Source organism: Carettochelys insculpta, chromosome 21 (assembly GCF_033958435.1).
Source record: "Carettochelys insculpta isolate YL-2023 chromosome 21, ASM3395843v1, whole genome shotgun sequence".
NCBI lineage: Eukaryota > Metazoa > Chordata > Testudines > Carettochelyidae > Carettochelys > Carettochelys insculpta.
Genome location: NC_134157.1, coordinates 14,882,554 through 15,354,002, shown reverse-complemented (window position 1 = coordinate 15,354,002; position 471,449 = coordinate 14,882,554). Strand labels below are relative to the sequence as shown.

At 45.3% G+C, this 471,449-nt stretch overlaps 7 protein-coding genes across 20 annotated transcripts; 3 read left to right on the top strand and 4 right to left on the bottom strand.

The window, feature by feature from the left end:
* Positions 1 to 13,259: 13,259 nt before the first annotated feature.
* GTF3C4 (general transcription factor IIIC subunit 4) lies at positions 13,260 to 36,916 on the bottom strand. 7 transcript variants are annotated; one of them, XM_075015313.1, is made up of 6 exons: positions 36,573 to 36,916; positions 28,472 to 29,000; positions 27,177 to 28,132; positions 24,518 to 24,648; positions 23,121 to 23,209; positions 13,260 to 22,135 (listed from the first exon to the last, which is right to left on the bottom strand). In XM_075015313.1, the coding sequence occupies exons 1-6, from the start codon at positions 36,909 to 36,911 to the stop codon at positions 22,071 to 22,073; spliced, it is 2,109 nt and encodes a 702-aa protein (XP_074871414.1). In that variant the 5' UTR covers positions 36,912 to 36,916; the 3' UTR covers positions 13,260 to 22,070. The 7 variants fall into 7 exon arrangements, 5 of the variants coding, with proteins under 5 accessions (XP_074871414.1, XP_074871415.1, XP_074871416.1 ...); XM_075015314.1 differs by having other exon boundaries at positions 27,177 to 28,129; XM_075015315.1 differs by adding an exon at positions 30,137 to 30,197 and having other exon boundaries at positions 27,177 to 29,000; positions 36,573 to 36,713.
* A 1,335-nt stretch (positions 36,917 to 38,251) lies between these two features.
* DDX31 (DEAD-box helicase 31) lies at positions 38,252 to 115,477 on the top strand. 2 transcript variants are annotated; one of them, XM_075015242.1, is made up of 20 exons: positions 38,252 to 38,508; positions 42,515 to 42,768; positions 44,442 to 44,517; positions 45,383 to 45,426; positions 46,092 to 46,162; positions 47,260 to 47,324; positions 48,766 to 48,810; positions 51,105 to 51,146; positions 53,086 to 53,150; positions 58,754 to 58,873; positions 59,231 to 59,337; positions 59,599 to 59,822; positions 60,637 to 60,813; positions 64,309 to 64,368; positions 72,070 to 72,120; positions 74,300 to 74,439; positions 83,925 to 84,006; positions 89,795 to 89,906; positions 94,791 to 94,971; positions 114,532 to 115,477. In XM_075015242.1, exons 1-20 carry the CDS (start codon positions 38,395 to 38,397, stop codon positions 114,677 to 114,679), a joined length of 2,178 nt encoding a protein of 725 aa, XP_074871343.1. In that variant the 5' UTR covers positions 38,252 to 38,394; the 3' UTR covers positions 114,680 to 115,477. The 2 variants fall into 2 exon arrangements, with proteins under 2 accessions (XP_074871343.1, XP_074871345.1); XM_075015244.1 differs by lacking the exon at positions 48,766 to 48,810.
* Positions 115,478 to 123,537: 8,060 nt separating this feature from the next.
* Positions 123,538 to 135,177, bottom strand: BARHL1 (BarH like homeobox 1). Its single transcript, XM_075015544.1, has 3 exons — positions 134,721 to 135,177; positions 127,420 to 127,642; positions 123,538 to 123,832 (listed from the first exon to the last, which is right to left on the bottom strand). The coding sequence occupies exons 1-3, from the start codon at positions 135,175 to 135,177 to the stop codon at positions 123,538 to 123,540; spliced, it is 975 nt and encodes a 324-aa protein (XP_074871645.1).
* An 11,183-nt stretch (positions 135,178 to 146,360) lies between these two features.
* Positions 146,361 to 258,469, bottom strand: CFAP77 (cilia and flagella associated protein 77). The gene is made up of 6 exons (XM_075015536.1): positions 258,263 to 258,469; positions 190,472 to 190,571; positions 188,775 to 189,003; positions 167,794 to 167,896; positions 164,383 to 164,484; positions 146,361 to 146,741 (listed from the first exon to the last, which is right to left on the bottom strand). The coding sequence occupies exons 1-6, from the start codon at positions 258,431 to 258,433 to the stop codon at positions 146,619 to 146,621; spliced, it is 828 nt and encodes a 275-aa protein (XP_074871637.1). The 5' UTR covers positions 258,434 to 258,469; the 3' UTR covers positions 146,361 to 146,618.
* A 2,835-nt stretch (positions 258,470 to 261,304) lies between these two features.
* Positions 261,305 to 285,281, top strand: TTF1 (transcription termination factor 1). 2 transcript variants are annotated; one of them, XM_075015575.1, is made up of 11 exons: positions 261,305 to 261,408; positions 264,196 to 265,124; positions 266,581 to 266,825; positions 268,217 to 268,402; positions 269,598 to 269,676; positions 270,855 to 270,985; positions 275,198 to 275,426; positions 276,267 to 276,356; positions 278,131 to 278,196; positions 279,264 to 279,349; positions 280,874 to 285,281. In XM_075015575.1, exons 2-11 carry the CDS (start codon positions 264,259 to 264,261, stop codon positions 281,044 to 281,046), a joined length of 2,151 nt encoding a protein of 716 aa, XP_074871676.1. In that variant the 5' UTR covers positions 261,305 to 261,408; positions 264,196 to 264,258; the 3' UTR covers positions 281,047 to 285,281. The 2 variants fall into 2 exon arrangements, with proteins under 2 accessions (XP_074871676.1, XP_074871677.1); XM_075015576.1 differs by lacking the exon at positions 261,305 to 261,408 and adding an exon at positions 263,861 to 263,905.
* Positions 285,282 to 320,255: 34,974 nt separating this feature from the next.
* SETX (senataxin) lies at positions 320,256 to 377,967 on the top strand. 4 transcript variants are annotated; one of them, XM_075015038.1, is made up of 26 exons: positions 320,256 to 320,375; positions 323,762 to 323,855; positions 330,251 to 330,434; positions 330,787 to 330,997; positions 331,177 to 331,286; positions 335,127 to 335,346; positions 336,796 to 336,915; positions 340,507 to 340,678; positions 343,143 to 343,233; positions 344,254 to 348,861; positions 350,247 to 350,349; positions 351,509 to 351,685; positions 354,864 to 355,093; positions 355,663 to 355,830; positions 356,448 to 356,604; positions 358,060 to 358,161; positions 358,701 to 358,816; positions 361,465 to 361,536; positions 362,866 to 363,015; positions 364,626 to 364,733; positions 365,524 to 365,711; positions 367,232 to 367,324; positions 369,147 to 369,311; positions 369,841 to 369,939; positions 371,887 to 371,974; positions 374,191 to 377,967. In XM_075015038.1, exons 3-26 carry the CDS (start codon positions 330,252 to 330,254, stop codon positions 374,992 to 374,994), a joined length of 8,535 nt encoding a protein of 2,844 aa, XP_074871139.1. In that variant the 5' UTR covers positions 320,256 to 320,375; positions 323,762 to 323,855; position 330,251; the 3' UTR covers positions 374,995 to 377,967. The 4 variants fall into 4 exon arrangements, with proteins under 4 accessions (XP_074871139.1, XP_074871138.1, XP_074871141.1 ...); XM_075015037.1 differs by lacking the exon at positions 323,762 to 323,855 and having other exon boundaries at positions 320,257 to 320,375; XM_075015040.1 differs by lacking the exons at positions 323,762 to 323,855; positions 367,232 to 367,324 and having other exon boundaries at positions 320,257 to 320,375.
* A 7,506-nt stretch (positions 377,968 to 385,473) lies between these two features.
* NTNG2 (netrin G2) lies at positions 385,474 to 471,245 on the bottom strand. Of its 3 annotated transcripts, none has more exons than XM_075015618.1 (8): positions 470,720 to 471,245; positions 466,416 to 467,482; positions 432,351 to 432,994; positions 412,549 to 412,721; positions 409,039 to 409,065; positions 390,416 to 390,583; positions 387,308 to 387,442; positions 385,474 to 386,637 (listed from the first exon to the last, which is right to left on the bottom strand). In XM_075015618.1, the coding sequence occupies exons 2-8, from the start codon at positions 466,626 to 466,628 to the stop codon at positions 386,417 to 386,419; spliced, it is 1,581 nt and encodes a 526-aa protein (XP_074871719.1). In that variant the 5' UTR covers positions 466,629 to 467,482; positions 470,720 to 471,245; the 3' UTR covers positions 385,474 to 386,416. The 3 variants fall into 3 exon arrangements, with proteins under 3 accessions (XP_074871719.1, XP_074871722.1, XP_074871721.1); XM_075015621.1 differs by having other exon boundaries at positions 467,423 to 467,482; XM_075015620.1 differs by having other exon boundaries at positions 466,416 to 467,442; positions 471,108 to 471,245.
* Between the last annotated feature and the right edge of the window lie 204 nt (positions 471,246 to 471,449).

The window sequence follows — 471,449 nt, the reverse complement described above, 5'->3', positions numbered from 1 at the left end:
CTGCAGCTGTGGAGAGATGTCCTAGAGCCCTTTTTCCTCATGGAGTGAAAAGCCAGGCTTCTGCAGAGCAGACTCTTACCCTGCCTCCTTCCTTGCACCTGTGACTGCTTAAATTAGCCACAGCTGAATTGCCAGACCCTAATAGTAGCCGTTTATCAGGAAGCAGCTGATAATGCTTCACACACACACACTTGCACACACACTTACTTTCTGGAGAGAACTAGAGCCAAGGAGCAGCCATCTCAAGTAAGTTTGTCTTTAGTGGATGACCCTAGACTTTAGCCAATAGTTACCATACTGCACTTCTGTTAATTAGATCACTCCATAGTTAGGGCAACAGTGATTCCCTCCTGTTCCTGGGAAAGGGATGGAGAAACAGCAGGCTGCAGGGATTGTGGGAAAGACAGGAGGTGAGTTAGGACCTTTACCTGCCATCCCTGCGTGCTTTTCTTTGCACGTAAACATGGGCTGTCAGTAACAGAGAGGTAGCCATGTTAGTCTGTACTCTAACAAAACAAACCAGCAGTCATGTAGCACTGTAAAGACTAACAAAATAAATTGTAAGATGATGAGTTTTTGTGGGGCAGCCCCACTTTTTATATCTCCAGATCTGAAGAAGTGGGTCTATCCCACAAAAGCTCATCACCTAACAAATTATTTTATTAGTCTTTAAAGTGCTGCATGACTGCTGGTTTGTTTTAGGAGTTCTCAGGACAGAGAAGGTATTAACAATGGCATGGGAACTTCCCCAGGGCCCTGAGGAGGGCAAGAAAGGGAGATTCCTTTCTTCTCCTTCAGGAGCACTGTGTTCCCTGCCATGCAGTCACCCAGATACACTCAGTTTCCAAACCTCTTCTGCCTGGTCCCGCTCCCCTGTTTAATTTTTGCAATGAAGTGCTAGGGCTCAAGCAATGTTCTTACATTCATAACCGATTCAGGAACCCCAGCAGTGCCGGGGCTAGGACCTGCCAGACCCAGAGGTGTCAGGGCTCACCCTGAAAGCCCTGGCACAAATTAAGCACTATCTGGTTTACAGTAAATAAGTCTGTCTGGATGTGGCTGCGTGTGAGTGATTGTTTGTCCAAGGTTATGCACAACCCAGCAGGAAAGTGCCTGTAAAATCCTCTCTGCACATTTAGACTACATAGGCAAGCCTCTGTATTAGCCAAATGGCCCAAGGGATACCGCAAGGCTTGGGATATTTGGGGTCTGATAATCAGCATTTAATGCTGAGAGAGTTTGTTTTCCAAAGCTTCCTAAAAGGTTAAAACAACGGGAACCTGGTGTGCAAATGCCCGAGGCAACTTAGAAAACCGCAGCTTACGGGTCCGTGTCAAAATCTAAAGGAGCTACAGCCAATAGCACTGGCAGCATGAATCACTAATTAATTTCATGCCAAGAAATTCCAGCCCACAGCACCAGGGAGCTAATGACAGAAAGCGTTTACGCAGGGCTGGGGCCTGACTGCAATGCACACTCATCAGGCTGGGCCAGTGTATTTGTAACAGTTCCCAAGGTGCAGCTCAATAACCACACTGGACAGCTGTTTTTCCTCAATGGACATAAGGACACAGTGTAGCCTCTAGGCGTAATTGGGAAACCTTCTATTATTAATACATAGAAAGCTCATCTTGCTAAAGTTGCCTCTGTTTGGTGTGTTCCTGCTAAATATTTTGATAGATAAACTGGCTCAAGAATGCATTTAAATACTGTTTGCGCTGCAACTAGGGCACAAAAGGGACAGTGCATCGTTAATTAGACAGGTACAGCTGCTTAATTAATTTAGCTGTAAAGCCCTTTTTCCTCTCCATGCTTTCATCTACATGTGAATGCTACATTAGTTCCACTCTGCTGGTTCCATAGAAACTGAGAGAAAGAGCTCATCTCATTGAGATGCACTTGGCATGTCTATGCATGGAGTCTCAGGTCAATGGTCAACCCCCAAGGGTTTGCAGCAGGCCTGAAGTACAGCACATAAGGGTTAGCAGAACATGCTAATACTCTTGTAGAACTCTCCCTCAGCAACAGCTAAAACAATTGACATTCATTTAATTACTGTAAATGAAACAGCCCCTTGCATCACTTTGCATAGTAAAGCCTGTTAATACCAAAAAGGTTCAGTGGATGGAAGAAGGAATTAGGCTTTTATAATTGGAACACAGTGTTTTAAAACCAATTTGGAAGCCACACTTGATTTTATTAGCATCTTATTCTGGCAAAACAACCATGAAGCAACAAGAAAAACAAGGTGAAGAGGAGAAGGTAGCAGCCCAGCAGGGAGGGAACTTCTTACTTATTTTGCACCACTTGTATGGCTCTGAAACATACATCTTGTATCTTCCTACTGTGCTGCAAAGATGCTTTTTGGAAAGGAGGTTGTAGTGCATGCTCCACATTACACTGTTAATTGTGAAGCTTGGCAGAGAATGACAAACTTCCCCCTGCACCTGCTGGAAAAAAAAATATTTCTTCACACAACACTTAAGTCAGCCTTTGGTGTGTTTTGCCGGAGGATGCTTTGAACTCTGTTATAGTCTTGGCTTCCCACAAAAATTAGGTAAGTTCTTTGGGGTGCACTGACTAGCCCAGGTGGGCACGATAGTGTCCCTGGCTTCTGTTTGTTAGAAGCTAGACTGGACAACAGGAGATGGCTCAAGTGATGGACTCAAGTCTCAGCTGCCATTGGCCATGAATGGAAGATGGGATGCTGGACTAGATGGACCATTGGTCTGACCCAGTGTGACTGGTCTTATAAAATGACCAGCTCTGGAGCAAATCACCCCATAGGCTGAAGCTGAATGGCTACGGGCAGGAATCTTGTCCACTTGATCCTGTGTCAGCAATGGGCCCCCACCCATCTTGTAAATGGGAAATAAAACTGGGAGGAGGGAAGGGTGTTTGTCCCTGCTTAGGGGAATGCAAACACACGCTCCACCGTGATGGGTGCCAGTGCAAACCTGCAAAACAGGGAGCTATGTCCTGTCCGAGACTGTAGAAACCACCAGAATGTCAATGGGTGGAGGGAGAGAGACAAATAGAGCTGGAGAGCAAACAGAAACCAAGAATTCCCCTGTGCGCTGAAAGCTTATTAGGCAAAACTTACATGCAGTTGAAAGGGTTGAGACTATACATTGGTTTGATCCCATTTCTACCTTCCCTAGATGCAACTGGAAAAGGAAACACCAGGCTCGTGACCATGAATTGCCTCCGATGCAGCTATAGAAACAGGTTATTTTCACTCCTTTGTTCATCTGAGGTGCTAAAATTTGTTTCCCATCTGGAACAGGACTTCAGTTACTCTCCTCCCTCTGTAGCAGAAGCAGTTTGATTTTTGCGAGGGGGGTGGGTAAGCAGGAGAGGGAGACATACATCTGGTTATTTTGTTCGCGTACAGAAAGGTGGTGCCTTGATGTAACGCAGTGGTTCTCAGCAGTGTTCCCTGTAAGCTGGGTGCTTGGGCAGCTGCCCAGGAGAGATTCAGGTTCTGCCCACCTGATTAGCAGAGCACCCACAGTGGGCAATTTGTATTCCTATGGGTGGTGCACACCCACATATGCCTTGATGCACATAAAATTTATTCCACTCATGGATGGAAAAAAATTGGCAGGAACGCTGGTTTTGAACTTTTTATACTAGTGACGACCCCCCTCCTGTAGCAAGCCTGTGAGCGTGACACACACACACCCTTTATAAATTAAACACTTCTAAAATATATTTAACACCTAACATTGCTAGAGGGGAAGTAGGGCCTGTGCGGGGGGGGAAGTAAGCTACTTTCAGCCCCCACAGGTGCCAACCCCCAGTTTGAGAATGGCTGGGGTAATGGCTAGCATTCCCATAGCAACTTCAGGGACATAAATGTACAGTGAAGGGGAAGGATGATCTTCTGGCTAAAGCCTTATCTAGCAGGACTCAGGCGGTCTGGATTCCAGTCCCAGCTCTGTTACTGACTCTGTTTTGCCTTGGGCGTAATCACTTCATCTCCCTCTGCTTTAGTTTACCCCAGCAGGGATAATGTTTAATTTAACCCTCATAACCCCAATAAGGCAGTTACCATTTGCAAAGCACTTTATGTATGTAGATGGAAGAGGTTACACGACTGTTTACAAAATAAGTGCTCCTCTAAAAATTTGACTATAAATAGTTTTGGCACATTCTTTGCAGCTAGAAGGCAGGATTTGTACTAGCTATTTGGAAGAACTGTTGTTTCCTACATTGTTAGAACAGAAGAGAGAACGCTGGCCTTCATTATGTTGCATCCTTGCTACGTCGTCCTCTTTTGAGAAAGCAACACCATTGAAAGTATTTGCTGCAGAGCAACTAGATGTGCTGTACAGCAACTACATAGAAGCCCATAACCAAGATCATGGATCTAACCTTCCAAAGCAGCATTTACCAGTACCATGTGAAGATCGCTCACATAGCTCCTGGTACCTGAATTTAGGATGAGAGATTCTGATTGGATCAATCTAACCAACTAGCACAGACCCCTCTGGCTAAGCAGGATCCACACACCTTTAGTGATGAAACCAACACAGCAACCTTCTATTCTCATTTTACTTCAGTGGGGCAATGCACCCTAATGGATCTGATTGCAGAACCAGAACTAGAGCATGTACTCTAAGGAGGGTGACCATCCATCCTGTTTTTGGCAGGATGGTCCCATATTTGGGACATCAAAAAGGCATCTTGACTTATTTTAGAAAAGGGACCAATTGTCCCGTATTTTCCACTGGCAGCTGCCGCTTCCCCGTCCCTGCGGCTGAGGCTCAGAGAATGCGGGGGTGGAGGAGTGCCATGGCTGCCCTGTCCTTGTTGCTTCCTTGGGGCTCCTGGAGCACTGGGGGGCTGCTGCGGGCCAGGGCTTGGGGAGGGTGGGCAGCTGCTGCCACCTCCTTCCTGACTCCCTGGGGCTTGGAGGAGCCACCCTTCCCCCCATATTTCCCTGTCCCATATTTGGGACAGGGAGATATGGTCACCTTAGCTCTGAGTGGTGATAGTGAATAAGATTCGACTTCACTCGTTATAGAGCAAATTCTATGCATAATAAAACCTAAATCCCTGCTTTAACTTCAAAAAAAATATTCCCTCCATGCAATCTATAAAACTGTTAACACAGCCTACATAACCAGCACATCTCTATATTCGAGCATCGATCAAGCTGATGTCAGAACTTAAGATCTGGAGTACGTTTCATTTACTAGATCCAGAGTTGCTAGTTCTTCATCAGTTAACTCAGAAACTTGCTACAGATTGAACCCTTCTAATCTGGTTCTCTTCCATCCAGCAACATTTATGGTCTGGCATGATTTTAGTTAACTGGAGGATGAATTATCATGGGTGTGGCCAAGCTTCACACACTCCCATAAAGTTTGTTTCCAACCACCAGTCCTGCCGCTCAGTGTTCTGTGCAGTTATTTAGCTGTAATTTACCCTAAATGCCTTCTAAGAGCCCAGTAAGCAGTGGAAGTGTTGGTAAGGCTGTTAGACAACATTGACCTTCCCCGGTCTGGCAAATTCTCTGGACCAGCACCAGGTGCCAGATTAAAGAGGTTCATCTTGTACCTGCTTCTGTTCTGCTGTTGTTCCCTGGTCACACTGGAGTAAGTCCATATTTGTACCATTCAGTGATGTCTTAACAGAAGAATATAAATCAAAGAGCACATGAGTATGCTTCACACACAAGATTTGTCAGCCTCAAATCCATCTTCAGAATTAGGAACAGTAAGAGGCCCACGACTGGAGACCTGTTTGCTGACATTCAAACTGTCTGTATCTTTTCAATAATTGTCAAGATAAAAGAACATAAAAATCAAGTCATTGTTAACAAATGGGAAAGCATCCAGCTTTGAAGTTTATTCATTTCCCCCAGCTTCCCTGATTCTACTGTGCTGCCTCCAGACTGTTTAAGCCCTTATTACTCGGTAAACAGACCATTTGGTCAGTCCTGGAAATAGTGGAGACGCCTCCTTCTCTAGAAAGGCAGAAAGAGCTGGTGGGGCACATTTCAAAGACAGCAACGCCCTGGCCCTGTTCAAAACACAGCATCAAAGCCATTCCTGCTAGTATTAGATTTATTTACCAGGATGCCCAATACAATTCAATCAGCTCATCAGATTTTCACCCAACCTTCAGTGGGAGCTAGATCAGCTCTGAATCCCAACCTTGGAATGTACTCCAGATCTTAAGTTCTGACGTCAGCAGGAATGAAGCATATTCAATACCTCCCAATATCAAGCTGTAGAGAACTTCATAGTGAGCTGATAGTCCTGGATGTTTTAGGCTGCAAAGGATAACTGCCTCCTGAAGAAAGTACTATAGGTGGTACCTTTTTGGTGTGTTCTTAACGTTATCTTCCATTTCTTATCATCCTCACATACTTCAACAGTTTGAGTTAGCCAGAAAGTTCAACCTTAACTCTTAATGTCCAAGGGGAGTTAAGTACAGTGGAAAAACATTACACAGTTTTTAGAACAGGCTGGGTTGGGGGGGGGGGGGGGGGAGGACGACAGCCATTTAAGAATCTCTCCAGTTTCTAAACTGAGCTACTAGCCTAAAGGATTACACACTGGTAGGCTTAGTCAAATCCTTATTGTTTGTATCCTCACCTCTGGTCAATGGGTTGGGACGAAGGAGTTGAACTACTAATGCAAGGATTATGCAAAGTCTACCTACAGACGTGACCTCAGGCTGCCATATTTAAATGTTTTAGGAAATCATCAACAAAGCTGAGGAGGGGCAGGGGTGTTTTGATCAGTGGTTCCCAGCCTTCACTAGTGCAGAGCCCCAATCACCCCACAAACCACTGTTGGACTGCCCCCCCCACAAAGCCAATTCCAGACACTATGTACACTTCATTAGATGAAAAAGGAAACCCTAACAGATTTATGGATAGCAATTAACATCAATGGAAGATACTGAATTTAAAAATAATTGATTGCAACTTTGCAATTTATTTAAAACTTATTTTCTATTTTATTTATTGCGGAGCCCTGGCCCACCTTCGGAACCACTTGCTTAGATGGAATAACTGCACAAATTCCTTCCAAAAAAACTAGGGATGTCCAACCAGACCCATTGACCAACACTCCACCCTTCACAGATCCAACAGAATGTGAAGTCTTTCAAGTTTAATTATTGAGCTTTCAAATGTGTTTTGGTTTTACAAAGCATGGGGTCTATTTCCCATCCACCACAGCTCCAATTTATGCAGGCAGAAAGAAAAGTTACTCACCGTAGTAACGGTGGTTCTTCGAGATGTGTCCCCGTGGGTGCTCCACAATAGGTGTCGGGCTTGTCCGGCGCCGCAGATCGGATCTTCCAAGCAGTTTCTGCCGGACCGCGCATGCGCCGGCGCGCGCCGCTCCCTTGCGCGCTCCTGGCCATGTGCGCGATCCGGTCCCCGCCAGTTCCTCGACCAACCGCCTCGGGTGCCCCTGCAAAACACTAACAGAGATCCGAAGCGGGGAGGATGGGCGGGTAGTGGAGCACCCACGGGGACACATCTCGAAGAACCACCGTTACTACGGTGAGTAACTTTTCTTTCTTCTTCGAGTGTCCCCGTGGGTGCTCCACAATAGGTGACTACCCAGCAGTAACCCAAGATAGGAGGTGGGTAATCGGATTATGTGCAGCTTGTCCCCAAGAGGACCGCTGCAGAGAGACGGGTATCCTCTTGGAATACCCTGTGAAGGGCGTAATGTTTGGCGAAGGTGTCATAGGATGACCAGGTCGCCGCTCTGCAAATGTCCTTTAACGCAACGCCCTTGAAAAAGGTTGTTGATGCCGCCACCGCCCTAGTGGAATGAGCCCTGGGAGTGGCCGATAAAGGAGTCTTTTTGAGCTCGTAGCACATTTTTATGCAGGATACAATGTGCTGTGAGATTCTCTGCGAGGAGACCCCTTCTCCTTTCGATTTGGGAGCGAGGGAGACTAGGAGTCTATCCATTTTCCGGAAGGACTTGGTCCTGTCTACGTAGAAGGCTAGCGCCCTCCTCACGTCCAGGAGGTGTAGGCGCGCCTCTTCGTTGGAGTTATGAGGCTTTGGATAAAACGAGGGTAGAACAATAGGTTCGTTAATGTGAAACTCAGAAGAAACTTTGGGAACAAAGGCTGAATGCAGCCGTATGGTTACCGCCTCCTTGGAAAAAACAGTGCAGGGTGGCGTTGCCATGACTGCCGCGAGCTCGCTCACCCTACGAGCTGACGTAATTGCAAGAAGAAAGGTCGTCTGTACTGTAAGGAGGCGGAGGGGAACCGTGGCCAAGGGCTCGAATGGTGGTCCCATTAGCGTGGTAAGCACCAGGTCCAAGTTCCACGAAGGTGGAATCGGTTTCCGAGGGGGGTATAGGTTTACCAACCCTTTGAGGAACCTGGTAACCATAGGGTGGGCTAACACCGTGTGCCCTTCCCCCTCATGTCTGAACGCCGAGATGGCGGCAAGGTGGACCTTCAACGAGGATAGCGAGAGTCCTCCTCTCTTGAGGTCCAGTAAATACTCTAGTATTGTAGGTATAGGCACCAAAAGGGGGGCCAGCTGTTTGGTAGAACACCAAGCCATGAAGCGAGTCCATTTTGCTTGTAGGTCTTCCTGGTGCAAGTCCTCCTGCTACTTTCTAGGACTTGCTGTACTTCCACTGTGCATGTGCTCTCTAGGGAGCTGAGCCATGGATTAACCACGCTTGCAGTCGCAGGCTTTGGGGGTGCGGGTGCACTATGGACCCCTGGCCTTGCGTGAGCAGATCCGGCGCCACCGGAAGAGGCATCGGTGGACGGTCCGACATGCGCAGGAGTAGGGGGAACCATTGTTGTCGATCCCACGTTGGGACTATCAGGATCATCCGGGCCCTTTCCCTCCTGGCTTTCTGCAAGACTTTGTGGATCAGCACTGTGGGAGGAAACGCATAAAGCAGGGGGCCCCTCCACGGGATCGCGAACGCGTCCCCCAGGGACCCCCATCCCAGTCCTGCCCTGGAGCAGAATCGTGGGCACTTCTTGTTGTGCTGAGTGGCAAACAGGTCTATTTGGGGAAAACCCCATGCGTGGAAAATCGGCCGTAGCAGATCGGGACGGATCTGCCACTCGTGTGTGAGTGCAAAACGCCTGCTCAGCTGGTCTGCCTTCACATTGTGCGCACCTGGCAAGTATGAGGCTTTCAAGATTATATTGTTGGCGATGCACCAGTTCCATAAGCGGATTGCTTCCGCGCATAAGGCACGGGATCGAGCTCCTCCTTGCCTGTTTATATAAAACATGGTGGAGGTATTGTCTGTACTGATCCCGACGACTTTGCCTTGTATGTGGTCTCGAAAGTGTCTGCAGGCGTTGAACACTGCTCTGAGCTCCAGTATATTTATGTGTAGTGACTGTTCCGTGGGTGACCACAGTCCTTGAGTCACCTCTTCGCCCATGTGCGCTCCCCACCCTATGAGGGAGGCATCTGTAGTGAGAAAAACCGATATTTGCGGCTGGTGGAAGGGTACCCCTGTTAGCAGGTTCCTGGGGTTTACCCACCATTGTAGGGATTTGCGCACCCCGGCTGTGGGCGACACCACCCTGTGAACGGTGTGTACTGCCGGTTTGTATACACTCGCCAGCCAGTGCTGCATGCTGCGCATGTGTAACCTGGCGTTCTGTACTACGAACGTCGCCGCTGCCATGTGGCCCAGCAGCTGCAAGCACGTCAAGACCGGCACCGTAGGGCTGAAGGTGATGACCTGCACGAGGGAACCGATGGCCCGAAAGCAAGCCTCTGGTAGATATACTCTCGCTGTAACCGAGTTTATGCGAGCTCCTATGAACTCTATGTCCTGTGTGGGGTCTATTTTCGATTTTGCCAGATTGATAACCAGGCCGAGTGAAGAGAACGTGTTTGCTGTGACGCGTATCATGCGCAGAACCTCCCCCTTCGAGGCCCCTTTGAGCAGGCAGTCGTCCAGATACGGGAAAATAAATACCCCCTGTCTGTGCAGGTAGGCTGACACCACTGCCAAGGTCTTGGTGAAGACTCTGGGGGCCGAGGAGAGGCCAAACAGTAGGACCTTGTATTGGAAGTGTTCGTTGCCTACCATGAACCGGAGGAATCGCCGGTGAGCCGGATGGATAGTTATGTGGAAGTACGCGTCTTGTAAATCGAGGGCTGCGAACCAGTCTCCATCGTCCAGTGCTGTAAGGATGGAGGCGATTGTGGTCATCCGAAAACGTTGCTTGCGCAGGTACCTGTTGAGGCCGCGAAGGTCTAAGATGGGCCTCCAGCCTCCTGACTTTTTCTCCGTGAGGAAGTACCTGGAGTAGAACCCTTTCCCTTGCAGTTGCTCCGGCACTCTTTCCACCGCCCCTATGAGCATGAGATGGTCCACCTCCTGCCTGAGCCTCGCTACATGGGAGGCCTCCTGGAGGTGGGGCTTGGGTGGAGGTCGTGACGGTGGGAGCGACTGGAAGGGGATGGCGTACCCCGTGGCTATGATCTCCAGCACCCATTTGTCTGTGGTGATCCTTTGCCACTGGTCGTAGAATGGTCGGAGGCGATGGTGGAATAGTCGCTTCGGATGACCTTGTGCAATGGTAGTGATGGCGCAGCCCTGGATCTGTATGTCAAATTTGTGGCCTTTGGCCCCACCCCGAGGACGCACGGCTCTGTTGTGAACGTCGCCTGGGAGTTCTGTACTGCTGGTGCTGTTGAAGTCGCCCTTGCTCGTAACCCCTGTGGTACTGGGGGCGCTGTTGCTGGTACTGCTACCGTCTTTGTTGAGGTTAGTACCTTTTCTTTGTGTATGGAGGGGCGTTGCTGTGGAACGTGCTGCTGTGTCCGCAACGTCCAGGGCGATCTGAACTCCCGTCCTCGAGGCCGCGTAGCCTTCTTGCACTATGGCCTTGAGCACCGGCTTTTTGTCCTCTGGAAGCGAGTCCATGAGGGAGGTTAACCTGGAATAGTTGTCGAAATTATGGTTCACTAAGTGTGCTGCGTAATTTGCCATTCGCAACGTTAAAGTGGGGGAGGAGTAGACCTTTCTGCCGAACAGCTCTAGCTTCTTGGCATCTTTGTCTGTCCCCCTGTCCTGAATTGAGATGTCTTTGATCTTTGTTGCGACGACTCCACCACCAAGGAATTTGGCTGTGGGTGGCTGAACAGGAACTCCATGCCCTTCGCCGGCACGAAGTATTTCTTATCCGCTCTCTTTTGGACAGGCGGAATAGTCGCAGGGGTCTGCCATATCGTAGTGGCGGACTCTAAGATCGCTTCATCAAGCGGTATTGCTACTCTGGAGGAGGCCGGAGGTCTCAAATTTTTGAGGAGTTTATGGTGTTTCTCTTGCACCTCTGCTGTCTGGATGCCTTGCGTGAAGGCCACCCTCTTAAACAGCTCTCGAAACTGTTTGAGATCGTCCGGAGGATGGACGTCCCCCGGGGCCGTAGCCTCGTCCGGGGAGGAGAGCGAGGAACCGCTGGGGTACGTCTCTCTGGACCCTTCCGGTTCCTGCTGGTGATGGTACACCCTCTCGCTAGAGGTTTGCGAGGGAAAATCTCGGGGTTCCATAACCAGTCCCCCCTGAGATGCTTGAGTCTCTGACCCCGGTCGCAATTGCCCTCGGGGGTTCGAGATCGTCTGTGGGGATCTTTCCCTTGTAGATTGCCGATGGTGTCTATGCCCCGCGTGGTAGGGGCGACCATGGCAGTATAGGCACTGTTCTTGGGAAGGTGACCTAGACCACTCCCTTGGTGCATACCCTCTGCGTCTGGGGGAGGGAGATCGTCAAGACACTGGAGAGAGCGATTTTGCATAATAGTCCAGCGGTTCAAACCCCAGGAAGGGTGAAGGTGGTCCCAGCCAGGGTGAGGCTGGTTGCAAAAATGGAGAAGGGGGCTCCGGGTAGGCTAGGGGGGACCCCTGCCTTCTGGTTGGAGTCTGCAACATAAGCGGAGGGCTGTGAGAAAGCAGCTCCACAGCCCTGTCCGGAGAGGGGCTGCAATGCCTCCTCTTGTGTGCAGCCTTCCCCCTCCCTGGAGGAGGTAACTCCGCCCCCTGACGCACAGGGGATCCCGGCCCCGTCCGCACCGTGCTCGGCATGCTCGAAGGCAGTGCTGCACGTGCGGTGTCCTTCGGTGCCTGCAGGCTGCGTGCCTGCGCGCTCTGCACCGCCGGTTCCCCGGGGGTCGGTGCCGCTGCCTGCGGTGCTGCCGGCACCGGCGCTTGTTTAGCCGCCGCCCTGCCTGCAGTGCGGGGCGGCTGGCTGATTATCGGAGGCTGAGCCGCTTCCACGCGGCTCTCCGTGCCGCCGCCGATCAGCTGTTGCTGCGGCTGGGGGCTGCTCGCTCCTCCCGTCCCGCTCGCTGTTGCTGCCGGCAGGGATCAGGCTGGGGAGGCTTTCCTCCGTTTCTGCGCTGATGGGGTGAGGGAGGCAGCTTTCCTTTTATGGGCCCCGGAGGGTCCCTCCTGCTGCGGCCGCTCCGGCACGTCTGGCTGGAGGGCCTTATCAAAAAGCAGCATTTTAAGCCGCATCTCCCTGTCTCTCCTTGCTCTGGCTGTTAATTTAGCACAGAAGGAGCTTTTCTGTGCAACATGGGACTCCCCAAGGCACCTTATGCATAGACTGTGCCCATCGGACGCTGGCATCACCTCTCGGCAGGACTCACATTTTTTAAATCCTGAAGAGGACATTGTTGGTGAGTCTTTCAGTTGTTAAACGGGTACTTAGCACCTTCTCTGTGCTGTTTTCCCCTTCCGATGGCCTGCCGCAGCAGGAGGGCTGATGGCCCTATGCTCCTGGCCTCCGGCGCTTGTTACTGGGACTGGATTGAAGCTGTCCCGCTTGTAGTTTGTTTGTTGCTTTTGTTTTTGGTTTGTTTTTTTTTGCAAAAATAACAACCGGCTAACTTGCAGTAGCCTAAGTACTTGAAAAACTTTAAAGAAAAACAGTTAAAGTCATTGAATACGCTACTTGGCCTTAGCCTAGTTCGGATTCCGTCTGCAGCCGACGGCGGTTAAGAGGAACTAGCGGGGACCGGATCGCGCACATGGCCAGGAGCGCGCAAGGGAGCGGCGCGCGCCGGCACATGCGCGGTCCGGCAGAAACTGCTTGGAAGATCCGATCTGCGGCGCCGGGCAAGCCCGACACCTATTGTGGAGCACCCACGGGGACACTCGAAGAAGAAGCAGTGGTTGTATCAAGAGATGTCAACCCCCATGCTTCTACAACACAAAGCAGCCATTCCAAAGAACCAACATCTTTAACCCACAAGCCACCTACCTCCCCCTCAGATCTTGGGAACCCATATCTCTCTTCTCCTCCCCTTCTCTTATAACGCACATGATATGAGAACTAGGTTTGTTTATTTGGAATTTAAAAAAAGGGGGAGGGGACAGGATAACAGTGCTACTGTCCCAGTATACAAAACACATTATTCAAGTTTGCTTCACATTTACAAAGTGCCATATATACAGCATCAATATTCACAGCAACTTTGTCAGACCCGCTCATAAGCTGAATTTGAAATACAAGGGAAATCCAGGAACTGAAGAGTTTAAATTAAAAAACACCCTTTCAACTGGTAACTGAGTAGCCTGCCAACTAATGTGTTCCCATCCCAGAGTGCACTTGAGTGGCCTTTAAGCCTAGGAAAAAGAGAAAAAAAAATCACTGAACAAATTTAACAACACATTTTTGACCTAACAACGTTAGAAAACTTGCAAACTCCTCTTTCAGCCCCCTCTGTGGCCCTCAAGGCCAATTAACTGCAATAGTATAACAAGCAAAATACCACAGAAAGGAACAGGGCACCATCTGTAAGAGATGCAGCACTGTGTTCCAAAACAAAGGGGAAATGGCAGTGCAATAATCTACCTTCTGGTTTACAGCATTACAATCTAGAAGAGGAATAGCAGCTCACAGTGGTTTGAGCATTGGCCCCCTAAACCATGGGTTGTGAGTTTAATCCTGGAGGAGGCCGTCTGGGGCAAATAGATTAAACAAAAATCTGTTAGGGATGGTGCTCTGTCCTGGCCAAGAGGGTAGGTGACTGGACTCAATGGCCTCCCAATATCCCTTCCAGCTCTATGACATCAAAAACAACAAGAAGTCCTGTGGCATCTTTTAGACTAACACACATTTTGGAGCATAAGCTTTCTTGGGCAAAGATCCACTTCATCAGATGAATGAGTGAGGGGGTTTCAGAGGAGGATTTAAAGAGCGTCTCAGTCAAGGAGAGGGCCAACGTTGACAAGGTCTGTTCAGTCACAGGGGATGTGGCCCATTATCAGCAGCTAATGTGGAGTTGTGAACATCAAGAGAGGAGAAATCAAGTCAGTTCAGTCAGGGAGGATGTTCTATGAGATGTGTATCTCCATATTATAAAGGGAGAACTGTCACTTCTAGCCCTGTAAGCAACCCAGGTACCACCCCATGAGTGGCTAAATTCATCAGTGAAAGCAATACCCACTGTTTGTAGCATTAGATGCTATATCAAGAGCAGTGAGATCACACATGCAAAATTTAAAGCAGCAGGGACTCTGGATCTTTTGAATTAAGAGGGTAAAAGTCTTAGCTTTTAACTCAAGAATAAAAATGGTGAAAAGCCCCATGTCCCACTCTTTATAATGACAGACTGATATTCAAACTATGGGTCTGGGAACATTTCCTGGGTAAAAATATTCACATACACGTTGTACTATTTAAAGCCGAAAACAAGTTTAGGATTAGTACAGATGTTAATTTTAATTAAACACTTACACAGAGCCCTGCTTCACTACAGTTTAATGCAGACACCAGGTCACTGTACAGAGTTCCAGGTATACATTATTTTTTATGAAAAATGGAAGGAAGCAGCCAGGCTTGAGATTTACACAGCCCAAATTCCAGAAGCACTCTGTCAGAGCAAGGAACGTGGCTGAAACTTTTGCTGGAAAATGCTGATTCACCAAACTGGAATTTTGGGGAGGCAAAATCTGTTTTGATCAGAGTTTCATTCCCTATCTACCCATAGAAGCTCTGTTTGTTTATGTACAATCAGAGCAATTTTACCAGTTAGAAATGTCCCAGTGTAAATCTACCAATGCAAGCTAAACCTTTGGCTTGCAACAGTTTTTAAACTGATTCAATTAATCTGGTGCAGTTTGTATGATTAGATCAGGCCCAAAACAGAGGCCTCCAGGGATGCTTTAGAATGGGAATTTTAAAGGGTAGAATGAATATGGAAAAGAAATCCAGCAGCAGCAGCTACTCATGTGCCCACAACTTTAAATTTAATTTGGCTTCTAATATTGTTCAGGTCTTGCCTCTGAATCTGGCACTGGGAGTTAAAAAGAGCATTATTCCCATTCCCAGCAGCAAAAAGACACAATCCCTTTAGGGCTTGATTCTGGCTACCTTCCAGAAAGCTTCTGCCCTTTTAAAGCAAAAGGTGGCTACCAGAATGGACAATTGAAACTCATAATGAAGACAGTGAAGGCTAGCAGGTGAAACAAACTAGCAGCTGTTGCATTACAGTGAGCACAGCTATAAGGCATTGCCCCACCTGAAATGCCTGGCTCCTTCATTCACAGGACAGTGTGGCTAGGAGTGCTGTGTTCTGGAAGAAGCTGACCCAGGCACAATCACGAGACCTTGGGTTTACTTTAGCAGACTTGCTTATAGCTGTTCTTTCTATACGTCTGAAAGATACAAGATTGAAGTAGTGGACCCTAAAAACCTAAATATTGATGCAAGAGCAGTAGTTCAGGTACCACCAGCCTCCCCACACAAAAGGCTAAGAAACCTCTTTATGGAGAGAAAAAGTAGTTCACCTTCTCTGCCCTTCTGCAGAGGCTACACACAAGGTTGTCCAGCTGAGGATACTTGGAACTGTGCCTATAAGGAATTTGACTGTTTCATAAACTCCTGACCAGACAAAAGGAGATGTGTTGAGGAGGTTACTAATTTCTTATACTAACCAGTCCTCCATTTTATTTTGGGATATAAGAACAGCACAAAACAGCTGAAATTTGCAAAAGTATATAAAATAGAGGACCATCAATTAGAACTATTAAAATTCACATTTAACTCTTCTCTCAAGGAATCCTTAGCAGTAATGACAAAATTAATGGATTATCAACACACTGAGCATAAGGTCACAATATGATATGTAATACACTATGAACATTCATGTTACATTCAGAGAAATGCAAGGAAATGTTTGTTAGAAACCCATGAACAAGTGCAGCCCCCCAGATGTGCACAGGCTCCAGCTTGGAAGCCACTGCCACAAGTGGGAAAATAGGCATGTAAAGCAGAACTAGCAGCCTGGAAGGTGGCATTTTAAAACAGGCTCTTTCTAGAATAATTTTAACATTAAATTCAAAAACAATTTAAGGAGATAATGGAAAGAAGAATTAAACTAGTGGATGGGACAGGAATAAAAAGTGTTTTTACTGCTACTGATTGACATCCTCTCCAAACTAGGTGACTGGGCAACAAAATGGCAGATGAATTTTAAAGCTGATAAATGCAAAGTAATGCGCACATTGCAAAACAATCCCAAGTATATGTATAAAATGGACTAATTTAGCTATAACCACTCACGAGGGAGACCTTCGAGTCACTGTGGATAGTTCTCTGAAGAGATCCACTCAGTTTCCAGCAGCAGTCCAAAAAGTAAACATTAGGAATCATTAAAAACAGGATAGAGAATAAGACAGGGTATCTTATTGCCTTTCTATAAATCCATAGTACACCCACCTCTTGAATACTGCCTACAGATGTTGTCAACTCTATACAAAAAAGTTATCTTGGCATTGTAAAAAGTTCAGAAAGGAGCAAGAAAAATGACTTGGGGTTTGGAAGAGGTGCCATATGAAGAAAGATAAGACTGGGACTTTTCAGCTTAGAAAAGAGGAGACTAAGGGGGGGGTGCAATAGAGGTCTATAAAATCATGAAGTGTTTTGAGAAAGTAAATAAGCAACTTATTTGTTTGCTTCCCTAACACAGGAACTAGGGGGCCACCAAATGAAATTAATAGGTAGTAAGTTTAAAACCAACAAAAGGAAGCATTTCTTCACACAACAGTTAACCTGTGCCACTCATTGCCAGAGGACATTGGGAAGACCAGAACTTCAATGGGGTTCACAAAAAAAAAAAGGACCCTGATAAATTCATGGAGGACAGGTCCATCAATGACTATTAGCCAGGATGGGGAAGAATGGTGTCCCTGATCTGTTTGTCAGAGGCTGGGAATGGGCAACAGGATGGCTCTCTTGGTGATTCCCTATTCTGTGGATTCCCTCTGGCACTGGCCTGTCAGAGGACAGAATACTGGGCTGGGTGGACTTTTGGTCTGACCCAGTATGGCCATTCTTATAGTCTTATCCTCTGACGTGAGAGCATTGGTTGGAGCACTGGAGTCAGTCACTGCTACTTCAGATTTCGTCCACCACCACGAGTGATGGTGCTTTGACAGACAATAGGAGAGATGTAAGCAGCAAATCATCACAAATCCAGTTGGTGCCTTTCCAGACCCTCTTTGTTAATCCACTGTGACAGTTTGGATTTCTTAGCTAGCATCAACAGAAGAGGATTAGCCTCTCCATAGACAATGTAGTTTGATATTTAATTAGCCTTTCACACTGTGTTAATCCAATTAACAGAGTGTACTGTTTGGTATTAACTCACAGAACAACATGAATAGTCTCAAACTACAGATAAGGCAAGGTTTAGGGAAAGCAGTTACGCTAGTAACCATTCTTCAGCAGTTCCAGTACTATCCAACAGGGAGAACACCGCTGTATCCTCGTATACACACGGGTAGGTAGGAACTGTTTGAGGTCAGGATGGAAGACTGACATCCATATGAATCTCTGTTCTTAGTGGCATAAGAAGCTATTGTACATCAAGGATCATGACAGATTAACTTCAAGCAGTGCAGCTGATATATCTGTGGCTATTGAACCTCAAACAGCAGCAAACAACTTAAGTCTGTTTGAATTTAACATACAGCACAGAAAGTGATGCACAATGCAGTAAATCCAGCCTATACTACATCAGATGGTCCTGAAATAAGTCAGTTTTAGAAGACAGCAAGTTATATTTGAAATAGAGTTTCTGTGAAGTCAGTAAACTTGGAGCTCCCTAATCAGTCTTTATAACAAAACGCTGGAGAGAATCTTCTCAAACTGTCAAGCATTCACTTTTAGGGCATAGACAGAGGCTAGCTTCAGCATTAGAAGTACAAATTTCAGAAGAACCTAAGTTGGTTACCGTTCAGAGGGGCTTAGGTGCTTTTGAAAATGTCCCCTTAGGGCACCAAGTTTCTCACACAATAAAAATTTGGTCTCAGTGCCAGATCTTGCTTTTAAGGCAGTGGCTTTCAAGCTGCTGTCTGTGCACATCTGGGCGTCTGCAGATGATGTCTAAGATTTTCAAAGGGATCCATACATCTCTTCATAATTGTTAGGACCAGCAAATGAAAACAGGCTTAAATCCACTGCTTTTAAGGAAACAGATTGTTTTTTAAAAACTGGAACCCCAATGATAAAAACAGCACAAGAATCTGCATTTTAGTTAAGTGGAAATATCATCCTCTGACATTTCTGCCACCACAGGACAAATCCTATCTCCCTTGCCCTGCAAGAGATCAACGTAACACCTCCACAAAACATAATTTTTTCTCCTCCTTGCTGCAGCTTGTATAGCATTTTCCCCAGAAAGGGTCAATTTACCTCTTATGAATCTATCAAAAGTCATAACCATGGTATCTGGATGCTAGCCCCATGGCGTATCTACAACATTTCATTCAACTGTTAGTTAACAAGGTAGGTGACTGTGTGCTGCTCACTTCAGGCATGCTTCCTCACAGTCACACTACCATGGTTTTGTATTCCAAACACTCTTGCTCTGCTGCATACACATGCTTCAGTCACAGAATGGTTCCAGAGTAATCCTCTGGGATGACACATGCCACAGCAAAGTTACATAGCAAGGTGTAAGAGCCCCAGACTGTTGCCTGTACTGACATAGCAAACACAACTGTGGTATGGAGCAGAGATAAATGCATGGCCTCTCAAGCTTCTATCACTTGCTCTCCTCTTGCAGACTCCCAGGAAAGGTTCCTCAGACTATAGTTGAGACAATGGATGTTCCATTCTCCTCTGTCTCTTCCTGGAATTGTGTAGTGTTCCTATGAGCTGCTGGGGATAATTCCCAGTATGTCCCTGGAAAAGAGCATGCCTTCTGCAAGACCGTTCCCTATTGTACTGAGAAGTGGGACTAAACCTACAATGGCAAGTGAGGGGTACTAAATGGCTATATAACTCCCTACAGGGAAAAAAAACAAAATCTACTGATTTGAAACCGTCTATTTTACCCAGCTCTCAACTAACTGCCAAAAAATGCAATGACCTTAAAATCCATTGTACCTCCTGACCCATAGCAATAAACCAAAGCTATTTCCATATGGAATCTGAGACTCCCAGTTATCCAGGAGCGTGCAAACTGGCAGGTTGTGGGAAGACTTTAAAAATCCCCTCAACCCAACTGCCATCTCTTATCACCACAAAGTTAAGATAATTTGAGTGTCTTCTATCTTGAAAATGGCTAAAGCTAACCACGAATGCTGAAAGAGTTTGGACTTCTGCCTTCCAAGTGTATAGTGCACTATGCTCTAGCTAGAGCAGTTTGAGGGAAAAGCTGCTAAATTATACCATCATTAAAGTAAGTCAGTAATCAGAAGAATGTGTTTAGATCTAATACCATCTGGCCTGCCAGACCTAAAAGCATTTCAGCCAACCAGTAGATTTTACAACTAAGCCTGAAACCAAGAAGAAAAAACAAGTTTACCAGGAAAGTTAGATTTAATTTATACAGCACTCCTTTTTTGAAAGCCCCTCTCACCTTCCTTGTGATTGGAATTATTTCAGAAAGGCAACAAAATATTTGACGAGGATGAGCTGATTAGGACTGTTTTCACAAAGCCATTATCCACTGCCAATCCTGGACTATTAAAATGATGCTTTTAGTTCCCCCTGGAAAGGGAGAGCTAGGTGGCATCTGAGAATGAAGAGGAATCCTGCCACTGCCATGATAGTTGCCTCCAACTGGGTGTACAGTTGATGTCAGTGCAATCATTCCAGCTGACAATGGTTTTCCACTGCTTGCTTTTCTGGCTGATATGGCAGTTGCCAACTAAATATACTACTGTGTTTTTCTAATTTGTAATGCACAGCAATAAAAACTACACATTTTTTAGTACAATGATGGTATCACTCCTGGGGATAGTTACAGACAAGGCTATGGTTATTTTACAAATGAATATCTGTGCTTATGGTTTTCCAGTCTTCTGAATTATTAGAATAATTGTCTATTTAGGAAAACTATTAAGTTCAATTTGCATGCAACACTGAATTCCATCCTGCTTGTTTGAACATTAATTGAGAAGTGACTCCAAGTAAGGTAAAGGAACATTAAGGAAATGTGCATAGTCATTAAGTCAAGGAAACAAGCACCAATCCACACAAGAATTTGTTGAATACCGGCTGGCGAATTCTTCACTGTTCTCAAATATCTATAGCATTTGTGTTCTGTAGCAGAGTCGACAAACAACATTAATATGCAAACAAAAATATGCAACAAGCTGGTGCACCATAAATTCACACCCTTGCTTCCCAGGAAATAACAAGCCTGCGAAAGTGAATTTTATACATCATGCATCCCACAAAGCAAATAAAAATGCCAGTCCACTGGAGAAAAATTAAGGGTGGAAAGTGGGAACAAAATTTTGGATTGCCTAAGAAAATGCTTTTTAACCAGACACGATGGATTCCAATGATAGAGACTCAGTTTGGAAGCACAGTCCTCTAGTACATTACAGAAATTTGAAAAGCAGATGTCCCCCACATAAAGTTGGGTCCCAGAGGCAGAAAGGACAATTTTCCAGTGGGACAAGTAAAAGAAAATTCCGTTTCAGTAACAATGGGTCCTACCAGGATAATTCAGATACGTTTCCAAATGACTGATATAATAATCTCTTCCATTTTATAATTAAACAGCAAAACTTCACCAAGCTCTGAATATTTTGGCTAGGTATTGCTCATATAATTTAGTACATTATGATCTATTTACTATAAAAAACCCAGTTTAAGAAAACCAACTGACAGCCAGAAATGTCTGAAGAAGGAAAGGTGGTGCGAGCCTGGTTATCGGGTCACACTTGACAGGAATGTGGTTCCCACTGACAGTATGAAATGAACTGAAGAGATTAAGTGTTGGCATGTGTAGTAAATGATTAAAACTTCTCAGAAAGAGACCAGAAGCTTTGAGTTCTAGATAGTATACATTTTAGCTATGGGTCTCTGATGACATGGACTATCTAAATGCCAACATTTTACTATTAGGATTTAAAGCTTCCTCTCATGGATTCATATTTGGCACAAGATTCTGGCTTCAATTTTCTGACTGCAATTTTTTTTTTTAAATCCTGAGAAATACCAGGAATTATTTTTCTGGTTATTGAGTGAAACATCTAATATAGGGGCTGACTTCTCTCAAGTGTCTAGAATTGACATGCAGGTCACTTAAGAAATATATTAGAATCACACATTATTTCGGATAGTTTAATATTCTGTGGTACAATGAGTGCCAGTACTCATTAAGCAAACAAACAGGAGCACTGCAGACAGAAGCCCCCTCTACCCACCAAGACTGTTCAGGACGTGCCTCCTGCATTCTGCCTGACTCTCACCCTTGTGGAAAACATCCAGTTGTCAGAGGCGGAGTTCGGGCTGCATGCTTCTCAGACTTCTGATGTCTTTCAATAAAAGGAAATTTATCCAATCAATTAATGTGGATGCTCTAACAGAGTCTGTGGTTGCCTCAATATTTCTTCATAAACCCCTTGTGCTCAGTAGTCACAGGATGCTCTTATTTCTGGAGTATGAAATGGGTCACTACACTATGGAGTTTCTTGAACTTCAAGTGTTCCATTTAGAGGGTCAGGGACAGTGGTTTTTTCAGTTCACTACAATGTACATATGCCCGAACCTCCCTTCTTCCAGAGTGAACGGAGTTTTATGCAGTATGGAAAATGCCTTCAAGCTTCCCACAACTCTCTAGAACACAGGAGAATCACAGAAAGTACAAGGTCCTTGCAATAGCCTCTTGATCCATTCAGGATCTGCAAATAAGAAAACAGTGGTTTTAAAGCCTGAGTTACACAGACAGAAGTGATCACAATAATTTGAATGAATAGTTTGCTTCATACCCATTACCTGGGCCAAACCTCTACTATAAGTATTTCAGAAATGATGTTCTGAGACGTACATGTGACAAGACTAACTGAAGATTTAGGATCAATCCAACTCTACTAATACCAGCGAATTTAAAATACTAATTTAATTGCCATTTCAGCTGAAAAAGAAAGGCTGAAGTTGTCCACATCACACTACAGCATATTGAGGTGGTGCATCCTGTTTCTATATACAAACAAATCTGCCACGCATAAACAAAATGGGTAGAGTTTAAGAAAATTTTCTGCTCTAACTTAGTGATCAATTTCAACCCACAAAAACAAGATCTTTCAAAATTACTCCAGCATTCAGTCTCCCATATGGAAAAGTGGGTCCAGCAATCCTTTCTCCAGCAGTTTAGATCCACTTGTGGCTGATCCAGTTTCAATGAGAATTGGACAACACAATTTGTGGGCAGGGAATGCACATGCTGGAAGAATAAAACTTCCTCTGAGGCTACATCAGTTCTGCAGAACAGTGTATTAGAAAGCCAGGTAAGATCATAGCCACCCAAAGAATAGTATTATAAAAATAATGATCTCAGAGTTAATATTTTGCCATCAGAGATGTTTTAAAATGTTGAAAGTTGGCTTATAGTTCTTCAAAGTAGTGTATGTCCATCTGCTGCAACTCAAAACAAGTTACTGCAGAATTTGTGTTTTTTGATATAGGAAAAAGCTGCTCCTTCACTTTGATTACATTGGCTAAACAAGACATATCACATTTCAGTACGTAAGCCCTGCAAGATACCAAGATCCTTCTAAGTTTGTGCTGCCAGAAATACCCGTGAGTCACTGAGCCTTCTTCATGTCATACAAATGTCGAAGCATAGAAAATGCATTCTTGCCCTTTCAAGCCATGGAAGTAGCTCACCTTCTGGGGTTGGATGCCGTGCAATGCTGTCATGAAGCAGACACCTTCTGTATACCAAACTCTGGCAGGACTGGTAGGTTAAAAAGCACCTGCAAATTATATCAAAACAGAAGTTTTTCACTGTATGCTTTATGACAGAGGGACAAATTCTGCTCTCAGCTAAGAGCTGTGCTTTTGTGAGACTGTGGAAATGTAAGAGCAGCATTTAGCCTCATATCAAATGAAGCATTTTTTAAAAATGTGTTAGCATGAAAATCTAAAAATATTGTCTTGTAATAATATACATGTACAAGAGGTCGGAGGCCAATATCTCAAGGATCAGGGAGGGAAGTATTTCCATTATTGGTTTTACAATTTTAACCAGCATACATCCAAGAGATGAAGACTGAGACTATTTCAGTGGACAGACACTGAATAGCAATCACTCTGATTTAAAGATGCATGCAGATTTTATGCGCTCGCTTGTGAACCATCAAAGCACATCTCATTCTACTATCATTGCACTTCAGGGCTGGGGGAGTCAAATCACAAAGTTCAATGAAAGTGACCTTATGCATGCAGAAGTTCTGCACCCACTACCGGTCGTCCCAGACAACCAAAATAATGCGGTCCCACCAGTGTGTACTGGTTTCACATTTCCAGAAATGGCACTCCATTGGAAGCAGTGCATCCATGGCAGCCAGCATTTCTAAATTCCTGGTCTCTGGTTTCATCAACCAATGCATCCTCTTCCTCCAGATCCATCTCATCCTCCCACTGTCTTTGTCTATATAAACACTCCACAGCACTCCAGGAAGTGGCTACAACATACTGTACAATGGCTAGAAACAGCTGAGGATCCATCCTAGCGCTATGCAGCAGTATTAGCTAGGGGCAAACTTTAGAAAATAGCCAGAAACAATGGCGAACTCGTCCCTTTGTTTTTCAGCGGATGTGGATGCTTTGCATTCTGGGATGATATCAGACAGCCACAAGCACTTGTGGTTCATTTTTTCCCATAAGCCACTGGACACAATCCCAGAATGCAACAGGGCAAAAGGCACTGTGGATAGGCACCCACAACCCCCGCAGTAGAATGTAGGTAAGGCAATTGAGACATGATATGTCAACTTTCTGAACATTTGTGGACACTCAAGACTTTGACTTTATAAAATCTAGAAATAAAAAGTCAACTTTATTAAATGCAACTTTATTTTGTAGTGTAGACATAGCCCTAGAAAGAGAAAATACCAGATAGACACCTTGTCTGCTTCTTTCCTAATCCAAGCACAGCCAACATGCTCCACTGCCGTTAACTCATTCACACTATGAGAATTGATTTTACATTAGTTATTGAAATGTCTTCTGCTCATCCAAACAGAGAAGAGAATCAAAGGAATAACTCCTTAACAGCTTACCTGAGCCAAATATGGCCATTGGAGCAGACTGCCTGTTTGCGATCTGTGAAGGGCAGGATCTCTTTACACAGACTGCAGTGCTCTGGGAAAGTCTGTTTGTTCATTTTCTTTAAGATATGTCCAATCAGCACCTGGGAACACATCTCAGTCAGCACTATTTACAGGAAATGACACTGACTGGTAAAAGGTGGAGAATCTCACAGGATGGCGTGACTTAAGGAAAAATACACAAGATGCAAAAATCCAGTCCACTCTGCTGAATTCAAATGAAAGAATATGCAATTCAAATACACAGTGCTGTAATAGAGATGGATTGATTTACTCAAAGGCCTTGTCTCCACTTGCTGGGAGATTGATCACCTGGTGGTCAGTTTAGCAGGTCTAGTAAGGATCTGCTAAATTGACTGCTGACATCCTCCCGTCAACCCCCTGCTTCAGGGATGCCGAGAAAATTCAAACTAAAAGTAAGTTGACTCCAGCTACTCTATTCACATAGCTATATTTGTGCATCTTAGTTTGACTTTGTCCCCTCGTGTAGACCTGGCCTAATCCATGTGTTAATCATCCAGTCTGATAGATTTAACTGCCTAACCCCACACATCAAAAGTAATACAGAATTTGTGTGAAAATTACTAGGATTTTTGGAACTTACACTGATGGTGACTGGAGGGGAAAAAAAAAAACCCACCAACTTGGACTTTATACCACATTATATTATTATAATATTATACCACATTAGAGAACATTAAGGTCACTGCACAACAATTGTTTAAAATGTGCTCATGGCTCCGACAATGGAGAACTTAAAAGTGCTATTATTTATTAATGTGATAAGTTTGTTTTAGCACTGTCATAAATACAGTATATATAGTAGTTGCACTGAAAGCCTAGCTATTGTGTCAAATTTATTACCATACTTGTCATTTATAATTTTCCTTTGAAATTGCAATTGATACAAATCATGTCCCTAAGTTATAATGAAGAAATATTTCAGGCAGTGACAGCAGTCTTGATTGACAGGAGTTTATATATACTTTTAACCCCTGAAAAAGAAACCATATTCTCTCTACAAGGTGTGAAGGGCAACCTGTTTCTCAGGCTTTCAATTCACAGTAATTTGAGGATGCCAGTAGAACATAGCTGTGTTGACAGAATACCTTGCCAATGAAATACCAAAGGCCACTCAGAATCTTTAGAACCCACTCTTCTGGACTGCTTGTTTGCACCTTGAAGACTGCACTGTTTTCTGACTTGTTTCCAGGTGCAATTAAAGGGGTTGATTTTGGTCTTTAAAACCTTAATGATGGAAGGCTTCAGTTACTGGAAAAAGTGCCTCTCTGTGCAGTTATACGGATCATCGGATACCACCTTGCTCATTCCCAAAGGGGCATGTCTATCCTGCAAGAAAACATTATGGGTGACTTGTGCCAGCTGACTCAGGCTTGGGCAGGAAGACTTTCACTGCCATGTAGACTGCTGGGAACCTCCTGCTTTGCAGAGCCCTAGAGCTCAGGTTCTAACCCAAGCCTAGAAACTGCATCAAAACAGCACTGCAGCCCAAGCACCACAAGCCTGAATCAGTTGGCATGGACCAGCTGTGGGTGTCCAATCGCAGTGCAGACATACTGTAACTCTGAACATCTGCTGGCATACCATTCTCAATAGAGAATCTCTTGCCTGCCTCCTTGGTCTGGCACCACACTTGCTTGTTAAACTTCATTACCAAGTATAAGGAACATAGTTCAGGAAAAAGCATGAGTGAATAGAGTTTGCTATGATGGGTATTTTTGTTTTCAGGATTGATGATGGATTGGATGTATTTAAGTTTTATTGTAGGTGGCAGAATTGTAAGTTTGGGACATGTGCTTGTCAGTGCTTAGATGCAACAATGTATTCAGCTATGTTTATTTTAATATTTTTAACAATACAAACGTGCCTAGAGACTCAGGCAATGACTGTTTTACAAAACAAATTTTAAATTACATCTTTGATTCTTCAAGTTGATTTGTTTTCCATATACATATTGTTGTATTTTTTAAAGAATCTCAGACCTGATGCTTTTCTTGACTTCACAACAGTACTAAAGGAAGTGTGTTTAAAATCAGCCAAATTTAACATTTAAAATGAATTACAATATTTTACATAAAACATTTGGATTCAAGGGCTAACATTATAGAAGTCTGATTAAGAATTAAAATTTTGAAGATGTAGTCAACTCATTTTTGGCAGAAAGGCCACCTCCATTTTAGTTCAAATAGATGGAGTAGTAGATAATCCTAGCCACAGGGGAAAAAACCCAAAGATGCCCTTGTACACCACACAATTCTTTCAGCTCACTTACACTCTGTGGAAGTGACTACAGGTTTGTTGTCCTCCCCCATTTACCCACCCCAGCAGAAATTAAATAGAGGTTTGTGTTTTATTATGCCTCACCCAAATTGTAAAGACATACTTAGACTTCACATGCCCAATATCATTCACCATTCTCAGGTGGAAAGGCAGGCTATCACCAAAACAAGTACAAGTCAGCAACCTTACAAGCAACCTTATGTCTTCGCCTCCTGACCCCCAACCACCTAGTCTTAGGCAGTAAAGCTGAGTATTAAGAAAAAACAGGAATTCTGTGGCATGAATCCAAAAAATATACACCTGCACTTACTCGTGCTGTTCTGTCATCATAGCCTTCATCAGACATTAAGAAATCACAGACTCCTCTCGTTGGAATGCTGGTGTTCTCTGTAATCCATGTATGCAAGTAGACTTCTCCCAACACCCGCTTCATGTGTTCCCGTGTCAAGTGCATTTCTACTGCTTCAATTCGTGCCTGTATTTCGAGAAGCTTCTCTTCCATTGGCTCATGTCCTCCTATATCACCAGAGTGGGCAAGAGGGTCATCTGTTGGGTCATCCATGTCTGCTCCTTTATTCACTTCACACAAACTGTGCTTGCTGGCCTGTTTTGAAGTTCCCTCTTCTTGATGATCACCTTCAGTACTGCCCATCCCTGGAGAATCAGATATTAGTACTTTTGTGTCCTCATGCGACGGCCTCCACATGACCTCAGAAGGAGTCTTCTGCATTGACTGGTACAAAATTCTCAAGAGGAACAGTTTAAATCGCCAAAAGTAAGTGGATCCACAGTTCTCAATCTTTTTATCCAAGGCTTCTTGTAAAAATTGAGGGATATGCTTATCCTTTAAAATCTTCCAACGCACGAGGTCTGTCAGGTCCACTTGTCTAAAAAGATTCTGGACAGAAGACTCCAGGAGCTGAGCAGCTGCCTCCTCAAATGTTTTCAGAGTTACAAACTGAACTTGATAGTTTTTGTTTACAGGGTGAAGGCCATTGGTCATTCCCTCTGTTGTAATAACTGCTAGATATGCACCACAGGGGCTTACAGCTATCCCATGAGTCCGCACAGAGCCAAACACTTCCGACAGTTTGATAAGCTGATGCTCAAACTTTAATGCAACATCTGTGAAGATGGGAATGAGCTGCCTTACCTTTCCATCACTTGAGCAGGTGTATACTGTGCCATTCTGTTTGTCTGCAGTCATGGATACAATCGGTAAAGAGTGAAGTCCTGTCACATGGGAATTATGGACATTCAGACCTGCTTTGGATATCAAGAGAAGACACCAAAACACATAAGATCCTCTTGCAGCCACCACTAAGCTACAGCTACATTTCTGATAAGGATGGTAGAGGGGTATACATTTGATACTTTGTACTGGCAACTGATCCATTTCTTGCCATAAGACAACTGGTTGTCTGAGTGTGAAGTAGCCTTTAACTGCTTTTAAGTTAACAGGAAGGATTTTAACGGGTCCAAAAGCACTCCCTACAATGAGTCCACTCATCTTTCGGTTGTTGTGTTCATATTCCCACCAAGACAAGACACTAGGGGAATTTATTCCTGACTCTATGGTATTGCAAGAAGTGATGGACTCCTTACCCACAAAAGGAAGCTGAAATTGCCAAACTGCAATGTTTCCATTTTCAAAAAGTACGGCAAGGAGTACACTGCCAACATCTCGGCATTCATTGTTGTGTTTCACCTGCTGGGTGGTGCAGATGCCTGACCACTCCATACGGACTGGGGTCTGCATGCTATGCCGTCTCTGAAATTCTGCAAAGTCCCCTAGGTCTCCTCTGGGGGGCTCAGTCTTAGAAATTTTGTAACTGTTTTCATACAGACGCTCCCCATAAATCTCTGTCAGATCAACCAACTGCACCCACTGTAGTCTATTGAGGTTAGCATGGATGGTTAATCTATTGTCCATAGTTAAAGCTGCTAGAAGGCATCTTCCATTAGCATCACAGCCCAGTGGAGACCAACTGGAATATTTGAATCCTCGCAAAGGTGGTAGAGACTTTCCTTCAGGGTTGAATACTCTATCTAGCATAAAGGTTTGACTAACAGTTGGATCCTTAGAGCTTGCAAACTTTTCCTTACATTCTGCAACCTCCTTTTTTGAACCAACCTGAAACAGAATAAGTATTATTAAAACATTTCCTGAAACAGTATGTTAGTGGTATTATAACAATAAAAATAATAATTCTACACTCTGTCCAATAAGAGAGAGGGAAAGGAAAGAAAGATTTTTAGCGTCCATTAAAATCAATGGAAGACATGTCTGACAGTCTGGCCCCTCTTTTGAGCAAATCTTACAATGTGAACTTCGGCATTTGTGTCCAGCAGTTGAAAGGTGCATAAACAGAAGTCACACAATCCTTCAACAGTGGTCAAAAGACGAAAATCCAATTGCAAATCTGTTATTTCTGTGACACTAATCATGGCCTTTTATACCTCCATAAACTAAATTTGAAAAGCAACATGTAATAATACACCCAGTACTAGCATAAAAGTTATTAAACATCAGGTCTACATCTACACTACAGCAATCAGTCAACAGAAATTACTGTGAGAAGAGCTCTTCTGGCAAAACTTCTGTCGACACATCACATGCACACACAAATGCAAATCGAAAGAGCAATCCGCTCTGTTGATAGAGAAAGGCCAGATTGCTTGTCCGCTTGCTCGACAGAATGTCCAACAGGAAGCTCAGCAAAAAGGGCTGCCTGGTGAACCAGAAACCCTGTCTATTGACAGAGGGTGCCTCCCCCTGGAGTGCCTACATGGCTTTTTTGTCAACAGGAAACTGTCGACAAAGGCATTATTACTGAATTCAGAGAGGCACAGTGCTGCTCACATAAGTTGAGAGTTTTGTCAGCAGTCTGACAAAGCGCATTTTGCGTGTAGACACTCCATGGGTTTTTCAGACATAAGCTCAATTTTGCTAGAAAAAACCTGCTTGTGTAGATACAGCCCTTGAGTATGGTTGCAACAAATTTACCAATAGCTACTTCCTCAACCAACATTGCTACAATAGCCCCAAATGTTGAGTATTTTTATGAGAGAGTATCTTTACACTCTATAAATTTTAATAAAAAAAGACACTAGAAAATAGAATCAGACCAATCAATTTATGATCAAGAACTGCACACCACTCTGTGTAGGCCAAACAATTGTTACAATATTGCTTCCATAAACTTTCCTCCTATACCCCTCCCCTTGATAGTTTGTCTCTACAAATTAAAATGAAGTCTCCAAACTCACTTAATCCAGTGCATCATCTAACCCTGTTTACGGGAAGGCCACATGCATAATTCTTGATCGCCTGCAAAGGTTTAAAATGACTGTCATTTTTGGGTTTGGAAGGGTTACAGACTTAGCCTACAGGACATGTTAACTTAAGGAGTCGCTGGCTTTCTCCAGTGTACTGAGCAAGGATTACATATAAAGTATAACATGGGTACAATCTCAAATGTTTTGGTATTATGCAGAAGGAGGAAATGGAAGTCCTAATATGACATCAGAACTGTTCCAGACTGAAACAGGCCTGGTGAGGCTATGCTTACAATTTTCTATCAAAATCTGAATTATGAAGCTAAAAGATACAAGTCAAACTCTTACTTCAGTTCTCTCCTCCAATGTGCATGTATTTGGCTTTTAGTAGAGTTAGAACTACACTCTGAGGCCTCTTAAAAATTGGAAATAACTGCATTTTGTGATTGTAAGTTTCTCCTTTTTATTTGATACACAGCAGAGAGCATAAGATATTGCCTTCATATTGTTCTATCAATGTGTCTCAACTATGATCTGGAGAACAAATCCTAGGGACAGATGGAAACTTCAGTCTTATCTTTTTGAACTCCATTTCTGTGGTGAAAGAGACAACAGTGAGTTAAGAGTCAGGAACATCAGCCCATTCATGAACAAAAACCATTTCAAATGAGGTAACTGGTTAAGTCATGTCTTTGCCACTACTATCCCTTCACCACATCTGAACTTGTTGAAATGCTCTATTAGATATTTTGAATCATCCCATTAATATTTCTAAACTTACTCCTACTTGTAGCCATTTTGCTAAATGTGACACTGGCAGTGTGAAAGATCTTTTGACAGAACAGACTTGCTGCAGGCTAATGAGGATCTGTATCTCCATCAGATCTGAGGTCCTTCTGTGCTAGGTCCTATATAAAAAACAGATATGTTCCTGGCTCAGAGATCTTACAGTTTAAGAAATCTACTTTAACAACTGAAGATGCATTGAGTTTACTCCCTGTCAAACTGCAACAACCCTAAGGAGTTTTATAGCCTGTGCCTGTTTCAGTTTATCCCACTTAGTCAAATGAAGATTTAAAAAAAAATTAAAATTAAAGGTTTGTTTACACTACTGGAATTTTGCAGCAGTGAAGATCACTACACTGCTGCAGTTTACCTCAGTGTGAAACTGTCACAAATATCAGGCCACTGCATCTTTACTGGGAAAGGTTTGCACCTGTGTAGCTACACTGATATAAAAATCCATAACGTAGACAGGCCCTAAATAAGATAGATTTCAGGCTTAAATTTTTATATGCTAGCATTTAGCAAAAACAGGTTCAATGAACTCTTCAGTCATGCAGATCAGAAACACTGAGGAACCAGTGTAGTGTACCTTTTTTTTCAGGCAGCCAACAACATACAATATAGGAGACCACTGTTGAACCCAACCCTAGTTTACACATCCACCCCAAACAAGCCTTGAGATAACAGAGAATTTTGGTGAGGTAATATTTTTGGACCAACAGAAGCAAGCCTTTGCATCCAGTCCACGAAGCCGTCAGCAGCACCATTCTATCCAAGCTAGCCAAAGTGATAGCTGACTGTGGGACCAACAACCTGCAGCTCCAGAGCCACATGTGGCTCTTTAAGGAGCCATTTGTGGTTCAGACGCTGCCGCCACTGGCTCCTTCTCTGGCTCCCTGCCCTGCCATGCTGAAATAATGGAACTCAATTTAATTGATTTAGCGGCCAACAGGGCAACAGAAAGGATCCAGCCATTAAACTAATTAAATTGAGTTCCATTATTTTAGTGTGGCAGGGAGCTGCTTCCGCTGCAGGTGTGGGAATGGAATAGGAGAGCCGGGAGAGCTGCACAGCCTGTGTTGAGGCATCGGCGGCCACTGCAAAGGAGCAGCAGGGAGGAGCACCAGCGTGCGCAACAGCTTCTGAGGTAAGTTAATATTGGGTTTGAGACAGAAGGGTTAAGCCTGGGAATGGGGGCAAATTTGTGTTTGGCCCCCCAAGAACATGTAAAAAATTGCCATGTGGCCCACGATGAAAAAAGGTCAGCCACCCTGAATAAGTTCTTCTTAAAGACTCGGAAAGGTACTAAAAATGTCACAAATAGAAAAGTCTCAGAGGAGTAGCCATGTTAGTCTGTAGTTTCACAAAAAGCAAGCAGTTATGTAGCACCATAAAGACTAACACATTTATTTATTAAGACAGAACAGTTTATTTAGCACAAGCAGTTAACATGCACCCTATGTTTAAGAGGTTGTTTAACGTGAACAGGCACATTTACACCTCTGCTGTCAAAGGCCTGGTCTACACTAGGAGATAAAGTCAAATTTAAGGCTCTACAGTAGATTTAATCAACTGTCTACACTCCAGTGGTCAATAAGTTGATTCTAAGTGGTTGTAATGTTGCCTTCTGTACTGCTGACTTCCCAACGAAGTTACTCAAAACAAAATTGAATTTGCGATGTGCAGCTAAAACAGTGTAGATTAACCATGGTTAAAAAATTGATTTTTATTAGCCCTGGAAGCTGTCCCACAATGCCCCTCGAGGTGTCCTTTCATGTCATCACTCTAGGTGAGCAGGAAGTAGCAAACGGGAAGCCTGGCATTTTGAATTAATTTGTTTATCATCAGTGTGTTGATCACATGTAGCCAATTTACAGAGTTCCAGCAGGGAGCCATCAGGAGAGCCAAGAACTCATTTTGTTTTGCAGGCTACCCCCCTCCTCAACACAACACGTGGTGGGTTGGCTGCGGGGGTCATGCTTGTGTGAGAGGCCAAGAAACTTCTGCAGGTCACATTTGTGCGCCCCTCCTGCCCACCCTTTCAGACACCATGCAGTCAGGGGGTCTAACCCCCAACCGACCACACATGGCTAGCTCCCACCCAATAAAAAATCATGCCTGCTGCACATTGCAGTCCATGCTTCCAGACAGCAGCATGTCCTGATTGCATGCAGTGAAGGCTTCAAAGGCGGGAAAGATTTGGGGGGCTAGTGGTCACTGGGGGAAGTGTCCCCCTGTGGCAAAGATTTTCAGGGGTTGGCTGTCACCAGGGCCCCTAGACCCTGGTACCTGCACCATGCTAACGGGAGCCTCCCTCACAACTCCCTTACTCCCCAAGGCTCTGTAGGATTGCAGGGCCGGCCCTGGCCAATGTGGAATTGTAGACTGGCCCACCTTCATTCTGGTGCCTACACCACGCTAATAGGAGCATCGGAAGGGCCCTTGCTTCCCCAGGTTTGTGGAGTTGGGGCTAACCCTGGCCAATAGCTGCACTGTGGCCTGACCCATGCTAAGGGGAGCCTCTGAAGGGCCTCTGGTTCACAAGGTTTGGCGGGGGGCAGCCCTGCAAATAGCCATATTGTGTGCTGGTCCCCCCATGACTTCCCAAAGTGTGTGGCTCAGGGGAGCTGCACAGTCTCTGCAAAGTCCTACTTACTGCATTTTCACAGGGGAGAAAACAGCTCTCTGACCTGCCTCTGTGCCCCATGAAGTTTATTCTTTCCCCAGAGAGAATTGAGGTACCTATTCGCATGGCACAGTCAGAACTGGGAAAGGCTCAGATTATCGTAGCCCGAGCACCTTTACCAATTCGCTTGGGTGCTGACCTGAATTCAAGGCAGCTAATCAACACATCACAACACATTAGTGTTCTTTCCACAAGGGACCAGTGAGGTTCCTGTTACCATGGCACAATCAGAACAGGGAAAGTCACTATTGCTATTCACAGGCAAAAATATTCCCTGACGGGGGGGGAACAGGTGAACAGCCATACCGAACACAGAAAATGTACAGGTGTTCTTTCACCAGGTGGAGTGAGGTTCCTGTTAGCATGACAGACACCTGAATAGGTGGGATTGACAGCTCCCTGATTTGTTTTGAGGGCGATGCAGTGTGGGAAGAGGACACCACACTCCCACAACCAGTTGCAAGGAATTTTTCCCCATAATACTGCAGTAAAAAACCCAGAAAGCAACAGGACTCAGTGAACTGTGGGATAGGTTCCCACAATTTACTGCTACAACAGTCAAACTTTGGTGATTAGTGGAGACACACTAAGTCAACTTTGTGGGCAGGTGCGGACACAACTTCGACTTCAGTCAAATTTGTAACAATGGATTTTATAAATTCAACTTTATTTTGTAGTGCAGGCATACCCAAAGAGCAATAAAGCGCATGTGTGTGTTGGGGGGAGGGTTAGTGAGTTACAAATTGTTGTAATAAGCCAGAAATGCAGTGTGTCTGCTCAGACTACAATTTTTTTAGTATCTTGAAGAGTCTGAATTTATGCATTTTGGACTTGTCTTTTGAAGGTGTTGAGGATGAGGACTGGAAGGTCAGATAAGGAGTGAGCCTTTTATAAAAAGCACATGCACAAAGGTGATGGAGCATGTGTGTGTTATTTTCCTATGTGAATTCATTTGAGAATATACAGGTGGTCTGGTTTCACCCATGTAGTTGTTATGGAGGCATTTGTGGACTGGATGAAGTAAATCTATTACAGGTTAAACCTCTCTCATCCAGCAACAATCTGGATCCAGCACGGTTTTAGTTGGCCAGATGTCCATTTATTATGGGTGTGACCAAGTTTCCCCTGGTCCCATCAAGTTTGTTTACAGCCACCAGTCTTGGCTCCCACTGTTCTGTGCTGTTACTTAGCTCTAATTTGCCCCTAAACTCTAAGAGCCCAGTAAGCACTGGTAGTGTTGGTAGTGCTGCTTGACAATATTGACCTCCCATGGTTTGGCAAATTCTCTCATTCAGCATCAGTCTAGAGAGGTTTAATCTGTAGTTTCACATCTGTTTGGTACACTCTTCTCTACTGCACATCTAAATAGCAATGCACCCTACTTAAATAATCCATACCCTTCTACTTAACTAAGCACTAGAGTAGAATGGAAGGTGAACTTCAATCTCAAATCAGAATCAGTGAAATTTAGCTATGATTAAGCATTTTCAAATACATGATAGCTGCACAATGAAACCAAAACAATTTCACTCAGGCACTCCTGGTGTAGTCACAGGTGTAGTTTTCATTTGTGGTTTAATGTCTCTAATTCTTGAAAAAAATTCTGAAGTCACCTCATTATTTTGCTTACTTTAAAACACTTTAAAATTGAAAAAGCTTTAGGAAATCTGATTTACTTGTAATTATTAGTGCATTTTTTAAACTTTCTGTATTTCACTCACCTTAGGAAAGAAAAACAGATAAGCAATTTTACTTTGTTTTTTATGCAATAGGAATAATACTTTAATAGTGTTATAAACAAACTACAGGTACATTTTGCAATCCAAAATAAAGTTTAACTTCTGAAATTCTCTTTTTAATTTTCTTTTAAAGAAAAGTGGTTCTGAAAATAACTAGGAAGGCTAGGGCTATAATAAAATATTTTTTCTTATTTAAATAAGTATTTACATTTAAAGTACAACCTACAGTACACAGTATGAGAACACACTGAAAAATGCCCTACACAAAAAAAGAAGATTTTGAGAAGCTTTCCCAGGCCTGAAGAAAATGTCAGGATAAATTTGAAAGCTTGTCTATTTCAGTAACAGAATGTAGTCCAATACAATATATTGCCTCACCAATCTTCCCTCTATTCTAGGTAAAGATGCAGTCAGTCTATTCTAAGCTCTGTTCCAAAAAACACTAAAGCATCAATTTTTTTTTAAATAAAAAGTAACTTTTAGAATAAACATTCACCATACTATTTTTGCATAGCACTGATTATACACCCACTATTCACAGATGGATTCAGTGAATATACCAGCAATAATTTGTGGTGTCATATACCACTGGATACTGGTCCACTCTCTTCCTGCTTTTGGGCACAGCTGCAATATATCAGTGTTTTGACAGTGTCACTAATAACGTCAATGATGTGCTCATGCACTATCAAGTTATCTCCTAATGGTTGCCTAAGGATAGATAATTCGTATTCTAGCAATTAATCCTCATCTCGATTAGCCTGAATCTCAGTGGAGGTGGAGTCAGGATTAAAGAAACCCCAGCAGTAAACAAAGCCACATGTACCCCAGCACAGGGCAACCTCAAATAAAAGCAGCAGCCGTGAGACCGGGACTGGACTAGCTTTCCTTCGGGAGATAGGACCACGAACAGGGAATGAGGCAGCCTCAAGAGAGATCCCATCGCCCTGAAGAGTCAGGAACGGTGGCGTGGCTGCGGGCACGCCCCAAGGGGTCTCGCCATCAGCCTGCCTCACCTTTGCGGGGACAGCTGCAGAGGTGAAGAGCAAACCCCCGAGCTGGAGGCGAGTCTCTGCCCGGAGGGGGCCGAAGGAAAACAAGGACGCTCGCGGGGAGGGAGAGGCGCTCAGCCCTGCAGCCCCTACCCGGGAGAGGGGCCGATTCTCTCCCAGCCTAGGGGCCGAGGTCCAGCCCCAGTCTCCCGCCGCCACCTCACCTTAAGCAGACAGGCCACGGCAGGCGTGGGCACGGCCGTGCGATGGATGACGAGCTCCTGCCCGCCGCTGTGGATGTCGCTGAGCTGCTCCAGCACGGCGATGCTGCGGGCCGTGCTCACCGACACCCGGTGGTCCTCGGACCAGGCCAGCGGCTCCAGCCCGCTCACGCCGTGCTGCAGCCGCACCGCCGGCTCCCGCCGCACCGCCGTCAGTCGGAACCCCGCGCTTGGCCCTGCCAACACCACCTCTTCCGCCGGCGACTCGGGCCCCGCCGACGGCTCTTCCCCTCCCGAGGACAACGCCGAACTCCCCCCGCTTCCAGCCGCCGCCGCCGCCATCTTAACACCGCCTCCTCACAGCCGCTGGGAGCGTACTGCGCACGCGCCGCGCCGGCGAGACCGCGGCCATGAAGGACCCCTGCCTGACTGGCTTGGGTGAGGAGTGGCTAACGCAGTGCCTGAGTGAAATCCATTTCTTTTAGCATACATGGACGTGAGGGAATGAAAGTAATAACCAGAGTGACTGGACCTCTGAGTGCATGAGGGAGAGTGATACTATCCATAATAGTGATCAGTGATGGTATTGTATGGGGGTTATAATTATCATAAACCATAACCACACATTAATAATATTGCATGGTGACCTAAAATCACCCTGTAATAACAATAATCCAAAATGATGCATGGAAGAATTTATAATAAAGTCAAAAGGTGTTATGATTGGAGTGATGTAATGACCAGTAGTGCAGTGCAGTGGCGTACTTAAATAATATTACTATGTTATACATATTACCTTAACCATAATTAATATTCTAACATTGAAGATGTGCCATTAAACATCTCAAGGCAGGGTCTTTTTGTTGTGTTTGTACAGTGCTGTTGGTGCACTCAGAACAGTCTGTGAGTGGACCACCTTGGTGCAATCTCAATAAATAATAATAAAGCTAAAATGCTGTGGTTTTGCAGAACCCAAGTGAAAGGCAAATGAACGGACTTTGCTACACAGGAGTTGGGATAGCTGAATCTTCACTGACCGGCAAATTCCCAGCCTTTACTGCAACCAATAGGTCGAGTAGCATATGTGGCCTGCTGCCCATGCCCACCAAAGATTCTAGGTGACTTAATGTATTTATACTATACCCCTGTCACCAACTCTTTGAGTTATTGGAAAGATGTAAATGGGGATATTCACAGTGAAATGTATTTTAATTCCTCTGAAACACATGCGATTGGGACAGATTTTTGGAGGGACAAAGTGGGGAAAATAGCAAATATTTGGATTACGAATTTTATGGTGAATCAGGTCATTTTGAAAGCTCTTTTAAAGCTGCTTTCTTTGGAAAGGATAATTTTGTGCTACAAAATTAAAAGTCAACACTTAAGAATCTCATTAATCATTTTTTTTGACAGAGAGCGCCTCCTTTTTTCATTGTTTTTTCTCCAGTTCGAAAATTTAAATGTCTCTTTGGTTCTGCAAAAAAGCCTTTCTCACAAAACAGAGAGAGACTTTCATATTGCCCTTAATATTAAATCCCTCCTCCTCCAGTAAGAATGTAGGCGCCTGAGCAGGTCTCAGAATATATCCAGAGACAGGAGTGATTTGCTGTTTAGGGGACTTTGCAAGACAGCTATGTTTGGGGTCCTTCACTGAAGCTGGGTAGGTAACAGGGTAGCACATGTGTAGTTTGGAGGTGTAGCTGCAGCTAAGTTTAACTCTGCCTTGGAGCGTCTGCAGTCGTATGAGGGTCTCTGCGGGGTCGTGTTCTTCAGACCTGCTGTTTTATTGCGGATAAAAGCCCCATCAAAAGCTGTGTATTAAGCTATGGAGGCAGATGAGGGACTGATACTCAACGTGAGCTCTCTGCCTTCCTCAGAGTTTCACCATTCTGCAGGACACAAGAGGTTCCTCAAGCCACTGCCTAGCAAGGACAAGTGGGTATGTTTGGTTCTTCATCCGGGTTTGATTCAAACAGAAAACAAGTTGACCAAACTATTTCAGGAAAGAATTCAACTGTGGTATTATAGTTTATAAGCTGCTATGGCTTGTACTTGCTTCTTGTTTTTTTAAGTTTTGAAATAAGTGTTAATTATAATTAACATCTCCATTACTGGGCCTTCTGCAACCCTCCATAAAAAGAGTGATGGGATCTTGGTTCGGGGAAGAGGTGGTTCAGATAAATGAGGTTTGAATCAATTGATCATACATGAATTTTCCCCATGCCTGCTGGGTCAGCAAGATACGGTGGGACTTGAGTACTGTGTCTCAGCAGTATTTCATTGTTTAGTTCTGCTGAGCTGACTAGCTCTGAGGAAGGGTGTCCACTGTCAGGGGGCAAAAGGACATCAGAAGTAGGCTTTGAAGTCTGATCTTCCAGGATCCTGCTTGTTCAGCTTCTACTGATTATGCAGAGTTATGGATTATTGAGGTTGCACTATAGTTTAAGGTTTACATATGAACTTTCACGATACATGTCTTATTTTCAATCACTTATAACTTCCTCAGAAATTTTGCTTTTGGGCTTGAGTCTTTCTGTATTTGGTCTCACTCCAAAGACCAATTTTATATTACACTGGAACCTCTGTAATCTGGGTGTCCCTGGTCTGGGAGCACCTGTGGTTCAGACCCTGGCAGGTGCAGAGGAAGCGACTCTGTGCTCTGCTGCTCCCCCTTCCCTGCAGCTGAGGGAATCACAGGGCACAGGAAAGGCTTGGTCCAGACTGGAGGCTATTCCCTTGGTGCTGCCATAGTGGTGATGGTGGGGGTAGGGGTGCCTGAGGGAAGCCAGTGTGTGGGGCGGGGGTAGTGCAGACCCATGTGTGTCCTCATCACCATTCCCCTCACACCCAGACGCTCACCCTCAGAACCCTCACACATCCTCCTTCCCAGATACCACCCCCCACCCCCAGTGCCCTTCATTATGGGGAACACCCAGGGTCTGGAAAATTCCATCAGCTCGCACAACCTACTTATTTCCTGAGGTTACCAGATTAAAGAGGTTCAAGTGGGTATTTGTTTGATTTTTATGAGACTCACTAACACGACCAGTACAACAATATGCTTCTCTTATGCCTAATTTTTGTTAAAAAAAGAAAAAAAACCCCTCAACTTTATTTTTTAAAAAAGCCTGATCCTGCTGCAGTACTTACTGCTTAGTCAGTTAAACTTTCCCATTGTCTTTAACACAGGTATTAGCGTGAAGAAGGACTATTTACATGAGTAAGGATCACAAGATTGATTCTGTAGGGCCTAGTGCTGCTGCTGAATCTTCCTCGGCACATTGATGTAGGACTCTGTACAGACCCAGAGGTGTGCTCACGCTGGTGTCAGTGAAGAATTGGGTCATGGTGCCTTGATTCTGCGATTGACTTTTGTGGACAGGCACCTGGTCATAGCACCCCTACCTGTGCTCTGTGCATTCTGCAAGGAGCTCATTGCAGAGTCAGAGCTTTAGGCCCATTAAGTTCAATGGGGCTGTACACACAGTTAAAGTTAAGCATGGGCATACGTTTCTTCCAGATTGGAACTGGGATTTTCAACTCTTCTGAGTAGGGGCTTTGTCGCAGTCATAGAGTTTAAGGCCAGGGGGAGAGTAGATCATCTTGTTAGAACTTTGGTGTTTCACAGGTCATTAACTCCACATAACATTTGTCTTCATTTGTGTCTTAAACAATGCAGAGCACAGAATACAAATTATAACATTATCTTCTTTTGTAGATATTAACCATCATGCAGTCAGCAAAGAGATCCCCTTTTGACATGTCTTGATTAGTATGTCTAATGCCAAAAGCACTGTATAAGTATCATACTCCAAGAAAATTAATAACACTGGATTTTGTGCTTTGGAGTCTGCTGGGTCCCCCTCTCCCCTGGGGGCCCCATGCTGAGCCCCATTGAAGTCAGTGAGACTCTGCAGAGGTCCCAGGATCTGCCCATGTACATCAAATTCTGGGATCAGGACCAGTGGGCTGTGACTATCGAAGTGAGCGAGAACATCATCTGATGGGCATGATTTTGAAAATGATGCTTGTGAGCTTCTTTGTAACTTAATCCTTTTAGAACTTTGAAGGCTAGGAAGATTCTCTGCAGTCTACAGGTTGCAGGTTTCTCAGTGTTTGATATTTTTTTTTCTTGAGTAATTTGAAGATTATTGAATTGAGGTAAATTTTCCAAAGCACCAAAGTGATTTAGGCACTTCTTAAAATTTTACCCTATGCAGGCAAAAGTCACACAGGCAGTGGAATTGTAGGATTCATTGTTAGCAAATTAATCCCTAGTAGAGGAGAGAAGCATGAAAGGAATTGTTTGCCATCGTGAGTTTATGACCATATTTTTTTAATTGCTGTGAGAGCATGATTTTTTTAAATGGTCAAAGTCACGTTAAAATTATTATTCTGTGTTTGCTGTAAGTGCTTGAGGTTACTGGGGGTTATTTGGATATTGGAAAGGGTATTTATAGATGGGATTGGTGACCTTTTAACAGCCCAGTCGGAGACTTTTTAAAGAAAAAAGCATGTTGAGAGTCCCTCTTTGAATTTCAACAAAACACGTTTTGGAAGAATATGTATGCTGTTGGACAATATTTAAAAAGATAAGTCCAGGGGAGAAAGAACATGCAGGGGATATCTAAAATGTTCAGAGAAAAATTGATGTACAGTTTGCTCGAGTTCTGTCAGCTGTCTCAGAAGTAGGGGCCAGAACCTCCCTGGCGTGAATTGACAGTTACATTGATTTACACCAGATGAGGTGCATGCCCAAGTAGTTTATATTTTGTAAAGGCTGATTATAATTGAAGAAAAGAAGGGCAAAATGTAATAAAGAATTTGAGACAAGTGCAAAGGATGCTGGAAAGATTGCAGAATGAAATCAGAAATGTGGAGGATAGGGAGGAAACATAAAAATGAGCAGCAAAAAAGAACGGCAGGACGGTAATTTAGAAAGAATTCAGATGTGGAAGGAAGTATCGGAGGGGTAGCCATGTTAGTCTGGATCTGTAACAGCAGTGAAGGGTCCTGTGGCACCTTATAGACTGTGCTCACAAAAGCTCATGCTCAAAACTTTTCTGCTAGTCTATAAGGTACCACAGGACCCTTCGTTGCTGTTACAGATATAGACGGGTGACTCAGTCACAGTCGATCTTCTGGGGTTTGATTTAGCATGCCTAGTTGGGATGCACTAAATTGAACTAGCAGAGCTCTACCATCGATCCTGGCACTCCTCACTGTAACAAGGAGTAAGGGAGGTCTCCTGTGGACTTCCCACTGTGGGGACAACCAGAAAAATCCACCTATGACATGTAAACTCCAACTACGCAACTGTTGTAGCTGGAGTTGCATGTCTTAAGTTGACTTTTTGACATAGTGTACACTTGGCCTGACTAAGATACACATGAGATGGTGAAGGACGGTTAGTAATGGAAACAAAGTTAAATTAATTGTGTGCCTCAAAGGAATCTGGGGTGAACAGAAACATTTCCTGGGGAGGCAGAAGGAATTTCAAAAGAAATTCAGAATAACTATAGAGCCAGGAACGGCAAGATCAGAATTCCTGATGCCGTATGGAACTACAGGTCAGAATCAAGGAGGATTCATCCTGGAAAGAAAGAGAAGGATGGAGGTATGGCTCTAATCTGATCATGAGGTTTGCATGCCAATGATTTTGGCTTGTACATATTTTAACGAGGGTACTGTTCCTTTGCTGTAAAAACTGCTTCTGAGATTGTAGTAACAGGCACCAGAATAAGAATTTAGATTATTATTTGCGTTAATCTGTGCTGTGAGGAAGAAGAACAGGTCCAGATGCAAAAGTGACCTTTGTTCCCTATGTATGAGCGTGAAGGTTCCAGAGTTGCTACTTTCTAGGGTTTTACTCAACAAATGGGGAGGGTATAAACTATGCAATGTTATGTTTACACACTAACTGTGTTTATTTGCTAACACCGAAGCAATCTAAGGCTGTGAAAAGGAAGCTCCCTGAGCCAGACGAAGACACACCTTCAAAGCGGAAACACAAGTTATCGGTATCTCCAAACAAGAAGTTCACTAAGGAGACTGACCTCTGCACAAAGGGAAACTTGTCATCAAAATCTACTCCGAAGAAGCACTTGACTGACAGACCGAATGAGAGCCCAAGCAGCAGGCCTTTCATTAAGACATCTTCCCTTTTTAAAAACAATCCTGAGATTCCAGAAATTCACAGGTATTTTAAACAACTACACACACCCTGTCCCCAGTAAAAGGCTGTTGGTTTCTCACCGATATATGTATGAAGCATGAAGCGTTTTCGTTCTTTTCTCCCTTGCTAGGTACATTCAGTCTCATCATCCATCTATTATGATGGTGTTCAGCCATTTCTAGACCAGATTCGTCCTCCCATTTAACTATCTGTATAGAATAGAATAGGAATGGCAGGTAGTTAGGACCTCCCTTTCCTCCCCCGAGAGCCTCTGGTATAATAAGTCAAAGGTCCTGATTGTGCTTTTCCTGAAGTCAGAAGGAGTTTTGTCATTGAATTAAGAGGCAGATGGAAGAGCTGGACATAGGCTTGGTTGGTATTTTCAGCAGACCCATGGCAGAGAGCAGTCTGTAACCCCCTGAAATAGATCATACCTCTTCCTAGATTTATAGCGCTGTAGCATGGAGGCCATCCTGGTTTAAAAACTTTGCCCTGTGCCTTTAACCTGGCTCTAAATTGTTCCGTTGCTTGGATGTCTTTTATGAATCCCATCCTTTCTAGAGGTGGAGTCCCTCAGGAGCTGGACTATTGTGCAAGTTCTGCTTCCCCTGGCTGGCACCTTCAGGACCTGAGTGGTCCTGAATGAGGGGATTTGTCGGACATGGGGAGGTCAGGCTGGCTATCTGGTGGGGGGACCCACTCCAGCAGGGTTCCCATGCAGGGCTGCCAAGCTCGCTCCCATCAGGGGTCCCTGCTGTTGCAGGACTGCCAGTGGGGCTCAGTGCCCAGTCAGCTCTCTGCTGTGGGGCTGCAGGACTCTCCTAGCCCCAAGGTCCTGCGGCTGCAGGGGTGTTGGAGGCGCTCCATCCCCTAGCCGGATTCCTGCCACAACGCTGCAGGGGTTCCCTGGTTCGGGCCTGCAGGGCTCCCCCAGCTTAGCCAAGGTCCCTGCAGCTGTGGGGTTGGTGGCGGGGCTGGGTGCCACAGCCTGGCTCCTCCTGCCCTGCCAGCGGGGCTCCTGGCAGTGCTCCTGACTGAGGCTGGGCTCCCCACAATGGGGCTTCCCAATCCCAGCCAAGCCCCCAGTAGCAGGGCTCCCCTACCTGGCTCCCTGCCCTGGGGCTGCCCCTGGGGCTCTCTGCCACCAGCAGGATTCCGCTGTGCTAGGCACAGCTAGAGCTCTCTAGTCCAGATGCTCTCTCCTTCAGTGGCACCCATTGTCCTTCTGGGTCAGGCATGTTGCCAAATGAAAGAGTGCCAAACAAGGGAGTGTCCCTAGTTGCTGGTAGCAATGTACTGGCTAAATGGTTTTTCTTTACTGTTGTCATGCTGGGTCATGATGATAGGGAGCCACTGTAGAACAAAAACATTACAGCACTTAATTCACTCTTGCTGCCTCTAGAAGGTGCAAATTACATTTGCGTTCCACCAATACCGGGTGATTCCACTGGTGCATAAGGGACCTACTGAGTCAGCATATTCAATGGCTTGCTTGACAGTGTCCTTTCCCCAAGCAAATGTTTTGTGCCAATGCAACCTTCTCTTCCAGGCAGACTTTCTGCCCCAGGATCGTTGCATTCAGATCAAGACTTGTCTGTCCTATGAATGTGACCTATAGCCTGTGGATGATGGAAAGTGTCTCATGTTGGGTTTTTTTATCCCCCTGTCTCATGTATTTTTATCCTCCTACCCTGCAGAGGTGGCGTGAAACAAGTGCAGGAAAAAATTTTCACTTCAGATTCCTTCAGCCAGCTGGACCTCCACCCCCATCTGGTGAGTGCTAGGCTGCCTACAAGGTCATTGGGTAGTGGTGCAAGGCTGTTTTATTGAGTTGTTTTTAACAAGTCTTTGTTTTGAAAGGTTTGTGTTTCTTACACTTTGAGATGAACTTTTGGAGAATATTCCCCTGTAGATTGAGACATGTTCCTTGTAGAAACAGCATCTGGTAACCAATGTGCCCTCTAATCTTTTCCATCCATCTTTGGATTTTTTTCCATCCATGTGCAGAATAATTTTGTACGTGCACGGAGACATGCAAATGTGTACCACCAGTAGAAACAAAAATCTTAGCTGAGGGTGCTCTTCTAATCAGCAGGGAGTCATTTGGATCTCTTGTGAGTGGCTACCCAAGTGCACAGCTTCGAGGGAACACTGTGGTGGTGATTCAGATGAGCTCACTGGTGAGGCTGCCATCTGAGGGCAGCTTTTGCATCAACATCCCATCACTATTCTTAGCTGTGCTCCATCCAGCACCATCAGCCCGCATCGGCACTCCACGCAGCCACCCATTTCAACGCCAGTAGCCCATGCCCTTACCAGTCTTGGATACAGCCTTCTCAGCTAGGTCCAGCCCCAGCTGCCACCAGATCTCACTTCATCCAGAAATCTCCCATTGTTTTATGTGGATTGAAGACCAAAATATGTCACTCAGAAGCCACAATTTTATAACATGTCATGGCCTGCCGGTTAATAACATTTTGAGGGACTAGCAGGAATGTTTGTTGGACCAGTGAATTTTTCCAAGCACTTACCCTGGAGATCAGAGTGAGTTTGGGGTTTTTCCCTCTCCTGCATCATAAAGTCATGAAAATCAATCGTATGGAATTTAAATATTCTAACACTATATTTATCCCTTTAGGTTTCCACAATAACCACTGTTTTGAAGATGTCCAGTTTGACCAGGTAAGTCACCCTATATAAAATACTTCCCACTAGCACCTTCTCCATTAGATGATCTCCAAGCACTTGACAACATTAATTAATTCATAAGCCTGCACAATTCCAGTTGCAGCTGTGAGTCCTGTGCACCTTGGAAAATCAAGCCATAAGGTAACTTGATGTAGAGAGGCATTGGCAGTGCTGGAAATGGAACCCAGAAGTCCTGGCTATTGGTCTTTATCTACAGAATCACTTTTAACATATATAATTGGAGATACACATCTCCTAGAACTGGAAGGGACCTTGGAAGGTCATCCAGTCCAGTCCCCTGCCCTCTTGAAGAGCCAAGCACCATCCCTGACATCTATTTGCCCCAATCCCTAAATGGCCTCCTCAAGGATTGAGCTCACAACCCTGGGTTTAGTAGGCCAATGCTCAGGCCACTGAGCTATCCCTTCCCCCCTTTCATTCCTATATAGCATAAATAACATTTTTCTGTTGCTCTGTTTTCACGAATCCCCATTTCCGATGTAGAAATTCCAGCCATAACTGGGAGAGCAGGTGGGTTTGTGTAAACCCAGGTACACAGTTTTGAAACAGTTAAAGGGTTTAAAACCTCACATCTTTATTAATACTTTGAGAGTGAGTTTGTGCTTGTGTGTTCTTCATTTGTGTTATTTGTTGCCTAGTGTTCAGAAGCAAACTATTCCTGTGCTGCTGAAAGGCAAGGATGCCCTGGTGAGGTCCCAGACAGGTTCAGGTCAGTATTTAATCACCACTGTTCCTTTTTCAGGCACAATAGGAGTTGGATTCCATACAGTCAGGCTTGGTATTACATTCATCTGTTACGGTCAATGAGACTGACAGACCAGTGACAGTGTACAGAGACAGGCAATATGCAGATATGGAGTGTGCAGATTTCTTCCATGCAACTCCACCACTAGTCCCAAACCACAGGAGTACACCAAAGCCCATAAAGGAAACCAAGCTCAAGAGCCCAGTGAATCCGGGTTGCACACACAGTCATTTTCAATAGGTGCTCAGTCTTTCGTTAGCCGCATCTCATTTACTGATTCACATGGGTGGGGCTGGAAAGAGCATCACCATTTTTTTTTCCCTCATGATCTGACCTCGTGGTCCATCAAGCTTCCCTTTGAGGTTTCTGGCCTCTGTCCTCAGTTTAGGAATAGTGGGATAGCTGTCTTTTCACGATGCGCTGGAGACCACACTGGAGCAGACAAGTGGTCCATCTGTCCCACTATTCTGTCTTCTGATGGTGTCCACTGCTAGATGCTTCATTGGGAATGACTAGAATGGGGCAATTTTGACACATCCATCCCCAGTAATCCCATTCCAGTTTCTGGCAATTGGAGTTTTAGGGACACCTGAAACATGGGATTGCATCGCTGATCAGTGCTCCCTGTAAGCTGTGCACTTGGATGGCCACCCAGAAGTAATTCAGATGTCACCTGGCTGACTAGCAGAGTGCCCTGCAGCCAGCGGCACAGGTTTCTACTGGTGATGCATGTCTGCCCATGCCTTGGTGTACATAACAAAATTTATCCCACCCATGGATGGAAAAAATTAGAGGGAACATTGTTCTTGTTCCTCTTGGCTAATAGTCATGATCCTCCATGAACTAATCTAGTTCTCTGTTGGGCAGAGTTATATTTTTGGCCTTCTCAGCATCCCCTAGCAATGAGTACAGGTCGACAATGCGTGTTGAGAAGTACTGCCTCCTTCTGTTTGTTTTAAACCTTCCTCCTATTAATTGCATTAGATTTCCCATCACTCCTGAAATCTACAGTTTCTACTCTTCTTAGAATGACATAACACCTTGTTGCTTTACTTATGAAGGTAAAACACTTGCTTATGGCATCCCCCTTGTGCAGTCCCTGCAAGGAATGAAGTCCAAAATACAGGTGCGTATCATAGAAATAAATATGCTCTCTTTTAATACTCGAAGCAGTAAAAACAAAATACAACTGGCACGCTTGGGTCAGGAGTATCTCTTCTTGTTATGATAGTTAAGTAGTCTTCTCTCTCTGTTTAGGGATGGCATGTTGGAAGTTAGCCTGCATGACCCTTGCATGCTGTAAATATAAAGGCAATTTAAGAAAAATACTGAGTTCTAGCTGTTCCCCTACAATTAATGCAAAGAGAGAGGATCAAATTCACAAGTAGGGAGCAGGGGAAGAGAAGTGTTTGTGTAGAGGAAAAGGTGGTTGCATGTTGTATTTCCTCCACTACTCCTGCATAGCTACTACTTTATGCAGCAAAAAAGGCTAACTTCATGTTGTTCAAGTCAGGGAATAACTGTTTATCCTACCTGTACCTTTTCCAGTCAATTAAGCTTTAGCATGCTTAAAATATTTGTAGGCTGTCGCTGCTAGAAGCAGCTCCCTTTTTGTGTCTTTTCAGTGCTGTGGTGGCAGTGGTCTGTGCATGGCAAAAAGCTGGCTTCAGTGCATGGCAGTGGCTCAGAGCTAGGCTGGAGGTCTGGAGACTGTTATATGCTTTTTCCTCTTCATATCCTGGCCTCCATATGTGTTGATCCCAAGGATGGTTCTGTAGATCCATCTTCCTGATTTATGCCTTCTTAGGGTGTAGCAAGGGAGATTTGGTCTTAAATTTTTAATGGCTTGAAATAGTTGCAGAACCCTGAGAAGTCAGCACCTGTCCTCTGTGTGTCTGATTGTCTCTAGCTATCAAATATGAGCGTATTTCTGCAGGCAAAGAAATAAGTGAAATTGTACAGCTCATAACAGTCTCATGGGGGTGGCTGTGTTAGTCTGGAGCTTAACAAAAAACAAGCAACCCTGTACCACCTCAAAGACTAACCAATAAATTTATTAGCTCATTAACTAATAAATAAATTTGTTCATCTTTTAAGGTCCTGCTGGACTACTTGTTTTTTGTAATGCTCATAACAGACGAACATAACAAAATCTTGGCTGCCCAATAAGCAGAGTGGATTTTAGAATTCAAAAAGGAGAAGATCATCCTCTATTAGTATTTAAAGGCAATTAGCACCAGGAGGGGAACAAGACTTGTTTATGGCTTTAGGTAGGAGTAATGGAAGGACACTGTGCAAAAGCAAATGTAGGGTGAGTATCAGGGAAAATGCCCTAACAGAGGTCTGCCGGCTAATAGAAATGCACAGGAAGGCTTGCGGGAATTTTTGCATCTCTGTTGCTTTGAGTCCTTTCAGACTGGACTGGGCAATGCAAGGAGGGGGGACAGTCTTGCACTGAACCATAGTAGGATTGATTTAATGAGCTAATAGCAATAGCTCTGTCATCTATGATTCTCTGAGTTTATGGTGCAATCTGCTCAATGTTACTCTGTCGCTTCTGTTTGCAGCGCAGCGATGGGCCTTATGCACTTATATTAGTTCCAACAAGAGAGGTGAGTTAAGTTGCCTTTTTCCTGAGGTCACTGCAAACATTAAGAAGAGGTTAGACAAACACCTGTCAAGGACGGCCTAGGTCAGGGTGGGGAGCCCCGGCCCACGGTCTGGATCCAGCCCGTGGCTTGCCTGGAGCAGTCCTCGTGGGTCAGAGTCAGGCATCCCGGGGCCATTTCGAGCCCACAGGCTGTGCCTGGCAGGGGCTGGAACTGACTCTGGGCTCCACCTCCGCTCCCCCACCCACCACTCTGGTTGGCTGCAATTCTCCAGGGAGTGCTTCTCCATGCTGCTGTTCCCCCAGCTGTGGGGAGGGAGTGGTGATGCGTGGAGGTAAGCACCCCCCGACCCCAGTCCTCTCCTGCACCCCTTCCTCCCACCCAGACCCCCAGTCTGAACCCACTCCTGCACCCTCCCTCCACCCCTTTCCTGAACACCCCCACTACTGTCCCCAGCCCACTCATGCACCCTCCTTCCCACCCTCGGCCTGTTCCTGCACCCTCCCTCCTGCCCAAACCCCACACCTGCATCCCAGCATCCCGCTCCCACACACTGAACCTTCCCCCCACATTTTTGGTCCCACCACAGGCCCCCAGAAGAGTTAATCTGGCCTGGGGGAAGCCCTGAACCTCAGTCCCCCTTCTTCACCCCCCTGCCTGTGGTGCTGGAGTTCACAGCAATGAGGTGTCTCAGTCAGGGGTGACATCAGCGGGTGTTTTGGTGGGGTTTTTTTTTCCCACTTCTCACTTTTATTCTCAGCTGCTTTCTTGACAAAATAGGCACCTGAAAGCACAGCAGAGAGAGCTTCCCATTGTTCTGGATGCCCTGTCTGTTGAGAAAAGGCCCCCGCAGAGCGTCCACACGCCTTTTTGGTTGACAGCCTCATGGCAGAGAGGCAGAACACTGCTGGCAAAAGTGCTGAGTTTTGTTGACAAACTGTCAACAAACTGCATTTCGTGGGTGGACGTTACACTCGATTTGTTGACAAAACCAGGGTTTTGTCAGCAAAACTTGCTAGTGTAACCATCGCCTTTGTGTTTCAGAGTTGGTTGGTAATACTGAAGAAGCTCAATGGTTTAGCACATGGGAGGGGAGAAATTTGTCTCGCACTGGAATGGAGAGTTTATGAGTAAAATCAGTGAGATAAGTGCTGCAGATGCAAGGGTTTATACAGACGCTCCTGTTGATTTTTAAAGCCCTTTTTCAAATCCATCAGAGAATGTCTGGCAAACTAGCAGCTTGTTTGTTCTCTGAACTCTATTTGATTTGTTTGATTTGCCTTACAAAGGCAATTTCAGAGCAGGGTATCAATGTTTTCCATATCAAACACTGATAACTTCCATGTGGAGAATTGATCACAGGTATCTAGTTTTGGGCAACCTATTTTATGCAACCTCCACTGCAGTATCTCAGTTCAATTCTGGGAAGGCAGAAAGCTCTGAAGCTATTTAAATTTTTCCAGCAGCAAACTTTCTGCTTCCCTGGGATACGCCATGAATACTAACATGCGAGAGCTGTTGGTAAGGTGGATTAAAGGATTGCTGTTGAGTGCATTTTTAAAATTAGTCTGTGATTACAATTGGTATTATTTTTACCTTCTGTGGTTTGCAATGACCTCTTTGGAAGTTTGGCAAATAGATAACATTTAGCACTTACCCATTTTTCATTAGAGGAATTCCAATAATTTTACCCACATAAATAAAACTCAGTCATATACACATGCAACATGCATCATCCCTACTTTGCAGGAAGGTCATATGACGTGGCCTTCGTCACACAGTGAATCAATGACTGTGCTGGAAAAGCAACCTACAAGTACTGGCTGTCAGTCCACTGCTTTCACTCATGGTTTATGCTCGCTTTCTCTAACAGTTTTCTCCAGGAAGGCATTCCATGTTATCCCAGAGTGGTTTTAGTGGAACAAAGCCCAGCATGTCTTGGCTAGTTACTTTCTTGTATATCAGCCTCACTGAAGATGTCAACAGAAGTGTGCGCAGCTCTTAGAACAGTGTTTATTAATTTGAACCAGCAGGGGGAGCACAAGACATTGTTTTTGTATAGGTCCAAAGGTCATGGAGGTTTCTTCCTTTGTCTTGACTATTTAATAGGTAGGATACAGGGTGAGGTATATTTGTAATTAATAAAATATGAAGAATTCTAATCATATCTTCACCAGTTTATAAGAGATTGCAGGAAACAAAGTCAAAATTTGATCTAAAATTGCATGGGGTTACCCTAGTAGTACAGACATGTCAGACTTCCATAACACTTTATTTTCATTGGTTGATATCTGCAGCTAGCCCTACAGAGCTTTGATACCGTCCAGAAATTGCTGAAGGTAAGGAGTTCATTCTTTATTTCCTTCTCACTCCTTCCTCACCCTTTGGTATGAGATGCTAAGCACCTTCACTTCCCCTAAGCGCAACAGGGTGGTGAGGGGATTTAGCACCTAGCAGAATAGGTCCTTAAAATAAAGAATAAAACCAGTTCACTTTATATTAGCATTCAAGGGAAAGTCCAGTGCGTTTATCCTTTTTTTTTTTTTTTCGTCCATTGGATGTTTTTGACTATTCAGTGACTGCTGTGGTGATTAATTATAATACCCTGGGGACCTAAATACATATTTATTAAAGAACAGTAATTTGCGTTGCTTTGTTTGTAGAGATGCCTGCCACTAATTCAGAATTTCCGTGGTTCTGAAAGGGAACTCTTATAGGGGCAGATATCCTTGGACTGAGACCAGTGTTTGGGAAAACTCTGATATGGGCTTCACGGAGTCAAATAGCCACTTGAATGCAAGGGGAAATAGGAGGCTTGCAAAATGCTTTGCTCTTGTGTTTTGGTTTTTTTTTAATTGGGTTAAATTAATCCAAAAATACGAGTAAGAGAACCTCCCTCACAACAGCTTTAGGCCATGGTCTTGCAAACACTTATTCATATATTGCACTTCAATAGCGTGAGTAGTTCCGTTGATTTCAGTGGACTACTGCCAGTGGTAAATATAAGCCTATGAATATGCATTTGCAAGATCTAAGTCTTAGTCTTTGACTTCGCATGCATTCAAAGAACGGGTTGGATCCCCAATTCCTAGCCTGTCACCCTACTGGTTTTTTAAAATTATATTAAAGGCATTTAAAAATATTGTAGTCATTTTGCTTTATCATTAGATGTCATAATTAGAAGATATTTAATATTAAATTCAGATCTTTTAACAATGGACAATTGCATAATTGCATTCCATCAAGATCTAGAGCAGTTAAAGTTGGCATTTCATTGTGGCGGAGGAGTGAATTGGGCTTGTCCTCTTTTGTTTTCTACTTTCTTATGTGTAACCGGCAGTAGCCTCAAAAGCCAGACTATAATATGTCATATTACCATGGCCCAGTGTGGTAAATTTATAGTGTTGGGTGAGGCCTATATTTTGTGGTATAGCTATATCTGTTTGATTGGGTTTGGGGAGATTTCTCTTAAGGGGGTGACTGAATTCATGTTGAAAAGATTAATGCTGCTGGGATTTTACTGTATTATCTCAGGTGTGTTAGAGCACTCAGAAGCTTGGATACATTCCTTTTAAATTAGTCTATATTTAATGTGATAATGGAGATGGTATGATGACCCACTCCATTAGGGCAATTCTGATATTGCTTCACGGCATGTAACCAGTTGAGCAGTGTTCTGTACATATTCAGCACCTCATTAGCATGCGGGCGGCCGTGGCACTTCGAAATTGATGCGGCTCGTCCTGACAGGGCTCCTTTTCGAAAGGACCCCACCTACTTCAAAGTCCCCTTGTTCCTGTGAGCAGATGGGAATAAGGGGACTTTGAAGTAGGCGGGGTCCTTTTGAAAAGGAGCCCCGTTGGAGCGAGCCACGTCAATTTCGAAGTGCCGTGGCCGCCCGCATGCTAATGAGGTGCTGAATATGTATTTCAGCGCTTCATTAGTAAACTTTGAAATGGCCGTTTACACGGCCATGTCAAAGTTTGGGGCTAGTGTAGACACAGCCATTATGTTATTGGAAATGATGCAAAAATGTTTGTGTTTTTACATTTTTTCCAAACAGCATCAGAAGTCAGTTCCATAGTGAGAATTAAATTTACCACTGATATTTAGCTGGAGGTGGTACGGTGTGTGTGCACTGGATCTGTTAGATCAAATCAGGAGCACAGCTATAAACCTGAGCTACCTATCTTTTTGTCATGAAAAATCAGTTTTGGATTAGTATCAGGCATCTTCTTAAGATGACATCATGAAGGACTTGATTTTCTCCCACTGTAGCCATTTACCTGGATTGTGCCTGGTGTGCTAATGGGAGGAGAAAAGAGGAAGTCTGAAAAAGCCAGGTAGGCAGCCAAGTTCTTAGAATTATATTTTGGGATATTTGTGTCCTTTCATCTGTCCCTATTGCCTGATGCTTGTGGCTTGATCAAGTGATGAATCTCTGCGTGACTTGGCCCCCGATCTTATGCCGAACAAGTGACTAGGTCGGCGGGGAACATATGCCTCTAGTTTTAAAATGTGGATGGGCTCAGCCTTCTGCTGAGATGATCCCTGTTAATGTCACTGGTTTTTTTTGCACCGACAAACATGTATCTTGGCCTAGTCTAAGGAGCGGTCTGCATCAGAAATGTACTTGTCAAGGTGAGAACAGCTGGATTTTTTTCCTCATAGTGTTAAAATCTTCCCCTTGTTTCTTTAATTGTAATTTAAATAACTCAAAACACTGTACTTGAGTGAGTGGCTCTTAGTTGATGTAAGAGCTGTGTGGGGACCAAAATTTCCATTTTCTGGGAAATTGTGATTTTTTTTTTTTTTAAATTAAATCGGAACAAACACCGTGATTTTCTAAATATTCTGCAAAACTCTTTTCAGATATTTTTTGTTTTAGAGCAAAGATTTGTTTTGATTTTTTTCAGTTTTTTTTTTTTGTTTTATGTTGTAATTTTAAAACAACTTTTTATTTCAAAACAGGTCAAAGTGTTTTGAAAAGGTCAAAATGAAGCTTTTCAATTTTATTAAACCCTTACATTTCAATTTGTTTTCTAAATTAAATTTACTCAAAAATCAACACACTTATACATACAGTTTTGATTTACATGAAAAGGTGCTTTCCAATGGAAATATTTTCCGTTGGAAGCTTTGTTTTATTTTGTTTTTGTTTTGTTTTGTTTTGTTTTACGAGCTCTAATAGATACATAAACATCCTGGCTATGTCTACACTTGCATTTCTCTCTCAAAAGAGGCATGCAAATGAGGGAAACAGAAATGCAAATGAGGTGCAGATGTACATATCTCGTACCTCATTTGCATATTATTCTAAGAAAAGCAGTGTAGGTGTGAGTCGTTCAAAAGTAAACACCATCTTCGAAAGAACCCATCTTCTTTTTTTTTTTTTTAATGGGAAGAAGGGTTCTTTCAGAGATACTTTTGAAAGAGCCACATCTACACTGCTTTTCTTCATCCAAAAGAAGCTGTTTCAAAAGAAGAATATGCAAATGAGGTTCCAGGTATGTAAATCTGCACCTCATTTGTATTTTCACTTTCCCTCATTTGCATGCCTCTTTTGAAAGAGGAATGCCAAGTGTAGACACAGCCCCTGGGTGGTTAAAAATAAAAACTGGCTTTTTAATTGAATTTTTAATTAACCTATTTTGAATAAATTTGCTATAAGCTACTAAAATTATTTAAATTTGAAAATATGTTGCGTCACTGAGCCTTTTTCAACTCTGAGTTGAGGTAATGTTGATTTTAATAAAACTATCCATAAAATCAAGTGGAAAATGCATTTAACTTTTGTGGCCAACTCAAGCTTGTAAATGTCACAGTCATGTTCTACATGAAGTGTCTGTATTATTGTCTGTCTTTCTAATGAAACAAATGCTGGTGATTGCATTGTTTCCAAATGAAAGTGTTTCCAGTTAGTGTTTTGCAGAAAAAACTTTTTCCTTAATTACTTGTGATTTCAGTTTAAGTAGCCTGTGCAGAGGGAGTGTTTTTCTTCATTTGGATTAGGTCGTTCAAAGGTAAGACCCAGATAGAGGCTATGTCTGCACTAGCTCAGAACTTCGAAATGGCCATGCAAATGGCCATTTTGAAGTTTACTAATGAAGCGCTGAAATACATATTCAGCGCCTCATTAGAATGCCGGCAGCCACGGCACTTTGAAATTGATGCAGCTCGCCGCCACACAGCTCATCTAGACGGGTCTCCTTTTCGAAAAGACCCCACAAACTTTGAAATCCCCTTATTCCTAACAGCAGATAGGAATAAGGGGATTTTGAAGTTGCCGGGGTCCTTTTGAAAAGGAGCCCCATCTGGACGAGCCGTGTCAATTTTGAAGTGCCGTGGCTGCCGGCATTTTAACGAGGCGCTGAATATGTATTTCAGAGCTTCATTAGTAAACTTCGAAATGGCTATTTGCATGGCCATTTTGAAGTTCTGGGCTAGTGTAGACACAGCCAGAGCGTTGAAAAGGCTGGAAAGTTGGTTTTCTCCTCCAGTCAGTGAACAAGGACAGGTGGAAGACAAAGAGGTCTACTAATTCTCAATATATGAAGGATATGGTGCCAGAAGTTCAAAGGTATTATAGAAGACTTGCCATCCTGGGTCAGATCCATGGTCCGTCTAGCCCAATATCCTGTCTTCTGATAGTGATCAGTGCCAGATTCTTCAAGGGGAATGACTAGAACGGGGCATTACTGAATGATCCATCCTCTCTCATCCCGTCCCAGCATCTGACATTCAGAGGCTTAGCCATCTTGGTTAATAGTCGTTGACAAACCTATCCTCTAGGACCATATGGAATTGTTTTTTGAACCTGATTGTACTCTTGGCCTCAGTGATGCTGATAATGCTTGATGGGATTTTCAGCAGTGCCGATGCAGGCTGGGTGCTAATTCTTTTTAATTTCGTGACAGTTAAATGCCAGCCTGTGTTGGCATTTTTGAAAATCGCACTATGCACCTCTCAGCTTTCAGTGCTGCCAAAGGCCCTTAAAGATGCAAATTGATGACCAGGCCTGCCAGCCAGGTGGGGGAAAGTAGGACAGGTGCACAGGGGCTTGGCATTTCAAAGGGGCCCAGAGCTCTTGCCACTGCTGCTACTACTACTTCAGCAGCAGGAGTGGCTGGAGCTCCAGGCCCTTTTGAACCACCATGGCCAGGGTGATCTGCCTCTCCATGCAGCTCTCAGTAGGAGGGGCCAGTGCTGCAGTCTGAGAGCTATCAGGGGAACCTAGGGCTTGGTGAGGTCTGGATGAGGTCTGGAGGGTGCAGGAGTGGCCTGGGGGTGGGGTGTCTGGGTGGAAGGGGAGTGCAAGGGCAGGTGGCGAGTCTGACCAGGAGGGGTGCAGGAGAAGGGTGAGGGTCTGGGTGGGAGAGGGAGGCAGGAGTGGGGTAAGGGGTTGTGATCTGGGTGGGAGTGGGGTGCAGAAGTGAAAGGAGCGGGTGATCATTGTGATCCCTCTCCTGCATTCATTTCCAGTCTCTGACAAACAGGTGAGGGACACCATTCCTACCCATCCTGGCTAATATCCATTAATGGATCTGTCCTTCATGAATTTATCTAGCTCTTTTTAACTCTGTTAAAGTCCTGGTCTTCACAACATCCTCTGGCAGGGAGTTCCACAGGCCTACCACATGTTGTGCGAAGAAAAACTTCCCTTTGTTTGTTTTAAACTTGATACCCATTAATTTCATTTGGCGAACCCCTAGTTGTTATGTTATGGGGACTAGTAAATAATTCCCTTAATCACTTTTTCCACTCTAGTCATGATTTTATAGGCATCTATCATATCCCACCCTTTGTCTCCTCTTTTCTAAGCTGAAAAGTCCCTGGTTTTTTTTTAATCTCTCATCATATGGTACCCGTTCCAAACCACTAATCATTTTTGTTGCCCTTTTCTGAACCTTTTCCAATGCCGATGTATCTTTTTTGGAATAAGGCAGTATTCAAGATGTCAGTGTACCATAGATTTGTATAGCGGCAATAAGATATTCTCTGTCTTATTCTCTATTCCTTTTTTAATTATTTGTAACATTCTGTTTGCTTTTTTGACTACTGCTGCACATTGAGTGGATGTTTTTAGAGAATTGTCCACAATGACTCCAAGATCTCTCTGTGGAGCGATTACAGCTAAATTAGTCCCCATCATTTTGTACGTATGGTTGGGATTGTTTTTTCCAATGTGCATTACTTTACATTTATCAACATTGTTTTAGTTCGCCATTTTGTTGCCCAATTGCTTAGTTTTGAGAGATCTTTTTGAAGCTCTTTACAGTCTGTTTTGTTCTTAACTATCATGAGCAGTTTAATATCATCTGCAATTTTTGTCTTCTCACTATCCATTTCTTCAGGTCATTTTTGAATAGGATTGGTCCCAGTATGGGACACTACTAGTTACCACTCGCCATTCAGAAAAAATTACCATTTATTCCTATTCATTGTTTCCTGTCTTTTAACCAGTGAGAGGACCTTCCCTCTTATCCCATAATAACTTATTTTACTCAAGAGCCTCTGGTGAGGGACCTTGTCAAAGGCTTTCTGGAAATCTAAGTATACTATATCCAATGAACACTCCTGGGCCACATGCTTATTGACCTGCTCAGAGAACTCTAGTAGATTAGTAAGGCATGATCTCCCTTTGTAGAAACCATGTGGACTTTTCCCCAACAAATTATGTTCATTTATGTGTCTGACAATTTAATTCTTTACTATAGTTTCAACAGTTTGTCCAGTACTAACATTATACTTACCAGTCTGTAATTGTCAGGATCCACTGCTAGAGCCCTTTGTAAATATTGGTGTCACCTTAAGTATCTTCCAGTCATTAGGTACAGAAGCTGATTTAAAGGATAGGTTACAAACCACAGTTAATGGTTCTGCAGCTCCAGCCTGTGAGGTTCAGGGCTTCACACCCACCACCTTGCCGTGGGCCAGGTGCTGGGGACAGGAGCCTGGAGCTTCAGACATCAGATCCAGGTAACCGGTAGTCCAGATCCAAACCACCCTGATATAATGTATGCTTCTGGTTACCTAAAGAAGTACCAAATTTAGGAGTAAAAACTATAGTTAGTTGCAAATGATGATAGAATGTAAAAGCTATTTCAAGATATTTTAACGGTTACCAACCAGTGAGAATGAATCTTTTTTCCAAAACAAAATAAGTAAAAAGTACAAATGCAAGAGAAAATTTTAACATCAGTTGTTTAAATTTAGGTTTCCTGCTTGCTGATTAAAATCATGATTAACAGTGGTGATTTAAATCATTCCACCCTGCTCTAGGATGTGTGTGGGCATTTGTACTTTCATATTGGTGTTTGTATGTAAGCAGATTGTGTCTGTGCTCTCATATATTTATGCTGACAATAGCCTCAAAACCATGTTATCTAAATTTATCACTGACATAGGAGAACTTTTGCATTTGTGAGCACGAGATTTGAGAGCCAGGAACACCTGCATTTTTATCGTGGATGTTGGCTCACTTTGTGGCCCTGAGAAAGTTAATTAACCTTGCCTGTATAAAATGGAGATATAAATATTGGCCTCCCTTGCCAAGGTTTGCATTATTTAGCTGTATTTGCACAACATTTTGAAGATAGGAAGCTCCATATTAGTGCCAATTATTTGTCTTACTGATTGGAAATGAAAATAACCTGAAGAGCAAAGTGAGTTACGATATGATAAGACACTTGCTGGTATCCAAGGATGGGACCCTCTGCAGAACACTCATATGCATCTCTTGCAAACTAGGGATGAGTTGTCCTTGGTTGCTTTTTAGCAGTGTGAAACAGCTCTTTTAAATAAAACAAGAGTGAAATCCTGGCCTGATGGAAGTCAATGGGAGTTCTGGCATTGATTCCTGCAGTGATGGGATTTGTTCCCTGTACTCTGTGGGCTCCAGATTAGGGATAAATGGTGAACTCTTTGTTTGATTTAATCTAAACAGATTACGCAAAGGAATAAATATCCTCATTTCAACCCCTGGCCGTCTGGTTGATCACATCAAGTCCACAAAGTGTATTCACTTCTCTCGAGTCCAGTGGCTGATTATGGATGAGGCGGACAGGTAAACTTTTAAGCACTTAGACATTTGACATGGATAACAAGAGCCTTTACAGCTACATTAATGAACATATTCAATATTTTAAAAATAAGAGATCTAAACCCTCATGCTCCAGGGCATAAACCAACCACTCAGTGCCCGGGGTTAGGATTCTTTTTCCCCTCTGGGCAAGTTATTCTACTGTTGTCCATTATGCACCTTCTGACACATTTGGCACTGACTACTGTTGGAGATAGGATACAGCACTAGACCATCTACTCCTGTATTCCTAATTGGCTCATGTAGTCTTGAGCCTTCTCTTCTTTCTCTTTTCCTCTGTCTTCTCAGAGTGTATTCTGTGATCTTTTGTCTTATTTGCAGGATCCTGGACATGGGGTTTGAGAAGGATGTGACCGTGATACTCAATGCTTTAAATGCAGAGAGTGAGAGGCGGCAGAATGTGCTGCTCTCAGCCACACTCACAGAGGGTAAGTCGGACAGCATGCCCGGACCATGCCCCTCTCTCTGATCTTGCATGTATCAAACATGGAAGTTCATTAGAAGGTTTTGCCAATTTCTTGAAAATATGACAGCTACATCAACTTCAGGCTGATTTCTGTTGTCCCTGCAGAACAGCACCATTATTCTTTTGTGGAGGTATTTACCCTGCTGCATTAAAACTCAGAGATAAAATGGAACAATTTCCTGCATTTCACTTGCAGAGCAGCTTATGCTTTTGTTTCATGCAGGAGTCACGAGGTTGGCTGATATCAGCTTGCATGATCCAGTGAGCATTGTCATTGTGGATGATGCCTGGGACAGAGCCCCACCTGAGCAGGAGCCCATTTCTTCTTCAGCCCGCATGGAAGAAGATGGCTTTGCCATACCGGAGAAGCTCAGACAGCATGTGGTGGTGGTTCCCAGCAAACTCAGGCTTGTCACACTGGCCGCTTTTATCCTGGGAAAGTGCAAGGTGAGGCTTGGTATGTGTTGTATCCATGCCCGATTAGACTGAAGTGACCTGTGAGGTTTTCTACCTCCTGTTTTTCCTATACAGTCATGCAACAGAAAAGGAAAGTGAGTAGCAGATGGAATTGTCTGCTGGTGCATAAAACCCAATGGCCAAAGCCATGCCACATTAGCCTCCTGTTGTCTTGAGCCAAATCCTGAGCTACTTCCTGGGGCTGATCTTCCATTGAACCCCAAACTTGTGTGTGAGTTTTGAAGGGTTCTCGAGTTGGGGTCCAACTCTAAATATCCAACACACACACAAACCAGTTTCGGGGACACACACAGAGAGAGAGAGAGAGACCAGCCAGTCTGGGAAACACGAATGCCTAAATTGCATTGCGTTCCAATGATGGCCACACTTGGGCTCAATCAAACTTCGTCTAGTCAGGAGTGGTGGAGTGAGGAGGGCTCTCACTAAGAATCCTTTACTTCAGCTCCCAAAGATCCTATCAGCTGTGGTGTTCCAGCTGTGTACAACTGTGTCCAAGGGGGTGCGGGTCCTGGACCATCAAATGCTACGTGGATTATAGCTAAGACTTCAACCTTTATTCACAAGCGGACTAGATACCAGTGGAGAGTGCAGGACATGAACGAGAGGTGTTCTCTCAACAGAGAGGCTCGTGTGTGGGATCTTGAACTTTTGTGTTTAGCAGTCAGTTTACGTGCCAACACTTAGAACTTGTCTGGTTTGGGATGTATTAGAAGTCCACAAGGGACCAGAGAATGGTCAGAGGCTTATAAACATGGCCATGTGCATGTTCTTGTTCCCCTTGCAGTTTGAAAAACGCCACAAGATGATCATTTTTTTCTCCAGCTGTGAGCAAGTGGAGTTCCACTACAAGCTCCTCCTGAACGTCCTATTAAGCGACCAAAAGGCTGAAGAATCTGAGCAGTTGACACACCCTTCTTCACCCTTAAATTTCCTGCGACTGCACGGCAGCATGGACCAGGAGGTGGGTACCACTGAAGATTGGAAAGGGCTGAGAGCTGCCCTCATGTGTCCTTCCATCCTAATCTCCTACCCCAAAGGAAAAGTGTTTTCACCTCCTCTGGTTTTTATTTTTTCCACTTCTATCATTCAATTATTTGACTAGCATAAAAACGGTACATCGTAATACAAGTTGTACCTCTCTCATCCAGCACCCTCGGGACCTGACTGGTGCCAAGTGAGAGAATTTGCTGGACCATGGGAGGTCAATACTATCTAGCAACATTACCAACACTTCCACTGCTTATTAGGCTCCTAGAAGACATCTAGGGGTAAATTACAGCTCAATAATGGCACAGAACACTGAAAGCCAGGACTGGTGGCTTTAAACAAACATTATGGGACCACTGGAAACTTGGCCACACCCATACTAAATCATCATTTGGCTAACTAAAATCACGCCAGATTATGGATGCTGCCGGATGAGAGAGTGCCGGACTAGAGAGGTTCAAACTGAAATACACACAGCCCCTTTGATTAGTCAATCTCAGAGCACTTTGCAAAGGAGGTCAGTGTCATCACCCTCTATGATACACGGTGCTAGGACTAGAAATTGATCACTCACTGTGTTATTGAATGTATGCAGCTAGACTTCTAGACACATTATGGGTTCTTCCTACCCAAGGGGGTCCCAGGGTGTGAACAGAACACTGGTGAAGAGCTCTTCAGCCACTCTTGCAGCAGAAACTTCCTCTCCCTTCTCCTTTTCTGTTTCCAGCCCTGGGCAGCTCTCTCCAAGTGTGGCAACATGGTCCAGCAGGCAGGGCACAGATAGGGGAGCCTGGAGACCTGGCTTCTATTCTGGACTCTGCCAGTGATCCATTGTGTGACTTGGGGTGACTCTTTCACCCTGTGGGGGCATGAATAGGAAAAGCGAGCTACACCTATTGAAAGGCTATTCGGTGGTTTCTGCACACTGATGCAGTCACACCGTGTTCCCCAGTGGGCAAACTGAAACCCTTGCTCCTTCTTGTGCGTACCTTTTCCGCCTCTCTCTAGTAGGCAGGAAAGTGCTTTGACTTGCAAAGGAAATAATCTTATAACTTTTCGGACTCAGTCAGCTAGTGGTATCAACTAACAAGTTGCTGGCCCCATTATTATGGAACAGAGCAGACTGGCTTTGGCCGCAAAGAACAGTCCCATGAGAGGGAATTGTCTGGCAGGGGATTGTGTTACAGCAACCCAACAAAAGATCACCTAACAGAAAGGGCTGGCCTGTTGATGTTGGACATGCAGGGCCTGGCTGACCAGCTGATTAGAGTGGGATTTGATCCAGGAGAAGTGTGTTAGTCTCTGCTGTGAATGTCCTTTTCTCTCTTAGTAGGAAGGTGAAATGCGTAAGCCACTATTTTTGAAAAGTCAGCAACCTTCTCCCTGCACCTCTCCCCAGGAGAGAGGCCCTGCCCTGGGCAGCAAGGCTGTGACAGCAAATGAACAGTGCTCATATGATGAGGCAAAAGGTGAAGAGCCATTGTTTTTCTTACTCATCCCCACCCTGCCAAAACCAGGGACGTGTGCTTCACTGCCCCACGTTTTGGCCTTCTCTCAGCCTGCCTGCCTGCCTGCGAGCAAGCAGGCCTTGTCTGGTCCAGCTCTACCCCGACCAGCTGTTAAAGCAACAGAACGCCACTAAGTAGCTGGCATCAAGGGAAGGGTTTTGCCTTTTTAGTACCCAGTGTGTAATTAGTGCTTGATGTCTTCAAATTAAGAGCATTAATGGAGCTAAATTGAGGATCCCATATGGTACTGCTGAGCATGGCTGCTGTCAGTGTCAACAAGATGCAATGCATTCTTTTCTTTCGTTTTTGTCGGGAGAAGGTTGGGCATGTCGGGGCGGCCCAGGCTGCTGTTGTCCTTCTTCAGCACAGGATGGAGCATTCAGCCAAGGAGGAAATGGGTAAAGATTCTATAGAGAGCTCTTTCATCTAGCCCTCAGCTAGAAATAGGCCTACATTCATGGCGATCAGAGTGGGAGCAAGGCATGGAGTGTGAGGGCCAGGATACCTTGTTGTGGAAAAAAACTTAAGGAAATAGATACCAAAGAACAGTGTGATGTTCTTGAGACTGGAGGCAGACTGAGCTAGAGAAATGGAAGGGTGAGATCTAAGATCAGTCAGAAAAGTAGATTGGGTTGTGCACTAACTTCCGTCAGCTGAGCAGAGAGAAGAGGTGGCAGAGACCAGGTGCTACAGTAAATTGAAGCATTAGCCTTTTTTTGTCTCTGGGGACCTGGGTTCAAGGATTGCCTTGTGTGGGTTTGATGGGGTGGTGTAAGTCAAAGTCCCTTTTTATTTCACAAGAAAATACAGTGTGATGGGAGGCAGTGAACAGCATCATTTCTGGAAAGTTCGAGAGCTGGAATAGCAAGAGTTTCTGCAGGTAGAGGTGGCAGTGCATGAGTGGAGTTGTGTCAGGCCCTGGGACTGAACTGGCGGCAGGTGGAGGAGGTAAATTGGCAGAGCTGTGTGAGGTGATGTCAGATGAGCCCAAGTTCCAACTTCTGTTAAGAGTCAAAGACGTTTCTGGTGAGAATTCAGTTTATATGGCTGAGCACATGGTGACAAAGCTGAACTGCTTCCCTACATCCAAGCACCCATCTGGGGATGCTGACGGGGGAACGGCAGGGAGGTTCTTGCTTTTGAGTCGGTTAGAGAAAATGTTTCCATCAGCTCGTCAATTGATGTTTCTAAGCCCAGGTCTACACTGGACCTTAAAGTTGATTGCAGATATGCAATTCCAGCTACAGTATACGGTATCTGGAATCAAAGTATCTATCTGACGGAAGAAACTCTCCCGTTGACCTCCCTTATTCCTAGCAAAATTGAGGAGTAGAGGGGTCAGTTGTAAAACCCTGATAGTTTGATTTCGGTCCCAAGTGGTGGAGATGTAACCTTTGACTGGAGCACCTCTCCCCACAAAGATATGAGTGCTGCATGGATTGGAGGAGAAAGCAATGATTTTTCACTGTTGCGTTACTTTAACCCACTGTGACCACTAGGGGGAACCTCAGAGACCCTCCCAGGCCAGAGTTATTTCCAAGCTGGCAACTAGATCTGCCTCCCTCTAGTCCAACATTAACTACTGTTTCCTTCTTTAGAGGGTCCTTTTTCCCCAGGTAAAGGTGATTCTTTTTGGCATACTGATATCAGCCCCTTATATCTTCAAAAGCTCTTTGGTATTGGCTGTCTTGAGTTGAGAATATGCCTTGGGGCCAGCACTAGATGCTGCACCTTCGCTGGTGATGTGATAGCCATTATAGAATGGTGTGACTCTGCTATTACTATGGATTTTTCACTTCCAGATCTTCTGAGCTGCAGGGATGGAGCCATAGACTCCCACCCACTTCTCAAAGCTGGACAGAAGTGATGGACAATGAAGAGGGTTCAAATGTAAACTCTTATTTCATTGATTTACTTTACAGCAGAGTCTAAACGTATTGTTTTTTTTTTTAATCCTCTAGGAGAGGACAGCAGTGTTCCAGGAGTTCTCACAATGCAAGACGGGCATCTTACTTTGCACTGTAAGTAACTTAGAATGTAACATGGAAAAAACTCTCTGGGTTTTGATACGAGAGGCAGTAATGTTTACTAGTAAAAGCAGATGGCTTTGCGATAGGAGGCCGTGATCTAACCCTGACTAGCTAGGGGAAAGACATTTATCTGCTGTATGCTGCAGTTTTCCTCACTTGTAGAATAGGAACTCCACTGCTCTTTGTAAATTACTTTATGATCTTTGGATGGAAGGCACCATCTATAATGTCTCTGTATCTGCATTTCTTGGAAAATGTGACCATTTGTGGCCATTTGCCCTGTATGTGCAGCAGATCCTGTCCTGTCTTGATGTTTATCCTGAGATTAAAGACACACACATGCAAGGATTAAAAGGAAGCCCAACCAGTGGACTACGTTATAAATGTTTCTATTTGGTGCTCTCCATGGCTTGCCCTTCAAGCTTCTTTCAAGGGTGGGGAGGGAAATTACTACGCTCTACTGGAGTTTGCTGGCACCCTTGTGTGGATGTAGCACCTTCCACTTCCAGTTTCTGACCTATCGGTGCCACAGCTAGCTTGCTGCAATGGTGCAGAAGGCTGCACGATTTGCTCTCTAATAGTGGCAGCTGTTGATCTGAAAATGTGTGAATCTTGGTGATTTCGACACACAGCAAACTTGTAAATTACAGCGATCGGGAGTAATTAGAGCTGAGAAACCCTCTCCAGCTCTGAAATTACTCTTGTTGCTGTGACACATGGTTCTTAAAGGAAAAAGGTGGCAGAGTTGGAGTTTATTGTATTGTACGTAAAAGCCGTGATTTGAATTGGGATTACCAAGCCTTTGACTTAGTGTTGCTTATTGTGACATCTGCAAAATGTGCCCATCTGATAGTAGTCCGGGCCCTAGGAGCCCACTTCTGTTTGTTGCTTGACCTTGATCAAAGCACGGTGCCTTGGTTTCCCCTGATAACGTGGAGAGAATATTTATCTACCACAACATCAGGAGGGCTGCAAATCTTGTTAATTCACTGATGTCTGTAGAATACTTTGTAAGTAATACTAAGTAGGGATAGATATTATATAACTTATTTACTAGAATACGTGTCTGTGCTATACATTAAAAGCAATTACAGGAAAGTAGCCCATTACTGTGTAATTACAGGCCAATCCCAATTTAGAAAACAGCATGCAAGGCTGTGTTAAGGTTCTCTGGGTCATAAATGTAGGTTTGTTAACAACATATTGCTCTGTTTTTGTGTAAAAGTGCAGATGGAACATAAACACATTGGCTTTTCTGTGTGGCATATGTTCAAAGTTGTCGAGTCTGTAGTGTGGGACCCTCCATCCTCCGTCAGTGCACAAATTCAGATCTGCTCTAAGTGGATGGGTGGAGTGCAAGAGTGGTGAGCAGCAAAGTCAGTCTACAGAAGAGAGGGAGTGTTGTAACGAACGTGGTTCAACTGTGCAGCTGCACCTCAATCATGAGTTTCACTATGGTCCCACCTCTTTTGGGCCAGGCGTATCCGATTGTGGGCAAATGCCCATGTTGCACAAAGTGCTGTGTTGAAAATTCCTTTTCACTTGGAACTTGATCCAAGTCTAAAGCCCAGAATCCACAGGAATGAAAGGCTGGTGGCTTAACACCCTTCTGCCTGCTAAGCTTTGTGCCGTGGTTTTAACTGGATGATTCTCAACAGCCAAGAACTGCACTGCATAGTGGCTGCTGTACTGGACCATGCAGGGTGCAAGTGGGTGGGGAGTGAAGCTTTCTGCTTTCTTAAAAGAGCCTGTTGCTTTCTAGTTACGCTCCATGGCCAGCCAGGCACAGGCGTTTGGGGAACTAGCCTGTTTGTAACCTGGAAGAGTGCCTTGTTTTGGGCCCTGCTTTGTTCCTTGGCCTATGCTTTTTGTCTCGAGCCCTGAGTAAATGGTTGTAGCGAGCATATCTGTGAGCTGGTGATCTCTCTCGTTAAGTACATTTATGCTCCATACGGACCATTTATAAACAGCTGGGAAGTTGTGGTTGGTTCTTTGGGCTCCAGCTGTAAAGGGGCTGGGTAGGAGGGGAGACAACAGGAGGATTCGGTTACTATCTAACCCAGGTAGAAGTAGAGGGTGGAGACTGAGCCTTGCATAAAGAGACAGAGATGAGGCACTTGCTCCTGGCAGAGATGCTTCAACAGCAAGCTGGACTGGGAGAGGAGACGCAGCCTGTGAGAACCCCCGTTACAAGCTACACAGGTCTCACGAGCATGGTGGGGACAGAAAGGAAGATAAATAGGATGAAGGGGAACAGAAAGGAAGATACCGCAGTGGTTTGGTCTCTAGCCTAGGACACTGGAGATTCAGATTCTGTTCCTTCATCTCCTACAGCTGTCCTCTGCAGCCCTGGGGCTATCACAGTGGGCTTGTCTATGACAAAACTGGGTATGCATCTACCCTGTACTCACCTGCTGAGCACTGCCTGTCGCCGTGGATCCTGCTGCAGCATCTCTGGTGCACTTTGACCTACGCTGCTCTGAAATGGGAGTAGATTAAAGGCCACAAAGGAGCAATCTGTGTGCAGCACCAGGGTCCACATGGAGCCTTCGAAAGTGGTGGACGAACACAGAGTCAAGTGGCACCTCAGGTTACCACAAACTCCGTGTTCACATAGACAAGGCCTTCATCTCGCTCTGTGCCTCGCTCATTGGAAAATGGGCATAGCCCAGCACCTACCTCACAGGGGTGTTGTGAAGAGAAGTAAGGTAAAGATGATGGGGGCTCAGATGCTACAGAAAGAGGGGCCACAAAAATCCCTCAGGGCAGGGGTGGACAATAATTTTTGTTGGGGGACACTCCAAGATTTTGGTAAGCGGTGAAGGGCTGCACTTGCCTATGGAGGGCGTGCGGGGTCTGGGATGGAGGTTGGGTGCAGAAGGGAGTTTGAGATAGAGAGAGAGCTCTTGGCAGGATCGAGTGTGGGGCCTGAGAGGGAGTTTGGTTGAAGGAGGGGGTTGTGACGTGGGACAGGGTACTGGGGTGCAGGCGTCTGGGAGGGAGTATGGGTACAGGAGAGGATTCCGATCTTGGGAGGGGTGTAGGAGCAGGTACAGCGTCTAGGAGGGAGTTGGGGTGTGGAGCCAGAGGCAGCTCCTGGCCGGCAGCACTCTAGGGCAGGCCTCCCTGCCTGTCGGCAGCCCCACCCACTGGCTGTTCCATGTGGTTCTCTGCGCTGTGGGAGTGGGAGGGCTTTGGGCACAGTCCCTGCCCCCAGCAAAATCTCTCAGCACCTGTTGGGTGGAAACTGGCCAGTGGGAGCGGAGAAATTGTGCATTGCCCCATCCCCAGCAGAATCTCTCAGCTCCCATTAACCAGATCTCTTCCCCGCTCACAGCCCTAGCGGCCAGCTGCAGACTGCATTAAAAGCCTTGGCGGGCTGTGTCTGGCCTGCAGGCCAGACCTGTCCTACCCCTGCCTTAGGGCAAGCGAGGCACTAGCGCTAGTCCCAAACTGCAGGTGCCACCTGACGCGGATGTCCACGGGGCAGCCAGTAGATGTGTGTGCCTGTTGTTCATCGCTCTGACAGCCAGTCTCTTCTATGCAGTTGTCATTCCCTGACTAGCAGTGAGAATGTTTCACGTGGGAGAGTTCTCAGCCCGTTTACTACAAAGCCATCTGTGTGCTTTGTACCCATAAAGTGCCAACCCTTGCTCACTAAACGCAGGCTTCCGTTACTTAACAGAGAGCCATGGGGGAAAAAAAGAAACCCTCTTCCTTCCTATTTCTCTCTGACTCCAGCATCTCTCTCACTCATCTTTCCACCGTGGCAGCCCTTGTGATGCTTTGTTTCTTTCATTATTTATATAATATAATATAATTTTTTTTTTTTGGCCATGCAGAGTAGGCTGGCAAGCAAAGAATAGAGAGGCTGGGACTCTCCCAGGGATTTCTGCCACTGAAATTCTGCAGAGCTTCCTTGGGGATGTGCCTTTTAAACAAGTTCATCTCTTCCAGGGAGAGAGGAAAGATCATTTGGAGATTGTTTGCTGTTTATTCAGTCGCGCTAACTCATCTTGCCAGTTTTCTGGCGACCACAGCCAAGAGCTTTCGCCTCTGACAGCGTCTGTGCTCTCCCCTTCCTCCTCTGATTACGCAGCCCAATCTGTCACCCTGCCGGTGGGGGTCTCTACCCTGCTGATGGCTTTCCACACTTGGCGGTAATGACTTTTGGCAGGCCGGGTAGGCATGAGAGCTCCTTCCCCAGCTCAGAGAGCTGTTCGGCCCTCTCTCCCTGTTAGCTAGAGCACTTTGTGAGGTTCTCTGGTAAATAAATGAGTCATTTTAATCCAACTGACAGCCTGGCACCTGAGCAAGCTGCCTTCCATCTGTACTTTTAGGCCTCATGGAGGCAACCAATTGTCAAGCCCAGGGTCTTCAAGACCTCGCCATTGAGTGTCTTTCAAAAGCGACTTTAGCGATTTCTTTCACTGTCATTAGGTTGCACAAGAGGAGCCAGGTGAACCGAGGCCCAAGCAAAAGTTTCCTGGCCATCTGTGGTTTCTTTGTGGCAATTCACCTTGTTTAGCTTCAGCAGTCACCTCCCTGGCCTCCCACCCCGCCACAGGCAGTTAATCCAATCTGATGACAATAATCAGTGGGAGCAGAAATTCCAGCAATTTCAGTGGTCTACCAGGCTGGATATGCACTGCTACCATGCCCTTCCGCAGCTTCCAAGCTAGCTGCAGATGGGATCAGATGAAACATGTTCTATGTCTTCTGCATTTTTTTTCCCCTTGCTCTGTTGCTGTTCCTTACACATCACTCCTGTAAGGTAATCTCCGGGTGCCTGGCTCTCCTGGCTCCAGGCCCAGGAGCTGCAGAGGCAGTGCACTCAGGCCCCAGGCAGAAGTAGGCGCTCCTCGTGTGGGCCCACAGGGATCCCTCCAGAGGATGACAGTGTGGTGTTAGCAGGCTGCACAGGGCAGTTTCTCACTTGTGACATGTGCTTTGGAAAAACGAAGGGGAGTGTTAAATGGAAGAAACCCCAGACTTCCTCAGGGACTTGGAATATTATTTTTCTCACATCTGACCCCAGGTCTCCATCATTTCCACTGGAGCTGTGAGGTTAAAGACCACATTTTCAGCCCCAGCCTTCATTTTTTTTCAGGAGCAATTCTTGTGCCCCATATAACTGCCTCTGGGTGTCCCTTCCCACCCCATGGCCTGCAGGCACCAGTCACCTATGTCATCTACATTGCAGTTAGATACCTATGGCTGGCCTGTGCTGGGTGACCTGGGCTGAGAAGCTATTTAATTGCTGTGTGGAAACTGGGAGTCAAGCTGGAATACATAGCCCAGGAGGCAGCAAGGTGGGAGAGTCCCCCAAGCACAACCTGAGCCTGATGACTACATCATAATTAAACAGCCCTGCAGCCTAAGCCCCATGAGCCTGTGTCAGCTACCACCAGCCATCCACACATATCTAAGTGGGCTCAGTGCAGTTGACTCCTGTTTTGACTTGAAGCCACCATGGCTGGTGTTCATGGGAAGGCCTCTGCTGCTGCAGCTTCAGCCTCCTACTCTTTTATGTGTGTAGGAGTTGCATGGAAACGCTTCAGAAGGCAGCTGACACATTTTAGCACAATGACACAAATCTGAATGCACATAAACCTGTCGGTAAGCATTTCACCGGAACAGGCCATAGTGTTAAAGACCTGAAAATCTGCATCATAAAACAAAATGACTTTAACACCAGATTACAAAAGGAGACATCTGAACTGGAGTTTATTCTCAAATTCGACACTTTGCACGTAGGTCTCAACAGAGATAGCAGTTACGTTACACATTACAGGGACAGTTTTCCCATCTTCGGTATTCGTAGTGATCTCAGGCAAGTAAGTCATTTAACTTAACAGACACTTGCAGTAAGTAATTTTATTCCCCCCGAATCTTCACCTCCCCTTCTGTCCTATGTACCTGATTTGTTAGTTTTCATTTCATTTTTTTTTCTATCTTTCTGTTAAAATCTTGTTGTGCCAGTTTACTTTCATCAGAATTTCCAGATCTGAAGAAGTGTGTCTATCCCAGGGAAGCTCATCACCTAATACATTATTTTGTTAGTCTTTAAAGTGCTGTTTGACTGCACTTTTGTTTTGTGAAGATACAGACTAACGCTGCTACCTCTCTGACGTTTTTGCACATAAGGGTCCTGTTTACATTCTTAATGCATTTTGTTTTGCAACGAGCTGAAAGATATATGTAGTCCAAAACGTTGCCCAGCAGAGCCAAGGCTGCAGACCTCCACTGTACTGATTGCAAAATCCAGGGAGTGTATCAGGGTAGTATTAACACTGCAGAAAATTAGGGAAGAAGATTTTGAAGTTATTCTGGAGGCCAGTATTTAAACCTTCAGACTTGATTGACGAGGTATGTTTGTAATCTGCACTGGCTGTGAGTATGGTGAAGAATCTCACTCAAAAGGCCTTCAACAAGTTGGTGGCCCAGTTTGCTTGGCAGCGCTGCTTATAACTCTCCCAGCAGTGGTAGGATTTCAGAGCCTTCTCTGCAGGATTGAATTTCAATTTCCAAAACTGAAACCCATTCAGTGTAAATCAAATGGCCAGATCAGGTCACCTCTTCTGGAGGCTCCCACCTTGCCGTGCAGGTCTGGGTCTGCACTGAAATGCTTATGGGCTTTTTAACTTAAGAAGCAGGAAAGCAAACTAAGGCAAGTCAGTTTTCACTCTTGCCCTAATACAAGCGGCAATGTCCAGATTGGAAACATTGCATTGGAAGGCTTAAAGTCAAACAGTAACACTGTTCTTGCAGGGCTAGCTACTGCCAACTTCAGCTGCATTGGGTCAGTGGCGCCAACAGCTTCTGCTGGCCCTGGAGCAAGGTGGGTGGGGTCCCGGCTCCATGCCTTGGAAGTGGTGTGGCCAAGAGCAGAAGGGGCAGGACCTAAGGCATTCAGCCCTCTGCACCACACAGACGGTGGTGCTGGGTTCCCCACCTGACTCACAGCCATGCACAGCCGGAGCAGTGGTGCCGCAGTAATTCAAAGAGCCCTGGAGCAATAGCTGCTGGTGCTGTGAAATGCCAGGCCTGGGAGCAGTTGTCCCCTGTGCCCTCCCCGCATTGGCAGGCCTGCATTGGATAATGTCTTATTGTCTTAGCAGCTCCAGTTTCTGCAGTGATGCAAATGAGGAGGCAAGCTTTCACCAACATGAGGGTCACAGAATCTCTCCCAGAGACTTTAAAGGGCCAGAGACTCAGCTAGCATAAATCAGGATAGCCGCACTTAAGTAGATCTATTCACATCTGCTGGGGTCTGGCTCACAATAATAATAATAATAATTAATAATTAATGTAATATTGAGTCTGTTCTGGTCTGGCTATGGTCTGAAGAAGTGGGGCTGTCCCATGAAAGCTCACCTAATAAATTATTTTGCTAGTCTTTAAAGTGCTACTTGACTGCTTTTTTGTTTTGATAGTGTATAGACTAGCACGGCTCCCTCTCTGTTACTATTCTCATTTTCTGGTAGGCTTTGTAAAAACCCTTTTTTCAATGTTTTGTTCGTCTCCTAAGCATTAGTTTTCAACTTTTGGTCCATCTCCATTTAAACAAAGTATCTTATCCTTAAACTCTGCATTGCCCAAAATATCAGTCATTCCTAATACATCGTATCAACATTTTCTTTTTCAAGCAGTTTTTTTTTTAATTGTCTTTTTTTAACATTACTTTTAAAGGATGTTGCAGCACGAGGGTTAGACCTGCCTCGGGTCACATGGATTGTTCAGGTAGGTTTCTTGTGTATGCTTGGAAGTAAATGTTGTTATACACATTTGTTCAGACAAGTGAAACCTTGGATTGATACACTTATACCTAGATACAACCTAGACCCCAAACTCATTGCTTCCTGCAGGTCAGTTATGGACATTGCTCTCAGGACAACTGAGCTTTCACCTTCTGGATAAGTAGAAGTCTCCAAGAGCCTTACATAATTTGTACTGGAGTCAAGGATTGGCAACTATATCTCTGGATAAACTATATTATACCTGGAGTCCATGCTAGGGAGAGTCCTGCAGATTCTGCATAAGTGCTGTGGTCCAAAGGTGCAGTAGATCCCACTGGTTCAGGGCCCAGGCTTCTTTCTGGGTCATGGGATTCTCAGATACCCTCTTGTTCCCCAGCAGGATTTGCCCCGTTTTTCCAACAGGAGCTGGATTGAACCCTTAATCAATGGCAGGCTGTAATTGCCAGGCCTGAGGAGGAGAGGAGTGTATGTAAAATATTGTTCTCAACTTTATACAAATTGTAAAATTTACAAGTTGACTGTGAAAAATGGAAGGAGAAATATTGAACCCAAGATATTCAGCTGCTAACTGCCTTTTGGGGAGAGGATGCAGGGTAGTAATTCATGCACGCTCTAGTTTTGACTGAGCTGGCCCATTAAAAGGAGTAGCCTGGCTCCAGTGGTAGCTCAAGCCAGTTGCCCAAGTATAATTCCATCCGACGTCCTACACATGTATCGGGGTGGTTGGCCCAAGGTCCTGCCGCCTTCCAGTGGCAATGTAGATGCACCCCGTGCAAAACTTGGGTAATTTGCCTGGTTTGTTCAACTTCAGCACCAATGGCCTTTTAAATTCTAGCACACCCCTTGATGCAACTAGTCTGATTTTAATGTCGCCTTAAATAAAGGAGATTTTTTAGCAGCGGAGGAGTTTGGGGCCATTTTCTGCAGGCCACATATATTAATATAGTTTATCCAGAGATATAGTTGCCAATCCTTGAATCCAGTACAAATTATCTAAGGCTTTCGGAGACTTCTGCTTATCCAGAAGGTGAAAGCTCAGTTGTCCTGAGAGCAATGTCCATGATAACTGACCTGCAGGGAGCAATTAGATTACTCACAGCATCTTACTCACACCTCAAGCCAGTAGAAATTTTGCCAGGGGGTACAGGTATAAACAGGAGAACGGGTTTGGCTGTTGAGTTTTTTCCAGGTAAACAGTGGAGAGCTTACTTCTAAGCAGCATCTCTGCCGGTGTGTTGATTTTCCAGGAAGGTTGGTGGGAAGGCATGTCCCTTTTCGTAGGCCCTGATCCTGAAAATTGCTAAGCACCTTTAATTCCTATTAAAGTAGAAGAGTGACGCTTGTTTATTAGTGGAGGCTTAATCAAAATGTTAAAGGCATCTGATGGGTAGAGATGGAAAGGTGATTGATCTGTGGCCATCGCCTGCCTTCTAACCAGTGATCCCTGTGAGCTGAACACTTGGGCAGGCACTCAGGAGAGATTCAGGTACCTTCCAACTGATTAGCTGGGTGCCCACAACACCCACCGTGGGCAGCACGTGTTTCTACTGATGGTACACATCTGCACATGCCCTGGTGCGCATAACAAAATTCGTTCTGCCCATGGATGGAACAAATTAGAAGGAACCCTGCTGCCGACAGAAGAACGCTGTACACTTATCCTATGCCTGTGTTTGTTTTCTGCCGAGTACTCCGCACTGATTCACTTTAAACAAACCAGAGCAATTTAACCTGGCTTTTGAACTTGAATCCTTCTGCTTTCTCCTGGCAGCTTTCCTCCCAAATTTACCGCAGGCAGCTTATTGCTCTGTGTGGGCCTTCTGGTTTCAGAAAAAAAAAAAAGGCAAACAGATTACTGACAAGCCTATGTAGAAATAAAATTTAAAAAGCCAAGAGAGACATTGAGATGGGGAAACTGTCCTATTATCTGAAACTTGGCCAATGTGTCACATTCTCATGTCAAAACCCTGCTCTGGCTGATGTGGCTGAGCTTGAGTGATGCTTCCAGAAATGAAGCTGATGGATTCTTACAAACAGCCCCTTTCTCAAGAACGCAGGGCACCTGGTTCCTTTCTAGGCTAATAGGCGAGGTGCCTTGTTTATAATTAACGCCACTGGCTTCTGTAAATTCCTGCTTCTCCCTCTCATGTTTCCTTTTGAAGTATAATGCTCCCGCGTCGCCTGCGGAATATGTCCACCGCATCGGGAGGACGGCTCGGATTGGCTGTCACGGGAACAGCTTGCTTGTCCTGACTCCTTCGGAGGCAGAATATGTCAACTCGCTGGCGTCTCACAAGATTAAGTGAGTCAGAAACCCGAACAAAAGTTTCAGCTCATCTCAGCTAATTAACTTTCCATGGTGCTTGCAGAGGGACTGGGTCTTGTACAGGTTTTAATAAGAGTTATTAATCCTTGTGCTTCGGGACTAGCTCCAGAATGGCAAAAGAGAGAGAATTAAAACCTATAGAATCATCAGCACAGCAAATGTGCGGTAGGGCAAGGAGGGAATCTGTTGCGCACAATTGTTACCTCTACAGCCCTGAGTTCAAACATTGCCTGTTAGAGGTCACAAGTCCAGTGAGCATGTCTAAAGGCAGCAGGACGCTTGGCTATTAAGAGAGGCTGGAAGAACTGTGAAGGGCTCCAGGTCTGACACAGAATCATAGAACACTAGAACTGGAAGGGACCTTGAGAGGTCATTGAGTCCAGCCCCCTGCCCTCACAGCAGGACCAAGCACTGTCTAGACCATCCCAGACAGATGTCTGTCTAACCTGTTCTTAAATATCTTCAGTGATGGAGGTTCCACAACCTCCCTAGGCAATTTATTCCAGTGTTTAACCACCTTGACAGTTAAGAAATTTTTCCTAATGTCCAACCAAAACCTCCCTTGCTTCAGTTTAAGCCCATTGCTTCTTGTCCTATCCTCAGGGACCAAGAAGAACAATTTTTCTCCCTCTTCCCTGTAATAGTCCTTTAAGTACTTGAAAACCACAATCATGTCCCCTCTGTCTTCTCTTTTGTACACTAAACAAGCCCAGTTCTTTCAGTCTTCCCTCATAGCTCATGTTCTCTAGACCTTTAATCATGAGATGATGTGAGGGTGGCAGACGAAGAGTGAGGTGCTTTGACAAAGCCCAGGGAGGAGGCTTCAGTAGTGCTTGCCAGCTGTGGCGAGTCACAAACGTGAGAGGTAGGGCTGAGGAGGGAAAAACAGGCTAATAAAGATGCGAAGAGCCTGCAAACGGATGGCTGCATGGTGGTCTGGTGATGCGAGGTCTTGGCGTTTAGTGGACGAACATCCATGTCACCAAACCCATCACCTTGTTCGTCCCTCTCTCAGCTCCTTCCCAAATTAAGCCAAGGATGAATGTGTCATGAAGACTGAATTGCCTTCTAACCCTTAGCAGTGACCCAACCTGAGGTACATTGAGAGGTGGGGGAAGTTGGTGCTGCCTCTACCTGCTTTGTGTGTGAATACAAGTTTTGCATCTGGCAACCATCAATCCAACAGTCTTTCTCATAATTTAGGAGGGAAAAAGCCTACCTCTAACCTGGGCTATGTCTACATGGCAGGGTTTTCAAAAATAACTTATTTCGGTGCTCTAACGTGTATGCATATTATTTCTGAAAAGAGCATTCACACGGCAAGAGCGTTTCGAAATTGAGCATTCACACGAGAGAGCCTAATTTCGAAATAAGAGCAATGATGGGACACCTGCCCAGAGGCCAATTAAGTCGTAATTACCTGTGCTTAGTACACATTGAACTGATTTCAAAATGGAAAGGGAGGGGCTGGTGAATGTCGTTAGTTTTGGTGGAATTGCTGTTTCGAGTTAAATGCCCTGCTATTCTAGAATAACAAGCTTTGCAGTGTGGATGCAAGGTGTTTTTGTTTTGTTTTGTTTTTCCAGAATAAAGAGGACTTTCCACCCCAAAAAAAAAAAAAAAACCAGCATAGACAAGCCCCTGTAGTGAATCTTCTCCACCTTATCCCTCCTGCTTTGGTGTGCTGTTCACTCTGCCACCATGAGTCCAACCTCTTCACCAGTCATCCAGACATTCAGCCTTTTGTGCTCCTCCCATCAACATCTTTGGTGGTTCACCATAACAGCCGAGTCAACTTATTGCACCGCTGGCCCAGTTTTGGTGGGACCCCATAAACAACAATAGACAAGTGAACTTCTTTTTGTTTTGTGTGTGTATATATGAAGCAGAGCAGCTCAGAATCTAGTCTGGTTTTGTATTCTTGAAATAAGCTAATATTGTCAACCAATACTGTCTTATTTTAGGCTGTGAGGTATTTAGTGGTCTTACAAAGAGCCATCCATCATCCCAGGAAACTATTTATTAAGCACACACTAGCAAGACATGAAAGGCTAAACTAACAAGGTGAGGTTTTTCCCCCCATGTAATAAATAGCACTGACATTTTAAAGATGAAATCCCACATTACTGTGAGGATTTAAACTCCAGGTGACAAGTTTTGTGTTTTCGTTTCATTTAATTGTTCGAGGGGACGGGATAAGAGGTGACATTGCCTGTTTTTATTTTACTTTAATTTTCATTAGCAAAATTGTCAAAAACACAAAGGATGAAAGTTAAGGAGCAGGGTCTCCTGAGCTTGCTAGCCATTCCACCAGCTAAAGAAACCCGTTGTTGAGCTGAACACTGCTCATTGGGTGTCCTTAGATGTCGTGTGCCACGATTTGACGAGACGAGGTGTAAATGAGTGTATTTTAGCCCTTCTGAAATCAGTACAGCCAAATTACCCAGAGTATATTGGCTTATTTTTCAGTTGAATCCTTATAATAAAAGTTGCTGCCTGTAGGATTACAGGCCTCTAGAAGCAAGGAGTTTCATTCACCCCCAGTTACCTGTTTGGAGAAATGCATGTCTAAGTGGGTGGGTGGTTTGGCACAAATGTATTGGCATATCTTGTTCTCTTCCAAATCATAGTGCCAGCGTATGTGAGGGAGCAATAGGCCAGAGAGGAGTGCTGATGAATTACAGAGTAGATTCAGAAAGGCAGCTTGAAACTCATGGCAGCAAGTGCCATCCGTACAAACTGAGCATTAAGGTGATAATCCTGACAATTTAAATTAGGGTAGAGGGCAAAAGACAGCATGCACTGGACTGCCGTGAAAACTTTTGTTCCTGTAACCTGGATCGTCTTTGCATCTTTCCGTGAAGCCTGCTTGCATTGTTTGGGTTTGTATTTTGTTTCTTTAATTGAAAGCGTATTTAAGTTAAGCAAAGTCCCAATGGGTTTAAAAACATGTAAAATACTAGATTAGAAAGGAACACCTAGCGCAAGACAGGTGCTTGGAATTTTGGTTTAAATTAGCAGAGCTGTGCTGATTTATGACAGCTGACAACCTGGGTTTAGGCTCGGAACCGATGATGATCATAAATAATCAGAGTAGGTACAGCTTGTTCCTGGCTGAAAATCTTTTAAAGGCAGTCGTTCCTAACTCTGAAATAGAAAATCACTTGTATTTAATTTTCACCTGTACTTGAAGTCCTTATTTGGCTTCTAAAATCTCAGAGCAGGGTTCACCTTTGCTCAAACCATTCATTTTGTCTGAGAGCTCTAGTACCCAGTGGAGTCAGGAATGCTGTATGGTTTCCTTTGCAACCTGTTTTGATGCTTTGTGCAATGGAATTTTATTTTTTTTTCTCTTCTTAGCCATAAATACATTCTCTCTCTCTCTCTCTCTGTCATTTCATATGAATGCCCCTCTTTATTTCAAGATTAGACTCCAAAATACTCTAACTGCCCAATGTGTAACTAAAAAGATTTTCCTTCAAAGGAAGAAAGCAAGAAGCAGAAGAAAGTCAGCAAGACACGGATATATGTGTATATATATATTTTTGCTTATGTCTCTTTTAGTTCCTTCAAGTGTAATCGAGCAGCGCCTGCTCCGACAGCCATCAAATAATTTCTTTATCTCCTAACGGCTGCCTAACTAATTTATGAAGGAAAGCGCATCCACGTGAAGGCACGAGTCATCCCCCTCCCCCAACCCTCGTTTCCTTCTCCTCCGCATGATGCTCCCCACTGTGAACTGCATTCGTATATCTATAAGGCTGTGCACTGGCACCACTCCAGGAAAGAGGAGAAAAGGGGTGACATATCTCAGGCAAATCAATGTCAAAGGTTTGACATGTTCATTCATAGCTTTGTCAGAGCAACCTTTGGGGGGTGTGGGGAGAAATGCCTTTCTCTTGCTTAAGTGGTTGCCATTTATGCTTTAATTTACTGTTACGCTTTTCAAAAACAAACAGAAAAACCCTCAGTTGTCTCTTTATGCTCCATTTCCCTTCTCTTCTGTCCCACCCCCCACCCCACCCCTTTCTTTCTCCACCTCCACGTTCTCTGTGAAAGAAACTTCTCCTCCGTGTGAGATTTCCTAGCTGTTTCTGGGCTGGGGCACCACATAGGCTGGGATTTTATCTGTGCAGAACCATAACTTACAGCCCTTTGGGCCGAATCATAAGTTCTCTGGGTTGGCTCTGGTCCATCTTTGGTATGTCATGATCATGAGAAGGTCAGCTGCAAAACATGTTCACTGCAGTTCCTTTCACTGGGTAGGATTGAAACAACAGGAATGGTGTGCTGATGCAAGGCAAGATCAAGCTTCATTAGCAGAACTGTAGGGGAAAACTTCCTCATGCACCATGTTTGCATTTAGAAGCGTGATTTAGTGATTTAGATTGTAAAGCTGTCTGTATTTACTCCTGGATTCTTGGTTCTGCCACTGATTCCCTGTATGACCATGGAAAAGTTATTTAACTTTTTTCTGTGTCTTTTTCCATGGCAGCAAAATAGGTCACACTTGTTATCCCTGTCTTGTCCTAGTGCGAGGATTGAAATCAATACCTATTTTGTAAAGTGCTTTGAGGTCTTAAGATGCAGGCACTGAAGTGCAAGGTATTGTTGTTGTTCTCTGAATTCACCAAATTTAAGAAAACAAAAATAATACCTTTCTGAATCTTTTGTATTCCTATGACACATTTGATCCAGAAAGATTTTTCAACACCATTCCAGATGCTGGTCTTGTGTAAACAGGGATAAATCCATAATAACTCTTGACATTGGGGGTACCACTTTGGCATTACATGAGCGTAACGAAGAGAAGAATCCAGTCTTTTGTATAGAAGGATTGATCCCCCACCTCTGAAATGTAGACTCTGGGAAACTCAGGCCTCATTCTTCAGACATTCATGCGTGCGCTTTACTTTGCTTTACAACTGGGGTGTGTATAATGACACATCCAGTTGAAAGTACAGGAGAAATTGAAGTAGACAGTATGAAAATAAACATTGCTTGTGACACTTGGCTATGACACCAGATTGTCTCCTTTATTTTAGAAGACACTATGGGCTCCTTAGTGATCCCAAACAGGCAGGGCATTAGTTTTACACATAATCTGAAAGAGATGTTGAAGTTTCAGTTTTTCAGCTGTGATCCCAGAAAGCAAAGAAAATAAAGTTTAGGACTGGCACCAAAAATGGCTGCAGAGTCTCTTTCAGACATTGGCTGTGGCCACATTTGGGCAAACTTCGAAATGGCCATGCAAATGGCCATTTCAAAGATTACTAATGAGGTTCTGAATTGAATATTCAGTGCCTAATTAGCATTAGGACGCTTCTGGCCATGGCGCTTCAAAAGCGCTGCTTTCAAACGTGCACGGTTACACAGGGATCCTTTTTGAAAGGACCCTGCACTTTTAAAAATCTCCTTATTTTCCTCAGCTGGGGAAGTTTTGGCCAAGTGTGGCCACAGCCTTGGTGAGTGAATTTATCCTACAGGGAGTTTGTGTGATCAGCTCTAACCTGCATACCATTGAAGTCAGTTGGAATGATCACAAGATGTTGTGGAAAAAGGGAATAACTTGGCTGGGAAATGAAGGGTGTAAGCTAAGAAAACAAGGTCCTTTATGGGCTTTTCTTTTGCGGGATGGTGGGTTATGGATAAATACCAGGCATCCTACTCTTTTCCCCTAGCCTCACGGTTCCTTGTTCTTTCTTTGTTGGGAGTAAAGTGATCATAGGAGAACACCTTAATCAATGAAGAGCATCATCGTTGCGTGACAGTGAGGCTTCTTGGTCCCTGCCCCAGGGGCACATAGGCTACCTTTATAGAATAATAGAAATGTAGACCGGGAAGAGACCTTGAGAGGTCATCTGGTCTAGTCCCTTGCAGTCATGGCAGAACTAAGTGTTATTTGTACCATCTCTGACAGACGTTTGACAAACCTGCTCATAAAACCCAATTATAGAGACTTCACAGCCTTCCTAGTCTATTTCTTCCAGTTAGAAAGTTTTTCCTAATGTCCAGCTTAAATTGTCCTTTTTACAGTTTATACCCATTGATTCTTATCCTGTCCTCTGAGGTTAAAGAAAACAAATTTTTCTCCCTCCTCCTTTTATGTATTTGAGAGCAGTTATCATGTTCCCTCTCAGTCTTCTATTTTCCAGACAAAACAAACAGTCTTTTCTACAGGTCCTGCTTCTGAAGACTTTAATCATTTTAGTTGGTCTTCGCTGGGCTTTTCTCCCATTTGTCCACATCTTTCTAAAATGTGGTACCCAGAACTGAGCACAGCACTACGGTTGAAGCCTAATCAGTGTGAAGTAGAGCAGAAGAATTACTTCCTTCCGAAGTGGAATATTTTGCAATCATTTACGAAGATATTGAACAGAACCAGATCCAGAACTGATCTCTGTGGGATCCCATGTCATATGCCCTTCCAGCTTCGCTGTGAACCACCGATAACTACTCTCTGGAAATAGTTTTGCAGTCAGTTATGCACCTACCTCATAGTAGCTCCATAAAGGTTGTGTCTAAGTTGGCTTGCCTGCCTGTAGGTAAGCTTTATGTGTTTCTTTGGAGACTTGGATGTGCTCCATGCCTTGTCAAGTTATGGAATGATATTATGAGTCTGTTAGTTGACCCAGAGTCTTCCACATGGCAGCATGAAACAAAAGCACTTGGCCAAAAAATTCTGTTACATTTATAACACTGTAATTTTTTTTAAAGGGCCCATCTGTGCTTTCACACATCACATGCCCAGAGTTTGTTAAAATAGAAAAGAAGTGGAGGAACAGCTGCATAATATACCAGAAAACACATGTAAACTTCAGCTGGCCCCTGTGAATGCTTAAACTTAAGCTATCAGCATTCGTTTTTTCAACACCCTATTATTTTTGCAGATCTTGTTGTTCATATACAGGCTAAAACCTTTCCTGTGTTAGAGTCAAACACGTTCTGCCTATGAGGGCTGAGTATGCTGTGCGTCAAGTTCCCTAGTCTTCTGAGGAGACAACTAAAAGAAGGATAGGCGAGGCCAAAAGAAAAATGGGCAAAAAAAAATCCACTTTCTTTTGTGGGAGGTGGGAAAAATCTTTGGAGAGCACATGTGGGAGTGTGTGTATGAATGGGAAGTACCCTCAAGCAGGTGCGTCTCCAATAGGGCACTGCAGGGGTTGGTTCTTGGTTCTAGGCTATTTACATTTTTTGTCAATGACTTGGAAGAAAACACTGTTAAAGCTTGCAGGTGACACAAAAATTGGCAGGATGAAGATAATGAAGAGGAGAAACCACTGATGGAGAGCATTATGGATCACTAAATACACTGTGGAAACAGAATATGCCTTTTAATAGAGCTAAAAGTAAATGTGTATGGCTAGGAACAAAGAACATTGGCCATACTTACGGAATCATAAAATCATAGACGGACGTAACAGAGAGAAAGCCGTGCTAGTTTATATACTGTCAAAACAAAAAAGCGGTCTGAATCATAGATGGCCAGGGTTGGAAGAGACTGCAGGAGGTCATCTAGTCCAACTCCCTGCTCAAAGCAGGACCAACCCCGAACTAAGTCATTCCAACCAGGGCTTTGTCAAGCCTGGCCTTAAATGGAAGACACTGTCCCAGGAAGCAATGATTCTGAAAAAGGATTTGGGGAGCTGAGGTGGCAAAGCAGCTGGACATGAGCCTCCAGTCTAACTCTGTGGCCAAAAGAACTAATGCAATTCTGGGATAGATAAACAGAGGAATCAAGCAGGAGAGAAGAGGTTATTTGACGTCTATATTTGGCATACATGCAACTTCTGGAATACTGCATGTGGTTCTAGTGTCTACAATTAGAGAAAGATGTCAATAGATTGGAGAGGTTTCAGAGAAGAGCCATGAGAATCATGAAAAAATTGGACATTAGGAAACATGCCTTACCGTGTGACTCAAAGTGGAGAGGGGAGCAACTTAATTACCACGTATAAGTAGGTACATGGGGAACTCATATTTAATTATGGGCTCGTCAGTCTAGCCAAAAAGATACAACATGATCCAGTGACTGAAAGTTGAAGCTAGTCCATTTCAGACTGGAAATAAAACATAAATTTTTAATGGGAAAAGTAATTAACCATTAGAACAATTGACCAAAGGTAGTTGTGGATTTGCCATTACTGACAGTTTTTAAGTCAGGATTGGATGTTTTTCTAAAAGATATTCTTTCCAAATTTTTTTCAGGGAAGGTCTGTGGCCTGTTATACAGGAGGTCAGACTAGACAATCATAACTGTCTCTTCTGGCCTCAAATCCATGAATTTCACTCTCTCGTAGATATACACACACATGTGCAGAAACTCACTTCTTTCTTTTGCAGGTCTCCTTAATGTTTATATAAGTCCTTCGAGGTTGTCCAGGTGTTTTATTAGAGGTTCATGTTCTTATTAATTATTCATGTAAAATTGACCAGTTCAAATTACTGAGGATAGGAACCACATGAAAACTTTATCTGGTAGTTTTTCCTCATAATAAAGTAATATTTCCCAGTTATGCTGCTGCTTTTCTGTAGATCAAAATTAATGTTCAGTTAAACCTTAAACTTGGAAGTACTAGTTACTGAAGACTTTATGGTAGTTGAGAGCCAGAAATCTTCCAAAGGACTACAGTGTTCTTCCTCGCTTCCTGCACTTGGCTACTGTTCTGTTAGAATCAGATCCTGCAAGATCAAAGCATGTGATAGTTTTGCCCATCAATTTAATGGGAGCAAGATAAGAGTGAAATCATGGCCTTGTTGAAATCAATATAAAAAACTCCCACTGACTTCAATAGGCTAAAGATTTCACTACAGGTCTTCAGACATCTTCCAGATTACGTATCAGTTGTGGCTGTGTTGTAAACTGTTGCTGAAATGAGACTGGTTGGGAGCGAAAAGCAATGTGAAAATCTTTTGGGCATTAGAACTTATATCAGAGGTCAGCAACCCCCGGCACGGGTGCCAAAAGCGGCACATGAGCCAATATTCACCAGCACATGAGGTGGGAGCTCAGCCTCTCCACTCCTTCTCCATTCAGCTGGGAGCTTGCTCAAAGCCATTCTGCCTGTGGATTAGCAAAAGACAAGCTAATGCTACTGACCACCACCTACAGGGTAAAGCTCTGCCTCTTCATTTCTTTATTAATGAAGCTGTTGTAAGTAAGACTTAGTGACTTTTAAAAAAATTCATCAGCACTGGGACTGTACACAGAGGTCAAAAGGTCAAATTTCAGCTCTTTGCCTCAGAAAGGTTGCTAACCCCTGCCCTAGATTCTCTGGGTGAAAGTTTATTCTTTCGTCCCCTGTGTCCTCCTTTGCCATTCTGTGGGTTTGGGGGATCACGTATTGTAGCTGATCCCTTCAGTGAGGAAGAGAGTCCACTTTTATAGAAATGAGCTGGTCATTGTCTTCGGGAAAAGAGGAGAAGTTACCACATTTTTGTTTCTTTTTATGGTGCCTCAGTGTCTGCGAAATGAAGATGGAAGATATTCTGTCAAGCCTTCTGCAGGATGATCGTTTCAAGGGGCGCCGATGGGGAAAGAAGGTGAGCAAAGGTTCTTATTTGGAATGCTTAAACTTTCATTTCCCAACCAGGTATGGTAAATAAGCTGTTCCTTGGCCTGTTTCTTCAAGCAAAGGGGTTAGTAAATCCACATTCTGGGCAATGCAAAAAGACAGTTGAACTTTGCTTTTCTACAATTTGCCTCATCTATGATCCTTGGAAGTTTTGCCCCACAATGTCTCTCTACAATGAGCAGCAGAAATTTCACACCAAGCAGTGCTGTAGTGATGGCTTCTAAGGTAAAGAATCTGCATTGCTTTTTTTTTAAAACAAACCTACTGCAGTCCATTAGCTAGCCAATTGTGAAATATTTTTTATGATTACAAACTACTCAACAATCCTCCAAGTAAATAAACCAAGTATATTTTGTGATGCATTCTTCAGACTTTTTAAATGCTCATCTTTGTTTGCTTAGGGTCTTGTCCAAAGCCCATTGTCTCAGATCGGAGCCTTTGTACTAACTGTGGTGGGCTCTGGATAAGCCCCTTCCTTGCTAATTCACAGATTTTAAATGCTTGCGGTGGATTTCTCAGCCACTGGAGTAAATTGGAGAGTTCCGTTATTTAAGAGCCCAGGACTTAGATAGAATTGTCCAGGTTTATTTTTCAACTTGCTCTTAATTTTGCCAATTCACTCATTCCCTTACCCCAGCCAACGGTCTTCAACTCATCCACTGTCTTCCAGTTTACTCCTGACAGCTCTGTTGGGAACTGTGGGTGCTCCCTGGCCTTTGGAAAACAGTCACCTGTACATCTTCTGATACAAAGATCTGTGAATCATTTGACATGTTTGTTCAAAAACATGTATTTCTGGCCCCTTGTTCAAGCCAATACATAGATAGCTTTTTTTTCCCCCCCTGTTATATGTTAACTGGAACAAATCCTTTTTGTTCAGGCTTAAGGACTATAAAGTAGTCCAACAAATACATCGTTTAAAGTGTGCATGTCAGAATAAAGGATTCATTGGTGTGAGTTACAAATTGCTGCATTCCCTAAGCATGACCTAACTTACCTTTCTCGCCGTAAAAATGTCAACACTTCAAAGTTCAGTATCCTCTGGCCCTGGGCAGTGTTGCTTGTAAGATGAGTGCTTGGCAGCTGCCCAGTAGAGATTCAGCTCATTAGCAGAACGCCCACAGCCACCCACAGTGGCCAGCATGTGTTTCTGTTGGTAGTGCACATCCACGCATGTCTTGGTGCACACAGGAAAATTTATTCTGCCCTGGATGGGAAAAATTAGAAGGAACTTTGATGCTAGGCCCAGAACATGTTCTTCCAAATGTGTTCATATTTTATTTCTGTGTATGCCCGTGCCTGGCAGTAAGTTTTGTGTATGTCATTGGAGACTTGGAATATCTCCTTGCTATGATTATAAAACTCCAGTTTCTAGCTCTAAGGAGATCCCATTTTAAATCTGGCACTGGCTCAGGACAGAATATAGTCCACCGCGGGCCACTGTAATCATGTTGGATGGGAAGAGAGAATATTACTCTGGAGGGTTTTGGTTTGGTTTTTCAGTTGCAAATGTTTAGAAGCTGAACAGAGGCCGTTGAGTGTCCAGTGCTTGTGAAAAATCAGGCCCATGGTACATCAAACTGAGAACTCAGCAACTGAGGATTCTCAAGTCAGTAACCACTTTTGAAAGCTTTGGCCTTAACAAGCTCATTGTGCCTCATTTTACCCATCTGTAGAATAAAGCTAACAGCTAACCAGACAAAATAAACTGATATTGGGAAATTAATTAATATCACCACTTATGGTAACGTCTAGAGACCCCTATTATGCTGTGGATAGCACGTATAACAAGAAGATAATCCCTGTCCTAATCTAAAATTGAAATCCTGGCCCCATTTAGGGCCATGGAAAGTTTTGCTGTTAAATTTAGTGCAGCTGGGATTCACCCTAGCTGTGGGCTGTTTTAGACCTGCTGCTGGGTTTTACACATACAGAAATTGTTGGTGCCGTATGACACAGCTTTAAAAGACTATAACCAAGAAAGAAAATATGATGGGAATGAATAGAGAAGAAACCAATATAGTATTACAGACATTAAATATGGTTCTATAACTATTACTCATTTAAAGCCTATAAAATGTAAGAAAAGATGCAGTCCTTTCTGTGGATTTTTTTTTTTCTTTATGGCCACCTGTACCAAGAATATCATTCTAGAATTCTATAGATGGTTTCTAAAAGGTCAATAGAAAGGATGTTATTCCCTACTAAATGCTGTCGGACTTCTCCACAGAGCCAGTACAATGAACTAGGAACAGAAGCAACAGCAGGTGGAACAGACAAGCGACTGCAACTTTTAAATTCCACTTGTTATGAAAGAGCTAACCTCACCCAGCCATGGCTTTGCAAGTTGCAAGTAACACACTTCTCTTTACCTTATCAGCTCTCTCCTCATGGAGTCATGTATATATGATGCTCATGCCCACAGAAACCTTATTATGATGCTTTTCGTCTCTCACTGCTTTGACTGAAGTCCATTATAAATACCCCTTTGGAACTCACATTTTTGGGCTCCTGTGAGCAACTAGGGAGAGAGCTGAAGTGTCTGTAAAATGTATATTTTATGTTTAGACACATAAAATATGGATGTGGCTACATCGAGGTGTGTGACTGTTCACCCATCTACAAAGAGAATAAATTTGATCTTTCGACTTTTACCAGGGGGAGGGAGAGAAAAACACCTTGATAGGTTCTAGGGACTGTGGGAGAGTGGGAATCAGCCAGGCAAAAAAATGTTATTCACACAAAATCCTTCATTTTGTTTTCAAGTATCACAGAAGCAAGACATATTATGACCTTGCTCTTCTTTTTTTTCACCATAAGAACATCCCACCTGTTTGAATGTCCATTAACCTTCCTCCTTAATGAACTTGGAACTTTCTAATTCCTTCTATTCCCCAAAAACCCCAGTGTTATTAAACATACCTTTCTCTCTTACGAAATAGATTCTCTGTCTTTTGGGGGGGGTCTCCCCCCCCATGATGTTGTGAAATACTCCAGTAAAATTAGGTGCTCCTTTTGGATTGTGTTTATTGTCATTTATTAATAAAGTATGTTCTGGCAATGCCTGTAGATCAGCCAAGAATATGGTTTTGTTGCACAAAGGACAACATAAAAACAGAGTAGTAGAAGCTTTCATGGAAAAGGTGGGATGCATAACATAGTGCAGGCATACACTTATAAACACATTAGCATCCATGAATGACAAGGGTTTGTTCCACTAGTGGAGGCAGTAAATGTATGTAGAAGGGGAAACAGCCAAATAAACCGATACCCCAGCACTTTATCTTTTGGGCCTCATCATGTGGTAGAAGGGCTTCGGGTATATTGTCTCTGACTTGAACAGGGATATGCTTAGGAGTGAGGTTTACTCAGATGCGTAATGGATGCAGACTTGCTTGTAGCGGCCAGGTCACTTGTTTTAGCCGCCCACAGCCGCCCACAGTGTGGTGTATGGTGTTTTTTTTTTTAATACTGCTTGACTCTGAGTCAGTTTTAAATTTAGAATTTTTTTTTAAAGACCAACCTTCCTGGAAGGCAGGAATCAAACTCCATTCTGCTTCATGCCCATTATGGGGCAAATCTAAAATGAATTTTTTCTGGACGGGTGGAGGGAAATCTGAGAGTGGGGGAGAAGCTGATTTCCAAATGTGGTATGTTTTCTTCTATTTGCTTTTTTTTTTATTTATTTTTCTTGGGCTGACCTCACACTTTGGAAATTATGCACTGAGTTTTTATCCCTCGTTTTAGTCTTACTTTTTTTTTCCCCCTTCACCAGCGAGAAGAGATGCCTCATTTTGAAGCCTAAAGGGGGAAATAAGAAAAGTCCTTTGTAATATATTGCCATATTATCACTAAATCCCCTGACAGTTGTGACACAGAAGCAAGTCACCTGTCACTTAAGCTTGAGGTCTCTTTAATTTTCTCCTGGAATTCGCACCAGGCTGTCTTTAATTTGAGGCCTTTATTGGAATTCTGAAACCTTTCTGCCTCCCTAGCGCTCAGATCTATTCTGAGTGCTGTTACAGAATGTATACAATAACCAACAGAGGGATTCGGAGAGGGCTGAAGCACTGTTTATTTAACACTCTGGAGGGATTTTCGTGCTTATTCGGTCCTGGCTACCCGGCTTTCAATATCGCTTTGACAACTGTTATGCCCTTCTCATTAATTTTAAACAGTTAAAACACAGGAAAAAGAGAAAAAGTTTTCATTATTAAAGTGCTTTACTTTTTAATAACAGAGGATTCTGTCCGCTAGGGGAAAGGGCAACCTCGCTAATTTCACATTCATATTAAAAAACGCTGGGAAGGTGACACTCTGTGCCGCCTGCGAGGCTTAACAAAAGAAAAAGTGGAGAGTGTGGGGAGGGGAGAGGGAACAAAAAAGTTTTTTGTTTCACGTCAGTAGAAACTTGATAATGACAACGACAAATGTCCACTTTGGTGAGGTGACTCTGCTTCTAGCATAGGAAATCCGTGCATGGACCCTCAGCTGGGAGATAGCCTGTCAGATTAGTTATTGTTAATAATTGAGTTCTCAGCAAGTGGAAGCAGATGTGTCTGCACCAGGCGCAATGAAGAGGGGGGTATTGCCCTGGGGCTCAGTGATAAAAAAAAAAAAAAAAAGGGAAAGGGGGCAATTGCCCTGGGGCTCAGTGATTAAAAAAAAGGCTCCAAGCTACTGCCTGGGGCCTTTTAAATCACTGCTGGAGCATGCACAGGATTCTCTGGGCAGCACTGAGAGCTTGGGGTGGGATGCGCACTTCGGTCCTGGCAGTGTTGCCCCAGCCCTGCCCCTTCTGCGTGAGGCCCTGCCCTCCTCCCAACCTTATCCATGAGCCTAGCAAGGCTGTCAGTCCCACTGTAACTGCTTTTAAATCAGTGTTGCATCCTGAATCACCAGGAGTGAATTTGATCTGCTGTGCTTTTCAGCTTGGAGATTCTATACAGACCATTTTTCCAAAAAGCCAGTAAAATGACTAGAGCCCCTAGTTTAGCCTCTGCAGGTGCAGTTCATGGGACAACAGCACATGCATAGGAAAGTGCGGAGATGTCATTGCACAAAGACGCATTCAGGGAGGAAGTAGAGAGGGTGTTTAGGGTGTGGGAAGGAAGAGATTGTTCCTAGTTGAGGAGGAAGGCAGTAGGTGGGCCTAGAGTGGGAAGAAAGAAGTAGAGAGCACAGCTTGGGGGGAGGGTCCTGGGAAGTGAATGGGAAGGAAAAAGGAAATATAGGGCGAGGAAGATCAGTGATGTTTGAGAGTGTGGAGCAAGAAATTGATCGGGAATTGGAATGAATGTTGGAGGTTAATTCATTGTCCTAGGACAAGGCGGGTTCTGTGGATTGAGTTATTTCCTCTCAGAAGAACATTATTCTAAGACACAAGAGAAAACTGGACACAATGGTACCAGTCTGGAGTAACTCCTGTAACTGAGCTTGGAAGCTGAATGAGTGAAGCCAAAGTGGCTGCTGGCAGGATGGGAGGGGCAGGGGGGCGAGAAATATATGTAATAGGTGGTAGAAAACACAAAATTAAACCTGATTTGCTCCCCTCACGAAGCAGTGCTCACTGGTTGCTTTGACTTTAACATCTTTATCTATACATATTTTTTTCCCTAGTAATATTGAGAGGATTACCCTCGTTGGCCCTCGGGTGGTTACTGTGTGATTTTACTGTTATTAAATCTATTCTAAACTGCTTCATTATTCCTGACTCAAATTCTGTCTTTCCTCTAATCCTTCCACCGCCCTCCTAGAAATCCCATGGCACGAACCCCCAGGAAGTGCGGGAACGGGCGACGGTTTTGCAGACAGAATTTGAAAATTATGTGCACTCCAGCGAGGGAACAGTCCGGTGGGCAAAGAAAGGTCAGTAGGTTTCTTTAAACTTACTACCGAACAGTTGATACAAAGTGCAAGCACAATGGGCTTTGGGGGAAAGGACTACCTGAAGCATTCAGGGCCAGTGGCTCTGAGGGGATTTGAAATGGACACAGAAGGCTTTATAATGATATTAAATGTTAATTTCTTACTTTCCTATATTACGCATGAATGAAGCTCAGTCTTGGCTTTCATTAGGATTTGAATCTAGGGGGCTCTGAATCCAGTCACGTGAATATCTAGGTTGTGCGATACACTGGTAAGGTCAGAGGCAGCAGGCTAACACCTCCTCTTGGTTACAATTCCACTGAATTCCTTGTTCACACCAGGAATACATGTGACCCAGCGAGACAGAATGTCTTGGAAGAAAGGCCTAGCAGCCCTCAGCCAAGGAGACATTTTCCTTTGATGTGTGTAGGTGTGCATGCAGGAAAGCGCAGCAATATGAAACACAGTTGCTGGAAACTGCAGTTATTCTTGAATTTTTATGAACGTCTGCAGGTGCATATTTGGTCTTCGCCAGGGAGGACGTGTAAAGCGTGGCACAGAGCAGTAGAGCACGCATTTATACCTAGGTTTGAAAATAAGGATGCGGGGCCGGGGAAGGAGATTGCATCTGCTTTGGGAAAATTGCCATGGGAGTGGCCAGAGACATGGTGCTGATGCACTGCCTCCTGGCAGAACCCATAAGGGTGATATAATATGAACTGATACAGCCCTCCCGCTCTGCAAGGCTGGTCTGGGACACAGGGGAATGTGTGTGCAAAAGCAAAAGCACCTGTTGTGAAGACAGCGTCTATGCCAAAATACTGACCGTTGCCCAATATAATATTGGATGCCTGTTTGAGGACCCCAGTCCTGCATCCAAGGAACTAAACCATGTATGTGCTAGGACAGGGGTCAGCAACCTTTCCGAAGCAATGTGCCAAAATTTAATCTTTTGACCTCTATGCACACTCCCAGTGCCAGGGATACTTTTTAAAGTCACTAATAGTCCTACTTACAATAGCGTCATTCATAAATTAGATGGAGAGCTTTACCATTTAGCTGTGGCTGGTGGCAGGAGGGAGAACCCTGGAGTGCAGAAATGGGGCTGGCATGTCTAGAGGGCAAGCAAGCTGAGGGGGAAGAACTGGGCAGCTCTGGGGAATCAGGACCTCCAAGTCCCTCACTGGAATTAACTGCCTGCCCAAAGGGTGGGATAGGGGCAGCAACTGGCATGGTAGCAAGACAGGGCAGAAATGACAAGCAAGAGGGCTCAGCCTCCATCCCAGACAATGGGCAGAAGTGGGGGCAGATGGACTAAAAAATCCCTGCCCTTGGGCAGGTGGCAAGAGGGGAGCAGAGGGACTAAATCCCTGTCCCTGGAGGGGGGCAGATGGAAGGCATGAGGGGGCAGAGGGGCTCAGTCCTGTCCCTGGGGGAGGTAGAGGCAGAGGTTGGGGGCAGAGGAGGGTAGATGCAGGGGGAGGGAGTGTCATGTGCAGCAGGGGGAGTAGCTCTGCATCCGCCCCACCTTTGGCTGGAAAGGCCCAGCCCCATGCTCCCGGCAGCTCTGCGCCCCGCTGCACCTGCAGCCAGGTCCACCTGTCCTGCCTCTCCACCAGCCAGCTCATGGGCAGGGCTCCCACATCCCCACCTTCCCATGGCGGCTCTGCTCACTGCGGTGTGCACCTGTGATAACAGAGCAGCACCTGCGGATCTCTGAGTCCTGGCTACGTGAGGGAGGAGCAGTGGGCCTGAGCTCCTGCCTCGCATGCTGATGAAAATCGGCTTGTGTGCCTCTCTTGGTACCCATACCAGGGGTTGCTGACCCCTGCTCTAGGGTAAATACATAACTAGATTATTTTCTTTTGCACTTCTTTTCCATCTTACTCCACCTACTGGTTACTTTCTTTCCATCCCACTCAGGTACAGGCTAAATGCGGCTGTCCTAACTTCAGTCGAATTTCCCTCAACTTAACTTCTTCAGAACTTGCCACTGACTTGGGCTTCCTGTGAATTCACTCTGTGTGATGAGTTATTAGCAACCTGAATCATACTTACCAAAACAAAACACCCACAATACAAGTTAAATCCTCTCTTTGTGCATGGCAACGTCTGCCAGCAAAGATTTTTTTGAGGTACGACGAAGGAAAGCGACCAGAGACCACCACCCTGTAATGGTACACACTGGGAAGGAGAAGATACTCCCAATAGTACGTAATGTAAATTGGAGATTCAAGGCTGTTGGGTTAAATTTTAAGACAAGTGGCTGGATGTGGTGGTAAGAGAAGAGGGATGCTATTTTCTGAATGCCAACTTCTGGAGTAATGACATGGTGTTTAGTATTTGAGCGTCTTACCCTAATCTAATCTGTACCATTCAAATGGCATGCATCAAGATGGTGATGACCAAGGAGCCAGATGGTGGAATTCTAGGGCAGTGGAACTGGCTTTGGCCTTGGGCATCTCATAGACCCTGTCTCTGATTTGTTTGCTCCTTTACTTTGTGCCGCCCTCCTCTGGAGATCTGTGAGGCTTAATTCATAAATGTTTTAAAGCCTTTGAAGCTCCCTGTCTGGAAGGGACTCAGGACTTGTGAAGTATAATAGCCAAACCTCATTGTCACGGGTGTTGCTGTGTGTTGCGTGGTTGATGCTATCGTGCTTTTATGATTTTTAATCAAGTATCCCAAAGCTCATGACAAATTTAAGAATCAAATCCTCCTCCCTGGTGAAATTCTTAGTCCTGGCCAACTAGGCTTCTTGACGCTCCAGCAAGCGACCTTACTTATCCCCATTTCACAGATGAAGAAACTCTGAGTCTGAGAGTAGTTCCATGCCTTGCAAATGGTCATGCAGAGAAAGCAGAAAGGCTGGGACCAGAAACCAGTAGTCCTGGGCCATCGTGCCCTGCTCATGTCTCCAGACCGTGCTACTGGTTATATGCAGTGACAAAAAGCAACACCTGAATAGGCTTGGAGTCTGTAGGAAACGTAGCCATGTCTGTGCAGGCACCGTGTAACTCTGACCGCGCATGTTCTCATTCCCCAGCTGCATGCTGTTGGCTTTTGATGGCTGCTGTGGGGAAATGCATCCAGAATGTCATGAAATGTTGAAACACAATGCATCTCCTGTTTGTCTCAAGCCAGGGCTGCCCGCCCCGCTTCTCCTGTTCCGCTCTCTGCATATGCAATTTTTTCATCATGGACTGGCTTCCATGGACTCCCTTCCTCCTCTCGTTCCAAGCCAAGAGTTGTGAATAATTAACACTGCAGCTGGCTTTTGCCTTCATGGCAGACAAGCTGTTGGAACCCATGCCAGCGGTGCATTTGTTTTCCCCTTCCTGGGTTTTCTGAGCTAGTCAGTGGTAACATCCAGTGTGTGCTCACAGGCTGCTTCCAAAAGGCCTGGCTACCCACAGCTTTTGAGAGCCAACCATTTTGAGTGCTGTGAAGGAGGATGGCTTTCTAGCTTTGCTGGGTGTGAAACAGCCAATGGCCCAGATTTTGAGCTGGTAGACGTAGTTGCGGCTGCCTTAGAATTTTTTGTGGGAGTTACACATTGCAGCAGGTTTAAACTTGTCCCAGTAGTTTTACAGAGAGAGAGAGAGAGAGAGAGAGAGAGTAGGAGTGTTGGGATTTTGAGAGCATTCAGGCATAGGTCCTCACTGCCTTAGCAAGAGCCCCTCCAGCAGACTGGGTGTTTGAAATGCTAAGCACCCTCTCCAAAAACATAGGTCCCTAGTTATTCAGATATCTCTAAAAGACTCACGGTAGGAAATCAGGTGAAGGGTGCAAAGGACTTACCTGAATTTTTGCTCATCGATTGGGAAAAGGTGTTCGCTTTACTCAGTAAACAGAGCTTTGATGGATTCCCAGGGTCCTTCCAGGAGCTGAGCTGTTAAAATGACATTTTTATTACTGTTCATAAAATCCAAGCTCCTACTGCTGCTGGGAGATTAGATTTAAGCTGAGGGCAAACTTGCTGGTCCAGTGGCTCAACAAGCAAGGGCATGGGAGGTTAGAGTTTAGAGTTGGCGGCTGTCGGGGACGGAGAGGAAGCTGTAGATGCACAGCTGAGTGAGAGCAGCAGGAGACTTAGTGGGCAGAGCAGGGGAGCCGCCGTCGAAGCGTGTCCCAGAGAGAGCAGAGAGGAAAGCTGCAGCTTGGAGTGTGGGTGTGGTTGGCATTCTGGGAGACCCACCGGTGCGGTTTGCAATGGTGCGATTCATGAGGCTTGTCCTTAGAGTGGTAAAACTTGAGGAAGACATAAGAGGGGTGAAGAGGCTAAGGAAATACATTAAAGGGGTAGTGGGGAATCTCTCTTCACAGCCTGGCAGTAAAATGGAAAATCCATGTGTCTTTCAGGTATTTCTAAGGGACTGGTGAAGAGCTCATGGGCTGCTGGAAGTTTGGTACTGAAGGAGTCTGCTCCCTGCCCACTCCTCAACCTTTCTCTGCCTCTCTTCCTCCCACCTCCTTCCTGTCACCTTCCTCCTCCTACCTCCCTTCTCTGTGCACCCCTCAAGATCCTACTTGAAGAGGTCACCAACTCCGTTTTGAGCATGTTGAAGACCAGCCACCCTCTCAGATGAGGGAAGGGGCAGTGTTTAGAGGAGGCAGACCTGTGCAGACCTCATAACTCCATGTCTCTTTTGAGCTCCTGGCCTCTCTCTTCACAGTATTCCTCCTGCTCCTTCGGGATTGCACTAGTCCTTCACATATTTTTAACATCCCAACCATTCCTAGAGTCACCAGCATGTCACAAATGGCAAGGCAACATCGTTTCAGATGGAATAGGCAGGATGGAGTAAATGTATTTAAAGAAAAGAAAAGACAAGAAAGAACTGTTGTGGAAAGAATAACTCTTTTTCTCTGTGTCTTTTGCAGCTCTGCAGTCTTTCCTTTGCTCCTACACCACCTACCCCAAGATCCTGAAGCACATCTTCCACATCAAATCCCTCCACCTGGGCCATGTGGCGAAGAGCTTTGGGCTCAGAGATGCCCCTCAAAATCTCAGCGCCTCCGTGGCTGCCAGTCCAGGAAAGAGAACCAAACTGAAACCAAAAAGGTAGGAAGGTCCACCTCTCTGAAACCACGGACAGGGCAGGAACATGCTGTTGTGAACCCCAGTTTGAATGTTTCCTGCCAAGGGAGCTAGGAGATAATGGGAGAAAACCGGGACAAATGATGAAGCAGGAAAACAGAGATGAGAAGGCTGAAACCGCTCTTTCCATTGTCAATACAATATCCCACCCCCTCAGTCAGTCATAGGCCTCCCCCGAGAGGGAGAAAGGAAAAGGACCAGATATAATCCTAGGGTTGGAAGAGACCTCAGAAGGACATCAAGTCCAGCTCCCTGCCCAAAGCACAACCTGTCCCAACTAAATCATCCCAGCTAGGGCTTTGTTAAGCCACGACTTAAAAACCTCTAGCAATGGAGACTCCACCACCTCCTAGATAACGTATTCCAGTGCTTCACCAGCCTCCAAATGAAATAGTTTTTTCTAATATTCAGCCTAGACCTCTTCCACTGCAATTTGAGCTTCTGCTTGCTGTGGGAAGAGCGACTTCAAGATGGCTGGCGGGTTTTTGTTGTGTGCCCTGTTGACTTCTGCCTTAGTAACAGCCATCCTCTTCACACTCTGTGGTGGAGTCTGGGGTCATGGAGAGGTCTTGAGGTTTTGAATGACTTGCTACCCAGAAGTTCCTTATGAGACGGTGAGATGCAGCGGGTGGCTCTGGGGAAAAGCATTACCTGCTCTGAGAAGAGGGTGACTGGTCTGAGGAGTTAATTTGGCCATCAGGTAATCGGACAATGTTATTGGATCCCCACACTGAGTAGATGATACATGGTGCTTCTGGCCACCTGTTATAAGGCAGAAGTGGTTACACACATGCTTGCCCACCGGCAAGGCTGAACCATGTCATGTCTGCCCAGAGCCAGGCTGTCTTGCGGAGTGGCTGTGTGACATGTTTCCCCATGAATCTGCAGATTAGCCTGTCAGGGTAAGAGGGGAGCACTTTTGTGTGTCCTGTTAGGGTCTGTGCCTCTCTGATCTGTTTTTTTTTTTAAATGAACATGCGCTTCCCTTTCAGATTATAAGCAGAGATAGTCACCTCTGCTGCAGTATCCAAAGGCCACTGGCCAAACCAAAGTTGATCTATGGGTAAGGATCAATGTAGCCTGGCCCACTGTAATGTCACTGCTGCACATGAGATCTGGTCAAAAGAGGGACCTTGAAACTCTACCACTGGTGTGAGCTGCCTGGTACATGGGGAACAAGGCAAAGCAGTGGTTTAATCAAACGAACTTCATAAATACAAGCAATGCTTCTGGCTGATCTAATGATCCTGAATGCAGGACTGAGAGCCAGAAAAACGCAGTTCCATGGGTTAATGTGATCAGGCAAGTTACATGGGTTTTCTGTGCCTTGGTTTCCCCACAGGTTAACTTCAGTATATACTTAGTTAGTTTGCTTATCAGGTTAATTGCATTATATACTTAGTTTATTTTTTCCAAAGCCTTTATGAGTCCCAAATATTGTTTTGATTAGCTTTATTACTAAACGCAGCTGGACTGGGTGTTTGGGAGCTCAGTCTAAAAAAACCATTTCTTTTTTTAAATTACTTTGTAGTTTGGCTTCCAGTAAATGGCTCCTTTTCTGAGTCCAGTTTGGAAGTATGAAAATGTTCCTGTGTGGAGCAACAACTCTGTACCCCATAGCTCTAGATTTGCTGCTGCTGTTCTAGTTCCATTTTCTGGGTGCTCACTACCTCTCCAGGTGGCCTTTTAAACAGAATAGTCATGGTTTGACTGGGGGGAGTGGTTCTCCCCCGCCCCCCCCCACTTTGAAGAACTCAGAATGTGAGGAAGAGCACAAACTGGCAGAAGTGTGTATTAAGACAAGGAGGGGAGAGGCAGGCAGGGAGAGCGGGGTACAGAGGATGCTGTGAACATTCCAGAACACAATGCATAATGTGACAGATCTCACAACATGGTAACTTTCTCTCCCACTGACGGTCTCAGAGGAGTAGCTGTGTTAGCTTCACCAAAAAAAACCACCACCCAAGCAGTCCTGTAGCACCTTAAAAACGAACAGTTTTATTAATTTTGTTAAATTATTTTGTTAGTCTTTAAAGTGCTACTTGACTGCTTTTTTTTTGTTTTGATAGTACATAGACTAGCACGGCTTTCTCTCTGTTACTAGTTTTATTAGGTAATGAGCTTTTGTGGGAAAGACCCACTTCTTCAGTCTCCCACTGTTCCCATACACTAGTATCTCCTAGTGCAGTGGTTCTCTATTTACTATTGTGGGCTGCATTCAATGCTACCTGTAGTGCCCTGAGGATGTCACATGGGCCTCAGCTCTGTGCTGTTTGACTGCACGCACCCAATGGGCCACAGATTGAGAACCCCTTTCCTAGAGAGTCGTTACTCCTTTCTCCCTCCTGGAGGTGTTTGCTCTTGGATTTGGCTCTTCACGCTAAATGTTTGCAAGAGAGACGAGTTTTCTCTGAACTGCTTGCTGAGGAGCATCCCCCAATCAGTGGGATGCTAGAGTGATTGCTTTGTTGTGCATGTTACTTCGTATGCAAAGCAAACCCTACATTCCGCACTTCACCTCTGAGGCTGGGCCTCTGGACATTCAGAAGCTGAGACCCTGGTTTTCCCACATGTTCAGTAATAATTCTACCATGACGTCTCCCCTGGCCTCGTTTAATGTAGTTTGTCCTGTCTGGCATTCTGCGTTGAATGGGGAAGCTCTGGTGTCAAAGGCATGGTAAGGAGGTGAGCTTTGAGCTTTCACTTTTCAGAAGTGATGCTCCTGAGTTCATGTTGCATCTTCGCTACTGCAACTTCCTGCTCTGTGGCCTCAGCAGATGCAGTCTCCTTTCCCACAGCGGCCACTGCAGAAATGGTCTTGTTCACCCTGAGACCGTACCACTGCGGCTCTGCACCGTCCTCTGCTTCCCTTTCTCCAGCACATCAAGCACAAACTTCCGTTCTTCGTTTTTAAGGTCTTTCGTTGCATATTCCTGCCCCCATGTATCACTTCTTCTGGGCTACAGAAAAGTAAACTCCTACTCCACTCTTCCAGGGATGCACATGCTGAGGGCCCGTTTGTCAGATTTTCCAGCAATTGATCTTGGGGCTGTCCCCGGTATGTGTTGTCTGTTACACATGGAAGGAGCTCCCTGCATCTGCAAGGCTTTCTACCCCCTGGCATCTCTCCATAGAACCCTTTGAGACCTACAAAGCACTTGATAGTGTTTAGAGAGGTGGTGTGCTGTGACCATTGATGATCACTGTCTTTGCACTGTTACCCAGCATTCCTCCCATCTGTTTGTCATACCCGCCTCTTATCTTAAACCTAGACTGTAGCCTTTTCTTGGTGATGGCCATCTTTTTGTTACATTTTCACACAGCACCTAGCATTTCTGGCCTCTTGGCACTGCAGCAATATAAACAACACATTGTTAGATCAGAAGCATGGAATTCAGAACTCTGAGGCGTTCTCTTCCATTGTCTGTGTGGCCTTGGACACGTCACCAAAGTCCACATTTCTAGTCGTAGGCCCTTAAATAGCAGATCTGATTGGCCAGTGTTCTGAGTACCCACAATACCCAGTGACTTCAGCTCTGAAGTTCAAGCCACTGAAGTAGTTTCATGCAAAATGAGGTGTCCAACTTAAGGCACCCAGGGCTAGATGCCTAGCTGGTGTAAATAGACCCAGCCTCATTGGAGGCCTTGAGAGTTATGTCTGTTTACACCTACTAAGAATATGCGCGCGCGCGCACACACCCACCCCCCCACCCACCCCGATTGGGAAACGTTGGCCTTTGCTTTTCCATGTCACTGCTGGTAAAATGAGGATGATGCTGGTGAGACTGTGGTGAGGCTTAATTAATATTTGTAAAGTGCTGATGATCACCAAATGGTACGTGCCACTTATAGCTAACAGTGTTCTTGGGCCAGATCCCTACAGGTGCCCTGCATCTGCACTTCCACCAGGCCTGCCAACGTGGAGGCTAAGGGGGCAGTTGCCCCCAGGCCCCTTTGAAATGTCATGAAGCACTGTGGCACTGGTCCTCACACAGTGGGGGCGGGATACACAGGGCTGGCTTCCCTAAGCCCCACCACTTCCAGGGCAGGGAGCTGGGCCCCTCTCCCACCTTGCCTCCAATTCTGTCAGGATTTTCTCCTTTACTGTTGCATTAGCAATCCCACTGTTCCTACCACAGGCAGTGCCTCATTGGAGATGATGCAGCTGCAGGAAATTAAGCAAAATGCCAGTGTAGACAAAGCCGAGGGGTTGAACTAAAACCCAGTCTGTCACACACCCCAAACTTTCAGCAAGTTTGAATCAGTCCGAATGGCTCATGGCTAATAAATAGATGGGTAGTTTGGCCACAAATCCAGAGTTGCACAGACCCGTTATATTGCCTATAGGTGAAGTTGCTTGCTCATTCTGTAACATGAAGGCCGGTGAAGGTTGAATTTGTTTGCCACTTGGAGGACAGAACAGCCACTGCTGTTTTTGAGAGAGCTGGCTCCAAGTTATTTTTGATCGGACCCTGACTGCTCTGGCTCCTTCCATGTCCCATCCCTGGCGTCTGCTGCACATAAAGCCCGCTCTTCCCAAAAAGGTCTGCGAAGGCCTGGTCTATACAGTTTTGTATTGGTTTATTTATGATGATTAGTGGAATGATTTTTTAAAACTAACTTATGGTTCTCCTCAGCCCCTACTGAGCACTTAGTTCTACTGGTGTAAAGAGGCCTTTAAATAGCCTAGGCTTGATCTACACCAGGCAGGTAAGTCAATTGTTCATATGCAGTTCTAGCTAGGGCGATTGCTTAGCTAGATCGACTTATCTGCAATCAACTTACCTGACCATCCTCAATGAGGAAGGTCAACAGGAGAGTTTCTCCCATTGACCTCCCTTACTCTTCGCGATATTGAGGAGTACAGGGGTGGAATGCTGACCCCAGTAGGTCAATTTTGTGCATCTCTGACAGGTGCATGAAATTGAACCCTGGAAGATCAATTCTCACTGGGTCAGTCTTCCAGGTAATGTAGACATGGCCTCAAGCCTGGTCTTTACTAGGGATCAAAGTCAGTCCCATATATGCAATTCTAGTCATGCTATTAGAATTGATTTATCAAGATCAGCTTTGTTCCCTGATGTAGATCGGGGCTTTTTGGGCTCACACCAGCGTCCCCTACTCCACACAGCAGCATGGACTACCAGGGTTGATGGTCAAACCCAGAGAGATCGATTTTTGCCACGTCTTCACTGATGCAGCAAAATCGGTCTCTGGAAGATGAATCACACACAGCATGTTGAGCAGCCCATAAGTATAGACCTACCTTCATTTCCATTCCCTTGCAGATGTAAGCTATAAGCTCCTTTATACTAGTGTTGCTACATCTGCCCTAGGGGTGTTTGTACCAATATAGTTAAAGGGGTACAACTTTTGTTTGTAGACAGAACCTAATTTGAGCTGTCTCGGTTCTTGTATGTCCAGCCTAAGAGGCTGGGAGCCTGATTTTGAGAGGTGCTGAGCAGCGTTCCCTCAAATTTTTTCCATGCATGTGCGGAGTAAATTTTGTTATATGCACCAAGGAAAATGTGGATGTGCACCACCAGTAGACACACAAGCTGCTGGCTGTGGGTGTTCTGTTAATCAGCTGGGCAGCACCTGAATCTCTCCTGGGCAGTTGTCCAAGTGCTCAGCATACAGGAAACATTGCCAAGCACCCACAACACTGCCAAGTCAGTGAGAGCTGTGGGGGCTCAACACCAGTGTTCTGTGTAAGCTGAGCATTTGGGTGTCCATCCAGGAGAGAGTCACATGCCACCCAGCTAATGAGCAGAGCACCCACAGCTGGCAGCAGCCAGGAGCATGTGTTTTCCCCTTGTGGTGCACATCCACAAATGCCTCGGTGCGCACAACAAAATTTATTCTGCAGGTGGATGGAAAAAATTAGAGGGACTCTTGGTGCTCAGCACCTCTGAAAATCAGGCCCACGTTGTTTCCAGCTGGTCCCACAGAAACAAAGGCCAGTCACTGTGAAATGAGGTGCTGTTCCATAATCGCAGCAGCAGATTCTCTCTCGGCAATCGCTTGCCACTCAAACGTAGTTATGTATTTAAAAGAAAGTAAGTCTCTTTTCATTAATAAATGTCTGCGGGACTCTTTCTGTGTAATCATTGCTGCAAACTCCCATTAGCAAGCGTTTGCTGTGCATTTAAAATACTGTGCTGCATAATGGTTGGTGGGCCTGCAACTTCTCCAGCTTATGCACAGACCCTGGAAAAAGCAAGGGGGGAGGGGAAGGGGATGCTTTTAAAAAAAAAAAAAGTTGGAGCCAGCATTGTCCTTGCTTTGAGAAGCCACCAGGGATAGGCCAGGGCTCTGCCTCCTGCTTCAGCTGACCCTCGCCAGCAGATGGGCAACAGGACGGGAATGCCCCTGTGAGCCAGGGATTTAACAGGGCTTTATTTAGGGAAGAATAGCCTGCTTAGCCGATAAAGAGCATGTAAGATGGTATGGGGCAGGCTTTGATGTTTTGCTGGCCCAGCGGGGAGCCAACGGATGACTGACAGCAGTGTGTCACAGGATTACTCAGCCTGTGACAATGCCTCTCTCTGTTCCTGTGATGTTGCTACTCTGTTACAGCTACTTTTTCTCTTGTTATGTGCCTTTTAGGTGGAATTCCTCCTCCCCATGTCTCCCATCCCATTAGAGTACAGACAGGCTCAAGATACAGTAGGTAGCAGGCGGCAGTATGGAGGCATTAGAACAAACAGCGTAAGAATGACTTAAACGCTCATATGCACATGTATTTGTATAATTGCAGGTCAGGGAAAGTGAGCAGGCTTTGCACAGGCCGGTCACGGCTCAGACTCCAGCTTTCAAGTCTTGGGGCAGCTGGAAAATAAAGAGACTTCACAAAATAACCGGTGTTGCCTGGTACAACAATTGTTGTTCTGTGCAGAATCTTTTTTCTAAATTATCTTTTTCTCTGTGTGTATGAGAGAGAGAGCTTATGTTAAAATGTATAGTGAAAAGAATAATGAAGATAGGTTCATATTCTGCTCTCTGATGTAAATCCAGAGTAACATTTTATTTCTTTAGAAATAACAAGCAGTTCTGTAGTTCCTTAAAAACTAACACATTTATTAGGTCATGAGCTTTCGTGCATAAGACCCACTTTTTCAGTTTAATCTGATAATAATAATGATGATAATCTGAAGAAATGGATCTTACCCACAAAAGCTCATGACCTAACAAATTCGATAGTCTTTAAAGTGCTACAGGACTGCTTGTTGTTTGAATTTCTGTAGAGTTATTCTGAATATACACTGGTGTAACTGAGATCAGAATTTGGCCTGTGATTTTGTTTTTAATTATTGTAAAATGCAGGCTTGAAACAACAGCAGCACAGCCATCGAACAGACTTTAATAGTTTTTTATCATGTGATACTGCAAGTATCAGTTGTCATATGGTAATTACACATTGTGTCCAAACATCCGATATCTTTTGAGCAACCTGCAAACCAAAGCCCCATCTCTCACCACCTGTGTGGAGAATAAAGAACAAACAGTCCCAAGAAAAAGAAAGAAATCAAGAAATAAAGTGCAGGGGAGGGACCGTTAAATGCAGAGGAGTTTTGGTGTTTTTCATTTTTCAAACAGCCTTCCTTAAACACCCTTAAAGAGTCCAGATAGAAAAGCCAAAAACTGACGGCAAGGCAGCCAGTTGTTTGTTTTGTTGTAAATGCTGAAATGCTGTTCTCTTTCTATCCTAAATGCATGCATTTGTTTTCTCTGTCTCTTACGCTCTCTAGTCCTCTTCATAAATTGTTTGTTATAAGCTGAGGAAATACTTAATAGTCCCTTTCTGTGCAAACTTTGTTCTGAAGATCACGTTGCATTAAACTAATCACTCAGGATCTTTGTGGAAGGTGAAATGCAGCACTGATTAGCAGTTGTATAGGAGTTAGCAGGTTTCTCTCTTCTGCCAAAGATGGTGGAACTCCTTGCCACGTGACGGCATTGAGGTCACAAACTTACAGAGATTGAAAGAAAGAATGGATGTTCACATGGTTAACAAGAAGCACCTGAGTTGTTATAATTACTGTAGCCAAAAGTTTTGGAAGGGGGAAAACACTTCACACTTCAGGGTGTAAGCCAGTCTGTGCTAGGAATCAGGATGAGACCTTTATGGGGAGGCAGATTACACCCCGTCTCCCTACGGATGAGTTCTTACATCCTCCTCTTAAGCAGCTGTTGATGTCCACTGTTTGAGAGAGTACTCCGAACTAGACGGAATGTGGATCTGATCCAGTCTGGCAGTTCCCTTGTTCCTTGTGCCTGCATGCTGTTCCATACCCATCCAGTTATTTTCTCTGGGTATGTCTACGCAGCAGCCCTATTTTGAAATAAGCTGTTCTGGAATAGATAGTTTGAAAGAACTCTGCTACACGCAAAAATGTATTTTGAAATAGCACTAAGCTATTTTGAAATATGTCATCTACACACAATAGAACAGAGTATTCGAAATTCCAACATTGAACGCCTTATGGCTTATTTCAAAATAGGTGCCATTCCCTGTCTTAACAGCCCCAATTTTGGTATAAGCCAACCACTCCTTCGAAATAATTTTGAAATACAAGTTGCGTTGTGAAGATGCGAGGATAATTGTTTCAAAACAACAGCTGTTATTTAGAAATGTGTAGACATACCCTCTGTGCAAGGAGCTGTACGTGGGATAAGCAGGATGGGAAGTGCTGGTGCTGGCCTGGGAGCTCTGCTTCTCTGAAGCCATTTTTCAGTTACAAAAGCACAAAAATCTTGCGAACCACCAACTTCTATGTCCATTAGAGTATTTGCATTTAATGTGAAAGATTAGTATATGAGTATTGTCTCTTTACAGGGAAAGGATAAGATAAGGAACAGAACATAAAGTAACCAATGAATAGTTATAAAGAACACAGGACTTACCCAATCAGCCCATGAGTTGCCTGCCTCACGGGCATCTTTGTGAGGCTTAATTTAATTGATAGTTCTAAAACATCTTGAGCAAATTGTCATCCCCTGGGCAACTGGCAACGTCCATTAATTGCTTCTTCAAGGAAAGGGAAGATGTCTAGCATTGGCAGCGGGACCCACAGCCACTATGGGCCCTGAGGCAAGGTGGGAGGGGGCCTGGCTCTGTGCCTCTGGAAGAGGCAGGGCCTAGGGCAGTGAGCCCTTAGTGCCACTCAGAACATAGTATGTACCCTCCTCCCTCTCCCCCCCTCCGCCCTCAACCACACAGAGCAGCGAAGTATTGCTACCTGGAGTTTCAACAGGGCCTGGAGCTCACATTGCCACTGCAGCTGAAATAGAAGCATCAGTGGCCAGAATTCTGGGCGCCTTTGAAATGCCAAGCCCTGGGGCAAATTCCCCCCACTTTATCTCCCTGTCAGCAGGCCTGGGCATTGGAGTTGAGGTACTGGGTGGGAGTTCCAAACCGAACTTCAGGTTTCAGCTCTGCGGCAGACTTCGTGTGTGACCTGTGTCCCCTGTTCCCCATCAGTAAAATAAAGCAGATCATTCATCCCTCACAGAAGTGGTGTGTGCGAATAAATGCATTTGTGAATTTAATGCACCCAGGTATTACAGTGGTATTCCGTCTTAACAGCACCTACTGAAGTAGCCAGCTGGGTAGAAAAGTTTAAAAGCTCTTCTTTAGAGAATAAACTTTGTACAGGTTGAACCTCTCTAATCCAGAACACTCTTGTCCGGCAACTTCCGTAATCCAGCATGGTTTTCGTTAGCCACGTGACCACTAATAGGCATGACAAAGTTTCCAGTAGTCCCCAAAACTTTGTTTCCAGCCACCAGTCCTGGCTCTCAGTGTTCTGTGCTGTTATTTAGTTGTAATTTAACCCTAAATGTCTCCTAAGAGTTCAGTAAGCAGTGGAAGTGTTGGTAATGTGCTAGACAGTACTGACCTGTGGGCCGGCAAATTCTCTTGTTCAGCGCTGGTCAGGTCCCGAGAGTGCCAGACTAGAGAGGTTCAACCTGTAGTGTGGCGGTCACACTTGCGGGCCTGTAAGGTGCCTGGTACAATGACCAGCTGGATGGTGAGTTGTTCTGTTACATTTTCCTTCCCCAGTAAGGGCCCAGAATGGGGTAGAGGGGTGTGGCTTCACTTCCCTCCACTTCCATTGTCTTTAAATTGAACTGTGGGTGTTCACCTCAGTGGTTCAGGCCCTATGCAGTGTTCTCTGTAAGATGAGCATGTGGGAAGTCACTCAGGATTCATGAGTTGCCCCCGTGGTGAGCAGTATGTGTTTCTGTTGGTGGTGCACAGCTGCACATGCCTTGGTGCACATAACAAAATTTATTTTGCCAACAGATGCAGAATTTTAAATGAAGCCCTGGCCCTATAGCTTTGTGTGCATTAGAAGAATTAGTACCTGTTTCTCAGCAATGCTGCATCTGCCCCTGTGCTGGCAGTGATGAAAGCATTAGTACAGACTGGGCTTGGGTGTGTTATGCTACAGCTTCGCAAAAGGCCTTCTCGGAATTGGATGAGACAGTGGCAAAAATGCCTGAGCCCATGTGCCTCACCGTTGCTGGGGAACATTGTTCATCTGGTCTCTCCTCTGTGTTCCCTCCTGTAAGTCGTGGTGTTGTCATGCTTGTTGGTCTGGAGAGCACTTTGCCAGGGACTACTTAGCGGTGAGTTCTGCTAACTCTCCTTAGAGCGATACATTATATGCCAAGTCGTATCCTTCTCCTGACTGCTAGGCAGCACTTTCTCATCACCGCCCTGTACCCAGGCAATGCTGGAAGTGCACAGCTGGGGAGTGGAATAGGATGCAAATTGGTACCTTTTCTTGGTACATTTGATGTGATGCCATTGAACTTTTCTTTGGCATTGGCAACCTTAAAAAGACAGACTCCTCTAACAAAAGAGCTCCTCGAGCAAGGCTGCAGCTGTATCTCCCTACAAAGCAATAATCTAATCATTAGAAGCAGCTTGCCTGCCAATTTTTGTGTGGCATTTACAGCTTCCTTAATATCACTTAATTAGACAAAGGCAAGTCTGGAGTTTTGCCCATTGAGGGATTTCACTCAGTTTGGTTCAGCTACTGTCTGCTCTGCAGAAAGGCAAAAAGGGCCAATGTCAGATACAAGTGAAGGGCTGCAACGCGGTTCAGAAATTCAGAGTTGATCCAAAAACACAAGAGGAATGGCTGGTGGGAGAGGAATTACAGTAATTCCATGAGATATTTCACACAAAAGAGGCAAGTCCTTATCAGCACCAGAAGGTTTGTCCTGAGAGCAGAATATATTTAATGATCAAAAACATCATATTACTATATGCAGGTGAGGCAGAGGTGTTCTTGGACTGTGTGTCTTATCCCACCAAACGCACAATACAGAATCTTTTTGGCTTTTCGGTACGCGAAGCAGGGGGAGCTAGAAAATCACAGTGATCGGTGCTGGAATTGAACACCTCTTATCAGATGAGTCTCTTCTGCCAAGTGAGTGAGTAGAGAGAGGCCAGGCACAGCTCTCCAGGGGCATTTTTCATCCTGCCTTCACAGGAAGAAGAATGAGGCTTGGATGCTCTTCTGTGTAGCTGTAGTACAATTGCCCTAGATAATTCTAAGGTTGGGTTCTTTATCGGTTAATGTTTACTGCAGCGGAGCAACAGTCAGTGCTCCTTGTGAGCCAATTATCTACCTCCTTATATTATCAGGCTTGTTTGCATCAGCTGATGACGTCGTATGCGGGCCCATCTGTTGCCCTGAAAGAAGTGCAGCACCGCTGATGAATTCTATGCCCACAAAAACCTGGGTTGAGTTGGCTGCAGATGGCTCATCCAATACGATAGGTAGAAAAAGCAGGTGTTGAAACAGCCTTGGCCCAGAGGTATCCCAGCCCTGTTCCCTGGCACACATTCAGCTGCAGGATGGAATTAGCTGCTGGAGATGCTGTCAAGCAGATTGATGGCGTGATCCACATTGAATGTTCTCTGATAAATTATACAGTCGTGAGGTTCTTGCCCAAAGACAAACCATAAGTTCTATGTCTGTTTGTCAAAACTTGATACTCTTTCTTCGGGTGGAGCAATTTCTGGGAACTCCTTGGGCCAGCTGCAATCTATGTGTGTTTGTTAAAGGTTGTTTGGACTTGTTGCATTGCATTGCGGTGGGATTTTATGCAGCTGAAGACAAAGAGAAGATACTGCTGAACAAGCTAAAATAAATCGGAGGGAGCTTGTTCACAGTTAAGCAGTGGTAAAGACCTTCTCAGAAGGATTTCTTGGAGTTATCAGATTTCTCATTATGGCCCAGAACAAAGAGCATTCTCCTAAATATATGCATTTGAACTAATCCAGTATGCAGTTCTTTTCAGTCAGAGATGAGGCTTCTGCACAGTTCTTCAATGAAACAAAAGTATCTGTGAAACCTCACGTTAAAATTTTGTGTGAAAATTAAGGATACTTCAGATTTTTTTCTCTGTTGCTGTTGTCTTGATCATTTCCAGTGGTGAATGTTTGATAGCCATAAGCAGATTTTGCATGTTCTAGCAAATTGAATCTGACACTGTTGGATATTGAGGATTTTGATGCACAAGTTTTAGACCTGAATAGGAGCCCTAACATTGCTACGGAATTTACAACTCCAGGGCTGTGTCTACACTACAAAAATAACTTTGAAGTTGTTTACTTCAAAGTAAATGACTTCAAAGTAGAGCATCTACACACACCCTACTTGGAAGTTAAACTTCAGAGTAGGACACTGCTCCATTCCTGCAAATGGAGTAAGGACTTTAAAGTTGGGCTCTCTACTTCAAAGTTAACGTCGAAGTAAGGGAAAAATGTGTTTAGACTCTCTGCTGGCTACTTTGATGTAGTGGTTAACGTCAAAGTTAACTTTGAAGTTAGCTGGTTCCTAGTGTAGACACACCCCAGAGTTCAGGGAGGGCAAAGCCAACTGTGGAGTTAATGCTCTGCAGAGTTGATAGTATCCGAAAGGAACTGTGGAAGGCACCAGTGGGATTTTCAGAAATGCCTAGAAGGCTCAGGAGCACATGTTCAATTCAGTCCCATGGGAATTCGTGCTTCATTTTAGCACTTGTGAAAATCTGACCCTGAAATTCTAATCGTAGATTGTTGGTTTACATCTAGTTTAGTGAATATTTCCAGAGCAGGAATTGTGTGTTCCAATGAGTAAGTGGACAGCACCAGTGTTCCCTGTAAGCTGAGCGCTTGGGCAGCTGCTCAGGAGAGATTCAGGTGTCACTCAGCTGATTAGCAGAGTGCCCACAGCTGGCAGCATGTGTTTCTATTGGTGGTGCACAGCCACACATGCCTTAGTGCACATAACAAAATTTATTCTGCCTCTGGATGGAAAAACGTAGGGGGAGCACTGGGCAGCACCTCCTGTTGTACTGCAATGGTGCCTGAGGTTCTCCATCAAGAGTCAAGGCCCAGTTGCGTGAGGTACTCCTGGGCTAGTGGTTCTCCCTGTGTATCATTTGCAGCCCACTCAGCACAAAGGTGGGTCCCAAGTGACATTCTCAGGGTCGTACTTCTATTGTGTCGATGCAGCCCATGTGAGAGAGAGAGAGAGAGCTTCATATGTGGGCCATCGTGGTAAACTGGTTGAGCAGCATGGCTGTTGGCATACAGTAAAGAAGACAATGGAGCATATTATCATGGCTGTCACAATAAAAATAATAAACAATAAAACGGCAGCACTTTGCAAACCTCCGTTCAGAGAGTGCCTCTCCTCAGGTCCTTTTCCCTCTCACTGTGATTTTATCCATCCATTACTGCATTTCCAGTAGCACCCCATTAGCAAAACTCTGAATAACCATAATGTTCTATCTGGCTCGCAGTCACGTACCCCAGGCACCGGTATTGGGACTGCAGCTCCTCTGCCATTGCTGTAAATGCTCCATATCCCCCAAGCACTTCTGGAATAAAGAAGGTTGCAACGTAAGGTTCTAAACCAAAAAGAGGTGTGCAAGTTGCCACAGTGTTCCAAGTGTGTCCGTCATAGGGGATGGCTCTTGGGCAGCACCAGGGCAGCTCTGCTAAGAATTAGTCTCTCTGTTTTCAAAAACAATAATGATTCTTTACACTGGGAACCAGGAGGAAATCTGTGCAAGAGCAGCAGCAGAATCTCTGTTCAATTTGATATTCCCTTTTTAGCTTGTATTCAAAACAGCCCAATCTTAATTGGGAATGAGAAACAACACATGATGGCAAACATTGGGGGGAGGTGAGAGGGACGTTCTTCTTCAGACCTACATCTTCTTAGTTCTCTTATGAAATTCCCAAGACTGCCTGACTCAGTTACGTAATTTTTTTTCTACTTTACCACATCCCCCAGGTAGATCTTATGACTTGAAGACTGAGAATAAATCTCAGGAGCAGATGATCTCTCTAAATGAGCAGATAAAAGCAGAAATTAGAGAGAAGCAGAACAGCATTTGAGCGTTCTCCCCTCGCTCATGTGCCTGTCTCACTTCTGCTCCTTACTTACAGTTGTCCAGAAGATCTCAGCAGCTGCTGAAATATTCCCCAACTCCGTTCGCTGCAATGCGCCAGCAGCTTGTTTTGTATTGCAGTGGTCAGAACTCCTTTCATGTTGGATGTTTCCCTGCTTTTTCTTTCTCTCTGCATTCTGCTGTCAGTGGCCTTCAAGTCCAGGAGACGATAAACGTTTGAGCCCACTGCACTGTTAAAGCCGTCAAGTGCCCAAGGTGGTGTGAAAGACAACTATGCGCTGCTGTTCTTTTAGAAGTATAGGTTATATTTCTTGCACCAAGCAATGGTGCTCCAGGCTTAAGAGCAGTTAGATTGAAGGATGGTGCTAGGAGGATATGACTCTAAGAACAGGCATTGGATTTTACTTGGTGGGGAGGGGAGGTTGTTGGAGAAGGCACCAGGATCCCTTTCATCTCAGCCTGCATTTTGAAGCTGCTTGTCCTGCATGGAGGTAGCCTTCTCGGGTGGCGACTGTCAGATTGTGGGTCAGTCCTAGCTGGGGATGGGAAGAAACAAGAACAGTGAATAGTGGGAAAGAAAAAGAGCATTGCCTCATTTTTCTGCCATTATATCTTCTTTTGTTTTAAATCCCAATGCTTTGCCATTTATCTTCTACTGTGGCAATCCTATGGTGTCTGTCCCTCATTTGGAAAGAGAAACTCCAGCCCTTTGAGGGAGACCCCAGAACTATCAATGGGGGAGGAAGGGGCTGAGTTTGACCTGCTGCCAGCACCTTACGCTGCCAAGCCCTTCTGGGTTTGTGTCCGAGGAACATGGGAATCAGCCTTGTGTTTAGTGTGAGTCAAATGACGCCAGGTTATCATTTCCCCTGGAGCACTGAGATTTTTCATCTTTGGAAAACTGACCACCTCCAGCTGTCTTTGTCTTTGTTCAGGATAAAATAAACCCTTTTAGGCCATTTCCTCTGCTCCCATAGTTGTCTCGCTTCAGAGGCTCCTGGTGCCCTGTTCTCCATGGCTGCAATATAGTTACAGCTTTCAGTGTGGTCTCTTCTCCTTACCAGCCTAGAGGTTTATTCCCCAAATGACACCAATCAGTTACTGTCTCCTTGTCCCCTCACTGCTGCTCCACTGCACAACCACAGCTTTGCCCCCTCCCCACCATGAAGCAATTAGAGGGACTTTGATCTTACTTGTCGCCTGACAACACTAAAAACCTCTTCTAGATAATTGACAAGAGCAAACAAGAACCAGGGCTGTCTCTGAATAGAGAGTGCCCAGGTTCATAACTGTGTAGCCCGGAGCAATGCTTAGACCTTTAACGGGCCCTGGCATTTGAAATCAGGATGTAAATCTGCCCGAAAATATGGACGGAACATGCTTTTGACATCTGTCCCAGCTAATGCCTCTGATCCAGCTTTGTTTGAGGTAATTCTCGGGAGAGTCCAGCCACAGAGATCAGATACAGTAGAAGCAGGAATTTCTAGCCTGGACAAGGGCTGTGGTCCATCTTGAACACTGTCCTGCCTCTGTCAGCAGCCAGTTCCAAGTACTTCATTACAAGGAACTCCACAATGAACAGTTAATGGAATGATTTGCTTATAGGGGAAGTTTCTTGCTAAGCCCAGACATTTAGTATCTCTCTTGTGCCTTGAACTGTGATGACTTCTGACACTTCCACATTTTACCCCATCTAATGGAAGCAAGGAAGGGATTTTTTAAGCCATTTAAATGTTTGTTTCTCTGAACTCTGCTGACATCTTGACATTTCAGAGAGCTGGAATGGATCCAGGTGTTGAGCAACCTTTTTCCTACCTGTGCCCCTAGGTTATATGGGTTTGAGGAACTCTACCTGAAATGGGTATGGCTACTTTTGGAATGGCTCTTTTGGAAGGCGGAATTTAACAGCCTGTGGCGTTCTGTGCCCATCAGTGTTCCTTATAAGCTGAGCACTTGAGCAGCTACCAAGGAGCAGTTCAGGTGCTGACCAGTTGATGGGCAAAGTGCCCACACTGGCAGCATATGTTTCTCTTGGTGGTGCACATGCCTCTTTGCACATAACATTTATTCTGCACATGGATGGGAAAAATCAGAGGGCACACTGATGATCATCGTGACATGTCCTGATTACAGCTCAAAAGCCAATAATATCTAGGTGGTAGATCACAGAAAGAAACCTTGGATGGTCCAAGTCTTTCACCCAGTTATGAGAACACAGCGATGTTTTCTTTATGCTACAGCCATGTTACGCATTTGTAAGCTGTTTGCAGAGGCCATCACTATTGTATCTGGGCCCTCTCACAAACTTTCATGAATGTAGCTGTGCGATTGGGTGTGGAGTGATGGGGGAGTATTATTAGCCCTGTTTGGCAGAGGGGGCAAGCTGTGGCAGTGAAATTAAGTGACTTGCACTGGGCTGCACAGGGGGTCTGTGGCAGAATCAAGGACTGAATCCAGATCTAAGCCAACTGCCCAGTTTCATAACCACAGGGCCATCCTTATGGTGGACATCTGGGTGCTTCAGTTATTTTAGACTAACCCCAAGAGCGCTGCAGTAACCTGGAAGTCAGTGGAGTATCTGGATTTGTTATGGTCTTATTGAGATCAGAATCTGGCCTGGTGATCCTGGCCTTCCAAATTAGAATTGCTATAAATTACTGCTTACAGCCCTTATACCTCTTGTTTGAATAGAGTCCTGACAACAGCAGCACTGTATTTTTCATAATGATTAGAGCCGGTTCTATAGCAGAACTCCATCAATTTGTGCCACTGGTTACAGGAAGCTGCCTTTCCTCTGCGGCTTCCCGCCTCTCCCACTACCGCTGATCCCTGCAGCAGGGGGTATTGATTTACTAATTGGGCAGTGATTTCACCTGATTGATAATAAAGTGTGGTACAGCCTCCCTGCTGAGCTGAAATTCAGCCTGGCAGATTACTTGTCCTCAGCAGCAAACAGTTCTGTGTTGTTAAGTCAACTTATGGGTTGCCTGGTAACCCTCAGATTACTGCAGGAAGTGTTTGGAGATGCAAAGACCATGTCAATCAGAAACTTTGTCATATGTTGAGAAACTCACCTAAATAAGTAAAGGGTGGCTGAAATTGCTACAGAAGGAATAGCAGGTGGCTGAGTGAGAAGACTCCTAAGTTCTATTTCTGGCTCCATTATGAGATTTTGAGTGAGTCATTTCACTTTTGTGCCTCAATTTCCCTGTCTGGTAAAGGACCTATCACTAGTCAGTCTAACACAACACGCAAGACTGAAAGCCTCTGGTTTCTAAGGCTCTAGTCTAATGCATAGTGTAGATAAATAAATATCGCTGCTGAGGCATGCACAGGGTTTCTGTTGCATGCCATCACTTCAGGTACAAGGAGTGGATACCTTCTTACCTGGTTTGTAATGAACTTTGAGGTCTATTATTGCTAGTTATTACTTACTGCCATAGCCCTACAGGCACCAACCACAAAGGGGACCCCACTGTCCTGGGCTCTTTACAGATCCATAGTGAGTGATAGCTCCTGCCCTGAGGAACGGACAGCCTAACCAGACAAGCCAGCGAAAGCTGTGAGGGGAAGCAGAAGCCTTGAGAGGGGAGGTAACTTGCACAAGAGCACAGAGCCAGTGGTACAGGCTGGAGAGGAAAAGCACAGACTATTATTTTATATTTTCCTACAGCTGTTCAGAACCACTAGACGTTCCATTTCAGAAAGCAGCAGTCAATCAGAATACAGTTGCCTTTGCAACGCTCTCTAATGTGGAAACTGTTACAGTTCTGCCCTTCGTGTCTAAGATGCCACACAGGTCTTTCTAAGCAAGCATATATATTCCTAGGGGAAAGCATCACAGAGAAAGCACATTAAAACAATGGAAGAGCCTACGCACACGTGCTAATAAATTTACCTGAGATCAGCTTTAGTAGGAGTCAACCCTTCAGACCCTTATGTTTACAAGTTCATAACAGCATTAGCTCAGAACGAGCTCCCACATGCATAGCTTTCCTTTACGCAGCCAGATCTTCAGATTCCAGGACAAGGTGAGCAGTAATGGGCCCGCCCTTGGGGCATAGTTTCAAAAGGCTGGATTTTTTTCTGGCTGAGGAGGAGAGCAGGGATTTGTATTTACACCCCTCCTTCGTTATTTCCCAGGAAACCTGCTTCATATGTATCGTCCCTATAAAACACATTCTTGTCTGCTGCGTCATTAATGGTCAGTTGATCATCCAGGGCAGGGGTGAGCAAATAGTGGCCCGTAGGCCAGATCTGGTCCACCAGAGTTAGGCCCTGGTGGGCCCCCAGCTCTATATGTACCTGTGCTTCCAAGGTATCGGGAGATCGGCACTCTCATTGGCCATGGATCACTGTTCATGCTGAATGGGAGCTGCAGAAAATGGTGTTCAACTCCGTGCTACTTTCTGCCATTCCCGTTGGCTATGAATAGCAATCCACGCCCAGTGAGAGCTGCAATCACCTGATACCTGCAGAAATGCAGGTAAATATGGCAACCATGGCCCACCAGGGACTATCCCTAGATCACCGCTGCTTTTTTTTATTGCCCACCCCTGACCCAGGGCCACAATAAAACTGCACCTACTACAGACTCCAAAAGGTATTAAACTGAGTTCAGTAAAGCATTTCAAGGCTATGGCAGGAAATTGCCATATTGCCCCAAAAGCCTGCAAGAAGCGTGTGTCATATGCCGGCTACTGGCAGAAAAGATTGTTTCGGCTTGAGGGGCTTTTTTTTTTAAGCTCTGTTATAAAATGTTTTCATTTCTCTGTGTGTTAACGCTGGCTTTTTTATTTGCAAACTGCTGTGTCACACACTTCATCAGCCGTCAGCGCGCACTCCCCCACCGGAGCATTTGTTCAGAACAAAGGCTCCCTTTTAAAAGTGGCATGATATTTTGCCACTTTTATGAAAAACTGTCACAACAAGATCTAATTCTGCATGAGACAGAACTTCAAAACAGGCATCAAGGAGAGGGAGCTGTACTTGTGCTAATGCGCAAATGTCACTTACACAGCTGTAGAATAAGTTACCCACCGAACTAGGTTTCCAGAGAAAAGCAATCTAAACTCCTTCTCTTTGCTGTCTTCTTTCCAGGCCTGAGCTTCACAGGAAAACCCAAAGCAAACGCCGTCTTGCTGAAATCTTGCGATCCGAATACTCCAGTGGGATGGACTCTGGTGTATCCAAGGTCAAGAGAACAAAACGACGTGAAAAACCTGGCAACCAGAAGGTGCCAAGCTAAACTGGGAATTTCCAGCCCTTTGCTGAAGCGAAAACTAGTTCTGGAAGACACATGGGACAGAAAGCGAAGTGACTTGCAATACAAACTGAGGGACATCAGAATTTAAACAGCGAATTTTCAAAAGTCTAAGCCCTCAGACAGCTGAGCCCCAGAAGACCAGAAAGGGACAGAAAGCAAACATGTCTCATTGTCAGTCACAACTGCTCCCGTTGCAAATAAATGCAGCTTTATGAAGATGCACCAAGTTTTGCCATTTTAAACCATTTTATAAAGAGGTCAACTGAGTGGGAGGGATTTGATAGTTTATTTTGGTGGCTGCACATTTCCCTCTACATTTCGTCTCATAGAACTGGAAGGGATCTTGAGGGGTCAGAGTCCAGTCCCCTGCCCTCACAGCAGGACCTATCACCCTCCCTGACAGATTTTTTTTTTAAATCTAAGCTGCCCCAGACCCTTGAAGGGCCCCCTCAAGAATTGAGCTCGAAACCCTGGGTTTACAAGGGCAGTGCTCTAAGCTAACCCTCCTAATGTACTAGTTAGTCATGTGGCCTAATGCACTACTGCAGAGGTTCCCAACCTTTTCACTAGTGCAGACCTCTAGTTACGCCCCCGAACCATTTGCAGACCCCCAGTCACCTCCCCAAACCATTCATGGACCCCCATCAAAGCCAGTTCTCGCCTCTATATGCACTCAATTAAATGTAAAAGGAAACCACAACATAGATTTCTGGACAGCCATGACCAACATTATTGGAAGATACTAAATTTCAAAATAATAATTGTAACTTTGCAATTTATTAAAACTTTTCTATGGTCATTTTTATTTATCTTTTATTTTTTCCCAGACCCCCTGCAATACTCATGTGGAAGTCCACAGGCCCCAAGTTGGGTACCACTGCCCCTACTGAAAGGGTTCTCAGAACAGCCACAAGGAATAAAAACAAGAATGAAACAGAATTCACAGCACTGCAAAGTTAACTTAACATGTGACCACAGCCTCATGATAGGTCAGTGATGACACCTGGTGCAGAGTAACAGTGAGGTGGGTTTGGTGTTGCAGAAGGGAAGATTCAGTCCAAAAGTGACAGTGAGGTGGTTTTGGTGTTGCAGAAGGGAAGATTCAGTCCAAAAGTGTTAATTTTGTTATATGACTGGAACTTTTCACCAATCAGAACAGTTTTTGCATTCTCCCTCCCAGCCAGTCCACTGAACAGCAACTTCTTGGTTTTAAAGCAGTAGTTCTGGAGAGAGAAGGGTGGGATATAAAATAAGTGATGGACAAAGAGTAGAAGGGTAATTAACATTTATTAAGTTAAAATTAAAGGAAACCACCTTTCTGGTTTTGGGGTGGGGGGATGGGAGATGGGTAATCAGCTTTAAAAAATAACCTGAGGATGCAAATGACTGAGTGAGATGCAGACAGTGTAAGCTAGGGGTGAATTGATCCTGTGCATGAAGGAGGGGAAAAAGGACAACCTTCTCCACGATGACTGTCATTTGAGAATTAGTGGAAACTCTTGGTAAGCTTGTAAAACTAAGACCCAGCAGCCTATGTCAGACATTGGAAACTGCATCACTCTCTGGGTTACGGGGGTGGATAATGGGCTTGATGAAATAGTGAGCAGCTGATGCATTTTTACCTGCATAGCTTTCACTGTAAGCCTCGCTGTCTTTTATTTGGGAACTGATTAATGCTGAAGGCTCGTGGGAAGGAGAGGCAGAGATCATCAACAGAAAAAATAACAAAGGAAATTGAGGCGTATATATAAAGAAAAATCAAACTCACTTATCTGATAATAACCTTCTGCAAACCACTGGACTTATGGCTGGATGGGTTTATGTTGCTGTTACACCTGTGCAGCCCAACTGATTTCTTTTTCCCTTCTCGACTCTGTAGCCTCATCTCATTTGTTGCTTTAAAGCCCAGCTAGTAAATGAAGGAAGGTGTAGCAGCTGTAGCAAATAATAGCTAAACTTAAATCATTGAAAATAAATTAGTATCCGAGTGTTAATCATGGAACAGAGATTCAACCTCAGGCATAAAACCTCAGCATAATTGTACTGTATATGTGTCTGGTTTTTAAACTTTAAGAGGGGCCTTTCTTGTCCCACTGGCTTTTAGTTTGAGTTCTGAGCAGTGCTGGGTTTTAAAAGTGATGACACAATGAAGCCTCTTGGTTTTAACTTTCAGTTCCTCCAGCCCATTCTGATACATGGTGCTACTGATTTCCATTCCCATCTACTCTTGAAATCATGGGATCTTATTTCTGTGTGGATGGAGCCTGAAATTTTCACTTTCCTAAGAAACGGTCTTTCCCTGTCTCCTTGGACTCATGTATGTAGCATGTGAGATCCATAGGGTAGTGATCACCTCCTTTGTGTCTGGCATAGGGCCAAGAATAGTGTCCGTGTTTTGTCAGTAATATGGGCCCAGATCCTACTTTCCTTTCAGAGTCAGAAATGGCCCTCCCTTCAGATGGGATCAGAACATTCATGCTGCACAATTGCGGCAGATGTGGCCTGATGCAGAAGGGAGTTTAGTGGATGAGGGGTCAGATGTGTAAGATACGTGGCTTCATCGGACATTGTTCCTTCCATAAGCTGAGAACACCAGAAGCCCAGTTGGGCCCCATGGCACGTTCAGTAGTGTAGGATTGGGCCTCAGACGTGATGACAATACAGCGGTGTCATCACTAACCTACCATGTGGACGTGATCACATGTTAAGGGGCTAATCCTGGGTTGGCCTGTTGCAATTCTTGGTGTCCTGGGGACTGAGTGGAACCATCTCAAGAAAGCTGAAGTTGGTGCATCATCCCATGTTGCTTTTCATCTTCAGAACCCACCTTTGAGTCCCTCCAAGGCGGCTACACTACGCTGCAGGTATTTGAAATGTCTCAGGTTTCACCGTTCAGATGATGGCAAGCGGGGAGGGGCACCCTTCTAGCTGGAGCCTCCTTTCCAGAAGAGATGGGGTGGAGCATGTTTGGATCCAAGTTGAAGACACACCTTTGCCATAAACCATTCCCCCAGAGACAATGACTGTCATTAAAAACAAAACAGCAAAACTTCCCTGCTCATCCAAATTCTCATTCCTCTGTCACCCAGGGGAGCAGAGAGAAAAACACCATTTATTCTGGACTCGTGCTTCAGCATAATTTTGTTCAGGGCTTAGATGCCAAGGCAATAGGTGCTTTATAAATACCTTTGATGGAGAACCGCCAGCATGAATCTGTTGCTGATCTAGGGTCTGGAATGAGGGGGAGAGGGGTTTCCTTCAGCCCCAGTCTGCTGCCTGACTGCTCCGGCTGTGACTTGTCCCATCATTTGGCACAAATGGTCGCAACTGTGTAAACCTGAAAGCAGCTGTCAGAAAGGATCATTGTGATCCCCTGCTTGGAGAAAGGACCAAACTAGAGAGCCACAGGTTTGCATATGTCCTTAACTGAATCACTGCTGATGCTGTATAAACAGGAGGCCAGAATCTGATCTCAGAAAGCCTGGCTGGAATGCAGAGTGATTCTACTGATTTGAGTGGAGTTGCTGCAGATTTGCCCTGAGAGCTGGGATTAGCCCTGTTGTCTTCCCTCCCTACTGCAGACAGCTCTGCATAAAACCGAAAGAGCAAAGAATAACGACAGACCACAAAGTTCAACAACAGATTCTTTCCCTGCTTGGAAACCCAGACTGCATTTGGGCCTGGGCCAGGCAATGATACTAATTTGTTGATGCTTCAGAACCCAACCTGTGAACAGAATGCAAAACATTAATGAAATGTTTGTCAAGGGAAAATCTAGACTCTTGGAAAAAAATAATCCTTGCACTGGAGCAGTTGTAGTCTTCTGGGGGTTTCTTTCACATGACTGATGCATCTCATCCAGCAACCCCTTTTTCTCTGACTTGCTGTAAAGCCATTATACCAGGTTTAATTCTGCTGAACGCTCCCCAGCTTTTTATTCTTTGCTTTAGAGCAGAGCCCAGGATCACTGCTGTAGTTGGCAAGATGCAATATGAAGGGGTAGAAACATGGAGATATACATATCCCACAGAACTGGAAAAGAGACCTTTGAGTCAAGCACTTACAGCAGGACCTATCACCATCCCTGATCGATTTTTTTTTTAAATCCACCCCAGGCCCTTGCAAGGCCCCCTCAGGGACTGAGCTCACAACCCTGCATTTACAAGGCCAGTGATCTAACCACTGAGCTTTAATAAAATGCTTTCCCCTGCTCTGTTGGACCATTGCATGCCGGTTTTCAGTATATTGGGAAAGAGCGGCTCATGCACAGCACAAAGAGTTAAAGCCGTTGAGTTCTGTATCCACCTCTGGCACAAACTTGCTCTATGACTCTGGATAATCGTCCCCTGTCTGCCTCAGTTTCCCCATTTTGAAAAAAGGATAATAACCTACCTCAGAAGGGTATTGCGAGTTAAAATGTTTTAATGCTTTCAAAGCACATTGGGATCCTCCTACCACAGGTGCTAGTGATATGGGAAATATATTTCATTATTACAAATGACATATACTCAATGTGGTGTTTTCATTAAGCTGTGATTTAAAAAAAAAAAAAAGTTTCCCTTACTGTGACTGTTAGCAGCTCTAATCTTCACTACCTGTGCACTTTCTATCTTTTAACAGACCAACTCTTGTTTGGTCACTCCCTGTTTGCTAAGCTTGATATTTCTTTGGCCTGTAATCTTAGTTTCTTCTGCTGCAGTAATTGTAGCACAAACCCAAGCGAGTTAATATTTTAAAATTCAGGTTAAAATCCACTTTACCATGGAGGTTTCCTTCTTCTTCCAGAAGTGAATTAGCCAAATAAATTTAAATACTGCCATTCTAAACTTGTAGGGAAGCCTTGTACTTCATTAATGGAGGAGAGGGAAGCTGGGAGGAGATACAAGGACAATGAAATATTAGAGAATGGCTTTGATTTATATTCCTGCTGTGTAAATGTAAGAAAGGTTGCTGTATTCTCTCTGCTTTCACGCTCACCAAATGAAAAGCACACCCAGTGCAAGTTGTCCTTTGATAGATTTTTAATATGATTTTAAAGAGCATTGTTTGGCCTCATTCTTATTCAATGAGATTAATTTAAAGCACTTATCCCCTGGGTTTAAGTCAATCCATGTAGGATTTTGGACTGGGTTTGTTGCATGGGAGGTTTTGTTTGCAGGCTGCTCTGAGAGACTCCTTTCCCACTTCATTAACCCCGAGCTGGGACAACCCCTCCCAGCCAGAGCTGAGGATTTACCAAACCCGCCATTCACATGCAAAGAAACAGCACCCTCCACAAAGGCCAGGGGGCTGCTTGACTTAATGAGTTGCTGTGCATTTTGCAAAATCATAACAATGTGGAGAAGAATTTAGAAAACAAGCCCAACAGAGGCAGCTCTGGCTCTGGCTTTCCTGAGGCCTAGGAGTTTCCGGCTGTTGTTTCTTCTAAGACTTTTTCCACCACCAGCACCTTCTCAATCCTCCTCTAGATCTATTCAGTGCATTGTTGCAGTGTAAATGTACAGGCCTGGTTCAGGCCCCTTTCCCAGCGTCCCTGGCTGGGCGGGGGCTGGTTGGTTTTGGCAGCTGTTCCTGCCGGAGGTAGGGTCCCACTATGGTTCTCCCTGCAGGGCTGGCAGATGGGACAAGGCAGGTGGGTTTGGTTTGGAGCCCCACAACAGAGTCTGATTTACACACAAGCAAAGTAACCTGCAACGTGGAGCCTTGGTCACAGGTGGCTGTTTGGCTTGTTGAGTGTGGCTACTAAGCTGGAACAATACATGTATTTTCAGAATAAATGGGGCTAGTTCTCCAGAGTGGCTACTGCTTCTGAAGTGGTTGGCTGGGCTGGACCTGGGGCCTCAGAGGGTGTGGGTGGGACTCTCTCTTTTTTTTTTAATTACTAAATTTTGCACAGTAACAGAGAGAGAGAGCCATGCTAGTCTACATACTAGCAAACAAAAAAGCAGTCCAGTAGCACTTTAAAGACTTTAGTCTTTAGTCTTTAAAGTGCTACTGGACTGCTTTTTTGTTTTAAATTTTGAGTGTGCTTCATGGGATTCTGACCTCTCTGGGGCCCTGAAGCTTGACATAGCTGGGGCCTCTGCAGGGCTTAATTCGCTGGCCGCAGCATGCGGGACATGGCAAGGTCAGTGTGGGGGTGCGGGGGGGTGTGTGCTAGACTTTGACCTGGCTTTGGGCTGGGAGGTTCGCAGCTCCGACTGGGGGTGGAGACGAAGGACCCGGAACAAGCCAGGATCTCTCGCCCTGGGCCACGCCTCTGTCCCCCCGGCTCAGCAGGGGAAGGAGCTGGCGAGAGGCGGCCGGGGGGGTGGGGGGGAAGGAGGCGGCGAAGGGCGAAGCCTCGCAGCCCATCTGGCGGATCCGCGGGCCGGGTAGCCGCTCCCAGGCTGTCCCGGTGACCAGCTGCCGGGCTCGCTGGCTGCAGCCTCGCTGAGCGACACTTTGCAGGGGTGGAAACAATCCATTTGCCAAAGCGATCATTTAAAGCACTTAGGCGATTACACGCTTCAGATTAGCGTTAATAATTCACCGGCCCCGCGCCCCGCCCTGCGCCCGTGCGAGAGTGGCCGGGACAATGGGGCTGCCTGGGGTCGGGGGACTGCCTACAATCAGGGGGGTGCGGGGGGGCTGCCTGGGGATCGGGGTGCAGGGGGGCTGCCTGGGGTCGGGGGTGGTGCCGGCTCTGCTCCCCGCCTGCCAGCACTGCGGCGCTGTTTGCCTCCTGTTTACGCGTCCTCCCCCCCCACCGCCCCTCCGGGCCCGATCGTGACGGAGTTGCGATCCGGAGCGACTCTGGAGTCAGAGCACCTGGAGCCTGGGCGGGAACCAGGAGCATTCCCCGCCCCGTGGCGCTCCGGGCGGAGTCTCCTGGCTCTGCTGCGGGGCGGCGGGGGGGTGAACGAGCGGATCGGGCGGCGACACCGCAGAATCGGGTCCCCTCTTGGAGGGGCGGCCACACGCTCCCCCCCCCAACTTTGCTTTTCTTTCCCCTCCCCCTGGGCTTCTTGGCGCCGCCGGTGGGAACAGCAGAAACAGCCCGTGAGTGCCCGGCGCTGCATATCGGTAACGAAATTTATTTCCACATTTAAAAAAGGAGCGAGCGAGCGCCGGCGCGGTTGCTGGGCGCTGTAAAGCAGAAATCTCCGTCGCTCCGTCCCCCAGGCTCACAGGACTCACTTGCACAAACACGTCCTCGGGGGTCACGAATAAATAATGCATATACATTTTGCACACGAGTATTTACAACCCCCCCGGCTTAGCCTGCGCGGGGCAGCCCGCCAGGTGGGGGCCCTCGGGGCGGCTCCGTAGGGGTCTTGTCGGGGTACCGCTGGTGCAGGTTTTATGGGGGCGCATCGGGCCACCCCCCCTCCCCCGCCCCACTCCTGCGCGAGGAGAGGTGCCACCGACCCGGGCCAAGCCGGGAAGCCCTCGCGGGGGGGTGGCAGAATGTGTAAGGCCTGTGGGAACCTACAAGCGAATGGAAGCCGCTCTCCGGTGAGTTGGGTTATTTGCAATTAGCTTTGCTTTCTCCTCCCGGCCTGGCCCAGGTGAAAACCCGGGACTGAGGCGCGTATTTAGCCTTTCTTGGGGCGGGGGGGACACACGGATGGGGCGCGGAGCCTTTCTCAAGCGATGGGCCTTGCAATGGATGCAATCGGAGATGGTTAGCGATCGCTGCTCGGTAGAGAAACCCGCTCCCCTCCCGGGCACTGGGCCCCGGGGGTGGGGAAGTGGAAGGGGTTAACCCCGCGTGAGACCACCGCTGAAAGCTCCGGGCAACTCCCGCAGCAAGGAGCTAGCGCGGGCGGGGCCCTGCAGCTGGAAGGCGGCCCGGTCTTGGCGTGGGCACTGCGCCGGGGGGTAGCTTTCACTGCGTGGCTTCTGCACGCGCGAGCCTCGGGTGTAAACTTCCTTTGGTTGTTAGGGAGCCTTAAAAATGCACCAATTAACACCCCTCTTTTAGCCTCAGATTCAGACAGTCCCTCTCTTCAGCCTGGCTCCCGCCGGCGGAGGAAAGCCGTGGCAAGGTCTCCTTTAGGGACTCGGGCTTTTCTCCAGCTTCAAATTTCCTGTTTGGGTGTGGCAACCCTTAGGGCTAAAAGGGAGCGGGAGAGAAAGGCCTCCGGGGCAAAAAGAGGGAGCAACTGTCGAAAAAAATCGTGGGCTGGGGTGGAGAGGAGAGGGGACCCCTATACGTTGTGGAGTGGTTTGATTTTTGTCCCGTGTTCGGGAGAAGGAAGCGGGTATTCAGCAATATCGGAAGATCTGTCGGAAGTGCGTTAATACAGGTCTGTGCCTGTCGGGTGAGCGATCACCAAGTCTTTTGGTTTGTTTCCTAGTAGCTCTCTTGTGTCCGTCCTTCCCCTCCCCCCCTCACCTCTGCCAGCTTTGAGCGGCGCTGCTTTCCAGGAATTGTTTGTTGGGGTCCCTTTTCCCGGTTGCTAGGAAGGCGAGCTCTCATCCCTGGCCGGCTGAGGTTTCGCGGGTCGCTGACCCGAGCGAGAGAGCGCGCGCAAGATGTTCGCGCAAAGTTCTACCGTGGGCGCGCAAGATGTTCGCGCAAAATTATAGCGAGGGCGCGCAACATTTTAGTTCGTTTTTTTTTCCCTTTTCCTTTTCCAAGTTCCTCTTCCTTCCTACGGGGGAAGGGTGCTTTTGTGTTGCGGCTAAAGGGGGTGTCGAAGGGTCAAGGATCTAGTCCGCCTCTCCCCTTCCGCTCAGCCCTCCCCCTGCTTAGGCTCGGGGGACAGTGTCTGGTGGCAAGGGCCGACTGCGCAAGGGAGCAGCTGGGCCCTCGCGGCTTCCTTGGCAGCGGGCTTTGCTGCCGAGGCTGAGCTTCACCGCGGTTGAGCCGCTCGCGGGAGGACGCCGGCCAGGGGGGGCAAAGGCGGGGGCGGCTCGCTGCCCCCCTGCAGTCCGTGAATGAGGATCCTGGGCACTAAAGGTCTCTGCAAAGCCGGGGGAGGGGCGCTGGGACCCCGGTACAGGTAGAGAGCCGCTCCGGGATCCAGGTTGGAGACCAAACTCTGCGGGTAGAAGTAGGGAGACGGGAACATTCGCTGGAGGGCGGAGTAATTCCCAGCTTCCGCCAGCAGCTCCAGTCCCACGGCTGTTTGCCTCTTCCACTTGGTCCTGGGGAGGGAAGCCGAGAGAGCCGGCTCAGGCCGCAGCCTGCACAGCGGAGGAGGGCTGCACCCCCCCCGCCCCTTCCAGGCTGCGCAGAGCGGGGCCACGCGCCCGGCCTCCCGCTGCACGACCCCTGCCCCCCTCCGGCTGGGTCCCTTTGCGGCGCGCCCCGGCTGTGGGCTGCGGGGCCATCGCTGCGCTCGCTCTCCCGCGGCCCTTTCCTGGGCCGGAGCCGGCGCCTCCTCCCTGCAGCGGGGGGTGTCTTCCCAAGCGCCAGCGGCCGGGGGGCGCCCCGAGCCTCAGCGGGGCGGGGGTGAAGGGGAGAGCGGGGGAAACTGACTCGGGTCTGTTTGGCCGGGGCGTGAGCTAAGGGCCAGGCGGCCGAGCGGGGCGAGGCGCGCGGGTGGAAGTCACCAGCTGGGTCGGCCCGGCAGTCTGCCTGCGCGGGGCAAATGCATTCGGGCCCCGCGTGACCTGCGTGGGTGCGCGCAGCAAGGCGGGGAACACGGAACTGCAGGTGCGCCGGGGTGCGCTGGTGGGAAACCTGCAGCTCCGGTCTTCCAGCCAAAGCAGCTGATTAGCTGGTATCCCTCATACACCCCTCTGCCTGCCTGGGTGTCCTCATACACCGCACCTGTCTCTGCATCCATCCCACACGCTCTGTCTGTCCATCCAGCCGTCTGTCCCTACACACTCTGTCCGCCCGCCCGTCCATCCGTCCCATACACTGTAGCGGTCTGTCCATCCCTCCATGCACCCCCATTCGCTGTCTATCTGCCTAGCTATTCTCATACATCGGGTCTATTTCTCCATCCAGCTCCATATACTCTATCTAATCCATCTGTCTGTCTATCCATCCATCCCCATACTCCGTATCTCCACAAGCATCCATCCATCCCCATACACCCTGTCCGTCTGTCCATCCATCCATCCATCCCCACACACTCTGTCCGTCAGTCTGTCTGTCCGTCCGTCCATCCATCCATCCCCACACACTCTGTCCTTCAGTCCGTCAGTCCGTCCATCCATCCATCCATCCATCCCCATACACCCTGTCCGTCTGTCCATCCATCCATCCATCCCCACACACTCTGTCCTTCAGTCCGTCTGTCCATCCGTCCATCCATCCATCCCCATACACCCTGTCCGTCAGTCCATCCATCCATCCCCATACACCCTGTCCGTCTGTCCATCCATCCCCACACACTCTGTCCGTCAGTCCGTCTGTCCGTCCGTCCATCCATCCATCCCCCCACACCCTGTCCTTCAGTCCGTCCATCCAACCCATACACGCTCGCGCTCTCTCTCTCTCTCTCTCTCGTGCTCACGTGTGCTGGTAACACGCCGCTCCCAGGGGGCTCGCAGACTGGGCTCTGCACTCCCGCACATCTGGCGTCTGATTCACCGCTCTAACCAGCGCTGCGCGCCATGAAAAACTTTCCCACGGGCTCCTGCAAGTCGCGGCCCCCAGGCCCCAGCGATGCAGCGCGGCTCCGCTCCGGGCTGGAGGCCGGAGGGCTGAAGGCCTTTTGGCACCTGGGACGAGGCGCCGCCCGGGCCGTTTCCACAGCGCTCTTGGGCGCCCAGCCGGCCCCAAACCCGCGCGGGGAGGGGGAGCAGATTTAAAGTCCCCGAAACAGATCTGGGCCCCTGGCAGCAGCTCCCAGCATTTCTGCCGCGCCCTTCCCCGCCCCAGAGGAGCGATGCGGGGCTGGCTTGGCCCGGGCCAGCCGAACGCGCTCGTCCCAGCTGGAGAACGGCCGCCCGGGCGTGGGAACTCCTCAGCGGGCGCAGCGTGGCCCCCGGGAACTGAACGCGGCTTGGTTAGGGTGACCGCCACGGCCCGGCCCGAGCGCGGGGTCCCCGCAGCGCCCCCAGCCTTTCACACTTGTGTCGCCGGAGCGCCAGACCCATTTCCAGCCCTCAATTATTCATCGTCAGCATAACTGTGTAATTACTGCGAGGGGCGTGAATTATTGATGCCTCCATGTATTATGCACGGGCCGGAGCGTGGCTGGGGCGGCAGTGGACGGGACACTTCGGGCTTTTGCCTTGGCGGTGGCCGGGGTGACTCTTTGGCTACCGGAATGGGGGAGGGGCGGAGAGGGGCCAGGAGGAGGGGAGGGCAGGGGGCAGGTGCTGACGGGGCCTTGTTTTGCGAGCGATGGAAGAAGGGGCCTGGGCCTGCACGTGTTGCGTCCCTGCAAAGCTGCACCCTTGGGTGCTAAGGGAATTCAGGAGCTGCCCCCTCGCCCTGGCCAGGCCCAGGGGCCGATTACTGGGTTGCTCCTTGTCCTCCAGCGCTTGGCTGGGCAGAGCCAGGTAAAGTCACCCACCTTACCGCCCTCTGGGTCATCCCCCTGCTGGGGCGGGGCTTGGGGTTTTCAGTCTGCCTTGGTCTCTGCTAGCAGGGATCTTTCGCTATAACTGGCTATGTCTACACTACAGTGATCTGTCAACAGAAGTCAGTGTCGGAAGAGATCTTCAGACAAATCTTCTGTCCACAAATCACACCCCCACACAAAAGCGGACGGAAAGAGCAATCCCCTCTGTCGACAGAGAGCAGCCAGACTGGACAGACTAGCCAAGCAGAAGCTCAGCAAACAGGGCTGCAGCTCAAACTGGAAACCCTGTCTGTCGATAAAAGCTCCCCCCGCCCTCCCCCGAGCATCTACATGGCCCTTTTGTTGATACAAAACTGTGGGCAAAGGCGTTATTCCTCCACGTGGAGGGGCACAACGCGGCCAGTGGAAGTGTACAGTTTTGCCAACACTGTCAACAAAACACATTTTGTGTTTCGAAGCTCCTTGTATTTTTCTGGACAAAACCCCCAGTTTTACTGGAGAAATCCCTCTGGTGTAGGCATAGCTGAGAGGAGTAAGCCCAATTTTAAAACACTTACTTCAATCACATCATCACAGCTTATTCCCTGTAGTGTGGCCCCATTATTCCCGACTAGCTGATGTCACACTAATAACTCCAGAACAACTATTCCGGAATAACTCTGTAGTGTAGACAGGTTTCTTCCTGACTCTATTTGTTCCAAGCTGTGTTGGCCGACCTGCTTCCTGTCTTCCTTCTAGGCCTGGTCCCAGTGACTGGGGGTGGGGATCCCCCTTGTTTTGAAGCCCCCGGAGTCAGTGGGGGGTGAATGTAGAGTTAAACTGGTACAGGGGCTGGAACTGGCCCCGGGGGGGGGGTCTGCAGCCCCCCCTGATTTGAAGGGGTTTCCACTAGCCACAGCATTTACCCTTTAGTCCCGGGGTTCTCAGCACCCCCACCCCAGAAACGCTTCCAGCCCCTGTGTTGGGCTGCTCTGGGGAGCAGAGTTTCTGAGAGGCCAAGCGACCCAGGGAGCCTGGCTGGAGCAGGGCCCCCAGCGTCCCTTGGCTGTGTGCGTGTGGGGGGGGGTTGGTGCCAAGCCGGGGCGGGAGGGGCCGGCTGCGTTCGCGCTTCCCCCCGCCCCGCCCCCACCCACCACTCCTGGCTCGGCCTTAGCCCGGGTCCCAGCCCTACCCCGCCCCCCACCCGTCCCGCTGGCGCCGGGGCTGGCTCCAGGCCCTGCCCGGGGGAGGCGCCGGGGGGGTTTTTACCTGCGGTTCTGGTACCACGTTTTCACCTGCGTGTCGGTGAGGTTGAGGGAGGCCGCCAGCTCCATGCGGTCCTGCACGCTCAGGTACTTCTGCCGCTCGAAGCTGCGCTCCAGCTGGGCCAGCTGGTGGTCGGTGAAGGCGGTGCGGGCCTTGCGGGGCTTCTTCAGCCGCACCGGGGGGCTGTCCCGGGAGCTGGAGATCTCTCGGTCCCCTTCTTCTTTCACTGCGGCGGGGGGAGAAGGCGAGCGCGGGTCAGGACCGGGAGAGGGGGGGCGGGGCGGGGGTCCGTGCGGCAACCGCGGGGAAGAAGCAAACGCGACACACACCGCACACAACACCGCACACAACACACGTACAAATACTTCCCTACCCCCCCACACAAACACACACAAACACGCTCCACCCAAACGCCTCCCTATGCCCCCCACAAACACACACCCCACATACAAACACCTGCCTACACTCCCCCCCACGAACACTCCCTACACTCCTCCACAAAGACACACCTCACACACAAACACCTGCCTACACTCCCCCCCACGAACACTCCCTACACTCCCCCACAAAGACACACCTCACACACAAACACCTGCCTACACTCCCCCCCACGAACACTCCCTACACTCCCCCACAAAGACACACCTCACACACAAACACCTGCCTACACTCCCCCCCACGAACACTCCCTACACTCCCCCACAAACACACACCTCACACACAAACACCTGCCTACACTCCCCCCCACGAACACTCCCTACACTCCCCCACAAACACACACCTCACACACAAACACCTGCCTACACTCCCCCCCCACGAACACTCCCTACACTCCCCCACAAACACACACCTCACACACAAACACCTGCCTACACTCCCCCCCACGAACACTCCCTACACTCCCCCACAAACACACACCTCACACACAAACACCTGCCTACACTCCCCCCCACGAACACTCCCTACACTCCCCCACAAACACACACCTCACACACAAACACCTGCCTACACTCCCCCCCACGAACACTCCCTACACTCCCCCACAAACACACACCTCACACACAAACACCTGCCTACACTCCCCCCCCACGAACACTCCCTACACTCCCCCACAAACACACACCTCACACACAAACACCTGCCTACACTCCCCCCCACGAACACTCCCTACACTCCCCCACAAACACACACCTCACACACAAACACCTGCCTACACTCCCCCCCACGAACACTCCCTACACTCCCCCACAAAGACACACCTCACACACAAACACCTGCCTACACTCCCCCCCACGAACACTCCCTACACTCCCCCACAAACACACACCTCACACACAAACACCTGCCTACACTCCCCCCCACGAACACTCCCTACACTCCCCCACAAACACACACCTCACACACAAACACCTGCCTACACTCCCCCCCCACGAACACTCCCTACACTCCCCCACAAACACACACCTCACACACAAACACCTGCCTACACTCCCCCCCACGAACACTCCCTACACTCCCCCACAAACACACACCTCACACACAAACACCTGCCTACACTCCCCCCCACGAACACTCCCTACACTCCCCCACAAACACACACCTCACACACAAACACCTGCCTACACTCCCCCCCACGAACACTCCCTACACTCCCCCACAAACACACACCTCACACACAAACACCTGCCTACACTCCCCCCCCACGAACACTCCCTACACTCCCCCACAAACACACACCTCACACACAAACACCTGCCTACACTCCCCCCCACGAACACTCCCTACACTCCCCCACAAACACACACCTCACACACAAACACCTGCCTACACTCCCCCCCACGAACACTCCCTACACTCCCCCACAAACACACACCTCACACACAAACACCTGCCTACACCCCCCCACGAACACTCCCTACACTCCCCCACAAACACACACCTCACACACAAACACCTGCCTACACTCCCCCCCACGAACACTCCCTACACTCCCCCACAAAGACACACCTCACACACAAACACCTGCCTACACTCCCCCCCACGAACACTCCCTACACTCCCCCACAAACACACACCTCACACACAAACACCTGCCTACACTCCCCCCCCACGAACACTCCCTACACTCCCCCACAAAGACACACCTCACACACAAACACCTGCCTACACTCCCCCCCACGAACACTCCCTACACTCCCCCACAAACACACACCCCACACACAAACACCTGCCTACACTCCCCCCACGAACACTCCCTACACTCCCCCACAAACACACACCCCACACACACTTCCTACACTCCCCCACAAACACCCCCCCACACAAACACTCCCCCACAAATACACACCTACACACAAACACCTCCCACACAAACACCTCCCTACGCCCCCCACCAAAACCCCCTCACAAACACAAACACTCCCCACAACCCCCCCCCACACACGCAGGTCGCCGTGTGAGTCTGAATCTCACAGAATAAGCCAGCAGTCCTGGAGCACTTCAGGGCCTAACCAGAGGATTTATCAGGGGCCGGGTTTGCAGGGCCGATTTTCCGGGCTGCCCCACCAGAACCCGTCCCCGAGAGATCGCTCGCTTGGTCAGTCCATAGAGCGCTGCAGGGCGGCGGGGTTGTCGGGTAACAACTACACACAACCACACAAAGCGCCCCTGCCCCCAGCGCGCTCGGGGTGGGGGAGGGGGTTGCAAACGCGAGCGAGCCGGGCTGGCCCGAGTCCCGCCCGGCCCGGGGTTAGTGCTGTGGCCTTTGCGGTTCTCCGGGGGGCTGGGGCTGGGGCTGGGGCGCCGGTGGCCTCCCGCTGGGCGGGAAGGGGGCGCGGAAGTTGGGAAAGGAGAGCAAAACCTGGGCACGACCGGCCAGTGGCCGTTCAGAGTGTGTGTGTGTGTGTGTGTGTGTGTGGAGGGCGTGGATGTGTGTGAGTGTGGGTGTGAGAGAGTATGTGTGAGTATGTCTGAGTGTGCGTGTGTGTGAGAGAGAGAGAGAGAGTGTGTGTTTGTGGAGGGTGTGAATGTGTGTGACTGTAGGTGTGAGAGTGTGTGTTTGTGGAGGGCGTGGATGTGTGTGAGTGTGGGTGTGAGAGTGTGAGTGAGTGAGAGTATGTTTGTGTGTGTGTGTGACTGTGTGTGTGTGAGCGAGAGAGAGCGAGTGAGTGTTTGTGGAGGGTGTGAATATGTGTGAGAGTGAGTGTGTGAGTGCGCGCAGGAGAGTGTGTGTGACAGCGTGTGTGAGAGAGAGTGTGAGTGTGAGTGTGAGCTTGTGGAGGGCGTGAATGTGTGTGAGTGTGGGTGGGTGGGTGACAGTGTGGGAGTGACTGTGTGTGAGAGAGAGTGTGAGTTTGTATGTGTGTGTGTGAGAGAGAGAGAAAGAGAGAGAGAGAGAGAGAGAGAGAGAGAAGTCCCGGTGAAAAGTCCAGTCACCCCCCCCCCACGCAGGCCCGTCCCGCGGTTGCTCGTTAGTAGAAATTCCCCTGTAAGAACCCCGAATTTCCCCCGCTCCCTTTGAATGACTGAGCCCCTCCGGCCGGGGCCCTCTGCCCCGCACTCAGCCCTGCCAACTCCGCTGCGATTTGCCCGGTTCATTTTTGCCCGGCGTGGGGAGCCCGGGGATTAAGCCGCGGCTGGGCTGGGCTGGCCCTCTGGCTGCACTGCCGGGTTTGCGGAGCGCTGCGCTTTTAATTCCCCATTAGCTTGCAAAGAGCCATTTTTTGCAAGCGAGTGACCGTCCCCACGCTGGGAAGGTCCGCGGCTTTCTCTGAGCCGGCCATATGGCCCACGGGCCCTAAACAAGCGGCGCTGGTAAAGGGGTGCAAGGAAGCGGCGCAGGGCGGCCAGGCTCTTCGGAGGGTTTAACTGTCAACGCGCCCAATGGAGGTTTTATTGCCGGTTCCTTAAGGCAGGAAAGTCCCTGAGTGTCTAAAACACACACACACACACACACACACACACACACGAGTGTGTTACAAACAAGCAGAGGCGCGGGTGGAGACCAGCAAACAGCTGAACTACCCCGGGAAAAATCTCAGCCAGAAAAGCGCCGGGTTCCCCCCCACTTAAAGAGATTAGGTAACAAAAAGCTTCAGTTTATATAAATCGGCGGCATTAGGTTTTTACAGGGGTTTATGGTAAATTTCATTGTGCCAGAGCTCAGCAGTGACGCGGCTGCAGTTGAGGGCGAGGTGATTTCTCTCTGTAGGTAGACAATAATCCGGTTAATTAAGCCACCAGGGAACCAACCCCTTCAACCAGAAATCCCGAATCTAGTCGAGCAGATAGAGCCCAAACTCACTGAATAGCTCCTAACCACGAGATTCTGTTTCATTTAATGGCGAAACAAATCCCCCCCCCAACTCGCCCTGTAAAGGAGCCGGTGGCCTGTGACTTGTGCAAAGGGAAAACACTCCCTTTCCATGGAAACTTCCCCACGTTTATTTCAGGGCGGGGAGAAAAGCAACTTCGGGGACTATGTCCGCACTACAGAGCTAATCTGGCCCCTCTTCGCCTGGCGTTACTGCTCCGGAATAAGCCATTCTGGGAGAACGCGGCTCCGCCCCGGGGAAGCCCCCCGGACAAACACAACCGACGCTGAACAAGTGTGTCCGCTCGCTGCACAGCCGCTGTCAGACTAGTTACTGGAGGTGCGGCGGGGTTTCCCGAGCCCTCCGCTGGCGTGGGGGGAGGATCCGCCCCTTTAACCTTGCTCAGGTTTAGACGGGGGGGAGAAGAGGTGAGCTGGGACGATACACTCCAGCTGCTGCGCTGGCCCCTTCCTGCCTTGCGTTTGCAGAGTGGAGCGCTGCCCGGGCGGGCGGCGGGACTCCCTGAATACAAACCACGGGGTCCAGGCAGGCCCAGGGAAGCCCCCGGTGGGGGTGAGAACCTCCCCGGGGAACGCTGGCTCAGTGGGGGGAGGGAGGCGGGGGGAGCTCACGCCTTGGTACACGGGCTCGCCCGGGGAGCGTTTGTTCCCCCTTCTCTGGGAGCTTTATGCGCCCCTCGCTTGCAAAGCGCATCTCGCCGGGAACTCGGCACACTCTGCCGGCAAAGGCGCGCGGCCCTCCGCCTTTGTTCGGCCCTGTTTAAATCCCGGGGAAAGGCTGGCTTCAAACCGCCGCCCGGGCCCTCCAGGTGGGGCTGGGCCTGAGGTTTTTAAACGGCGACTGGCGGTAGCCTCTGCCGCAGCGAAGGTGGGGCCCCATTCGATTGTAGGCGCGCGACCAGCTTGTTTCTCCCGATAGAGCAGCGGAAAGCGGTCTGCCCCGCCGCCGCCTTGCGCTGCTGAGCGGCTGGTTAGCGCCGAGCGCCTTTGATTATTAGCGTTATTATTAGCCTTATTGTTATCTTCCGGAGATAATCGTTTCCTAGGGAACCCAGTGCCGCCGCTCCCACTTGCAGGTAGCCTCCCTGTACGCCGCTGTGATTAGAAATCTCGATTTACTTGACTCAAACCCTTGTACTGCGAGGGGAGCATAGAAATAGTGCAAGGTAAAAATTGGTTTCAACAAATTCCTATTGGGGGTCGGTGGGGCTGTGTGTCTGTCTGTCGTGTTTATATTTACTGCGTTAGTGGCGTTACAAGCGTGCATTTATTTCCCTCCTTAGCTGCTTTCACCGCGCGGCAGTTGGAAGAACAGAAACGGGCAAAACAGGATTAAAATATAAAGGGGGAAAAAAAAAGCTTGTTATGTTGACTTCTATTTGATCACATTCCTTCAAAAGAGGAAGGAACGAGCTTTCACTTCACCGAAATCTGGGGCAGGTGGTACAGTAGCGCGAATGACAAGATAAAAAGCAGCTTCGTTTTGGGCATATTCGAAAAGTTTCCAACATCTGCCAGGCACATAATTTTCTACCTAAAATATGTCTTGCGACAGGCCCAGTTCCCTTTATTTCCATAGGAATGAATTGGATCTGCAGCTGGGGTTGGGATAGTTTTTAAAATCGGATGTAAAACAGAGGATGGGAATTAATCGGAATTAAAACGGATAAGGCAGAGGGTAAAATAATTTAAAGAAAGATACAAATAAAGCAGCGAAGCAGAGACGGTCAGAACTCCTCCTTTCAGGGAAATCTAGGCTTATTTTTCACCATTTCCTTCATTCTTTCCTTCAGTCACTCAAAATACGATAGGCAGAAATTAGGATCGTCTGCATCAGAAATCATGTTCCGCCTGATAGGTCAGTATCCCTTATTGCAAACCGACTTCAAACGGTCGCTTTACAATTATTTCATCCCTTGTGCCCTCGGTGCAGAGGTTACAACTAGCTTCTTCGCATGTTTCGGCGTTAAAAGTTTTGAGAAAACGCACGAGACAGACTCCCCTTCCGAGGCTCCCCCAATATCGGACCCTCCCGGGGAAAACCACCGCTACCTCAAGGGTTATAGACCACCCCGCTTAATAAGGTGAAGTGAAAATCGTGCCGGTGTATTTCACTCTTTAGGATGAGAAAAATCCCGATCTCTTTTCATTAAGGATCTGACCCACCTGGGTCAGGCTTAGTAATAGACCTGAAACTGACTGGCGGTGAAATGAATTCTGATCAGCCTGAAGTTACTTAAATAATACTGTTATAAAAAAAATTACAGCTCCCCTGGCAGGTCGACAGGTGAACGGATTAATCTAAACTGAGGCTCAATCTAAACTTTCTTTCTTTCTTTCTTTCTTTCTTTCTTTCTTTCTTTCTTTGTCTGTCTGCCTGTCTGCCTGTCTGTCTGCCTGTCTGTCTTTCGAAGGCAAAATTCCAAGACCCCGAAAGTGAATTTTCCCTGCCTGCTATACTAGCCAATAACCCCCTGAAAACACCGAATGCAATCGCTGAAATAAAACGAGGCGGACGGAGTTCTCGGGGCACCCACCACTCGCAGGATTAATCCTTTTTCAGCTCTTCGCCGGGGCGAGGCGGGTGTAAGCTAGGGAGCGGATTCATTTGTGTATTTTTAAATTCCCAGGCCTCTTACTGTACCGCAATCCGCGGCTCCCAAACCCCTCCAGCCCGATGGTTAAAGTTGAATTGGTTGAAAGTCAAGCGGTGAGACGTTTGCCCTAATTAACCTTCATCTCCGCGCCGGCAGGTGTAAAGGATCAGGACCCAGAGAGAACCGAGTGGCAGCAAACCCCGCGTCACCCCCCGAGAAATATCGGGGAACCAAAGCCACCCCCGCGTGAGTCTCTTCCCGGAGCCGGGCCAGCACGTTCTGGGAGGGGAATTTGAAATGCCTTCGCAGCCCAGCGGCTGCAGCGACGTCCTAGGCGGCTGGCTGGGGCTCCCTCCCCTGCCCGCGGCTCTTACCTTTGTACTCCGAGTCGGACGAGGCGTTGCTGCTACTTTTGTCCATTTTCTCTCGAAACTCCTCCCCGGCTTTGGCCGGGAGGCGCCCGGCGGGCTCCGGGCCGCTCTGGCCATTGCTGCTGGAGTAAGGCGCGCAGGCGGCCAGGGGCTTGCAGTCGGCTAGGATGTCCCTGATCAGGAAAGACGAGGTCACCGTTCTGGATTGGGAAGGAGCCGAGCCCGGGCCCGGCTGGAGGGGAGATTCCAAGCCCGCCACGCCTGGCCGGGGAGCCACCGCCTCCAGGCATTCCTTCCCCGGCGAGGGGGGAGACGGGCAGCCGCTGCTGACTTCCGAGCCGGGGCTTAGTTCCAGGGGGGACCTGCACTCCCCCATCAGAGCGTCTCCTTTGGCCGCGGCCGGGCTCCCGGCTCGGTGGGACAGGATGGAGTCGATCCCAAAGGCGTTGGACCCCTCCATGGCCCGGCCCTCGGCGCGCACCCGGCCGCTGTCAGGCTGACATGGGCCGGCAGTCCGGACCGGGCGAGGTGAGGCGGGGGCTGAACCCAGGGAAAGTTCAGCCGGAAGGGTGTGTGTGGGGGGGCAGGTAGCGATTCCCGGGGGCGCGGGGCGCTAGATCCCCGGCTCAGCCCGTCTCTTGCAGCATCCCAGCCGGCTGCGCGCGGGGGAGAGACAGACAGACACACAGACAGACAGACAGACAGACAGACAGACAAGGGATTACAGAGTCAGCCTTTGCTCGCCCCTCCCCCCGCGCCCCTCTCGATTTGCCCCCCCCCCCCAGTCCCCCCTGCCCCTCGCGGCTCCGCGCCCGCCGGGGAGGAGGAAATCCACCCCCCCCCCGGGGTGGTGTAACTAGTTCCTGAGTCAACAACCCAGGGGCTGGGGGAGGGGCGGGCGGCGGGGGGGGGGAGGGAGCCCTGGCAGCACCTCGGCCGGATCCGGATTTGGAGCTCCAGCATCGGGCTGGTCCGACGAGCAAAGGGCAGCGGGGAGGCTTCAGCTCGGAGCGGCTGCGGCGGCCCCCAGGGTGCCCGCGCAGCCCAGCTCGCCCTCCGCCGCGCGGCTGGGTTTCAGCACCTTGGACAGAGGCGCTCCGCTCGCGCCGCCTTCCCCTCTCAACCCCCCGAACTTGTCTCGCTTCACTTGGGGTTCTTCTTCGCCGGCTGCCTTTTTTTTTTTTTTTTTTTTTAAGGTGCCCCGGCCACGTGTCTGAGCCTCCGCCCTCCTCATTGGCTGGGGGGCTTTTGGGGTGATGTCACGCGCTGCCTCAGGAACCCGAGCGCCTTTCGTTTGATTAAACCAGACACTGAATTAATTACAGCCCCGCTCCAACTGTTTACGGGCAATTTCCACCCGGTTGGCTTTCACTGCACCACTGATGAAGCTCTTAATGGGGTTATTACCCAGAAGGGGGAGGGCTGGGGTGATGTCTGCGGGGTTGGTGGTTTTTTGGGTTTTGTTTTGTTTTTTTTTCTTTTCTTTTCTTTTAAGTTTTGCTTTGCCCACAATTAGCTGAATCATTAGTTCCTCTCACGCTGAGAAAGTTTTTCTGCACGTTAAAAAAAAAAAAGGGAATGAAAAATAAAAAAGAACAAAACAAAACAAACCCCAAAACTCACGGAGGAATGATTTCTGCGCGCTCTGAATGCCGCAGCCAAGACAGGAGTAGTAAGACTAGGGGCACGGTTTCATTTTTTAAAAAAAATAGCTGTATCTGCTGAAAACAATAAGAAGTCCTGTGGCACCTTATAGACTGACAGATCATTTGGAGCGTAAGATTTCCTGTGCTGGGGCTCTGAAACTGACACGTGCAATGGAACGGACAAGTCACCTCATAGGTGCTGGTTCTCTGAAACTGACACCTGCAACGAATCCGAAGCGGGTCTTTGCCCACGAAAGCCTATGCTCCAAAATATCTGTTAGTCTATAAGGTGCCACAAGACTTCGTGTTGATTTTGAAGGTACAGACTAACTCGGCTACCTCTCTGACACTTGTATGTGTTGGTTGCTCAGACCTGCTTCTCTGTAAATGAATTTCTATATATATAAAAAAACAACCCATTCTTGTTCCTTTGCAGGGCTCTGCCTAGAGAGATGCTGCTTTGCTTTTGAGGGGTTTTCTTTAAGGATAAATAAAGCCAGAGCAAGGTTGAAAAGTTGGACTAAAGCCACAACAGGAATAGAGCCTGGGAAAGGGAGCGAAGGACAGTGTCCTAGACGCATCGGACCCTAGATCTGGAAGGGACTTTGAGAGGTCAGTGTGTATATAGTTCTAGCGCGGAAAGCAGAAACGTTAATAAATAGGGAGCAGCTCCGGGTCAGGGGGATCTGACTTTTGATGAGATACTTATCCGATCCAGCAGGTAGCAACACACAAAGGCCGGGGGGGGGAGTCGGTCGAAGTGTGTGTGTGTGGGGGGGTGTTCACCCCAGTTCAAGCGAAAGAATTGTGCTGGATTGATTTTTTTTCTCCCCGCTTAACCCCTTCCACCAACCCACGGAGCAGCGGGCCCCCATTGCCCGTTCAACACCCTGGAACGCTCTCCCCAGCCCAGCGCTGGCCGAGGCGCCTTCGCCGACTTCCGAGCTTTCCTTTCCAGGCAGGCGAAGCTGCTTTAGTCCTGGCCTCCAACTCTTTCAGAGCTGCAGATGTAATAAAGGTCTGGGGGGGGGGCGCATTTAGGGAGATCTCGGAAGGGCCCCCCAGCACCGCCTGCCTGGAAGCACCTTCCTTCCGCGGTCCCCAAGAGCAGCAGGTTTTCCTCTCGGCTTCTGGGGCTCTTTTTCCTTTACGGGTGTCCTAAAATCGGCAGCTCGCTAACCCCAACCGGAGCACGATCCCTTCCCCTTACTCCCTGGCGCTGCAGCTGGGAGAGACGAGTCGGTCTGTCCGCGCCGCCGGGTTCTCCCAGGCAGTAGGTGTGAGGCTGAGTTCTCTGCAGCCCGGCCCGGGCCGGGAGCTCGCGGCTCGCTCTGCTCAGCGGGGTTTGCTCTTCTCCCTCTTTCTCATTTTTATGTCCCTCTTCTCCTTTCGTCCCTTCTGTCCAGGCGGCGGCTGGCTCCTGTGCCTCTGCCAAGGAGCCCCCCTCGGCCGGCAGCTTGGAAGCGGGCAAGGCCCAGTGCTTCGGGAATGCAGAGCTTGTCTGATTCCCCCCAGAGGGCCGAACGCGGCTGCCAGCTGTCACCGAGGGGGCAAACTCTGCCAGTACTTCCAGGACTTGCTGCTGGAGTCCTGGGTCGGGCTTTGAGCCTGTTCCCCACCCAGCCAGCACACGCTCCGCTCCTTCCCAGTTCAAGATTTCCTTTCCCTGGTTTCCAGAACAAACCCACAGCAAACAAACATCTCGGGGCGGTTCTCAGCGCGTCCTCCCCCTGCAGGGGACCCTTCCCTTTTTAACTTTGTTTCGTGTCGCTTCTGCCAGGCTCCGTCCTGAACCCCCCTTGACCCTGTTTAGTATGACTCAACACCATCCTAATTCCGCCCATTCCTGACACCTCCTACACTGACACGAACAATGAAACGGACAGGTCAAATAATCGGTCCTGGGCCTCTGAAATTGACACGTGCAATGGAACGGACAAGTTAATTATAGGATCTACAGGGTACAACAGCTATCAGCACCCCTCCATTGTAAAAAATTAGTCCAGCACCCCTGAGTAAAATCTAGGCATCTTCCCCCGCTTCCCGAGAGAGGATAAATATACCTTCCCTCTGCCCACAAGCGCACGGGTTTGAGCTACATATAGTACATGTGCTCTTTCACTATTGTATTTTTTCTTTCCCAGCCCCCCCCCCAGCAGCAGGCTCGCACTCCCACGGAGTTAGCTGAGGCAACCGAGCCGTTAATTTCAATTTATGGCCCCTCCGTTGTAACAGCGAGGTTGGGTCGTTTGAGAACTCCCATCTTAGAGTCAATAGCGAGCCTAGTTGCTGGGGCCTGCAGTTTAGTTACCTCCACACCGCTTTATCCAGAGCCAGGCCACGTCGCAGCCACTCAGGGCTACGTACTTATCAGCCAACGGTGGGGGGTAGGGGTGGGGAGGGCTTTGATCTAACACCTTCCAATTCAAACTGCACATCGGAAGTTGCCTTTGTAAAGGGCCTGCGGATTAATGGCCAAAGCCCGGGGAAGTCAAGGAAAAACTCTAGGGGATTGTAGCCTGGCTCCTGCCCGAGTAAGACCAGAGCCGGGGTGGCTGTTTCACACAGCCTCGGACAACACAGGTTGGATCAGGTCATCCCTTTAACTCCAGCTGTTTGGTTAGAGAAATTCTCCCGCGCTTGGTGGTGTAATTCCGGCCCCTTCCAGGGCTGGGCCATTTTCACCTTCCTCTGCTCTGCCCTTTCCTTAAACCCCGCTTAATATTAAAAACATTTTGAAATAACAGGTGTGCTCATGGCGTCTGTCTACACTACGAAGTTATTCTGGAATAGTTTATCCGAATTATTGTTCCAACATAAGCTATTCCTGAACAACATGTCTCCACTACAGGGAAGCCCCAAAACAAACAAAACTTCCTCTAAAATAGCGTGCGCACACAGTCCAGCCTATTCCAGATTACAGCCCCTGAAAGCACTACTTCCTGGAAATACTATGTCTAGCCAGCGCTTTGTTTTGAAATAAACTGCTCCGGATACCTCCATATCCCAAACTAGCTCTGCAGGGTAGACGCAGCCTTCAGAGACCAGCTCAGGACTCCCTGATCTCCCCTACGGTCCCAACCCAATGGCACTGTGGAGGCTGGTTTGGTTTTGCTTCCGTTTCAGTGTCAGGCCAATGCAAGCAGGTAATTGTCTTTTCAGCTGTCACAGGCCACATGATAAAACCATCCCCCCCAGGGCGCTGAATCTGAGGTTGCTAATGATAATAACAGCAATGTTCCTTTAATTAATACAAACTATTAATGCAGGGCTGGGGGTGGGTAAGGAAAGGAATAGTGAAATTGGGATCTCCAGTTGTCCCCTCCTGTTTACTGGAAAAATACCAACATTAAAATGCTTTGGTAAGGTTCCCAGGTAATGCAGGCAAGAAGGGGTTCAAAGTCCATCAGAAGCTGTCATGTGCATTTCATTTGGGGGGGGGGCGTGGTAGGGAATTACTACATGTGGATGTATTTTCCTCCTTCCCAGAGTTCTGAACTAGGAAAATGGATGAGGAGAGTTGATTTAAAGCTCTTTGGAGCGGGTTGTGTGTAAGGGTTTTAAATGAGGGATTAGATTTCTGTCTGGGCTTGGAATCTTTCACCTTCCACCAAACAATCACTGGATGGGAACTGGTACTCTGTAAATAAGTTCTGCGGGGATGCATGAGGGTTTTTTTTTGTTTGTTTGTTTTTGTTTTTGGTCCTGTGTTGCACGCTGCCAAACACAGCCGGCGCTGGTCCATTGCTTGATCTGCTGGGTGCTAAATCATGGATAAATAAATCATATTCATTAATTAACATACATAATGAATGTGGCATTATGTCAGAGTTAGTCTCCCAAAGATTTAAACACATCCCTAACTTTGCCCATGTGCTTAGTCCTATTGCTTTCAATCAAGTATTAATTAATTAGGATTTTGAGATCAGTGGAAGGAATCACAATGGACACATGCTTAAATTTATGCAGGATCTAGACTTTTCCCTGACTCTCTCTTCTAGCTAAATCTATCATTGCGGGAGCTAACGCAGTGCAATATATTTAGAAGAACAGAACACGAGATGGAAGAATAATATAATAAATACAATAATAACATAATGATATACTTTGCCTTTCTTATTCTTCCAGCTGAGGCCTTCAAAATGCTTTCCAAGCAGAGTGTGGCACTCAACCCTTTGTGAGGTAGGTGGGCTTCCATTAGTTGTGCGATACAGAAGCATAGCTAAGGCTGTAAGTCCATGAGGTTCTGAGCACCTTTTACTGGGTATAGACTCCCTTTATTTCCCTGTAACAGCAGCAGCTGTTGAAATTACTCAGCATTTTGCGGGGCTGGTCTGTACTGACTTGTTCTAGCTCTCATCACTAGTCAGTGGACACTCCAGGACTAGGACCCCAGTTGTTGGCTCCTAGGCCTGTGCTGTGACCACATATTGTCTGTGTTATATTCTACTTCCCTTGGGCTATGTTAGAGCAATTGCAATGTTTATCCATGGCCACAATGACAACCTGTGCAGTAGAAGCAATGCTCTGTTGCTCCACCAATGGAGAATCATAGCCATACAAGGCTGGAAGGGACCTCAAGAAATCATCAAGGTTAAACAAGCCCAGTTTTTCAATCTTTCCTCATAGCTCGATTTCCTAAACTTTGTATTATATTTGTTGCTCTCCACTGGACTGTCTCCGATTTTTCTACATCTTTCCTCATGCAGAGCCCCTTGAATTGGACACAGTTCTCCAACTGGTGGTGCCTAAAGCAGGACAGTTACCTTCCATGTCTTACATGTGACACTCCTGTAAATAGACTCCAGGCTGATGTTAGCTTTTTTTTTGCAGCTGCATCCGTTGGCCGATGTATATTCAATTTTGTATTCTAATCCTGGCCCCTAAAGTGCTTGCAACCCCTCTCAGCTTGGTGTCAGCTGCAGATTTTATCAGCCTACTCACCACTCCATTATCCAAGTCATGAATAAAAATAGCGAATAGTGCCAAAATCAAGACTCGCCTCTCTGGGGATCTCCTCACCCCAACTTGACCTCCCAGTTTGACAGCAGGCCATTGATAACTAAGCTTTTAGTTTGTTCTTTCAACTGATTTTTGCACCCACCTTATTGCATCTTCATCTAGACCACATTTCCCTATTTTGCTTACAAGATTATCAAGTGGGACTTGGTCAAAAATCTTATGAATAGCAAGTAGATCACATCGACAGCTTCCCCATATCTATTAGCTTAGTAACTTTGTCAAAGGAGGAAATTTGGATTGGCATGATTTGTTCTTGGCAAATCCATGTTGGCGCTTCCTTGTAACTCTATTATCGTCCAGGTACTTATAACCTGTATCAAATCTGAACGTAGGGCCAGCCCCTTTTTAAGGCAGAGGAAGTCAAATTTTTCAGTTTCCATGGCCCAGTTGCTCATTGGTCACGCTGCTAATAATATGCAGCGGTCCCTGTAAGCTGAGTGCTTGGGTGGCTGACCAGGAGAGATTCAGGTTTGCCATCCAGCTGGTTAGCAGAGCACCCCCAGCCAGCAGAATGTGTTTCTATTGGTGGTGCACATCCACACATGCCTTGGTGCACGTAACAACATTTATTCCACCCACAGATGGAAAAAATGAGAGGCAATGCTGCTCAGGAGGTGAATATTGCAGTCCTTGCACACACCAGATGTTCACTGGGTTCACTGGGAGCTTTGTCTGCAACAGACAGCATGTGAGGATGGGTCTCCAGTGTCAGCTTTGCAGATTTCTTTTGTGATGTGCACTCTTGTTCAGGAGCTGATGGAGCAAGCCCCACAATGCCTTTCACAGCATGCCCCCATGCAGCTGGCAGCAACTGTGGGATACTACTCGCCTGGGACAATGTTGGAATGCTGATCAACAAATGAAAGTCTGGATGTTCTATTACTAAGCCCAAGGCACGAAGCCTTCAAAGTTACTTTGGTGCCTTGCTCTGATGGCGTTACCATTGAGGATCTGGGCCTAAATCCTTTAGCTAAAGAGTGCCTTACTACAGAATTTAGACCCCAGTCCTGTGAAGTGCCACCTGCTCTTCAAATTCCCTTGGCTGACGCAGGAGTTGGGGACACCCATCACCTTTGCAGGGTCTGGTCCTCATGATAGGATTGTAGTCCAGTGATTTTATACAGCACAAGCACAGCTGTTAAAACCCATATCCCCAAGGCATTTCTGCTCACAAAAACCAGGCGTAAGCACAAAAAAGCTCTTCACTTTGAAAGGTGCCTCCTGCAGTGTCCTCATATTCTTTTGCCACACACCCAGGTACACTACTAGGATTTTGATGTCCTGTGCAACTAACAAACAGCCATTCCTTCCACCAAATCTCATGCTTCCTCTTCTGTTAGGGTCAAATCCTCAGAGGCCCATGGCATCTAAAGCCCCCTGTGATTCCGATGGGAGCTGTAAGAGTCAGTGGGCTTGAGGATTTGCTCTCGTTGCCTTGTAGATGACTGCCTGTCCTGTTCGCATGTAGAACTAGCTGTGCATGACACTCAAGAGCACACAAGGTGGCTGAGAGAGCCGCTATATCAGAGCAGCGGCCGTTATGTGTAAATGAGCTCAGTCGGTTAGGGTAGATGCATGCAGATGCTTTAGGCAAGGAGATTTCAGGTCAGTCTGGGTGCTGTTATGAATGGAAACGATACCTTTATTTAAAAACCAAACAAACCAACCTCTGTTTCGCATGCAATCCTTGCCACAAAAAGTTTTTAAACCACACCTGGGATTACTGAGAGGCTAACCTATAAAAACATCCCAGTAGACTCTATTATGCTAAATTCGTAGTTATACCATGACACATAAACTCTGCCTTTACTGCAAGGGGCACAGAGTTCCGGCAGGTGTGGGAATGCAGTAGAGTTGATATTCTGTTCCTGCTGCACTCAGGAGATTCTACTACCTAAATGAAGATCTTATTCACCTGTAGGAAGGACTGCAGTGCCCAGATGGCAGAGAAGAGATAGCGAGGGAGCAGTTCTGGGAAGAGAATAACATGGGAAAGGACAATCAGAATTAACCTGCAACTTCATGCTTTCAGAAAGCGTTCATATGGAGGAAAGGGCCCAGCTGTGGGCAACTGCAAGAGCATCAACATCTTAGAGTTACCAGTGGGTGTCACTGCAGGACAAGCAGCATCCTGTGAAAAAGGGCTGGGGAAAGTGGTAGGGTAGGGAAGCAAATCTGAAAAATAGGAGGCAGACCTGGCTGCCACATGAATGGGTGAGCTATTTGCATGGGCAATTAACCCCTTCTCCCCCTTTGTGCAATGCCAAGGCTGCCTTTGCAAGGCATTAACAGATAAATAAACGGGCTTCTAGTACCAGCTGAAACTGCACTTTGCATCATGATGTACAAAAGAGAAGGACCTTAAGTGTCTTCTTCTCAGTGAATGAGTGTTAGATGGGCAGCAGCAGGCCAAGTGTCTCCAGCTGCCCTGCCCAGGTGCCACACCTGCAGTACATAGGGAGGTCAGGCTCCAGTCTTGGCCCTTTCTTCATGTGGCCTTTCGGCAGCGAATGACAATCAAGGCACTAAGGTGGGAACTATTTCAAACTGACATGATGTGGCTGCACATCCAGTCGGGCCAAGAGCGAGGGGCACCAACCTCCTTTTGAGCAGGCTACTGAACAGTCGTCTGAGCACACTGACTTTTTGCCCTGGGATTCAATATGGAGGGGAGGAATAGCTCAGTGGTTAGAGCACTGGCCTTGTAAACCCATGGTTGTGAGTGCCATCCCTGAGGCCCTTTCAAAGGTCTGGGGCAGGATAGATTAAACAAATAAAATAAAAAAATCTGTCCAGGATAGTGCTTGGTCTTGCTGTGATTGCAGGGGACTGGACTCAACGACCTTCCAAGGTCCCTTCCAGTTCTGCAAGGTGTGTGTAATCAAGAGGTGAAACGCTCCATGGTCCGTTAGCAATCTCTAGAGCCACCCGGGCCCCTTTAACACTCTCACTAGAGAGAAAAAGAACTAGCTAGTGCACCTGCCTCAGGAACAGGCTGTTTATGCCTCTCACCAGGATCACCTGGGCTCAGGGTGCAGCAATGGGGCAGACACTCCCTGATCTCACTGGGTAGTTAAGCTACAGCAGTGCCTAGAGTTAAATCCACTCAGAAATTCCAGACACAACACATCAGGCCTAGCTTGCTCTAGGGAGCTGCCAGGAGAACAGAGTTGTCCTTCCAAGGTAAGAAAAGTGCCTGTTTGTCTCAGTGTCTGGGTCAGAAATGTTCACTATTCACGCAAGACTGTATCCCATTGCATGTGGGGTCAGGTCAGGCCAGGCTGGCAAGCTGTATTCTTAGGTGGAAGGTCTGTGCTCAGCACCAGTTCTGGAAGCAATTTGGTGTTTTGGCTGGCTGCAGGACTCTCTCCCAACAGCTCTTTGCTAGGTTTAGTACCGAGCCCCATATCCATGAGGATCAAATCCATCAAGGATTGTGAGGGGCTAAAGAATTACAATGGTAAGGGCTGTACAAGTACCTAGATTGATAGGGCAGCTCAGTGAGAAAGGAATGATACAAATAGGTGTTTAAAAGCATATATTTAAATGTAGCTGGTACCACATCAGACACAGAAATAGGACTGAGAATCAGAACACATGGGAGGAATTCATTATTCTGCAAGCAGTTTTTCAGAAAGGCAATTAAAGTGATCAGACCCGTTATTCAGCAACATGGTCTTAAGGTGCTACAGCTGATGTAGAATGGTTTATTTTTCAGCTTGCTAACTTGAATGCTGCTTTTTGGGGACAAGTCTGGGTCTTCATGTGTTTGCACAGTGTCTAGCACAACGGGGCAACTAAGTGCAGTGCTGTAATGTGTCCAGGAACCAGGCCCACCACTGGGAGCAGCTGTCCAGGATCCTAGTGATTTAAAAGGGCTGAGGACTCCCTACTGCTACAGCAATAGTCAAAGCCCTGGGCCTTTCAAATCACTGCTGGAGCCCCAGGTGGCCCTGAAGGGCTGGTTGGTATTGGCCCTGTCCCTTCGTCTTGAGGTCCCCTTTCTTTCCAGGGCCAAGAGATGCCTCCCTTCCCATTCTGCACCCAGGCTGGTGAAGTCTGTCAGCTGCCCTGACAGGAAATAATCATCATCATCATCATCATCATTACTAGTGCTGACATTGGCTGAGCTTATAAATTCATTTGGCAGCCATGTGGGAAATGGACAGGCCTGATTGCTACAAGGAGCCAAGAGTCAATCAAGTACATGTCATCCTCATTTTCTGGTGTCACGTAAAGGGTTAATTTACACTATGGCCCCAATTCATGGTTAGGTGCTTTTTTTTTGTCAGATGACTTATTTATCAGAATGTATTGGAAAATATTACATATGTGATCAAATATAAACTAGGGACTGTTACTCCTGTACTATGAAGGGGAAAAGAGCTGTCTTTGGTGTGGACATTAGGCTGCTAAAGATAACTCCAGAGGTGACTGGTGTGGGGGTTCCAGGGTATGGGGAGGGGCACACTGGCCCCCTGCAACACCCATGCCCCACCCTTTCCCTGCCCCAGCTCTGCCTCTGCATACTGCTTCCTGTGGCAGCACCATGCCATTTCTAGTGAGAGCAGGACAGTCCCTCTCCCTTGGAGCTTTGTGGCTTAGAGTAGTGGGCCAGGCCACTGTGGGGGAAGGGACTGCCTCCCTTGCTCATTGGAAGCACTGTGGGGCTGATGGTGAGTGCAGAGGGAGGACCAATGCTGAGGGGTGACCCCCTATACATCCCCCACATGTCACTTACGAGTAACCTTGTGCTACTATTTTGACTCCAAGGGGGAAGATGCACTTTAGCAGTATTCACCTGAACACAGTAGCAGAGATTTTTGGTTCTTGTTGGCCAGAAGCTGGGAATGGGCAACAGTGGGTAAATCACTTGATGATTACCTGTGGGGCACCTGGCATTGGCTGATGTTAGGAGACCAGATACTGGGCTAGACAGACCTTTGCTCTGACCCAGTATGGCCATTCACCTGTTCTTATTTGGTACAATAAGATTGCTTGTGTATGCTCCTAGTGGGAAGAGGGGTGGGGGTGAAGATGACAAGCCAGAAACTGTGGTAAATTTGCTGATTTTATTCGGTTGCATCAATATGAATGTAGCTTTTCTAACTTTGAAAAAATATTCGTGTACTAGAACAAAAACTTATCTTTTTATTAACCTACTTCTCTAACATATGCGTTTTAACAACATTTAACATGTTACATTGTTCAGTAAATGACTTCTGTGGAGCTTTCAGGCAGTTGTATATATGCCCTGGGCTAGGGGACCACATCTCACAGGTATTTCTGAGCGGTAGACACTGAACGCCTTATTATGAGCGTCACGGTCTGGAAAGGTACTGAGATGAGGACCAACCTATAGTAAAAGAAGCAGATAAGAGATCGGTCAAAGCAAGCAGAAATTCAACTCGAAGAAGCTTGTAATATAACTTGAAAACAGATTACAGTTTAACTCGTTGACTTCAGTCTTTTTTCAGACCATTATTTCACATTCTAAAGAAAATCAATTACTGGCTTTAAAATTAAGGCCAATTTTCTGGTAGGCTGCTGAGTCTTTAATGATAGGCATAATCTTGTTAACATTCCAGAAATGAGTCCTATGCCCTCATTACAAGAAATCATTCACTGAAGCTGACATTTTCAAATGTGCCTGGCTGAAGGAAGGCACTTAGGGCTGTGTCAGAGGTGTAGAATGCACACCTCTCCTTGCTCTGAAGAAAAGGGGAAATACTGTTGTTACTAGGAGCACGATCAGGGCCTCCTTGTGCTAGGTGCTGTACAAATATATTTGAGACAGCTGTTTTCATAAAGATGTTAGTCTAAAAAGGCAAGAAGAGCGGGGGTGGGGAGAAAGTGATGGAACATATAAGAAGAGTGATCATGGTGATAGCTGGCAGACATTAGCTGCCATGACTGAGTGGTGGTGTGTGGGTGTGTGTGTGATATTGCATAGTCTGCCCAGAAGAACGTCTAAGGCAGACAAACAGCAGGTTTAGATTGTGTGAGCTGTCTGAAAATATGGTATTAAATGTTAAATAAGGATTTATGTGTCTAATTGTAGACAGTGCAATTTTGAAATATTTGGCTGCAATATACCTCGGCTTTGCAGTTGTAACACAGTAAATCTCTTGGGGGTTTTCGTGTGTGAGGGAGAGAAAGAGAGAGCGAGACAGCACCAAGAAGCAAGAGTGTTTTCTTACCAAATACTTGATCAATTTTTCCGTCTCTTTCAAGAGTCAGAATCTGAGCTTTTCTAACACATTTATTTTGGGGCTAACACTCCTATTGTAAATTATGGCCGTCTTATCACTGGCATGAATGGAAGAAGACAGAGCTGTGCATTTTTGAAAATTCTACTCATATGCTTTGGGGACAATAACATCACTTTATACACGTTTCACTTAAAATTGTATTAATTTTTCCATTGGACTGTGTGAAACTGGAAGGAAGTGGTATTTTGCAACAATTCTAGTTTATGTATAAATATTTGTAATTCTTTCCCATTCCACTTCAAGTGTAGAAGTTCAGACTCCTGACTTCCTCCACCCCAGCTCATTAATCTCTAGCTGAAATCAAGCTCTCGTTTGTGACGTTGGCCTTGCATTCAGTGAGAGTGATTACCGCTAGCAGAACACAGCAGCAGGGGAAAAGGAAGCCCCTCTTTTTATGCAGTGTCCTTTGTTCATAAATATAAAGATGACAGAATGTTATTTAAGCAGAATTGTTCTTAGGTTTGTAAGAACAAAATAACAGCAGTACTCTGTACTAGAGAGGTAGTCGTGTTATTTTGTATCTGCAAAACCAAAGGTGAATCCTGTGGCACCTTAAAGACTAACAGATCTATTTGGGCACAAGCTTTCGTGGGCAAAATCCACTTTGTGAGATGTATCTGATGAATGGTTTGGTTGTTTTTGTTTTGTCCATGAAAGCTTATACCCAAAAAAATTGGTTAGTCTTTAAGGTGCAGCCATGTTCTGGTGTCTGTGTATAAATTACAGCACAGTGCATGGTGACAGAGAGAGCTGTTAGTCTATATTCTACCAAAAGAGAAAAGCAGTCCAGTAGCACTTTAAAGACTAGCAAAATAACTTATTGGGTGATGAGCTTTCATGGGACACACCCACTTCTTCAAGCTCATCACCTAATAAATTATTTTGGTAGTCTTCAAAATGCTACTGGACTGCTTTTTTCTTTTGATAGTACAATGCATGCATTCCGTTAGTCCTGGTGAATGCTAATTACAGTTGAATGACACTAGTTTATCCTAGATCTAAAATTCTTACATTAACATCCTGGCACAGGCTAACTGCTAAACTTGGAGGGCTATTTTTCAGAGGGGTAATTAATAGTGTTGCCGGTAAACTGAGCACTTGGGAAGCTACTCAGAAGAGATTCAAATACTGCCCCATTGATTAGCAGCGTGCCCACAGCCCGAAACATACGTTTCTCTTAGTGGTGCACAGGCATACCTCGCTCAGTGTGCACAACAAAATTTATTCCACACCTGGATGGAAAAATCTAGAGGGAACATTGGTAATAGATCAAGCTTAGCTGCTTCCAGAGCATCTGACATGTTGCAGTGAGGTGAACATGGGACTAACTCCTCTTAACATCTAACACATCAACTCCTGGTGGTATTGGAGACCGTAATGAGAGAGTTTGTCTGCTCATTTGCCAGCACACCTGGGGCAATGACACCCTAAGACCTAAGTGTAGAAACAATGGGCGATAAGAAAAATTAGAGCCCTCGACAAACTTATGACCAGCTTGAGGTTTCTGACCGTGGTATGACTAAGTGAGGAGCACTGGGTGTAAGTCAGGGGCCAAATTTTGTTTTAAAAAATGAGAAGTCCTCTGTTAACAAGGGTAATTTGAAAAGTATGGATTAGTCCCAGGACAGTAGTTATAGTCAAGACCGTGACTTTATGTCAGAGGTCATGTTATGATCGAGGTTGGTACAAGAAGTCAATGCTAAACTGGTGAATCCTAATCTCTGGTTGTTCTACTTCTAAGTCTCATTTTAAATGATGGACCAAATCACATTTCCTCTAGAGACCTCTGATAATCTAACCCATTATTCTGCAGATGTTTGAACTGTAATGCTGAATTCTCACATGTGATGCACAAATTAAAGCAAATCATAGGAGTGGTTGCTAATGTACAAAGTGCTTTTTTTTTCTTCAAATGTCACATTGTAGAATTGTAGTTATTACTTTCAACTTCACTCATTAAAAGCAGCTTCTTACTAAAATGATATTTTAATGTTGGATCACACCAAGAATCTATGCAAGACTTTTACAGCTGGGCTGCAGTTAACTTCTGTGCTCATCTCCAAGAACTATAGCGGAAAACCCTTATGAAAAATTAGAGATTACTTCCATATGCATTTCATAGTGACACAAAGTCTCTTTTAGTGGAGAAGGCAGAAAAATACGAACAATCGCTTTCCACGCATTGGGACTGTTTGTGCAAAAGTCACTGCAAGTAAAGGCAGATCTAGCTTTTTAATGCAAGATTGATAAATTGTACGAAAGACACACGAAGATGATAAACACTGAGCAAGGTCCTGATCCTCAGCTGGGGAATATTGGCAGAGCTCCTCTGGAGTCAATGGAATGATGCTGAGGATCAGCCCCTGAGACTTTTATCTTGTGCCAAGTATACAGGAAATAAATTGGTTAGAAATGTTGGTTTACTAGAAACCTAGATTTTTTTTTTTTATTATGACTTCAGCCCTTTGAATGTATAACATTATTAGAGACATTCATCCCTTTATTAATGAGCAGGTGAGCTTGGGCCGCATAGGAGAGCGGCAGAATGAGTGATATTAGTTGATACGATTCACTTTTGAGACTACAAGGTGGGGAGTGAATGTTGTCATGGCTTTTCTTGCCTCTGCGACAGGACCTGTAGCCAGCTGCAAAGAAATGTAGCTTTACCTGTTCCTTTTGTAAGCTGTACCCCAAACTACACATGTAAGGGGAGATATAATCCAATCCCCACATGATTTTTCATTTTAATACCAAGGATGTCCCCAAACTCCTCCTCATTTTCCCCCATCACCCACTTGATTTAAACCCTTTAGCAGGGGACAAAGCCCTTTCTTAAAGCATCGCTCCTTTAACACACCCTAACAAATGCAGGACCTCTTAAGTTCTCTTACACACAAAATAACACTGTCATAGTGGTAGATTTCTTTCCAGAGGAAAAGAACACACAATGTGGGAGACAAGAACGCGCGTGCGCGCACACACACACTCTCTCTCTCTCACCTAAATACACAATAACTCCATGCAGACACAAACACGCACACACACACATATATATGGATGCAAATGATTTCCGTGAAGCCATCACTTGTGAAGCTTGACAGAAAATAATGAGAAACACTAAATCTTTTATAAGGTCAACACTCGAGCAGCTGTCAAACAAGAAAAGAATTTAGCGAAAGAGCCGCAAAAACTTCCATCGCCTCATTAAACCCAACAGGGCCTGGGCCTGGTGTGGTGCAGAGACGCTGGGGCGCCTCCGTTTTGTGTCAGTAATTTGCGGCGGAGGAGGAGTGAAGACGAAACAGCCAGCGCCGAAGGGGCCTGGGGGAGGCTGGGGAATCGTTAGCGCGCCAGGAGCGGCTTCGGTTCCTAATTGGAAGCATTGGGCATTATCAACGGAGGATTTGCCTCAGCTCCCTGACAGCTATCTGGGCCTGGAATGATAGCCCACTTGTCAGTGTAAAAGACCATTAAAAACAAACCATTTTGATTTAATTGGAGGCGGTGCGCTGAGGGCCCAGGTGAGGTGCCTCATCAGCTGATGTTGGCTGCTGATGCCTTCTTTCCCCCCCCCTGTATTGATGGCTTCCTCCCCCCTAGGTCCCTTTCAGAAACTGTCTAGGAAGAGAGAAAAGTACTGAAAGATCCTTCACCATCACATTGAGAGCTGCTTTCAATAGGGTTGTCAACAAATGCCATGACAAGTTACAGAGCAGTAGGTATTTTTAAAGCTGATGTTATTCCGTCCACGGCTGAACGAAACTTGGAGGGTGTGTGCCTGGGTTATTAGGGTTATAAATGCTGTGGTATTACTGGAGGTACAGAGGTTAGCAAGTTAAGCAAATGGTGGGTTATTTCCCTCCTCACACTTTATAGCTTCTTTTTCTAATTAAAAGGAAAAATAAAGAGATTAATAGACGTGTGTGTGTGTGGAGGAGGGAAATTATTCTTTTCCTTCAAAAACATGAAGATATTCAAAATTGATTAGAGTCTCAAGACAAATAAAAATAAATAGCTAATGAGGGCTGATTGGCAGAATGCAGGTGCTCGGCACTTTCTGAAAATTAGGGCCCTTAAGGTATCTTAAGTTGAACACCAAAAGCCACGTGTTACTTAACCTTGGGTAGATATAGGGCAGTGGTTTTCAACCTTTTTTCATCTGTGTACCTCAACACACTTTCAAACGGAGGTGTGGATATTGTGGACATAGTCTGGGGACCACTCATTTAAAACCACTGGCCTAGGAGAATTCATTCATTGGGACCTTCATTTGGCTCACCTGGGCAAATGATCCCACTGGATCCAGACAACTTTCTCATGGGCCTTCAGAGCACCCTGGGGAGTTAAGCTTAGGACCTCACATGTGCTAACTGAAAGCCTGTTCCTTAAACCAACAAACCTGCTTGCAAATGTGTCCTGTGTTGAAGGCAGAGAGGGCTCCATGATATGAAACATCAGGTAGTTTTAAAAAGCATGTTCATTTGTTTAGTTCATAGTGAAAGTACTGATGGAGATGCCTTGCAATGCTTGTTAAAAGGGACACAATTTGTATTACCTTTGCAAAAAGATGTTGAAAGCAAACAGGTTAGAGTCCATTTGCTCATGGAGAAGTGCCCTTAGCATGGGAAACGCCAACAGACCAGGCACCAGCTGCCAGCCCTTGTTGGTAGGGAGTGGTGGTGGGGATCTTGAATTTGAAGGCATGTCAATACTGATCTTACCCTCGCAGCCCTGGAGATGCCAGTGTGGAGAAGATTACATGTTGTCCGTGCTCTACCTTATCTCTGGTTGGAGACTAAAGACCTCAAATCTGTGATCTTCCACCCGCATTAAAATCCCTCCAATATTTTTTTTTAAAAATATGACAATAAAGCAATTTTAAATCAGATCTTTTTCCCCCATCAAAAACAAGCTGTTCTGAGCTGCAGAGATCAGTGTGTACATCAGCAGCTCAGATTTTGGTGTGGTTCACTGACCATACAGTGGAACTGCTGCACATCAACTTCCAAATGGTTCAGAAGTGTTTGGGTTTTGGATTTGGGCCTACTTCTGACCAGAAGATAAATCTTTTAAAAACAGAGAACTTAAGGATCTGATCTTGCCTTCCCTTACATCAGTATCAACCAGCAGGTGTGGAAGGAGTTGGAAGGGCTGCGAGGGTTGGAGGGAAAATCTCAGAGGGCCATCGGTGTCCTGGAATGAAGGGCAAACTGAGGCCAGGTCTACACTGACCACAAAAGATCGACCACTCAGATTTGATCTTCCAGGGTGCCATTTTGCACGTGCTCAAAATGGCATGTTCCGGGGTCAACTTTGACCCTGAGACTCCTTGCAAACTGTGGATTAAGGAAAGTTGATGGGAGGAGTGCTCCTGTTGACCTTCTGCCATGAAAACTGGCACACAAGTCAACAGCTGAAAAGCCTTTTTTTTTTTTTTTTTTTTTTTTGAAGGTAAGCAACTGGCATACCTAAACTTGTGTATTGGCCATCAACCTTCTGGGTGAGTATAGAAGTGGCCTGAGGGTTGCTGAAGAGAGCTTAGAGATTTAAGGGGAAAAGTCACTAATTGGATTCTAAACACAGACGGAGATACTGTTGGAAAATAGGATTACAGAGATTAAGTGCATGGGACTGGGAGCACCGGGGCTGTGATCAGAGCTGCTGTGCGGAGTGAGGAATCGGCCGCAATTATGCAAAAGTGTTCCAGAGAACCAGTGACTTTTAGTGTTCGTGCCAAGACCAGGGACAGAGGGCTTATCTGCACTACCACAGAAGATCAGCCCACTCGGGGTTAATCTTCTGGGGTTCAATTTTGCTTCTCTAGTATGAACGTGTGAAATGGACCTCTCGGGGTGGGGGTAGCCGTCAATACCGGTACTCCTCGCAAGACATGAGAAGTAAGGGAGGGTGAAGGGAGAAACTTTCCTGTCGACCTTCCTGCATAGACAGACAAGTTAGCCAAGTTCAGATGCATCGTGGTGTGTTTCTTCTTTAAAGCTATGCAATTGGCATAGCTAGAATTGTGTACCTGTGGTTGCCTTTTTTTTTGGGTCTAGTATAGATAACCCCAGTCCTCCATTTATCCTTGAAATGCAGATTGCACAGGCAGTAGTAGGATTCTCTCTTTGACCCCACCTCCGATCTGGAAGGATTACCTCTGAAGATAAATCAGTAGTTCCATTTTTCCATAGCCCATTTAATCTTTGACTCTGCTCAGATTAGCTTCCCTGGGCTTTTTATACAGTGTCCATCACCATGGCATCCAAACTGCCTCCTGTATAGTGGTATTTGATGCATACCTCTGCTCATGAGGAACTGGACTGAGACCCATTTCACATATACCACAGAGCAACTCGCAGATGATATTGACTCTTGGTCAGTCCGTAGCCTGACCTGGCCTAGATTTCAAGTGGCAGCTTCACATGTCAGCTCTCTTAGCCATTGGTCTATTCTCTAAGCACGATCTAGGACTCCAGGGCTACGTCTACACGTGAAGCCTACATCGAAGTAGCCTATTTCGATGAATAACGTCTACACGTCCTCCAGGGCTGGCAACGTCGATGTTCAACATCGACGTTGCGCAGCACCACATCGAAATAGGCGCTGCGAGGGAACGTCTACACGCCACAGTAGCACACATCAAAATAAGGGTGCCAGGCACAGCTGCAGACAGGGTCACAGGACGGACTCAACAGCAAGCCGCTCCCTTAAAGGGCCCCTCCCAGACACACTTGCACTAAACAGCACAAGATCCACAGAGCCGACAACGAGTTGCAGACCCTGTGCATGCAGCATGAATCCCCCGCTGCAGCAGCAGCAGCAGCCAGAAGCCCTGGGCTAAAGGCTGCTGCACACGGTGACCATAGAGCCCCGCACGGGCTGGAGAGACAGCGTCTCTGAACCCCCCAGCTGATGGCTGCCATGGAGGACCCCACAATTTCGACGTTGCGGGACGCGGATCGTCTACACAGTCCCTACTTCGACGTTGAACGTCGAAGTAGGGCGCTATTCTGATCCCCTCATGAGGTTAGCGACTTCGACGTCTCGCCGCCTAACGTCGAAGTTAACTTCAAAATAGCGCCCGACGCGTGTAGCCGCGACGGGTGCTATTTCGAAGTTAGTGCCGCTACTTCGAAGTAGCGTGCACGTGTAGACACAGCCCAGGAGACCAGTTTTGTAGCACGTGGCACATGTGAAGTGTTTTGCTGTTGTCCTCAACCTTCTGAAGCAAAAGGCTAAATCTGAACAGCTAGCTGACTGTGTATTACACGCATCCAACACTGGTAATTTGAGCACAGTCTAAGGCTTCTCTGACAAGACATCAGTTGCATGATTACATGTCTGCTCACTTCCTTAGATGGAAATAGAGGTACAGCATGAAACACCAAACAAACTCTATTTTTTTTTTTTTATTAAACCTCAACTGTTTAATTCTGGTGAAGGATCAGGCTGTGAACGCTATCGGATCCCCAGCGAGAATCAAATTCTGGAGCCCAGAATTTTGCTGCAAAGTTTATACAGTGGGGACTCCTTAATTACTTTCACTGGAAATTTACCTGACAGTGCTTTCTCAGGTAACACAAGGCATATTCAAGGAGAGCTGCTCATCTGTTGACAGAGTCTTTGATTTTGTGCTAGGCTGCAAATTAAGTCTTTTGGCAAGGTATCCTAACACTTGCTTGTCAATTGCTTATCGCTTATTCATATAGCATATCGAGTGTGGTTTGTTTTATCTGTTTGGGAAAGCAGCACATGTTGACAAATGTTTTGTCCAAAGTTGTTGTGGGATTTTTCTTTTTTCTTTCTCTTTTGTGCCCAAGTAAACAAGAATATTTTCCAGGGAAAGCGGGCCTTGCATTCCTATGCAAGTTTAAATCTCTAATGAGTAAATAGACACTAATGCATGTCAATGACAATGTGTCGGTATATTTATTCTGACAAGGGCCAATTTTTCTCTTTGATATTGATGCAAATCTGGAGTAACTTGAATGGCTGTCAGACTTGAGTCTGGATTTATACCAGTGCAACTGAGAATATAAGCTAGTCCAGGCTGTTCAACTTTTGGCTTACTGACATGCTGCTTGTTAACTTTTTCTTTTATTTATGTTTTTTTTTTTAAAAAGTTCAAGTAGAGTCAAAAGGCCCCAGTCAGTACTGGTGCTCCCTATGTTTGGTGCTGTGCAAATGCTGTATTTCAACAGCAGCTTCCTGACAGAATGAGAACTGACACCGCAGGACCAAATTCTGTTTAAATCAAAACAGGCAAATTAAACATACATCTGTGACTTGAACACAAGAACTGGAAGGGACCTCAAGAGGTCACTGAGTCCAGTCCCCTGCCCTCACAGCAGGACCACACAACGTCTAGATTGTGCCTATCTAACTTGCTCTTCGGTACTTCCAGTGATGGAGATGCCGCAACTGCCCATAGGCAATTTAGTCCACTGTTTAACTATGCTGATGGTTAAGAAGTTTTTCCTAATGTCTGACTTAAGCCTCCTGTGCTGCAGTTTAAGCCTACTGCTTCTTGTCCTATCCTCCATAGGCTGGGAGAACAATTTTTCACCCTCCTCCTTGTAATACTCTTTCAGAGCACTTGAAAACTGTTGTCATGTCCACTCTGTCATCTCTTTTTCTAAACCAAATAAGTCCAGTTCTTTCAGTCTTCCCTTACAGCTTATATTCTTTAGTCCTTTTAGTCATTCTTGTTGCTCTGCTCTGAACCTTCTCCATTTCTTGAAATGTGCTGCTCAGAACTGGACACAATATTCCAGATGAGGCCTAGCCAGCACAGAGTAGAAGAAAGACTTCTTGTGTCTTGCTCAAAGCACTCCTGTTAATGCATCCCAGAATTATGTTTGCTTTTTTTTTCTTTGTGCAACATCATCACCCTGACTCATGTTTAGCTAGTGGTCCACTGTGACTCAGATCCCTTTCTGCAGTACTCCTTCCTAGACAGACAGTCACTTCCCATTCTGTATGTGTGGGAAAAACGGATTGTTCCTTTCTAAGTGGTTTGCATTTGTCGTATTAAACTTCATCCTATTTATCTCAGACCATTTCTCCAGTTTGTCCAGATCATTTTGAATTCTGACCCTATCCTCCAAAGCAGTTGCAAATCCTCCCAGCTTGGTATCATCTGCAAAATTGATAAGCGTACTCTATACCAATATATAAATAGTGGATGAAGATATTGAACAGAACCAGTCCCAGACTTAGATGTGAAATCAGAAACCAGACTGTGCATTGCAGATTGCTAGTCATATTCGCTTTGGGTTAAATTTTACCCCTTTCATAGGGTTTGGTTTTAGTTGTAAGAGAAAATCAACGTGATCAGCTGCATATCAACAAACCCCATTTCTTTCTAGCAGGATCCTTGCCTGTTAGCAAGGGGAGATTTTAGGGAAGCTTTGCCAGGCTGTGACAGCATGCCTGTCAACTTGCACCTTAAGCACTTTTCTATTTGTGAAGGTCGAGATTTTTCATGACCTCTTCCTTTTTAAACCATTCCTTATAGTGCCAATGGGTTTTTTTTTTTTAAAAGCTTTTGTGTGCTGTGCCTAGAGCAGGGGTAAACACACTTTTTGTATCAGGCCCCAATTTTTGTCCTTGCAGTTAGCAGCCCCTCACCTGTCTAATGTCATCAAAACCAATGGAAATTTCAGTTACGTTCATATTAAAAAAGAAAAAAAAACCTTTTGGCACATGTAAAAAAATATTAATCTGTACGTACATGTGAATACGCATACATAAAAACAGCGACATATTTCATAGTTTTTAATAAGAGGCATTTGCCTGACACCCAGTAGCTGATTGGGCTGTTCCCCCTTGCAAAAATTTCATAATCCCTGAGGGGGGCCACGCCCCACTTTGCTCACCCCTGTTCTAGAGGATAAACATGGAGAAATCCATGTGAGCACGAGGTTTGGTTGTATATGTGGGACCCACGAGAACTGTTTTGGCTCTGATTTACGTTTAGGTCTGCCCTGCAAAGTCTGGATTGCGGCCAAACTTCTTTAAAGCTTTGGGCTGTGGCGTTTCAGTTTGGGTCCCAACTTTTCTTCTTACAAAGTGAATGACCTTGCTGCTACTGAGTATTTGCAAAAAGGGCATTGCTGGAATCCTCATCTTCAAGCCTACAAGTCAAAATGACCTCACAAAAACATCAGAATGTGGTCAGTTTTAAAGGCAAAACCCCTATATGGCCAAATTCTGGGTGGTCATGGGCATCTATATGCTAGCCAGTGAAAGAGCTCACCTCATCCTCAGTCCTGGCTCCTGATAAGTGACAGCAGAACTCAATCTGCACATCCTGCATGATCAGTGGAGCATAATGGACACAACCAGTGAGTAAGGCAAGTATTTTGTGTATTTAGGCACATACTCTGTCTGAGTGACTGACCACTCGTTACAATTCCCTATGCATTTAGTCCCATGTCTAGAAAGGACAGAATGCCTAAAGAGGTCAAGGTGCATCTCTTTGGGCTGCACATAACTGAGACCCCTACCCTCCATTCTGCAGCATATATACGTAGCTGTATCTAATCCCACAAGTTTGGTTTTCTTTTGTTTTCTTCCCCCCCCGACCACTATATAGAGCTGTCCATATCCCTGCACTCTCGAGAATGTGGCCCCTTCAAAGCTAAGCTTTAGCAAGGAGAAATAAAATGGGTCACAGATAAATTCTTGGATGCTAGAGCAATGTGTTAGCACAACAGGAGCCCAGGAACTGAACTGAAACTAAACCAAATTGATTGGAAAGTATCCTTCCCTTCATTGGGTGGGTAGGTGACTTGGTGAGCAGGGACTTCTTGCTGGGATAAACAAGGGGTTAAGCCTAGAGCAACTGCCTATTGTGCCTATAGAAAAAAATTACAAATCAGCAACTTTCACTAATGAACTGCACTTCGGTGCGTCACTGCCTCCCCTCCAGCCTGTTATAGCAGCAAGCCAGGCAGTGACTGCCAAGCTGGGGGGCCCAGGAGACAGGAACCAGGGTTAGTCTTCCACAAAGAGCTGTTAAGTAAGAACAAAGTGTACAGTGCATGAAAGCTTGTAAATCAAATGGTTAGCTTAATAGTATGTGCCATTATTCTAAAGCAGTGGGGCTGAAACCTAAATCCAAATGAAAATATAGTCAATTTGTCTATACTTTAGTGACTGACTGGCTACGTAATGTCATGGAACCATGGAGCTGTGCAGAATGGACAGAGGCAATTAGTAGAAAAGAGCAAAGCTCCTTCATATCTACCTTCTCCTCCCCATCCCACCATGCGCTAGTTTGAAGACAGGTGAAAGTCCTAGTTGGAGTCAGGGTTGACGCCCCCCAAGCTAAGAGCTGATGAAGATCTGTGCCCCCAATTTCTGCAGTCCTCTCATTTCCATAGGCTTAAAAGAATGTCACTACCATAGGGCTCATTCTTCTTCCATTAGAAGGACGAGAGCCTGTAAGGCACTCAATCCTCTCCTGTCCCGGGGAAATCGCTGTGAGATCAGGCCTGAGGTTTGTAGGTGATGTGCAAAGACCAAACCTGATCGTGAAGTGTGAGGAAGCTTCATACCGCTTGCTTTGTTACTGCTGCTGTTAAATCTCCTCTTCCCAGGCACCGCTTTGCCACAGGAATAACGGCCACCTCCTAGGACTGCTGAGGCCTGACTAATGCTCATCAAACCCTGTGCAAAGGCTCAGTATTAATACAGTGTCTTGTGTCCATTCAGGGTGCCCTCCAGACGAGAGTGTCAAAACATTTTACAAACATCACTTGAACCATACAACCTTCCCAACCCCCTCACCAAGATGAGTGTTCTTATCCCCGTTTTACAGATGGAAAAACTGAGGCATAGAATTTGCCCAAGAATCCCGGCAAGTCTGTGGCAGATCTGGAGTGGAACCAGGATATCCTACTTTTCTGTCTTGTACTGTAGCAGCCCTTCTCCTGAATCCCAAATTACCCTTCACAGTTAATATACCATCTTGAGTTATTGAAGTGCCTCTTGTGTAATGGGGCACATTAGACCACACATTATGCCCTAAAGTCAAGAATAATCAGCTGCACAGCCATCATCCTCTCTTCTTGCTATTTCTTGTGCCAGTGTGGATGAGAACCTTATCTGGACGCTCTAGATCAGCGGTTTTCCAGCTTCTGAGCCTGCGGTCCACCCTGCTCAACAAACCTTTCCGTGGACCACCAGCCAATCATCCATGACGACAAAGCGCATTTGTTTATCTCTAAATATTTTAAATTATTCATATTAGTTTACTGCAGCATAAAAATATAGATTAAACCGCTGTAATACAAGGTGTGGAGGGGAGTGCTCAGGTGGACTCCTGGCTGTTTGGGGGAGTGCAAGTCTTGAGTCTGCAGCTCACCTGCAAGATGGCTGTGGGCCACACTGCTCTAGACAGCCGCTATAGGTGGGCTTTAAATGCTGCTGCTTTATTGGGGGGCAGGGGGGAACAGAGCAATGACCAGGAGGAGTAGAGCTTTCTTCTGCATTTCCCCTGGATAAAGCAGTGGCCCCCAAGTGGGGCTGGAGAGCCATTACAACTAAAATCCAGTTGTGGGGAGGAGCTTGCAAGAGGAGCTGTCTGATTTCTGAAGCTCTTCATCTCGGCAGGAGCACCTCCCCGCTCTGCTGGACCTTAGGAACCATGTAGGACTGGCTCCTGTTCTGGAGGCAGAATCCTGAAGGTGTACAGGAGTGGGACTCCCTCTCCAAACCTAAGAAGCAAGGCCATGGGGAGACCCGGATGGGCTGGTTCAGGGAATGTTTTTTGGGAGGTTACTTGAGAGAGGTAGTAAACCCTGGGGAAGGCAGCTGGTCCAGGGAAGCCATTAGAGTTTAAACTAGTCTACAAATAGTTCTGATTGCATAGCTTCCTGCACTGCTAGGATCCAGTCCAGATGGTGTTAGAAGCTTCTCCTAACCTCTTATGGGTTAGACACCTAATGGCTACGTCTACACGTGAAGCCAACATCGAAATAGCTTATTTCGATGTAGCAACATCGAAATAGGCTATTTCAATGAATAATGTCTACACGTCCTCCAGGGCTGGCAACGTCGATGTTCAACTTCGACGTTGCGCGGCACCACATCGAAATAGGCGCTGCGAGGGTACGTCTACACGCCACAGTAGCACACATCGAAATAAGGGTGTCAGGCACAGCTGCAGATAGGGTCACAGGGCGGACTCAACAGCAAGCCTCTCCCTTAAAGGGCCCCTCCCAGACACAGTTGCACTAAACAACACAAGATACAGAGAGCTGATAACTGGTTGCAGACCCTGTGCCTGCAGCATGGATCCCCAGCTGCCGCAGAAGCAGCCAGAAGCCCTGGGCTAAGGGCTGCTGCGCACGGTGACCATAGAGCCCCGCAGGGGCTGGAGAGAGAGCATCTCTCAACTCCCCAGCTGATGGCCGTCATGGAGGACCCGGCAATTTCGACGTTGCGGGACGCGGATCGTCTACACGGTCCCTACTTCGACGTTGAACGTCGAAGTAGGGCGCTATTCCGATCCCCTCATGAGGTTAGTGACTTCGACGTCTCGCCGCCTAACGTCGAAGTGAACTTCGAAATAGCGCCCGACGCGTGTAGCCGCGACGGGCGCTATTTCGAAGTTAGTGCCGCTACTTCGAAGTAGCGTGCACGTGTAGACACAGCTAATGAGAACAGACTCTTGAGATTCACTATTATTAAATGATTTATTAGCGGGTTGGCTTTTTTTTTTTTTTTTTTTTTTTTTGTGACCCTATCGCTAATGTGTTGGGGCGATGATATATAGACTAAAGGCAGCATCCTGCTTGCAACAGGCAGTGTTATCTGCTCCCTCCCTTTGCCATCTTATTCCAGTTTCACTAAGCCCACACACAAATGTCTTGCACCATGTACAGAAGGTTGGATTATACCTCCTCGTTCTGCCCTGCTCTGAAATACCCTGAGAACAGGCTTTCTTCTATGATTCTGGTATTGCTCCTTCTTGTTCTGGCTGGAAACAAAATGCAGCTGGCACTACTGAAAACTCATCCAACGTCTTAAAAACTCAACAAATGCCTGGCTTCAGTGTGGGTTCAACTGTTGGACCAGTCCATATTTTAATGGAACTCTTTTCACCACTTCTTAGTTAGGACATCACAAAAGGGAGGTATGTAGTAAGGACAGGATTTGGAAGCTGTTGAATAGAGGTACATGACATGAGAACCCATAGAACTGTTAGCATGGGACCATGCCTCTCCATTATTATTATTATTATTATTATATTAACTAGATCAATACAGGTTGAACCACTCTAATCCAGAACTCTCTTGTCCAGCAACATAGTAATCCAGCATGATTTTAGTTAGCCAGACAAGCACTTACGGATGTGGCCAAGTTTTCCGTAGTCACACAAAGTTTGTTTCCAGCCACCAGTCCTGACTCTCTGTTCTGTGCTGTTTGTTTAGCTGTAATTTTACCCCAAAATGTCTAAGAGCCAAGTATGCAGTGGAAGTGTTGGTAATGTGCTAGACAATAGTGACCCCCTGTGATCTGGCAAATTCTCTCATTCAGCACCAGTCAGGTCCTGAGAGTGCTGGATGACAGAGGATCAATTTGTAACTTTATGGCTGAATACTGGAGAGATTTAATTTCCCTTTTATGGGAATCATGCTCTGAAACCCAGTTGAGCATTGGGAATAGCACTCTAAGTTCTTAGGATTTCCTGTAGGTCCATATATCTGTAGACGGAGAGAAGCAACACTTTCGAGATTAAGGTAGCGAGGAACAGGATTGTGGAATTGATGTGCTGCTCTAGAAAACTGGCTAAGGTTTCTTCTCTTGGATCCCAAGGATGGAGCAGTCCCAGCAGAGCAAGGAAAGAGAAGAGCTGGGAAAAGAATCTGTAAAAGACTGAACTAGAGATGTAGCCATAAAAACCATGCTGTTAACACAGAGAAAACAAAAGGGAGAGTGAAGAAGAAAACGAGGGACAGACTGAAAAATGAAGCATGATGGAAAGGTCCAGGGTGAGGGGAGCTGTAAAGTAAAGGCTTGCCCCAGGATCTCGTGTGACTTACACAATCTGTTTAACAGCGATCGGTCATGTTCTTTTCCTGACATTAGCTGCAGCAGCAGCTCTGTGCTGACAGGCAGCTGGGATAAATGATTACTGACATATGCTAATAGGACAGACTTAGGCAGGACATAAGAGAAATACATCAAGGTGGTGCAAACATATTTCCTGGTCGAAACTCTGCACTTGTTCAAGTAGATTAGCTTCAGAAAGCCACACATCCTCTCCATTGCAAGGTGCAGTTTAAATCAACTTAGTAGCCAAAATTAACCCCTGCACCCAATGTTGGCCCATGCTGAGGGGTTCTTTATAACATCTATCAAAGCCAGATGTGGTAATGGCCATGTAAAGTCCCACAGGTTTTGGCTGCTCCATCTTTCTGTTTGTTTTCCCCCTTCAGCCTAGTTCCCATCTTGCCTTTATTTGTAAAATGCCCCCTGGCTCTGTATTTGTAGCTTCTCTGTAATTTCCACCACAGACAAAGATCCTAGAATGCAAAAAAGCACCAACAGTGCAATAGGGTGCATAGATTAATACAGCGAGGTGTTTCTGTCCCATGTCAGGACAGGAAACCATAACCTTGTCTCTTATCTTGCTTCAATTATGAAAGTGTCATGTGTTTCTATAAACCTCCATAGACCCTTCATTTAATCTCAAGGAGGCTATTGTCAATCATGCAGTTTAGAGAACTATCAAGAGTGCAGACTTTCTGGAAACCAATAATTCTCAGGATAACACTTGAGCCAAATTAACTCAGTGTGGTGTGAATTATTTATAGAGCAAAGCAACAAGATGGTGCACTTTGTACCTGGCTGTTTTCTGTACACTAGGACTTGCTCATTTCAGGACTATGTTTGAAGCTCAGATATTAATGAGCAATAAGCCATGGACCTAGTATTTAGAACGAGGCATGGAAAAAAATGCATTCGTAATTGGGCAAAGCTGTTGAAAGCATTCCCTAGACTTTGGCAAACAAATAGTAGGCCCAATGCTGCAAATGCACCCATTCTTAGTGTTAACCATGGAAGTGGTAAAGCTGAAGTCAGTGGGGCATTTCAAATGCTTAGGACAAGCAGCAATGGGCTTAAATTGCAGCAAAGGAGGTTTCAGTTGGACATTAGGGAAAAACTTAACTGTCAGGGTGATTCAGCACTGGAATAAGTTGCCAAAGGATGTTGTGGAATCTCCATCGTTGGAAGTATTTAAGAATACATTAAACAAACATCTGTCAGGGATGATCTGGCTGGTGCTTGGTTCTGATGTGGCCGCAGGGGACTGGACTAGATGACCTTGTAGAATCATAGAACACTAGAATTGACCTCCCATGGTCTGGCAAATTCTCTCATTTGGCGCCGGTCAGGTCCCGAGGGTGCTGGATGAGAGAAGGTCAACCCCATAGCTTTATGGCTGCATACTGGAAAGATTTAATTTCCCTTTATAGGAATCATGCTCTGAAACCCAGTTGAGCATTGGGAATGGCAGTCTAAGTTCCTATATGGACCTGGTCCAGGGTCTTTCCAGGTCCCTTCCGGTATTCTGTGATTCTGAAATTTAAATGTGTGTTTACGTATTCATCAGGGCAAGGACTGTCTTCATGGCTTGCTTTGCACACCAAGCACACTGCTGTATACTGTTAAATGCGGCATGCACACATCTACTCATGTGCCCAATCATACCTTCTGAAAGTGGGGCATGCGCCAAAAGGAATCCGATTTCACGGGTGGTGGTTGTTTTCTCAGAAGCGTAGTCCGAGTTTCATAGATTTTCCTTCTCTGCAACTTTAAAAAAATAAAAAAGGGGAGAGTATAAAAGCACATCTAGGAACAAACTAGTGAATAGATGACTTCATGGTTGGATAAGGTGATCTCCCATATGTAGTGGCAATTTATTTCACACAATTTATAATTATGTCATGATGAGTTCTAAAGACATTTCTCAATAAACCCTTTTGGCTTGATGGTCTTTAGAGGCAGCTTTTGGGCAAAGGGGATAACCAAGATTAAATATGAGTTTCCTTTCGTGTTAACTTTTAACTACAACCAGCATTTAGGAAGAGAACATTTTGCTCAGGAAAACCTCAGTGTTCAACAAATGTAATAAGCTGATAAAGCTATGCAGCAGCTTCCTTCCTCTCATCACTAGATGTTGCAGTCACCTCTGGAGTGCAACTGGGCAGCTGTTCCAAAGAAGAAGAAAATTTATCCATAGTTATCTGAATTGCAGATGGATTTATATAAGCCAATAATGTAGTTCTGATCTGAGCAGGGCAACAAGGTTAATGGGTCTACTCTTGCAAAACTGGCTATGGGATTCTCAATGTCCAAAAACGGTCAGGAGCTCCATCCCAAAAGGATCAGCCCAGAGCCTTATTCTCTGTACTAGAGCAGTGATTCAATACTGACCCAGGAGAAGAGGTTATCACTGCAAGGTAGGGATGTTTCTTGACTGCTGCTGATTCTATAGCTATGCTAGCATGACTGTACTTAGCTAGTAGACGCATAACACAAGGTGCTACAGATCTTGTGAATGCTTCTGGCTATAGGTGAAACTCTGGATTCTGTATCTCCTAAGTGCAGTCTATTGCTGGTTGAACCTTTCTGGTCCTGCATGATATTAGTTATCCAGATGTTCACTTATCACGGGTATGGCCATGTTTCCCATGGGCCTATAAAGTTTGTTTACAGCCACCAGTGCTGGCTTCAATGTTCTGTGCAGTTATTTAGCTGTAACTGACCCTCTTCTAGGAGCTCAGTAAACTGTGGAAGTGTTGGTAATGCTTTTAGATAATATTGAGGTCCTGTGGTTTGGCAAATTCTCTCATTTGGCACCAGTCAGGTCTCGAGGGTGCCAGGCTAGAGAGGTTCAACCTGTATTTAAATTTGCATCCCTTAATTCAATGGGCGATGCCTGCAGATTTCAGGAACTCTTGATAAAATGGAGCAAAACACAATAGTCTCTGATTTATTATTTATTTTTTTTTAAAACAAAGAAAAAAAAAACCCAGTCATTAATAGATTAGGTGGCAGTGTATTTTCCACCAATCCAGCCAACACAGCTATAAAACAGCTGCTAATTAAAAACACTGTATTCTTGCACTTCAACTATAAAACACACTTGGTAATGGCAATAATACCATTGAAATTGGTCATTACCATATTAACTCAACTCTTCCTTGAGCTATTAACTAATAAACCAGTCATTGGCTGCTTTTAAATGTTATTGCAATATTGCTGCATATAATGGCACTGTGTTTCATGCTCTGACTGCTGCTCTGATGGCTGCAGACAGATGAGCATTGCTGAGGATCAAGGGCTGGTGCTTTTACTAATTTTAATGCATGTTGGAACGTATGGTAGGATGGTGCTGGGTGCCAAGTACAGGTTGGGACTCCCTTGTCCAGCACCCTCTGGACCTGATGGTATGGAACGAGAGAATTTGCTGGACCATGGGAGGTCAGTATTATCTAGCACATTCCCAACACTTCCTCTGCTTACTGGGCTCATGGAAGATATTTAGGGGTAAACTACAGCTAAATAACAGCACAGAACTCTGAGATCCAGGACTGGTGGCTGGAAACAGACTTTATGGGACCTCAAGAAACTTGGCCATATCTATAAGTGGTCATCTGGCTAACTAAAATCATGCTGGATTACTGATGTTGCTGGATGAGAGAGTTCTGGATTAGAGAGGCTCAACCTGTATCATGCAGAGGGTCACATAGTTCTGATATCTTTCACTGGGGCTCCCTGGGTAAAGGAGGCTGTTCCACACTGTGGTGGTGGAAAAGAGGCATGTCAAGGAAGGAGGGCCTGGCATCCCAGGTCTTAAAGAAAGCCCCAGGGCCCAGCTAGCCCTGCCCTGCTTTACCCACGACCAATCCCAGGTCTGGAGGGAGGAGCAAAAGAAGGAACCTGGCTCAGTTTGGGCCTGACTAGCTGGTTCAATGGTCTCAGGCTGTGGCTCGTGTCCCCTCTGCTCAGAAGCCATAAGAACAAGTAAGGCCCCACCTTACCCTTCTGGAAAAGGGGGAACATACCCCAGCTAAGGGGACATGTCCCAAACTTAAGGACTAGCGATAGAGTGGTTCAAAGCTCCTGGACCAGAAGCACATGGTGCCAGTGCTTCACTGTTTCTGTCTGCCTAACGTATGATCTAGCCACTTAGACTAGCCAGCCACCAGAGATCCAGCCACAAGGATATACTGTTAATGACAATCAAGCCCATTCCTTTCAGTTGATATGAAGGTTTCAGTCACAATGGGAACCTTGGGTCAGATGTTTAAACATCTTTAGATACCTAAAGATGTAGATTCATACATAGTAGGATTCTCAGAAGTGCCTAGATAGGTTAGATTTCTACTTCCTAGTCAGTTTTTGAGAGTTAGGTGCCAGAAGGCTTTTGAAAATTCCATTAAGCATCTATCTGCCTCATGAAGTGCCTAAATGCCTCTAAAAATCTGGCCCACTGTCCCTGAGACATACAGTCAATTGTACTATTCCTGAGATTTACACTAGACAACTGGTGGTGAATGCTGACACAGAACAATGCTCTAGATACCTGCTAGCGGAAGCCAAGCTGACTTTAATGGAGAGGAAAAAGAGAAATACAGACATTTCTTCAGAGGGAAAACACTTTGCCACAGAAAATACAGTACTGTAAGATCCTTTTGCTTTGTTTTGATGGCACTATTAGTAGCCAGGGAACCAAAGCTCCCTCTTTAAACTTATCATTGATCTTCTACTAACTGACATTTAGGGCACTGCTTTTTGCCCTGAAGAATCCCACAGGTATTTATAAAAGTAAAAAGGAGACATTGGAAGGCCTTGCTTACTGCTATCTCTTGCTCTCCAAATGCATTGCTTACATGAAACCTCCCTGTAAGAGTCCAGGCCCAGCCATGGAACCTTTCAGAGTAGCTTAGGGAGTCAGGGTATATAAGTTCTGAGCCCTCTAGCCAGTATTATCTCACCCACTGCTCAAATGTTTCCAACACTGGAGAGGAACAAAGCAGCGTTTGAACAGCCATCGGTAATGCTACACAAGTGTCGGATGGGAAGCGAGGGATCCCACGTCCAAAGCGCTGTTACCTTTTTCTTTTCCACCTTCTGGGCCATCACTATTGCTCTCTGTTGCTCCATCCACATCTCTTTGTACCTGTGCTGGAGAAGGTCGAAGAAGGGAGTGGAAGGCCTAAAACAAATTCAGAAGAAAATGTTACAATGTGCCAAAGCACCCTGCCCTGGGCCTGCAGGCTTAGCCATGTTGCACTGCTGGCAGCACTAGTGCAAGAACAGGGGTTAGGGGTCCTTGGGGGGCCTTTTAAATCACTCTCAGGCCCTGGGCAATTGCCTTCTTTGCCCCTTCCCTGCACCATCAGCTGCCCTGATGAGAATTTTGAGCAGCGGTTTTTGGTTCTGACAAGCCTCCAGAAGTTCTGCCTTTGTTAGTACATTCTCCATCAAATTCAAATGGAAGGGTACTTGTCTACATTTACCAGAAGGGTTTAACTTAGTGTGCCTAGTGGGGGAATGTGCTAAATCGAACCATCAGGGCTCTACAGTCAGTCCTGGTACACCTCATTGTCACAAACCGTAAGGGAGATCAATGACAGGGTTTCTTCCGTCAGCGTGGCGGCCAGAGAAATCGATTCATCGAGTCCACAACTTCAGCTGGAATTGTCATGGCTGGAATTGTGTATCTTAGACTTTTCAGCCTAGTTTAGGCCTTGCCTTTGAGTTAACAAGGGAGCGTGGAGAATGAGATGCGGTGACAAGACAACCTAAAGAACATCATGGCTTCCATGTGCCAATGAACTAAGCAATAGAGATGCTGAACTGAAGCATGGCAGACTGAGCCCGAGAGCTGCTTGCAGCTGTAGCTGTACTGATGGCCGATACCAATAAACACTTTGCCCATTTAGGCTATGCCTACACTAGGTGAATAAAATTATCCACAGATATGCAAGTCTAGCTATGGCAACGGTGTAGCTAGAATCGACCTATCCACACTTGGCTTATTTGGCTGTCCCTACTGAACAAGGCTGATAGAGTTTCTCATGTGGAGTACAGAGGTCGACTGCAACCCTTGGGAGGTTGACTTCACACGTCTCTACTAGACAGCAGACCTCAACACACAAGTTGCGCTCAGGTTCAGTGATTCCATGGCCAGAAATGACCACTGTGATCATCTAATCTGACCTGTGTAACAAGCCCTGGGGCTTCTCTGGTTTAATTCCAGTTTGAACTAGCATAGCTCTTTTAGCCAAACCTCCAGTCTTGATTTTAAAATGTCTGTCTAATGACCACAAAGCAGCCCCTCTCCGCACCACGAATCCAATCCAAAGCCTGACTCTGCGGTTGAGTGATCATAAGTAATTTCTGAGGTGGTGGCGGTGTGCTGAGGCCTAGATTTTTAAGACCGACCCAGGCCCAGATGGTACCCAAGTCCACATGGGCTGAGCCCAAAAGAGTCAAGCTGGGTTTTGACTTTCTCCCTAAACTTAACTCGGTGCCATCTCTGGCCCCTGGGTTTGGCACAGTGGTGGATCCATGCTCCTCTACTGTCAGCTGCTGGACCGGGTGTGTGTTATGGAGAGGGGCCAAGACACCTTTGGTGCGCTCTCTGCAGTGCAAACAGTAAGGCAGTCCTGGCTGGCAGGAGCAAGGTATGAAGCTGTTGTGGCACCAACCCCAAGAGCAGGAGAAGAGGCAACTTGACACTGATAGTTGGGCCCTGGTGGGCTTGGGGTGGGGGGCAGGGCTCTGCTCTGAGGAACTTACAGAATTCTGATTTACATAACTAATGACTATAGGGCCCTGCCCTGCTGTGAGGGCAGGGCACTGGACTCAGGCCTGCACACGGGTTGGGAAAGGGGGAAGTTGTACAGGGGCCCAACATTTCAAAGGGTCAGTAACAACAGTGCCAGGCACACTGGACCTCTTTGAAACACTGCTACTGCACTGTTCTACCACACTGCACAGCTCTTGTGGAGAAGGGGTGCAGCGCTGTGGTCTAACTGGTGCTAAGGGCTGGCTGCCATAGGTTGTGCTCCTTTCATCCTTGGGCAAGCCCATTGGGGAGGAGGTGCAAAGTTGAGCCCATCTTCCCCCTTGCCATGGGGCTCACAGTGTCTGTGGGCCCTGCTGACTGGACTAGATTTACCTCTTGAGGTCCCTTCCAGGCCTGTGATTCTATGATGGTTTTTTCCAGCAGCAAATGTTAATCATCATTCAGGATTTTTGGTTTAAGTGAAGGGATCTCAATCTTAATGTGTTTATAAATCCACCCCCCCGCCCCGCCCCACTTCTGATTAGGAATTTCTTCCATTGCAGAAGCTGCCTGTAAAAATATGTAGCCACCAGACACCCTGCTCTGCTTACATCTGTAACATATACCTTAGTTGCTGCTACTACAACAGGAATAAGCTCTCATCCCTGACTAATCATGGGGGAAGGGATAGCTCAGTGATTTGAGGGTTGGCCTGCTGGACCCAGGGGTTGTGAGCTCAAGCCTTGAGGTCTGGGGCAAATAATTTTTTTTTTTTTTTTTTTTTTTTTTAAATCCCTATACAGGGAAAGGTATAGCTCAGTGGCATGAGCATTGGCCAGCTAAACCCAGGGTTGTGAGCTCGATCCTGGAAGAGGCCATTTAGAGATCTAGGGCAAATATTTTTTAAATAAAAAACCAGAGACAGGATGGTGCTTGGTCCTGCCAAGAGGGTGGGGGACTGGACTTAAGGACCTCCTGAGGTCCCTTCCAGCTCTGAGATGTGTAGCTCCATATATAACAATTTATTAATCAGACCAAGTGCTACGTCACATTAACAGCAATAAACTACCACCCCTGTTTAGCAACCAGGGTTGCTTCAGCATCCTCCTGCACCAAGAGACTGTCTTCTGTGGCTAGAGCATGTTCTCTGGTCCCCAAAACCCCTTCCTTCTTGTGCTGCTAAGTTTTCAGCACAACTCGGCCTGAAATCAGCAGCAACCAGCTTCTAAATGCCCCTTCTGCTTGGAGAATCTTGTAAGAGTGCAGAAGGATGCCAGCAGTGCATATGCAAATAATAACTCTTCTGTTTCTGTTTCCTTCACCCCTGTGGTGACTTTTATTACTTAATTATTGCACGCCACATGCTTCAGAACAGCCTAATCTATGGCTGTGTTTTCTAATGATACAGGACGCCCAATCTAGGAATATACACCCCTAGAGGCCATTTGTACGAGAAGAGACATCTTTCTACAAATCTACCATTTCATAGATCACATGCTGCTGGGGGTTGGTCTTTTCAAGCATTTGCTTATAAACCAGCTGCTGACTGTAACCATTCACCAGCTGGCTTGCAAAGGGACACCACGAGACAAAAGATTATGCTGACTTGTCCTTTGGTTTCCTTTGCTACTTCTGCTTTGTGTCTACATTCTGATCAGGGAACTGGGCAAATTAGATCATATTTCACCTCTTAGCCAAAAGGCCGAGGAGCAAAATAAAATAACTTACTAAAAGAAAATACAAAGCTCACTCTGTGTGAAGTGCTCGTACTGTTTATCCACAGGAGAGTGGGGAAATTGGCAATTCTTGAGCAGGAACTTAAGTTTGACAGCCTGGTTTGGTAACTGTTTATCTAGATACATTTGTTTAGTCCTGGCAAGAATACAGTACAGAGCTGCGCACATTAACTTGTTTGCTGCTTGACTGCTCACCCGTGATTTACTGTTCCGAAGGTATCGTGCAAGCCACTGTCCTGGTGGTGTAGTGCCTGCACATTGTGTCATCAGAACACTGCTCGGAGAGTACACCACCATAACCCAAGGATGGGCAGAGCAACAGAAAGCATCACTGGTCATGTTTGCTTGCTGGTGTGCAGAAAAATACATTTGGAACATAGAAATGATCAAACTGGGACAGAGCAATGACCCACCTAATCTACTCCATCTGGCATGTCCCTTCATGGCCACCGTCTTTCTGGCTGACTGCACTTCCTTCTCCGCATTAATTGTTCAGAAGGGTTGCTGCTGTGGGATGCTACTTCTCCAACCCCATGGATGGAGGGTGCTTCCCCACCGAATACTTGGCTTCTCTCAGCTGGGATATGAAATCCTGGTGAGGGTGGGAGGAAGATTATCCTGCCATCACCACTGTTCTAAATTTCTCAAGAAACACTGCTTCAGTCTTCAAGACTTCACCTTTTACCGGCACTAATTTCACTTCCATAGGGTGTGTGAGGGATAATGGTGTCCGTATGGCAGGTATTCAACTGTGGTTATTTTGGTTTGCAATAGAGGCCTGTTCCACAGTTCTGAGGAGGTGCCTGTTGCACTCCCAAGGGTACCATTCCAGGATGGCAGAGGGGGCAGCAGCCATGTGTACCAGGACACTGCTGGCTCTTCCCCTTGCTCCCCAACTATCGGGGAGCAAAAGTTCATGGCTTGCATGTGTAGTGCCCTGAGACCTCATACTAGGGTGAGGTGAAGTCGCTGCTCTACAGCCTTGGCTGAGAGCCAGCTGGCCTTTAGCTCATGCGGTAGAGCACGGGGCTTTAGCACCAGGGACAGAACCTGCGATCATAGGGGCTAAAGCCCTGTGCTGTACTGCATGAGCTAAAGGCCAGCTGGCTCTCAGCCAAGGCTGTAGAGCAGCGACTTCACTCACCCTAGTATGAGGTCTCAGGGCCTCTGGGTACTACACGTGCATGCCCCTCGGTCCTGGCCAATGAAAGGTGAGGGGCAGAGGGGTAATTCACAGAATCTGCGCACTTCCCCTGGCTCCCCAGTAGTCCTCGGACCAAGATGCGTTCCGGTATGTGCAGCTGGTGCCCCTTGCCCTCCCAAAATGGCCCCCTTGTTCATTCACTGTGTTGAATTTAGGGGCTGAGAGATGAAGTTGGGTTCGATCCTCTACTTCAGAGACCCTTCCCTCTTGTGATTAATCACAGTGAGGTCCTGAGCCCACCAGGCACTTTTGCACAAGTTTAAGTCTTCAGAGGGATGACTCACGTGTACAAAGTTACACGTGTATTTTGAGCGTGTGGCGGGAGTAGGGGCTCACTCTGTTTTCATTGTGGATGAGCCATCTTGTTCCTCCAAGATTCTCTGTGAGCTACATGGGCGGGGGAGGGAGGGAGTAGAGGAGGGGGAAAATGAACAGATCTGTGACGATAACCAGAGACATGTCAGAGTGGGAGACCCACTCCTTGTGGGTCAAATCCTGGTGCCACTGAAGTCAATGCGAGTTTTCCCTGTTGATATCAATGGGCCTGGGATTTGACATTGATGCAGTAATTCTGCTCTGCAGCAGATGCAAAGAGAAATTCTCTCTCTCACATTGTTTAAGGAGAGGAGTCAAGATTGTGTTTTAGTTTCTCCTCCTGCAACCCTGCCTCAACGTCTGTAAACAGATGCCATTGTTCTAAATCAATCAGACTTTTTTTGTTTTCCAGACACGTGTGTGGGCGGAGGCGGGGAGCAGCCAATTAAAACATTTTATTATGGCTTAAAACAAAGCTCCTTAACAGCCATCGAGATCTTCTTTGTTTTGGCACAGGGCCCCTGCCACATGAAGGAAAGGAGAGAAAAGTTTTGCTATGTAACAAATTATTTATACCCAACAGGGAGGGGGAAACCCCAACCTCTTCCATTTATAGTTGAATTGTTTTGAGCCTTTACTAATGTTGACATTTCCTAAATAGTTTAAAATTTATTTATGCACACTTTCAAAACTAAGCTTGGAATGTTTTCTGTGTCTTTTTAATAGACTCTGCTGTTAAATTATTTTCAAGAGACAGGATTTAGAACTACAATTCTAACAGAAATGACAGGCTCCTGCTAACTTGGTTATACAATGTGGTAGACGCCTGCCAAAATCTCTTGGAAAAGAAACTTTCAGGCTTTTAAAAGGTTCTTTTTACTGTAAAAAATAATGCTAAGGATAATAAAGTATTAACCACAAATGGTGTAGACCTTAAATGAGCTACAAACTAGTTAAATCTATTCCACTCAGTTCAATCCCTTCAGTGCTTTGCAACTAAAACCATGGAGTCGGGATTTATCTAAAATGAAGGCACTAGGGACATGCAAGAGAAATGGTAATTACAATTTGCAAATATTAGTCTGACACTTTTTGTGTATGTGTGTAGAAATCCTGACAGCTCTGATTTGCGTGTTCTGCCAAATAGTGCTCTACGGAGATTAGAGGGGATCCTTTTACGGCAGGCCATCATCATATCTGCAGCTCATTAAAACTTTGTGGAGAATGAGAACTTGCAGAGAATAGGAAGCCGTCAGAACCTTCAGAGGGACTTTTGGTACACGCTGGTTGAAAGGTGTTTGAGAAGGGAGCCTTGGGTCTGACAAACTGGAATTTTAGTACGCCTCTCCATTCACAGTGGGGCAAAATAATTGGTCATCAGTGACTACTAATTTGGTTTAGTAGCCAGAGGCATTTTTTTTCTTCCTAGAAAATCAATGACAGCGCAGAGGTCTGTTCAATGTGATTCAGCTCAAGACGGGTCCTCATTTAGCTCTTGATGCTCCTTCAGCTGGAGACAGCTATTTTGTTAAGATGAAATTTAAATCTATTCACAATACTTGACTCGGAGTGGCACCAAGAGGAGCCATCACTGTAGTCAAGATTGTGTCCATTTCCCCAAACTTATTTTCGGAGATTTTAAAATACCTTCCATTTTTTAAAAAAAAAACAAAATTGGGCAAGAGTTGGTATTAAGGACTTTGCTCGGGAGGGATGCTTAAGACATAAGCGTTTTAATCACTGTTGTAAAAGGGCACAAGTTATATTTGTGGGTGCTTTTCTGTGCTTTGTGTAAGTCTAAAGCAGATCAGCTAGAAGTGTTTAGGGCAAAACTGAGTTCTTGCATTGTCCAGGCAGATCTGAGCTCCAATATGTTGTTTTCCTGACATTTCAGGTCACTTCCTGATGATAGTCAGGGAAAGCAAAATGGCAGAATTGGCCACTGGATTCACCCCTTTCTAGGAACTATTGTAAAAACTGACCCTGGCAAATGGGGCTTTAATATAAGCAGGACTTAGCCCAACATTGAATTTATGTTATAAACCAGGGGTGGGGAAACTTTACTTCAGTCAGAGGCCGCTAGCTCACAGAAAAATCAATCGGAGACTATAAACCAGTGAGATGCCAAAAAATAAGACCCTTACCTTGCACTCGACTTGGGGATTGCCCCCCAGCAGCAGGAGCCTGTGCTCCAATCCCACAAAGGAGCGCTGAGGCTCAGAGACATACTGTGGGGCTGTAATGGGAGCTCCAGCTCGCCCCCCTGTGGGGAGAGGCCATGAAGCTAACCACAGGCTGGATCAAAAGTAAGCTGAGGTTTGGATCCAGCCTGTGAGCCTTAGATTCCCCAGCCCTGCTAGAAAGCATAACGGTGCCAAAGAATTGATTAGATTTATTACATCACTGCTCTGCCTGAGGGCTTAATCAATTTTTTTAAGTGGGAAGAGTGTACAGGACAGATTTTGTACCATGAACAGCGAGTTAAGCTGAGTTCTTTTGTGGAACGTTGCTGCTGTTCTTCACAGTTTTCCCTGCAGTATAACTGACTTAGGAGGTCAGGGAGTTAAAGGCACAAAAGCCAGGACCATTTAGATCAGAACACGGCTACAAACGCAAATGTGGCAAGTACAAACTCAGGGTGTTTTTTTAAATGCATATAGGGTGCAAAAATGTCTTGCAACGGAGGGTGCATTCACCAATATTTTTTTTTTTTTTTTTTTTTGATTCTGGAAATTCAGCCCCAGAAGGACTGGCTCAGTAAAACTGAAGCCCAAGATAAGAGTTAGGGTTGAACTTTATCCATAAGCTCATGTCCCCAAACATAGGGTGATTTCACTTGTACCAATGGCTCAGTGTCTGGTTGGCTGTCAGATTCAAGTGGAGTGCCCCAAGGATCAGTTCTAGGGCCAGTATTGTTCAACATCTTTATTAATGATTTGGATGAGGGAATGGATTGCTCCTTCAGCAAATTTGTGGGTGACACTAAGATAAGGGGACAGGAAGGTACATTGGAAAGTAGGAATAGGGTCCAGAGTGGCCTAGATAAATTGAAGGATTGGGCGAAAAGTAATCTCATGAGGTTCAACAAGGACAAGTTCAAAATCCTGCACTTGGGACAGAAGAATCAAAAGCATTGTTACATCTGGGGACCAACTGGCTAAGCAGCAGTGCAGCAGAAAAGGACCTGGGGATTACAGTGGATGAGAGGCTGGATATGTGTCAATGGTGTGCCCTTGTAGCCAAGAAGACTAATGGCATATTGGGGTACATTAGAAGGAGCATTTACAAAAGATCTAGAGAAGTTTATTATTCCCCTCTATTCAGCACTAGTGAGGCCACATCTGGAGTATGGCATCCAATTCTGGGGCCCCCAGTACAGAAGGGATGTGTATGCATTGAAGTGGGTCCAGTGGAGGGCAATGAAAATGACCTAGGGGCTGAAGCACATGACCTATGAGAAATCTTGTGGCACCCTATAGACTAACAAATTTATTTGAGCATAAGCTTTCCTGGGCAAAGACCCTCTCGTTAGATGGATTGGAGTGGAAATTCCAGAGGCTTTATTTTTATTGGAGCTTATTCTATAAGCTCTATAAGGCGCCATGTGACTTCTAATTTTTGTGGATACAGCCTAACATGGCTACCTCTGATATTTATGACCTATGAGGAGAGGCTGAGGAATCTGGGCTTATTTAGTTTGCAGAAGAGTGAGGGGTGCTTTGGTAGTAGCCTTCAACTTCCTTAAGGGGTGCTCTAAAGAGGATGGAGAGAGGCTGTTCTCAGTAGTGACAGATGGCAGAACAAGGAGCCATGGTCTAAAGTTACAGAGGGGGAAGTCTAGGTTAGGTGTTAGGAAAAACTGTTTCACCAGGAGGGTGGTGAAGCACTGGAATGGGTTGCCTAGGGAGGTGGTAGAATCTCTATTCCTAGAGTTTTTTAAGCCCAGGCTTGACAAAGTCCTGGCTGGGATGATTTAGTTGGCGGGAGCCCTCGTTTGGATAGAGGGCTGGACTCGATGACCTCCTGCGGTCCCTTCCAGCCCTAGGATTTTATGATTCTATATGTGCCACCCTAGAGTGTCTCAGGGTCAATATACAACTCCTGCCCTTGAGGTTTTTGCACTGTTTTTTTGGTAGTAATAAATGTTTACATTTAGATCTGTCTTCGTATGAGTGCTTTTTCTGTGTTGGTACATGCTGGTACTGTGTACCAGCACCTTGGCAGCCCAGCCATGGGAACCCTGGATAGGGGGTGGGGAGATCCCAACAGCCCCTGGGGCAGGGAGCTAGGTGGGGTGCCAAATCCCAGTTGGCAGCCTCTAGGGTGGGGAGCCAGCTGAGGCACCAGGCCCTGGCCAGCAGCCCCAGCCACAGGAACCCTGGCTAAGGGACGGTGGGTCCTCGCAGCCCCGCGGCAGGGAGCCGGCCGAGTATGGCTCCTCTCCTTCAACAGAAACAGCACTGCCTTGTACTATTAAAACCTGGCATGATTTAAGCCCCTTTTATACCCTCATTGTTCTAGCTACTTATTTTTAACCCCACTCTTTGCAGTTCTCTAATGGAAGGCTGCCGTTAATCCTATTCACAGGAACCCAATGGAGCCAATTTTTGGATGTTGTCTCCACTTTGTGGAATTTGGTTCCTGCTGATATGAGGAACTCTGAATCTCTCACTGCTTTCGTAGAAAGTCTTAAATTGAAGCTTTATTGGACAGGCTTTGATTGTGTTTACTCTCCTGCTTTGTTGTTGCTTTTGCTGTAAAGCACTATGAGACGCCGAGTACGGATAGCACCGAATAAGCTTTCCATTGTACCCTTTCCTGGAATATTCTCCTTGCTGCAGGAAGAGTTTTGTTTACATTGTGGGGAGATGTTACACTGCATCAACGTGGAGGGTGAATATTTGGTTGCAATTTGTTTGTGGGGAAACAATCACTTCTGGCTATGTGGTGGGACTTGTCACATTAAAATCTTGCTGCATCGCATCAGCCAGGAAAACATTATCGTCACAACAATGCAACTAGTACTGCAGGCCCTGGGGATGATGAGATTGGTTTTCAGACCTTTTAGTATGGCTCCCAGGGGGACTAACCTGGACCAGGTGTGTTGGCGTGGCTTAGTGCTCTTGGATGGGGCTTGGCCTGGAGCAGAAGGGGCAGAGCCAGGGGCAGCCAGACTTCAGCACTGCCTGGAATGCACCACCAAGGGCTCTGGCAGCGACTTAAAGGGACCGGGGCACCAGCTGCCTCTGCTGTTGCAGTGATGGTGGCCAGGAATCCTGGGCCTTCTTGAATTGCTGGGCCTTGGGGCAGTTGCCCCCTTTGATTTCCACCCTGCCCCCCACCCCCATCTCTCCCCTTGTTGGTGAGCCTAAAGCCTACCGGGTGCTAATTGCTGGGATGTCACACTGCAGAGAGGTAGCTGTCCCTTCTCATGGGAGAGAATGATACGGATTTACAGAATGAGTTCTTAACAACATGCTTGGATTTACTTCTTTATCCTCGTATATTATCATCATCCTTTTGGATATCCACTGAAAAACTCTCCCTGCTGAACTGGTCAGTGTACGCCCACTGACAGATGACTTGGGAGTGGTAGATGGCTTCACAATGTCAACTGGGGAACGGTGCTACTACACGGATGCCTCATCTGGAAATCAACTTGATTTCCTGAAACTCCCCACAGAAAAAGTTTGTCTCTTGGCAATATGCAAAAGAGACTATCTGAAGCAAGTGGAGTTTTCTGTGTGCCTCCTTTTGGCTTTTTGTTTTCTAAAAACAGATGGGACTTTATTTCTTTGCCATTGAGACGAACCTAGAATAACAATTCTGTAATCAGGCGATGGGGAAGGGACACACAGAGGCTTGCTTACAGTCTGGATAAGGTGCTGTAAAACTGTACTCGGACACTGAGAGTTATCCCAATCAATGACTACCATTCACCACATGATGGGCTCTGGGCAGAGACATACTGTGGGTCTGTACAGCACCTAGCACCATGAGGGTATTGGTCCTAATTCAGGCCTCAGTGCTATCACAATTTAAATAATAAAGAGCTAATGCTTTATACCAGGCTGCCTGGGCAGGTGTACAGCACAGAAAAATGCCAACTGCAGTAGCTGTATTATTCTGCTCTCTCCCCACTCTTCCTTGTTACTGATGAGCTAGAAGTAGCTATCTATCCACCATTAATTTGTCTCTCTGTATAGCCCAACAGGAATCTGGGGCATGATTACAGCTATGGCCCTGGCTTGGGAGGCAGGCATAGCCCAGCCCTCCCCCTGCACACTGACTGCCTTTCGCTTGCTTAATTGTTCCCCTTTGGCCAGCAGACCTGTCTGTTCTAACAAGGACAGTCAAGAGGAGGGGGAAGTAATTGAGGCACTTAACCACACTCACAAGCGTTGACTTCTGCAGCTAATTAGGAAAGAGGGCCACTGGGCTTTTTGTTATTTTTTAATTGTAGTTTATGCATAAAAGCTAATGGCAGAGGAGGGACGGATATTTAACAGCAAATTCTCGACTTCTAAATTTGTATAAAAGGTCATTTACAATTTCACAAGGGTAAATTCAATTAGCCGCTCCAAAAGTCCCTACACACATGCACACATATTAATAACGAGAGAGATGGCAAAACGGGCAAGTCATTGAGATCTTGCTGCTTTACTTTCCTAAGGAGCTTGCAAAATATACAGTAAAGTTACCCACACAGCTTTATAGAACTGTAAATGGGCCAGGCAATAAACCCACAGAGAAGCCTGAAAGAATGATCTCCACCTCTCCTCACATTTTATTAACTGCTGGAAAAAAATGGCAAGGGACAATTTGGTTAAAAATTGGAAAAATGGGGACCAATTTTTTTTGTAATCCTTATGCTGGTAAATCTCCCGGTGAAATTGGTGGGTATTTTGCCTACCCAGGGAGGCTGGATCTGCTGCGCTGCTGCTGCTGCAGATTAATCGGCATTTCCAGTGTTTTTATACTGTTCTGGAGAATGTGAGGAAATAACATATCGCTGTAGGCAGCCAATGAGAGAACTGAATAAGTGCTGGAAGATCAGTTATTTTGCTCAGAGGGCTCATGCGTATAGGACAGTGAAAAAGAATAAAACTGATCATAAACGCACACTTCTAAAAGATTTATCAGGTGCTCACAGCTGCACTTAGCAGTACAAATAATTGCAAAAGCACCAATTTGCTTTACTCTGCTTTCCCAAGCTAAGAATAGGAGAGACACCCTCGTAATGGACAGAGGCACATATCTTATACACAGGGTACTATATCCAGCAATAGCTAGCCATTCTGTAATTAACTTTATATATATGTTGGAAATTTGTACATAGGAACTGTGGCCAATTTAACCTGTTCTTTACAGAGAGTGAAAGTGAAATATCCACATTTCTCTTTCATAGTTGTTTGAAAGCCTCAGTTTCTTGCTCTCTAAAAACTGAGATAGGAAATAGTTATTATAGGAGTTGGTCACTGCAAACCAGCTGGGCTGTTGCTAAAGAGGAGTTGGAGTGTTGTGTTCTGGCTGCATTTTAATCAGCTTCAGCATTCAACGAACAACCATCCAAATCAACACATGAAGGAAGAGTTGGGGAAATCAGTCCATGTCCTTTACTTTCACTCGTCCATTGAAAGAACAGTTACAGCAAAAGTAAGGTGTTTGGATATCTGTATTAGAGCTGTATTAGATTTCTTTTGTGACATTTTTAAAAGAAAACTTCAATTTGTGCCCATCAGTTTTTCCTAAAATATTTACATTTTCATTGTAAAATCATACATATATTTTATAAAAATCAATTTTTTTGTGAAAATTTCCATTTGATCCCAAAAGCCGCTTTCTGTTCAAAAAAGTAAAATCAGTACAAATTTTTCAACCAGATATAATATATATATATATAGTCAAAGCCCACACATCACATAAGAGGGTTACACAGATGTGTGAGGCAAATTCTTTCCCCTTTCTTTGCCTGTTCAGGATAAGCAGTCTAGCTATTAAGCCATATGCTGTTCTCTTTATTCATCATGACCTACATAAGTAGGATAAGCAAGACTTGGTGGAATGTAAACAATTTTATGGCAGCTCATTTCCTCCTAAAAAGAAAAACCTCCAACAGCCTGAAGAAGTTAGTAGAAACCATAACTGCAGTGAATATCCATATTTCACCAGAACCAATGTTTGTAGGAGTACACTCAAAATTATTTAAAAGCAATAATAATACTTAACTTTTTATAGAGCATTTTGCATGTTCAAAGAACTGTGCAGACACTTAGAAGTGTGATATAAAAGAGATTCAACGTCGAGCTACCCTCCCACTAATTAGAAGAAAACATGCCTTGCTCTAGAAGTGTTTTCCAGTATGATAAAAGAATGGTGCTTCAAACAAGTTTCCCTCTTGACAACATGAGGACGGTGGTCAGGACAGTGAAAATACATTTGACTGCACTGGAAAGTTAATTGTCCAGATAGGGTTAGTTCTAATCTTGTCAAGTTAGTTTTACAATAGCAAACCATAGTGATCATATTTCTTACAACAACTCTGGAAATTCCAATTTCCAATGTATTTCCTGTGTCCCAATCTACTTCCTGGCAGGAAAGTGGAGTCTAGCAGAGCCCTGGTGAAACGTGAACATTCACTAAGTGAGAAACTGCTGCCAATCACAGTAAGCGTTCCAAACACTTATCACTAAAACCTGTGGAGATGTGGCTGTATGGTTAGGACATTGGCCAGGATTTGAGGTTTGAACCCAAGCCTTCCTCTTTTCCCCACAAACTTTTTGCTTAATGTCGGGCAAGTCACTTACACTTGGATTTTAAAGGTGTTTAGGCATCTAAAAATGCAGAGGTACCTGCTGGGATTTTCAACAGCAAGGTGCCCCTCCTATAGACTTTAAAAACGGTCACCTCTCGGTCTCGTCTGTGTCTTCGGGGGTTTACATTCCTTTAAAACTCTGCCCTCTGTCCCCTGTAATGTGAGGATAGCAGACATGTCCTACCACAAAGGAGTGCTGAGAATAAATTTATGAAGGATTGTGAAGTGCTCAGATACTGCTGGAATGGGGGCAAGACAAGTACCCTAGTTAGTGACGTCAAACCCATCTTTCAGCGCTGACACCATAGAGCAAGGTCTTCAAGTGAAGGTGCCAGGGAAATAAATGCAAAGGAAATGGTGACTGTAATCTGCAAAGCTTATATAGGTGTGTTACGCTTTGTGCAAGAGATGCTCATCTCACAAGGGTGTATTTAGCAATTGCAGGAGGTAACACTGATGACTGCAGCTTTCCTGGAGAAAGCCTAGAAACCCGTTTATGATACAGAGGGGGTGGAGCACGTGTACAGACAACAGCCCAGCCATTGTTCCAGCGCTTGTACTCAGCGGACACAGTCTCTGTTGCAAATTCTGGTTCACACAAGGTAGCTCTTGTAAAGATCAGAAGCTGGAGCATGAATCCAAGAAATCTGATTGGAGGATGCCCCAAGGGGGAGGCCAGGACCCTACCACATCCTCGTTAGTGCTGACCTTGGCACAAGCACTGCCTGCTGATGGATAGGCTATGGAGCTGGACAAGACCCTCGGGAACCACTGTATTATCTATTATTGTCCCATCAGCGCCTACCCTGACCCCTCCCAGCTCTGAATGCCACAGGCATCAGGGAGAGAATAAATCTATGTCTGATACTAAAAGAGAGAGAAGAAAAAGGAGATGAAAAATGTCCTTTTTATGACTCTTACAACAAAGCTGGCCACATGGTTTGTAGAAAACAATTCTCTGGGAAGGGGAGGGGTGGAATCAGCAAAAAGCACAGTGGCGAATCAACCCAGCTCATAGTAAACTAGTCCGAAGCACACTCATGACCTTCCAAGGTAAACCTCTATTGGAATAAACTGGCCCCATAATTTCAGCTTCACTCTAATGGTTCCAGCTCTGTGCATAGAAAACAAACCATGGAATATGCGTGCTTCAAGACTGCAAAATGCCATTCTCAAAAGCAAAAGATGATCTGCTCTGCTATGGAGAATGTGCAGATAGGGGTAGGATTAACAAGACCTTGATAGCAACCAAAACATGTTAGTTCACTTCTATTCTGGATGAGTCAAAATGATAGGCAGCTCTCAGAGCCCTTGGAGAATGCAGGGCATTAGATTCTGTGGGAGACATGGAGGCTTGTGTTATGATCGTGGGGCTGGTACCTGAAATTTAGGAGACCAGAGAAAATTCTTCCCTATTTTGAAAAGGAGCCCATGCATTATCCATAGGCACTAATATTGCATATGTACCTGGACTAGCAAAACTGCTTCATCCACATGAACTTATCTTTGCAACTCCTGCTGCTGTCCTGAAATAGGAATGAAAGAGCTGGATTCTGGGCATCTCTGGTGGCATATAGGGACCATGGCATGTCATGGGAGAGTACCCCAGTGCAGATGCAGAGCAGAACCAACAGAAGTGGCCCTGGGCTGCCTCTTCTAACAGCCTTCGAGTGATCACAGTGAGCTCTGCATGGGGTTCTGGAGTACTGTGCAGCCTATAGGCAGCTTAAGCAAAGGTCCTGCAGCAGCCCAGGATCCAGAAGAGACAAGGATACCATAAAGTCATCTTGCCTGCTGTTCCTGCTGAGTTGTGCTGTATCTCGGGAGGCAAGGCACAAGCAATGGCCTAAACAGTCTGAGGTAACTTTTGCTTCATTTGATTATGATGTTCACCAAAGACTATATAGTTTTTTTTTTTTTTTTTTTTTTCCCTAAGGACATTTGAAATCACAGCTCCTGGAATCCAGGAAAGGTACCACATGATGTGATTTATGGTCCCTACACCCCCCGCCCCCGGCTCCACACACCCACACTTTCACCTCCAAACTCCACTCCCCTGCTTAACTGAGAGTGCTCTCCCCAGCAGCCCCGGCTGAGACGTGTTGGGGGAGAGCTTTGAATCTGCAAACGGAAGTTAATTAAATGTAAATCAAGTGATTTTTGTGATAAACATTGGTTTGGATGCCTGACTTATCAAGGCCCAGAAATCCCCATCATGCATGAAGTCCATCCTGTGCATCTTGAATACACTTGAAGTCTTTAGTAGGCATTACAAATACCATTTAGTGTGGCTAGTATAATTTTCCAAGTCCTGCTTCATAAAACCAAGAGGCTGCTCGTGCCGAACCTCCCAGCCTAAAATAAACTGATGACAGGCCAAAGTCTACCCTGGTTTACAACTTCTGCAGCCCAGCTAAAACTAGTGTAAATTGAGACAGAATTGGACCCAATAGCTTTTGCCCTTGCTGGTGGTATCTTTTAACTCACCAGTTTTGAGAAGTAAGTTAAATACTCTGCTTTTACCAAAGTGGCCATAACTCCATAATAATCCTAGTAATTGGATTTTTTGTCCATAACATGCTTTTAAAGTAAAGAGATAAATACAGTCAATCTGCATAAAAGGTGGCTATTAAAGAACAGGCAAGATGTGCTACAACAGCTTTAAATTAGAAGACTGGTGTTGCTTTCCCTGATGCTGTGGGGTCTGGGTTTCAGTAAAACTTTTGAACCAGGCCTAGATCTCTTTCAGGCAGCCATTTAACCTCCCATTTGTGAAGAAATAAAGCAAAATTGATGTTGATTTTGGTCTGCGTTGGGGGATACTTTTGCAATATAAAAGCCCTTTTGCCTGCAATTTGCAGAGCAGCCCTGTCACATCAGCAAGGGCTGGTACTGATAAAGATAAAGCTTTATAGCTGGGGCATTTGCTACTAACAGCAAGCTAATGCTGCATTTTCATTTTGGTGCAATTAATGTTAATGTCCGCTCCGAAAATTGTCATTAAATACCATTTTAAAATCCATTCAATTTGCATATGCAAAGCCCATTTACTATCATGTAAAATACACACCACTGTTTATCATGTCTTTTCCCTGGAATTTGTAGCTGCTATTTATTTCTCGTTAATGATTAGGTTTCATTTTAAAACCTAGATTGTAATGTCTAGCTCAGCCCCTTGAGGAGAACAGATACACTACAAACTACAAGAGAAACTGTTCTGTGCAAGGTTCAGAAAGTATTTCAGATGCATTCTGGTGAGCCAAATGTTTGCATCACATAATTTTATTGGTTCTTAAATACTCCCATGTTGGCCAGCCTCCTTCTCCTCTCCATCTGATGGAAACCAGAGGGTAGAGAAACGTGGGGAAGACCAAAGCAGGACAGGACTGAAGGTAAAAGGCACAAGTTGGGATGTTTTCCACTTTTCGTTGTGGTCGACTAACCCCTCCCTGCAAAAGGCAGACTAGGAAATTAGACTGGCCAAGATGCAAATGGAAGAGCCCCATGCAACTATGGTGACTTCTCTAATTCCCAACTGCCACACCTCTCTCCTCACGCAGTTTTAAAAAAAAAAAAAAAAAAAAAGCCAGTGAAGGCGGCATTAATGCCGGCTGTGTGCTCCACAAAGGTGTCGCAGAGTGTAATAGACAACTCTCCCAGCCATGGCAGCACAACTACTGGCCCAGCTGAGGACTGAACAAGGTAATCTGGGCCCTGCGTGGCTCTACCCCACGGCCCATGATATGGCCCTGTGCCACAACTGGAGTGGCAATGGCATGGTAGTCCCCATCCCTCATGTACATGCAAAGGTACAAGCTCTTCCCCAGGAGTGGCAGCAGTGGAGCACCTTATTATTAACCTCAAGAGCCAGCACGTATCTGCTTCAGTGGGTGGGGTTCACTGGACAAAGGCAGGGCCCAGTTTGCATCTGAGGCCATGTCTACACTAGGGAAGGAAAGTCGATTGCATATATGCAATTCTAGCCACCGGTATTGCGTAGCTAGAATCAATGTATCTGCAATAGACTTACCTGGCAATCTGCACTCAAGAAAGTTGATGGGAGAGTTTTGTTGACCTCCCTTGTGCCTTGCCTCTCCATGAGGAGTACAGGGGTTGCTATCCACTCCTGATGGGTAGGGAAGCACAAAATCAACCTGATACTCAAAATCAAAGTCTGGAAGATCAACCCTGAGTAGGCTGATCATCTGAGGAAGTGTAGACTTAGCCTGACAGAACTGTTGTTTCAGGAAGTCTGCAGACTAAGACAGGAATTACAGCATCAGTCACACTTAGGCCATGTTTCAAAGTGTACTTGGCATCCATGAGGGCTAGATCTTTGGGGTCTTGTGAAGTGAAAGATGAGATTCTGATGTAACCACATGAGTCGGGGAGCTGGGTCCTTAGGCATGAGCTTATTGAGCCTAGCTTTAGCCATTCCTGGGCCTGTCCATGCTGATGTGGATGAGCAGAGCCCAGGGAAAATCCATAGGGAAGATCCATGCATGCAGTTGGCCAGAATCCCTGGAGTTTGGTGCACTGATGTCCCTGCAGATTTCTGCCTTTCTGTACATTTGTGAGCCAGCTGCTCCATATAGCCTTACCCTGAAGTGGAGAATATGCTGACTCTGGTGCTCTTTCTGGGCCATGTAGTTCTTGTGTTTTTGCAGAAGAGAGAAATGCATAGATCATAGTCTTATAATTACTGATAAATATGCGGGGATTAAACTCCTGCACAAAGTTCTGGATTTGACCAGAAGGTGCAGGTGCAGGGAAGTGTTTATCCCTCTCCATTCAACTCTGATGCAATTGCTTCAAGATATTGCAGTAAAGACACTAATGAATTGGAGGCTGTGTGGAGAAGAGTCACAAAAGTGATCGGGAACGAAAGGGCTGCATGGGAGAATAAGTAAAACATTTGTTTGGTTTGGCTAAGGAGGGATATGAATACCAAGGAGGAAGAGGAAGTATTTACAGCAATGGAAATATAACAGAGGCCTGGGATGAAAGTTTCATAGAGACAACTTAGGATGAATAAAACAAAAAAAAAATTGAGGTCCGTGAGCTGTGTTGGGCTGGTGAACATTCTCCCAAGGCAGATTCTGATCCCAGACAGATCAGAAAGCAGGAACAATTCTAAATTGAAAGAAAGGAGCTGGCTGACCAACAAGGTTTCTCGCCCCCCCCGCCACCCACATCATACAGTATTGCCAGCCTTGAGCATTGAGAAATCAAGACAGCTTCTTCATCCCCCAAGCATGAGACTGGTTTCAATATGAGAGCTTTTAAACTTTTGGGTTCTTTTTGATTGCACATTTGTGTTTTGAGATTTTTGGGGTCATGGTTTTCAAGCTTTTCTCCAACTACAAGGGCTAGACGCGTCTTCTGAAAATGGAAGCTGAGATTCTCACGTATTCACATGATTCTGGGAGCTGGCACTTTAAGCAAAACACCCCAAATTGCGAGACTTGTAATAAAATCAGCAGTATGAAAGTTGCTTTGGAGACAAAAAGAAATTTAAGTATTAGTAGCACAACAATAGAGAGAGTCAAATGGACAGATTGCAGCCAAAATCATTAGCATCCCTGTCACCTTAGGACCACACACAGTTTAAAACAAACCACCCAATGTACTAAATAGAGAACTATATTAAATGAATAACCTCAGAGGCACATGAAAGGGATGAAAAGCAAACATTCTGTGTGGCTCCTTCCATTATTGTTTGTATGATTTTATTGTTCATTTTAAAAACCCCAATAAATTAAACTCTCTGCAATAGGTTATGATTTGTATGTCAGTAGGGGCTGTCCCAGGCTAGAACTGCTGTTTTTCTGTCCCTGGATGACTTTAAATTGAGCTTTCTAATCTCTCATCTCTCTTAACCAAGACTGAGTTATTTTGCTTTGTTAGAACTCAGTGTATGTTTTATTCCTGATTGCACCTGTATAGGTGTAGAGAAATGGCGATTCAAGTCCTATGTTCTTTATTCTGCATACACAATGACTATTTGATGACCTATGTCTTTGGATGTTTATCTCCAAACATAGAGGTCCGCCCATATGCACGAACAAAGTATGTAGAGCCTGAAACTCTAATGTCCTGAACATGTGTAATCATTTATACCAGTAAAAAATAAGTAGGTAGATATCTGATACTAGACTGCACGCCTGCAATTAACCATGCCTCTAATTAACTCCTGGTTCAAAACTCCATCCACAAAAGGAGTAGGAGGACCAATCCCCCTTTAGAAAATACGTTTTGCTCTAATCCTTTAACTCGTATAACTTGAATCCAAGTAATTGAGATGCTCTGAGATTGTGGGCTAGCTTCTCCATTGCCCAGCACCTCATGTTGTCATTTACATCAGTGTAAAGTGGATGCCAAATCTGAATTGTATACCTATTTTGTACTCATGTAAATGGTTACGCAGGTGTATGATAATAGAGAATCAGACCCTGTGTACTATGCCAGGAGCTGAAGTGCTCCAGCATAGGAGTCTCTTGAAACATGGCTGCATTTCTGCATCTCCAAACAGTGACTTAAGGGAGGTTTGATGGGAGCAGAAACGCTGTAGTGAAGGAGTTTCTTAAAACACACTCAACTCTGCCATCCGCATCTCCAGAATTTGAGCTATTGGCATCCCAAACAGGGCAGTGGTGTGAGCCTAGACAAAGCACAGATCAGCCACAGCAGCATATAGAGGTCTTGCTGTCTGACTGCATGCACATAGTTAAGTAGTATTTTACACCCTCTTTCTACTGGTGTAAATAACATTATGTTCTGGGCTATGGAAAAATTTAGCCCATAATCCCAGCGCTTTGCCTGCCTGCAAGCTATTAGTTAAAGGAAAGGGTCAAATATATTTTAAAGGGGTTTGGCTTCAGTTCTGCAACTCCTTTTATGGATGGCATCTTATACCAGCAGTTTATTGGGGTATAGTTAATTGTGGGCATGTAGGCTACCCTAGACAGCTATCTCAAAACAATCTGATGACAAGACATCTCACAGCTGATGTGACTAATTTTGTGCTTTTGTCCTGAGTCAGCTGCTCCCCTTCTGGTGAGTCAGGAGATGTGTATGTTGGAGCTGAGTGTGTTTTAGGTGACTCCTAGGCTACAGCACTTCTGTCAATAGCAAACCTCCCTTAAGTCCCTCTTTGGAGATGCGTAGAAGAGGACCAGATCTGAGTGGAGAATCTAGCCCTTAGAGTAGCCTGGGGTTTCTCCCGCTTACCGTGCTAGAATTCCATAGGTCCTATCTGGAGGTAGTTTGGGGGGGGCTTTCTTAAAACGACTCTCATCATCTTCACTGCAGCGGATGTCGTGGGACTGGCGGTACAGGTTGTATTCACGTGCTGTGACATAACCAGCCTTAAGAGCTCCACGGTTCATGGCTATGTAATTCCGTGGCATCTCCCTTGGGGAAGGAGGCTTGGGTTTCATTGAGTGCCAGCAGCCTATTGCTAAGGACAGAAAGCAATATAAGAGCCAGAACAAAGACCATTCCTAGAAATCATTTTGAATAACTTGTCCTGGGTAGATCTCATTCTGGTGCAGAGGGACCACTCAAGGCCCCTGTACATCATCAGTGGGGACTGAGTGATGCATAGGCCTTCTGCTAATCCTCTACTCAAAGTGAAATTCTAAAAATTCAAATGGCATTCACATCAGTGCTGTATATGCAGAGACCACCAAGAGCTGGCAAAAATCCATAAATCTGAAGCACAGAGCTTCTCACATAAATTGTTGATGTCTGCCACAATTTCCGCCCCCCCATTTACAAATGCCCACCAATTTTGATAAAGTTGTCCCTTTTTTCTTCACTGAAAGTTTACATGAATTTTCCTAAGTGTCCAATGTAACAGCCCGCTGTGGGATAATTCATGCCTGTCTCTATTTTTGCACATCAGCAAAAGTTTCTGCAAAGTTAGGTCAGCCTTAAAAGTTATAAGGAACTGTAACAAACCTTGAGTTTGTGAGTAGCATTGCATCGTCTTAGAAAAATTTTGGAAACGCTGAGGAAGCCCTCTGCTCTAGGACAAATGGGTCACAATAACTTGACTTTGTCTTGATTGAAATGCAAGGTTATTGTCATATCTTCCACATTATCTATGTGAAAAAGTTTTTCCTGTGTTTGAGTGCCAGGCTCAGCAATTTGATACAAGTCACAGCAAAGGCCTTGTGTATATTTGGAATTAACCCTGTTTTGATCATCAGCGTCCAGCCATTGGTGTAGCTGCACTAATACAACCCCTACATGTAAAGAAGGCAAGCTGTGACTTGCACCAGTTGACGTTACACTGGTTTTAAACAGGAGTAAACTCATGTGGAGCACATTACAACTTTCCTTGTCTACAGTTTCATAGCTTGCACTGCTGCAGCTAAGCCTGCAGTTTGGTATTGATGATTGAATCCCAAATATATACAAGGCCAGGGATACTCGCATGCAACAGTTAACAAAAACCACGGATGGCATTCCCATGAGCAGGTTAAGTGCTGGAGTTCTTACTCAGCCTCTGCAGCTCAATGAGGCATGTTTAGACGGCGGTTGCTATTTTGGGACACCTAATGTACCCCAAAATAGCAACTCTGCAGCTTTTCCCCATGCTCAAAATAGCTCTTTGTGAGGGGGAGACTGAACTTTCAGAATAGGCACATACTTCAAAATTTGGTGCCGAATGGATGGCACCAAGCTCAAAATAAGATATTTTGAGATAATTTGCAAACGGCAAATTACATAAATTATTTAAGATACAAATGCAGTCTAAATTGCAGCCTGTGGCCTGAGTGATTCTCCCCTACTGGTATTAGGACCTTAAGAAGTACAAGGCATGTTGTTACATTCAAACCTGCAGGTTGTTTGGTGATATCCAGGTGAGGGGAACCTTTTAATAGCCTCTAATGGCATATCTGATCTTTGCCTTGTCATACCTTCAGGTACTCCTCCATCAGCCCCATGAATGTATAGCCCATATGCAAAGTCATAGCCTGGAAGAGTGTAGCAGCTTCTCCGAGGTTTTCCTAGTTCTGCCTGCAAAAGGAAGAATGGGAAGATTAAAGTTTTTTCTTAATCAGTTAAGCCCCCTGAAAATATGGATTTGTGATTTAAAAACTAAGCCAGTGAGGCCCTGTTCACAGTTTGGGATCTTTTTGAAAAGTTTCTCATGTTGCTAACACCTATTTGGTTTCTCTAGTGCCGACAGTGCTTGGACTTGTCACATGGATATGTTGCTGGCATTTTAAGTACAATTCAACTTACCCTGAGGAGAGTTAAGCAGCACAGGTCCTTAATTACATTTAGCCTCCCTCCTCTTTAAGACAAATGTCTAGAATAGAGGCATTTGTCAGCAAAATGTCCATTTTGTTGACAAAACCCATGAAGCATCCAGATTCCCAAGGGTGTTCTGTCAACAGTAAGTCGACGGAAGGCAGCATTTTTGTTGACAGGTGTACCCAGCTTACCATGAGGCAGAACGCCTCTGTCAACAGAGATCTGTTGACAAAAAGCCAGTCTGGACATTCCGGGGGCCCTTCTGTTGATAGAAAGGGCTTCTGGGATACAGGGCAACCCTGTCTGCTGTGCTTCCAGTTAGCTGTTTTGCCGACTATAGCAGGTGGGCAGTCCAGCTGTTCTCTGTCAACAGAGCGGATCTCTCTTGCAATCCTCTTGGCAGTCTGACCATGATCTGTTGACAGAAGATATCTTCTGACAAAAACTTCTGCCGACAAATCCCACAAGTCAAGACATAGCCCGAGTGGTAGTGTTTGTAGCTCTAAAGCAGTTTGGATCAGAAGATGGGCATGATGGGATGGGGGGAAGCAAACACCATTCTTACATTTTTGTCAGAGAAAAGCATTACTCAGCAGGTTTGTCCACAGAAGTTTGTGCCAACATTTGCATTAGTGGGTTGTGTGTAGCTTTTTTCAATCCATGTGTATTTGACTCCCCCCTCCCCGCCCCCGATTCAAATGAAAACCAAATATCGAAACAAAACTTAATCAAAACCATCAATATTCACCAGGTTTTGAGTCCAAACCAGGAGAAACTGTAAATTTTGAATGATTTTTATCTCAATCATAAACCAACCTAACTTTACTGGAAAAGGGGAGCAAGACTGGTTTAAGAATATATGGATTTGAAATATTAAAATGATGTGTTCAAATCTGCTTGGTTAATGCTGAATATGTATATCTGCTTGAACAAGGTTATTGGAGGGCTACTTCTGCAAATTATACTTTTTCAGTGTCAGAAAGCCCTTAAATATTTTTTGGCTCAGTTCTGTGCGTCTTTCATTTACAAGTTGTACATGCCTTTTGAAAACTGACATTAACCCCACTATCTTGCTGTCTCATTCATGCCCAGGAATTATCAATAATTTCTGAGAAACCAAATCTAAGCGGTCAACCAGGGAAAGAAAACGAGAAATATTAGTGACAGATATTTGTGGCTCAGAAAAGAAAATGTGAACACTGTAACTTGGCTTTTATTTATTTTTAACATTCACTCCATTTTGCTCCCCTGCAGTTATCAACTATTGCAGCTTTGTGGGATTAAACAACCTCGCTTCACTCCTTTATCTTTGGAATATGATTTCCATGGTGAAGTCACTCTGCGATACGAGTGTCTTGAAACCTTATTGGCTTGGGAAAGGGAGGAGGCAAAGGGGAAAGTGGTGTTGACTGGCTGCCCGAAAGCTGATGTCTAGTTAGGTTGTGCTTTCAGATGGCTGGAGCAAGCTTAGGCAGTGAGTTCTCAAATCCTTGGAAGCAGACCCTGTTTCTTTCAGTGTGGCTTGAGACAGAATATATATTCAGTCTAGAGAGGGTATAAATATGAAGTTTCTGGTTTGTGTATCATAAGATCAGCATGGTGGGATGGGTGTGGCAAATCTTAGCTTGAGCTACAAGCGGATGTTTCAAAATCCTCAGCAGTCAGACAGCGATATTTACATGACTGTTCATGCTCCAGGGTCAAGATCCTTTTGTGATGTGGTAGGCACGTCTTTGGACCAAACAGTTCCCTGTTGGCAAAGCCTAAGCCAAAAAGATGGAAGAGTTTCTTTGGAAGGGCAATATAAAACCATTCCCATGCTAACCTGACACCTGCAGGGCCTGTACAGAGGCTCTAGCACTCCTAGTTCAGTAGACTCTGTGCACTCTTATGGTAAGGATTTAGCCCTAGGATTGAGGAGTGGCAGATACCTTGTGCCATGCCAGCAAACCCATTCTTCTTTGCAATGTTGCTCCTGCTCAGTGGACCAAGAACTGCAATGCACTGAGAGCAGAGGTGTCAAAGGTATAGGTCGCATCTCGCCTGCAGAGCAATTTTAATCTGGCCTGCCGACTTCCAATGAATCTTGGCTACATAGCCCTTCCCACTCAGACTGCGCTATGGGGCTTTGATTTGTAGAGCACACCAGTGTGCCTCATTCCAACTTTCCCAAATAAACCCTGCTTGCACGCACTGATCTAGTCCCTGTTCCAGACCTACGTTGGCTTGCACTAAGGAAGACATGGTGTGCAGCAGCAGGGTCCCCAGGCAGGAGTCAGAGCAAAACATACCCATGGGTTCCCCAGATCACACCTCTGCAATCCAGAGTACAGCACAGCCATTCAGCAAAACCCCAAGTACACATGTCAGACTGCTTGGATGTGTTTTAGAGGTGCTGGAGAGTGTAAAGTCTCAGTGGAAGCTGGTAAGTACCCAGGCAAAGGAAAAGGGCACAGAAGAGGGCTTACCTGCAAGCTGGAGAGGCGACACCCCAACCTGGCAAGTCAAAGAACAGGCAACTTAACATGAGTGAAATGGTGAGTTCTGACTGTGGCCACTAGACCAGCAGAGGTCTCTTTAAATGAAAATAATAAAAATAAACAAAAGAAGGGTCTGAAACACCCTTCCTTGTACTCTTCCCTTCCTTACTACTTTATTCAGCTTGTGATTAGTGGCCACCAGGTCTTCACTGGTCAGTTAAATCTATGTAATTGTCACCCTGGTTTATTTTTAATCTCTATTTAAACAACTCTGGCTGATGGTGGCCCCTACCAAGTGGCAGGGTGTCTGGATCAGGCCTGTCAGGTGGAGGAGGTCAATGCCCATGATTTAAAGTGTCCTGTCCCCATGGAGGGGGCAGTATTTGTCAGGTGAGTGCTTCAGTCTGCAAATGGACTCAGCCCTGCATCCATTCTTCTGCAGAGCAAAACCATTACCAATAAAAGGGCTAAGAAACAGCTCTATAAAATGAAAATTTTGGTTCAGACACATGGGGGGATGGGCAGGAGAGAAATCCTGCTATACTGAACCACTGTAAGCTCTATTCAGCCTCTGAGTAGCATTACCCTGGGGTGAACATAACTTAAATCTCTTACAGCTCTATTGCATTACCCCACCTCCTCCAGGCAGGGGGTTGGATGAGGTGCAATATGACAATACCTGTAAGAAATTGAAGGACAGGGTGGAGTACCAGAGGTTGGGGTGTATGTTGCAGGGTGTGGGGGGAGCTCAGGGCAGGGGGCTGATGCATGGGGAGGAGGTGGGTATCAAGTCATATGGCTAAAGCACTCCCACCTCCCCCATCCTACTAATGCTGCTTGTTGCTTGCTCTTGCCCTTCTGCCACTGAGCAAGAGGAAAGCAGTGCAGGTCACTCCTCCTCTGCCCCCCGTCCTCAGCCACCAAGAGGGATGCAGGTGAGCTGTGTACTTTCCTCTTTCTCCCTGACCATGATGGAAGGGGGACAGCAAGCAAAAAGCAGCATCGGTAGGAATGGGGTGGGGGGTGCGAGGGTAGCTTCAGCCCCACCATCCTCCCTAATGGTACCTGGAGGAGAGGGGACTTGGGCAGTCCTGGAAAGATGTGGCACGTGCCCCCAGCCAGCCCCTTTTTACCTATCTGCCACTTAATGTGGCACCCTGCAGGAAAAGCCTGGGAGCCTGCCTGGAAGTGCACTGCATCTCCTACAGCAGAGTGTCCCAGCAAGCACTTACTGGAGCCAGGCAGCAGCTTACTTTGAACCTCTGGCATTATCCCATTCTACAAATGGGGAAAATAAAGCACCTAGGGGTGAAAAATAATCTGCCCAAGGTCACATGCTGCACCAGTGGCAGATTAGGAATTGAATTTAAGTCTCTTGTTACCCAGCCTTTAACAGCAAGGGAAGCCTCACCTTTATCAATTGTTCTGTACATAGTGATTTTAGATCTATCTCTAGTAAATGACCAGGAACTGTGAGAATTAGTGACTGGAGGGTGGGAAAATTTAGCAATGAATAAGGCTGAACCTAGTACTAAATTTCCTTCCTATTGAAAATGTCTCTGCAAAAACAATGCATCTACCTTTTGATTAAAAACTCCAGATTAGCAGTTTTAGAGAGAGGCTCTACTAGATGTTGTTGATTACTGCAAGGTTTACAAATATGCACCCTGGTTCCAGAGACTGTCTATTCAAAAGGTCTGCAGGGAGTTTGTACGTGATGCCACCTTCATGCAATTACATGTAACACAGAACCAATAAACAGCCTCCTCCTGAGCAGCAGGAAAAATTTGACATAGGTTGTGGTTTTATAGCGTTTTTCAAGTACACAAGAACAAGCTTTTCCCTGGGATCCTATCCTGATATTGCAGAAAAGGAGGATTTGCCATCAGAAATTAGTTATTAGAATGAAGGATGCATGAGTTGTGAAGAAGTAGAAAACCCGGCAGAGGTCTGTGACACGCTTGCAAATCTGTGTGGAAAAATTATGATTCTTTTTTTTTTTTTTTTTTTTTTTTAAAAAAAGCATGGGGCACTTTTGTTTCATAGCCTAGGGGCTTGAAATTGATTCTCTTTTGCATTACCTGTTGTGCCATCAGTTATACAGCTGCTCAGTGAGTGCACAGAAGCATCTGGTCGCATTTCACAGCCCTTGTGTGCAAGTGACTACACAAGATGCAGGGTAAAGGAGAATCTGGCTCCCTAGGTCAAACCGTGAGCGAACGCCACTGAGGTCGATGGAATGAAGAGGTTCTGAACACCACCTAGAATTTGGTCATATGGATCCTTCCATTCACCTGCTCTTTTATACAAGGAAGATACCTTCACCGCCATAGAAGGAAGGCAATATTTGTAACAGTCGGAAATTGAAGTTTGCCTCATTTATGAATTAGCAAAGAGCTGCTATAACTTCATCCTTCAGTTTAAGTTGTCATCGGGTGATCAGATGATCCTACGTTACTGTGTGTGTGAGAGAGGCACCCAAAGTTGATGCAATATCTCCTGTCTCTTCTCCCCACCCCACCAGCATTGCCTTCGTTCAGGTTCAGCCTGTCACAAAGCTGCTTGGCTGGAATACAGATCTGTCTGACAGCTGTCCCCATCAGCAGACAACTTCATTAAACCTCATTAAGATGTCATCTCGCTGCCTTATTTCCCACCTCTCCACTCTAATTAAAACCACCTTGCTCCACATCCCAGGCAGTCCTAATTTTCTCTTGGTACCTTCTGCAAGTTTTTTCCCTTTATAACGTTAACAAAGAAAATCGGGCATCTTAAATATTGTTTATACAGCCCATTCAGAAAAGACAGCTCTTCCCACCCACAGCCCCGAAGTATTCCCAATACATTTAATCACCCTTCAGTGATCACATCCTTCTCAGAAGACAGAGAAAGAGATGTCACCTTGAGATCCATGCCGTAACTAACTCATTCCATATATTTAGTGAGGATGCTTTTGCAAGGGGGCTAAAGGTGCGATTTCCTATAAGAAACAATGAACGTAGTTTAAATCTGAGTACCCTTGTCAATTTTTGTCATTAATAAGACTCTCAAATAGGCTATTGTGCTTGGCAGGGGGTGGCTTATATTGAAAGAAGCTATTGTGTATGTGCCATGCTGGCTTCTGAAGGGTAGATTCAGAACAGCTCAGCTGTATGTCCTAAACCATGTACGTCTCCTAGGGGCAGGCACTGGCCAAATCTCACTCTTTGGCAGAGAAAAGAAATCGCTTTGGGAATGGGACAAGTTTCACATTTTCACCAAAATACAAACATGTCAAACACTTCCTATTTTGTTGCAAATATGTTTTGCACCTCCCATTTCAGATATAATTGCAGTTTACCAACGCCCCCACCCTTACATTCACTCATCTAGGGAGACTGGCTGGAAGGAGTTACAGAGAAAGCGAGGAAGACATGCATTTTTAATCTCCCTATCTAAAACAGCTCTTCAGAGCTCTCCCTCCTAGTGGAAATTCATGAATTCTCTCTGTGCTTTTATTCAGCTGGGTGGATCCAGCTCCTTCCTAGAGGATTCTGGGTTTTTTTTGGAAGCCTGCAAACCCCATGCCTGTGTCTTTTCAATCCATATGACCCTGTTTCTTTCCCTACCTTCTGTTCTACTTTTCATTACACCCCCTTGTACAGTAAAGCCTCCCATCACACTGCCATTACTATTATTACTGCTGATTTACTGCACTTACTGAGTGAAGTGATTGCAGTGACATGGCCCAGCATTTTTCCCCCCTTCCCCCTACGACAGCTTGAAATCAAGCCCCTCATTTGCATTTACATGATCTTGCTGTGCAGCTTATGAGATCGGGAGATTTATTTGCTACTTAGCTTGATGTTTGATTACACTCTAAGAAGGCAGTGAGCTACAAAGTGCAGGGATACATCAGAGCTGAGCTACTGAGAGCCTCTGGGGGACATTAACTCAACATCAGGTTTAGGTAGATGAGAACAGGAATGTTTCATGTTTTTGAAGGAGGCAAATCTGATGAGCTTAAAAAATAACGGACCGGGGGGGGGGGTGTGCAAAATTTGTGCCCCTCCTGCCCAAAAATGATTAGTAAAATGTGGATGCTGATTTCTGCAGACAGCTTTGCATTGGTTTGTTAGCACTGCTGACATGCTACCTGGCAGCTAGTTACCAGGCATTTGTTCTATGTAACTTCCATCCTCAAACACAGGAATAATACTGCTCAGCATTTAAGCATCTTCAAAGCTTTTCATCAAAATAAAAAGGTCAAATTCAAGGGGAGTTTTGCCTGCTGAAAGACCACAAAATTTGACCCTAATTAAATAATCCCCATAACACACCCTTAAGTAATAATCCCAATATCACATCTGGGGAAAGGGAGACGGAAGCTTGTGTAAGACTGCAGAGGCAAACATGGACCCAGCAAAAGCCAGAACGTATTGGCTCTTGAGTCACAGTCTTGTGTTCAGACTACAGATTAGTGACACAGAAGTGAGTCAAAGTATGAAACTGTACAAGACCGCATATCAGTGGGTGGGGTACCTGTGTGAGGAGGACTACTAGGATGTACTACAATATCTATGAACCTGTTGTTCATAAGATGATGCAAATTGGAGAGTAATGTTAATTTGACATTGTGTCTCATTTAATGGAAAACCTATTTACACTCAATATAAGAGAGCACACGTTACTTTATTAACTTATGGAAGTAGTACAGTGAATTCAATTAAATTATTCTGGTGAATAAAGTGACTCACACGTGTAAGTATTGTATATTCAAAATAAAAAAAAAAATGCAACGGCTAATATTCTCATAATAAGCTTAACCTGAACCACCTTGCACATATTATAGATAAACCTAATCACTAATGGAATAGGTGCTAATCCAATCATGTGCAAATCCTAATTTTTGTACTTCCTGATTTCTGAATGCTCAAAACTATAATCTTAATGTCCCACAAGATAAGATTTTTTTTTTCCACCTCTTCTTTTATTTAAAAAAGAAATTACTAAATGCTCCTCTGGCCAGGATACGTCCATCACTCTATAGTATCCCATCAGTAATATTGCCCATCTGTGAGGCTAATTTCACAAATTAGCTTGAAGACCAACTAGTCTTCCATGAACATCTTGCAAAATTCACCTCGGTTCAAGTTCTGCCTTGCACCCAAAAGAGTCTGAGATCTGTGCTGTAAATGGGGGTGAAATTTTGCATATTGGCGTAAGTGGTAGAGTACAGCAATTAGCCCTCGGATGAGTGTGCTGTGTTTAACCACAGGCTTCCTATTTCAGGACACAAATGGATCCTGAAATAGAAACCACAGTGTAACCATAGCTTCAGTGTGTATTCTACACTTCTTTCTCATACACGGAAAAGCTCAAAGTGGTATGTGGGAGTTGGGTACAACAGGCCAAGCTCTCCCCTGAAGTTACATCCATGTTCAACTCATTGCATCAATAGTCTGCTGCTGTGAATTGGCAACAGAACTGTTTACATAAAGCAAGAACTTGAGCTACTGCTTTGTTTGGGATTCCACATAGTTCTCTGAAGGCAGAATATTTCTTCTTGTTGCATCTTAACTTCTATGCCTTATATTCCTCCTTTTGCCATATGTAGGGAAAATGCCTGGTGTTATCTGGAGCCTTTCCCAGATAAGGACTACCGATCAAACCTATGGAGAGGTGGCTGGGGTTGAGGGGAGGGTAAGTACCATCAATGGCTGACAGGATAATGAGGGGGCAACATAGTTTCGGTATTGTGTCCTAGGCTGTAGACCATCATGCCAGAGGAGATTAGAATGTGTCCAAGGTTAGCAGCTTCAGAGCTTGGCTTGAACCTCACCTTTTCACATAGTAGGAGACATAATATAAGAGACAAAAAATCCATCAAAATACCAAAACCCAGAGCTGATACCATATTTGTTTTCATTTTATCTCTCTTCTCTATAATTCAGTGCTTAGATATTATAGTGCCTGGTATTTTATAAATACTAGAGCTGGCTGAAATATACTAGCTTTTTTCATTAAACGATTGGTGACTTTAGTTTTTGCTTTTAAAAGGAAGAGAGAAACCTAAAACATTGTTCTAGGGGTTTGTGCGGTTTTTTTTTCTGCTCCCTGCTCTTGTCTAAGACAAAATGAAAAAGGAATACAAAAAGAGAGGGAAATGGGAGTGGGAAAAGAATTAGAAAGGGGAACAGCTGAAAAATCAAAGTAAACGTTTTCATTCTTTGTTGCAAAAACAGAAAATTTGGAAGGAAATAAAAAATTACACAGAAGGCTATTTCTGTCCATTTTGTTTTACGATAAAAAACTTTCACAAGGGTTAATAAACACTGTAGAGAGAAACTGACTCACTATAGACAGAAATTAGCTTGTATAAGGATTTCAGAAAGAATAGTACTAAAGATACTGGAAAGAAAATGAATGATAAAAATCTATAAAGTGCATTTTAAATGAATAGCTCATAAGATGTTGTAGTCTATGGTGCAGGAACAGATGATGGGGAAACTAGTAAAATTAGGGTATTCATAATAACAAAAATTATTAAAACTTTCCTTAAGTCTTAGGAGCTGTTCACTGATCACTGTGTGGAGTATAACAATAGCATAATAAAATACACAGTGTGGGTAATGAGTTGCAGTGGATGGAAGGGCGATAATTGAGCCTACTTATTTACCATGTCCAAGTGCTACTGTAAAACGCATGTGAAAGTTCACTACATTTCAACATCACCATCATAATCAACAATAACAAATGTTGACAGGAGCAGGTACAAAAGGGAGTCTGAGTGAGTCCAAACAGAAAGGCCTCTGGAAAAGAGTGGTGCCAGAAATCAGTGCAGAACCACAGAAATGGGTATGTTCAAACTAGGCTTAATTGGTGGGGAAAAAATAATGAAGGGATGAGCTCTTCCACCCACCATGTCCTTGGAGCGTCTATAAAGAAAGAGCCTTTGGGGAGAGAAGTTGGCTAGTAGAGCAAGTTTCATCAGCCTGGCTGTCCCCCACCGCACACGCTCCTAAGACTCCAAGCACCACCTGGGATGCAATGGGATGAACATCCCACTTTCCTTATTTTTTAATAAGAGTGTGTGTGTGTGTGTGTGTGTGTGTGTGTGTGTGTACTAGAGTCTTGAGTGGATATAACTGTGTCTGTGCGGAACTGCAAAGCTCTCAAAGGAATTGCAGTGGCAAAAGGAGAGAAACATGGAGCTGCTGTTCCTGGGAGCCACCAGTTGTTCCTCCTGTTTGGTGGAACTTCCTCTAGCCCTAACCCAGCCCTGTTTCCTTCCTTTCGATGCTGCTGTTCCCCCTTTCCAGGAGCATGCTGGTGAGCCTGGTCCAGCCCCAGTAGGTGGGGCTGGAGATGGTACAGCCCTATTAGAGGAGCTGTCAGTGCAGGGTGCTGGCTCATTTTGCTGCTGAGGTTCCCAGGAGAGCCCTGCATTCCTACAGAAACAAATCTGTATCCAGGCTGGGCTCTCCTAAGCAGCCTGAGAGCTCTATATACCAAACCTTGTTTAAAACTACTTGTTGGACAGGAATTAGATTAAGGTATTTAGCCCACATATTCCATCTAGATTAATACAGCAGGGGTTAAGGTCAGGAATGCTTAGATATAGTTATAACAGCATTGAAGAACAATCCACTTATCTCCAGCATTGGGCCAAAGTTGCTCTGGTACAACTCCACTATTTTCACCAAAGGTATTCCTAGGGATGAATTCCAAGATGTAGCACATAAGCACAGGCTGAGCTGGGGAAGAGGTGGCTTTCTGCTCCCTTTCCCCTCCTGGAGTTCTGAGCTACTGTAGAGGCCAACTTGGCACCCAGTGTAACCTGGAGCAGCCCCAGAGTGCTGCCAATGTGCTACTCTCTAGCGTGAAATAGCTATAGAGCAAAGCACTCTGACCATTTCATCACCCATTACAGGTTGAACCTCTCTAATTCAGAACTCTCTCATCCAGCAACTTCCGTAATGTGGATTAATTTTAGTTTGGCAGATGACCACTTATCATGGGCGTAGCCAAATTTCCCATGATCCCATAAAGTCTGTTTACAGACACGTGTTCTGTGCTGTTATTTAGCTGTAATTTACCCCTAAATGCTTTCAGAGCCCAGTAAGCAGTGGAAGTGTTGGAAATGTTCTAGATAATATTGATCACCTGTGGTTTGGCAAATTCTCTCATTCGGCATTGGTCAGGTCCCGAGGGTGCCAGATGAGAGGTTCAACCTGTACTGTGCTTGTCGCCCTTCTTGCAGCCCCTGGCACAGAGTTGGGCTGCCTAGTGACCTTGATCTAGGCATAGTCCTCAAAAGACCCTTTTGGGCTGCCCTGGAGAGGGACAGAATCAGGGCCCTTATTTACAAACTGGGGGGCTGGGGGAAGCAGTATTGCTCATTGGATCTCAGTACGATTTCCATACTGTAACTATTTTGCCCTAACATCAATAGGTTTTGTGCAGAAACTTGCCATTCCATTCACACAATTGACTTTATTGGGTTGCATGGAGGTGGGACAATTATAAGAATTCAGCTGATGCTGTTTCCAACAGGATGGTATGAAGCTTTTGTAGCACTGAAAATGGGTAATAAAATGCCCATCTCCAAATGACTTACAAAGACTGGTGGATTTCAAAGCCCCCATTGCACAGATAGAGGAGTTGTGCTAAAGAAAAATGACTTGTTTAAGGTCACCATGAGAGTCCCTAGCAGAGCAGTGACTAGGTCTCCATTTGGTACCATATCTCTGGCTCCTACTGTATAGGTGATATCTTGGAAATAAAATGGAATAATAAATATCAAGCAGATCTGTGGCACGCTCATTCAGCCAGCTGGTCAAGTTATGAGTGAACAGTCAAATACACTGGGCAGCAGAGTTAGCAAGTTTGGAATGAATCTTGAGTAAATCAAACAAGTGACAGGAGAGCTTCAAAAGTAGAATTCAAAGCATCTCCACTGTTTTAAGTTTTGACAGGGCAGGGGTCATTCTCTGTTTACATTTTCATTTCTTTATAGATTTATTGAAAATCTCTCCATGTACGATAGAAGTGAACATGATTAACGTGCTATTTCTTGTGCATACTCCTGGATCTTCCCTACCAATGACCACATGAAAACATCAATTCCAATGACTTGGACATATTTCATTAGAGTGGTGGCTGGCTTCTTTAATTGTTAGCGTTGTCTTGTCTTGTGTTACAATTGTCAGCCACAGGCAGAGCACTAAGTGGTGAGAGTCCCAGACTGGGAGTGAGTCATTTCTGAGTATTGGCTCTGTCTGTAACTGTCAACGGTGAGACGTGTAACCCCTGTGCCTTAGCTTCCCCATTTGTAAAATAAGGATAATAATCAGCAAATTCACAGATGGAGACTGCAAGGTTTAACTGATGGTTGTAGAACTTGTAAGTGCTAATTACCATTTCATTTGAAATTCATTTACCATTTCATTTGAAAGATTTTTCCCATTTAAGAAGCTGTTTATGTAATAAAAGTAGCAGAGGCTGGAGTGGGTAAACAGGATGGGTATCTTCTGCTCTCTGGCATGGTCTTTACCCCCTGGATTTTGTGCCTCATTTTTGCCTGCACTGTTAGATGTCCCCAGCTTTTGCTGAACAAAGGGTCTCTGCCCTACACTACAGAGTGTCTGTCTGCTCACAGAATGGAGTTATTCAGGTTAATCTTAAAATGTTGACAAATGTATAATCATCAGCGATCCCAGCAGTGTGACCATTCGGTGCTGGAAAAACAAGCGATTCAGTTCAAAACATTTGTATGCCTGGGTTGGATCAACTTTTGAGGCAGATTTTAAAATTAGGGGCCACGTGAGGGGCACAGAAACAAATAACACTTGCTCCAACTCAGGAAGGAATGATCTCCAAACTTGGATTGGGGCTGAGAAATGCAACCCTGGCTCTTTGCATGGTAAAGCCCACATTTAACCAAGCTGGGCAGCAGCATCGTGAGAACTATTTTTCTGAAACAAAAATCCCTCTCCATAGTGACATGCTTCATGCTATAGCTCACCTTGCTGTGCTCTCAGATGACCAAGCTGTAAAATGAATTTAATAACATAATGGCAACTGATCATTTGCTACAGCAGAATTGGGGCCCGGGGCTTTAATATGCACTCAGAGGTCTACAATTAGAAAACAATGCTCTGTCAATACAGTACCTTGCTTGCAAGCTTCCCATTGAATGTAAGCAAGTAAAATTTTTCCACATGGAGTCCTGAGACAGGCTGCAAACTAGTCAACAGATGGCTGACTTTTACCAGGTTTTTCAGCATTGTTGAAAAATCCAGTTGTGTCCAATAATACCAATTATATACTTTATCAGAGGATAAAAAGGTAGAATATTCATTTGATTAAGTCATTGGAGTGGCACTCAGAAGAGCTGAGTTCGATCCTCTGTTCGGCCTCCTACTGCCTTCATGTCCTTAGGCACAGAGGGAGTGATCCCGACTGAGCTGAAGCTAATGAGATTTGCTATCAACTTCACTGGGGCCAGGATTTCACCCAGAGGACTTGCCCGTTTCCCCATCTGTAATAGTAGGGATAATACCTGCCCCCCGCCCCCACACCTTTTGTCTGTCTTGTCTATTTAGGTGTAAATTCATCAGGGCAAGGCTTGTCTCTTACTATGCCTATCTATGGCACCTAGTGCTCTGACCTCCACTGGTGCCTCTGAGCACTACGGTATTGCAAAGATTGAATGTGAGGTTTCTTGGACCGCATGAATCTCCAAGGGAAAGAAATCTACTCTCTGGTACAGTAGCTAGACCTTCTGAGATGTTGGTACATGCAAGAACTGTTTGTACTTAGCTTTTAGTCTTGAAAATTACCATGACATGTGCTATCACAATTAATTATTAACGATTTAAGAAGCAGGCCATCCTATTATATAAAAGACTCCAGTGATGCTCTTTCTCCAACTCATAAAATGGGCAGACTTGATGCGACTGAATCATTTTCTTCTCTTCTGCACAAAATCATGAATGCTAGTCATACTCCGAGGCTGAAGTGAGTACTGTGAGGCCAGCTTATAATTACCAAACTAGAGAAAAAGAACAGCATTTCCTAATGAATGACAAGCCACTAGGTGGAAATCTAATTTGGTCTAATTAAGCAGCCTTTGTGAGGATTTGTCTTTAGATGAAAAGAAGGAGCCAAAGAGATCTAAATGCAAATGAACTCTTTTTGCTTTTAAAGGGCCAGCCAGATACGGAAGTATTTACACACACACACACACACACACACACACACACACACACACACACACACACACACACACACACACACACACACACACACACACGCTGTTTTCATTCTTCTTCATGGGAGCATTTACCAGCCTTATAGTTTTCACTTGACAGCTATGTTTTGCTCCTTACTTCTGGTAATTTGTAAATGTTTATTGCTCTATTTCTTGACTTAGCAAACACTGTGTATTCTGAGTATTCTAGGAGGACAGTTCTGGCACCAGAATACAAACTCAATTGGTTTTCCATATAACAAGGAAACAAGTTTGCCAGGGAGTGAAATTCACAAGTAGGTATACTCTGTGTGCACATAGTATCAGGTAATCTTGGAGCTCTATGGGGGGTAGGGGGGGGTCCTTAATGGATTCTAGACTTGTCATTGGTATTTATACATTATCTTGCTGCCTACAGTGTGAATTAATTTTACAATTGAAATATCAGCAGCATCCTGCTCTGCTTTGCTCTTTCTGCTGATTCTGCTAAGATAGTTTTAAGCCTATCAAGTACACACCTGAAAATTGGAAGTTCTTAAAGTATTTAACTTGGATCAAAAAGGAAATATTGAAAATGAGCTTCTTGTCTCTTACGAAATCTGCTCTTGACTTTAGGCCAAATATGAGTCTTGTGCCAATGTCCAGGGACAAAAAAGCAAATCTATTTTCTGTGGTGGTGCGAGAGTTGGAGACGTGCCCACCAGAACAATTCTGCCCCAGAGCTAGTGCACAAAGGCTATGTCTATACTGAAGAGCTCTCTTGGCAAATGATACACAAATTGTGCAATGCTTTTGTGTATCTCCTGCTGACCATTCTGTCAGGAGAGACTTTCTCAACATTTGGACCATCCACATGGGGCCAAATGTCAGGAAAACCACCTCTGCCAAGCCATGGAACGAGGATGACCAGGATGTCGGAAGAAGGCTCCCAGAGTAGCAAACTTCTGTTGGGAGACCTCCAGGCTCCCGACAGAAGCCTGCAATCTAGACATAGCCAAACAAGAAAAGGTAACGTGATTGCACTATACATATTATGCAAGGCTGCTGGGTAGGAAGAAAAGAGGCATATGGTCCCAGCAAAAGTGGGCATGGATAGAAGGTCAGATCTGAAGTTTTTGGGGTGTTTGTATCCGAAGCTTTGGCTCGAGCCAACCTCTAAACCAGGCTGCCCAAATTCAGGCTAGCCACATGATTGACTCCTAAAGCAGCACAGGTGCTGTGGGTGGGATTTCCAAAAGAGCCGAAAATGTTAGGCATGTAAAGCCCAAGTGGTTTTCAATAGGATATATGTGCTCCTCAGTCACTTACTCTTTAGAAAATCCTTCCATAGTCCTGCTACACCAAGCATCTCATCCCTAAGAGGTGAAGTAAGACTGTCAAAGGTGAGAGGGAAACAGGGAAAAATCTGGAGCAGTTGATGTTGGGTAATAGTCAAGAGGGATATCTTACATGTGTCATGTAGACAGTGGGGCAGAGCACAGCACAGAAATGCCTTTAGGAGAGGATGCGGGGGGAAATGGATTGACCTGCTCTATATTCCTAGCATATCATTAGACCCTAGACTTGACAGGCAAGACAGTGAGCAAAAAAACTGCACATATATTCCTACAGTGGGAGCTACTGGTATCAATATTTGCATTTGGCACCTACAAAAATTTGTCCCCTTAAAGTAGAAAAGAGAGGGTGGGCCATTGTCTCCCCAATCAACTAGAGCTTTGGGGATATTCACCTGATTAAAAACCTTTTTAAGGCACATTCTGCCCTCAGGTACTTGTGCTCTATTCCTGTTGAGTTTTGAGGACTTTTTGGAAGGTAGAAGACAACTCATTATTTTGTGTTCTTGGTGCAGGGCAGGAACACGGGGATGGATTTGGATTGGATTTCAAGTGTTCTGAGTTTTATACTTGCTCTGAGATTGCCCATATGTAAGATGGCGATTAATGCTTACTGATTTTGCTGCTACTCAGGAATCTGACTTGTACTGCTCCATCTAGAATGCTGAGGCCAAATTTTATTGAGATTTATATCCTGTGTGAGTCCAGTGAGTGAGGGTAGGATTAGGTCCTTGGTGTTCGCACCTTGCAGACACTTAAGTAACCTGTTCTCTGCTTTAGTAGTGCTATGCATACTTTTCACTTTCAGCCATTCTTAAATCACCAGGGGATCAGTAGAAGGCAGACCTCTCAGGGAGATCCATGCCATGGCAGTGATATCAAGGCAGCTGAAAGCTGTTACAGAGACCAGAATTTAGCCTTTCTGTGGAGGCAATGTTGCTAGGCTGTGGATACAGTCCTATGTAGACTTTGGTGTAGAACCTGGTGGCCAATAGTTCACCCTCCGATGCATATTGGTTGCCTGTGTTGTGGGTTGCACACATTAATTCAAAGGAACTGGCATTTGTTCCTTTTTTGATATGTTCACAGTAATTTTCAGAGTCAGATAATCAAATATTAGAGATTGGCAGTGTGTCCACTTAGGCCACCCCTACTTGTTTACAATGAATAGACCTTCCACAGGAAGACATGGGGCTGTGCTAATTGCAACAAGTTACCAATGTCTGGTACAACTTGGACTGAATAATCTCATTTTTCATAACACAACAGTTAAAAGTTTTTGCTACTAAAAAGGATGCTGTTTCTTTAATGTAATGAAACCTCAGCAGGACAGAACATCTTTACTAGACTATCCCTCACAATTCCCATAAGAAATCAAATATAATCCTGTTTAAGAAGCTTTAAATAATTTTGAGCTTTCATATTGACTTATTAAAATGCAGCTTAAAAACGCCTTCACTGCAATCCCTTTACAAGGGTCAGGGATATAAAATTTGCAGAAATATGATTAGTAGATCAGTTGGAAAGACATAAGCAGCAGGTTCCAATTTTACTATTTAAAGTGCATTTCTACATCAGAATGTGAATGTAAAAATGGCACCTTCTTACTAAATGGATCTGGTCCCTGTGTCTCTTTAGTCAGATCAGCTCCCTTTACTGCCTTAAGCTTTTACACTTAGACTTGAAGAGCCAACACAGTGGGCGGGGAGGGGGAGGAAAGGGCGGGGGGGAGAGAGAGAGTGCTTCTACACCAGGGGTCAGCAACCCCTGGCACAGGTACCAAGAGTGGCACAGGAGCTGATTTTCATCAGCACACAAGGTGGGAGCTCAGGCCCACCCCTCCTTTCCCATCTAACTGGGAGCTTGCTCAAAGCCATTGCTGCCTGTGGATTAACAAAAGACCAGCTAATGCTACCAACCACCATCTAAAATGGTGAAGCTCCGCACCTTAATTTATTTACTAATGAAGCTGTGGTGAGGTAGGACTATTAGTGACTGTAAAAAGTATCACCAGCACTTGGCCCTTACATGGGGTCAAAAGGTCAAATTTCGGCACACTGCCTCAGAAAGGTTGCTGTCCCCTGTTCTTCTCCTTATGCACCATTAAAATATACGTTCGCTAACTTCCAGTTACATGAGAAATCCATTATACTCTGGCAAACACATTGGATGTCATAGAGGATGTAATCTGAAGACAGAGGGGATGCAACTGTACCATGGAATATAATGGGGTTTCCCAGATGTCGATGAGGATACAGTTTGGCCAGTCAGCTTGATCTCCTGGTGGTAAGTGAAAAGGCAAGAACCCAACCTGACTTTCAGATTCTGAGGCACAAGGAGCGGAACAACAAACACCTTTCTATTTGTAAATGGAGCAAAGTCGCTATGGAAATTGGGAGACAATCACTGGATCCCAGAACACAATTTCTACTGAATTAAATTTCATGGTGAACCTGAACTTTAAAGCATAGGCTGCAATGGATTCCCCAAAGGGTCTAAGAAGAAATTTTATCCCCACTGATGATTTCATTCCTAGAATTTGAAATGTGGATATTAGCAAAGATGTTGCAGCTGCCTGGAAGAAGAAATGCCAAAGGAAGCACTTATGCTATTTGTAAGGTCAGGAATATAAACCTTAAACCCTTCAGGAGCATCACAAATTGAGTGCTACAAAGTCAATCTGAAGATAGTTGTGTCAGAAAACATGCAGTGAAATATCTTCACTAATATCCACCCTGTGCCTGTGCACACGAGCTTCAAGTGTGGGCTTCTCTCCCCTTCCTAATAATGCCCCAAATCAGTAAATATGTCCGTCTTGTCAGTTTCCAAGTTTGGCTGTTTCCAGCAATTGTTTTCATGATCTGAGCAGGGCCGGATTTGCTGTTCTGAAGTGTATCACAAGACTGACTCTACTTTTGTCAGATGAGAAGTCCAATATCACTCTAGGGAGAAATAAATCCTACAATAATTGCAGGCTTCATTATCACCATATGAATGCAGCAGTTTGTATCTGTGGATATACTGGGCCATATTCAATTCTATTATACATATGCAACTCCCGTACACACATTTTGGCATGTGTAACAGAAGGCAGTTTTCAGTCCAGACTAAGAAAAATTAGATAAAAATTACTAACTAAACATCAGGGAAATCAAGTTGGTTAAATGTCTCTCTCTTTGGGCAAAATTTGGACAGAATTTGGCCCCACCTTTTGAGGATACCTGGGCCCAAATCATGCTGCCAGTGATAGGTTGACAGGCCACTAAACTCAGTGGGGCTTGCACAAATGTAACAGGATTTTGGCCCATATTGTTTTCTCTGTCCCACAGCCAAATGTACTCGGCACATTGAAATTTTAATAGCAAAACCAGGCAAGCAAAATCACACCCTCCTTGTTACGTCAGTTACTGTGAAAGCTTAATGTGTCAAACTGTTTCTCCAGGCAATAATATGACTAATAACTTTACTCATGCCTTAGGCTGGACTTTGGTCATGGCTGTCACAGATTCTATGATTTTTGTGGGTTTATTTTTTTTCCAAAATATTCATGATTTTGACATGTTGGAATGTGTAAGTGGGTTGGGAACCTAACAGCTGAACAAACCACATGGAGAGCTGCAGTGTTCAACTGTAGGCTGTATGGGAGACCAACAGAGGGGGATGGATGCCCCAAGGACCAAGTGCCTTCAGCTCCCAATGGAGGTCAGTCAATGGAGGGTAAAGCATGCTTGATACCTTGAGAGTCTCATCCAGGAGCTCATGCGGAAAAACTGCAATGACACCAAGAACACTGGGTGATAGCTCTAATTCTCCCAGAGATCCTCATGAGTTTTCTTCCTGCTCTGCTAATTTTTTACACTTAACCTTGCTTTCCAATTACCACTTTGGGCTTTCAAAGGTAGAGCTGGTGTGAGGTCAAAACTGCAACTGAAGCCCACAGACTATCCTTTATTATAGAATAATAAAATTTCCCCAAATTTTTAGTTTAATGTGGTGTACATATCAGTGCCAGTTGTTTTTGACTGTTACTATGTTTGCTTATGATTTCGTTGTTCCTTTCTTCACCAAATCACTACAGTAAAATACCAGCCTTGCTCATGTCTATCACTTTGTCTTTATTCATGATTTTTGCAGAAAGCCTAAAACACAGTGGGTCATGCTGCTTGTCTAACATACATGAGTAATGCCACTAATTTCCAAAGGGGCTGATTGTGTGAATGAGACCAGCAAGACTTGGCCCTAAAAAGCCAATATTTGCTAAATCAGATGTTTTGTTTGCTTCCAAATGCCGTGTGTTTCCTTATTATTCAACTCTTACAAAAGGATTCTGCTCTGTTGGAGTTCTGACCCATATTTTCAGTGCAGCAGTCCAAATGTGGCTGCTAAAAAGTAAAGAGAAATACATCTCCTCATATTTCCCCCAACCCCTGTTCAGCTGCTGTGGTATTTTCCTTCATTATTCTGGTGCCTCAGACAGTAAACCTCTCTAATTTCCTACATTGCAGCTATTTATTTAAATGCTAACTCAAATTATGAAGTGATAATCCACAAGCGCAGGAGATAATTTATGAAGCATTTAAATTAAGAGGAGCAGCTAATTGGGAGCATGTGTCTTATAAGCCCTGCTAACACCAGAAAACTACAAATTAGAGGAAAATGGAAGATATTTTTATCTTGCCTTTTTCTTTTGATAATGCACTAAGGAAAAATATTATCATGCATCACACAAACACTGCTGCTCACAGAAGTCTACTATTCCTTCTCTGTCTGCTGTATAGGCAGTCAGACGCACAGTGCTTTCATTATTCTAAATACCTCATTATAATACATACAATAATCTTTGTTTCTGAAGAAGGTGGGAAGAGTGTTTCTGCCCATTCTAAATAAGGTGGAATAAATTTTCCCAGAGAGGTTCCCTTCTCATCCATGCACAGTAATTTAAAGAGCAGAGACTCAGTGGTTATATAGGGATGCTGAAATGCATTTAATTTAGGGCTGTATTGTGTTGTATGAATTTTATAGGTTTCTGCTGAAATTAGAACCAATATAAATGGTCATGAAGCAGAGAATAAATTCTCCATGTTCACAGAATGGTGGCTCATCATATTTAGAAGCAGAGTACATTTGGGAAGCTTCACTTGGTTGCTGGTACCAAAGCTGAAAATAGAAATCTCAGCAAGTTGGAGTGGTAACTTTTTTGTTCTTTAGGGCCACACTAACCAGAATTAAAATACTGTTGCACCCCAAAGTACATGCAGTGTCCCATGGGACAGCTGTACAGTAACTGTTTCATGTTACTGTGACACTGAAACAATCAATCACTTCTCATAGTCCATAAAATCCTGCTGGGCTGGAGCTGAATGCGCAGGACAGGTCTCAACACATGGCAGCATGCATAGCTGTTCTGAAAAACTGTGAATAGCAAGAAACCAGCCATCTCCCCATAACAAAAGTCCAAACACAGATTCCCCCCTCCCCAGATCTTCAGAAGTAATTTGTTACTATAAGCAGGCAGCTTACTCAGCCTACTTACAAAGTTAGTTTCTGTTTTCATGGAGTGCAACATACTGAGGGTCGGTAGAAAACTAAATCTGTTATTTGCTGAGATTAGGAATTTCAGCCTTTATTTTTTTTTGATGATGCTTTAATAAAAATGTTACATCATGTTCTGCTGCTATAGAGTGGGAGTGCTTTGCATCACTTGCTTAGTGACCATCTCTGGTGAATAACGGCACCTAGGAGTGACATTGATACATGCACAAAGGACAGTAGTTCCCATTTTGTTTGATCTTGAGTTAAAGATCATCTTTATTAAGAACCAATTCTTGTAGATCCCTAGTGTGATTACATGAGATGGATTTCAATGGTGGTATAAAATATTGCACACATTCCTAGCTGTCTGAGGAATGTTTGTGAAACAGGTTATGGTCCTTTGAAGGAAGATACAATGGAAAAATATGTTAATTAAATGCGTGTGTACAAGCTAGGGCTATAGTTTTAATTGTTGCATTCCTATTTTTGCTCTTGTACATCCCCCTCACCTAAACCTTGTCATCAATGTAGTCACAAAACAGGTGCTGGCATTATTAGTATTGCACTTAAATCCAAAGGAAGCCATAAATCTGAAACTTCAATCACGTCTTTATGAACATTAAGCAAACACAGATGGAGGATTTATTCAACATGGGACAACAAAGAGGAAACTGCAGGGGTTATTGCAGGAGATATTGGTTTAACTCAAGCAGAACTGCTCCCCTGGGCCTGTCTAGGGCCCAGCCGATGAACAACGACAATAACAAGACAATTATGAGGAAGAGGGTGGGGCGGGTCAAGTGCTTTGGTAAAGATAGGCACATTTCCAGTATGGTGGCCAACCCAAGGCTGTTTGTGCTCCTATGTTAGAAGATTGTGTTGCTATGTCGTTTTATTAGTAGTCAAGGTGCTAAGAACATAGCCAGTGTTTACAAAGCTATGTGTGTTTATTTTAGGAGGTTCAGAAAACCCTCCCCCATATTATTAATAGCTAAAAGTCGCATAGCTGCAAAGGCTGTGATATACTGTATCAGTTTTCATGCATTTAGAACTAAATCCTTGTTCCCGGCAGCCAGGCTCAGGGGAACTCAACGTGGGCCAGGGACTTAGAACCCCCTGTCTTTTGCTGCAGAATGGCTACAGGGAAGCACCATGGAGACTACTGCAGCCATGGAGAAGCAGTAACCCTGGTGACAAGAGCATGCCCCCTCGGCAGGGGAGAACAGCTGGTGGATCTATGCACTCAAGACTATGGTGGTCCTGCCCCACAGATCAGAGCTTCTGTGCATGTATGGGAGGAGGAGAGGTCAAAGACCTTCCTCCCTCCCATTCTGAAGGACAATGGTGGGGACAACCATGGACAATAGGTGAGATTTTGCCACCGCTACAGAGGAGGGTGAAGGGTTTTGCCAACAGAGGTTATACCAGTAATAACAGGGGCAGTGAGTGGAGGAGAAAATGAGTAGAAATGCAGGAAGAAGAAGGGAAACTGGAAAATGTTCTTTGTCTCTGTCTTCAATGTGGTATCACCAGAGCTCTGCTGGGAGAAAATCTACAATAGCTTTTGAACTAGTTTAACCCTGAGGATCCTCCTGAGATTGCTCACTGAACTGGGGCCCAGCCATTCCAGTGCTAACTAGCAGCATGTCGTGTAGGGGAGCATGACTTTCCAATGTTACAAACAGGACAAAGAAGAGCCAGTTTCCTGCACTGTATGATCTGTAAACAGAGCCCCAAATCCTCTTAAACTGACTTGTGGTAGCAGGCTCCCTGAAATCGGAGACACTGCACACATGAGTAAGGCCAGCAGGATTTGGCCTGGAATCATGCACCTCAATTCACTCCAAGGCATAAGCTTGTTGCTGATTGATAAATGTTCAGTTGCTCGCTAGGATTCGCAGCCCCTTGGCTGTTAGTCTTTTTCTTCCTTTAAACAGCAATGGCCATTTTTGAAACCCTGAAGGCAAAACCCAGCATTTTTATTTGTAATATACAAAGCTGAAGGGGTGAGAGAGACACAAGTAGGCACCACTTCATTGACACAAACTTTGCACAGGGGGGCTAGTTAGTTAAGGGCTAAACAGGCCCATGGATATGGGGAGAAAAAGGGGGCAGTTGCCCTGGGACCTGGCATTTCAAAGGGGCCTGGAGGTGTGGCTGCCGCCACCAATTCTGCAGCTGCAGCCAGAGTTCCAGGCCCCTTTGGAGTGCTACAGCAGGGCTACTCTGTGTGGCTGTGGGAGGGCCAAGTGCCAGAGTCCAGGTGTTGCTAAGAGTTGACTGCCCTCGGCCCCACCCTTCTGGGGATGCAGAACCGGGCCCCCTTCCCACTTTGCTCCAGGGCCCACAGTGACTGTCAGCCCTGCTGGTGCTAAATCTTCATGTAAGAGACTGCTTTTTTTATGACTCAGTCCTCATGTAGCAGCCAGGACTTAGACCAGCAGCAACCATTTATCTTCCTCACCAGCAAGAGCCTGAGACAGAATATAGAATCATAAGGGGGAACATTGATTACTAATTTATATTACTAGAGTGTCTGGGAGCCCTCCTCTTAGACCAGGACCCCCACTGTGGTAGGTGCTGGGCAAATACAGAACAAAACCAAGACACCCAAGCCTTGTTTGGAAGGGATCAAAGCTGTTAGGCTCCTGGGGAAGATAATCATTACTATCGCCCCTAAAAGAGTAGGTATTTACTTGGAAATCTGCATGTTTAAGAGATGTCCAGGAAATTCTCATTTTAAAAGGAAGCAGTCTCAGAAAAGCAGGAATGAAATCAATTCATCCCCACCTGTCCTACCTTCCCTCCCACTCTACTGCTGGCTTCCACTTCCCTTGCCAGCCCAGGAGCTGTTTGTGTTATCCTGCAGAAGGAGGTTTGAAATATTACAGCGGGGGGCGCAGGCAGCGCTCCCTGCGGCCTTGCCCCCAATGGCACGAATGCAGACATAAAATAACCAAGCAACATCAGTAACCTGTCGCCAAAGCCCCGCTCCGAGGCGAGAGTTTTCCTCCCTGCCGGGGCTGTTAGCTGCAATGTATTTCTCCCTGCACTAAGCACCATCTTTCCCAGGGCTGCATTACAATGATTTATAAACCCCATTTCTGTGGAAAACTAATAGATCAAAGTGAGGAGAAGGCAAAGGAGACACTAGCAGCTGGAGGAAGATATTGAAGCATGAAACAAACACACAAATGAAAAAAGAGTTTGTGGCACAAGCAAACTGTTCTGTATTGCACTTTTATTATAGAAAAATAATGGGGGTATCTGTACTTTAATCTGCTCTTTTAAAGACACAGTTGTGTCAAGCTCATTCTAAGGCCTGCTTATGTCTGTGCTCACGTCTAGATTATTAAATCAAACATTTTATTCCCACATTTTAGCCCCTTTAGACATCTAGCTACGTATTTTTGATTACTTTCCCCATTTTGATCAACATTCACTCTTGTGTGCTCTCTAAATATCAGATACAGGATCAGATTTTCAGTAAATCTTCATTCATTCTCTCTGAATCTGAACTTTAAAAATGTTTGTCCGCAGATAGAAGGTTGGTACTGTATGTTGCAAGGGGCACAGTTCAGTGCAGGCATGGGAGCAGGAATGGCTGAGTGTCAAATCCTAGCACTGACAGTGTGTGCTGTGGATTGCCTTGTCATTTACTGTCTCTACAACAGTTTCCCCATCTGTAAAATGGGGAGAATGGACTAGATTAATAGCACAACTATAAATTTCTGGGAAGATATACTTGGATTGAATTTGAGCCAATAATACATACCAGCACTCGCTCTGTGTTGCAATGATTATTTGGTGCATTAATATTTGTAAGAGGTTTTGGAGATGTAAAACTAATTGGGTTTTTTTTGTGCATTCTGCTTGACTGGTTCAACCATTTGTACTCACCAGACATCCTTTATTTCAAACAGAGGTAACGGTGTAGAGAATTTTTATCAAAATAACCATAATCCTTAGCCCTTTGTGCATTCAAATTGCTGTACAAGTGCTGTGCAAATATTAAATGATAACTGAAGCTTCCCTCTGTGGAACATGCATAAATGCAATTGGTAGGACAATATGGATGTGTGAACACAGCACAGTTATGTCAGAATAACTACTGCTGTTCTGAAATATCTTCGTTAGTGTCTACACCCCAACACCTATTTTGAAATAATATCGAAATAGCAGACAGCTTATTTTGAATGTAGTAGACCTCATTTTATGAGGAATAGCACCTATTTTGAAATAGATACTTCACAATGGCCGTGTCTACACGTGCCCCAAACTTCAAAATGGCCATGCAAATGGCCATTTTGAAGTTTACTAATGAAGCGCTGAAATGCATATTCAGTGCTTCATTAGCATGCGGGCGGCAGCGGCGCTTCGAAATTGATGCACCTTGCCGCCGCGCGGCGTGTCCAGACGGGGCTCCTTTTCGAAAGGGCCCCGCCTACTTCGAAGTCCCCTTATTCCCATGAGCTCATGGGAATAAGGGGACTTGAAAGAAGGTGGCGTTCTTTCGAAAAGGAGCCCTGTCTGGATGCGCCGCGCGGCGACAAGGCATGTCAATTTCAAAGCGCCGCCGCTGCCCGCATGCTAATGAAGCGCTGAATATGCATTTCAGCGCTTCATTAGTAAACTTCGAAATGGCCATTTGCATGGCCATTTCGAAGTTTGGGGCACGTGTAGACGTAGCCAATCAGGGCTGTATAAACAGGGAATAGGTGCTATTTCAAAATAAGCTATAGTGTGTCCAAGGGCTGTATTATGAAATAGCCTCCCTTGTGTCCAGATACTCTATTTCGAAATAGCTGAGGGCTATTTCAAAATGCACTTTTTTTGTGTCTGTAAAGCTACGTCTACACGTGAAGCCTACATCGAAGTAGCTTATTTCGATGTAGCGACATCGAAATAGGCTATTTTGATGAATAACGTCTACACGTCCTCCAGGGCTGGCAATGTCGACGTTCAACATCGACGTTGCGCAGCACCACATCGAAATAGGCGCTGCGAGGGAATGTCTACACGCCAAAGTAGCACACATCGAAATAAGGGTGCCAGGCACAGCTGCAGACAGGATCACAGGGCGGACTCAACAGCAAGCCGCTCCCTTAAAGGGCCCCTCCCAGACACAGTTGCACTAAACAACACAAGATCCACAGAGCCGACAACTGCTTGCAGACCCTGTGCATGCAGCATGGATCCCCAGCTGCCGCAGCAGCAGCCAGAAGCCCTGGGCTAAGGGCTGCTGCACATGGTGACCATAGAGCCCCGCAGGGGCTGGAGAGAGCGTCTCTCAACCCCTCAGCTGATGGCCACCATGGCGGACCCCGCTATTTCGATGTTGCGGGACGCGGATCATCTACATGTGCCCTACTTTGAAGTTCAACTTCGAAGTAGGGCGCTATTCCCATCCCCTCATGGGGTTAGTGGCTTCGACGTCTTGTCGCCTAACGTCGATGTTAACATCGAAATAGTACCCAACACGTGTAGCCGTGACAGGCGCTATTTCGAAGTTAGTGCCGCTACTTCGAAGTAGCGTGCACGTGTAGACACGGCTTAACAGTGTTATTTCAAATGAAACTATTCTGGAATAGGCCTTGGTATCAGTCACACTTCAGTTCAGTTGACTTAAGCTCCTGTGAAAGGTATCAGCTCTGTATGTTCAGTCCCAGGGCAGAAACATACCATAGGCAGCAGATGATAAGCATGTTTCCCTCGTATACTGATTTGCAAAACTTTGGCATGCAGGGCCCACCTCTAGAGATGTGGCGGCATTGACTCTTCATGACACACTTGGCTCACAGCTTCTGTGTTGAGAGGCTGCCAATCAGCAAGGGCTCAACAGTACCATTTGTGATGAGGACATCTGCCCACTAAGAACCAAACCAACTTCATTTCACATAGTCCTCCACAGAGCCATCAGGGCGGATTAATTTGCAGCTATTACTGACCTGGACCTCATCTGAATCAGTATCGGAAGCAGAAGTTCATCCCCACGCTTTCCTATGCCCTGAACAATCCAATCTCTTTTCAACACACTGGAAAGGTCACATTAATGACATAAAACAATCACCCTTTTTCTCTCCTTACCCCATATATAGCACTCCCCAATGTGTTTGTCTACTGAGCACAAGACCAGCAGTAATATAATTAATATCTTAGGCTGTCTGCTGCGTGATAGAAGAATGCAGCAAACCCATTCTTTAATTTCTATAGATACCTATGAGATTGCTATAAATATCCACACTGCTGGACAGTATCTGAACAGCTCAGTTGTGTCATAGAAACTATGCTGAGCACAACAAAAGGATATTGTATTTTTCTTTAGCTGAAGGGGTCCCTGCTTTGAAGCAAGAGGATCCGAATTCGCTCCTTCCCATCATCATGAGGTTTGGAAAGTCCATGGTGTGCAGCCTGGTGAGAGCTGTGAGAGTCCTCTCTGCCCTAGCCACTTGGCCACACTCCCTATTACAGCAAGAGAAGATAGGCCACAATGAACTGTACAGAGATGATGAACAGGTATTTTAAGAGCCCCAGCACCGTGGCCAATATCCTCTCAGATCTATGTGGCCTGGCAGAATCCGCTCCTGTTGTTCTGCTCCCTAAACATGATGAGAGTGGTTGCTTTTGTCTCTGGCTGTAGAATGAATGTCAGGAGAACAGAATCTCAGAGCTGAGATCTGCTAGATTATGTGAGAGGAATATTTTGTCCTATAACTTTAACAAGGTGGTAGGTAAAGAGACAAACTGTTAGGGAAAATATGGGGAACGTTCTCTCTCCAACCAGTGCTCCACTTTGCAAAAGCACCAGGGATTCCCCATGTGGCTTAATTTACTATTTTCCCAGTCGTTAAATGCCAAAACAATAAAACAAAATCTATTGTTAACTTTAAATGAAGGTGATTTGCATATGGCTGTGATAGCCCTACGGCTGCCTTCATTTAAACTCAGTAAGCTCCAATACCTTTACAAATGATGACTTGTTTTACATTTAATATACTGAACTATATTAGCATAATATTATGGGGCTGACTTCACAGATTAATTGCTGATCACGTAGAAGCTGGTTTAGCAAAAGCATTAATCTAGCTGAGGTCTGATGTGACATCTGATCGAGTGACATGCTGTACAAAGGTACTCTGAAAAGCTTGTTTTCTAACACAGTTGGATGTTCCACCCTGACGGAGCTCTTGAAATCCTGGGTAGCTTTTTATTCCACTGTTGATTCACACCCCCTCCCCACCCCCTGCTGGAAGTTACTGCCTATTTGGACCTCTGCCACAGAACTTCACCAAGACAGCATAGCAAATGTAAGATACTAGCTGTACAAAATCTCAGGCAAAATCAATTCTGTTCTTGATTTCAGGAAGACTTTGCATAGTTAAAATAACACGTGAGATATCGCGGTCTGTCTGACAGAGCAATGCTGTAATCATGCAAGCCTTCTCAGCAACAGGACCACCAAAATTGCCTTAGAGTAACCTTATGACATCACGATCACCACTGTACCTCATCTTCCCAGGTCGCTTCCCCACTTTTTTTCCAATTTGATCACCACTTATCAAGTAGATGGTACATACATGTGAGAAAAGACTGTGTCTTTAAATTGTTGCACATAATATTGGTCTGATTCTCAGTTACATCCAAAGACTACATGCTGCAGCTGAAAAGGGGTGTATGCAAATCTCATTTGTATGCACCCTGGATCCTATGCTGGCTGCAGGCTGCCCTAAGTTATGTTTTGACAACAAAACCCATGGAGCATCCACATTCCTAAGGTGTTCTGTCAAAAGTAAATTGAACAGCACACGGTACTTCTGTTAACAGCATTCCGCAGCTCCCCTGTGAGACAGATTCTGCTGACAGAAAGGTGGTCTTGTCATTCCGGGTGGCCCTCTGTTGACAGTCAGCGCTTCCAGGGCATCAGGTAGCCCTGTCTGCTGTGCTTCTGGTTGGCCATTCTGTTGAGAGAGCAGCCAGGTAGTTTCGCCACTCTGTTGACAGAGCAGATCGAAAGAGTGGTCCGCTTTGCAGTTGGGCCGCAATCTGTTGACAGAAGATTTGTGGGAAGATGTCTTCCAAGTGTAACTTCTGTTGACAGATCACTCTAGTGTAGACGTAGCCTAGGGATATGTCTACACAGCGCAATTATTTTGGAATAACAGATGCTATTCTGAAATAACTTTGAAAGCATCTACACAATGCAACTGCTATTTTGAAATAATTTCAAAATAGAGGATATCTTACTTCAAATTTAGTAAACCTAATTACACAAGGAATAGTGCCTTAGGGCTGTGTAAACAGGGAATAGGGGTAATTCTGAAATTATTTCAGAGGGGCTCTGATCTGAAATAGGCTTTATTGTGTGTAGACACTATTTTGGAGTAAGTTTTTTGCTTATTCTGGGGCTTCTGTATAATGTAGACATGTTATTTTGGAATATTAATTCTGGAATAAGCTATTTTGGAATAACCCTTGGTAGGCACGAGGAAGTATTTGCCTCTGCCCTCTGTTACCCTCAGGCTGATAGGCTTGTATAGGAACGGTTGGCAGCTCACGGCATAATCCTACCTTTTAAGGTCCTCAGTAGCTGAACAAGCTTTGCCCCTCAATTCACCAGCTATGTAGTGCAAAGTGGCATACTGCATGGGTTAATCGGTCCTTGCCTAACAACTGTGCAGCATTATATTGCAAAAAGCTTGTATTTTCAGGACCAAGTCATGTCCTCAGTTGCGTTCAAGACAGAAGGCTCTCAGCTGCTGTGTGGTAGCCACAAAGAGAGAACAGCAGGTTGAAGGGCTAGAAGTTCTCTGCAACACTGTCCTACTGGTGTTTGAATGTCAGATAGAGCTCTAAATTCCATGGGCATTTTAGACTATGAAAGGTGTGGGGCTGGAACCAGATTTTAGTTTTCAAAAATGTACCTGAGTTGACAATGTTGTATGTCACTTTCCAGGTCAATGAGATTTAAAAGAGCAGAGTTATAGACCCCTGAAAATTGGGGCTTGTAATGGAAAGGTTGGCAAATGCTTAACTTATGGGTAAGCTACTAGGCATTTCTACAATAATTGGAAAGAGAGAAAGGAAAATCATACTGTTTTTCAGTGCTTAGCTAAGAAATACAACAAGAGAGTTTATTGCTTACAAAACACAGCTGCACCACCTCAAATTGGATGGAAAAATGAACTCTGATAATTTATTACACTCCTAAAGTCACAGGAATATACCCATAAATTACATTTTTGGAGGGGCGGGGGGATTATACCACTGCTACCATTCTGTACAACTTACTTATTAGTATCATAATTTATTATTATTATGCCCTGCTGAAAATACAGAGGCAGATAAAATTCAAATCTATTAAAACAACAGCTCCACTTTCTCTGAGCCACTGAGGGACACCATTCCAAAGGAAATGAGATAAATTACAAAAATGAATGTATGCATCTTGTATTACAGTAAGTTGTTTGCATATATGAAAGCACAGAAAGATAATTTTAACCAAAAAAGCAGAGCTGTGTTAAGTTTTACCATTCAGAATCCAGCACGGAGGGTCTTATTTGCCAAATGGTCAATAAGGCCTTTTTAAAATGTACTGATTTATTTTTTAGAAGAGCATATGTTAATTTTACATAAATGAATGCACAGAATTGTTGAAAATACCTATTTTGTTTCAATTTCAATGGTGCCATGATTTTACATATATTTTAAAACAACTTTTAACCAGGCCCAGCCTTAAAGCAAGGCAAGCAAAGTGGCTGCCTTAGACAAGGATCAGGGCGCCATGCTACAACAGATTTCTGCATCCACAACTCACCGTTGAGGCACCGCTGTCTGTGTTCTGCCTTGGACCCCCACCCACCAGCCAGGCCAGCTCTGCTTTTAGCCAGCTGTTGCAAGGAGGTGGAGATCATACTGATATGAGTAGCTATTATGACTTAGACCTTTTGTACTCTGGGTGGAGCATAGGTCATCTACAAGTCCCCACTTCACTCTGTCCTGGGACAAAACTTCTAGCTGACTCCAGGAGTACTCCAGTGGTCATCCTTCAGTCTCAGTAGATCTTCTCCATGTTGTCTAGGGTCTTCCTCTTTTGTGTTTTTCTTGTGGGTTCCATTTGCGAGCTTGACAGACTATGCTGGATGACGCTCTCTGCCCAAGGTAAAACGGGTTGTCTTAGGATTAACAACCCTATCCATCAAAACCAAAAGTTACAGAAACATCTATAAAGAAAAGCTATTATACTGATGGAATATGTATCCTGGCATGAAAGAAAATTCAGGAGAATAGTAATAAGTCAATATCGCTTCATCAGGACCTCTTTAATGAACTAAAGTGGAAACATGAACAAATTTGTGAGGATGAGTACTAAAGAATGGCACAAATATGCAGGGACAAAATGAGTGACTAAGGCACAAAATAAAATACGCCTAGCAAGGGGCATAAAAGATGTTCTTTAAATGCATTAGGAGCAAGGGACATAGAAAACAAAGTGTAGATCCTGTGCTTAGTGGGGAAGGAGAACTAATAACACCACATCAAGAAGGTTGAAGTATATAATGCCTGTTTTGCTTCAGTCTTCCCTAAAGATGGACTGTGACCAGATACTTAACATAATCAGTGTTAACAACAAGGTGGAAGGAAAACAAGCCAAAGCAGGGAAAGAAGAGTTTAAATGATATTTAGATAAGTTAGACATATTCAGGTCAGCAGGACCTGATTAAATTCTAGAGCTAGCTAAAGCAATCTTGGAACAATTCACGGAGGATGGTTGACTTCCGTCAGAAATAAAGAATGGCAAAGTAGTCCTTATCTTTTAAAAGAGGAACTTTAGAGGATCTGGAGAATTAGAGATTGGTCAACCTAATTTTGATAACTTGTTCCAGTGTATTTCCAGGTATGAAACTACAAATTTGTAAGTATCTAGGGGATAATAGGGTCATAAGCAGATAGAGTCCTATAAAATCATGAAAGGTATGGAAAAAGTGAACAAGAAAAAGTTATTTATTTGTTCCCATAACATAAGAACTAGGGGTTACCAAATGAAATTAATAGGTAGCAAGTTTAAAACTAACAAAAGGAAGTGTTTTGTTTTTGTTTTTGTTTTTCTTCCCCTCTCCACGCAGTGCACAGTAACCCTGTGGAACTCCTTGCTAGCTTCTTGTGAAGACCAGGACATTAACAGGGTTCAAAAAAGAACTAGTTAAATTCCTATTGGTTAGGTCCGTCAATGGCTCTTAGCCAGGACGGGTAGGAATGGTGTCCCTAGGATCTGTTTGTCAGAGACTGGAAATGGATTACAGAGGAGAAATCACTCAATGATTATCTGTTCTGTTCACTCTCTCTGGGAAATCTAGCATCGACCACTGTTGGAAGACAGGATACTGGACTAGATGGTTCTCTGGTCTGACCCCGTATGTCCATTTTAATGTTGTTCTTATAAGGAATGGGGTCAACAACTACTGTGGACCCCAAGGCAAGATGGAGGGGTGCTGCCTCCATGCCCCAGAAGGGGTGGGGCTAAGAGTGGAAGATGGCGATCAGCTGTTTTCCATGTCCGCTGAAGGTGGAAAAAGAAGTAATGGGCTAAATCTGCAGCAACAGAGTATTAGGTTAGCTGTTGGATGAAGTTTTCTAATTATAAGGGTATTTAAGCTCTGAAATAAACTCTCCTTGGAGGTTGTAAAATCCCCATCACTTGAGGTTTTTAAAAAGATAGTGGGCAATCTTTCAGGGATGGTCTAGAGTGACACTGTTTAGTTCTGTTTCAGCGCATTGTGACTTACTGGATGACATTCAAGGTCCCTTCCAGCTCTACATTGGTATAAGTGTATGTGTATGTATAAACCTGTAGTTCTAATTATCATGTGTCACCTTAATGCTGCTGAAAGGTGTTGCATTGGCAGCCTATGGAGTCTGATGCCCAGAACCAAACAGCAGCTATGCAAAATTCTCTCCATTGCCCTGCTAATGTGGCTTGGCCCTGGAGCGTGGGATGTAGAGAACCAGGAGCAGGTGGTGTGAAAGGCACACCTGGGTACCTATAGCATGAGAGTGGATTTTCTAACTCATGGCCACCAGGACATTATCTCAGCCAGTCCATCTCATTTTATGCTGGCAACCAATAGATGGTGACAGTCTATTGGTATTGAGGTGGAATGTCAGTCACCTCAAGATGAAAGGCTCTATATCCTATTCTCAATCCCCTGAGCCTTCCAGCCTTACTTTTGGACCTTGCTTCTGAGTGGCTGGTTAGAGAAACCCATTGACACTCTCTGTAATCACCCAACACTGGCATTTGAATGCTATTGTTTCCCATTCAGAAAACATCTTAATGCCTGGATTAATATTGGTAGTTTTAGACCATTTTGTGGAAAGAAGTATGTCAATATTGCTTGGGAATTCCATTTGTTCTTGCTCCTGCTGAAGACAATAAGAGTTTCCTATTGCCTTCCTTCATCTTACTTGCCTTTTATAGGTAGTTAGCTGAGCTAAAAAAAAACAAAACTGCTCACATTGCTTAGATACAGAAGCAACTGAGGAACCCAAAGGGGACTTGCCTTTCTTAAGATTCTAAATAAAAATCTTTCCTTCCCTGATACACAGTTGGATATGCATAGGTGAAAATTGTACAGAATGGCTTATTGTACAATAAACCGCCCACTTCTGGAGTCAGAGTTTTAAATCCTTCTTGGGACATGAGTCAGTGAGCTTGGTGTTCAGGGCTTAAAAATGGTTAAATGTCTACCTCGCTAGTCTCCTATATAGATGGGCACAGCTGAGCCTCTCTGCTAAGGAAAGGCCTGGAAGCCAGATATAAAAGCATGTGTCAGCTCAGGACTATTACACCTTGAGAGAGCTGTGTATTGCATATGCACCACACCTACCAGATAGTTTTTTATGTTTACCTCCTAGCCTTCTATTCAGCCAGTTGTGATTTTTTTAAATAATGTTGTGTTTGTGATACAAAGTTCATAGTATACCATTCGAAGTAATATAACAGTCCTGTGAGTTTAGACAGCTTCACTTTTATGAATGCTGGGGGTCTTCTCACAGCAGAGTTCATCAAATAGAAATCCAGCTAAATCTCAGTGGTCCAAAATATAAACAAACTTAGTAAGAAGAAAAGAGTCAGCAATCATTTCATCTTGCCTACAAAGCCTGCCACTCTGATCTTGGAAACAACATCCAAGCCATACAGCAGGGCAAGACTCACAATCTTGCTAAAGAAGCAGGGGAAAAAAGAATAGATGATGCCACAAACTAACTACGATCCTGCAGATTCAGATACTTACAAATCCATGACTGGCATGCATCTGTCAAGAGATCAGATTTTTACTCCTGTACTTGCACACTGATACTAACCTGTGAGTGTATACACACATAAGCCGTGTCTACACATGCACGCTACTTCGAAGTAGCGGCACTAACTTCGAAATAGCGCCCGTCATGGCTACACGCGCCGGGCGCTATTTCGAAGTTAACTTCGACGTTAGGCAGCGAGACGTCGAAGTCGCTAACCCCATGAGGGGATAGGAATAGCACCCTACTTCGACGTTCAACGTCGAAGTAGGGACCGTGTAGTCGTTGCGCGTCCTGCAACTTCGAAATAGCGGGGTCCGCCATGGCGGCCATCAGCTGAAGGGTTGAGAGATGCTCTCTCTCCAGCCCCTGCGGGGCTCTATGGTCACCGTGGGCAGCAGCCCTTAGCCCAGGGCTTCTGGCTGCTTCTGCGGCAGCTGGGGATCCATGCTGCAGGCACAGGGTCTGCAACCAGTTGTAGGCTCTGTGGATCTTGTGTTTGTTTAGTGCAACTGTGTCTGGGAGGGCCCTTCAAGGGAGCGGCTTGCTGTTGAGTCCGCCCTGTGACCCTGTCTGCAGCTGTGCCTGGCACCCTTATTTCGATGTGTGCTACTTTGGCGTGTAGACGTTCCCTCGCAGCGCCTATTTCGATGTGGTGCCGTGCAACGTCGAAGTTGAACATCGACGTTGCCAGCCCTGGAGGACGTGTAGACGTTACTCATCGAAATAGCCTATTTCGATGTTGCTACATCGAAATAAGCTATTTCGATGTTGGCTTCACGTGTAGATGTAGCCATACACACACAAAATTTGGCACATGCTTTTGTATTACGTGCATTTCCCTTTTTTGTGGTGGGATTATGTTTCATATGAACTGGTTGTAAATTCTGTTCTTAAAGTAAAAACTGAGAAACAATTAAAAACAAACACTACAGAATAGGGATCTGCTGCCTTGAAATCCGTAAGATGTATGAGATGTTACTGCACATCACACAGGTGTGGAATCTTAAGGCTCCATTTAACATCCTACCAAATCTGGGTTCAGACATTAATTACCACTCCTCCCTTCTTAAAATAAAATGCTTTAAAGGCAACTGTGGGGATCAGAGAGAAAGGGATGGTTGCAATTTGTTTCTCCATTTGAATGTCTGTTGCAAATCCAACAAGTTTAACAGATTTTCTTTTTTAAAACTGTCAAATCTTAATTAGCAAAATACTCAGAAAACGGAATTTGCACTTGCTGAATGATAAGATGTGGATTACATAGATATTCCTTCTGATGTGGCATTTCCCTTCTTGGCAGAGAGTAAAACAGTTATTCAGGTGGCTTTGGACATCTGCCTTTGTCTGGTACATGGTAAAACTCCTCTTGAATTGCCATATCTTCTAACACCCCATTCTGCCATTCAATTCTCTTTGATTTGTAGCATTCAGCTCCCCTTTTCACATGCAAGAGGCATTTAAGCAAGTTCCTTGTAAGATTTTGGCATAGTGAGAATTAACTAGACATAGGAGCTGAGGTTAGAAAAAAAACACCTTTTCCCATATTCAAATTAGCGCTCAGTACACTGGGCTTAGTCTCACTTATACCTTGATATTTGTCTCTTGTATGACAAACAGGTCTCAGCTTGCTGTTTCCCATTTAATGAAATGGGGAAAATTGCAGACAAATTCCTGCTGGTCCTGAAAGGTCATGGATGGACCTACTGTCCAGTTCTGTCCAAGTTACTGTTGTAAATAAGAGACATCTCTTACCAAAAATGTGCATTTTTGTGGTGGTAGGATGTGGAAGACATTATCGCAAAACTTGGGTTCATCAACTATGGCTGACTCACAAAATGATGATGTGTATACAAAAATAATTCATTATGATCCACAGTGTTCAATGAAAACTAGGAGCCCATACCATTCTGTGGCTGTTTGGAATGGAGAATATGACAGACAACCCAAGCAAATGCAGAAGAGAACTCAAAATGACATTCCCCTTCTTACTCATAGGCCACAAATACTCTGTTAAATAATTGTTAAGGATTGGACTTCCATAAGGAGATAGGGTAAAGAGTCATACTGCCAACCAGCAGTGAGCAGCTTAACATCACATTGCCCATAGTCAACCTCACAGAAATTCTGACACATTAGTTCTGGTTACAGCAACTAATTTCCTTCTATGATCTCTGGTGATGTTGGCGACCTAGGATTTTGGCATGACTGTCACGAAGCGGGTCTTTGGCCACAAAAACTTATGCTCCAAAATATCTGTATCTATAGTCTATAGGGTACCACAGGACTACTTGTTGTTCTTGAAGATAGACTTAACACAGCTACCTTTCTGACACTTCTGCAGTCGGTTCTCTTTTGGCTGTATCTTCCTATATAATTCCTCATTGGTGACCTTCTGCATCCACCCGATTCTCAGAATCTTGCTTTAACAACTCCTCTCAAATGCCAATATCCTTCTCTTCGAACCTTCCATTATCACCCATGTCTCACATCCATACAGCATGCTGCTGAATACACGTTTTCAAGACACTCAGCTTCATTCCTAGGCTAATCACTTTGCTTTTCCAGATCTTAGCCATCCCCTTGAAATTTGCTCTTTCAGTCTAGATCATTTGTTATGTTGCTTCCCAGATACGTGAACTTCTCTATGCTCTCTAGCTCGAGCCTGTCTACACTGATCTTCCACCCTATTTCATGGAACCCCTAGAGGCTTCATGGCGGAGTTTTCTTTTGACTCACAGCTAATAAATAGGTCATCTTGTATTTTAAAAATGCCAACATGCAGTATTTCAGTGAAATAGTGATTCTACATTAAAAAGCTGTCAACTTTACTGCAATTTTCCTGCAGCCTGCACTGTGGAAAGATACCTTGTAATTCCTGGTTCAACACTGTTTTCCTGAAATATCTCTGTTTCTGCATAAATCATGAGTGGTGTTGCATGAAAATATCTGGCATGCGGTATGATTTTGATTCCACTCTAAGGAGCTGCTGTACATAATCTGTATTTATTGGCTCATATCCTTACAAATCTTACTGAAATCACAGCTGTGGTCATAACACAGTCCTGGATACCACCTGCATCCAGGTAGGTATTCTTACCTACTGTACCTGTTTGTTTTAAGTAACCATAAATGCTGCCTGAAAACGATCCACTTCCATTTAGTGGTGGAAATGTAAAAACTAGCTAGGGAAAGAATAATTTAGAACACTAGTTCCTTTACATGTTTTATTTTTCGTATATTGTGGAGTTCTCTTTCTCTCTTACACATTGTAGGCAGATCATACTCTCTATAGGAGCTCTTAAAATGGAGTCTACTTTGAAAATTGACTCTTTTTTTTTTTTTTTTTTTTTTGGAAAAAAAAAAAGCATCTTCTCATTTAGCAGTTCTTCTCTGCATGCAGCCAGATCTGCTTACTTGCATAAAGTTCTGGTGCTTTTTATTCCCATTAGGGCTCCAGAAACAACAGAGATTGGGGGATGTGGGTTCTACTCCAAATCTCGTATTACCAAGAGAATCCTTAATTTAGGTCCCAAACTGCAAAATCTTCATTGCTGCTGATGCCCAAACAAGAAAGAACTTAACTCACCCTTCAGATTCCTGAGTTAAGTCATAGATGCATAGCTTGTAAGGCCAGAAAGAGCCGCTGTGATCATCTAATCTGACCTCCTGCACAACACATCCTGTAAGACTCCCATTCAGTAATTCTTGCTTCAAAGCTAATAGCTGAGAGTAAACTACAGCATCCAATCTTGATTTAAATATTTCCAGTAATGGACAATCCACCTCAACTGCTGGTAAACTGTCCCAGTTACCCTCACTGTTGAAAGATTTGCATCTGTTTTTTCTAGTCTGTATTTGTCTAGCCTCAACTTCCTGCCACTGGATCTAGTTATACCATTATCTGCTAGACTGAAGAGCCCTCTGGTAGATTTCTGACATTACAGGTATATTGCACCAATGTTATCTTTATTTTAAAAAACAAAAACCAACAACCATGTAATCTTATAACAAATACCAAAGTTAGACAAGCTCTATTTTCAATAGACCCATGTTGATTAGCATTTAGTCATATTATCCTCAATAAATTCTTCAACAGAGTCCCTTATTGCATTATTTTGCCTGAGATCAATGTTCAGTTGACAGGCCTATTATCAGAGCCCTTTTTGTGCTGGTACTTGCTGGTACTGAGTACAGGTGCCTGGGAGCCAACTGAGTACCAGCTCTTTTTTTTTTTTTTTTTAAAAAAAAAAAAAAAGCGTGGCCTATAATTATCCAGGTCATCCATTTTCATTTTTAAAAATACTGGTACAATATTAGCTTTCTTTCAGCATTCTTTCACAGAGCTGGCTTTAAGAATAAATGTACCAGATCCTCAGCTCTGGTCATTTGGTATAACTACACCGACTTGAGTAAAGTTATCATCAGTTTATACCTGCTGAGGAGCTGATACCCCTTTCACAGAGTCAATTTTCAGGGCAGAAACGCACCTGAAGCTTGAACAGATGATCATGATCCTGTTTTGATATTGGTTTCATTCTATTAAATTTTTGCCCACAATAAAACTGGGGTAACATGATCATGCAGGAAGACAGATATACTATAGGGGGCGCTTTAAAACAGTGACTCCCATTTGGAATATAAAATTGTAAATATAGTAATCCCTCGAGGTACCTTGAGTTTCGCAAAAGTCAGGAAGAGCTTTGGGGATGGGTTGGGTCCCTGGGGTGGGGCAATGAGCGCCCATGGATGCTGCTTCCCTGAGGCTCTGGGTGGGGAATGCGTGTGGCTGCTGCTGCTTACCCAAGACTCTGGGCAGAGGGGAGGGGGTTTTAGCCCACCTGCCTGCCCACACCTGTGGGAAGCTAGACAGGATGACAGCCCTGCAGCTTCACATTGCACAAAACTCACGTTAATGCGAGGTTTCGCACAATGTGAAAACGCGTAAAATGAGGGTTTACTATATGTTTAAAGTTAAACTGCCTGAGTTCCAAATGAAAGATCCGATTCTCTAATTGGTTATGTATGTGACTAAGCTCTATGCACATTAATAATCCCATTGAATCCCCTACTTTTGAGTGAGTTTTAGGTGCCAGAGATGAGAGAGATGGTTTCATGCAGAAATCACTGGCCCACAACTATACCATATTTGGCAGTTTCTGCTGAGTTTTTGGGCGTATCTGGACATGAACCTGATGGGATGTGAGCCCCAAACAAGTTGAAAAATAGTGAGTGGAGCAGGATTTTGTACAGAAATCCCTGTGAATCAAATGGCTGAGTTTTACAAGCGTTGAATGTTGGTAAATTTAAATATTGTGCAAAACTCCATTTGGTTCTATAATTATTTAATTTTTAGTGTCATTGCTAATTTTTCTCAGGCTTGTTATGGCTACAAACATTCATTGGGGTGGATTGACCCTAACAAGGAAGAGGCCTGGGATGTGCTAATAGTATTAAAAGATTGGGGCATGATAAGTTCTACTAAATGAAGTATTAATTGAATTCTTGACATCTTAGCTGACCTGTGACACATTCATGGGATAAACATTGCATATAACAGAGTATCATGACTAAAGCCTCTAAATACCATCAAGCATCAGGACCATTTCTTCAAGATATATTACAGGCTCACCCTTGGAGTGCGGATGTATTGAAAATAGGCCCCTTGGCCCCTTGAAGTCTTGGAAGAAACGTATTAAAATGTTTCAGCTTTCTCTGTTCCTTTTTTTCCAGTTCAAAATCAAAACCTGTCGCACAGTGCTTGCTCACACACACTCACTTGCTGTTGCTAGCACTTTAAAGTGTATGTTTCTGTACATTTCAAGACAAGGCATTAAGATTTTAAACCTATCAGGCACAGTACAAGAAAGGTTTAAAGAAAATTCCTCTCAGGCCCTACCGCAAAAGGAGATTAAAACATTAAAAAGACCAATTAAAGAAAGGAATCTCATGGCAACGTTTTCATTAACCCTCCCTAGTTCTTCTTTCTGTCTCATTAGCCATTAGAGAGAGGAAGGATCATTTTAATTAGCAGCATTGTAAAGCTTTATTTAAGGCACCCGTCCCTCCTGCTGCTCTTTGGATTACCCTGTCGGCTTATAAATACAATACCAAATCATTACAGCCAAAAACATCATCACTGAAGGGTTTGGAAGAAAGGGGATCTACTACAGTCAGTGTTTACAGCTCTTTAACAATGTCCTTTCTCCTTATTCAGGCATAATTCAAGCGTAATATTGGGCTTTATTTTTTAAAAAAAGAAAACCCTCAATATCCTCTTACAGCAAAGCCTTTGGTTTGAGGCTGCCATGTGTTCACTTTCTTGCCTTTTGTTTTCAGTGTAGTGAAAGCACAGAGCCACATCTGATAGGATCGACATGCTAGATAGGATCACAGGTTTTTCCAGAGTCCCAAATTAGAATTACTTGTTAAATTCTCAAATCAAAAGGACGGATGCACACAAACAGCCCTGCAGGGAGAAGAAGAGAAAACAGTGCAGAGTTGTATAGCATGGCACAGTTTCATAAATAAGCTGTTATGAATTTTGGTGGCAAACAAATTAACAATTTATGTAGCTCTTATGAAAAGGTAATTCTCTCTTTCTAGTCATCACTTAATGGATTTAATTTCATTTCAGAAATGACCCCTGGTAACATAAATAACAGGCAGTCCTGTGGCACATTAGAGACTAACAAACTTATTAGGTCCTGAGCTTTCATGGATAAAGCCCACTTCTTCAGATTATGAAATTGTATGTTTAACATTTCATCGGTGTTGAATAGCTAGCCAAATGTGGTCTCAGAGCTAATACAATTTGAACCTCTCTAATCTGGAACTCGCTCATCTGGCAAACTCTGTAATCCGGTATAATTTTAGCTAGCTGGATGACCACTTCTTATGGGTGTGCCCATGCTTCCCATGGTCCATAAAGTTAGTTTCCAGCCATCAGTCCTGGCTCTCAGTGTTCTGTGCCGTTATTTAGCTGTAATTTTACCCCTAAATGGCTTCTCAGAGTCCAGTAAGCAGTGGAAGTGTTGGTAAAGCTGCTAGACAATATTGACCTCCCATGATCTGGCAAATTTTCTTGGCTGGCACCAGTCAGGTCCCAAGGGAGCTGGATAAGAGAGATTCAACCTGTACAAGCATAAAAGGACAAATTCTGCTCTCCATTATACTCCTGTGATCTTCCTTGAAGCCAATAGAGTTCTGTGGCTGTAAATGAGAGCTGTATTTGGCCCACAGACTATTTGTAAACAAGAGATGGGCCCAAATCATGCAGTTCTGACCTGGAATTACATCCAAATCCAAACCTTCTCATTCTCAGGGGAATGTTCTTATTCAGCACATTATGGACTGACTTGAGGAGTGATATCTGGATTCACTTCTAAACTCCCCCAAAAGTGTGTGTGTGTGGGGGGGGAACTCAGTTGCTATGTTCTGGCTCAAGATCATCACTCATTTTTACCAAACCAAGTCCCCCTTTCTTTGGGCCATATTGTTGCAATCTGTTTCGTACATCAATATCCTTGTGCATTGCAAACTATTCATTTCTTGGAATGGAAACTGCACAAAAATCTCACCCATACTAAAGAAATTGTATTAAACTATTAAGATTCATCATTCAGATCTGTGCCCTACTTTTCTTGACCTGAAGAACTAAATATAGATTCTTCAGTACACGTATTTGAATTAACATTATCTCTGCTCCTCGCTAAACAGTAGAGTTGCCCAGCATTTTCCTTTCAATATATTGTTGTTTACTGACACTTGAACAATTCTTCATATTTCACTGTGGCGTTTTAGGCACCAGTTCTGTAGGTTTTGGTGTACGCTCAATTTAGATGCTCAGACATGTAATGTCAAACCGGTGAGCGAAATTGGAAAGTGTTGTAAGTGTTTTTTCCAGACCTTGTAGTGGCTCTCTTTCATGGTAAGATGAACAAAAAATGATTAGATTTCATCTAGTATTCTCAAATAGAAAAGAATGTTTACAAAAGAAAACACACAGCCTAAATCTGCTCCTACTGAAGTCAATAGCCAAACTCCCATTGAATTTGGTCAGCATATGTAGGCCAATAATTTTAACAGGAGTGAGTTTGAAGACAATGATGTGTGAAATACCAAGTCTCTTAAAGTGGTAATTCATTTTTCCTACAACGATGCTAAGGGAGATAAATACTGTTAAACCCGAGGTACCCAAATCATGAAAATCCATTAAAATAATGTTATTTTAACCAAATTAAGTTATTTGTGTATAACATGTTGAAAAACGACTTGCTTATCTGAAAGTCTGTTATCTGAACTATTTCATCTCTTTATCCTATTTGGATATGTGAGGTTTGACTGTACATACAGAATTATACGCAATATAAGAGTCTCAGAAAAACAACCGAAGCAATTACACTGTGATGCAGAAGAAAAGGAAGAACACAGGTGAAAATTAAATACACTGAGACATTAGCTCCTGAACAAATATACACAATGGCCATCTATAATCTGTATCCCAGAACTTTGGCTGGCATTTTGTATGATGCCTTGCCTTTGTCTACAAATATTCTTATTGATATGTCTTTGCCTATTTCATATGGTTTAAAACAGCATCATAGCCCTGGAAAGGGATGCTCTGGAGAAGTGGCAGAGGGAATGCCTTACACTGGGCATATATGATTTTTTTTTCCTCCCCAAGTCTTGTCAAGTTTTTGTCTTATAGTTATGTCAATTAGAATAGATGTTGTTGATTTAATTAGACCTGTCACTGGGAAATATATACTAGATTCCTTCTTGTTTGGTATTCCTTACCGGACAATAAGGGGCCCTTTTCAGATGTTAGAGATACTGACAGCCTGGTTAGATATGAGAGAGCACCTCCCTGTAAGGAGGACAAACCCTAGACAACCTATATATTAGAAACTGCACCTGTACATTAACGACAACTTTTGTCCTGAGCCTACACAAGATACTCTACTTAATCTGCGTGTGATTAATTGGGAAATCAGTTTAACTGGGTCTTTGCCTTAGGGAACCCATTTAAGATAATGATAGTAAATGGCAGTGACCATGGTTTAAATGGAACAGATAACAAAATTCTGTTTAATGGGGACACATTTAGTTAGATTATGTTGCCACTACAAGGCCTGTGCCTACAGAGCCTCCTACGGTATATATAACATAAGCTGACAGGAGTAGTTCTTCCTGCATAGGAATACCATCTCCCTGCACCATCAGCTGTGTTACCTGCAGTGCTCTTACATTGGCATAGCTGTATCTACTCTGGGGTCCTGACAGCAGAGCTACGTTGGACAGGGTGGTTTTTTTTCCTTTTTCATTCCAGCCAACATAGCTATGTCGAGAAGTTTAAAGTGTAGCTCAAGCTTAAGTGGCAATGAAGTGGTACGTAAAAGGTGTGATTTATATTTGTTAATTATAAAGGAAAATGTTCTTTGCCTATTGGCTTTATGATCAGCCAATTGGTCTCTGTGCACTGCCCTGCCTGGGGGTTGCAGGGATATCTACCTGCTCAATTCAGGGAAGTCACTATAGCTGCTGCTGTGTTCCATACATAAAATTCCTGGCCACTGATCTGCCTATGGCATTTCCCTAATATTTTCCTGTTTGCTGACAAAAGTTACAGCTACGCTACAGAGCCTATATTGGCACACCTAATGCAGAAGCAGTGTATGCTGATGGGAAAAGAAATTCTGCCAGCATATCAACTCCTGCATGGCTGACAGACTTGCTGGACCCCTACGCAAGGTGGGGTGTTGGGGGGTGCACTGTCTCCATGCTCCTGGAAGGGGCAGGGCTTCATGGGGATGTGGCAGGGCTGAGGGCAGCCAGTCCTCAGCATCGCACCAGCCCTCCCTCACCCGCAGCCAGCCCTGAGAGCTGCCTGGAGCACGCTGCTCTGGCCGCAATTTAAAGGTCCTGGGACTTCAACTGCCACTGTTCCTGCAAGAACTGGAGCGGCATCATGTTACTCTCTGTTCCAGGAAAAGTGTTCAATAGGATTCTCTTGGAGAGAATGAAGACAGAAATTGATAGACAGCTCAGGGAAGATCAGGTCAGCTTCTGAAGTGAGAGATCTGGTGCTGACCAAACAGCAACTGTCAGAGTGATCACAGAACAGATGCTTTTGTGGAACTGCCCTCATGCACAATCTTCATATATTTTGAAAAGGATTTCAACAGCATTGATAGAGATACTTTGTGGAAACTACTGCAACATTGTGGAATCCCATTAAAAATTATTAACCTGATCCATTCAGTGGTGAACCCTGGACATGCCAAATTGTTCATAATGGAGTCTTGACAGAATCCTTCAGCATACTCTCAGGAATGTGACAAGGGTACCTATTGTCACCTTTCCTGCTCTTGATCACAATGGACTGGATTATAACCAGGACAACAGATGGCCCTCAACAAGGCGTTCAGGAGATACTTTTCAAATTGCTAGAGGACATTGATTTTGCTGATGTCATTGTCCTCCTTTCACACAAACATGAAAGCATGGAAGAAAAGGTTGCAACACTAGACAAAACTGCCTCCGTGATGGCACTGAGCATTAACAAGGGACAGACACAGACAATGAAGATCAACCAGTCCAAAAACACGATTACACTGGGAGGGGATGACCTGGAAGATGTGGTACAGTTTTATCTACTTGGGTAGTAGTCTGCGCAGAGATGGAGGAACAGACAAGGATATCAACGCCAGGACAGGGAAAGCAACAGCTGTATTCAGGACTCTGCCCTATATGGTGCTCACAAATAATATTTGCAAAGATGAAACTGCAGATCTTCAACACAAATGTGCAGTGTGCTCTTGTATGGATGAGAGACCTGTCATACTAAAAGGTCTTCAAATCACAAGCTACAGACATTCATAAACAGATGCCTGCAGTACATCCTTCACATCACATGGCAAAACTGTGTCACAAATTAGGAGTTTTGGAAAAATCCAGGACAAGAACCACTAGATGTTCAACTCAAGGGAAGAAAGGGGATGGCTATGCCACACTCTTGGAAAACTATCATCTGGCATAGTCCGTCAAGCTCTCACAGGGAACCCACGTGGAAAACGCAAAAGAGTAAGACCTCAGACAACGCGGAGAAGATCCACTGAGATTGAAGGACAACAACTGAGGTACTCCTGGAGTCAGAAGTTTTGTCCCAAGACAGAGTGAAGTGGAGGAGACTTGTAGATGACCTATGCTCCATTTGGAGTACAAGGGTTTAAGCAGAAGTAGTACACCTAGCAAAGCTTAACACTAAAGAAAAACAAGATTAGATATTAAGAAACAAAAAATATATGCAGAATACTTTATTTACCAACAGTAGTATTGTACACTGTAAACTTACATTTGCTGTATTTATTTGTATTTACTTTAACTATATTATACTCATGCAAAATGTAACTAAAATTTACTTATGGTTAAAATGCGGGTTATTTGAGAGTTCTGGATGATAAAATGCTGGCTATGAAAGAGTTTACTGTAGCTCAATAGGTTAAGAGCAGGATAACTGAAGCTTTCAGCTCAAATCAAGCCTAGATCAGTAGTGGCTGAAAGATGGTTGACAGGTATGAAAGGGGAAGCCAGGTTCAGGCTATATTCTCAAAAACAAAGAGTCCTGTGGCACCTTTAAAGACTACCAGATTTATTTAGGCATAAGCTTTTGTGCGGTTAAACCCACTTTGTCAGATACATCACTGTTTTTCATCTGATGCTTGTGCAGTAGCCTCTGAAAAATGAGTTTGATCAGTCAAGAAGGGCTTACAAAGAGGAAAATAAGTGTGTGTCTACATAAGCCTCCTCCTTTCGGAAGGGGCATGTTAATGAGGGAGTTTGAAATATGCTAATGAGGTGCTGCTATGAATATGCAGTGCCTCATTAGCATAATGGTGGCCACGGCAATTTGAAAGTGCCACTTTCAAATCACGTAATGCCTGTGTAGCCGGGGGCCTTTTGAAAGGATCGCCCCAAGCTTTCAAAGTCCCTTCTTTCCAAAACAAATGGGAAAAGGGGGTTTCAAAGTCCTGGGGGGGTCGTTTCACAAGGTCTCTGGCTACATGGGCGGTGCACAATTTGAAAGCGGCCATCATTATGCTAATGAGGTGCTGCATATTCATGTATCATTAACATGCCCCTTCCAAAAGGAGGGAGCTCGTATAGACACACCTTAAGGCTATGGTCACACACAGTTATTTCAAGATAGCAGCTGCTATTTCAAAATAATGTTTTGCTATCATCTATGCTATGCACACACTATTTCAAAATATATGGAAAGGGCATTTAAATGACATGGATTGGGGCTGGTTAATGAGGCACTGATATGAATATTCAGCACTTCATTACCATAATGACAGCCAGTCGCTCTTCGAAAATGCTGCTTTCAAAACACAAACTGGCCATGTAGACGTGAGGGCTCCGAAATAAACCCCAGACTTTGGAATTTCCTTACTCCCAATTTGTTTTGCTATTTTGAAATGGGTGCTGTTAAGACACAGAATAGCACTAGTTCAAAATAAGCCTTACTGGAGTCCAATGGCACTATTTTGCAATAGGCACTATGTGCCCAGACATGCTAGTTCAAAATAGTTGAATGCTATTTCGAAACGCTCTCTTGTGTGTAGCTGTGTTATTTCGGAATACCTGTTCCAGAATAGAATGTTTCAAAACGATGCTGTTGTGTAACACAGCCAAACTGAATTACATCTCTTTTTCCCTCTACTTGTCCCATACTTTCTATCTCCCAAGACTCTACCCCAACTCCAGAAAAATGTTTAGCTTCCCAATAAATGTTTTAAAAAGTGAGGAGGTTAAAATACACAAGATCAAGCTATGATTTTGTTAAAATAATTTGAAAAAGGGCAACAAGTAATGATACGGCAATGTGCAGTCAACATAGGGTAGACTGTTAAATACTCATGTGGTAATAAGATAGGTATTTATACATGTCAAGACACTGTAATTGAAATACTTTATTGTAAATGACCTGACATATCAATAAATAAAATATTTTCCTTACAAAAGTGAGCTGGATGTCAGTCTTCTTCTCGTGGTCCATGATCACTCTGCAAACACCCTCACCCCATCTTGCACTAATTGGCAATCTCTGGAGGCAGGCTAAGGACTGAACAGGTCACACAACCTGAACTACTGTCACTAGAGGTTGATTGTCAAAATTAAGGTATATTTGCAAGGGCCATGGGAGAGAAGCTTGCACGGCTGCTGCCCAAGCTGCAGGCCTACAGTTTCAAGGGCTGTCAATTTCCAGTGAGTACAAGTGCTAAATGCACTTAAAATTGGGGAGTGATGATAACTGTGTGTAAAACAAACAAACAAACAAACAAACACCAAACTTTAAAGGTGACATATAGACCCTCAGTAATTTTCCAGGAGTATCTTTTAAAACATTATATAGACTATTTAGTTACTTTAACAGAGTCAAATGCTTTTCCTGTCCCCACAACCTGAATAAATGCACAGAGGAATTACAGAGGAGTCAGATGAGACTTCTTCCCACACTCTTGATAGTAGGATATGAAAGCTGCTTTTGCAGCCACTACTATAGTCCATGAGTGCTCAGATAATTGGGAGACAGGGGTATTAGAGAGAACCACTACTGAATTTCCCCATGTATGGAGTATTTGGGACACTGGATGGGCAAATTATGGAGATCCACTGGCCACATAATTTAGCTCCTTTCCTGAAGTTCTCAGTGAGCGACGCAACAAAATTACTGTTGCACGGCTCTTCTCTGATCTGCCCCCCTCCCTTTGCAACTAAAGATGCTGTGCTTTGGGAATCATTCACACCCAGGGGGAAGTAGTGAGTGGCATTTGACTTTTATCTACTATATATTTCAGAAACTTTGCATCTCTGTGAGTTTGTTCGTTCAAGGACATCTCCTAAACAGCAAGAGCTGGTATTCAGCTTCCTCTTATCATAACTTAAAGCAAGGTAAGGGTTTGGTTGTGCCAGGGCAACGGGATGTGCCTGCAATTTGATTGTTTCTCATAAAATGGAAAGGGAGGGATCTGGTAGGAGAAATGGTTATATTGCAAAATGACCACGGTGGGGGTAGAACAGCAAAGGACTGGAAATGGGGATTGGAACAGCAGAGCGCAGGGGTGGAGAAAAGGACAGCTATATGTTATGTATTTCAGAGAGTTTGTGACAGCTGCAATGGCCTTTGACAGGTGAGTCTTACCTGGCCTCAAATTGCTAAAGTAAGTAACAGAGAGAAAGCCATGCTAGTCTATATACTATCAAAACAAAAAAGCAGTCAAGTAGCACTTTAAAGACTGGCAAAATAATGTATTAGGTGAGCTTTCTTGGGACAGACCCACTTCTTCAGACCATAGTCACACCAGAACAGACTCAATATTCTGTTCTGGTATGGCTATGGTCTGAAGAAGTGGGTCTGTCCCACGAAAGCTCACCTAATAAATTATTTTGCTAGTCTTTAAAGTGCTACTTTACTGCTTTTGTGCTATAATAAGAGAGGGCTAGTGTTGTCCTCTCTCCCCTGAGCAGCCTGTATACTGAGCCTCTTGTCTGTAGCCCCACTCCAGAACAAAGATTTAAATTAAGAAAAACAGAACTTATTTGAGTTAAGCACCTGAGCAGCGCCGAGTAAATCTAGTAGCACATATTAAAGAGGAAAGGTGGGTAATATATGTTATTGGACCAACTTCTGTTGATGAGAGAGACAACCTTGTCTCTCTTGCCAACGGAAGTTGATCCAATAAAAGTTTTTACCACTCCCACCTTGTGTCTTTATATCCTGAGACTGACATGGCTAGCACATTGGCGACGTCTACACTAGGGGAAAACTTTGAAATGCCCATGCTAATGGCCAAATAGGAGAATACTATTCCTATCAGCTGATAGGAATAAGGGGATTTTGATGTTTCCAGGGTCCTTTTGAAAAGGACCCCTATGTAGACAAGCTGCGTGCAAGTGAAACGCAGCACTTTTGAAGTGCTGCGTCCGGCAGCATGCTAATGAGGCGCTCAATATTTATTTCAGCGCCTCATTAGCATTCTCCGAGTTGTCCCTTAGCATGGCCATTTCAAAATTTTGGCCAAGTGTAGACATGGTCTTAGTGTTTCTGTTTCTTTGTTCTAATCCTTTTTACACAAAAAATTAACAAAACCTTAGAAGTCAACAAATCTGCAGATGCCACCTCAAACCCAGGTGCTAGAAAGTTATAGTGCAGCAACACTAACAATAGAACTCAACAAAAGCAAGGGCTGGCTATCCCCTGAAGTGGCAGATTTTCAGATTAATTATATTTTATGTGGTAAGATTTCATCTATTTTTATTTACACAGACTGATTGCTTTCTGATGACTATAACCAGAATGGATACTAACTCTACTATAGTTTTAAATTGTTATACATCTGATATTTTTTCTGACTCTGCTTTATATTGAGATTAATAACCAAATAATCACCTCATTAGTTTATTCGGACTGTGTCATTTTAGGAAATTATTGCTTAGCTGAGTTGTCTTTCCCTTCTATTCCCATCTTCTCTGAATTAAATAATATCTGAGGAAACCAATTAATTCCTACTCAACCACTCTGATGGGGTCTGCCGTACAATGTGGCAGCATCTAATGGAGTTTTAATTCTCCCATGGCGAGTCCACATTTTCTTAAAAAAAAAAGGAAAACGTCATTGCAATCCATTGCCTCACATGAGTTTAGTAACTGAAAGTTTAAGTGGTCTGTAGTGACGGGGATTCATGGGTCACTTCCTTATTTTATTATGAGTGATGTTCATTACAGGCCTTATCCTCAGATGTGTCAGGTGCTCTCAATTCCCACTGAATGCTGTGGGAGGTGTGACACTGGGGTTTTCCCAGAAGCAGTTGGAGACCTTCCAAAATGAAAACCTAAAGGCTTAAAGGTGCAGAGGGCTTGGCTTGGAAGAATCTGCACATGAATGCATGTTGACGTTGGCAACAATTCCAATTTAACAGGAAAGATTGGAATCCTGAAGGGTGACATTTCCCTGGTGTGGAAAGTCCATGTTGGGACTAGGCTGATGGCTCAGCAAGTACAAGGATCCAGCCACCGTGACCTCCCCTTACTAGTGAGTCATTGGAGCTGTGGCTACTTCTGTGTCCCAGTGGCTGTAGGAGCTGAGGGACAGAGGAGGCTCTGTTGCAGTCCTAAACCCTGACTCTGGGTTAGGAAGGAGCGTTTTGCATCCCTGTCTCTCTTCCTCTCCCCACCAACCCAATTACCAGTTAGAAAGAAAGATAAGGCATGAGGTGGTTCTACGCTATTTATCATGGTACTTCAATGGAAGTAGCAACCTGGTGTGGACCCTGTGCCCTAGGACGAATCAAAACTTTAGTGGAGATATTTAAACTGTGATAAATGTTTCTAAAATATATGGTTCTGAATGTTCCTTTTGAAACACCCGTTCATCTTTAATAAATATTTAACTATATAAAGTCTTATATATGATTCCTATCGCAGTAGCAACTAGGAGTCCTAGTCCTGGACCCCACTGATGCTAAGTGCTGTACAAACACAGTCCCTGCCCGAAAAGCTTAAAGTTTAAATTACAACAGGTGGACACAGTCAGCTGGGGGAGCACACAAACAGCCAGACAATAGAACTTATCACTAGACTTCTCTTATGGGATTGTTCACAGTTCTTACTACAGCCAGAAATTATAGTTGGGATTCTCAAAGGACCCTAAAAGAGTCAAACATCCACATTCCATTGCTACTCTGAGAGGTGGCACCTAATTCCCATAGACCCCTTTAAAACTCTCAGCTTTTACTGCTATTGATTAATGGATGTTCTTCTTGGTGAATGTTGATGCATTTCTAAGTCAATCTGCTTTTCTCAACCTTTTGACAATTTAAAAGATTTGAAACAAAGCCACATTATCTATGATGCAACCAATTTCCACAGTATCTGATTAGCATTGAGGGACTGCATTTTCCTGACAATATTTTGGGATTATTTTTTATTTCTTAAACAAATTGATGGTCTCAGGAAACAATGGTACATTTTTTTTTTTTTTTTAGAAAATCTATTATTTCCAGGAGTGTCAGGATCGTGTAGGGAGATAAAGTTTTGCAATCCTTTCCCTCATAATAAGTCTGTCGAAAAATGATGTTGCGCATTCTGTTGAAAGATGGTTTCATTTTCTACTCAAAATTGGTATGAAAAATTTGCCTTGCCAAATGAACATTGTGTACTGAACTTGTCACATCCTCTCTCCTGACACAAATAAAAGATAACATTGGGTGGCAGCATGTAAAACAGTCCTCACAAGACAGCTGGGATGGAAGCAAAGAAATACATGTTTCTCCTTCCCTTTTCTTAAGAAGAGTAGGGGAAAGAGCTGTAAGAGGGAATAGCCACTTGTTAAAACTAAAAATAGATTATCTAATAATTCAATAAGCTTTTTCCATCCCAGTTTTAAAGATGATCAGAAGTGATCCCATTTCCAATTAGCAAAAACATAATGAAGTCCTGGCTTTTTCCAGGTACCAAGAAGCTGCCAAGTACATCTGAATGAAAGGGCTAGCCACTCAAAAGTTTACCGTGACAGTATGTAGCCTGTAATTACTAGTTACAACGCCATGGAAAATTATTCAAAGTATGTTTAAAAATAAATAAGGTAAATGATAGCACTTTCATTAGATCTGCAGTCCTACTATGTGAGTGACTCTTTTTTTCCTATTAAAATTGTTGATTGAAGGCTGTTAGCTGTTTATCAGCTCAAAATTACATTTCTTCTCTCTTAGGGGTTGCCTCTGTTAAAAATCACAACAACTGCCTAGTTAGTAACAAGAAAAGACTCCTAAAACTGCAATTTCGAGGGGTGGAAACACAAGTATGAAACACAGATTGCACCTTCAAATCCCCAAAGGCATCACGCTTCTTTGTTCTGCTAAGAAAAATTAACCTCAATCTTGGCTCAAGGTCCCCCGATTGATTATCATAGTCATTTAAATACTGTAATCTCATTTTCAGCATCAGGGAAGGGGAGCGAAAAGAAGAAAAAGAGAGAAAGAGGGGGACAGTGAGGGTGGGGAGGAGGGAGAACAGAATAAATTATTTGACAAAAGGAAAAAGGGCCTTTCTGCTTACAGAGCCTATTTCAGATCCTTCCACTTGATTGGAAAAGTTGATGAAGTTTAAATGAAGCAGAATTAGAGGCTCAGGCCACTGAGTATTGATGGGGGCCCATGGAAGAATGTGCAATTCAATAGGCCTGATTTCTGTGGAAAATAGGGGAAAGGCCTAAATGGTATAATCTTCAATCAAATCTAACATCGACACTGACAAGGCAGGGTAATGAGATAGGCCAGATCAGGCATGTTGGTTAAAGAAATTAATCCCTCTTGCTGCACCAAGAGTTCAGCTTTGATGCCTATTGTACAAACCCCTGTCCCAGCCTATCTAAATGCTAACTAACTGCGAGTGTGATCTGGGACTGTGCTTTTCATTGCTGGGGCTAATCTGATAACAATTTTACGTCTCTGATTATGGAGGCAGAGACAGTGAGGAAGCCCATGACTGGGGCTAAGGGGGAAAAAGGAAAGGAAGAGAGGGGTGAGAGATGTTGCTAGAAGATGCATCTTTGTATTTTTGGGGTGGGGGACATGAGAGGGAAACTTACATTTCAGTGTGTATTAGTGCTTTAATATACCATAATACATGGTAATTACTGTCCTTAAAATAGCCACCTGGCCAGCTGATTGGTGTCTCGTGGGACTATGGAAGGGGCACCCATAGCAAACGTCAAGGGAAGCTGAATAAGTCATAACAAAGCAAATTTAGAGATGTTGCCAGCTTAAAAATCATACTGCAAACAAAGAAATCTTTCTGAGCGACCACAATGCATGATAAAAGCAGATTTTTTTTAAATAAATTCAAATTTCTACCCACTAAATAGTCTTTAATTCACTTTGAATATTTGCCATTCTCACAGCTTAAGAATTTGGGAAGGCAGTTTCACTTCTACTTTTAATCAGGTTTCACTTGCAGGTTCTAAGTGCTCTGATTTTGGTTTGCAACCACAGAAAGGGATGTCTGTTTAAAAAATAAATATTTCCACTGGCATTAAAATATACGTGTATATAAAATAAACATGGTATGGACTATATATTTCTACTGCTCTATGAATATAAAAATTTGGTCCAAGTTTCATTTCACAGTGTTGCTTTAAATCAATTCTATAGCAAAACAAATGCAAACCAAAAAGTTACAATGCAATATACTTTATTTTAAAGAACTGTAAAAGTTAAAGTTAGAACATCCTTGAAATATTCAGGATTTTGTCTAGTCTATATAGAGTGAGTGGCCCAGGTAAGAACTAAATTATTATTGCAAGATTACAAATATTTTAGATAATAATAATAAATAAGCATAATACCTAGCCTCAGGGAATTGGCCTGGTAAGGGGTTTTTTGCCTTTTAAGAAAGTGTGACTCACTCATGAAATGTTGAAATAAAAAATTGGTCCCTAAGATCTCTGTAACGGCATTTGGTTTGATTTGTTTTCTGTCATCCAGTACTTGGAAAGATGGACAAATTATTTTCACTGTCGTAAATCCTCTTAAAAATAAAGAGATGCTCTATGACTTTCCTCTAGGAAACTAGAAATATACCTGTGTGCTTGAGACTTCTTCTTGCTTCCCCATTGTGTAGTTCTTATTTCTTCTAGTAGTTGCAATTCCTTATTTGATCCTTTTCATTCATTTTTAACTGTATACTACTTTCTTCTTGCTCTTCCAGAGGTTCTGGGTTGCTGTCTTCCCCCATCATATCCCAGAAGGGAGGGCTATTACTGTGGAGTCTAAGATGTTGCTCTCAAGCTGCTGGATTCTCTGCTTCTGGAGAAAGACTTGTGAATGAGGTGCTGCTACCAAATATTTGGTGAAGTAGTAGACTTTAAGCAGAACTGTGAGAAACTGAGTGGTGCTGGGCAGGCTGTTTTTTGAAGACCTTGCTCCTCTTTTTAAAAGGGGCTTGCTCCCTCCAAGTTTCGTTTGGAATTTGAATTAATCTGAGAACATGAAGTGGGAAAAAAAACAACAACCCTGGTTTGGAACAGTTTTGGGTCCACACCGTAAACTGGTTGCGAGTCCAAAAGCTTCTTCAATCTTTCAAATGACGCAAACCAAGTCTTGGGTTTGTCATAGACTTTAAAAGCTTGACACTACCTCAGCTGCACTTAGCGGCATTACTGTCTCATTGTACGCATGGCTCCATTGCTGTGACTTGCCCCCCCGCCCATTCTGGATATGTTCCTTCCTCCTTTTGCTTAATTTCTTTGAGATTGCTCAGCACTTAAAGGTCTCACAAGAGTCACAATCAGAATTTTCCAGATCTGAAGAAATGGGTCTGTCCCACCAAAGTTCATCACCTAATACATTATTTTGTTAGCCTTTAAAGTGCTACAGGACTGCTTGTGTTTTGTGAAGTCACTGTAGACCTTCTGTGCTACAAGAACATTACCATTACAGTTAACCATTAGACTAGATTGTTGTAATAGTGTGTTGTCATGCTGCCTAACTGTAATAGTGCATCTTTATAGCAAAGCATCTTTGAGTCATTATTGCGATTGTACTATACAGATAAACATGAGATTTTTACCAACATAAAGGCTTCCCCCTTGTAATGTCTATGGGCTTATTGGTCTTGCTAATTTGTACTGTTTTGTTCATTCTTTTATACACTCCATGCAGCCCGTTTGCATGAGCAACTGGCCATTTAATGTGCTACAAGTAACTGATGCCTCTCTCCACTAACACACATTTGTCAATTTCTAGCCTAAACCCTGACGTGCCTTTGAACCATTGGTACAGAATATTTATATACACTTTGAAATGCCTTTTTAATCTCCAATAGTGACAATGTAAGGTGTGGAATGGCACTGAAGAACAGTGGGAGTTAAACTTGTTGAGTATCAGATAATTTAGGTTTTAAATCTCTGATCAGTTCACGCTGAGAAAGGAACCCTAAGTCAGTGGACTGGTAAACAAAGCTCAGAAACCAATCGAACAACTACTCAACTACCCAGCCCCACACTGATGTATTTATCTAATTAATTATTGAGTTACACTCTATAGATTTCTTGGAACATGTTTTTCAAAACAGAATACTGACCTTCAATGGAAATCACATCATAATATTTAGGATTCCAAGTGCTGCACAAACACTAATTAATCCTCAGTGTCCCTAAGTGGTGGGTACAGAAGGCACCACATGCAGAGAATTTGGGTAAACAGAATAATTAACATCAAATAAACAAAGATTTTGGGCTAAACTCTCCTCACTCCATTTATGTACAGCCTCATTCAGATCAGTGGGAATGGTTACATGAGTAAGGCAACCTAAGATGTGTCCTCTAAAATCGTTTCAACAGGAGACTTCTTACCTCTGAATAAAAGAGTCGACCAATCTAATAACTAAAGAGCAGTTACTTAGGCTATGTCTACACTAGGCAAAGTAAGTCCATCACAGACACAAATTCTAGCTACAGGAATAGCATAGGTAGAATTGACCTATCTGTGCTCGGCTTACTTGGCTGTCCATACTGCACCAGGTTGATGGGAGAGTTTTTCCTGTTGACCTCCTTGTGTCTTGTACAAGGGTTGATTGCAACCCCGAGAGATCATTTTCGCATGTCCCTATTAGAAGCATGAAATTGAACCCTGGAAGACCAGCGATGAGCAGGTTGATCTCTAGGCTAGTGTAGACATAGCCTTAGAGTGCCTATGGATTCTAGATCATGGCAGATAAATACTTGTCATGGCCACGTTTAGCCCCCTAACTGGCAGCCTCCACAGAGAGGTCAAAGGCTGAATGGTCTCTCTGTATTTGAATGGACAGCAGCACACACAAAAGCTAACACTATTAAGAAATTTATAGATAATGAGACAGAAAATACAGTGCCTACTGGTATGTCCTTAAATACTACGCAAAGGCCATGTCTACACTGACCCTTCTGAAAGGGAGGGGAATTTAAATGACACTGATTGGAACAGGTTAACGAGGCATTGACATGTATGTTCAATGCCTCATTAGCATAATGGCTACCAGTCGTGCTTTATAGACTGGCTGTCTGGACACAGGAGCTTTGAAATAAATCCCAGACTTTGAAATTCCCTTATTCCCCAAACAAATTGGGAATAAGGGAATTTTGAAGTCTCGTGTTTATTTTGAAGCTCCCGCTTCTATACAGACAGTTTGCATTTTGAAAGCAGCACTTCTGAAGTGCGACTGGTCACCATTATGGTAATGAGCCACTGAATATGCAAGTCGGCACCTCATTAACCTGTTCTGAAATGCCTCATTAATATGCCCCTTCTGAAAGGGAAGGGCATATGTTGACACAGCCAAAGTGCTGGTTGCTCCATCTCAAAAACCATACTTAAAATTAGAAAAGGTAGAGAGAAAGGGTCTGTTCAGCTTGGAAAAGAGACAACTAAAAAGGGAAATGATAGACATCTATAAAATTATGAATGGTTTGGTAAAAGTGAGTCTGGAAGTGTTATTTATTTCTTCACTGAACACAAGACCCAGGAGCCACCCAATGAAATTAATAGGCGGCAGGTTTTGAACAGCCATAGGGAAGTACTTCTTTACATAATGTTTCGTCAACATGTGGAACTTTTTGCCATGGAGTGTTCCAAAGGCCAAAAGTGTAACTGGATCCAAAAAGAACGGGATAAATTCATGGAAGATAGATCCACCAATGGCTATTAGCCAAGATGGTCAAGGACACAACCCCATGCTCTGGGTGTCCCTGAAGCTCTGACTGCCAGAAACTGCATCTGGATGACAGGGTGGATCCTGTGATAACTGCCCTTTTCTAATCTTTCCTTCTGAAGCGTTTGGCACTGGCTATTGTAAGAAGTCAGGAGACTGGGCTAGAGAGCCCATTGGTCTGGCCCATTGTGGCCATAAATAACGCTTCTAGATCTTTTGTTGTTATGTTAACTATCATTTCACACCTTGATTTGGATTCTCCTGGTAAGAGGGCCTGGCACAGTGTATAGAATCTTAAACAATTGCTGCAGATGCCATACCAGTTCACGGGCAAAACTGATGATTTTTCTAGATGTCAATTTATCACCTTTCACAAAGACACTGTGCTCAAACAAGTGTTTTAACATTCATATGAACATTAATATGCCGTGTTATTTATGAACACGTTGGCAAATTTTGGTGGGGGTGTGGAGGCGTATGAGAGCACTGCAGGGCAGGGAGGCTTACCTGCAGCCTCAGGGGATGACATGGGAGCAGGAGGTTCAGGCAGCAATGAGTGGTGCAAAGGGGAAACTGCCACTTCTCTCTGGCTGGCTGTGCAGTCATCCTTTCGAGTCCTCCATCCCAGACTCACAATGCTCAGCTGGGGGATGGAAGTGGCTGACAGAGCAAGTGCTAAGACCACAGGATGGGTGGGTAGGGGATGAAGCTGGCTACTGGAGCCAATATGCAGCATACAGCTGTGTGTGTCCCAAATTTTGGGATGCCCTAGACCAGGTATGAGCAAAGTCGGGGTGGCCCCCCCTTAGGGGGCATGAAATTTCATAATGGATGGTGCAGCACAATCAGCTGCTGGGTCTCAGGCTGTTCCAACTCATTAAAAATGTTGAACTACATTATAAATGTTCCTGTTTTTATGTATGTGAATTCACATTTATATACTGATTAACAACGATTTTACAGTCTGCAGACTTTTTCTCACACATGATAAAAGTTTGTTTTTTTCATGAGAACACAACCGAAATTTCCATCAGTTTGGATTACACTCAACAGGTTGGTGGTGGGGCTGCTAACTGCAGGAACGAAAAGTGGAGACTGACCTCAAAAGTTTGCTCACGCTGACCCCAGACAACTGCATACTCCAACTCCTACCCTCAAAGTTGTGTACAGATTCTCTACACAAGGCTATGCTGACACTGTAAGTCACATAAATTATTTTGAAATACATTACTGAATTTGGTGCTGGTAGAAATACGGGGCTATTTTGAACCATTTGGAATATGGGGCCATTTCGAACATTCTGTTGCCCCTCTTTTTATGAGGGGTAACGGAACGTTAAAAATGGCCCCTTATTCTGGAATAGCATGCCCGAAATAGCACTGCTAATTCAGGCACCACGAAAAGCCATGGCATTGCTATTTTGGGATGCCTTTGTAACCCAAAATAGCACCTGCAGTACAGGATTCCGCCACAGGTTAGTGTGAGATGAGAAGGAGAGGGGATCTGATTATTTCACCAGTTGCTAGCAATATTGTTTCATACTTCTTGCAAATGTGCCCTGACAGAATTATGGAAAACTTTCTAAAATAAGTAATAGTGTGAGGCTGTAAATTTATTAGAGTCACAGGACACAGCAACAAAGTTTTGAATCTCAGTGCACAAAATAGGCAGGACTTGGTTATTATGGTGATTGCTGTTGCTGAGAAATGGTGAGAAACCAAGTGGCCAAAGCTTTAGCAGAACATCATGGTGCCGTAAGACTAGGTCATACAAAGGAAAAAGGTATTTACATTTGCAGTTTCACCTTGGCACCAATGTTCCCTTTAAACTTTTCCTTCCATATGCAAGATAATTTTTTACGTGCACTGAAGCATGTGTGAATGTGCGTCATCAGTAGAAACAAAACCAAGCCCTGGGCACTCTGGTAATCAGCTAGGCAGCATTTGAATCTCTCCTGAGTGGCTGCACAGGTGCTCCACTTACAGGGAACACTGTTTGGCAGATGGACATAGCTGTGCCATGATCACTTAAGAAAAGAGGATGACAAGGGGAGAAGGTTGAACATATGAAATCAGAGTTAACTATAGGTACAAGAAACTAATCCATGATGGTGACATATAAAAAACTGTTAAGATGATGATGCTGTGATGCAAGTGTGCTAACAGGGGCCCAAACTGCAAATAAAGGTGGGCAACTGCACAATAACTCACTGGTATGCTCAGGGATAGCCTTGATTAGTGAATTTTATATGTTGAAATAAATAGCTTTTCCTTCCTACCATATACACATTTATAGCTAATGTATTTCCTCAACTTAAATTCCTGGATTTCTTCAGGGAGTATTATAACTTAACTTGACATAATGTGACTTTTCTTTCTTGTCCTCCACCCTATCCCTTATGACCCTGAAATTACTCCCTGAAAGGACTTTTCTGCATTGCCTTGGTCTGTAACTATTCAGATTGTTTAGGAGTAGCTGATAGAAGTACAGGTAGAACCGCTCTAGTCCAGCACCCTCAGGACCTGACTGGTGCTGAACCAGAGAATTTGCTGAACTACAGGAGGTCAATACTGTCTAGCAGCATTACCAGTGTTTCCACTGCTTACTGGGCTCTCAGAAGACATTTAGGGGTAAATTAGAGATAAATAACAGCACAGAACACTGAGAGCCAGGACTGGTGGTTGTATACTTTATGGGACTGTGGGAAACTTGGCCACACCCATGATATGTGGACCTCTGACTAAATAAAATCATTCCAGAGCACGGATGTTTGTCAAACCAGAAAGTGTTGGACTGAGAGGCTCAACCTGTCTTATTGAGGCTTTTGGGCTATTAGCTATGTATACAACAGGTGGAGCCTTTACTGAAAGATTCTGGGTGGATGGGCCAGCCAGGACACTGAAGTAGCCTGTGCACCCACAGAACTGCCAAAGCAAGGGCAGCAGCTTTACCAATCCTGTGTTACCTTGACTTGCAAGGATCAGAAGTTCAGTCTCCCAGCCCTATTTAATCCATTATTTCTCTGCTGTGACTGTAGGGCTAAAGGTAATGGGATCAGCATTGTCATCTCTCATGATTTTATAAGGAGTATTGTATTTTTGTTTTTAAAGCCTCAGCAGATATAATTGTTATAGCCTGAGTAGCCTAGCTTTCTTTTTTGTTTAAGGGCAGTTTTACCCATTATGGTTAAAGACAAAAGTTTGAACATGTGACCCCTCAAATGCTACAACAGTAAAAAGAACCCAAGATCTGTTGCCCCTAAAATTTCATGCTTTTAAAGTCTATCTGATGAGCACGAAAAGCTGACTCCTGATTCTGGAGCACTTAGGGATGGCAAACCTCTGGTGTTTTTGTGAGGGAATCCTGAACTCTGGTACTTGGCAAGACCTGCCCACTCACAGAAGCCAGCACAGTTAGGCATTTTTAAAAGGAGCTTTGTCAATATTAGTAGTTCATAGCTTCAAAGAGTTCCTGTGTGGGAACTCTGATTCCTTCCATCTTTGCTTTCCAAATGGCTGGTTGCTGCCACTGAAGTAATTTTTTTTTTAAGTGGAATCTGGCTTTTCTAGGATGCTCAACGGAGGTGAACTAGCATGTGTCTTGTGTCACATGCATACCTGGTGTATTGAAGATTGGGTCTTCCTTTCTTGAAAGTGCCATTTAAGTGGTTTACAAGTAAGCACATGCTTTGGCACCCATCTCATCGGAGCAGGCCCGCCAACAGGAGAGGAATGGGGTTGAAGGCAAAAGGGGGTAGTCGCCCTGGGACCCGGCATTTCAAAGGGACCCAGAGCTCTAGCTGCCACCACTGCTACTTTGGTGGCCTGAGCTACAGGCGCCTTTGAAATGCTGCAGCAGCAATGATAAGCTGCTCCGCATCCTGCTGAAGGAGGCCATTTCTACCTTGGCCTTACCCCTTCTGGCGGTACAGAGCCAGGCCCACCTCCCACCATGCCCTGGCACCTGCAGTTGCTGTCAGCCCCACTGCATGGGACAAAACTTAATTTCTATATAGCGCATCTCATACCCTTGGTCTCTCATAAATGACATACTTGTAGCACAATAGCTTTATAACCATTATATGTTCAGCCAATGTAACTAGAGCTCTGCAAATTCACAGATATCTGCTTTCTACCCATGGGTATCCACATGCAGGGATGTGCATATCCAAGACTCAATTTTGTGTCTGCAGATACAGATTTTGAATGTAGAGCCCTGCCAATTTGTGGGTATCTGCAAATATCCATGGCTCATTTCTGCAATACAGATACAAATTTTATATCCACCCTGTGCTCTAAATACCTGATCTTTCAAGCTGCTACATAACGTCAGCTTCCAGGATTAGCACTTTTGACTGAAGGAATGTTGGCCAGGATACCGAGATTATCATCCACTCTCTATAAAGAGTGCTATAGGATCTTTAATTTCCATCTGCAGAGATATCAGAGCAACAGACAGAGAACACTTGTAAAATGTCTCATACAAAAGCTTTTTCCTTTATCAGTTTGGGAAACCAATAGCCGTGCTCTCTGCAGTGATAGAACCAGGCATAAAATCAGGTGGTCTAGCTAGATCTGAACATGTGACTTCTTGGAGGAGCCCTGAGAACATTATCAACTGAGAGATAGGGACTTGTGGAGCTCTAAGATGAGTTCTGTAGTTCCTAAATTGACTTCAGTCAAGCCTTTGTCTCTAAAATGCTGTCTACTGAGTAACAAATGCATATTCATTATGAGATACATCTGTGTCAGGATTATCCCCATTTATATTTTGTAGACATACAATTTCTCCAGCAGATTTGTTTCTGCTTGTTTCAGTGTAAAGCATGTGCGTTAATTGTGGGAAATGTTTTTACTCAGGATACTGTAGCTACTCCTTAATTGAGTATGACTTTAACTCTCAAATTCATAATTCTTTAACACCTTTTTTTAATGAAGGGGGAAATATTAACTCACTGGAGTTGAAGAAAAATCATAGTGATCTGTTAACATCTGTTCTTATAAAATCCTTCTACAATTTTAGTTGATGGGGAGAAGGGGAACCTGTCATACTATTTCGTCCCAGGCAAAACCTACTTATAACAAAAGGAATAGTTGCTTGATTATGTATCTGAAAGATCCAGTGAACTAACAATCTTCAGACTTTCAGATTATTAAATGAAGTTGCTTTTGAGATACAAGCAAAAAACACTATTTTTTTCTTTGTATTCCAACTATAAAATCACCAAGTTAAATTTAAAAGAGAAAAACTGAAGTGCTGAAAGTTTGTAAGTTCTTCTGTCATGTCTAAAACTCTTAAACCATAAACCCCATGGAATTGGGGTAGCAGAAATTATAAAAGAACTCAAGACCTAACTATACTGATACAACCTGAATTATATAGGTGCAAATGGCACTATTATCAAGTGTAGTAAAATGAGAAAATTAAGCAGGAGAGGCTGCCCTCAAGAGGAGAGAGGAAAAAAAAAAGACACAGTCCAATGCTCTTTGCTGTTTGCCTCAATGCTGCTGACTCAAAAAAGGCTTGGCACTGACTGAGGTAGACCTTGCTTTTCCTCTTCATCCTCTAACAAGAAGCAATCACAGCCCCACAGTACTGCGGGGAGGAACAATAACAGGTCAGCATTTTTCCAGCCCTTGGCTGAGGAATGGGAATGGAGGAGAGGGTTGATTCTTGAAGCTATTCTGCTAGTGCCATCAAGAGGACAAATGCTGTAATTCAAGTGGCTGCTTGGAGGGGCGGGAGCATATCAGTTTCATTTTTCTGCTCAGGGCTGAGTTTAGGATGTACAGGGCCCCAAAATTCTAGAAAGGTTGCAAGGGAGAAATCAGTTTATGAACCCCAGTCCTGAGGCATGAATGGTTTCCTTCAGTTCTGGATCCTTTGTCAAAAGAAAGAGCCAGCCTCTGAATTGCTGAATTCATACAGACTACTGTAGGATCTCCTCAAAAGCAGGTCCCAGAGCTGCGTTTATGACAAGACCACAACTTACTCACACCATTTTGATGATGACAGATTTAACTTACATTTAAATCACATGCAAACCAGGAAGAGGAATGGAGCAGACACTCACTGAAATCGCTTTTTAAAAGGCACAACTGTAATAGTGTCCACAAAATGCTGAAATACTTGGGGTATGTGTACACATCAGCATTATTCTGAAATAAGTATCAGAGAGGTAAACAAGTTGGTCTGTATCTTCAAAAACAACAAGAAGTCTCGTGGCTCCTTCTAGATTAACAGATATTTTGGAGCATAAGCTTTTGTGAGCTAAGACACACGTCGTCAGATGCACGAGTAGGAAGATTTCAGAGGAGGATTTAAGAGGGGGTTCTCAGTAAAGGGGAGCGCCAGAGCTGACAAGGTCTATTCAGTCAAGGTGGATGTTGCCCATTATTGGTAGTTCATGTGAAGTTGTGAACATCAAGAGATGAAAAACCAAGTCCGTTCAGTCGTGGGGGTATATGGCCCACTGTCAGTTTTATTCTTGAAAATTTTTGTTGTAGGACTGCTACTTTTAAATCTGTTACTGAGTGTCCCGAGAGATTGAAGTGTTCTCCAACAGGTTTTTGTAGGAGACCATTCCTGATATCTGATTTATGTCCATTTATTCTTTTACATAGAGACTGTCAAGTTCTGGCCAATGTAAATTGCAGTGGGGCATTGCTGGCACATGATGGAATATTAGCAGATGTGCAGGTGAAAGAGCCCCCGATGGTGTGGTTGGTGTTAGGTCCTATGATATCATCACTGGTGTAGATATGTGAGCAGAGGTGGCAGTGAGGTTTGTTGCAGGGATTGGTTCCAGGTTTAGCCTTACTGTGTTGTGGTCTATAGTTGCTGGTGAGAATTTGTTTAAGGTTGGCAGGCTGTCTGTAGGTAAGAATAAAATGCAAAGAGAAATTTCAGAGCTGCAATTCATTTGCAGATTTGACTCCATCAACCAAGGACTGAACAGAGACTGGGAGTGGCTGGCCCATTACAAAAGCAACTCCTCCGCTCTTGATGTTCACACCTCCACATTAGCAACTGACAATGGGTCATATCCCCCCTGACTCAACTGACTTGATTTCTCCTCTCTTCATGTTTACAACTGCACATTAACTGCCGATAATGGGCCACATCCACCCTGATTGAACAGACCTTGTCAGCTCTGGCCCTCCCCTTTACTGAGACCCCCTCTTTAAATCCTTCTCTGAAACCCCTACACTCGTGCATCTGACAAAGTGGGTCTTTGCCCATGAAAACTTATGCTCCAAAATATCTGTTAGTCTATAAGATGCCACAGAACTTCTTGTTTGTTCTGGAAGGCTGTGGGCACATTAGCTCCTTCCTTTCAGAAGAGGCATGGTAATGAGGGATTTCAGAAGATGCAAACGAGGAACTATCATGAATATGCAGTGCCTCATTAGGATAATGGTGGTCGCACACAGTTCAAAAGCATCACTTTCAAAATGCACATGGCCTGTGTAGCTGGGGGCCTTTCGAAAGGACCCCTCATTTCAAAAGCCCCTTCTTCCCATTTGGTTTTGGGTCTAGTCCAGTCTAGTCTAGTCTTGCATAAGGTTGTGGTAACTTCTGCGGATATGTAAGTAAGATGTAATCAGCAACACATTTTTCACTTCTAACTAATGAGAAGCTGAGCTTGGCAAGTGCTCTGTATTGGAATATTGATTCAGGCCCATTTCCACTTGTGACACAGATTGGGATGTGAAAGGCCATGTTCATTATATTGTTTTAAAATTAGAAGTAGCAATTCACAACCCCTTCTCTCCACAAGCACATTCCTACCTTACAAGTTTGACACTACTGATTAAGACATTTCAACAGTGTTTTGATATTTACTATGGGATTCCTATCTCCCTTGTCCTGTAAGCCCAGAACAGCTGCAATCTTGCCAGGTTTTCATTTTCTAACACCTCCCAATTGATTATCTCTTCCTTGAAATCCTTTTCCTGCTATGGTTGGCAAAGTAAAATTGCTTTTTAAATAAACAATCTCTCTCTTTTTACAGTTGCTCTAAAGTGATGCCTGAGGCACAGTGTAAGATCTGACCATCAAGACAAGCTTTGTAGATGTCCTTCTGGCTTATTTCTTTATTAAGGTACTTGGTGGGGGGGGCTCAAAGCACAAATTATGTATGTACAAGAGTACTGAAATGCAGCCAGTTCTAGGAAGGAAAATAAATAACAGACACACACCACAAGGCACAAAAGTAAGGCAAAATGATACAAAATGATACATTGGCCTAGGCCACTAGGGCAAACCTTGTCACGAAAAGTACCCTGGGATTTTAGTGACCACGCCCAACCTCTACTTCTAAGGTCTAGTCTGAAAGGCGCCCCCAATAAACTACATGAAGCTCAATTTACCCAGCTCAGAAAGACATAAGATGAGCTGACATCACCAAGAAATCTGGGGTTTCAGAAGTGGTTTAACCCTAGTGCTCTGGCTAAAATTTCAATTTAGGCCTTAAACCTGGCTAAGCTAAATTCATCCTCTAAATTTACAACTGAATGCAGGATTCTTCGTCACCTCTGGCCCTTCATTACTGTTCAGTGTTGCACAGAGCTTATAAACAGCTACCACATCAGCCACCTGCATTTCAGTAGTGTGCGATCTCTGTCTATCCCTTAACTACCTTCCACCAGTGTTGAGACTCAGTTAATATTGTAAAATGCTTTGAGACTTGTGATGAAAGGTGGTATAAAAAGACAAACTATTATTACATTGCTATTTTTGGACTACTAAACGCTGTTCCTGCATAGTAATGAAAGATAATAATCTCCTTCACAGAGGTAACGTTTTCTGTCACATCTGTACTACACAGATATGGGGACTCTTTTAATCCCCCCATTCCCATTATTCATTTTGATAAAAATTACCAGTTTTGGTGACCATGGGATCAGTATTGACTTCCTCTGTGCTACACACAGAACTATTTCCCCTTATCTTGGCTACTGTATGATCTCTCTAACTCATTTTCTCTGTAGTTAATAGTATGAATGTCAGATATTTGTATTATTAATACTCTTGTAATTGTTTTTGGTCTAGTGGAAATTCAGTTACTAAAAAATAAGACCTAAAATTGCTTATCCCAGTAGAAAGCTTGTTTCAAAATATCAATATTTATTAGTGAGCAAGTGTATTCTGACTAGTATGTTTGCAACTCCTCTCTGCCGGGAGAGCTTATTTTCAGAGATCATTTGTATCTTAACATTAGAGTAGGAAACAGTTGCATGAGATAATGTATTAAATGCTGCTCTCTAGTGTTTAAAATTACATGCACAAGCACTGCTCTTTTTATTCAATGCTTACAAACCTGACACTTTACTATGTCAAGAACTTTACTATGTCAGGAAGATCAAGGTCACTGGTCTTTATCACAGTCACGTAGAAAATTTACCTTGCTGTTACATAATTGGGTATTTATTTACTCTGCCTTGTGTGGGGGAGAGGAGGAAAGTATGTTAGCTGTGGGGTTCTAGATCATTTTCTGCTGAGCAGGGACTCCTTTGTGGGATGGACTCCTTAGTGGAGCAGAAACAATTTCTCTGTTCCCATGACAGCTGTGTGGCTCAGGGGCTCTTTCTTATCCCCAGGGAACATGGATAGAATGTCTTCCAAAGAAGTTGGCACCTTGATAACAAATTGAGTACCAGGCTTGTCCCAGAAGTCTAAGATCTATGGGGTGAGGAACTGCTCACTTAGGATGGAGTATGAAGTGAGAAGGATCCTTGAAGACACTCTGATGGGGGAGGGGTGTATCTTGAGGTTGCTAAAAAGGGTTGCCCCTCTCCCTGGCTATAAGTGGGGACTTCACTGTGCAGTATGGGGTAAGGTCTGTATTTGGAGTAAGGTCTCCCTCAGCTGGAAGGGTCTCCCTCTCCCTGAACTGAGGTGGGGGGCAGTATCTATGGTGAATCTCTGCCCTGGTGGGTACTCCTCATTCTTGGCTGTGAGTGGGTTCTACACTATCCTGTCCAGAGGAAGGTGGGTATTTCATATATGGGTCTCGGTCTTCCTATGAGGGGGAATTTGTCTGTGGGCTCTTTCACCAGCATCTCCCTCGCCTTGGCTATGAGCAGGTTCTGCACCACAGTGTCCAGGAAACATGGGTATTTGGCTTTGGGGGTTCCCCCAGTTGGGGAGGTCTCCTCTGCTCGTATTGGGGCTGTCTATGGGGATTTCTCCCTGGGTTTTGCCCCTCACCTTGGCAATAAGAAAATTCTACACTGTGCTGTGTGGGGAAGGTAGGTATTTGGGCTAGAGGGTACCCCAGGCTGGGGTTCTTCCCCTGCCCATGCAAGCGTTCGTTGGGGGGGCTCTCCCAGCAGTGCCTTCACCTTGGTGATGAGCAGGTTCTGTACCAACCTGTACTGGGAAGGTGGGTGTTTGCACTAGGGGTTCTGGCAGCAGGAGGGGTCTCCCAAGAGTTGCCCTTCACCTTGGTGACAAGTGGGTTCTGCACCCTCCTGGGTGAGGAAGGTGGGTATTTGGGGCTGCGTGGAGTGGTATGTCTTTCTCTGTACATGTCTCTGGTGGTTTCTCCCCCAGGTTACGCCTCATCTTGGTGATGAGTGACTTCTGCACCAGGCTGTACAGGAAAGGTGCGTGTTTGCACGAGGGGTCTGTCCCCACAGCAGGGTGTCCCTAGGGGTCTGTCCCAGAGGTGCCCCTCACCTAAGCAATGACTAGGTTCTGCACCATGCTGTGCGGGGGAAGGTGGCTTTGTGGGCTGGGAGGGGGATTTCCCCCTTGGTGGGGGGTCTCCCCCTCTCAGGTGGGTCTGTCCCTCTGCCCATGCGGGGTGTCCCTCACCTTGGCGATGAGCGGGTGCTGCACCATGCTGTCGCGGGCCACCCCCAGCCGCTCGTTCTCGCTGCCCGGCGGCACTTCGGCCAGGGTCATGGGCCGCCGCGGCGGGGGGCAGATCTGGCTGGCGCTGCGGCGCCGGGGGAGCTCCTTGAGGCCGCCGGGGGCCGCCGCCATGGCTGCGGGTCCCGCTGGGGAGCACGGCGTCGTGGGCTCCCGGCGCCCTGGGCTGCACCAGCAGGAAAAGGGGAGCCGAGATTCGAGAGAGGGAAAGCGGATCCCTCTCACACACCTGGGGGAGGAGCCCCGCTGCGGGCGCAGAGAGACCAAAGAGCAAACCACCCCAGCCCTGAGATGCACCACGCTGGGGGTACAGCTCTCGGCACCACACAGGGACCGCAGTGAGGGAACACCCCCCGACCAATGGAGCGTCCCGTTGCCAGGACAACGAAGGACGCTAACAGGCGTATGGGCGGGGCGGCTGGACAGGTCCCAGCCACCAGCCCCTTCTCCCTAGCTAGCCTTGCCCCGCCCCCCACCCTTCACTGGCCTTTTTGTTTTCCAAAGCAGCAGCAGCCGGAGGAAAAAACCGAAGGTGGGAAGCCGCACAAAAGTATCAATTTGCTTCCCCCATGGGACAAGGCCTTGGAAATGCAATTAACAAGCAGTCCTGTGGCACCTTAGAGACTAACACACACAGTCCACTCCTGCACGCTCCCCCTGGCCCAGGCCCCATAGCCCTGGGCCCCAGACAGTTCGGGACACATCAGTGAAGGTGGGTATTCTTTGTTTGCTTCTCTCTTCTGGGATTGTCAACTGCACAAAGTAGACACTTTGCAGCTGTACTGTCAACTGTAGAAAGTAGGCCCCATATTTTCCTGATCTGTCAGCTAAAGAAAGCTTAGGAGTTACCTATATCAGTAACAGGGATAACATTTTCACTATTTTTTTTTCAAAATTAACCAAGAGACAAGAGTCCAAGAGACAGACTGCTGAATGTAACTTCTAATTTGGATCATACATGAGCTAAAACTGAAGTGAGATTGCTGTGGTTCTTTTGGGTGTTCTAAACTGTCAGCTAGATAACTTCAGTATTTCAGGCTTTGGATAGTCGATGCAACAAATTAAATGAGAGAGATTGTTAGCCATTGATGAGGGATATTAAGTCAGGTCAATATTCAAACACATCTGTACAGGATGATATATCTTTGTGTAAGTCCAGGTGTCTAATGTAGCTGAAAGTATAGTCATACCAGAACAGTGAAAGTCACTTTACCCCCAAATAAATACAGTGTGAAATCCAGTCCTCCTTGAAGTAAATGGAAATATTCTTATTGATTTCAGAAAGGGCCACATTTTACCTTTTGTATTCCTATCTGGCAAGCTGAGCAAACTATGACAATAACCTCCAGAAGATCAGATTAATACCATTTTCTTTAATAAAGATTAATGAGGTATTCTCTGTTAATTTGTATATTTGAATACACACACAGACATATATATATATATGCATACACACACACTAGAAAGCCAGGCTAGAATAAACTTCACACTGTCTTGGTAAATAAGTTTTGACACAAAAATAAGGAAGACCCATTTAAACCTTTATAAAACCAGAAAATTTACAGGGATATATGCTTGGTCTAGTTAATTCTACAGCCTTCTTTCAAGAGGAGTGTTGAAACACATCAATGTATGCCAGACAAGGAAGAAAGTTTAATTTATACAATCACTTTGAACCTGTGATTAAACAGGATATGGTGAATATAGTATAAATCTCATTATAATGCTTTCTAAAAGAAAGGATTTCCATTTTTTGGTGCATACAGAATTTTGAAGTACAGAGGCTCAAAATATCTTTTCAGACTGAGTTTATATTTTACTTTAATCTGAAATTATCTCTTGTCAGTGTATTATTGGGGATTGAGTCAAGGGGGTTAAAAGACAGGAATACGAACGGTTAACATTTTAAGTCACATAGCAGTCTCCCTTTCTATTACTTCAAAATTACCAGAGTTGATCTTCCTTTACCAAGTATGATTTCATGTTCCCTTTGCTGAATTTACGAAAGAAGACTTGAATTCTTTTTATTCTGTTTCAGTGGGGCTGCTTCATCTTATCCCTCCTCTGAACTCAATTTTGAACTCTTGTACTTCCTGGAAGATGGAAAGCTGTCAAAGTAGACTCATCAGGGCCTCCTGGAATTCTGTTTGCTGTTAACCTTGCAGCCAGAAGGTCAGAAAAGGCAGGACAAGATGAGAGCCATTTGATTCCTGAGTTAAAGATGTAACTAGCAAAAGAAGCACACATGAATGTTTACATTAACGCTCACATTACCACTCTCCTGAACTGTTGGTTGGAAAAACATGATCCACACCAATTGAGCAAGCTTGATTGATTTCAAAGTTTTATTGTGATAATTTTAAGACAACTTCTACCATCCCAAAATCCAGCACAAAATGTAAGTACACAAGTAAAACAGGAAAGAATAATGATCATTTACTCAGTCCTGAGTAGCAGGTAGGTAGTTTCTTTCAGCAGCAGGTCCTGCATTGTTGATTGTTTTCAACCGTTCACATCCTTTTACTGTATATCTTAATACTATGACCTGTGTATTTGCATATGATGCCCATATCTTGTCATGCATTTGTCCTTGTCCATATTGATCCCTCATGCGATATACATAATGCATTTTTACATTTAAAAGTCCTAATTGGTTCCTTCATATCACGCACAGATCATGCATAGTAATTAATGTCATCTGCCCCCGTCAGCTGTTTCCTGTTTGTTTCAACGTGTCTATCACCTACCGCGCCCAAGGGAGGGAAGAGGGTCAGGCCCGGCTCACCGCAACCCCGGGGCAGCGGCAGTCGAGATTGCTAAATCGAGCCGGAGGAGGTGACCTGCGTTCTCCCCCTCCCGAGCGGAAGTAGCGCTGCCACCCGCTGGTGACGGAGAGGGTCAAGTCCGTTCCCGCTCAGGTCCGTCGCGGGACACTTCCGCTCCATGGCTCCTGTGGAACTGGGTTACGACGCCTCCTGCTCTGGAGTGGAGGCGGAAGCGCGATGTCACGGGCACTTCCGGCAGCGCGGGCTTGCGCCTGGGTGGTATGGTTGTGCCTGCTGTGCCCTGAGGAAAGTGCAGCCGGGCAGGTATGGGGCGCGGGAGCGGCCTGAAATGAGTGGGGGGAGCAGGTGGGGGAGGAGGGGCGGATGGCAGAAACGCGATGATTTAGGGAGGAGCAACAGGGTTGGGGGCAGTGAGGGAGCTGGTGGAGGGTGGTGGAAGGAGGGAGGAAAAATGGGAGCAATGGGGCAGAAATGGCGGGTTGGGGGCGAGGAAGGAATGGAGGGTAGAGGTAGGGTGGGAGAAAAGGATGGATGAAGGATTGGGGTGAGGAAGGGTTGGAGGATTGGGAGTGGGGAGGATGGATGAAGGGTTGGGGCGTTGGGGTGAGGAAGAGATGGAGAGTGGGGAGGGTGGATGAAGGGTTGGGGCAGTGGGGTGAGGAAGGGTTGGAGGATGGGGAGTGGGGAGGGTGGATGAAGGGTTGGGGTGTTGGGGTGAGGAAGGGTTGGAGGATTGGGAGTGGGGAGGGTAGATGAAGGGTTGGGGCATTGGGGTGAGGAAGAGATGGAGCCTTGGGGGGTGGGGAGGGAGGGTGGGAAGGATGGATGAAAGATAGAGGGTGCCGGGGTAGCGGGGGAAGTGATATGACTAGAAAGCGTAATGGGTCAGGCAGACTGTTACTGAGACGGCAGAACTGAGCTTCTTTGTGCAGGACTAAGTGGACTGGGGATGGTGTTATGGGAGGAATCACAGTACTAGCTTCAACAAAGTAATTTGCCTTGCTGGGGTGAATATGTGGTTCTGCCCTACGATTTTCCAGAACTGCTGTCTGGTTACCGAATGGTTGTCAGCGTGAAATTAATTTAAGGGTATCTATCAGGTAATGAGACAATTAAAACAATTACTGATCCTGTTGGCAGCAGACCTAGCAGAAGTATTCGGGGCTCAGTGGTTCATGACAGCATGCTTGATATCTTCATGTAGCTTATGTAGTGGCAGCTATAAATGTTCAAAAGAGCTCCTTTTGGGTCAGAAACTTGTCTTTCTCACCAACAGAAGTTGATCCAATAAAAGGTATTCTCTTACTCACCTTCTCTCTCCAAATAAAAAAGGGACAGGAATAAGGGAAGCTCTCACAGGGTTTGTTCCTACTGAAGATTTTTATTTTAAGTTAACTGATGGATAATTAAGTCAAGAGCCTTAGCTCCTGTATGTTCTAGTCCCAATACTCTCTAAGGCATTTTCCCAGCTGCACTAGGACACACCTTTGGAGTGTGTCTAGACTAACCTTACACATTACATAACCTTACACATTACAAAGGCATTAACTACTTTGGGTATAATTGATCTTCATATCATGGGGTCAAGGTGGTCTGACAGGTTCTTCCGGGTACATCTCATGTAATCCGCATAGTTCCCAGGCATTGGTGCACTTCAGTGCCCCCTGTTTTCTGCCTGTGGCACACTGTAATGTGACATTCGTTATGTTTTACGAAAACAAACTTATGATTCAAGTATGATGCAATTGATATATGCTTTATGCAAGATGACTTATGTAAGGCATCATTGGAAAGGTTATGATTTACCGAATTTGATTTTCCGGTTTTATGTTTTCTAGATGAAATTAGGAATATTGATATGTGTGTCTGTATTTCATATTTGCTCCTTGGGTCAGTTTCACTGCTGACACTTCTGGAACCACAGTGGAAAAACCAGAAAGAGCTTAATAGCCCATCAACTAGCATAATGAACTGTGCAAACCCTTGGCATTGTGTTAAATGGAGCTTATCTAGAAACTTAATGTGATTCCTGTAGCATATCCAGGGACAACAACCATACAGCCATTTGTACAGTACATCTGCTTTTATACCACAATGCTGCCAGACAATGGACTGGCTCTGTTAAAGTGACTTGTCATGCCCTTGTCTATGATATTATCATTTCCTGCCAAGGTAGCAGAAATCTGTACCAGCTCTGTATTGCTTTAGTTTTTTTGTTGGGCTTCCCTCCATTAGCTTGATACATTACCTCTGTCTTTTTCAGATTGGTTGTCGGCCTGTATCTTTCTGCACACTCTACAAATTTGTCTGTAATCAATATATATCTTCTAGAGTATGATACTTGAGCCAGAATAGAATTCAGCTTTCTGCCATAATTCTGTTACTCTATGGGCTTGTCTAAGTTACATGATGGACTGATGGTGCAAAAATTGATCCGCCAGTGGTCAATTTTTATCATGTCTTTTTAGATGCAATAAATGGACCTCTGGGGTGTCTCCTGTCGACTCTAGTACTCCGCCAGGATAAGAACAGTAGTCAGAGTCGACTGGAGGGCATCCCTGCTAACCTTACTGCATGTAAGACTGCGGTTAGTACATCAGCTTCAGCTTTGCTGATTGCATAGCGTAGTTGGGTAGCTGAAGTTTTGTAGTGTAGACTAAGCCTTAGACAAGCTAGAGCTGATGGTAAATGATCAAAAATTATTTTTACTGTTGTAATAAAGAGATATAACATGAAATTAATAGAACCTGGGAGAACCTCTCTTGACCAAGAATGAACTACTTTTTTATAGAAAGACAAGGTAGGTGAAGCAATATCTTTTATTGGACCAACTTTTACCTAGTAACTGCTCCAAGTAAAAATGCATTTGAAAGCACGACAGCTTAAATTATTTGATTCTTTAGGCAAATTGTATGTCTGTGAAGCTGTATCATTGGAAAGTTTAAATATCCTTGTTTTTCTCCATGTAACTATTTAATGGTGTTGATGAGAAGATTTGTCAAGACAGTATCCAATTGCATGTTGTTGTCCTTCTTGGAGTTTGTTAAATTATGATATTTTGAGTAAAACATCTTTTCTTTTTCTTATTAGAGAAAAGTGAAACAGACATAAGAAGCAAACACAAATTATTTTCATGTCATAGACTTTATAAATATGAAGAAGAAAAACAGGGAACATAATGAGAGCCTTGAAACCAACAGAAAGACGTGTACACAAAGTGTGGAAGTTCATCCTCCTTCTCCTTTGCTCTTTGAAGATCGAACTTCCCAGGACGTTGTTGTTCATAACAAGAAATTGAAAAAAGAGAACAAGCATGAGAAAAAAAACTTTTTGTTAGATGATTCTTGTATTGGTGGGAAGTACAAAAATAATAATGAAACTGAAACAGATACTCCCAAAAAGAAGAAGAAAAAAAAGAAACGGAAACTCAGTGACATTGCACAGGATCAAAATTACATATTCTGTGTCCCTGCGAACAAAGAAAATCCTGATAAACTGCAAGAGATGGACAGTAGATTGGAGAGTGTTGATTATGTTTATGTCAGTACATCTGCTAAGAAGAAAAAAAGAAAAAGGAATTTGTCAGAAGAGGGGGATGAGGTAAATGAACTAGCTGGCTTGTATGCATTTGAAAATGGTTGCAAAAGTAAAAAAAAGGAAAGAAAGAGAAAGTACAGCAGCACTTCTTGTGATACGCAAGAAGCCAGAGATGAAGTCTTTTCATCATCAGTTTTGTCCTCTCATGATGAGGGTATGATTTTGGGGTCATCTACTGAAATGAGCACCTCAGCAATGCCCAAAAAACGCCACAAACCCCATAAATGTGGAAAATCCTTCAAAAATGATGATAGTGATATGACAAAGATTACTTTTGTAGCCGAAGAAAATTCTCTGAATGTGACTGACATTTCTAACGTTACCTCAGCAAGTAGTAATGACTGTTCTGAAGAAGCCACGGCATCAGTTAGAAAGGGAAATCAATCCCACTCTGAACAAGTAACGTCAAAAGCTACGAAAAAGTAAGGCTTGAATTTTGTCTGTCTCATTATTTCTGTTACATCCATCACATGGTTATCTGACTACTTTTGATGATGTGAAGTTCTAAAAATTCTTTCACTGTGAATAATAGGTACTAGTAACAGAGGGAAACGTTTTAAGTCAACAACATCTCTCTTAGTAGTATCTTCCTTCAAAATGCCCATGGATGTAAGCTCTGTTGGGGATTTTGATGATGCTGACAAACAATTTGGCCGCTATTGTTATTGGAATTACTGAAAGATTAGAAATAGGTTGGGATGAGGCAAGGAGTATTATTGAGCAAATGTTTACAACCAAACAAAGCCAAGTTGCACAGGATAAGAAAGAGAGCACATATAAGTCATCCATGGTACAGCGGTGGGTTTCAGCAGTAACAAGCAATGAACATGGTTAATGAGGATACATTGTAGCCCTCGTTGCCCCAGATACATATGTTTATGAACTACGCATAAGCCAAAAAGTAATCCCTAGGCAGATCTCCCTAACATGTAGCAGAGTCTTACTCTATCACCATAATTAAATACAGTAATGGATGACTTTACCCCTATTGGAGATTGGAAGCCAATGCTTCCCTTGACATGATCCCTCATTGTCTCTCGGTGGGTGTGTCTCATCCCTCAGTCTGGTTCTGATAGTCCATGATATGGTCCTTTGTTGTCCTCAGTCATGTCCCTTGTAGGTCGCCTCATGTCCTTCTGTCCAGCTGTGGTCTGTTGAAGTCCTGGTGACAGTCTTCCCTGTTACCTGAAAGGGAAGCAAGGCTTTTGGGGAAGTGGTTGAAGCCCAGGCCGTGTCCCTTCTTGGTGGGAGTCCAAGTAAAAGTTTCATAAAAGCAGAGTTTCGTAGTCCATCAGGGAAAGCAATGGGAGTGATCCGCGCCCATCTCCCTCATTGGTCATCTGTCTCCCTCACTGGTTGTCTGTCTTTGTCATGGTTGCAGTTGGTTGCTGTCCTGGTGATGATCTCCTCTGCTACCTGAGAGGGAAGCAAGGCCCCGTCGAAGGGGAAAGTGGTTGAGCCCCTGCCATAACCCTACTTGGTGCAAGTCCAAGTGAGGCTTTACAAAAGCAGTCTGTCAGGGAAGGCACCAGGGAGGTTGCTTAACATGTCCCTCTGCGCTTGTCTGCTTAGAGGCACGGTCTCAGTCAGTAGCAGTCCTGCTGGTCATCTGCTCTGGCACCTATGGAAGGCAGCAAATCAAAAAAGGTGGTTTGGGGAGAAAGAAAGATGTGGCCCCTGCTGAGTCCATCCTTGGTGGAAAACCAGGCAAAGTTTATTAGGGGCAAAGTCTGTAGTCCGTCAGGGAGGGTCTTAGGAGCGATCCCTGACCATGTCCCTCATTGAGTTGAGGTGAGGAGTACAGTAATCTTTGCTTGACAGATCACAGAGAGGCTGGTAATCATCTGCATTCAACTACGCAATTGTTTTCTTTCCTAGCTTACCAGAGTCCGGGACATCTGAAAATGAGGACGACCAGGATGTTGAATTTACAGAATCTGAAAACTCTATAAAGTTGAATAATGAAGAGTTCCTTGAAGCTTCCAGGTGTTCATTGATGGATTTGGAAACTGCAAAACGGGAACTTGAGGAGTTTATTCCTCACGTGCACACAATGTCAGAAAAATCAATCCTTAAGATGTCTGGAAGAGACCTCATCAGGTTTAAGAACTTTAAAAAACAAGGTAAGCTCCCATGAGGACACTGCGCTGATTGGGAAATTGAAAGTAATTGGATAGAGGAAAATGCAAAATGGATTTTACATAGTGCCTTTGATGTCCAAAATATCTGGCTTCTAGAAATTGAAATACAGGAGACTCGATCACAGCTTCTGATTCCAGGAGAATAGCAGCAGCAAATTAAAATTATTTAGCAGAAAGACAAGCAACCTTTGTTAATTCCAGGTAGAGTATATCTTTAGGACGATGGTCCCCAAACTTTTGGTCTCCTCCTATCTCCCAGAGCTGGGAGCAGGGCGGCAGCTCCAGGAAAGGGGATGTGGGCAAGGATTAGGGGTCTGAGGCTGGGCCCTGCAGCTGCGATTGGTGCAGAGCAGGTTGCTGGGACACCACGCATGGAGCTGGTTCTGCAGCCAGGAGGTGGGACCAGCAGCGGGGATACAGAGCATCGCTCCCTGGGGGTGGGGTGGTAGCTAGAGCCAGGCCAGGCACAGAGTTGGGCGGTTCTCCTTCCCTAACTCCCTGTGGGGACTGGTCCATGCCAGAGCCATCCCTCCCTCTCCATACCTCACAGATTGAAGGCCCCTGCTTTAGGAGATAAAACATTTACTGTCTGAATATTATTTCATTATTCTGTGTTACAGTCTGTTGAAAATGATTGTTGCATTCCATCTGTGCATGGCTCTATCATGCTTATTTCTACTTCTGTTTTTCTCTATTTCAGTCTTTGTTGGTGTACATTATCCTGGCACCCAAATTACAGTCATGAGCCTACATCTAAATCAGGGGTGTGCAAAGTGAGGGGCATCACATTTTGTAAGCGGGGCACAGCGCGTTTGGCTCCCCCGTTCCCATAGCTTCTGCTGCATTGCCAGCCGTCTGCTTTCTCCTGTGCGGCCTCTGCCGCTGCATCACCAAGGAAACACCCCCACTTCCACCTGCTCCTGGGCCAGTCAAAGTGCACAGAGGCCCTGAGATGAGCAGCGGGGGCAGCCAGCGAGTTCCTCACTTGATGAAGTACTCTTTTGGGGGTCCCTCCCAGCGTCTTCCCCTGAGAACATCCCCCTTTGGGGCACCCATGGAGCCTTCCAGCACCACCTTCCTGAGCATCCCATCCCCTCTCGGAATGCCTTGCCCTCCTCCCCTGCATCCCTTCCTGTGATCCTCATATGGGTTGTGGGGGGGCGGTCCCGGCTAATTGCAGGGCTGAAAAGGAGGCACGACCTAAAAAGTTTGCTCACCCAGATCTAGCTGTTGCATCATTGCCCCCTTTCTCTGTGAATTGTTCTCCTAATCACGTCTTTCACAAAATTTCCTGTAAACTTGTCTTTTCAAGATGTAATGCAATTGAGTTGTTTGAGTTTGTTTTCCTAAACCTAATTTGTTGTACATTCCAGGTATATGTATCAAGTTTGGCAGGTTTTCTAAAAAGGAAAATCATCAGATACAGAAGAATGTTGAAGACTTCTTATCACTTACGGGAATAGAGAATGCAGAAAAACTATTATTTACTTACCGATACCCAGAGGAGCGAAAAGCCATCACCGCATTGAAAGTAAAATATGCTTTCAGTATGAAGATTGGTGAGTATTATAGTTCCACTTTAGGTAGATGGAGCCTGCCCGCCAGTATGTAGTGGCATCATTTGCATGTCTGATGAAATGATCTGTTGTTTAAAATTGTCAATGGTAAATCTTACTAATCTTAAAATTGTGTTTCTTTTATTTGTATCTGGCATAATTCCTTTTATGCTGTTATGAATACCTCTCTAATTTGTGAGGGTGTTGGAAGTTGAAGATTCAACTTCATTCCAATAATTAATTGATTTATAAGGCCCTTATGATTAAAGGTACAATTTGTGCCATTTCTTACTGCCTGGGCAGTAAGAATGCCAACGGGTTGAATTTTTCAGAGTAGTCCAGGAGGTATATTAATGATACATAGAAGTCTAAATCCCTTAGGCTGCTTTGTAAATCTTAACTATTACTCTCAGGCTGTGTCTACACTACAAAAGTAACTTTGAAGTTGCTTACTTCTAAGTACAACTGTGAAGTAAGCCACTTTCAAGCTGAGCATCCAGACACACCCTACTTAGAAATTAAACTTTGAAGTAGGGCACTACTCCATTCCTGGGAATGGAGTAAGGACTTCAAAGTTGGGCTTTCTACTTCGAAGTAAGCAAAAATGTGTGTAGGCTCTCTGCTGGCTACCTCGATGTAGTGCCTAACTTTGATGTTAACTCTGAAGTTAGTTCCTAGTGTAGACACGCCCTCAGTTTGCATGATAAGCTAGCAAATTTCACGCGCAGTGTTGACCTAAATAAAAGGCTATTAGATTATTAAAAGAATCAGTTAGTCACAATGTTTGTGTGGAAAATTCTGTTTGCTTTGTTCATACCTTGGAAAATTATTTTAGTGAACTTTTAGATAATTTCCCACATTACTTGCAAATCCTTTTTTCATGTGTGCGAGAAAACAAGATCAGACAATTTTTTCTCTTCCAAAAGCAAATACCTCAAATAGTATACTTGTTCATGTGTGTCTTTTATTTATTTAATGCACTTTTTGAACAACTTTTATACTATGTTTATTTTGTGTTGTGTTGCCAACACTTCAGGAGATTCAGATTCGTTTCTACTCCTATTTTCTTCAGCACCACAGAATATGTTTTTACATATTGAAATCACTGATCTCGTTCTTATGACTATTTTACTTTTCTCAGTAGCCTTTTCTCTGTGTGAAGTACATTTCAAAACTCTTTTATTTCTTTGTTGTGTAGCTGAGGGGGTTCCACGGCCATGGAAACAGGTATATTTTCGGGCAAGAAAGATGTTTGACCCAAACAACTATAAAGGGAGGTAAGAATACGATTTAGGTAGCATCTGAATTCAAAAACTGTCTCAGATGTTCACACATTAATTTATTTCCATTCTAAGAGAACCACTTCCTCCCCTGATGTGTGAGAACATTTCAGTTACTAAAACATTGCTGACTAGTCCTAATTGATTGCTATCTCATGGCTATTACGTTGCAACTCCCAAATAATGAAACACTTTGTCCAGTATCAAATGGGTAGCCGTGTTAGTTTGTATTCGCAAAAACAACAAGAAGTCCTGTGGCACCTTTTAGGCTAACAGATATTTTGGAGCATGAGCTTTCGTGGGCAAAGACCCGCTTCTTCAGATGCAATGATCACATCTGATGAAGCGGGCCTTTGCCCATGAAAGCTTATGCTCCAAAATATGTTAGTCTATAAGGTGCCCCAGGACTTCTCATGGACTCTGTGCAGTACTCAATGTAACCCATACACAAATATTTGAGCAGAAAAATGGACTTTGCAGCATGTCAGGAAGGCTAAAATATCCAGGTTTTGACCAAATAGGAAGAAATGAATTTCAGATTTGAGCATCTCACTGAATTCCCAGGTGTGAGTTTTGATTACAGAGTTTCAGTTATGATTGCTGCTCTGTCAGTATGAACAACGAGGAAGGTTCCTAGGCAACACACAATGTTTGGTGGGTGTGATGCTGTATTAGAAGATTCTCTTATGGTTGCAGTCACTGTGGGTTAATTTGAAAACAAGATGTGGCTTATGTAATTTATTGCAGATTGGATTTTTCCTTTTAAAAAATAAGTTGTTGAGCTCTGTAATAAATTTGTGTCTCACAGTGACCGCATGATTAAAGTATAATGTCTGCAAGTATTGCCTTTGAGTTCCTCTGCCAAGTGTGTGGTTTTATAATTACATTTTTCTACTCTAAAGTATTTTTCTCTATATTGCTGCATCATCTAGGTAAATATGAAAGGGAAATACTGTAAAGGGAAAATGGCTTTACTCACTGTCAAATGCACCAAGTAAAAAAAAGTAATAATCCTGTAACTGTAAGAGTAGGGAGAGGACAAAGTCTATTACAAAATACTACTTATAACAAGAGCAGGTATTTTTTTCAGACTCTTTTTAAAGTTGATGTTCATCTCTGTCAACCTGGGGGTTTTTGGATTTTCAACTGGAGCTGTTTACTTTTTCCTATCTTAGGTACTCTGAAGATGAAAAAGAAAAGTTGAAGAAGTATTATACTATACATGGAAACAACTGGAAGAAAATTGCTGAGCTGATGTCCCGCAGTACCCACTCAGTTGCTATGAAATATTCTCAGATTAAGTCCCGTAAGCCATAATATGCATCACTTATAAATAACTATTCACATTTTAAGTTAATAGTTTAGCAGGAATTTTTAGAAAAAAGCAAAAATGCAGTCTTGTAGCGTTTTAAAGACTAACAATATAATTTATTAGGTGATGAGCTTTCATAGGACAGACCTACTGGTTCAGATTTGGAAAATCCTGATAAATGATAACTGAGACAAAGAGAATTTAACAAAGATATAAAAACTGACGAATCAGCTAGATAGGACAGAAGAATGGATGGAAATGGGGGAAGTAAAAATAGTGTCTGCAAGTATCTATTTAGTTAAGTGGGCTTCCTGGCCTCACTGTGAATATAAAAGGTGAGGAAACTGTCCTCTTAACGTGTACAGTATTTAATATCGTTGAGTCCGAAGTGAAAATTGCCGCATTTGAGAGTGAACTCCAGTTCAGATGTCTCCCTTTGTAAGCTGGTGTTAAAGTTCCTTTGTTTTAGAATGCACACATTTTAGTTTTGGATGCTATGACCTACTAGATTTGAAATGCTCACTGACAGGTTTATGTATATTCAGATTCTTAATGTCTGATTTGTGTCCACTCATTCTTTGTCAAAGTGGTTGTCCAGTTTTTCCACTATACATAGCAGGGGGCATTGCTGGCCCATAATGGCATGTATCATATTGGTGGAAATATGATCCCCTGATTGTGTAACTGATGAGGTTAGGGCCAGTGATGCTGTCTCCAGTGTAAATATGTGGACAGGATTAGTATTTCTGTGGTGTGGTGTGTGGTTGCTAGTGAGAATTTTCCTGAGGTTAGGTGGTTTTCTGTAGGAAAGCATAGATCTGTCACCCAGGGCCTGTGAGAGTGTAACATCATGTTCTAGTATAGGCTGTAGATTGTCAGTGTGCTGGAGGGATTTGAATTGGGGGTACAGGTGATGACAAGTGGTGGCATTCAAAACTTACAAGTCTGCATTCTAAAACAAAGAGGCTATGTCTACACGAGATGCCTCTGTGTACAGAAGTCACTGTCAGAAGGGATTTCCCGGCAAAACTTCTCAACAGATCACATCTACACATAAAAGCAGATTGAAAGAGCAATCCACTCTGTCAACAGAGAGCAGCCAGACTGCCCAGCCCTCTCTTGACAGAACAAACATTCTGCAAACAGGGTCACCTGGTGAACTGGAAGCCCTGTCTGTCGATAGAAGAGCCCTGGAGCATGTACGCAGCTGTTTTGCCAACAGAACACCATGGGGAGAGGCCTTATACCTGAACGGGGAGAAGTATAATGCTTCTGGCAGGCGTGCCATGCTTTGTTGACAAACTGTCAACAAAATGGATTTTGCGAGGAGGCGCTCCGCTCCGTGGTTTTTCCCAACAAAAGCCCAGTTTTACCAGAAAAACCCTCTTTTGTAGAGATAGTCAGAGACTTTAATGCCAGATTACAAAGGGAGACATCTGAATTGGAGCTCATTATTAAGTTGGACATTTTTCACCTCAGACTCAACAGAGATATCAGGTTCCTTCACATTATAAGGATAGTTCCCTATCATCTGATATTTGGAGTGATGCCAGGGAGCCCACTCAATTTAATAGATATTTGCAGAAACTATTTTTCTTCCTCCTTTCCACACCCTCTGTCTTTCTGTCCTATCTAGGTGATTTGTCAGTTTTTGTTTAATTTTTTTCCATCTATCTGTTAAATTTTCTTTGTCTCAGTTATCATTTGTCAGTATTTTCCAGGTCTGAAGAGGTGGGTCTGTTTCATGAAAATTCATCATCTAAGCAACTGTATTGTTCATCTTTAAAGTGCTACAGGACTGCTTTTTCGTTTTGTGAAGATACAGACTAACACGGCTACTTCTCCAGGAATTTTTAGTATCTTTTTGGTTGTTCTGAATCAAACAGTTCAGGGGGTTGATTTTTTTTTTTTTGGGGGGTGTTGGATAGGTTTTTGCTTTCCCAAATTCCTCTTAGGTGCCTCTAATTCTAAAAATATAGGGCCAGAGGGGACCTTGTAAGGTCATCAATTTCACAGGACCAAATCTAGGCCGTCCCAGAATATTTCCTGGACTTTAAGAAGAGCTTTGTGTAAGATCAAAAGCTTTCCTCTTTCACCAACAAAAATTGGTCTGGTAAGTCGCCCATCTTGTCTGTCTAATACCCTGAGACAAAACTGTATCAACCATCCCTGACTGGTTTTTGTTCAACCTGTTCCAAATTCTCCAGTGATGGGAATTCTACAGCCTTCATTGGAAGCCTACAGCCTGACTGGAAAGTTTTGCTAATTTCTAACCTAAATCTCTGTTAATACAGGTTAAGCCCTTAACTTGTTGCCCTGTTTTCAGGGGACACAGAGAAAGGTTGACTATCACTCTCCTTAAACAGCTCTTGACATCTCTGATATCTTATCATCATTCAGTCGTCTTGTCTCAAGACTGAACCTACCCAGTTACTGTTTTTAAACCTTTCCTTGTGGGTCAGCTTTCCTAAACGCTTTAACATTTTTGTTTCTCTTCTCCATACTCTCTCCAGTTTGTTCATATCTTTCCTGAAGTGTAGTGCCCAGAATTGGACACAGTACTCCAGCTGAGGCTTCCCCAACTCTGAGTAGTGTGGACAATTACTTCTCTTTTTTTTTTTTTTTTTTTTTTTTTGTCCGTTGACATTCTTGTTAATATGCCCCAGAATGATAGTTAGCCATGTTTCACAACCTCATCTGATTGTTGACTCATATTCCATTTTAGATCCATTACAACTCTGATATCTTCTTCAGTAGTACTACCACCTAGTCATTCCTTTTTTTTATAACTGTGCATTTGATTTTTCCTTTGCAAGCGTAGTACTTGGCATGTGTCTTTATTGAATTTTATGTTGTTGTTGTTTTCAGCCCAATTCTTCGGTTTTGTAAAAGAAATTTTAAATTCTAATCTTCTCCTCCAAAGTCCTTGTAAATCCCCCCCAGGTTGATGACATCAGCAAATTTTACAAGTACACTCTGTGCACCATTATCTATGTCATTGATGAAAATACTCATTGGTAGTACTGGGACAGACCAACCTCTTCGGTGCTTTACTAGCCATGCCCTCCAAGTTTGATAGCAAACCATTAATAGCTGCTTCTTGAGTTTGGCCTTTCATCCAGTTATGCCACTCACCTTATAGAAATTTCATGTAGACATCATTTTCCAAATTTACTTCTTTAGGGAAATCTTAATTTACAGAGGAAATCTTGTCCTTGTTTCATGGAACAGCAATAAAATGTTTATTGGGAGGCATCTGTAACGCAATGACTGGCATTAAAAAAATGTAGTATCTGTCACTTACCCATGCTCCTCTATTGCAACAATAGGATCATTTCTCTTGTTAGCACAAATAAGTATGGCATATACACTATCTCCTGTACAAAAGTCATCTAAACTTGTACTTTTCTATATTGGAAACTTCCTCCCAAATTGTGCACTAATCTAATCTCTCTCCTTCTACCTACATGCGCTTTCTCACACACATACTCTAGTTCCTGTATTCCACAGAATGTTTAAGGAGTTGCCATTGTTTGAAATTGCGGTGTAATTTTAAGGTGTGCTATTATTCATCAGCAAATATTGAGGGGGAAAAAATCACTGTGTTTTAAGAGGTCCATTTCTGTATTTCCAGCTGCTAATATAAGAAGCAGATGGCATTGGGTTATCAGTTTTTTCTTGTTTGATTTAATTAGCTCTTTGCACTCCAATTTGAAAATACAATGTGCTATGTAAACAACAAGTAAGCTTTACAACATTCTTGTGTGAAATAGGCAATTATAATCTGCATTTGTCAGGCAGGGAAATTGGAACAGAGACCAGTTATCTAAATGGATGCCTAAAATTAGGAGCCTAAGTCCGTATTTAAGCATGCAAATAAGATCTTTTTTGTTAAAATGCCAGATACTCAGCAATGTCTGTTCAAGTCAGTGGGCTTTTGCAGAGTGTTTGGAACTTTTGCGGATCAGGTATTGCTTGTATATGGATTTAGATTTCTAGTTTCTGGTATCTTTTTTGATAGATAACTTAGCCAAAGTCCCCTGAAGTAGCTAGTGAGGGGTCCAGGAATGGAACTCTGGAGTTCCTGGCTCCTGATATTGTTCTTTGTCCACTTGTAACATGGGATTAGACACTTCTTTTTCTCTCTTTATTGTGCTCACTTGTGAGAGGCACTGTATAAATCAATAATTTTATTTAATCATGTAGAGGTTAAGTCTGGTCCTTGGAGTCACGAGGAAACACAGAAGCTAGTTCAAGCAGTAGAAAAGGCAATCTGGAAGAAGGATGATGCGGAAGACACAGGACTCTTGCAACAGGCAGAGAACTCAAATGGCACCCTCTCAGTTGAACGTGAAAAACTCTACAAGAACATTCCTTGGACTGAGATAGAAGCTAAAGTGGGAACCAGATATTGGAGGCAGTGTAAACAAAAATGGTAAGATTTATTTTGGGTCTGGGTATTAAAACAAACTTCTGGAGTTATCTCTCTTAGCTTCCTGTTCCCTTTCCCCAAGCTACATGTACCATGACACGTGTTTGTATGATTAAACAACTGATGATGATATATACGTTTTGCATCAACTGATTTAAAAAGCCTTCTTTTCCAGTTCCATAATTTGTGCTTCCCTGTGCACAGACTATGGCCCCAGATCAGCAAAGACATGAGAATGTGCATACCTGGGAAGTGGGGATATTTTCTTGTGTAAAGTTACACACATGCATAACTCTGCATGGTCTGGGCCTATTTTATTGTTGTGTGTGACAATGTAGCATTACATATTATGACTTTTTTTAAAAAAGGAGAGGCAACTTCATAGGCACAGCCAGTTGTTTTCATCATAGTAATGAAAAGAAATTATTAGTGAACTGATGGAAAAGTAAAAATAAGAAACAAGCGAGCTAGAAGCAAAGTTTTCCTTATGTTAGTGCAAATCTGGAGTAATTACACCATAATGAGGGGAATTACACGGAAGTAAAAGACAAGAGACACAACCCCTTTTTCGATTTGGATGTTGCATTAGACAGAATCCCTTGGCTCAGTTTCACTTACAGAACATGTTAGCAAGCTCATAAGAGAGTTAGAACTGTTGAAAGAGAGGGGAGAAAGGGTCACAGAGGGGAAAAAGCAAAGCTATAGGGCAATATAAGACAACTAACAAAACACAACTCTCTAATTTAATGGAGAACAAAAATAGATTTTATTAAACTCTAACCCTTTTTTTAATCTCCCTAACATGGTGGGGAAATGCTCTTTTCACATCATTGTTTTCCCCAGGATTTCAGTTATAACAAAGAAAATGTCCAGTGGGCAGAAGGCATATCGGGGGACTAAAGGTTTGGAGGCCAAAATTAATCTTATTAAAAGGTATGGATCATATTTGTGCAGTGTTCTGTTGATTTTGTTTAGGGATCATGAGTTAAGTTATTTAAGTGTCCTGGTTGATAAGAACCTACTAGTAAAGTAAAAATTGGAGTGTGTATATATAAGGAAAAAACTGGGAGGTTTCTGGATTATTAAACTCAAAGCACGGTAGCCTCCATCACGTTGTATTACCCACTTAGGTTTCTGTAATGTTTATACAGCCATTTTGTAACAGAAAAACTGTTATAAAGCACCCTAATAATTATGCTTGGGCTGTAATGTCTTCACTATGCAAAAACAATGTTTAGAGCTGCTCCTTGTGTGTGTTCAGATTCATATTCTTCTCCATATCTTTTTATTCTTGTTAGTCCGGCAAAATGAACACAGCTAATATGGAGCAAGTATTCCTTTCCAGCTCATGCTTCAAGAAAATTTCTTACATTCCAATCAGTAACAGCTGTGTAATTCAACTACCTTTAAGTGGTTTTGCCACAAGTGAATGAGAGTATGACCCGAAGACAGACAGACAGCATTAAGGCTTTTGACTTGCAATAGCTTTACCCTCTGGTAATGAAGCATGAGATGGAAAGAGTGTAGGTGGAATCTTTACGGCTGGCACTTAGGGGAGATCTACACTAGACCTGAAAGTCGATCTTAGGCTATGTCTACACTAGCCCCAAACTTCGACATGGCCATTCAAATGGCCATTTCGAAGTTTACTAATGAAGCACTGAAATACATATTCAGCGCTTCATTGGCATGCGGGCGGCTGCGGCGCTTTGAAATTGAAATCTGCCATGGGAATAAGGGGACTTCAGAGTAGGCAGGGTCCTTTCGAAACGGAGCCCGGTCGGGGCGAGCCACGTCAATTTTGAAGCGCCGCGGCCACCCGCATGCTAATGAAGTGCTGAATATGTATTTCAGTGCTTCATTAGTAAACCTCAAAATGGCCATTTGCGTGGCCATTTCGAAGTTTGGGGCTAGTGTAGACATGGCCTTAGATACATAATTGCATCTACAACAATTGTGTAGCTGGATTCAACTTATCTAAGATCGATTTATCAGGCCATTCACACAGAAGGAAGTTGAAGGGAGAAAAGCTCCTATTGACCTCCTTTACTCCTCACAAGAATGAGGAGTACCAGAGTCGACTGTCGAGCCCTGATGGTTCATTTTAGAGCATGCCCACTAGGTGTGCTAAATCGAACCCCAGAAGATCAACCCTGATTGGGAAGTATAGACGTACCCTTAGAGAAAAATATTTTTACTCTTGTAATTGGAGCATGCTCAATTTGAAAAATTTCTGTCCAACTACATTTAAATTTTCAGAAAGATATGAGCAATTCAACATAAGGATTTAATTCATTAAACAATTATATTTCATTATTATTATTATTATTATATGTGTTGTTGTAGTGCCTGAGAGCCCAACTCATAGATCAGGACCCCCTTGTCACTGTAGAAACATAGAACAAAAAGATGGTCCTTGCCCCCGTGGGGCCTATGATCTATAATACAAGAGACAGCCATTGGATATAGACAATATAAATCTCGCTAGTGCTCATGAAACGGTATTTGAACATTTTGCTGTGAGCATAAGTAGGAATATGTTTTATATAACTTTGGTTTTGCACTTAACCCACGAGCACACTTACACCCAGATTTTACCAGCCCAAAATGTCCTATGATTTGTAAAGGAGAGGCAGAACACACTCGGAGTTTAATTAATTGCCATCTCGGGTGTTGGTTTAAGTTTCTTCTGTATTTTGACTTTCAGATTGTATGAAATGAAGGTAGAAGATGCTAACGAAGTGAATTGGGCAGAGCTCTGTGAGATATTTGGGTAAAATAATTTGTTTAGTATTTAACCATAAACATGTAATATTTATCAGACTTCTTATTTGGCTTGTGCTGTAAAAGAATCTGAAGTTTGGATCCATACAACTTCGTGTTGTCCTGTTAAATTCAGTGGGATTCTGCACTTGCAGAGATCTCCATGGGATTAGACCCTAAAACTTTGGCAATCAGTTCTGAAATTTAAGATACCAGAAAGTATTTCTTCTACCTGCCTTATGTTATAGCCACACAAATACTGCCTACCTTCTGAGGCTGAGTTGCTGTTCCCTGATTGAAGGTCTGTGATGATGCACTGGGGTCATTTTTATTTCTTCATTTTAGTATATTAAACTATAATTGTGCAGTGTTTTCTTAGAATGGATGCTGTGTGTAATGTTACACAGTACTGTGGAGTTCATTTACAGGTTGAACTTCTGTAGTCCAGTAACCTTGGGACCTGACCAGGGCTGGACAAGAGAATTTGCCAGACTCTGGGAGTTCAGTATTGGTCTAGCAGCATTACCAACACTTCCACTGCTTACTGTGCTCTCAGAAGACATTTAGGGGTAAATTAGAGCTAAATAACAGCACTGAACAATGGAAGCCAGGAATGGTGGCTGGAAACAAAATTTATGGGACCACAGGAAACTTAGCCACACCCATGATAAGTGGTCATCCAGCTAACTGAAATCATGCTGGATTATGGATGTTGCCAAATGAGAGAGTTCCAGATTAGAGAGGTTCAAGTTGTATTAAACTTTCCAGATTATAGAATAGAGCTGATTTGAAGAGAGAATATTTTCCACTGTGAACCCCAATTACTGTTTAGCACACATTTATTATATTAAATGCTTGCCTTATGTTATGGCTAAAGGCATAGATGAATTAGCTAATTTATTTTACTCACTGTGTTTGGTGGGTTAAAGACCAAAAAATGTTATAGACATTAACTAATACTTCGAGAGGTTAGTTCATTGGAGCAAAAAGTGTCATTCCCTTGAATAGACATGAGTATAATAGTAAAACCTGCTGATAATATGTTGTATCGCTAAATTTGAACCTTTCTTGTTTCAGAGAAGTCCCTGAAGCCTATGTTCAAATCAGATTTTACAAGTTAAAAGCTACCAATGTCCCTTCTTGGCAAACAAAGACTTTTCCTGGTTAGTGTATTTATGGTTGCGTTGTGTCAGTCTTTCCTATAGAATTTGACTAAGATCATGCATATTTTACTATTTTTGATTTATAGTTACACAGTAGCACCTAATCACTGATGTATTTGTGTCAGTCTGCATTGCCCCACTGCTCTGGACTTGGAACTTTCAATTACCAGTCCAAGCTCTATTTGTGGGAAATTCTGCTCCTAATAGATATTTAAAATATGATCATACATGATTTCTGTGCTTTGCTTCCTCTGTTAGACCAAATATGCTCACATGCTCTACTGGGCACCTTGGATCCAGCTTGCTGTATATTAGACATTTATGTCCCACTGAACTTCTTGAATTTGGCTCCCATAAATAGTGGTGATATGGTTTGAATGCCTCATAGAACTGGCTTAGCTCTTTCTTGGTTTGAGATGGGAAGATGTGCTTTTTCCAAGTCATCTTGTTCATGATGCCAAAGTGAACTGTCCTTATACATTGTACAGGTCTTCGTATTCTCTTCCCATTCCTTTCTGGCATGCTATAAGGAACCGTGAAACTATTAATATTCAAAGCAATATCACTGGGTGTCTCAATTAATACCACTGTATGATATGAATAAGGCAGGTCATTTTCAAGAGCTACTGTTGTGGGTACAGTTGAAATTTTCAAGGCTGTTTCTGCAACCGTAACAACTAGAATAGTATTTTTTTTTAAAAAAAAAAAAAGCTTAGATTCTGGAGAATAAGGAGGTAGCCTGAAAAAGGTGTAAACCAACGTTAACGCTGATGGGTACAAATAAATTACAGTAGTTGAATACCAAACTGTGAGGACTGTAGGGCACTGAGGTTTACCAGTTAAATATTAATTATTTGTTTTTAAACCATCTGACGTTTATGTGGAGATTATTGCAACATTTTTATAGTACTGTTCCATCACACCTTTTAAACCCAGGTTCTTAAAGCTCTTCCAACTAGTTAAGCATTACCAAACACTTTGTATTTTCATCGCCATTTTGCACGTGGTTCAGGGATTTACCCATGTTCGCACCATGAATCGCTGTTCAATAAGAGGACTCAGGAGTCCGCTAATCTGCCACTCAACAGCATCCATCACGATACCTTTCTGATATTAAGCACGATGAACTTCCTTTTTTAGTCTGTGATTTAAGAACGTGCAAGACAAACTCATGGTTAGAGCAGAGGATTACAAGTCTGCGGATTCCTGGGTTCTATTTCCAACTTGCTGCCTAAGCTTAGTCAATCCACTTCTCCTTGTCTCAATGTTCTGATATCAGTAAAACAGAAAATGTACTTTTGGCATATATTACAAACATTATTGTCACTATGGTGCCTTGAGATTGTCTGCATGAAGAAGTGCATCATAAACTCCTAGCACATAAATGCAATTGTTCCTTTTTTGGGAGCCGGGGGTTGGTTAAATTAACAATTAAGTTTTTTCAGTACTTTGAACAAACACAGTTTGCTAATGAAAAGACCAAGATGAAATGTAAACTAAACTGGGTATTGTTTCTTTTTAAAGAAATAATAGATTACCTTTATGGTAAGACACTTCCATTGCTTGAGGGAAGAATAGAAAAAAGTCAGAAGCCACTTCAGAGTTATGATGGGTCACATTCCAGCTGCAAGAAAATGGTTTTCCAGGTCAGAGGCATCTTTGACAACACTGAAGATGATGCTGAAGACAGTGACTGATTATCCTCCAAAATGTTCCCTCTTTCTACAACTCACCAAATGAAAATGTATTGTGATGAAACTGAGGTTAAATCAGAAACTGAATGTACATTAGCACAGAATAATGGGAAGAATGAAGGCACAGAAGTTTCCTATTCTATTAAAGAGAAGTAAATAGAGATTATTTTTTGCAGTATCTTTGTTATTAGAGACTTCTAACTTTCTCTTCAGATTGTTTTGGGAAGCTAAAGGTCATTTTGTACTGGACTTGTGGAAAAACTAAAAAACAATAATTTTTTCTTAACATTTCCTTCATTACAAATTTGCTAAAAGTCCTATGTAAGCCTGTCTCAGTGATTTTAGGTTTTCAGTATTCTGATGTCAAATTGGGATCTTTTTTAGAAATCTGCCTTTTTTTTTAAGGAAAAAAAGCTCATTTATTTTAAATCTCTGTAAGGCAAGTTTGTAAAATTTGCTTTGTTCACTATTTATTTGAAAACCTGCAACCAACTCTTCAGGTAAGTAGAGGGTTCCACCAGTTTTCAGAAATAACAACTGGGGATAGATCAACTTGAAATGTAATGAGAAAGCATTTGTAGGCTTTTGTCAAATATATTCCACCTAATTGAAATGTTAATGAAACCAGCCTTCCGTTAGCCGGACTGTTGAATGCTGTGTGTCTAATTTGAGCTGTTATATTGGTGAATCTGTAACTGCACAGTTACCCACTCCTCCTTGTCCCCATCTTTGCTCTAAGACAAATCCATTTCAGTCTCCTCGTTTCTATGACCAAACTGTTCTTGACACTGTAAAAATGGTCAAGTAATTGAAGTTAAAACAGACTCTATTGATCTGAAGAATTTTTTCAGAAAAGTATACTTAAAAATTTTTATTACATAGCCCACATTGAGCACTGTAGAAGTTATTAGAGTAATAAATTTTTGATGAGTTATGGAGCATTTCTGAGCCTCTGGTTAAATAGAATCAGTTTATAAAATGATCAGCTTCATAAAAGAGTCATAGTGTGGTCTCTTAGGTACATTATGTGTTTTTATTGGTCTGTGCATTTTATATTTTTCTTTTTAATGAAAAATATTAACTTTTATGGCTTAAAACATTTAGGTGGTTTCCCAAGGGCTTGTCTATAGTTGCAGGCTGCTCCAGAATGACGAAAGGTGTAAGTTTAGTTCAGAAAACTGTGTTAATAAAGACTGCTAGTGTTAATCTCTGAGTTTATGCTTGATGTGGTAAGTTATGATGTCTTTAATATTAAAATGAGCTCTTCATAATTATTAAAACCAGATGTTATCACTGTGGTCATCGAGTCAAACCTTTAACATAACACAGACCATAGGGCTTCCATGAACTCAATTTAGAAAGCTACTTACCTGCTGACACCTGAAATGTTTTTTTCCTCCAGCAACAATTAATGACACAATAACAACTAAAAGAAGTCAGGGAGTGACATCTGCAATTCCCCTGTAGCAACATAAGAAGCTTGAATAGTCATTTAAGTAGCTGTTTTGTTTTTAAAAAAGCTGTTAATACGTGCTGCATAAACTCTTAGTAGTCTGTTTTCATCTTTTATACAACAAAAAGGGCGTATGTGCCTTTTACTTAGTGATTATTTTTAATGTTTCTATGAAAACTGAAGCTGTACTCCTAAAGTTCACTTAAGATTTTTAATATAATGAATGCAGAGAGAAAATACTTACGGAAGTATTTCTGTATAAATACTACAGTTAATAGTGTTGATGGATTTGATGAAAATTGTACATATGTCTTCATTTTATGATTTAATTGTTGTAAGAGTGGCAATTTTCTGTAAATGGATAATGTGAATATAAATAAGTTGATGTGACTGTGCAAGAAAAGTTGATCTTTGCACAGGATTTGTTTGTTAAATTTTACATAAAGACTCATGAGAAAATGAGAATAGAAGCAATATTGCAATTTGGTACAATATTTAGTGTACTACTTAAACGTCTAGCTCCTGGAGTCAGATTGTTAGGTGAGAATTTCTCTGGCTTTTTAAAAAAGGTTCTAGTTTGAAACATGTGAACCTGAAAGGTTCAAACACCAGAAGGCAAATAAAAATAAACCAAAATTTATTACTTTTAAAGTCTCAATCACAATTTTTGGGCAACTGACTCAGGGTTTTGGACTGCATGGGGTTAACAATACTGTATAAGTGGAGGCTGACTAATCCTGCCATACAAAGATCAAATTTTAATATGCTTATTCTGATTTTTTGCACTTAGCTAGTCACACAAGTGATGTTGTTGGCTCTCTGTGCATGTGCATTCTCTCCCTTTGCTGCACCAGCTCTGGCCAGGTAGCTATCGTAACAGACTTTGATCAAACTGCTCAAGAAGACAGCAAGTGGTGAAGGTGTTCAGCCACATTTATTGCCAACCAAGCATGATACCAGTGCCCCAGCTTAATGCTTACCAGTACATTTAATAAATGTGTATCTGTGACAATGGGCTAGCTCAGTTAGTGGTAGGATTTCCACTCTCCCATCTATTGACCCCCCGCTTTTCTACGGTGATACAAAGGGATTACTTATTACCCCTCTAACATGGTTAGTTACCGCTCTGTCTTGTACGTGTTGGTCCAATCTAAAAATCTCTGTCCATCATTGTGTCAGCCTGACCTTGTCCTTAGGAAGGGTCAGTGGGTCACTGTGTAATCAGGGAGCATGTTGACTTAGAACCTTGTATCAAGATATCATGCAACGTGTTTATGTGAATCCTTAGTGCCTAGGAGTGCTTGTGTTTTTGCAATCCCCAGCCCCAGTCTTGCCAGGTTCAGGTAGTGAATCTACAACCAGGCATCTACTTTATCACAAGACCTGACTTTTGCTTGTAGGTTGATGTTTGCTAACTGCTTTAGATCAGAAGGGTCTGGCTTTTACTTGCTTCAGTTCAACCCCTGGGCCTTATACCGGGTCCCGCACTTCAGGCTCGCTCTCTCTACTACATTCCCTGACTTTTTAAGGGGAGGATGTTTTACCCACCATCCTGGAAAAGCACAATGCATGGATTGAAAATGACCTAGGAGACTAAACACTGCTATGTAGCTATCTTATGTTACCATCCACACATTCATGCCCCCCTGTTTCTGAATTTGTACATTCCCTTTTATGATCAGTGAACATATTTTATTATCCAATTGATTTTAGTCTTTAATGGTGGACCTGGGAATGTTAGATCCAGGACTTTGAGGAACACAGTTTTATAGATCTAAAATAGTGGGCTAGGCTCTATTACTGTATATTCCTCATATACATAACATTGTGGAATACAGAGAAAGATTGAGAGTAATAACATCATAAAGCCTTCATATGTAAATGGCTTTTGATAACTATATCTTATGCCCATCCATGTTATAGGTAATCCTTATTGCTGGTTGTTACCATCTAGTGAGCTTTGCTGGGCAGAAGACAGGAGTGGCTAGCTTCCCTCTTCCGTTGGATTGGGTTGAATTATTATTGCCACACACAGGAGTTGTGAAGTCAACACTCCTGGCATAACAAGCCATGGTTCCGAAGTTCTTTAGGTTCTCATTGCTCTATGATACATTAGTAGTGTATGTAGATCCATTTGTTTCTTGTGAATGTCTTCCAAATAATCCATTGAATGGACATTAAACAATTTATCAGATCTTATGTTGGGATTCACTATTGTTAACCAGATACTGAACAAGATTGTTTGGAATAAAATGAGCCTCAGTTAGGATTTAGTATCACTTACCCCCTTACTGACCCCCGCCCCATATTACGACTTGCACTATCTCTACAATTTGACATATATCCAATATATCATTCTTTTTGTTATACACTGAGGAAAATGCTAGTTAGCTGTTTATTACCAACATCAAGTGATTTTTTTTTCTTTTTTAATATTTCTTAATGAGTTGTTTATGGTAATTACTATGAAACTGCCATGAGCAATACAAATAACTTTAATCATTTTTTCCTTTTCGTCATGTTCTTTGCTGCCATTAGTTTAATTATTTGATTAAACCATTTAGGAATGTTATTCACCATATAAATGTTGTACTGGTTCTTAATACCATGATGATTTATGGATGTAGGGATAGTTTCCATTGCCTCATTGTCAAAGTAGTGAATGGTGTGTGTTTTGTTTTGTTTTTTTTTACTTATATTTTATATTACTCCTGTTCCAAATAGATCTTCAGACTTAGTTTAGAAATCTAACTGATAATTCTACTTAGACTTTGAAGTCTTCTATTTCCAGAAGTATGAGAGCATGGAATAGTTCTTTTCCTCAGACCTTGAGTCTTGTTCGCATTCCTGATAAATGCGAAGATATTGGTTAACATGGAGTATACAGCAATAATGTCGGTTTTACACAGTAGCCAATTTCATCCATATTTCAGTGATAAAAGATTTAAAACCTCATGACAGGAACTGTCTTTGCTTGATAACATATGATTTAAAGATCTTCATACTGGATCGATTTGTGGTTTCTAGCTGATTGCTTACTTCATCATATGTGATTTAACTCAAGGTTGGTTTCATTACTGTGATTTTTGACATGGTATGGATCTCCTTTGCTGGCTCCCCACTACCTTGATACCTCATCGCACTCTGGGGATTTGAAAAGAGAAGAAAATGGGGCTCCCTAGTTTGGTGTTTGCTTCCATGTTAGATCTCAGTTCCTACAGAGGACCACTCGCCTACTTACCAAATCACTGGTGGGAGTCTCCACTAGTGTTGTCAATTGTTGGGTAAGTGTGTGTGTGTTCTCTCTGCGTACCTCACCGGCTCTGGCCTGGTTGTCAATACAGCAGACTCCAACTGAACTGCCTCGAAAGGCCACAGACTCAGAGGCTTGGCTAGGTTTATTGCTGACAAAGCATGGCACTAGTGTCCCACTTCAGCAGTTATAAGTACATTAAGACATGTATGCATGTGAAAATGGATCAGATCAGTGAGCGATAGGACTTCCCACTTTCCCGCTTGACCTGACAGTGTGTGCCCCCTCATTTATACAGTGATACAAACAAATTATAAATAACTCCTGTGATAGGGGTACTTACCAACCTTTAACCTTGTACCTGTTGATCTGGTTAAAAATATCTCTATCCTCCCTGTCTTTGTGGTCATATCCTTAGGAGGTGTCTGGGTGTCCATGTATCATCTTCAGGGCATGTGTTTACATCGTAATCTTGTTTCAAGGCATTCTGGCAGCAACTTTCTGGAAAGTGTTTATGTGCCTAGCAGTGCCTGTGTTTTCGCAATGCCAGCCTTGTTCTACCAAGTTCTTATATGGGGTACAGAACCTGCATGCAGGCCTCTGCTTTGTAATAGGGCCTCTTACTGCATGTAGTGGGTATGTGCAAATAGCTGGTACAGGTTGAACCTTCCTCGTCCAGGACCCTGGAGACCTGACCAGTGCTGAACAAGAAATTTGCCAGACCACAAGAAGTCAATATTGTCTAGCAGCATTACCAGCGCTTCCACTGCTTAATGTTTTTTAGGAGACAAGACTGAAAGCTGTAAACAAACTTTATGGTGCCCCAGGAAACTTGCCCACACCCATGATAAGTGGTTTTCTAGGTAATTAAAATCATGTCAGGTTACAGATGTTGCTGGAAGAGGGAGTGCCAGACTAGAGAGTTTCAACCTGTGTAAAGGAAAATTTTTCTGTAACTTATTACTCTTTTGGGTATAATGGGAAAAGTGTGAGAGAGAAATAGCCTATACCTGATCACACAGTTAGTGTCAATTTTAATTGCACATTTTCAGTTTGTGTTCCTCCCCTAGGACTACATTTGAAACAACTATTGACCTGGAAAGACACCAGTCTTGTCTAAGTCAATAATGATATGGATAGGGCACAGCAGCCTGTCATTCAGTTATTGGAGGGAGGTGACTCGAAAACAGATGTCCCTGAATGGATACTAAGCCTAAGAGGGTGGATTGTAATTCAGGGAATCGCAATAGGCATTGTGTTTACCATACTAGGGTACTTAAACTGCAAAATTAATGCCTTGAAAAGACATAGGCTTAGGTAGTCTAGCCTAAGACCCAAGCAATCTACACCTTGGCAGCCTATATGCACCAATGAAAGGGAAAGTGTCACCATGATCCCAGAGGAGACAGAATATCAAGTGATATATCCTTTACACCCTGTTGAAGTTCCACCATCAAAACCAGTTCTGTGATGGGGTTATTCCTGCTGTCATCACTGCACCAAAGGGGAGACTTTTAACCTGTCAGGCTTTGTTAGCTGAAGTTATGTATCTTACTCTTGTAGCCTAACCCTATATTATTTGCTATTTGCCATTTCCTTCTCCCTTTCACTGTTTTATTCCATTTTAGCAGTAATGCAAGAGGCCTACAGGGATCATAGTCTGTAAGACATTAGCTTTAGCTTGGCAGGTGGGGGCATCTGAAAATTTGCAGACAGATACAGATATCGGGGAGTGCATCTGCATTCTCAGGCTTTAGCTGAGAAGTGACTTTTTTTAACCTTGTGTGGTGTCTGAGGATGCCAAGGTTTTATGGCTCCTTCAGATCAACCATCCTGTTTATTGCAAACAGCAGGCCAAGGTCACCCAAGGGCTGTTAAGCAGTATCTTCAGGTATCTTGCCCACAAAAGCCCATTTTTGGAGGTTGTTAATGAGGCTGCAGTGTGCTAGCTTAAGCATATTCAAAGAGAGGTGTTAGTTTTGTTCCCCAATCAGGTGTGCGTACCCACAAAATCTTAGGGGATGGATGTCTAGTTTTGGCTTTGAAAGGTTGCGCTGAAGTGATATAAGGGGACTTATAATACCCCTTGGCCAACAGTGGGTCTCTGCTGTTCTTTTCCTGTAAGATCCCGTTAAGCTCTCTTCTTTCTACTAGTACTGGTCTTTCTCTAAATGGTTACAATTCCTCCTGTTCGAACACTGACCTCTCACCACCAACAGAGTGAGGCTAGTACTTCACTTTGAGTCCATCTGGAGAGAGCGAGAGTATGGTGTTATTCTCGCAATACTTGTAATCATATACTGCTTTTGTGTAACTAATCAAGGTGAATTAATCTGTCTGTAATCATTACCTCAGATATTATTAAGTGCAATGAATCCTGTGTTGCTATTACATCATTTGCAGTGTTCATGTGAATGCTGCAGGTGCTGCAGCGTAAGAGCTCTTACAGCTTCTCGTAAGTGTGGTCAAGGTGGAGGGTGAGTCTAGAGCTTCTTAGGTCAGATCGACAACCCGTTACCCAAAACAACAGTCCCACCCAGGCAGCAGAGCATGCCAAACTATCAAAGGCTGAGGCAGCGAGTTTAGAGAGGGTGCAGCTGCAGTTAAGAAACACTTCAAAGTTGGGGAAGTATTAGCAAAGCAGTAGCTAAAGATCAAAAGGGGATTAGCTGCTCTTTTAAAGGTCTAAAATATTTCCGAAAAAGGCTGAGAGGAAAGGCTGTTAAACTTAATGCAGTGCCACTAACACTACTTACCCACAGCACCCCTTTTAATTCATTAGTGTGGTCTAGAGGACAGAGACAGCCCATGGGAAAGCTGCTTCAGTTGTGTTTGTTTTCCCATCTGTCCAATGGGAAGCCTCTTCTGCTAAGTGCTTTGACATCTGCAGATCCAGCATGTAATAGCTGGAGGATAAACTAGGGCAGGGGTGGGGAACCCTTGTTACGGGTTGATGGTCACAGACCCACAAAATCAGGTGTGAGGGGTGGGTCACATGCAAGGGTGCAAGTGAAAAGCAAAAATAAATAGATTAAAAATAAAAAGACATTCTCTTCATTCTCCTCGAACATCAGTTCCAGAGCCTACGGAGCCAGAGCTTGTAGATTTTTGGGTGTCTCCCTAAGCTCTGGGATGAGGCCAAAGTGAGGAGGTCAGCGTGCGAGGAAGTTGGCTAGGGTGTGTGATCTGGGAGGGAGGAAGTAGGAGTGAGCTGTGGGGCTGGGTGGGAGGGACGTTTCTGGAAATGGGGTCTGGGCAGGAAGGGGTGCAGGAGCAAGCTGGGGGTGGGGGATCGCAGTGGGAGGGGGTGAAGGAGTGGGCTAAGGTAGGTTTGAGCAAATAGGGTCTGTGTAGACAGGGACTAGGGCCTATTTCGACATAAGCTATAGTACATCCAGGGACTGTGACCTGAAACAGGCTCTACTGTGTCTGGATGCTCTGTTGTGAAATAGCTGAGTGCTGCTGCGATACACATTTTGTGGGTAGATGCACTCGTCTGAAAGAGAATATTCCAGAAAACCCCTTCTGGAATAGCTTATAGTTTACTGCGAAAGAACACTGCTGTGTAGGTGTAGCCAGTGAGTCCTAACCTCACAAATCTAGAGTCCTCTCTGGCCATTGAACACTGTTCTCGAACTCCGTAGCCCAGCGGCGTCCAAAAATTGCCACACTTGTGGTTGTCATCTTTCCATACTCACCATGTGATATTATAAAACCTTGATTAAATAAGATGAGACTATTGGTTGGCATTTCATGCTACATGATACAAACAACAACATTTCAAATGATCCCTTTATTAGTATTATTAGAAATCAGCGTCACACTTTGCAATCTTTATCTTTCACTGATTAGTTGTCAGGCCGCCCCCCCCCCCACGCCATGCACTCCCAGCCCCACCCCCCAATGTCTTCCCCCTCCTCCAGAGCCAGGCACTCCAGTTCTGTCTCCCCCCCGCCCCTCCGCCCCCGTTTCTAACTCAATGCTGGCGACTCACTATAGCAGCCGAAGCTGCTGGCGGGGCCGCCACCCAGGTCACTGCTTCAACATGCATCGCTTACCAAGCATTGGCAGCACATGTGTGGAATGGGCAAGCAACACTTCCCTGCGTGCAGCTCTCAGGAGGAACCATGTTTAGAGGTCCAAGAGCTGCATGCAGCTTGAGAGCTGTCGGTCGGCCACCCTTGTATTCGCCACAAAGCATTGTCCTATTCGCCACATCTGGCAAGTGACAAACATATTGGACCCTGTGGAATTTGCTGAAACAACCGGCTGACAGGTGCTGTACAGCCCCGGAGAGCGTGTGTGGAGGGGGACAGGCCACGCAGTCTTGCTGACCAGCGTTCTCTGTAAGCTGAGCACTTGGCCAGCTGCCCAGGAGTGTTTCAGGTGCTGCCCAGCTGATTAGCAGAGTGCCCACAGCCACCCCTAGCCACCAGCATGCACTTCTGTTGGCGGTGCACATGTGCACCTGCCTTGGTGCCCATAGCAAAATTTATTTTTGCCCCAAATGGAATAATTAGAGGGAGCCCTGAGCCTGACTGCTATGATATTCAAAGGATATAAGGAATTATGGGGTGGGGGTGGGGGGGGGAGAAGTAATACATGAGGGAGGGAAGCAGTGAGGAAATGATCATAAGGACTCAACCATGTCCATCAAAGGGTTTATTGTTAACAACATGACAAGTATCAGACAAGGAGAATTTGTGGCATAAATGAACCATGCACTTATTATTTTTTCTCTTTGGTATCCTGTTGATATTTGTGGGTCCATATTACAAACTCAGCCAGATGACCCAGCTAAAGTCTTCTCTCACAAGGTGTAGGTCCTCCCATCCTCAGACCATCTTAGTAGCCCCTCTTTCCTTCTGTTTCAATTAATTCATCTTTCTGAAACATGAGAGACACAAATTGGACACAGTGCTAGATGAGAGAATTTGCCAGCCCAGCAGAGATCAATATTGTCTGCATAGTATTTGGACTGCATGACCATGATCTGGAAGAAGAAAGTAGGAGATGCACACCCAGCAGACACCCAGAAATGAATGACTTGTGCACCTGATGTAACAGAGAAAAGATCCAGTACTTCAGGACAGCAAGGAATGGGATGGCGACTTCTTCTCTCTTAATAGCAGAGACACTTAAACTACTTTAAAGTGGGGGTTCATAGAGCCATTGAACCAAATCCCATCTATGATGGAAAACACATCAAACCAGGGGTGATGCAGAACCCCTGTGCCCCTCATTCTAGCTCCTTTGATTAATGACAAACTTCTCATCAAAACCATGGGGTGTGACATACAGCCTAACTTTGGGCAGAAGACCAGAGGCAGCAGGACAGAGGCACAGCTTAGCACTGTGATGTCATTCTGTCAACACAGAGCCCAGCACTGTGATGTCAGCACTGAGGTCATTGCAGCTGGAGCTGCTGCCTGCCTGCCATTCCAGAAATCATTTAGTAGTTCAGGGCAGTGGGAGAAGAGGGGGCAGGTGCCCAGAGTCCTAGGCAGAGAGGCCCCCGTGGCAAAGCAGGATGAGAGGACAGAGAAATTAAACACTACAAAGAAGAGACTTCAAGGGCAACAGGAGTTCTGCACTGGCTGAGTTCCCTGGTGGGGATGCCCCAAGGATACCTGGTTTTGCCTGGCCCACGTACATGATATGGGGAGAAGAAAGGAGCACCCATGTGACTGACAACTGCTCCATGTGGTGTCCTCTGCTTACCACATGGAGCATGAGGGGCCGATCTGATGTGGTATTGCTGAGGGCTGAAGGTGGAAACTTCCCACTCCTAAATTCTCTCCAGAGAGATCCGGACAACAAAGTGGAGCCACAGAGGATCGAGAACAAGTGATGATATAGAAGGAGGAAGTTGAGAAACAGAAACTCAATGAAAACCCAAAGACGTTTGACTGTAACTGCACAGATGGAGGAGAGATTGAAAACTGGAGATAGTTTCTGCTCCTGTTCAGGACTGAGGGCATTTCCTCACACAGCCCACTAGGGAAACAAGTCCCATCCGAAAAGGAGGGAGAGAAATGCTGCCTCGCTCAGGAGGTGAGAACAGAGGCAGCAGGGGGCGTCTCAGCCCTGCACTGTGACATCATCCTGCCATCAGAGAGCCCCGCACTGTGATGTCAGCACTGAGGTCAGCGGGGTCTCCGGATGGGAGGTGCAGCCTGGCTGCCTTTCCAGAAAGGACTCAGCAGTTCAGCGCAGTGGGAGCAGATCGGCCAGAGGCTGTCACACGGCTAGAGGGCCCCCAGGTCAAGGAAGGAGGTGAGATGAAAGAGAAACTCAACACTACAAAGAAGAGACTTCATGGGCAACATGAGTTCTGGGCTGGCTCAGTTCCCTGGTGAAAATGCCCCAAGGAGCACACCGAGAAGGCTGGTACTTGGCTTTGCCTGGCCAAGTACATGATGAGAGGAGAAGAAAGGAGCACCCATGTGACTGACAACCGCTCCATGTGGTGTCCCTTGGTTATCAGCACGTGGAGGATGAAGGGCAGATCTGCTGTGGTATTGCTGAGGGCTGAAGGTGGAAACTTCCCACTCCTAAATTCTCTCCAGAGAGATCCAGACAACAAAGTGGAGCCACAGAGGATCGAGAACAAGTGATGATATAGAAGGAGGAAGTTGAGAAACAGAAACTCAATGAAAACCCAAAGACGTTTGACTGTAACTGCACAGATGGAGGAGAGATTGAAAACTGGAGATAGTTTCTGCTCCTGTTCAGGACTGAGGGCATTTCCTCACACAGCCCACTAGGGAAACAAGTCCCATCCGAAAAGGAGGGAGAGAAATGCTGCCTCGCTCAGGAGGTGAGAACAGAGGCAGCAGGGGGCGTCTCAGCCCTGCACTGTGACATCATCCTGCCATCAGAGAGCCCCGCACTGTGATGTCAGCACTGAGGTCAGCGGGGTCTCCGGATGGGAGGTGCAGCCTGGCTGCCTTTCCAGAAAGGACTCAGCAGTTCAGCGCAGTGGGAGCAGATCGGCCAGAGGCTGTCACACGGCTAGAGGGCCCCCAGGTCAAGGAAGGAGGTGAGATGAAAGAGAAACTCAACACTACAAAGAAGAGACTTCATGGGCAACATGAGTTCTGGGCTGGCTCAGTTCCCTGGTGAAAATGCCCCAAGGAGCACACCGAGAAGGCTGGTACTTGGCTTTGCCTGGCCAAGTACGTGATGAGAGGAGAAGAAAGGAGCACCCATGTGACTGACAACCGCTCCATGTGGTGTCCCTTGGTTATCAGCACGTGGAGGATGAAGGGCAGATCTGCTGTGGTATTGCTGAGGGCTGAAGGTGGAAACTTCCCACTCCTAAATTCTCTCCAGAGAGATCCAGACAACAAAGTGGAGCCACAGAGGATCGAGAACAAGTGATGATATAGAAGGAGGAAGTTGAGAAACAGAAACTCAATGAAAACCCAAAGACGTTTGACTGTAACTGCACAGATGGAGGAGAGATTGAAAACTGGAGATAGTTTCTGCTCCTGTTCAGGACTGAGGGCATTTCCTCACACAGCCCACTAGGGAAACAAGTCCCATCCGAAAAGGAGGGAGAGAAATGCTGCCTCGCTCAGGAGGTGAGAACAGAGGCAGCAGGGGGCGTCTCAGCCCTGCACTGTGACATCATCCTGCCATCAGAGAGCCCCGCACTGTGATGTCAGCACTGAGGTCAGCGGGGTCTCCGGATGGGAGGTGCAGCCTGGCTGCCTTTCCAGAAAGGACTCAGCAGTTCAGCGCAGTGGGAGCAGATCGGCCAGAGGCTGTCACACGGCTAGAGGGCCCCCAGGTCAAGGAAGGAGGTGAGATGAAAGAGAAACTCAACACTACAAAGAAGAGACTTCATGGGCAACATGAGTTCTGGGCTGGCTCAGTTCCCTGGTGAAAATGCCCCAAGGAGCACACCGAGAAGGCTGGTACTTGGCTTTGCCTGGCCAAGTACGTGATGAGAGGAGAAGAAAGGAGCACCCATGTGACTGACAACCGCTCCATGTGGTGTCCCTTGGTTATCAGCACGTGGAGGATGAAGGGCAGATCTGCTGTGGTATTGCTGAGGGCCAAAGGTGGAAGCTTCGCATTCCTCAATTCTCTCCAGAAAGGTCCGGAAAACAAGGTAGAGCCACAGAGGATCAAGAACCAGTAAAGATATGGAAGGAGGAAGCTGGGAGACAGAACCCCAGTGAAAATCCAGAGATGATCGACTGTAATTGTGGAGATGGAAGAGAGATTGAAAACTGGAGATACTTTCTGCTCCTGTTCAGGACTGAGGGCATTTCCTCACACAGCCCGCTAGGGAAAAACGTCCCATCCGAAAAGGAGGGAGAGAAATGCTGCCTCGCTCAGGAGGTGAGAACAGAGGCAGCAGGGGGCGTCTCAGCCCTGCACTGTGACATCATCCTGCCATCAGAGAGCCCCGCACTGTGATGTCAGCACTGAGGTCAGCGGGGTCTCCGGATGGGAGGTGCAGCCTGGCTGCCTTTCCAGAAAGGACTCAGCAGTTCAGCGCAGTGGGAGCAGATCGGCCAGAGGCTGTCACACGGCTAGAGGGCCCCCAGGTCAAGGAAGGAGGTGAGATGAAAGAGAAACTCAACACTACAAAGAAGAGACTTCATGGGCAACATGAGTTCTGGGCTGGCTCAGTTCCCTGGTGAAAATGCCCCAAGGAGCACACCGAGAAGGCTGGTACTTGGCTTTGCCTGGCCAAGTACGTGATGAGAGGAGAAGAAAGGAGCACCCATGTGACTGACAACCGCTCCATGTGGTGTCCCTTGGTTATCAGCACGTGGAGGATGAAGGGCAGATCTGCTGTGGTATTGCTGAGGGCCAAAGGTGGAAGCTTCGCATTCCTCAATTCTCTCCAGAAAGGTCCGGAAAACAAGGTAGAGCCACAGAGGATCAAGAACCAGTAAAGATATGGAAGGAGGAAGCTGGGAGACAGAACCCCAGTGAAAATCCAGAGATGATCGACTGTAATTGTGGAGATGGAAGAGAGATTGAAAACTGGAGATACTTTCTGCTCCTGTTCAGGACTGAGGGCATTTCCTCACACAGCCCGCTAGGGAAAAACGTCCCATCCAAAAGGGAGGGAGAGAAATGCTGCCTCACTCAGGAGGTGAGCACAGAGGCAGCAGGGGTCTTCTCAGCCCTGCACTGTGACATCATCCTGCGAGCACAGAGCTCTGCACTGTGATGTCAGCCCTGAGGTCAGCAGGGTCTCCTGGTGGGAGGTGCACCCTTCCAGAAAGGACTCAGCAGTTCAGTGCAGTGGGAGCAGAGAGGCTACAGGGGTGAAGCAGGAGGTGAGAAGATAGAAACTCAACACAACAAAGAGGAGACCAGATAGGCAACAGGAATTCTGGGCTTGGCTGAGTTCCCTGGTGGGAATGCCTCAAGGAGGGCAATGGGAAGGCTAGTACCTGGCTTTGCCTGGCCAAGTACATGATGAAGGGAGAAGAAATGAGCACCCCGGGGACTGACAACCACTCCATGTGATGTCCTCTGCTTAGTACTCAGAGCGTGAGGGGCAGATCTGCTGTGGTATTGCTACAGGGCCAAAGGTGTAAGCTTCCCATTCCTAAGGGGTGAAGGGGACATCTCAGCCCTGCACTCCTGAGTTCACTCAGGAGGTAAGAACAGAGGGAGCAGGGGGCTTCTCAGCCCTGCACTGTGACATCATCCTGCCAGCACAGAACTCGGCACTCTGATGTCAGTCCTGAGGTCAGCAGGGTCTCCGGGTGGGAGGTGCAGCCTGGCTGCCTTTCCAGAAAGGACTCAGCAGTTCAGCGCAGTGGGAGCAGAGAGGCTACTGTCTGTCGCACAACCAGAGGAGCCAACAGGGGTGAAGCAGGAGGAGACAGGATGGTGAAACTCAACACCACACAGACAAGATTTAACGAGCAACCGGAGAGGGGAAGAAGAGGAACCAGGAGAAATCCCTGGCAACAGATAAGTTATTTGTTGGGGGAGGGAAGGGAGCGGGCAGGGGTGAGGGGAGACTTGTATGCATCAACAGCAGAGAGGTGGTCAAGTTCTGGGAAATCCTGAATTCAGTGAAGTTGTCCCATTGCCAAGACCTTGGGAGATGGGCCTGTGAGCCCACTGGATTCTGGAATATTCCTGGTGTTAACCATGTTGGTTCTGGGAGTTTGGCCAATCACTGTGGGAGGCCAAACAATGAAATAAGGGAAGTGGAAGAAAAGAGACCAGTGGTGTGTATGTTCTACCTTAATGGGTGGACCAGAGCACTGAGCATTGGGGAGTTAAGCAGACAAGATGGCCTCAAAGACTGAAGGAGCTCTGAGACTAGCTAAGAGCTGGGCCAGCAGGGAATGGTCATGACAGGTCAGGGGATTCCCAGTTCCACAGAGTTTGGTTGAAGAAAGTGCTGATGTGGGAAATGGGAAAATCTGAGTTGCCTTCAAAAGTCCCACTCTGGCGCTCTGGACATCTGGCTGATTACTATATTTTGTACATGGGACAGATACTACAATGCAGCACAGCCATCTCCAGTGCTTCCTACACCAGGAAGTGGGTCCCCCTCCCCCGAAATAGAGCAAGGAGCCTGGCCAGCAGGGAGAGGTCCTCAAAGACAAAGGTCTCACAGAGTGGATCAGAGGAGATGCTGAGGCCTTGGGTTAAGGAAGTAACCATCTCTGAGATCTCCTAAGCCCCAAATCTCCCACCCACGCTGGACACTGGTCCTGCTCCACCGTGCAGCAGCAATTAAAAGTGGGCACCTTCCACGCTGCAGGGAGCTCTCTTCTCCCCGACAAAGCTGCCAGCCAGATGGAGCCCAGGGAGGGCCGGGCACAGACCCGAGGAAGGACAGAGCTCAAGGGAGACCCTTGGCACAACAGTGCCACTGGAATCCCAACAGCGAGAGAGAGATTAGTGTGAGCAGAGAGCAGGAGCAACCCAGTTCTCTGCTGCAGTCCCTAAGTCTGAGCTGCACCGAATTCCCTCCACGAGACGCTGCAAAGCAGACTAGTGGGTAAGGGCTGAGTGTCGGGGGTCAAAGCCCCGCCCTGAGAGGGAACAACTGCAGGCTTCTCCCGGGGGCTAGTTGCTGTGTTGAATTTAAGCAGCAGAGTTCACCCTCTGGCGACTGTCCAATCTGTACCAACCGGTCGACTGCCAGGGGCGAAGAGGGCACAGCCCCTGGCGGAGGATAGACAGCCGTGCCCGCTCACTCAGAGCAAGGGGCAGGGGTAGGGCCTTCGCTGTGCACTGGAAATGTCTTGAATTAATATTCCGGTCACAGTAGGGGGCACGAGCTAGCGCTGTGTCTCTCAGGCCGCCCCCGCTTATTGCCCTGAGTGGCAGAGGCGTGAAGGGGAGGGGTTGAGGGGGACAGTCCCAGAGACGCAGCGCCCGTGAGAGGGAATCAAGGGGCAGTTTCAGAGTCGTGTCCCTCACCGTCGTCTCCCTGGAATTCCAGGCAGCAGCTTTGCAGGGAGGGAACAAAGATGTCCTTGGACCATGGAGAATCCAGGTTGACGGCCCACTTCTGGGGAGGCTGATGTGGGAAATGCCAAGTAGCCTCTGAGGGTCCCACTTGGATTCTCTGGCGATTTGGACCACTGTTACATTCGGCGCATGATACAGAAATTGAATTGCAGCACAGGAAACTGCAGCTCTTCCGAGACCAGGAGGTGGATCTACCTCCCCTTTGAGTGTAGCGAGGAGCTTGGCAGGCAGGGAGAGATCATGACAGGTCAGGGGACTCCTGGTCCGACAGAGTTTGGTTGTAGGAGCCGCTGAGGCCTTGGGTTGGGGAAGTGACCAAGTCTGAGCTCTCCTGAGCCCCAAATCTCCCACCCACGCTGGACACTGGTCCTGCTCCACCATGCAGCAGCAATTAAAAGTGGGCACCTTCCACGCTGCAGGGAGCTCTCTTCTCCCCCACAAAGCTGCCAGCCAGATGGAGCCCAGGGAGGGCCGGGCACGGACCCGAGGAAGGACAGAGCTCAAGGGAGACCCTTGGCACAACAGTGCCACTGGAATCCCAACAGCGAGAGAGAGATTAGTGTGAGAAGAGAGCAGGAGCAACCCAGTTCTCTGCTGCAGTCCCTAAGTCTGAGCTGCACCGAATTCCCTCCACGAGACGCTGCAAAGCAGACTAGTGGGTAAGGGCTGAGTGTCGGGGGTCAAAGCCCCGCCCTGAGAGGGAACAACTGCAGGCTTCTCCCAGGGGCTAGTTGCTGTGTTGAATTTAAGTAACAGAGTTCACCCTCTGGCGACTGTCCAATCTGTACCAACCGGTCGACTGCCAGGGGCGAAGAGGGCACAGCCCCTGGCGGAGGATAGACAGCCGTGCCCGCTCACTCAGAGCAAGGGGCAGGGGTAGGGCCTTCGCTGTGCACTGGAAATGTCTTGAATTAATATTCCGATCACAGTAGGGGGCACGAGCTAGCGCTGTGTCTCTCAGGCCGCCCCCGTTTATTGCCCTGAGTGGCAGAGGCGTGAAGGGGAGGGGTTGAGGGGGACAGTCCCAGAGACGCAGCGCCCGTGAGAGGGAATCAAGGGGCAGTTTCAGATTCGTGTCCCTCACCATCGTCTCCCTGGAATTCCAGGCAGCAGCTTTGCAGGGAGGGAACAAAGATGTCCTTGGACCATGGAGAATCCAGGTTGACGGCCCACTTCTGGGGAGGCTGATGTGGGAAATGCCAAGTAGCCTCTGAGGGTCCCACTTGGATTCTCTGGCGATTTGGACCACTGTTACATTCGGCGCATGATACAGAAATTGAATTGCAGCACAGGAAACTGCAGCTCTTCCGAGACCAGGAGGTGGATCTACCTCCCCTTTGAGTGCAGCGAGGAGCTTGGCAGGCAGGGAGAGATCATGACAGGTCAGGGGACTCCTGGTCCGACAGAGTTTGGTTGTAGGAGCCGCTGAGGCCTTGGGTTGGGGAAGTGACCAAGTCTGAGCTCTCCTGAGCCCCAAATCTCCCACCCACGCTGGACACTGGTCCTGCTCCACCATGCAGCAGCAATTAAAAGTGGGCACCTTCCACGCTGCAGGGAGCTCTCTTCTCCCCCACAAAGCTGCCAGCCAGATGGAGCCCAGGGAGGGCCGGGCACGGACCCGAGGAAGGACAGAGCTCAAGGGAGACCCTTGGCACAACAGTGCCACTGGAATCCCAACAGCGAGAGAGAGATTAGTGTGAGCAGAGAGCAGGAGCAACCCAGTTCTCTGCTGCAGTCCCTAAGTCTGAGCTGCACCGAATTCCCTCCATGAGACGCTGCAAAGCAGACTTGTGGGTAAGGGCTGAGTGTCGGGGGTCAAAGCCCCGCCCTGAGAGGGAACAACTGCAGGCTTCTCCCGGGGGCTAGTTGCTGTGTTGAATTTAAGTAACAGAGTTCACCCTCTGGCGACTGTCCAATCTGCACCAACCGGTCGACTGCCAGGGGCGAAGAGGGCACAGCCCCTGGCGGAGGATAGACAGCCGTGCCCGCTCACTCAGAGCAAGGGGCAGGGGTAGGGCCTTCGCTGTGCACTGGAAATGTCTTGAATTGATATTCCGGTCACAGTAGGGGGCACGAGCTAGCGCTGTGTCTCTCAGGCCGCCCCCGCTTATTGCCCTGAGTGGCAGAGGCGTGAAGGGGAGGGGTTGAGGGGGACAGTCCCAGAGACGCAGCGCCCGTGAGAGGGAATCAAGGGGCAGTTTCAGAGTCGTGTCCCTCACCGTCGTCTCCCTGGGATTCCAGGCAGCAGGTTTGCAGGGAGGGAACAAAGATGTCCTTGGACCATGGAGAATCCAGGTTGACGGCCCACGTCTGGGGAGGCTGATGTGGGAAATGCCAAGTAGCCTCTGAGGGTCCCACTTGGATTTTCTGGCAATTTGGACCACTGTTACATTCGGCGCATGATGCAGAAATTGAATTGCAGCACAGGAAACTGCAGCTCTTCCGAGACCAGGAGGTGGATCTACCTCCCCTTTGAGTGCAGCGAGGAGCTTGGCAGGCAGGGAGAGATCATGACAGGTCAGGGGACTCCTGGTCCGACAGAGTTTGGTTGTAGGAGCCGCTGAGGCCTTGGGTTGGGGAAGTGACCAAGTCTGAGCTCTCCTGAGCCCCAAATCTCCCACCCACGCTGGACACTGGTCCTGCTCCACCATGCAGCAGCAATTAAAAGTGGGCACCTTCCACGCTGCAGGGAGCTCTCTTCTCCCCCACAAAGCTGCCAGCCAGATGGAGCCCAGGGAGGGCCGGGCACGGACCCGAGGAAGGACAGAGCTCAAGGGAGACCCTTGGCACCACAGTGCCACTGGAATCCCAACAGCGAGAGAGAGATTAGTGTGAGCAGAGAGCAGGAGCAACCCAGTTCTCTGCTGCAGTCCCTAAGTCTGAGCTGCACCGAATTCCCTCCACGAGACGCTGCAAAGCAGACTAGTGGGTAAGGGCTGAGTGTCGGGGGTCAAAGCCCCGCCCTGAGAGGGGACAACTGCAGGCTTCTCCCGGGGGCTAGTTGCTGTGTTGAATTTAAGTAACAGAGTTCACCCTCTGGCGACTGTCCAATCTGCACCAACCGGTCGACTGCCAGGGGCGAAGAGGGCACAGCCCCTGGCGGAGGATAGACAGCCGTGCCCGCTCACTCAGAGCAAGGGGCAGGGGTAGGGCCTTCGCTGTGCACTGGAAATGTCTTGAATTGATATTCCGGTCACAGTAGGGGGCACGAGCTAGCGCTGTGTCTCTCAGGCCGCCCCCGCTTATTGCCCTGAGTGGCAGAGGCGTGAAGGGGAGGGGTTGAGGGGGACAGTCCCAGAGACGCAGCGCCCGTGAGAGGGAATCAAGGGGCAGTTTCAGAGTCGTGTCCCTCACCATCGTCTCCCTGGAATTCCAGGCAGCAGCTTTGCAGGGAGGGAACAAAGATGTCCTTGGACCATGGAGAATCCAGGTTGACGGCCCACTTCTGGGGAGGCTGATGTGGGAAATGCCAAGTAGCCTCTGAGGGTCCCACTTGGATTCTCTGGCGATTTGGACCACTGTTACATTCGGCGCATGATACAGAAATTGAATTGCAGCACAGGAAACTGCAGCTCTTCCGAGACCAGGAGGTGGATCTACCTCCCCTTTGAGTGTAGCGAGGAGCTTGGCAGGCAGGGAGAGATCATGACAGGTCAGGGGACTCCTGGTCCGACAGAGTTTGGTTGTAGGAGCCGCTGAGGCCTTGGGTTGGGGAAGTGACCAAGTCTGAGCTCTCCTGAGCCCCAAATCTCCCACCCACGCTGGACACTGGTCCTGCTCCACCATGCAGCAGCAATTAAAAGTGGGCACCTTCCACGCTGCAGGGAGCTCTCTTCTCCCCCACAAAGCTGCCAGCCAGATGGAGCCCAGGGAGGGCCGGGCACGGACCCGAGGAAGGACAGAGCTCAAGGGAGACCCTTGGCACAACAGTGCCACTGGAATCCCAACAGCGAGAGAGAGATTAGTGTGAGAAGAGAGCAGGAGCAACCCAGTTCTCTGCTGCAGTCCCTAAGTCTGAGCTGCACCGAATTCCCTCCACGAGACGCTGCAAAGCAGACTAGTGGGTAAGGGCTGAGTGTCGGGGGTCAAAGCCCCGCCCTGAGAGGGAACAACTGCAGGCTTCTCCCAGGGGCTAGTTGCTGTGTTGAATTTAAGTAACAGAGTTCACCCTCTGGCGACTGTCCAATCTGTACCAACCGGTCGACTGCCAGGGGCGAAGAGGGCACAGCCCCTGGCGGAGGATAGACAGCCGTGCCCGCTCACTCAGAGCAAGGGGCAGGGGTAGGGCCTTCGCTGTGCACTGGAAATGTCTTGAATTAATATTCCGATCACAGTAGGGGGCACGAGCTAGCGCTGTGTCTCTCAGGCCGCCCCCGTTTATTGCCCTGAGTGGCAGAGGCGTGAAGGGGAGGGGTTGAGGGGGACAGTCCCAGAGACGCAGCGCCCGTGAGAGGGAATCAAGGGGCAGTTTCAGATTCGTGTCCCTCACCATCGTCTCCCTGGAATTCCAGGCAGCAGCTTTGCAGGGAGGGAACAAAGATGTCCTTGGACCATGGAGAATCCAGGTTGACGGCCCACTTCTGGGGAGGCTGATGTGGGAAATGCCAAGTAGCCTCTGAGGGTCCCACTTGGATTCTCTGGCGATTTGGACCACTGTTACATTCGGCGCATGATACAGAAATTGAATTGCAGCACAGGAAACTGCAGCTCTTCCGAGACCAGGAGGTGGATCTACCTCCCCTTTGAGTGCAGCGAGGAGCTTGGCAGGCAGGGAGAGATCATGACAGGTCAGGGGACTCCTGGTCCGACAGAGTTTGGTTGTAGGAGCCGCTGAGGCCTTGGGTTGGGGAAGTGACCAAGTCTGAGCTCTCCTGAGCCCCAAATCTCCCACCCACGCTGGACACTGGTCCTGCTCCACCATGCAGCAGCAATTAAAAGTGGGCACCTTCCACGCTGCAGGGAGCTCTCTTCTCCCCCACAAAGCTGCCAGCCAGATGGAGCCCAGGGAGGGCCGGGCACGGACCCGAGGAAGGACAGAGCTCAAGGGAGACCCTTGGCACAACAGTGCCACTGGAATCCCAACAGCGAGAGAGAGATTAGTGTGAGCAGAGAGCAGGAGCAACCCAGTTCTCTGCTGCAGTCCCTAAGTCTGAGCTGCACCGAATTCCCTCCATGAGACGCTGCAAAGCAGACTTGTGGGTAAGGGCTGAGTGTCGGGGGTCAAAGCCCCGCCCTGAGAGGGAACAACTGCAGGCTTCTCCCGGGGGCTAGTTGCTGTGTTGAATTTAAGTAACAGAGTTCACCCTCTGGCGACTGTCCAATCTGCACCAACCGGTCGACTGCCAGGGGCGAAGAGGGCACAGCCCCTGGCGGAGGATAGACAGCCGTGCCCGCTCACTCAGAGCAAGGGGCAGGGGTAGGGCCTTCGCTGTGCACTGGAAATGTCTTGAATTGATATTCCGGTCACAGTAGGGGGCACGAGCTAGCGCTGTGTCTCTCAGGCCGCCCCCGCTTATTGCCCTGAGTGGCAGAGGCGTGAAGGGGAGGGGTTGAGGGGGACAGTCCCAGAGACGCAGCGCCCGTGAGAGGGAATCAAGGGGCAGTTTCAGAGTCGTGTCCCTCACCGTCGTCTCCCTGGGATTCCAGGCAGCAGGTTTGCAGGGAGGGAACAAAGATGTCCTTGGACCATGGAGAATCCAGGTTGACGGCCCACGTCTGGGGAGGCTGATGTGGGAAATGCCAAGTAGCCTCTGAGGGTCCCACTTGGATTTTCTGGCAATTTGGACCACTGTTACATTCGGCGCATGATGCAGAAATTGAATTGCAGCACAGGAAACTGCAGCTCTTCCGAGACCAGGAGGTGGATCTACCTCCCCTTTGAGTGCAGCGAGGAGCTTGGCAGGCAGGGAGAGATCATGACAGGTCAGGGGACTCCTGGTCCGACAGAGTTTGGTTGTAGGAGCCGCTGAGGCCTTGGGTTGGGGAAGTGACCAAGTCTGAGCTCTCCTGAGCCCCAAATCTCCCACCCACGCTGGACACTGGTCCTGCTCCACCATGCAGCAGCAATTAAAAGTGGGCACCTTCCACGCTGCAGGGAGCTCTCTTCTCCCCCACAAAGCTGCCAGCCAGATGGAGCCCAGGGAGGGCCGGGCACGGACCCGAGGAAGGACAGAGCTCAAGGGAGACCCTTGGCACCACAGTGCCACTGGAATCCCAACAGCGAGAGAGAGATTAGTGTGAGCAGAGAGCAGGAGCAACCCAGTTCTCTGCTGCAGTCCCTAAGTCTGAGCTGCACCGAATTCCCTCCACGAGACGCTGCAAAGCAGACTAGTGGGTAAGGGCTGAGTGTCGGGGGTCAAAGCCCCGCCCTGAGAGGGGACAACTGCAGGCTTCTCCCGGGGGCTAGTTGCTGTGTTGAATTTAAGTAACAGAGTTCACCCTCTGGCGACTGTCCAATCTGCACCAACCGGTCGACTGCCAGGGGCGAAGAGGGCACAGCCCCTGGCGGAGGATAGACAGCCGTGCCCGCTCACTCAGAGCAAGGGGCAGGGGTAGGGCCTTCGCTGTGCACTGGAAATGTCTTGAATTGATATTCCGGTCACAGTAGGGGGCACGAGCTAGCGCTGTGTCTCTCAGGCCGCCCCCGCTTATTGCCCTGAGTGGCAGAGGCGTGAAGGGGAGGGGTTGAGGGGGACAGTCCCAGAGACGCAGCGCCCGTGAGAGGGAATCAAGGGGCAGTTTCAGAGTCGTGTCCCTCACCATCGTCTCCCTGGAATTCCAGGCAGCAGCTTTGCAGGGAGGGAACAAAGATGTCCTTGGACCATGGAGAATCCAGGTTGACGGCCCACTTCTGGGGAGGCTGATGTGGGAAATGCCAAGTAGCCTCTGAGGGTCCCACTTGGATTCTCTGGAGATTTGGACCACTGTTACATTCGGCGCATGATACAGAAATTGAATTGCAGCACAGGAAACTGCAGCTCTTTCGAGACCAGGAGGTGGATCTACCTCCCCTTTGAGTGTAGCGAGGAGCTTGGCAGGCAGGGAGAGATCATGACAGGTCAGGGGACTCCTGGTCCGACAGAGTTTGGTTGTAGGAGCCGCTGAGGCCTTGGGTTGGGGAAGTGACCAAGTCTGAGCTCTCCTGAGCCCCAAATCTCCAACCCACGCTGGACACTGGTCCTGCTCCACCGTGCAGCAGCAATTAAAAGTGGGCACCTTCCACGCTGCAGGGAGCTCTCTTCTCCCCCACAAAGCTGCCAGCCAGATGGAGCCCAGGGAGGGCCGGGCACGGACCCGAGGAAGGACAGAGCTCAAGGGAGACCCTTGGCACAACAGTGCCACTGGAATCCCAACAGCGAGAGAGAGATTAGTGTGAGCAGAGAGCAGGAGCAACCCAGTTCTCTGCTGCAGTCCCTAAGTCTGAGCTGCACCGAATTCCCTCCATGAGACGCTGCAAAGCAGACTTGTGGGTAAGGGCTGAGTGTCGGGGGTCAAAGCCCCGCCCTGAGAGGGAACAACTGCAGGCTTCTCCCGGGGGCTAGTTGCTGTGTTGAATTTAAGTAACAGAGTTCACCCTCTGGCGACTGTCCAATCTGCACCAACCGGTCGACTGCCAGGGGCGAAGAGGGCACAGCCCCTGGCGGAGGATAGACAGCCGTGCCCGCTCACTCAGAGCAAGGGGCAGGGGTAGGGCCTTCGCTGTGCACTGGAAATGTCTTGAATTGATATTCCGGTCACAGTAGGGGGCACGAGCTAGCGCTGTGTCTCTCAGGCCGCCCCCGCTTATTGCCCTGAGTGGCAGAGGCGTGAAGGGGAGGGGTTGAGGGGGACAGTCCCAGAGACGCAGCGCCCGTGAGAGGGAATCAAGGGGCAGTTTCAGAGTCGTGTCCCTCACCGTCGTCTCCCTGGGATTCCAGGCAGCAGGTTTGCAGGGAGGGAACAAAGATGTCCTTGGACCATGGAGAATCCAGGTTGACGGCCCACGTCTGGGGAGGCTGATGTGGGAAATGCCAAGTAGCCTCTGAGGGTCCCACTTGGATTTTCTGGCAATTTGGACCACTGTTACATTCGGCGCATGATGCAGAAATTGAATTGCAGCACAGGAAACTGCAGCTCTTCCGAGACCAGGAGGTGGATCTACCTCCCCTTTGAGTGCAGCGAGGAGCTTGGCAGGCAGGGAGAGATCATGACAGGTCAGGGGACTCCTGGTCCGACAGAGTTTGGTTGTAGGAGCCGCTGAGGCCTTGGGTTGGGGAAGTGACCAAGTCTGAGCTCTCCTGAGCCCCAAATCTCCCACCCACGCTGGACACTGGTCCTGCTCCACCATGCAGCAGCAATTAAAAGTGGGCACCTTCCACGCTGCAGGGAGCTCTCTTCTCCCCCACAAAGCTGCCAGCCAGATGGAGCCCAGGGAGGGCCGGGCACGGACCCGAGGAAGGACAGAGCTCAAGGGAGACCCTTGGCACCACAGTGCCACTGGAATCCCAACAGCGAGAGAGAGATTAGTGTGAGCAGAGAGCAGGAGCAACCCAGTTCTCTGCTGCAGTCCCTAAGTCTGAGCTGCACCGAATTCCCTCCACGAGACGCTGCAAAGCAGACTAGTGGGTAAGGGCTGAGTGTCGGGGGTCAAAGCCCCGCCCTGAGAGGGGACAACTGCAGGCTTCTCCCGGGGGCTAGTTGCTGTGTTGAATTTAAGTAACAGAGTTCACCCTCTGGCGACTGTCCAATCTGCACCAACCGGTCGACTGCCAGGGGCGAAGAGGGCACAGCCCCTGGCGGAGGATAGACAGCCGTGCCCGCTCACTCAGAGCAAGGGGCAGGGGTAGGGCCTTCGCTGTGCACTGGAAATGTCTTGAATTGATATTCCGGTCACAGTAGGGGGCACGAGCTAGCGCTGTGTCTCTCAGGCCGCCCCCGCTTATTGCCCTGAGTGGCAGAGGCGTGAAGGGGAGGGGTTGAGGGGGACAGTCCCAGAGACGCAGCGCCCGTGAGAGGGAATCAAGGGGCAGTTTCAGAGTCGTGTCCCTCACCATCGTCTCCCTGGAATTCCAGGCAGCAGCTTTGCAGGGAGGGAACAAAGATGTCCTTGGACCATGGAGAATCCAGGTTGACGGCCCACTTCTGGGGAGGCTGATGTGGGAAATGCCAAGTAGCCTCTGAGGGTCCCACTTGGATTCTCTGGAGATTTGGACCACTGTTACATTCGGCGCATGATACAGAAATTGAATTGCAGCACAGGAAACTGCAGCTCTTTCGAGACCAGGAGGTGGATCTACCTCCCCTTTGAGTGTAGCGAGGAGCTTGGCAGGCAGGGAGAGATCATGACAGGTCAGGGGACTCCTGGTCCGACAGAGTTTGGTTGTAGGAGCCGCTGAGGCCTTGGGTTGGGGAAGTGACCAAGTCTGAGCTCTCCTGAGCCCCAAATCTCCAACCCACGCTGGACACTGGTCCTGCTCCACCGTGCAGCAGCAATTAAAAGTGGGCACCTTCCACGCTGCAGGGAGCTCTCTTCTCCCCCACAAAGCTGCCAGCCAGATGGAGCCCAGGGAGGGCCGGGCACGGACCCGAGGAAGGACAGAGCTCAAGGGAGACCCTTGGCACAACAGTGCCACTGGAATCCCAACAGCGAGAGAGAGATTAAGTGTGAGCAGAGAGCAGGAGCAACCCAGTTCTCTGCTGCAGTCCCTAAGTCTGAGCTGCACCGAATTCCCTCCACGAGACGCTGCAAAGCAGACTAGTGGGTAAGGGCTGAGTGTCGGGGGTCAAAGCCCGGCCCTGAGAGGGAACAACTGCAGGCTTCTCCCGGGGGCTAGTTGCTGTGTTGAATTTAAGTAACAGAGTTCACCCTCTGGCGACTGTCCAATCTGTACCAACCGGTCGACTGCCAGGGGCGAAGAGGGCACAGCCCCTGGCGGAGGATAGACAGCCGTGCCCGCTCACTCAGAGCAAGGGGCAGGGGTAGGGCCTTCGCTGTGCACTGGAAATGTCTTGAATTGATATTCCGGTCACAGTAGGGGGCACGAGCTAGCGCTGTGTCTCTCAGGCCGCCCCCGCTTATTGCCCTGAGTGGCAGAGGCGTCAAGGGGAGGGGTTGAGGGGGACAGTCCCAGAGACGCAGCGCCCGTGAGAGGGAATCAAGGGGCAGTTTCAGAGTCGTGTCCCTCACCGTCGTCTCCCTGGAATTCCAGGCAGCAGCTTTGCAGGGAGGGAACAAAGATGTCCTTGGACCATGGAGAATCCAGGTTGACGGCCCACATCTGGGGAGGCTGATGTGGGAAATGCCAAGTAGCCTCTGAGGGTCCCACTTGGATTCTCTGGCGATTTGGACCACTGTTACATTCGGCGCATGATGCAGAAATTGAATTGCGGCACAGGCAACTGCAGCTCTTCCGAGACCAGGAGGTGGATCTACCTCCCCTTTGAGTGCAGCGAGGAGCTTGGCAGGCAGGGAGAGATCATGACAGGTCAGGGGACTCCTGGTCCGACAGAGTTTGGTTGTAGGAGCCGCTGAGGCCTTGGGTTGGGGAAGTGACCAAGTCTGAGCTCTCCTGAGCCCCAAATCTCCCACCCACGCTGGACACTGGTCCTGCTCCACCGTGCAGCAGCAATTAAAAGTGGGCACCTTCCACGCTGCAGGGAGCTCTCTTCTCCCCCACAAAGCTGCCAGCCAGATGGAGCCCAGGGAGGGCCGGGCACGGACCCGAGGAAGGACAGAGCTCAAGGGAGACCCTTGGCACCACAGTGCCACTGGAATCCCAACAGCGAGAGAGAGATTAGTGTGAGCAGAGAGCAGGAGCAACCCAGTTCTCTGCTGCAGTCCCTAAGTCTGAGCTGCACCGAATTCCCTCCACGAGACGCTGCAAAGCAGACTAGTGGGTAAGGGCTGAGTGTCGGGGGTCAAAGCCCCGCCCTGAGAGGGGACAACTGCAGGCTTCTCCCGGGGGCTAGTTGCTGTGTTGAATTTAAGTGACAGAGTTCACCCTCTGGCGACTGTCCAATCTGTACCAACCGGTCGACTGCCAGGGGCGAAGAGGGCACAGCCCCTGGCGGAGGATAGACAGCCGTGCCCGCTCACTCAGAGCAAGGGGCAGGGGTAGGGCCTTCGCTGTGCACTGGAAATGTCTTGAATTGATATTCCGGTCACAGTAGGGGGCACGAGCTAGCGCTGTGTCTCTCAGGCCGCCCCCGCTTATTGCCCTGAGTGGCAGAGGCGTGAAGGGGAGGGGTTGAGGGGGACAGTCCCAGAGACGCAGCGCCCGTGAGAGGGAATCAAGGGGCAGTTTCAGAGTCGTGTCCCTCACCGTCCTCTCCCTGGGATTCCAGGCAGCAGCTTTGCAGGGAGGGAACTAAGATGTCCTTGGACCATGGAGAATCCAGGTTGACGGCCCACTTCTGGGGAGGCTGATGTGGGAAATGCCAAGTAGCCTCTGAGGGTCCCACTTGGATTCTCTGGAGATTTGGACCACTGTTACATTCGGCGCATGATACAGAAATTGAATTGCAGCACAGGCAACTGCAGCTCTTCCGAGACCAGGAGGTGGATCTACCTCCCCTTTGAGTGTAGCGAGGAGCTTGGCAGGCAGGGAGAGATCATGACAGGTCAGGGGACACCTGGTCCGACAGAGTTTGGTTGTAGGAGCCGCTGAGGCCTTGGGTTGCGCCAAGTGACCAAGTCTGAGCTCTCCTGAGCCCCAAATCTCCCACCCACGCTGGACACTGGTCCTGCTCCACCGTGCAGCAGCAATTAAAAGTGGGCACCTTCCACGCTGCAGGGAGCTCTCTTCTCCCCCACAAAGCTGCCAGCCAGATGGAGCCCAGGGAGGGCCGGGCACGGACCCGAGGAAGGACAGAGCTCAAGGGAGACCCTTGGCACAACAGTGCCACTGGAATCCCAACAGCGAGAGAGAGATTAGTGTGAGCAGAGAGCAGGAGCAACCCAGTTCTCTGCTGCAGTCCCTAAGTCTGAGCTGCACCGAATTCCCTCCACGAGACGCTGCAAAGCAGACTAGTGGGTAAGGGCTGAGTGTCGGGGGTCAAAGCCCCGCCCTGAGAGGGAACAACTGCAGGCTTCTCCCGGGGGCTAGTTGCTGTGTTGAATTTAAGCAGCAGAGTTCACCCTCTGGCGACTGTCCAATCTGTACCAACCGGTCGACTGCCAGGGGCGAAGAGGGCACAGCCCCTGGCGGAGGATAGACAGCCGTGCCCGCTCACTCAGAGCAAGGGGCAGGGGTAGGGCCTTCGCTGTGCACTGGAAATGTCTTGAATTAATATTCCGGTCACAGTAGGGGGCACGAGCTAGCGCTGTGTCTCTCAGGCCGCCCCCGCTTATTGCCCTGAGTGGCAGAGGCGTGAAGGGGAGGGGTTGAGGGGGACAGTCCCAGAGACGCAGCGCCCGTGAGAGGGAATCAAGGGGCAGTTTCAGAGTCGTGTCCCTCACCGTCCTCTCCCTGGGATTCCAGGCAGCAGCTTTGCAGGGAGGGAACAAAGATGTCCTTGGACCATGGAGAATCCAGGTTGACGGCCCACTTCTGGGGAGGCTGATGTGGGAAATGCCAAGTAGCCTCTGAGGGTCCCACTTGGATTCTCTGGAGATTTGGACCACTGTTACATTCGGCGCATGATGCAGAAATTGAATTGCGGCACAGGCAACTGCAGCTCTTCCGAGACCAGGAGGTGGATCTACCTCCCCTTTGAGTGTAGCGAGGAGCTTGGCAGGCAGGGAGAGATCATGACAGGTCAGGGGACTCCTGGTCCGACAGAGTTTGGTTGTAGGAGCCGCTGAGGCCTTGGGTTGGGGAAGTGACCAAGTCTGAGCTCTCCTGAGCCCCAAATCTCCCACCCACGCTGGACACTGGTCCTGCTCAACCGTGCAGCAGCAATTAAAAGTGGGCACCTTCCACGCTGCAGGGAGCTCTCTTCTCCCCCACAAAGCTGCCAGCCAGATGGAGCCCAGGGAGGGCCGGGCACGGACCCGAGGAAGGACAGAGCTCAAGGGAGACCCTTGGCACAACAGTGCCACTGGAATCCCAACAGCGAGAGAGAGATTAGTGTGAGCAGAGAGCAGGAGCAACCCAGTTCTCTGCTGCAGTCCCTAAGTCTGAGCTGCACCGAATTCCCTCCACGAGACGCTGCAAAGCAGACTAGTGGGTAAGGGCTGAGTGTCGGGGGTCAAAGCCCCGCCCTGAGAGGGGACAACTGCAGGCTTCTCCCGGGGGCTAGTTGCTGTGTTGAATTTAAGTAACAGAATTCACCCTCTGGCGACTGTCCAATCTGTACCAACCGGTCGACTGCCAGGGGCGAAGAGGGCACAGCCCCTGGCGGAGGATAGACAGCCGTGCCCGCTCACTCAGAGCAAGGGGCAGGGGTAGGGCCTTCGCTGTGCACTGGAAATGTCTTGAATTGATATTCCGGTCACAGTAGGGGGCACGAGCTAGCGCTGTGTCTCTCAGGCCGCCCCCGCTTATTGCCCTGAGTGGCAGAGGCGTGAAGGGGAGGGGTTGAGGGGGACAGTCCCAGAGACGCAGCGCCCGTGAGAGGGAATCAAGGGGCAGTTTCAGAGTCGTGTCCCTCACCATCGTCTCCCTGGAATTCCAGGCAGCAGCTTTGCAGGGAGGGAACAAAGATGTCCTTGGACCATGGAGAATCCAGGTTGACGGCCCACTTCTGGGGAGGCTGATGTGGGAAATGCCAAGTAGCCTCTGAGGGTCCCACTTGGATTCTCTGGAGATTTGGACCACTGTTACATTCGGCGCATGATACAGAAATTGAATTGCAGCACAGGAAACTGCAGCTCTTTCGAGACCAGGAGGTGGATCTACCTCCCCTTTGAGTGTAGCGAGGAGCTTGGCAGGCAGGGAGAGATCATGACAGGTCAGGGGACTCCTGGTCCGACAGAGTTTGGTTGTAGGAGCCGCTGAGGCCTTGGGTTGGGGAAGTGACCAAGTCTGAGCTCTCCTGAGCCCCAAATCTCCCACCCACGCTGGACACTGGTCCTGCTCCACCGTGCAGCAGCAATTAAAAGTGGGCACCTTCCACGCTGCAGGGAGCTCTCTTCTCCCCCACAAAGCTGCCAGCCAGATGGAGCCCAGGGAGGGCCGGGCACGGACCCGAGGAAGGACAGAGCTCAAGGGAGACCCTTGGCACAACAGTGCCACTGGAATCCCAACAGCGAGAGAGAGATTAAGTGTGAGCAGAGAGCAGGAGCAACCCAGTTCTCTGCTGCAGTCCCTAAGTCTGAGCTGCACCGAATTCCCTCCACGAGACGCTGCAAAGCAGACTAGTGGGTAAGGGCTGAGTGTCGGGGGTCAAAGCCCGGCCCTGAGAGGGAACAACTGCAGGCTTCTCCCAGGGGCTAGTTGCTGTGTTGAATTTAAGTAACAGAGTTCACCCTCTGGCGACTGTCCAATCTGTACCAACCGGTCGACTGCCAGGGGCGAAGAGGGCACAGCCCCTGGCGGAGGATAGACAGCCGTGCCCGCTCACTCAGAGCAAGGGGCAGGGCTAGGGCCTTCGCTGTGCACTGGAAATGTCTGGAATTGATATTGCGGTCACAGTAGGGGGCACGAGCTAGCGCTGTGTCTCTCAGGCCGCCCCCGCTTATTGCCCTGAGTGGCAGAGGCGTGAAGGGGAGGGGTTGAGGGGGACAGTCCCAGAGACGCAGCGCCCGTGAGAGGGAATCAAGGGGCAGTTTCAGAGTCGTGTCCCTCACCGTCGTCTCCCTGGAATTCCAGGCAGCAGCTTTGCAGGGAGGGAACTAAGATGTCCTTGGACCATGGAGAATCCAGGTTGACGGCCCACGTCTGGGGAGGCTGATGTGGGAAATGCCAAGTAGCCTCTGAGGGTCCCACTTGGATTCTCTGGCGATTTGGACCACTGTTACATTCGGCGCATGATACAGAAATTGAATTGCGGCAAAGGCAACTGCAGCTCTTCCGAGACCAGGAGGTGGATCTACCTCCCCTTTGAGTGTAGCGAGGAGCTTGGCAGGCAGGGAGAGATCATGACAGGTCAGGGGACTCCTGGTCCGACAAAGTTTGGTTCTAGGAGCCGCTGAGGCCTTGGGTTGGGGACGTGACCAAGTCTGAGCTCTCCTGAGCCCCAAATCTCCCACCCACGCTGGACACTGGTCCTGCTCCACCGTGCAGCAGCAATTAAAAGTGGGCACCTTCCACGCTGCAGGGAGCTCTCTTCTCCCCCACAAAGCTGCCAGCCAGATGGAGCCCAGGGAGGGCCGGGCACGGACCCGAGGAAGGACAGAGCTCAAGGGAGACCCTTGGCACAACAGTGCCACTGGAATCCCAACAGCGAGAGAGAGATTAAGTGTGAGCAGAGAGCAGGAGCAACCCAGTTCTCTGCTGCAGTCCCTAAGTCTGAGCTGGACCGAATTCCCTCCACGAGACGCTGCAAAGCAGACTAGTGGGTAAGGGCTGAGTGTCGGGGGTCAAAGCCCGGCCCTGAGAGGGAACAACTGCAGGCTTCTCCCAGGGGCTAGTTGCTGTGTTGAATTTAAGTAACAGAGTTCACCCTCTGGCGACTGTCCAATCTGTACCAACCGGTCGACTGCCAGGGGCGAAGAGGGCACAGCCCCTGGCGGAGGATAGACAGCCGTGCCCGCTCACTCAGAGCAAGGGGCAGGGCTAGGGCCTTCGCTGTGCACTGGAAATGTCTTGAATTGATATTCCGGTCACAGTAGGGGGCACGAGCTAGCGCTGTGTCTCTCAGGCCGCCCCCGCTTATTGCCCTGAGTGGCAGAGGCGTGAAGGGGAGGGGTTGAGGGGGACAGTCCCAGAGACGCAGCGCCCGTGAGAGGGAATCAAGGGGCAGTTTCAGAGTCGTGTCCCTCACCGTCCTCTCCCTGGGATTCCAGGCAGCAGCTTTGCAGGGAGGGAACTAAGATGTCCTTGGACCATGGAGAATCCAGGTTGACGGCCCACGTCTGGGGAGGCTGATGTGGGAAATGCCAAGTAGCCTCTGAGGGTCCCACTTGGATTCTCTGGAGATTTGGACCACTGTTACATTCGGCGCATGATGCAGAAATTGAATTGCGGCACAGGCAACTGCAGCTCTTCCGAGACCAGGAGGTGGATCTACCTCCCCTTTGAGTGTAGCGAGGAGCTTGGCAGGCAGGGAGAGATCATGACAGGTCAGGGGACTCCTGGTCCGACAGAGTTTGGTTGTAGGAGCCGCTGAGGCCTTGGGTTGGGGAAGTGACCAAGTCTGAGCTCTCCTGAGCCCCAAATCTCCCACCCACGCTGGACACTGGTCCTGCTCCACCGTGCAGCAGCAATTAAAAGTGGGCACCTTCCACGCTGCAGGGAGCTCTCTTCTCCCCCACAAAGCTGCCAGCCAGATGGAGCCCAGGGAGGGCCGGGCACGGACCCGAGGAAGGACAGAGCTCAAGGGAGACCCTTGGCACAACAGTGCCACTGGAATCCCAACAGCGAGAGAGAGATTAAGTGTGAGCAGAGAGCAGGAGCAACCCAGTTCTCTGCTGCAGTCCCTAAGTCTGAGCTGCACCGAATTCCCTCCACGAGACGCTGCAAAGCAGACTAGTGGGTAAGGGCTGAGTGTCGGGGGTCAAAGCCCGGCCCTGAGAGGGAACAACTGCAGGCTTCTCCCAGGGGCTAGTTGCTGTGTTGAATTTAAGTAACAGAGTTCACCCTCTGGCGACTGTCCAATCTGTACCAACCGGTCGACTGCCAGGGGCGAAGAGGGCACAGCCCCTGGCGGAGGATAGACAGCCGTGCCCGCTCACTCAGAGCAAGGGGCAGGGGTAGGGCCTTCGCTGTGCACTGGAAATGTCTGGAATTGATATTGCGGTCACAGTAGGGGGCACGAGCTAGCGCTGTGTCTCTCAGGCCGCCCCCGCTTATTGCCCTGAGTGGCAGAGGCGTGAAGGGGAGGGGTTGAGGGGGACAGTCCCAGAGACGCAGCGCCCGTGAGAGGGAATCAAGGGGCAGTTTCAGAGTCGTGTCCCTCACCGTCGTCTCCCTGGAATTCCAGGCAGCAGCTTTGCAGGGAGGGAACTAAGATGTCCTTGGACCATGGAGAATCCAGGTTGACGGCCCACGTCTGGGGAGGCTGATGTGGGAAATGCCAAGTAGCCTCTGAGGGTCCCACTTGGATTCTCTGGCGATTTGGACCACTGTTACATTCGGCGCATGATACAGAAATTGAATTGCGGCAAAGGCAACTGCAGCTCTTCCGAGACCAGGAGGTGGATCTACCTCCCCTTTGAGTGTAGCGAGGAGCTTGGCAGGCAGGGAGAGATCATGACAGGTCAGGGGACTCCTGGTCCGACAAAGTTTGGTTCTAGGAGCCGCTGAGGCCTTGGGTTGGGGACGTGACCAAGTCTGAGCTCTCCTGAGCCCCAAATCTCCCACCCACGCTGGACACTGGTCCTGCTCCACCGTGCAGCAGCAATTAAAAGTGGGCACCTTCCACGCTGCAGGGAGCTCTCTTCTCCCCCACAAAGCTGCCAGCCAGATGGAGCCCAGGGAGGGCCGGGCACGGACCCGAGGAAGGACAGAGCTCAAGGGAGACCCTTGGCACAACAGTGCCACTGGAATCCCAACAGCGAGAGAGAGATTAAGTGTGAGCAGAGAGCAGGAGCAACCCAGTTCTCTGCTGCAGTCCCTAAGTCTGAGCTGCACCGAATTCCCTCCACGAGACGCTGCAAAGCAGACTAGTGGGTAAGGGCTGAGTGTCGGGGGTCAAAGCCCGGCCCTGAGAGGGAACAACTGCAGGCTTCTCCCAGGGGCCAGTTGCTGTGTTGAATTTAAGTAACAGAGTTCACCCTCTGGCGACTGTCCAATCTGTACCAACCGGTCGACTGCCAGGGGCGAAGAGGGCACAGCCCCTGGCGGAGGATAGACAGCCGTGCCCGCTCACTCAGAGCAAGGGGCAGGGGTAGGGCCTTCGCTGTGCACTGGAAATGGCTTGAATTGATATTCCGGTCACAGTAGGGGGCACGAGCTAGCGCTGTGTCTCTCAGGCCGCCCCCGCTTATTGCCCTGAGTGGCAGAGGCGTGAAGGGGAGGGGTTGAGGGGGACAGTCCCAGAGACGCAGCGCCCGTGAGAGGGAATCAAGGGGCAGTTTCAGAGTCGTGTCCCTCACCGTCGTCTCCCTGGAATTCCAGGCAGCAGCTTTGCAGGGAGGGAACAAAGATGTCCTTGGACCATGGAGAATCCAGGTTGACGGCCCACTTCTGGGGAGGCTGATGTGGGAAATGCCAAGTAGCCTCTGAGGGTCCCACTTGGATTCTCTGGAGATTTGGACCACTGTTACATTCGGCGCATGATACAGAAATTGAATTGCAGCACAGGAAACTGCAGCTCTTTCGAGACCAGGAGGTGGATCTACCTCCCCTTTGAGTGTAGCGAGGAGCTTGGCAGGCAGGGAGAGATCATGACAGGTCAGGGGACTCCTGGTCCGACAGAGTTTGGTTGTAGGAGCCGCTGAGGCCTTGGGTTGGGGAAGTGACCAAGTCTGAGCTCTCCTGAGCCCCAAATCTCCCACCCACGCTGGACACTGGTCCTGCTCCACCGTGCAGCAGCAATTAAACGTGGGCATCTTCCACGCTGCAGGGAGCTCTCTTCTCCCCCACAAAGCTGCCAGCCAGATGGAGCCCAGGGAGGGCCGGGCACGGACCCGAGGAAGGACAGAGCTCAAGGGAGACCCTTGGCACAACAGTGCCACTGGAATCCCAACAGCGAGAGAGAGATTAGTGTGAGCAGAGAGCAGGAGCAACCCAGTTCTCTGCTGCAGTCCCTAAGTCTGAGCTGCACCGAATTCCCTCCACGAGACGCTGCGAAGCAGACTAGTGGGTAAGGGCTGAGTGTCGGGGGTCAAAGCCCCGCCCTGAGAGGGAACAACTGCAGGCTTCTCCCGGGGGCTAGTTGCTGTGTTGAATTTAAGTAACAGAGTTCACCCTCTGGCGACTGTCCAATCTGTACCAACCGGTCGACTGCCAGGGGCGAAGAGGGCACAGCTGCTGGCGGAGGATAGACAGCCGTGCCCGCTCACTCAGAGCAAGGGGCAGGGGTAGGGCCTTCGCTGTGCACTGGAAATGTCTTGAATTGATATTCCGGTCACAGTAGGGGGCACGAGCTAGCGCTGTGTCTCTCAGGCCGCCCCCGCTTATTGCCCTGAGTGGCAGAGGCGTGAAGGGGAGGGGTTGAGGGGGACAGTCCCAGAGACGCAGCGCCCGTGAGAGGGAATCAAGCGACAGTTTCAGACTCGTGTCTCTCACCGTCGTCTCCCTGGAATTCCAGCCGGCAGGTTTGTGGGAAGGGAAGAAAGATCTCCCTCATCTCTGGGCCATATGGGTTTTAGCTCTCATGTTGGTGGAGGCTGATGTGGGAAATGCTGAGTGGCCTCTGAGTGTCTCACTCTGACACGCTGGAGACTTTCCTGATTGCTGCATTTGGTGCATGGGAGAGAAACTGAATTGCAACACAGCTGACTGCATCACCTCCTCCTCCCCACAACAAGACACTGGTGTGGGAATGAACATGTGAGTAGAGTTTACAAACCATGTTGTTGTGCTTCTCTCTAGCAGCGCTCCAGCAAAGGAATGCAGAGAGGAGAGGTCGGTGCCTTCGTTGTCCGGAGCTGGGCAGGTGGCAAGTTCCTGCGTGGGTTCTCTTCTGGCTGGATTCCCAGATGGTCAAGCAAGCGATGTTCCAACACACCCAGGATTGGTGCTTGCAGTGGAAACCAGGGATGAATGAAAGTGCTGCTAAGAAGACAGGAGAGGGCCAACTGGAGCCTTTTTCTGTTCCCCCGTACAGTGCTTTGGGGAATGTGGAAGTGATTTCCTCAAATTGTCCACTCAAGGAAAGACAATCCACTGAAAAGTGGGCGAGTGCCTCTGACTCAGGAAGAAAAGACCAAGACAGCAGGGCTGACATCTCCCCTCAGCATTGCTGTGTCGTCCCGTGCCCAGCACTGGAACATCAGCCCTGAGCTCCAGAATCAGCCGAATAAAACACTAAACAAGCCCCATTGCTGCTGGTCTTCTCTCTTTCAGTGCCCTTCGAAGAGATCAAATAGGTTGGGGGGCAGTTACTCGTGCTGGGAAATAACTGCAGTATTTGAGATGCGTTTCCCCACCCCACCCTGCAGCCCTGCCAGAGCTCCACTTTGGGTGCGCAATGCATCTGGTGCCTTAGATTTGCAGTTTTTAATATCAGTGCCTGTTTAGCTCACTCACACATAGATGAGTCTCACACTTGACCCACACATCCTTGTGTCCTGCAATAAGGCTATCTACTGCTGCACGGACAAACCACCCTCAGTTCTTGCTCCACTGCAGACTACCACGAGGGAATCTGCAAAGCAGAGGGGAAGGAAGTGGAAAGGTATGGGAGCATCCCTCAGGACACACCTCTGGAAGGATTCCCAGTTATACAGAGAGAGTGACCTCACCTGATTATGAAAAATGAGTCACGGAGCATGAAATCTGCTCTCCCCTGGTAAAAGTTCGTCTTTTGTATGCTTTTACCCTGTACTAAATGGATTTCCTGGGGGAGACCAGAGTTTCTCCAATTGAGGTCCTGACCCAAAGGGAATTGCGGCGGGGGTGGGATGAGGCACAGGTTATTTTGTGGGGGGGGGTTGTTTTGCTATCCCTTCTGTGCTGCTGCCTTCAGGGCTGGGTGGCTGGAGAGAGGCAGCTGCTAACTGAGGGCCCAGCTCTGCAGAAATAATGGTGAAAATAATATATTTCACCATCCTTCCTTCTGCGCTGCTGCTGGCGGTGGCTCTGCCTTCAAAACTGGACTCATGCTCAGCTGCCGCTGCTGTTCTCCAGCTGCCCAGCTCTGAAGGTGGCACCACTGTCTGCAGCAGTACAGAAGAGCAGCAGTTTCATGCATACACCCTGCCAATTACTTTCTGGGCTAGGAGTCAGGACTCTTACAATTACAGCACCTTGAACTGTCAGATTTAAATGGGTGAAATCATGACAATGTTTAAAATCCCATGACCATGGAACTGACCAGAATGGACTGTGCAGCTGATAGGGGAACCATGCTGCAGAGGAAGGCAAAAGAACCACTGGGGTGTCTGCCAATATGACCCAGGGGAAAATTCCTTCCTGACCCCAAATATGACAACTAGAGCCAATGTGCAAGGATCAGAGCTCCTCACTGTACATCTTCAGCCTCAGAAATTCTTTCTCAACTGCGGTCCGAAAGGGAGTTGCAGGCAGACTTTCTTTCTCCTCTTTCCCTTTTCTTTCTCTAAAGAGTACTTCTGCATTTCTATCCCTATGTTTTCATTGCTCAGTGCCTTGGGATACGTTTGCTGGAGAACTGTTGTGTCAGCACCTCTTGTACGGCCTTGTATTACGAAATGTAATGTGTGTAATTGAAACCCGGCTCCAGGACAATCTTTACATGAAAACACAGAAATGAGTTAAATAAAACTGTGACCAGTAAAATGCACAGTTATAGGGTTACAATGATTACATTCATTGCTAGCTTTTTATTTATTTATTTTTAACTTCTGAGCCACACATCAGTTGGAGAGAGTTTAATCCTTCATGAATTTGCATTTAGTATACCTGGAACCCCATGCATTGCACACAGGCTATTATAAAATTGGGTGCTGATAGGACACCTTAGGGGAAATACAGCTGTGATTTCTGCCCAGTCAACCTCCTGTAAACTCTCCGCTCCTTTCCTGTCGTAAGCACACACAGGCAGAATGGGATGTGGGACCTCTGGAGCTTCATGCAGGAGCCTCTACAGTTGGCGCTAAAAGCCAACTGTGTCTCAGCTAAAGCTGTAGGGGATACTCGTTCTTTCCTTCTGTCAGTAGTTGAGGTGTCACTACATGAGCCAGTGGACTCTGTGGGTTACACTACTGCTTTGCCATTATGGGTTTTAAATTCTCTTGCTACATTTCCACTTCATGCCCCTTTCCCTTTTAACCTTCTCTGGAGCCTTATTCACATCTTCCTGCCTACAGAGGTTGGCCACTTGCATGTTCCTGGAATAGTGATCATTCTAGAACCTGGGAATAGCCTGGGCTTCCTTCTGCCAGCATGAGTGACCTCTCTCCGGCCAGCATGGCTTTGCCCACATAGCGTATGATTTGTCATGCTACAAAGGTGACATCCATTTCGAGAGTCCTTTGCCCTACCTCTACTGGCATGACCTGATATGAATCATTACAAGGTTGCAGTGGTGGGGATGGAGCAGAATGTGCTGCAGCCAGATAAATTATGTGTGGATTATGTCTCCCAGGGTGGGGGAGACACAGTTGCCAACTCTCCTGAATTTGTCATGAGTCTCAGGATGATGATTGTTTTCCTTAAAACCCCAGCTCCTGGAGTCATGTGGCCATGGGATGAGTTCGACTTTCTCTGCAGCCGCGAGGGCTAGAAATGTCTTTTTTTTAAATTAAAAAATATAGGTTTCTAGCCTTCATGGCTGTGAAGAAAGCTTCTGACTGTGACCCCCAAAAGGCTCCAGAAGTAGAGGACAAAGACAAAAAACTGGATTTATTATTTTTGCATTTTCTTGTGGGATTTACATCAGTTTCTTGATTATTGCTGAGCCAGACTCATGATTTTTCAACATTTGGGGTTTGCAACAGTGGGAGCAAAGCTGCCAAACAGAGCGGCCTGCATAGGTGGCCTTCCTAACATATTGGTACTGCCCCGTCACCTCACAACACCCCACGCCTACACTGCAGGGCTCTTACCCTCAAGGTACAGGTGGGTAAACTGAGGCACGGAGTTGTTCAACTCCAGCCCCGCACCCATATGTACGCACCCCGTTTCCAGGGACCGGCCCGGGGTCACCAAGCAGATGAGTAGCGCGCTCAGTGGAAACCAAGACCTAGGCTAGAGCCCTGACCACACGATTCTCCCTCCCGGCGCGCCTGCAGTTACTCCGCCCGCTGGCCCTTTAAGACTCGCCTTGCCCGTAGGCGGGATACTGACATGTCAGCGTGTGCGCGCGCCCGGCCCCGCCCCACCCCGGAGGAAAAACAAGCTCACTTCCGGTCTAGACCGCAGGCCGGGCCGGAAGTGGGGAGAACCCGAGGCGGGGGACGCGACCCCCGGGGGTCGGCCTGAGGAAGGCGTTGGTCGGATGCCCAGCGGGACCATGGCGGCGAAGTAGAGCCGCGGCCCGCGCCCGGAGGTAGGCGGCGGGGGGCGGCTGCATGAGGGGAGGGAAAGCGGAGACGCCCCCGCGCACCCACCTGCGCTTGGAGCCTGCCCAGAGCTGCCCCTTCCCCATCTCAGCGCTAGTGTCTCCTGACTCTGCCCCAGTTCCTCCTTTCCTGGCCAGTTCCCTTCCCCCGGACACTGCCCCAGCCCCAGACTCATGGTGCTCTCCAGTGACGTGTCTCCTGAAGCTGGAGACTGCCCAGCTCTGGCCGCCTCGTCCCCTCCTGCGTCTGGAGGCCTCGCTTGGCAAGTGCCCCCAGAGCACTGGCCTGCTCCTTTGCCAGTCCCCGCCCCCCCGCAGCCAGCCGCCATGTGCCAGCCACAGCGTGGGGTTTGTCCCCTCTGTTAGTCTCCAGCTTCTCGTCTGCTGACGTGCAGGGTTAAGAAGTAAACTCTGCCTCTCCAGACCTCTATCTCATGCAGTTAAGGAGCTCATCTTAGATCCTTATCCCTAGTGGAATTCCTCCTTTTTTCGGAACATACACACGCTCCACCCACACAGGGTCTAGGCCGCAGTTGCCCCCTCCCTGCCCCCAGAAAAGTCCCGTCTTGTTCTCTCACCACGATCTCTTCCTTATCTTCCCTGCTAAGGGACAGAAGATGAGTCCCCCTCTGGGATATCTTCCCCAGTAGTTGGGGTCATGTGTCACCATGTATCACTCTCCTCATCCCTGGCCCAGACCTTTAATTTCTTCCTGAATTGGTAGACTTACCAGGCATTCCAGAGGCAGCGCACCCAGCAAGCACATACTTTGTTCATGCCCGTTATGTAGGCAGAGATTTTATAAAACACTCATAGTTCTGCCCCATCCCATCCTGCCAAAGTTGTCTTAAGTCTATGAAAGGCTTAATGTTAGATGGAGGCATTTAGTGATTTTGAAGTATATAATAAAAATGTTGTAGAAGTACTTTCAGTAATTGTTAGGCAGTATCGCCTTGCTTTGTCTGGTGGTGTGGAGTAATTGGTTATACTGTAAGGAAGCTGCTTGCATGTAAACAGTTTGCAATCAGGATTGCATTTTTCTGAGAATTAATTAGCCATACTGTGTTAAGTTATGTATGGTTATGGTTGATTTCTGTTTTCTATTGTAATCAGTTTTCTTTGTTTACTTGGAATTTTAAAATTAATTCCTGAGGTGCTGAAATTTTCATCTCTTGCGCTCAACCTGGAGGTGAATTAATCTGTTTTTTGGGGAAAAAGAACAAAATTGTTTGCATTATTTTAAAGTTTTCATTCAAAAATTTTGTATGAGTTACTTCAGTTTTTGTAGCTCTCATTGAGATAAAAGGAACTGAACAAGTCTGAAGAAAATTGGTTCAGTAATTTTAAGGTTAAGAGCACTTAAATGGGTCTACTTCATGCATGCTTACTAGAATTTTGCTCTCTCTTGACTGATCCAAAAAGATACAGCTCTTAAACACTGGGGATGTTAAAGCACTTTCAATTAAAGGTCTTTGCCAGAATTGCTTAACTAAAATTCATGTATTGAAAGCTGTGCATCTGTGCTTAATATATTGCTTTTATCACACTTTGTGCTGGCAATGTATTAAACTGTGTAAGCTTTAATTTTTGGCATATGTACAGATCATCAAGGACGAGCTATTGTTTTACTGTGTTTTTGCGTAAACTTTAAGTAATACGCAACTATTGTAATTGTTGCAAGATAGTTTTAAAAACTAGGCATAGATATCCAGGAACCTTGGGCAGTAGATGCAAAGTGTACGGAAAAGGAAGATTAGGGTAGGTCATGAAATAAAGATATATGAGACATACCCTGTCCATGATAAGTTGGGATATACGTAGAGGTGCAACAGCAATGAAGGGTCCTGTGGCACCTTATAGACTAACAGAAAAGTTTTGAGCATGAGGTAGAGGTGCAAGTGGGTTAATGCTTTGGAACAGAGTGAAGATGTAACTTCTGCAAAGCCCCTTTTCCAGACTGATAAACTATAATCTCATTCCTTTCTATAATTGTGCTGCTGAATTGTTGTCTAGTAAAATCGTGATAACCCAGGGTCATGCAAGCTTGTTCATTTGCAATATTGGTCCTGTCAAATTCATGGTCCATTCTGGTGAATTTCATGATCATAGAAGTTTTAAGATAGTAAATTTCATTATTTCAGCTGTTCACATCTTAAATTTTATGGTATTGTAATTGTGGGAGTCCTGATGCAGAAAAGAATTGTGGAGGGTTTGCAGTACTTACTTACTTTGCTGCTGTAGCTAGTGTTCAGAGCTGCCTTCAGAACTGGGCAGCTTGAGAGCAGCAACTGATGGGTGGGAGCCCAGCTCTGAAGGTAGAGCCACTGCCAGGAGATTCACTTAAGGCTGGTATGGTATGGTATTGCCTTGCCAGTCCTTTGCACTGCTGCCTGTTGAACTGGGCCCTCAGTCAACATCTGGGGGTCTCTGGCACTCACCTCTGAAGGCAGCAGTGTCAAAGTAAGTGTGGCATGGTATATGGTATTACTGTCCTTATTTTGTGCTGCTGTTGGTTGGGTGCTGCCTTCAGAGCTGGGTGTCTGACGAACAGTTGCTGCTTTCTGGCCTCCAGTCTCTGAAGACAGCATAGAAGTATGGGTTGCAATAGTGCAACCCTCTTAAAATAAACTTATGACTTCTCTGTAAGTACCTTTTGATCAGTACCCCCAGTATGAGAGAAGCTGGTCTCTGTGAAATCTATAGTATAGGGTAAAAGCACAAGAAGGACCAGTTTTCGTGGCCCGTGATGCATTTTTCATGGCCATGAATTTTGAGAGACCCTAGATATCACAACACTGAGGGTCTAAAACTGAACCCTAACAGAAGCCATCTAAAATCTGAGAAGGTGTAGTCTTAAAGTTGCTGGAGAATTTGAGATAGACTTGCTTTGATTTTCACATTTGAAAGGTGATAGGGCTAAGACATCTGATGTCATGTGGCATTGTAGACCACATTACAGAAGTCCTCAACAATGATTGGCTCTTCTGGACACTCCTGTAATAAGAATTAATGTGTCTAGCAAATTTTTCAGCAGTCAAGGATTTGTGTGAATCACATTGAATAAGGTTTGCGGTGAATGAAGCAAGGCTTCATGGGAGGTCTTGCATTATTGATTGTGTACATTGTACTGGACAAGGCGTTCTGGTGGCACTTAAGTAGTTTCAGATTATAGTTTAAAAAAAGGCTGTGTAATTCCCTTGAAACAATCTGACCCTCTGACCAAGATTTTATTAAAGTTACAATTAACGTCTCAGAAGTCATGGACTGATGCATTGTGTATGTGTTTTTGTACAATCCCGAGAAGGATCAGTGAATGGGGCATACTTAAGTGTATCAACTGTTTTCACTTGTCTGTATTTGTCTGTCAATCCCAGAGAAATTAAAATTAGAAGATGCTGCAAATGTGTTGTACTGTTGAAGAGAAACATGTGAATGCAATGAAGAATATTATAGGTTGGCAGAGTTAAGGTGAGATGGATAACAGTTTGTAGAATTTTGTGTACTAATTATTTTATTCCTTATCTTTACTTTGCAGTAGAAGTATTTCTAGTTTGTATTTACTGCAAAAGCTAACTTGGAGGAGAGAATATTTTTAAATATATTTGGCCTGGTCTCCCTTTATTGCTGTGGAAGATATTGTTCCATCAAGATGTGTTTACTACCCTTTATGGCTAGGGAAAATATTTTGATGGTGTCACAAACAAAACTGTATGATATAATTGAGGCATCAAATGAGAGAAAATGACCTGAGACAATGGCCTGTTGTTTAGCCAAAACTCTCATCCTATTAACAAGCCCATTGTGCGAACGATAGGAAAAAAAGGGGTACATTTTTTCTTCAGTTTACATATTACTGTTCATAAAAAATAGCATAAAATAGGGAAACTAATTTATTGTTAAGCCAAGAAATCTCTCTGATAAGATCAACAAGATAAAAATACCTATGCGTAAGCGTTTTGCTTGTTATCGGGGGAATCTTACTATGTTCTTCACTGTTACAGACCTATGTTTAAACATATCTGAGTAAAGGCTACAGAAATGAACAGGTGAAGGTTTACTAGTGTTGCTCTTTGGCCCAGTTACAACACAATTCCTTTCCGTAGTAAAGACCTATGCAGTGATTTTAAATTGGTAATGGAACTCACTTAACTGAAATTTAAGGTTTTGTCTAAGTTACAAAACAAAGCAAGCTGTAAACTAGTCTCAGTGGGATGAGTTTAATCATGTAGACTGGCTCTGAAGTAGTTTGTCATTATTTGGCCACCATTATGACTCTTTGTTTGGTGGTGACAGCCCTGTAAACTTGTTTTCTAAAAACACATTATTGGAGTTAAGCATTTAACACATACATCATACAATCATAGTATTTCACCTGTCCTCCCTGCATGAGCCCGTACCCTCTATTTAGTCCTATTAATTTCAATATGATGGCTTCACAAACAAGGTGCACCTCAATGTGTGGGTAACAATAGCAGAATCTAATTTACAGTTTACAAAGCCTATTGCTGGGATTGTGGGCCTACGCCCTGTTAGTGAAAGTCTCACAGACCACACTTCCTTTTGCTTTATGGTTATGTAACATCACAGTTGCAAATCTCAAATATTGTCTCAGGAAAAAAAACCATGGAAAATATTTTCATTAGATTGTGTAACGCTGCTTAGGATTTGAAGGGAAGGAGACTTGGTAGCATGGGCTGCCAGCAGATACTTTAAGGAAAAGCAGTGGAATGGGAGCTACAATTTGAGCATCTGTGAAAGCACAGGGTTGTTAGAGTTGTTGAAGTTTTAAGATCTCTCCACTTTCTAGTTCAGCCAGTTTTTAAGATCTGATTCCATGTATGCAACTGCACTTTCATAGGTTGAAAAATTCAGTTTCGCAGCTTGCCTAATTCAATACTATGTCCAGCTAATTGAAGGATCTATCCCTTTAAATACCATTCTTGTGTGAGTTAGGTAAAAATAAAAAGCAAGTGCACTCACCAGTGTGCAAAAAAACAATCATTTTTTTAAATTTAAATCAGATTTTTTTTTTTAAAAATCCATAAAATACTAAATTTCTCTTTTAAAATAACAGTTGCAATTAAATCTCATCAAAAATATGCTACACCTATACTTAGTCTCATAAAAATGAATTAATGTCTCTAGTGCATCCAGCCTTGCTTCTTGAAAGTTCTGGGCTTTCAGTTTCTGTTTCTGGGCAGACGAAAGTTGCAAAGAAAAACACAGGTTGGGTAAGATTGTGTTTGTTTTGTTCTTACATGGCATGGTAGACCTGGGCCAACCATGGCAGAGGAGTTAAGTTACAACGTTGACTTAAAGACAGAGAGATAATATAGTAAACCATCAAAATGTGAGATTTTTGAGTTGTGCTTAACTCTCATGAATACGAATTTAGCTCAACTCAATATCTCGCTCCACCCTTCTGGCCTGCATGGCCCCCTCACCTGCTGTGCCTGGCTCTGGCTCAACACCCCTGGCCCTGGTTCACCACACAGAAACTCCCCTGCTCCCCGTAGCCCAGCTCATCATCCAAGCATGGCTCCGGTTCAACCCACATCCTGCACACAGCCCCGGTTCAAATCCCCCATGGCCCGGCCCAGCTCACCCCCACGCGCGTGACTCTAGCTCAACCTCCCCTGACCCGGTTCAACCTTCCCCACCCCGACGTGGCTTTGGCTCATCCCCCACGCACAACTCCAGCTCAACTCCACCCCAGGCTGAACCCCCCTCCCACGGACCCAACCCACCACCAGGCTTACCCAGCTGCTCCCCACCTCTGACCCACAACCCTAGTACTTACCTTTCAAAAGGAGCTCTAAGGGCTCCTGTTACTTCCCCAGTTGCAGAACATGTGTTCTCCTGGAGGCAAAAAAGCTACCCCCTGACTTACTCAAAATTTGAGTTATGCGAGGGTGTGTGGGAATGCAACCCTCGCATAACTCGAGGCACTACTATATGTAAGAGGATGGAGACAGCATTGAAAGATACAGGGGAGTGGAATAGAAAGAAAAAGGGAAAACATTATTCAGCCCACACACACACAGCTTCTTTTATTCCTCCACACTTTTGCCACAGAAAAACTATCATAGTTTCTGGGCATGAGACCCTGTCTGGGAATAGCGTGAAGATATTTGTTTCATGGATAAAAAAGGAAAATGTGCCAAGTATAAGAAGTGCAAGATGATGATGCAGAGCCTAGTTGCAAGAATGAAACATCATAAGAAAATTTGTTTACTGGGGAGAAAATGAAGTGGATATGGCTGAAGAGCTGGGAAACTGACCAGCTCAGCTGCGCTGGTCAGCTTCCAGTGGAGGAGAGCTGGGAACCAGGCAGCAGCCTGGCTCCTGGCTGCCCACCACTCCCAGGAGCCAGGAAACTGACCAGTGCCACTGTCATTTTCAGCTCGGGTTATTGCAAGAAATGTGTAAGTTGGAATTGTGTAGTGTTTGGTCTACTATACCTATTTCACTTCAATATAACTCAGCTTTCTTAAGGGAACCCTGTCCTATACTTATTTTCTCATAGAAACAGAAGTGCCAATGAGTTCAGTGGTATTTACTCAAAAATTAAGTGCACTTTAAGCTCAGTCAGTCTTAGCTTTTATGATAACTTGCAATAGAAGCTGTATCCTTGCTGAAGAACATATTTCAGACAACAACGTATCAGTAGCAAGCAAAAGATTTCAGTCATTGAGTGAAACAACCTTTCTGGATGGGTTTGTGGTAAGGACCAGCAAATATCAACAAAACATCATAGCTGAAAAGATTGGTTCATTTATGCTACAAAGTCTCCTTTTTGCGTTATTAACAGTAAACATCATAACTGATATGGTTGAGTCTTTATGACAAGGCTACATTCCTCCTGGTAGAGCAGACATTGGTGGAAGGTTGTTATTTACAGTATTTGAGAAGGAACTTGAGCAGTGTGCAAGAAATACTGATGGGAAATTTTCCTCTTTAAACCTTGGTGGAGCAGTGTATACAGTGATTCAGTAATATATGTGCCTGCATGACAACGAAAGATGGGGTTGCATATCTTTCAGAAACAATAGCTACATTTGGAAATGCCCATACCACAGAATGTGCGAAAAGTGGCAGTGAAAGCTATAATAAAATGTGAACAAAAATACAACTGTCGTGTGCAGTTTTGTCACAGACAGTGCTGCAAACATGGCAAAAATGAGAAGGTACTTATAAGAAACAGAAGTATTTGCCGGAGTAAAATAGGACTGCAGTGCGCATTTAATGCATCTTTTAGACAAAGTCTTAAGTATGTGTTCTCCAGGAAATAAAATAAAATGTTGAAGTCACAAAATACTTTTGTAACAACCATTTTGCTTCAGCTATGCTGAAGATATCAGGAGGATCCAAACTATTTCTCTGTCAAAATGTTCAATGGAATTCTCTGTTTGATTGTTTTAAGAATTGGCCTAGTCTCACAAAACTTCGTAAACAAAATCGCAGTTAAATAGATGGAAGTGTCTCATCTAAGGGTATCTAACACTAGATTAAAGAGGAGTGTAAAGGATAGGCTCACTATACTGAAACCTAGGGCTGAGCAAACTTCAGAGAAATTGCAGATGCATAGCTGATACTGTCCAAATTGGGAGGTGCTTCAAGAGATATTAAAATACCTCAAGAAGTACCTTGCCAGAAAGTTAAACTAGAGGCAATAAAGAAGCAAATGTATTAAACACTAACTCCACCTCCATCTTCTTGCAAAATTCTTAACCCCAGATGTAAAGGTAGATGTCTAACTTCTGAAGACACTGCTGCTGCCACCAAGGCATAGGCATCTCTGAATCACTTTGCAGTTATGTAGTCATAATAAATTTCAGGGCTGGAGCAAAATCACATAACCAGTACATGTTTACTGATGATTTGAGCAAAATCACACCTCTGAATTAGTGGGATTTATTAGCTAAGCCTCTTGAACCAGAATTCCATCAGTTGGTAAGCCAGCTTTTCACAGCCATAGCTTCCTCTGCAGGCACAGAAAGAGTATTTTCGTCATTTGGTTTCATTAATACAAATCTAAGAAATTGACTGGGAGTTGAAAAAGCCATTAAGCTTGTACATTTGTTTCTGAATCAAAATGACAGTGTGAGTGGAGAAAGATGAGAGCTGGTTGTAGAAATTTCAAGGGCACCATACATTTAGGCTGTGTCTACATAAACCCCCGGCTTTTGAAAGAAGAAGGCTAATGAGACAGTTTTGGATATGCTAATGAGGTGCTGCAAAGAATATGCAGTGCCTCATTAGCATAATGGCAGCCGTGGCACTTCAAAAGTACCGCTTTTGATCACATGCGGCTCGTCTACTCTGGGTCCTTTTCAAAAGTACTCTGCACACGTCGAAATCCCCTTATTCCTATAACCAAATAGGAAGAAGGGGATTCTGACACGTGCGGGGTCCTTTTGAAAAGGACCTCACGTAGACAAGCTGTGTGCAATCGAAAGCGGCACTTTTGAAGTGTGGCAGCTGCCATTATGCTAATGAGGTGCTGCATAGTCATTGCAGCACTTCATTATCATATCCCAGTTTCTCATTAGCATCCTCCCTTCAAAAGGGGGGCTAGTGTAGAGAGAGCCTCAGTGTTCTGAAGATTTGTCTTGTTAGAGTTAATAAAATTCGAAAATTAAAAATAGTTTGACTGTTGTCAATCAGCAATTCAGATGCCTGCTGCAACTTTAAAGGTGAAATATGCATTTATGTAACATTTAAAATTTAATTTAATAAAATAAGGGCTTTTGTGTTTGAAATTTAGTTCTTGCCATTCCCAATGGCCTTATGTGCTATTTCCTAAATTAATAAAAATCAAGTTATCTAAAAAGATTATGCAATGTATACCCTCTTAGGTGCTGTAAAATACAGTACTGAGTTGTAAATTCACGTTTTAATGATTGCACCATTCATTGTTAAATAAATATGTGAAGAAGTATCAGTAGGAAACTTGATTTAAATCAAGCTTAAATTTTTCTTTTTTTCTTGATGATTTAAAGCATTTCACCCTGGTACAAACACTTTTTCATGAGATGAATACTTTTTTAGGAAATGATACTAATAAATTAAGCTTAACTGATGCAAAGTCGGGAAAATGATAATGTTTGGTTCATAGTTAGTGTATACCTTTAGTATGGCATTAATAAAATGGATCACCAGTAGGTATCCTATTGCTATCAAGATTTTGATCTTGTTTGTTTATTAGCTTGGTAGAAGTGATGGAATTTATCATAAACTGCTCTTATTCTGAATGTAGAGGTAGCCACATGTAGTAATGCCAGGGATGACTATTAACCTGTATAAATGGAAACATCTTAAGTCAGTTTTCTTAAATTTAAGCAGCAGATTCATAGAACTCTGAGAATCTTAGGGAGGTGAAGCAGAACTAATTAGACTTTTTGTATCAATGAACCCCAGTTTTCATAAATAACTATATATGTAAATATTGTGCAAGTTGCAAGAGTTTGTGAAAGTGTTTTGTGGGCTAGTTATGGATTCTTTCGTAGCATGCAAGGTGACATTTTTGCATATCAGTGTTATCCAAATCAGTGAATTGTAACTGTGATAGGATATTTTTTAATTATTAGGTTTTAACTTTTGGTTTATTCTGCAGAGTATTGTAGGTGTTCAAATACTCTGAAAACGAAATCACTTTTATTAGGTGCATAAATATGGATTTATGTGCTTAAACTTGAACACTTAAATCTGATTGCTTTGGTCATAATGTTTTAAAAATCCTCTTTCTTCTCCCCCCCGACCCCAACATTTAAAAGATCTTCGTGTGAAATTGGATCTTATTACTACTTTCAGTGTTCTGATTTCTCATAACTCCTTCCCTCTTTTTATGTGTGTATCTGAAGAATGAGCACATGCCGTTGGTGTACGCCTGGTGGTTCCTCCACCAGTCAGTTCCTAAGGACTTATGCTTCCAAGACTTTGTCCGCTGAAGATCGTGCAGCAGCCAATGATGATCTCTGTTACTGCCTGGAATGTGTGGTTGAATATCACAAGGCAAGGGATGAATTGCCTGGCTTGCTGCAGGAGGTAATTAACTGTACAGAATAAAAAGTTTAATTGAGTTACCTCATAAGGTAGGATTAGATGATGGTTGGGTCTCATTGAGGCAGAGAAATTTTGTGGGGGCTCTTTGTTTAGCTGACTTGAAGGAAGTATGCTGCCATTTAATTGTAAATTCTTGGAAATGTTGCTGATATCTGCATCGCCTCATATCCATGCCCAACAGTTAATGTTTTCCTACCATGTCTGGAAAGTAACTTTCCAAAACAAAGTAAACAAGCTCTTAGAATCTCATCAGGAGTTCCATAAGATGCTAAACATCCTTAGTCTCCACAGACTGTACTGACTATTGTATCATTGATTCCTTTTCCCTGAAAAGATTTTATGGGAGTTGGAAACATCCCGTCTTGTTGACCACTTTGAGAAATCCATGAAGACAGATATTGAAGAGGAAGATGAATTATTTATAGTGGATGATGATGGGGAAACTAAACTGTCTGGTTATACAGGCCCAGATTTTGAGAACAACCTACGTGTACCTCTCCTAGAAATACTGAAATACCCATACTTGTTGCTACATGAGCGAATCAGTGAGTATTTTATGGCTTGCACTTCTCACTAGTGCAAGCAGTAAAAATAATTATTTTAAACAAACATTAATGAATTTTTTTAGTTGCCTTGCTAAAATCATGATGATAATTCAGTAAATATTAAGTTACCTTGCCTTGGTTTTGGTTAATTTCTACCATTTCTGTCTGCTCTTGTTTAGGTGAACTCTGTGTTGAGGCTCTTTGCAAAATGGAACAAGTTAACTTCTCCTTTCAGGTCTTTGACAAACATCCAGGCATTTATCTGCTGTTGGTACACCCCAATGAAGTGGTGAGTTATTTTTCCTACAATGAGAAACAGAAAAATTAAAATGAGTTAAGTGTTTACTGGGCACTTCTGTTGCAGGGATTTGATTGTGTACATCTGTCTTTGTTCATTTTGGCAAAATAATAAACCTACTGTTTCAAGGTTCAAACATTTCTGCTGTACGCTCCTCATGTAAACAATCCATGGAAGTGTATAACCTTGATTAGTAGAGGAATCATTGTATCTGGGCACACAGTATTCCTATCCATGATAATATGTGGTTGTTTGCCAAAAAACTCAGCATTATTCAAGTGCATGCAAGAAAAAAAGACAGTGAAAAAGCACGTTGAAAAAGCACATTAAAATCAGCACATTAAAATCAATTTTTACTGTTTAATTTGGGCCATTTTTAACATTTTGGTTTTTTGCGGCTTTTCTCAGGGTGGATAATAGGACCATCTAACAGTTTAAATAATTTAAATTCTACTAAGTCTTCTCCTGATTTCATGTGTTCTGGGGACTGAGCCTTATACTGAATTGAGAATCGGAAACATTTGTCTTTCAAAATAAAAATGTACCAAGAGAAATTCCACTACATAGAATGAGTTTAAATATAACACTCATTGTTCTTCCAAATTCTTGTGATCAAAAATAAAATCAGAGTTAAGGTTCAAAATTCAGCCTGGTTCCTGGCTCTGACCTTTTTTGGCAAAATGAAATATTCAGTTAGAATTGGGATATAAATACAAATATAATGTAAAGAAAAGAATTAAATGAGGATGGAGAAGGGGGGTCGGAAGTGAAGGTGATGAGGGCAGTGCATCATGTGTTCAGCAAATTAAGTGGAAATTGTGATGTAACACTGAATCCCTGATACCTGTCAAGGAACAAAAGCTATGGAGTCTTGTTTTCAGAAATGTGGAGAAGTTAAGGTTAATAGGAGTTGAAGGTGTTAGTCACTGAAAGCTATATCTGGTGTAGTTTGAAGTTCAGAAATTGCCTCCAACATGAAATAGATGTGGTGACAGGGGCACTTTCAGATGGAATAAGAGAAATCAGAAACAGCCGTCCTCCTGCATGTCCTTTAATTGTAGAACGGAGGTGGGCAATATAATTTTTGATGGGGTGCAAAGCCAAGGATGTGGTACGTGGTCAAGGGCCGCACTCTTCCATGATATTAATGAAGGAGGTGTGGGCTCTGGGATGCAGGCTGAATGCAGAAGGGAACTTGGGTTAAGGGATTGGAGTGCAGGCTGGGATGTCAGTCTGGGAGGGAGTTTGCGGGAAGTAGGAGGTTGTGACTTGGCGTAGGGGAGTGGAGTGCAAGATCTGGGCGGGAGTTGTGAACTGGAGCGGTGGTGTAGGAAGGAGTGCAAGGTTTGGGAAAGCATGTCAGTTGCAGGAGCAGGGATACAGAAGTTTCAGTTATGTGGGGCAAGGGGTTCAGGAAGGGGGCAGAGGGTTGCAGGGGAGAGAGAGAGGCTGAGGCCCCAGAGGCATGCTCTGGCCAGGAGGTGCTTACCAGGGTGGCTCCTGGCTAACGGCCCAGCAGGTTCCTTTGCCAGGTCTCTGCCTTCTGTGTCCCCACACATGCTCAGAGCAGCAGAAGGGCCACATGTACTGCTCTGAATTGAATGCTGGAAGCCCAGGAGAGGTGGGAGGGATATGTCAAATGCTGCATGTCCTGCAAACAGGTAGTTCTTATTGGTCAGAAACTGGCTAATAGGAAATGTAAGATTTTGCTGGGGGCAGGGGACAGCATGAGAAACATCTTCCCACCATGCTCACAACGTTTACAGAGCCATGCAGCTGGCTTTTCTGAGTGCCATGTGGGGCAGAGCAGGCAAGAGGGCAGCAGAGGCTCCAGCTGGCCAGATCCAGTGTCTTGGTGGGCCGGATCCAGCCCCCTGGCTGGATTTTGCCTAGACCTGTTATAGAATATTTCCATAGCATCCAGAGTCTGTTAGCACCAGCAGCTACGGTCATCCCTTAGTTTAGTCTTCTTTCTGTTAAGAGAGCACTGAAGGTTAGAGAACATTTGTAGGTGCATGTACCTGAATGAGATTTGGGGAGGGTATTTTAACCCTAGGTCACAATGGGAGGTCTCTGTGCTATTTGTTATTGTTTGAAGCAGATTTTGGTGACTTTTATAATGTGGCAGATGGCAATAGTTTGTCTCTTTTTCAATATAGTCCCTTAAGGAATTTCTGGAATACCGAGTGCATCTGTGTTAAAAGTCAAAATTTAACTTAGCAGGCCATGTAGCATTGTAAAGCCAGAAAAAGACCTAAGGAAGAATTTGGTGCAGAGTTGGACAAGTGTGAGTGCCCCTCTTCATCCACTCCCTTGACACCATATGTTTAACTTGGCAGTGAGAGTTGGATTATCCTATAAAACTGCCTCTGTGTGCAGCATAGTGTGAAAGTGGTAGGATCCCAGCAAGCTCTTCCCTCATCTTCCTGGTAGCTTAATAGCTGAGGGAAGGACTGAGGAGTGGTGGTACAAGTTCAAATTCCCAAATTTGGCATTCTCTCGTCTGGCAACATCTGTCATCTGGCAGGACCACAGATCTTGTACAACCAGAGAGTCCCAGGCTGGCAGGAGGAGGGGCCAGCCAGACTGGGGTAGGTGCTTAGGGCAGGGCAGCCACAGTGGGTCTGGCCACAAGGAGCAGGGATAGCAGAAGACAGGGAGCCTGGGTCAGGAGCAGTGGCATGGGCTGTTAAGCTGGCAGCTCATCACGGGGGCTGTGTGGGAAGCCGCAGCCCTGGGAAGCTGCGACTGGGGAGTTGTTGCTGGGGCAAGAACCTGGAGGCTGAGGAGCCTGCGCAAGGGGAGAAAGGGCTGGGAAGCTGTGGACAGTGAGCCCAGTATCAGGGGCTGAGGCCAGCAGAGGGGCAGAATTGACCACCTCTCCTCTGGCAAAATCCCTGGTCTGGCACCGCTCAGGTCCTGAGGTTGCTGGACCAGGGATGTTGAACCTGTAATACAGAGTCCACAAAACACCTGAATCTTAAGATCTAAGCACTGGTACCACTGAAGGGTCTGCGGTGTTATGATGAAGGATTCATAGTACACCTTAAGGCTGAGTAGGGACAAAAAATTCTTCTCATCTCAGAGAAAGTCAGTGAATGGTTTCATATGAGTAAAACAGGTTTAATTCCGTAGATCAGGAGGAAGATAAGGGTTTTAATAACCTAGGAAGGGTATTCATCTTAATATTCTTTTTGTTCCACAGGAAAAGGAGAGTGTTTATCCTTTTTTCAGGTTATTTGATACTGTGTCTAACAGTGGATCATCCAGGTTTTGTTTGACAGAGTTTGAGATCTGGTATAGATATGGATCCTTAGGCATATTTGGGAGGTCACCATTTGAAAATTCTGCCATTCAAACAGATGCATAAGCTGGTCTTGATAAATACATAGTAGCTATATTACCCTATGTGACAACACACTAAAGTCCATCAAATGTGTCCAAAGGTGGATTGTGGTTAGGTGAGAGGTAGACAAGCACCTTCATGTACCTTAACTTGTGGTGGTTGTTCCTTAACAGCACCTATATCTGTTCTGAATGTTGATCAGTAAGGTAGTTTCAAGACTATCAAACAAGTATAGCAAGAGTGCCTCCATCTTATGCCTCTAGTGAAATTTGCTTTCTTAACTTTTTTTTTTAGATTACAGCGTGCCTGGGGAAATGTTTGTTTATGTTGGAAGAATACTTATTCTCACCTTCAGGAACTTACCCTGAGTGCAAATGTATTTTACCACATTTTATTAGGCATACAGTTAGTAAAGTCATAGCTTTTTCTGTGACTCCTGTTTGTTTTCCTTTTAGTAATAGGTTAATTATTGTTTTAATCTATAGATTCGTCGATGGGCCATCCTGACGGCAAGAAACTTGGGGAAAGTTGACAGGGATGATTACTACGACTTACAAGAAGTGTTGACTTGCTTGTTTAAAGTCATTGAGTTGGGACTGTTTGACAGTCCTGATATTTATAGTTCTTCAGTGATTGAAAAGGGGAAACTCATTCTTCTGCCATCCCATTTATATGATACTACCAACTACAAAAACTACTGGCTTGGTGAGTGATCACTCGATGGTGAGGTCCAATCCCTACACTCTAAGTGTAATCATGTGAAATCACTCCAATTCCAACTGGAACCTCAGGTTACAGTGCCTCTTATTTCTCAAGTGTATTACCTCCCAGCAAATCCAACTGGATTTTACATTTGCTCTCCAGGAATTAGATCAGTTGGTAAATAGATATCTGTGAATAGCTTGTTCAAAACAGTGTATGATTTGTTTATTCTTAGGAACATTTCAACCAGAAACAACATGGCTTTTAAAAAAAACAAACAAACAAACCTGAGCACACATTTCCTTACCCAAACATAGCCTTTCCTTGCTAGTTTAAATAGGCTTCACTGACACCCCTGAGGCATTGGTGTTCAGTGAAATAGGTTGTTCTTCTGTAGCTGTTGCTATCCCTCTGACAGTCTGAAGCTGATGCGGTGTTTTCCCCTCAGCACAGTAGCTACTCTTTATCCATTTCAGATGTTAGTTTGAACCATTACTGACATGGCTCCTAGGTGAGATGAAGGGGGGAGAAAAAGGGTGTGGGGGAGAAATTACACTCATCCTCCTTTCCCTTGAACTCCAGACCCATGGGGGTAGGGGCCGGTGCTGTGGCTCAGGGCTTATCCCCAAGACTGGATTAATTCTTCTGGGGTTCTGGGGCTAGCAGATTTTATGGGTTCCCCCCCATAGGCTTTAGGGTAGGGCCAAAAATGAGGGGCTGGTTGTGCAGGGTTCTGCCAGGGATCAGGCTGTGGATGTGGGGACTTGGTGGGAGGCAGGATATAGCAGCAGGGTAGGGGTGTGGGGTCAGTGTGGGTTGGGAGGTAGGGTACAGCCTGGCATGGGGTCTGGGCAGAAGAGTAGGGTATGGAAGTGGGGTGGGAGTGACATCTGGGCCGGAGGTAGGATGCTGGAGTGGTGTGGGGAGGGGCAGGTGGAGCCCTGAGCCTTGCAGGTCAGACCAAGGTAAGCCATGGATCAGATCTGAGGCACCAGTTCCCCATCCTTCCATTCAGTTCTTGGTATGGTCCAGGCAATTGATTCTGTCTCTTGCTATTGTTTTGGGTTTATGCAGGATTTAACCTTTAGCTACCTTTTAGCTATCAATACAGGTAACCACCAAATCTATAGGTATGTCCACCTTATTCACAAGAATATTCATTCTGGAAATATAGTTGTTGAAAGTTCAGTGAATTGTCTTTGACTCTTGTTTCAAGTCCTGTGAGGTCAGTGCAATCAAAGTTCTTGGTAGTTGTCAAATAGATTTCGAACTGTGTCTGCCCAGGAGACTCAGTAGCTTATTTAAATTCATCCGCTTCAGGTTTCTCTAATGCCAAACATTTCCTCTGAGATGTTTTGTTGCAGTGAGCTTTGGAAAACAGTACTCTTAAGGCTTGCCAAAACTTTAAAAATTCTCATACGCAAGCCTAAAGACAGATTGCTTTCATTGCAGGTATCTGTATGTTGCTAACAGTGCTGGAAGAACAAACTATGGATTCTTTGTTACTGGGTCCAGATAAACAGAATGATTTCATGCAGTCTATACTTCACACCATGGAGAAGCAAACAGAAGGTAACTAATTTTAACTGATGAAGCAATGATAGAGATTAAAATGGATTATGAACTGTCATATTCTGGTTGATACCATGCCTATTAAAACTTAGTACTTTTGTCAAACAAGTATTTTGGGGAATAGAAGTGTAATGCCACAAACAGGGTTTCTCAGATTTTGACATTTTATTCCTTCCCTGAGGTGAAGAGCAATATTTGGATATACTTTGAGATAATCACAACAAAATGAGGTTCAGTGGGACTTCGAATAGTGGAGAAAAGGTGCCCATTGTGGCTTTATGGCACCATATGTAAAGCATGAGGTGAGGGTAAAAAATGTCCCAATTACTGGTTGATTTTTCACTTAGAAGAGGTAGATCAGGGTTTCCCCTCTCCTTTCTCCCCCTCCCCCAACCTATTCGGTATTTATTCTGGCTCTTGCGTCCTAAAAGGGAAGAATCTCTCTTCCTGGATTGTATTTTTACCTTTCCCAGAAGCTGAATTTTGTTATCCTCCTGATTAGTGCTGTGAGAGACAATTAATTGAAAATAGAAAGCTCATGGTTGTGTAGCAACTATTTTAATTTGCAAAGGTAGTGTTTCATACTTGCAGAGTGGTAGCCATGTTAGTCTGTACCGTCACAAATAACAAGCTGTCCAGTGGCACCTTAGAGACAAGCACATTTATTAGGGCATGAGTTTTTGTGGGAGGTGGGTTTTACCCCATGAAAGCGCATGACCTAATAAATGTGTTTAGTCTCTAAGGTGCCTCTGAACTGCTTGTTATTTCAAACTTTGTAGTTCCTGCTATTTATTTGTTGGATCTTTTGTTTGAAACTGGGATTTTTATATAAGTTGATTTTCATAATACAAGAAGAAAGATTGTCTCTTTATAAGTGCAATATTTTTGTTAAACAAAGAATTTATAATCTTTTATGAAGAAAAATAACACAAGAAAACTGTAAGATAATATCTCAGATCTGAAAGAGTTTTAAAAGGAAATATCACATTAGTAGTTGTTAATTAGAATAATTGATTATCTACATGAAGAAGCAACAAAAACAAAAGAGGAGGAAAAGGTAAAATTACTCAAATTGTGCGAAAACTCTTCTGTATATATGAGGATCCTCTCCATTCTTATCCTTTTCCTGATCTAACAACATCTAAACAATTTTTTGCTTTGTCAGTCATAACAAATACAGCTTTTTAATCATAGAAAACTAGTGATGCTTCTTTTGGGTAAAAAAAAATATAGTTTTCTAAATACCAGCATAATTTAATTATTTTTTAATTATTCTATTCTACACTCATCTTTTAGTTTTATGTGGAGTACACTGGAAAAATTGAAAGACTGTCCCGAGTATAAAATTTTCTTTTACTTAACCACTTTAAGTAAATTGAGCTTTAGTATCATCAGAACCAAAGGAGATAATTAAGGTATGGGATTTCTGCAGATAAATGATCCTGTTTGAAGTCAAGTTTGTGGGTTTTTGGGGTTTTTTTGTGTTTGTTTTTTATTGGCAGAGTAAATTTATAATAAGACTAGAAGACTTACCCGGCATTGCTCAGGTCCCTAAGGGCACGTGGCTGGTAGTGTAGGGGGTGCAGCAGTCAGGGCAGGGGCTTTGGGATGTGGGGAGCTCAGGAGAGGAGGCTGGAGTTGAGGGGCGTGCAGGAGTGTCAAGGTTGGATGGTGAAGAGTGGCACAGGGCAAAGTGTTCAGAAGTCAGAGAAGGGGTTGGAGGTGTAGGTAGTTGAGCAGAGTGGGGAGCTCAGGGGAGGGGAATGGGGTAGGGAATACCACCAGCTTCTTCCTGGGGTCAGCTGGGATGGCTGGAGTCTTTTAACTCACCCACTGCCTTCTCCCCATTTTGAGGCCATGTACCCTGCCTGCCAGGTTGTCCCAGGGCCAGTCTGGGAGTAGGGGGTGGAGGATGGTTGACAAGTAACAAAGGTATTTCCCTAATAGTGGCGTCTTTTATTTCTTCTGATAATCTCAGGATTCAAGTTTTTAACTCATGAGTGGTTTTTAAAAACTCTTCTACAAGAGTTCAAGATTTCTTGACTCAGTGACCTTTTCACAACGTATATTTATCCATAGCAGACTGAAGCTTCATTTTTTAAGATGATATCTATAATGTATGTTAAACGGTTTACCAGTTCGGAGAATCATAGAACTGGAAGGAACTTGGAGAGTTCAAGTCCAGTCCTCTGCACCCTGACAGTCAGGAAATTTTTCCTAACATCCGGTTAAATTCTTCAATTTCCATTACTGTGGAATAAGAGAATGATTGCTCTGTACTCATTTTAACAGTCTCCAAAATACCATCTAAAGAGGTGTCAGATTCTGACTCTGAACTGCTTCCATAACAAAATTAGAATGAACTGCTGAGAATGAGTTACTCCGTGTTGGTCATTCAAAATATTGTCATTTTCTATACCAGAAGAAATGTTTTCTCCATGAATTGTTAAAATAAAATTTCCAGTCGTCAAAGCCTGAAAAGAATATTCTTTTGAACAAACCTATTGATAAAAGTACAAGGCTGTGTCTCCACGTGCCGCTTCTTCTGGAAGCGGCATGCTAATGAAGCACGGATGCAAATTTTCCATGCCTCATTAGCATATCGGCACATGGTTCGGAGTCCAGAAGACGCTCTTCCAGACTCCGAAGTACACGTGTAGCCACGCGGGCCACAGGGATCTTCTGGGAGGAAACCCTTCTTCTGGAAGCCCATTCTTCTCCAAAAGATATAACAACTAATCTCAGTAGTATACCTCTGACCCCCAAAATATCAGCAATTAGAACAAAAAGGGAGAAAGGTAGGAATGACACAGTTTTGCAGTAATGAGAAGCTTTAAAAATTATCATCCATCTTACACACACCTTCCTCCTGTTCCTCCAGGTTACTGTTACTTATAGGCTATGTCTACACTAGCCCCCAACTTCGAAATGGCCATGCAAATGGCCATTTCGAAGTTTCCTAATGAAGCGCTGAAATACATATTCAGCGCCTCATTAGCATGCGGGTGGCCGCGGCACTTCAAAGTAGGCGGGGTCCTTTTGAAAAGCAGCCCCGTCGGGGTGAGCCGCATCAGTTTCGAAGTCCCCTTATTCCTATCTGCTCATGGGAATAAGGGGACTTTGAAGTAGCCGGGGTCCTTTCAAAAAGGAGCCCCGTCGAGACAAGCCACACAGTGGCGAGCTGCATCAATTTCGAAGTGCCGCGGCGGCCCGCATGCTAATGAGGCACTGAATATGTATTTCAGCGCTTCATTAGTAAACTTTGAAATGGCCATTTGCATGGCCATTTCAAAGTTTGGGGCTAGTGTAGACACGGCCATAGAGGGAAATCATGGCTGCTCTGAGACCTTATGAGTTTCTCTGGCTTTGCACATGAGGGCAATTTTAAAATTCATCCTCTTCCTCTGGATATAAAAAAGGCATTTTTTTAGGTTCATGCACTTTTTAAAAGTTATAATTTACCTTTTGTTTCAATGTTTAAATGAAAGTACTGAAATGCAGAATCAAGTTCACTTTGTATTCAGCTTGCTGTGGGAAAGTGCAGAACACTTCCCCCTAAACTCATCATAATCATAAACTGTTGTGTTTCAGATGAGAGCACTGATCCCTTCTGGCCAGCATTGCACTGTTTCATGGTGATTTTGGATCAGCTCGGGTCTAAAGTGTGGGGACAACTCATCGATCCAGTCCAGGCCTTTCAAACCATTATCAACAATGTCAGCTACAACAACGAAATAAAAAATATACGCAATAGTTCAAGGAGGTGAGTTGTTCACATTTTTAAAATACAGCTTTTGCAGCTTCTAGCCCTGACCTCAATGTTATAATAGTTGTTGGGAAAAGGGCACAGAGCAAAATAAAACAAGTGCAGCATTACCAATTCTAAGTGATCAAAAATCATAAGACATCCCCTGCCGTGCTCCCCCCACACCTTTCCCAATTGTAGATTTGACTCAGACTTGGGAGTTTTTACAGAATAATAAATGCTATGTTCCCTTTATTTGCTTTCTGGTTTTTGAACCTTTTGGGTTCATGCTTTCAGGATTTTCTTTGCAGCCATGAAAACTAGAAACATTTTCAAAGTAACACTGAGGTTTGCATATAATCCCATGTCTTGACCTGTGGCCTTCAGAAAAACTCCCAGATCTCCTGAGAGTTGGCAACTCCACAAATGAGACCTAACAAGAAACTCAATTAGAAGGTGCATCTGTAAACTTCTATCTTACTGGCAAATCATACATAAAGTCTTCTGAGTATTTTCTTTATCAACTTCAAGAAAATGTCATTAAGGGTCTTCCCGTGCCTTTTTTAGATACAATCATTCCATGAGAGATGATAAAACAACCTGCAAAGTTATGTTTAAAAATATAACTTTGTATGTCAGACTTCATAGGGGAAGTGTTCCAAAGAAGATAGTGGGCATCAAATGCCCTCGGGAAGCTTTTGATATTCACAGATTTACAATTGAAATTGAACCTAGTGTTTGAGACACATCTTTAAGCATAACCTAGACAATCAAAATTAAGCAATCAACAAGCGAAGAAGTCACGCATTCAGCGCAAAAGTAAGCAGCTATCAAGTTGTGGAAGTGGATTCTCTGCAGATTAGAAAGCATAGCTGTGCTCCACCTTTGAAATAGCCTGCTTTCTGGTACACTGTTGTGTAAGAGGGTATGAATAGGCCCTTTAGCCCCACATTTATACTTTGTAAACCTTTTTATTACAAAATTTTAAAATAAACCTTTCCATAAAAACATTTTTCAAGCAATGGCAAATAGGTAAGGCATGCAGTGCTTAAATATTTTTTTGTGGTGGTCTACAAGCCAAAATTGATGCATTGTCCTATTGAAAGAGAACAAGTAAATGAAACTGCTCAGTTTTTCTTAACTGTTCTTAATGACTGAGTGGAAAAAAAAAAAAGTAAATGACATAGGTAGGAAAATTTGATTACACTTGAACCTCTAATCAGGCAGCCCTGGAAGACATCAGATGCCGGATTAAAGATTTTGTTGGGCCAGGGACGGTACTGCAGGGTCTGGGCATGAGTCGGCTGTTGGCAGGGCACTTACCTGGTACACTATTCCCAGGGGCATATGTAGATGTGTGCTCCCTGCCATTCCCAGGCACTGTCCCCTAATGCTATGGGAGCAGCAGGGAAAAGCCTTGGGAAGCATGTCACTGCACAGATGTTCTCCCTGCTAAGGGTTAGAGTGAGTGACAGTATGCAGAACAGCTTCTTTCCCTTCTGTCCATGTCTGTACCACAGGTGTTTCTGGATTAGGGGCATCCAGAGAACAGAGGTTCAAGTGTATTGGAATGGAGAGTTTTTAAAAGTTGAAGCAGGTGTTAGTAACAGCTAAGGAAGACCATTTGAAAAAACTTGTTCAGTTAAACTAGGTGTTTTAAAATTATTATATGCAAATACTTATCACATTATATTTCTTCCTGGCATACATTAATCCTCGACTAATTAGTCAAAACTATCGTTTAGTAGTAAGGTTTATTCACAGCTGATACCTTTTGTCCATGCAATTTCTTTAAAGCACCTACTACAGTTGCCAACCCTCTAGGCTTGTCCTGGGATTTCCAGGAATTAAAGATTAATCTCTAATTAAAGATTGTTTTGTGATGAAATGTTCAGGAATATGTCCAAATAACATTGGCAGCGTTGGCACACTTGTGGGCACTAGAAAATAATAGAACTGGAATAAACTTACACATTTTAAAATGCCATATGAATGTTCTCCTGTAGACATTTTATCTTTTGCATCAGTTAGTAGTAAAAAGTGGCTCCTGAGACTGTGAAATTGTCTCCCTCGCTCTTTTTTTCCCACTTAAAAACTTGTGCTCCAGGTGGAGCATAGGTTATCTGCAAGTCTCCACTTTACTCCTCTCAGGACAAAACTTCTAGCTGGACAAATGCTCCAAGGACTACCCCAGTTGTCCTCCATAGATCTTTTCCACATTGTCCGAGGTCGTCATGTTTAGCGTTTTCCTTGCAGGTTCCGTTTGGGAGCGTGACGGACTGTGATGGTATTCTGAGAATGTTGCCTAGCCATCCCCACTTTCTTCTCTTGATTTGAACATCAAGTGGTTCTTGTCTTGCTCTGTTCCAAAGCACCTCCTCACCTGTGGCCAAGTCTTGCCATTTGATGTGAAGGATGTACTTCAAGCATCTAGTTCATAAATAATTTGCACATGGCTGGGATTAACTTTTCTTTTCTTTAGGACTAAATCTGAACCAGAGTCAAATTATGATGAGGAAATGGTTACTTGCAGCCAGATTGTGTATAATTACAATACAGAAAAGCCCAAAAAGGTATTTAAAAAAAAAAAACAACTTTTCATTTTCTACACTAGTTTACTGATTCTTTTGTTAAAGGATACTGTCAACTTTTAAATCATACTTAATGTTACTGGGTAGGTTTCTTTTCAGATTAATTTTTCTCTATAATTAGTGTGCACTGGGTAGAAGTTTGTCTCTAGTCACATTCAGTGGTTGTGTTGTGTGGTCATTCATTTTTCTTCCTGTTTGTGTGGATCTTTCATAGAGCAATGAGGGTGAGAGAAACATTTTGCAAAATGGACTTGTGTGGTGGCAAAACAAAATTGGCAGGGGAACTAGGAGACAAGTGTTTCTTCCTGAAAATACTTCAAATCCATTTTTAAGTTTTCTAGATTTTTATTTGACAGCATCCCTTTTATATACTTTTTGTTGGTTTATGGTTGTTTTAAAACTTCATTAGAATATTGAAGTAACATGACATACTATTAAATGTTTGTTCAACTGAATACTTGGACTCGTGTATAACTTACTTTTTTAACCATTTCTGCTCATTAAGACACATATGTGCATCATAACTGTCACTTAACTTTTGTTCCATAATTAAAAGTGCAACGTTTATCTGATATCAAAGTAGTGTAAAGCATCTAAACATTTAAAGTAAAATACATTTGACCCTTTGAGAGGGAGACTAGACTCCCTCTAGCATACTATGACTAATGGTTTGCTTTTTTAAAAATGACTTGAAGTGAACTGTTTTCAGTATTTTAATTTTGTGTTTTGTTCTTTGGGAATAGGAAGAGAATGTGTATGGTGGAGTATGGCTTTGTTTAGACTTCAGAGACAATTTTTAGTGACTGATTTCTCAGATGCAACTGGACTTCTGTATCAATTCAGTGTCAATAACTAGTAAATAAGCACCATTATAGGAGTGCAAGCTAAAAGAAACTTTTGGATAAGAATATTGTATGACGAATCAAAAGTAATCCAGATGAATAATAAGAATAATATTGTGAAAATACATAATGAATAGTTAATTTATCTTTTCTATTTCAGGATACTGGATGGAAGACGGCAATTTGTCCAGATTATTGCCCCAACATGTATGAAGATATGCAGACATTGGCTAATGTGCTTCAGTCTGATATTGGCCAAGATATGCGTGTCCATAACAGCACGTTTCTATGGTTTATCCCTTTTGTTCAGTCCCTAATGGATCTCAAGGACTTGGGTGTGGCTTACATAGCAGAGGTCATTCACCATCTGTGCTCACAAATTAAAGGCTTTCTCAGTGAAAGAGTCCAGCAATGTGACAAAGTGTCTGAATTTTTCATCCTGATCTTGGTGTCAGTTGTTGAGCTACACAGAAATAAAAAGTGCCTGCATTTGCTTTGGGTTAGCTCTCAGGAGTGGGTGGAAGCAGTGGTGAAATGTGCTAAACTTCCAGCCATAGCATTTACACGCTGCTCTGAAAAAGCACCTGGAAACTGTTCTAGAGTTTCATCAGCAATATCTTCCCAGACTTTTAACACAGTACAGCATGCTTGCGTACAGTTGATACGTAGCCTTCTTCGAGAAGGCTACCAATTAGGGCAACAAACTGTTTGCAAGCAGTTTCTAGACAAACTCAATCTGCTTTTGCGTGGAAACTTATCACTGGGTTGGCAGCTGAACAACCAAGAAGCCAAAGAATTGCAAATATGTTTAAAGCAGGTAATAAGAAGTATAAAGGACAGATCATCAAATGCTTCTATACCTGTGGAAAACAACATGCTTTGTACAAATTCACCTCTGATTCCTATAAAGCAAGAGAAAGGGATAGCCAATGACCGATGTCAGATGAATGCACACCACAAAGGTAGCCTCAGTCCTCCCTTTTCTTTAGCATCTGGCAGAGATGAGGTTTGTCAAGAGATTCCTTCCCCTAGAGGAAGAAGTATGTGGGAAGAGAAGTGTAAGGAAGTGTCTTTTAACAATACAAAATCGGATGTAAGTTCAGAATGCCTTTTGACAAATATTAAAAAAGAACTAAATGATAGCTCATTTCAGGAATGTGAACATCTTGACAGCTCTGAATCAACAAAAATGTGCGAGGATACCCGTAAAAATGGAAATAACCCTCAACTGGAGAGGAACCAAAATAAGAATAGCTCCTTCCTTGAACAGTGCTTTAACAGAAGTCCTCAAGTTTCTTATTACAAAAGTCATGCTATGTTGGAAAGAGATGAAACAGCAGTGAGCATGCCAGAGTGTCCAAGTGTTCAGGCTTGTTTCAGTTCTCATGAAAACATTCATAGCTCAAATGGAAAGGATGGAAGTGGTTCCCCTAATTCCTGTTCAGAGTTTAAGATAGATTCTGATCAAATCACAAATTTGAAAACTAAAGCACAGAAATCTGATTGGACCACAAAACTACTGCAATTAATGAAGCAATCAGCTTCCAGTTCAGAGGTAGACCAACTACAGCCTGTACCTGAGAGTCTATATGCAAGTAAGGATGGCATCAGAGATCAAGATGTGAATATTTCGAATGAAGTTGAAACTTCAGTTAACTTTAATGGTTCTAAAAATAAACAGGAAAAAAGCGTGAACAATATTTCTCAGATCAAGCTGCTCTCTCTCAATCAGGCATCAAATGATACCAAGGGAGATCATGCAAATGTCATTAAAAAAGAATTTGGCTTGGAAGAAAGTGAAAGTGGCAGTGAGGAAGATAATATTCCACTTACTGTGATTAAACATTCTTTAAAGAAAAGGAAATCGCTTTCAGGAAGATCAGGTTATTTATCAAAGCCTCTACTGAATAAAGACCTTCACGCAGAGATACCTGATCAAGAGCAGTCTAAGTCTGGTGATGACTGCAAAGATCCAAAAGTGAGCACGCTACATTCAGACGAAACTTCAGCAAATTTTAACACTTCACATAATTCTGAAAATAAAGGGGAGGTACCCAGGAATGCTCTTCTAATCAGTCCACTCTTGATTAAGCATGAATCAACTGACAGACTGCTAAATTTTTCAAGATATTTTAAAAGAGAAAGTGATTCAGAGGGCAAAACAAATACTAAAGATAATACAGCACTTTCGTGTGATTTGGTGAAAAAGAGATCTGGAGCTAGCCCCCTAAAAGACTCTCAGATTGATAGTGATCTTAATAAATTATCTTTAGATACTTTTGCCAAAGCTGTTAATTTTCCTGTTGATTCAAGCCAAGAATGCTCGAGACATCTTTATGACATTAAAAGGAAAGTAAAAGGTGCTGTCAGATCATCTGCCGATACAGATTGTCCCAAAAATGAAGTCATTGTCATTTCAGATTCCTCTTCTGATGAGGAAAATAAGTTGGATATTAAGAAACCAATAAAAAAAGGTGAGCATTTGCATCCAGAAGAAGAATACGTAACATCTGGCTCTGTTTCTGAAAGTGCGAACAAGAAAGAGCGATTGAAGACTCCTAGTTCCCCGTTGCCATGTGAAGAGTATAATTCTCAGTGTTTTGAGTTTGAAACTGAAGATGATGTCTTTTCTGTCTGGCAAGATTCTCAGCTAAATGAAGAGGAAGTGAATCAGGGACAGGAACAAGACTCTAACTTGATATCAGCAAGTAAATGTGCTTCAAATAGTTTTCAGTTGGTGGATCATACAAATGACTGGGGTTACGATACAGATTACATCAGTGATGATGTCATTGAAAAAGCAGCAGAGGTTGTTGAAAGGCAGGTAGAATCTCTGTCTCCTAAAAGGCTTAGTAAAACTGACATAAAATCTGAGGCAACTTTTCAAGAGCCTGCTGTTAAGGGAGATGCAGTTGATCAGTCTGAGAATTTTACTCAGCCAGATGCTTTTAGTAAAGACCAGGCCAAAAACACAGGCTGGATAGAATCCAGAGCATCTACATCTAGCGTACCATTAGCTTCAAAGTTGGCGATTAAAAAAAGCACTTTGAGTCCTGGAAAAAATTTAGGAAAATCCAAGTTGGTAAGAACTGCCCGTAGAAGTCCCAGAAGAATGAGTCTTAAAACTCTACAAAACAAAAAGCTTCCTCAGATGAGTTCTAGAAATACTGAGCCTTACAGGTCAACCCCTGCTGTAGTTCCTCCAAAGAAAGTTCGCCAATGTCCAGAGCCAACATCAATGGTGGTAAAACTTGGTCTGAAAAAGGCCCCTCGCAAAGCTTTTGAGTTATCCCAACGATCCTTAGATAGCGTGGCTGAATTGCGCAACTACGGTAAAGCTGCTGGGGCAGTGCAGACTGCACAGAAACAAAAAACTAAATTAATTGCTCCACAGAATCTAGTTGTAAAACATAATAGAAAAATGTTAGCCTGCCAAGATCTTCAATTTTTAAGGCAGATAAGACCCAAACAAGCAGGAAGTGGAAAACATCGGGTAGAAAGTTTTGAAAGCAGAAGCAAAAAAATCACTAAAAAGTCTAATCCAAAGCATTCTGTACAACAGCCTGTGGATTTTAACACAGCAGCTGCTGCTGCAACCATTGGAAACCAAAAAAAGAGGACAGCGAAGGATATATGCTATCCTTCAAACGATGGAAAAAAAGTGAGCAAAAGTTTCTCATCTGAGAGAGAGGAAGTCCAACCCGCGCACCTTAATAAAATGTCTCCACGTGGCTCTAAGGACTTTAACATGAAAATAGAAGAAAACAATATGGTAGTTCCTGCATTACAGATGGAATCACATGTCTCTTCATCTTTAACTGGAGATAGCAAAAATAAACCTGCAGAGACAGAATGTGTTGTCCTCCTAGTTTCCCCATCTGCATCTAACTTTGATGAGGCAACCTTGGAAGAAAGCAAGCCTAAATTAATTGAAAACAGTGATGAAGATGATTTGTTTTTAACTCAGTTAGATCCTGTGGATATGGAAATGTGTTCACAGATGGAAAATACTGGAGATGATATAGTAGCTAGTGAAAAAGAGTCAGTAGACATGGAAGTAGGTACTAGTGCAAGTCCACTGCAGAGTGGACCCTTAGTTATTGTGAAGTGCAAGTACAAAAATTGTACCGAACAGGTGGAAAAGACAAGGGAATGCTGTAGGAAGCATTCTGCCATCAATGCTTCAGATCATCTGTTTGTCAAGCCTAGTTTACCACCTCCTAAATCTCAAAAATGTTCCACTGCTAACGTAGTCAGTTCAAAAATCTCTTCACGGACTGCCAGCCTCGCCAAGAACAGTGAAAATGTTTCAGAGCCCTCAAAAGCCAAGTCAAATTTGATAAAATCCCCATTGTCCAAGCCAGAGAATCCAAAGGCTGTATCATCAGAGAACCAGATATTCAGGGCCCCAAGTTTCAGCAGCAGTCCTCGACTCCAGACTTCCAACAATGTTCTCCGGCCCCAGAACATGCAGACGAGCATTGCTCCAAGTTTTCCGCGCAGGTCTGCCTCAGGGGCTCATTCAGGGCAAGAAGGTCTCTCTTCCTTTCTACAGGCAAATGGTCTTGTCACTCAGCAGCATGATCATAGTATTTTTGTTGGAGAGATCCTGAAATGGAACTATGAAATGTTTGCCTCCTTCAGCCAATTTGGACTTCCACATAACCTTCTTCAATCAGTTATGGTCTCTGTTCCTGTCAAATTTGAAGGATACAATGACTATTTTAATACATTTTTCCCCTTGCTGATGCTAAATGCCTTTGAAACAGTAAGTAGCTTATCTGCCTTTTTATAAACTGTTGCCACTTCACATTTCTGTTTTTCTTTAAGAACAGAAAAGCTTTGGAAGAGCTAAAAAGTGCTAGGTACCTTCTCACCTTAACTTCTGAAAAATGTTACAGTGCCTTGATTTATGAAAAACTTGGCATTTGTACATCTCCTTGGGAAGAAATGTGCTAAAGATCTTAAAATGTTAAAAATTAATTTAGTGCTGACAAAAAGACAACCTGTGTACAGGGTTGCTACACCCTCTGTACTTCCCTCCCCGATGACAGAGCTCTTTCAGGGCAATTTAAAAAGGTCACCCGCAAATGGAAAAATCAAGTTTGTGCACATTTTTCTTTTTAGTGTGTAAAGAAGGCTTATAAGTGAAAATTCCATCTTTTTATGTGAAAGTTAGGTCTTAACTGTCTTGCATTCCAAAATATATTAAAAATGTATAGATCAGTAAGGCTTCTGACATCAGGAAACTTTGCAAAAGAAATGCTATAGATGTGGGAAATGATTTTTCAGACTGCTAAAAACGCTTGGTAGAAAAGTGTTCTTCCAAACATGGAGTATCCCTGCCCCTTTGATTAAGTAAGAGCTCTGTGTAATCTTGACAGCTTCTCTCTTTCACCACAAAAGTTTGTCCAACAAAAATTACCTCACCTAGCTTGTCCTGTCAATTAAAAACCAAGGCTATGTCTACACTATGCCAAGTAAGTCAATGGCAAATACGCAATTCTAGCTACGGCAGTTGCGTAGCTAAAATTGACCTGTCTGTGCTTGGCTTACTTGAATGTCTGTACTGAGCAAGGTTGACAGCAGAGTTTCTCTCATTGATCTTCCTTCCTCTTTGTGTCTTGCGAGGAGTACAGGGGTCAACTGTGACCCCTGCAAGGTCAATTTTGCACATCCCCACTAGACACCCAAAACTGAATCCCAGAAGACCATCAGTGAGTGGGTCAATCTTCCGGGCTAATGTTGGTATAGTCTGAGAGTGCTTTCAAGTGGCCCTGCTTCCCGTGCCCTGCCCCCACCCACCCCGAAAAAAAAATTCTCTAGCAGAAACAGAGCAGATAAGATTTGATATTCCAGATTTGCTATGTACAAATGGACAAACTGTTTTTGGAGCACACTGATAAGAAAAATCCCTGCTGGCTTCATTGAGTAGATACACACATATAAATTTTATTCTATTTTGAAGGTCACCTTATAGCCTGACCTGCATCAGTACCATCTGTTTCAATTCATTTCTGCCAGTTCACTTCAGTACTGCTGCCCTTTGCCAGTAATGACAAATTGTGGCATCATTTTAGAATGTGCAGTTTATCCTTATGAAAAACAGTCTCCTAAAATATTTTGTATAACTTCTACTTTTATTACATGCAGCTTGCACAGGAATGGATTGAAAACCAGAAAACAAGAGAAAAAAAGAGTTACCATCTGCACTTACAAAATTTCTGTGCTGACTTGAATCGAGCAGATTTTACAGGTATTTATGAAAACACCCAGTTTTCTAGGGAAAAAAAGGCAAAATATACAATTAATTGACTTAATGAATTAAAACTGAGTGGTAGAAGGAGGAGTAGGGGATGCACATATTTGGGTGCTCAAATTTAAGTTGTGGTTACAGGTAAAACTGAAGCCTAGTTACAAATGTATTGATGAGCTAGAGATAAATGCTTAAAAAGAAAGGTGCCTTATTGCCCAAGCTAGAGAAAGCATATTGTATCAGTCGCATATGGCACAACTATTGCTCCTAATTAGATAGGAGTGATTTGTATGCAACATCCAAAATGCTCAGATTTATAAGACTTTCCATTTTTTGTTTGAAAAAAATTAGAAAATAGATATTGGTGAAGAGTACTTTCATGCTTGAAAATTGCTGACTATGCCAAATGTTTTCTAAATATTTTAGTGTGTCAGATCTCACCCACTTAGAAGTGTTTGATGAAGCAGGTGATAGGAATAAAATAGCTTTTTGGCACACTTTGGTTTCAAGTGTCTGATCTGAGTCAAAGATTGGCAGCCAGGAACTCTTGCTTTATAATCCTGCTTTTTACATTAATTTGTCTTGTTGCATTGGGCAGGTCACATACTGCAATATCTGCATTTCCATAACTTTTAACCAGTTTAAAACTTAGATGTTTGAAGGAGTTTTGCCTTTCCCTCCTACATACCTCCCAGGCCCAGCTGGACTCTTGGCATCTGAAGCAACATAACATGTTTTGCAAACAAGACATCTGCTCTCTTGGAGGCAAGCCACGGGGGAGCTGTGTTGCTTGAACCAGGTGTTTTCTAAGAGTTCATGTTCAAGGACTGGGAGGAACGATGTGCTTTTACTAGAGATAGCTGTGCTGAGCTAGTTGAATTATAGCTGATTGCTTTTCTCATAATAATGTGCTCTCACTTGGTTATAAAAGCTGTGAGAATAATAAACTCAGGGCCTTCAGTCTTCAGAACTGTTGGTCCCCTGCTGTCTTTATGTTTGTCTTTGTGTTTCATCCTTCGCGGTACCTCGTCTTTGGGACCTGTGAAAAAGAAATACTACAGATGTTTATTTCAGAAGTGCCTGCAATAAATTAATACTTTAGTGGTTACCCAAATATGTCTGGCTGTGCCCATTTTAATTTTTACATTGCTTCTGGTAGCATATATTCAGGAAAGTGATCTGGCAAAACAGCTTCATCCAAAGGATGACGACTTGATCTTTCTGGTGGTTCATGAAAAACAAAATACCTTTGCTGAAGAAAGCGAGATGGAAAGCCGTCTTGTGTATCATGTTGGTTTTGTGACTCGCTTCTCCTGTGCATCATTCCGTGAAGCAAGTAGGTAAAAGCAATAAAGAGAAGTTACAGTATTATCCACTAGGATAGATGATGGTTCTTTTTACGTGATCAGTCCATATCTTTTTATTCCCTCTCATGTCATATTTTCCTAAATCCATTCTAATTGCTACATTTTAAACTTACTCTATTTGTATGCATCGTTTCCTTCTCAGTGCTTATCTCCAGAGACTAGCAAGTGCCTCTGCAACAAACCTCTTGTCTATATTCATCTGAATAGAGAATTAAGGACCTTTTTAAACATCTCCAACCAATGTGGCTTGCAAAAATCATAACAGTGCTCCTGTTAATATTTCATCAGAACTTTCATTGTCATTCCTAATTAAAATGTTACCTTTATTTTGGGCCTGCACTTAATTTAGGCTTTTCAGGTGGGTGCTAGTTAGCCAATAATTAACATGTCCATCAATTGTTTGATTACCAATAACTAAAAAAAAATATTTCTAAGACTATGTTAAGTGAGAGTGGTTCTCTTGAGTCCAGGTGAGTTTAAGAATAAGAAAACCTCACATAAGTCACTTGAAAGACTAGCAAAATAGTTTATTAGGTGAGCTTTCGTGGGACAGACCCACTTCTTCAGACCATAGCCAGACCAGAACAGACTCAATATTTAAGGCACAGAGAACCAAAAACCTTTTTCGGATTTGTCCTCCTTGCTTACTGTTTTTGGTTCTCTGTGCCTTAAATATTGAGTCTGTTCTGGTCTGGCTATGGTCTGAAGAAGTGGGTCTGTCCCACGAAAACTCACCTAAAAAACTATTTTGCTGGTCTTTAAAGTGCTACTTGACTGCTTTTTGTTTTGATAGTGTATAGACTAGCACGTCTCCCTCTCTGTTACTATAAGTCACTTGATTTGATTTATTGATTAATGCTTAGTAAACACCCATATTGTGTAACATTCTGGTTGTTGTTTATTTCTACTTTTGAGTACAAACATCTCTTCTGAGGCTATTTTCAAGATTCTCCATTCCATTCCAACTCCTGAACTGTCTTGACATCTTTTGGTTAAAAACAAACCAGCAGTCACGTAGCACTTTAAAGACTAACAAAATAATTTATTAGATGATGAGTTTTTGTGAGGCAGACCCGCTCCAGATCTGAAGTGGGTCTGCCCCATGAAAGCTCATCACCTAATAAATTATTTTGTTAGTCTTTAATGTGTTACATGTTAGCCGTGTCTGCACGTGCACGCTACTTCTAAGTAGCGGCACTAACTTCGAAATAGCGCCCGTCACGGCTACACGTGTTGGGCACTATTTCGATGTTAACATCGATGTTAGGCGGCGAGACGTCGAAGCCGCTAACCCCATGAGGGGATGGGAATAGCGCCCTACTTCGAAGTTGAACATCGAAGTAGGGCATGTGTAGCCGATCCGCGTCCCACAACATCGAAATAGTGGGGTCCGCCATGGCGGCCGTCAGCTGAGGGGTTGAGAGACGCTCTCTCTCCAGCCCCTGCGGGGCTTTATGGTCACCGTGTGCAGCAGCCCTTAGCCCAGGGCTTCTGGCTGCTGCTGCTGCAGCTGGGGATCCATGCTGCATGCACAGGGTCTGCAACCAGTTGTTGGCTCTGTGTATCTTGTGTTGTTTAGTGCAACTGTGTCTGGGAGGGGCCCTTTAAGGGAGCGGCTTGCTGTTGAGTCCGCCCTGTGACCCCGTCTGCAGCTGTGCCTGGCAGCCTTATTTCGATGTGTGCTACTTTGGCGTGTAGACGTTCCCTCGCAGCGCCTATTTTGATGTGGTGCTGCGCAACGTCGATGTTGAACGTCGACGTTGCCAGCCCTGGAGGATGTGTAGACGTTATTCATCGAAATAGCCTATTTCGATGTCGCTACATCGAAATAAGCTACTTCGATGTAGGCTTCACGTGTAGACGTAGCCGTTAGGTGTTAAAATTTATTTTGCTTATAAGACAGACTAACACAGCTACCTTGCTGTTAGTATCTTTTGGTTAGTCATTTATGCCATTTTTAGACATATATTTTTTGCATGTCTTGCGGGCGGTACGTTGGTAAAATATCTGACAACAGTTTTCAAAATATGCTAATGGTTACTGTTCACTAAAATTCCACTCTGTAAAATTAGCTTCGTTGTCCTGTGCAACATCGTAGGAGACTTAGTTTCGGGCAAGCCCCAATATCTCCTTGGTTTGTCTAAAGTGTTGTCAAAGCCTTTTACCGGTGCCATCTTTTCCTGTTTTAAAAAATTCATGGAGATGCCATGAATCAAATCTGTACTCAGCAATAGTGGGTGATATAATTAAGTGGTGGTGTCTCTATCTCTTTTGAAACTCTATGGCTACATCTACTCTAGAAGCATCTGTCTACAGAAGTTACTGTCAGAAGCGATGTCCAGACAAAACTTCTGTTGACAGACCCTGTCTACGCATAAAAGTGGGTCAATCTTTTGATCCACTCTGTTGCCAAAAGGGCCTCCCAGAGCATCAACACAGCTTTTTTGTCGGCAGTTTGTCTAGAGAATGCATTTGGTGTATAGACACTCAGTGAGTTTTGTCTACAAAAGCTCAGTTTTGTTTACAAAACTACCTAGAGTAGATATAGTCTAAGGTTTTTATAACCTAGCCTCCCCACTTCTTAAGGTCATGTGTTGCTGCTACCATGACAAAAATAGGGCTCCTTTTATAGTCATCCTACACTGTTTCTTAGCTAGCTGAAAAGTTTTGTTATGTTTATATAGTTATTTCCCACACAGAAGTTGAGTGCCCTTTTAATACTTTTATGGAACTTACAGTTGGGATTAATGGACTGAACATTGATTCAGGTACCTAGTTATAAGACTCTTCAGTATGTTGTGTGGTAACTACAACTGGAGATGTGCTGGTAATGGGTGTATGATATTTGTGTATAAACTTGATTAAAGCCTTCGTATTCTGTTCAACTAAAGAATGACAGTGGGTAAGTATTGTGTGTACCCTTTGGATCCTGTCCTGTAAGATTCTGAGCATCCTAATAATTTCAGCTGGAAGATGTTAAACGTCTCCCAGAATCAAGCTGCCATGCACTAAGATATGTTGGAATGAAGAGTTTCAGGAGTCATTAAATTTGTCTTTGAAAAGAAATGTTACTGTTAAAATTGAAACCTAAATGTGAGAAGAGTAAAATATGTGGTTGGTTTACTCTGATGCCTTTTCTTTTAACAGGGCAAAATGAGCAGCATGTTGTCTGTCACATTTCAGTCCAAACACGAGGCAATTTATCATATTACATAAACCAGCAAGTGAAATGTGTAGTGATAAGCTCTCTAGTGACCACACAACGAAGATTTAAAGGTCTGCTACTGTTGAGCAGGAGTCCTCTGGCTAAAGCCATCATAAATCCAAGTTATATTGACTTCTGTCCCCGGGATTTAAATATAGCTTCCGAGACCACAGTAAGTCTTGTAACTAAGCAGCAAATGTGGTGAGGGATGACAGATGAGCTCTTCATATCTTATTTTACCAATTTTGCTAAATTGTTGTTATAAAAGCAAACCCAGTAGGTGGGTGCTGACTCAATGTATTATTGGGTAGACGATCTGGGTTCTAAGCAGTCTTTGAGTCGCAAACTTCATGCCAGCTTGTTGGAGTTAATGAATTGTATATCTAGATAGGGGGCTGAACATATATATGTTTGGGTGCCTCTCTTTTGAGTTGTAGCACTGTATTCGTATTTGTTTTAATCAAGAAGCATTCCCCATTTGTTGCTTGATGGAGAAATATCTGCTCAGGAGTTGAAGGGGTTGTGATAGACAGGTAAAAACCAAAAGAAGGCATGGAAAACCTAAAATCCTCTCTGTATCCACCTTCAGGTCAGGGATGTGCTGCTCAGAGAGAAAACTCAGTCTCAGAAACCTGTGTTTTCTAGAATTTGTCCAAAGGGAGGGCAAGACAGGAAACAAAGTGAAGACACAGAAGCTTGCATTAATTATTTCAGTTAATACATTGCTTTTTTCCCCCATAGGCTTCCTATATGAAAGACTACAATGCAGATCAGAAAAAGGCTATTGAAACTGCTTATGCTATGGTAAAGGAGCATCCACGGCTTCCCAGAATCTGCCTGATCCATGGACCTCCTGGAACAGGGAAATCAAAAACAATTGTTGGGCTCTTGTACCGTATTCTGACAGAGGTAGGGAAATATGGGTACATATTCTAGCAGGGATTCCACCTTTGCTCACTCATGAGAAGTAATTGATTACATGAATGAAATTTAATTTCTCTCAGTGGATTTATTGTAATAACAACTGGGGAATATAACTCATTCACTTGCATTTTTTTGGTACTGAAGAAGAGGCTGTTAATTTCATTGGATGTTCACTGTGACCTTTGTTTTGAAATACCACATGCATGTAGAGAAACAAACTGTATAAAACTGCTTTCCTAGCTGTTGCTTAGCAAGATAAAAAACCTGAGTTACCTATCCCACTAAAATTAAAAAAACTTAATTTTTGACCACTTGTGTGTTAGAATATGGGAATTTGAAAATCACACTTGTTAATCTTCATGTTAATCCCCTATAGATTAGCCAAATGTATCTCTATTAAATAGATTTAATGACAATAATGTCCATTTTAAGATGAGGTCATTGCTACTGACTGTTGAGTTTGTTTGGTTCCATGAAACTGGTCCCAATAAAGCAGCCTTTCAGATTAGCATATCATGTTTGAGAGGAATTTATTGACTAACTTCTGAAATTAAGAATCTGGAGTAGACTGCTGACTTTGATTCTTGTCCTTTGATCTGCAGAGGGGTGGGAATCAGAATCGAGCTCAAAACTTGAATGCCAAGATCAAGCGAAACCGAGTTTTAGTTTGTGCACCATCCAATGCTGCTGTTGATGAACTCATGAAAAAGATAATCTTGGAATTCAAAGAAAAATGCCAAGACAGAAACAATCCCTTGGGTATGAAAGTTTATTAATACCTATAAAATTGGTAGTAATGGAGTAGATATAGAAACTGTTTAACCAGGATGCAATTCCTTCATCTTTTTCATAAAGCATGTACACATATATTACCATACATATAACAGTAAGATACATTCTCCCCACAGAAGAACATAATCAGTATAACCTCACGCTCTATATTGATTCCTCTCATCTCTCTCTCTAAAATGTGAGGGTATAACTTGATTGTCAGTTACTATATTGGTTTAATTGCAAGCATTTAATAAAACTTTACAGTTTGAAATGACTGTATATGATCCTTTTCCTCCTTATGTATTGAACCACAAATGCACTTCTTTCTCACTATGGCCAGGTCTACACTTACGGAAAAAGTTGACTTAAAATACGCAACTCCAACTATGTGAATAGCATAGCTGGAGTCAGCGTACCTTAAGCCAAATTTCTGTGGCATCCCATAGCAGGAAATCAATGGAAGAAACTCTCCCAGTGACTTCTCTTACTCCTTGCAACTCCATAGAGTACTGGGGTTGGTGGGGGAGCAACAAGTGGTCAATTTAGTGCATCCCAGTAGATCTCTAAATCAACCCCTCTGGACATCAATCTCTGGAGGGCTGATCTCTGGCTGAGCATAGACAAGCCATGCGGCTCAAAGCTTTGTGTGTAAGATTTCCATCTTTATACTGAAACTATTGTAAAATTTCCAACTATTATAAGTTTGAGTTGATAGTAAAGTTCAGAGTAAAATGCTTTTGCAATATATTCTGGCATCATTTCACTTTGTGGTTCTGTTTTTCTCTTGCTGTTTGTGCTTATATTAATTGACATCTAAGTAAGCGGAAGGAATGCTCTTAAATTGGTGGGTTGGTATTAGGAACAATGTTTCTAGCAGGAACTAGGACTTCTAGCGGGGAATATTCCAGTACAAGGACAAAATACTACTGTTGGAATGCTGAGGAGTGGCCATGTTTGTCTGTAGTTTCATAAACATCAAGGCGCCTTAGAGACTAACAAACTGATTTGGTCGTGAGCTTTCATGGGTAAAACCAACTTCCTCAGATAAAAAAAAAAAAGTGGAAAAAATGGAATCCAGGGTTTATATGGCAGAGGGAGGGACAGAAGGTGGGAAGAAAGGGTTGCCTGTTACTAGTTGGAGCAATTGATGTAGCAAATTAAGTAGAATATGTCCCTTTCCTGTGAATATCAAAGGTGGGGAAATTGCTCTTGTAATAAGTTCTGAAGGATTCTTCCATATAGCTAATGTTAATTCCACATTCATGTACCTGCTTCATTTCTGTCTGTGGTCTTATAGCAGATGCGTGAGTGTGTCAGATTATGCCATTTTAAATTTGAAATGTTGTAGATAATGAAGTCTAGAATAATTCAGATAATGAAGTCTAGCATGACTAGCTCCTATCTGGAATCTATAATCTGAAAGTATGGTTTATATTACAGGAAACTGTGGGGATATAAACTTAGTACGTCTGGGTCCAGAAAGGTCAATAAGCTCTGATGTCCTGAGATTCAGCCTGGACAGCCAAGTTAGCCACAGAATGAGTAAGTAAGATGCAAAAAAGACTTCTTTTAATTTCATTTATAAGAATATGGCCTTGAGACTGTTTATCATATGTGCTCAGTTCTGCTGGATGCAAAAAAGTAGCATCAAGAAGGAGTGCATAAGGAACTTGTTTGCTCTAAGGGTCTAAAAGGGGAACGCAGTCAATATAAATTTGGCCTAAAACTTAAATTTTGTATTTAGAAAAAATTACACCACTTTTATAAGGCCAATAGAATTTTCCACAAATAAAAATTGATTATAGTGGAAACATTTCTATTTAAACAAACCCTTCTATAGTAATTGAAATCTAGACACTGTGGCATTTAAGAGGCTGGCTAATAAATAGAAATGATACTGACTTCATTGATTTTTATTGTCCAACGTGAGAAATGCAGGAAGTAAAAGGAATGTAAATAATGACTAGCAAACAGGGTGTCCTTTCGTTCTTAATAATCTAAAGTGGTGCTAGTGGCACAGTTAAAGTTGTCTGTGACATTTACATTTCCCCTTTAATTTTGTGCACATTTTATTTTCATAGACCGTGGACAGCCTGGCCGTGACCAGGATATTCACAAGAAAAAGGAAGCACTGGATCGCCAGTTGGATGTGCTCTCTCGGCAGCGTGCCATGGATAGATGTGAAAAGAGGGGGAAGGTAGTTTGTTTGCTTTGTAGCTGTGTAGATATTTTTGCAAACATCACTTCAGTGGAGGCTCATAACTGAATCCAAAGAGTTCTTTCTAAACCTAATAACCTCATATACCTTTCTCAGTTATGGTTGGAATTAACATTTACCTTCTCATCCCACCAAAGACACGGCAGATGTTGAGCAATAATGTGAGAATAAGCCAGCAACTACTAATCTTCTGCCACAGAGACACTTGTCTCTGTCATTGTTGTGTTGTAATTTTAGGTAAGGTAATATATGGTTCTGGAACTCTGAGTCCATTTGTAGGATCTTTCGTTTACTTTATTATCTGCCAGAGGGAAAAAGCTATTTCTAGCTAACTTTAATTTGGTACTTATATATGGTCATGAATTAATTTTCATGCCTTTTTACTTTTAATACTGGAACCAATAATGTCAAACACTAATGTAGTGGTGAGCATTCAGTTCCATAAGAATGGCCACACAGGGTCAGGGCAAAGATCCATGTAGCCAAGTATCCTGTCTTCTGACAGAGACCAAGGTCAGATGCCCCAGAGGGAGTGAGCAGAACAGGTAGTCACTAAAGTGATCCCTCTCCTGCCATCTATTTCCTGCCTCTGGCAAACAGAGGCTAGGGACACCATCACTATGTATCCTGGCTAATATCCATTGATGGACCTAACTTTCATGAATTTATCTAGTTCTTTTTTGAGCAACCTCCTTTGGCAAGGAGTTCCACAGGCCTACCGTGCATTGTGTGAAGAAAAACTTCCTTTTGTTTGTTTTAAACCTGCTACCCATTAATTTCATTTGGTGACTCATGGTGGTTGTTTTTTTGGTTTTCTTTGTTTGTTTTTTGTTGTTTGTTTGTTTGTTCGTTTGTTTTTGGGGAGGGAACAAGTTAATAACTTCCTTATTCACTTTTTCCACACCAGTCATGGTTTTATCAACCTCTACCATATCCCCCACTTAGTCTCCCTTTTTTCTAAACTGAAAAGTCCCAGTCTTTTTAATCTTTCTTCATATGGCACCTGTTCCAAACTCTGAATCACTTTTGTTGCCCTTTTCTGAACATTCTCCAATGCTAATATATCTGTTTTGAGCTGAGGTGACCACATCTGTATGCAATATGTGGGTCTACTGTGGATTTATACACAAGTAATATGATATTATCTGTCTTATTCTCTATCCCTTTTTTAATGATTCTTAGCATTGTCTTTTGCTTTTTCGACTGCTGCAGCCCATTGAGAAGATGTTGTCAGAACTATCCACAAAGACACCAAGATCTCTCTCTGGAGTGGCTATAGCTAAATTAGTCCCCATCATTTTGTATGTATAATTGGGATTATTTTTTCCAATATGCATTACTTTACATTTATCGTCATTAAAATTGATTTGGCATTTTGTTGCCCAAACAGTTTTGTGAGATGTTTTTGAAGCTCTTCACAGTCTGCTTTGTTCCTAACCATCTTGAGCATTTTAGTATCATCAGCAAATTTTGCCACCTCATGGTTTATCCATTTTTTCAGATCATTTATAAATAGGTTGAATAGGATTGATCTCAGTGCAGATCCTTGGGGGACACCACTAGTTACCTCTCTGCATTCTGAAATTTACGTTGATTCCTACGTTTTGTTTCCTTTCTTTTAATCACTTTTCAGTCAATGAGAGGACCTTCTCTCTTATTCCATGACAACTTATTTTACTTAAGAGCCTTTGGTGAGGGACCTTATCAAAGGCTTTATGGAAATCTAAGTGCATTAGATCTACTGGATTCCCCTGGTCCACATACTTATTGATTGCCTCAAAGAACTCTAGTAGACTAGTAAGGCATGATTTCCCATTACAGAAACCATGTTGACTTTTCCCCAACAAATTACTTTCGTCTATGTGTCTGACAACTTTATTCTTTACTATAGTTTCAGCTAAGTTGCCCAGTACTGATGTAAGACTTACTTATCTGTAAGTGTCAGGATCACCTCTAAAGCCTTTTTAAAATATTGGCATCATATTAGCTATCTTCCACTCCTTAGATACAGAAGCTGGTTTAAAGGATAAATTACAAACCACAGTTAATGGTTTCGCAATTTCACATTTGAGTTCTTTCACAACTCTTTGGCAAATGCCACGTGGTCCCAAATTGTACTGATTCTTTGATTTAGGTGTGACACCAGTTAACTTTCCCAGACTTTAAAAAGAGGTCCATATAAGTTCAAAAGCTTGCTTCTGTCACCAACAGAAGCTAGTCCAATAAAAGATAGTACTTCACCCACCCTGTCTCTTTACATATAAAGCAGACAGACAATACACATTTTTGTGACTTTGTTACATGTCACTTATCAGTCTCCCATCAATTGTTGCTTTAAACACTTGACATGTCTGCAATTGTATTGCATCTAGTTGGCGGTAAATTACAATGCTTACCTTCATGGAGACAAAGAAGCTTGTGCAGGAATCTATCGTACTGTGGAGACAGCTAAGAATTGTCTCTATTTTCCTAAGAAACTGTGGTCCCTGAATACATATACTGTTAGATAATAGAAGTCTGTAAGTTGAACATGTCTTGAATATTGAAAATTTTGAGGACATAGGAGAACAGAGGAAAAGTACGTTGGTAATTACTCTCGATACAAATATGCAGTTCATATTTTTCAGAGTCAAAAGTTAGATGAGGAAATTAGCAGACTTGCAAAGGAGCGGCAACAACTCACTTCTCAACTGAAGAAGGTAAGACTCTTTCCTTGGGGCAGCTCTTTAAAATAGTTAACTTGTATAGATATATCATCTTTGCATTTGTTACAAACTCTTGCTTTCCATATAGCTGGGAGTTTTTAGGGAAAACTAAATACTAAGCTAGTGAAAATCCAGGTTGAGGTTGAACCTCTCTGGTCTGGCGCACACTCGTCTGGCAACATCCGTGATCCATCATGATTTTAGTTATCTGGACGACTGCTTATCACAGGTGTGGCCAAGTTTCCTGTGGTCCCATAAAGTTTGTTTACAGACATCAGTCCTGGCTCTCAGTGTTCTGTGCTGTTATTTAGCTGTAATTAAGCTGTAATTTACCCCCTAAATGTCTTGAAAGAGCCCAGTAAGCAGTGGAAGTGTTGGTAATGCTGCTAGACAATATTGACCACCTGGGGTTTGGCAAATTCTCTCATTCGCTACTGGTCAGGTCCTGGGGTGCAAGATGACAGAGGTTCAACCTGTACGTTCTTTTGGCAGGATTTTGAGGGGAGGAAATCCCACACAAAACCAGATGGGATATATGTTAACATTATAACATTATTAGTTTAGGGTGAATTTAAAATTATAAACAGTTTACTCACTTCAGCATTGTTAGGCACAACAGATTATGGGTTGTGGGGAGAGGGGGCGTCTGTTATACTTTTCCCTCAGGACTCCTACCCTTCACCAGCCTGCTCCTAAACATCTGGTTAATTGTGTCATACACTTAAATGTGTTTAAGCAAGTCAGCACACCAGAACTGGTGGGGTTTTTGGCTTAAGGAGAGTAATGGAGTTGTGAAGAGCACATAAAAGCCTTTACAAGGTAGAATGCATTGTGATGTGGAGCTCTTTTTCAAAAAGCAGAAGAGAGGGCCAAACTACAGACAGCTGTCCAAACAATCATGAAAGTTGGGCCTGGGACAGATACAGGCTATCCATGACCCCCTGTTTTGTCCAAGGGACTCGAGGAATGTGCTGATGGTGAACTAATTCTAATAGAACTGTTGTAAAGTCTGAATTAGGTATATACAAACAGAAGAGTCATTCTCAGTAACATTTATAACCTGTCTGGCCATGTCCTCTAAACTACGTGGAGGTAGTAAAACTTTAGGCAGAAACAAAATACTTATTTCATGTTCAGTTTCTTTTGGAAGGAATGTATGTGCTTCTGAGGGAGCTGGCTTCACTGCAACCCTATGCTTATCTGTTTGACTTGGCCAAACTAGTAGACACTGTTATTACAAAGTTTAAAAAAAATCACAAATGATTAAGAAAAGTTGAAACTGATCTAAGAGACGTATTAAAAATCCTGCCTTTATACTCAAAGGTACGAGGGCGCCCTCAGGAAGTACAGGCTAGCATCATCTTGGAGTCCCATATCATCTGTTGCACGTTGAGCACAAGTGGAGGCTTTCTGTTGGAGTCTGCTTTTCGCCGGCAAGGATTTGACCCTTTCAGCTGTGTTATTGTGGATGAGGTCAGCAAAGCTATGAGTAACTGTAATCATTTTAATATAGTGATATTTGGAAGGGTAGTAAAGCGTGCACACATGCTCTCTTTCTTCCCTGACACATACCCCATCCCTGCAGAGCAGGTGTGGGGAGACATAGCAGGACAGCTTTTCCTGTCTTAAAGAGAAATGTGCATAGCATCCCTTAGTTACTTACCCAGAGCAGTCAGTGCACATGCTGTCTGTATCATGTGCCCAGTCTGTGCCATACCCTCTCTATGCTCCACCGACGGTGCCAGACATACACTCTCCCTGTCTGTCTCACACACACAGTGTGTCAGTCTCTGTCTCTCTCACACGCACACACTCATTCACTCACACATACACCAACACAATCTCTTTTTCTCTCTAGCCCTCAGTCCTGCTGCTTCGACATGGGGCCCTGCCTCTTCATGGGGCCTGAAGCCAGCTTGATGACTGCTCAATTTGTGGAGTGGCCCTCTGCAAAAATTATTGCCCATCCCTGACGTAGGCAGTGTGGCTCCTCCCTTTGCAGGAAATTGTGGGGGGCTTCTAGCGTGCTCACCTCTCTGATGGCTGAAGTGCAGGTGCCCACTCAGGAGGTAGTTACTCCTTGTCTGCACAGGCCCATACGTATATGTGCTTGAGAGTGCACCAGGGCCGCAGGAGCCCATGGCTCATAAGTGATTTAGAGTGTCCAAGTGGTGAGAACCTGGCTGCCCGCATAGCCCAGGAAGCGGATGCTTGTGGTCCTGGAAGCAGCAGGTTGTCCTGGCCAAGCTGGTCTCCCAGACCACAGACATCCACAGAAATACTGTTTCTTAGAAAGGGAGAAATTATGTGGGATGTGAATCTCTGAAAGTGGGCACAGCAAAAAAAAAAAATATATATATATATATATATATATATAGTTTTGGGAACTTTCCCTCTGGATAGGTTATAGATATATCTCTTGTAGGGAGGGTCTACACAGCAAAGTTATTTTGGAATAGCAGCAGCTATTCCAAAATAACATTGCAAGTATCTTCACAATGCAGCTGCTATTTCAGTATAATTTTGAAATGGTGGACAACTTATTTTGAATTTGGCAAAATTCATTCTACAAGGAGTAGCACCTATTCTGAAGTAGATATTTTGGAATGGGGCTGTGTGGACAGGGAATAGGGGCTATTTCAAAGTAAGCTGTAGTGCACCCAAAGATTATGATCTAAAATAGGCTCTATTATGTCTGGATGTTCTATTTCAGACTAGCTGAGAGCTATTTAGATATGCACTTTCTGTGGTGACGTGCTATTTCAAAATAAGCTATTCCAGAAAATCTCTTCTGAAATAACTTATTTTGGAATAATGCTGCTGTGTAGACATAGTCTTAGGGATTGTGCATAGCATCCCTCAGTTACATTCATGCACGGCACGTAATTCGATATAGTTTCTTTTGGTTTTCTTCCTTCAGATTTCCTAAGAAAAACAATTTTCCGCTCCCTTTTTTTAAACTTTGTAAAATGAATGTGTTAGAGTTCAATTGTTTTGGGCACATTACACCAATGTAACACTTACGTTTCCTCTTTTTGCCTTACAACTCCCACTTCATTTATTCCTGCTTGTGTATGTGAAAGGCGGGGCAGTCATGTGAGGTTGAAACTCTAATTCCACTGACTCATCGGTGTAGTAAACTTGTCCTTGTTGGGGATCCCAAGCAGCTCCCTCCTACTGTAATATCCATGGTAAGCAGATTGTATTTGTATCTTTGGTAATGCAGTAGTATAATGGAAAGAATAAAAGGACAATAACATCTAGTATTACAGGCTGTGCAGAAGTGTGTCATCAAGAACTGGGTGGGATAATTTGGACACACAACTATGGGAGGGGAAGAAGACAGTCCAGTGGTCAGAGACCTAGCTTGGGACTCAGGGAATCAGGTTCAATGCCCTGCTGTGTCATAGACTTCTTTTGTGGTATTGGTCACGTAAATTTCTTAGGGTATGTCTGAACTGTAGCTGGGAGTGAGCCTCAGCACAGATAGACAGATTCACCCTATTGGGGCTCAAGCTAGCTATTGGAAAGCAGGAGTGTGATGCTGGGGATGGAGCTTGGACTCTGAATTCCTATCTGTGCCATCTAAGAAATTAAGGACATTAAATGTAATTCATAAAGCACATAGCTTTCTTTACACCTGCATGTTAGAAACTTATTAAATAGATTAATAGAAAATAGAACCTCATTTTTTTTCAAAAGCTCCCCTAATTATAGAGCTTCTGGCCTGGGAGAAACTCCAATTAATGCCAGTAAAATTCCACTGAAATGAAGTTGCAGACTTACTGACAGATACAAACAGTGAAAACTAAACTACAGATAGCTGTATTGCTCTTTCAATCTCAATGTCTTGTTGGTGAGTTAGAGGTGTGAAAACAAATATGAAAAGCTGCAAGTTTAAGCCCGTGTGGGGCTGATTGTTTTGAAGTTTAAGATGCACCTGATTCTGCACAAGTCAATCCTGTGTCTTCCGTCTGGCAGAAAGCTCAAGAGTATGGCTATGATCAGTCTATGATGGCTCGTTTGCACAAACACCTGGAGGAACAGGTGCAGCAGAATGTTATAGGGAAGCTGCCAGTTGTACAGCTGACTGTACAGTATAGAATGCATCCTGACATCTGTCTCTTCCCATCCAATTACATTTATGGCGGGACTTTAAAGACAGACAGGTGGGTCACATTCTGTTCTCTTTGTTAATAAGGGGTATTCCTGCAAAAACTAAACAGCTCTTTATTTCCCCATGTATCAATTAAAATACTCTGTTGCCCTTAGGGTTTCTTTCTGAAAGAGGGAAACAGATGTTTGCATAACTGGCATGAAAACACGCACATTTCTTCCAGCTGTTGTCTTGGGCATGTGCATTAACTAAACTGTAATCTCAAAAACTGGGCTAATTCCAGGCCCAGCCCTGCTGCTACCACCCAGGACCCCACCACTTCTGAGAGCTGGTGCCAGCCTGTGGAGACAATCAAAATATGTGGAGTGGCCACCTGCAAAAATTATTGCCCATCTCTGATTTTAGGGAGTGTGGCCCCTCCCTTTTCAGGCGATTGAGGTGGTCTTCTAGTCTGCTCACCTCTTTGGAGGCTGAAGTACAGGTGCCCCCTGCCTGCCTGCACATTTATGTACTTGGGAGTGTATCAGGGCCACAGCAGTCTGTGTCACCAGGCTCTGCACCCCCATCTGCGGTCAGAGCTGACTCTCATTCAGCAGGAAGAACCAAAGGTGTTTTAGGAGTCAGGAAGACAGTGTAGAAGAGACTTGTCAGCACAGAAACAAGAAGCAGTCAGTACAGTCCATCTTGAGCTGGGGCTCAGGTGGGTCCCCGAGCCAGGACCCTGGCCCTTCTTTCGCTCTCTCAAATCAGTCAAGACCCTCGACTCAACTGCTCAGTTCCCCTTCAAACCAGCCAAGCCCCTCCTTATCGGGAAGAAAGGTGTCACCTGATTGCCTAGGTTACAAATGGCACGAAGGCCCATTGCATACATGTGAGAAGTCATCATACTGAAGCTCCCATTACCAACCAAGCATTGATGCTGTGCCAAGGGAAATGGAGGGCACTACAGGATATTAAAAAACATTCAGCCTAACCAGGGGAATAAAATCTTCACACACTCCACTTCGCACCATCTCTTCCCACTTTGAGACACTTAGCCAATGACCTGGAAAGTTCTGACCCTCTCCGTGTGATAAGGCATAGGCTATAACGTTGGTGCTCCATTTAACCGGGACCACCTCCATGCCTACAGGAGCAGACTCCACCTCCAGTTTAGTATTGGCCCCTTTCATTGGCCAGGTCAGGGGTGAGTGTTAAGTGTACACAGTGAAGCACAAACCAAACAGGTATGGCTGCAGTTTTTTATGGACCCAGACCATGACTAGGCATCCCTTCTCTATGGCTGCGTAGTTCTGCTCCATGGGACTGGAGCTGACACCTTTCTGGAATCTATTCCCCCCGCTTTCCAGCTAACATCTATCCAGCAGACAGAGATCAGAGAGGAACTGCATTTATGCTTTATAACCAAGAGCTCAGTTTCATGCCTTGGTATACAAGGATAGCGTAAGGAGGTACAGGATCACAAAGAGAAGCTGAAAGCCTCTCGCAGTTTTTAACCCATAGTAATTAAGTTATGTATGAAATCTCAGAACTCTTTATGGTTGCAGTGGTGATAATTACAGTTATTTACAGAGAAACAGAAGAGAGCAGATGTTCTTCAGATTGGCTCTTCCAGCCATACCTAGTCTTTGACGTAGCAGATGGCCATGAGAAACGGGATAATGAGTAAGTTCTCCATTCTCCTCTACATCAAAGTCTAAGTCTGCTGTATAATTAACTGCAGAATGATTTTTCACTTGTGGAACATAGCCAGTGGGGTTGACAGCCACTGTGGGCCCAAGACAAGGTGGGGGAGGGCTCCATGCCCCTGGAATGGGCAGAACCTTGGGTGGAAGAGGTGGGGCTGAGAACAGGGAGTCCTCAACACCGTCTGGACTGCAGCATTGGCTCCCCCATCAGCCACATCGAGCATGCGCCAGCAGCAATTCAAAGGGTCCGTATAGTCCAGGATTTCCAGGCCCCCGTGCTTTTGCGCCTCCCCACATCAGTGGGCCTCAGCATAGTCTGAACACTCTGAACTAAAGAGCTGATGTTGACATTCAACAGTGGGGAAGATATAGTTATTCAGGGCACAAATCTGGTATTTGATATAAAAATGTGAGGGGGTAGCTGTGTTAGTTTGTACCTGCAAAAACGAGTCCTGTGGCACCTTATTAGACTAACAGATTTTTGGAGCATAAGCTTTCATGGGCAAAGGCCCACTTCATCAGATGCATATAGTGGAGAGTCAGTCCAGAGGCAGGTCTAAATATATATTCAAAATATATATGTTAAAAGAGAATCCCAATCCCCTTTGTTTAAAGTCCTGCTGTCTTCTCAACAAAATGCACGTGGCACTGACTGTTTGGACTTAACTCTGCTTTGTCTTGCTCCTCATGCTTTCTTCACTGCAGTGTTCAGACTGGTATTGCAACTGTTCTGTATCATCAGTGAATAAACTCTGACCAGGTAGATGAGGTTCCAAAAAGGAGTTCAGGAGAGCTGGCAGTTTCTTAGGGGAAGAGTTATGAAGACACAACTACCAGCTATCTCAATGTGAAGGAAAGATATGAACAATAATAGGGCTTCATCTGACATGAATATGAATGTGGAATCTTGACAGGACGGGGAACTGGCCTGAATTCGACAAGATGAAATTCAGTAAATACAAGTGGAAAGTGCTTCACCTAGAAAGGAAAAAATCAAATGCGTGACTTCAAAATGGGGAGTAATTGACTTAGGTGGTAGGACTTCTGAAAAGCATCTGAGAGCTATAATAGATCAACAGTTGAATGAGATGCAGCAGTGTGGCACAGCTGCGAAAAAGGACTAATATCATTCTAGGATGTATTACCAGGAGTGCTCTATGGAAGGCGTAGGGTGAATGGTCCTGTTCTGCTTGACACTGCTGTGGCCTCAGTTGGGGGCCTTCAATTCTGGGCTTTTCATGTTAGGAAGGATTTAACCAATTTGGAGAGAATATAGAGCAGCGAATCTAAAATAAAAAAGGGTTTGGAAGAACTGACTTAGGAGGAAAGATTACAGAAACCGGGTGTGTTTAGTGTTGAGAAGAAGGTAGCTGGGGGGGAATGTGATAAATCTTTCAGATATGTTAAGCGCTGTCATAAAGAGGATGGTGATCAATTGTTTTATATGTCTCCTGAAGGTAGGACAAGAACAAGCTAAGACAAGCTTGGACAAGTTTTTCTCCCTACTGAATTCTAAGATTATGCTTCCACAAGACACACACTTCCCCTGCCCATAACTTCCCAGACATTTACGCTCACATGGGACCAAAAGCAGCCTTTCACAGGAGATGTTCCCCAACGATGTATGTCAGTCCTGTCTTGGTTGCTTGTAAGTGCTTTGCAGGATCATGCATCCAGAGGTGTCAAATGGAAAAAAGCATGAAGAGGCACAGTAAATCAGAGCATGTCCGTAAAGAATTGAAAGGTAGCTAACAATAAGTAAGTGGTTCTTAATTTTTATTCTTCTTTGTCTTGTTCAGTTCTTTTGCTAATCCCCAGGAGGTGAAGCTTGTGATGGAAATAATGAAATTGATTAAAGAAAAAAAGAACGATATTGGTTTTCGTCACATAGGAATAATAACCCCTTACAGTGCACAGAAAAAGATGATTCAACAAGAACTGGACCGAGAGTTTGGAAAGAACAGGTAAAATTACACTACAGGTTTTAATTTGGGACTAAATCCTCTGGATGGAGTCCTTTCACTGTTTTCTCCAAGTGTTGCAGTAAGGTAAAAACTTTGTGCTAAGAAAAGATATTAACAACTGGCCGCAAATGGTTAAGCTATTACCAGGCACAAGCATCATTCGAAGTTTATCTCTTACTAGCTGCAGTGAGGTCCTTGGTACCATTCTCTAGTGTGTACCTCTTTATGTGCTCTGATTTATACAACTGTTCAGAATAAAGCTGATTAAAGAACACACTTCAAATGATTCCTGAACTACAGTGAACCTGAAAGTGTTCTGGCATAATCTTTGCATCTGAAAAAAGCAAGCCAATGTTTTCTGAAGGAAGGGTAATGCACTATATTCTTTCTTTCTTTCTTTCTTTTTGTTAGAAACATTAATTTACGGCATGGATTATTTTAACACATTAACCTTTGTTTATTGAAATAAGAACTTGATTAGAAACCAAACATGAAAATTTAAACAGTTTACAATTCCTCTCTCTCCTAGAGTGGGGGAAGTGGACACAGTTGATGGGTTCCAGGGTCGACAGAAAGACTGCATTATAGTGACATGTGTACGAGCGAACAGCACACAAGGGTCAATTGGGTATGTCCTGCCCTTTTTTTTTTTTTTTAAGGTGGGGGCAGAGAACTTGGTGACTTGACATCTCACATCCGATGATACCCTAGAGAGACTTTATTCTTTGACTTGTCTCTCTCTGCTGAACAATGTCATTAAGAGAATACAAGGAAGATGGTATCTAAGTCTGGAGTATTTCTTCCCTATTGGTCAAATTAAGCATCCTAGTGCTCAGTTCAACCCTACCCCACCACACTGATCTCCTAAAAGTGGTCTGGACAGACGGTGTCATAGAAATACATAACTCTTTATGTAATTATCTTCTTCATTGGAATTCCAAGTACTTCACAATCTTAAATGTATTTATCATTTCGTTATCTTTCTGAGGTGGGTTAGGATTATCCTCGTACAGAAGGAAACTGAAGCACAGTGAGGCTAAGTGATTTGTTCAGGATCATACAGACAGTCTGTAATGAGCAGGGAATTAAATCTGAATCTTCAAATGCAAACTATTGTAACAATCTGAACTGAGCCCATGTGAACTTGCATGTGTCATTTGGTTTGCCATTCTAATTGTCTGCTTAACTTGGCTAAAGGTGATACTTGGGTAACTGATGGCTTTGTGTCTTTCTTCGTGCTGTTAGCACTGCTAATTGTTCGTTTCTGCCCACTAAGTTGCCTTAAGATGGATAAAAATATGTAAATTGCTTCCCTGATGTTAGTTTTCCCCATAAGCTATTGCTAGTGGGCTAAATGGATCGTATGTAGTCATGGAGGTAGTCTGCACAAGCATGAATGGGAGAGAAAGATGGGCCGTTCCCCATTGAAATCTGGGTCTAAGCAATGTATATGTTTTAGAATCCCTAATCCAGGTAACTATTGACAATGGATGCTAGATGTAATTCTGGCTCTGTTATTGGCTTTCAAGACACCCCTCTTTCCTTCACATTGCCCCTTTGTAAAGGTTTTGAGCTCATTCAGCTGGTGAGGCTTTATTTGTACCTTGCTTTGGCAACAAGATGCTCTTAAGTTCTAACAGCTTGTCTACATAAACAGTTAGCCCACTCTACAACCACAGTGGTTGGCTGCAGTTTGTCTATCCATGGGGATGCTGCTGAAATACATTAACAGTTCATTAAGCTGCTTTGATCTAGCCCTCTTTGAAACCAAAGCACTCTAACAAACTTTAAACATGCATCAGCAGTGGTGCACCTGGACAGACTACAGAAGACTGTTGTGGGATAGATTCACCTGCTCCCTCTTTGCTGTTGTCTAAGTGTTCATGTAGACAAGTCCTAAGTGTTAAATCACTTCAAAGCAGGGTCCAGCCATGTTGACAGAGTACTATGGAAAATTTGCACCCTGGCTGTCTGTGCTGTAGTTTTTGTAGTGAGCAGAGGGCTTGGATCTCAAGATAACAGCTGAAATTTCCAATGTGAAAACTTTTTTTTTTGTCAAGGAACAAAAATACCTGACAGGAAACAAAACACCATGAGACAAAAGAAAAATGATGTGAACAATGTGTGTCTCCTTTGCAGGTCACCTTAAAATAAATAAATAATTCAGGCATGGTGTTAAAATATTAAATAGAACATTTTCACATTAATCATTCCAAATATTAACAATCTATTTCAGTTGAAGTGGTGAAGGGAGTAGGAAGACTAGAGATTTGTTTTATGCTGAAAGGAGCATTAGTGACTACCTGGGGCACTGGAGGCCTTATTGAAAAGGGAAGAACCAGAAGTGAAAGCTGGGGGAACTAGATAGCTTTTACACAGGTTCTCATAGAAGATGGCAAAGGTTCTTTGTTCAGCAGAGGGTTGGCTGCTGTGTTGGGAACAGGGGATGGAGGAAAAGCCACCTTCTTTGTAGCTAGCATTTGTTTTTTTTATCATTTCTTAAAAATAAGACCTAAGGTTCAGTTAAATGTGTTAGAGGAAATAGAACAACAACTTAATTTGTTTCATTATTTAGGTTTCTGGCAAGTCTTCAGCGTCTGAATGTTACAATTACTCGAGCCAGGTTCAGCCTCTTCATCCTTGGAAGGCTGAAGACGCTCATGGTAAGTGCAGTGTTGTATTCTGGTGAATCTCTTCCTTTTCTTCCTCTTACTTCAGCTCAGGAATGAGAAAGTGAAAGCCATTCTCAGCCCATCCTTGTTGTGAAAGAGGAGTCTGTGTTGGAATAGAGTGGCTCAGTTAAAGCAATCCAATGGTCTGGCTCTGTTAGGCAGGATCAGTTGTCCTTACGTAATACACTGCCACAGAAGGCTTTATGAAGGGAGATCTGGACCCATTGTTTCAAACCAGGCAGATGTTACTCTCTAAAAAGACATGCAATAAAATTTAATGTTAAAAAAATACTGAAAATATATTGGGGCGGGGGGGAAATCTTACAAGAGCTAGCTCTTGCAAGCTCCATAGCCTAAGTGTCAGATCCTCTTCTTCCTTTCCTCCCAAGCCAAAAATATAAAACGAGCAAAGCTTCCTTCATCAATCCTACTGACTGCTTCAGTCAGGGAGAAGAACAGAGGACCCACCCAGCCTGAAATACACTCCAGATCTGAACCTTTCCTTTGTTAGCAGAACTGCACAATATCTCCTGACAAAACCCTCCTAGACCTTGGGATGAGTTGATTTCTCACACCATAGCTGAAAGTGCAAATTAAGATTAGAAGGGAGCTACATTACAGTAAACCCCAATTTATGCATAGGTTGCTTGCCCAAGCAACCACACATAAGTCAAAATTTGTGTAAGTCAGGACAGGTCCGCCATCCTGGCTGCACCTGGCTCCCTTCTCCCATGAGCAGCAGGGAGCCCCGAGCCAGGCACAGCAAGTCTGGTCTGTTTACCTCCAGCTGCCTGCCACTTTACTGGAGCCAGGAAACTGACTAGTGCAACAGTGCTGGTCGGTTTCCCAGTTCCTGCAAGTGGCAGGGAGCAGGAAACTGACTGGTGCTTCTGCACCAGGCTCCTAGCTCCCTGCCACTCACTGGAGCCTAACAATGGACCAGTGCAGCAGCACTGGTCAGTTTCCTGGCTCCTGCAAGTGGCTGGGGTGTGAATTGGCATGCTGGCATGGCTGCTTCTCAGCTGAGGAAACCAGGGGGTGGACCAACACGGTGGCACGGCTGCTCCTCAGCTTCCCCCAGCTGGGGGAGCAGGGGGGCGGGGGGCAGACCAGCACGGAGCACGCTGCACCACCTGGCCACTTCCATTTGCTGATATCAACTCACATTAATGCATAAGTTGAAATTGCATAAATGGAGGTTTTATTGTAGTTCTAGACACTGGCTTATTGATGTTGTCTCATTCACCCTTTTGCTTACAGAATTTGCTAGATCCAAGGTATGATGGTGTAAAGTAAGGAGGAAGTTATTGGCTTACTCCACTAAAATCAGGCGTGCTGCAGTGGGCCAGTTTTGAAATTACTAGTGAGCATCGTAATAAGAATCGGGATTGCTGGGACAGTTTAGGTACTGGAGCTAGCATTTCTCTCCTGTAATGTTTTATGACTCTGGATGTGCATGACTCATTCAGCAGAGAATCAGAAAATGGCCCTGTTCTCATGATATCCTTGTCCTTACATGTGGTGGTTTTGTTTCTAATAAGGTCAGCCTAACAAACCATTGGAAGCTAAAATGCCTTTTTGAGATTTTTGAAGTAACACTTTCAACTTTTAAAAAAAAAATCACACTTTTGTCTGAATTTTTACTTACACATTTCAAGCAATGCTGAAGACGACAAATGAAAAAGATAGACTCTTTTTCCTGTTATTTTAGTTTGTTTATGCACAAAATGCCTTCAAATGCACAGATAGTGTCACAGTTTTCCCAGGATAGTCAGTCTTCTCTGAGTGAGTCTTTTATGCAGAAACTGTGGACAAATGTGTTTAAAAAAACCTCCAGTTTGAATGCTACTGCCTTAAATATTCAAAACCCTATTGTTACAGTATGTTGCGCCACTAGGGGGCAGTCGCACCATGTTCTTGCATTGTACTTGAACAACACGGGAGGACTGCTGTCCTGACAGTCCTAGTTACAGGAGTTTTCATTTTGATTGAGTTTGTACCGTGGTGGCTAAAAGCAGTGCTATAGCAGTGGATGCTTTATTACTTTTTAATAAAGTTTTTACTAAAAATCCTTTCTTTCTAGAGCCAGGTGTAAACACAGATCCTATGAGGGCTGCCGGGAGCGAGGTGGTAAAAATGGAACCACATGTGTCCTGAGACTCCTGTGTATGCATATTCCTGTTTGCTAACTATTTTTCTTCTTCAAGGAAAATAAAGACTGGAATGAGCTAATACAGGATGCTCAGAGAAGAGGTGCTATCATCAAGACTTGTCACAAAAACTACAAAAAGGATGCTGTTAAAATTGTGAAGCTCAGACCAGCATTACAGCGGGCAGTCTCCTATCCTCCTGCGATTGTACTGTCAGGGAAAGCTACTCGAATGCGGACTTGTTTGGGTAGTGAGGGGCAGAGTGAGGTCACCAACAGAAAAAGCAGCAATGACTCTAGAAAACTCTGTGCCAATGCTGGTCCATCAGCACAAGGTAGTGGAGTAGTCCGACAGCTGCCAGAGTCTCAAGCTTTGAGTTCCACAGGAGTCACTATTCCCACACCGGCGCAGCCTGTAGCTCAAGAGAGACCGCGGGATCCAAGATTGGCTAGGAGGGCAGAAGCAACAGAGAAGGAGCATGCCTCCAAGACTAGCAGTCCATCAGCCCGGAACAATCCAGGTGTGACATCATCATGGGGCTCTGATGTACCTTCAGCCCACCAGGGGCAGATCAGCACTGTGCAGCCGAGTGTCTCCAAGGCAGAAGATTCCAACAAGCCCAATCAAACTGTAAGAAAGACAGATATGCCTTTCGCTGCTTCCCACACAGGCAGGCAGGACCATGACTGGAGAGTCTCTGTCGCTTCAAAAGAGGCAAGACTTGTCAGTGAAGAAGAACAGAGAGGTAAGCATCAGTGGAGCAAAGACAAGGACTATCGGATCCCTGCAATTAGGAGAGCATTGGGACAACCCCCAGAGAACAAAGATTTGAGGGAGGCCAAGAGGAAGAAGGTTTCCTAGTAGCTGAAATTTTTCTCGGATCAGCTTCAGTTTTCAGCCCTGCTCCCACTGCGTAAGCCACTCCAAAACCTATCCCTGATTCCTTAAAAATATGGATCGTATTAAAAACAAAGTATTTAGTTCACCGGGAACTCCTTTATATTGCTATTTTTGTACTAGCAGATCCAATTGTTTCCATCCCATCACTGACTGAGCGAATTCATACCTGAAAGACTATGTCCCCAGAGCTTTTGAACTGAAAAGTTATGTAATTGCATCACATTAATGGCAGTAAGTTTGAACTTTATAAACCTAGGAAGCGAAGTGCTGTAAATGTTGAATAGATGTATATTTGTATAGCATACAAAATTATTTTAAGATTTAATTCAGCAAGCGTATTGCTGCTTGTTTCCATTTCCAAAAGCTAATTTCAAAGTGGAGCAGATTTTTTTTATTTAAAAACAAAAACAAAAAAAAAAGTGAAAGAAACCCTCAGCACAGATTTTTTTGGGAAGTTTATTTCTTCAATAGCAAATGTAACATTTTGAAAAGGCTGAGTGTGTGGTAACAGGTCAGAGGGCTTTTGATTCTTTCTGAAATTCCACTATTGTCTCATGGAAGGTGAGGGGCATAAGGGAATGCTCAACAGAGAGAATTCTGCTTGTGTTCTGTGTGTACGTGTGTGTCTGTGTGTGTTTTTATTCCACTTCCTCATTTTTACAGGAACAAAATCTTCTCAGTTTGTGCAGATGTGCCTTGAATTTTACTTTTGCTCCTTATTCCTCATCTGTTGTCCTTAGCCCTTTGCCCATGACATCAGTTTATCACAGTTTGTCTACACCATTGGTACTAACTCAAGTTCCTGAGCTCCCACTGAACTCGAGAGCAGTTAAGGACAGTTGGATCATGTGAACCCAGTTAGGACTCTGGGCTCCAAATGAGGAATAAGCAGCGGAAGGTTTATGAAATTGTAATCAAAGATCCAGCCAATGCTTAATAATAATGGTATTTGGCTTGTACAGTACAGAGCACTTTGAGATCCACCAAGATGAAAAGGGCTACCTATGTAAGAGCGGAGTATGATTATTACTATTACTGGATTCTGTTTATTCTGTAGATGTGAATGACTACACCTGCAATAATTTTTAAAAAATAAGCCCTGCTCCCATGTATGTTTTCATAAAAGAACAAAAAGAAATTTGCAAATAGTTGTTCCTAAATAGAATGTGTTCATGTTAAGAAATCAGCTGTTCTTTCAGGAATATGGTGAATGCTGACGTATATAAAGAAAGTAAATAATATTTGTTAGGCATACGTTCTCTTCGCACAGAGACAGTACAGAGCTCCTATTTTGGTTGAGTGTGTTTATTTAGCACTTTCACAATCTGTCGCTGGCAAGAGCCGGCAGTAATGTGGGTAAGGTGCACGTATTTTCTGTGGATCTTTGGCAATAATGCAGCTTATTTTCAACTTGGAAGCACACCTTCCTTTGGTGGTGGTAGTCTGACGTGAGGAAAGATTACCATGGTACACCAAATCATTTTGTGTTGTGGACAGATGATCTCTCAGAACTAGGAGGAAGCCATCAAACTTGCTTTTATACGTGAACTCTTGTAACATTGAACCCAGCTTTCTTAAGATGCAAAATGAAGACTGACAGTATATGTAAATAAGCTCTGCAAAACTGCCACGGGCTAAACACTTGTGCTAATGGTTGTGTTTTAGTCTCCCTCCCAATACTTTCCTTGCAGTTGCCTTCTTCCTTTCATTCAGACAAACAGATGCATTGTTGGAGATGTCACAGCACAATATAGAGATGACATTACTTTAAAAATAATAAGACAGGAGCATGCACAGTAAACTGTAAATTATCTGATACGAATTCACCTATCCAAGCGAGTGGCTGTGCTTTACGAGTGACGGTCAAGCGATAGATACATTGGAAGGCTGTATCTACATGGCACAGTTCATAACCTGCTGTTATCTATTAAAGTGATGGTAAAAATAATACAAGGGTTAAATTCTGTGCCTAGGCAGGCACATGAAAGGAAGCCAATAACTCCTATTGGCACAAATTTTGAGGGCAGAATTTAATGCCATAGGGTTGCTTAACGTTTATACTACTTTGGTTGTGTATGCTCTAACATGAGCTTGCAGGAAGTAGAGCTGTTGGAATGAGCTACTGGTCATATGTTACTGATCTCCACATAACTCTCAATTGAGTTTCATGCCCTACATCTAGGCTACATAGGAACTCCTTGAAATACTGTCTCCCTTATAAACCTTGTGCCTCTGCTTCCCACCACAGTATCCATTTGCCTGCTGTGTCAGTGCAGGGTGGTGTGAAAGAGCAGGGCTAGCTCACATTCTGCTGTGCTTCCTATAGCTAGGGAAATCATGCCATCTATACTCATGTAAATAAACTGAAGACAGTCTATATCAGGGAATGCTTTTCTAACAATTGCCTGTATACATCTTTGTGAGGCAAATCTTAAAGCTCGTCCAGTCTCCTTTTTGTCCAGTCAACTGCAGGTTCCTGAATGTAAGGTTTGTCCTGATATCTAGACTGGTCAGGTACTAGAAGGAATGTTGTTCTGATGTCTTACCTTGCCTTTATGGCATCATATCACCCCTGCTTGGTATATTTTATATCACCTGTATGCGTAAAGGGAGAAATGACAAGCTGTGCCATTTTTGGTACATAAGTGGCTTGTGCCAACTTATGTGTATCCAATAAATTTTGTATCACACACTCTTGCTTATTGTAGTTGTATAACTTATCAGTAAACCCTGTTTGATACAGAGTGGTATTGCAGTCTGTTTTCTCCCTCCATTGATAGAAGGTTTAATTGCCATTGGAGAAGTTTGTGGTGTAACACTTGCTTTGTATCTGTCACTGTTCTGTCCATCTTTTCTCTGCACTAGCTCATTCCTACCACATCAGTCTGTTAATGCTGTACTTTGTTTTTTAATAAAAATATTTGGGTTGAATTAGACCTTTGTTAAACATGTTTCTCTTTATGCATAGCCCAGAATTGGATCCTTTTAGTAAGTATGAGTTAATGTGGAACAGATTCATAATTTTTAAATTGGCATTTTTCTTCCGGCTATGTGCATAACACTTAGCAAGCAGCCAAACTGTGATCCAAGGTATATTGATCACCTAGATAGTTTAGATTAAATGTTACAAAAATAAAACAAATGTCAAAATACACACTGACATGGTACAATTCTAATGTATATTCACCTCAACTCTTTCATTTGCCTATGAATCATATACACCCATTCCTCGCTATACGAGCACTATTGGTTCCCACTTTTCTGCTCATAGGTGAAAACTCGTAAAAGGGATGCTAAATTCTCATTAAAATACACGTGAAAGTCTCTGATTGGCGAAGGAGTGGCAGCATGTGGTGCTGCTTTTGAAAGGTAAGAGAATCTTGGGTTTCATGCGGGGAGGGGTTTAAAGGTGGGGGGGGCAGTTTGGGGCCATGAGTAGGAGGGAGAGTTAAAATCTGGTGGGCGGGTAGGATCTGTGAGGCAGGTGAGGGGGTTAAGGCTGCCATGGGCTGTGGCCGCAGGGGCTGGTCTGTGGGGCCAGCAGGGGGCTTAAGGCTGCCCGGGCCAGTCTGCGGGCCAACGGGGGGTCAGGATGCCACGGGGCAGGTGAGGGGTCGTGGTCAGAGTATGGCAGGTTGGAGCCACCAGGAGTAGGGCAAAGCTCGTAATAGCAGGGGGAGTTCACTCATCTAGTGAACTAAGGTAAGTATATGTGTCCCTCATTTAAGCAAGTACTCATAAGTAAAGTACTCATTTAATGAGGGGTGAGTGTAATCACCTTTTTAGTAGACGCTAATTAACATTACATGCAATCTACATTATGCTGTCATTTTGTTTCCTCCTCCTCTGAATGATTTGGCCAGTCCCTAAATTACAGATGTAGTCTCGTACTATTTTCTCATGTTTTCATGTTTCAGAATTAATAAATGACAGAATAACCATTGGAAGATGCACCCTTTCCATGTCTGTTGCCTAGAGGTATCATTAATGGACCTATGGAAGACTTGACTACATGTATTTTAATGTAAAACAGCTTAATTTGGCCTTTGGACCCAAATATATTTGAAGGAGGAACACTTAAATATTTGTAATTCTTTGTCTTCTGTTTTTTCCAGACCATTGGCTTAATTTTGAATGCTGTAGCAACTGCTTAGTGGTGCTTCTTGTGATTTGATATCTCAGAATAATAGACTGTGAACCCCTTGTTCTTGTAAATGCTGAAACAGGATAGGCAGCCTTCTAGTGAAGATGGAACAGAACCGCACTTAATCGAGAATCAGACGCTGTTAAAGTGGTACCCAAACATTGCTTAAAATGAATGTTTTCCTTTGGAAAAAACCTCTGCAGTTATACCAGGGATGTTAAAACAGTTAACTATTAAGCATACTGTTAAACCTGAGGCTTACTGGTATGCTTCACAGTTAACTATTTAACCAGCCCCTTCTGGTGATCTGGCCGTGCTGTGCTGAGGCAGCCTCAGCTGCTGAAGGGCCAGCAGGCCAGTCAGTGGGACCCCATGGCTGTGGCAGGACTGGAGGTGGAGCCCAATGGCTGCCATAGGGCTGAGTAGTGGGCTGGGCTGCAAGCTAGGAGTTAAAACTGTTAAATGAATAACCACTTTAACATCCCTAAGTTATACAGATCCCAGCACCAAAACCTCAGTCTGATGCTCACAATACCTCCCTTCATGGGATCTCTACCAATGTCAGATTTACTAGCCAGGTACAAGCAAATCATTACAAATATCAGAAACCCATTTTCAGGAAATATAGTCATACCTGGTATCTTAATTTCTTGTAACTTGTGTGAAGTGTTTGGCATTTGACTGTTACAAGAGCATTCAAAGCCTGCTAACCTAAACCTACTGGGGTTGAGGAAACTGTGTACGAGAAATTGCTCGGCAGGGGTGGCAGCCTGACTTTCCCCAATCCTGTCAGGGGTGGCACCTGAGAATTAAGCTTCCGGCTGCTGCCACTGACAGGAGCGGGGAAACTGACCAGGGCAGTAGCCCTGGTCACTTTCCTGGTTCCAGCAAGTGGAGGGGAGCCACAAAAGTGATCAGGACTGCTGCCCTGGTCAGTGTCCTGGCTCCCTCCAGTTGCCTGAAATTTGACTAACATGGGGGTTGTGAGAGTGCAACCCCCACATAAATTGAGGGTCTACTGTATTGTGTATTACTAGATCAAAAATATGGTGAGCCTATAAATAACGTACCAGTAAATTAAGGGCAAAGCAATATTTGCAAGTATGTTGTAGTTACTTTTTTCAAGTAAGCATTAAAAACCCAGGAGCTTCATAGTCAAGTTAAAAAACCCCACCAACCATTTGAATATGCAAGCTGATACCTCTAGGTAGCAGTTGATTACTGTAGGTTGGTTGGTTATTTCTGGACTGTATTACTGCAACATTAACACAACAACCAGAACCGTGTTTCTAAAATTGCAAGACACTCTCCTCTTCACTACATGAATAAATAATTCAGAGATGAAACAAGTTCTGCTCTGTTGTAATTGGGATTTATGGTGCTAAACAATAGAATACAACTTCTATCCACAAAGGCGCCATTCCTAAGTTATGTCTCCCTTCTTGTCCTCTTTAAACCCCAAGAAAATCTATTGCCCTGTTTTCAGTGCGAATAAATCTAAACTAAGCAGTGCGTTGTACATTAACTTTGAAAGATGAAGCCTGTTAGTCCATCTGCTCCTGTCTGCAAAGGTACAGACTCGCTTCCCATTAGTGCCCGGGAAGATCATGGGGCTTGAGAGGTGACTATAACTCACGTACACCGTTATGTCTGATATGGTTCAGCACATATAAAACCTTACTTTTAGAGTGGCAAAGCTACATGTCACACCATCCCATGCAGTCTTGTGTAATTGCTGTATTAAACAGCGAATTCATTCTTCTCCAGTGGGATTTAGTGCAGTTTGGACCTGAAGTCTGTCATTGATTTTCACTGTCACCTTTAAACTCCTAAATTGCTGCAGAGTTGCATGGAGTTGTCTTCAAGAGTTCATCACTCCTGTTCTTGACTAACAAATGGACACTTTAGAACCACCTTTCAAAGTTTACAGTAATCTTTGGCTTCCCTACCACTATGGCCCATGACATCATTTTACAGTGTCACATTCCTGTGCCCCCTTTCCTTGTGCGGGGCGGGGGGAACTTTCCCTGGGCAAGCAGAACCTACCTAGTCTACTTTGTAGCAACTGGAAAGTCTCTGTCCCAGTACCCTATATGTGCCATTCCCAACTAACCCTTTGGTGACCCCAGCAAAAAGCACTCAGGCTGTGTCTACACTAGCAAGTTCTTTCAAAAGATTTTTTTGAAAGACGAGGGCTCTTTCAAAAGATCCCGGGGAGCACCTACACACAACTGTTCTTCCGAAAGTAAATCGAAAGAATGCGGCACTCCTTTTGCAATTGCTCTTCCTTTCCCAATTCAGGAAGAGCGTCCCCTTTTGAAAACTTCTTTCTAAAGAAAACTTGTGCAAATGCTCCTCGGGCCCTTGTGGGGTCTGATTCTTCGATCCCTGGCCCAATCTTTCGAAAGGCAAGGGCTGTGTGGACACTCTTTTGAAAGAGCAGATCACTCCTTTGATCTGCTTTTTTGTGCGTGGACGCACTCTTTCAAAAGAAGCTCTTTCAGAAGAGATCTTCCTGAAGGACTTCTTTCAAAAGATCTCTGTAGCGTAGATGTAGCCTCCAGGTTTGGTTATGCACTAGGAATGTTTTCTAGAAGATTGCTTTAAATAACTTTAGCTTCTAACTCTTACTGAGAACTGAAAAAGCACTGAGCTTCTGCTTTTATTTGCACTTGGGACATTTCATGAAAGCCAATTAAAGTATGGAATGTTGCTGATGGGACAAAGTGCTGAGAGCATGTGCTAAATCCCTTTCCCATTTACTGTCCATTTCCCAGCCATTTAAAAAAGAACAACTGTCCAGAGCAGCTCTAATGGAGTCCAGCACATGTAGATTTTTCTTCATCTTCCTCTGAGAATGCATATGGTTTAAAGCTTTCTTGGGTGAGTGAATCTGTGCATAAAGCTAAACTATTGTTAATCCCCTCCCCCACTTTCTGTAGCTATGGTGACTGGTTCATACTAATTGCACTATTTAATCATGCCAAACAATGGGTCTAGATTGCAGATTTTATAGTATTTTATTTGGGTAAACAGATTTTTTTATGATATTAACATATAGTTAAAGTGGGAATGGAGTCTGAGGTAATAGGAAAACCAAAGGTTTCTCTGAATGTTTCTTTTCGAGAGGTAAGCATTTTGCAGACAGTTATAATTTTAAAACTTATTCTGCAAACCAACCTAAAACGTTAGTGAGACTAGATTTTTCCAGGAGGATGCTTGTGTCATTGAAGGATTTTTTGTTAGCCTTCCCACAACTAATGTAAGACTCAGTATACAATTCCCCCTGCCCCCTCCCTTTAACATCATGAACTGTTGTCGCATAAATGACTTCAGCTTCCATATGGGTCTTCCAGAAGGTGAATTGTCATAAAGGGCAAGTATATAGGTTGCAGGATGTTTCTTCTTTCAAAAATGCAAATGAGGTTCACATTTACATCTCTGGCACCTCATTTGCATATTCTTTCAAAAGAACAAAATCAGTGTAGATGCGGCTCTTTCAAAAGTAAACCCCATCTTCGAAAGAACCCTTCTTCCTGAAAGAAGCTCCTTTTGGAAGGAGAATATGCAAATGAGGCACCAGATATGTAAATCTGCACCCAATCTGCATTTTCAATTTACCTCATTTGCATACCTCTTTTGAAAGAGGAATGCAAATGTAGACACAGCCTATTTTTCTGTATAGGTAGATGCTTATAAAGAGCCTAACACTGGATTTTAGGTACCATGGGGTTTTTTTCTATTTTCTTTTGCAGCATGACTTCAGCAGCTGTAAAGTCAATGACAAGTCCTGTGGCACCTTTGTAGACTAACAGAATATTTGGAGCATAAGCTTAGGTATCTGACGAAGTGGGTCTTTGCCCACGAAAGCTTGTGCTCCAAAAATCTGTTAGTTTATGAGGTGCCCCAGGACTTCTCCTTGTTTTTATTTGGATACGGACTAACACAGCTGTAAAGTGTATAATGTCCCTCTGGTGGCTACTGTAAAGGATAACTGCCTTCTTTCGTTACTAGCTAATCAAGTACAGCATCAGCTCACGTTAAAGAAGCCTGTGTGTTGGCACTGAAGGGCTATGGGCTAATCCAGTGTTTCTCAACCTTTTTTTTTTTAATAAAGTACCCCTTTAAAAAAAATTACTACCCCCCAGACTTCTCCCACTTACCCCGTAAGAATACTTGTACCACCCAGTTGAGAAACATGGTCCTATGTTTATCTGAGGTCTTGAAGCAAGTGCCATTCAACGTTTCCAGATTACCCTCCCCTTTCCAGGAGTCAAATTTGTTTTGCATATCACCAAGTTAAACCTCACGTAAAAACTACTGAGTTAAAAACATGCAAAAATATCACAGAAGACTACTACTGAAAACGTGCCGACTTCCTACCATCGTATCAAATAAACGAATTGGAATAGACATATTGTACTTACATTTCAGCGTAAGGCATGTGAAGCAGTCGAAACAAGTCATTGTCTGAACAAACTTTGAGATTATCTAAATGATATCTAAATGAGTTTAGGTAAACCCTGGAAGACCTCAGTGTACCCCCAAGGATATACATACCCCTGGTTGAGAAACACTTGTCTAACCCTTGCTGTCAAACTGTGGTGAGAGGGTCATAATATCGTTACTGCTCACTTATCTAACACCATGCAAAGAAGCTAGTGCAATCTTTTTAACCATCCAGTCTAGTGTAGTACTGCCTCCTGTCCAGCAGCTGTTTTCTCACACTTTCCAGCTGGTCAGTTCCCAACTTTGCCAAACTTGTTTGCTGTTTTAAACATTCCAGCTTCCACTGTAATAAAGCCACTTGAGCAGAGTGGGGAAATGCAATGGCTGTGGAGTCTGTTTGGGGAAATGGCTTTATGAAGCTGTAAATTATTTGCTGTTGCTTATCAAATTTCCTATTGAAATAGTAGTGTTTGGAAGGCGGGGGTGGGGATTTGCATTTACCCCCTCCAGAAGTGTTTAACAGTCTTGATTTAGTTGTAGTCTTTCCTATAAAACATTTGCAAGAATAGTAGCTCATGGGGATTTTCATCTGGTAGAGGAGGAAAGAATGATCGCAATGTACAGCTGCACCAAAGAAAAGGGAGAGAATGCCGCTGCCAACAAATCCATGAAGTTGTCTGTACTTAAACTCCTTATACCTAATGGTCACATCCCAATAGTGTGAATTCAACCCTTCACCTCATCCATCCTGGATTGAATTAAGTCCCATGCCTTTGATAGGTGGGATCTTTCATATGAAACAATGTGCTCTGAAACACAACCTTTAGATTTAATCATTCAATGATATTGCTTTCACTGAAGGACAGAATTTATCCTTTTTCTACCCAAGTCTCCTCTTCCTTTTACAAAATAGTGGTCCTTCACTGAGGGGGTGGCTGCATTTTCAGTGGTTCTAGCTGTATACATTTTCTGAAACCAGGACTGGGAGATGCTTTAAATGTGGTGTTTTCCGATCTGGAATACTCCCACTGCAGGGCACAGGCTGTGGGTGAGAGCTGAAAGGTGGGAAGAAGGAGCAGTTCCTATATAATGAGTATCAAAACAGGAGATACGTTGATATGAGAAAGGGCAGTAGCTTGATACTTTGGATAAGGATACCAGAAATGGAAATGCTGGGGGAGGACTGTTGGAAAAAATGAGGTCTGGACTCTCTCAGGCTGCAACCATAGCATGGTACTTGCCCAGGGAGTGAGAGATCTAAAGCTTTCTGCTGGGGGAGAAACATGGTTGCTCATTTGGCAAGTTATAGCATGTATTGTTTCAGAATTGTCTAGTCCACTTCCTTGTGAATGGCTCAAGATCTTTCCTCCCCAGGGAGCATGTTAGGAGATTTAATTCCCTTTCTGTATTTGAACTAACACCTGTGAGTTTTTTTGTTAGAGTATGAGATAGTGGTTGATTAAGGCTAATATGCAATATCCAATATTCTGTGGCAAGGGTGCGGACCTGAACCAGTGACCTAGTAGTAAAGGGTCTAAACTTCTGGTTCCCTATGGGAAAAGTCCCAGTGCTGCCCAAGCAGCAGCTTTTTCCTTCTGCAGCATCTCAAGCAGAGATGAACAGTCTCTATAGATGCCAAATTAAAGCCAGTCTCTACTTCTAGCTGTTAGCCAAATCCCTGACTGCAGCCAGGTTGACCTTGTTTCCACACTGCAATTAAAAAAATCCTTAGGCCTTAAACCAGACCACCCCCCCGCCCTTCCTGATTTTACCTTGGTATTTGAGTCAGAAAACACAGGAGGACATCATGAATCAAAAAAATAAGTCTTTACCTGTAATTTGCTGTGTGCGCAAAGGAAAACATGATAGTCAAGCAGCAATTATTAGTTGCTTTACTGTAAGATTATACACCAGAATTAAATGCTCATGGCAAAATGTCCCTTTTGGTTGCGGACCTTATTTAACATTTAATTCAAACAAAAATAATTCTCTACCAAAAAAGTATTTGAACCGTACACTATACGGAAATGCTTGGATAAGACATCGCACTCCTCTGAGATACCATGTGCACTATGGCCTTTTTGTTCTGGTCAAGTGCAAGAAAAGGAAATAAAAATCCAACAACAAAAATACAAAACTGAATAAATTCAGCAACTAGATTTGTAGGCAACAGTATCTAGGGCCTGGCCAGATCAATAACGAAATATGGGATGATATAGGATGGCTGAAAGAGCCCCTCTCCCCCCAGATGTCTTGGACTTCAGTTGCTAATGGCTCCGGAGCAATAGGACTGGCTCTTTCAAAACAAGAGAGGACAGAAAATGAAACTACTGGAAAGTCTTTTTTAAAAAAAAAAAATCCTTGGATTGCGGCACTGTTTTGGCAGGGCCCCCATGCCCTGGAACCAGAGCCCCTGGTTCAGAGTGGGGAAAGAGTCACTGCTTTTAAGGAAGTGTTTTGTGATACAAATCCTTTCTAATGACACCAAGGTACTGCAGCTTCTGCATGATGGCTATCACAGTTATCTCCCTGCAGCTCAGCAGCTAAGTCCATGCTGCGGCCACCTCTGGCTAGGAGGCAGATGTTCAAGGCTGCAGCTGGTGGAAGGACAGGAGTCAGCCCCTGAGATGCTGCACTTCTTTGTGGACAGGGACTGAATGACATCATGGAAGTCCTAGAGTAAAGGAAGGCTGAGGAGGTGGCACTAAGGCAGGCTACTTATGACCTTAATCTCCTAGGTCCCATCCCACTTGGTGATGAATCTTGACTTGGCTCCCTTGTGTTTGCGATTCAAAAATCCACCAAGCATCCCAGCTGGAGGACAAGTGCGCTGAAGAGGAAGGTGGTGAGGCTGAGGTATTTGCTGGAGGCAGAATTGCAGGCCTTGTCAGAGTCACACTTGGATTGCTCACAGAGGACACCTTTGTAGCCATCGGGGCAGATGCACCTCTGGTTCTGGTAGCAAGTGCCACCATTCTGGCAAATCAAGAGTTCTTCATCACAGACGTTGGCTGCAAAGCAAGGAGGAAGCAAAGAACGTGGCGGATTCCTGCTGAGTACTCAGTGCCCTAAAATTCTGCCCCTATACTCTAGCAAAGGCTCATGGCTGGCAGTATAATTAAGGGGTGTTGAAGGCCATATAACTGGGCTGTCGCAGGGAACAAGATATAACTGAAAAAGTTAAAACTACAACTCGAGTGCATAGGCTGGTTTTTGCTTGGGTCTTTTTTCAGGCCCTTAGTATTAATCCAATCGCCCTGTGCCATCAGTACTAAAGCCCCAGACTCATAGAAACAGAGTGCTGCTAACTGCCCCTTACTGTGCAATGACCATACATTAATTCAGATGTGCTGGGGGATGGGAGGGACTCAGCACTCCACCGCTGGGCTCTTAAAAGCCTCATGAACTGGGCTGTGTGCCACAACCTCTAATTGGCAGCTGAGTGGGTGTTACCAAAGACTATTCCCTCCTACTGGCCTGCTGCATCGTGCCTGTTCTCTGGCCATGCTGCAGCAGGGACTTTGAAAACTGGTCCTGTGCACAGCAGCACATTGCCCTGCTGCTGGATCCTTGGGACAGCACTCTAGCCTGGCTTGTTCCCTAGCTGCCAAGGACAGTGGCTTTATATCTGCTGCTGGGCATTTGGTGCTCGGCGACTACCCACTGTCCTGCAGTACTTACGAAAACAACCCTGTCTCCAGTAGTAATTGGGAAGGCAGTCGTCACACTTGGGCCCGGTGGCACCTTCTCGGCATTCACAGTAGCCGGTCTCATTACAGCGGTCGTGCATCGACCCAATTTGATTGCAGTTACATTCTGTGCAAACACACGGAAGCTAGTTACCACACCAGACTCTGCTCACTGAGTGCTAGTGAGCTCTCCAGGCCTCTGCACACTGATAGGGGCCTGCAAGACTGGCACTGTGAGAGGGACCGTTAACCTTTGGCTTTTAGGAGTGAACTCTTACAAGTGCTTTGTCCTTTTTAACCCCACCTTGCTTCTCGCGGCTGCCTTTCCAGCCACAGCGACATATGCACAAATTCTGCTCGATCTATGACTTCAAATGCAGCTTGAGTTGGGCTGGAGGTCATAGCCAAGCACCCAACTCACCCAAGTGATGGGAAGGAAGGGACATACTTTGGCCAAGTTGCTCTCCTTACTCAATGCACCCCAACATTGGTCTCAGAATTGTAGCTGATGTGTTGCCCACAAAAAATGACCTGGAAGGCCATGTAATTGCTTCAAAAGTAAGGAGGTGTTTGGAGGGAGAATAGGTATTTCTAAGTGGATACTCAGCCCTCTGTGTTGGGGGGGTTGGGTGATTACAGCTTGTAGCCCCTCTGGTAGTACAAATTGTTGTGGTGAACCAAGACCTTATTACCCCAGGCACTGTGCAATGGCTAATGTTTAAGACCCCACCAAATTCCCAGTCCATGTCGGTCAATTCCAAACTTACCAGATTAAATGGCAAATGTAATGTTTTCAGATCATTAAATCTTAACTTTTGGAGTGTTGTAATTGGAGTCCCGACCCACAAAGGAGTTGTGTGGGGGTTGCTGTACTTCCACCCCTACTTCTGCACAGCTACTGCAAGCTGCACTGCCTTCAGAGCTGAGCAGCTGGAGAGTGGTGGCTGCTGGCCAGGAATGGAGCTCTGAAGGCAGAGCGAAGGCCAGCAGCAGCCACCTGGCGCTGAAACGACAGAAGTACAGTACAGAAGAAAGGGTGACATGGGTATGGTATTGCCACACTGCTGCTGGCAAGGTGCTGCCTTCAGAGCTGGGCAGCTGGCCAACATTGCCACCAGCACTCTTCCGTTGCCCACCTCTGAAGGCAGTGCAGAAGTAAGGGTGGCAATATTGTCACGCTCCTAAAATAACCAGGTGATCCCCCTGCTGGGTCAGCACCGCCAATTTGAGTAGTGCTGCCAGCCTTCCCCATAAGCTGGGCGCATAGGCAGCCTGCTAAGAGAGATTCAGGTGCCTCCCCGCTGATCAGCAGAGCACCCGCAGTGCCCACAGCTTGGCAGTATGTGTTTCTGCTGTACAACTGCATGTGCCTGAGTACCCATAACGAAATTTACTCTGCACGTGGATGGAAAAAAACGATCAGGAGCAGAGCTGGTCTTCCCCGGGAAATCCGTAGAGTAGAGAGTGAAAGCACACAAGGCCAGGTTTCACAGGAGGCCATTAGATTCCGTGGTCTGTGATATGTTTCTGCATGGCTGTGAATTTGATAGGGCCCCTCTTCTGTGAGATACCTTTCAGCAGGTCCTAGAAGCAGGACTCCCGCTGCCTGTCCCTCCTGGTACTAGAGGTTTGGATGAGCTGCTTCAGTCTGACAGTCTTGAATGACGGCCAGGGTCACCCAGAGCTCTGTGCTACCTGCACTGTGGCATCTCACTGTAAAGGGGAGGTTCTCTCCCCAGCTGTCCTTTTTTTCTCCACTGGCAGCCAGCAGGAGTGGGACTGGCTGCTGGGAGAGCAGTTCCTTGCCAGGGGATGAGGAGGTGGTAGTATTGGCACCATAGTTGCTGAAGGGGGGACATGTGGCTGCTCAGCATGTTTCCTTCAGAGGGGGTGAGGCTGGAGTGCGAGGGCCTGGCTGCCGGCTGCCGTTATGCCCCCATGTTGATAGGGTGACATTAGTGTAAGGGGGGGCAGTGTCTGACCATGCTCCCTGGAGCCGGAGTGTGATTATAAAACAGGGAAAAGTGCTAGAATAGATACACAGAGCGCCCAGTGCCAGCACTCCTCCAAGGAGGGCCTCAGCCTCCCAGCTGGGCACCAGTGTACAGCTCCTAGGAGAGACGTTTTAATCAGGGCTTATGGAAGGCTGGCAACAGGGATTCCATGTTCATGGGATCAAATGGGTCTGAGCCAGCCGCAGTGCTGCTTTGCTTCGAGGGATTGCCAAGAGGCAGGTGAGCCCAGCTTGCCCGCTCTTCTCAAGGGTGAGTGACTTAGTGCCTGGAGGAGCACCAGGCCCCAGGGATCAGGCAGTGTGTGTAGGGCACACTGACTGCTGAGCACAGGCAGGGGCAGGAATACAGCAGCCCTGAACAACTCCCTCCGTTACTGGACTGTGCCATTGCGGGGATAATCCAGCAAGAGCAGCCGGGGCCGGTGGTGCTGGAGGCTAAGCTGCTGAAGGGAAATGGGAGTAGCATACTCGTTCTCATTTGCCAGTTCAAATCCAGACTTGCTGTCTCGGTTAGTGCCAGCTTCCCCAATCCTGGGCTACCGCTGCACCTTCACTGAGCAGGAGATGACGCATCTCCTTTGAGAGAGTAAATCATTTAGGCCAGGTCTACACTAGACATTAGTCAATTGTAGATATGCAATTCTAGCTATGGTGATTGAGTAGCTAGAATTGACTTCTCTACACTTGACTTACCTGGCTGTCCTCACTGAGGGCAATTGACAGCAGAAGCTCTCCCATCAACCTCCCTTATTCCTCACGATATTGAGCAGTACAGGGGTTGAAGGCTGACCCCCGGAACTGCCAACCCCTAGGTGAGCGAAATTGAACTCCACAAGATCAATCCTGACCGGATCAATCTGCTGCGTAGTGAAGAGGTATCCTGAGTCTTTGCAGCCCATTCACCCCCTTGCCTCTGCTACAATTGTGGACCTGAAACTGGACAGCCTCTGGGCTCCAAGGCCACCAAACTGCCAGTGACTGGTAAGTGCTTTGGCCGCTTTTGAACTTCAGCCCAAAGAGAAGCAGCAGCCTCGTGAAACTCCCCGAAGAGCAGTGCCCACCACACGCCCAGGCCCCACTACTCACCTATGCACACGTTCTCGTCGTCGAGCTCGGCCGAGCCATTCCGGTAAAACCCAAGGCGGCAGTGCTGGCAGTGCTGCCCCCGGGTGTTGTGTTTGCAGCTGACGCAGGTTACCACATTCAAGAAGTCGATGTAGCTGCAGCGGTTGGAGTGGCCGTAACACTCGCAGTCTGTTGGGGAGAGAGAGATGTCCCTGGCATGCCTTCCCTGGCAAATGCAGTCACTCATGTGGCATGGGGCCGGAACAGCCACACTCCAGCACAGGAAATAAGGCAGCAATGTGATGCTGTGGGGGTATTGCTACAATACTATGTCCCCTCCCACCTCCCAAATTTTGAAACTATCTAGGTTGGTTGCTGCTCTGTGCTGGTACGTGAGTGATCAGGGTTTGAGGGTAGCTACATGCCAGAAAAGGCTGTTTATTTGGCTTGGCAGGGTAGAGGTAGCTTCATACCCTGATAAGTCACAGCCCAGGGGGTTTATGTCCAGGAGCAGAATTTTTATCATGGTGAATTTTTTCTTGTTCTTTAGATGCCCAAGGGGAGAATAGGGGTAGAAACATCTGTCTCACTGCACTGGCCACGGTGTGGCTAAGGATGACCTTTGCCTGGGGACAGGACCGGTGCGAGATGGGTCAGCGTGGAGCTAGTTCCCATTGTTAGTTCTACCCAGCTGCAATGATCCACTGCTACAGGCAGAGTTCATGCATCCCTCGGCACCAGCAGGAGAACATGCTCAAGGGAGCAGAAGGTGCAATGAAGGCAGGCCCAAGCTGCCAAGGACAGGCCAGGTTTGACCCTTCCATCAAGAATTAGGGGATGGTTCAAGCCCATCTCAACGATTAATGGAACACAGAGGGTGGCAGGGAGACCAAAAGCAAATGGCACATGCTGACATGCACATGGAGGCTATGAGGGGGTATGAGATCTTCTTCTATGAAATAAAGGTCAGATGACAAGGAGCCTGGCAGGGTTTTTCCTCCCTTGAGTTCATAGGAGACAAATTGTGACTGAATTGTAAATAGGGAAACTCAATGAAATACGTTTTGCCTGCTCAGTTACCATTCAAAGCAGCCTGTTTGGTTATTGCTGGCTGTTATTATGGGAAGGTTATTTTCTCATAAGGGTTCTTTCTTACAATGATAACTAGCAGATGCATTCAGACAAGCGTAACTGCTAGTTTTGTAGGTGTCTGACGCCTCCCTGACCCTGGTGGGTGGTGTTCTTGGATTACGTTTTTAATGGCAAAAAAAAAAAAATCTTGATCACACAGTTAGGCAGATCCTTCCAAAGCTTGCAGTGTCTTTTTCTGTTCATCACCAGTGCAGTTTCTCCCTCTTACCTCGAAATGTATCCACAGGTGCCACTGGGCCAGAGCCAGCTTTGAGCCTGATGAGTTTGGAAATCTTTGCAGCCGCTTGGAAAAATTAAAAACATGCTTTTTTCTCATCGCTCAGCACACTCACTTCCTACACTGCAGGAGAGCAGCTCTAGTGCTAGAAAATAATGGAGTCAGCCAAGAACACCACATCACGTTGGCATTGCTGCAATCTATTTCTGCACAAAGCAGCTGGTGGCTTTCTACAGTTCTCATTTTGTTTTTCTTCTCCCTAAAGTTTAGTGCATAAGAAATTCCATACATCACTGCACTCTATCGTGAAGAACTACAAGGAAGGCAAAGTTATTGTTTAAGGATCCTACCCACTGCTTTATGTGGGGTTAGAAGACTCAATCAGGTTAGACAGGCTAAAGAGATACACACCAAACAATAGTTTTAAAAAACTCTGATTCCCTGGGGCACTGTTTTATGTGGATCATATACAAAAGTGCTAGTAATTCATAGAAGTACTGCTAGTCCAGTCCCCTGCCCTCAAAACAGGACTAAGCAGTACATAGCCCATATTATCAAGTCCAATTACACCTGAAAGATTTACAGCTCTATGGCTTAATTGCAGGTGGGGCTCGCCTAACATAGCACATGGACAATCCCACCAGCCAACTAACCCACTACAGCAGGAAGTACCTGGCTTCTTTGCCTGCTTCTTGCCAGCAGAGTGTGCTGTGTGTCCTGATTTGCTCTTTGGAGCAGCTGCATGTGAGATTAAAAAAAAAAAATACAGCTTAACGCTCTGGAGGAGAGTAGTTCTAATGCCAGCGGAGTGTGGCCAGCTGGGAAATTAATTAGAGTAAGTAGCAGACCCCAGCAAGAATGGAGTTTCTCGGAGCTATCCCAGCAGAGAGAAACCTTTGCTGGTCATGTACATATTACAGCCATCCTGCAGCTCATTGCTAGGGTGATTACATTACTGGCCTGTATTTCAAATGAGGACTAATGGGTTTCTGTGCCTAGCACACGTTTGTCCTTTTTCAGCCCTAGCAGGGATGAGAAGAGTGGGTAGTCAAACAGGCTTGCTGCCTGGGTGCAGAGCTGTAATGACACTCAGGTTAAACTTCACACTGCTGTGTTAGTTCAAGCATCCATGCCTCTATGTTCACTGCTGATCAAGGCTGAAGCTGACATGTTCTCTTCCCTGGGTGCCTTCTGTTTTCTTAGCAAACACTAATCTTCACAACACCCCTCAGGCTGTTAGAACACGTCAGTTAGCCCAACTGTACAGATAGGGAAACTGAGTCACAGGGGACGGCAAGGGTTTGCTGAAGTGTGTCAGTGGAAGAGCAAGAAACAGAAAGCAGGACTCCCAAAGCCCAGTCACTTAGTCTGATCGCTAATTCAGAGCGCCCTGCACTTAAAGAACTGCCCACATGTGGAAACCATTCCATGAACCTACCATTCTGAGCTGCACTTGTCCAGGCTTATCCCCTCACTATCAGCGATAGGCTGATAACTACTCATGGCTCACCTGCCCCATAGGCAGTCTTAAGACAAGCAAACCACTTGCCACGTTCATATTTGTTAGGGAGAAATCCCTCCCCCCTGCCCCCAAAGCAAAGCTGGCAGGTAACTTCAGAGCTTTGTGCATGGGGCTTTTAATTTCGGTTCAAGCAGTCCCCGAGAGCTGGAGCTGGCGGTTCTGGAGGGGACCGTTTCAAATATGCTTACTTTTTTTTTTTAATGTGATTTGTTCCCTGGGGGCTGGGGGGGCGGGGGCGGAGATCAGCCGAGATGCTACAAACTGCTCCCAGCTAAAAAAGCCCCAGTCTCGTGTTCCAGCTCTAGCTTCCCTGGGTACAGTGGTATCTGTGCTGGTGTTCAGCTGAGGCATGCCAAGATTTTTTATAGTCATTAGCAAAGCTTCCCCAAGGCCTGCAGGGGGACGGTAGCTGGGCTTAGCTCACATTTATCATGGACAAACTGAGGCACAAGGCAATCACATTCCCAGCCCACAATAAGCTGTGACTTGGACCTAGGAGGCTGGATGCTCAATAGCTTGTGCCAATCAATGGAGCCCCACACAACCTCAGACATACCTGTTGCTCTGCTGACGAGGCAGGTGTGTGATTGAGCCACCAGATAAAATGGCCACTTGCCCCAACCAGCAAAACACCACCAGTGAAGGCTACTTTGTTAGGACTCGGCTGCTGGGTGGCTAACACCCCCCCCGCCCAGCAGCTGTCAACTGAAAGGCTCTCTGCACGTTTATGTCTGCCGTCTTGGGAAAAGCTGCGGCTCACAGCAGCTCTGCTCCTTCCAAAGGCAGGTGGAGGTTTTGGTTTCAATGTGTTGTGCTAGAATGGCCCTGGCACAAAGGCACAGGTTACAGGGCCTTCAGCCCTCTGGGGTCTGTCCCCTGGTCTGACACGTTCATGGTGTAAAAGTAGCCCTGGGCTTTACAAAGCACTTGTCTCACCTCGGGGAGCCAGGAGAGTGTTAGTACGGCTGTCAGTGACAGAAAAGGGGCTGTGGTGCTGGACCAAGGCAGGGTCACTGCCAGCAGCTGGGTCACCAGTGTGTTACCCGCCCTCTGGTGCCCAGCTCGGGGGGAGCCAGGACTCAGCAAAAGGCTAAGCCACTCAAGGTGTCAGGCGGCCTGTTTGTTGTAGTGCAGTCAGGGCCATTTCTGGGCCATGCAGTGAACAAAGCCCGGAGGTGGGGGGGCAGTTCCTGGCATCTCTGCACTGGCATTTTTCTACTTGGGCCCCAGTTGCCAGCCTGACTCATTGCGCCTACAGCCCCATCAGAGACAAATGAGCTGAGCAGGCAGCTGACAGCCCTTGAACAGGTGGGCTGTTTGCCCCCCCCCCCCCAATAGCCAGGTGGCTTTAGCCTGGTGGCGGGGGGCTGCCCCGTGCAGGCTGACATTTCCATGGTGCCAGCACTCCAGGCCTGCTTGTGGATTCTTTCTGATCCGCACTGATCAGAGCCCTTCAACTCAGTGCAGCTGTCAGGCCTGTTCGTGCACTGCTGCCACTCACCAGGCCAAGGGGCTGGCACAGGATGAAGGGTGGCATGGAATGCTGTGCAGCTGGCTCCCTCCCCTGTCTCCCCCGCCACCAGCATACCTGCATGCCTTTCTGCTAGGCCCTATGGCGGGGAAACCCCCAATGCGGGGGCATTTTGGAGTACTAAACACTATGACTGAGGTTGCAGAATTTGCCAGGACTGTTCTGAACTTCACTTGAGCCTGTGGGATGTGGGGAGATTTTTGGGGGGGGCGGGGTTGCAGAGGTAACCCAGCAAGTATGGGGGGGGGGGGCGGGCCTGGTCCTTCATGCCCCATGGTAAGGGATTGAGGGACATGGTGTGTGCGAACCCACAGCCTGCCTATGCTTGCGAAAGAAGGAAGAAAATAAGTGAAAGAAGATGAATGAACACTTTAGGGATTTGTGGGAGAGGAAGGAGGGCATGAGCCTACCCCGCCCCTCCTTAATACGGTGGGGGGGGGTGGGGATGATACTGGGAACCTCCAAGGCACAAAGTCAACTCTAATGTCCTGCCCCCGCCCCCCATCACCCAAAGCTATTATTTGGTGCAGCACAAATGTGTTCACCCAGGCCTTGGGGGCAAGTCAGTGTCCCTAACAGACTGGGCCAGCAGGTGCCATATGATTGATACCTGGGCACCATGTGTGTGAAAGGCTAGTGCACAGTAGTGTGTTACACCCATGCTGGGCCCAGCCTTAGGTGCTTACGTGAGGTACAAGCCCTGAAAAAAACAATCAGTGTCTGCCTGCATTACCCCAGGCTTCTCCATTGCTGCCGCTGTGCAAGGTGATCGTCCTGTGTTAGGTGTCTATGACAGAGGAAGCTTTAGGCGTCTCCAACTGGCTTAAGCTCTCCAAGGGGTGAAAAAAAATACCTCTGTGGCAGGAGGTGGCTTAAGCGGCAAAGGATCAACTCATTAGGCTTAACTGTGTCAGTCCAGGAGGGCTGATTAGCCTAATTAAACTAGCCATTTGATTGGCTGTGGGAGCAGGGTGTGCCATTCTCAGCTTCAGCGGGTGAAATCCCTGCTAAATACAGCACCCTTGGTTGGTGTCTTTTCAGTTAACTGGGGTGTGGAGTCATAGGTTCTACGTAGGACAGCAAAGCTATGGTCTAACAGGGCATTTGGCTAGTGAGGAAGCCAGTTCCTGTGTATGCTTGGCAAGCAGCACAAAGATCTGAGAAAACACCTGTCTCTCTCCCCCCACCCACCCCCGCCCAAGTCTCACTGAGATTGTTTAAAGTTCAACAGCTTTATTCTCATGGGGAAAAAATGGAACTTTCCCACTTCTGGCAACTTCCAGCCAAGGAGCTCCAAGTGACTGACAAGCAGGAGTAGATGTATCCTCACAGACCACCCCTGCAAGGTATGTTGCATCAGCCCCCTTTTACAGATGGGAAACTGAAAGCATATGTAACCCCAGAGGCACTGAAACCACTGACAAGGCAGAACAAAGTCTCTGCTCTACAGCAAAGCAGGAGAGCAGTGACTTGAACAAGGTCCCATTGTCAGTGGCATAGCCAGAGACAGCATCTAGCACTCACAACTCCTCAGGACCATCCTTCTTTCCACCCCAGTCTGTCTCCATCCAGTTGTGAAAAGCGTATGAAGAAAGAGATCCAGGATATAGGCTGAAGAGTGTTCATAAGCTTTAAGGGTTGGTCCAGTCTCCCAGCTTGTATGGTTTGCCTGGGAATTAACTACCTATCACCACCATGTAGGGCAGTGGTTCTTAACCTGCTGTCCCTGGGCTGCTTGCTGGCCAGTCAGCACACAGCTGTGGCCCATGTTACATCCTTAAGGCAAAATGGGTAGTATTGGATGTGGCCTACAATGGTAAATAGGTTGGACACCACTGGGCTGGTGCATTAGTCTAATATGTGCTATGCGTCTCCATTTTACTGACAATGAACGAGAAATCCTGCACCCCCCACCCTCACACCCCTGCTCTCACCCACTTCCTGCTGATACAGGCTCTGAGACCAAGAGCACGTCCTTACCTCGGATGTTTTCAGGAGGCTGCTGGGCAACAGGTTTGGGCCCAAGCACTGCTGGGTTTGCTGGACGCCGAACAACTTGAAATGGCACCAACAGAGAGACCATCAGCTTCCTTCAGCCTGTATTTGTACCTCATAAAGGTTGGGCAGGGAGCATAGGTGACTGGTGCCTGCGAGCGGAGGGGCAGCAGGGACAGCATCCCAGAGGAACAGGGAGGGGGCACGAGAGGGCACCCCATTTAGCAATTAAAATTTGGAGGGTGGGTGGCACTGGAGGATGGTGCACCATCCTAGCATGACCACAAGACACCTATGAGTGGGAGCTTCAGTCAGACACATTGACTGGGGCTATGTCTACATTAGTCCAGAAGCTCAACGCAACTCAGGGTCAATCTTCTGGGGCTCTTTTTTTTTTTTTTTGCTTCTGGTAGGGATGTGCAAAATTGACCCTTTAGGGGTCACAGTAAACCCCCAGTATTCCTCAGAAGAGGAGAGGAGCAAGAGGGGGGGGTCGATGGGAGAAACTCTCTCATTGACCTTGTTCAGTAAGGACAGCCAAATAAGCCAAGTGCAGCTTCGTCAATTGCCATAGCTAGAATTGCGTAGCTGCAGTCGACTTACTTTGCTAGTGTAGACATAGCCTGGGATGGTTGAGCAGTATCAAATTTCTCTGCCTCCTCCTCCCCCCCCCCCCCCCCCGCCCCCGCGTACCAATTTCTAAAAACCGTCAGTGCTCCATGGAAATCAGGGTCTTCCACAACAGTTAGAAGCAGTAAAATTGCCCTTCCTCAGGCAAGGAAAGGAAAATTGTGGCTGGAACATGAATTGCTGTGGCGGGTCCTCTAGTTTTAAACAGAAGGGATGCCTGTTAGCTCAGCTTGGCAACAATCAAAAGGGTAGAAATGTAGGTGGGTCCTGAGACACTTTAAACTCCAGCAGAGAAGAAAGTGCCAGTCCCTGTTCACTGGTAGAATGCAAGGCAAATATTTTCTTTAAGGCTTCATGTTTTGTTTAAATATCTTCAGCTCAGAATCAGCTGGATTTCACATAAGCAACTCAAACTCAATGAACAAACTGCAAATGGGCGAGGGTCAGACATCTGTGGGAGCACCACTGTTTTTAATGTGCCTTCTCAGATGATAGCAAATATTGGCACTTAAATGATTTGCAACTAGAGATCTCAAAGCTCTCTGCACATCATTAGACCTATTTTACAGTCTAAGCAACTGAGGCAGGGGGCGGGGAAATGACTCACTGAAGTCTGATGCAGAACCAAAGCTAGAACTCAAATAACCCAATTATTCCACCAAGGCCAGTAGGAAGACTTTGGTGCCCTCTAACAATCTGGCTCACTTTCTAGCAGCACATACTAGTATATATATGGATTATATGTCTCTATCTAGGCGTCTACTGTATCATATCTACATGTAGTTTTGTGCTGGGCCCAAGCCACAAAGATTTCAAATGCCCCAAAGCTGGGACAGCATTTGGATTTAGGCTTGACACTGTTATGGAGCTAGGCACCAACTAGTCCAGCTCTAGGTACAAATCCCAGCTCTTTGTTCCAATCTCCCCACATTTCCACATCCTGGGTATTAGTGTGGGCCCAGCTCTGATAGACATTCAATTCTATATTAACAGGGATGCTAATTTACACAGCAGGAACGTGCAAAGGGAAATTGACTGGGAAATGGGGGAAGGATATAGCTATTCTGCTGCCAGTTCGGAGCGTATCAGTGTGAACCAGGAGACAAGGTAAGCCGAATCTCAGGCTCCATGGCTTAACATGCCATCTCCTGAGGTTTCCTCCTGGAGCACACACAACACAAGGCAAAAAGCCAAGGAAACAGACAGCATCCACATTTTAAGCAACATGTTGCTGACAGTTTAACTACATTTTACAAACACAGTCTAAACACAGGAATCAACTAGGTTTCCATGATCCTTGTACAGGTTGAACCTCTCTCGTCCAGCCTGCTCATCCAGCCTGCTCGGGACCTGACCGGTGCTGAATGAGAGAATTTGCCAGACCACAGGAGGTCAATACTGTCTAGCAGCACTACCAACACTTTCACTGGGTTCTTAGAGGACATTTGGTGGTGAATTACAGCTACATCACAGCACAGAACACTGAGGGGGCTGTAAACAAACTTCATGGGACTACAGGAAACTTGGCCACACCCATGATAAGTAGTCGTCCAACTAACTAAAATTATGCTGGATTATGGCTGTTGCTGGATGAGAGCATGCTGGATTAGAGAGATGCAACCTGTAGCTCACCTGAGCTCTAAACTGAGAACAATTTACCCTATTTATGAGTGTCATCTTTCACTTGGCTGGTTAAACCCCGAGGTCAGTCTAGTGTCTCCACATTACTGGTTGTGCATAGGGCATAGAGAAAACCAGAGCCTTTCTCAGCTGAGCAAGAGAGATGCATGGAAATCAGAGCTGTAATTCTAGCAATAAGAAGTCCTGTGGCACCTTATAGCCTAACAGATATTTTGGAGCATAAGCTTTCGTGGGTAAAGCCCCACTTCGAAGGGGGTCTTTGCCCACGAAAGCTGATGCTCCAAAATATCTGTTAGTCTATAAGGTGCCACAGGACTTCTTGTTTTTGCAAATACAGACTAACACGGTTACCCCTCTGATTTTAGTAATAAGCACTCACTAAGCCTCAGTCCCTATTTGGACTGTACTAGCCAGTTATGCTCATTCATTAACATGTCTCCTACCTTCTTTTCCAGGATCAGCTTTGGCCTGCGGGGAGCCAACCTGCAGTGGGGCAGCTGCCGATGAGCTGGTGAATTCTTGTAACAGTAATACAGGAAAGTGACATTACAAAAAGGACGAAACACATGGCAGAGTTAGCGAGCAGCTGTGCGGTTATAAGATGAAGGGCCAGATCTCCTGCTGACATCAACTGGCAGAGCCCCATTGATTTCAGTGGAATGAGGCTGTCTTACATCTAAACTCACACAGCTGTGCAGCTGTCAGTGGTTCAAATTCCACCCACGTGATACGTGTACCACATGTGGGGCCTTCTTTCTTTTCCGTGACCTTCGCTTTTGTATCTCCAGCACCCCTGAAACTGGTGTCAGAGACAGGGTTAGCACTCAGGAGTGCCTAGCTCCTGGGCCTGTGCGCAGGCCATGCCTTTCTTTGAAAAAATCAGTGAAGGCACTTGAGAAACCATGGTAAAGGGATTAGAGCAAAAAGAGGGCTGCCCGTTTGTCGTTCCTCTTGAAAATAACGCTCTGTGTGCCCTCCCCACTGGATCTGTAGCAAATCTATCGCCGCAGTTTTGTGGACAATGTTCAGTCTTGCTAGTGTACAAACCAGGAAGTAAAATGAAAAAATCATGTTGTTAATTTCAAGCTTCAGTTGAGTAATATAAGGAAGCGGGAGAGCCCTCAATCTTCGCCTGATTTTAAAGAACAAATCCAAGAAGGAGAAATGTGATTTCCCAGCCTCTGTAGGGGATTATAAACAACGCAGAGTAAAAAATATATGACAAATTCTAAAAGTAGGTGAGTGTCCTTTTCAGTGGGAAAATGGAAGCCAATTGATATTAATATGCTGTTAAAGAGAATACGAAAAAGCCTATCTCTAATTGGCAAGGGTTTAATTAGCATCACAATAAAAAACAGCCCTAGAGGCATTTTGCTTTTCAGTCATTTGCATATACCTCCACTGATTTGTCTTCACAGAGGCAGGAGAATTATTAATGCTTTTTATCCTGAGAACTTTTCCCTGGTAGCTCTGTGACATCCACAGAGGGTTTTATGTTTCAGGAGGATGAGCGCTGCAGTAAATTGCAAGTTTTGTTCCTTTCCCAGTTGTGGGAAGTATTTGCTACACGCACACAAGCCTCACATTGAGAAAAACTGGAGTCTTCAAACATTAGGAAGCCAGCAGAAAGGAACAGGTCAGTGGAGCAGCTAATATTTATGTAGGACCTATACAAAACAGATGTTTTGTGCTCCGCTTCAGTGCCCCTGTTGGAACCGTTAACACAGAGGTGAGCAAAATGGGGGCCCACCCTCCTGAGGGGCATGACATTTTGTAAGGGGGGGGGGGGGCAGCACAATGCGCTCCCCCCCCCCACAGCTTTGCCAAGGGAACACCCTCCCCACCCCCAGACTGCTGGGCCAATTCGGGACAGGGGGCAGGTGCACCTCTGGTACCTGTGCTGCTGCCAGGCTGAGGCAGCTGGTTCCTGGCAGTGGGGATCAGGCTGGCTGTGGACAGCGGGGGTGTCCCAGCGTTTGGGCTCCCCCTGGGCACCACAGCCAACCTGGCCCCACAGCGCTTCTCCCCTCCCCTGGGAGGATTTGCCACTCACCCAGGGCCGGAGCCCCTGTGCCGGCATGGGCCCCCGTCCACCCATCTGAGCAGATGGGTGGAAGGAGAGGGGGCAGAGAGGCCCTGAGACAAGCAGCGGGAGCAGCCAGCGGTTTCCTGGCTGGATGAGAGACCCTCTTGGGGTCCTCCCTCCGAGGACACTTCCCTTTGGGACACACCCTGAAGCCTCCCAGCACCCACTTCCCAAGCATTCCACCCCCCTTTTGGAGCACTCTCCCCTCAGATCCCTTCCTCTGGTCCTCCCACAGGCTGGGGGAGGCGGCTAACGCAGGGCCTAAAAAGTCTGCTCACCCCTGAGTTAACCAAACAAACTGCTTTTCCCAGAGCTGATTGATCCCTCTGGGATGGTTGGCCCAGGAACCAAAAACAAAAAGAGGCAGCAGGTTTTTGATCACCCCAAATTTGGGGAAAGAGGGTGTGATGGGGTTTAGGGGTCCCCATGCACTGCACCCTGGCCGCAGGCAGGAGTGACTTTTACTTAGCAGGTAGAATAGGAAGTTTATTAGGTGACAGAGGCCCAGTTTTTTACAGAGGAGTTAGTGCAGCAGTTAGAGATAGTTATTTTAACCTGTCCTGGGGAGAGGAGCCCGAGGGGTGCCCCTCTGGGGTGTAGCTTGCCCCTTGCCCAGCTGGCTGCCTTCCAGCTCCCTCTCCCCTCAAGCTTGTAACTGCCACCTCCGATTTAAAACCCGCTTGGCTCCTCCTTCCTCTTTGTTTAGGGCAGAGGTGTTACCTGCCAGCCTAGGTTATAGCCCCAGGGTCGTCATCAGCCGCTGGGAGCTGCTGTGCTTGTTTTACGCACATCCAGCCTGAGTCTTACACATGCACTCCCCCCACTTAATCACAGAGGGTCACTGCTTGATAATGGAAAGCACCAAATCTGAGAGAATATAAGTTTCCGAGTGGAGATGGGAAACAGAAATGAACGGATTAAGGAAAGTACTTGATTAATTTCTCTTCAGCCTGACTTCCTCAATTTCCCTTACTTGTCTCTCCCCTTCAGTGTCCCTTGGCTGAGTTTGGTCTTTGGCCCCATGTTTTCAAACACATTTTCTTCCCCCTCCCACCCCAGATTTGCTCCTTCCCAACACGAAAGGCAGAAGGGGTTCAGACAGACACATGGCCACAGCTCCACCTTGACTGCAAAGAGCACTACGAACAGCTAAAAGGAGCAGTCCTCTAGCGGAGCAATGCAAATTAAAGATCAAAACCAAATCTAATCTGCTCTTCTAGTCCACGGTCCACATTCTTCTCCCGACAGCTGGCAGCTAGTACATGAAAGCACTAATGGGGAAGGAGGAGGGGAAATCAGCCTAGCTTTAAATACCTGTTTTTTTCTGCGTCTCTTGGATAGGCGCAGAGGCTGGGAGCTCAGCTGGCTTTTTGGCAGCGACTGCACAGGGTGGGAAGCAAAAACGGAGAGGGTAAAAGAACTGTACACATGCCAAAAGAAGAATCAGCAGCGAGATGGGGCGGCATTTGAAAGGAATGTTTAACATTTCTTTCTGGCTAGGGTGTTTAAAGTGCAGATCAGCCTTGACTTGGATTTTGAACTAATCCAAAGTTCAGGAAGGAAGAGGGGGAGAAAGGTGGGGTTCTGACCCGCCTCTCGGCGGAACTCAATGCAGTTATACTGATTTTAAACATGTGTCAGGGAATCAATACGAATTAGGGCCTCATCGCTGATTCTTATACGGGCCCGGTCACGTACACAGAGCGTATTAGGACCACAGCAGTTCAGAGGCTGCAGCCATCAATGGGGATTGAGTGCAGGCATTTCAGCACCAAAAGCGTCGGCCTTTGCCATGCCAGCAAGAGTAACAAAGGGACCATCTAGACTTAGTGGGAGATCGACCCAGTCAGGGTTGATCTTCCGGGCTTCGATTTCATGCGCTTAGTCGGGATGCACGAAATGGAACTATCAGGGCTCGACAAACACATGACCAGAGCTCCACCTTTCCCACAAGGTCAAGAGTTTCTCCCGTCAACCTCCCTCAGTGAGGACAGCCAGATAAGGTGATCCTAGTTAAGTCGATTCCAGCTACACAATGTCATAGCTGGAATTGCGTATCTAGGAACGGCTTGTAGACCTGCCCTTCGTTAGCTGTCAGTAAACCGCAGGCTGTTTTTCTCCTCAGGATCAACCTCTAGATGAAGACACAATGGCCACCCACTTTAAGTCAGTAGAGGAACAAAAGGCGACGGGGTGGGAAAAGGCTCCAAGCTCAGCTCTGCCCTCCCCAAATTGTGCATGCTCCCCCCCCCAACACACACTTAATACAATGGGAGGAACCAATTTTGCATATAAAGTGGGTCATAGATCACTGGCTCTTTTGGTTAGACAAGCAACAGATGGGCAGCTGCCTGGACGGGTCATGTTCAAAAACAGCTGGGAGTCCTGTGCTGCCCTTGGGATCATGTTTGAAGCCTCTCATCCCAGCAACCTCCAGTCACAGCTGTTGTACATCAAACGCCCCTGGAAGCATCTGGGCCAGAAAAGCCACAAAAACAGGTTTGATTGTTGGTGTTCATTCCGATCTGGGTTAGAACCCGGAACTGCAGATACCGTTTGGGACATGAGAAATCATTAACCAACAAGTGAATGGTTTAAGCCAGAACCGTCAGAGGGGAGCTGGTATCAGACTCTGAAAATGGCAATGGTCAGGTGTTCACGGGAACGTGTCTGATTCTTCTCTCAGAGCTGTTCACCCATCTCTAATATAAATCTGCAGCCTTTCTGACCCTCCTCCCCTGCCCTGACAGACCCCACACATACGGTGAGGTGGGGGAACCAGGACTGCACATCAATATGGCACCATAAGAGACAGACGCTCAGCAGGATGTGCTCATGTTTCTCTCTCACACACTTACCCAGGCTGGCAAAAGCACTTGCTGTGGTCAAACATGGATAAAAATCACATGACATTAGGTGACTGTTATGTACATTACAACCTGAGTTTCAATGTTACAGGAGTGTAATTTACACACATTCTTCAAGATAACCTAATAAAGTGCAGGCTGTACATATGGAGATATCCATCTCTCACAGAGCTGAAAGGGACCTTAGAAATCAAGTTTAGTCCCCTGCCCTCTTGGCAGGACCCAGTGCCATGCCTGACAATTTTTTTAACCTATTGCCCCACACCCCTAAACAGCCCCGTCGAGGGCTGAGCTCACAGCACTGAGTTTACAAAGCCAAAGGTCAAACCACTGAGCTATCCCTCTCCATAGCAATGCCTGCTCTCGATATGAACTATAAATGGGTACATATTATTTCCAGTTTTACAGCTGGAGAAACTGAAGGGACCAGCCCAAAGTCACACAATGACTCAGTGGAAATAGGAAATGGAACCCAAGTTTCCTGATCGGCCCAAACACCCATTCTTAATACTAAACCATGGAGTTGCCATGAATGTAGCTATATTTGCATAAACACAGTGTGGCAGTCTGGACTGTTCCATGGGGGAGGGGGTGTGCACGAGGGGATAAACAGCTGACTCCAATGACCCGCTCCACTCAGAGTCTGCTGGGAGTGGGTGGAACCTAAGGGGGAGGGTCTATATAAGCTCATTCCATGGCTGAGAAGAGGACAGAGAACATTTAAGGAGGGCTATATTGGTGTAACCAGCTCAGAAAGGGGCCAGAGGAGAAACCAACCTTGGGGGAAAGGTAAGGTACTGAGGTTGCGAACAGAGAGCTGGGCACAGGCTGGGGGGCTTGCCTGAGAGGTCAGAGACTTTACAGAGAAATGGGATGGAAGATTTTGGTTGTAGATGGTGATAAAATAAATACAGGTACAATCCTTTATCAGTTCTACATTCCCTGTTTTGTTCTTCACTTTGTACCCACGCTTTCTGTGGTGATCAGGTTCTCCTGGTCCATCAGGCAATGGTTATATTTGGACCAGTAGGGTCTGGGGCTTAGTCTCAGAAGCAAGTCATGTTAGTGATCATCAGCTAACTTCTTCAGGGCTGGAAAGAACCCTTCAGCTCCTATACACCACCAAGCTTTGCCTTGCCCTCATCTGGCTTCCAGCAACTCCCCCAGACAACTGTTGTTACTAATGCCTGGTGGGTGTAAAATGTCCTCATGGGAAATTCTGGTGCAGAAAGCCCTGCAGGAGACTTGTAAACTAGCAGCAGAAATTTTTCCTCTTTCAAAAGAAGAAAGAAACCTGACCTGCATGTGGTCTCAAAACAAAACACCTCTGCACCCCCTCCACACAGTGATACAAGTTCTCTAGACTGGGCAATCTAGAAATTAATGTTTGGGAATGCTGTGTGTGTTCAGTCCGTCCCTCAGCATTTTATCAAGTCATCAAAGGGTGGCTCGCTCTTCAAATGTAAAGCTTCACATGTTATATCCTCAGGTGTGACCAAGCAGTGCAAAGAGAGCTTCAATTCCAGGCCTAGACTAGAGCACCCTCAAGGCTGCTCTAAATTACATCCAACTGCAATGCATGTTGAGGGGCCCCTCCATTAGCTGGAGATTGACTAGCAGTCAGCAGTGCTTAGACCAGGTCCTCTTTCTCTTTCTATGGAGAATTCCCTCATGCAAGAAAAACCTTCAGCTCCCCATTCAGACAAACTTTCATCATTCTATTATAGAGGTCAAAGCAAAAGCAGACATGTGGAGGACCTGCCACTGCATTTTTTAAAGCTCCTTATTAGATTTGTGCTGAGGGTTGAGACATAAAACCAGCCTCCCCATGTGTGTGTATGGCTCTGCCTGGGCTGAGTCAAGTTTGTTCTCTTTTTTTTTTTTTTTTAGTAAAGATAGAAGCAAATAAAACCTCAGATTGTTCTCCCACATCCTCCTCCTCATTACAGTCTACACACAAGAACAGCAGCTTTTGTGGCTTAGCTGTTTATTCTCTAGAGGTCTTTGAAAGGCTACTCTCAAAGTAAAACTTCAAAATCTTTACTCTCCCAAATTCCAGTGCTGGCCTCTACTTCCTGGTCTGAGACAAGGGCAAATAATGCTCTGATAACCTCACAGCAGAAGCAAAGGACAGAGACAGGCAGATAACGGGTCAGGCCACAAAATGTCTCTACTACTGACTCAACTTGGGCATTATATTTGTCTGCTGCTGCTGAAAAGGGAAGAAACTATATATTCTTAATGCTCCAGGTGCCCTTTCCCTGACTTAAATTAGAGATGAACATGAATTAGGCATTTCCCTGGCTAGCAGAATCTGAGCCCATTCAGTGTGACTTTTATCCATGTCCCCCAAATCTCCTACCAGGTGGATGTACAAGGAGTTAGAGGAGGTCATCTTCCTTTTAAAGTGAACCTTTGCCATTTGAGGAGCTTGCAGCAGGAAGCAAAGCTGGCAGAGGAATAGGGAAGTAGAACTAGCTAAGAGATCTATCTGTACTAGCAAGGGTAAGGTCTGCCTTGTGGGCAGAGCTTGGCACCCACCTGGCTGCTGCATGGTGACAGGCGGGGTGGTGGCCACAGTGGTGCAAGTGGTAATTTTGGGTGTTGCCGTGGTAGTTTTGGGTGTTGCCATGGTTGCGGGCTTTATAGTGGAAACTTGTGGTGCTCGTTCATAAACTAACAAGAAACAAGGAAAGAAGGCACCTCTAAAGCGTCTCTCTATGAATCTCACTATTGATTCTTACTGTTACACAAGCTCCCAACCCCAGGACATCTTAATTGCCTATTTTCAAGGTGAAGAAGGCATATAGGACAAGACCTGCTCCCATGCGAGTCAACACCAAAACTCCCATTGACTCTAACGGAAGAGAATTGGCTCTCAGTCTCTGTAACTTCTATCCATTCCTATTCCTGTAAACGAATGTCAAAAGGTGCTTTTCTTCCCCTTCCCAACTTGCGTCATCTCAGAGTATCAAGAGTGTGCCAGTGGGAAGGGCTCTCACCAGGCTCCATGGGCTTCCATTCTGCAGTCACCAACGAGCACTCTAGAAATTACACCAACCTGCCCTCTTGGGGACTTTATCCAGTACACTAGCAAGGAGGTCATCAGTGATCACTACAAACCAGCCCTCAGCTGATGATGACAGAACACAAGGACAGCTCTACTGCTGAGAGTACGTCAACTACTGGTAACACTGATGACCAAAACACTTTGCTCTTGGCTTCCTCTTACTGGGAGTAGAGGGGTGTGGAGGAGAATGAAAACTGAAGAACCCAGCGACACAATATTTACAGAAGAAGCTGCTAAGTTTAGGTGGATAAAAATTTCCAGAGAGAATTTAGCACTGGGACAGTGTTGCATCTATGGTGGAAACCCAGAAAGATTCCAGTCTGGCATGGGTGTCTACCTGTTTTGGCTGGGTTACTACATGACTTTATTTTGTTGGCGTGGGTGTTGGTTTAATTATTGCCAGGTTTAACATTAAACTCATTGTTAATTAATCGTAGAAAGGATGACAACGAATGTGTCTATATCATAATGGGACAGATAAAGGCAAAGGGAGGTAGAAACCAAATAGTCATGTAGGATTAGAAACAGGCCACGAGACTTTCCGGTCTCAAAGTTTGACAATAATTGTGCCATCTCTCTCATACTACATTTGAGCTCTTTGATGGCAAAGATGTGCCAAGGCCAATTTCCTAATTTTCCTAATCAGCAAAACAATTCTCTCCAGACCATCAAACGGTGCTCATAAAATCAAATGATATCTCTTTCATTTATTAAATTCCAAAAATCAAGCACTGGAGGAATTTAATACAATAGGCCCAGGATCATTACTTGATAACCATGATGTGGCTATAATATTCATTCAGTTCCAGTTCTCATATAATAATCCCTCATTTTGAATATAAATTCTTACTTCAACCTGTGTCCTTGAGTCCTTGTTTGTCCCACAACCTCATGTAGATTATCATGCTTAATTTCATAATAACCCTTAGCTAGTTTAAATACTTAATTCAGGTCACCTCTTGTCTTCTGTGAAGGGTAAATAATCCCTCTTTAGCTGGCCTATGATCATAAACAAGATGTGCATCTATCCCATTCACCATCACATTTTCATTGCCTTCCATATACCTACAATATTGAGAAGATTGACCTGGTCAATGTCGATCTTCCAGAGTTCGATTTTGTGTGCCTAGTGGAGATGCACGAAATCAATCTGTCTGAGGTCAGCAGTCAATCCCTCTACTCCTTGCTATTGCGAGGAGTAAGGGAGGTCAATGGGAGAAACTCTCCTGTCGACTTCCCTCTGTGTAGACAGCCAGGTAAATAAAGTGCAGATAAGTCAATTCTATCTACGCAATTGCCCTAGCTAGAATTGTGTATCTGCAATTGACTTACCTCCCTAGAGTAGACCAAGCCTGTGTTCTCTCCAACTTCACCTTATGTTTCTTTTAGAAAGTAACCTGAGTCACAAAATACAAACCTAGATTCCAGATGACCCAAGGTTTGAAGGTGTTTCACCTGCAGAAATCCCCACTGAACTTAATTGCAGGAGCCTAAAATATTCCATTATATATCCATTTATTTTTAAATGGGTGGCATGATATGCCCCAAGGTGACCCCAACTGGCTGCTGTATCAGGGAATTCAAAACCAGCTCCTTGGAGCAGGACTCTGTGAAACTGGGGGGAAAAGTTCACAGTGATCACTGGTGTGTTTGAAGAAGTATGGGATTTTTTATTTCCTTGCCTGCTGCCATTCTAACGAACCTCATGGGGAGAAACCATGCCAGAGAAAGAAACAATGAGGTTACTGAAGTCAAAGAAGGAAAACAGAAAGCTCTTTGATGGGACACACAATGAGAGACAATTAGAGGAGAAGACTTATTGCCTGGCAGATGATAATGAGCTGAAAAGAATCATTTGTCTCCCAAGTGATGTACACGGGGCCCATGCGCTGAAGCTGTCACATGCCAGCAGTTCAGTTACATTTTTACTTACTGCCAAAGGCCGAGCCTGCAGCTGCACCTGGAAGAAAGGAAAAGGAACAGGGTCAGCAGAAGCCGGGAAGCCGCTCTGCTAATTAATGAGGGCCTTGTTGAGAGTCGCTCCAGCTTGCTGCATCTTAAAAGTAGCCTCAGGAAAACCATAGAAGGTGACCAGACAGCAGTGGCCTTTGAAATATTTGTATCCCGAGCCAGGATGAGATGTACCTGCTGTGGCTGGAGTGGAGGTGGGGGAGCCAGCTGGCCTAATGCTAATAGAATTCCTTCTTAGTCCCTTACCTGAACTGCCATTATGCCCGGGTCATGTATGCTTTTGAGATTGGCCATATTCCCACCTGAGTAACCACATGATGTGAACCCAGTTAGCGCTGCTATGTCACCACTGCTCCAGCACCACTGATGGGTTCTTGCCATACAGGCCCTGACTCATGAGCAGTGTTCCCTGTAAGCGGAGCGCTTGGGCAGCCGCCCAGGAGAGAGTCAGGTGCTGCCCAGCTGATTAGCTGAGTGCCCAAAGCCACCTTCAGCCAGCAGAATGTTTCTACTGGTGGTGCACATCCCTTGGTTCATGTAACAAAATTTATTCCGCATGTGGATAAAAAAAAAATTAGAGGGACCCCTGCTCACAACTGGATTGTATAGGGGCTGGGATTTTCAGGTTGGAACAGAACAGAAAAGGAGGTTGGGGAGGGAAAATCCACACCTGACCTGAGGCTCGGAGGTTTTGCTGGGAAGAAATTGCCTCTGAGCTGTGTATTCAGTAGGTGAAGCTGTGGGTGCCAGCTTCCAACCCTCCCAGTTTATCGGTCAAAGGTGGGGAAATATTTGAGGCCTACTGGAGGGATTAAAAGTCACATTTAATCCAGATGTTAGAGTAGAAGGGAACACCTAGGACAGGGGTGGCCAACCCACAGCTCTCGAGCCGTATGGCAGCTCTTTGAGCCCTTAAGTGCAGCTCCTCCTCAGATCCACACACGGGGAGTGCTGCCTTCTGCTCTGCGCACACGGCCTCACCACTTGGTGGGAGAAGCACATGGCGGCGGCTCTGGGGCAGCAGCAGTAATGGTGAGTTGCTGGCATCAAGTTACAGCGAGGAGGGGCTGGGGGTGATTGACTCTGGAGGTGGGGGAGGGCACTCAGTTAGAACGGGGGCAGGAACTGGGGTTGCCTGGTTCTGGGGGAGGGGTAGGAAACCCAGAGCGGGGGTGTGGGGATGCCTGGCTCTGCCATGTATTTGATTATATGGATAGATAAAAATATCTATCTAGATAGATAAAAATAAACATATAATACATGGCTCTTTGCACTCTCTCTCAGCGTAGCTTTGTCTCTTACTGGTTGGCCACCCCGACCTAGAAGTCAGGTTTCCCCAACCATAAATAAAGGGGCCAGCAATGAAAATGCTCCGACTGCTGGTGAGACAAGATATGGGAGAATTGCTTCTGCTCCAGAGGTTGGCAGGTGTGCAAATCTGCCCAAGGGAGGAGGAGATATAGGGAAGGAAGAACAAGGGACAGATGTGAAAGCAAAGGAAGGAAGGTGGGGATGGAAAAGGTGAGAAAAGGAAGAGGGAACTGAGCAGTGTGGAGAGGCAAATGGAATGGAAGGAAGGGAAAGAGAAGAATATGTCATTGTCCCTGTCAACACCAAAAAACTCTCCCAGGCACCTTTGAAGGAACAGAGGCATTTGGTGGGAGCTGACAAGCTTGTTCCCTTTCAAAGAACCAGCTCATCTACCATCTCTGGCACACACGAAACAATCCTGTCAGGGCCTTCAGAGCCTGCGCTTCAGCTTTGATCAGCTTAAAGCACATAAATCTTTCAGAAATGGAGCAGGAGAGGAAGAAGGATTCTCTTTGGTAATGCTCAAGGCTGCTACTTAAAAGGCTGGTGATGTTACTGCTGCTCGGTGACACTTGAACAAGCCTGCTGATGCAAACTGGACATAACCCTCACGACTGGACTTTGTTGGAGGTCCTGCTCCACCAACAGTCCTGTGCTGTGGTGGTGATGGGGGCTTACAGCCTTGACGTGTGGCTGTTTTACTGCGGGCAGGTACCACAACATGAACGCAGCAATGAATTCCATGGGACAGTGGCTGTGCTGAGGGACATGGAGACTTAGGAATGGCTTCCAGCTGAGAATAAATAGGGCATCCAACAGTCCCCTCTATCCTCCTGTTCTTCAGAGCCATGATTGTGCACTGAAGGGTGTTGTATTGGGGTGGGGATTTTTTCAGGTTGGAACAAGCTAGGAAAGGGGGTGGGGAGAGGGGAGAATGTGGTGGGAAGAAGTCGCCTCTAATTTACTTGTTAGTGCACATAAAATTTATTCCACCCTGGATAGAGAGAAGTTGCAGGAACACTGCCCATGAGCAATAAGGCATGTGCAGATGTGCCCCACCAATAGAAACTCATGCTGCCCTGTGCATCAGCTGGGTGGCACCTGAATCTCCTGGGCAGCCACCCAAGTGCTCAGAGTATAGGGAACAGTGGTCAGAGGTAGAAAATGTCTGCGGACCACTTAAGGGGTTAAAAGTCACATTTAATCGAGATGTTAGAGTCAAGAGCAAGACGTAGGCGTCATAAAGAGGTGGGCAGCAGTGAAAACGCTCGGACTGCTGGGGCGACAGGAGCTGGGAGAACTGCTTCTGCTCCGGTGGTTGGCAGGTGTGTAAATCTGCCGGAGGGAGCTGAGGGGAGGAGGAAATAGAGGGAAGGAAGAACGAGGGGCAGATGTGAAAGGGAGGGAAGGGAACTGGGGATGGAGACAGTGAGAAAAGGGAGGGGAACTAGAGAAATGGTGAGGGATGTGGAATGGAAGGGAAACGCTCCTGCAGCCACCTGACCTGACTTTTAAGGGAGGCAGACTGGGATTGCCAGCCTCACTGAACCCCTGACCAAGGCATGGGGGGGCAGCTCCATGCCCCTGAAGGGGCAGGGGCTTGGCTGAAGGGGCAGGGCTGGGCTACCCTCCCCCAAGCACCCCTAGCGTTGCCCAGAACATACAACCCCTACTCCAGGCAGCTCTCAGCACTGCCCAGAGCTCGCCATGCCTGGGCCTCTGCTGCCACTACTGCTCTATCAGCCAGGAGTCCGGGGTCCTTTTGAATTGCCAGGCCTTGGGATAGTTCCCCTGCTTCCCTCACCCTCCCATCAGCAGGCCTGGACATAGAGCAAGTCAGAGTAAAATGCCTATCCAAAACCAGGGACCTGCACCTTTCCATCAGTGAGCCAGGATACCTGCCTGTACCCCCATACCCACTCAGTCCAGCCACTTCGCTACAACTAGTCATCAGGTTCTTCTTCCACCCCTCCAGCTGGCAGTCTATTCCTATGCACCCTGAGCATCTCAGAAGTGTTCACCTCTGCTGCAAAGCCAAACCCTGCACTCCTGGGCACTGACTGCAGGTGGGGACACCCTGAACTGATGACTCTGTCTGTGTGTCCCACCAGGAGTCGTGCAGAGTGCCCGGGTTGGGGCTCAGTGCACTACAGTAACTTACATGCGTTAGGGGATCCATTGGGGAGAGGCAGGTAGGAGCCAGCCCGCCACGACCGGGTGCGAAAGTTCTTCTTGCACTTGCCACAGTCCTGGCCGGTGGTGTTGTGTTCGCACTCACATTGCAGGCTGCCCTCCTTAAAGGAGCACAGGTTGGCATGGAGGTTGCATTTACACCTGGAGGAGGACAAGGAGAAAGAAAGAGAAAGTTACGCAGGGCAGTCAACCTGTGGAACTCCTCGCCAGAGGGTGTTGTGAAGGCCAAATCTATAAAAGGGTTCAACAAAGAAGTAGATATATTCAGGGAGGTTAGGTCTATCAAGGACTGTTTGCCAGGATGGGCAGGAATGGTATCCCTCGCCCAGTGGCACTGACAGCCACCGTGGGCCCCAGGACATGAGGGCCCTGCTCGGCACCCTGGATAGGGTGGGGCCAAGGGCCTGTGGGGCAGGGCCTAAGGCGTTCGGCCCTCAGTGCCACCCAGACTGCTCCCTTGCAACCACAGAGCTCCAGCAAGCACTGCTGCCAAAGTACAGTTTGAGCTGCTCTTGTCTGGCATCCTTGGGACTTGAACGGTGCCAAACGAGAGAATTTGCTGGACCATAGGAGGTCAATATTGTGTAGCACATTATTAAAACATCTCCAGCTTACAGAGCTCCCAGAAGACATTTAGGGCTAAATTAGCATTAAATAATGGCATAGAACTCTGACAGCCAGGACTGGTGGCTGTAAAGAAACCTTATAGGACCACAGGAAGTGTGGCTACACCCACGATAAGTGGTTGTCCAGCTAACTAAAATGATGCCGAATTATGGATGTTGTAGACGAGAGAGTTCTGGATTAGAGAGGTTCAACCTGTACAATACTTTAAAATGTGGGGGCCCAGGGCAACTGTCCCCTCCCTCATTGACAGGCCTGCCCTAGCCTGTGTTTGCCAGAATCAGGGAACAGGTGAGAGGGGATGGGCTCACTCAATGATTATCTGTTCTCGTCGTTCCCCCCCGAAGCACCTGGCATTGGCCACAGTCAGAAGACAGGATAGCGGGCTATATAGACTTTTAATCTGCCTGGTATGGCCACTGTTCTGTTCCCAGGACAGTTGGTCACCCACCTGCTCCCAGATGAACTGGCCACTCCATGTAGGCGAACATACAGAAGCAGATCCAGGCTAGGGGACTCCCTTAAAGCAGTTCAGACGAGGGTTTCATAGCACTCACCTGTGTTCCTATTGTCTGGCATTTGGGTTATGAGGATTCATTCAGCTGTTTAGGGTGGATTTTCACCCGCTCTCCCCACATGACTGCAATAGGTCAGGTGCATGCCTGTTCATACATGCTAGTAGGACACAGCACAACCTAGATGGGTGAGACCAAGGTCTGCGGAGACAGGAGACTCAGACCACTGTTTCTTCCATGCCGAAAGCAGGGGTCGGGGCCTGAGTTAAGCAACCAGATTTGAAAAATTCTGACCTTAAAATCTAACAGTGCGCCCCTCTTTTCTTCTCAGTAAAATGGGGGCAAAAATGGTCACCCTCATTTACTACTGTGTGAAGCTGACAATCACCAAGTCCTAGGTGGAGATCAGCAAATGCCTTTCACCTGTGAGCCAAGACACACACACACACACACACATCAATATCATAGAACTGGAAAGGATCTTGAGAGGTCACCAAGCCCAGTCGCCTGCACTCACAGCATTACTAGACCCTCCACATCAATCCAAACCACCACTCAGCCCCACCAGTTTCATGGGTACGTCCCAGGCTGGAACACTGATGTTAAGACTCCCTGTTTTTATTCTTCTGCATTATCATGGAGCCTCAGACACAGGATTTCAGAGGACTGACTCATGTTTACACTAATGAGAGACGACCCTCAGTCCCCAAGCATTGTTACAAGGGAGAGCCTTTCTCCCAGCGGGCGGCGTAATGATAGGCTACAGACCCTTCTGCCATTAGATCACCAGCTGCAAGCCTGATCAGCGAGGAGTGAAAGCTGTGACTGGCTACTTGGTGCCCTGTGGGAAATGAATACAGTGAGTCCCTAGCAGACAAATCTCATTTTTAATGAAAAAAAAAAAAAAGTCTCAGTAACTTGCTCCCTGTCTGAAAGCGGCCAGAGAAAACCAAAGCATGAAAAAAAGCACTAAGCACTTTGCAAATATTAATGACTAAACTTTTAATGAACTGCTGCAAGACTGGGAGCCATTAAATACCCTCACTGTACATGTACATAAGGACTCTGAAGAAGAGGGGCAAGGTAACCCCTATAACAGGGATCAGCAACCCCTGGCACGGCTGGCATGGGAGCCGATTTTCATCAGCATGTGAGGCAGGAGCTCAGCCCCGCCCCTCCTCTTCCATGCAGCTGGGAGCTTGCTCAAAGCCCTGCTGCCTAGAGATAAACAGAAGCCAAGCTAATGCTCCCAACCATCACTTACATGGTAAATTCACTTACTCAATCATGAATCTGTTGTAAGCAGGACTATTAGTGACTTTAAAAAATGTCACCGGCACTTGGCCCGTACCTAGCGGCCAAATGGTCAAATTTCAGCACTCTGCCTCAAAAAGTTTGCTGACCACTGCCCTATAAAGTCAGAGTCAGGTTTGAACTCAGGGCTTGCAGGCTTAGCGTCAGCCCACAAGGGCCACAGGCCACAGAAACTGAGCCTTTCTGCTTGCAGGTCCTAGCAGTGGTTCCATTTGATTAGTGCTGAGCTGAAATGTGTCTGATTCTTTATGTTCCTGCACATTGTATAATCATTTACAGCAGGGGGTGTCCAATACATTCGCCACATGCGGCGAATAGGACAGTATGTCGTGGTGAATACAGGAGTGGCCAGCCATGTGGCTCTATGTGGCTCTTGGAGCCTTGAAATGCAGCACCTCCTGAGAGCTGCATGCGGAGAGTGTTGTCCACCCGCTCCACGCACGTGCCCCAACTCTTGGTGGGAGAAGCATGTGGCAGCCCTGGCAGCGGCTCCGGTGTGTCGCCGGCATTGAATTAGAATGGGGAGGCTGGGGTGCCTGGCTCTGGGGGAGGAGGAGGGCATTTACTTAGAGCAGCGGGACAGGGACTGGGAGTGCCTGGCTCTATGAAGCTTTATATAATATAATGTGGTGCATATGGAACGATGACACCCACTAGTGCAGCGCGCTTTGAATTCCTCTATTGGGCACCGTTGATTTACAGGAAACCCTCGCCGTTCGCCACGGACACGTTCCTGACTCCACCGCAAATGGCAAAATCCGCGAATACTGGACCGGGGAGGAGCAGAGCAAGTGCTCCGTTTTCCTGCAGCTGCTGGACGTTACGGTGAGTTCCCCATAGTTCTTGGCTGCCGTGGTGAGTGCGTGAGGTGGGTGAGCTGGACAACCACTGCCATCCCACAATAGGACCCTTGTCATGTTCCTGCCCTGCTGAGGCTGGTGGATGTGTTGCAGTGGCAGTGGGGGTAGGACCCGATGGTGGCAGGAAGGGGAGGGGCTTGGGGATGAGAGAGATCCACAAATAGGAGAAATTGCAAAGAGCGATTCTGCAAATCACAAGGGTCCCCTGTATATCTGCGCAAAGACAATTTAGAAATGTAACCTCCCATGAATGTGAGTAAAGAAATCTGATTGGGCAGTACCCAGTTTTCACAGGTGTAAATTACCTGAAGGTACATGGCCGTGCAGAATCAGACCAGTTGCATAGATGAATCATGCCTGCCCGCTTACTGTGCTGTATGTATTCTGGGAATAAACAGAGAATGTCAATGCTATCAACCTGGCCCTGTTCACCTGCCTTATACCGCTTCTGCAGCAAAATCACAACCTCTTGTGGAGAATATTCCAGGAGCAGAAAGTTTCTTCACCATTTATCTCCAGAGAGCCCCAAAGACATGTTTCTAACCTTCTGAATCTGCCCTTGCTGTGATCCCATTTGTGCATGGCTGGAAGATTTCACTTAGAAGTTATTTTTGTTTCCCTGAGCAAACTTTTACTCGCATGCCATGCAGAAACTGGGCACAACATCCCACCACTGCCTTGTACAGTCCTTGCTCATCTCTGACTCTGGAAAGAAAGGAAATACACACTCCACCAGGGAGCAAATCTCCTCTCACAAGCAGCAGCTACGAAAAACACGGTGCCTGAGTTACCCCAGGCTGGCCATGGCAGGTAACAGCTGAAAGAGTTAAAAGCCTTAGAACTCAAAAACGCTGGGAACAGCTTGTAAATCAACACATCTGAGAAGGAGAAGTAGCGTAAGCTAACACTTACTTTAAAAAAAAAAAATAAAGTCCCTTAGTCTCAGCTCTGATGGCTTCTTCCTTGTGCCTCTGACTGCGAGAAGTGCCTGCCCTGATGTCTTAACCCCGTTGAATAGGCAATGACCAGCACGCCGATGCATGGAGCCTGACTCTGTGAATTATTTAGCATCCATGGAGCGCTGGCTCCTTCTCTCGCTATAAAATTAACAAAGGAAGAAGCGGGGGAGTCAGCAAAATAGCTGGTAAAAACAGGTCAAAGCAAAGGCACAGCACTACTCACTCTTTGCATAAGGGGACAGGAAAGTTCATGATTCGACCTTGGCATCCACCATGCAAAAGCCAATGTACAAACACAGGGATGCTGTAGACACGTAGGCAGCTCAGAAGCCTGGACCACAAAGGTTGACTTCTAGCTCCTTCTCTCCTCTGCTGACACTCCACTGGCAAGGCCATACATTCCTAGTCTCATTTTCCCTTCAGAGGAGACGTGGATTCCTGATGCCCCCAAGGCGAGACTGTCACAGGTGGCCCTCTCCCCTCTGCAGAACTCTTAGCTCCAGGCCAAGGGATAGAGACAAGATGGAAGCTTACAGCATGACTAGAAAGTATATGGGCCTATCGCAGGTGGTACCCAAGATCTGTTGGGTACCACATGAATGTTTCAGTCCAATAGAGGACCACAAAGAGCCCCTCCTTAGCTCAAACCTGGAGTGCTAAGCAAAGGCCTGGGAAACAAAGCTCTTGGGTCTGTTCCTGGCTCTGCCACAGACTCAGGTTGTTACCCTAGGCAAGTTACTTCATCTTTTTGCCTCATCTGCAAAACGTATCTAAGGCTTCCGAATACAGTGTGAATAATGCTTAAATAATTCGTATTTGCCAGCTGCTTTGAGACTGTCAGATCACAAGCCCTAAAAGAAGAGGAGGAAGGTGTTACAGCTCATCTGTTCAGCCCTGCATTCAGCTACCACCTGAGAAAGTGACTGGAAGCCATTACAGGGCATAGGCCTCTGGTACCTTTTACAGTCACTCATAGATATACAAGGCTAAGGACAAGGCAGCTGAGTCAGATCAGGTGTGAAATGTGACAGCCTCTTTGTCCTGCAAGGTCTTCCCTGAGCCAGGAGACTGTTCCCCATCATACGCTTTCCCCAGGCAGCAACAGTGGTGAACAAGGGTTATTCAGGCATGGCCTTAACTCCCTAGGGACAGCCTGGGCAGCTCTCACCACAGAAAGCTGCTGCTGAATCCCTACCAGATCTTGGCAGCCCTGCCTGATCATCCTACTAGGAGAGGGACGTAAGGGTCTCCTCTGAAAGTGGGTATATGTGCATACAGAGCTCATTTCCCACAATGCATAGCAGCTAAACCAAGCACCAGCTCCCAGATCAGCACTTGGGACGTCTCTCAGCGCCGGGGCAGTGGTCCTGCAGCCCATCGCCTGTCCCATCTCCAGGGCATGGCTTCCAAGATCAGCCAGGAAATGCTTCACTCTCTCTGGCTGTCAGAGCACGTAGCCATGACTGGGCACCGTGCTTCCCCGAGAGGGATCTCGCTCGCTAATCAGAGTAAACAAGGAAAATTAAATAAAGAGCAGAGACAGCCTACTGCGCTCCTCCCCCCAGGCCCTGGTCAGCTCTTTCGCGCTGCCTGGCTCTATCCCCAGCACAAAAGTTACCTCGTCCAAAGGCTCAGTTTTGCCAGGGAATTGCTTTCTGGATTCGACCTTTGAGAATCATCAATCTCACCAGAAAACTATAACTTGAGCAGCCTGACCCCACAACACAGCACTTTTCAAGCCAATCAATCAAGATGCATTATTTAATAATGAACAGCGGAGTAGCTTCAAAGGGCTGCTGAGCCCATCACACTGCTGCTGCCTTGAGAAGAGCTTGTGACTCCCTTAGCCCACCTCCCGGACTGCTGCCCCATTGCTTGCTCTGCTTTAACTCCTTCCACTGGCTTGGCTGAGTAACAACAACTCTCCTCCCTCCACACCCATCAGCTCAAGGGCACAGGCCTCAGCCTGGCAGCAGTGGGAAGAGCCTTTTCCTAGCCAAGAGCCAGCAGGTAGGGAATGGAGAAAACAGCATTAGTCCAATCCCAGGGGCTGCAAGTCCTGCTTCTCTCCATCAGGTACCCGACTGCTTGAGTCAAGGCAAGACAAGGACGAGGCGTTTAGGATCGAATCAATGACAGAGGAGTGGACAATGTCGTGTGCTTGAGCACGAGCTACTTTGCATCTCCCTGCTCCTCAGGGCTGTCACAATTCTTCTCCCCTTCTACCATTATGAAGTGCTCACACCCATACAGTCCATCAAGAACTGCTCAGGGGAGTGACAGCCTTTGACCCGGACATGGCTGGTTTACGTCTAGTCCAGGTGACAGTAGTTATCACTTGATGGCCTTTGCGTGGTGGGTCTCAGTCCAGCTCCTTGTGAGCCAGGGTCTCTTACCACAAAACTCAGCAGAGAGGCCAAGAACTAAACAGGCTGCAGCGTCTCAATTTTTCTCTCATCCATTGCCTCAGGGCAACACGGGGGAAGCACTCAGGGCTTATCCAAGCTGAGGAAAAATAGAAAGTCAAACAGTTTTCCCCAGCAATAGGCATGAATGCTGCAGCAACACTACAGTATTGGCTCCAAATGCTATGGCTTCTATTATGAAGTATTTATTTATTTTTAATGCCAGTCCTTTTACCATCCTCCCCTTTCCCTTTGAAGTGATGCAGCATGGCCTAGTCTGCCAAGACCTAAGCCAGGGACACAAGGGCTACACCTACACTAGCCAAAAACTTTGAAATTGCCATGCAAATGGCCATTTTGAAGTTTACTAATGGAGCGTTGAAATACATATTCAGCGCCTCATTAGCATGCGGGCGGCTGCGGCACTTCGAAATTGATGTGGCTTGCCGCCGCACGGCTCGTCCAGACGGGGCTCCTTTTCGAAAGGACCCCGGCTACTTCAAAGTCCCCTTATTCCTATGAGCAGATAGGAATAAGGGGACTTTGAAGTAGGCGGGGTCCTTTCGAAAAGGAGCCCCGTCTGAACGAGCCACGCAGCAGCGAGGCGCGTCAATTTCGAAGTGCTGCGGCCGCCTGCATGCTAATGAGGCGCTGAATATGTATTTCAGCGCTTCATTAGTATACTTCGAAATGGCCATTTGCATGGCCATTTCGAAGTTTGGGGCTAGTGTAGACATGGCCTTAAGGTTTCTAACTGAGGAGCAGTCACGGCTAAGGCAAGGGCAGCCGACCTCCAGCATACCTGAAAAAGTGCAAACAGTAGCTACCGCTCTGGTCTTTGATTCACCATCAAATTAAAACCTAAAGAGCTGTTTTCAAAAATCCACAGTTTGATTCCCATGATCTCCAGGTCCCTAGGAGTCATTGAATGCAGTCTCACAAGGCCTCTGTGAGATAAGAATCCTTATTCCCATTTTACAGATCAAAAACTGAGATGGAGAAAGAAGTTAGATAACTAGCCAGGGGACTGAGAGCCATTGAAGCAAACTGTAAATCCTGTATGTGATAGAAACCACTTCAAGAGGAGGGTGTGGCAGCACCCCTCTTCCCTACCCCTGGCACCTCAGGTTCCTGTGCATCTGTGATTACTCCCTCCTTCCAAAAAAAGAAAACTACCCAGGAACCTTCAGTTGCAGAAACAGAACCCAGTCCTGGCTCCCAGTCCCATCCTCTAACCACTAGACCACACTGTAATGTTCAATAAGTGGGTGAATTGCAAACCTGCTCGTTTTCCAAGCAATCATTAGCACTTTCTTCCACACTATTTCTATAGTGGGAGATGACCTCTACTTGCCAGCATCTCTCAGCCTCCATCTGTCCTCCCTTCCTCCCATATCTGCCCACTTCTCCCTACACCTGAGAGTAAGGCCAGCATTCCCTTCAAAGCTGACCAGCCTTCAAAGCTGACCACCGTGCCATCACCTCATTAATGCAGACTGCATCTCAGGCTTGAGATGGAGAGCTCTCCTACTCCCCAGGCAGAGACCATCTGGCTTTTCCCTTTCCCCCGCCCTGCCACTGACTCTAGAGGTCTGCCCTCCCAGTTACAATCTCTCCTCCCACCCCACTTATCACTGCTGGTGTCAGGAAAACTCAACAGCAGAGGGGAAAGCTGTTATTGTCTGCCATCCAAAGGTTGGATTACGAAGACTTTTGACTGAATTGTTGCTCACTGTAATTGATGAACCTTTAATGAGTCTCATGGGACAATGTGTTTGAAGGGAGCTCTCTCCTCTCTCGCCCGGAGAAAGTCCTTCTTTCAACTCATCTTGGTTCTCGTGAATACATGAATAACTATTAAATATTGAGTCTGTTCTGGTCTGGCTATGGTCTGAAGAAGTGGGTCTGTCCCACGAAAGCTCACCTAATAAACTATTTTGCTAGTCTTTAAAGTGCTACTTGACTGCTTTTTGTTTTGATAGTGTATAGACTAGCACGGCTCCCTCTCTGTTACTATTTTCCCCTTTCCCGCTCTTGCCATCCACAGCCTGTGATTATACACACCACTTGGGCAGTTCTCTGAAGACAGTGCCCATTTCTACTTAATCCTGTAGAACTCTTCTAACACACCGGTGTGCAAAGTGGGGGGGCATGAAATTTCATTAGGTGGGTGCGGTACAATCAGCTGCTGTGTCTCAGGTTCAGCCATCTCATTAAAAACATTGAAATATTTCACTGTTTTTTATATATGTATATTCACATTTACAGCCCAATTAATAAAGCTTTCACATTCTACAGACTTATTTTCTTACATGGGCCAAAATGGTTTTCTTTTACATATGAACATAACCAAAAATTCCATCGGATTGAATGATATTAGACAGGTTGGGGGGGGGGCTGCTAATTGCACGGATCAAAAGCGGGGCCCTACGTAAAAAGTTTGCTCACCCCTGTTCTAACAGATCATCAAAACATGAAGCAAGGATTTCAGTAACAGCTCAGCAAGACAGCAAATACAAAATACAGTGGGACGTGGCACTGGGGCTCTCTGGCTACGTCTACACGTGCACCCAACTTCGAAATAGCTTATTTCGATGTTGCGACATCGAAATAGGCTATTTCGATGAATAACGTCTACACGTCCTCCAGGGCTGGCAACGTCGATGTTCAACTTCGACGTTGCTCAGCCCAACATCGAAATAGGCACAGCGAGGGAACGTCTACACGCCAAAGTAGCACACATCGAAATAAGGGAGCCAGGCACAGCTGCAGACAGGGTCACGGGGCGGACTCAACAGCAAGTCGCTCCCTTAAAGGGCCCCTCCCAGACACACTTTCATTAAACAGTGCAAGATACACAGAGCCAACAACTAGTTGCAGACCCTGTATATGCAGCACGGACCCCCAGCTGCAGCAGCAGCAGCCAGAAGCCCTGGGCTAAGGGCTGCTGCCCACGGTGACCACAGAGCCCCGCAAGGGCTGGAGAGAGAGTATCTCTCAACCCCCCAGCTGATGGCCGCCATGGAGGACCCCGCTATTTTGATGTTGCGGGACGCGGATCATCTACACGTCCCTACTTCGATGTTGAACGTCGAAGTAGGGCGCTATTCCCATCCCCTCATGGGGTTAGCGACTTCGACGTCTCGCCGCCTAACGTCGATTTCAACTTCGAAATAGCGCCCAACACGTGTAGACGTGACGGGCGCTATTTCGAAGTTACTGCCGCTACTTCGAAGTAGCGTGCACGTGTAGACGCAGCTTCTGTGTTCAATCTGTGTAACCAGAAGCTAGCAAAACAGTTCCCAGAGAATAACAAAAGTAGGTGGCTCCCTGCCTTCCTGGAAGAAAAGGGCTCAAATTCCTGGAAAAATTATGTAGTTTGAGTTCCTCACTATCCCACACAGAGAGTTGGAAAACTTCTTATGCTAAGTCAGCCCAAGTAACTTCAATGTGCCAACTTCAAGAGAACTTGTCTAGTCAACATCAGAGGACTTCAGCATGAGGCACACATTCCGTCACCTGATCTTATCGCTCCGATGCATTGCATGACTAGAGATGCGCCCGCACGGATGACATGAGAGCCAAAGCCCTGACAGTGCCACCCCTGAACCCTGGGGAAATCCAGACCCTGCTCTGAATGCCCTGATTTCAGCCTCACGCTTCCAACCTAGATCTGAAACCAAGGTAAACTGTTAGGAAATTCAGACCTCAAGCAAAACTTGGCAGCTTTGCATAAGACAACCTAATGTGGAACAGGACACGTCACACTGCCTTATGCACAGGATACTTCCCATAATGCACCACAGTACACAGATTTGCGACAGACTGGTGAAGTCTACTGGAACCCCGGACTGGGAAAGAAAACTATTAGAGCTGCCCTTAGAAATTCATTCCAAGGCAGGTCATCAAGAGAAGACCATCTAAAAGATGCCTGGATGATGACCTCAATGGATAGCCATGCTACCGGGTGTAGCAGTTCATTCTAAATTAACATCCACTCAGCAGCTGTCAAAATCCTGCTGATGTTTGGAAAGGCCTCCCCCTTAGCATTATTTATATTCGGAGCAGTCTTTTTTAAAAACCCCTTCCTAGGGAGAGGATTGGGGGCAGACAGGGGCAGAGGGAAAAGGAGGCACCCTGGATATCTGAACATAAATATTTGCACAGTAATGCAGATAAATGCTCTCTGGACTCTCTCCTGGAACACAATAATGCCTGCAATTGAGTTCATTGGCCAAATTTAATTTGGGCTCCTGGAGAAGTTTCTTTATATTAAGTGCTTTAACATACATCACCTCCTCAGTCTATCGATGAAATTCTATTATCTGCTCAGGACCGGACACAACTCGGCACCAAAAGGAAAAAAGGCTCCACAAAGCAAAGCCACGGGCAGGTAATAGGACCTTGGGCATCTCTCAGATGGTATTGATGAAGTGTCACTAGAGCTTGGAGAAGTCCCCAGTGTGACTCACTCTCTCCCTGCTCCCTGCAAGGACGTGCCTCCATTTTTGCAGCATGCCGAGTAACAGAATTTAAGAGTCTTGGGGAAATATAAGCAAATATCTGATGTGAGTTCGTAAGTTAATTTAACTATATGATCAGGAGCAAGGACTACCCTTAAACTAGAGTCAAGTCCAGTTCTGACCGGTCCCCAGGGCTGTCCCAAGATGAGGTGGGGCCTGAGGCAACCTGCATCCATGCCCCAGCATGAGGTCCATGGCAACATCCCTGAGCTGCAGGCTCCGCCCCTCCCCTCTTCACCCCCACCTGCCCTCCCCCACAACCAGCCAACCAGGCTGAGGATTACCTGGGGCAAGGCGCAGCAATGGCAACGGGGAGTTGCCTCTCCTCAGCGCTCCCACCGCACTCACCGTGAGGCGTGAGCAGCAGCATGCGCCGCTCTCCCCTCCTGACCCACTGAGCGCTGCTTCTCCACAGGTGGTGGGGAAAGAAAACAGACTGTGACGGGGGTAGGGGGTGGGGAGGCCTCTAAAATAAGCTACGAAGCCAAAAAATCATCTCCATTAATGAACTGATCCTCAGCCTGACAAAGGCCCAGCAGCTGAGGTATTGTTATTGTTCTCTAAGCCCATTTCACATGTGCATTTTAATATCAGTAACATCCCTGAACGCACATTCCACATTTTTCTCAGAGGATGCCTTAGATCTGGAAAGAGAGACAGAGCAAGAAAAACAGGGAAGAGAACAGAAGGAGGATTCTGTTAATTAGTCTGAAATTGATTCACTTCCCTCCAGTCTGATTTCTCATGACTGAATCCATGAGTCCTGGCTATGCCACATTAACTTCAATTACTCCTTATTAATACCTGTGTGATGGAGTAGGCCCCAGCGAATGCTTCTCGGCCTGACATTAAAGAGAGGAGAAAATTATTCCAAATTGACCCAGCATGATGGGAGCAGAGTGTGGCCTTTTCTATCTCACTGGCCTGACAGGCCCAGGGCGACTCTGTAACAGGAAGAGAGACTAGGAGCCTCATTCATTTACTTTTTCCCGTTTGCCTGGGTTGGCTGCTGTACTGAGCAGAGGCCTCTGACCTGAGAGCTGTGTGGAAAGGTCTTTCTGCTTCCTTCCCCTTCGCTATACCCCACCTGACACGCACACATCCTCATGCGGCCAAGGGCTTTCTCGTTTCTATTCCTGTCCTGAGTTCTGTGCAGCTCCAGTTACTCAGCAGATCAATACAGACAGGATGGAAGAAGAAAAGGAACACCAGGAAAGAGTGAGGGAATAAAAATAAACCGCTAGACGTGAACAGAGGAACAGACTTAGCTGAGCTGGTGTGACGTGAAGGTTCAGGGAAGGAAGGGGGTGTGTGCATGTGTGCTTGGCCTCGGGGGGGACAGCAGAGTCAATCGTACGCCCCCAGCTGTAGGTATGACCTTAGGGCAAGTCGAGCAAGGTGGTTACGTTAGTTCTCACGCCTTCAGGGCCCTGTGCCAGGCCTCACTGTCAGCGTGCAGCCTTCAGCCCCGTGGCTGGCTGGGCCCTGCTGTCATCATGCCATCTTGGACCCTGCTCACTGTCCAGGTCCTGCTGTCAGCAGACTGCCTTAGGCCCCACAAGCTGTTTGGCTGGGTCTCCAGACAAAGACCTCCAAGACTACCCAGAACTTCCATGGATTGCTCCACCTTCTCCTCCAAGACAAAGGTCCAGCAGCTGAGGTGTTTATTCCCTAAGCCCATCTCGTAGGCGCACTGTAATGTAAATAACCTCTCTGAGCTCTCCTTCCACATGCAAAGTGCAGCCTTCAGCATGCAGCTGTGGGAATGAGGCCCAAACCTTCCACTAGTCCGAGTCCTTTTAATCTCTGCCCTGCTCTCTTTCCAGGAAGTTTTGCCAGTTTTCTGTGATCACTTCTAGAGAAGCTGGAATGTGGGCAGGAGGCAGTTGCTGAGGGGAGCCCAGGAGCTTGCAGAAATGCCACCTTGACCGAAGGAGGATCTGGGTAACCTACCAGCAGCACTATGAGTTCCGAGATGGTCCATCCAACAGCCGCACAGTATCTGTAACAGGAACACACTGTCCTGTGGAGGAATTAGATAACCTGCACTGAATGCATGAGCTAAGCTGCAGAAGTACAAAGGTGTAAATTTTCAATAGTGGGAGTAATTAACCATTGGGACAGGTGGTAGAGCCCCCTCACTGACAGGTTTAAAATCAGGATTGGCTGTCTTTTTAAAAGATCTATTCTAGGAATTGTTTTGGAGAAGGTCAATGGCTTGGGCTGTACAGGGGGCAAGACGAGAGGCTCACAGGATCAACAAAAGCTCCACTGACCCCTGCACTGTACAGGGAACAAAGCAGTTTGTTTAAGTGGGGGTCAGATTCTTCTTGTGACTGTTAAAGCCAATTGCAAACGGGCAAGCCACAGCTGCACCTCACTCTTGTCTGCATCACAAATGAGGTCACTTTATACCAAGGAGTAGGAAGTCCACAAGAGGGTTAGGAGGGCCAGTGGCTGATGGACCTTTTTAATTAGCAGAGAGGTGCCTACATTTTACCCACCTGGAAGCCACTCGAGCATCCTTTACGTAAGAGGTACGCCTGCCGCAGCAGACTACCACTGTCCTCATTTGTAATGTGGAAGTGCAACCCCCTGAGACTGCTATTCCTAGCCTGCAGTGTTCTACCTTCATCCGCATGGCTGCCCAGGTCTGCAGGTCACTGGATTCCACACCTGGCAGGTAAGCTTTCTTTTCTTCCTTGTGGGTTTTAAAATGTCTCCTTGTAATTATCGTCTCCCTCTTCCTTTGTAAGCTCCCTTCCTGATCTCCAACATGACACAACATCTTATTTAAGCACTTGTCCCTTTCCAAACCCAAGTGTTCATTTCCTCGCGCTGGATCACTTAATATCTTTCCCTCCTCCTGGCCCACTGAAGCAATTCTGGGTATTCTTAGCTACATCTGTTTCCAGTGCATTGTCTGTATCAGTCTCACATTGATTTCTCCCCCGCCTTGCTTGCACTGGTGACCCTTCCTTGCCGAGGTGTACACAGGATTTGATTTGGCTTTAAATACCTGCATCCTAATTAGTTTCACTTACACTCACAATTAGATTAGTTTCCAGCAAAAAAAACTGCTGGCTGAAGTAGTCACAGGACTGGGGGGAGGGAGTCGGTTCAGATAAAACCTCCCTCCTGCTCTCTCACGCACCCACCCACCATTCCTGGCTCTTTTCCAGTAGGCAAGAATCCCTCCCACCATGCTCTTGGCATTTCAGTTGCAGATCTGGCAGCTGTGGGCAAGCCAGACTGAAGCCACGTCTACGCTAGACTTTACTGTCAATTGTAGATATGCAATTTCAGTGACGGCAATTGCATAGCTGGAATCGATTTATCTATGATCGACTTACTTAGCCGACCTCATAGAGCGAGCTCAACGGGAGAAATTCTCCAGCTGACCTCACTTACCCTTGGTGAGACTGAGAAGCACCGTGGTGAACTGTCAATCCCTGATAGTTTGATTTTGCTTGTTCCCACTAGCCATGTGAAATCAAACCCCAGAAGACTGACCCTAAATGGGTCAACCTACCAGGTAGTGTAGATGTCCATGGAGGGACCCCTCGGCCTCTCATGTCTTGATCTGGTCCAAGAAGGGCTGATCCTCTTGCGGAAAGGATGGAACAATGGCTTGCTCGAGACAAGGGGAGAGCAAGGGTAGCAAAGAAGAGGCTGTATCAGTAGTTCTAATTTCAGCCCATTCCGTCACCCCACCAGTGTTCCTTGGAAGCTGAGTGCCTGGGTGGCCACCCACGAGCGAGTCAGGTACTGCCCAGCTGATCAGCAGAGCACCCACAGCTACCCATAGTCGGCAGCATGTGTTTCTATTGGTGGTGCACAAATGCCTCAGTGCACAAAACAAAATTTATTCTGCCCATGGATGGTAAAAATAGAGGGAACTTGCTTCCCACACAGGGAAAACTCGAGAGCTCAGAAAGCACCCAAACCAGGGTGCTTGTGTAGTTACCCTACACAGCTGAAATGTTAACTGAAGGCAAGTGGAGGGACACCCTGAGCAAAGATGTCACAGCCACTGTTCTGCAGCAGTCACCCGCAGCCTACTGCATGGGGCAGCCTGCCAGCTCTGGCAGCAGCGAGCTCTTCAGACATTTAAAAAGCAGAAACAACACTCAGAATTGTTCCCCTACTTAAAATAGTGCTGCAATTTCCACTGGTCATTTGTAGTCTAACCCTCCCTTCCCCGTGGGCCGTAGAGACATGTTACACAACCCACTGTGGCTTCTACTTGTTTGAAGAAAGAACAAATAAATAAATCAAAAGTTAATCTCATTAAGGTTGGGGTCAGCGCTGGCTTTAGCTTCTGAGGCGCCTTGCTCGAACGGCAAATATCGAGCAAATGGAACACTGAGCAAACAGGAGGGCTGGGATTTTGTTTTAAACTGTCTGTGCTGTGAAGACCTCGTTTACTTCCCGCTTAATAAGAGAAAGAATGAAAGATATCATAGTAGAGAACTCCATGCAGCACAGAAAGGAGGGGGAAATAGCAAATGACGTACCCAGGGAAGTGCGAAAGAGAGAAAAAAAAAGCCCCAACAGCTATAATCATTCAATGGAATTGGAAGGAAGCTCTAGCATATTTATATTTATGCACGGATTACTTGCAGGGGAGCGGGAGTCCAGCCCCTTCTGCTTATGCTTGGAGCAGGGCTCACATTAACCTCTGGTGTCTCCTCCAATATACCACTTCGTGATTACTGGAGGGCAGGCTCAGGGTTCAAGAAAACACATCACTCCCAAAGCTTTGGTGCCTGGTCCTGTTCAAGTGAGCAAAGCTCTGGACACTCTCAGGACACTTGTGAAAGCCGCCCTCTGTCCTTGATGTGCCCTATGCAGTCACAGTCACTCAGCCTTTGTCACCCAGAGGGGCTCTCCCCAGGCTTTTTGGATCATCAAAGGCAAAAAAGAAGGGACCACAACATGGAAGTGGGAACAAGCAACTCCTGAGTTCTAATCTCAGCTGTGTCTCCAACTCCCTCTGTGATCCTGGGCAAGTTGCACATCATCTCTAGGTGGGTCCCCACCTCTGTAAAGTGGGGCAGCCAACCCTTGCCTTCCCCAGAGGGGTTTCTGGAGACTAGCTAGTGAACGTCTGTAAAATACGTTGTTGTGTTATAGCATTTCTTATGAAGAATAACTGGACTGTAGGCAAATCTCACCTGGATTGTAAGCACCCTAGGGCAGGATTCGTTGACTACTAGAACTGGAAGGGACCTCGAGAGTTCATCCTGTGCAGCCTCCTGCCCTCATGGCAGGACTAGGCACTGTCTAGACTATCCCCGATAGATGTCTGTCTAATCTGCTCTTAAGTATCTCCAGTGATGGAGATTCCACAACCTCCCTGAGCAATTTATTCCAGTGTTTTTCCTAATGTCCAACCTAAACCTCCCTTGCTGCAATTTAAGGCCATTGCTTCTTGTCCTATCCTCAGAGGCTAAGGGGAACGATTTTTCTCCTTCTCCTTGTAACAGCCTTTTAAGTACTTGAAAGCTGTTGTGTCCCCTCTTGGTCTTCTCTTTTCCAAACTGAACAAGCCCAGTTACTACAATCTTCCCTCATTGGTCATATTTTCTAGACCTTTAATCATTTTTGTTGCTCTTCCCTGGATTGTTTTAGATGGACTAGAAAGTGCCACATACACTAAAAATACTGCATAAATAATACAACAATAATACTAATTACCCATTCTTGAAACCCAAAGGCACCAAGTATTTGATCCTAATGTACCACTTTCAGAGATGAGATCCCATCCAGTCATGTCACGGCTCCACAGTCCACCTCGATCTGACCTAACAGATACCACTGTTTAAAACCTGCCTGCAGATATAGTCATTCAGAACGTGCTTGCTGGAGCTGTGAATTGATTACTGCAGCTCTGCCAAGGGTATCAGTAACCATCACCAGACTTTCCATGGAGCTTCAAGTGGGCTGAAGGAGGAAAGTGATGTACTGGCAGGAGATGGAGCAGGGAGTGAAGGCTCTCCTTGGTTTCAGTGAGGAAAAAAAGGGTGAGGAAAAGAAAACAGGATCTAGGCACCTTCTTCATCTCCCCTTGTCCCTCAACTTCCCATTCTTCTTCACCCTCTTGTCCTGACCCTTTGTTTCCTCTATCTTGTCTTCTGTTCTTTCCCCTCCTCCCCACGTGTCCCATAAAGCCAGGTGTTCTGCACCACAAGGCTGCCATGGAGGAGAGCAGAGCATGCCCTCCCACTGGGAAATCAGCCAGTGCAGAGGGCGGGGCTGTGCCGCTCAGATGGGGCTCCCCTGGTTAAAATTCCACTGCCAACCGAAGGGAGCTTTGGGGTGATTTTCCTGAGTCTGGAGCAGCATTTCCTGTAAGCTGAGTGCTTGGGCAGCTTGCCCAGGTGAGAGTCAGGCGCTTAGCAGAGTGCCCACAGCATGTTTCTAACTGTGGTGCACACCCATACATGCTTTGCTGCACACAACAAAATTTATTCCTCCAACAGATGGAAAAAATATAGAGGGAACATTACTGGAGTCCTCCCTCCTCTGGGTACTGCTCAGTCATCCCTGCCAGAAGCGCATAACAATACTGCTGAAGGGCAGATTTTTACTGATTTAGTTTCTTTGGATTCCACCCAGCAATAACAGCTGGAAATCTGCCTCTGTCCTGGATTATGGTTCTGAGATTCAATTTTTGTTTAAAGGGGAAAAGCAACACACACACAGGCTCCCCAGCCCCTCTCAGTTCCTCCCTATGAGCAGAAACATAGGTGGTGCATCGGCAGCCAACGGGGAATACTTTCTGTGGGAGCGCCTGCTAAGAAACTGGCAGCTCGTTGCTGAACTGGGGCAGCTATGAACCTGCACCCTACGATAGTGCACCCGCTGTGCTCCCTGCATCAGCTTGTCCCTATCCCAAAGAGAGGGAGCCTTTAATTTCTTCGCACAGTTTCCTTTTCCATGGCATGAATTCAGACAGCCCAATTGCAGTCGCACCTCCCAGTCATTCTGTTTGCAACTCTTAGCAGCAAGCAGCTTGGAAATGATACAAGATGCTCTTCCGTCACTCTGGTGATCATTGAGAGCCTTGCTAGTTGGGTGGGATATTATTTTTTCCCCTCCTGCTAGCAAGTCTCACACAAGCTAGATGGGAAATTAGCCAGCTCGGCATTTTTCCACCTTACTTTGCTTCTTCGGCTGATGTCATAATGTAACATATGGCACCGCACAGAGAAATAAGTATTGAAACCAAGAGAAACAAAAAGACATCCAGTGGCGTTAAACTTCACAAAGGCCCCATGCTCCTGAACCAATGTCAGCCTGGGGGAAGGAGGGCTCTGTGGGGTAGACCATCATCTCTGACAGACCCAGGTTGAAATCTTGACCCACACCACAAATTAAATGGAGTTCAGTGGTCGGAGCCTGGTAATTCTCTCCATCTGCTTTCACGTGTCACTCATCTTATACTCTAAGTCTTTCAGGGTAGAGACCATCCCTCTAGCTGTCGGTATACAATTACCTCAGGAGTGGTCACGGGCTAGAATAGCAATGGAGCAGGTGTTGGGGCTGAGGTGAACTGGCAGAGCTGTGGTGGAGCCAAGGACTAGAATAACAGTGGGGGACGAAGGTCAGGGCTGAGGTGTTACTGGCAGATTTGTGTGTGCACAGCAGCAGGTTCTCACTGGATGCTATTCCAGGGCTGGGAGATGAATCGCTTATTTGCGATCCTGTGAATTATCTCAGCTTGCATGTGAGCAGGTGTTTGACCTTTCCCAACAAGCGACTGTCTGCTCAATGGAGTTTGGGGCCAGAGAGTTTGATGGGCAGAAGAGCAGTAGTACAAGCAAGGAGGGAATTAAATGAAGAGCTGGGAGGCAGCTATGGTCCTAACTCAAATTTACTCAAAGTTCAGAGGCATCCCTGGCTCCAGGGTGAAGAAGTTCAACTTTTTGGCATATTTTATGCCCTCCCTCTGTTTGAGGTGAAGCAAAGCCTATGCTTAAGTACCAAGACAGCCTGCTACACGTTCACACTGCTTTTCATTTCAAAATGCTTTATAACTTTAATTAAACTTCAAAACGTTGTACTGATATAGCTATTACCCCATTTTATTGGGGTGGCAGTGGAGGTACAGGGGGTGACTTGACCAAGAACAAAGAGTAAGTTTGTGGCAGACTGAGACTAGAATTCAGGCCACCCACTTCCTAACTCTTATATCCCCTCCTCTTGCCACTAGATTGGCTAAAGCAATGAGACATCCCATGGCCTCCTATAGACTGAGATATATTGGAGCCTAAGCTTTCATAGACAAAGACCTGTGTAGTCAGATACATGCTAATGTGTTTGAATGTGGGGACTCAGCAAATCTTCATGGCAGATTCTCTCACTCCGTTCAAGACTCGTACATTCCTGGTAAGGGACATACCATCCATCCGCTCAAATGATGTCTTGCACTGGGAGCATGGAGAGGAAGGGGAGATATACCGAGGTGAGGATCAGAGGAGTCGACAACTGCTTACAGAGTGGTTCTAGGCCCACTTCCCTGTCCCTCTAAGAAGCAAAACAAAAATAGACATAGCAACTGTTACCTGCCAGTGACTTCGATGTTGGAGATGGCATAGAAGTATTTGTACAAGTTCTCCCTCTGCACGTAGGTGCCGCCAAGAGCTGGTCTCAGCAGCCTCATCCGCAGGTCAGTCACGGTGAAGAAGTCCTTCAAGCCCTTGGCGCTCTCCAGCCTGGTGTACAGGTTGTCCATGTTCCTGAGGTCCTGGCCGGCAAAGATGGCAAAGCGATCCCTCACCTCCAAGCGCACGTTTTTCTCCTTCTTGGAGCCCACCCAGCGGGAGTACTCCTCCGTGCAGATGACCCTGTTGGCACTGGTGGTGGAGAGGTCTCTGACCCTCCTTGCTGGCATGCCAAAGGCTTCCATGCAGTCATCCGCATAGTATTGGTAGGGGTGCCAAGTCCTGCCATTGTCCAAGGACTTCTCCAGCATCATGATCGTGGGGCGTCCATACTCGAAGGTCACCACGACATCATCCGTCAGCTCAATGCTCTTATTCCAGGACAGTGTGATGTTAGCCAGCAGGGGTTCTGGGTAGCGGCTCCAGGTCACGCTCTGCCAGTAGGTGGTCAACCCTTCGTCCTCCTTGTCGAACATCAGCTTCGGTGGGTGGGCCAGATCAGGGGTGGAAGCATCGCACTCATCACTGCACAAGTAGGGGTTCTCCTGGAAGATGGACAATAGTAAGAGAACAAGGCGTGTCTTAGTGCTGTTAAACATGGGGCTGGCAATGATACTTACTATCCTGGTTACCCACAGGTTAGGTCCATTAATGGCTGTTAGCCAGGATGGGTAAGGAATGGTGTCCCTGGTCTCTGTTTGAGACCAGGAGAGAGATCATTACCTGTTTGGTTCACTCCCTCTGGGACACCTGGCATTGACCACTGTGGGCAGACAGGATACTGGGTTGGGTGGACCTTTGGTCTGACCCAGTACAGCCATTCTTATGTTCTTACTTCCCCAACAACATCCTGTTTTCAGTTGCTTCTCAAGAATGTTGCCCAATTTTAACCCTTTGGGGTGAAATTTTACAGGCTGGGGGGGTATCTCAGGCTGAACTTTCTGGACAGTTTCAGCCCCAAATGGTCCTGCCACTTTCAAGGCGAGGCTCAGAGAAAAGGAGGGTGTTTTGCCCATGTGAAAACATTGACTGAGACTGCACGAAAAGCCCAACAAATGAGACCAAGACTGGAGTGGGGGAGGGGAAGGAGATCAAATGAGAAGCCAGGAAAGGGGAACTGGGACTGACAAGGCAAGAAGATGGGAACTGGGTGCGGGGGGGCAGGGAGAGGAAGGGTTGGGAACCCAGCTAGGACTGGGATGAGAAACCTGAGGAGCAGACACGGGGACTGAGACAAGGAGCAGGGGCTGGGAAATAGACAAGACCAGCAAACTCTTCATGTGAAACTGACAATTCTGTTAAACTTTAAATACAAAAGGGGCTGCTGGATCATTCTATTGTCCTTTCGCCCTTTGGAGCCAGGCAAGTGGAATAAGGGGGGACCATTGCTGTGCTTCAGACTCACTTGCAGCTACAAACAATGGAGCTGACAGCCACCATGGGCCAGGGCAAGGTGGGAGGGAACCCAGCTCTGTGCCCTGGAAGGGGTGGGGCAAAGGCTGGAAGGGGCGGGGCCTAGGGCAGTCAGCCCTTAGCGCTGCTCAGATTATGGCTCTGGCCCGACACCTTCCTCCTAGCTGCGTGGGGTGGCAGAGCACTGCTGCCACAGCACTTCAAAGGAGTCACGGGCAACTGCTCCCTTCCCCCTGCCGCCATCAGCAGGCCTGGCTATGAATTTAGAGCCCTGCATGACTGGCCAAGCATTTTATGATGATTTTCCCCTGTTGGCACTGATGGGAAAAAAATACACTGGCCACTAGTAGTTTGGCTGGACCAGCAGCCAGTCCCATATGGTACAGCATAACCTTATCATATGTTCCACTGCATGTGTATTTCACATACTGGTACATAATTTAAGAAACAATACAGAGCAATCCTCCAACTCCCTACCCACTTTCTGCAAAGAGGAATTACAAATGCTCATTCCACAAATGCAGGCCTCTATTGGGTGGAGCATAGGAGTCATTTAACAATACACAGCGGCACTACGACACCTTCTGATGAAAAATGAAGAAACCCAGATCCAATTGAAACTGGCAGGAGAAATCTAGCATTGGGCCTTTCTCCGATTTTGACTCAACTTATGACAAGGTTCTGCTGCAGTAAATTCAGCTTCGTCATCGTGATGCCATGACATGTGGTGGTTTAAACTAGAGTATACGGTGGATTCCCTGTAACTTGAAGTTTTAAATGATGATTTGAAGACTTTGGTAATTCAGATAGAGTTCTTAAGTCTGTTAAAGAAGGGAGCAGGTGCAGTCACAGAACCTCCATATGCAAGAGGTCAGGCAAGATCCTGATGGTTTCTTCTGGCCTTAAAGCCTAGGAGTATACTACAGTTAATTTATCTTACTGGGACATACACTAAAACATAACAGTCCGGCTGTGTTGGCTTTGCCTCTTATCCAAAACATGGCGCAAACAGCAGTAAAGCATCTCTCAGCATGGGAAGAAGTTCAGAAAAGGGCAACAAAAATTATTGGGGGCTGGAATGGCTGCCATATTCAGTGAGTTTAAAAAGACTGTGACTTTTCAGCTTAGAAAAGAGGACACTAAGGGGGGATATGATAGAGGACTATATAGTCATGATTGGTGTGGGGAAAGTAATAAGGAAAATTTATTTACTTGCTCCCATAACACAGGAACTAGGGGGCCACCAAATGAAATTAATAGCTAGCAGGTTTAAAACCAATGAAAGGAAGTATTTCTTCACACAATGCACAGGTAACCTATGGAACTCCTTGCCAGAGGACACTGTGAAGACCTGGACTGTAACAGGGTTCAAAAAGGAACTGGATAAATTCACGGAGGTTAGATCAAGCAATACTTATTAGCCAGGGTGGGTAGGAATGGTGTCTGCAGCCTCTGTTTGTCAGAAGCTGGGAATGAGCGACAGGGGATGGATCACTTGGTGATTGCCTGTCCTGCTCAGTCCAGTCCCTGTGAGACCCATCATTGGCCACACTTAGACACAGGATTCAGGGCTAGATCCACCTTTGGTCTGACCCAGTGTGGTTGTTCTTATGTTCATGGGTAAGCCACAGAAGAGGAAACAGTGTCACTAATGTCAGGGCTAAATACTCTAGATCTTTGGTCTGTTTAACTAATATCAGTTAGGGATGTTGTTTGTTTTACCCACGTCTATACCAGAAAGTGCCTATTACAGACACAAGTGAACTGTGATTTTTTTTTAACATCACTTATTTTATTCAGGGAATCATAAGAAGCAATGCTGAAAAAAATCCCTCTTTTGTCATTAAAGCTGCACCTGCAGTTAGCAGTTGAGGGATAGCTGAGTGGTTTATGCATCAACCTACTTGACTTAAGGGCTGTGTGTTCAATCCTTGGGGGGTGGGTTGCATTTAAGGGCCTGATAGAAACAAATGAATCAAAATAGCTATCAGGGATGGTGAAAAGTCCATGTGACTAGACTCAATGGCTTCTTGAGGTCCCTTCTGGGTCCATGAGAAAGATCTTTCTGCTGTAGTCATACCAGCAAACCTCTTCAGCAGCAGAGGATTGCTGTTAGCTGGTTTTTCCCTGGAGAGACTTCTTTTCTGAACTGTGACCAGGGAGGTAGGTTCACACAGGGGACAAACATCATGGGGCCAGACCATCACAGTCAAAACACAATGAGGGATGTGGACAATGGATGTGAAAACACAGTATGTAAAAACAGCACCAATGGATCCACTGTGAACCAGAAAACTACATGGGATAAGCATTTTGTATGGAGTGACACACCACAGGAGCACTGCAAGGAAAGAAAGGGGACAGATACTAGTTTCTTCCTCCTTCCCCCTTCTTCTAGGAGGTAGCAACTTACTGCTGGGATATGGAAGCAGCAAATTAGAATGCCTGTCTTGCTGGCTTGGGAACATGGGCAGGTGTGTTTAGAGCAGGTGGAAAGAGGAGCAAGGCTCTACCGACTTCCCACACACCTGGTCTGAAGGGAGGGGCGTAGCAGATTTGCAGCGCCTGCTTACTCCTATGCATCTGACCCCAAAGTCTGCATAGCCCACGCAGGGGTGTGAAGGAGGTCCATATTTCACCTTATGCCCCACAGTGGGCACCCAGTGGAGGGCACAGTCTGGCTGTAGGAGATACAATAAGGTTTATTAATTGCACATTCAATGCCATCACAGGACGTGGGCAGACATGAAGAAAAGTGAACATGCAAGAAGGTTGTGGGGGGATGGGGTGCCTACCCCACGTCCATAATGAAAGGGTTAATGTGGGCTGGAGAAGCCAATTAGGCCACCTGTGGGGTGAGTCAGGCTTCGTGAATGATGAAACCCAGCTGGGGAGGGGCTGGGTGAGGCAAACAGAAGAAATTTCAAAGGGGAGCTGAGTTGGTAGCTGCTGTCCTGATGGTCTGGAGAGAAGGGACCTAGTGGGAACAAGATGGCTCTTGCAGGGTGAAGAGAGTGCCCAGGGGAAAGGCTCAGCAGGAAGCCGGATGGCAGCTAGAAGTTTGGTGGAGGGAGCCTTGAGGCTAGTCTTGGGGTCTCTGGAATGGAGCACACTGAAGAGGGCAGGCCTGGTTTGCCCCACCAGTCACAGGAGGAGGTGGTGTGAAGTCCCTGATGTGAGACAGATAAGGACTTTTATGGACCCTGAGGAAAGGGGGTATGGACTGCTGCACGCAGGACTGGAAGTTTATTTCTGTTGCACTTTGTTAACCTGGCTGGGTTGGACTAAAATGCAAGCTGGCCAGAGAGCTGAAGGATGAAAAGAGATGAATCGCCAAAGGGCCACAGCAACTGTCTGCAGGGGCAGCTGGAGAGGAGAGAACTTGCCATATCCAGCACTGAGAGGGGCACTCCGGGGGTGAGTCAACTTGTGCAGTTGGGCACAACCTCACAACAGCTGTCAAGCAAGTCATGAAGGTTGTGGTTCTCTTCCCTTTCTCTCCTGCCATGAATGCTTTGGGGGTTTTTTAAAGCTCATTAAGCTAGTCAGTACACTTCCAAATGCTGGGGGGTGGGGGATGCAGCTCAGTGTGGGGATACAGGAAAACAGAAGCAGATGGCTGTCCTTTGGCTCCTTTTTTGGTCCTGGGAAGATCAGTTAAAAAGTGCTACTGAAGGGATTGAAGGGATTGTTTCTCTACTAGCTGCTCTCTTGTGCAAGTCAGGAGACCCAAGGTAGATTGTTTTGAGGATATAAGAAATTTACATTTTCAGTACAAAAGGCTTAAATGAGCTGCTTTTGTGTGTCTTGTTTTTCTCCAAGTCACATTCATGGCTGGTGGGATTATGCTCCCAGCAATGTGATGTTATATCTTGGGCACTATTTTGTTCTGTTGCATAGTGATACGATCCCAACCTGGCTTAGCCTGACACACCACAGCCTAGGTTGACAGAGCAAATTACTACTACTACTGCTATTGCTTAACCCTTGTACTCCATAGGGCCCATAGGCCAGCTACATGTCTCCTCCATGTCACTCTGTCTTGGGACGAAACTTGTAGCCAGCTCCTGGAGTACCCCAGTTGTTTTTTGCCTAACTTGAGTGCGTTATGTATGATCAATTCTCATTGCACATGGGTGTCTCCTGTCTGGTAGGTTCAGTTGAGAGCACAAACTGTCTAGAAATGGGTGAAGGTGACTTGGTTCGAATCCAGCTCTGAACCTGCCCAAGTCCAACGTGAGTTCAGATCAGGGTGTAGCTTTGTTCAGTGCCGGAGGGGCATGCAGGATCGGACTTAGACCCCCATCTCCTCTCACTGCTCACCTCTTGAGCGTTACTGCTTAGCTAGGGTTAATTATTTTACCCCATTGTCTCAGTGTATAAAAGAGGAACTAAGTAAGCTTGTGTAGCTTTAATTGTGGCTTGTATGTCACAGGGGTGAAAGTAACTTTAGTTGCTTACGGGTACTGTTGTATCACACCCTCGGGGTGGCAGAGGGGAGGGCAGTGCTCAAGGCAGGACATTTGGGGGAGGGGTGGTGGTATGACCATACCTGCAAGAGATTTTAAGTCTGGAAAGGGCGTGAGGGGACTCAGGCAGAGGGTTTGGGTGGCACAGGAATGAAGGAGTTGGGGCTGGAGGTGCAAAAGGCAGGGGGAATATGTGGGGGGGTGCAGGAATTGGGGCAGAGGGATATGGGGTGTGGGACCTGAGGAATACCAGGCCGTGAAGTGCAAGAGGTGTGGGACACACGAGATATAGGAGGCCATAGGATGTGGGAGATGTGGGACACAGGAGGACACGGACATGAGGTAGAACCTAAATGCTGGGGGTCATCAGACATGGGGACAGCAGCCATGTGTATTGGGCCTGTGTGTGTGTTACAGGTCATGGAGAACAGAGGGTTGGACACTGGACCAGGGCCACTGGCTCCCTTGGGTCTGGTCAGTGCCACAGGATTCCCCACAGCCCCAACCTCTGCCTGGCCCAGCAGGAAGGGGCAGGAGAGGCTGCTGGCCCCAGTACCTTGGCAATGTGCTGTTCGGGGACTCCCGCACAGGGCCAGGGCAGCAGCTGGCTGCATGGAGCTGCCTCCACCAGAACCATTGTTACCATGTGGTGTGCTGCCCACCACTGCCACAGGCGGGAGCCAGTCGGACATCCGGGCCTGCCTCTACTGCACTCCACTCCCCGGCCCTCCAGTCACCACCCTTCCAGACCTGGCACCCACTAGACCCAACTGCCCTCTCCAGCCAGTCCCCTCAGGCTGCCAGGGCCCCCACACAGCTAGTGTTGCACCTGCGGGGGCCTCTCTGGGTTGGAACCAGAGGGGTCAGGCTTCCTGTGACTCCCCCAGCAGTCTGGGGAGATGTTGCATCTTAGCATCCCAACTTCAGCTGAGCTCTGGATTGGGCCCCCTGTGGCCAGGGGCCTGCATGTCTGGCAACCCCCCTACTTGCACCCCTGGTTCGTTTCCAAGTTTTGCTTCAGCCTGATATAGAGATGGTGCCTGTTGCAATGTTCACAGCCTGATACTGACCCAAAATGTAAAGGTGCTTCCAGAGTTTGGGTTTGAGATCCAGCTCTTAAAAACTATCCCCTGAGGCTGAAAACATCACTTATGACCTGATCCCGCAAGGTGCTTAGTGCATGAGAGTGGATCGTGCCTAACACCTTGCAGAACTGAGTCCTCAGCCCATACTCGTGAACAGGAACATGACCCAAGCTAGTGAGCGATCGGCAAATGACCTTGTGCCTCAGACATGAAACTGCTTAGGAACTGAAATATCAAAGGGAGCAAGGGCTGGAAGGTTAGAGAGCCAGGCACACGCTTATTGAGAGGTTAGCTGAGTGGAAAAAGATATTAAATTCTGCCAAGACAAAAGAATATAAACACAAGATACTCCAGCCTGAATGGCTGTTCAGCTGGGGTGAAGGGAGATGGAAGGTGTTTTTTAACGAAAAAAAAAAAAAAATCTAGATACACAATGAAAAAAGCCCTTCAACAATAGAAAAACAGTTAATTTCTAGGGCCTGATCCTACTTCCAGAAAAGTCTGGAAATTTTGCAACTGACTTTAATAGGAGCAGAATTTAGCTGTTAACAAATATAGGAATTTGTTTGCTTGTCTGGTAGATGAAACTGCTTTTCTGTATTATAGCACAAAGTGTGTATATATAGTTTTGCAGGTGAAACTACTTTCACTGATCAAACGTTGAATACATAAGCTAGACATCTGTGAATGATAAAAGCTGCACAAAAATACAGAGAGGTCTTGTGAATCTCCATACTGGGGTGTGGGGAGGGAAAATATCGGCCTAATTGTGGGGGAAATACTCTAAATAAAAAAAAAAAATACATTCTGAGCTGGGCTGTGGAAAATACACTTTATTTTATGTTCCTTCCATCTGACTTGCTCAGGCCCTTTTGCCTGGTCACAAAAGGTGAAGCCCCATGCAGGTGTAATGGTCTTGTTTCTCTGGGTCAGATATCTAGGATTATTGTGAACTCGGTCATTGTATGGGGCCCAGATTTGCTTTTCACAAAATAAATACTGTATTAGTAAACAAATTTGACTAACACAAGTGGGAAATTTTGTTTCAACACAAAATATATTTTGATACTAAAATTGGACCTTGACATTCTTGAATTTTAAAAACTGAAGACTGTTGGAAAAATGACAATTTTAGAAAATGCACTAATTTCACAAATAATAAAAATGAACCTCTGTTCTGCTCATTGACCACTCTCCCAGCGCACCCCAAAGCTAGACCTGTATCACAACCCTGACAGACAAAAGCAAGATTTTTGGAGGGTTTTCGGATTTCTTTGCAAGCACTGCAAACAGCTGCAGCAGAGAGGGATTAAGCTGAAAGGCATTTCAGTCACACCAACTGCAGTTTAGAAGGAATCTGACTAAGGGTATGTCTACATTGCACGAGAGATCGACCCAGTCAGGGCTGATCTTCCAGGGTTCGATTTGGAAATCGAACGTTCTGGGGTCAGCAGTCGACCCTGTACTCCTCAATAGTGAGGATAAAGGGAGGTTGACTGGAGAGTTTCTCCCATTGACTGCCCCTCTGTGAGGACAGCCAGGTAAGTCGATAGCAGATAAGTCTATTCTAGCTACCTCAATTGCCACAGCTAGAATTGTGTATCTACAATTGACTTTAATGTCTATGTAGACCTGGCCTAAAAATCTGACTCTGCTCCTTTGGAAGTTGGTGGCAAAATTCCGCCAATCGATTTCCAAGTGAACAAAAGGCCATGAGAAAAGTGACAACAGACTGATGGCAAGAAAAGTGGAGGTTTATCAGGGTTTCTCTATTAAGGCCTGATTCCAAGTGGTGTTCAACACCATAATTTCTGCTGAAGACAATGGAAATGGTTGGTGGTTGATAAGTTGGAACTTCTCATGATGAAGGCTAGTGACAATGGACAGTAGATAACAAATCTGACAAAGGATCAGGATCACAGTCCATTTATGTAAGCAGATGAAGTTGACCATCTAAAACAGGGACTAATTAAAGCAAGTTGCAAAGGGATTTAATTGATCGATAGCTATAATAATCTAAGACTCTTGTTGATCGGGGAAAATGGAGGTTTTGGTAGGAGAAACTTGTTTTGCAGGAAAACTCTCTGGGTAGAGTTAGAATTTCTGTGGTCTTTAAGGTTTGTTTGTTTTCAGTTTGGGGCAAGTTCCAAAGTGGGCATACTGGGAAACTTGCATGCAATTTCCTCTTCTCCTCCTCTGGCTATTGGTGGCTAGATAGCCACAGTTTAATTCATGCCCCCAATCTTCCCAGCTTGCATTCTTCCTCCTTAACAGTGTCCTGATTGCACTTCAGGTGTCTTAAGGACCTTGTGACACACTTGTGAGCTCCTTATGCGTCTAGTTGGGTGCCATATGACCCTGCCTTTGATTTCCCTCTTCCAGATTAGCTGATTAGTCTACAAAGTCCCTGTTTTGCCTAGGACAGCAAAAAGTGCTTAAGTTGGAATCAAATTTTATTCTGATTCTGCAAGATGCTGCAAAGGCAACCACAAACTACATTCACTTGCACCTGATTATCCCACTTCCTGCAATTAGTGCCACAAAGAGCAGCCAGCATTTATTTCCACAAGTATGTTTCCCAGCACCTCTTTCCTCCGCCCCTAATGCAAACAATCTGTCCATCACTGAGAAGATTGACACCCAACCACCTCAGGAGATGTGTAAATCTCTAACCTCACTGCTGTCAAACCCCATTCCGACCCTGACCTGTGGAGTCAGAGCTCAGCCCCAGCGCCAAGCTCTGAGGAGCAGATGGTCAGGAGCACTAATGAATCAGCCTGTGTATTTACTATTCCCGCTCCTGCTGCGGAAAGGTTTTAAACAAACAGCACCCATAACAGCCTGTCTCCTCCTGTCTCTCACACATATGCTCAGTTGGTTATTATTTTTCCTCTGAAGCACAAAGTTGAATTTCTTTGTCTAGGAGGCTGCAGGATAAACCTGAAATTACCATTCCAGTGCATTTGATGTTGTGTTTCTCTTCTTTACACTTAGCTGAGTTTCCCCAGATTAATCCTAGGATTAGAGGCCCTATCACCACTAATATTCTGCCAACCCCAAGTGCTCTTTGCAGCAGCTGATTATATAGTACGTGTTCGACAGGCACTCAAACCTCATGGCTTTTATTTTCTGTCCCTTTTTAGAGGCAAAGGAGTAATTTGCCTCTGCTGGGTCCTAATGCAGATTTCTGTTCCCCGTGAGTTGGGGATGGAGCCTGGCATTAATTGTGCATCTAGTAACACGGTAAGTAGGGCAAAGTAAAACTCCATTGGCCTCAATGCAAATACTCCAGGGATGAATCTGGCTCTTGGTGTTGTTTACCTGTAATTAGAATGAGGCCTCTGACCTCCATTACAATGAAGTTTCTCTGAGCATTTTCATTATAAACCCTAATTGCAGAGGGTAACAATAGGAGGTGGAAGACTGGATCAATCAAGGTAATAAATACTGGTTTATGGGGACTTCTCTCTAGATCAGTGCTAAGCAACTGGTATGCTGCAAAGCAGTACTTAGTGTGCCATCAAATTTTGAGGGGAAAAAAACCTATTTAAAATTAATTGAATAAATCAGGGCTGGCCACCCCGTGGCGCTCAAGCTACACGTGGCTCTTTGAGCAGTTAAATGTGGCTCCTCCTCAGAGCTGCATGCCGGGAATGCCATGCCCCACTCTGCACACAAGCCCCACTGCTTGGTGGGAGAAGTATGTGGCAGACACAGTGGCTCTGATGAGTTGCCAGCATCAAGTTAGTGTGAGGGAGGGGCTAGAGGTGCCTAGCTCTGCAGGAGGGGTGGAGGATTGGGTTAGAGTACGGGGGAGCTGGAGATGCCTGGGTCTGGGGGAGGGGAGGGGTACTGGGTTATAGCTGGGAGCTGGGGGTGCCTTGCTAAGGGGGGGAGGGACAGGGGGTTGGGTTAGAGCTGGGGATGCCTGGGTCTGGGGGAGGCAAGGGGGGTTGAATTATATATGTTGAGTGTGCAGTGAAATTATTAGGAGTGCTGAGGTGTCCCACGAGGTGATAAAGGTTGCTGAGCACTGCTCCAGATCACTGGTGCAGAGCTGGTACAGGTTGCTAGTGACTGACCAGCCACTGTTAGTGCTTGGAAGCCCTTGCACAACAAGAGGTTTGTCTCAGGGCAGTTCCTAGGAGGAAGAGATCACAAAAATCCACCATAAATGGCAATCACAACAGAGCAAGCAAAACACAGAGCAGGCCACAGAGACAAACTCTCTCATTCTCACAGATGGTTCTACTCAGATCAGGTCTGATGCATCTGACGAAGTGGGTCTTTGCCCACGAAAGCTTATGCTCCAAATAAGGTGCCACAGAACTTCTTGTTGTTTTTTGTGGATACAGATTAACACAGCTACCCCTCTCATACAGATCACATCTGAGGTAGATTCTTGTTTTCTCCACAGAAGAGAGAAGGCAGCTCAGCTTTCCTCCTTCACCAATCTACCTCCATTTCTGGGTTAAAACAAACTCCTCAGCCTTTCTGTTGTAGTTTGAAGCTTGAAATGCCAAGAAGCAGATTTGGACTTGACTTTCCTATATCTGAGTTCCTTATCCCAGCCCCAAAATGGGACTCATGAAACTAGGGGAATCCTGAGAGCTGCAGGTAAAGACACTTCTACAATGAAGGTTTAGCGTGTGTGTGTGTGAGAATATTAAATTTGCCAAAAAATGCATTTGCTGGGGCACCAAAACTATTAAGACATTTGGGGTGAAATCAGTGAATAGCTTCAACCATATTTTTTTTTTTACATTTCCAAAAAATTCTGGTGGGGATGACTTTGTCCATTTTGAAATGTTTTGACTTTTTATTTTGAAACATATGTTTCCTTCTGAAAAACAGTTGGAAAAAAAATCTCAAAACACAAACTGCATTCCGGATCCAAGGAAATGTTTAATTTGATCCCAAAAACATTTTTTTTTAATTTTGGCTTGGAAAAACATGAGTTTTGGTTTAAACTTCTTAAAGAAATATTTTAGTTCAGTCCCTTAATTGAGTACAACCTTAACAATGTGAATTTAATATTAAAGGCAGAGCCTTAAATCACAAACTGTTCTACTGCCTTCAGCTGGCTTTGATTAAAGAACTCTATCTCTCAGGGGGAAGGGGAGGAGGAAGGTGTTTGGGGCTCCAAAGAGGATTTTTTTAAATGCATATACCGTACACTAGCTCAGCCCAAATAGTCTTTTTATTCTTGCTGCTTTTGACTCACAGGGTCAAATGTCCTTTCTTAAATCCAGATAAGAACAAGGTGATTTTATAACCAAAAATAACATTTTGTAGGTAATTAAATCTTACGCTTCAGGACATAAACTGATAACCTGCCAGTGGTCAGGATGGAATTCCCACAGAAATTGAAAAATTCACTGACAATTAGCTTTTGCTCTTCACACTGTGGGGAGGAAGGTGATCAGTGAAACAGCCATAATTAATTTACAGAGACTATTTCTAACAGCTGGCAAACAACCAGTCACCAGCAGAGGCATCTGGAAGCTTGAAAATAATCTAACACGAATATGCAGTGAACCTCTCTTCCACTATACAAACAGTTCTGCAGTATTTCCACCCACCCCTTATATAAAGTTACCTAATTCACCCAAGTGCACTGTGGTAATAGTTGGGTCTTCCTCTGAACCATCACATACTGGACAGTGCTATAAGGCATGACAGACCCATAGTCTTCAAGTCATTGCCCTTTCTAAAAGTGTCTCATCAAACCACATACGTGAAACAGACATGGCTAAACACGTATGAACTGGGATTGGATCTTGTTTCACTATTTTGAGTCAGGTCAGAAAGAAAGATCTAGTACAATGTTTCTTAAACCTTTTTCAGACCATAGAACACCAAACAGCAATATTTTTTTATGCAGAACACCTATGAAAATTTTTTCAAAAAAAAAAATTCACAACAAAACCAGCAACAAATACAGCAAAACCAAAATGAATTAATTTAACCAGGTTTCCTAGCAATGAAGAAGTAACATTGGATCCGGTTTTAATAACCGATATAGACCACGAGCATATTTTTCCAAATGCTCGTGGCACAGCAGCGAGTTATTCAGGGAACACCAGCATGCTGCAGAACACAGTTTAAGAAACTGATATAATAGACCAAGCATGTGAAATTCTGCTGTCCTGAAGCATGTACCGAGTCGGGCGCAAGACAAGTTTAAAGACTTACCTTATCTGCTTTTGTACTATCTTCACTATATTGATGTAGGAACTGATCCAGCTGAGGTTGTATAACTGAGTTATACTTGTACAAAGATGTTTACACTGATATAGCTAAATCCTCTATATGTATGTATGTATATTTATAGCCTTAAAGTGAGTGGGCCAAGAACTCAGCCCTGATGCAGAACCATTACTTTCTCTGCACTTAGCTACTTGTCATCAGTCCAGCCATCTAGAGAGTTTGTCCCACCTTGACTTGGACCTGCATCTGATGAAGTGGGTCTTTGCCCACAAAAGCTTATGCTCATACATTTCTTAGTCTATAAGGTGCCACAGGACCCCTTGTTGCTTTTGCAGATCCAGACTAACATGGCTACCCCTCTGTTACTTGTCCCGCTTCAAGCACTTATTGGTTTTGCTCTGCCCTAGTCTTAAAACCATATGCTGCTTGAGATCTTAGAACGGAAAGAGATGTGAGGGACAGAAAGCAAAGAACAGCCTAGTCAGTAGGACAAGAAGGTCAGGGGAGGGGAACAACAGGAAAAGCTGGCAACCAACTAGTCTGGATTGACAGCATTATTGCAAAATTTCAGCCAAATCTGATTTCAAGTCACTCGAGTTAAGGGCCCTTTATATCAGGGATTATAATGAAAGGGACAACATTTCACTGGAGTACACGGCATATGCTATGGAATGGGGGTTGTCTGCTACCCAATCTCCAGTCTATTACATTGCACATAAAAATTGGCATCCACTCCCATCGTGCAATGGAGCAGATTCTAGTTTGTTACACTGGGGTAAACCTGGAGTAAATCCATTTAAACAGTGGGATTATGCCGGCTTTACTCCATGTAATTGAGTTCCGATTCTGCCTCTGCGTATTTAGCAATATTCTGTACATTGCCTATTTAGACTCTAAGCTTTGGGGGTCAGGGAACTGTCTTCAGACAAGTCTAAAGCAGCAGGCAAACTTTTGAGCACTAAATAAATGCAAGCGGGGGGGAGGGATCTCCACTCTCACCTAAACAAGTCTCTCATCGCCCTTGTGCAGCAAGTTAGGATCGTGACTCTTGGTTTATACAGTGGGAAACTGAGGCAAACAGGGTACATGATCATCCCAACACCAGGTAGTGAATCAAAAGACTTAAATCCAGCTTCCAATTATAACCACTATGCTGGGGACTTTCAAAGTTTTCCAGAGTGGGATACATATTTACAGCAAATGTCCCATGGGCACATCCGCTTTCACTGACCAATGCAAATCCACTCCTCTTTTTCATGGTCACATGACAAGCCAACAGCAGCTACAGTTGCTGAGATAAGTAATTTATTTTGGCCACGTGAAGTGAGCTATTATGCCCAACTTGATGGCATTTCTCCGTTTGTCTGGATGTAACACAACAACTTGGGAACATTGCAGCCAGTATGTTCCCAGACTGGGAGGGGACATAGCCCCTCACATCTGCATAACACACCTGTTATCTTTAATCAGCTCCAAAACTGTCTAGAGATCAAGGACCTGGTTGAGGGCCTCACAAACACCTTCCACCGTAATGCCCCCTCAATTCATCTCTGTCCATTGTCATGCAGGGCTTCCACATTAAACCCCATCTCCCAGACAAAGTAAAGGGAGGCGTGGGAAAAGGGAGCATTTATGAGTTGGGTGGGAGGGGGGAATTTGGGAACACACAGAGCCTGGGGGAGCAGGGGATGGAGGTTGCAAAGATTTATTCAGTAGAGGGACTGGGAGGATGATACACCAGGAGCCTGGGGTGTGGAGGGGCTGGAGGGATGCAAGGAAAGACCCTGCTGCGTACAGTGATCTTGGCCTACAGAAGCAATGAACTGTGCCACCCTCTAGTTAATGTTTAGTGCATTCTAGCAGCTGGAAACTAAGATCCAGAATCACAAGTCCAGCCAGCTCTCCACAGACCAGTATTGCACTTCTGCACGAGCAAGCAGTTCATCATCCCTGCACATCTGCCAGGATTGGCACTACACGATTTTTCAGAAGGAAATGTGTCACCTCAGGTGCTCTTAAAGGCAAAGGGGGAATCTTTGGGGGTTGAGGTTACAGAATTCGAATGTGAGAGTGCTGAGACGGTCTCCTCTCTCCTAGCCCTGGCTGGGTTAGGTGGATAATGAGGCCATGGCAAGGACAGAGGCTGTATCAAATGGTGATGAGATTACCAGTTTGGAGAGACGAAGCTGCTCACAAATGACTATGTGGGAGCCAGGGCTGTGTGCAGCGCATGTGTGCATCCAGCTGGCTGAAGATTTTCATTCCAAATCTTTTTATGAAAAATAGGTTCTCCCCCCCCCCCCCCCCATGAAAATTTCAGTGGAAAATTTTCCTTAAAGTTATTCTGTCTTTCTAGTGGGGCGAGGGGCAGGAAGAGCCACAAGAAATGCACTCACCTCCTAAAAGCAAGCAAACCTAAGCCACCCAGCTGGAGACAGAGGAGAAATTGACTTAATTCTGTTCACGTTAAACATTCAAGAAGAGACGCGGCAATGGCCATATACATAGGCAGTGTTCCCTGTAAGCTGAGGGCGACCACCCAGGAGAGACTCAGATGCTGCCCAGCTGAGTAGCACAGCACCCACAGCTGGCAGCGTGTTTTATTGGTGGTGAACATAACAAAACTTATTCCACACATGGATGGAAAAAAATTAGAGGGAACATTATACAGAGGACAGAGATTCTGGTGAGATGTTAGCAATTAAGGGGCATTTTAGAAGTTGCATACCTCTGAGAACGAATCTGGCCTTCTCTCTACAGTGATGGGTGTTAGGGAAGAGAGACAGAAGAGAACTGGGAAAGATGGGGCAACATAACTTGCATCCTTTCTGCCCTTCCCATCTCTGTATTGGCCACCAGGGCTCATGTCAACCCAGAGAAAGCAAAGCACAGGGGGAAAAATGCCATTACTAACCAGTTGTTTGTTGGTAAGAAAAGTCAGAGCTGGTATGAATTATTAACACAGCAAAAATGGGGTCCCTGTACAGAGGCACTTCTAATTCTGGCTCACCCTAATGTCACTCTCTTGTGCCTCTCCTGCTCCTGTGGTTTTGGCAATTGATTGCCTCCTTCCCTCCTCTGTCCTCCCTCCTCCCGCTTTCTTTTTCTATTTCTTCCCAATCAAAGGTTGTCTGAGTGCAAGGTCGCTGCTTGGCAAGAGGCATTCGGAAACATTTTGTCTGTGTGCTTGTTCAGGATACCGTGAGTCAGCAGAAACAGACACCACTAGCTGAGGAGAACAGCCCTTAGTAATCATAAGTGAGACGATGGCCGGTAAGACATCTTGCCTCTCCCCCACCCCCCTCCTCTTTTTGGCTTGAAGTAGATATACTTATTCAGCCCAACAGCATGCAGTTCATCCACGCCCCACAGGCTCCCCTGGGCCTGTCATACTGCAGAAAGAAACAGAAGAGATTCAACCTATATTTCCTTTCCCTCCCCTTCCCCTGCCCTTCCAATCTGTTATATTGTGAATTCTAGAAGGATCTTGTAGTCTAATACCACTGGACTATAAAGAGCTCCTACTGCTAACTATTCCCTTTCCAGGCCAGCATCTCTAACTCCTTTACAACCCTCCTTTGCATTAAGCTTCATAATTATGAACACAGTTGCATGGTAGACTGGCACCTTGCCCATTTTACAGAGGAGGAAAACTGAGGCACAGAGCCTTAAGACCCAGTGTTACAGAAGTGGCCACTGACCTTGGCTTTCCCAAGTCAGGATGTGGTATTCCACACTTACCGTTCATGCTGACTTTTGGCTGCCTAGAACAGTGTTTCTCAACTTTTTTCAAAAAATAAAAAATGAAGTACCCCCAGTATCTACAATTTTCAAACACACAATTTTTTTCTACCAGTGCAACACTGTTGTTTAAACAACTTAATCGTAACTGGTTGGTTGGAAGGAATTGCCTGTAGGCAATAAACTTGCCCTCGTACTTATGATTGTTTCTCAACCTTTTTCAGGAATAAAAAAATTTGACTTATTTAATGTTTATCTTATTTTATTTATCCTTCTTGCACAATGTACCCACTGTAAGAGTTCTGAGTACTCCCGGGGTACATGTACCCCTGCTTGAGAACCACCACTGGGTTAGAGTACCAGCAGCTCAAACCCCTTAAGATGTTTACAGCTCAGTAACAGAACTGTAGAGAACTGAAGCATTCAATAGTCCAGCGATTACTTTTGAAGACTTTGGCTTAGTTGACTAGCCCAAAGAGAGAGTGACCCAGGGTGAGAGCTGGAGACAGAACCCTAAAATCTCAGCTTCTGCTGAAACCAAGAGCCAACATACCCTAGAACTCATTAGATAATATCATTGGAGATAAAGAGGTGTACTGACCCTGCCAGGGTTAGGCACTTGGTTACAGGGTCAAGTGAGCTGGCTAAGAGAGAGAACACAGCTACCATTTCTGTGCGATGCAGTAGAAATAGCTGTCTCTTCCCAGAGACAATAAAGGAGTAAGTGAGAGTCTTCATATTCTAAGCTAGTCATGTTTCTGCCATCACAGGAGTGGGTATAGAATAAAATGTTTCATCTTTCCTCTTAAATCTGCACTCACCTCAGTGACACGTGGTCTTTAACCACTGCACTGACAGGTCTGTCGCAGCTGCATTGTAGTTCTTTTCATGAGTTGACCTCAAAGTGCTTTACACAGGAGAGCAGTATAATCCCCCTTTTACTCATGGGGAAACTGAGGCATGGAACAGTGATGTGTTTTGCCCAATGTCACCCAGCAGGCCTGTGTTTAAGCTGGGATGAGAATCCTGATCCCCTGAGTCCCAGTTCTGTACTCTACCCCCTAGGACCCATTGCCAATAAATTTAAGATATGTGTGGAGTGTCACAGCAAGAACACTTCAACATGTAAATGTTCAACCCTAAGAAACAGTTGATGTACGTAGAGAAAAGGGATAGAAACTATTTTAAAGAAAAAATTGACCTTGGTATTTCTATGTCCCCAAATAGCTGGGCTGCAGATCTGGGGGCACCAGAGTTGACTCTGGTCTGCTGACAGTTCAAAGATACGCCATTCATGTTTTCCCCACATCATCCAAGGTCTGGGCAGTGGTGTATAGGATGCACTGGGAAGGCAGGGGTTAAGAGTTCTCTGTGCTGAAAATTCCATCCTTAAGAAGATAATCTCCTCTTTGCACTGAGCCCATACATGCAGCACACGCAGCCTCATCTTGCAGGGAATAATTTCTGAACCAGTAATCCCATCACCAGCAGATATGGTCCTTTCCTCTCCACAGCTTCACCTTTCCTTGTTACCCATCTAACCCACCCTGGGCAAGCTGAGAGCTCAGATCCAGGACTGCTAGCAGCAGCCATTTGTTTGTGAATTTGATTGTGTATTAACAGAGTAATGAAGAGTCCAAGATCTTCCAAACAAACAGGGAGCAATGTCATCTGAAACGGCATCTGAGCGTTACACATGTGTACAGTCAAAGCAGCCAAGGGATTTTAACCCATATTCCCAGCACCTCTTTATTCCTATGTTCCCTGGTTCTCTCTCCTTGCGTTGACAAAGACCCATGGGAATTATTTCTCCCCTCTTCCCTTTCCTACTGCTTGTGTCCAAGCATTAGCTTCTTGGCCTCTGTCCCAGTCATTCCCCCTGACTGATTTGGGACCTGGATCTGACTCCGGAGAGAAATCTCGCGCGTACGGGTGCATATACACGCATACAGCATGAGAAGGAACACAATAAAAATGACCCACATACTGAATAGTAAGTGTATTATTGATTCAAGACTAAGAAAATGCTTAGGATGTAGGAAAAGTGTCCTGCTCTTTAAAAGCTTATACGCCGTGTAAGCTCAATACATGCAGCCTTTGCAGAGAGACTGTCTATGATGACATTAATATTTTATTATGTAAAAAAAGGCTGAGATAATTTGAATGGGGGAGGGCAGAACAGAGAGGCCGGGATGGAAAGAGTAGGGGAGGTGAACTGAGAAGTGATGTGAAGTTCTTAAAAAGGCTGGCAGGGATATTTTCAGCCAAACTTCATGTAGGGAAATTAGCTCATATCATAATGACAGATCTATGAATAACCTCCTCTCCTACCCTTTGACTTAGCATCATGGATCCTGTGTATGGTACTTTAGCACGTACTCCATTTGCCTGTCTTACGTAAGAAATATTCCAGCAGCATTACATAGCTGTAATACTGTTCTTTGTTTTCCAAAGTATTAACACAAATCTGGGGTCATCTAGGACTTCCGTGGTGTTACTACTAGGCAATAGTGAAAGACACTTGGTGAAAAGTAAATCCATGGAAAAAATGCAGTTTAGGGGCAGAACTATTTGCGGATTCATCAAATTTCATCTACATAATGGTGGTGGAATTTTTTTGAAGTCAAACTGTTTTAAAATTGTCCAGACAAGCCATTTAGCTTTTTTAAATATCAATTTTGGTTTGAAATTAAACCAATTTTGGTTCAGCTATTGAACCCAAAAATCAATTATCCACTAAGCTCTAGACACTACATTGCACACCAGGGTCTCTGCAACTTAGCAGCAGCAGCAAGGGGCAGAATGGATTACTACCTTTTGTGTTTTTGTTAGCTGCTGCAGGTTGAACCTTGCTGGCCCAGCCCACTCTGGGCCAGCAGTATCTGTGGTCTGGCATGTTTTTATTCAGTCAGTTGTCCACTTACCCTGGGTGTGTTCAAGTTTCCTGTGGTCCCATAAAGTTTGTGTGTTTGCCACCAGTCTGGGCTCTGGTTTTTGTGCTATTATGTTGAATTCACACCTCAATGTCTTCTAAGAGCCCACTAAGGAGTGGCAGTGCTGGTAACACTGCTAGACAATCTTGGCCTCCCATGATTCAGCAAATTTGCTGGTTTGGCACTGGTCAGGTCCCAAGAGTGCCTGATTAGAGAAGTTCAACCTGTAGCAGTATAGGGCTTTTGACAAAGTGGAGCAATTCTGAGTCTGGCCATAGTGGGCAGAGGTGCACTCTCTAAACAGCTCAATAGAGGGGCTTCTCTCTATTTAGTTGCCCTCTCCAGTCCAACACCCGGGCAGGGGGTAGAATGCATGGGGTGGTGAGCATGGGCGTGTACCTGGCGCAGTTCACCCCCCTCCTGGGCACCTGTTCCTTTTGTGGCATGAAGGAGACCCTGGTGCACATCTATGTTGAGTGTGCCAGGTTGCAGCCCCTTTTTCGGCTCCTCCAGAACCTCCTGTTGAGGTTCTGGCTGCACTTTTCCCCGCCCTTCCTCATCCTGGCACACCCCATCCGTGGCCCCACTAAGTCACAGGACCTCCTTGTCAGCCTCCTCTTGGCTATGGCTAAAGTAGCCATTTAAAAGACTAGGGAGAGGAGGCTGGCCAAGGGGGAGACCTGCGACTGTGGGGCCTATTTCCGTTCTGCCCTCTGCTCAGGAATCTGGCCAGCATTCACTGGCTCCCTCGATGCCCTCGGGGAGCAGTGGGTGCTGTCTGGGGTTTGTTGCTTGGTGTCCCCCTCGGGCTCTCTCATTTTAAACCTTTGACCTTCACTCCCATCCCTGTTTTTCTTTTTAGTTGGTCTCAAATAAATATGGGGGACAAGTCATTTTAATGGGTCCCCCCTCACGTGGAGAGGGGCCTTTTAGTCATGGGTGGGCTGTGCCTGCCCACTCCTTGGTTTTCAACAGGAGGTGTAGAATGCAGGGGTGTTTTCTGAAGCACTGGCTGTTCCTCTGGAACCTCAGCTTTCCAAATAGGACATGTCCAGTAAAAACGGAAACATGAAAGGTGACGTTGGCTTCGTGGACCGGATCAACCACTTCGGTGCTCCCTGGTGTTTAAGAATGACCTGAGCAGAAAGCGACTTTTCTGTCTCTCCTCCGAGTACATGGAGACAACCCTTCTGTAAAGGCACAGGAGCACAAAGCTGTAACGTACCCAGAGCTGGGGGAGGGAGGCATTCCCACATCTTTAAATGTATGTGTTTAGCACTGAACACTGGCAACTAAAGATTATGTTCTAGTTTGCATTTAAAAGGCATTTGTAGCTGTGTAAAGGGAAACACACATAACTGTTTTCCATTAACATGTACTTACCCACCCACTTCTCTCTCATGCAACTCTCCTCCCATCTCCCGGACTAATCCAGCTGCGCATACACTAGTCTCATGCAAACAGCTGACACTGTCTTACGCCATCGGTGTCCTACACATGGAGCCTAATTATTCATAAACTTGTCTACCGAAACCAAAAAAGCAGTCAGGTAGCACTTTAAAGACTAACAAAATATCATATTAGGTGACGAGCTTTGGCAGGGCGGAGATCCAGATCTGAAGAAGTGCGTGTGTCTCGTGAAAGCTCATCACCTAATAAATTATTTTGTTAGTCTTTCAAGTGCTACACAACTGCTGGTTTGTTTTTTTTTTTAGGATAGCAACGAAGGGTCCTGTGGCACCTTATAGACTAACAGAAAAGTTTTGAGCATGAGCTTTCGTGAGCACAGACTCACTTCATCAGATGCTGGTCTGTTTTGTTAGGATGTAGACTAACATGGCTACCTCTGTTACTTGTCTCTAGCAGTTCGCACCTGTGTAAAGGGCACTCAAATTGTATGCGAAAACCAACAAAATAACATGCAAAATCTGATGCATCTGGCCCATAGTCTTCATACCTCCACATACCTGAATGCACTCTCCATATATACTTCTATCTCCTGCCTTCCTTCACTTCTCTACCACTGTCCTGGATCTGGAACCTGCTCAGGAAAGCTAGAGAATATAGCTGAGTTCAACTCTAGCTAGGTGTATTCCATGAAAGATAAAGTCACTTCCTCCCTTGCTCCCCATTCCCACCCCCATCAAACCTGTCTGTCTATTGGTAGGCACAGAAATAACTGGGTAGATGCATGTGTAGTGCACTATGGAGTGTAAACAGGCTATTGTCCGTATGAGAGTGCCTTTTACAGGTTGGAAGACCAACCCCAAGATGTTGCAGGCACTGTTAAGCCCATTGATAAAAATCAATGTGGTCCGGTCCCTTGGAACCTATGAATGCTATGGACACCGGATATAGTTACAGTGAGCAGCACTCCCACTATCGCACACCCTAAAAGAACTTCATCTCTGCAGACGACCATGTTGGAAACAGGCTCATGACACACCTGCCCCCTCTGCCACTTTAAATCTGATTATTCCTTTCTCCTCCCCCACCCCATTTTTCCTAAACATCACATACTTTTTTCTGGCAGAGCCATGTAAATGGTTAAAAAAAAAAAAAAAACATCATATGAACTCTATCAACAAATGCCTGGCAATGTGCCATAAAACACTAGAATAAAATTCCGCACTTAGAGAACGTGAGCGAAAGTGCCAGTGATGAAGAAAAGGGTTCATCTTCCATAGATGGTTAGAACAATTGTTTAATGCTAATAGCTCTACAGAGGATCCCAAAGAACTTTGTTTATCTGAATTTATGAAGCAGCACAGCTACGTGGCTAAGGCAGGAAGCATCAATGTCCCCATTTTATAGATGGGGAAACTCAGGCTCTAAAAGACTTGCCGAAAAGCACAGGCTGGTCAGGATTAGAACTAAAGGACTCCTAGCTTTGTTTCCTGTATTGAGTCCACTAGAGCTTGTCAGTGCTCTAAATCAGTTTTTCTTACACTATGTTCCGTGGAGCGCTGGTGTTCCATGAACAGTTCACAGGTGTGCTGCACGTGTTTGGAAAAATAATTCAAAGTTTTGGCTATCATACACTGGTGGTCTATACTTTGTTATTGAAACCAGATACAATGTTAATTCTTCATTGTTAGAATACCTGATTAAATTACTTCATTTTGTGTTTCGCTGTGAATGTTTTTCGGTTTCCTTTTGGTCTGACAATTTTTTTAAAGAAAATTTTCATAGGTGTTCCACATAAAAAATATATTGCCGTTTGGTGTTCCATGGTCTCAAAAAAAATTTAAGAAACACTGCTCTAAATACCTTCCAACCAAGACCAGGCTCTTGAAGTATCATATGAACCTTCTCCTTGACCATGTCACTTAAAAATTCTGGTGCCTTAGTTTCCCCATCATTAAAATCAGGCTAACTGACTTAAGTGCATTGTGCTTCTTAGATGGAAAAGGCTACAAGAGTTAAATACAATTACTTACAGTGGCTGTTGGGCAGGATTTTGAAGCCAGCATCCTACCCACCTTTCAATTTGATTGCCCTGACTGCAGTTTATAAATATGGAATTGAACTCCAGCCTGATAATTAGGAATGGACAGTACACATGAATGACAGATGCATGAGAAGCAGGGACGTTTTGACATTTTCCAGCAGGGGAAAATGTGTACCAGGTTGAACTGTTTGAATATAAACAAAGGCCATCTCCACTAATGAATCTGAACTGCACAAAGCCTCTGGGCCACCACACGCATATTTAGGGAAGACACTAATTTGAAAAGCAGTATAGAATGGTGCTCTCTTTTTTTAAAAAAAAAAACAAAAAAAACCACCCCACTTCTGCTAATGAGGTCACTGAAAACCCCATGTGCATAATAAGTTTGACAAGTCTGAAATTTGGGCTCTTAACTTGAGCATTGCTGAGCTGCTGTTGTATACGCATGAGCGAGCTCACAAACTAGGTCAGAAAACGAATTCGTTAACCTGAGAGACCTTACGGCCTTAAATTTGTTGGTATAAGATCTGCCTCTTTTGCGGTGGTCACATAAGAGTAGGGCAGATGCTTGTGCTCTATCAATTACATCTCAGCTCCGACAAAGAACAGCACAGAGAAAACTAGTAGCCCTCTGTTAGATCCAGCTGAGAATTTTGTTTTTTTTCCCCCTAAAAATGCAAACCAGTCAAACCCTGTCCTTTGGGCAGCAAAGGGTTGGGTTTCAACACGTTTCTACTTGAGACATTTGTGGAAAGGTTTTTTATTACCGAAACACTTTCAATATTTTGCATACGAATTCCAGTTTTCTGATTCAAAATGACTCTCAGAAACTTGACAAAGACCAGGCCAAGTGAGTCAATAGCAGACTGGATATTAAAACAGAAGACTTCCTAATCTAGCTGAACCTAATACATGGATCCTGTCATATATGAATTATCTGTAGAGTGCCATATACAACAATCTTTGGGCAGGGGGCTGGACTAGACCTCCTGAGGTCTCTTCCAGCCCTAGAAATTTATGAATAATGCAGGTTGAACCTTTCTAGTCTGGCACCCTTGGGATCTGACTGGTGCCAGATGAGAGAATTTGCCGGACTACGGGAGATCAATATTGTCCAGCAGCACTACCAACATTTCCACTGCTTAATGGGCTCTTAAAAGTCATTTAAGGATAAATTAGAGCTAAATAACAGCACAGAACACAAGAGTCAGAGCTGGTGGCTGTGAACAAACTTTATGGGACTGTGGGAAACTTGATCATACCCATGGTAAGTGGTCATTTAGCTATCTAAAATCATGCCGGATTACGCATGTTGCCAGCCAGACTAGAGAGGTTCAGCCTGTGCCAGTGAAGAGTTTTCCAGTACCACGCATTAGCCTGTGCCCTGGCTCTGTGGTCTTTCCATGGAAAGAAAACTGTACCACTGACACAGAAAGAAATAACCACCTGCTTTTACTTTTAAAAATCTACTGAATTCTCCCCAATACTTTGTCCTTATTAGGCACCCCATAAATTTTTACCTGAAGTGCCTAATAGTAACACCCATTGTTGCAGCCGACATAGGGAAAGATGATGGGCACAAAGATGAACCAGAACCAAAATCACAGATCCAAACATCTCTGAATTTTTGAGGAAAGTTAGACTTAGCATCCAAAGTTTTGTAGCTGGACTATAACTGTATGGTTTTGAGATTAAGGCATGGGACCAGAGTTCCCTGTAAACTGAGTGCTTTGGCAGCTGCCCAGGAGAGATTCAGGTTCCACCCAGCTGATTAGCAGAGCCCCCACTGCTGGCAGCATGTTCTGTTGGTGGTGCACATAACAAATTTTATTCTATTTATGCATAGAAGAAATTAGAGGGGACCCTGGATGTGACAGAGTTGGCTGGATTGTATTTCCTGCTCCAAAGACTCACTTGGTAACATTAGACAAGTCACTTAGGCCCAGATGTTTAAAGGTACTTAAGTATTGCTGCACTCACTATTGCAATGCTTACCTGACTTCGGAGCCAGGAACTTATGCATGTAGGATCCAAAATCCCCTTGACAGTCAATGAAATTTTGGCTCCTAAATGCCTACATCCTTTTTGAAAATGAAATTAAGTGGATCCTAACCCCATTAGGTCACTGAATGCTACAACACCTAAAAATCTTTAAACCTCTAGACCTACATGACTTTCTGCATTGCTTTCTCCAACTACATATTGGGAAATAACTTTTCACATAAAAGGAACGTTTCTAATGTTCTTTGGGACAATCTGATGGGAGACTCTAGAGGCATCTAAAGCATTATTGTGATTATAATGGACCAAACTAGAACCCCAAATCCTGGTTGGATATTGTGAAAAACTATTTCACCAGGAGTGTGGTGAAACACTGGAATGTGTTACTTACAGAGGTAGTGGAATCTCCATCCCTAGAGGTTTTTAAGTCCCAGCTTGACAAAGTCCTGGCTGGGATTTAGTTAGGGTTTATCCTGCTTTAGGTAGGTGCCTGGATTCAAGTGACAATTCTAGGACACTATGATCTTAGAGATCCAGAATTTTAGAGAAGTTTGATTTGGGATCTGAAAGTGTAGTCCAAATTCATCTCAAATTAGCACTACAACTTTCACAGACAGAGAGCAGGCAAGTTTAGTATGTAAAGCACCATAAATACCTATAGAACTAGATGTGTATTCATGGCTTACAATAATTTTACATATATGCTACTATGGAAAATTCCTATACAATTTAACTGAAGAAACATACACTTGCTATGGTCTAAATAATCCCCCAAAACCTGCACAGGACAGACTTCAATCTCTATTGAATCCTTTAGGTTTTAAGAGTAATTCTACAGAATAAATTTAGCTCTTATATTGTACTCTTAATCCATTTATATTGAAGCATTGTACAAATGCATCCTTATTCCCATTTTACAGATTAGGAAACAAGAATAGAATGATGAAAGTGGCAAAACAAATAACAAAACTCAGGTCTCCAAACTTCCACTCCCATGTTCTTTCCACTGGAGCGCAATACCTCCCGTGTAAGACTTTGGAGTAATTTCTATAGAAGGCTACAGCACTTTTCCACAATTGTGCAGCTCGAAATTGAGCTATCAGGCTTTGACAGTCGACCCCTGTATGTCTCAATCTCGTGAGGAGCAAGGGAGGTCAAAGGGGGAGTTTCTCCTGCTGACTTCTCTCTGCAAGGATGGCCAGGTTAAGTTGACTGCAGATAAGTCTATCCTAGCTACACAATTGCTGTAGCTGGAATTGCATATCTAGATTCAACTTTAATGCCTAGTGTAGACCTGGCCTAAGGCTGGAGGCGCATTTTCTTATGTCTGCATGGCAGCTGGGAGGCCAACTGACACAAACTGGCTCTGCTTGAGCTAATGTGTTAAAAGTAGCAGTGTGACTACAGCAGTGCGGGTAATGGCTTGAACCAGCTGCCTGGTTGGACAGGTTGTCCTTGTACAGCTAACCCTCCTATTGGCCTGTACTGTGGGGACCAAATGGAACTATTACTGCAACACAGCTGTCACTCTGTAGGCTAGACACATACTATAGTAATGTTTCTGGGGGGCGGGGGGGAGTGGCACTCCAAGATTTTGGTAAGTGACTCAGGGCTGCACTTTTCTATGGCAGGGCTGTGGGTCTTGGATGAAGGTTGGGTATGGAGGGGAACTTGGGGAAGGTCACTGGGCTGCAGAAGAAGCTGTGGGATCTGAGGAGTTTGCGTGAAGGAGGGGGGTTGTGAGCTAGATCAAGGTATCGGGGTAGGGGTATGGGTGCAGGACAGAATTCTGGCCTGTGAGATAGGTACAGGGTCTTGAAGAGGGTTAGGGTGTGGTGTCAGAGGCAGGTTCTGGCCATGATGTGATGCAGTAAATCCACCTCTTGGCTAGTAGCAAGGTCAATGGAAGAATGCTTCCAGCAGCCTAGGAGTGCCTTAGTGTTCCAGTGGCTTAGTCTGGCTTTATTATTTTGCATAGGGCATCACATTTTTCACAAGCCTGAGCAATGTAGTGAAGCCAACCTAACAACGTGTTCTAGACCCCTCAGGCTTATTAACGCATCCAAACTCTATGGCACCCAAGAATAACCCTGGGTTGCTTTTGCAGGTGGAAACATGTAATATATATTTGGGTGTGGCTGTAGGCAAGGGGTCATCAACCTTAATTTCAAATGCAGCAGTGAATGTCACAATAACATCAGTGATGATGATTAGATGTAGGAGGAATCTTACCTAACTCTGAGCTCTACCCCACCCTTCCCCCAAATTTGGAAGTCACACTGATCCAAGGATGCAATCACTATATTAGAAGAACTTTTCACATCTGATTTAAAGAAATAAGAATGTTTTGTTGCTTGCCTATCTCCAACCACTTTCCTTAGAGGAACTCAACCCATTTTAAATATTAATTTAGCATGATAACACCCTTGGAATATTGGTAAATAGGGTGCTCCCACACTTGAAAAGGGGGAGGAAAAACAGTCACACAATGTTGTTTGCCCATCCCCCAACCAAGTGGTTGCATTAGGTTTTTTGACTAAGTAAAATATCATTCCTATTTTGCTCATCATGTTATTGAGAGAGACTAGATTATACACCTTGGCTGGTAAATTTTGGTATAAAGAGGTAAAATTACTTTAAGGTCAGACAAGTTGGCATAAGAGCTGAAACTAGAACTGCAAAGCGCCCTGACTCCCAGTCAGCTAGTGAAACCAATGGGGTTTTAAAGCCAATAGTCGGAGGGGTAGCAGTGTTAGTCTGTATCTTCACAAAACAAAACAAGCCCTCCATAGTCTGAAGAAGCAGGTCTTACCTATGCAAGCTCACTACCTAATAAATAAAATTTAGTCTTTAGGGTGCTACAGGACTTGCTTTGTTTTGTAAAGCCAACAGAAGAAGGTAGGTTAGAAAGGAGGAGGGAAAGTTGATACACCTACTTGTCATTGCTCACATGCTCCAAGACCACTAAGCCATGACATGCAGTTTTACACTTGAAGTTTGACCAGACTTGTGAACTCAGCTCAGTAATACAGAACAGATAGTGAAGTGTGCGTGTTTATTTCCTGTATGTAGTGTGAGCTATGGGGGTGGGGGCGCAACATTGTATTCCTGGCTCAGGATAATAAGAAGGCTGATACAGTCTAGCTCATGATTAGAACAGCTGATTCTATCAGGGCATCTTTGAGAGTGTCTTTGGAAGAGCATTTTTAAAACCACCCCTATTTTCCATCAGGCTTTAAACAAAGAGGGAAACTTTCAGAAACAAGCAAATTAACAAATGGTGTAACAACCCAACACAAGCAGCCATTTCAAGAAGGTAACTAGGAATCAATGTTATACGTAGCTGAAGGTGCAACAAATAGTGAAATTTTCTTTCAGAGACTCCTCTCAAATCAAAAAGCTGTTATTTACTGATGCCTCTGGGGAAAAAACAATACAGGCTCAGCTCAGCCCTATGCCAAAGAGCATGTGACTCGGGAGTAGCGCCTCAAAAAAAAAAACAAACCCTGCATACAAAGGCTAATTCACAATGGGAAGATGAGCTGCATGCACCACAGAGGTATGACCCCACGTGACAGCTTGCTGTAGCATTAATCAACAACGAATGCGGATTACTGTTTTGGGCATTAGCTTGTTGTAGCACCTATCTATTACCTAGGGCTGCAGCTGAGCATTCCCCACCCTGATCAGAATGCATATGCTATAACTAGTTAAGAACCCTACTATTTGCCTGTGCTTCGGGCGGAGAACGTGTCGTTTTGGTGCCTTTAAGTTGTACTATAAGCTGAAATAATCAGTCCTTTGCAGACCTAGAAAAATCAAGGACAAACACCAAGTTCTCTTTTCAGTTACAACAATTCTTACTCAAAAGGGGCAGTTGTCATCTGTTGCAGAGAACTTGGTCCGAAATATCTGAATATCTCTAAGTGTTGTGTTAGCCAGGCCATATTCTGCATCTCGTCCCCAACACAACAGCCTGATGCGAAGCTGATTTGTATCGGGAAATGCAGAAGCATGTTACTGCACCCACACAAACCCATAAAAAGATTTACTATAGAACAGCAATTCTTCACTTTCTCGCCTTTGAAATCTGGTTTCAGCTGTTGCATGCAGCACGCGGCATCTGGCCTTCAAAATTTCACCTTTCCCCCAAGCATCTTTTATTAAGAGATTGACTTCCAATTAATTTCCAGTCTCCAGATTCCCTCACTTATTTAACCATTCATCTTGCCCTTCCCCCCTTCCAACCATCATAAATTTTACAATTTAATTTTTCTAGGTGCCCCTGCCAGAAGGGTACTGACCAACAGGGGAGAGTTCAAGAACTGTGAAAACAAACCCCGACTTTAATAACCAGCAGGAATGCTCTAGAGAGCAGAACAAGCAGCCAGGTGTGAACAGAAATTGTTTTTGAATGGAGAAGATGCAGAACTGGGTAGAGGTTTTGCAATCCTCCAGATGTTACACCCTGCTCTTCAAATGCCATGTGAAGACTCTCCTCTTTCAGAGCTGTTGCAGGTTTAGAGCCTGATTCTGGAGGCTACAGACTGTCATCCTGACTTCAGTATGAGTTGAGGGTAGCACAGAGAATGCATCCCACCATCTTGCAAGGAGGGCACCTTAATAGGAGCTCCTGCATTGGACTCCCATCCTACATCCATTTTTAATCATGCCAGGTGTTCAGCTCACCATTTCCCCTTTATCTACTTTGAAGTTTTTAATCATATATTTATGATTCTTGTTTGTAATTTTATTTGTATTTCAGCTATGCAGTGTCCTGCACACACCTAGGCACTGAGTGCTTAATAAGTAGTAATTATTTTAACTATATGCAGAGCAGCCTGCTATTACAGAAGAGAGATCAAAACAGCCATCATAAAATCTTCTTTGCTAGAAAGCCAGGCTCTAAGGATTGTCTACCTATTTCACATCAGTAATTAAAAACTAAAGAGAAGAGCAAAACATTGAATATTTCACTATCAGCTCAACAGGAAGGGCGGGGGTTGGGGAGAGTGGGAAAAGGTAACCATATACCAGAAAGAGTTAGCTTTGCTACAAAGCATCTGACAACATTTGAGTGGCTGAACCTGCACCTCTTGAATACAGGGACTAAGGGTCAGAAGCCACAATCACTGATGGAGAACCCGGGGAATTTGGTAGTCTCCTGCTTTAGACAGGGACAGTAATCTTTGCTCACACACTCCACGCCTCACTTTAGATGGTCTCCTCCCCCTGTGTGTGTCAGTAGGTGCTAAGTCACCACATCGGTCTGGTGGCTGAACAGACCACCTCTTCCAAGACTGACACTCTCTGCTGACCACAAGGGGCTGTTCTAGGGTAAGGGAGCATATACCACTCTCCATGATAAGACACTGAAAACTTAATCATGATGGCCTTCCCGCCAGACATGCAGAAGTCCTATGGTTTCCCTTAGTGGAACACACGTTCTACCCACTGTATATTGGGCTGGCTGTCTATGCTACTTAATTTTTACTTACTTTTCAATCTCCTGTTATGTGCAGCATTATCATATACTTCTTTACAACTTACTCAGCATGGGGAGGGGCAAGGAGTTTGGTGGGGGTGGCTCGAGAAGTGGGAATGACAGCTTGAGCTGAGGTTTTAGAATGCTTTAACAAAATGTGATTGGTTACATTCTTCTAAATGGGATCGCTGCAATTTTAAATTAAGCACCAGGAGTTTGAGAAACAGGCTATAAGATCAAAGTCACTGCAACAAAATATACATGATTAACAGTCACAGTGAGGTAGCATTCTTCGTTTATCATCACAAAACACAAAAAAGCAGTCATAGCTCTTTAAATACTTTTGTTTTGACAAGATTAACAAATTAACTGAAGAGGATTCAAGTATCATGCATTATCCTTCAGGGTATTAATTTTTACCATTAGGCTACGCTGGGAAATTATTACATGGTTCTAGAGTCAGTTTCCTCTGGGTATTTATTTAATTGCACCATAGCACAGACATACGGGACCTTAATTCCACCTTCAGCCCTGCATGCTTCGCTCCTGTAAATTGCAACATGAGTCGTGCAAGCACGTATGGAAGTGGAATTTGTCCCATGATGTAGAAAATGACTTAAATTAGATACTTTAGTTTGATTCTTCCCCTGCCCCCAGGGTATTTTGTTGCCATATAAGTTCAAAGTTAAACAAGAGGTCAAATTACTTCTATTGTATCTCTGTTAGCATCTACAGTAGGAGTGGTGTGTTTGTTTTGGTGTTAGCTGTGCAAATACCAGATGCATAATATTTTGCATTTCTGTACCCCTTTCTTTTGAGGTTCTCCAAGCAGTTTGGCTACATTAGACACACAACCATGCAAGATATGAAGTATTACTGCTACATGTAATGGAAGCCAGCTCGTCACTGGCTAAAAAATTAAGTAATGAGTCAGTAAATTTCAGACAGATACCTCCTCTTAGATCAATATCACCAAGGTCTGATGCAGTGTCAACCAGAGTGCATTGGCAAGTAGCTGCTTCCTGATGACTTCAGTGAAATCAGTTATTCACCTTTTAATTGCTTCACAGCCAGTCAAACAGAAATCTATGTTTCTAGACTGCCTTATCAATAGGTAACTTTTCTGGTGGGCCTATAACTTCACGTGTCCTGTAAGAATGTTAGTTTAAAGGGGAAAATGATGCACACTTGGAATTAGTGGACTCAATTCCTCAATGTTTTTAATGAAAAAAACTACACAACAGTACAAATGTTGGGTTTGTATTTTGGTGAACACAAAGATTTGGCTTCAGTTAGCTTTATGGCAACGTTCTCTTCTTGACACGATCAAGCTTGATTTCTCTTGATGTCAGAGGTGCTTATTTTTGATGATTTTACACATGGGAAAAGTGAGGCAGAGTGACAGCAGCCTAACTAATCTCGCCAAACAAATTGTTAGTCAACAATACAAACTGAATTCTCATTCCCTGCTACTTGTTCTAGCCACTAGATGACAATACTCCCTATACAAATAATTGGCAATTTAGAATCTGTAAAGAAGAAAACTTCCCCTTTCTCGGTCAAAAGGGTGGAAGTGTTTGCAGTATGCAATTTTTTTTTAAACTTACCATGGTCCTAACATTATAGTTAGGAAAGGACTTTTAAACCCCACTGTCTTCCTGTTTGTTTTTATCTCTGAACTCTTCAAACAAAGTATTCCTTGTGAATTATAAATCAACTGGTCCTGCTGAGCTTTGTGACGTGCTCGATAAAAGGCACTTGTTAATATTTAAGGGGAAAATGGGTTAATGATTTTAAATACAAAAGTGAGTGTCTATGGTGCCTGTTCATGTTAGAGATGGAGAGGGGAAGAGACTTTAAGCTGGGATTTCTTACTATCAAGCTATTCAAGAAGTGGGAGTCCTGCATGGAAGCCACCAGCCTACATGAACCAGAATCTAACCCTCATCTCTAAACCCTAGTGCACTTACAGAATATCTCATCACTGACAAATATGGTTCCCGAGATTAGGTCTATATCTGTATGATTGACATAGGAGTCCCAGTGTACTACACAGACCTTTGGGGCCAGATTTTTGAGAAGTGCTCTGCTCCCACTTAAGCACTTACTTAGGCTCTGTCTGCAGTAGGCAAAGTAAGTCAACCACAGATGTCTTTTAGCTATGTAAATGGCACAGCTAGAATTGTGCATCTGTGCTCTGCTAATTTGGCTGTGCATGCCGCAGAAGGTCAATGGTTTCTCCTGTGACCTCCCTTACTCTGTCTCACGACGAGTACGGGGTCAACTGCAACCCCGAGAGGCTGATTTCACGTGTCCGTACTAGACATGCAAAACTGAACCCCAGAAGATTGACCCTGATTGGGTTGATCTCCCGGGATAGCGTAGACATAGCCCTAGTGATCTAAAACATCCTCCATACAACTGATCATCTTCAGTGAGTCTTCCTCTGATCTCAGGACTGTCTTCGTTATTCTGGTATGCGAGACAGCATATCTCCCACTCTCAGGCTGTTCTGCTGGTATTTGCATGTTGCAGCAAAAGATGACAGAAAAGGGAGTTTCTAAGGAAGATGAATGGCCTTGAGAGCCAGACATGTAGTATATTTTGCACTTCTAGTGCACTTTCATCCACAGGCCTCATATGCCTTTTGCCGAGTTACTTACCACCCCGGGGGGAGGGGTGGTGGTGGCAGCAAGTATTATTCCCAGGCCACATATGGGGAAAACCAAGATCTTATTGAAGTTTAAATGATTTTTACCAAGGTCTCAGTGAGTCAGTGTCAGAGTTGTGAATAATACTAAGGTGCTCAAAAGGAACGATTAGAAGAACCTAGACAGAAGGGCTGATTTCAAGTTCCTTGTTGTAGCTACCAGCTAAGTTATATTCTGATCAATGTTCCCTGTAAGCTGAGTGCTTGGGAGGTCGCCCAGGAGAGATTCAGGTGCTGCCCAGCAGAACACTCACAGCCAGCGACCTGCATTTCTCCTGGTGATGCATATCTGCACCTGCCTTGGTGCACGTAGTTTATTCCAGCCATGGATGGAAAAGATTGAGAACCCTGATTCTGACCATGGGTATCCTCATATATTGCCTCAGGGCAACAGTACTTTGCCCCTGATGACAAACACAAATAATTACCACTTGTCAACTAGGAGAACGAATAAAACCAAATACTTACATGAGTACAGAATCTCTCAGGAGGGTCCCCACAGGTGATTCCTGGTGGATCCACCCTCACTGTCACATAATCCTTCATTTGCATGGCCTTGGGCTGGCAAGCATAAAACTCCCATGATGGACCTTCATCTGTGGTCACCCAGGATTTGCAAATGTCATAATGTCCCATAGCCAGAGGGAGACAGTGCAACAGAAAAGCAACCAGGTGCAGCATGGTAACTGAGACCAAGCACAGGTTTCCTGGGCAAAGGAAATGCCTAGAGTCCTGAGAGAGGCAGCTACTGGACTAGGGCTTACTGTCAGGATCAGCATGGAAACGTCTCATCTAAAAAAATTAGAGCCAAAGATCCAGATGACAACAATGGCCCAGCTCTGCATGCGGCAGTCAGACAAGGAAAGTCTTAGTAGAGATGCCAAGTTTGCAAATCACTTGATCTGGAGAATTACAGACAGCCCTTCTGGAACTGCTGATGAGCGGTCAAAAGTCTTCCTTAGCTTAATTGTTCTTTGTTTTTTGCCTAAAAGATCTAAAAATCTGTGTAGAATCTAGAGGTGACTCCCCTTGATCAATAGAGCTATTGAGTTCTGATTTGGCGATGAAATTTGATAGGAGAAAAATTGGAGAGCCTGCGTGATGAGGCTAGATCGAGTTTTCTTTAACCTTTTCATCTACTACAAGTATACAGCTTTTTAAAGTGCCTTAAACTGTGGGAAACACAATTTAAAAAGTTAAGTGACAGTTATCTATGTAACTTTGATATGGGAAGATCTTTGGACCTAAACTTTACTCATGTGAAAGGGCAACCTTACTGATAACATAACTTGGGTACTAAATTCAGTAAATCATCTAAACAGATTGTCCTATGGTCACTTGATTGAAAATGACCATCGACTTGTTTGCTTTTTTAATTTTGCTCCTTGCACCAGTGATGAGGCACGCACATAGGACAATTCCTGGCTGATAAAACGCCAACTTTCCAAAGCTTCAGCTACAAACCATCCAGCTACCTGAGGTCTTGTTTCTCATCCTTTATAAGGGGAAAGGAAGAGCTCATTAGCAAGCACCACCTGCAACAAATTAAAAGATAGATTAACTGGAAGAAAAGGGGAGAAGGTGAAACAAGCTTTGCAAGAACACAACTCTCCCATGAAATATGAAAATTGACCTGAGCTTTCTACATCCTGAGATTTTAAAAAAAGCTTGATATACAACTTTAATAAAAAATCCATATTAAAATACTTATGGGTGTTCTATCGTACAGCAATTTTATATCAGTAGATACCCCATTAAAGGGTATCTGATTTTTACTAGTATCTGAAAAACAATAGCACTAATGGATCTCTAAATTATATCAAGAAGAAATGATAGGTCATTAGATTGATAATGGGCATAAATAGGTAGACAGACAAGAGGGACAGACAAATTGATAGCCTTACAGAATAAGCAAATAAGATAGCAAGGCAGACAGATACACAGTCCAGTATTGTCAGACAGGATTTATTTGCACAATAACCTTTAATGAAAACAATTTAAAGTACTAATAACATTTAAGGTTCTAACACAAAGAGCAACAACCTCTCCCAGTATTCATTTCAGATTACAAATATTTTTGATTTAATCTTTTCCTCTTGCCACTACAGTACAAAAACCACAAAAAAAACCTCAGCATTAATCCGAAGAGAGATCCATAATAAGGTGTGAAATGTTTTTCCCGCCCCCCCCCCCAACAAAAACTTGAACAATGAATAATTCTCTTTCCACCTGAGTCTACAACTCCTCCCCTTCCTCCTACTTTAAAGAGGACTTTGTCTACATAGTGAGTTCAGTATTTGCTCGATCGCAAACCTTGGTTACTATGTGAAACTGTAGGTTATGGACGCATTGATCCATGTTAGGGGGGATTCATATATCTCTGTTAACATCTTCCTCCCCGCCCCCCTCTTTAGGCTGAAAGATTTCTGATTGAGATGAATGAACGCAGAAAAGAAAACCCATCTCTCATGCTTCATCTCTCACTGTTCAAAAGACTACCTGTTATAGCTTCATTGGCTCTGAATAACACCCTCCCCCCGGCCCCACACACACACAAAATAGCCCAGTTGCTATTTTTACATTGAGTAAATTTAGCAAAAAACATCATAAAATCATGCAACACAGAAGAGTCTACAAGCCCCACTGACATCAGAGCTGTCTTTCTGATTCTAAAAAGTCAACATCTAATTTATTGCATCAAGTTGGTCACTGCCAACTGTTAAACAGCATAATAGAGAAGTCAAGATTTCAGTAGAACACACAAACCAAGCAAGGTAATTATCTGTCAATGGGCATGCCCTGCTGTTATCCTTTAAGAAACTATTTTCATAACCTTAAAAATAACCTTTTGCACTTGAATGTGACAGGAGAAGCTTAAGGCAGAAAATATCTTTGCTGTTGTTTGCTTAATGTCACAGGTTCCCAAGGAAATAAAAATCTGATAATTTATTTACAATTACTCAAATGGGCACATTGGTTCCCCCCGACACCTCCCATATTATTTTAGAGCAATGTTGTGAATTATTCCTGCAAAACATGTAATGGTAAAATGTTAACCCTGTAACAAGGAAACAATCTTTTGACATTATAGCTATCGCCCTGATTGGTTTTGTTTTGTCCTTGGAAAATAAATCTTCACTGGATATTATTAAAAAGTGTCATTCCTGGGAACAAATAGAATCAATGTTCTTTATTTTCCTTTAAGAGTACTCAGCAATCACAAGGGACTTGATAGCTAGAGTATAAAAACACAATTAGATTGTATCTAGGTATCTGGACTTAGCTTTTTCCTTTTTATTGGATCAACCCTCTGAAATAGAGAGGCAATACTTCAGTTATAAAACATTGTTGTGGAATGAACTAAACAAAGTAAACTTGACGGACTTCTCAATTTTCATTCCATAAGTGTCACCTCAAACTGTAAAAAATCAGACTGACATTGTGTCCAAGAATATTTTTAGTTTTTTCCCAAACCATCATACCCCTGACTTGAATTCATCTTAAAAACAAAATTAGAAAATATCCCTCCAGCATATAATATAGCAGGCACATGATGTTGCAAAGCTCAGAGGAGAGCCATATTCCCCATAGTAAGATTGCAAATCTCACTCACATTTTAGCTGCTATCCTTAATGCATTTGTGGTTCCATGTAAATTGATGCTGCTTTTTTCCCCCCCTCTTACCCCTTGTCAGTTTTTTTTTTACATAAGGACTTTGAGCTCATTCAAGGACTAATGTTAGAAAGTAGGCAAAACAGGAAACTAGAAGCCAGTGTAATATGATGATCTCTACTTTTGCATCACACATCTGAAACTCTCTTTAAAAAGTTTAAAGGACAAGAACACTGCTTCCTTGGCACTAGAAGGATGAGCGCTTAAGAAATAATTGAGGTTGTATTTTGGATCCTATAACTAACTGTAGAGACAACAAGTGGAGGAAAAACTATCCAAACCATATGTTTTGTTTTGACTTCATGGTCTCTACTTTAAAACTCAGTTAGGAAAAACTGCAGGTACTGTGAATTCCACCATGCTGCTTAATTTTCCTAATCCTTATCCTGCAGAAAGTTGTATGCAATTGCTAATCACTAGAGGCTTTTAAAAATGTTTGTCCAGCAACTATTGCCATTGGGATTTGTGTGTCCTTACAGTTCTGCAATACCTCTACTAATCACAGAAATCTATGCCTCCTCTCTTTACAACAAGCAGAGAGAGCCAACCTTTTAACAGCTGCCGAAACCTAGGCAGGCAGACAAATGATTGTCTAGGTCGACTTGATTCATAAAAGCCAGGCGGAGAACTGCAGGGTGGGAGCTAGGAGAGATTGTTTCCTGCTACTTTGGAAAACACATCAACAAAGCAGAGCGGGGTTAGTTTTTCTTCCCCGAAGTGAGCCTGCCAAGCAGCTACAGGGGGCGGGGTGAGGGGGACAGAAGTTGGCTAGAAAAGACTGAAGTGAGGCTCACTAACTTTACCCCTAGGAAAAAACTGCCGGACGGGGCTTCTCCTGCCCGGCCTCCCGAGAAAGCAGCTGCGGGCTCCGCCGGGAACTCAGCGTTTCCAGCCGGACTGCGGCAGGGCAGCGCAGCGCAGCCCCACCTGGCCAACTAACTTTTGCGCCCCTGGTGCCCGGCGGGGGAGCGTTTTCCCGGCCCGCTTTGGACAAGCCCCTGGAGGCGGGCGAGGCAGCTGCTTGCTCAGGGAATCGGCCCCCCCCGACACTTCCCTATCCCTTCGCTGCCCCCCGCCCCTCCAGCCCGGGGCTTCCTTACCGGCGCTCGGCGCTGCGGGAGCCGGGTGCGGCTGGAGAGGCTTCGGCTGGAGCTCCGTGCCGGGCGGCTGATGCACAGAACCCGCTCTCTCCGGGCGGAGGGGGGGAGGCGCTTCTGCCGCGCCCCCTGGCTAGGTCGGGGCTGGGGGGGCACGCACGCGAGGCGTGGGGCTGGGGCGCTGTAGATACCCCCGCCCCCTTTGCCGGGGGGCTCGGGCGCCCAGCGGTAGCGGAGTTAACTTTCGCTCACCCCAGGCCCCCCCCGCGCGCCTCCCCGCCCCGCATCAGCCCGCCCGCCTCGGCTCCCCTCCGCGCCGGCGGGGCGGCCCCATTCCCCGGCGGAGCTCAAGGGCAGATGGCCGGGAGCTTTGTGAAATCCGCTCCCCTACCCCGGCGCCGCCGCCGCGAGCCCCGCGCTCCGCCTCGCCCGCGAGTTAACACCGCGGCTCAAACCCTTTTGCCATCACTTTCCAGCCCAGGCGCGGCTTTTATCCCAGCGCCTGATCCCGGCTGCGTAACTTCCTCCGCGGCGCTTCCCCGCACCATCCCACCAGCGAGCAACTGCTTCTTAAAGGAGCAGCGAGGCGAAGCTGGGGGGGGGGGGGCGGCGGCACGCAGGAAAAGGCCACGCGTGTGCAGGGCTGCGAACCACCCCCCCACGGCCCCCTCCGCGTTCCGCGTCTCAAGCTGCGGCCGGAGCAGGCGGACAAAGCAGGTCCCGCCCCGGCCCT

What these genes read in the sequence shown, in the direction of transcription:
- DDX31 (XM_075015242.1), top strand. Translation starts at nt 38,395, where the DNA reads ATGGAGGCAGATGAGGGACTGATACTCAACGTGAGCTCTCTGCCTTCC. An exon ending in TGCCTAGCAAGGACAAGTGG is followed by an intron (nt 38,509 to 42,514) that starts GTATGTTTGGTT and finishes CTAACACCGAAG; the next exon opens with CAATCTAAGGCTGTGAAAAG. An exon ending in AAGATGTCCAGTTTGACCAG is followed by an intron (nt 45,427 to 46,091) that starts GTAAGTCACCCT and finishes TTTGTTGCCTAG; the next exon opens with TGTTCAGAAGCAAACTATTC.
- BARHL1 (XM_075015544.1), bottom strand. Translation starts at nt 135,177, where the DNA reads ATGGAGGGGTCCAACGCCTTTGGGATCGACTCCATCCTGTCCCACCGA. An exon ending in GTCCGACTCGGAGTACAAAG is followed by an intron (nt 127,643 to 134,720) that starts GTAAGAGCCGCG and finishes CCCCCGCCGCAG; the next exon opens with TGAAAGAAGAAGGGGACCGA. An exon ending in ACGTGGTACCAGAACCGCAG is followed by an intron (nt 123,833 to 127,419) that starts GTAAAAACCCCC and finishes TTCCCTCCCCAG; the next exon opens with GACCAAGTGGAAGAGGCAAA.
- NTNG2 (XM_075015618.1), bottom strand. Translation starts at nt 466,628, where the DNA reads ATGCTGCACCTGGTTGCTTTTCTGTTGCACTGTCTCCCTCTGGCTATG. An exon ending in CAATGGATCCCCTAACGCAT is followed by an intron (nt 409,066 to 412,548) that starts GTAAGTTACTGT and finishes CCTTTCTTCCAG; the next exon opens with GTGCAGCTGCAGGCTCGGCC. An exon ending in CTGGAGACAGGGTTGTTTTC is followed by an intron (nt 386,638 to 387,307) that starts GTAAGTACTGCA and finishes CTTGCTTTGCAG; the next exon opens with CCAACGTCTGTGATGAAGAA.
- GTF3C4 (XM_075015311.1), bottom strand. Translation starts at nt 36,911, where the DNA reads ATGGCGGCGGCGGCGGCTGGAAGCGGGGGGAGTTCGGCGTTGTCCTCG. An exon ending in CCGTGGCCTGTCTGCTTAAG is followed by an intron (nt 29,001 to 36,572) that starts GTGAGGTGGCGG and finishes ATTCTGTTTCAG; the next exon opens with GTTGGTTCAAAAAAGGAGGT. An exon ending in AATGGCCATATTTGGCTCAG is followed by an intron (nt 23,210 to 24,517) that starts GTAAGCTGTTAA and finishes TATAATTTGCAG; the next exon opens with GTGCTTTTTAACCTACCAGT.
- CFAP77 (XM_075015536.1), bottom strand. Translation starts at nt 258,433, where the DNA reads ATGGCGGCGGCCCCCGGCGGCCTCAAGGAGCTCCCCCGGCGCCGCAGC. An exon ending in AGCACCCGCTCATCGCCAAG is followed by an intron (nt 190,572 to 258,262) that starts GTGAGGGACACC and finishes TTCCTTTTGCAG; the next exon opens with GCAGAACTAGGAAAACCTCG. An exon ending in TGATGGAGGAGTACCTGAAG is followed by an intron (nt 189,004 to 190,471) that starts GTATGACAAGGC and finishes TTCTGTCCTTAG; the next exon opens with CAATAGGCTGCTGGCACTCA.
- SETX (XM_075015038.1), top strand. Translation starts at nt 330,252, where the DNA reads ATGAGCACATGCCGTTGGTGTACGCCTGGTGGTTCCTCCACCAGTCAG. An exon ending in ATACGCAATAGTTCAAGGAG is followed by an intron (nt 340,679 to 343,142) that starts GTGAGTTGTTCA and finishes TCTTTTCTTTAG; the next exon opens with GACTAAATCTGAACCAGAGT. An exon ending in TGTACCGTATTCTGACAGAG is followed by an intron (nt 355,831 to 356,447) that starts GTAGGGAAATAT and finishes TTTGATCTGCAG; the next exon opens with AGGGGTGGGAATCAGAATCG.
- TTF1 (XM_075015575.1), top strand. Translation starts at nt 264,259, where the DNA reads ATGAAGAAGAAAAACAGGGAACATAATGAGAGCCTTGAAACCAACAGA. An exon ending in AAAATTAATCTTATTAAAAG is followed by an intron (nt 276,357 to 278,130) that starts GTATGGATCATA and finishes TTTGACTTTCAG; the next exon opens with ATTGTATGAAATGAAGGTAG. An exon ending in GAGCTCTGTGAGATATTTGG is followed by an intron (nt 278,197 to 279,263) that starts GTAAAATAATTT and finishes TTCTTGTTTCAG; the next exon opens with AGAAGTCCCTGAAGCCTATG.